The following is a 571,917-nucleotide window of genomic DNA, read 5'->3' as shown; positions in this document are numbered from 1 at the left end:
TTGTTGACATTTGGGTCCACCAGAGTGTCTGAAGTAGCATGCTCTTCATCATATTGTGATCTGTGGTTTAAAGGGACAGAAAAGCAGCTTTACCAAGTAGTTTTGGGGACATTCTGTCAAATGCATTCAGGTTTCCCCATCTGTGAAATATTGTACAGTTATGTAAAGGAAACAGATGTTTCAGAAATGTATTTGCTTGTACTTTGGTATTATCAAATACGATATGATTTTTCTTTTTTTGAAAGAAATCTTTTTACCCAGTAAAAAGAAGAAAAATAAACTCTTGCTGGCCATGGAGTAAAAATTTCCAAGTTTTTCTGTAGATGTGCTTGCACATATTGTAAATAACTCTTCTGTGCAAACAGACCAAAACTGTTCAAGTCTGGACACTAGCTTTAGTGGACTCACGTTTGCAGTATAAAAACATAAATCACAAATAATGCTTGTTTTTTGTTTTGTTTCAGTTCATAAATTTTCACTGAGTCCCCTTCATTAACTAAAACATTCACTGATTCTTAAGCTCCCTCTTGCTGAGATCTTTTTCTTGTGGCACAACTGTAATAAACCTCATTGTAGACCTGATCCAGTACCCTAGTTCATAATTAGTTGTTCTTTTGAAATCAGCAGGACAGGTGCATAGTACAGTACTACTCAATATGAGTAAGGGTTTTAGAAATGCACCTCTCTCTCAATTCTCTGCAACTTTCACCCTACAATAGCTGTCCTAGTAGTAGTTTACACCTCTCTGCTGGTGAAGCAACAGTGGGGGGGTAGGGGAGAGGACAAGTAGGGAAGGGAATGATCCTGCTCTCCACACTCAGGTTTGCAGTCAGACTAAAAATTTTGTCATCTAAATACCAAATTTCAAATATTGTCATGCTATGTAGTTTTGTATGAAGTGCTACAAACTGCAGCAGTTTACACAGAGGTCTTTATTATCTGAATACATCTTCAGCTGGGAAAGGCAAAGTATGTTTAGCGTATCCACTCCATGCAGAGAATATTCACCTTGTATCCACAGTATTAATAGGAAGACAACTGGCCTGACCATGCAGCAAAAGTTTTCAGCAAATAAAGACCGTCAGGGTCCTCATTTTGAAGTGGAGCCTGCCTTTAGACTGGCAAACATCTGAAGGAAAGGTGGTTGGGAGGACAACTAAAAAGGAACACTCTGAAATGGAGGGGACTGGGTGTAGCATCTACCCCCCAGTTTCTAGATCTGGCAATTATTGTGGTCTTTAATCACAATCCCTCAAAATAGTAGCACTGTTAATGCCATTTTAGAATAGCTACCGAAAATCTTAAATCTCAGTCTATCCCAGCCACATGCCAGATTAAACTGTGTGTGTGTGTTAGTAGCTCAGAGCAGTTTTTAGACCAAAAAAAAAAAAAAAAAAAAGGGAAGAGCGGGGTCACTCTACAGATCTTTGATTTGGAATTTTGACATGTTACATCTAGATATTTCTGTGATGTGTGCTTCAGATTTCTAGATAGTTAACAAGCTGTGCTTTGATGCAACGGGCAAAAAAGGATTCCATGTTGCTAAAACCAGATCAGAACAGTTCTGCTGGGGAAAAAATACAAAAAAACCCTGTAAATACTAAACTTTTTAGCAGATTAATAATATTTATTTGCATAGTCTATTTAATGTATTCTTTTTACCCTATTAAGAAATACTGGGATGAAATCAGTGAACTGAGGTAAGAACACTTACCTGTTATATTCTCTTTAACTGGAGTGCCATAATACTGTCAACCTGCATTAACTATAAAATGGTAGAAAACCCCAAATCAAGGTATTTACCTAACTTCTCAGGGACTACAGCTAGTAGTTATCCACCATTATGAGAACTGGTATGTATGAAATAGTCTGATTTACCAAAAAATTCACTGTTGCCAAGGTTTTCTTTTTCATATTTCATGCTTGTACATATTATTGTGTTGTGTATTTATGAAAGAGCTAGTAAGCAATAATTTATATGTCAAAATGGCCAAGGAATACAAGGTTAAAACTTGTAGAAGCAACTGTGCATTTTCAAGTGTTTTTTAATATTCCTTTTCAAAATATAAAACTACATTAATGAAATCTGGGCTCCGTGCCTTCATGCCTACCACATGCGCTTATTGTTCCCAAATGGAATATGTTATGTTCATACTTCTGGTCATTAAATTGCACTGAACACATACTGCATTTATGAGATTAACTGCACTCTAGTGGGAGCCTGATTTGAGCCTCAGAAATCTATTTTCATTCAAATCCATTCACTCTTATCTGACTAGCAGGACTTGCTAGTTTACAAGGTACCAAGATGTATCCAAGTGGCCTCAGAAGCAGAAATAATGATAACATAGGCCTCAGTCGTGCCTTGTCATCACAGCCCAGCTACAGGAGTGGCCTGGATTCACAGTGCAAGCTCTTTGAGAAATTCTGCCTCAGATGCGTGGAGAGAGCTTGCCTGCTGATGCCCTGCTTCATGGGATGTAATAAACTGACAGGGTGTATTAGACCTGAAGGCCCCCTGCTGGTGGCCTCACAGTCCTACCACACCCTGCCCTAGGAAAAAAGCAGAAAAGATGAGTCCTCCAAGTGTCCTTGAGAGGCTGCATGGGAAGCAGCCAACTAGAGAGGGGTTGTAGGGAGCAGCTTATCAGAGCCCAGCAGGCTCCTATATAAAAGCTGCTGCTGGACAGAGTAGATTCAGTTGCTTGCTGACTGGAGCCAGAGGAGTTTGGAACGTGCTCTTGGCTGGCTGCAGAACTAGACAGAGCAGTTGCCAGTAGGATCCAGGTGAGCAAGAAAGGTGCTCCTGGCTGGCTGCTGGGACTCAAGCAAGACTTAGCCAAAGGTAAGGCTGAAGCTGAATGTGCTGGGGCTGCAGGGAAGTGGCCTAGGGAACAGCCACAGGAACAAGTTTGCTAAGGGGAGCAGTACGGTCCCTGTGTTGGGACCTGGTGTAGAGATCAGGCCTGCGTCCCCCAGCCAACTCACAGGCAAAGGGGCTGAGTGCCCTAATAAAGGACTGAGCTCAGGGAGGGCTGCAGAGAAACACACCAAAAAAGGGTACTGGGATAGGTCCTGTTGGACTGATTAGTCTCCAGGGCGGAAGTCCTGGGGGCACTGCTCCATTCCAGAGTAGGGACTATTTGAAAACTAGACCAGGGAGGGCTGCCAAAGACCAGCCAAGATATTGAGATAGGCCCTGTTTGCGTTGGCACCCTGGAAGGGCTCTATTTATGTTTCACACAAGGACTGTGTGTGACTCGGCCACCTGAAAAAGAGAGACTTCCAGTAGGAAGCACCACAAAAGCTGGGAGCAGGCATGCCTGCTGTGAGGCGCTTGCCTGAGGTGAGTGACCCCATCTCACACACTCTCCCAGGCCCTGCTCACCATTACTAGCTCTTTGGTGAGTGTTGTACTTCACCGAGCACATAAAAGGAGCAGTCCCTGCGGCGGTCTGGGTAATGTAATAATACACAGTTACTGTACTAGGTGTTAGAGTGACCAGACAGCAAGTGTGAAAAATTGGGATGGGATGGGGGGTAATAGGAGCCTATATAAGAAAAAGACCCAAAAATCAGGACTGTCCCTATAAAATCAGGACATTTGGTCACCCTACTAGGTATTGAGGGGCATTGTGCCCTCCCATCCTCTGCTATTACACACCCTTGGAGTAGCTCGGCATAATCTGGCTGCTAATAAAAACAATAAATACCATTTATATGGCATTTACATGTACCAAGTGCTTTACAAACATGAAGTATTTAATCCTCACAGTGCCTCTCTATGGCATGAGCTACATTTAAAATTGATAACAGCATAACTATGTTGGTTACGGGTGAATATTTTACCACCAGAGCTGTGTTGATATAAGCCTTGTTTCGTTTCCAAAGAACCTGCATTCAGCTTTGCTAAGTTGAACAGGTGATCTTTAAACCCTATGCATACTTTGTCTGTGGGACTGCATTGCTTCCAGCCTAACTCCCTGTGTTCCCTGTTTTCCTGCTGTCCCGTCAGCTCCCACCAGGGAACATGGCTGATCTGATCCAGTTCCACTGATCACGATTCAAGCACTAGTAGATCCACTTATACTAGCAAAGAAGTGCTTTTTGCTGGCATAGTTTGTCTTTTAGGACAGTGGCTCTCAGCTGTTCCTACTGTACCCCTTTCATGAGTCTGATTTGTCTTGTGTACCCCCAAGTTTCACCTCACTTAAACGACTTTCTTACAAAATCAGATATAAAAATACAGAAGTTAATCACAGCACACTTTTACTGAAAAATTGCTTACTTTCTCATTTTTACAATATAATTATAAAATAAATTGAAATATAAATATTGTACTTACTTTTCAGTGTGTAGTATATAGAGCAGTGTAAACAAACCATTGTATGAAATTTTAGTTTGCACAGAGTTCGCTAGTGCTTTTTATGTAGCCTGTTGTAAAATTAAGCAAAGAGCTAGATGAGTTGATGTGCTCCTGGAGGATCTCTGTCTATGTCAGGGGTGCGCATACGCATGGTTGAGAACCACTGTTTTAGGGAAATTGTATGAGAGATGCTGGCAGACACACTTTTTTGCCAGAATAACTGCATCTACCCTAGGAGGGTTTAACAGGATAACTATGACAGCAGAACATTTTTAGTGTAGCCAAGGCCTGAGCTAGTTAAGGCCTTGTCTATGCACAGACTTGTGTTGGTTTTAGGCCTGGTCTAAACAATTTTTGTACTGATTTTACTATTTCAGTACAGCTCCTACTGTGGACACAATTATACTGGTATAAAGCTGTCTTAGACCAATATAGTTTATTCCCTTAAATTTACAGGAATAAACTATAACTGTAAAAGCACCTTTATACTGGTATAACTGCCCCACACTAGAGGCTATACTGCTTACCTATATCCATTACAAACCAACATACCCTTTTTGTAGTGCTTTAAGTATATAAACAAGACCTTACTTCAGTGATACTCTAACTTTTGTACTGGTGACCCCTTTCACACAGCAAATCTCTGAGTGCAACCCCCCTTATAAATTAAAAACACTTTTTTAATATATTTAACACCATTATCAATGCTGGAGGCAAATCAGGGTTTGGGGTGGAGGCTGACAGCTTGCGACTCCCCACACATAATCTCACAACCCCTGAGAGGTCCTGACCCCCAGTTTGAGAACCTCTGCCTTAGTTTAACCAGGGCAGCAAACCATTGTGCGGACACTTCTATTTCTGTTTGAGTGGATTATTTTGGTTGAGGTTTAAACTCAATTTAATAGATTTAAGATAAACCCAAATAAGACTGGTTTAAATAAGAATGTCCACACAACCACTCATACCAGTTTAAAATCAAATCTCAGATTAAACTAGTATAATTCTGTGTGTAGGGACGTTATTAGTTCAAAGATTCTCCCCAATTTACAATAAGGAAAAACAAGACAAATATGGAAGTGTTTTATCCAAAGTTAATCCTGGGCAGGGACTAGATCCCACCTTGTTACTCTGATCATGTCCTATTCAGTCACATGTTCCATTAGAGGTAGCCCTGGATTTATGCACTATTTCCAGAACCAGTTACAATGCTGAGATTAGGGGCTTGCAATCACTTAATGGAAGAAAATAACAGGAAGGAAATGAATTAAAAGGAAGCTGGAAACAGCTGGTATTTCTGAACAGCTTTTGATAGGTATCTTGCTATTAAGAGGCATCATTTGCTATACCAGCTGCTGCGATTCCCAGTATCAGAGATCATAAAACACTTCTCAGCTCAGTATACAGTAGCGTAATGAGAAAACCAGTGTTTGAGCATTAGTTTTTATTCTCTCTTGCACAGCCACTAGCCCCAGATTTGACATACTTTCCCCGCAACGATCCTGACTCTCAACCACATCTCACCATGACATCCTGTCTTTCCTTACTGTTTTTTGGCCTGAAGAAGTGTTTGAAAAACAGCTGCCAGGGCAGCAGAATCATGTAAACTGTACAGGCTAGAAGAGGAGGGAGATTCTCAGGGAACAGTTCGCGAACCACTCCTCCGCTGAAGAATTCAGACTTGGCTGTGCTTCCCACCAGCTACAAACCCTCTTTCCTCCCCAGGACAGCATACTTCTTCCAACGATCGCTTCTTGGGACTGGAAATTAACCAGTTTCCATATGATATCCACCTTACAGTACAGTAGGAGCCCAGAGACAGTGAGGAGCACTGTAGAAATGAATGCAATAATAGTAGATTCCAAAGGATTAAAGGGAACATGCCGGAAATCCTGGGGAATTGAGGAGGTACTTGGAGACTGGACAAATGCAAATATGGTACCAATCTTCAAGGAAGGAAAGAAGTGTTTCCCTCCATAAACAGATCATGTCCTGTGCAGAAGGGAGCTCAGTGAATCACTCAGCAGTGTCCCCCTCCTCCATTTCCACTTGTCCCCACAGAGAAGGTGCTTCCTGGATCCAGGAGTCCACGCAAAAGAAGTACAAAACTAGATGCTTTGGACCTTCACATTTCACCTGCATTGTTGTCTCTACAGCCTTGCAGAGTTCAGGGTGTAAAGGTAATACAGTCTAGGCTGGTGTTACTTTGCACAGCTCCATTCCACAGAGTTGCTCCCCCTTTAAGTTCATTCTGCAAGCAGCTGCAGCTGGGAGTCTCTGGCATCAGAACCACTCTGCCAAGGAGAAGGATCATAAGCTGCTGCAGAGGCACTGAGTCTGCACAGAGTATTGCTTAGGCTCAATGCAGATCTTGGGTGATCTCTGGAGTTTAGCCTCAGGGCCAGAGAAGGACAGAAACCCCCATTCCTGACAGTGATAGGGGAGGAAACTTCATGATAAGCTTGCCAAGATTTCTTCATTTTGATGCATGTTTCTGACCCCTCCGGAACTCAAGAGGGAGCCCTGTGGTCATGAAGCCCCATGTCCCAGCTTCTCTAATGAGAAGAGGTAACATCTGCATACAGTGTGGGAAATTAGGACCCAGCGGAGTTTCCTTAGGAGTTCAAGGGCAGGAGGCAGGACAGCTGCATCTAATTTTCAGAAGCTCATAAAGAGATCAAGCTCTTAGGTAAGGTACTGCTAGGTGAAAATTCCTGTGCATTCCCTATAGGACTGTGGCAAATGTATGTATCTTTGTTGATTCGTTTTGTCTGTAAGCCTTGTCTGAATAAGCAGCCTGTGAAATAGCCTTTCTGAAGGAACTTAATTATGCTGGCTTGAAAATAACCAGCTAAGCTTCTTTCTCAAAAAGGGGCTCCAGATTGTGGGATGGACTTTATAGCTGGATCTGCTCACAATCCCCCTAGCTCTCCAGTGTCCGACAATGGGCTTTCCTGTAAAAAGGATGATAGAGCCCATTGGTATCTAGTCTGCAGTAGTTTCTGGATGCAGGAAAGAAAAGAGGTTTTAGGATGATAACAGATGGTAAATCCAATTCAAGCTTACAATGGGACGGTACCAGAAAAAAGTCCCAATGGACAGTTATAGCCCTACATAGCTTTAAGGGTTCACTCAAAATCTTGAACTCCTTCTGCATCTCTTTACTAGAAAGGTGAAGAGTAACTGGTGGAATTAGAGAGAGATACAACCCCCCTCCCAGAGTTATCGAATTGAAACTGATTCTAGTACTGGCTTGTCTCCAACAAAGCGTCTCAATTGGTTAGGGATTAAACTGTGTTATGGGCAAACTTTCACTGGGGATTGCAATAAACTTGAATCCCCAGATACTTTCACTTGTAGTTTAAGGATTGGAACAGAGGTGGAACGTCCCCTTAACAATGATAGCAGTGAAACTACAGTGCAATTCTTTCAAATATACCATTTGACATTTCAATTGATTCTCAGCATTCCAGAGAATTCTTGCTAGTATAATTGGTACAGTAGTTATCTCCTTTAGTTGGAAAACTTTGATCAAAGACCTGCCCTCCCTACCATGTAAGGAGACTTGTGCTGGAAGGTGTAATGGGCATCTCTATGCCAGCCGCAACGAATCTGGCTCTTCAAGAGTAAGTCAGTGACCATTTGCATGCACAAATCAGAAAGGTAAATGTAGGTAGGGTACGGAGGCAAAAACTCTATATGTGCAAATGATTTCATTCAAAAGTAGGCCCCATCTACAATACAAAACTGAACGTGATTTCTGAACACAGCTTGTGTATGTCAACATTTGCAGCTGAATTGTGTTCAGCACTACCAGCTTTACCTGTTAATGGCACCAGTTATCAGCAATGGTGAAGTTCTATCATGCAGACAAGGCTTGTAGGCCAGACTGTGGTTACTTTTAGAATGTGTTCCTTCTTATTATCTGTCAGGGCAGTGGATATGTGTGCCTTCAACTCGCTGCTTTCTGTCTATAGATCTTATCTGTAATCCCAAAGATAATAGAATGTGCTGTCTCTTTGTACGACAATCTACCTGCACACTTGACTCCATACAAAAAGCCAACAGAGAAATGAGAGGAAGATCTGGCAAAAGTGCTGCCAGGTGGTGGTCAGAATTCATATAGCAGGGGCTTGAGAATAGTCTGTGTGCTCAATTCCTTAAGTAGAGGAAAGTGTCTGTTCACGATGGGGCTCAAGAATGAGAGCAGATAGGACTGCCATTTGTTATACAAATCATGACATTTGTACATATGGCAGCCCTTTCAAGACTGCTGCCAGCCTAGCTGGGTTCTTAAGCATCCACCTAGGCTGTAGGCAATGATTGCAGTTATTCCCTTGGCTACTGTGGTACTTAGCCTTTATGCAGTCTGTTTCTTTCCCTCTCTTTCTGCCTCCCCTGCTTGTAGGAGGTCAGCATGGAACCCCAAGTGGGAAGAGAACAGGTGGTGGCGGCGGCAGCAGCAGCTGGTAGGGCTTGGGAACTGGGAATAGGGGGACATTTGGAAGAAGCAGAATCGGGGCAGGGAAATAATATATAAATCTTATTAAAATCTCCATAAGTCACATGGAGCAACACAAGACTTTATAGGTATGAGATGGGGCAGAGTAAGGGGAAGAAATGATCAGTCCTGAATGAAACAGTGGAGGGGAGGGGGAGAGGAAGCCTGCTCTTACTGACATGGTGTAAATCCTGAACAACTCCATTGACTTCACTGCATTATTCCAGATGCATACACGTGTGAAAGGAAGCAGAAGTTGGCTTAATAGTGGCAGCATATAGGTACAGGAATGACTACCTGGCTTGACATTTTAAAGAGAGGGCTGGATTCTGCTCTAACTTAAATCAGTGTAATTTGAGTGACTTCAGTGGAGCAACTCCTGATTTGCAAAACTGAATGAGAGCAGAATCAAGCTCCGGTTTTCTAGATGTTAAGACTTCAAAAGAAACTGAGCTAAACTAATAAACTGGGCTGTATGTTGCATTTTATTATTAAGAATAAATCGTTTACAGTGCTTTTTATTAGCTGATCTCAAAGAGTTTAGGGCAGGACTCCCATAGGGACCTCCGTGGTGAGCCCCTCTGAGGACCAGATACATGAGTTGAGCTAAAGAAAGCTTTCTGTTGATTGAGCCACTGGAGATTGTGCTAAGGTTCTTTCAGAACTAGAAGCTCCTCTTGGTTACATCAAAGTAGGAGCTTCTGGCATGAACAACTCTTCCAATAATCAACATGTTTGCAATGTTGTAGCTATCTTGGTCCCAGGATTTGAGAGACGCAAGGTGGGTGACATCTTTTATTGGCGCAACTTCTGTTAGTTAGTGGAGGGGACAGCTCTTCCTCTCTGTGACACTTAAACTTGTCTTCTCCATCAACTAATAGAAGTTGCTCTAATAAAAGAGATTACCTCACCCGCTTTGTCTCCAATTCTCTTTCCTACTCCTATGCCTTTTCTTGTGGCTGTTAAAACTTCAGACATCAGTGACATCTAGTGGTTGAACCGCATGCCTTATTTATTTCGTTAAACCTAAAACTGTACCTGTGTGATGTTAAGAGATTGAAAGGGGGAAAATGCCACAGTAAGAGGCTATTCTATGATCCATTGATCTTGGTTTATTAGATTTGTCTTGGATTCTCATGTAAGTAGACTGATGGAAATATCTGTTCAGTTTTTTTGTACACATTTCCCTGTGGATTTTAGTTTTCTGTTTTTATGATGGAAAGTGCATATTCACTTATGATAGAAATGGTCTGTACCCATTAGCTTCTTTCTGCTATGTTACTCTCTCTATATGGAATCAGCATCTCAGCAGAGTTTTGCTACAGTATGCTCATTTGTTCTAGGACAGCTCCTTCTATCATATGCAGAGTTGTCTGGATGAGTTGGACCAAAGTAACCAAATCCCTTGCCTGCTGCGTTAGTGACATGATGCTGAACTGACACTGTTTAATCAGTTACAATCTTGTGTGCAGTGGGAATGGACTTTCTCAGAAGAGCATTGCAGTACATGTGTTCCTTGTTATCATTTGGATGTCTCTGAGCTGATCACCTACACGCATTTGACCTTTGGAAGTAAAATCGTTGTGTGACAAACTTTGAACAATAATTGCAAAGGACTTATCTATATACCATTAAGGGAGTTGAAATGAACTGCATCAAAAATGATCACTTCTGTTTTTACAGTCCTAAATCAATAGGTACCAGTGAAGAGTTGAGAATCCAAAATATTTGAAGTCAATAGGAACTTGCAGGTGCTCAGTAATGGAGGATTTCCACTGTCCCCGTAGTGATAGAGTACATGTCACCTCAGAGTGACATACAGAGAGAATGTCTACACACCATTAATGACTGCTTCTTGGAACAGCTAGTCCTGGAACCAACAGCAGAGAGAGTACTTGATTTAGTCCTAAGTAGAACAAAGGATCTGGTGCAAACAGTGAATAATGCTGAATAGCTTGGTAATAGTGAGCAAAATTAAATTTAAACTTCCGTATAGGGATGAAAATACCAAAGAAACCTACCACAGTAGCACTGAACTTCAAAAAGCGGAACTACAGAAAAATGAAGTGGTTAGTTACACAGAAGTTAAAAGAAATAGTCACAAGAGTGAAATGCCTGCAAGCTGCATGGAAACTGTTTAAAAATGCAATAATAAAGGCTCAAATTAAATGCATGACCCAAATCAAAACAAGATGACCAAAAAATTGCCACCATGGCTAAACTACAGCATAAAAGAGGTGATTAGAGGTGAAAAGGCAACCTTTCAGAAGCCAAATTCTACTAAGGAAAATAGAGCATAAACTCTGGCAAGTCAAGTGTAAAAGTATAATTAAGCAGGCCAAAAGTATAATTAAGTTGAAGAGCAACTAGCAAAAGACACACAAACTAACTGCAACATTTTTTAAATACATCAGAAGCAGTAAGCCTGCTAACCAATCAGCAGAGCTATTGGATGACCAATGTGTTAAAGGAGCAATCAAGGAAGATAAGCCTGTTGCAGAGGAGATAAATGAATTCTTTTCACTTGTCTACGCAGCAGAGGATGTGAGGGAGATTCCTCACTCCTGAGCCATTCTTTTTAGGTGGCAGATTTGAGGATCTATCCCAGACTGAGGTGTCAAGAGGAGGCTTTGGAATAAATTGTTAAATTAAACAATAAGTCATCAGGACAGGATGGTATTCACCAAGCATTCTGAAGGAATCCAAATTTGAAATTGCAGAAGTACTAACTGTGGCATGTAACCTGTTGCTTAAATCAGTCATTGTATCAGATGGCTGGACAATAGCTAATGTAACTCTGATATATTTTTTAAAAGGCTCTAGAGGCAATCCTGGCAATTATGGGCAAGTAAACCTAACCTCAGTGCCAGGCAAATTGGTTGAAACTATAGCAAAGAACAAAATGATCAGACACCTAGATGAACACAATATATTGGAAGCGTCAACATGGCTTTTGTAAAGGGAAATCATGCCTCACCAATCGATTAGAATTCTCTGAGGATGTCAACAAGCATGTGGGTAAGAGTGATCCATTGGAAATAGTGTACTTGGACTTTCAGAAAGTCTTTGACAGGATCCCACACCAAAGGCTCTTAAAGTAAGCAATCATGGGATAAGAGGGATCCTGTCATGGATCAGTAACTGGTTAAAAGATAGGAAACAAAGGATATGAATAAATGGTCAGTTTTCACAATGGAAAGAGGTGAATAGGAGAATAACCTACGGCTCTGTACTGGGAGTTGTCCTGTTCAGCATAGTCATAAATGATCTGGAAAAGGCGGTAAACAGTGAGCTGGCAAAGTTTGCAGATAATACTAAATTACTCAAGATACTGAAGTCCAAAGCTAAGTGTGAAGAGTTACAAAAGGATCCCACAAAACTGGGTGACAGGCAACAAAAGGATAGATGAAATTCAGTGCTGATAAGTGCAAAGTAATGCATGTTGGAAAACAGACCCCTTCATTTTGTATGTAGTTAGGATTAACTTAGATGTTACCCAGAGGTGACCCTAGGGTATGGCAAATCAGGGTGACTGCTCCAGGCCCCATGCTGTGAGGGATCCTGTGGGCCAGCATGATTGGCTGGCATGTGAACCACTGGTTGGGGGAGGCTAGCCCCCAGCCCTGCCCCTTCCACCGAAGGGAGAGCGCATCGGGAGGGAGAGCACACGATGGCGCTGCTGCAACCTCTTCAGTCCCAGAGTGCTGGGAAGGACAGCACGCGTTGTCGTCATCCCTGGAGCCGCCCCGGAGCGCCATGAGGGAGAGCGTGCATCGTCATCCCTGGAACCTCCCCAGCTCCGGAGCGCCAGGAGGGAGAGCTCACGTCGTCGTCATCTCTGGAGCCTCCCCAGCCCCGTAGCACAGGGAGGGAGAACATGCGTCGTCGTCATCCCTGGAACCTCCCAGCCTCCTTTTGCCCTGGGCCCTGCACCCCTCTAGGGACAGCCTGGTTTTACCACTCGAGAAAGAGATCTTGGCATCATTGTGATAGGTTTCTGAAAACATCTGTTCAGTGTACAGCAGCAGGCAAAAAAGCTAACAATGTTAGGAACCAGTAGGAAAGGGGTAGATAATAAACCAGAAATGGTCATAATGCCACTATATAAATCCCTGGGATACTTGCACCTTAAATACTGCATGGGGTTCTGCTTGCCCAGTCTCTAAAAAGATATATTAGAATTGGAAAAGGTACAGGTCAGAGCAACAAAATGATTAGAGTGTGGAACAGCTTCCATATGAAGTGAGATTAAAAAGGCTGGGCTGTTCATCTTAGAAAAGAGAAAACTAAGCGGTGGAGGGGGGTAGGATATGATAGAAGTCTATAAAATCCTAAATAGTATGGAGAAGATGAATAGGGAAGTGTTGTTTACCTTTTCACATAACTAGGGTTGCCAGGTGTCTGGTTTTCAACTGAAATGCACAGTTGAAAAGGGATCCTGGCAGCTCCAGTCAGCACTGCTGACCGGGCCATTAAAAGGCCAGTCGGTGGTGCAGTGAGGCTGAGGTAGGCTCCCTCCCTGCCCAGGCTCTGCACAGCTCCCCGGAAGCAGCTGGCATGTCCGGCCCATAGGTGCAATCAGGGAAGCTCAGTGTCCTGCCCATGCCCCAGCGCCAGCTCTGCAGCTCCCATTGGCTAGGAACTGCGGCCAGTGGAAACTGCGGGGGTGGCGCCTGTGGGTGTAGGAAGTGCGCATGGTGCAGGGTAGCCTGGCTGCACCTCTGCCTAGGGGGCCGCACTCATCTCAGCAGGTAGTCTGTAAATCAGGCCAGCAGGAAGTGCTGGGACTCCAGCAGCATGGAAGGAGAAGCAGCCCTGTGTGGCAGAGCAGGAGTTGGGGGGAGAAAAGAGTTCAGCCAGCTGCCCTGATGCTTCCTCCCTCCCCTCGCTGCATGGACACACAGTGAGTGCCACCACCAGGGGGAGCTGCTGCTGCCTCACTGCTGGGCATCCCAGCGAGAGGTGCCCAGATAAATAGGAACCTGTGTGTCCCCCACACATCACCTCTGTGAGTGTCCCTAACCTGGGACTGCCAGAAACTGGAGCCTGGATCACCAAATGGATCACTCAATAATTGTCCTGTTCAGTTCATTCCCTCCGAAGCAGTAGCCCCAGTCGGAAGACAGGATACTGGACTAGATAGACCATTGCTCTGACCCAGCAAAGCGATTCTAATGACTATAAAGTTGGACTAGATACCATATGGGTGAGATTTATAAAAATGCTCAGTGTTTGCTCCTGTTGAAATCAGAATTAAGTCAAGTTAAGCCAACACTAAGCACTTCTGAAAATCCCATACTATGTGGATATTTCAGGTTTGGGATGGGGACTTCAACAGGCTTTAGGATATAATTTCAGTGCTAAGAAGAAACATTCTCTAAAATTTAACTTTTATAAATAACTGCTTCAATGGAGCATTTTAAGATTAGGTACCATGGGTCATATATGCCTTGACACATATATACCTTGTACAACCCCTTTGGTTTCAGTGGATGTGCACAGAGTTCAAGTCATGGCAAAATTTGGCCCATAGCACATTTGGATTCCTGTACAAACAGATCAGTCTTATAAATGTCTACATGATAGTTAATTTCTGTGAATTCGTAGACATAGGGAAAATGCACCTTCCACAGCATGGCAATTTAAAAAGAATCAACAGAAAATAACAACTAATATGCCTCTACCTCAATATAACGCTGTCCTCAGGAGCCAAAAAATCTTACCACGTTATAGGTGAAACCGCGTTATATTGAACTTGCTTTGATCCACTGGAGTGCACAGCGCCTCCCCCCCCCCAGTGCTGCTTTACTGTGTTATATCTGAATTTGTGTTATATCGGGTCGCGTTATATTGAGGTAGAGGTATATTTTTCATTGCAGTTGCACCTCCCTTTCAAGATCTCAAAACACTTTGCAGACATTAACTGGCTAAGGGCAGGTCTATGTTACCACTTAAGTTGATCTAACTTGCATCACCCAGGCATGTGAAAAAAACACATGAACCCTGAATGACACAAGTTATAGCAACCTAAGATCTGTCCACACCAGTGCTATGTCAGCGGGAGATGCTCTCCCACTGACATAGCTTCTGCCTCTGATGGAGGTGGAGTAATTTATGCTGACAGGAGAGTGCTCTCCTGTCAGCATAGAGCGTCTTCACCAGATGTGGCACAGCTGCATTTGTGAAGCTGTGCTGATGTAGCATTTCTAGTGTAGACCTGCCCTAACTCTGTCAGCCACCCAGGGAGAGAGGTGGTTATCCCTATTTCACAGATGAGGAAACGAAGGCCTTGTCTATGCTTGTGGCAGAGTATAGCATACATATAGCTACATGCAGCAGTGAAAAGCAGGCTGACTCCACACTGCAATGTGTAGCTGCACGCAGCAGTGAAAGACTCTGGTGGGAGAAGGTGGTGAGGAGCAACTAGAACAGTGGTGGGCAACCTGCGGCCCATCAGGGTAATGTGTTGGCTACGAAACATTTTGCTGACATTGGCTGTCCGCAGGCACAGGCCCCCAGAGCTCCCAGTGGCTGTGGTTTGCCGTTCCCAGCCAATGGGAGCTGCGGGAAGCGGCAGGTCACAGGGATGTGCTGACCACTACTTCCCACAGCTCCCATTGGCTGGGAACAGTGAACCGCGGCCACTGGGAGCTGCGGGGGCCCATGCCTGCAGATGGCCAACATCAGCAAAATGTCTTATGGCCCACAATCAGATTAGCCTAATGGGCCTCAGGTTGCCCGCCACTGAACTAGAGCCTTTCCCTGCTATTGGAGTCTTTCACTGCAGTGAGGAAAGGCTCTGGCGTGGGGGAGGCAGTGGGATATTTTTAGCAGTGTAAATGTGGAAGGCACTGCTTGGTTTTGTAGAGAACCATGTGCAGTACATTCCCTAATGTTCCAGTATATCTGTCTACTCTACTCATTTAAGCAGTGCCTCATAGTCTGTACTGCTATTTATACCCATGAGTCTGTGTCCGCATACTGCCGCAAGTGTAGACCTTCCCTATGAGGCAGAGGGTAAGTGACTTGGCCAAGCTCATGCAAAACTAGGAATAGAATCCACATTGCCTTTCTCCTGGACTTGACGGATATTAGACCACTGGTGGTTCTCTCATGCCTACTCAGTAAACCAATTATACAGTGGACAAAAGTAAATGAAAGCAAAAGAGACTAGAACAAAACAAAGACAAATGCTGATCTGAGATACACAGAGCACCAGGCATTAGTCATTGTTCCTCTCTGACTGGCAGTGCATGGCCTCTGTGTCTCCAAACAACTGTTCAGTTTTCTCTTTGATACTGCAGCTTGGTCCTCTAGCATTACTTGACTCTGTTTATTCACAAGGTTTAAATTCCTTCCTATAGAAAAAACTGGCATCATTTGAAAAATCTTCTCTCAGGATTACAAATTCCATTGTCAACCACTGTAGCTCTTCCTGTCATTGAACTTTCAATAACCGCCCTTTCTGCTAAACCACCTTTCATTTCTTTTCTTCTGGTTTATATTTTTTAACTGAATCTGGTGCTTGTGAAATGTACCAGATTATGTCCCCTGGAAACCTAAATTCTCGTACCTCTTGGAACAGTGATACTCTGACAGGCTCGCAAACTAAGTGTCACTTTAATGTGTCTCCTGTGGCTCTTTGCAGCCTATGATATTAAAACACTGATTTAAGTTATTAATCAGGAGACTTTTACTATGTTAATCAACTGTAGCTGATGATATAATAATACTTGGTCAGTCTTCTTGTTGTGATAATTTTATATAGTTTAAATATTTCCCATCATACAATTTAAATATGCATATATATATATATATATATATATATATATATATATATATATATATATATTACTATAGTAAACGAAACTATGAATTCACACTACTACTGTGGCTCTTTTAGGTAATGTTGATCGCTAATATGGCTCCTGAACCACTGAGGTCTGAGTATCACTGCATTAGAATAACATAGTAGGCACCACCTGGCCTAGAGAGACCATCTTCATGAGTGAAAGAGTAGTTCAGCATCTATTCCCTTTCTTCCAAAGCCTACCAATAAGGATAACTTCTGTTTACATGGATTCAGCTCATTCTATGTCATTCAGATAGCGGTTTGATAATAGCTTCAGTCCTATTGCCACCACCCTGTGTTTGATCTGACTGTTACCTGGAGACAGAAGGATCTGTATTCCATCATGACTGTCCTGAGCCATTCAATACCCAACTTTCCATCTGTACTTTTGGTACAGCATTAAAAGGTGGCACTCAAACTATTGTTAATATGGGCAGTGCTCTGGCTATCTAACAAAATGGAAACCATTGGTATAGTACAAAGCAAAGAACCGCTTAAACGTTAGAGTGTAACTAACATAGTTAGTACAATCACTAATGTGGATGCAGTTATACTGTTAGTGCCTTATACTGGTATAATTAGTCCCTTTCTTGGTTGAGGTCTGTAGGTGCTACTATTAGCCTACTCCAAGCAAAGTAGCAGCTGAAGGCTGGAGACCTGGGGTCTCCAATCAGTTCTTCCACAGACTTCCTATGTAATTTTAGGCATATCACTCAATACCTCTGTTTTCTCACTTAATCTCCATTTTCCCAATGTACTCAATCCAGTCCATGTTAAACTAGGCCCTTTCCTGGAGATTTTGCAGTCTAAAAGATAATACCTTACAGGGTTTTTCTGTTTTGTTTGTTTGTTTTGAGACTCATTTAATGAATGTGCATAGAGTGTTTTAAGATTCTCATCTGTAAGGAGCTACAGAAATACCTCATATTACATTGCCAAGCAAATGTTCCTTGAGTATAACAGTGACCGGCTTCTTGCCTATAACACAAACTACAGTAACATGGAAAGGCAATAATACAAATGCATTTGTAATACAAATGTGCTTTATATACTAAAAGCAGCAAAGAATCCTGTGGCACCTTATAGACTAACAGACGTTTTGGAGCATGAGCTTGCGTGGGTGAATACTCACTTCGTCAGATGCACCCACTACATACATCTGATGAAGTGGATATTCACCCACGAAAGCTCATGCTCCAAAACGTCTGTTAGTCTATAAGGTGCCACAGGATTCTTTGCTGCTTTTACAGATCCAGACTAACACGGCTATCCCTCTGATACTTTATATACTAAGACATTGGTTTAAAAAATAACTTCACAAAAGGTGCTCCTAAATGTAGTGGGTCTGAAAGGGACGAGATGGAGCATCCTATCTTGATTTGAAGAGTTTTGCATGGAGAAGGGAGACCTACACCATGTACCAAAATTGGAGTGATATTTTTCTGTCCTCCCTACTTTGCAAAAAGAAAACAGGGAGGAAAATCTCCAAGCTATAATGTACAACTTTCCCCTGTGCAATAGGAGTCTTATAGTACCATCTAGTGGCTACTGTTCTTATTACTAGAGCACTTTCTTTGCACAGAGCAGTTCTTCTACCAGCTATTAGTTGGGGAATGCATTCTAAACACACTCCTCCCTGGCCAACAGCAGTCCAACAAGCCAAAGACCCCCTGTTATCACTTGACCAGATCTCCTATGAACAGCTGTAATGCTGGACAGTAGGTTATATTACAGAATTTTTAGCTCTTGGGAAGTATATTCAACACTCTGAGACAGTGGTCCCCAAAGTTTTTCTGTTGAACCCTTCTTACCCATAATGGAACCTGTCCTCGCTACCCCAGGAGCTGCAGTTGGGGGTCAGGAGCTGTGGCCAGGAGCAGAGTTTCAGCTGGGAACTGGGGGGCCGAGACCACTGCCAGAGCTGCAACTGAGGGCAGAGCTGGGTGGCTTTCCCTCCCTGCCCCTCATGGGGGCTGGCTGAGCCTCACTGTGCCCCCTGAATATTCCTCCGTCCTCTCCTAGGAGGTGTGCCCCACAATTTAGGGACCACTTCTCTAAGAAGATCGGTAGCATGTTCCATGTATTAAAACTACTTGTATCAATGTCATTTTTCAGGAAACCCCCTCAGTTAGTCCCATAACCTGCATGGGAAGCCAAAAGCAACCATTCAATCTTGGTTTTAGAAGGCAGCATTACCAATCATTTCTCCTTCCTGATATAGAGGCAAGACCTTATTGTTGGTGTTTTTTTTTTGTTGTTTTTTTTTTTAAATGTAACTATTTCTCTCTATTGAGTATACCCTGAGCCTGATTCTAATCCAATTTACATTAAGGAAAATCTTTTCAACCATATGGTTGGTTAGTAAAGCACTAAAACAGGTTACCTAGGGAGGTTGTGGAATCCCTATTACAGTGTATGACATTATAGTAAAATCATTATGTCATTATAGACTTATTCAGACAGTCCTTAACACTACAGAAGCAGGTTCAGCTCTCTCATTTTATTAATTAGGGACAACCCTTTTGTGACTGGGTGTGCATATCCCTGCATTGGACGAGATAGGGTTAACCCCACAATAGATGGGTAGCGGAAGTCCCACCCCTCAGACTATGCTGAGCACACTCCAACTGCTGCCTCGGTATAAAAGGGAACAGCCCAGCTCATTCTGGGCTGATCGCTGAGGAGGAAGGATGCTTGATGGAGACTCCAGCCCAGGAGCTGCTTCAGCCCGACTGCAGGAACCAGATATCCCAAGGCCCAAACCGGAGACCTGTTGCCTATGTCTGGCCGACTGGAGTTGGAGTCCCAACAAGTTACCTGTGCCAAGGAGCTCGGAGACCCCGACAACCAACAGCCCTCCACTTCAGAACTCACAGTAGGAAGTGGCCCAGAGAGGCAGAGTGAGTGGTATCTCCCACCTGAAGAATGTCAGTGTGTTGCAGTAGGATCCCTGATGACTGGGGGGTGATCACACTCACTGCTGACAGGGCCCTGGGCCAGGACCCAGTGGAGAGGGAGGGCCTGAGTCCCCTTACCCCAGCCACCACCCACCCCTAGGTGGTGGCCGACTTCCCTGATTCTGGTCACTAGGCTGCGCAGACCTGGCCTCAAGGGCAGTGGTATTGACTCAGGCCTCCAGGCCACGGCACTTCCCCTGAGGCAGCCATCTTAACCCTGACCACTGAGTCATGCTGCCTTCAGTCTAGGGATGGTCTGATAGACTCCAATCAGCCCTAAAATAAGACGGGATGTGCATACCTTGTGACACCTGTCTGTGTATGTGCTCTAAACATGAGGTCCTGGACTGTGGTTTGGTTTACCACACTCTAGTATTTATGGTACTTCAAGTGCAATGCAGCAGTGTCTACATGAGATGTTACTGTGTGGCGAGCTGGTGCACTGTAGATTCACACCGTGGCTTTACACATGACAACTTGCCCTGGAGACAAACCCCTAGTGAGAAAATATTTAATACTGGTCTTAGTATGAGAGAGGCTGCAATCTAATGTGATACAGCATGGCCAGAGGGCAGCAGGAGAGGGTTAGAAGGGACCCTTATTCCCTGTAAGGGGAAGAAAGTTTGCTATAGATTAACTAGAGCACCTGAAGCGAATTAGAGCACCTGAAGCCAGTCACATGATAAAAAACCCCTACTTCAATCAGACAGTGTGGGAGTTGGAGCAGAAAGGATTGGTATTGGAGCAGAGAACAGTTTGAAGGGAAGCAGAGGACAGTTTGGAGAAGTGCTGCGGTGGGCTAAGAAGTCCTAGACCCTAGCTAAGGGGCACCTGGCTTGTGCAGAGGGAGGGCAGAAAGCCCCCCAACAAGCTGAAGGGCAGGAGAAGGAAGTAGCCCAGGGGAAGGAACCGTCAGTTCAAGTGGTTCACCACTATCCACAGAGCCCCTGGACTGGGATCTGGAGTAGAGGTCGGGCCCAGGTCCCTCCCTCTCCACTTCCCTCCTCTAGGACACTAGTGGGGCAATTAATATTCCAATTTAGGGGCAAGAAATGGCACCCTGAAAACCCCCCCACCAAAGAAGAGAAAGCGCGAGACCCATCATAATAGCACCGGCAATTTGCCACACGTGGTGTTAGGCGTGGGATTTGCGTGCTGGGGATTTAAACCAGGGTCAGCCAAAACCCTCCCATCCTTAAGATAGATGATGTGGTCAAGGCCCTAATACAAGCCATCGTGGCCCAGCAGGAGGCTACCCGTGTCCAAGCAACCGCCCGACAGGAGGCAACTCGGATGCAGACTAATCATCTGTTGATGAGTCAGGCTGCCCAGGACCAAGCCCTGCTGAAAGACCTGGTGAACCAGATGAAGGCCTTTATGGAACTGAACTGCAACCGTGAAGGGACCCGGACCACACGGGCCAGCCACTGCCTACAGAAAATGACACGGGAGGATGATGTGGAGGTATACCTCCTGGCTTTTGTAAGAGCAGCCCTGCAGGAGGCCTGGCCCCGAGATCAGTGGTCTGGTATCCTTGCCCCATTCCTGTGTGGGGAGGCCCAGAAAGTCTACTACGATATGGCTGCAGAGACTGCAGCAGATTACCCCCAGCTGAAGGCAGAGATCCTGGCCAGATCTGGAATAACGACAGCATTGCGAGCCCAGAGGTTCCATGAGTGCCAGTATACGGAGGACAAGACCCCCCGATCACAATTGTTTGACCTGATCCATCTGACCTGGAAATGGCTGTGCCCTGAGGCCTTCAGCTCTGAGATGATGGGGGTCTTGGTCCTGGACCGGTATATGACGGGGCTACCACCAGGACTCTGGGCTTGGGTTGGCCAGAATGACCCCTCCACCTATGATGAGTTGGTCTCCCTCATGGAAAGACAGCTAGCAGCCTGTGAACTGTTCCAGACCCCAGGAAGGGAGACACGGCAATCCAGGAAGCTTACCCCAAACCCAAAGCCCTGGACTGTCGAGAACTACCGGAGAACTGTAACAGGGAGGAAAGACACCGAGGAATGGCCTGAGGCCAAGAAGGGACCTGGGTGTTTGGGAAGAGAGTTGGGGGGGCCAGCCAAATAGGCCCAGGCAGAGGGTGACAACCGGAATAAGGGGGCGGTGTTATGAGTGTGGGAAATTGGGGCATATAGCAGCCCAGTGCTCCAACAGGGAAGACCCTATGCAGTGTAATCTGGGGAATTACAGGGAGCAACGTGGCCTAATTGGCCTGGTAGGGGGTCACAATGACCTCACATGGGTATACAAGATCAGTAAAAATGAATGGTATTAAGACCATAGCATTAATAAATTCTGGGAGTGCTGTCATGCTGGTCTCAGGGAAGTTGGTGGGGCAAGACCAACTAACCCAGGCCAAAAACACAGGGGTAACATGCGTTCATGGCACCGTGAATTTCTACCCCACAATCCCGGTATGGATTGAGATCCAGGGGAATACTACCAGGGTGACTGCAGGGGTGGTCCCCAAACTCTCCTACCCAGTCTTAATTGGCAGGGATTTCCCTGGGTTTGAGAGCTTACTTACCCCAATAGAGCCAGGGGAGGGTAGCAACCCCCAGGCTGAGACAGAGGCACCTACAGATAGCCTCACCCCAATGTTTGCCGAATTTGCTCCAGAGTTATTCTCATCCCCTGGGAAACCCTGAAGGTCTAGGCGGGAAAGGAGGGTGGATAAAAGATTAGGGACCAGGATTCTAGCAGAGAATCAAAAAACTTCCCTTGTGGGTAGGCAAACCTGTTCAGGAGGCCAGGAGATAATTCAAGTCAGGGAGGACTTGGAAGTGGTTCCTAGCCCAAGTAGGAGCAACCCAGGGGGAAGTGTAGAAATAGGCCCCCTAGAATTAGGTCAGATCGGTACCGCATGTGAGAATTTCGGGCAGGACCAGGCCAATGATCTGCTATATGCGAATGTGAGGGAGGAGGTAGTGGAAGTAAATGGCATACCTGTGGAAAGAAAGATCAAAGGCCCAAGGCCATATTATGTGCTCAAACGCGATCTCTTGTACAGGATAGAGCAAATACGAGGGGAAGAAGTAGAGCAACTCTTAGTCCCACGGAAACACACAAGTGCAGTATTAGAGTTAGCTCACAGTCATCTATTTGGGGGACATCTAGGAGTAGACAAGACACTGGATAGAGTCCTAAGAAGGTTTTATTGGCCAGGGATATGCGCAGAAGTCCAGCGCTATTGTGTCTCCTGCCCTGAATGCCAGTTGTATAGCCCCCGACCTTACTTGCGGGCCCCGTTAGTACCTTTGCCTATTATTGAAGTCCCCTTCGAGAGGATAGCCATGGATATAATGGGCCCACTAGAAAGATCGGCACGGGGCCACCGAAACGTACTAGTCTTGCTTGACTACACCACACGATATCCAGAAGCCATTCTTTTAAAAAAAACCCACATCCAAGGCAATAGCAAAAGAACTACTACAGGTTTTTGCCAGAGTGGGCATCCATAAGGAGATCCTGACAGACCAAGGAACTCCTTTCATGTCAAAATTAGTGAAAGACCTATGTGCCCTACTCCACGTCCAGGCCATATGGACCTCAGTCTACAGTCCGCAAAAAGCAAGTCAGAGCATTTCTAGGGATGGTAGGATACTATTGGAGATTCATCCCTCATTTCGCCACAAAAGCAGGACCATTGACAGATCTGATAAAAGCTCGGAGCTGCGAGATAGTAAAGTGGACTGATACGATGGAAGAAGCATTTGCAGATTGAAGGACAGCCCTATGCTGCCATCCAGTACTCATAGTCCCAGACTTTGTAGGATGAATTCCTTCTTGAACAGACACCTCAGAGAGAGGGCTAGGAGCCGTCCTTTCACAGATGGTAGGGGAGGAAGAACACCCAACCTTGTACCTCAACCAGAAACTCCTCCCCAGGGAACAAAAGTACGCTGTTGTTGAAAAGGAATGTCTGGTGGTAAAATTGGGTATGGAGACTTTCTGCTACTATCTACTGGGGCGGCGGTTTACCCTCGTGACAGACCACGTCCCGCTCCAGTGGATGCACTGAAACAAGGAGAAGAACGCAAGAGTGATTAGGTAGTTCCTATCCCTGCAGCTCTTCCATTTCCGGGTACAGCACAGGGCTGGAAGCCAACATGGCAACGCTGATGGCCTATCAAACAACACTACCTCTCGTCCCAAGTAGCCCAACCCCATGGTGTTGAGCAAGGGGTGTGGGATATGTGATACAGCATGGCCAGAGGGCAGTAGGAGAAAGTTAGAAGGGAGCCTTATTCCCTGTAGGGGGAAGAAAGTTTGCTATAGATTAACTAGTGCACCTGAAGCCAGTTAGAGCACCTGAAGCCAGTTACATGATGATAAAACCCCTGCTTCAATCAGACAATGTGGGAGTTGGAGCAGAAAGGATTGGTATTGGAGCAGAGAGCAGTTTGAAGGAGTTGGAGCAGAAAGGATTGATGTTGGAGCAGAGAACAGTTTGAAGGGAAGCAGAGGACAGTTTGGAGAAGTGCTGTGGTGGGCTAAGAAGTCCTAGACCCTAGGTAAGGGGCACCTGGCTTGTGCAGAGGGAGGGCAGGAAGCCCCCCCAACTAGCTGAAGGGCAGGAGAGGAAAGTAGCCCAGGGGAAGGAACCGTCAGTTCAAGTGGTTCACCACTGTCCTCAGGGCCCCTGGACTGGGACCTGGAGTAGAGGTCGGGCCCAGGTCCCTCCCTCTCCACTGTCCTCCTCTAGGACACTAATGGGGCAATTAATATTCCAATTTAGGGGCAATAAATGGCGCCCTGAAACCTCCCACCCCCTCGCAAAGAAGAGAAAGCGTGAGACCCATCATAATAGTACCGGCAATTTGCCACACTAAGGAAGGAGAATTAGCTTTCATATTTAAAGGGCTGCATTTAATAGATAAAACAATAAAACAATGAAACCTATGGAATATGGTAGAAATTCCATGTCTCATAAGTCAGGTTCTTGTCTTGATATATTTCCGTCCACAAGCTGGGGTGAATGTACTTAATGTTTCAGAGATGATAAAGCTCAGTTCTATTCCATCTCTTTTTTCTATGTAAAGACAAAGAGAGCCATCCAGTCATCATATGACTGAGAGGGAGATACAACATACTCTAGGGGCTGGAACACAGGTCTAGCCGTCAGAAGCTTCTGAGTTCTAATCTTAGCTATGCTGCTGATTACTCAAGTCCTTTTAGAATAGGTCAAAAATTCAAATCAGATCTTGTTCAAAAATTACCAGCTGGTGATTGTCCAGTGGCTTATGCAAAGTGAATTAGTCTCTTTCTCAATTCCTAGTGGACAAGCGTCCATATTCTAGAAACCATCACAATTGGTACCCTTACTAGCAGTCTAAAGAGAGAGGCCAAGGACTGTGTAGATGTAGCAATTACCGCTAATAATCAGAACTGATCCTCTAAAAATGCCTAACTTTGTGAGCTCCATAAGTCAGGATTGAAACTAATAATGAAATGGCTAGTCCAATGCACTGGAGATGGCATTTCCCTCTTGCCAGCTTGTGGAGAAGGTGAAGACTCTTCCTTTTCATTGAGCAGGAGAAATTATAGTTACTATGAAACTTAAAAGATTGGAACTGATGAAGCTAGCTACTGAATGATAAGATGTCTGTTTAGCACGTACAAAGATCGATCCCAGTCTTTCAGAAGACTTATATACTGCGTATTGAGACTGCCATAGACACAAGTGGTATTTCAGTTCTTTGTGGACAATGGTCTTTATTAGCGAAGGCTTGGCAATGATTAGAGTCCTTTACACCTGGGTAGGGCTAAAATGATAGTGGGTGATGGTAGTGTCTAGAATCACATACAGTGGCAGGGTCTCAATCCTACATCCACTGAAGTCAATAGGAGTTTTGACATTGACTTGAACAAGATCAGGTCCTATAGCACTCAGTAGGAAATGCTTTTCATAAGGTACAGCTTTGTACTGGCTGAGGACACAAAGGGCTAGATTTGCAAAGAAACTTTGGTGTGGTGATGCTTACCTTTAGGCATCTAGAAAAATGACTAGGATTCACAAAGCCTGGGTTTGGTGGCTAGGCTCCCTATATGGTGATGGATACAGAGGGTCTAAAAATGGCATTCCCAAAAGGCAGGGAGCCACCTAAGCTAGCCAATGGGAGGTGCTATGGAGAGGGGGATATGCTGAGCTCTGTGCTCCTCTGAAGAATTAGGCATCTATCTCTGCTTGGCATTCGTAGCTGGGTAGCCCCTCCTGGAGCCAGGTGGCTAGGGTGGCGAGGAGAATGATGATAATAATGACCTCCCTCGTAACTTTTAGCCCAATAATTGCGGTGCTCACGGGGGAAGTGGAAGACTACCAATTCAAGTGCCCTCCCCCCCTGAGAGGGAGAAGGGATTGGAACATGTATCTGCCCTCTCCAGGGAGTGCCCTGGCCCCTGAGCTATGATATATTCTGATGTGGGGCTCCCTCAGTCTCTCCACTTGAAGTTGTTCTGCAATTAAATAACTGAAAAGTTAAATATTAACTGGGCCATAGCCTTGGGGTGAGGCACTCACTCAAGAGGTAGCTGAGCCCTGTTCAAGTCCCTTCCCATCAGGCAGAGTACCCTACATCTCGGGTGAGTACCCTAATCATAAAAGTTTTGAGGGAGAGCCTCCTTTTCTTTCTCCTCCCCTCTCTCTTTTCTGTAGAGCTGGATGGTTTCTGAGCACACCTACCAGGCGAGTTAGGCTCCCCTTTGCTTATCTTCCCCTGGCTCTTGGATGGTAATGGGGCTTAGGTACCCAGGCATACAGCATGAGGTAGCAGTGCACAGGTCCAGAGGCAGCAACATAGGCACCTAGAGAACTTTTTTGGTTAAAAACCTAGACACTGGGTGAGGTAGCAGCTGAGCAGGGGTTTTGTGAATATCAGTGATGCCTAAATCTGGGACTCAGGTGCCTAAAGTGGCAGTTAGGCACCTGAGGTCCTTTGTGAATCTAGTCCAAAGATGCCCACATGGCCAGTGTCTTGGAAGCTTTGCTTAGAGTGAGACGTTCTGCCTCCTACTTTAGAAGCTAGTCACCCTCTAGTTTCTGATCCCACAAAAGGATTAATAAGGACAATTTAGGACTTCCCATTCTGAATGAAATCACTGGGGCAGTAGATTAAGAGCACCACTGGACAACAGTGACCCAAAGATTACTGCTTTACTAATGTTATGTGTGTGTGTGTGTGGTGGGGGGGTGGGTCTTGAATGCCTGAAAGGGATGGGAGAACAGCACCTTTATTAACGGGATCTTTATTAATTTGGGCAGTGAGGCACCAAAAGAGATTTTGGCTGGTGGCACCACAAACATCAGGATCCCTTGGCACTTACTGTGACTGACTTCCTTAAGCACACCTTTCCTTTCTCACCACTAAAGTTTTGAAAATACCTTTTCCCCCTTTCTTTTCTCTTTCTTCACTGACTGATTGGATTAAAATATCTAGTCCCTAGGGTCCCAATTTATGTCAGTCCCATTATGCTCAGTGCTGTTCATACATATAATAAGAGAGTTACTGCCTACTCTTCTTGTATAAATAAAGACCAAAAGGGTGGAAGAAAGGAAGGAAGTGTTATCCTTATTTTATCTTCAGGGTCACACACAGATTAAAAGATTTGCACAAGGTCACCCCGAAGTGTGCGGCAGAGCTGGGAGCTGAACCTCACTCTCCTGATTTCTAGTCTGGCTGGTGGCTTAAACACTGGATTATGTGTCCTCTCCAAGAATATCACAGGAGCCATATTTTAGCCTATATACCTTCTGTAAAGGTAACGCCTAGCTCTAGGCATTATCTGCTACTTCACAACTGTTACGTTTCCCCTCTTTATCAAATTCCTTTATATTTTGTTCAGTAATTCTGTTCTTATCTGTTACCGTGATATGGTAATAGAGGATAAAGTACTCACAACAATGTACAGGATGTTGCTGAGTGAACACAACAGCTGTGGTTCTATAATGTACTTTACAGCCTATTGTTCTGTGGAGAAAACCGTTATAGTGCAACTCCGGTACCATACAGTTTCAGCCGGTATCCCTGTGGTAAGGGAAGTGCCAATCAGTTAAACTATGGTCACTAACTGCAGCTGTGAGAGAATGGGGGAGCAGAGCTAAAACGGACCGCAGTAATACAAATAACTGAAATTCTAAGTGTTCCAAAAGATAATTCTTCACATCTCATACCAAGTTATGGTCATGATGTTCATAGCAGTGTATGTAGCTACTGCAGTTAACTATCTTAAAAATAAGAAAGAATAATGATCACTTAAACCACCCAAGTTTTCATCAGTCAATCAATCTGAACGATCAAAAAGCTCGACAACCTTCAGAAATATGGGGTGAAATCCTGGCTCCATTGAATTCAACCATAGAATTCCCACTTCCTTCAGTGGGGCCAGAATTTAATCTGTTTTTCCCCTTCACTGTCTATCTTTAAACAGAGTGTCCTAGGGCAGCCCTGGTTGGAGAACCCTCCACTAGCAGATCGCAACATGATTGGCACGCCTATCAGACTCCCCAGAGATAGTCCAAAGCATCCTTCTGGATGCAAAAGCAGCAAAGAGTCCTGTGGCACATTATAGACTAACAGACGTTTTGGAGCATGAGCTTTCGTGGGTGAATACCTACTTCGTCAGATGCATGCAGTGGAAATTTCCAGTGGCAGGTATATATATGCAGGCAAGCCGGAGATAATGAGGTAGTTCAATCAGGGAGGATGAGGCCCTGTTTTAGCAGTTGAGGTGTGAAAACCAAGGGAGGAGAAACTGGTTCTGTAACTGGCAAGCCATTCACAGTCTTTCTTTAATCCTGAGCTGATGGTGTCAAATTTGCAGATGAACTGAAGCTCAGCAGTTTCTCTTTGAAGTCTGGTCCTGAAGTTTTTTGCTGCAGGATGGCCACCTTAAGGTCTGCTATAGTGTGGCCAGGGAGGTTGAAGTGTTCTCCTACAGGTTTTTGTATATTGCCATTCCTAATATCTGATTTGTGTCCATTTATCCTTTTCCGTAGCGACAAAGAGACTTCAAAGAGAAACTGCTGAGCTTCAGTTCATCTGCAAATTTGACACCATCAGCTCAGGATTAAAGAAAGACTGTGAATGGCTTGCCAATTACGGAACCAGTTTCTCCTCCCTTGGTTTTCACACCTCAGCTGCTAAAACAGGGCCTCATCCTCCCTAACTGAACTACCTCATTATCTCTAGCTTGCCTGCATATATATACCTGCCCCTAGAAATTTCCACTGCGTGCATCTGACGAAGTGGGTATTCACCCACGAAAGCTCATACTCCAAAACGTCTGTTAGTCTATAAGGTGCCACAGGACTCTTTGCTGCTTTTACAGATCCAGACTAACATGGCTACCCCTCTGATTCTGGATGCAAATAACTCTTTTCTAATAAATTAACCCCACAAAACTTCATGCACATGACAGATCCCAACATCATAATCCAGGCAATATATCAAATACAGTCCTGGTGTCCCTTGGTGCACCCAGTGTCTCTGGCTCCAAAAACCAGTTAATATCTCCCTCTGCTGCTCTCAGCCTTCATTCTTTTCTGGCCATATCTCTCTGGCTCAGGAAGGACAGCTTGCTAGCCCATCTGCTGTCTTGCTAACCGCCCCCTTTTCAGCCTCCTGGCACTGGTTTTGATTCAGAAAGGGCAGCAAGTTAGCCGTCTACTAGCTCCCTGATAATTCCTCCCTGGAATCTGCTTTGCTACACCCCTCTTGCCAGGGGCTGATTTGAGATGCCCACATTCTCCACCACAATGTCACAGGTGGCCCTGCCTGGTGCACCCTCCTGCAGCAGGCCACAGCACAACAGGCGTGCCTGCCTCAGGTTTCCTCTTTGGGAGACCCATAAATAGCCCAAATAGTCTTTAAGAACAAATATAATCTTTGTGGAATTCATTTATTATAAAAGCCCATGCACGTAAACTGTAAGAAAACAAGTCCCAACACCAAGTCCCACAGTCATAGTCCAGAGAGTGCATTGAGTAAAGCCACAGCATCTCTCCAGCACAGCCCAGGTGTCCCTTCAGCCCTCTCTGACCCTCTGGCTTCAACTCTTGGCCTGCCAGAGCCAGAAGGTATCTCCCTCTGCCTTCAGACCTCTCCAGCCTTGGCTGTCTGGCTCAGACAGGCCAGCCAAATAGCTCCTCTCCTGGCTGGCTTCCTTATCCCCAACCTTTTTCCAGACAGTTCCTGGCAGTGGTTGTGATTGAGGAAGACCATCTGACTAGTCCATCCCCTGGTTTCCTGAGAATTCCTCCCTCTTTCTAGGCAGGACCTGTGATAGCTCAGTGGTTTGAGCATTGGCCTGCTAAACCCAGGGTTGTGAGTTCAATCCTTGAGGGGGCCATTTGGGGATTGATCCTGCTTTGAGCAGGGGGTTGGGCTAGATGATCATCTTGAGGTCCCTTCCAACCCTAATAATAATCTATGTAGAGAGCTCTCTGCAGCTTTCACCAGAGATGACCTACTCCAGGTCTGGTCTTCTATAACCCCTAGATCTGCCTCATCCTCTTAATTAGCCAAAGTGGGAGTGCTTATTCTGGTACACGGGAGCTGGACCTGCCTTATTTACAGGGGCCCACCACCCAGTGACAGAATTTATATGGGAATAAAATGGAAACCTATGTAATCCTAAGAAACAAAATTTATCTTGCAAAACGAGCCACTTCTCCCTCCCTGCCTACTGTAGGGCACATCTGTCAGTGAACACACTGCAACAGTGATTTTGGGATCTGCCCTGCTGATTAAATACCAAGCAGAAATTAAGATGTTGATTTTAATGTATCAAAAATAGGCAGGTTCCAGTCCACCTGTTTAAAAGATGTCCTTTCTCCCTAATCCATCCTGCCACAGCTATGATCAGCAGAGGTGCCTGAGCAGCAGCCTCACTGCTATAAAAGGGAAGGAGCTGCTAGCAGGACATTACACAGCCCTCGTCCAGACTAACCCGCGGCATCGGCGGGTTAAAATCGATTGCTCGGGGATCGATATATCGCGTCTAGTCTGGACGCGATGTATCGATCCCCGAGCGGGCTTACATCGATTCCGGAACTCCATCAACCCGAACGGAGTTCCAGAATCGACACGGAGACCCGCGGACATCGATGCAGCGCCGTCCAGACGGGTGAGTACCTCGATTTTAGAAATTCGACTTCAACTACGTTATTCCCGTAGCTGAAGTTGCGTATCTAAAATCGATTTTAATATCTAGTCCGGACGTGGCCACAGTGACTGAAGAATGGAGCGGCTTTGCTACACCCCTCCCCCCCAAAGAATGGAGCTGCTTTCCTCCTCTCGAATCATTAGCTGCCTTGCTCCTTCCAGCATCTCTTGCCTTTGTGTCCCCACGCCCAGCATCTCTTGTTAATGTGCTTTCTTGCCCAGATGCTCTTCCCAACACCCACCTGGCCCAGCTGTGTCTTTCAAAAGCATTTTCACATTGCCAAGCCAGCATTTTAATCTTTCACTTTTCCTGGAGAGCTAAATTAGGAGTTTATCATGAACCTCACTTATTTTGATTTCTTAGCTACAGTATTAGAAGAGTTAAGTGCTTTGAAAGGCCCAGCTGCCAGCAGAGAGCGGGTCTGATTCTCCCAGTGCAGTTGATGGCACAATCCTTCCATGGTCTTCACTGGGGCTGGATAGCTCTGCACGGCCCTTAATGCTGGTCAGTGCTGTACTGGTGCTATCTGGCCCTATATAGTCCCTGGATGTCAAATAGGCAGGTACTGGAGTATCTTTGACTGTGTAGACTCTACAGAGCCTATGCCAGCATAACCCCCAAATTTTCCTGTCGGCTCAGTGATATCACCTCCCTGAATGACTTTTGCTGTTCTGCCAGAAGCGCTCTTCTGTCCGTATAGCTGTGTCTTTGTTGAGGGTTGGTATAGCTATGTCAGTAGGGAGTGTGGGTTTTTTTCACCCCCTGACATTAGCTATGCCATTGTATGTTATAAGGGTAGACCAAGCCGTTATCTCAAGTATTTTTAATTCATCAGTCACCTGAATATCTAGGTGACCACTAATCATCTTTGCAGATCCATTATCCTGGTTTTGAGGGTCATTTAGGAGGTAAATCTAGGGGAAAGTTTACTCTCTTCCTTGCATCTCTCATCTGTAATGTAGTACTTGATATTTTGGGATCGGGGCGGCTCCAGGCCCCAGCACGCCAAGCACGTGCTTGGGGTGGCAAGTGGCGGGGGGGTGCTCTGCCGGCACCGCGAGGGCGGCAGGCAGGCTGCCCTCGGCGGCTTGCCTGCAGAGGGTCCACTGGTCCCGCAGCTTCGGCGGACCTCCCACAGGCACGCCTGCGGGAGGTCCACCAAAGCCGTGGGGCCAGCAGACCGCCCACAGGCAAGCCGCGGAAGGCAGCCTGCCTGCCGTGCTTGGGGCGGCAAAATTCCTAGAGCCACCCCCGGTTGGGATACTGACCTTCCGTCCTCACTGAAGGACAGACCACCTTGCCCTCCTGGGGAGTTGTAATCAGCACAAGAGCAGAGCATACCCACCGGGAGGAGAAGCTGCTGCACACCTTGGTTCATGCCAGCAGGAAGCCAGTGCCAGGCTAGTTGAAGATCCTGAGCTGGGAACTGTGTATCCCCTAGTATGAGAAGCAAGTCAGAGGAAGCCTGGCAGGCTATTCACAGTGCTGTGTTGGTGAGACCATTGCCCCAAGGCAAGCTGGAGCTCAAAGGCTTTCCTAAGGGCTTGTCTACATCAGAAAGTTGCAGTGCTGGTGAGGGAGTTACAGCGCTGCAACTTTGAAGGTGTACACATCTGCAGGGCATCACCAGCGCTGCAACTCCCTGTTTGCAGCGCTGGCCGTACTCCCGTTTTGTCTCGGGTGTAGAGGATCCAGCGCTGGTGATCCAGCGCTGGTAATCCAATGTAGACACTTACCAGCGCTTTTCTTGACCTCCGTGGAAGGAGGAAGCCTCTGGTAATCAAGCTGGTTTCCTTTCCCGGTTTGCTCTCGCGTTCCCGGAACCCCGAGCAAGCAGGTCTCCTTCTCTGCGGTTTGCTGGGTGGCTCCGGGAACGCGAGAGCAAACCGCGGCGAAGCTGGTCTCCTTCCCCGGTTTGCTCTCTCGTTCCCGGAACCCCGAGCAAGCAGGTCTCCTTCCCTGCGGTTTGCTGGGTGGCTCCGGGAACGCGAGAGCAAACCGCGGCGAAGCTGGTCTCCTTCCCCGGTTTGCTCTCTCGTTCCCGGAACCCCGAGCAAGCAGGTCTCCTTCCCTGCGGTTTGCTGGGTGGCTCCGGGAACGCGAGAGCAAACCGCGGCGAAGCTGGTCGCCTTTCCCGGTTTGCTCTCGCGTTCCCGGAACCCCCCTTGAAGCCGCCCAACAGCGCTGCAGTGTGGCCACATCTAACACCACTTGCAGCGCTGGTTGCTGTAAGTGTGGCCACTCTGCAGCGCTGGCCCTATACAGCTGTACTAATACAGCTGTAACAACCAGCGCTGCAAAATTTTAGATGTAGACATGGCCTAAGACTCGTTCTGCTCCAGTTTGAGAACTATTCCAGCCAGTCTTGAAGATGAGAATGAAATCTTTCTAAAGCTGAACAATCTGCAGCATATTCAGAAATTTGCCGTACACACACACACACACTATATTTATGCCTAGATGTATATCTCCTCCCTATCCAAACACAACACACAGGCACACTCACACCGCTTTTATCTTAATAAAGAAAGGGTGTTCTATTCATAGGAAAATAGCTGGGTCAGGCTCTCTGGGGCTTTTTGTTTGTGCTCCACAGGGTGCCTAATAGCACTGCAGGGGTAGGAATCCAGTCATGCAAGCAACCTACAGTACATAGTGCCAACCAAAAAAAGAGTGTTAATTAAAGGGTGTCAGGACGGGATTCAGGGAGAGAAAGAAGAGGTTTTTTTTTTTTCGAGGGATGGGGGGACACAAATTTTGAAAAGAGAAGGAAATAGAGAGATGGCTTGATCCAATCTGTATTTTTTGGAGGGAATTCTCTGTTTAGAATTGTATCTCAACCCTTCTGCCCATTGCTCTATAATAACTATGAAGCAGTGTTTTAGTCATGACAAATATAAATCTGTCTGATTTATTTTCTTTAATATAGCAAAAATAATGTTAGACACCCCACTGCTCTCTATAAAAGTCACACACAGCTGCATGTAGGTTTTGCAGTATTTCATGTAAAATCATGGTTTAGTTATTGTTTAAAATTTGGATATCTCGTTTTTTTGCTTAGGTGATTTGATACAAAAGCTATAGCTTTCATTTTGAATTTCATGCCACTATGCAATATTTTTAAAAGAACTAAATCAAACAAGTGTTTTTGAGACTCTCGTAATGTGGCATAAATCAATATTGTACAGAGCAGTAGCAAGTTCCTGTAGAAGAATATTAATTCTACAGACTGATTATTTTCTCTTTAAACCAGTAAGCTGAAATTACTAGGATTAACTTTCTTTTTGAATAAAAACAGAGAAAGTGGAACACACACACACAGGGAGAAAAGGCAATTCCACTTTGAGAGAGATTCATAATATTATATCACATATATTATAGTAGATAGTACTGGGGTTGTGTTTACCCTAGAGAACTGAGCTGTAAATTGAACTGATAGGATAGCATCAGTGTAAGGACCAATGGTGCAGTGTGTTCATGCTTCCCATGGTTTTCAATCTGTTTTGCCCTGTAGCCACACTTCTGTTGTGCTGTACCATTGCAGTTGCATTGTACTCTGGGTACCTATCCCACAGTTCCTGGCACTCATCCCTGGCAGGCCATGTGGGAGCCTGTGGGGAGGATAAACAATGTCTTATGATATCTGGAGTTTCACATTATTTCCTTATTCCTGCCTCCCTTCTTGCAAATTTTCCTTTTTTCAATATGTCCGTCATCATCCAGTAGTCTTAATGGGCTAACGCGAGGCAATATGGCCACCACTTCCTGCAGTCTCTGCATGTGGAAATTAAGCTGCCTTGGTAAAGTTGGTCACCAATTTCCATTTTTGACAATAAGACTGAAGCCAGAGTTTCATCAGGGAAAAGTGGCTGTGACTCTATAGTTAAGGGTCCTGCTAGGACACTGAGGAGACAGGGTAATGTGAGGAGCTGAAGAGAGGCTGAAGAGCTGCAGAGGGAAATGGGGAAGGCAGGGGGAGGTGTAGATTTGGTGTCAGGGCAAGACCAGACAGATGGAGCTAAGGGAGCATTAGAGTGAAGACTGGGGAATGTAAGTATGGGAGGGAGACTAAGGGGAGTGCAGGAAAAGGTAGTGATAAAGGAGGGGGACAGAGAAGGTAAATGGAGTTTCCCTTTGAGGAGCCAAAAGGGAGACTTCTATTTTTTTGTACATGCATTGAAGATTGAATAATGAAGCTGAAATGTTCATAGCACTTTGGAGGCCTGTGGTATCTCAATAAAAGCTCAGACCGCCAGGCAAACTTTAAAGAAAATGAATATGAATTTAGTATTTTTTAAGTCATGATTTTTAAGATAACCTTGTGTTTTTTGTAGACCCGACTCATGATTTTTGAATGCGTGGCATTGGCAGTACTGCACAGGGGAATTATGGGAGGAGAGCTGAAGCTCCAAAAAATGCCCAGATACTGGCACCATTTCCTAGCCCTCTTAAAATGGAGCCAGACAAGATGAATGGTCACTTCTTACTCCTTGCTCAGCAGAAGCCCTTTTTGCTGGAGCTGTTGAATAGCAGCCAGGACTCATCTGAGATGGAGAGGGTATGGAGGAAGATTTGGCACTGCAGTACCTGTGAAGAGATTAATCAGCTCAGGGGTTTGAGTTTTTGCTGCAGCAGTCATGTTTCCTTTCCCCTGGGAAATGCTGGCTCCAGGGGGTGCCTGAGTATAATGACCAATCTAGTGTCTGGACCACAACCATAGATTGAGTTGTACTGAAGACCAGAAAGGAGTAGCTGCAACTTCAACACTGCAGAATGAGAAGGAGGTTACCCTATACCTCCTTGATGAAGTAGCCCCAACACTGCAGTGCTAGCAGTCTAGGATGAGAGCTATCGTGGGTGGGCAGTGTGGGTGGAGAAGAGTGTAGCAATTACCTTGTGGAAGCTAACTATGCTGGGTAGTTAGTAGTTTGTGTACTGGACCATTTTGGTGTCAGAAAATCCATGGTGGGGATGCTGTTATCCTAGATTTTTTTATGTTTCTTTGCCTTTAGTTTTGGTGAATCTTTGACATATAAAGCAGGCCTGAAAAATTTATAGCATCTCTTTACATTTCTAATGTTGAAAAAAACCTGTTCTCTTGTCTTCCTTGGAGGACTTCATACAGATCTCAAAGGTATAATGTGAGTTCTCTCTCTCTAAGTGAAGAGGCAGGAGGTCAATTTTTTAGCAAAGATATACTTTCTCCCAAGTGACATTTGTAGTAAGTAGGTGTTAACAAAAACAAACCAATCAAAGCATTAATCAGGCTTACTTTCTTCTCATGGTTCAGTTGCTGAGTTTTCCATTTCTTGTCTTTTATCTCACTTGTGATATCAGTCCCACATGATAAATTTATGAACCAGATTATAGCAGGGGACTGGACTCGATGACTCATGAGGTCCCTTCCAGTCTTATGTGCTACAGTAGCAAAAAACTATCTTCATACTTTCCTTATACATTAGAAAGAAGGAGAGGTCACAAGCCCATTTACCTTCCTTCCCACTTCACAGGTCACATTTAATATGGCCTACCTAGCACCACTGTGGTCCATGAAGAGTGAATAGATGATGATAGTAGGTGTTCTCTGTTATTTCTTTTTCAAAAAAGGTCACGTTTAGGGCCTGAACCTGCAGTCCTTATTCAGGGGAAAGCTCTCACTGACATACATGGGCTTAGTCACATTCACATAGAGTTTGCAGGATTGGGCCTTTAGTAATTCTACTAAAAACTGTAATATAAATGCACCACATTCAAATCCCTCCTAAAAATGCACTTATTAGATAATGCCCACAAACTACAAGTTCATAATCGCAAGAAAATAACTTGGTATTCCCTGCTCCTGATTTCCCAATGTGTCTTATTTTCTCTTTCAATCTTCTAGTTTATAAACTCTGCAGGGCAGAGACTGTCTTTGAGTCTTACACAGCACCTGCTGAGGACATTGTTGGTGTTAAATAATAAGCAATAATAGAATTATATTTTATCCCAAAAGCAATTGGAAGAGCTGCAGGGATAATGCTAAATGACCAGTAAGAGTGGCATAGAAAAGGTTGGAGATTTTTCAACTTGAAACTGTATTTATTTTAACTGCTTGATTTCAGCAGTCTTTTCTAGGAAATATTGGTCTAAATTGAAAACCCAGAAGCCTAAAATATGTTATGTTGTAGTTAGGGTGACCAGATGTTAAGGGGAAAATATCAGGACTGTCGCAGGGGGGGTGTTTTTTGTTGTTTTGTTTTTTTTTATGCTCACCTGTCCAGGAGTTCGGCAGCAATTTGGCAGAGAGCCCTTCAGTCACGGACAGTCTTCAGCGGTATTTCAGCAGTAGGTAATAAACCTTGCTGCCAAAGACAGAAGCACCCACCGCTGAAGTACCACCAAAGACCGTCCGTGACTGAAGGACTCTCCGCCAAATTGCCGCCGAAGACCAGGAAACAAAATATCAGGACAAATGGCGTCCCGACGGTACTCTGGTCGGGATGTGGGACAAACTCCTCAAAATCAGGACAGTCCCAATTTTATCGGGACATCTGGTCACTGTAATTGTAGTAGCTTGCTAACTGGAAAAAGAGTGTGACTGATTTCTTAATGCCCTGATTTATGAAGCTGTTGCAAGTTTCTTCACTCTCCACATCTAATCTGCATAGATACAAAGATCACACAGCAATGTGGAGACTTCTTGTTTAACCAAAGGGGGAAAAACAACAAAAATATGGAGTAATTAAACCACAGAAAGTCTATACAAATATGTTATTGTCTTAGTGAAAGCCATGGGGCCATCTTCCTTTGTATTTCTTGTTTTAAATTGCAGTAGTTTTAAAAGGAAAGAGAATGAAACAGAAGACTTCTGGAAGTGTCTGAACATTGATCTGAAGTTTGCAGTCTTTTTGTTTAAAACAAAGAAAAAACTCCAACAGACCCTTCATTGTCTCAGTCTGTTATTGCTCCATTACCATTCTCCATATAAATGTACCAATGAGTTCTTGGTACAAAGCTGTGGAACAGACAGAAAGTCACAGGAAGCATTACTTTCTATCATGCTTGTTAACTATAGATTAAATATTAATAAGTGCCCGAATGGAAAAGTGTGTTAAGATCAGCAGTAAAATACATTAGAGGGCATGCAAAATACTCCCATATAAAATCAGAATATTTTGGTCATTGCATGTCTTTTTTCTTTGGAGGAGGAAACAAATTGTATAAATATGAAGTCTGATGTTACAGTATGTTTAGGAAACAAAACCTTCAATAGAAATAGGCGAAAATCTTTTTCATTTTTACCCCAACTACTTACAACTATTAACAGCAAAAACATATTTTGTAGCATCACTATTTGCCCAGCTTTAGCTCAAAGATCACTCATAAGCCATAGAGTCAAAACAAGAAAATAACATCAACACTTTCAGACCTGGCTGACAGGCTCTTAAATCAATATTTAGGCACTTAAGCAAGTTACCTGATTTTTCAAAGGTGCTGAATAACTGCAGCGCCTCTAATGTCCATGGAACTAGACATATACTTAAATTTTAGCATGTGCTAAATGTTTTGCTGGAGTGAGGCCAAAGTGCTTAGCACCTTGCAGGATCGAGCCTTCAGCTTCTCCTTCTCTCCACCTCATCTGCCCTCTCCTCAGCTCCCATCCCCACAAAGTGCCCTCTGCATTGTCTCCCCAGTTGGTAACCTGATGCGTGGAGAAATTTATTTTGTGTGTTTCAGTGATGAGGGTCTACTTGTGCATTATGTAGAAATGGAGGTACTGACATTACTTAGTGAAAAGGATCAAATCAGCAAGGCTTTAGACTATCTGTGTTAACAGCCAGCTTCTAATATTGAGGCTGAAGGCAGTGCCTTCAGTTTCCTGAGAAAAGCACTAGTAGTTTATTAATGCACAGCCTGAAGGGGTAAAAATAATCTATTAATTTAATAGCAGAAGTCAGATGGGACTATTGTGATCATCTAGTCTGACTTCCTATGTAACACAGGCCATAGGATTATGTGAATTAATTCATGTTTGAACTAGAGCATCTCTTTCAAGAAAAATGTCCAATCTTGATTTAAACATTTCCAGAGATGAAGAATCCACCACAACCCTTGGTAAATTGTTCCAATGCTTAATTACCCTCACTGTTTAAAAATCTGCACCATATTTCTAGTATAAATATACCTGGCTTTAACTTCCATCCATTTGATCTTGTGATACATTTGACTGCTGTATTGAAGAGCCGATTATCAAATATTTGTTCCCCATGTAGGTACTAATAAACTTTGATCAAGTCACCCCCTTCACTTTCTCTTTGATAAACTAAATAGATTAACCTCCTGGAGTCTATCACTATAAAGCATGTTTTCCAATCCTCTAATCATTCTCATGGCTCTTCCCTGAATCTTCTCCAGTTTATCAACATCCTTCTTGAATTGTGTCCTTATTTACCACTTCCCCAGACTTTGTGACATCTGCAAACTTTATCAGTGATGATCTTATCATTTCTTCCAGGTCACTGATAAAAATATTAAATAGGCTAGGGCTCTCCCTACTCGTTTGCTTCAAAAATATCTGTTAGAACTCTTTTTAACATAATGAACTAAAAGATTTTCCTGATCTCCTGGGCCATGCGTTCCCAATTGGGCCTAGTTATGACATCACCAAAGCAGTCCAGGTGTCCAGTCAGAACATGGTTTTGGACAACCACTGCCTCTATTAATATTAGCAATATTCTAATAATGATGGAATTATTCCATGAAACTCTAACTTCAGTGGATGTAAACTATTGATGTTATTTTAATACTATTATTTGGCTTTATTTGCCAGGGGAAAAACACTTTATTAAAATCAGTGGATGAGGGTTTTGGGTGTACAAGTAAGGCAGGACTCAACCATTACATTTTTATATGTTTAGATCCATGCCAACACCCAGTAAATGTTTGCAATAATTTGACTTACCAAATCTGTCTTTATAGTTCTATATTGAATATGCATATTCAGAGACCTTGGTTTAAAGTGTTTCTCCTTCTATCCTGATGAGCTCTGTGTATGTTCTGTATGTTTTGGGCTTGCTAATCCAATAGTCATTTCTGAGATCCATACAAACGAAAATCTTACCAATGAGATACCAAACCTTCAATTACTGTAATGTATGTACTGAGGATTTCTTCTCCTCCCTGTTTCCCTCTACCCAAATCTTCCTTAATTCCCTTGGGCACAGCCTACTAACTGAAGCATCAGACCATCACAATGCACTTAAACGGCTGCACAAAATTTGTTTTACAAGGCTGGTTTTAACTGAACTACCTGCTGTGCACCACATTGCTACTGTTTGTGAAATGAATGATGGGAAAAGCAAGTCTGTGATTTCATTTGTTCAGACCGATTAGTCACACGTTGCATACGGTATCATTTGCTTGTCACTTAATGACTGACCAGCCTGCCTGAATCATTAGTGCTGCAGTGCAATGAAAGGAAGACATCAGCATAATGATGAGCTGAAGGAAGCGGAGTGCTGTTTTACCTAAAAGAAATGGTGCGCAGAAATCCAGCACAGCTGCAGGTGTTCCGATGACAATGTGGGAAGCAGTTAGCTTCCAATTTAGCAGAAAATTAAGAGCGAAAAAACTGTTATTTGTGAGAGAAGATACTCATGGCAAGCAATCATCCATGCTCTGTATCCACAAGATGAGCATTCAGCTGTCTTTGTCGTGACTTAAAACAATTGGTATCTTGGGCTGCATTCAACACCAGATTGGTACTTATTATCTGCAGTTTATTCTTTCTTCGAATATTCCCCCCCCCTTTATTTTATGGTTAATTTGCTTGTTTGAATGTAAAGCCATTTAAGCTGAAAAATCTGGATTGTGGTTTATCATTGTGCCAGTGCTCTGAGCTATGTGATGCAACATAATTGGCAATTTTCAAATTCAGAATCCATTCTGTTTCATGCATCCATACACACCCCACCACATCCCTTCAAATTGGTAACAGGCAGGACCGGAGCATGCAGATTCCTTTAGTCAAATAACATGAAACACTGAGAGCCATGCTTTTTATGAAGTTTAAATTATGAATCCCACAAGCCAAGCGTACACTGCTCCCAAAGCAAACCAGCCCTCTGTTCCAAGAACTAGGAAGAGAGAATCTGGGCACTGTCCCATAGTTCTTCTGGTGGCAAGACTTCCATTAACTTCTACAGGACCTTTCCCTGAGTAGAGACTGATGAAATCTGGCCCAAAGGCTGGAAATTTACAATCACAGAATATTAGGGTTGGAAGAGTCTTCAGGAGGTCATCTAGTCCAATCCACTGCTCAAAGCAGGACCAACACCAACTAAATCATCCCAGCCAGGGCTTTGTCAAACCTGACCTTAAAAACTCTAAGGATGAAGATTCCACCACCTCCCTCGGTAACCCATTCCAGTGCTTCACCACCCTCCTAGTGAAATAGTGTTTCCTAATATCCAACCTATACCTCCCCCACTGCAACCTGAGACCATTGCTCATTGTTCTGTCATCTACCACCTCTGAGAACAACCTATCTCCATCCTCTTTGGAACCCCCACTTCAGGTAGTTGAAGGCTGCTATCAAATCCCCCCTCACTCTTCTTTTCTGCAGACTAAATAACCTCAGTTTCCTCAGCATCTCCTCGTAAGCCATGTGCCCAGCCCCCTAATCATTTTCATTCCCCTTCACTGGACTCTCTCCAATTTGTCCACATCCCTTCTGTAGTGGGGGAACCAAAACTGGATGCAGTACTCCAGGTGTGGGCTCACCAGTGCCGAATTGAGGGAAATAATCACTTCCCTCGATCTTCTGACAATACTCCTACTAATACAGCCCAATATGCTGTTAGCCTTCTTGGTAACAAGGGCACACAGCTAACTCATAGCCAGCTTCTCATTTATTATAATCCCCAGGTCCTTTTCTGCAGAACTGCTGCTTAGCCAGTCCGTCCCTAGCCTGTAGTGGTGCATGGGATTCTTCTGTCTTAAGTGCAGGACTCTGCACTTGTCCTTGTTGAACCTCATCCGATTTCTTTTGGCCCAGTCCTCCAATTTGTCTAGGTCACTCTGGACCCTATCCCTACCCTCCAGCTTATCTACCTCCCACCCAGTTTAGTGTCATCTGCAAACTTGTAGAGGGTGCAATTCATCCTATCCTCCAGATCATTAATAAAGAAGTTGAACAAAACTGGCCCCAGGACTGACCCCTGGGGCTCTCCACTTGATACCGGCTGCCAACTAGACATCGAGCCGTTGATCTCTATCTGTTGAGTCCGACCACCTAGCCAGCTTTCTGCCCGCCTTGTAGTCCGTTCATCCAGCCCATACTTCTTTAACTTGCTGGCAGGAATATTATGGGAGACGGTATCAAAAGCTGTTATTGTTATTTTACAAAAGCACCACAAAGGGCTTCTTGAGGAGAGAAAAATTGTTGGAGGGAAAGATTTGAACCATATAGAAGATTTTTAAATCTCTTACAAGTGTTTAGGATTAAAACATGATCCTTTTAAATATGTATAGCTATTTACACCTGTGCAAAGTGGGTGTAAAGTGCTGTCATCCTGGTCTGGCAGCGCTTTACACTCGCTTCGTATCTTGAGCTGCATTCGACACCAGATTGGTACTTATTATTTGCAGTTTATTCTTTCTTTGAATATTCCCCCCCACATACACACACCCTTTATTTTATGGTTAATTTGCTTGTTTGAATGTAAAGCCATTTAAGCTGAAAAATCTGGATTGTGGTTTATTGTGCCAGTGCTCTGAGCTGTGTGGTGCAACATAAGGCTCAGGCCATGGGTTAGCATGGAAATTCCACCTTTTAAAAATCCACCACTGTGTTCTAGCCAGGCCTGGTCAGCTTGTTTCTAGAAAATTTCTCTGTCATGGATACAGTGTTCTTGTCTCAGCTAGTCCAACCGATCTTACTCCCAAGGCTCTTTAAACGTCTTATCCTGACCATACATCCTCAATGTGTCCTTTCTTTGTCTACTGCTATAGGACAAGACACTGTCTCAGCACAGGACACCTGGGATTAAATGTGAAAGGTTTCCTTCTTGTTTACATTGTCTACAGTAGAAGAAAACATGGTCTACGCCTTCCACAAAAATACATTTAATTGCTTCAGAGCTCAAGGAAATGCCACATCTGGTCAGGTGCCTTTTATCTTGTAAATATTACAGCAATAACTTCCTTGTTCTCTTACTTTGATGAAAAGATGTTGATCTAACACCTGTTGGATCCTTCTCTTCTGTTCTTGATGACTGTTTCTGGTTACTGTCATCTCTCGGCCTATCCCTCTTACTTCTCTGGGCTCCTTCCCAAAATTCTATTTCCATACCTGCCATGGGTACTGATACAGTATGACATTTTCTCATTTTGGTACGACTTACCATTGGGAGTTCAGTGCCATGCTACTTATTTCTATAACAACTTGTGTTCTCTAGATATGACCATCCCACAACATTGAGACTACCTGAATTGTGTCAGCCACACAACAGCGTGGCAATGGGGATGCAGGAATAGCAGACCAGGGACAGCATAGTATTAGCAACACTTAACAAAAGATACTGTGTTTTGTTGTTGTTTTTTCAAGTAGTGAAATTTGGGAAGGGAAAACTGAGGAAGAGAGGAGGAAAGTATAATGGAAAGGGAATGGGGAAACAATAGAGGAGAGGACAGAGGAACAGAAAGTGAGAGCAGGGAAATGACAGAAAAGAGAGGAAGGTGAGATAGATGGATAAACATTAGGGAGGAGAGGGGAAAATTGTAAAGGAGAGAGAGAAACAGAAGGAAGAAGGGATAATTGGCTCATTCTCTTCTCCCTTGTTTGCCATCCTTTTTTCTTTTCTTCTTCGTCTTTTATCCCTCTTTTGGTTCCAAGAGATGCTTTCACTTCTTTGTGCTGCTTTGCAGAATTTGTAGGTTAAGGGAGTTTGTCTCCCTTCACCTTCCAACTGATTACTATTTTGGCAGGGTTGGTTCAATACATGTTACTTTTTTGAGTTAGGCTTCCCCACAACCTGCATCCTGCATGTGCTTTTCATTTCACGACTTCCTTGTGCTCCCTTTCTGCTCTCACCAGCTGGCCAGAGAATACACTCGGCTACACTCGTTACCCCAGCCTAATCACTTAGTCCTCTGTGCTGTCAATTTTGTGTTATAATGATTCCATTTTTCTACATTCATTTCCAATACTCTTGTCACCTTTATAGTCTGTCCTTCATTAAGCATATTCTCTAATTTATCAGCAAGTTAGGATCTTTCTTTATAATGCTGGAGTAGAGTTGATCCTGCTCCAATGATCTATTTGCCTACAGTACCATACCTGCCAGTTCTCCAGGATTTACCACAGGGCATATGGTTGTATGGAGGTTGCACTGGACTGTTTCCCTGTCAGTCTGTTGCTCACCAAGCACACACTCTTTTATATTTATGAGGACACTAGCTTCACCAATAATTGTAAAACAAAAATGCTAATGGTGTTAAGAAGATTTAAAGCCAATATTTAATTTTTGGAATACCAGAAGGTTGGTTGACAGATGAGGACAGTTGTGCCAAGTGCTGATCTGATCTCTGCTAGGGACAACCAGTAGCCTTCAAATGATAGATAGTACGTTTTGAAAGAAAACTGCAGCGACTAGTTCAAATACCACTGAGAGCTGAGTATTCCTTTATCACTGTAGAATCCAAGGACCTCACAACATTAATTAATCTTTTCAAACAACTCTGAGGTAGGGAAGTATCTTTTATCTTCATTTTTATAGTGGGGTGGAGCAGAACTGTCACGGAGAGACTGATGCACAGGTCCACAAAGGGACTTTGGCACCTAAACCCCTGATTTAGATGCCTAGTCCCAGTTGTAGGCACAACTAAGATCTGCCAAGCCCCCATTCAGCTGCTGCCTAATCCTTTAGGCATTTAAACTCATTCAGCATCTAAATTTTTGCTGCAAAAATTCTTGAGGTGCCTAAGTTTTTGAACTGGGCATGAACACTGTTGCCTCACACTAGGCATCTGGATGCCTGTCTCAGACATGAGCCCCAGCAAGATCCTCACATGAGGAAAGATAGGCAAGGGAATGCCTGTCTTGCATACAAGGCCTAGTACAGTAGGTGTGTTCTGAACACACCTACCAGAGAGGGGCCCATTCAAATTCTGGAGGAGAAAGGGATTGTGCCTTCTTTATAGCTTTTTAACTCAGTGATTAGAGCACTCCCCAGGCTGTGGGAGACACAGTTTCAGTTCCCCCCTCTGCCTGAGGAGAAGAAAGGATTTGAACAGGGGTCTCTTACCTCTCAGGAGAGTTCCTCAGCCACTGGGCTGTGGAATATTCTGATGTGGGACTCCCTCAGTTTCTCCCGTTGAAGTTGCTGCCCTTTGGATAAAGAGTCATTGGCACAAGGGCCAGAACCCTAGGTCTCCCACCTCCTAAGTGAGTGCTCTAACTACTAGGCTATAGAATCATTCTCACCATATGTGCTGAGTTTCTAAAATGCTTGGGGAGTGCTCCCTCTCCCAGCGGTGCCCCAGGCCCAATCTCTGCTCCACCTCTTCCCTCTCCTGAGCACACCTGACTCCTGCTGCTCGCCTCTTCCCTCCAGCAGCACCTGCATGCTGTGGAACAGTTGATCACGGTGGGCAGGAAGTGCAGGTGAAGAGGGGGAGGCTCTGATCCATGGGGTGGGAGGTGCTGGGGGTGGAGGTGCTGATTAGCAGGGCCACTGGCAGGCAGGAGGCTCTGAGGGGAAGGGGAAGCATTGATAGGGGGGCTGATGGTTGGTGCTAAGCACCCACCATTTTTTTCTGTGGGTGCTACAGCCTCGGAACACCCACAGAGTTGGCACCTATGATTCTCATGCTCTCTCTGGCCCAATGACCATTTAAGTATTTATCCAAAGTGGAATAGCTTCAATGGGAGAGATTGTTAGAACATGACTTTGAAGAGTCAAGTTACTTAGCACAAGGCTGACCTTGACTTTTCAGTCAGTGTAGACAAGGGCAAATCCTGTTAAGCCTGATGTCAATCAGTCATAAACCTTTTCACTCCAGTAGGCTTTCACCACAAGTAGCTAAAGTGATACTGAACTCAATTTGCCCTTGTCTACACTGGCTGAAGTCATGATCAGTATTGTGCCAGATAACTCTTCCAAGTTGCACTGTAATACAATAACAAAAGTTTTGTCTTCACTGCAAAAAGGGAGTGGGTGGAGGGGGTTACATCAACTTTATGCTACCCGCCTGGGTTTGACCTCAGTTAGCTACTTGGAGGTAAAAACTACTTGTGTCTTTTCTCCACCTGGATATTACATTGAGATGACTGTCTTGAGTTAAAACATGGACTTTTTTTCCTATGAATGCAAAGCCATTTTAGTTAAGTCAAGCCCTTAACTGCACAATCTGCCCCTTAAATAGATATTGCACTGACTTTAGCTAAGAAATGTAGAGGCGCTGATTTTATTTCTTTATATCCAAGAATTCTGGCCATCCTGGCCTTAAAATAATAATGTCAATGTGATACCCTCTATGTTCAAGACAGTGTGCACTTAAACAACTAGTTATGTAATATGCATTAGGAGTGTTTCATTCTATTATGATAGATACTCAAAGGAATCATAAATTCCTCTGAGAAGTGGAAAAGGGAGGGACAGATGGACAGGCTGTGGTTGTCCAACCAGCCAAGAATATTGAAACTAGATAAAAATAAACCTCAGTATTGTCCGGGATACTGGAATATCCCTCAAAATGGGTCTTTCTTGGTAAAAAGACATTTGGCACTCTATATTCCATACAGGGGTTTACTCTGCCTAGGAAATAGCCACTTCCTGGGCACAGAGAGAGGCAGTTTCAATGGAAGAGATGGACTATGTGAAACCACAGTCTCGTCCTCCCTGCCTTCTCTCACTTGAAATTTTAGAATTGACATTAATGCCGCTGCAGACATGGCTTTAAGTTTTGGCTGTATGCTGCTGAATGGATGTTCCTGAATTATCCCTCTTTTTGTCCCTAACAGGAGTGCCGGAACAGGGGGCCAGGGCTCCATGCTCCCATCATTTTTTGCCTACCTTAAGGCTGAGTGATGGGGGTGGAGAGAAGTGAGTTGGGGGTAGTGGCCTTGGGGAAGGTGCAGAGTGGGCTCAGGAGGGAAGGGGCAGAGTAGGGATGGGGCAATGGTTCAGGCAGCAATAGCCCCCACTCTTCCAGGGAGCTTCTGGTGCTCCTGGTCCCCAAACCCACTTTCTGTATGAGACTGACACCAACAGTTACGGACTGGTTTATTAAAGTTGCAAATATTAGAATTATGGTCCCTTTTTATTCAGCCCTCCCCTCAAGTTTAGGGGAAAATGTTGAATAAATGGCTCCTATTTTGTCCCATATCTACCTGTAAATGTTTCTGCATCTTGGCTACATCAGTTTGAAGTGGTATATCTATAAAAGTTCTTCGTATAGTGTGCGCATCCCCAAAGTATCTGGTCCTCGCTCATACTATTAATAGTCAGATATTGGTTCTGGTGCCTATACATTAACTCTTATTCTTGTGTTTTAACAACCGCTGGCCTATTTTCTTTTATTTTGCTGAAAAGTAAGAGTAACCAATAATTCTTTTGACATTTTAATGGTCTTCCTTTCATACTCCTATTCCTGGCGATATGGAATCTTAATCTGAGAAACTGGACAATCACTCACATTTTTGTTACCACAAATTTTGCTGCTATTTGTTAGGTGCTTCTCCCTTCCATTCTGATAATTACATTAACTGATCCAGCAGTTCCAGATTGCTGAATCAGAGAAACAGTGGCATCATTCATAGGTTAAAATTCCAATTTTCCTTTTACTTTCCAGCGACTACTCTGTGTAATGAATCAAAAGGGAGCCCCCCCTTGTTTCTTTGCTGACAGAGTGGTAAGAGCTGTGGTACAGAACTGTGCAAACAACAGATTTTTCAGTTCTGAGAAATAAAAGAAAACTAGTTGTGGGTCAAAAAAACTTTTAGTTCAACCCAAAACAAAAAGTCTCATTTTGATTTTGAGCATTTAACATTTTAAGAAATAGTTTTAAATAAAATTAAAGGAAATTTTAAAATAATTTTGAATACAAAAATTGAAACATTTTCTTTTGAAAATGCTGAAACAAAAATTTTCATTTCCTCCCCCCCAGAATGTTAGGTTTGTTTCCCCCTCTCCCCCCAGATGAAACAATTCAGCAAAATTGACATGCATAATTCACTATGTGTTTCAATGTCACCAAATCTTCCTTTTTCACCAAAAAAGTTTTGGTCAAAATCCTTGCACATAGCTTTGTTGATACTTTGTTGATTAGACCTACTTCTGTAAAGTGCACAGAACACCAGCCACACATTTACTGTAGTATTTTGTGAAGTTGGCATGTTAGCTCTAAAAGCCAGCTAGTTAATGGCAACATAGGAAAGAGCTAGGTGCTGTAATTAACATTTGTAGATCACCACATTCCTGTGTCAATAATAATTAAATAGATCCAGTGTAACTGTACCCAGTTAAATTTGGTGGAGAAAATTTTGTAGACTGTAGCATACTGAAATCCCTGCCATGTATCTACTGGACCAAACAAGTGACTAATTTGTAACAAACCCCTTTTGTGCAGGTGTGACACAGTTGTAGTCAGGCAAACTGAATGAGTGTTATGTATATATCAAATTAATTTCTGGTCATGTGATACACCTGGAAATGTATTGACTTGTAAATCTCACTTTGACAGAGAAGCAAACTGTGCAGTCAGTGAATAAATGCCATCTGTTACTCACAGCCTTTTAATTCCATCTTGGGTTAATCCAGCTGAATGCATTTACTTTTTCTCTTTCTACTCAGTCTCCAGACAGCTTTCTACTCACACATTGGTGTTTCATAGCATTTAGAAACTAACTGGTGTCAACTCCCCTATTCCTCCCTCCTTCATCTCTCTTGCCTCCCAACCCCCTCACATATCAATGCAGGAACCCTTTTCTGGCCTCCAGAGCAATAACATCTGTTTCCTTTCCTGGGGCCAAATTCTCCTCATTTACACAGGCAGAGTTGCATCAGTGTAATTTGAAAGGAAATTTTTACCCCTACTGTGGCAAAGAAAAATAAAACAAGGCTCAATGAAAGACTAGTAGTTGCAAGATAGGGACTTTCCCACAGAGCAGACTGTTTGTAGAAATCACATGATTCATTGTAATTGTCCTCAAGTTAGGTCCTCCCCACTGAGGATTTATGTTGTAGCCAGTCATCTTAGCAAGAGAGTGAGCCTCACAGGAAATGATTAGCTTAAGTAATCATTATACTTCTGAACTGTTGTTCATTAGCCAGAACTATATTGATTTAAACTTCTTATCAAAGATTTTATTGTACAGCTGTTTAAATTCTCACCCGTAAGAATATGTTGAGGGAAAAATCCTTCACCCCTGTTACTTTAAGGTCTGTTTTAAAGCCAAAAGAACAAAAAAATTCAGCACAAAGGTCTTCATAGTATCCTTAATTCTGCTCTATGGTGGCTATGTTATTCATCCTCATTATTGATTCTACCTGGTGCTGAGTGCCCCAACTCCCATTAACAGGGCTGGGCTCTGCGATCGGAAACATAAGACAACAAATTCTGTTCTCAGTTATACTAGCATAAATCCAAACTAACTTTCACTTCTGTGGAGTTACTCCAAATTTACATTGCTGTGATTGAAAGTAGAATGTAGCTCAGCATCTTTCAGTGTCCCATGTCTTACATATGACGCTCCTGTTAATACACCCCAGAATGATATTGCACTTCTTAACAACTTCATCATATCTGTTAACTCATATTCAATTTAGGATCCACTACTCCCTAGCCAGGTATTTTCCATTTTGTATTTGAGGAAAAATCCAATGGTCAACTACAAAATGGGAAATAAGTGACTAGGTGGTAGGATCTGAGGTTTATAGTGGATCAGTCAACAAATGTAATGCAGTTGCATAAAAGGCTGATCTCATTCTGGGGGTGGTGTATTAACAAGAGTGTCATATGTAGGACAATTGTCCTACTCAACTCAGCATGGCGAGGCCTCAGCTGGAGTACTGTGTTCAATTCTGGGTTCCACACTTCAGGAAAGATGTGAATAAATTGCAGAGTCCAGAGGAAAGCAGCAAAAATGACAAAAGGTTCAGAAAACCTGACCAATGAGGAAAGGTTAAAAAAACTGATCATGTTTAGTCTTGAGAAAAGGCACCTGATAAGTCTTCAAATATGTTAATGGCTGTTATAAAGAGGACAGTAATCAATTGTTCTAATGTCCACTGAAGGTAGGAGAAGTAATGGGCGTAATCTACATCAAAGGAGATTTAGATTAAATATTAGGAAAAGCTTTCTAACTATAGGGGTAGTTAAACTCTGGACTAAGCTTTTAAGAGAGGTTGTGGAATCCCCATCACTAGAGGTTTTTAAGAACAGGTTGGACAAACAGCTATTAAGATGGTTTAAGTTTACCTGTTCCTGCCTCAGCACAGGGGGCTGGACTTGATGACTTCTTGAGGTCCCTTCCAGGCCTATATTTCTATGATTATGTCTCACATATTGTGCTATTAGGCACATATTGACCAACCATATGGTGATATAGGAATATTTCAGAGGTCAATTTCAGAGGTAATTGTATTACTTTGTGTTATAAGAATTTCATAACTACAGTTGTCTCTGTGGTGAAAGTGGAAAGGAATATTGCTTATTATGAAGTGCAGTTTACATAATAGTTAAATGGGGGGGAGGGAAGGAGAGTTGAGAAGGGGACACTATGGGTCTCATGCGTTGAAGGAAGTTCACTTCCCCCCTCACCTTCCTCCCATCCCAAGCAGAATATTCAAAGGGGTCTGCAGTCAAACTACTTCCCCTAAGCTGTCAGTTTTACAAAATGGGGAAATTACTTCCCAGGAATGCTATTGGCTGTAGTGGGCTCTTTTCCTACTGTATCCTTCTATCACAGCAATTTGCAACCTGTTTACGATTTGCTGCCATGAAGTGATTTAATGTTCATGCTGCCTATTCAGTGACTCCCCGATGTAACTGCACTATTCTGTGTGTAATTTTCTTATAACTGGTGCTTACAAAGTTAGTTGTTCAAAGGCTTCAAACACAGCATCAGTGTGGATGACTTTCTGTCTTCAATCAGCTACACTATTTTACCAAATGTACAGTGAGTTTCATCCTAAGGATGAAATTTCTTACTGATAGTTTTAGTACTGAATTCAGTGGAATTGCCCTTGGGTCAAATGTATCCCTAGTGTAACTGACTCTTGCCTTCTTGGTAATTTGGCTAGGCTCTTGATCATCTGTGGCCTATTCCCGTGGTTCTCCAACTGGGGTCCGCAGGTCCTTGGGGGTCCATGAGAGTACTCCCGGGGGTCCACGAGTCATGTCCGGGGCAACCGGCCCCATTAATCAACTCCTCCCCTCCCTCTCAGTGCCTCCTGCATGCTGCGGAACAGCTGTGTAATCAGTGTAGTCAGACCTACGCTGCTCTCCACACAAGACCTAGTGAAGAGGGTGTGCTGGGTCAGGAGGGGAAATTTCCACAGCATCATGACACAACACTTCAGAAAGCTGCCAGAAATCTGAGAGCGCGTTGGGGCTGCTCTAATTTACGTGAACGGCTACACCAGGCAGCCCAGAATCTGGGCAGCACAGTGGTGGTCTGAAGGTGATCTAAAGCTTCACTTTCTGTGCTGTACCTCCAAGAGTTGCAATACAGAATGGGGCTCCAAATTTTTTCTCTAATGTTAACTGAGAATCTTAAGAGGAGAAATAGAATCATGAAGTTCATCTCTAAACCGTTTTTTGTTCAGTCCTTGCTATTAAAGTACTGTATTTCAAAAACTGACCTCTTTTTAACAATGCCTTCAATCGTTATTTTTAGGACATGTGAAAAATGGCTCTGCAGCAAAAACTGGCTAGCAAAGAGATCCCCAGATTGTGTGCACTGTTGCTGCCATCCTCTAGGATACTGGTTCACAAAGAAGGAAGTGGTCAAAACAGGTATGTCAGCCCAGCTTCAGACTCAGTTGGATAAATCTCAAAGAGCATATCCTGCCGGGTGCCAGTTATGGCCCTGAAATAATTCAGGATCTGATCTTTTGTGGTATTTCTGTTCCCGGATGATAAAAATATATCAAAAGCATGATATAATTGCTTTAGGATAAATTAAATAGCTAGGTCAATTTTAGCCCCAGAAATAGCTCCCCCAATTATTTTAAAAGGCCACAATAAATACAAATATACTTGGATTTATATAGTTCCCTATGGAATCCAAAGTGCTTACTCCTCATATCTTAGGGCCTGAGTTTGCTCCCACTGAAGCAGTGGCAAAACTCCTATTGACTTCAGTGGGAGTAGGATCAGGCACCGAGGAGAGAAATATTCCAAATTGGACATCTGTGTGTTTTTTGTTCACAGCCAGAAGTAAATTACTACAAAAGCCTTTTTATCAGCAAGCCCCTATTTTAGTAGTTATGATACAGAATTAAAAATGACAGGCATAACTTCACTATTATGCCTGGAAGAACTTACTGTCTCCTGGAAAGGAAGAACTCCACATACAATCTACTGCTCTGCTATCCTCCTGCAATGAGGGGAAGAAGGAAAGTGAACCTTGGCCATTGTAATGTAATGCAAGCGACAGAGGCAGTGCCTTCTCGTGGGGTATTTCTTAAAATGTATGCTATATAAGATAGCACAAAGCAAGACATCTTGGAGAAATGTTCCTCTTTAGGTGGGTTTTTTCTGTTGGTATTTGTCATGTTTCCTTTTTTTTTAATAAATGTTTCCTTTCCATAGCTACAGTCAGAGGCACATAGCCTATCATTATGTTTTGATGCCTATTAAAGCATTTTCAGGACTATTAGGCAAATCCAACTAAGAACAGTGACTTTTTATTTACCAGAAAAATGGTTTCTAGGGAAACCATTTCCTTTTTTGAAGAAGTAAAAAGAAAAACATGCCATTTATTAGAATGACTCATGCTGTTTATTAAGTGGCTCACAGCAGATCTACTGCAGGTAAGGGTTTGTGACCATTTCCGTTATACACATTCTCTAGGGCTTTGAGGCTCAGCCCTGCCAAATAATATGATGCTGGAGCTTGGTGTGTCCAATCCTAGAAATTCGATCTTCAGATAAAACATGGAGGTCCCTTCTGCCTGGTGCTGGTGGATATTTAAAGAGACTGTTAAAACACGCATTTGTCAGAAACTTTTTCTACATGTTGTTAGAAGTTATTAAGAAGTGTTGGTCCTTCTCACAGCAAGTAGAAAACATTTTAAATATAAATGGTTGCAAAACCACAACCATTCACAAAGGATTTAGCAGCAGGTTCATAACTGAAACTACTTTAACCTCTTTTTTTTTTTCGTAAGTGACTATTGTGACAGTGCCCCATTTAAAAATCTCATGGCATCTTTCAAAACCAGTAAGATAACAATTTTCTGGCTATTGATCCATTATCCGAGTCAAATAGCTTTTAAGATCCAATGCTGCACACATCAGTCCAGAGATTAGGTAAGGGAACATTTTGTGCACAGATCTCCCCAAGATGTGGTTAGGCATCTCATGACTGCTCCTTACTATTCTGTGCACCTGCATCTGTTATCTCTTGCCTTATACTTCAGGTATGTCTACACCACATATTAAGGTGTAGTTGCAGTGCGCGTAACAATGGAAAGATGTGGTGGCATGGACCTTGGCATAGGTCAGCAACCCAAGTATGTCCCCTATGGGCTCCCATGCCACCATGACTTCACTACTATTGTACCTTCACTAGCTAGATGAAAGCGAGTGCGGATATACCTACCCATGCTACAATTATACCTTAATTATAGGCTAGCTAAGACAGATCATTTTGTTCTGTGTTTGTACCACGCCTAGAACAATGAACTCTGATCCTTGATGGGGACCCTATGCACTATCGTAATACAAATAATCATTAATAATCCCCACACGAGAGGGAGGTCAATCACCTCCATCATGCTTCTTAATCTCTTCACTGGTCTGGGATCCATGCTGTGGGGAGGTGGGGCAGATTGTGAAGTGGACACACATTCTTTGCACCCCATGGAGCTTATTAACAAAAACACACTCCAAAGCTGTACTATTTTCACCCCCCCTGTGCAGCCCACTCGCCTGGGCTGAGAGTGCTAGTCAATGCAGGGAGGGGCTATGGGTGGTCAAGAATAGTCAGAGCTTTACCTGCCCACCCCAGCACAGTCCCTACACTGGGGAGAAGGGGTGTGTGTTGTACAGTCTTTGCAGCACTTCAGTACTAGCCGTGTACCTTCTTGCACTAGCAGTATCCCCCAGAAACTGTTTACACTAAGTTTAAGGTTCTTTTCTGCCACCAGTAAGGAAGGATGATCTTGTGTTAAGGTACTAGACCAGGACTTGAGAGAGATGGTTTCAGTACCTGACTTTCTGGGTAACCTTTCACAAATCATTTACTCTCTGCCTCAGTTCCCCATCTACAATGCCAATAATAGTCCCCTAATCTGTTTAGATCACAAGCTCTTGGGGACGGGGACTGGGACTGTTTCATGGGACCCGAATCTCAGATGAGGTCTCTGGGCAATTCCATAATAGTAAGAATAGTGAAGAGGCCTTTGTATGAGAGATTTGGGCCCCCAAACTCCCAGAGGTCAATCTCTCAAGAAACAACACTATGCCTTGGTGACCACCTTTCCTTTGATTGTCTCCTCTTATGGCTTAGTGGATCTCTGGCCTCTCTATTGGGTCAAGGAACAAGAGACTGAACACTGAGTGATTTGCAGGGGTTGGGGGAGATTTAATTAGATTGTTCTAAATGTTTTGAGTAAAATTTTCAAATTTGGTGGTTCAGCACCTTTAAACGCCAAGCAAACTTCATTCCCTCAATATGTGTCAAGCATTGGCATTTTACTGGCAAGGAATAAAAATGATCAGAAAGTCATCTAGACTGTTTGTTGCCATAGCAGAATGAGTCTGAGGTCAAGCTATTTCATCTCAGAGGACCTCTAAATGCATCTCTTGCTGTATCCTAGTCAGTTGTTGTTTGACACAGCTTCTTTCCCCTCTTGGGGTAAGGGCTCGCTCTACCAAGACACAAGCAGCCTCCATGGTATCACTTCATGAGGAATCCCTGGTTGATATTTGCAGGGCAGCCACTTGGCATTCCAGCCACATGTTCTAAAGACACTATGCCTTGATCCAAGACTCCTCTATTAATGCCTCCTTTGGGACAGTAGTTTTACAAGTACTACCCCGATCGTTGCACCCTCCTCCTTTCTGAGTACAGCTTTTTGTTCACACACTGTGGAATTCACATAAGGATGAGCACTCAAAGAAGAAAGGGAAGTTACTTACCTTTGTAACTGGTGTTCAGCTAGAGACCACTGGAGGTGTGTGGTCCCTATCTGTACTCCATTACCAGTCCTCCTTCCCCAAGATCTTTGGATCTTGGCAAGAGTTACAGTAGAGAATGAACAGAAGAGATGGTTGGTCCACCCTGTCTGTTATACCCTTGCTGCAGAGCACTGGGAGAGCCGGGACACGGACTAGCCTACACTTCTTGCAAGAATTTTCCAGTCTCAGGCACGGGGAGCACCTGCATACCCACAGTGTAATACACATAGGGACTACATGTCTCAGAGAGCTCATTACAAATATAAATAACTTCCCTTCTCAGCCTCTCTGCAGCATCAGATAGGCAACACTGCTTTAGTTGGCTGATGGTGTGGCTATACTTACAGTTGTACAGCGCTGGGAGTTACAGCTGTCTTCATACAGCTGTGTAGGGAAAGCGCTGCAGTGTGGCCACACTGACAGCTACCAGCGCTGCAGTGTGGCCAGATTTGCAGCATTTGCAGCGCTGTTGGGAGTGATGCATTGTGGGCAGCTATACCCAGTGTTCAAGTGGCTGCAATGTGCTTTTCAAAACAGGGGGGTGGGGTGGAGTGTGACAGGGAGCGTGGGGGAGACAGAGAGAGTGGATTTTTGGAGCTGACACTTTTCTCAGCTCCCTGCCTTGCAAGTTCTAAGGACTGGAAGACACACAGCACCTACCTTGAATCATTTTAAAAGTTTTGACCCCTTCCCCCACCCTCTCTTATTCCCTAAATGCAAATTATGCACTCCTAAATAGCCTTCAGACCACATAAGCAGCTGCTCAACATGGACTTCCCCTTCCCCCTCTGCTGTGTGAGCGTGCCGTTTCTCTCTTCAAGCAAACAGCTGTGAACATTCCAAAGCAATTCCCCTGCCTGTCTCCGCTCGCTGGAGCAAACAGGAGCTGTTTTTGTTTTTTAAATAAGAAGTTCGGGGGAGCTTGGAGTTCAGCCATTCTTCCGGTTTGTTGTGAGCAGGCATTCTGGGATACCTCCTAATACCCTGGAGGCCAATAACAGTGCTTTTGGTGGCCACACTTGATGACCAGCACTGCAATCGTTACACCCCAAGCAGACCAGGTGTACAGCCACCTGTAAACCCACCACTAGCGCTGCAACTCTCCAGTGTAGCCAAGCCCTGACACTTGGCGCTTTACAGCGCTGCAACTTTCGCGCTCAGGGGTGTGAAAAAACACCCCCTGAGCGCTGCAAGATACAGCGCTGTAAAGCCTCAGTGTAATCAGTGCCACAGCACTGGGAGCGTGGCTCCCAGCGCCGCAAGCTACACCCGTAAGGGATGTGGTTTACGTGCAGCGCTGGGAGAGCTCTCTCCCAACGCTGGCGCTCCGACCACACTCACACTTCAAAGCACTGCCGTGGCAGCATTCCCGCGGCAGCGCTTTGAAATTTCAAGTGTAGCCATACCCTTAGTTCCCGTTCACAAAGTTCTCTTTATAACCATGCAAGAGAGAAACTTTTTTTTCTTTTTTACATAAAAGCTGAGATTCTGAAGCATGATTCTGCAAGTGGGACAAATTCTGTGGCAAAACACGTGGCTATTAATTACAAGGGCTCAGATCACAGAGGACCAGTTGAAGGACATAAAAGAAAACTAGTTTCAACTTGCATATATAGCTTTGGTAGCCATAGCATCTCATAACTTCTTTACAATGCAGCTTATATGGAAGTCTGAAAGGGACTTGAAGTTGGTGAAATCTGCTTAGAACCTCTGAAAATTAGGCTATTGTTTAGGTATTTCAATATGGATGTAGCTGTCTAACTTTGTCTAAAGTTTGTGAACCTTGACCTTTGCTTTTTGCATGTTTTTGTTAAGATTAGCATAATTGGACCTGATAAATATTTGTGAAAAGCTTTTCTTGTGTGAAATTTGATGCCCCTTTCCCTTCAAATGAGGGGTGAGAAACCTCCTACTCCAGCTTCCACCCAAAAATGCCAAAGACTTCATAGTGCTGCCACTTTTGTGATATATCATGCTTTTCTTAAAGCCTGGGGTCCCAGAGTTGTAAGAATCTCAGCTTCCATTTAAAAAAGGGGGTAGGGGGGCGGAAGTAAATTTCTAACTAGCAAGTTTAAGAAGAAGCTGGAAAATTTGACCAATCTGTAACCTAAAGTTTATAAAACCAGAAGGCAAAGGAAAAGAACCTCAAATCTATTATTTTTTGAACAATCTCATGATTTTGGGAGGCCTGACTCATGACTTTTGAATGTTTGGAGTTGGCAATATTGGACTTAAAAAAAATTATTTCCCTTTAGAGTTCACCTTAATGTTATCCTATGGTCTGTCTATGGACTGCTGAGATATTATAGCTCATCCCACATGATATTGAGCATCTCCTATGAGATGCTGAGTGGCCTTAGTTCCCAGTGAGGTCACTAGCAGTTAAAGTTGCTCAGCACCTTTTAAGATCTGCCCCAAGGTTCAAAATCCAGGGGCCTGGAGAAAGTGGGGATTCTATATGTAAGCCTAACGGGATGAGTTAAGGACTGAGCAGCAGTCCCAATTCTGATTTTGTTTGCCTTTAGAGAGATTAAATTACATTCTTAGCTTTATTTTAATGCATTTTTTAAATGTTTATTCCTATATATGCATGACTACTTAATTTAGCATAATTATTGAGATGAACTGCAACTTAGCATTACAAGAAAATTGTAACTTGTCATAAAACAAGAGGGCCATATTTTAGCAGAGCTGTTACCACACAAATACACTGTTGGAGTATCTTAATAATGCAAATAAATCCTCATTCCCCGTATGATACTGCTTTAGGGATTTGATTAATTATTATGAAGCAAAATGGTTTACAAAATAGTCTATATAAAAATATCTGCTCACATCAGTAGGAGTGTAAATTTTAACTCCAGTGCATGACAGCAAGTGTAAGCAAGAATTATACACAATGCAACTAGCTGAATGAATTAATATGCTCAGGGCCTTTGTTGCTAGAAATAGTTTGCTCTGTATTGTAATCATCCCATTGTAGCTCCACTCAACTGCAATTTTGGTTTCTCCTTTCAGTGCACTGAGTGACATTCTAGTGTTTATTGAAGTGAGAGCTTCCAGCACTGGCTATGCCTGGCATAGTGCAACATGCCTCTGCATAACTTTGCCAATCCATTTCAGTCCTGACCTTCAACACCTAATACCTTTGCTTTCAAGTTCTAGGCAGTTCCAGAGGAAACTGCTGCATTAGCCAAACTATGTGATTTGACCTTTTTTAAAATTTGTTTTTTAGTTCTAAATTCTGCCAACTTTAACTCATCATTGTCTAGCACTGAACCTTGTGATATTTCCAAGAGTAATCTATCTTTCTAGATATTTATGTGGTCCGTATGACCACAGAATGTGACTACTCACAAACAATCCCAGCACACTATTGTGGTAGGGAAATATTAGTGAGAGACTGAATGATTTGGCCACACAGGAAGTCTATGGCAGAACCCAGATCTCCTAAGTTCCAGTCCAGTGCTTGAATTGCAAAGACCATTCTATCTCACTCATAACTAAAGCAGGGAAAGAACAGGTCCAAAATGAGGAATGAACAAGTTAAAGAATATTTAGAGAAGTTAGATGTGTTTGAGCTGATGAAATTCATCCTAGGATGTTTAAGGAACCAGCTGAAGCAATCTTGGAACCATTAGCAATTATCTTCAAGAACCCATGGAGGATGGATGAGGTCCCAGAGGACTGGATAAGGACAAACATGATACCTATCTTTTAAAAATGGAACAAAAAAGACCTATGGAATTATAGATCAGTCAGCCTAACTTTGATACCTGGAAAGATGCTGGAACAAAGTATTAAGCAATCACTTTGTAAGCACCTAGAGGCTAATAGGTTTAAAAAGAATAGCCAGCCTGGATTTTTCAAGAACAAATCATGTCAAAGCAAACTAATTTCCTTCTTTGACATGGTTACTGGCCTAGTGGATGGGGTGGGGTAGACGTGATATATCTTGATAGTAGAAAGGCTTTTGACACAGTCCCACATAACATTTTCATAAGTAAACTACGGAAATATGGGCTGCATTATATTACTATAAAGTAGGTGCACAACTGATTGAAAGACCATTCTCAGAGAGTAGTTTTCAATGAGCTGCTGTTAAACTGGGAAGGTGTATCTAGTGCAGTCCTACCGGCGTCAATCCTGAGTCTGGTACTAGTCAATATTTTCATTATAGACTTGGACACTAGAGTGGAGAGTGTGTTTATAAAAGTTGTAGATGACACCAAACTGGTAGGTGTTGCAAGCACTTTGGAGGACAAGATTAAAAGTCAAAATGATCTTGACAAATTAGAGAATTGGTCTATCATAAACAGATAGTTAAGGGTTAATGTCTCTTTTACCTGTAAAGGGTTAAGAAGCTCAGTAAACCTGGCTGACACCTGACCAGAGGACCAATAGGGGGACAAGATACTTTCAAATCTTGGTGGAGGGAAGTCTTTGTTTGTGCTCTTTGTTTTGGGGGTTGTTCGCTCTTGGGACTAAGAGGGACCAGACGTTAACCCAGGCTCTCCAAATCTTTCTAAATCAGTCTCTCATGTTTCAAAATTGTAAGTAACAACCAGGCAAGGCGGATTAGTTTTATTTTTGTTTTCTCAACTTGTAAATGTCTTTTTGTTTTGCTGAGAGGATTTTACCTTTGTTTGCTGTAACTTTGAACCTAAGGCTAGAGGGGGTTCCTCTGGGCTATACAAATTTGATTACCCTGTAAAGTATTTTCCATCTTGATTTTACAGAGATGATTTTTACCTTTCTTCTTTAATTAAAAGCTTTCTTTTTAAGAACCTGATTGATTTGTCCTTGTTTTAAGATCCAAAGGGATTGGATCTGGACTCACCAGGGAATTGGTGAAGTCCCTCAAGGCCACCCAGGGAGGGGAGAGTTTTGGGGGAACATGAAGTGCTCCAGACACTGACTTCTGGATGGTGGCAGTGTACCAGATCTAAGCTAGTAATTAAGCTTAGAAGTTTCCATGCAGGTCCTCACATTTGTACCCTAAAGTTCAGAGTGGGGAAGGAACCTTGACATGGTCTCACATCAGCAAAATGAAATTTAGCAAAGACAACTGAACAATATTTCACATAGGAAGGAAAAATCAAATGCACAATTGCAAAATGGGAATAATAAGCTAGGTGGTAGTTCTATGGAAAAGGATCTGGTGATTATTGTGGATCGTAAACTGAATATCAGTCAGCAGTGTGGTGCAATTGCGAAAAAGGCTAATATTCTGGGGCGTATTAACAGAAGTGAGATATGTAAATCCTGGGAGGTAACTATCCCTCTGTACTCAGCATTGGTGAGGCCTTAGATGGAGTATTGTGTTCAGTTCTGGGTGCCACGCTTTAGGAAAGGTATGGATAAATTGGAGAGAGTGCAGAGGAGAGCAATAAAAATGGTAAAACTTTTAGAAAACCTTACCTGTGAGGAAAGATTGAAATAACTGGACCTGTTCAGTCTTGAGAAAAGAAGACCGAGAGAGAACTTGATAACAGTTTTAAGTATGTTCGAGGCTGTTATAAAGAGGATGGTGATCAATTGTTCTCCATGTCATCTGAAGGTAGGACAAAAAATGATGGGCATAATCTGTAGCAAGTGAGAGCTAGGTTAGATATTAGGAAAAACTTTCTAACTGTTTGGGTAGTTAAGCTTTGGAATGGGCTTCCAAGGGAGGTTGTGTAAACTCCACCATTGTAAGTTTTGAAGAACTGGTTGGACAAACACATTCTCGGGGGTTGTATAGGTTTACAGTGCAGGGGGCTGGACTTGATGACTTCTTGAGGTCCCTTCCAATCCTACATATCTGTGATTCTATGATCTATCAGAGAGCAAAAGATTAGGAATCAAACTTCTGGGTTTGATTCCCAAATCAATGTATATCCTTGAAAAAGTTACTTATCCTCTCTCAGTAAAGTGCGAATAATAATGTGCATCTGGCTGGCGAATGGATTCAGAATGGATTTCTCTAGATCACTGATTTAAATCCTCCCATATCAGAGGAGACTAAAAGTTGCTGCTGTCTTCTCTCTTATTCAGTGCTTTATGTCAAATGAGTTGGTTTTCTCAGTCCAGTTACTGTACTTGCAGACAGGCCTCTGAACCCAAGGGCTGAACAGAACATCCTGTAAGGCAGGAGTCGGCAACCTTTCAGAAGTGGTGTGCCGAGTCTTCATTTATTCACTCTAATTTAAGGTTTTGCGTGCCAGTAACACATTTTAACATTTTTAGAAGGTCTCTTTCTATAAGTCTATAATATATAACTAAACTATTGTTGAATGTATAGTAAATAAGGTTTTAAAAATGTTTAAGAAGCTTAATTTAAAATTAAATTAAAATGCAGAGTCTTCCAGACCGGTGGCCAGGACCCAGGCAGTGTGAGTGCCACTGCAAATCAGGTAAAGTGCCGCCTATGACACGCATGCCATAGGTTGCCTACCTCTGCTGTAAGGTAAGTTACTGTCGCTGTTGAGTGATCAGTAGGCGTGGCTGATAAGTGATAAAATGTTTCCTCTTTTCTCTGAGAAGTAAAGATGCCAAATCAGCAGCAAAAGTCTGAGCGTGGAACTCTAAGCTTTGTCTTCCACATGCAGTATTGCCTAGCTCGCATTTTCAAAAATCATGGGTCAGGCCTGAAAAAAATCATGAGATTGCCTTAAAATAATGCAATTTTTAAAAATAATCAATTTTATATAATTTTATTTACCATCTGGTTTTTGATGCGTTAGTGTACACTTGGGTACATTCTCCTCAACTATGAGGGTTAGTAACCTGCCAAGTTATTTAAATGAAAGTTGAGATTCTCGTGTAATGTCTTTGTTCCAGGAGGTGGGACCTTTAGTAAAATACCAATTATTATGAGACTCGTGATAAAATGATAAGATATGGCAATGCTTGGGAGAGTGCACGTGCACTCACGTTGTTACTGATCTGCCCTGTGAAGTAGTTTTATGTTGTAGTCTGCATGCCCAAAACCTTGTGCAGAAGGAATGAGAACTGATAGAATGGGCATAAACTGTATAACATAGCCTCTTAGCTCTCACAAAATGCTGATCTCAGGCAGCACACATTGTAGAGTGATTGTCACCATTGCTAAAATAGGGGCAAACAAACTAGCTTTTCTTACAGACTACTGCAGCTCTGCAAAAGTGATGGCTGGGCTATATACCTGCAGCTATCAGACTCAGCTTCCTAAGGCTTTGCTACTGGATGCAGCAGTCTATGGACCGTGACAATGCTCTTCAAGGTCCTGCAAACCAGGTTGCCATGGAATCGTCAGATCCAATCATCTTTCCAAAACATGGAGAATGCCAGTGTTTTTCTTTGGCAGTCTATTCAGTGGGCATCTGGTCTTAGTGTTGCTAAGTGCCTGATTTCACCAAGCCAGTGATGTGTCTCCATATCAGTCATTTAGGCCAGAAGCAGAGAAGGGGAAAAAAGAGCATCTCATAGCAAAAAGATTACTATTATGGGAAACAAAAATTTCCCCATTCAGAAGCCTTTGTGTTAATGTAGGAAAGGCAGCTAGGTGATTAAAAAGATATTTTAAATTAGCCAGATTTTATTTCCTGCACCACTACATTTAGCTTTTTCCATGTTTCTAGCCAATGGTGTTGGAAAGCATATCCTCTGCTCCAACTTAGTTTGGTTTCATAGATTCCAAGGCCAGAAGGGACCACCTAGTTGGACCTTCTATAGAAATGGCATGTGTTTGGTTGCTCAGCCAAGCGGTAAATGTGCTGAGGACAGTACTGAACCCTACCTTTACAGAGTGTACAGACACAAGTATGGTGGTGTGCATTTGACTTTCTAAATGTTTTCACTAAAGTTGCGCTGCAGCTTATTACTATTACATTACGGTAGTGCTCAGAAGCCTCAGCTGGGATCAGGGCCCCATTGTGCTATGCACTGTCTGAACACACAGCAAGGGAGTCTGCCCCAAAGAGTTTAAAAACTAAACAGACAAAACCAATAATAGGAACTTTATCTCTATTTTACACCTGGGGAGCCAAGGTGCAAAGAAACTGAGTGTCTGGCTATGGCTGAGCTTGACCTTGAACCTAGGACTGCTGATGCTCAGGCCACTGCCTTAACCACAAAACCATCCTTGCTCCCTGATTTGATACTAGTTTCTTGCTCCACTTCACTGTGGCACATGCAAAAACATCCATCTATCTATCCTGGCAGGAAGGAACATGGAATTTGCCATAAAAGAACAGATCCATCAAGTCCATCATGCAAAGACCAACACTGACACTTCCAAAGTAGGAAAAAAAAAAAAACCGAAACAAACCCAACAACAACCCATAATACACCTAGGCAATCGCATAACACTGCATACGTGAAAAAGTCCTTCATTATATTCACACCTTCCCATTGACTCCAGATGGAAACTCACTGTAAATCTTGCTGAATTTTGTCCATGAATGCTAAGAAAAGGGTTTAAAAAATTATTGCAGAGGGGACCAAGAATAATGTCCCCTCCCTCCTCCAGTGTTTTATGAGCCACTGAATTTGCAAGGAAGATTCTCTGCAGGGTGCAAAATGTCTAAAATTCTAAATTGTAAACACAGAAGCACCACTGGGGTTTGGCCTGAAAGCATGGCTGGATCTTACATGAATCAAATTGATAATGACTGGATTCCAGCTTTATTGCTGCCAACACTGAAGCCAGATGACCTAATGGAAAAAAATGCAACAAAGCATTTCCTGGATTTAGGGTAGTGCTCCTGAGATGTACAAGATTAAAGCAGATACAACTGTAGATCCCATAATATACACTAAAAAAAAATCACAATTTTGCTGCAAAACCAGTTGATTAAAGAACTATTAAGAACTGAAAAAATGAGTAATTGTCAAGGCAGATGATCTAAGAGAGTAGGTGAACGCTATGATAGTGGGCATAAAGCCATCTACCTATAGGAAACTCCAATCAGTATATAAGACTGCAACACCTCTCCTCAGCAACATGGACTACCATGATCACCTCAGATCTGTCTTCCGCTCCCTATGCTAGCGTCCCATAGAATATTAAATCAAAATCAAGCTCTTGGTATCTGTCTTCAAGGCCCTCCATGGTCTGGCCCCTGGATACCTAAAAGATCAACTAAAGTTCTGGGATGAAGACCATGATTAACAAATCCCCTCCTCAGTCACAGTGGAACTTCTTGCCATAAGGGTAAAGCTTGTCTGTGCAGGAGCCAGACCCTTCTCGTATGCAGGTCTGAGGCTGTGGAATCTACTCTCTTGAACTAAGGACCACCACAAACCTCATCACATTCTACTCCAAGAGCAAGCCATACTTCTCCCACCTGCCTTCTCTAACATAAACACAGAACCACGGATACATTTAAAATAACAAAAACCCCAAAACAAAACTACACACGCACTCCTTCCCTGGGGAGAGGACAAGAGCAAGAGAACCACCCAGGACAAATGCTAGTCACATTGTTTAATGCACTACTGGAAGTTGCTTGGGTAGTATGGTGATGAAACTGGTACGAGAACCTGCATAGAATAAAATATTGGAGAAATCAGGCAAAGGAGAGCTGTGACTGCTTGGATCCCTGAGACCTAATCAAGGTAATCAAGCAAAAGCATTCTCAGATGCCTGTGTTTTGATGCAGTCATAAGTAAATTGATTACTGTCTAGTTTTTTAGCATCCTGATGTCATAGTTACAGAGTTAGTTACACCTCTGTCTCCTTCCTGGTCTCTCTGAGTGCACCCCCTCATGTGTCAGACCTCATTCCTTTACCTATCCTGGGGTAGAATTCCACAATTCCTCTACCCCGAGACAGGGCCCTGGGCTATAGTACTCTGAGAATCGACTGTACTTACCAAGCAGGTCTGACTGCATTCTGGCACCTGTTTCCCACTTCAGGAATGTGACAAGTAGTATACAGTGACAAAACAACCTTCTTCAAACATAGTATTTTATGTTTTGCAAAAGGGAAACAAAGCACTGAAAGAAAACATTTTATACAACAAGCAATCTGCACAGCTATCTTGCCTATAGGCTTATCTCCTGATGTTAGGTTTTCCTAGGCTGCCTTCTTTAGACACCCCAGTGGATGTCTCTGTCCCAGTCTGGTTCTCCAAAGAACTCCCCCCTCTCTGGAAAGAGTCCCTTTTTAAACCTCACTATAGTTTTTTGATCTCATGCATTCTTGGGCTGCTTCTTATCCTGACATGGTCTCTTTACAACCAGGTGTTTGTGGAGAAATGGCTTATCTGGAGTCATTCTTTCCCCCTCCTGCTTGTGGTTACTTGCAGACCCCTATTAAACTAAGCCAATGTAGTCATTCGGAAACACCCCAATAGCCAAGTCAGCCTACAGTATTCATAAATTATTACAGGGAAGCTCCAATTCTGTCAGATCTGGATACCAGGTCTGGGTGCTGGCAGATAAAACTGGAGAAAGTTAATTGCTAATTGTGTTTACTGTCCTGTCACAGAGCTACAGATTCCCCTGCTTACTTCTTGGCAGTCATGTATCCACCTTAAGGATTTAAAGGAAAGGGAATTAAGCCTATGGAATTAAGCCTATGGAAACCTTTGTGGGATTGCAGCCATTATGAATGAGATTTTGGTGTCTGGAGCTACCATAGAAGAACATGATACCAATCTGAGTGTCATGCTCCAAAGATCTAGAAAAAGAAAGGGTCATGTTAAATCCAGACAAATGCATCATCAGAGCACCAAAGTAAAGTATTTCAGTCATAGTGTCTCAACTGAGCCTAAATCTGCATAAGTAGCAACATTTGCTAAGAGGAGGCAACTGGAGAATTATAGTGACTATGTGATTTACCTTGACAGACTTATATTGCATCTTACAGAGCATATGGCATCACTAGATGGTCTCCTAAAGGAAGACTCAGAATTTTCAGGGATACCCAACAAGATTCTACCTTCAACAAAATAAAGCAACTAATTTTCAGTGCTAACGTGGAGGCATATCTTATATAAATAAAGAGGAAGCTGCTAAAGTGGATGAACCCAAATAGAGACTTGGAACTTTGTTTCTGCAAGAAGGGAAGCCAGTGATCCAAGGGCTTGCATCAACTAACATAAACTATTCTTAGATTGAAAAGAAGATATGTTCAGCTGTGAGTGCTTACACCATTGGTGACCATATTTTCCCAAAGGGAAAATGGGACACCCCCCTGGGCCAGCCCAAGCCTCTTCCCCCCAGTTCAGGGTCAGCCCAAGCCCTCCCTGCCTCCCACTGGTGTGGAGCCGGGCTGAGGTTCCCCTCCCTCGCAGGGCCTGCCTGAGGTTCTCTTCGCAACTGGTGCACAGGGCCGACCCGAGCCTCTCTGCTGCCCACCCATGCATGGACCACCTAAGGCCTCCACCTCCCTTCCTCCAGTGCAGGGCTGGCATTGCCATTTGCCCCTCCCCCCATCCCCCATATGTTCCTCCGCATCCTGCTAGGGTCCCACCCCATGTTTTTGACAAAACTGGGCATTTGCCCCATTTGCTCTTGACAACTGATGTCCAGTTGGCAAGAGCAAATGGGGCAAATATCCAGTTTTGTCAAAAAAGTCAGGACAGGGCCTAAAAATGGACTGTCCCAGCAAAAACGGGACATATGGTCATCATATTACACCAGTGTGTTTGGAAGATAAGTTGTAGTGGAGTCTAGCTCTTGAAGTTTGAAGGCAAAGAAAATCCCTTTGCAGCAGCATCACCAAGACTACAATAAACAATGTTCCACCTGCAGAAATACAACCTTTGCGTTAAACAAGTTGTCACAGAGTGTGCTGGCCCTTTGCTGGGGCTCAGCTCCCTCAGTGCCAGACTTAGCTTGTCTCCCAGGTGGAGAAGATGAGTGACAAAGGGGCAGGTGATTAAGAGCAGGACTGTAGGGAAAACAAGATCAGCCTGTAACTCAGTATGGAGAGCTGAACAGGGAAGAAGAGGAGACATGGGAGTAAATGCTCTATAAAGAGTGAGAGGACAGCCGGAGGGCTGGCAGTCTAGGAAGAAGCCCTGGGAAGAAGACAGGGTGGTTTGGACTATGGGGTGAATGAGGTGATAGCCCAGTTGTTAAGGGTTCCTAGGGCCAGGAACTCATAGGAGAGAATGGATTTGGGTTCCCGCTATGCTCACATCCTGTGATGGGTTGCTGTGACCGCTGTCGTTAAGGTGAGGTCTGAGAGACTGTTCATGCTGCCATCTAGTGAGAGGGTGCAGCAATCTTGCTGACAAAGAGAGGATGATGGATCAGATTAGAGCCCTGGAGGACTAGACGCTGAGCATAGGAGAAGGACAGTGTTTGTGTTTGATTTTGTGTTCTGGTTTATGCCCCAGAAAGGGTGGACTTTTGGATTGAGCTGTAGGCTGGGTCACTGACAACACTGGGAGCAGGTCAATGACTGAAACTAAAGTGAAACTGAGGCAGAATCAGGGGCTGATGCTAGGGACAAAGGGGCTTGTTACACAAGTATGGACCATAAATAGCTTTTGGTGTGGCATGACATTGTGGAAGAGTTTCTTGAAGTACAAGTTCATTTAATAATGTTCAATTTACCAGAGTTGAACACACAATTAACTGAACTAAGAATTGCAGCTAAGCCAAGTATCTTAATAGAAAAGTTTCTTTTCTTTTCTTTTTCTTTTTTTCTTCTTAGAAGGTGTAATAATAATGGAAGTCACCAGATGGTGCAGTTGCAGATGATCTCACTAGTTCAGTTTTTATCAAAATATATAAAAGTTAGATAGTGGAGAAATACTTATTGTTAGTTGTGATGCAGTTCTTTTTAGATGCTGATCATGTAACAACTAAAAATTCCTGAATCTCTTAAGAATCCTTTCTTGGGTATAGCTGCACGGCTCTGGGTAGATTCCTTTAAATACCTAGTATAGAATCCTGCTTCTTCTGAAGTCTGTTATAAAGTTCCCATTGATTTCAGTGGAGACAGGTCTGGCTTCTTAGGTTTTTCCACTAAACTAAACTTCAGTGGTATTGAATGATGGGTAAATTAGCTTTGAATTGGTCCTATAGCTACTAGCCTTCCCTTTACCCTTAATAATCTTAAAGATCACAATGCAGGGCCCTTCTAACTCTTCTGCTTTCCCACTGCTACCTCCTTTACCAAATCCATGGGGAAAAACACATCTTTGCCATTGCTTTATGTGCCACCTCATCTCTCTCCAGAGTGCTGGCATACTGGTGTCTCAGCCACACATCAGCATTGTTAGGTCAGTGAGAGTGCTGTCCATTTGTAGTGTATAAAAAGCCATTGCAATGTTAAGTAGAATTAAAACTATGCCATAGCAACAAGAACAATTTAGTTGCTGATTTAAAGGGGAAAAGTAACCAAATCCCCATGTAGAGTTCCAAGAAATTCAATTAATGTCAAGTGGCCTAGCAAGCTGCAGAATGCTGCATTGTCACTGGCCTGTCTATTTAATTTTATTTCTAAAACACTTCTGACTATGCCAATCCTCCCCAGCCTTTTGCTCAGTTCAGGGGAGTGAACCTTCACAGAGGCCAGTTCTGAAAAGCTAGTGCCAGCATGTTGCTAGCTTTAAGCCTAAATAAGCAAATGAATGATATGGTTGCACATGACTGGCCTGGTGCCATCAGCCACTATAGCAGCAACTCACCCTGTAGAATTGGCAATGGCAGCTGGCAAAAATAAAATTAAAGACGTTTATATTTTCATTATGGACAGATCAGCTGAAGGTACCATAGCCCTCTGTCCTTACAAAGTCAACTGTCAAAGGAACTTGGAAAGGTTCAGGGTCTGATGAAAGAACAATAAATTACAGCATTTCAGTAGCCAGCAAATACTTAAAGCTGATTAAATAAAAAACTCTTTCACCTTTTGTGGAATAGTGGTAGTCTAGAGCAACTCCTCAGATGTTAACTTAGAATAAAAGAAATGTAGGACTGGAAGTGACTTTGATAGTTTATCTAGTCCAGTCTTCTCCACTGAGTAAGTAGTAAGTATTATCTAGACTATACCACCTGACACATTTGTCTAACCTGTTCTTAAAAACTGGTTAAGAAATTTTTCCTAATGTGAAACCTAAATCTCCCTGGCTGCAATTTAAGACTATTACTTCTTTTGTCTTGTCCTCAGTGGATAAAGAGAACAATTTATCACCCTTCTGTTTATAACAGCTTTTTATTTACTTTAAGATTGTTATCATGTTCCCACTCAGTTTTCTCTTCTCTTCCTGTTATCCTGCTGCATTTGCAGCAAGTTGTAGAAGTTGTGCTAGTAGCTCACTGTATGGTACAGCATTTTTGAGAGGTCATTGATGCCACAGAATTCTGCATCATCTTAAAATACCTAATATACTGCATGAAATGTATATGTAAAATTGGAGATGAGCCTGCGTCACAGCATTCGGGTCCAGATCTGAACAACTCCAGCGTTTGGAGATGTCTAAACTCATGGATTTAATTCAGGCCTAACTACTTACAGCTAATTACTAAGAGCCCCGGTTTTCCCCAGTATGGGGATGACCTGGTAACATTCCTAGGAAACTCCATCAGAGAGGAAGGGTTTGCCCTTAAGAGAAGAAGCCAGAGATCAGTCCTATAAACCCATGGATCCCAGCATCCACATGGATTTTCCATGGAGAAGCGCCAATTGCTACTTGTGCCCACCAGCCTCTGGACACCACACCTCCTTCCAGGGGCTCCTCTTTCTTGATCTCTCCAGAACCTTGAATGTGGAGGGGAAATCCAGGGCAAGTTAATATGGTCTCAGGTGACATTTGCTTCCTCTACATTCTCTCTCAGGTTAAGGAGAGAGAAAGAGGAAAAAATCTAAAGGAGCTCAGACAACTTCATCCTGCTCCCTCTTATTCTCATCATACTCCTCCTCCCTTTCCCAACAGCCTGGAGGTGGAGCCTCCTTGATCAGCCACAGAATAGCTTCTGCAGTGGCAAAACTCTTCCCTTCTGTGGACATTGGTTCCTTTACATATACGATGATGAAAGGGAGCAAGGGCCCCTAAATATTTGTTTAAGGTTATGTTCGAATTGCAATGGACCCCATTCACAGGGGCCTTTACATGGAAATAACTGGCTTGGGTCTCACCTTCATTTTACCAGATCAAAATCCTGACACATTCTTTAGAGATCCTGATTTTTATATATACATATATTTTGGAGTGTTGGGGTTTTTTTTCCACCAGACTGCACCTGCAGCTCTTTTCATTAAATGAACTGGGTGAAAGGAGGCTGGCTGCCCCTCATGATATAATATTGAATATGTGTGTGTTTGGTCTGAAGAAATTAATGGGGGTCAGGGAATCAGGGAAAATGTAACTAATGAGCTCTGTATTTTGGCATAGATGTTGCTTTTCATCTGCTGGTTTCTGTTGATCTATCTTGTCTATTTAGATTGTAAACTCTTTAGAGAAGGGACTGTCTTTTGTGTGTGTGTGTACACAGTGCCCAAAGTAATAGGACCTGCATGTTGACTGAAGCTTCTAGGCATTATTGGAATATAAATAATGTATGTAAGTGTAGAAATGTTAGCCAAAGAGTGCTAGCCAAATTCCAGTTTAGGAAATTACAGTATTCCTACCTAAATTCCATCTTCAATTTCAAGTAGATAGGACAGGAAATGAATACCAGCTTAAAACATGGGGTGTGCTTTTGCTTTCTGCAATTAAATAGTCACCGTGTTTGCCTCAGAGGCTACAGCATTTGCATGTGAAGTAATTCATTGTGTCTGTGCCCATACACTTGCATGCACACAGTCTGCAGCTTACAAAATACCAAATCCTGCCATGTTGTATCGACTTCAGATGGGAGTTGAGTGCACCCAATGATTCTTAGAAACACACACCTTGCAGGATTGGGCCCTAAATGTAGAATTAGTCTTAACATTTAAAAGTAAAAGTTAATGAAGAAACCTAAAAAGAATTGGGGGATGGGAGCATTAATCATCACGAAAACCAACATAATCCTGATCTGCACTGATCTCTGTGAGATTTTCATTAGCAAAAATTAGCACCATTTACACTGAATGAAATGAATTTCCAATCAACAGGTAGTAATAACAAAATACATTCCACAGCCAAGAATCATTAGAATGTAGCAAAGGATTATCCATAAAGAGAGGATTAGAAAAAGAGAACCCCCTGAATCCAGTTAAAGAACTCCCAGCATGCCAGCTGGCTAATGTTTGGGATAATAATCCTGCATTTCTTCAAAGAAATAAAAAGAGCAAAAAAGATTGAAGGCAATATACGAGAGCTTCACATGATACAATATAGTGTAGATAAAAGCATGTACATCTCTGGCAATCATTTCCAACAGGCTAACAATGAGGGAATCAACAACAGAGATCAGTATTTAAAATCAGGGGTAGCCATGTTAGTCTGGATCTGTAAAAAGTGACAAAGAGTCCTGTGGCACCTTATAGAATAACAGACGTATTGGAGCATAAGCTTTCATGGAAACCTAGAATACCAGCATTATAACTAGTATTATAACTGTGCAACTGCATTGGCTACAGTGGTTATTCCTGATTTACACCAATGGGAGGAGAATTGGGCCCATACTGTACATCACTGTTTATCTGCACTGACACTGGGAGTGAATAGAATGTGTTAATTGTTCTCTTCTGTAGTCTAGGATTTTTTTTTAATTACTTTAAAGTGCTTTGTATTGAGGCTAATTTCTTTGCCCAGTATTTAGCATTGTTCAATCTTCTTACAGTTTTGATGAACAGACTGAAAGTTTCCATAGTTTCATTTTTCCTTTATCAAAATGATATTTCTATGGCAATAGTAGTCACCAAATTGAAACTACTCGCTATATGGTCAGTGGGGATTACTTAGTGACTAATCCTCAGTTGTGACATATGTAATCTCTCTGAAACCATAGATTTGAGTCCTGGTGTGGTTGACTTACCCTGGAGCTGGCCCTATGGCTATCTGCTGCCCCAAGCGGCGAAAAAAAAAAAAAAGCAAGCCGTGATCATGATTGTCGGCACTTCGGCGGCAGCTACAGCGCGCCACTTTCTTCTTCGGCAGCAGGTCCTTCCCTCCGAGAGGGACCAAGGGACTTGCTGCCAAAGAGCCCGATGTGCCGCCCCTTCCCCTTGGCCTCCCCAAACACGTGCTTGCTGAGCTGGTGCCTGGAGCTGGCCCTGCTTAGCCATTCAGCTTTTGAGAGAGAAAATTGAATTCTATGTGGATTTGTCTAGGCCTGATTGTGCTCTCACTTAAACTGATGTAATCAGGAATCATATCACTGACATCAATGGTATTAAATCAGTATAAGTGAGAGCGGAATCAGGCCCGTGTGTGTGTGTGTATCTTTCAGATGAAAGCCTCAGAACCCAAGGTCTCATCTACTCTGTTTTGACTACACATTCGGTGGCCTTTTCTATAGGAGTTTGCCCTGGTGCCCTTGGCTATAATTGCTCCTCAGCCCCAAATCTTCCATCTTCTGTATAACCACTGACATGCAGACCTTCCTGGGATATCATATATGTGGAGGTGAGAGTGGCCAAATCCTCTGGCTTTTACTCAGACAAACTCTCATCAATGTCAACATTATGCAAAAAATTTAAAATGCAAAACCAAGGTCTGTGATGAACACAGAAGAGAAAAATATGTCAACCATACTTCTATTGCAAACTGCCCCACCAGGGAAAGAGATTTAAAAGATGTATTTCTTTCCTGCAATCTAAGGGCTCCCTGAACAATGTTAAAGTTTGGATTTTATTCCAGCAGATGGCAGCGTTGCAGCACCAAAGTACAAAATAATTCAGCTGTAGGAAAATGTGTGTAAATGGTGTACAGGCTGTCAGTAAACTGTATCAAAACCAGGAGAAAGAGAGAACATCTAAAAGCTCTCCTCCAGTCTGTAGGCACAGTAGGGAACACTAATCAAGCTATTGATGTAGCATCCCTTTTAGAAAGGACATGTGGGGCAGGTCCACAGCTGATGTAAACTGGTTTACCTCCACTGAAGTTATAGATTTATACCAGGTGTTGACTTGGGACATCATTTTTTCTCATCGGCGTGGAGTCTTCTAAACCATTTTTTATGTGGCTGGGAGGTTGGGGACAAAAAAATGGCGGCAGTTTAAAGCAAAATTGAGCTGAAGTTCTCTCATTTAAAATCTTACACAAGAAGAACAGGATAGTGACTGGTACTATGTGTGTACAGTAGAGGAGGATCTTCACAGGGAAGAGGGTCCCCTTTCTGCTCCTCTTTTTCTTTTTGTGCCAGGGACCAGACTTAGCCTCGTTTCTCTCTTATACTTGGCTTTGTCCTAAGAGAGCATGTTTTCAACTTCCAGGGATAGTATCTGACCGTTCATCCCAGGAGGTATGCTGCCTGCCAGGGGCCCGTATCCGAGATGTTACAGAGGCATTGTCGAGGATTATCCGGCCTTCTGACTACTACCCCATGCTACTCATCCATGTGGGCACAAATGATACTGCGAGATGTGACACTGAGCAGATCAAGAGTGACTACAGGGCTCTGGGAGTACGGGTTAAGGAGTTTGGAGCGCAGGTGGTATTCTCTTCGATTCTTCCTGTTGAAGGTAGGGGTCTGGGCAGAGACAGATGCATCGTGGAGGTGAATGCCTGGCTGCGAAGATGGTGTCGCCAGGAGGGCTTTGGCTTCCTCGACCACGGGATGCTATTCGAGGAAGGACTGCTAGGAACAGACGGCGTTCACCTTTCAAAGAGGGGAAAGGCCTTATTTGCGCACAGACTGGCTAACCTAGTAAGGAGGGCTTTAAACTAGGTTCGACGGGGACAGGTGAGCAAAGCCCACAGGTAAGTGGGGAACAAGACCTGGGAGATGGGTTGGAAACAGGAGGGAGCACGGGCTATAATGGCAGAGAGGAAGGAGGGTCAGGGCAAAGCTGGGAGGCAAGATCAAACCAGTATCTTAGATGCCTATATACAAATGCAAGAAGTATGGGTAATAAGCAGGAAGAACTGGAAGTGCTAATAAATAAATACAACTATGACATTATTGGCATTACTGAAACTTGGTGGGATAATACACACGACTGGAATGTTGGTGTGGATGGGTATAGTTTGCTCAGGAAGGATAGACGGGGAAAAAGGGAGGAGGTGTTGCCTTATATATTAAAAATGTACACACTTGGACTGAGGTGGAGATGGACATAGGAGACGGAAGTGTGGAGAGTCTCTGGGTTAGGCTAAAAGGGGTAAGAAACACAGGTGATGTCGTGCTGGGAGTCTACTACAGGCCACCTAATCAGGCGGAAGAGGTGGATGAGGCTTTTTTCAAACAACTAACAAAATCATCCAAAGCCCAAGATTTGGTGGTGATGGGGGACTTCAACTATCCAGATATATGTTGGGAAAATAACACCGCGGGGCACAGACTATCCAATAAGTTCCTGGACTGCATTGCAGACAACTTTTTGTTTCAGAAAGTTGAAAAAGCTACTGGGGGGAAGCTGTTCTAGACTTGATTTTAACAAATAGGGAGGAACTTGTTGAGAATTTGAAAGTAGAAGGAAGCTTGGGTGAAAGTGATCATGAAATCATAGAATTTGCCATTCTAAGGAAGGGTAGAAGGGAGTACAGCAAAATAGAGACAATGGATTTCAGGAAGGCGGATTTTGGTAAGCTCAGAGAGCTGATAGGTAAGGTCCCATGGGAATTAAGACTGAGGGGAAAAACAACTGAGGAAAGTTGGCAGTTTTTCAAAGGGACACTATTAAGGGCCCAAAAGCAAGTTATTCCAATGGTTAGGAAAGATAGAAAATGTGGCAAAAGACCACCTTGGCTTACCCTTGAGATCTTGCATGACCTACAAAATAAAAAGGCGTCATATAAAAAATGGAAACTAGGTCAGATCACGAAGGATGAATATAGGCAAATAACACAGGAATGCAGAGGCAAGATTAGAAAGGCAAAGGCACAAAATGAGCTCAAACTAGCTATGGGAATAAAGGGAAACAAGAAGACTTTTTATCAATACATTAGAAGCAAGAGGAAGACTAAGGACAGGGTAGGCCCACTGCTCAATGAGGAGGGGGAAACAGTAATGGGAGACTTGGAAATGGCAGAGATGCTTAATAACTTCGTTTCAGTCTTCACTGAGAAGTCTGAAGGAATGTCTAGTATAGTGAATGCTTACGGGAAGAGGGTAGGTTTAGAAGATAAAATAAAAAAGAGCAAGTAAAAAATCACTTAGAAAAGTTAGATGCCTGCAAGTCACCAGGGCCTGATGAAATGCATCCTAGAATACTCAAGGAGTTAATAGAAGAGGTATCTGAGCCTCTAGCTATTATCTTTGGGAAATCATGGGAGACGGGGGAGATTCCAGAAGACTGGAAGGGGGCAAATATAGTGCCTATCTATAAAAAGGGAAATAAAAACAACCCAGGAAACTACAGACCAGTTAGTTTAACTTCTGTGCCAGGGAAGATAATGGAGCAGGTAATCAAAGAAATCATCTGCAAACACTTGGAAGGTGGTAAGGTGATAGGGAATAGCCAGCGTGGATTTGTAAAGAACAAATCGTGTCAAACTAATCTGATAGCGTTCTTTGATAGGATAACGAGCCTTGTGGATAAGGGAGAAGCGGTGGATGTGATATACCTAGACTTTAGTAAGGTATTGGATACGGTCTTGCATGATATTCTTATAGATAAACTAGGAAAGTACAATTTAGATGGGGCTACTATAAGGTGGGTGCATAACTGGCTGGATAACCGTACTCAGAGAGTAGTTGTTAATGGCTCTCAATCCTGCTGGAAAGGTATAACAAGTGGGGTTCCGCAGGGGTCTGTTTTGGGACTGGTTCTGTTCAATATCTTCATCAACGATTTAGATGTTGGCATAGAAAGTACGCTTATTAAGTTTGCGGACGATACCAAACTGGGAGGGATTGCAACTGCTTTGCAGGACAGGGTCAAAATTCAAAATGATCTGGACAAATTGGAGAAATAGTCTGAGGTAAACAGGATGAAGTTCAATAAAGATAAATGCAAAGTGCTCCACCTAGGAAGGAACAATCAGTTTCACACATACAGAATGGGAAGAGATTGTCTAGGAAGGAGTATGGCAGAAAGAGATCTAGGGGTCATAGTAGACCACAAGCTTAATATGAGTCAACAGTGTGATACTGTTGCAAAAAAAGCAAACATGGTTCTGGGAAGCATTAACAGGTGTGTTGTAAACAAGACACGAGAAGTCATTCTTCCGCTTTACTCTGCGCTGGTTAGGCCTCAACTGGAGTATTGTGTCCAGTTCTGGGCACCGCATTTCAAGAAAGATGTGGAGAAATTGGAGAGGGTCCAGAGAAGAGCAACAAGAATGATGAAAGGTCTTGAGAACATGACCTATGAAGGAAGGCTGAAGGAATTGGGTTTGTTTAGTTTGGAAAAGAGAAGACTGAGAGGGGACATGATAGCAGTTTTCAGGTATCTAAAAGGGTGTCATCAGGAGGAGGGAGAAAACTTGTTCACCTTAGCCTCCAATGATAGAACAAGAAGCAATGGGCTTAAACTGCAGCAAGGGAGATTTAGGTTGGACATTAGGAAAAAGTTCCTAACTGTCAGGGTAGTTAAACACTGGAATAAATTGCCTAGGGAGGTTGTGGAATCTCCATCTCTGGAGATATTTAAGAGTAGGTTAGATAAATGTCTATCAGGGATGGTCTAGACAGTATTTGGTCCTGCCATAAGGACCAAATACTCATGAGGACCAAATGACCTCTCGATGTCCCTTCCAGTCCTAGAGTCTATGAGTCTCTGAGGAAAACAGTGTGTGAGTGTGAGTAGATTATCTCTCACACCCTTCCTCCTGTCATTCTCCTGCCCTTATGGTGTTTTCCTGATTCCTTCTCCTTTGGCAATGTGTGTTTGGTGTGTAACCAATATACTACTACTACTGCTACCACAGAGACAGACTAAGAAAACCATCTGCATGATCCTTTCAACTTCTATAATCCTGCAGTTGCAAGAGTCATGAAGCTGCTCCCAAATTCAGGTCTCATAGGCAGAGCCCTACCAAATTCACTGTCCATTTTAGTCAATTTCATGGTCATAGGAATTTAAAAAACATAAATTTCACGATTTCAGCAATTTAAATCTGAAATTTCACAGTGTTGTAATTGTAGGGGTCTTGACCCAAAAAGGAGTTGTGGGGGCATCGCAGGGTTATTGTAGGGAGAGTTGCGGTACTGGGCAGCTGGGGAGTGGTGGCTGCTGGCCGGGAGCCCAGCTCTGAAGAGAGAGCCACCACCAGCAGCAGCACAGAAGTAAGGATGGCCTGGTATGGTATTGCCACCCTTACTTCTGCGCTGCTGCCTGAAGAGCTGGGCCCTCTGTCAGAAGCCACCACTCTCTGGCTGCCCAGCTCTGAAGGTAGCAATGCAGGAGTAAGGGTGGCATGGCATGGTATGGTATTGCCAGCTTTACTTCTGTGCTGCTGCTGGCAGGGCGCTGCCTTCAAAGCTGGTTGTCTGGCCAATAGCCACCACTCTCTGGCCGCCCAGCTCTGAAGGCAGCACAGAAGTAAGGGTGGCAATACCCCAACCCTCCTAAAATAACCTTGTGAACCCCCCTTACCGCAACTCTCTTTTGAGTCAGGACCCCCAATTTGAGAAATGCTGGTCTCCCCCGTGAAATCTCTCTACTACAGGTTAAAAGCCTGCAAAAGACCAGATTTCACAATCCGTGACATGTTTTTCAGGGCTGAGAAATTTGGTAGGGCCCTACTCATAGGGTAAGAGATTCAACTGCACTCCAGACCCATTATATACAGAGTTCCATTGTCTTCATTTGAATTTTGTTTTCAAAGAGACAGAGCTAACTTAACAAAATGAGCTGGATGGAAGTCATGGGCCCTACTCCTTAGGTTTCCTGCTCTTGATGGGCTAGATTCATTGTCACCATAGAGCCACGTAATACTGTACGAGGCTTGCAGGAAACTAACTGCAGGTGACTTGCAAGTAACAAACATTCTGCTGAAGACTGAAATGTGGTTTCCATTCTTACATTTCCTCAGATAAACTAGGTCCAATTGTGCCCCCGTGATCCATGAGCAGAGAGGACCCTCGGCACATCAATCACACCTCTTTTCGTGGAAAGGAGGGTCAGTAATCTCCATAGCAATTGCCCCATTTCCTTCCCACCCCACCTTCCACATGCTTCAGACCCTTGGAGGGCATTCTGCATGTCAGGGATCTACAAGTGGTGAGTGGGTGGACCAGGGAGACATGCATCTTCCCCCTTCCTAGCCAGCAGAAATTTCCCAGGAAATTTTCTTTAGGCTGTGTTAACTTTCCACAGGTGTGTTCTCACCCATCCTAAGGTTAGTGGCTGTCCTGTCCAGAGGGAGTACACCACCCCCCCGCCACGTCCATGGAAAAACCTCCTTTTGCCTCCCTCCCTCAGTTTTCCTATAGGAGGGGGCAATCAGACCCATTATTTATTTTAACATCAAATTGCTCAAATCAAGGTTTTGTGACGGTACAAAGAAAAGTGGGTTTCATTACCTATAGCACATCTCATTTCAGAGGAGCTTGTATTGTTACCCAGTTTGAATTGTTTGACAATATAATTAGTATTATTAGTCCATAATGTACACTAACAGGTTTGGTGGTGACAGGCTGTTTATTAAAGCACGGTGACTGTGCTTCTCTGAAGGGGGTTAAACAAAAACATAACCAGGGTCAAAGCTGTGCCTTGTCCTCCATCTGCTAGAAATCATACATGTGCTGTTACATTTTAATTAAAAATTAATAAAACAAACTATGGTATGTTTAATACTAGAGAGGTAAATGCTTACTTGGCAGTTGATAACGGAACATTTGGTAAGAATATGGTCTATTGTTAAGTGTATTGTAGTTAGGTTTTGAAAAGACTGCTGATCAGATCCTTGAACTCAAGCTGAGCATCAAAAATCAGATAGAGGCTGCAAGGCCTAATGAATTGATTTTTTTTAAAAAGACCTTCCCTCTTCCTGAGGGTTCAGATAATTTTCTGGCATTGGTTGTTAAACCAATATTGAGTTCCTGGTGCAGACTGACACTGGGAAGGAGAGATAACCCACCTCCTTTTTGACAAAAATGATCAAAGCAGAATGTGCTGTGGAAGCAGAAGGCTTTTTAAAAAAATTAGGGAGAGGGTTGTTTGGTATGGTTTGATTGGTTGTTTTTTTGTTTTAAATACAGTTAATCAGTGCAAGAGTTTTGAGATGATCAGCTCTGTTCTCTGCTAGGTTTGTTTAATAAATATGGGACCCAGGAGTGCTAGTAAAAGACTGGTCTTTATTTTCTGGACCCAGTCCCCTGTAGAGTGATCAGACAGCAAATGTGAAAAATCGGGACGGGGGGAGGGGGTAATAGGAGCCTATATAAGAAAAAGACCCAAAAATCAGGACTGTCCCTATAAAATCGGGACATCTGGTCACCCTAGTCCTCTGCCATGGGTCATTCTTATAAAACAGTCATATCCTTGGGATCACTCCAAAGACTACTGTTACACTTTCACTTTTTTTGGAATATCAAATGCAAATAAAACATACCTGCCAAAAAGAACTGGCAGAATTAAGCTCAATAACGTAACACACAAATGGAAACATACAGGATGAGGAGTTAGGATAGATGATCTGAACTCCTGCCAGATGAAGGGATTAGTTAGCCTCTTAAATATTGTCTGTCAATAGCTATTATCTCTCAATGGTATCTAGATCTGTGTGATGCATTACATTCTTAACACATCCCAGTCTGTTAAACACTGCAACACATTTTTTTAAATTACCTTTTGTATCTCTTCTGTATACAAGTTACACACATCTGAGCAGACCCCTTTCTCACTCAAGCATATGGAGAACTTCTACTATTTCAGACAGTACTGACTTGTCTCTGTCCTTTTTAGATAGGCCAGTGTAGCTTTTGGTATCATTTGTGCCAGCTCTGTTAAAATAAGTTTTAGTTTCCACTGCTCAAGCTGTTGTAGAAACTTGCTTTGAAAAATTATTAATTAATGAAAGGGGGCTGTTCCTCTCCCACAGTTATAGAAGGCCTGGTCTAAACTACAAAATTAGGCTGATGTAAGCCACCTTGCCTTAACTTAGTTGTGTGTGTCTTTGCTTAAATTTGTCTCCTACTGATGTTAGTTCTCCATTACACTGACATAGTGACACCATCTCCCCGAGCAGCATTGAGCCATGGTTAATGTGCTAAGATCAACGAAGAGTGAGTATAGACACTTCATTACTTACGTCAACCCTAACAGTTCTCTAGAAGCTGTTTCACAATGTCCGACACTGACCACTCTGGTCACAATTGTTAACGACACTGCCCAGGAGTCACTGAGACCTGGAGCCCCACCCCACCACACTTAAAAGCCACAGATTTTTGAAATGCCTTTTTCCTGATGGTGCATCTTGGCGAGCACACCACTGGCAGCTCTTCATTGTAGTGCACAACTGCTCAGCTGATCATGCTGGCTACACACTCCAGAGATGCTCTGGCCTGGAGTAGACAGGAGATATTGGATCTCCTGGGCCTGTGGGGAGAAGAGGCTGTGCAAGCACAGCTACAGACCAGCCATAGGAACATCCAATATCTATGAGCAGATTGCATGGGGGATGCAGGAGAAAGGGTGTGTCAGGGATCCTCAGCAATGCCACATGAAAGTGAAGGAACTGCAGCCGCATATCAGAAAGCCAGAGGGGCCAACAATTAATCCAGTGCTGAGCTGAAGATCTGCCAGTTTACAAAGCGCTGTATGCCACACTGGGATAGACCCCACAACCACCCCGCATACCATCATGGATGCCTCTGAGAAGCCCGAGTCACAGGCCCCTCGCCTGAACAGTGAGGAGAAAGTGGATGCGGAAGAGGAGGACAAGATGTGACCAGATAGGCTGTGAGCCAGGACCTGTTTGAGAATCCACTGCAGTCCAGTCAATCCAAGCCGTTGAGCATGGGTGAGCCTGATTCAGGGGAAGGAACCTCTGGTGTGTACATTTATTTCCCGTTACAGTAATGGTGCCCCCAACTTAGCAGGACACAGCTATCAACTTTTCATTAATTTACTTGTACTAGAAGAGGTAGTAGAACAACAAATATAGGTAGAGTTATCTACTTGTCTTTCCCGTTTAGAGTTTGGCCTGGAGACTATGCAGAGCAGTTTGTTTATGTACACAGGGATGTCCCTGGAATCCTCCTGAGAGATATTGATAAAACTTCCATGGAGATACTTTGCAATCCTCTCCTGAAGGTTTTTAGGGATGGCAACCTTACTTCTTCCTCGGTGATAGGATGCTTTCCCATGCCAGTTGGCGATAACTTTGGCAGGCACCATTGCAATAAACAAGCAGCATAGGGTCCCGGGCAGCTGTGGAACACCAGCAGCAGCTGTGCTCTCTGTGCCTTTGTTACCTTCAAGAGTGAGAGATCCTCTAAAATCACCACCACCTGTGAAAAATAATGCCAGTATTAAGTGCTGTTGCCCTGTACTTCCATATAATTCCATGCATCTGAGCAAGTCCCTCCTCATTTCCCTCACCTGTGACTGCCCATACTCACCATGGCTGGTGCTGTAGGTGGTGCCATGCACAATGAGGGGTGTGGAGGGAGTTTGGTGCAGGAGGGGATTCTGGCCTGGGGCGGGGGGTTGTGGTGCGAGAGGGGCTGCGGGGTGCAGGCTCCATCCAGGAGGTGCTTACCACAGGTAGTTCCCAGCCACTCGTGCAACAGAGCTCAGGCAGGCTGCCTGCCTGCCTGCCGTGGCCCCGTGCCACTCCTGGAAGCAGCCAGCTCCTGGCACATCTCTGCGTGCCCCTGGGGGGAGGGGAACCGTGTGTCTCCATGTGTTGCCCACACCTGCAGGCGCCACCCCTGCAGCACCCATTGGCTGGTTCCTAGCCAACGGTAGCTGTGGGGATGGTGCTGGGGGAGGGAGCAGCATGCGGAGCTGCCTCCCCCGCCCCACCAGGAGCCACAGAGACATGCCAGCAGCTGGCAGCTTCTGGGAGTGGTATTGGGCCACTGCAGGCAGCCTGCCTGAGCCCGGCTGTGCTGGGGCCCCACTTAGCCCAGGGCCCTGTGCTGTAGCCCCTAAAGCCCCTGCATTAATCCGGCCCTGTCTGCTGTCCTTGGAGAACTCCATTACAGCACCTCCCTATGTACCCCCTCAACAGTCCATGTGGCATCAGGGGCCGCATTGCGACCTCTACCACTCCATCTTGGGGGATAGTAAGAACAACCACAGCTTCACATACAGTGACCTGGGAGAGCCGCTGTTGCTGTATGTGTAGCTAAAATGGACATAAATGTTCCTTCTTTACACTCTATTCCATAGGTTTATTAAGGTTTTAATGTATTTGCTTTTAACTTGCACAGAATTTGTTTTGAGATGTTTTTCTTAGTCAATAGAACTCAATTGTTTGGAAATTAATTAATCTTTATTGGGTTCCAACATATGGTGCATAATGCCTGGTGGTAGTGAAAGTAGTGGTATTGTACACTATGACAACCCATAAGATCAGTGACAAACACAGTGTAGTAATCACAAACGTACAGTAAACACCACAACATTAATAGGTGCACTGTCAGTGTTATGTTCATAGGTGTGTACCAAGCACCACACAATTCCTAACAGGTCTCCAAACTGCAGGGCAATTTGGAGTACAGTACACCACAACACATTACTGTAGCTCGCTCTTAAATTGGTCTTTCAAAGCCTCCCTGAGCTGTATAGCTCTGCATTGAGCTCTTATGATACACCTTGTGTCTGGCTGTTCAAACTTAGCAGACAGCTGTTTTACCTCCACCTGGCAGCAACTTTCCCAATTTTCTTCCCAGATATTGTGCAGGATGCAGCAGGCAGCCATAACCATTGGGATGGTTTTTTTCCACTGAGATTCAGTCTGGTGAGTAAACAACACCCCAGCATCCTTTCAATTTACCAAAATCACATTCAACTGTCATTCTGCACCTGCTGAGCAGATCGCTGAATCTTACTTTGGTGATGTCAAAGTGGCTGGTGATGGTTTCATGAGCCAGAGGAGTAAGAGGTAGGCTGTCAGTCAGGAAAGAAAGTCTTCCCTCGCCCCCACCTTCCCCGCCCCACATGCCTCTAGCTTTCTGAACAGCCCTGTGTCCTTAAAAATGCAAGAGTCTTGCACCTTCCCTGACCAGCCACCACTGATGTTGGTGAAGCATCCCCGGTGCTCCACCAGCTCTTGGATAACCATAGAAAAATAGTCCTTTGTGTTCATGTATACCGTGGTAAAGGCAAGGGTGAGAGTAACTTGCAGGACTTATCAGTACTGCCAGAGTCCTGAGGGGGGCGTGGCCTCATCTGGAAGAGGCGGGGCCTCTCAAGATTTAAAGGCCCTGGGGAACCAGCTGTGGCTGGGAGACCCAGAGCCTTTAAATCAACCAGGGGCTCCCAGCTGCAGAGGTGGCTGGGATCCCCCCGGGGCTCAGAGGCAAATTAAAGGGCCTGGTGCTCCGTCCGCCAGAGGGAACCCCGAGCTTTGCGGGGCTGGGGCAGGGATTTAAAGGACCCAGAGCTCCTGCCGTTGAGGGAAGCCTGGAGCCCTTTAAATCCTAGCCCCAGCCCAGCTGCCGGAGCCGTGGCCGGGATTCAAAGGGCTCTGGGCTGCCCGCAGCGGCGGGGAGCTCTGAGCCCTTTAAATCTCAGCCACAGCCAGAATTCAAAGGGCTCTGGGCTGCCTGCAGCCACAGGGAGCTTTGAGCCCTTTAAATCCCAGCCCTGGCCCAGCCACCAGAGCCGTGTCTGGGATTTAAAGGGCTCTGGGCGCGGGCAGCCCAGAGCTCTTTCAAACCCCACCGTGGAAGTCGATGCAGTCCAGCACAGACCGGACTGGCTTACTTTCACCTCTGGAGCAGCAGAAATACTGTCTCCCCTGTCCCCCCACCCCTCAAAAGGGCACCGGCGACCTCCCCACGGGATAGTAATACTGTATGTATGTGTATGTGTATGAATGTGTCACAAACAATGCAGCTGTAGCCTGCCACCGACCAGCAGCGAACCCAGCAACTGGCCCCTGTGGGCTGCTTCCTGCAGAGAGCCAGCAGGTGCTGCTGGGCTGGGTCTGCTAAGGAGTAAGTAACCAAGGCAAAAACCACAGCCAGCCAGGGAGGGAGCCGGGGGGCGGGGGACGGAGGGGAAGTCAGGGGTGAATGAAGAACAACTGGAATAGCCTTCGTGAAATATACAAGATATTTAGAGAAAGTTTTGTCAATTTCAGCCTCTGCACTCTGCAGGCAGAACAAAACAAAAAGAGATCTGAGATTGGACCTGATGTCCTAAGGACATTTCAGGTGTTTAAATCAATATATAAAGAGGGTGCATTGGAATGAAAACTACTATTTCTTTCAAAAGAGGCACAATAATTTTCCTGAATATTCAGTTTTCCCCTCCAATCCCTTTGTCGTTTTGTCTATGGGGGCTATTTGCTTTCCCTGTGAATCTTTAGTTGCTTTAGCAAAATTGCTTTGCCCAAAATAAACCCTAATCATCATGACACATCTTTCCACCATGTTCTCTTGTTCCACCATGTTTTTTGTGTTGTTTTTTTAATAAACAGTAACATTTCAAAGAGGATCTGCAAGCAGTTTGGACATCACAACCATGATCCTCTGCTGGGGAGGGAATGGGATAGATTTGAACTTGGAAATGGTTCCTGATTTTGATTGTGTTTAGGAGATCCCCTTGTCCTGGGGGCAGAAAAGAACTGCCCCTGCCATGGTCACACACATCCAACAACTGGGAGTGAAATTAACAAGGATGCCAAAAACGGCTCCTAACTCTGGGCACTGAACTGCACAGAGAACAGCTGAGCTTAAACTGTTCTTTTGCAGGCAGCAGCAGCAGGCATCTCAGCCAGTCCCCCTACTGCAAGCTAGAGCCTAGAGGAAAGCCCCTGCTGGGGGCGGGGGGGGGGGAAAGGAATGCAGAGCCTTGTCTGCAGCCTGGCTGGAGGAGGGGGAGGGAGGAGACAAGAAACCAATGTGACAGTGAGTTTTCCCCTTCCACCTGCTTTTATTAGCTCTGGATTTAAGCTGTGCAGCCAAATTATTGTATTTGTTGTGTATGTTAGTATTGGAGAGATCCCCTCATCCCGGGGGCAGAAAAGAACTGCCACTACCATGGTCAAACACACCCTCCCCTCAACCCCCTCCCCCCAGCTACTGTGAGTGAAATTAACAAGGATGCCAGAAACCTAGCCCTAGGGGCTGAACCATCAGGAAACAGCTGAGTTTAAACTATTCTTATGCAGGGAGCAGGAGCGGCTCCAGGCACCAGCACACCAAGCACATGCTTGGAGCTGCAAGCCACGGGGGGCGCTCTGCTGGTCGCTGCCAGGGCAGCAGGCAGGCTGCCTTCAGCGGCTTGCCTGCGAAGGGTGCACTGGTCCCGCAGCTTCGGCGGACCTTCTGTAGGCATGCCGCCAAATCCACAGGACTGGGGACCTCCCGCAGTCAAGCCGCCAAAGGCAGCCTGCCTGCCGTGCTTGGGGTGGCAAAATACCTACAGCCGCCCCTGGCAGGGAGCAGGCTTCTCTCTCCCTCCCTCAGTCAGTCTCCTTTTCTTACCAGTCCTCCGTACCGGCCTGTACCAGCTTACTTTCACCTCTGGGCAAGGGTGGTCTGGTGTCAAAATAAGGATATACTTGCCATCTATCACTCCACTACAGTTTGGGAATCCTATTGCTGCAAATCCATCCAACCCATCCTGCACATTGCTGACAGTCACAGTCCTGCATAGCAGAAGACAATTAATGGCCTTGCACACTTGCATGAAAATGGCCCTGTGATGGGGCATGCACGACATTGGCCCGGCAAAAGCTGGGTGTGGCCAGATGGGTCCAACCTACCCAGAGACCTACTGGAGGAGGAAAGGGATCACCTGGGCAGGAAAAGGTAGAGCCTATAGAAAGAGAGGTAGCTGGCTACAGGCTAGGGGGCAGCTGCTAGAGAAGGGTAATCACTCCTGGAAAGGGGGAAGCGTGTATGAGTCTGCAGGAAGGCAGGCGGCGAAAACTCCCTGAGAGGAGAGAGTGGAGAAGCTGGTGAGCCCAGAGGGTTGTGGGCGGAGGTGTGCCAGTTAGGTAGGAAAAAGCCCAGAGAAAAAGCAGCAAAGGTCAAAGGCAATACAGGTCTAGGCTGCATGTTATCAGATCCCTGGGCTGGAAGCCAGCTTAGAGGGTGGGACTGGGTTCCCCTATGAGCCATTGGGTAGTGACTCAAGGTGTGACAGACACCTGCTGTACAGATGGTCTGGAAAGACTGTGATTCCCCCAGAAGGAGAGGGACTTCGTGACCTGGCTGGAGGACCAAGCCATGGACCGGAAGTGACAGCACTTAGAGTGACATAGTCACAGACAGAGAGAAGATTGGTGGAGAGACCGCAGAGGAGGGTGTAGCTGAGAGATGGAGCTAATCCCCAGAGCAACCAGCAGGTAGTGCCGTGAGTGGAGAGGGAACCCTGTCACAGCTCCCACCGTGGATTTCTGAAGTCCGAAATAATTTCACACTGACTGGTAGCAATCCAGTATTGCAAGTTTCCACAGTGTGATTGCAACTCGCTTCTCCACTGTCAGTGCAGCTCTCATTCTGGTGTTCCTGCACTGGAGGGCTGGGGCCAGTGATGAGCTGCCAAAATCTTAACAACTGGTTCCCTATAAAAAGTTCTGATTTAACGGTGTGTGTGTGTGTGTGTGTGTGTGTGTGTGTGTGTGTGTGTGTGTGTGTGTGTGTGTGGAAGCGGGGGGAGACATACTCATGGGGCCGGGGGCCCATGCAGGGCCTGGGGAAAATTGCCCCCCCCAGCGGCCCTGGAGCTTACAGCTCCCCCCTTACCTTGCCTGCAGCTCAAAGCAGCAGGATGACTCAGGAGCTCAGCTGAGCTGCCCAGCTGATGCCAGCAGCTGGGGGGAAACGGGGGAGGGGCCGAGGGAACCTCAGCCTCCCCAGCTGGGAATCCTGGGAGCAACAGGATGGTCCAGCCCGTGGACCGGAGTTCTTTGCCCACCCCCTGGCCCTTTAACAACCAGTTGTCCACGGAGGTCTAATTTTAGCAACCGGTTCTTGGGAACTGGTGGGAACCAGCTCCGCTCACCACTGGCTGGGGCGAGCTTGACACAGACATCCAGGAATGTGGCCTTGCGCATCCAAAAGTTCTGCAGACGCTGCTCATCACCCCAAGCCTGCATTATGATGCGATCCCACCAGTCAGTGCTCATTTCTCAGGCCCAAAAGCAATGTTCCACCATTTGCAGCTGCTCTGTGAACACCACTCACTATCTTGAATTGGTTCTCATTGTGTCCCACAGCAATGTGCCCTCTAAGAAATCATCATATTCTCCGAGGCTCTTCTTGCAGCTTTGCAAATACTGGAGTATTGTGCATCATGTGCATGCAATGCTCATGACAATAGTGCAGCAGAGCTGTGCAGTCTCCATGCTTCTGTCAGAGATGGTGGACAGCAACAAGTCCCACAAGCATTCATAGGATTTTCAAAATAGGCATGTGAATTATGGGATAGAGATGGCATTAGGGGGTGGAGAAAACTGCATGGTGGGAACATGACCCTGCAGACCTAGCTACCCCTGCATGGCTCGTTTCTGCCCCACCATGCATTGCCAAAACTTCCCAGTGTGCTGGATGCTGGCAGGTTGCACACTGGGATACCTACCTGTGGTGCACCACAGTGTACATCAAAACAAGCACTACTGGTGAGTATGTGCACTGTTGACACAAGGAGCCAAGAATGCAGGCACGCGCGTGATAAACAAACTGTGGCAGCTTTATGCCGATGTAACTCATGTTGGCAAGTTTGTAATGTAGCCGTGCCCTAATACTGGCTGCCTCCTCCCATAACTTAAAGCAACCTCCCAATTAATGTTGGCCCTGGAGCTGCACAAAACATTTTCAAATAAATGTATTTTCATCTAAATATGTTTCACTCAAGTGAAATGTTTTTTGCTGAGTCGTACATATTTCAATGACGTTTTCGGCAGGTTTATGCAGTACAGGGTTGAACGGTCACATCTGACCAGAGAGAGAGAGAGAAATAAAAAACCTGACTTTTAAATCCAAAACCACGTTTTGATCGTTCTGTTTCATGCACACGTTGGAAAGGTTTTGGTCTCGTTCCAAGATGGATTGAAAAGAAATTTCAGACCTTAAAAGTTGTCACGAAACTGAATTGTTGTCCTCTGGCCTGCTTTACTGGCCAACTTTATGTTAGGGCTGTTGCTGCTACTTCCTGCTCCTCCACTTCACTGCTGCTTTCCTGGGGCCCAGGACTCTCAGCTGCTTCTCTTCCTTGCTGCATCTCTAGGCCTCCCCCATCCCCATTGCCTCCCCTGCTGGGAGCAAAGAGAGGCCTGTGAGGGAAAAGGAGGAGCTGATGGGAGGCAACAGTACATTTCAGGTGGAGGAGGGGCAAGAGAAAGGGAGCAGCTGAGCTGACATGTTATTCACATGAGAAAAGGGGTGTAGCTGGCAGAGGAAAGAGCCCCCAGCTACCCCGTAGACTACACACACAACCCACGTCAGCTCTCTTTTCTCCGCATTCCCCACCATGAAGAGGGTTAATGCAGGGCTGGAGTGATTGCTGTACCCGCCATAGCCTAGCATAAGGCAGAGATGGAATCAAGGCTCTGAACGGCATTGCATGGGTAAGGAACAGGAGTAGGGTTCGAGACCTGGGTTCAGTTTTCAGATTTTCTGTAAGAAGGACAGGAGTACTTGTCGTGGGCCACGAAAGCTTATGCTCAAATAAATTTGTTAGTCTCTAAGGTGCCACAAGTACTCCTGTTCTTTTTGCAGATACAGACTAACACAGCTGCTACTCTGAAAAATGTCAGATTTTCTGTGTGACCTTGGAGAAGTCATAAAATCTCTCTATGTGCCAGTTCCCCATCTATTAAATAGCACTGGCCTACCTCACAGTGTGCGAGGATATATACCTCCATGCCTGTGAGCTGCTTCATACCATGGTGATGAGGTCTATAAGAGTACCTAGATGGAGGAATTTGGGGAGGAAGCCATTTGCTTGGGTTCCCTAGCTCCCAAACAGATCCACAGCTTCCACCAGCAGAGTCCACACTGATCCTGTCCTTGGGATTGGCCAGTCCATGCACAACTAATTTAGGCAACTGTTTGGGGCTTGTGTGTCTCTCCCTACCCCTATAATCCATGGTTAGGATTTGGCCTTATAATTATGTGCTAATATAGTTGTTTGCTTAAGGGTATTATTTATCTTTGGGCTCTTCTTTGCTTAGAAAATAGGAATGACAAGACGAAAGAGAGCGTTAGTATTATTTTTTTCTTTGATGGAAAGAGGGAATTCTTCTTTGAGCCTCTATTGATGCCCCCAACATCTCAGTTTCTCCCTTTTTACTCCCTCCCTTGGTGTTTTTTTGTTTTTGTTGGTTGATTGCCATAAAAAACCAATTATTTCTGTGGCACTCTTCAATGCTAGTGCAGCTGTTGACTTGGGTGTGTGTGTCAATAGATAGTGATGTAAGAGGTCCCTTCACACCTGAGGGGCTAAGCATGCTGCCACTACATCATCACTTTTTAGTGGTAATGTCCTGAAAGAACATTATAACAAAAATGTTCCAGTTCTTCCATGGCTCTGTAGGGTACACTTGGGTACCTTATTATTAGTTGTATTGCAGTAGTATCTCAAGGCCCCAATCACACTTGAAGCCCCATTATGCCAGATACTGTAGAAAAATATAGGAAGACACAGTCCCTGCCTTGAAGAGCTTATGATCTAAACAGACAAGACATTAACTAGTAATCTACAGGCAACATGCAAGCAAAATAACAAAAGTACATAACTTGGTTGTTAGCCTTTTTTAACTCCCCCCCCACCCCCCGAAAACCATCTTCCTCCCTGCCCCTCTTTTCAGGTGCCTCAGCCAACATGCTCTACCACCCTTGTTCCCCTCTGTTTGCTACTAAAAAATAGATTCAGGCAGTGTGTGTGGGGGGGAACTGGGGTGTGTGCGTGGGGAGGGGTGATAGTTGACAATCAGCTGGTGCCTGTGTTAAAAAGTTACTGTAAGTATCTAAACGCCTGGTGGACTTCCTGTCCCCTGTATTTCTTGCTTTCTCCTGAGGAGGGTGTACATGGGAGTAGGGGGAGATTGCTGGCTCCCCGGGGTTGGGAGCAGAAACAACCATGGCCTTCCTTGCCTCTTGTTCCAGCTGTTGATTCCCAGCTTCCTCCCCAGAGGGTGTAACTTTTATAGAGAGGGTTGACCCAAAGGAGTGTGCGTTTCTCACCTATACAAGAACTTGTTTATTCATGGAGGAAAGTAGCCTAGCAAACCTTTTCATATAGAGGTGCTTGTAAACTATACTTTTGCTACAGGCAGGTGAAGAGTTTGCACAATTCTCTTAATTACTACCTTACCTCTTCTCTTTGGAGTGTGTATTGAGTTTTATTTTTAATGAGTTCACTTGTATAACAACTAAAAAAAGAGATCTTAGCAAATGACAGACTCTTAAGTATAGAGTACTTTCCTAATTGCACAGTACTGGAAACCCATATTCCTGTAACAAATACGCCCATATCTCATTGGACTAATGCATTAACTATTTTCCATGTACTGCAGGTAGGGGCTAATCCGAAGTGTCTTCCTATTGTCTTAGTGGGCTTTGGATCAGGCCCATAGTTATCCATAAATAAAAGTAGAAGAAATGTAATAACAAGTTCCTAAAGTAGACACTATTTTTTATTTTCTCAAACCCCCCCCCCCCCGCAAAAAAACCTCCTTCAATCGGGTGAGAAAGGGATTTTAAAAAAATAGAAAGCCAGATGATTAGGAACATGTTTTGTTTTAAATAATTCATAATAAAGAACAAACAAAAGAAGCCAGGGTGGAGTATTTCACTATCCTATCCTGCTTTTGGCAATTACAGCACCCAGATGCTAAGCCTCTGGATCCGTGCCCAGCTCCAAAGTCAGTTATGTTAATAGCTATAAAGTTGCCTCTGCTTGTGCTAACTGGCCAGGATCCTTCTGGGTGCTTGAGGTAGTCCATTGGTATGTCTACACTGCAATTAGACACCCACGGCTGGCCCATGCCAGCTGACTTGGGCTCCTGGGGCTCAGGGCAAGGGACTGTTTAATTGTGGTGTAGACGTTTGGGCTTAGGGACATTCCTGCCTCGCAGGGTCTTAGAGCGTGGGTGCCAGCCCATGACCAAACATCTACACCATCATTAAACAGTCCCTTAGCTCGAGCCCCATGAACCCAAGTAAGCTAACATGGGCTAGCCGTGGGTGTCTAATTGCTGTGTACAGATACCTTATGTTTCACTGGTGTGGGTTTTTTTTTTAGTGCTATCAACATACTTTTGCTCATTTGAATGCAACATATGTCGCTGTTTGTTCCTAAAATACCCATAAGACTGATAAAATTAGGCTTCATCTTTATTCAAAAGTGCATTAGTTTAAGTTTAAATTGGTTTAAAATGAACCTTGTGTGACCCTTAAGTGAAATTGATATAAGCCATATTTATATTGTATTAAAAGTGTCCGCACAAGGTTTCACACTGCTTGAACTATACTGGGTTATAAAATTCCTTTAACTTAACCAGTGCAATTTTGGTCAAGGGTAAAATTTTCTAAAGTGCTTTCAGTTCTTGTCTATATGGGAAAGGTGTTTTTTTGGTATAAGCTAAGGTGTGAATTATAAGGTTATACTGGTATAACTCCCATGTGGCCATGTAGCTTATATCTCTTGAGAGGATGGAAGCTAAACCAACAAAGCTTGCTCTTACACCAGACTATGCGTGTCCACACAAGGGGTTATACAGGTATAACTATACTTGTATAGCTGGTATACAAGGCCTAACTGAGGGCTTGGCTATACTTGCGAGTTACAGCGCAATAAGGCAGCCCCGGGCACCCTAGCTCACTCCCCATCCACACTGGCAAGGCATATAGAGTGCTCTGGCTGCGCGGCTACAGCGCTGCTCCACCTCGGTGCGTAGAATAACATTTGCTGTGCCCCTGCTGGAGCACTGTGGCACCAGTGTGAATGGGGTGTTGCATTACTGCGCTGTGATCGGCCTCCAGAAATGTCCCATAATCCCCTTAAGTCAAGTGACCACTCTTGTCATTGTTGTGAAATCGGCTGCAGGAATGCAGAAATGTCCGTTCAAAGCTCAGTTTCAGAGAAGCCGCCTGCTTATCAACTACAAGAAAAAGCAAACCTTTACTGTTTGCTTTGAGTGAGTGAGAGAGAAGCGTGGAGGGGAGAGAGGTCTGAACTTACAAGACAGCATGCTGACACTCTCAGCACCCCAAAAACCCACTCTCTCTCCCCCCACATACACACAACACACGCCCTGTCACACTCCACTCCACCCCAGCCACCCCGCCCATTTGAAAAGCTTGTTGCAGTCACTTGCATGCTGGGATAGCTGCCCATAATGCACCACTCCCAATGCCGCTGCAAGTGCCACAACTGTGGCCACGCCAGTGCGCTGTCAGCTGTTAATGTGGACAGACTGCAGCACTTTCCCTACTGCGCTGTACGAAGGCGGGTTTAACTCACAGTGCTCTATATCTGCAAGTGTAGCCATGCCCTCACTTAGGCCTTGTCTATTCTACAAAGTTTTGTTGGCAAAAGCTGCCTTTTGCTGACAAAACAGTGGCGGTGTGCACACTACAAAGCTGCTTTTGGCGGCAAAACTCTGCTGTTATGCTGAAAAAATAAAACCAGCTCAACGAGAGGCAGCAGGCAGCAGGGCTGGCGCTACCATTTAGGCAGCCTAGGCAATCGCCTAGGGCGCCAGAATAATTGGTGGGTAGAATTTTGCCGGAGGGGGCGGCAGGCAGCTCCTGTGGAGCAGCTGCAGTGGTGCCTGCAGAGGGTCCGTTGGTCTGCGGCTCCGGTGGAGCTGTCGCAGTCGTGCCTGCGGACGGTCGGCTCCTCGCGGGGCTCCAGTGGACTGTCCGCAGGCACGACTGCGGCAGCTCCACCGGAGCCGCGAAGCACCAGACCCTCCGCAGGCACCACTGCGGCAGCCCCACCGGAGCCGCGGGACTAGCGCACGGGGTGGCGAAATTGCTGTCCACCTAGGGCACTCAACCCCCTAGCGCCGGTCCTGGCAGGCAGACTGCTGTTGCAGGGTGGTGGGGGGCATGAAGGTAGGGGGACTGCAGTGCTGCTTTGACATTCCTCAGCATGGAGAGCTCTCAGGGTTGCTGAGGGTGCTGCTCCTGGTAGCTGAAAAGATTATGGGAGAACTTTGAGGGAATCACAGAACCATAGGCAGGCAGGCAAAGTGGGCTGCTGCTTCTGCAGCGGAGACAGGGAGAAAGACTGCTGTGCAGAGCTGGGGGCTGATGTGGGGGGAGGTGTCCCCCTCCCTCTGTCTCAGGATAGGTTGGTCAGTCTGCTATCTGAACTTAAAGAGACAGCATACCAACACATTCATTGTCCCCCAACACATACACTGTTTCTGTCTCTCCCCGCCACACACACACACACTCCCTGTCACACACTCTCCTCTCCCTTCCACCCACCCCACTCTTCAGTTGAAAAGCAGATGACAATCTACTGTGCCAATGGAATGAAGGGATTGAGAAATCTGCATCATGTGACACTGTACTTGCCCCATGAGGCACTGCAAAGCACTCTGCAGCCAGTTGCACTGTGGAATAGCTACCCACGGTGCACTGCAAGAGTTGGTAGTGTGGTGGATGCGCTCTGCCAACACAAGGAGCGTAGTGTGGACATGCAACGACAGTTCAATTAAAGTGCTTTAATTAAAGTGGCATAACTTGTGTAGACAAGGCCTCAGAGAAGCCTAATTTTTTTTAATCTTACTGAAAGTCAATGGGACTTAGACCTGGTCTGCATAGGGATTTTGTATAAGTATTTTGGTCAGAGTGTGAAACTTTTATTTAAAAAAAATTGAAATATTTACACGGAACAATCCATGGTGTAGACACATACTGATATAAATGTACTCATACTGGTACAGCTTATTCCCTTGCCTTAAGTTTTACCAGTCTAAGCACTTGTAGGAAGGTGATCAGGAACAGTCAATATGGATTCACCAATGGCAAGTCATGCCTGACCAACACGATTGCCTTCTATGATGAGATATTTGGCTCTGTGGATATGGGGAAAGCAGTGGACATGATATATCTTGACTTTAGCAAATCTTTTGATATGCTCTCCCACAGTATTCTTGCCAGCAAGTCAAAAAAGTATGGATTGGATGAATGGACTATAAGGTGGATAGAAAGCTAGCTAGATTGTCAGGCTCAATGGGTAGCGATCAATGGCTCGATATCTAGTTGGCAGCTGGTATCAAGCAGAATGCCCCAGGGGTTGGTCCTGGGGCCAGTTTTGTTCAATATCTTTATTAATGATCTGGAGGATGGGATGAATTGCACCCTCTACAAGTTTGCAGATGGCACTAAGCTGCGGGGAGAGATAGATACGCTGGAGGGTAGGAATAGGGTCCAGAGTGACCTAGACAAATTGGGAGGATTGGTCCAAAAGAAATCTGATGAGGTTCAACAAGGACAAGTGCAGAGTCCTGCACTTAGGACGGAAGAATCCCATGCACCAGTAAAGACTGGGTACTGACTGGCTAAGCAGCAGTTCTGCAGAAAAGGACCTGGGGATTATAGTAAATGAGAAGCTGGATATGAGTTAGCAGTGTGCCCTTGTTGCCAGGAAGGCCAACGGCATATTGGGCAGCATTAGTAGGAGCATTGCCAGCACATTGAGGGAAGTGATTATTCCCCTCTAGTTGGCACTGGTGAGGCCACATCTGGAGTATTCCGTCCAGTTTTGAGCCCCCAACTACAGAAAGGATGTGGGCAAATTGGACAGAGTCCAGTGGAAAGCAATGAAAATGATTAGGGGGCTGGAGCACATGACTTACGAGGAGGGGCTGAGGGAACTGGGTTTGTTTAGTCTGCAGAAGAGAAGAGTGAGGGGGGATTTGCTAGCAAGCTTCAACTACCTGAAGGGGTGTTCCAAAGAGGATGGAGCTCAGCTGTTCTCAGTGGTGGCAGATGACAGACCATTGCTCCGTGTTCTCAAGTTCTCAAGGTCTAGGTTGGATATTAGGAAACATTGTTTCACTAGGAGCACCAGGCACCAGCTGAGCAAGCAGGTGCTTGGGGCAGCCAAGGGGAAGGGGCAGCATGTCGGGCTCTTCGGTGGCAATTTGGCGGCGGGTCCCACGGTCTATCTTGGAGGGAAGGACCTGCTGCCGAATTGCTGCCGAAGAAGAAAGTGGCACAGTGGAGCTGCCGCCAATCATGATCACGGCTTTTTTTTTTTTTCGCGGCTTGAGGCGGCAAAAACCCTAGAGCCGGCCCTGACTAGGAGGGTGGTGGAGCACTGGAATGGGTTACCTAGGGAGGTGGTGGAATCTCCATCCTTAAAGGTTTTTAAGGCCCGGCTTGACAAAGCCCTGGCTGGAATGATTTAGTTGGTGTTGGTCCTGCTTTGAGCAGGGGGGTTGAAATAGATGACCTCCTAAAGTCTTTTCCAACTGTATTCTTCTATGATTCTGTGATACCACTTTGTATCTGTATAGTTAAAGCAGCACAACCTGTGTGGAGACAAGGCCTTAGGGGTTGAAGTAGATGACCTCCTGAAGTCTTTTCCAACTGTATTCTTCTATGATTCTGTGATACCACTTTGTATCTGTATAGTTAAAGCAGCACAACCTGTGTGGAGACAAGGTCTTAGGTTTCTAAGGACATGTCTGCACTACAAGCGCTACAGTGGCAGTGGTTTTTCCATCACTGTAATAAATTTACTCTCTTGAGAGGTGGTAACCAGGTTGATCCAAGAATTCTTTCATCAACCTAGCTGAGTCTCCAGTGAGAATTAGGCTGACTTAACTGTGTTGCACAGCACATGACATTTTTTTTGAGCCCTGAGCGATGTAGTTAGGTTGTCCTAAATTATAGGTGTAGACCAGATCTCAGTCACTTAGGCACTTCAGAAAATTTTACTCAAGGCCTCAGAAAGGGAAATTCCTCACTTACAATAGAGGAAACTTAAACATTCATACTTGTGCAAAGTTGGTGCAAAATGTCACTGTTGTGATCGGGTAGTGTTTTACACCCTCTTGTGCAAATGTAAGTGAAGTTCAAAGCAGGCCCCTCTGAACATTTTGTGCTGTATAGTTCTAGATGCTCCTGAAACAGACAAAGCTAATTCCAGAAAGCAACACCACCAAAGGGAGAACAGTTTATCCTGTAAGCCTTGGTAAGGCATCATGAGGAAACCTTGGGAGAACATACTCCCATGAAAAGAACATACTTTGCCAGTAATGTTTGATATCCCTGCTGCTATTGTTTCAGATATTTGTGACTGGATAAAATAGTGCCTTCCTGCACACAATGCAGCTTCTGGTTCTTTACCTTCTGATATAATGTAGCTATAATGCCAACCCCAAAACCCTTCCTCACTTGGGTAGACCTTCAAAACTTGGCTTGTTTATGACATCGGATTGTAAGTGTAGCAGTAATTTGCAAGGTTTCAGCTACAGCATGATGTGCCAAATTCTTCTCTCACTTAGAGGTCTTGATTTTTTTTTTTTTAATGAAGTCTGTAAATGTAGTCTGGGAAAAGTGTGATGGCAGCAGAAACTCAGTAAGAAGACAGATGGTCAGATCTTTGGCCTTTACTGATCCTGCATGATTAAAGTCAGTGGGTGCCTTGCCATTAGTGGCAACTTTAGTGTGGGTCCATGGGTTGAATTTCACCCACAGGAAACGTGAAACCAAGAATGCAAAAACAGGCAAACGCACACTTCTCCTAGCCAGTGCAGAGGGGAGATCCTCGGAGGGGGTTGGAGAGTGAGCCCGCCTGGTCCCTGCCTTGGAAGTGGCATCTTTTGTCCTGCAGGGCTGGGATCGGCTCCCCACTCTAGGTGTTACAACCAGGTACACAGAATCACAGTGCTGCTTATTCAGATTTGGTCCAGCTACCCCTCCGTCATGGCAGGGAACCGGGTCCGGCCCTGTGGGACAGGAACCGCTGCTGCAGGATGAGTGAGGGGAGGGTTTGTTCTCTGATCCCTCTCCTCCCCTTCCTGGGGATTCCCCTCTACACTAGGCCAGGATTAGGGTTGCAGTGCTGAGGTGGAGGGTACTGCTGTGCAGGGCTGGTGCCCCCTCAACCGCTTAGTATGGCATACCTATTGAATCAGGAACCTGCATCCACCCTGGCATGCTATGGACATCAGTGAGCATAGGGGCAGGCCTGAACTAACCTTGGCACTGCTGGACTTGCACAAAGGACACTTAAAGCTGCCCCAAGCCAGCGTCCAGCCTGTGAAACTTAGGCTGCTCTAAATTTAGTCAGAGGTAGCATCACCACTGGGCAACTGAAAGATGGTTTAGAACCACCTTGCCTCCCCACCTCTCCAGCTGTGCCAAGTGTGAGCTCAACGTAGGTTAGGATCTAACCTACATCCTATAGGCCAATAGCAGGAAAGAGTTCTGTGGTATCTGTCAAGAGAGCTACTTGAAATTTTGGCTCACCTCTGTCTTCACTGTGAGGTAACAGTCTGAGATCTGTTTGTTTATGCAGCGTCTACAATAGAAAGATGAGAAGCTGTGATATCAACCACTGTTTGGTTTCTCTGGGTGGAAAAATGTGGAGATCAAAGAAGATTTGCAGATAATTTTATCTAAGTAAAACAAGAAAGGAAGGAAAAAAACCGGTAAGAAGAGAGGTTTAAAAACTCATGGGTGGATATAAAATCTCAGTTGTAAGGGGAAACCTGTTGATTTAAATAATTGAGTGAGGAAAGCCTCAACTGAAATGTGAAGACGTGCCGCTTAAATTGCACCATTTTTTTTAGCTGTTTATTCTCTGTTTTATAGAAATGATTATGATGATGATTGGCAGCGCAAGTAGGGCAGTATGATCCGGTACGCTGTACCAGCAAGATATTTATAGCCGGTACAGCGTACCAGAAAGAGGAGCAGCAGAATGTAGGGCTGTTGAGTGGCCCCACGCTGGCAGATCCTCCTTGCAGTTGTACCACTCCCAGCCCTTCCATGCAAGGTCTCCTTCATTTGTACAACAGCCCCACCGGAAGACAGGGCTGGGGGTGGTATAGCTGCACTGGAGGAGCTGCGGGTGTGGGGCCACCTGGTAGCCCCATGTTCTGCTCCTTTTCTCCGCTGCGGTTCCTGGAGAGCCCTGCGGTTCAGAGCTCTCCTGTGAACCACAATGGGGAAAGGAGCAGAACCTCCAGCCCTGCTCCCTGCCCTTCCACAGCGCTGCATCTCCTCTGGCTTCCAGCAGCAGCCCTGCCACAGGACAGGGCTGGGGGAAGTACAGCTGCTGGAGGAGCTGCTGGCATTCTGCTCCTTTCCCTGCTGCCCCTCCCAGTGGGGAAGGGACAAGAACCCCTGCCCTTTCACGGAGCTGCATCTCCTCTGGCTCCCAGCAGCAACCCCACCAGAGGACAGGGCTGAGAGGTTGGGCTGGGCTCATACAGCTGCCAGAGGAGCTGCCGGCATTACCGCAATGGGGAAAGGAGCAGAATGTGGGACTACTGGCAGCCATAGGCTGGCAACTCCTCCAGCGTGGCTGCTTTACAGATGGAGGAGACCCTGCGCGGAAGAGCTGGGGTGGTACAGCAACCACGCCAGAGGAGCAGGGCCGGATTAACGCAGGGGCTTTAGGGGCTGCAGCCCAGGGCCTCGGGCTAAGAAGACCCTGCAAAAATAAATCCATAATTATATACAACTCAGTGGTCACCAACCTGTCAACTGCGATCGACTGGTTGATCCTGGTGCTTTTGCCAGTCAATTGTGATCTCAGGGCCGCTAAAAGTCCAGTGGTCCAGCAGGGCTCAGGCAGGCTGCTTCAGTGCCGTGACCCCACACTGCTTCCAGAAGTGGCCGGCTGCTGGCACGTCTCTACGCCCCCTGGCAAGGGCGGAGGGAAATGCTCTGTGCACTGCCCCCGCCCTCAGCACCGTCTCCGCAACTCCAGGGGTGTGCAGAGACGTATCTATCATTATTAGTACGTAGAGTGCTGCCAGGAGTGGAGTGGGTCTGTGGTGGGCAGGCAGCCTGCCTAAGCCCTGCAGCACCACCAGCTGGCAGCCGCTTGTGGTAAGCACCTCCTGGCTGGAGCCTGCACCTCTCACCGCCTCCCACACCACAACCCTCTGTCCCAGGTCAGAATCCTCTCCTGCACCCAAATTCCCTCTCAGAGTATGAACCCCTCACCCTTTCCTGCATACCAACACTCTGCCCCAGCCTGGAGCCCCCTCCTGTACCCAAACTCCCTCCCAGAAAGAAACTAATATAACAGCTGTTCTAAGGTGAGAAGTAGACTATTTTGAATTAACTTAACTATATTCTGCATGTTTTAAGACTGAAATGTAACCACAGAATGGCTTTATGTTACTTAAAAGGCAAATTTAATATAGCATTAATAGCCTCGATGCCATAATTGTGATAATTTTGTTTTAAATTAGGAAAAAGGCTTGTAGACAGATTCCTACCCCCAAAAAAATCTAATAGCCCGAGGCCCACAGGAGAGTTAATCTGGCCCTGCGAAGGAGCTGCCGGTGTAGGGCTGTCCAGCAGCCCCACATTCTGCTCCTTTTGCCACTGCGGTTCCAAAGTCTCTAGCGCAGTGGGAGGACAGAGCCCTGCCATGTCCCCAGCTAAGGAGGGTGGATCATAGGGAGAGTGTGGGGGCAAGGTGGGGAGGAGTCATGAGGAGGGTTACGTGAGGAAGTCATGTGCCCCCTGTTCCTCTCTGTACCAGTAAGAAATGGATTCCACTTGCACCACTGATGACGATACTGACTGTGGAACTGCCAGCCCAGCACATCTTACTAATCAAGAAAAGGACATGCCATAGCTCCAGAGGAGCAGAAACTGGAGTAAGTGTGGTCTAAATTCAGAGAAGAATCTGGCCTTAGTGTAACAGATATTTAATTCCTTTTTTAAAGAATCATTTCCTACATTTTACCATCAATGCATACAAATGAACATCATCAGCACAGAAATGTGTTCTTCGGAATGGTGGCTGAAGCATGAAGGGGTATAAGAATGTTTATCATATCTGGCACATAAACACCTTGCAATGCCAGTTACAGCAGTGCCATGTGAATGCCTGTTCTCACTTTCAGGTGACGTTGTAAATAAGAAGCAGGCAGCACTATCTCCCGTAAATGTAAACAAACTTGTTTGTCTAGCAATTAGCTGAACAAGAAGTACATCTGAGTGGACTTGTAGGCTCTAAAGTTTTACATTGTTTTGTTTTTGAGTGCAGTTATGTAACAAAAAAAAATCTACATTTGTAAGTTACACTTTCACAATAGAGATTGCACTACAGTACTTGAATGAGATGAATTGAAAAATACTATTTCTTTTGCTTATCATTTTTACAGTGCAAGTATTAGTAATCAGAAATAATATAAAGTGAGCACCATACACCTTGTAGTCTGTGTTGTAATAGAAATCAATATATTTGAAAATGTATAAAAACATCCAAAAATATTTAATAAATTTCAGTTGGTGTTCTATTGTCTAACAGTGCAATTAATCGTGATTAATGTTTTGAGTTAATCACGAGTTAACTGTGATTAATCGACAGCCCTAATACAAATAACTGAATTGTTAAACGTAAGCTCTTCCCTCACAAACTCCCCTCCCTCATTTTGAAATCTGAGCATTTTTGCTTTTACCCTTTCCCTTGCACTGCACATGCAGACCAGAACCAAATTTTGCTGCTTTTTCGTCTATAACATTTCCAATATCTGACATTTTCTCTGTCCTTGCTGCTAAAATTCACTTTATGTACTAATAATGACTGATGCAAGGGAAATTAAAACTTCTTTTAGGTTACCAAGCAAGAGAGACAACTTGGGAAGTAGGTTGGCTCCAGCAGCTTCATATATGGGGACACTCATAGTAGAATAAGAGTGGCTATAAAACTGGCTTAACTAGAAGAGCAGCAAAGAATCCTGTGGCACCTTATAGACTAACAGACATTTTGGAGCATGAGCTTTCGTGGGTGAATACCCACTTCCTCATGCATCTGAGGAAGTGGGTATTCACCCACGAAAGCTCATGCTCCAAAACGTCTGTTAGTCTATAAGGTGCCACAGGATTCTTTGCTGCTTTTACAGATCCAGACTAACACGGCTACCCTCTGATACTTAACTAGAAGAGAATCTCTTCTGGATAGGGAGATGCCTGGGTGATGTAGAGCAGCATCATAGCTTCTATACACACCCATCAGAAGCCAAGTAAAAGAGGAGCTGGCTGGAGCATCTCTCTGATCTGGTTGCAGCTATCCCGGTGCAGTTAGCAGAAGTTGGCATCATATTCATTCAGCACTAAGCTGTGCCATGGGACAGCACTGGCAGACAGCAGTCCCCAGATCAGGGAAGTGCAAGGGTTGCTTTACGTTCAGCACTTTTGAGGGTGCATCTATGCTAGCCCATCACAAGGGACAGCATCCACATCACCAACTGACAGTGGAGTACTGGAAAAGTTGCTGTAATGCCTTGCATCCACACTGGTGCTCTGCTCGCTGGAGCGTGGAGCTAAGACTTCTGGGTGCACATCACATGGTTTATAACTCTTCAGCAAACTACACCACTTGGAATGCTTTCACAGTGTATAGTGGGAGCACTCCTCTGTCCCTTCTGGGGATGCTGGGCAGAATGGGATGGACCTAGCAGCTTGTTCAAGTAAACCAGTTCTGGCTTGTCTCCAGACAGAAATCTGGAATGAACCTATGTTCCACGTGGTGGCATGGTATGGATCCAATTCAGAGCAATGACCTGCACCAACTGCTGGCACTAATGAATGCTCATTTTGGCAAGAGGAGGAAGAAACAGGGCATGGTGATGTGGAGGTGGTCATTTTGGCAGTGGTGTGGCACTATGCAAAAGCACCAGCAGGAGGGCATACATACCACATGAAGAGCTCATAGACTCATAGGTCAGAAGGGACCAATATGATCATCTAGTCTGACCTCCTGCACAAGGCAGGCCACAGAACCCTACCCATCCACTTTTATAACAACCTATAACCCAGGACTGAGTTATTGAAATCCTCAAAATTGGTTTGAAGACCTCAAGCTGCAGAGAATCCACCAGCAAGCAACCCATGCCCCACGCTGCAGGGGAAGGCGAAAAACCTCCAGGGCCCCTGCCAATCCGCCCTGGAGGAAAATTCCTTCCCGACCCCAAATATGGCGATCAGCTAAACCCTGAGCATGTGGGCAAGACTCACCAGCCAGCACCCAAGAAGGAATTCTCTGCAGTAACTCAGTTCCCATCCCATCCGACATCTCCCCGCAGACCATTGAGCAGACTTATCTGGTGATAATTCAAGATCAATTGCCCAAATTAAACTATCCTATCATAACATCCCCTCCATATACTTATCAAGCTTAGTCTTAAAGCCAGATAAGTCTTTTGCCCCCACTACTTCCCTCGGAAGGCTGTTCCAGAACTTCACTCCCCTAATGGTTAGAAACCTTCGTCTAATTTCAAGTCTAAACTTCCTAATATCCAGTTTGTACCCATTCGTCCTCGTGCCTACATTAGTACTAAACTCCAAAATTCCTCTCCCTCTCTAACATTAACCCCCCTGATATATTTATATAGAGCAAGCATATCCCCCCGCAGCCTTCTTTTGGCCAGGCTGAACAAGCCAAGCTCTTTGAGTCTCCTTTCATAAGGCAGGTTTTCCATTCCTCGGATCATCCTAGTAGCCCATCTCTGAACCTGTTCCAGTTTGAATTCATCCTTCTTGAACATGGGACACCAGAACTGCACACAATATTCCAGATGGGGTCTCACCAGCGCCTTATATAACGGTACTAACATCTCCTTATCCTTGCTGGAAATACCTCGCCTGATGCATCCTGAAATCGCATTTGCTTTTTTAATAGCCGTATCACATTGGCGGCTCATAGTCATCCTGCTATCAACCAATATCCCAAGGTCCTTCTCCTCCTCTGTCGCTTCCAACTGATGCGTCCCCAACGTATATCTAAAATTCTTATTATTAATCCCTAAGTGCATAACCTTGCACTTTTCACTATTGTATTTCATCCTATTACTATTACTCCAGTTTACAAGGTGGTCCAGATCTTCCTGAATAGTATCCCTGTCGTTCTCCGTGTTAGCAATACTCCCCCGCCTTGTGTCATCCGCAAACTTTATTAGCACATTCCCGCTCTTTGTGCCAAGGTCAGTAATAAAAAGGTTAAATAAGATCGGTCCCAAAACCGATCCTTGAGGGACTCCACTAGTAACCTCCTTCGAGCCTGACAGTTCACCCTTAAATACGAGCTGGAACAGTGGAGACAGCTGACTTAGTGCTTAATGGTTGATGAATCTTCCTGTGCTGCCTGACGATTCTGGATGAGGCCTATAAGCACTAAATGGTGCGACTGCATCATTATGCAGACATGGGATAACCAGGAGTGGGCCTAGAACTTCCATATGAGAGAGGCCACAATCCTGGAGTTGTGTGAGGAGCTCTCTCCAGCCCTTCAGCGCCAGGACACATGGACAAGTTGCTATCACCATGGCTAGCCTGGATTGTTACAGACCTGTGGTTAATCAGTTCAGTGCTGGCAAGTCAACTGTTGGATCTGTAGTGATGGATATTTGTCAGGGAATTATTGCTTTGATTCACTCAGCCATGGTGAGGGTGAGCAATGTACCCCAAATAACTGTAGACATTCAGTGGATAGACCTCCTGAATTGTGGTAGGACATTGATGGCAGACGTGCCTATTATCTGCTCCCATAAGGTGCACACAAGTGTATAAATAGGAAAGGATAATACTCACATGTTACACAGCATTGGTGGGACATAGAGGGAGGTTCATAGACTTTAAGGTCAGAAGGGACCATTATGATCTTCTAGCCTGACCACCTGCACAATGCAGGCCATAGAATCTCACCCACCCACTCCTGTAACAAACCCCTGACCTATGTCTGAGCTATTGAAGTCCTCAACTTGTGGTTTAAAGACTTCTAGGTGCAGAGAATCCTCCAGCAAGTGACCCGTGCCCCATGCTGCAGAGGAAGGCGAAAAACCCCCAGGGCCTCTGCCAATCTGCCCTGGAAGAAAATTCCTTCCAGACCCCAGATACAGTGATCAGGTAAACCCTGAGCATGTGGGCAAGACTCACCAGCCAGACACCCAGGAAAGAATTCTTTGTAGTAACTCAGAACCCACCCCCTCTAGTGTCCCATCACAGGCCATTGGGCATATTTACCGCTAATAGTCAAAGATCAATTAATTGCCAAAATTAGGCTATCCCATCATACCATCCCTTCCATAAATGTATCAAGCTTAGTCTTGAAGCCAGATATGTCTTTTGCCTCCACTGCTCCCCTTGGAAGGTTGTTCCAGAACTTCACTCCTCTGATGGTTAGGAACCCTTGTCTAATTTCAAGTATGAACTTCCTGATGGCCAGTTTATATCCATTTGTTCTATGTTTGGTGCACTATCAAAATGCATAATGTCAGAATATTCCAGAGGCCTGCGGATTTGCATATGGACTAGGTGGTACTTTGTTCCTTCCCAATAATGATATCAATAGGGTATTGGTCCCCATTATAATTCTGAGCCTATTCTCTATTTCCCTGAGTCAAAAAGGCCAAGCTGATTTGCAAGTGTCTAGCAGAAGAAAATTAACTACACTGTGATCATGTGCAGGATAGCAGTAAAATGTGCCTTTGGGTGACACTGCACATCTGTAAGAATAAGGGGAAGTACTTTGGGTAGGAGAGGGTTAATAGTTGTGCTGCTTTACAGGCAATCTATTAGTGCACCTCTGGAAATTGGGGCTGGGTCCAGGAGGGCCAGGAAAATAAGGGTGTTCCCACATCCTTGGTTTACAGGGACAGATATTTTAATGCAAGCACAACGTTAGCTATCAGTATAAATGTATTTGATTAATTTGAAAAGTGGGATAAGGACTGAAATTCATAATTACTGGATATATATGACTTAGTTCCAGTTGCAAGAATTGTAAATCTGAGACTTTATTAAAACGTTTACTTTTAAATGACAGGCAGTTTCCTTTTATGGAACACACACAACAGAGGGTTGTTGTACGAAAATCATTTATTAAAGGATTGTCCAGTTGCCAAAAAAATAAAATGCATAAGCACACAGTGGGTGTAGTTCCCAAGCAGTGCTATGTCATATCCAAAGGCAAACGAAACAGCAGCCAGTTTAAAACAAACATATCAGGAAGTACTTCTTCACACAATGCACAGTCAACCTGTGAAACTTGTTGCCAGGGGATGTTGTGAAGACCTAAAATATAACTGGGTTAAAAAAAATAATTAGAAAAGTTCATGGCAGATAGGTCCATCAGTGGCTATTTGCCAAGATGATCAGGGACGTAACCTCATTCTCCGAGGGTCCCTTTACCTCTGACTGCCAAGCTGGGGATGGATGAGAGAGGATGGATCACTTGGTAAATTGCCCAATTCTTTTCATTTCCTCTGAAGCATCTGGCACTGTCCACTGTCGGAAGACAGGCTACTAGGCTAGATGGACCATTGGTCTGACGCAGTAGGGCCGTTTTTCTGAAACTTAAAAACAAAAGTGAAAAGACACAGATAACACAAAAGTGCAATGTTTTGTGTATTGGAATTGCACTTTGTCAGCCTACTTCTTCGTACATGTTGAGTGCCTTGGGTCTGACTGACTAGGTCTACTTCCTGTATCCAGCTGTTGCAGGCTTCTGGTAGAAAACCATCCATCTGTCCATGGAAGTCCTTCACCATCTGGTGACTGATGAGCAGATTAATGACTGGAAGGAACTAGTAAGCTACCAAGTGGAGCATGGGAAATTCACAGTACCCAGAAACTTGACAGACTGGAGTTTCTATTGAATTAGAGATACTCCTGCATCACTCCACAAATGTGAGACAAAATTCAAATCTACAAGAACAGGATACAGTTTGGATGCAGCAGCACAGAAAAACTATGGAGGTGCCTTTACTGTGCATCCACCCACTCAGCTGAACATTAGGCTTTCACAAGAGCACTTTTTAATGTTTTGCACTTAATACCTAGGCCAATGGTCTCTTACAAGTTTTTCTTTCCTAGGAATACACTATGATGCAAGTGCCAGTGTGTAAGTAGCACACAGCTATATATGCATATTGCAAGTATACTTGTGCCACCCCTATTCCTGCATTTGTGGGGATTGCTTGGCTAATGTGCTTTTAACTCATGTAATGCTGTTTGTAACACTAAATAACTGCTTGTATGTTTTAATTCTCCCCATCCCCACTTGGAATCCATTGAGAAGCTAGTGAAAGCAGAGGAGTGACAGGGAAAATGGAGACACTTCCATCTTTAAAAAAAAATGTAAACTGCCATTACCATAAAACCCATCTGCCATTTTGTAATATCCTCCAATACAGTGATTGAGATTGGGTATTAGCCCTCCCCTCAACCTGCCATGGAATAAAATTGTTATGCTGGAAGGTGTTGGTAGCTTCCAGCAAGCAGGTCTTTGATCTCTGGGCAATCACAGATCTCAATGAAGCTGCTAGGTGTGCTAGCTGCTCTTTATTCTTGCTAATGAAAAAAGCAAATCAGCTCAATGCTCAAGTTGTGCCGGAACGCTCTGGAAGGCCATTCTAGTCTTTTTTTCATTAGCTTTCATGTGACACTGAGCAGATCAAGAGTGACTACAGGGCTCTGGGAGTACGGGTTAAGGAGTTTGGAGCGCAGGTGGTATTCTCTTCGATTCTTCCTGTTGAAGGTAGGGGTCCGGGCAGAGACAGATGCATCGTGGAGGTGAATGCCTGGCTGCGAAGATGGTGTTGCCAGGAGGGCTTTGGCTTCCTCGACCACGAGATGCTATTCGAGGAAGGACTGCTAGGAACAGATGGCGTTCACCTTTCGAAGAGGGGAAAGGCCTTATTTGCGCACAGACTGGCTAACCTAGTAAGGAGGGCTTTAAACTAGGTTCGACGGGGACAGGTGAGCAAAGCCCACAGGTAAGTGGGGAACAAGACCTGGGAGATGGGTTGGAAACAGGAGGGAGCACGGGCTATAATAGCAGAGAGGAAGGAGGGTCAGGGCAAAGCTGGGAGGCAACATCAAACCAGTATCTTAGATGCCTATATACAAATGCAAGAAGTATGGGTAATAAGCAGGAGGAACTGGAAGTGCTAATAAATAAATACAACTATGACATCATTGGCATTACTGAAACTTGGTGGGATAATACACACGACTGGAATGTTGGTGTGGAAGGGTATAGATTGCTCAGGAAGGATAGACAGGGAAAAAAGGGAGGAGGTGTTGCCTTATATATTAAAAATGTACACACTTGGACTGAGGTGGAGATGGACATAGGAGACGGAAGTGTGGAGAGTCTCTGGGTTAGGCTAAAAGGGGTAAAAAACACGGGTGATGTCATGCTGGGAGTCTACTACAGGCCACCTAATCAGGTGGAAGAGGTGGATGAGGCTTTTTTCAAACAACTAACAAAATCATCCAAAGCCCAAGATTTGGTGGTGATGGGGGACTTCAACTATCCAGATATATGTTGGGAAAATAACACCATGGGGCACAGACTATCCAATAAGTTCCTGGACTGCATAGCAGACAACTTTTTATTTCAGAAAGTTGAAAAAGCTACTAGGGGGGAAGTTGTTCTAGACTTGATTTTAACAAATAGGGAGGAACTTGTTGAGAATTTGAAAGTAGAAGGAAGCTTGGGTGAAAGTGATCATGAAATCATAGAATTTGCCATTCTAAGGAAGGGTAGAAGGGAGTACAGCAGAATAGAGACAATGGATTTCAGGAAGGTGGATTTTGGTAAGCTCAGAGAGCTGATAGGTAAGGTCCCATGGGAATTAAGACTGAGGGGAAAAACAACTGAGGAAAGTTGGCAGTTTTTCAATGGGACACTATTAAGGGCCCAAAAGCAAGTTATTCCGATGGTTAGGAAAGACAGAAAATGTGGCAAAAGACCACCTTGGCTTACCCTTGAGATCTTGCGTGACCTACAAAATAAAAAGGCGTCATATAAAAAATGGAAACTAGGTCAGATCACGAAGGATGAATATAGGCAAATAACACAGGAATGCAGAGGCAAGATTAGAAAAGCAAAGGCACAGAATGAACTCAAACTAGCTATGGGAATAAAGGGAAACAAGAAGACTTTTTATCAATATATTAGAAGCAAGAGGAAGACTAAGGACAGGGTAGGCCCACTGCTCAATGACGAGGGGGAAACAGTAACGGGAAATGGAAATGGCAGAGATGCTTAATGACTTCTTTGTTTCGGTCTTCACTGAGAAGTCTGAAGGAATGTCTAGTATAGTGAATGCTTACGGGAAGAGGGTAGGTTTAGAAGATAAAATTAAAAAAGACCAAGTAAAAAATCACTTAGAAAAGTTAGATGCCTGCAAGTCACCAGGGCCTGATGAAATGCATCCTAGAATACTCAAGGAGTTAATAGAAGAGGTATCTGAGCCTCTAGCTATTATCTTTGGGAAATCATGGGAGACGGGGGAGATTCCAGAAGACTGGAAGGGGGCAAATATAGTGCCCATCTATAAAAAGGGAAATAAAAACAACCCAGGAAACTACAGACCAGTTAGTTTAACTTCTGTGCCAGGGAAGATAATGGAGCAGGTAATCAAAGAAATCATCTGCAAACACTTGGAAGGTGGTAAGGTGATAGGGAATAGCCAGCATGGATTTGTAAAGAACAAATCGTGTCAAACTAATCTGATAGCGTTCTTTGATAGGATAACGAGCCTTGTGGATAAGGGAGAAGCGGTGGATGTGATATACCTAGACTTTAGTAAGGCATTTGATACGGTCTCGCATGATATTCTTATAGATAAACTAGGAAAGTACAATTTAGATGGGGCTACTATAAGGTGGGTGCATAACTGGCTGGATAACCGTACTCAGAGAATAGTTGTTAATGGCTCCCAATCCTGCTAGAAAGGTATAACAAGTGGGGTTCCGCAAGGGTCTGTTTTGGGACCGGTTCTGTTCAATATCTTCATCAACGATTTAGATGTTGGCATAGAAAGTACGCTTATTAAGTTTGCGGACGATACCAAACTGGGAGGGATTGCAACTGCTTTGCAGGACAGGGTCAAAATTCAAAATGATCTGGACAAATTGGAGAAATGGTCTGAGGTAAACAGGATGAAGTTCAATAAAGATAAATGCAAAGTGTTCCACCTAGGAAGGAACAATCAGTTTCACACATACAGAATGGGAAGAGACTGTCTAGGAAGGAGTATGGCAGAAAGAGATCTAGGGGTCATAGTAGACCACAAGCTTAATATGAGTCAACAGTGTGATACTGTTGCAAAAAAAGCAAACATGATTCTGGGAAGCATTAACAGGTGTGTTGTAAACAAGACACGAGAAGTCATTCTTCCGCTTTACTCTGCGCTGGTTAGGCCTCAACTGGAGTATTATGTCCAGTTCTGGGCACCACATTTCAAGAAAGATGTGGAGAAATTGGAGAGGGTCCAGAGAAGAGCAACAAGAATGATGAAAGGTCTTGAGAACATGACCTATGAAGGAAGGCTGAAGGAATTGGGTTTGTTTAGTTTGGAAAAGAGAAGACTGAGAGGGGACATGATAGCAGTTTTCAGGTATCTAAAAGGGTGTCATCAGGAGGAGGGAGAAAACTTGTTCACCTTAGCCTCCAATGATAGAACAAGAAGCAATGGGCTTAAACTGCAGCAAGGGAGATTTAGGTTGGACATTAGGAAAAAGTTCCTAACTGTCAGGGTAGTTAAACACTGGAATAGATTGCCTAGGGAAGTTGTGGAATCTCCATCTCTGGAGATATTTAAGAGTAGGTTAGATAAATGTCTATTAGGGATGGTCTAGACAGTATTTGGTCCTGCCATGAGGGCAGGGGACTGGACTCGATGACCTCTCGAGGTCCCTTCCAGTCCTAGAGTGTATGAGTCTATGAGCTGGAATGGCATTCCAGTACTTCTGCCAGGTCCAGGCCAAGTGGCTTCTTTCCCTGGCCTGCTTAATAGCTGGTAGGTGCTAGTGCTGGGCTTGGGTGAGCGGAGCTCAGAGGAGGGTCAGCACAGAGGAAGACAGGGATGCTGCATCTGGGCTGGGCAGAAACATTCTGTAGTGGGTCAGTGCGGAGGGTGCCTGGATGCTACTGCCAGGATTGGCCAGGGCAGAGCAGAGCCAGAGCTGCTGGGAGCCTGGGTGGAGCTGGGTGATATCAGGAGCAGAATAGCAGGGCTTTCTGGACAGTGCAGCCCCCTGAAAGGAGCAGGAGCCAGGCACAGATGGGGGAGAGATGGGGACAGGCTGGGCTCTCCGGGGAATCACCCCTGATCCTCTAGGCCTCCCTCAGCTTCCCAACTGCCCCCCATCTTCTTCTTCCCAGCTCCCCTGCTCCCTCCTGGGGCCATCCACTGGCCTGCTTTCCAGCACTTCTTTTTTAGATGCCAGCACTGATTAAGCTCCATTATGGAGTAAGATAGCCAAAACAATAGAAGCCACTGCCCAAAGCACTGACCATGTAAAAGGCTCGAACAAGAACTAATTCAGGGAGAGTGACGGGTTTCTTTAGGAACTGATTGTGAGTGTAGGGACTGGGGCATTGAATTGATTATAGCTCCATATGTCAGAAACCAAAAGTCAGCAGAAAACAGCTAGAAAAGCCAGGAGAAAGCTAGAGAAGCACTGGGAGTGTGGCCCAGAGAGGCAGCCAAGAGAGAGAGAGAGCTTCTTTTGAGCCAAAGTGCTGGCTAGAAAGGCAGACTTGGAACTGTGAGCAAAGAAACAGCCTCTTGTTGTTTGATCTTACTTTGCTCAGCGAAAGAGGATTTTGTGTACATTTTGTAAATAAACAGGATTGCACCAAAGAAATACCTGACTTTAGCATCAGTTATGTCTAAAGGAAACAACTCAGCAAGGACCCAAACGTTGGTTAACTGCTTGTGCTAAAAGAGGCACTAGTTTTAGGAGTGAGAGCTGGTTTCCAAGGAAAGAAGTTGTGAGCAGGTACTCCTGCTGAACCAATATTAAACAAATAATGGAAGTGCATGCTCAAATCAAAGATGGCCAAAGGAATTTAAAACAAGAGTTGAGATTTCACAAAAGAAATTAAAGTCACACTGTGAAGTTTTCCAGAAAGTAGTATGAGACGACTTGTAATCAGAAATAAAATCTTTGTTGGGGCAGCAGTTACCTAATGTCTGGCCCGATTGGGAAGCCCAGTTGCAAACACTGCCAATCTGGAATGACAAGATAGATCAATAATGTTACTAGCAACCTGACTGCCATGAATAAAAAGTTTTTCCAGGAAGAAGAGGAGACCAGAAAATCTTTGACCAACTTGCTAACAGAGATGAACTGCAGCAAAGACTGAAGAAGCTAAACTTTCAGCAACAGAAGGAAATCAAAGGCTCATAGACCACAATGGAAGTCAGCAATCTAGATAAGGAACTGAGCCAGCCAGAGAACTTGGGAAAGACTGGTCATTAAAACAGTTTTCTCCTCTGTAATGCATAAAGGACCAGAGGAGAGAAGTCTGATTGTTTCTGTTCAAATAATGCAAAAAAGCCTACAATCTTTTGAGGGGGAAAGCTTGCTTGGAAGCTCATTTGGCTCAGTTAGACACCATAACCCAAACAAATGGCTGGGGAGATGAACAAAGAGAGCGGTTTCTAGCAGCCAACTTGAGTGGCTCAGCTCTGATAATGCTGCAGAACTTAGTCCCAGAAAAGAGATGGAGTTATGCAAACTTGGTACAAGCCCTTGATACGCAGTTTGGAGCCAGCCATCAAACTGAGCTTGCCAGGGCACAGCTAAGAGCTAGAAGGAGAGGGAAAGAAGAAACCCCCACCTGAACTGGTAGGGGACCTCAGGAGATTTGTGTTCCTGACATACCAGATTACCACTGAGGCCTTCCAGGCAGGGCCAGTGCAAGGATGTTTCGCACCCTAGGCAAAACTTCCATCTTGCACGCCTTCCCCCCACACCCCCGCCCTGAGGTGCCCCCCACGGCAGCAGCTCCCCCCCTCCACCCTGAGGCACTTCCCCCCCTGCCCTGAGGCACCCCCTTGCGTCAGCTCCCCACTCCGAGGCACCCCCCCGCCCCAGCTCACCCCTGCTCCGAGCATGAGCACCCTGAGCACGCCATGGCTGCTTCACTTCTCCCGCCTCCCAGGCTTGCGGCGCCAATCAGCTTAGGCGGGAGAAGTGAAGCAGCCACGGCATGCTCGGGGAGGAGGCGGGGCAGGGGTGAGCTGGGGGGGGGAGTTCCCCTGCATGCCACCCCCCCCTTACTTGCTGAGGCAACCCTCCCCGCAGTCCCCTGCCCCAGCTCCCTCCGCCTAAATGCCGGCGGCGACCAGGGTGGCCGAAGATCTAGCCGCCGCGGTCACTGCTGAAGAAAATGGCACCCCCCAAATCCCAGCGTCCTAACGACCGCCTAGGTCGTCTAAATGGTTGCACCGGCCCTGCTTCCAGGATAGACTGGCAACGTGCCAGTTTATAGATGCGCAGATGCAGATAAAGATCAGTGAAAGGGGGGGAAAGACACTTTGAGAGGCTGTAGAATTTGCCACAGAATTTGAATCTTTCTCTGCAGCAATGCACCAGAAGGGGAAATGGACACTTATGAGGAAGATGGGAGCTGATCACCATAAGCTCTGTAAATATGGCTGTGTGTCTAACATGCATGGTCAAAACGGAGATTCTGATCTGGTTCATGACATTCAACTATTAGAAAAGTTGTTGAATTTCGTTTGAAAAACAAGAGAAATTAGCCATAACGCAAAAATTAAGAGAAGCAGTTCAGTTAAAGGCAGATACTGTAAAAAAAAAAAAACTGTCCTCAATAAGGATTATTATACATTTAAGGCTGGCCATGATGAAGCATCACAGGTGCCTAGTGAAAGGATGTGGGTGTCAGCCTCTGGCCAGCTAGCAGTATGCTGAGGCTCTCTCTTCTTGGGTACCATTCTCAAAAAACAGCTCAGTATCGGAGATGGATTAATGCAGTTGCTGGTACTGGAAGTTGTTGTGAATGTGGGGAACAAACATTGGGCAGGCTGATGTGTAAGGATATGAGACTTCTGGGCAGGAAACAGGAAATAGGTAGATAAGAAAAGACCAGAGGGTGCAGGGCCCTAAGGGAATCCTGAGAAGGCATGGGAGGACTACTGGCACATGATTGTTGTGTGACAGCATTAACCTACATTCACGTTAGAGAGAGAGATTATGTGTAGTGGCTGACATGGTGAGCTCATTTGAGGTCTGTCTGATACTCCCAGATGTGCCAGCCAGCTTGTGTTACTAATGCTGCCACACATGAGTGAAGGGGAACACTCAACCTTGTGTTACCTCATGTTAACTCATAAGTGAAGACAAGTCATTGGAGTCAGGACCTTCATGATACCAGATAACTCCCTTAAAAAAGCAACTTCTGAAAATTCTGCAGAATTTCCCAGTTGGTTTTGGCTAGTTTGGAAAGTCACTAGTTTTTAAATATGATAAATATGCTTAGTCTATTATTATAGGCTTTATAATTATAATACTAAAAGCTATTAATGCTTAGGCAATTCAATATCATAAGCAACTTATAAAATACCATAGCTGGCATTCTTGGTTTTATTCTGCATACAGTTAAAATAAGTTATGTGTCTGTACACATATATTTAGAAACTAAAACAGAAAATATCAAAGCGTCAAAAAAAAAGTGATGTAAGAGGCTAATGAATAAATACAACAGAGACAGTTCCCAGATAAGTGTGACCACAAGTAAATCTTAGATTTGATGTTTCAGCTATGCCATATGAGATGGTGATTTGTCCTGCACAGCAGAACAGATCTTGGCCTTTCTTTTTCACTTATCAGAGGATTTACAGAGCAGGAAAAGAGGATTACAATTCCTCTCAGCAGAAAGTAATCCTTTTAAGTTAGGTATGTCAGCATTCATTGAGAAGTGTGGGAAAGTGCATACTACTTAAAATGCTTGACAGGTCTTGGAGAAATGAGATGGCAAAAGGTGGGAGCAAAAATTCCTAAAGTCATGATTACAATGGCCCCCAAATTAGTAACTGTTGGAGGAGGAAGCATTAGAAATGGAGCTCAGGAACGGGGACTGATTTTAATGTTCATCCGCTTGGGGGACTGAAAGCATTAATGTCCAATATTGTAACTTAGATTTTCCTTGTAGTTATCCAATTAAAAACTGACAGTAATCATTCCAATTTACCAGGGCATTCTGTATATCAATATGGCACTATAGTGATGAGACGCATATCAATTGATAGATTTGATACAGTTGATATATCTTCACAGTAGCTAATAATTTCTTCATGTATGCATTTGTCTGTTCAGAAAGCTACAGTTCAGAAGTATTGTAGTCCAATTATAGTGTTCATCCTGAGCTGCAGAACTTAAGGTTATAAGTTTCATTACATGGTTTAAATGTCCAACGTCTGGACTTAGAGACTATCAAAAATGCTCTCATATGATGAGCAAGGTCAGAGGCTACTCTGGACCCAATAGTTGTAAAGTAATTTGGGCTAATATATAAGGTTAAGGACGGCTGATGAGCACCTAGGATCTAGTTATATCATCATGTTTCAGATGCTGATGAGAGTATATAGAAAAGGCAATAACACAAAGACGACTGGAACTCAGAAAAGCAGACTTTGAAGTAATGTGAAAAGCAGGAAAGAAAATTGGCAGGAATTCAGTAATGCATAGTAAGGTAAGGTGAGAGCGATTTGAGATACAGTTGGAGAGGTTATAATCAAATTAATTCCAGTAAAATCAAAAAAAGCTAGAAGAGCAACGGAATCCAGAGTGGCTAAACGGGGACATAAAGAGCAGTAGAAGAGACAAAGGATTTAAAAAAACTATTGGGAAGGAGAATGATTGTGAGAGGTACAAAAGTGGAAAATTTAAAAAAAAAAAAAGAATGAAAGCAAGCAAGCAGCAAATGGCATAAAATAGCACAGGATTAGACAGTTCATAATGTATCTGTAACAGCATAACAGCCACACATTTGTACTGTAATAGAATGCAATTTAATTCAATCTAATTTAACACAGGACATTCTAACACAATAATTTGAAATCTGCTGTTCACAATCCAGGCTAGCTCCTTGACAGCTTTTTAACTGAATGGAGTGCTTTATAACATAGACTGTTGGGAACAAGCAAGAGGAGCAGAAACCCAGAGTCAGCAATAGGATATATAAAGGGCAGATCTTTAAGGAATGCATGAGCCTTGTATCACACAAGAAACTATTATATTTTAAAATGTCCACATTTCACTTTTGCTAATATAATACATAATTCTAACCCTCTGTCTACTCTCCCTTCTCCCACTCTCTGAAAAGCTACTTCGATGCTCTGAGTGACAACTGTGGGTTTCTCTATAATGGATGCTGCAAAGCAAACCATTATTTAGATTGTATGCTTTGGCTTAATGGTTTTTTGTTTTCTGGTAACCCCCTTCCTCAAACTCAATTCTAACAAGTAATCCCCATATGGCTAGTATATAGAGCCACAGAAGTACTCTGCTGCTCAACTGGATGGCCCAGGTTAGGAAACAGTTAGTGTTTGTTACATTGAGCAAGATCAAATGGTAAATTACATGAAGCCACCCTTCTGCCATTTGATATATATTTCATGATGTGGGTTTTCTTCTTCTGAAGAAAGTGGTAAAAGGATAGTTTGCTCTTTCTTCCATTACCAGACTGGAAATTTCACAAGAACAGATTTTTGTGTGTGATATTTCTGGTATATACTGGTTTGAAAATTCAAGAATAGACTACAAGAATAGCCAGTCTTGTAGTGTTTGGTATTTCTGTGTCAAAGAAAAGCAGGAAGAAGAGAGGCAAGAGAAAAAAATTAACTTTTTGGTCCTCAGATGTTCACTTTGGGCTAAGGTTTGGGGCAAAAGCTCAGGCTGGTTCATTCATCCTTAGTGGTGATCTGTTACTATGTTCTAGTCACGTAAAACATTCAAGTGATTGAAAAGTGATCTTGTAATAGCGCATCCATCGTGAGCTTCCAACTCCACTATATATTTAATTGCCGGGTCACAGCTACTCAAGTTTACAGTATATATTTTCCAACTACCAGCCCTGCAAATGGAACCTAGAAATGTGAAGTCAAACTATTCATTCTGGCTTCATCCATCTCCACTAATTTTCCACTACAGGGTCTTACACTACAAGACAGTAAGCATCTGGTATTAGGATACTGGACTAGAAGGACCTTTGGTACGATTTACTATTGCAAGTCCTATATTCATAAATTTGTATGTATACTGGCCAAGTAATTGAACCTCACTCATCATAACTGGAGCTTATTGCTGGGAAGCTGGAAGAGACTGTTTTTGATTATTTATTTTTATTTTTCTTCCTGCTATTGGGAATTTGAAAGTAAATATTAAAATAGGAAACTGTTAGAGGGGGAAATTATTTTAAAAACAGATATAAGTTTCTCTTTTTTGCTGTCCTCCAATCTGATTTACTTTTCACCTTTTAAACTATATTTGTTTTCCTTTTGCATTTCTCCTGGTTGGCTATTACAACAAAGCTTATCTGCTTGTACTCAGTTTCACCTTTGGTTTCACTTGTATTAGCACAATATTGCAGTTAAAGGTTGCAAACAGCATAGAAATGTTTAAATACAACCATTTTTTTCATGAAAACCTTTCTATTCCTCATTTTAGGGTTTACAAAACTGTACTTGTACCAAAACCCATATTATATGTGCATAGTTGCAGGCTCAGGGCTTAAACTACCAGAGTACCTTTAAATAGTATTAGCTAAATTTATTTTTAGTTGTTTTTGTTATGGAAGGCAGGGAGAAGGGAACGTGCTGACAATAGACTAAGAAATAAATATTTCATTTGTATTGGAAAGTAATTGTTTCAGTTCTCTCTCTCTCTATCAATAAATAAATCTAGGATAACATCCTGACTCATAGTACACCCTTTTGCAGCCTCAGAGGCATAGCTAAGATCTCTCTTGGCAATGTAAAGCCAGCATAACTGGAGCAGTACTCCCTCACAAGTGTGCTGGAGAATGCTGTGCTGTGGTGATGCAACATATTGGCCCCACAGGGCCGTTACCAGTGACAAAAGTTAAAACAGCTGAGGCTGAAGGAGGGATCAGGGGACTAGTAATATGGCTCTAAGGCCTACCATTCTCCTGATGTACTTGCTTGTGGGGCTTAAATTTCCTTACTTGAAAAGATGGGAGGCTTCACAGTCTTATTTTATCACAAGTCTCATAATATTTTGTGTTTTTCTTAAAGTCTCAGCTGCTGCAGTCACAAATCTTGGCTTTCATTCAAAAAAACAAAAAACACCAAACCCCTAGCTCTTATTTCAGAGAAAAGTTTGAAAATGTGAAACCTACAAACTAAAAAACCAGAAAGCACCAATACAGATCAATTACAAATACCCATGATTTTTATGTCAATCATGATTTTGGGGATTGACTCATCATGAATTCTGAACACTTTGAAGACTGGAAGAACATGGCATCAGCACAGATAAGGAGTTAATAAATGGCTGTGGGACTGACACACAGCCCCTTCAGGGGTGGAGGGGTGACCACCAGCATAGCGAGCAGCAGGTTGGGGAGAAATGGTATGCCTAAGGAACTCACTGTGGTACACATTACCATATCATCACAGCGCCTGCACAATTTTTAATGGATTGATCTTTGCAACACCTCTGTGAAGTAGGGAAAGGCTATTGCCTATTACCCCAATTTTACAGAGAGACTGTGACCAGGCCTACCCTGCAAACTTTCCCCAGCATAAACTAGGTTGGTCTGAGGGATTTGACTGATTTGTGGCCCACATAGCTGTGCCACTGGAGGACCCTAGTGCAGATAGTTATACCAGCAAACTGTGCTTTTCCCAGTATCCCTTATTTCACACAGGGTCGGGGTGGGGAAAGATGACAGACTTAAATCACCTGTATTAGCAACGGTGCAGAGTATTCCTGCTACAAACTGCAACCTCGCTAGCCGTGCATTGCTAGTATAGCTATGCAAAACGCTCCTGGTGTAGACCTGGCCAGCGCTGGGAAGGGAAGGTGGTTGTCCCAACGGGACTATCTGCCTCACTAGCGGGCCACGGGAGCAAAGCCCTCTGCCGGGAGAAGCCTCCCTGCAGCCCGGTCCCCTCCAGCCCAGCCGATGGGTACGTGCTGGTCTCCAGTACAGTGGCAGTGCTGCAATGCACAGCAGCGGGGCCCCTAGTGTCTAGACGCTTCCCAGGTGGAGGGCAGGGCTTGTAATCCCTCTCCCGGAGGAGTAGCCAGGCTGATGGCCAAAGCCTTCCATGGCCCTTCTCCGCCGGGGAACCCAAAGTGTGGCGCGCAGGGCGGGAAGGTGCCGCAGCACTGAAGGGGTAACGCGGGGCTCTCACTCTGTAGGGCCTGTCCCCGCTCCGCGCAACCAACGGGGGCCCCGGGAGCGGGGCTACGAGCGGCGAGCAGGGCTCGGGGGCGGGCCCAGCGCAGCCCGCGCGTCGCCCCCGGGTGGAGCAGGCGGCGGAGGCTGCAGCTGGGCCCCGCGCCCGCCCTGCCCCCGCACGTCCGGGGGAAGCCGCGCTCTGCGGCCCAACGTCGGCGGCGCAGCAGCTTCTGGGCTGGGGCGGCGCGGCGCGTCCCGGGCCCGGGGGGGAGCGCAGCAGGATGGCAGCGGTGACCCAGTGCAAGGTGAGGCGGCCCCGGGCGCGCCTAGAGCCCCCCTCCCGTCCCCGCCCGCAGCGCGCCGGCTCCGCAGGGAGCGGGCCTGGGGCAGCTGGCCGCCAAGTGCCGCCCGTGCGGAGGCGCCCTCGCCAGCTGCGCGCATCTGCCCAGGGAGCGGGTGGCGCCGGTGGCGGGGCATTGTAGCGCCTCTTGCCCCGCGGAGTCGGACCCCTCCGCACCCATTCCGCAGCGGCAGCCCCCGCAGCGGCAGCCCGTGGTTGTTCTCCACCACGTGGAGCGTGTCCTGCTAGGGGAGCTCGCTCGGCAGCCTCTGCAGGGCGTCTTACCCAGCGCTGGGACTAGACCCAGCCGCCGCCGCCGCCTCCTCGCTCTGCTTTCGTCCCTGTCCTCCTCCCGACCCCTCTGCGCATTGCCAAGGGGGAGCCCTTGGTGTTCCCATGAATGGGGAGGGTGATGGGTTGGGGGAGGGGGTCATTGCTCTGTTGGCCTGGCTTTGCTGGCAGACTTGGTCCCTGTATTGTTTACAAGTCTGCCTAGCCCTCAGGTTGGCTCTTAAAAGGCAGTTGATTAACCCTGGTTCTCAGAAAGAAGTTCTCAGTTTCAAATAATGAATCGGTTGCCTGGTGTGGCTGGGAGGTGTTTCCCAGTGTCTTTGTGGGGCTGCTTTTCCTCCGGCGGTTCTCTACACATTTGACGTGCCAGGTTTGGCTTCCCTTTTTAGATATTTTTCACTAGTTTAGTGTGAATCTATTTCTTACATCTTAGATTTGGAATAAAACTTGGGGACGTGATTACGTGCATTTGGAAACATCAGCAATCTAACTGGCAGGGGGCTGGCAACAGGAGGCCCCCGTTTCTTCCTGTTGCATGATAAACAGGGACAGAGTGTTAAAATTCAAAACCCAGGTTGTGAAGCTATATTTAAGTGGACACTACTGCGTTTTAAAAAATTAAAAACTTCTCTCACTTGTGATACTGTGATCTTATATTATAAAACTAAACACTAAAAATAGAATTAATTTGTTGTGGTATTTGTCAAAGCTGAGTGCAAAATACCATTAGGAAAAATAAAGTAATGTTACCGTTATTTGTGGTTAGTTTTTGTATGCTGTCTTTGTTCTCGAGTACTCAAGGAAATTAATAAAAATTGTTTTAAAAACGTATCTTAATATTAGATTTTGTATTTTTAACCATACTTAAAATATTTGGCCTAACCTATTAGTGAGTTTATTTTTATTGTTTTTTAAAAGGGCCGTCTTTTAAAAAAAAAAAGTCTTGGGGCAGTTTGACTTGCACACATTTCAGTAGTGATAGTTTTTTTGCTTCTGTCCTCTTCTTATTTTTATTTAAAATGTTAGTTTAGACCCCAGTCCGATAAATACACATGTGAGTAACATCAAGTATCTCTGTAAATGTTTGCAAGATTGGGGCCTTTGGGGTTTAATTTTACATGTGTGAGTAGTCTTCTTAAACTTCACATGTAAAGAGTAGTTAAAGGGCCACTTAGGCACATAAAGTTACTTGTGAAAGTGTTCACTGGATCAGGCTTAATACATGGTGACTTACACTGGTACATTCTTGGAATCATAATTTCACTGAGGGAAGATTAATGAATCTATTAAGCTTAAGGAAAAGCAGCTTTACATTGTGGGCAGTTGAACACAAACTAGAGCACTTATTAACCTTTCAGAAGCAGAAAGATGTTAAATTAGTACATGGTCTTCCATACAAATACATTAGGAACCTGACATCTGTTCCTGGCTCAGCCCCATCAACTTTAACTGATCCCCAGCGTCTCTCCCATCTGAAAGTGAGGATAACAATGTTAAGGAGTGTTGCAAGGCTATTGGTGCTTGTAAAGTTCTTTGAGATCCTTTGACTGAAGGCAGTTTATGGAAGTGCAAAGTATTAATGCCTGATACTACAAGGAGATGGCATTATTGCCCCCAGTCATGTTCTTACTCAAGGGACAATAGATATAAATAAATATAACATTAGTTTGTTTTTTTAAGAGGAAGTGGAGGGGGAGAAAATGACAATCTTTTCTAATCTTCCTCTTGTTTATTGTGGCACTTTGGGGTTGTTGGTGTTTTTTTTTTTTTGACAGGGCAAGAGGGACTGCCGTCCTGCACTACTACTTCTTCCTTTATTTCTCTGGAGCTCTATCAGTGGATTTGTTTCCTGCTGAGCCACATGGAGCCAGTGCCTTCAGGAGTTCAGATGTATTTCAGGCTTCCTTGTCACGCTGAATCATTATTTAGTCCAGGGATCGGCAACTTTTCAGAAGTGGCGTGCCGAGTCTTCATTTATTCACTCTAATTTAAGGTTTTGCGTGCCAGTAATGTTAACATTTTTAAAAGGTCTCATTCTGTAAGTCTATAATATATAACTAAACTATTGTTGTATGTAAAGTAAATAAGGTTTTTAAAATGTTTTAAGAAGCCTCATTTAAAATTAAATTAAAATGCAGACACCCCGCCTCTCCCCCCCCGCCCCACCGGTGGCCAGGACCTGGGCAGTGTGAGTGCTACTGAAAATCAGCTTGTGTGCTGCCTTTGACACGCGTGCCATAGGTTGCCTACCCCTGATTTAGTCTATCGACTATGTGAGCTCCTTAAAAAACACAGTGAGGGTCAAAGGTTATAAACACAAACTAGTTTGGTGAGATAGTTATGTGACCCCATTTTAGCAAATCGCTAGCCAACTATTCTGAGTCACAAGACCTGCTTTGTTTGTTTATATTGTTTGGTAACCCAAAGGCCTAATTTAAACATACACACTCTACAGATACGGCTATACAAGTGAACCCCAGTTTTACAGATGTCTTTGGAGGCATCCAAAGCTTTCTTGAAATTGGAGGTTTATAAAAACGTGTCAGTTTTTATAGAAATTTAATCCTCAGGACCAAATATACATTTCAGGTATCACAGAGATTCATTTATTTGGAGTTTGTAAAATTGACATTGACTTACAGAATTCAGTGACTCCAGGCAGGTGGACTCAGTTGGCCGCCTGAAGCTCCATTGAAGTCCATGATTCCACAGTGCCAGCTAGCATAATTGGGGTCTATTTTTTTCTATACTGTGTTAGTTTACTTAGTAGTCAACTTAGTGGTTCAATGGTACTGTGCAAGTCTGCTGTCTGGAAAGCTGGGATTCAGAAGTAGATTAGAGCCCTCAGATGAGAGGATGCTGCTTTTGTTTTAGGCAAAATTAAATCAGAAATGACCAGCTTCTGAGTGTGTATCAGTGAAAAATTAGGTATTGTGAAGAAGAGCTGATAGGAGAAATGGGAAACAAGTTGATGTATGGTCACACTATCTATACTGTTCTCGTATTCATGATGTTAGCAGTCTTTTAGGAAAGCATCTTTATGGATTGCAGGTTCACACTATCTATAAAAAGGCAATTGTTCAATCTTATTCCTGTGACTTACAATGTGTGGGTAGACTGCTGTGCCCATGCTGAGCCCCATTAACTTCTGGAGGGCTCCATGTAGGTGCAGCAGTCTGCCCACATTCTGAATTGCAGGATTAGGGCTTTAGTTCCTGATGATAAAGGCTGGTTGGTTGTAATGATAAACAATGGGGAAAGTTATGGCTTCGTGATGATGGAAAATGCTTTTTGTAGGTCTGGGGTTAAAGAAAGAGTCATACCACACAATGTTGTAAATAAATTGTTTGTCATAAAACTTCATGAGAAGTCAGATACTCCTTATTTTAAAATAAAATAACTCAATTTACTTACTAATTAAAAACCACTTAGAAACCCATACTCCAGTCTAGATATATAGAGAGCCAAATTTGCTAAAAATTAGTGGAAGAGTCGTCTTCAATAATAGGTTGGCAATAAAGATCATAGCTTTTCATGAAAAATCCAAAAATTCACAATATACTACGGTGGCGGTAACCTATCTTCCTCTAGGGTGGTATTTAAGTATTCCAAAAGTCTTAATGTTGTGTGATCTCTCAGGTATACCTGCTTTTTTCATCACCTTTTTCTCCACTTCTCCCAAAGCACTTTCATGCATTCTTCCATGACACTTCTTGTGCCTGGAATACTCCATCCCCAAATGCTTTCATAAAGCCCCTACAACTACAACCAACTTATACTATGCTTCTGAAGAGAAACTGTGAACAGATACCAGTTTGTTAAATGGTCAAGAACTTCTGATATCTTCCTTCTGATATCTGTATCTTTTTTTTTTAAACTAACTTATCTGCTTGTTTACATAGCTAATGTGAATGTGTGTAATCATGTGATTCCTATCATTGTCACTCTCCTTCTCTTTCCTCATCTTCCTTCCATTTTTTTTATCAGCCCTTGTTATTATAGTATGTCTTAAATTAGGTCCTGATTCTACAATCATATTCATCTTTATGGATCTGATTGTAGGAGCAAGCCTTGGAATGTAAATAGTACATGGCAAGGAATTCTCTTCCTGTAGTTTTGTTCAGTACCTAGCCCAATGGGGCTATGATCCTGACTGGGGCCGTTGTGTTACTGTAATACAAACAACTATTGTAAGCCTTGAAGTAGGTCTGTGCTCAGAAGTTACACTGTGAAAATCTGTTTTTGGTGCAGCTTCCTCTTGGAATGGGTCAAATGCTGATGGCTTTGCTCATGCAGTTAGGCCTGTTGACGTGCATAGGGTTGTTGCAAATGAGGACTTGTCTACATGCACAGCTGCACCAATTTAAAGTGTGATTTTTAACCTGATTTAGTTAAATTGGTGCAAAAGGATGTGTGGATACACATTTTGCTCTAAACCAAGCTTATTTTGAGTTAACTAAAGTTGATTAAGAAGCAATTTTGGCTAATTTCATTTTAGCTTAATTCTTAAACTGAAATAGGAGGGTTCACACACAAGTTTGCTGAGGTTTAATTAATGATTTAGTTGAACCATGTGTGTAGACAAGACCTAATATTAGCAGTCTTCAGTCCCATGTGTCTTTCTAGTTGTATCTGTTTGGTTAAAAGGGACATTATTTTTAAAGAAATGAGTTAAAAGTTGTTTCAGCTCTCTAGTCTCCCATCTAGTTTTATGGCTTTATAAGCATATTTTTCTGTTTTTTTTGTTTTTAATTCCTGTTGCGTGAAAGACCTATGCAAATAACAGGGGAGACCTAGTGCCTGTACTGTAAACAGGGAAATTGACTATTCACACTGTAAGAGAGATAAGGTAGGTGAGGTAATATTTTTTTATCGTACCAACTTCTGTTGGTGGAATAAGGTCATGAAGAAGAGCTCTGTGTAGCTCGAATACTTGGTGAAAGGTGCAAAAGCAATTGGTCCAGTAAAAGATATTACCTCACCTACCTTGTCTCTCTCATGTCCTAAGGCTAAAATGACCACAGCAACACTATTCACAATATAAACAAACTGCAAAAATAGAGAAAGTGAACTTTCATTCAGTTACACCATCGTCGTCTTATATATTACTTCTGTTTGTTATTGAAAAGGATGCTAACAGTGAGAATGACAATAGTAAGGGAGGTGATAATGATTGGTTGAACAGTGTTGTAGGGTAACTTGTGCATATAATGGCAATACTTGATAGTGCAGTGGAAATGTTTATTATCTTTCAGATTTGTATCCACTGGAGCTCAGAGAGCAACAAACATATATTGTGGGTGTCCCTTTAAATAGTCCCTATTCCTCCTAGCTTGGCAAAACCACAGAGCTGCAGAACAGTGAACTGTATTCTGTTCTGCCCTTTGCATCAACAAAGCTGGCTGCTAAATTCTGATTCCAGAATCTCTACTGCTGCTTCTGTCATCTAAAACAGAAATCACACCACCTGGTTATTTTTCTCTCTAACAATTTGGATGGAATTTGTACTGCTAGCAGTAAGGAAAAATCTTGTTTTTGACTTGTAGAAGGAGAAAATATTATACACATTCTCCATCAATCACATATTGAATACCAAGATGTCACTTAAACTTTGTATTTTCTTATTGTGTTGAAATAGTAACATCTGTTTTAAGCTAGTTTTTGTGTGTATCGTTCTTCGCCTTTGGTTACAATGGGAGCAGAATTGTCAATTTGCATAATCAAATAAGTCAGATTCCCTGAATTACACCAATGCAACACCATCAATTTCACTGTCTCTATCTGGTATCTAATATGAGTGCACTTAAAGTGACTCTTGTACAAAGATCTCAACATTCTTAAAAAAAGGTAGATAAGATACTTCATTATCTCAAATTTAGGGATGAGGAAACTGAGACCTAACAAAGCATTAGGTGCCTGTGTCTTGGGATGCTTTTCAGGTGTCAAATGAAAGGCCAGGTATATTTACAGCTCAGTAAGTGTGGTTATTGTGGAAATGTTTTGATTGTATGCTCTTTGCGGCAGGGACTATCTTTTACCTTAATTTGGAAAGCACTTGGGACATTTTAGGTGCTCATGCAATATAAATATGCATCTTAAAATGTACTATTAATGGAGATGGGCTGAGGAAGTGAAGTTCAGATTTGGATTAGATTTAGGCTACTGTTCATGTTCCAAGCCAAAATGTGCTATATTACCTGTGAAATTCCATCATTTAAAAAGTTCTGATTTGTTATAAGATTTTCCTGGGTGTTCAACATTTTATTTTTTGTGTCACTCTAATGCTCTTGAAAGATATTTGCTCAGATCTCTGCTATATCCCTGCAAATTTAATTTCACTTTAACTGACGTGTTTTATGTTGGAATATTCAGTATAAATTCTCCTTGAGCATATTTGGAGTGTTATTTCCTTTTTTTTTTTTTTAAATACAGTATTCCAGTGTGAAAAATTAGAAACTCTGTGAGGTGCTTCTGTCCTGCAAGTACATTGAGTAGGCAGTTCTCACTCAATTTTTTTAAATGTGTTTAGGGCAAACATGTTTTTGCTGTCTTTGTTTTGTTTGCCAGAATTAAAAGAATAGGATCTAACATTGTAACAACTATTTAGCTGCTTGAATGCATTTTGATTGATCCTTAACAAGAGAATGAAGTGCATGGCTGTCAAAATTTTTCACAACTAATAGAGAATGACACACCATACAAAAGACATTGGCACAGATTCATTTTGGTGTAGCTCTGTTGCTATCAGTACTGTGTTACATCAGGAATAAATTTGGCCTGCTGTGTGAATTCTAGGACTATTGGAAATAAACAAGCTAAATGATGAGAAATGTACAAAGATGTTTTAGTCTGTGCATTTTGTGCCTGCAGCACCAGAGCTGTGTATGTAGTGCTTGATGCACCCGATCCAGAATGTTGTGACGTTTATAAAATTGCTGAACATGGCCTGTGTATAGTGCTTAAAAAGTCTCTCCCCCACCTTGAATGTATTTATTTTTCTTATAACTTATATTTACAGCTTTTAAAAAAAAACACATGCTTTTGCAGCCTGAAACCAGCACACACCCTATAGATCTGTCCATTTCTCCAAAACCCTCATGCTTTAAGAGCTGTTTGACTCTAGTCTTGCTTTGCTCGTGCTTTTCAACTCTGAGCAGGGGCATTGAGATTGAGACAGCTGTGTTTCACAGAGTATTTTCATAAAAGGGGGATAACCAGCAGTTGATGGATTTTAAATTTTTCCTTAAAAACTAACAAAGTTTAAAATAATCTTCAGTTTCATCAAGTTCACCAATCCACTGTTTCCATCCCTTCCCTTCTCCAGCCCCAAATCATCTGCTCTCCCTTTAGAAACAGTGATATTTTCTTTTTGCTTTCACTTTGGGTTTTTGATACAGTTGGAGCCCAGAGTTTTAAAAAAACAGTTATGCATTGTGTGTAGACTGCATAATAGTAAATTGCTGATGAACTGAACAGAATCTCTTAAAGGAGATGGACAGGAAAATGACAGCTCTTGGTGCCAGGAATAGAACTTTTATGATGCACTAGCAGGGTGTCCTATGCAGACTCATTGACTATGTCCACCTTATATAAATCATGCCTTCTTTGCTTCTATTAAATTAAACCATTTAGCTGGAATGGAGACTCCTGAACATTTTAATGAGACTCTTGAAAATCAAAGGGAGGGGGTCACAAACTGAAAGTCTCTTTTGAAGTTCTGCAGCAAGTTACTTTAATCAGAGCCCCTCAGTATCAGAGAGATCAAAAAAAGGTCCTCTACTGGGAAGGTATGTTTTTTTTTCCTTTGTTCATAATCAGTAATTACACCCCCATAATGGCTCCTCTGGTGCAGATGCAGAAGTAATAGACGACGAAGAAATTAGTTAGGCATACAGTAATCGCAGCAGTGGCTAGCTCAGCTGTACAATAGCACAAGAACTAATGCAGTTGTTCCTGGAAGCAATTTATTCATAGCAACAAGGCTCACAGCTCCTTGTATGTTTTTCCATTAAGTCATTAAAATGTATAATGCTCCATTTTTAACCCTTCTCTGTTGAGTGAAGAATGACATTTCTCCACAACGAAGGAGTGGGATTCTGGCTGCCCATATTTGGGGACTGGGGAGAATTCCAGAACTCTGGTATGGGTAGTGCAGCTCCAGCTGAAGTGCGTTAGTGAATTAGCTGAGTGATTGAGCTGCTTTCTGTCTGCTAGCTTGGGCCAGTTGTTTAGTGACTGATTCTGATCTTAAACCAGTGTAAGTCAGGACTGAATCTGGTTACGTCTGTGGAGATTTTCTGGCAAAAAAAAAAGTATGAGATTAAAATTAGCACATAGATGTTCTTACACACTTTATTATTATTATTACACACTTGCCAAGTAGAAGTTGTCCAGTAACGTGATTGATTCTTCCCACCCCCCACCTCCAATGTTTGGAAAATGGCAATTACCATTTGGAAAAACTTTGCTCTTGGCAAAGATGAAAGATTGAGAAAATCTGTGTCATCTTGGGTTATTTAGAAACTTCTTATTTTTGTCTGCTAATGGAGATATGCAGAATGCCATGTGTCTATCTGAGCTCACTTAGGGAGCATTCTCTCTGTAACATAAAACTTTGTGAACTCTGTTTGAAGATCACATCCTTATCATCAAACAGTTCTGGATCTCTCTCCTGCATTCTTGTGCTTTCATCAGTTTCACTGGAACTTGCATGTGGGGAACGAGTTCAGAATATGCAAGAGAGATCCATACAATGAGTAAGAGAAGGTTGCCTGAAGTGTACATATTGCTCTGAGGATGAACTCCCTGGTCACTGGTGAGCAGTTTGGGCACTTGAGTAGACACTGTTTAGCTAAGCATATCTTTCCTAAAGCATTCTGTTGTTCAAGTAATGCTAAGTTTGAATCAGTGTATAAATTTGTATTCTGAAGGACTCTAGGGTAAGCACAATGCAGAGCACCTTCTGTTCCACTTTGTACAGTTGGGCATATTCATTCAGTCAGGCAATATGCAAAAGCTCTAAATGGTATCGGCTTGAGAGCTGCCTTAAGACCTCCTTTACCATCTCTGACCTGCCACCGTTATTTAGGCTTATCTAGAATGTTAGACTGTGATGTCACAAAAGGGAAGCTCTGGGTGCTGGTGGCAGAACTTCCTTAGCCTTTGGGCTGTGCCCCTGGAATTCGCTCCTTGTGTGAAAGTATGTTTAAACACAGACCTGATCATTTTAAGAAGACGTGGAAGATGTCTTTGTCCAGAGCTTCCCAACTGCTTAACTCATGGGCTCCTAGCTGACAAAGCTCTTGGCAGCATGCGTTTGGTTTGTCTTATTGAATGGCCCAAAATAAGCCTTGTGTGGTGATTAGTATCAAATGCATATTATTAATTTTATTTTTAAAAACATTGCAAACTATTGTTTATTATAACTCTAAATATCGTTACAAAAAGGATAAAACCCTACAATTGAAGTCTCTTTGCACAGACAGACTTTTCTGAAATGCCTGAAATCAGTGACAGTACTCATTTTTGAACAGTTTGCTGTCATTGGATTGCAGGTGGTAGTGAGTTTGAAGATATTACTTAAACCTTGATCTAAAGATCAATACGACATATTTCTGTGATTAAAATCAGTAGCCTCAATCCTGCAAACACTTTTATGTATTGTGCTTATCTTTACTCCCATGAGCTGTCCCACTGAGTGAAGTTAAGCACATGCAGAAGTGTTGGTAGGACTGGGGCCCGTATTTATACATTATACACAGCATCCTGTGGCATTTGGCTTATTGAGATACAGTTCTGCTTCACATATTCTATATAATATATATTTGTATGTGAATAAGAGACTGACAAATGAACAAGAGGCTGCTATTCCCATTAGAGCTTTTAGTAGATTATTATTGCAATGAGTGACTTTATATTCCATCTCATTTTTAATTGAAAACAGATACCCAAGGAAGTGGCTGACATTTTTAATTCCCCCAGCGATGACGAGGATTTTCTTGGTTTTGGAGATGATGCTCCCACGCAAACCTTGTCATCAGAAGACAGTTCTGATAGTTTTGATTCATTGGAGTCAGCAAAAAAGGTAGGAACATTTTATCATAAACCCTAGTGTATTGGTTTGGAACCGTAAAACTTCTTTGAATTTGTTTCAGGGCAGCGCTTACCTTAACTCTTGGCAGAAGTGGAAATCTATAATCCTTTTATTAGAACCAAAAAACCACTCGCCTTTAATTCCTTTTAATTTGTAATGATCTTTTAAAAAGGGTCTTATATGAATGAAATCCATTCTCCTTTCTGTATTAGGGGGAGAGCCTAGAGTGAGTTTGGTATTCTTAACTTGCCCACATAGCATGTAGGCAAGAATAATGGCCATTCAGTGATAGCCTATGCTAGAGAATGCGTTACAGCTCAGTAAAATGTGTTGTTATGAATCACTTGCATGTCTGCAGTACTGAAGTGGGATTCCATTGGAACCTCACTATGACGGGTTGGATCACAGAAATCCCCTTGGGAACTGCCACCTGATGTGCCAAGACTACTTCTGCTCCTGCTTTCCTGCCCTGACAGCTCAGGACTCCAGCACCCTGTCTTCCTCAGCCAGATACACCAGTTTACTCCAACACAGACCCAGGGTCTAAACCACGTGCCCCAAAGCTGCAGACTTAACCGGAAAGCAGCTAACAGAAGTATTCCTGTCTTTAGCACTCAGATGCCCAACTCCCAGTGGGGTCTAAACCCCAAATAAATCCGTTTTACCCTGTATAAAGCTTACATATACTCTGGGTTAATTAATAAGTAAACAGTGATTTTATTAAATACAGAAAGTAGGATTTAAGTGTTTCCAAGTAGTGACAGAGAGTGAATTACCAAGTAAAATAAAATAAAATATGCAAATCTAAGTCTAATACAGTAATAAAACTGAGTACAGATAAAATCTTAGCCTGAGAGATGTTTTAATAAGTTTCTTTCATAGACCGGATGCCTTCCTAGTCTGGGCACAGTCCTTTCCCCTGGTACAGCCCTTATTCCAGCTCAGGTGGTAGCTAGGGGATTCCTCATGATGGCTGCCTCATTTGTTCTGTTCCACCCATTTATATGTCTTTTGCATAAGGCGGGAATCCTTTGTCCCTCTCTGGGTTCCCACCCCCTCCTTCTCAATGGAAAAGCACCAGGTTAAAGATGGATTCCAGTTCAGGTGACATGATCACATGTCACAGTAAGACTTCATTGCTCACTTGCCAGCACACACGTGTACAGGAAAACTTACAGGTAAAACAGAGCCATCTGCAGTCAATTGTCCTGGTTGATGGGAGCCATCAAGATTCCAAACCACCATTAATGGCCCACACTTTGCACAATTACAATAGGCCCTCAGAGTTGTATTTCATATTTCTAGTTTCAGATACAAGAGTGGTACATTTATACAAATAGGATGATCACACTCAGTAGATATAAGCTTTGTATATTCAAACTCATTAGCATATTTTCATAAAATCACATAGAGAGCAACATCACAGTCACTCTTTTTGAGTTGGAGGGGGAAAGTGTGAGGAGAAGGACACTGGGAAGAGCAGGGAGCAAAGAGGAGAAACCGAAAGCGAAGTTTACTGGGCTTGACCGCCATGAACTTACATCTGGTTTTTAATGATACGGGGCAAAGCTAGCGAAGAGATTCAAGAAAGGGATGGCATAGCACGCTGCAAGGAAAAAGTTGGCTTTCGTGGTGTTTTGGATAGACTGCAGGGGGAAGATGTGAGCAAAAGAGACAGAGTAATCACAAAGATGACTCTTGCTTGGACAAAGATTTCAGTAGTGATGTTAATTATGAAAAAGCAGATTTTAATTATATTGAAGGGGAAGAAGCAACAGTATTGGGATGTTATGGATGAGAGGTAAGTTGGAGATTTCCCTAGGGAAGAATTATCCTATAAAGAGCAAAAGGGTGGGAAGGGAAGAAAAGCTCTGCAGGGTGGAATTGGGCAGGAAAGGGCAAAGAAGTTGGGGTGATCAGTATAAATAGGGTCATATTTGTGCCTTAGTAGTTCACAGGGAGTTAGATAACAAATGCTGTTATCAGTATAGAGTTTTGCATGTCTCTTCTCTTGCAGAGTTTCCTGAATGTCTCTCCTGTAATCTCATTTGTGTCACTTAAACATTAGCTTAAGCCCTAGCTACGTTGCTCAGGGCTGTGAAATATTTCGCTCCCTGAGCACTGTAGTTAGGCAACCTAACCCCCAGTATAGGTGCAACTAGGTCCATGGAAGAATTTGTCTATTAATCTAGCTACCACCTCTTGAAGAGGTGTTTTAACTTCATAGACGAAAAATCCCTTCTGCCAATGCAGAAAGCACCTATGTTACAGCACTACAGCAGTGTAACTGCATTGCTGCAGGTCTGCTGCTGTAGCCCGTGTAGTGTAGACATAGCCTAGTTGCACTTGTTCCTCCTTGCTTGTTTGCTTCCTGTGTAGTAAAATTATGGTTAAGGACACTTCTGTATAGGAAATGCCACACTTTACTGTTCTTGCACATCACTGGTCCTCGTTCCCAATTTTTCAGTCACTGTAACAGAGCTAACAAACTGACTGACAGTCTTTCTAGCCAGCGCTGCAAAGTTTTATGCAAGTACAGAGTGAACACAAACTTCAGTTCTTCTCAAAGAGAAATACAGTTTCTCTTAAAGTTACTTCCCTTTTGTGTTTGCTCCTTTCTCAAGCAGCTGCACTGCAGCTATCAACAAAAGAACAAAGTAATTTTGCTCTGAGAAAACTCACTCCAATTACCCATAATAATTTGTAGGAGATGTTTTAAGTGTAAAGAAACAGTATATGCAATGATTTTTCCTCTAGTCCCCTGCAAGTTTTTCCACTCATCTATTTTATCTATTTTTCACCAGATATTTTCTCAACATAAAGAAGTGTATAATTAACATCGGGGATGGGAGGGAATTGAAGGAGAGAATAAAGATATTTAGCCAAGTGCAGTTGTATGAGAGGTCATTTCTGTATCTTGTGTGGGAGTTACACATCCAAGGAAAACTGGAGAAGTAAACTGTCTCAAGTGAAGGATGCTGAGTTTCAAACGGCAGGTGCTGTGCGATTGTGTGTACATCCCCTGCCCTGAGCTAGTCCTGTTTTTCAAGATAGCAATAACAACACGTTGACAGATGCTCTGAAGCTTTTCTATATTGTTTCATTTAAAATCTCCCTTCCTCATCATGGAATGTATATTATTGCTTTTTTGTTATATGTATAGTAAACCCATTGTAAAGATGGTATGCAAAGGGGAAAAATGGGCTTCAGCCCTTTTTAAGTAGATGATATGCAAGCAAGACCCAAAAGGCATTTGTTTTTTATTTATTTATTTACTTACTTTCTTTTGTGGAAAATATTTTTCTTTCCATTAGTTTTTAACATTAGAAATTTGCTTTCTGTCTAGCTTGGAAAACCCTGTGATGACTGGAGAGTTGTTAAAATGATACTGCAAGAGCAAAGAAAGAGAATGGAAGTTGAGCAAAAGGGATTTTTAGTTAGTTTGTTTAAAACTTTTCAATTTTGTTTTCACTTACTTTACTTCAGTGATGAACTGATTTTTTGGAGAGAGGGAACCTTTGCTGATTAAGCTCCCTCTTCCACCAAAGTGTGAAAGGTAACAATATACATCTTCTGAGACTGCAATACCAATGAACCCAGAGAAGACTAAAGTTGATATTTCTGACGTTTAAAAAAAAATATTAATTTTTTTTAATAAAGCAAATCCTTCTCAGGTCTGCTTTATGCACCATAATGAAGCAAAAAAGACACAAACTCAATTTAAAAAAAGTCACCTTTTAAAAAAATAGCCGAACTGGAGAGTATCTATGTTCATTTGAAATAACTGATAGGGCTGAAATCCAGTGTGTCTTTTTCTTGTGACAGGTTTTGCATTTAACATTTTCACAGGAACACACCATCTGCTCAGTAACCCCTTAACATTAAGCATTTTCTGATTTGGATTGGAAAAGTTACATGAATGCTCTTTGTATGGCAAACTGCGTCCTCCTGTTGTGATTTTTGTATGCTTGCTCAACAGGATGTTCGATTTCAATCCAAGTACCTGACTGAGGAACTGAGGAGAATTTTCACTGAAGACACTGATTCAGAAAGTGAAGTGTTTGAAGGCTTTGCTCCAAGTGACCTGGATGTAAACAATGCGAATGGAATGATGGTAAAGCTAGCATTTTCATTGTGTTCAGACATGCAATACAGACTCCTCCCTCCCCTTTCTTCTTTCTTTGTGTAATCCTCTTGTTTTCATACAGCTGGTTGAAATTTATTTTGTTATTTAATAATGTCAAATGTTTGTGCTGAAGATAAATGTTGTATTACATTAATAAAAGACAAATTTTCCTTAATATTTAATATCATAAAAGCCAGAGACGGAAAATATCTACTAGTGCATGTAATGAAGTACCATCTGCTTAAGGGAAAGAGGATTGGTTACTGTTCACAGTGGATGAAATTCACTCTTGTGCAGGGGTCCAGCACAAAATCTATGCGTTACTTAAGTCCCACATCCTTATATAATTAATGGGCATTGCACTGGTCTCTGCAAAGGGCAGAACTGCACCCACTGTGAACATTTTTTTTTTTTTATTGTTGGTTTAGCTAAACACTAGATGAAGTTTCCAGTTTTTCCGATTCTTATAGTAATAGTCTGTGCTAATAATGAGGATAAAAAGTGGCCTGTTCCCATGTGACAGCTGTCAGTATAACATTAATTATCTCTGCTTTCAGCCAGTGAAGTCAGATTTGAGTGATGGAGAGAACAATAATTTCTCTTTACTGGGTAGTGAGGAGGAGGAGGAAGAAGAGAAGGCTTCCCCCAAGAGAAGAAGCTTTGGTCTTCGTGTGGCATTTCAGTTCCCCACAAGAAAGTCTGCCAAGAAGAAGGTGCCTGAACCAACTTTTTCCAAGCTACACTTGCAAGACAATAACCCCCCTAAAACTCTCACAAGAGAGAAAAGCAGCAAGCGATGGAAGAAACTGGAGGGCTCTGCCTCTGAGTCTGAGGAGGATGTCAAAGAGACTCATGAAGAAAGCTCTAGTGCCCTGCTTAAAAGAGCCATAAACATCAAAGAAAATAAAGCCATGGTAAGACGAAGCAGACAAAAGCCAGTACTCACTAATGGCATGTCTTCACTAAAGAGTTTACTGGGTGATTGGCATCCAAGTCTAAGCACTCAGGTTAGCTCTGCCTGGTTGTGAACAGCCACACTGCAAAGCCACACTTAAGTTACTGTGTCCATAGTGGTGCTGCACTCTTTTATATGTGTGTCACTAGGCCTTTTGGGAGGATATCCCACGGTTCTTTGTGCTACAGTAAACTGAGCCACTCCCAGTGAATTGTGGGAGTACTTGTCTGGCCTGGGCTCACTGGGAGAATGTGGGAAGGCATTGGAGTGGTTTACTTTGTGTTCTTACTACAAAGTGTGTGAGTTACCTGCCTGAGTGAAATCCTCAGCTGAGTTCTAGCCTATATACCCTGAGCCTTGCCAGCTAGCTTGGGTTGAAAGTACCATAAAACTCAGGGTAGAGGCTTTTATATATGGATGGGAGCAGGATTACGGGGCAACAACTGAGTAAGAGTCCAGGTTAACTCTGTAGTGAAGACACACCTTATAACTAGATCCTATCAAAAAGCATTGCCATCCATTAACTTTAAATGATCTATTGTGTCATTATACAACAGAGTTGCTAATTTACATTGGCTGAGAAACCTATTGCAGTTTACTAAATGGAAAAATAAGATAAAGCAATCAAGACTTTTGCATCTCTAAGTGTATGTTCACTTGTTTGAGAAAAGACGGTTACTCACCTTTGTAACTGTTGTTCTTCGAGATGTGTTGCTCATATCCATTCCAGTTAGGTGTACGCGCCGCGCGTGCACATTCGTCGGAAAACTTTTACCCTAGCAACTCAGTGGGCCGGCAGGTCGCCCCCTAGAGTGGCGCCACCATGGCGCTCCATATATACTCCTGCCGGCCCACCCGCTCCTCAGTTCCTTCTTGCCGGCTACTCCGACAGTGGGGAAGGAGGGCGGGTGCGGAATGGATATGAGCAACACATCTCGAAGAACAACAGTTACAAAGGTGAGTAACCGTCTTTTCTTCTTCGAGTGATTGCTCATATCCATTCCAGTTAGGTGAATCCCAAGCCTTACAAAGGCGGTGGGGTCGGAGTGAAAAGTGGCAGAATAAAACTGCTGAGCCAGAGGCTACAGCCTCTCTTGACTGCTGAACCAGGGCATACTGCGAAGCAAAGGTATGGACCGAGGACCAATGGAGCTTCGCGACAGATCTCGTGGGTAGAAACACGAGCCAGCAAGGCGGCAGATGAAGCCTGAGCCCTGGTAGAATGCACGGTGATGTGGCTTGGGGAAATATGAGCCAAATCATAACAAGTGGGGATGTCCGCCATCACCCCAGATGAGATCCTCTGAGAGGAAAACAAGCAAGCCCTCTCTTTGGCCCGCTACCGGGGCAGAGCTGGGGCACCTTAGGAAATGATTCTGTCAGCACAATATAATGCGAGCACTCCACAGATGTTCAAGGAGTGCAATGGTTATGCCCATTGCGTTGAGCTGTGGGTAACATGAAAGGCCAAAACACCTTAGGGAGGAAAGCCGGGTGCGGTCATAACTGCACCTTGTCTTTGCGGAACCTTCGTAAGAGCTCTGATCTCAGAGACTCGTCTGGCCAAGACTAGGTTGAGGTCCCAGGGCGGGGCTGGGCGGCGCACCCGAGGGTGCAAGCGCTCCAAGCCCTTGAGGGACCTCGAACCCATAGAGCGTGGGACACTGAACGTCCATTTTAGCCTGCTGGAAGGTAGGGATGGCTGTTGAGAGTATCCTCAGCGATGATACCGCCAGATCCTGCCGCTGAAGGCCAGAGGCAGGCCAAATAGAGGGATCGAGACCTCAGCAGGAGCAAGATCGAGCGTACTGCAGCTGTAAAGGAAACGCTTCCACCTGGCCCGGTACGTTGACCAGGTGGAAGGCTGCCTGTCACCCCGACTCAGGTACGCAGGAGCCACCGTGAGGCGAAGGGGCTGCAGGTCCGAGTGACGAAGCCTGTCATTGCCCTGAGTGATGGGGTCTGGGCTGACAGGCCGAGCAACGTGGTATGCCAGTGCTGCCTGGACCACTCTGGAGTGATCATGATGATGCGCACTCTGCCCCTGCGGAGTTTAAGCAGGACCTAACGAACCAGTGGGAACAGTGGGAAGGCATAATGCAGTTGGCCGTTCCACGGCATCAGGAATGCGTCCAAGATCGATTCCGAGGAGAGACCTTGGAAGGAGCAGAACACCTGGCATTTCCTGCTCTCGCGGTGAGCGAATAGGTCTGTGTGAGGAACCATCTCCACTTCCGGAAAGCGGGACGCCTCACATGGGGCAGAGTGATGACTCGTAAGACATGAAAGACCTGCTGAGTCAAAGAGTTAAGACGTTCCGAACGCCTGGGAGAAAGGACGTCGCCAGCTCCATCAAGTGGGCCATGCAAAAGACCCGGAAATGGATGGCCTCCTGACAAAAAAAAGGGGGGAGGACTATGTCCCCCCTGAATGCTTATGAAGCACCTGGCCATTGTGTTGGCTGTAAACACCGAGATACAACGGCCTCGCAGCTGCCGCTGGAACCCCTGGCATGCCAGGCGGACTACTCTCATTTTTGGGGCATTAATGAGGAATGCCAGCTCCCTAGAAGACCGAAGGCCTTAAGCTCGGAGGTGACCATGAGCACTCGAGCAGAGAGATGATGCGTCCGCCGTCAGGGGCAGTGAGGGCTGGGGCGGATAAAACCGCATCCCTGTCCACACCAAGGAGGGAGTTAGTCACCACTCTAGGGAGCCTAAGGCGTTCGAGGGAACGGTGACTACCATGACCATTGGCTCCCTGTCCAAGCGGTACGCCGAGGTGGGCCGGACTTGGAGAGGACGGAGGCGGAGCTTGGCGTGTTTGGTTACAAACTTGCGGGCAACCATGGACCCAGGAGACTGAGACAAGAACGAGCTGAGGTCGTTGGGAAAGCCTTCAGACCTCAGATGATTGTTGCCATCGCCTAAAACCGCAGTTGTGATAAGCAGGCTCCGGCTAGGTAGGAGACCAAGATAGCCCCTAGGAAGCCCAACCTCTGCGTGGGAACCAGAGTGGATTGCTCTATAGTAATCATCAGGCCTTGACCTGTGAATAAGACCGTGACGATGCCCACGGGCTGAGTGGTTTGTGTCTCAGAGTCTCCTCGGATAAGCGAATCGTCCAAATACGGAAAACGCATATCCGACATCAGCGACGGTAGGCGGCGACTATGGCCGTAAACCGGGAATATTCACTGCTGGCTATAAAGCGGAGGCATCTCCGTGCGGAGGGAAGATGGCATTGCGAAAGTACGCGTCCTTCCTATCCAGGGTGGCATAGTAGCCCCCAGGAGGCAAGGATGGAATAATGGTTCCCAGGGATACCCTGCAGAACTTCAACCTTATCCCAAACCGGTTGAGTCCGTGCAGGACCAGGGAGGTCTGAGACCTGTGTTCGAGTGGGGGACTAGGGCATAACGGGAGTAAAACCCCTAGCCCCTTTCGTCCGCTGAAGGGGGACAGGGCTGGAGCAATTTAAAGGTGATACCTATGCTCCATCGTGCGCAGGGCCCAGCGATCTAAAAGTAACTGGGGCCATGCCAGGAGAAAGCGGGATCGGTATCCCGTCCTGCGACTGGTACGCCGCCCTCCGGCGAACCTTGGAAGGTCCGTCTTTGGTCCCAGTGGTAATTGCGAGGGACCTTGACTTTGGCTTTTTAGGGGGCCTGACGTTTGTCTGCGACCACCTTGGCCTTGCCGTTTTCCAGAGTTCTGTCTCTGGCTAGGCACAGAGTATGGCGGCTGGGGCCATAAAGGCCTACGTTTGGTCGCTGGCGTATACATGCTAAGACGCATTAGGACCCTATTGTCCAGCAGGCTTCGCAGTCTGGGGCTGTCTCTGCCGCGAAGATGCCTTTACCAACAAGGGGTAAATTCTTTCCCCCGTCCCCCAAGACGGCAGCGAACTCCAGGTGGGAGGTTTGAGGGAGAAACTCCTTCACCCAGGTGCTATAATTATCACAGCTAAGCAAGGCTTGCTGCTTTGCTACCCAGAGCTGCAGGGCCCCTGCAGAGTACACCTTGCATTCGCCAAGGCTCTTTCTGCGCCGGGGCTGGCGCCCGCTGGCCATCATATCAGGATCGTGGTCCTGAGCATAAAATCTGCGCATATGGGATGACACGGATGCGCGTCCGGACGGCCATGGAGGTACTAAAAGAAGGCACGGGCCGAGTCTCTGACTCACTCGGACCTTGCCCAACTCGGCACCGGGGACCGGCATCGGGAGGCGTATCGGTACCTGGAACGAGATCCAGACCCGCAACCAGAACGGTGTCGGGAGGTCGACCGAGATCTCGAGGATCGGAGAAGAGCTACAGGAGTCAAAGTACCTGCCCCGGTGCCAGATGTCGGAACGGTGCCGATAGCGGGTCGGCGAACGGGATACCGACCGGTGCAGCGAGTGTGACCAGTACCGAGGAAAACAGCACCGGGACTGCCAGTGGTGTCCGGCGTGCCGACAGGACTTGGAGTGTCTGCGGGACCGTGATCATGAACGGTGCCGCTTTGCTATACTGACAGGGGACAGTCCCTTGAAGAGACTGTATTACCCGTACCGGCGGTGCCCGGGTCAGGCAGCACTGACTCTGTCATGGCACTGAGAGCCCTCGCCGTTGGTAACATCTCCGGCGTGCAGGGAACAGCAGGCTCAACCACAGTGCGTACTGGGGAGCTGTCAGGCACCGGATTCGACGGCCCTCGTGGGGCCGGGATCCACGGTACCGAGGTCGTCAGAGCTTCGGTAGGTGTCGGTGCCGGGCGAACCGAGTTAGATAAGCTGTCTGGCTGCGGTGCCGTCAGCACTGAAGCAGCGGGAGTAATACGCTCAACCACGGCGCGTGCCGGGGAGCCGTCGGGCACCGGATTCGATAGCCCTTGTGGGACTGGAATCGACGGTGCCGATGTTGTCGGTGCCTCAGAGGCTTCGGTTGGCATGGAAGCAGCCGGAGCAGGAGCTCAACCACGGGGCGTGCCGGGGAGCCGTCAGGCACCGGATTCTACGGCCCTTACGGGACCGGGATCGACGGTGCCGACGTCATCGGTGCCGCAGCAGGTATCGGTGCCGGGCGCTCCGATTTAGACTAGCCCTCTGGCTGCGGTGCCGTTGGCACGGAAGCAGCCGGAGCCTTAGCTCGACCACGGCGCGTGCCGGGGAGCCGCCAGGCACCGGATCCTACGGCCCTTGCGGGACCGGGGATCGACGGTGCCGACGTCATCGGTGCCGCAGCAGGTATCGGTGCCGGGCGCTCCGATTTAGACTAGCCCTCTGGCTGCGGTGCCGTTGGCACGGAAGCAGCCGGAGCCTTAGCTCGACCACGGCGCGTGCCGGGGAGCCGCCAGGCACCGGATCCTACGGCCCTTGCGGGACCGGGGATCGACGGTGCCGACGTCATCGGTGCCGCAGCAGGTGTCGGTGCCGGGCGATCCGACATAGACGAGCCCTCTGGCTGCGGTGCCGCTGGCACGGAAGCAGCAGGAGCAATACGCTCAACCACGGCGCGTGCCGGGGAGCCGTCAGGCACCGGATTCTACAGCCCTTGTGGGACCGGGATCGACGGTGACGACGTCATCGGTGCCGTAACAGGTGTCGGCGCCGGGCGATCCGACTTAGACGAGCTCTCTGGCTGCGGTGCCGCTGGCACGGAAGCAGCAGGAGCAATACGCTCAACCACGGCGCGTGCCGGGGAGCCGTCAGGCACCGGATTCTACGGCCCTTGTGGGACCGGGATCGACGGTGACGACGTCATCGGTGCCGTAGCAGGTGTCGGCGCCGGGCGATCCGACTTAGACGAGCTCTCTGGCTGCGGTGCCGCTGGCACGGAAGCAGCAGGAGCAGTAGCTCAACCACGGCGCGCGCCGGGGAGCCGTCAGGCACCGGATTCTACGGCCCTCGTGGGACCGGGATCGACGGTGCCGACGTCGTCGGTGCCGGGCGAGCCATCTTAGACGAGCTGTCTAGCTGTGGTGCAGCTGGCACAGAAGCAGCAGGAGCAGTAAGCTCTACCATGGCGCGAGCCGGGGAGCTGCCAGGCACCGGATTCCATGGTCCTGGGGGACTGGAATCGACGGAGCCGAAGTCATCGGTGCCTCTGCAGGTGACGGTGCCGGATACGCAATTTAGGCGAGCTCTCTGGCTGCGATGCAGGTGGCACGGAAGTAGCGGGAGCAGGGGGCTCAACCGCGGCGCGTGCCGGGGAGCCGCCAGGCACCAGCAGGAATCGTAGACTCTCTCGACCTCGGAAGAAGGGAGCGGTGCCGAGTCGACATCGGTGCCGGCGATCGGTCGGTGCCGAAAGGCCTTGGCGGTACCAGCGGGGTCCGGTGCCGAGGAGGCGCTTCTGCCCGCCGCTTGAACATCGCTCCGCGCCCAAGGTGGAGGGGTAAGTGAAAGTCCCGCACCTTTGTGTTCTCGGCTTAAAAGCCTTGCAAATGGGGCACTTATCTGTCAAGTGTGATTCCCTGAGGCACTTCAAACAGGAGTCATGTAGATCTCTCTTCGGCCGCGGCTTCTGGCAAGCCGGGCCCCTCTTAAAACCCGGTGAGCCATACCTGGCTCCGGCACTGGGCTCATGGAAGGGGCTACTTCCTGAACCCCGCTAACTAAACTAACCATGTTAGCAAAGGAGACACGTATAACTATACAAATATATATATATAAAAGTGTTATAACTGCATAATTATATACGAGAAAACGAGTAGCTAGGGAAGTGGAGGTCAGCTAAGCCGCGCTCCACTGTTCCAACGACCGACACGGGCGGTAAGAAGGAACTGAGGAGCGGGTGGGCCGGCAGGAGTATATATGGAGCGCCATGGTGGCGCCACTCTAGGGGGCGACCTGCCGGCCCACTGAGTTGCTAGGGTAAAAGTTTTCCGACGAATGTGCACGCGCGGCGCGTACACCTAACTGGAATGGATATGAGCAATCACTCGAAGAAGAAGTGTAGTTTAGAGTTAACTTTCCTCTTACACTAATGTATTGTGTGTGAGGGGTACTATTACCTTCCTGCTCTTTGTCATGATGCCTTTGGGTATGCAGCCCAAAGTCCCATTGGCCTTTCCTGCTGCGATATTGTGATACAAACCTATACCTCATTTGGGTTCCCTGTTGCCCTTTCAGCTTTACTACTTCTCATGTTTCTGCTTCCCATTGAACATGAATATTTGATTATTTTCCCCCAGGGCTACTGGCTATCTTTCCAAGTAAAAGCTCATTTTATAGTTTGTTAAGCCTTGTCTACACTATGGGGGGAGATCGATCAAATTTATGCAACTTCAGCTATGTGAATAACATAGTTGAAGTCGACGTACTTAAATCTACTTACCACGGGGCCTACGCTACGCGATGTCGACTAGAAACGCTCTCCCATCGACTCCCTTTGCGATTCTCATTCTGGTGGAGTACAGGAGTTAACAGGAGAGTGATCGCCGATCAATTTAGCGGGTCTTCACTAGACCTGCTAAATTGACCACTGATGCATCGATTGCTGCGCATCAACCCCCTGGTAAATGTAGACAGGCCTTTCTCTTGTTTCTAATCTATCTAGATTCCTCTGTATAATTGTGCTGTCCTTACTGGTATTTACAGCTACTCCCAGTTCAGTATCTGTGTGAATTTCATTAACATCTTTATTCTCATCCAGATCACTAATGAGGGTGTTAAATGCGACAGCTGTTAGATAAGAATTAAAAACATATTAGGTCATTACTGAGAAATGTCATGCACTCTTTGTGGCCTCTTCATGCCACATGTGGTTCTGCCATGGTTGTCTCAGATGTTTGGTAGTCAAGAATCGCCACCATTTTCCCCGTTTAAGGTCTTCCCCTCTTATGAAGCTCCGTAAAGCCAGCAGCTGTTGAAGCCCAGAGTGTGAGTCCCTTCAGAGTAAGTCAATAGTATTTCAAAATGGCCAGCCAAGATGATGTAGAGAAGACAGGCCCAGGTCCAGGGTCTCTTGTATAGTACAAGTACAACAGAGTATTACTGTGGCTTTGCTTAGGGTGGACTGTGCTGGTGACATCACACTTGCCGTGTGGGGGGGATACTGACCAACAGTACATTGTTTTGCAAAGGGGTGTGTTTATACTCGTACACACAAAAAGCCTGATTACTATTGGCTGGCTCCAATCTGCTGTGTGGAATGAGGCAGTGTGGCCTCACTAATAGAGAGCCCTGGCTGGGTTACTGGATAAGGGAAGCTTCTGACTTTTTTCACTGGGTTCTGATAAAGAATGACTAGGAGAAGATTCTGGCCAGCCAACAAAAGTCACTGAGTCCATGGCTACATGACAGAGCTTGCAGCCACTCTGCGCCAACGGGAAACAGATCTCCTGTTGACTTAGCTACTGCTGCTTGCTGGTGTAATAATATCAGTGGGAGGAGCTCCTGCCGACGTAGCACTGTTGACATTGGCACTTAGGTCAGTGTAATTTACATCGCTGAGGGATCTGGTTTATTTACACCTCTGGGTGACATAACTTATACCGAAATAAGCTGTAGTGTGTACATAGCCTAAGCCCGCACTGTCAGAATAATTTAGTGTGCCTGCAATTTTGTATTAGAAAAGTATGTGCCAAGATGGGCCCGCAAGAAACCTCTTATAATCCCCTTGATGCAGTTACGTCCACTTTTGTTGTCAAGGGATTAGCTTTCCAATGTTAACTGCAAATTTCAGTCATTATTGGTCATGGATCCTGTAACCTCGGTATAACACACTTCTTTAGAGCCACATTTGACGATGTTGGATGTGATTTTAGCTGCACGACTTCAGTATAAATCAATGGGAGTCATGGTGCTAAAACAAGCTGTAGAGCTTTGAACGTTTAGGGGTAGAGGTTTAAATGAAGTGTTTTAAAGAGTGGTTACTTACACTGGGATTTAATGTATTTGAAATATCTCAGAATGTGTGTGAAAACAGAGCATGGTAAGAACTGAGTAGGTTAAATATTTGCAAGTTTGCAGTGAGACTTCAATAGGGTATTTTTTATTAATTTCAGCTTGCCCAGTTGTTAGCAGAACTGAATTCTATACCTGAACTGTTTCCAGTGAAAACGACCACCTCAACTCCTTCTGTAAGTTTCAGTATTTGGTTAAATATAATATATATTGTTGCTGAACGAATGAAATGTGTCTTCTGATTAATATTTTTATCCTTTTTTTTTTTGGTAATTTTATTTGTATTGACTTGATATTAGTTATATATTATGTAAAAAGGCAGGGCAGGCTGCCAAGATATACAGGTAAAGAAACAGCTCACATTATGCAATGTATATTAAAAAAAAAACAGACCTAAAATTAGGCACTGCCCCATTAACTTAGAGAGGCTCATGAGACACTAGACAAATGTATTTGAGAATGATGGTTGAACGGCAAATAGGATCTTGTAGCTGGAAAGCTAAAGAGAGTGAAGAAACTACTGTTTGTTTTCAGATCCTGTCTGTTTTTTGCTAATTTTCCTTTCTGTTAAAAGTCCATGTTTCCATTAGAACTGTGATGGGAAAGCTCAGGCCTGCATAATAGCAGGATGTTTCTGTGTTCTGTCTCTAGAGCATCTCTTTTTTGGCTACCAGCATAGAAATCTCTAATTCTCTGTGGTTACTGTGGGCTAATGTTAACTAATCAAGTATTCCAAGTCCACACATACACCAGGAGGGTTGCACATCCGTGTTCCTGATGTTGGGAAGTCCTTGTATAATGTTGCCCTGATAATTAAGTCATTTGTGACCCAAATTATAAAATATGTGAAAGGCTGGCTTCTTGCTGGCTGTACTTCAAATACTTATTGTGATGTATTAAACCTACTTTAAATAAATCTCTGGATTCCAGTAATATATATTCGGTATTTTTATTCTGGAAAGAACCCTGGGGATAGAGTGTTAGAATGCCCTTATCCTTATGGCAACATTCCCCACTTGTTACGTATATGATCATCTTGTAGGTATATGTTCACTTTTTCATTTCTTTTTAAAGTAACAATTAGAGTATTGTAGCAAGTTCCCCATCTCGAGGCATAGGTCTGGTAGTCCCATGCCCATATAATCTCTGGTAGTTTCCCATCCCAAACACACAACAGATGAGACAATTCTAATAGAAACGTGTTTTTTTTTCCTCCTCTAGAAACAGAAGAAAACCCCAAGGAGAACATTTTCTGAAGGCCAGATAGAGCGTCGTACAAACCCAACCAGAAATGCTCGTCCACCAGAGAAATTTGCCTTGGAAAACTTCACTGTGTCTGCGGCTAAATTTGCAGAACACTTTCATAATTACAGACAACAAAATCTCCTAATAAAGAAGAGACTCAGTGGGGTATTTGCCAGTTTAGTTTGTTTACTAACCTTTGTCTTTTGGAGATGTCACTCATGCTACTTTGAGCTGGCCAGCATACAGAGTGGGGACAAATGCAGCAGAAAGCCAACTAGCATTTAGAACCTTGGTGCTGGAATTAGAAGCAGGAATAAAAAGGATCCTGGAGCCTCCCCCTTCCCTAGTCACCCAAGCTATTTCAGTATGTAACCTGTCCCATTTGAGTGTGTATCGAATTATGATTATGTATCAGATTAATATTTGTATTATTTAGTATTTGAAATCCAGTAGTGCCCACAGTGTGCTAGGCTGGAGGCAGGCTATGGAGTGGGGTGATAAGGAGGTGGGAGGGAATGGGAGGAGAGGTGAACAGCTTCACTCTTGGTGACAGCAGAGGAGTAGGGAGAATGTTAGAAGGGAGCAGAAATCAAGGCTGAGCTTGTTGAACTTCAATTTAAGAATTGGTAAGAACCTGTGTGGAGAGAGGGGAGGATGGAGGAGGACTTTAGAAAGAATTCAGAATTTACAAATAAGGAACAAAATATTTTTGGAGCCATGTGATTTACATTTTTGTTACATTTGTCCTCCTACTCCATCCCTCCTGTTGTCAGTCATATTCATGGGTCATGTCTGCTATTAAATGGTAAACTTTCTGTGGTAACGATTATCTTTTGTTACGTCTGTGTGCCATGCTGAACCACAGTAGGACTGTAATCCTGCTTGGTTCCTTTTGTGTGCTATCACAACATAAATATTAATGGCAACGACAGAGATGGAAAATTAACACTTATAGGTGAGGGACGTGGCAGAAGGGAATGAGGAGAAAATGAATTATCAGGTGGATGGCCATGTGGCCATGAGGTTCTCGAGGCATTCAGTAGATCAGGCATGCAGAAATAGAGTTTTGGGGGTAAGCCAGGATTGAGATTTGTTGGGGTGGACTTCGGTTGGGGAGAGTTGCAAAAGAATCAGTGTTGGAGGAGAAAGTAGAGTCAATTTTATTAAACAAGAGAGGGAGGGGAAAATCAGGAGAGGGCTTAGAGAAGCAGGTGTAGTCATATCCACTGATGGAGTGGGAGGTCATAGTGTGAAAAGGTGGACAAAGTTAAAATAGAGGTGCTGGTTGTAGAGGGAACTCAGTTACTGGAAAATCAGAGATGGAATAGTGCTGAGCTAAGACGAAGTTGAGCGAGCGGCCATTTTGGAGAGCTGATCCGATGTTGAAGGACAAACAAGGAGATGAGAGCAAAGGCTAAGGGGTCAGATGGGACATCAGTGTGAAAGTTGAAACCTCTGGAGGACGGGGGTGGAAAGAGAAGCAGAAGGAGAACTTGGTGTATAAAAGTGAAGAGAAGGATGGTTGGGGAGGAGTTGGTGGCTGGCAGATAAGTTACATGGAGAGGGAGTGTAGAGTCTGATCGGGCGCATCACTCAAAGAAAATGAAGGGGTGAACTGGATAAGGCGGAGAGTGCTGGACGTGGCACCACCTTTCTTGAGGAGGAGTCAGGAAGGGGAGAAAGGGAGGCTGCTGTGAGCGTAGTTGTGGAGGTTTCAGTGGGTGCTGAAGATGGAGGGGAAAGAGATAAAAAGGTGGATGGTAGTGATCTTTTTCTGTGGAGGAGGAAGCGGATAGATAGTATGGTTGATTGTCATTGGGGGGAGAAAAGGGGAAGAGTTTGTTGGAGAAAGATACCAGATGTATGAAGGATGGCAGATTTCCTGGGAGGAAGAGAAAGATGTGGGAGGATATGAATTTTTGAGGGTGTTTGAAAGGGTAGGGGAATGAGGAGGCACTAGAGCTGGTGAGAGCAATAATGGTTGGGTTGGTAGGAAGGATAGGGAGTTGGAGGTGACCACAAACCCTAGCTATATGTTCTATTCTTATAGTCAGAGCATATTTGATCTAAAGGTAAAAGCACTTTACCCATAATAAGACAAAAGGTGATAAGATAGTTTGTTTTGTAGGGTGACTGTGGAGTGCGCAAAAGGAGGAGGTCATCTAAATACTCATCTTACCGTCCTGTTGAAGATATTACTGATGAGGACTTGGAGAATATAGCAATTACAGTTAAAGATAAAATCTATGATAAAGTCCTGGTAGGTGCCTGCTTTTTCCTTTTGATTGTTTAGAGCGAGGGGCATAAGATGAAACTACTTCATTTCATAAAGTGAATTTAATGCTAATTGAAAAGTGCCAGAATAAGAGCCCTGGAGACTACAGTGCTGTGTTTATCTACTGTGCGAGGACAGCAGGGAAGCTTCTCTCCCTTGCTTCCGAGAATACTGGAGAAGGTAGTGCATTGTCTGTGCTTAGCCATCTCTCGCTGTCTGCAAACAGGTGCCAGTTGTGGCCATGTTCTGCTATTTACCTGTTGAGCGGGAACTATATTGAGACCACTAATTCACTTCCACCAAAGGCCTATTAGATGGAAGTGGACATAGCCATGAATGATCTGGGCACATATAAGCCAGTGACCTAGAAGCAAATTGCTCCACATTCCATTTGTGTTCCTCTGTTTCCCTTGCCATAAATTACTCTGAAGTGTTATCATGTGAGAGGAGTGCTGAAACCTGGAAGAGAGACGGTTATTCAAAAGGACATTAATACATGTCTGTGGCATGTTGTTGCATAAGCAGAGTTACTCTTATAAACACCGACTTTGCCACCTTATCTGTGCACAGATTTAAAATGAACACAAGCCCCTCTGTTTTGGGGTTTGATGCTGTCATGAAGATTATCTAATACCCTGGAATTTCAGAATGGTGGATATTGAACTGCTGAGTGACTCTGGGGGTTCCTAGCATTTGCCATGAGTGGATTGGAACCAGAAATATAACTTAGGGCTCATGTAGCACATTAGATTCCTAAGCCTTCAGGACAGGGACCATCTCTTTGTTTTGTAAAATACCTCGCATACTTTTGAGCACTGTAGAAATGATCATGGTGGTGGAAGTTGCGTTTTTTCCTAATGTTTTATTAATCTAGTTGCCTCTGGTTCCCAAGGAGAAAGTTTAGTGTTTTCCACCTCCAGCTGAGGTGTGTGTGAGAGAATTCCAGCACCTGGAGTCAAGAAGTTCAACATGATGTGAAATGCTAAATTTTTATGTGTCTCTCTCCTCCCTCCTTTCCATATACTTTAGGGCAGTACGTGCCACCAGTGTCGGCAGAAGACAATTGACACTAAGACAATCTGTCGTAATCAAGGCTGCGGGGGTGTGAGAGGACAGTTCTGTGGACCGTGTCTTCGTAATCGATATGGTGAAGATGTGAAATCGGCACTTCTGGATCCAGTAAGTATCCAGTTCATTGGCTTTGTTAGCTTCACAATCATCACGGATTTCTGGGATAACATGAAATTCAAACATTCTGCCACATAAAAGCCTGAGTAGTGTGGCTGTGATTGATATTTATCTTGCTGAGGGATGAGAGAGCAGGGCTTTCGGCCTGCTCTTAGTTGCTCTCAGGTGGAGGAAAGAAAACTCATGAGGTTGAGAGGATGAAAGGGGACCTGATTCTCCCAAGTTCTTGTGTAGCTTTTTTCCTCCTTCCCTGATGCTTTCACTGGTCTGCTTTGGTCTGCAATGCAAGCTACTTGTTTCAGATTCTAAACTTAAACCTTGAAGGAAAGAACCTCAAGAATTCAGGGTTGGGTCCTCTTTCTTTCCCTGAGCCCCTATCCTATCCTCAGCAGAGTGCCTAGCCCCATCATGTCCAAATCCATCCCCTTTCATGGGGTCTGGCTGCCTTGGCAATTCATATACAATTAACAGAATAAAACTCAGCCTAAGTTTCCTCTCCAAGCTTGCCTCTTTGTTGCCCTCCCCTCGAGACACTCTCCTGGTTCCCATCTTCCAGCATGACAGAGCAGGACTTAACCCTGAGCCGCCTAACAAAAAAGCCCAACATTTTTGTACAAGGTCTTAGGTCTGCTTCCCAGAGCAATAGCCACCTTCGTTTTTATCTAATACTCCTGAAGTAACATGTTACAGGCAGCAGACCTCCTCTTCTTCCTCTGAGCCTGTTTTAAAAAATATTTTTTTTAAAAGGACATTAAAAATGTTTTTCTTTTCATATTAACTGAATGTTGCATGTGGCTGTTTCATACAACCTCTGAGTTAGCGTCCAAACCCACTGCTTCCTGGAATTTGGCTTTACTGGTAACTTAAACATAAACCTTAGCCTGGGGGTCCTGCCTGAGGACCTTTTCTGCCTTGTTCTCTGGCTCAGAGACATTCCACCTCTCTTTATATCCTGGTTGGAGCTGCTAATTGGACCAACCTTTCAAGATGACTCAGCCATAGTTACCCTGAACCTTAATAATGGAGGTTTTTTTTATCACCTTATCCTAGGGTGCTGGAACAGAAGAGTCCTGCTTTTTATATTCTGTTACAACACTAGGGAAATCAGTATGACTAGAATTTGTTGAGTGTGAGCTTTGAAAAATTCCAAGAATGTATATTTTTTGTTTCTTCAGTATTGCAAACTTTTTTAATCAAAAGATTGATTAATATTATCCACTAAAGTATTTATTTATGAAATACAGTATTGCCCTGCATAAGGTATTGTTACATAAAAGTGGCACTTTCTTTTGTTTCAGGTGAGTAATAGATGCAAACCTGTCTTCTCCAACCCTAATACCTCTGTAGATAACTCTACCCCTATACCTTTTTCTCCTTGTCTGTAATTCAGGATTGGATTTGCCCTCCTTGTCGTGGTGTCTGTAACTGCAGTTACTGTCGCAAGCGTGATGGCCGCTGTGCCACAGGAATGCTCATCCACTTGGCAAAATTTTATGGTTATGATAATGTTAAAGAATATCTTGAAAGGTAAGGTGATAATTACATAACTGCTTTAGAATTGAAATCCACACTTTTAAATGTGCTCCCTTAGTTCTAATCAGGCTCTCAAAATGTTGTTTTCATTTAAATATAACTTTGTGGAGCTTTAACCCAGACCAAAGCCCATCATAAAACTTGCTAAAACATCTAAATTGGTACTGTGACTTTCAGTCTGGGCTGACAGAAATTGATGGCAAAACTCCCCTTGACCTCATGTGAAATCTTGACAATCAACTTTACTGTGCAAATGAATAAGGCAATTTGGAAACTGAACCAGTATTTCATATTATAAGAGTTAGACTTAGATTTGTTTCTTGACTCAATTTTTTGTGTGCTTCTGTGGAGCTGTGACCATCTAATATCAAAGCTTTAGTTTATGGGAATCTGATACTTTTCAAAAGCATTAAGTATAACATTTTTCTACCTGTTTTCTAGTTTACAAAAGCAACTGAGTGAAGACAATTGAAGATGCTGAGCACAGCTGCCTGACCTGCAGACAAGTTTTTTTTTTTTTTACTTCAGGGTTTAAATTTTTTTATTACAATATGTTTATACAACATAGAATTGTAGAATATAGCTTTAGATTTTTTTTTAACTGATTGGTCTTTACTAAAACATTTCCTGAGGAATCAACATGCAGAATATTCTTTTTATGCATAGACATCTGTATACAGAGCAGAACAGCACTTTTAAATCTTCAGTGGTTAATTTTCAGTAGGGCTACAGAACCAAGTAGGTGCTTAACTCCAAAGGCTGTGAAGGGAATTGTGTGGCACTAAAAATTTAATGAGTGGCGGGGAGGAGGGTGAGAATTTTTGGCCTAAGCAAACTATTAAAGAGCCAAGTTTTTGAAAGCCCTCCTTTTTGTGCATGAGTAAATCAAGTAACTGCATGCCTCAGTTTGTGGGCATAAGTAAGTTTTGCCCCTGCAAAGATAGAAGGGAGTCCTTTTGAAAACTTTATTGAAATTCAGTTCTGGTATGTGCAGTTTATTTTTAAAAAGTAGTTGGTTCAGCAGTGATGCACCTGCAGTCAGAGTGATACTTAACACTGTACAATTAAAAGGGTCAATTTTCTTAAATAATTCCTACCTGTCTGCTTAGCTAAAGGCAGGCTTTACAAACAACACTTTTTAAAAACCCCTAGTACTGCAGCTTCAGATTGTCAAAATTTGTGTAAAATATTGGATGTTTTACTCTGTGTAGAGATAATAAAGCATTTTCAATAGAGGAGTATTTTGTGTGTATATGGGGGGGGGAGTTCCTCTCTCAGGGAAAATGTTCATTAACAGGTATAAATCTAGTTTAGAGAGACAGACATGGGTGGCGGTATTGTACAACAGTAGGATTACCTTGCTCCACAACACAACAGCTGAATGTGAAAAAAACATTTATCTCCTTTTGACTATGGGCTGTGTGACAACACATGTGACTGTCGGCTCACTGTTAAACAGCCAAGAGTAAGGCTACTCCTGCAAGTACCCACTTAGCTGACTTCTCCTTGCTCTTCAGATTGAAAGTCCAAACATACGTGGGCCCTCTGGTTTTAGTTTTATATACTGGACATTCATATATGTGTTTGGTTTCCTGTCGATCAATTGGAATAGTTCTTACAAAGATGACTGGCATTGCTGGAGTCAGATCCTTGAGCCGGGCTTCAGCTATGAGCCCTGACTGGATGTCCCATCGTGCTCCTGTATCAAAAACAGACACACAGTTCCAAATGGAAACTTGAATCATTCGTACATTACAATGCTGCGCTTAATAGTAGATGCCTTTCCTGAGGATAGAGCAGATGTGGCAAAACTAGGTAATTTGTGAGCCACAGTGCCGTGCACACTCAGCATTCCACCCAGAACATTGCCAAGCTCAAGATAGAGCTGTGTGATGAGATGCAAATAGCTGTCATGATTAAATGACTGGTCTATTCTTATGGTAACATGTGATACAACATACTTCAGTGTGAGAAGAGAATCCAGCCCTCTTCTAGTTGATCTAAATGGAGTAACTCAGTACAACCATTAAAAAACCCAGCTGTGATTTCCAGGTCATGGGCTCAGGCTGCAGGGCTTAACACAGCAGTGTAGCCACTTGGGCTGAAGCCTGGGCTCTAAAACTTTCCCTTCTCTCCAGGCTTCAGAACCCCAGCTCCAGCCTGAGCCCAAATGGCTACACTAGCCCTGCATTCCAAGCCAGCTGACCCTGGCTCTTCTGTTGTAGTGCAGACAAAGCATGGACTTGCATGGGAGTTAGTGAAGACAAACCTAGTGAAAGGTTGACAGAAGAAAAAGGTGTGTTCTTACAAAGAGATTACAGCCCACTGGAGTGAGCTGGCTTGCTGTAAAGTTTCAGTGGAGAAAATGCCCAGGTAAGTTTTTACCATGATGTAGCTAGTGAAGGTCAGCCCTGTTCCCCACAAGCTTCATCAAGGTAATACCTGTTGTGTTCACACTTGATAGGCCAGATCCTGCAAGCTGGCAAGAGCCCTCAATTAACTTGACTGGGACTTGAAGGTCATGCAGCAGCTCACAGGAATAGGCCCTAAGAGGGGGAGTATGACATACTATTTAAAATTTACATCACTCTAAATAACACAAGTATTGTTACTTTCTGTATGTGCAAACCACCCCCATCATTCCTGAATTCTGCTTGGTGTAAGGCAGTGGTTCTCAAACTTTTGTACTGGTGATTCCTTTCATAGAGCAAGCCTCTGAATACACCCACTCCCCCTTATAAATTAAAAACACTTTCAACACCATTATAAATGCTGGAGGTGAACCGGGTTTGGAGTGGAGACTGACTGTTCATGAACCCTAATGTAAGGTTTATAAGGAAATTGAGGAGCGTGTTATTTTGATGAGACATGTAAAGCCGTACTGATGTTGGATTTGCCACAAGACAGGATAAACCAATGATTAGACTTACAAAGGAAAACTCATCTTGTACTGACCTTTTAGCCTAGTGTACATTATAGGAAACAGCTGTGTGCAGATCTTAGAGATGCCAATATTTAAGAGCTACAGTAGGCTTGAGTGTGTATGACCACAAAGTTAAAGTTGGTCTGTGGTGCTTTGTACCTTTCCAGCTGTTGAGTTCTGTAGGTTGTCAGTTGTGGTGGAATACATGACCAGAATCTTTAAGACTTAGAGGGTTGGAACATTTTCCAAGTCTAGGATGGCTTGTATGAATTAGGTTGAGTGTAGTCCAGGGAGTGGGTAGGTAGCACGTGTTTGCTACAGCTGATATAAATCAGAGTTTTTGCTTGAGAAGGGGTTAGACTGTATGAATATGCTGTCCTACATTGTTCTGTTCCCAGATTCCAAGGCCAGAAGGGACTATTGTGATTAGGTAATCCGTATAGTCTAGACCCCCTCTACAACACAGAACTGGCCCAAAACAATTCTTAATGCCAATGTTAACATGGACAGTGATAGAGAACATGACCCTTGATACATTTCAATGTTTAATTACTCTCTCAGGTAAAAATTTACACCTTATTTCTTTCTGAATTAGTCTAGCTTCCATCTTCATTCATTGGATCATGTTATAGCTTTCTCTGCTAGATTGAAGAGTCCATTATTAAATATTTATACCCCATGTAGATATTTATAGACTGATCAAGTCACCCCTTAACAACAGTCTTTATTAAATAGAGTGAGCACCTCAAGTCAACACTGTCAGGCATGTTTTCTTATCTGTTAATCATTCTCATAGCTCTTATTTGTGCCCTCTCCAATTTATCAAATCTTTATTGAATAGTGGACACTATTCCAGTGCCAAATGCAAAGTTAAATAACCTCTCTACTCCTGTAACATCTAGTCTGTGTGCTGGGACATCACCCACAGGTTAAGGTAGTATCGCTCGAATGGCATGTACCATAACTTGGTATTTCCTGGGATTCAGAAGTTTGTATTGCACTGAGTGCAGGTGAAGTTAACATTCTGAAAGGGCACAAGGCAAACTTAACTGTTACTGTCTTTGTTTTGGAATATTTAATAACATTTTGGATTAACTTCTCAGCATCCTCATGTGTACTGACTACATGTTTGTTAGTCATTTCACCACCTCTGCATCATCTCCTTGTCTAGCACCCCCTCCTGCCTATACACAGGATCCGCAGGGTAAAGGATCTAGCATAGAGTAAGGAAAGGACAGCGCTGAATCCCTCACTGTACAACACAACCCTATTCTTTCCACCTCATTCTTCCCTGCACTGTTCTAACACCTGCAGCTTCAAGCCCCTCTCACTCATTAGCAGGGCTAGAAGGAACACATGTACCAGCTCCTAAGTAGAGATGCAGAAATCTAGATCTGGGTTCTGGTGCCTGAGGAAGAGGGTCTTCACATCTATCTGCAACATGGAAAGCTCAGAGAGATGTGGAACTACTTCAGTCATCTTAATGAACTGCACTGAACATGCCTAGGCCCAGCTCCTCACCCCCATTTCTGCATTGTATGCCTGCTCTCAGTACGATGGGGGAAGAGCAGAAACCTTTGCTAAATGCTTTGGTCGCACTTCCATTCTAGAAGCATCAGGGGCAGTGATCCTGGAACCACATCCCCACTGCGAGAAGCAGCCTAGGAAAGTATTCCCTAGCTCTGCCCCCAAAAAATCAGAACCTCAAAGTGTTATGAGCAGCTCATGTGTATCAGGAACCCCTTGACCCAATGACTTGCTTTCCTTTGATCATGCTCAGTTCCATTGTGCAGGAAACATGATTCCATTACCATAACTACCTGATACAATCTTCTATCATTATCTGTTAAACAAGGCTCATTCCTTGGCAACATTTCTAAAGTGAAAGGGTCTGAACATTGATTTTACAGCACTTAAAAATCTCACTATTAAACTAGAAGTTCTGCTCTCAGGGCAAAACTTCCAAAATAAGCCCCTGCAGAATGCAAGTACAACCAGCATGCTCAGCCTATGTTCTCTGAAAGCTGTTAAGGCAGGATTCAAACATGGAGTGCGCAGGTGCAGCTCAGGTTCAATGACCAAGGCATGACACATAACCACAGTAACTACATGGCTTAAACAGCCTGAAAACCTAATTACAGAAGATCCCTATTCTTTCTGCCTATGCATATTTCATGCTTTTAGGCAGGTCAGTTTAGCTCATGCCAACCTGAACATTCAAACTTTACCCTGATAACTTTTTCAATATTGCTTCCCCAAGGGAATTTACTGAGAGAAATTCCAGGTGGTTGAGATCATTTCTGGGAGGATAAGAGTGACTGATCTTTTTGCCCACACTTGAGCGCAAAACCATGTTAGAAGTACCAGGTTATTTTGCAAACAGTTAATTTTTAGGAGAGCCATATCTCAGAAACCCTTTGCTGAAATGACAGCAAATTTGCCCTCTTAATGCTACTCTGCACCTCCTTGAAGCACTGCAAATTTCAAGACAATCCAAGTAAGAGCCTTGGAGTCTTTTAAACAGGAAGTGTTTCTTAACCTTAACTATGTGGTGAAGCTGCTGCTCTGTTGTTATACAGTCAGGTTTAATTCTTTGTTAATGGTAGAGTAAGTTTATTAAGTAGAGACACTGGCCATGTCTGAATGTATGAATCCTGGTCTAAAACTAAGGACTAACTAAATCCATCATCAGTCCCAAACTCACCAGTGAACTTAGCTCTAACTCCATGTGGCGAAAGTAATCCACTTTAGAGTAGCAGAATGTATGCATGAGGAATGCAGAAAAATTCAAACAAACATCAGTCATTATGAGGCAGATGATATCGAGAAATTTAAACAAACATCTTACCTTCCATATAAAGACCACAAATATATGCTCCTTCCCTAGGTGGGTGGCCATAATCTTCTCTGATCTTTTTGGTAACATCTACGGTCAGACACATCTTATCCAAAGGCCAGTCATTCTTGCGGGCCGTGCACTGCATAATAGCTTTAAAAAAAGCCAATCGATTACTCTGAGCAGTTCACCATAGACAATAATTTTAATGCCACAACTGCTCCCCAAGCACCCTGCCCAGGCTTGTTAGAGCCTAAAGCTACACAACTGGGGCTCTCTGGCAGTTTGCAAGAAATTAGTTGTATAAATTGCTTTTGAACTTTTAAGAAATGAAAAACAAACCAAACACCCCATCCAGTCAGCTCTCTTGCAACAGAACAAAATACATATTCATTTGAGCACAAAAAGAGGTGCCTGCTCTCTGATTCGTAATCCAGGCTAGCAATACTGCAGAAGCTGCATATTCATTGTCACTCAGTGAGTTGGATGACTAAGGGGTAATATTGACTGGCTCTGATGAAAATCATGATACCTGACAGCAAACTGAATCAACAGGGGCTGAGAGAGAAAGGGGTGTGTGTTTGTATAAGCCTCAGGGCTGTGGTCTAATGTGAATGGCTAGTTGAATGCCTTTACTGGCTACTGAGAATTTAAAACATATTTACAAGTCTCTCTTCACTGTGTAACCCCCATTATTGCACTGATTTCCAAACTATAGCCTGTGGATCACCAACTGTCCACCGACAAGGCTTGGGATTCTGCAGAATTAAACATTTTGAGACACCAGCTGTAAAGGACTTGTGGGGTGGCAAGTCCCTGAGAGGAATTTGGTTTTACAAACTAATGGGTTGAATGAAAAGCTGCTGAAGCTTGACAATGGCTTCTAGAGACCTAGGTAGTTGCTTTAGATTCTGAAATCATGTATGTGGATTGTAAACATGAAGACTAAGGGCTTGTCTACACTTACCGGGGGATCAACATGAAGCGGTTGATTTAGCGGGTCTAGTGAAGACCCGCTAAATTGACCACAGATCGCTCTCCCGTTGACTCCTGTACTCTACCTGAACAAGAAGCACACGGGTAGTCGACGGGAGAGTGTCTCCAATCGACATAACGTAGCGTGAACCCCATGGTAAGTAGATCTAAGTACACCAACTTCAGCTACATTATTCATTGCGTAACTTAGATTGATCTTTCCCTGTAGTGTAGACAAGGCCTTAGGGAGCAGATTAATACACTGCTGAAGATTTTTATCCCGTACTGTAGCACTACATATACTGGGAAGAATGCCAGACTTTTTCTCACTTCCTTTACACTATTAAAATATTTTACAAGTTAAGAACAGAAGGAGTGAAACAGAGTGCTGCATTAACACATTTAGGTTAAAGAATACTGAATGGAAAAGCAATGGTTACATCAGCAAACTAAGTCTAAGACTTCTCTTTTCTTTAATCAAGCACAAAAAATTAACTCAGCATCTCTTTCCTTTTCTCACCTCCAGACTTGAACATGATGATTTGGAGACTGAAGACTTATGATGGAGGGAAAAAAAAAACTATTTCCAGATGCCTGATTGTGCAAACTGTTACTCATGCCATTAATACCACTGAGTTATAGGGACTACTTGCATGAGTAAGAAGTACTCCATGTAGGATCGGAGCACATGGGTAGTAGCTCCCATAGGTAGTAAAGGCCCTGGATGTACTAAACATGGTTGCCAACACATTTTTTAAAGGGCAGAGTCAAGAATAACAAACATGATATTGTACACTTCTAGAACACATTAGATTGTTAAAAGTGAACATTTTTAACATCTTAATTTGTCTTAATTTCTAAGTCTTTTCAACTTGAATATTGAAAATAAACCAGTCTGTTTCTAGTCAATTTCAGTCATCCATTCTCATGCAGTAGCATAATATTGCATCATGAAACACTGCTAACACTTTAAAGGCATGTTTAGATTAAAAATAAAACCTGTTTGTAAAAACTGTTTCAACCTACAATTTGGAGTTGAAACTATATGAGACTGTTCCTTCAAATGTTATTAGCCATTATTACTCACCAGTCAAAAAAGACTGAGGGTTAAAGAATCCAGAAAGCCACACCACTGCAGGGAGCACAAGATCTTGTGTCCAGGTATCAAGTTCTCGACACCGCATGAGGAGGTCATTAATCCTGAAACAAGAAGCAGCAACTACCTCAATGCCGACATAGTCATGTGGACAACAGTGACAGTTTCATTAGGATGAAATTCAATGAAGTATAGAGACGCTGTGTACCAGCTGAGCTCTGCATTGCCTCTGTGGGAAGAAAGCATGGGGCTGAAGCAGTCAAAAGGTATGTGTAGATTAAGAGGCCAAGGGTAGGGTGGGATTAGCTCTTTTCTGAATCTGGACAAGCACAAAGACAGTAGTGCAAGGAGCCCAGCATGAAAAGGGTTGAGGGAGTGAGGCTAGTGGATCTGCGATTAGGAACATCATCCAATTACTCTGTCATGGGGCTGCAGTGACATTATTCCTTTTGAAAATGACAGGCCCTAGTGGTTGCACTGTATAATTCCAATTTTGCAGAAAGCATAGAAGGAAAAGTTTAGAAACAATTTAAAGATTAGTATTCCAGCAATATTCATTTGGTCTCTAGAGTGAAAATGAATTGAATTAAAATGACAGATTTTATATACATGAGAAAGAGCCATGCGACTATTATCCATGGTAATTAAACAACACGAGTTACGTTATTTGGTAAGGTGCTGAAGCATATTTACCATTGTGCAAGGCCATAGGTGGATGGATAAGCCAGCCTGGTCCATGCATCTGGCACACTATCATAAAGCAATGCTGACTGCTGTGCTTCCATGTCAGGAGAAAACGTCAGCTCCCCCTGTGAAGAATAAGCATACTTGGCATCAAAGAATTCAGACTAGTTATTCTGTAGTAAAAGAAATTCACTTTTCTTACCTTCAAACCAAGGTTCAGTTGTTTAAGTGATCTGCGTATTGCCCGAATGAGGAGGTTCATTCTCTCACACTCTTGGAAACAAACAAGGACATAGGGGTTCCGAACAGCGGCCTTCTGCATGATTTCTGTCATGTTAAACTCTTCAGGAAGTTTCTCCAGAATATCATCCAGGACATTCTTAACCTTATCACATCAATACAGACAGAGTGATCAGAAATTGCTGCATTAGGGATTCACACGTTTAAACATACAAGACCAAGATTATTTGTATTACCGTGGTGCCTGATGGCCCCACATGTGCTAGACACTGTGCAAGACAAAGACTCCGTGCCTCAAACAGCTGACAATCTAATACTGAGTTTTCATTGCCCAGCTCTGGAATCAGACAAGAGCGCAGATCATTCCTTATTGACTAAATAAGGACTTGTAAACTAAAAGCACCTGAGTCCAGTTCAACCTCCTGTATTTTGCAAGACTAGACCCTAGAGCCCCCATGCTGTGTGGTGAGATAGGAGCAAACCTGGAACAGGCACAGAGGGTCCAACCCTCTGGGAAAAAGATGATGTAGGGAGCAGTCTCATCCCTCTATGCATAACTGTTGCATTCCTCTCTACAAAATCTCCATGGCCTATTGGCAACATAGAAGAGGGTGTGTGGCCACAGAAAAGCAGGGAAGTAAGGGACAGGACAGACAGAGTTACAGTGGACAGGTGGCAATCAGTTGCTAAGACATATTCCCCAGTCCGTGGGGGGGGGGGAGGGGAAGCACAGGGAGACCGTGGAAGACATGTAAAGGTGGCAGAGATCCACACGGCTTGAGAGGTATAGCCTCCTGGCACTCCAGCTTTAAAGACCATGCCCCAGATCACCCCATACTCAAAGTCAGATAGGCCCAACCTGGGTCTTGAGTCAACTACATCAGAACCTCATGTTTCACTAAAATATATATGTATGTTTGTAGCCCTTAGAGTGGCAAAGACAAGCTTGAAAACATGACCCGGGTGTAACCAAAGTTGCAATATTTGCCTTTGGTTGTAGAGCCTGATGCAATAGCCCCAAAAAATGACGGTTGCCTTAGGCATCTCAAAGTGTGTTAACTCAGTCTGCCTGCTTGCCTTGCCTTCTGCAAACATGACTAGAGCAGGGGATGTGTCTCTGGTATGAGAGGGAAGAGTGCAGCAGGTGCACCCACCCCAGTAGATGCCCCACACAGACGGGGTAAGTGATGCCTCCCATTGTTGCCACGCATGCCTTAGAGAGGACACTTGCTGTTCCCAGGGAAGGGGAGCCCCTGCTGCCAATTCTGGGGGAAAGAATGAGCCCCATATTGCTGCTCCTGCCTCTCTGGAGTGGGAGGGATGCTCCCCACCACTGAGACTTCCAACAACGGACAGGGCCACGGGGAGCCCTGGAGGAGTCATGTTGTGGTGTGCCTATGGTACCAAATTGTCTTGATCCAGCTCTGGTCATAGTCTCATTGGTCCCCTCTCAGAGGGGAACATGCAACGGATCTCTGGAGCAGCTTGGGTACAGCGATTTCTACCTAAGTTTTCTCCTGCAGCTTTTTTATGTGGGAGAGAAACACAAGAAGGAATTGCATAGGAAAGTACAAATACAAGATTAAGTAGTTCTCACAAATGTCCCCTATAATTTGTATGCAACTCAGTAATGGTCATGACCTGAACAGACATGATACAAGCTGCCTTCACAGAACAGTCTCATATTTTAAGTTAATTATGAAAATGGTGTGTGCCAAACTCATTAAAACAATCATAGTTAAGTTGCTTTCATTAACAGTAGTTTGCTAGTTGTCAGGAATTCAGGAAGCTAAGCAGTAATGGGGAAAGATTTTTTTTTATTGCCAAATAAATCCCCACTCCATCATTCTACTGTATCTTTATAGGGATCAACAATGCCATCCAAATTTGGCTGAGTTAATCATCTGCTTTTTCCTTATGGAAATTAGATTTGGAGTATGGTAATAGTATGAATGCAGACTGGATATCAACAGAACATAAGTCCTCTATAGTCAAAATCAGGAAATGCCATTTCAACTTTAACAACTTAGTCATTTCAAAATGCATTGGGCTGAGCTTTAAGTACCAAGTTCCCCTCTGGGGAAGATGATGACAAATCTTCTTTCTTGATGAAACTGGAACACTTATAAATGTGAGCACCCTACATCTATTAGCATGGGCTGGGGGAGAGTGTGCGCATGAACGTACATTGGCGTGTATGTATATACACACACACGTTACAATCTGATCAGACATTTTGTCTTCTACATCTTAAACAAGCAAATGTAATACAAAACCTAGTTTCACATTTTTTCCCTCCCCAATTTCTAGATTAAATGCAATTTATAATACTAAAATGACATATTTGAAAGCTGGTTTTATAAGGGACCTTTTGAGATTTGAAATCGGGACTTCCCATACCATTTCAGTCTTTGGCTTCACCGCTGAGCTTTCCAACAACAGATCCATTTGTGAGGTAGCCTTATGTGATATGGACAACAGTCCACAAGGGTCTAGTGGCCAACAGCTCATTATGTTTTCTCTAGGCTGGGGTGGGCAAACTACGGCCCACGGGCTGCATCTGGCCCATCAGACCTTTTAATCCAGGCCTTGAGCTCCCACTGGACAGCAGGGTTGGGGGCTTGACCCACTCTGCGCAGCTCCCAGAAGCAGCAGCAGCAGCAGCATGTCCCCCCCTCTGCTCCTACACACAGGGGCAGCCAGGGGTTGCCGCGTGCCACCCCCGTCCCAAGCACCAGCTCTTTAGCTCCCATTGGTTGGGAACCATGGCCAATGGGAGCTGTGGGGGCAGTGCCTGCAGACAGGGCAGTGCACAGAGCTTCCTGGCTGTGCATCCGTGTAAGAGCCGGACTGGGGACATGCTGCTGCTTCCAGGAGCTGCTTGAGGTAAGCACCGCCTGGAGCCTGCACCCCTGACCTCCTCCCACGCCCCAACCCCATGCCCCAGCCCAGAGCTCCCTTCCGCACCCTGAATTCATTCCTGGCCCCACCCCAGAGCCCGCACCTCCAGTCAGAGCCCTCAACCCCCCGCCATGCCCCAAACCCCAATTTCGTGAGCATTCATGGCCCACCATACAATTTCCATACCCAGAAGTGGCCCTAAGGCCAAAATGTTTGCCCCCCCCCCGCTCTAGGCCTCCAAATAGTCTGCTACTTTACCAGGAATCACAGAACTCTGGGCACCGGGAGATACTGAATCTGATCTCTGTTCCAACAGATGAAATGCCAAAACATTTGATAAAAATCTCTAAGGCTATGATGGACAGAGGCCACAATAGAGACTCAACACAGTGCTGAAACTTAAGGAGCTGAGACAAGTGTACCAGAAAGCCAAAGAATGAAATGGACACTCACGGAGGGAGGGGCGACTGATGACTGTACTATTCCACGGTTCCCGCACTCTTCAAAAACCATTGGAATTCTTGGCTGAGCTCCCAAAGCCTGAAGGGTCAAAAACATTGTTGCGGGTGGTTCAGGGTATATGTCCTCACCCCCTCATCCGTGAAAGCAAAGGGGAAAAAAATCCTCTCTCGCCTTTTTTCAATGTCACCGTATGTCTACTGGATGCTGCTGGCAGATGCGGTGCTGCAGAGCTACACAGCAGCATCCCCTTCCCTTCCCTTCCGGACGGCAGACAGTACAGTATGACTGGTATCTGTCATTGTCGTCCCGTGAGTGCTCCTGGCTGGCCTCGGTGAGGTCAGCCGGGGGTGACTGGGCAAAAATGGGAATGACTCCCAGGTCATTCTCTTCTTTAAGTTTTGTCTAATGGAGATTCAGTCCTGCCTGGAATATTATAGCAGCTGGAGGCTGTCCTCTCCTCCCCGCTTTGATCTCTGCTTGCAGAGGCAATAAAGTCAGTGTTGTTTCAAATTCCTGCATTCTTTATTACTTCATCACACAAATGGGGGGATAACTGCCACAGTAGCCCAGGAGAGGTGGGGGAGGAGGGAAGTAATGGGTGGGGTTGTTGCAGGGGCCTCCTAGAATGGCATGCAGCTCATCATTTCTGCGGGATGTCTGGGGCTCTGACCCAGAGCGTACGTTTGCCTCTCTGGTTCTTTAGTAGGCTTGCCTGATAGTCTAGGCAGGACTGACTCTCCCTTTAGATAAAACTTAAAGAAGGGAATGACCTGATGAGTCATTCCCGTTTTTGTCCATACGCCCCCGGCCGACCTCACCGAGGCTGGCTAGGAGCACCCATGACAGCAGCAGATGGTACAGTATAACTGGTAACTGTCATTGTCAATTTGCAAAGCAGCAGACAGTACAGTATGGCTGGTAACTGTCTTTGCTAACTTGCAAAACGCAAGGGGATGCTGCTGTGTAGCACTGCAGTACTGCGTCTGTTAGCAACATCCAGTAGACATACAGTGACAGTGAAAAAAGGCTGAACTGGCTCCATGGTTGCCGTGCTATGGCATCTGCCTGGGCAATCCAGGGAAAAGGGCGCAAAATTACTGTCTGCTGTTGCTTTCATGGAGGGAGGATTGAATGATGACATTTACTCAAAATCACCTGCGACATTGTTTTTGCCTCATCATGCATTGGAATCTCAACCCAGAATTCCAGTGGGTGGGGGAGCCTGCGGGAACTATGGGATAGCTACCCACAGTGCAACGCTCTGGAAATCGACGCTAGCCTCAGTACATGGATGCACACCGCCACATTAATGTGCTTAGTGTGGCCGCATGCACTCGACATTATACAATGTTTCCAAAAATCGGTTTCTGTAAAATCAGAATAATCCCGTAGTGTAGACATATTGTGAAACCCTGATTCTTAATGCCAAGAAGTTAAAATACTGGGGTGCACCTTTGTCATTACTTGTTTATGTGTCCTACCCATCTCACTCCTTTCTGCATGTACTCTGTTACTACTCCATGCTGCTTTGCAGCCATGCCTAAAACTAGTCATTTTATTTCTAGTGGGAGCAATTTTGGGTGTATGAAAATATCTGGGTTATTCCTGACACTAAATAGAACTGCATAATGTATCAGCACATATAGCACCACCAAGAGCTTTCTCTATCTAGGTGCTCATATGGCCCCTATTATTGCAGTATCTGACTGCCAGTTAAGGATTTAAGGGTTTATCCCTTCATGATGCCAATCCCATTATTAAATATATGTTGCACATATGGAGATCTGAGGCCCAAAAAGTTTGAGGGGCAGATTCCCTTCCCACATCTGCTCTATTTGCACTACTTAGGTGGCCCAAAGAGAGCAGAAGCCTCCTGCAAGTCCCCTGCTAGGGATACCCCTTATGAGGGAGAGTCGCCAGCAAGCTTAGACCTTCTTGCTGCATCTCCACGGAACTGTGGGAAAGGGGGATTGGCTGAAGCATACTGTGCTCTCGCTATCCCCAGCTGGCATAGAGGCCCTAAGAGACTATTGCTATGGCAGAAAAATCAGGTGCCCATAAGTGGCTTCCTGACATTCCCCCACTTGGCTGCACTCAGTGGAAGCTGGACACAGCAGAAAATCTTCCCCTAAATGATTTGTTCAGAACCACATGAGAACTCTGTTTCAGAGCTGGGAATTGAAGCCTGATCTTAACCACATCAGTACCAGGCACTTAAAGTAAAAATTGAACTAGCTGTCAAGGTAAAATGTTACCTGCTTCCTAAGTGACAATTTATGGAAAATGGCAGGAAAGGGGAAGAAAACCAGAACCAGACAAATCTTAACATTATGTTTTTCTAAGTCAGTGTTTCTTTGCTCTTTAAAAAAAAAAAGATGAAGATTGATTTATTCATTGGCACCCCACCTTTCATTCAAAGGGAAAATGGCATCAGTGGTTTCCATTAAAAATTAAACATTTCTCTTATTTTATTTAGGGGCCCAAATTCATCCCTGATGCAACCCTAAGTTACACTAAGTTTAAATGTGACCTGTTGTTGTTATTTATAATAGCTGAGCTTATTGTGGTAAACTGGGTAAATTTCCCATCATCAGAAATTAACTATCTCAATGAAATAATGTGATACGATAAATGCTCTGTTTTTAGTGGCATCCCCTGGTACTATGAAAAGCATTCTTATGGGAAACATGATTAAGAAAAAACACCACCTTACCTTTTCCTCTGGAGACTGTCCTGATTCGTCTCCTACAAGTAAATTCCTGGGCTGCATTTCCAAAAGAGTTTTGAAAAGATTCTCTGATGTCATTGTCAAGAATTCTATCTCAGCATTGGGATGGAGTCCATATAACACTGGGCTTTCAGCCGGAAGCATTTCATCTATGTACTTATGGTATCCAGCATAATCCAAATTTGGGGGTGCTAGGAAACCTGGTGCCAATGCAAGTTCTCCTTCAAGCTTCAAAAAGAGAATAAATAATGTTACTGTCAGTTCTTAAAAAAAAAAAATACATTGTGCCAGGAATTAAGTTCACTGGAAGCCTGTTAGAGGGAGTTTGGGTGCAGGAGAGGTTTGGGCTCTGGGAGGGAGTTTGGGTGCGGGAATATTGAGGGATTGGGCTCTGGGCTGGGGCAGAGGATTAGGGTGCAGCAGAGGGTGAAGCACTTACCTCAAGCGGCTCCCAAAAGTGACCGGCACACTCCTCTGGCAGCGGCTCCTAGGTGGGGGGGCCGTGAGGTCTCTATGCACCACTGCTCACAAGAACTGCCCCTCAGCTCCCATTGGCTGCAGTTTCTGGCAAATGTGAGCTGTGGAGTCGGTGCTCAGGGCAGGGGCAATGTATGGTGTAACACACACACACACACACACTCACACTCACACTCTGCAGGAACATGCCGGGCACTTCTGGGAGTAGCGCAGAACAAGGATGGACAGGAAACTGCCTTAGCCCCACTGCACTGCCAGTGATGGTGACAGCAGCCTGGGGCCCCCCAAGCCCTTTTAAATCACCTGGGGGAGGCAGGCGGGGACTGGAGAAGCTCCAAGAGAGGCATGCAGGGGCAACAGGCAGAGCTGGGAGAGAGACTCGGTCCTGAATGTTGGTGGAGGCGGGCCCCGAGGCCCTGAATATTCCTGAAGCATGGGCACCACGGGTCCATATAACTCGCCACCCCAAGCTCCCCTCCTAGGTGGAGGCATGGTTGTGGGGGGCTCTGTGTTCTGCCCCTGTGCTTCCTCCGGGAATTGCGGCCAATAGGAGCTGCGGGAGCAGCACCTGCGGAATGAGGCAGCATAAAGAGTCACCTGGTCATACCCCCACCTAGGAGCTGGAAGGAAATGCCAGCTATTTCAGGGAGCAGCTTGAAGTAAGCACCTCCCAGAGCCCATATACCTCCCACACTCCAACCCCCTGCCCCAGCCCTGAGCCCCCTCCCACACCCCTTCCCACACCCCAACCCCAGCTGTGAGCCCCCTTCCACACCTAAACTCCATTCCAGAGCCTGCACCCCCCTCCCTCACTCTGAACCCCTCAGCCCCACCTCAGAGCCTTCGCCCCCAACCCAGAGCCCATACTGCCTCCCACACCATATACCCCTCCCTTAGCCTCGAGTTCCCTCCTACACTCCAGACCCCTCATTTATGGCCTCACCCCAGAGCCTGCACCCCCAGCCAGAGCCCTCACCTCCTGCCGCAACCCAACCCCCTGCCCAGCCTGGTGAAAATGAGTGAGTGAGCGAGGGTGGGGGAGAGCACACAATGGGGGGGAGGGGGAGATAGAGTGCATGGGGGCGGGGCCTCAGAGAAGGGGTGGGGCAGGGGCAGTGAAAGGGTGTGCGGTTTTCTGCAACTGGAAACTTGGCAACCCTAACTACAGACTTCACCTACAATGATCATCTCAAGGTACCACTTTAAAATAGATCTAAGGTTTCCAGTAAAATTCTATTCTACCTTCAGTTAAAGGGTACTCTCTTATTTAGTCTATATTGTCTAGTCTCTTTTTGCCCTGGTCTACACTCAGGGGGAGGGGGCATGATCGACCTAAGGTAAGCAACTTCAGCTACGCAAATAGCATAGTTGAAGTCAGTGCATCTTAGGTCAACTTACCTGGCTGTGAGGATGGCGGCAAGTCGACCACTGCTGCTCCCTCGTCAACTCTGCTTCCACCTCTCGCGAGCTGGAGTTCCAGAGTCAACGGGGAGTGCGTTCGGGGATCGACTTATCTGTGTCTAGATGAGACACAATAAATCGATCCCCAGTGGATCGATCTCTACTCGCCGATCTGGCCGGTAGTGAAGACCTGTCCTTTGGTGGGCACTTAAAATAGGTCTAACTGTATTTTTTCCAGATTCATACGCATAACAGGGCACTGCAAGCTGTGGTTTATAGTGGGAGCCCATTGCTTCTTTGTCTTTGGTCACATGCCAACCACCACATACAACATAAGGCAAAATCTCAGTACAACACTCACGCCACCCTGCCTTATTGATTAAATTTGCAGCTAATGAATTCACAAGGAGTGCCAATAAGTAAAGACAAGTCACTTTTCCAGCTAAACATAAAAAGACACCCACGCTGATTAAATCTATTTGTTGCCAGATCTGTTTGTGTTTATTTGGCTGCCAGTCAATAAAAGAGTTCTTGTTTCCTCTGGTAATTTAGGGGAGTAACATTGTCCTATTACAGCAAAAGCTTGAAAATGTATCATCTCATTATTTAAAACATCAGTGGATCTGTACTCAGGGTTGGGTACCTAAACTTTCCAAAGGGCATACAAATACCAGTGATTCTCCTCAGGTTTCACCACCTATATTTATTTTACAATTATTTGAATGAAAGTTCAGGCTTGTGAAGGTTAATGGAGTGCCTAGGCTGGAAACAGTAATTCTTTACTTATCCATAGGCTAGACACAGAGCAGGAACAGCAGAATGAGCTTCCCACACTAACCCCATGACCTCAGCTGTCATTTGGAGAAATCAGCCTCTGCAGAGGTCAGAAGTACAGTAGTGTTTATCCTTCCATCTCCATGGTAACTAACTCCAGCATCTTCTTCTGAATAGTGACTACCAATTGTATTAAACTGAGTGTGGCTTTTTGACATATGAAAACCTCCTCATTAGGGATTGAGGAGACACAAGCACACTCATTTCACTTAGAACCTTCAAGGCAGACTTCAACTGCAGTGCCAAGGGTGAAAAGTGCATTTCCCCTAAGTTATCCAAGCTCTAGAAATGATCTGCTCAAGGCTTACATGTTAATTCTCCCCTGCCCCCCCACCCATAAGCTGTTTGGACAAGGCAAAATAATAAAAGTGTAAAGGTCATTTAAAAAATTTGTTCACCACTCTTTTCTGTATAGTCGGTCTATTATTGCTTCTCATATTCTGAAAACACCAGAAAAGGAGGGAAAGCCATTCTTCTCTTTTCATGAGCAAGAAAAGAAAATATAAAAGACAAGTAAGTGTAGTTTCTTGGGTGTCTGGTACGTGTGTCACTTGGTAGTGACATCACTGAAGTATCTTTCAATTGTGCAGCTTTTCTACCCCACCAAGAGTTTTCAAAACATGAGTGCATCAAAGAGGGAGTAATTTTTAATAGGAAAACCCGTTACCTAAATGCACTGTTCAGAATGCAGTTCAGTTGGCCACTCTATACACTATATAGTATTGTTACAAAACACTTAATACGTGTTGCTAAACTACAAGTATTTGCAAAAGCACTTAAGTAAGCAATATACCAAGTTACAAAAGCCTTGCAGACGATTTTTTTGTGTGATGAAGTACTGCACTCATTACAAATTGGATCATTTATTCCAAGACAGATATACAAGATTTTTGTATGGATGGGGTGGGGCTGAGTGTCACCTCAAAATGCTTCAGCTCTTAGCAAATCAGATCAAATATTCATCATGATGTTTAATGTATTAAAACTAAATATAAAATATTTTATTTCTTGTAATATTTAAAAAGTAGAGCTCTTTAGGTATATATAAAAAATTACCATAGCTGGGCTCATGAATTCCTCTAAATACATATGACACAGCTTGCGGTCCCAGTCATCAGTGATGTGTCCACCATACATAATCTCACCGAAGAGATAACGCAAATCTTCCCACAGAACCTACCGAAGATAATGGAATGCATAATTAAACAAACAACTCAGCATTCCAAAGGACAAACCAAAGTCACGCAGAATAATAATGCAGGAAAAATGCTTCATCGGAACAAAAGAAAATCAAAACACTTTCCTGAGAAGTTGCATTCATTAGATGCTCTCATTATTTTGTATTTAGAAAAGAATGATACTGCAGAGTGTTTTTTTTTTAAATTCCAGTTATATGTGTACATATAAATATCTGATTAAAAAATATCAGGGTTACAGTTAAAAATCACTAATTGTGCAAACCAATATATCAATTGAGCCACAAGTCATGATTTTCATCCTAGCCCTTATAAAAATCTTTTAAGGAGCAGAGTACATTTTAATAACACTACATGAGGTAAGAGAACATAACTCATTGATGAATATATGTATTTCCCTATCCAGACCTTTGAAACCATAGTCCTTATGAGCAACTGGAAGGAAACCTACTAACTACTATGTTTGTTTTAAGGGCGAAAACAAAAACTTTTATCTGATTGTAGTTTTTAATATCTTCTCTCTAGAAAATGCTGAGAAAGTAAAAGTCTAGATTATTTGAATTTGGGAGGCATTCAAGAATTTCAGTAAGAATGGAATTAATATTTATGCCATCACTACCAAATCGCTTGAGGGTTATGTTAATTGCGGTTATGGTCATAGTGCCATACCTTCAGCTTCTGATTAATGATAGTAGCATATTTCACTCAAGAAACCACTGTTTCTTTTTTAAAAAATTTGGCTTAGCAAGATTCAAAGCCTCTCTTTGCTATCCTTGATATGCCAGTTTGTGATGAGCCTTTCCAGACAGAAACCTTTACACCCTCAGGGGCAGTATTTGCCTCCTAACAGTTCAAATAAAAACTTAATTATAGGCTTTGTATGTTGCATGATATGACAGACCCGAACAAGTAAAATAGCTACAGCTATTCCAGTGTGCTTGCTACAAGTTTATTTGGATTTGAATAAGTGAAAGTCTTATTGCACCCTCCTTTTAAACTGGTTTGAACTGAATGAAAAAGAGAAAGAAGTCACCAGAATGTAATAAACTATGCTACATACTGTCTCAGGAAAGGCTGAACAGCATATTTCTAAGAAGAATATTAACAACTTTTGGTTTAGAATAAAAAAGAATAAACTTGAAATTAAACAAGTTTTTCTCCTTATTGGCTACAAAAATGCAACTAATACATTCCTCAATCTACTATATATTTATTTCAATGCACTGGTATTTGCTGGTAAGGAAATTGCCTTTTCTCTTTGTGCCAGATAACCTTGTTCAAAGTCTGTGCATCTTAGAAGAGTATAACAATATTCTAATTCAGTATAACCTCAATTAGCCACATGTCATGGGGGACATTGACAATGTTTAGATAATCAAGGCTTCTGATTTAAGAGAGAAACTTCAATGTAATCACGAGAGATCAGGGACATGTTCTCTGTTTTGGATAAAAGGGCTTTTTGGATAACAGGTTTGCATAATTAACATTGTACTGTGTAGGAAATTAGCCTGACGCATTTATGGAGAGAGAAATTCAACCTCCACACTACTCAAGTCCTGCACAGGGGCTATGCTGTAGGAGGAGTTTACCTGCTGAACAGCTGCACAGGGGCGCCTACACAATTGCATGCCACAGGAAAGGTCTCATATACTGGTACAGCAGGCCACATAGTAGAAGGATCAAACGGCTCCAATACTCTACACGGCTGGTCACTGTTCTATTCCATATACTTGAAAAACAAGTGTGGTAGATGAAGGAGTGGGTTGAACAGAAGCCCTGCAACTGGGTCCTGTGTTGATTTTGTCTCCATAACCACTCTGAATTCCACTTGGAGAGAGTTCATATACTTGGGCTTTGTGTAGGCGAAGGGAATTTCACCCATAGCTGACACAACCCAATCCATTTCCCTAAAAGCCACAAGAGAATTAAGTGTCCAAAGATGAGGTCCTCAGCTGGTGTAAATTGTCATAGGACCAATGAAGCTGTGACAATTTTTACCCTAGTTGAGAATCTGCCTCCCAGTCTTCAACACAGACTTTGTGCTCCATGGGTTAATTCTTGCTCATCTAACTCACTAATGCAAGTAGCCCCTTGAGTAAGGTGAGCAGGATTTGGCTCTGTCTTCACACTATGTTTGATTGCTTTTAAGACTCCTTTTTTCCTCCTGTATCTACATTTTTAAATGACCATAAAGCCACAATGCAATGTGTATGAAACCTGCTCACCCACAAATTATTAATATGAAAAAAGTATGCAATACTACCAAAAGGAAACGTTAAGTAATTCTCTCTCCTACCCCCCACCTGAACTAGTATTTATATAATAAGATTCCAGGAATGTCACACTGTGTGTCCGTCTGAAGCCTAAAATGTCTGTTGACTCCATGTGAAGCAATGGAGGCAGCTACAAGTATGGCCAAGAACTCTTTTTATTCAAAATATCACCAGATTGAATAATCTCTGGTTGTTGTGGTCTGTTACCATATAGTTTTTTTTTTAAGTTTTCAACCATTTTTTACTTTACAGCTTATACCCAGGCAGTGTACAGCTACAGTAAGGCGGTGTGGCATAGACACATAAGAGTCGTAGGCCAAGTCTACACTATCATTTACTTTGGTATAACTTACGTTGCTCAGCGGTGTGAATAAGCTACCCCTCCGAATGACAAGTTACATCAACCCAAGCACCACTGTGGACAGGGCTATGTCAGCACGAGAGCTTCTCCCGCCAGTGTAGCTACCACCTCAAGCAGAGGTGGATTTACGACACCAACAGGAGAGCTCTCTCCCACCAGCATAGAGTGTTTTCACCAGATGTAGCAATGTACTTCTACTGTAGACTAGCCCATTGATAAGCATGATATCAGAAGTAACTCAACCAATCACCATCCTTACTTTTCAGCTAATTTGCAGGTAACAGTTTAATTGATTATATATGGGAGACTGCACAAATGGTGGATTACTTGGCCAAACTGCCACACCTGTGCACTCAACTGCCAGCCACACAAATCAACAGAACCACCCACACAACTAGCAACGTCTGTTGAGTCAGTGTGAAGTAATGGAAACAAAAAGAAGTGTCATTGAGAGCTCTTTTTGTTTAGAATATCATTAGATTCAATCACCGCTCAGATTCGTGGTCTGTTACCAACCAATGTTTAAATTCTCAGCCATTTTTGGCTTCTTTTTAATTTTTTTTTTTAAACACACACATGACTTTACAAATTATACCCATATGACAGCATGGCTTTCAGCTACTAGTAGCTACTTATTAAGCTTATGAGTAGTTATTTTGAGAACAGAGCCTAAAGAGAAAAGGAGATTTATCAGTAAAGAAAAATAAGGGTTGGAATAAGCTGATTTTACAGAGTCATTTTCTAAACGAGAAGAGAAAGTTACTCACCTTGCAGTAACTGAGGTTCTTCGATATGTGTGTCCCTGTGGGTGCTCCACTCTAGGTGACGGTGCGTCCCTGTGCTGTCAATCAGAGATTTTCGGTAGCAGTGCCTGGTTGGGGCGCATGCACCCAGATGGTATCTCCCGTCTAGTTGGAATCTTCCTGAGTGCGTGCGCCTCACACCCTCCTCAGTTCCTTCTCTGCCATGGAGCATCATACTAGTACTCCAAAGTAGAGGGGAGGAGGGCGGGGAGTGGAGCACCCACAGGGACACACATCTCGAAGAACCTCAGTTACTGTAAGGTGAGTAACTTTCTCTTCTTCTTTGAGTGCTGTCCCTGTGGGTGCTCCACTCTAGGTGAATGTGTAGAAGTACCCATTAAGGTTGGTGGGACTTTGGAGATGCGGCAGGGAGTACTGAAGATAGAACTGTATGGCCTACTATTGCGTCTGCCGTGGTGTCTTGCATGAGAGCGTAGTGTTTTGCAAACGTGTGTTCAGATGACCATGTAGCCGCCTTGCAGATATCAGGAATGGGAACGTTGTGTAAGAAGGCAATGGATGCCGACATGGCTCTAGTGGAATGAGTTCTAATGTTGTCGGGCGGTTGAAGATTCTTCGCACGGTAACAGGACCTGATGCAGTCAGAGATCCACTTGGATAGACATTGTTTAGAGATAGCCGTGCCCTTTGATCTTTCAGCAATGGAAACGAAGAGTCGTGGAGACTTGCGAAATGGTTTAGTCCATTCTAAATAAAAGGCATTTGCTCTCCTCACGTCGAGAGTATGCAGAGTTGCGTCCTGCGGAGTTTTGTGAGGTTTGGGATAGAAAGTAGATAAGCATATAGGTTGGTTGAGGTGGACCACCACCTTAGGAAGAAATTTAGGATGTCGTCTCAAAGTGACTTTATCTTTGGAGAAGACTGTGTAGGGAGGGTGGGCCATGAGGGCGCTCATTTCACCAGCTCTCCTTGCTGATGTTATGGCAACTAGGAAAGCCACCTTCATGGACATATGGAGGTGAGAGGAGGTAGCCAATGGCTCAAATGGAGGTTTCATGAGGGCATGAAGAACGAGGTTAAGATTCCATGTAGCCACTGTTGGATGAATTTCTGGGTAAAGATTTTGCAGGCCAGCGAGAAAGCGTTTAATGGTGGGGTGTGTAAAGAGTGAGTACCCATCCAATAGGTCATGGAAGGTGGTAAGCGCCGCCAGGTGCACTTTGATGGAGCTGATCGAGAGTCCGTCTTGTTTTAGTTTCAGGAGGTAGTCTAGAATGTTAGGGAGGGTCACATTATTGGGTGCTAAATGGTTATGCGAGCACCAAAGAGCGAAACATCTCCACTTCTGAAGGTAGGTTTTACGAGTGGAGTCTCTCCTACTGTGCAAGAGGACATATTGGACCTGCTCGGAACAGGCTAGTTCATGGGTTTGGAACCATGAAGGAACCAGGCTGTGAGGTGGAGCTTTTGGAGCTAGGGGTGAAGGACTCGTCCGTTGTCCTGGCAAAGGAGGTCTGGTCAGTTGGGGAGAGCCCACGGGTGACGGGAGGACATGCGGAGAAGGTAGGGGTACCACGTCTGTCTCGGCCAAGCCGGGGCAATAAGGATGACCTGGGCCTTGTCGTCCGCGATCTTCCAAAGAACCCTGTGTAGTAGAGGGATAGGTGAGAAGGCGTACAGGAGGCAATTGTTCCATGGGATGAGGAATGCATTCCCTAAGGATGCAGTCCCAAGTCCCGCCCTGGAGCAAAACAGAGGGCATTTCCGTTTTCGAGTCGTGGCAAAGAGATCTATGGACGGCATGCCCCAGTGGGAGAAGAGCTGTTGGAGTACTGCTGCGTGCAGTTCCCATTCGTGTTCCGTCGAGAAGTGTCTGCTGAGTGCGTCGGCAGTTGTGTTGTGACAGCCTGGTCGGTAGGAAGCGATGATCTGTATTCGATGTCGTATGCACCAATTCCATAGTCGAATGGCTTCCATGCAGAGGGAATGTGATCGGGCTCCTCCTTGTCTGTTTATGTAATACATACATGCTATGTTGTCTGTTAAGACTCGCAGGTATTTGTCTTTATGAGGGGAAGAAAATGAAGGCATGCTCTCCTCACTGCTCTGAGCTCTAAGAGATTTATGTGTAGATGTGTCTCTGATGCAGACCACCGGCCTTGTGCCCTGTGTTCCCCTAGATGTGCTCCCCAACCAATCAGGGAAGCGTCCGTGGTGAGCATGAGCGTTGAGGATCGTTGCTGGAAGGAAACCCCTGTGCAGAGGTTTTCTGGACTTGTCCACCATTGTACGGAAGTTATAACATGAGGTGGAGGAGTTAGCAGCATCCCTAAGGGATGTCTGCTGGGTTTGAAACTGGAGGTGAGCCAGCCCTGGAGGCATCTCATACGTAGCCTGGCGTGTTGAACCACGAAGGTGGTAGCTGCCATGTGACCAAGGAGCTGTAGGCAGATTCTTGCTTGCATCCTGGGACGAATAGAGAGCGTACGTATGAGCTGCGTGATAGCGAGGAATCTGTTGTATGGAAGTGAGGTTGAGTCGAGATGAGCTCCTATGAATTCGATCTGTTGTGTAGGTATCAGGGTAGATTTTTGAATGTTCATTTGGAGGCCTAGGCTGTGAAAAATGGAGATGGCGAAGCACATGGCTTGAAGTGTCTCGCCATAGGAGTCGCCCCTGATGAGGCAATCGTCCAGGTAGGGGAAAAGTGTGACCCCGTGTTTGCGGAGGTGAGCCACAACCACGGCTAGGGTCTTGGAAAAAACTCTTGGAGCTGTGGAGAGTCCAAAAGGGAGAACTCTGTACTGGAAGTGATCCTGACCGATTGTGAATCGTAGGAAGTGTCTGTGAGCTGGATGTATTGATATATGGAAGTAAGCATCTTGTAGGTCGAGGGCTGTGAACCAGTCCCCTGGATCCAATGCAGGTATTATTGTGCCCAATGTAACCATCTTGAATCTTTGTGTCCTCACAAATTTGTTCAGTCGGCATAGATCTAGTATAGGCCTCCATCCCTCGATTTTCTTCTGCGTTAGAAAGTAATGGGAGTAGAACCCTGTCCCTTGATGTTGCGTCGGCACAGGTTCCACTGCGCCTAGTTGCAGAAGGTGTGCCACTTCTGTGCGAAGTAATTGTTCGTGAGAGGGGTCCCTGAAGAGGGACGGTGAAGGGAGGAGGGTAGGATATGAACGGGATGGAGTAACCGGTCCGAACTATTTAGAGGACCCAGCGGTCCTGTGTAATCCGCTGCCAAGCATGTTGGAAGTACTGGAGGTGGTGGCCAAATGGACAAGTAAGTGTTGGAATCAAGGGGTGGTCATGCAGACCCTCGACCAAAGCTTCAAAACTGTTGTTTATTGCCTGGTGGACGGAAGGTGGTGGCTTGATTTTGATTTTGTCTGCGTTTGGCAGGTCTAGTACAATTCCTAGTTGTGTCATATGGTCTGGATTGAGGGCGATAGTACTGATGTGTGCGTGGTCTTTGGTATGGCTGGTATCGTTGTCTCCTGGGAAGTGATGGGTGAATGCCCAGGGTGCGCAGTGTCGCTCTTGAATCTTTCATGGCGTGGAGGAGTTCATCAGTTTTTTTCGAAAAGAGTTTGTCCTTATCAAAGGGGAGGTCCTCCACTTTGGCCTGGAGCTCTTTAGGAATGCCTGACGCAGAGAGCCATGAGGATCTGCGCATAACCACAGCAGTTGCAGTGGTACGGGCTGCTGTGTCTGCCATGTCTAAGGATGCCTGTAGGGCCGTTCTGGAAATCAGTTGTCCCTCAGACAGGATTGATTTGAAGTCTGCTCTTCTGTCCTCTGGGATGTATGAGGCAAATTCGAGAAGCTTATTATAATTATCAAAATCATAGCTGGCAAGAAGAGCAGAATAGTTTGCAATCCTGAATTGTAGTGTAGAGGATGTATAAAACTTGCGGCCCAGGACATCAAGGCGTCTAAGGTCCTTGTCTTGTGGGGTTGGTTGATATTGTGACTGTTTAGTTCGCTGTGTAACTGCATCAATGACAAGAAAGTTCGGTGGTGGATGAGAAAATAGGAAGTCTGCGTCCTTTGCAGGAACGTAGTATTTACGTTCGATCTTCTTACAAGTTGGTACTAGAGAAGCTGGAGTTTGCCAGAGGGTGTCAGCTGGCTCCATGAGTGCTTCATTTATAGGGAGCACGATTTTCGAGGGCGCAGACGGTTGAAGAATTTTGAGGAGTTTGTGCTGATTCTCCTGAACCTCTTCTAAGGGGATATCCTGACTGAGTGCAACTCTCCTGAAAAGTTCTTGAAATTGTTTGCAGTCGTCCACGGTCTGTGGAGGTGGAGGGAGGATGGCTTCATCTGAGGCTAATGGAGAGTTAGGGTTAGGTGAGTCAGGATATGGTGCGTAGCTCCCAGTCTTAGGAGGGGGCTCAGGCACCTGGAAGTGGATGGAGCAGGAGATTGAGGCACCGAAGGAAGATGATTGGTAGGAGGATTCTGCCACGGGTACCACTGAGGCCAAGGCATGGGGTAGGAGAACCCAGGCATCGCCCACGGGGGGGCAACATAGGGAAACTGAGGCTGCTGGGCTTGAACTGTGACCTGAGGTGGTAAAGGTGCCTGTGGAGGAGAAGCAGGAGGGGAGAACTCCGCTTGCTGCTGTAGCTCAAGGTCACCGTCGGTGAAAGCCAGTTCAGGTGGAGAAAGTGGCAGATCAAGAAAGGAGTCCTCTGTATCTAGGAGCGGAAAGTGAGGCTCAGGTGGTATTAGAAGGTCACTTTGAGTGAGAAGCTGTTGTTCCTGCTCTCTAGGCTGATCTAAGCCTGCTCTCTGCTCTAGCTCTTTAGTAGGAGAGAGTGACAGAGTGTCCTGCTGTGTTGAGCCTAGAGGTGCCCTGCAGGGGGTCTGCTGCTGGTGCGCGGGCAGAAGAGTGGCTGGGTGCCGACTCTCTTCGCGGTGCAGAGGCTGATCGCGCTGTCGGCACCGCAGCTATTTTCGTCACTGAGGCAGAGCGCGCTGCTGGGACCGCGGCTGCTTTTGGTGCTGAAACTGATCAGGCTGTGACTACTGAAGCCGTTTTGGGTGTCGGAGCCGAACGCGCTGCCGGTACCACGGCCGTTGCTGGTGCAGAGGAGGAACGTGGTGCCGGTGCTGTAGCCCCTCTCGGTGCCAAAGAGGAGTGAGTTATCCGCACTGCAGTCGTTTGCGGCGCTGAGGGGACCGAATCAACAGGTGCCTTCCCCACGTGGGAGGTCTGGTCCCTGCCTCTAAGCTCTATCAGAGCGGTTGCTGAGGCATTTGAAGAAGCTGAAGCAGCTGTCTTTTGTGCTGTCAGCACAGGGGCTAGGGATCTCGCCGGAGACCCTCTACTCTTGTTAGAGTCTCGTTTGAGAGACTGCTTAGTTTCTTGCCTCTGCTCCAGGGAGGGTGGAGCACAGCTCCCCACCAGTACAGATCTGGCTGGGGAGCGTGTGGGAGCGGGTTCTACCTTTCCCGTTTCCGACAGTGGCTGCAGGGATTTTTCCATCATAATGATCTTGAGGAGCAGATCCCTGTCATGACGAGCTCTAGACTTGAGGCTCGCACAGTGAAGGCACTTCGCTGGGATGTGGGTGTCCCCGAGGCACTTCACACAATGAGAGTGGCCATCTGAGCGTGGCATGGAGTCCTGACAGGAGATGCATCTTTTGAAACCTGGCATTATGAGTTAGAGATGGCCGAGGAGAGTATCTCAATGGGAGAGAAGCCTGAGGGGGTTTTTTTTGTTTTTTGTTTTTGTTTTTTTTAAACTAAGTAACTAACTATGTAACTATACTAAAGGAAGGGAAACAACTGGAAAGTAATTAATAATTATTCCTATGTTCTTTGTTACTGTTTCCTATAGAGATCAGGGAAGAGAAGGTAGCACTGCCCCGAGTCCCGTCTTCAGCCGAGGACGGTTGAGAAGGAACTGAGAAGGGTGTGGGGCGCACGCACTCAGGAAGATTCCAACTAGACGGGAGATACCATCTGGGTGCGTGCGCCCCAACCAGGCACTGCTACCGAAAATCTCCGATCGACAGCACCGGGAAGCACCGTCACCTAGAGTGGAGCACCCACGGGGATAGCATTCGAAGAAGAACCATTGTTAAATCATCACTACAAAACTAAGCAATTATTTCAAATGCGACACTGAATACCAAATGAAGGAAATTCAATTTCATGTCCTATTGGCAAAAAGCATCAGTGAAAAGAAAAAAAGGAAAACAAACAAATACATGTAATGACTACAAACTGGGACACACAAGTAAATGTATGTCATTGAAGGTAACGTCAAATTTTTTTTAAAAACCCTCTGCTGATCTCTGAAATGTCTAAGCTATTGAAAGAAGTGGTATCAGAGGACCTACTTACTATCTACCCCATTAAATGCTGAATAACCATTGCTATTATTCAGGCTTTGAATTTACAGAACTTAAAAAATGACATTAACCAAGTATTTAAACCACACAACTGTAAAATATGCCGTCGCTTAGAAATAAAATCACTCATCTACCCTTAACTTCCACTTGGGGGAACATTACAGAGAAAGTCACAACAAGGTGGTATCCTTAATACATAATAATGACACATGCAGGAAATGCACCATTATTTATACATGTGACGTGTTGTAAATTGCTTCCATCATCAGAACTAATTGTAGTGATTATTAATGCAGTGTTATGAACTGTCAGAATTGCTGTATGTAATTACATTTGTGCAAATGCTTCATTACCTGCCTAATGAATTTGGCATATATGCACATGTAAACCACTGTTTTTGTTAACATAATGAAGGACATTTTTTTTTTGCGCTAAGCTGCTGATGTGGAACTGGTTTGACCTATATTATGAAGTTCAAGCATCCACTGCTGAAAAATCTTTGATCTGGTATATTTTCATAGTCAGCAATAGATGCATATAATGTAAGCTATTTTAATAACAGCTGCACAGAGAAATTAGGTCCCACTCCTTCAGTATCCAAGACTGACAGATTCAGAACAATCTTGGTAAGAGGTTACTTGACCACTAAGTCTTACTTTAGTGTGTGCCTCTAAATAGTTGTAGAGGACATTGACACAAATGGTGAGATCTCCAGTATTGAAAGGATATCTTCGATTCCAGCCTTGTGGTCCAAACTTGAGCCTCTCAGCCACACAAGTATGAAAGTAGCACAGAGAAAAGAGTATGCTTTTAAACTCCGTCTCCCTGGAGCACAATTCAAGTGTATCCTGCCAAAGAAGAAAAGCAATGTTTTTATCCAATGACCATTACGTTATTGGCGTAGTTGGCTTACTTGGGCCAATGGGACTACTCACACTTTTGAAGTTAAGCAAACAGAGCAGTGTTTGCAAGATTGGAGCCTAAGTATTTTTCACTTTATATATTTTTTATTATAGTTAAACAGAATTGTTGACCAGATAAATTATCTTTTTATATAAGAAGGAGCACTGTACTGCCCTTCTGGAAGAGGCCTGTAGGATTTAACTCAATAAGACTATAGAAATTAAATAAGTTTCTATATTACTCAAAAATCATATAATTTGATTTAGGATATTTTTTATAAAATAGACCACGTTAAAGACAATCTCGCAGAGAATGGTATTCCCACTATAGAATTCTATAGAGTAGTTTAAAATTCCATAGAGAAGTTATCAATCTCGCTCAGATTTTATGTGCCTTTTCCAAAAAAGGTATGTTTGGTAATTGTAATTTAATTGTTTTCTTTAGTCTTCACTGACAGAAACTTGGAAATAGGAGTTTCTGTACAGCTTTTTTTTTTTTTTTTTTTTTTTTTTTTTAAGTTCCTGAGTCAAACTTTAGAAAAATATTTTTCTAAAGTATAATCCTGAATCTACATTCCTTGCATCCCAAACTCTTTTGAATTGCTATAATTGTGTGTAAGAAGCAATTAATGTTAAAATTGATTTTTGATATCCATATACATCTTAGGTATACAAAATTTATGAGGGCTAAATCTCTGGCTGTCAAGGCAAAACACCTTCCCTAATGGAAGAATGAGTAGGAAATTGTGAACAGGAGAACATGTTTCCCCCACACAAAGACTGGGAAACATCTCATGGTAGGGAGCATCAAGTCCTATAACAAAATTTCTTCTGGGCAAATTAGTGAATTAAATAATCAGAAATACAATTTTGGAGTAAGATTTATGAATCTGACTCGATCTTCCTGACCCTCATATAGAAATCCACGCACCACAAAATTTGTCCTACCCATGGCTGGCTATAGTGTAATGAATATTTTTTAAAACTGCAGTTGCTCCTACTGAAATGTCAAATAACTTTACATGAAACGTAATAAGGACAAGCAGCAAAGAGTCCTGTGGCACCTTATAGACTAACAGACGTATTGGAGCATGAGCTTTCGTGGGTGAATACCCACTTCGTCAGATGCATGCAACGATAAAGAAAGCTCATGCTCCAATATGTCTGTTAGTCTATAAGGTGCCACAGGACTCGTTGCTTTTACAGATCCAGACTAACACAGCTACCCCTCTGATAATAAGGACAGTAAGTACTTAACTTAGTCTTGATATATCTGCCAAAGAGTCTGTAGTGCAAAAGTTTACCTCAACCACCACTGACTGACAACCATAAGAAAATACAACTAGAGTTTCCTGTTGAAAATCTCACCTTTAGAAATTGATAATCCAGTTCAAATCTTTAAAAACACAAATGAGCCATATTTTAATTTAGAACAGTTAAATTAAAGTATATCTTTGAATTCCAGGATGTCCTGTCTGTATGAGAACTATTTCTTACTAGATGCCTTTTAAACATCCCAGGATGAATTATGGTGTCAGAAAATGAAAGTTGCAATAATTTCTCCTTTGTGTCAGCTTTAAGATTCACATTTCAGATAAACAACCCTCCTAGGCATAAGAGCATTTCCCATTTTTGAAAAAGTCACCATAACTCAGTAATATTTTAGCTAAACAACTCCGTGCAACATGCTTTTGCTAAAAACAGTCTTCACCGATATATTTCAGCTTTCTGCTAAAAAAAAATAAAATAAAATGCTGTGATGATGTATTATAAACAACTATATAGTTGGACAAAAAAAAATTCTACTATAAAAATTTCCTGCTTAACCAAGAGTACACACAATTATTTCCCCTAGGAATTCTCCAGGATCTCCTCCTTCATTTCCTCTACCGCCCTCACATCATAACCACCATTTCTCTGGCCCAGAAAACCTGGTGTGGAGCTCTCTGTATTCTGTGTTGCCCAAAGGGGTTCCTTAGAACAGTGGCACTTAAAATTTTCACCATCATGCCTCATTTTTATCAAGGCAAATAACTTCAGGCCCTGCCTTCCTGTGTGCTACAGACAAAATTCTTGCAAATCAAATATTTGAATCACTAGAATACTAAAGTACATACAGTTAAAATAGTCTATCTTGGCACATTTCAATGAGATGTATGAGCTTGATTCTGTATGCACAGCTTATCCAGTTGTAGAACTGAACTGAACTGAAACTGGAAAGTGATCTACAAGTCCTCCCAGAATAAGGGACTCCAGGAGGAACAGGGTGTCAAGGGAGAAATAGGTTGTGGGGTGGACACCAAGGCATGCTATTCCCCCATTCTTAAGCCTCTTTTTCCCTTACATCTCCCTGCTGGCAAGGCCCTGAATCAGTTGGCCATTGCTTCCTGTTCTCTCCTTCTTTCCAAGTAGTTTTACAAAAAAATTTTATACAGGTGACTAATGAAAGACCAACATCAAACAGCAAATACCCTTATTTGTATATAAGCACAGGAATTCATAAAAAGGGTATGCAGCATTTGTGCACAAAAACCCACGGTGTATCCAAGAGTCATTTAGAATGGAGCAAATGTTCATAAACATTGTCTACTCGACCGACTATACTTTTAGAGTAAGGTCAAATTCTTCACTAAGGCTTTTCTTTTGGGGAGAGGTGGGACAACTAATGAATCAGTTATATACATTGTGTTCGGTTTTCTTTTTCTGTGAGAAGGCTTTTTTTATAGTTTCAAAATAGAGTCAAAACAGTTGATTTGCAAAAAAAAAGGCTGTAATATTACAATCGGACGCAAAACTAAGGAAAAAGGCCACTCGAACTTGAAGTTACAATAAATAATAAAATTAACCGTAGAGGCTATCAAGATATTGTATAAACAATCACTGTTTTCTGTCAGTTTACAGTCATATTGCTGGCTTATGGCATATGCATTAACATCAATGATCAAGAATGTTACAAATATTAACATTAAAGGCAAGTGAAAGAGACGATTCATCTTAAGTATCTAATTCATCAACCTTAGAATTCATCTGTAAAGAAATAAGAGTTTTTGCTTCATCATCATAAAAGAAAATAATATTCACCATATTTAAAAAGGAACAAGACTGAGGTTTAAAAAATTACCTGGAGGTTTCATTGTAGAGATTATTAATAGGTCTTATTGAAATTTAGTTTATGTAGTTTGAGTTTCTATAATTTAGGTGAATGTATGAAAATTAAGAAATATACAACCTTTTCAAGACCCAGAATTGCTGTTACATTGAAATAGATCCCCATTCACATGCCTTTCAATTAAACAATCTACAGTAATACCAATTTACTATCACAGTAGTTAACTGTTTCCCCTATGCCTGAGGAAGTGGTGGAGTGGCTGGCACAGGAGCCAGTCCCACTGTACAAGCTAGATTTTTGCCTGTGGACTTTGCCTTGTACAAGGAGAACTTGACCAGCTGTGGCCAGAATACATACTTTGTGCCACCTGAACTGTGCAAAGTCCCACTTACATACATGCCTGATGCTCAGACTGGCCTTTGTCTGCTCGGCATGTGCATGTGCATGGTATATGTCAGTCACAAGGCTTACATTATGCTGGCTGCCCATTGCCCCAGGGATGTTTGACACACTAGACAGCCATGCTAGGTGTGTAGAAGTATTGCAGCAATCAGTGTGGAGACTTTTCAACATTTGGGGAATCCCAGAGACTGGGAGACTCTGCAAGTGGCTCTAAGCCAGTTCTTTCTGTAATGTGCTGCTGGAATGAACAAGCATTACATAATATCCATTAAAAAAAAAGTAGGGTGTCCAGATACACTGACACTCTTAGATCTAACCAAAGAAGAAAACTTCTTCTTGCCTCTTTCCAACATCGTATCACCTAACCAGCCTCCCTGCTCCCTCAAATCACCCTCAATCAACTCATCCATCCACCTCCAGAAGAGCTTGGGAAAAAAGAGATGGATGGACACATGGTACCTACTAAGAATAGAGAAGGATACACCACCATGATTTGGGCTATAAAATCCCTTTGTGAGAATTAAAACTACTGTTATCACTACTACTACTAATAATAATAGAGGTGGAAAGATTATATGTAGCAGGCACTGTCAGGAATTTGCAGTGGTGGGGAAGCCAGCACAGGTTGGAAGACGTCATGGTAGGAAAGGGGGAGCTGACATGGCACTCTTAGATTGCTAGTTGGGAGGCAGAGTATCAAATGCTGGGCCATGACATTTCTCTGATGTTGAAGTGGCCAACACAGTTACATGTCTGATGTGCTGCTTCCCTGACTGACAAAAGGAAAGCATTGTGTTGGTTAACCCTATACTGCTCTACTACCTAATACTGGGAAATACAATCAGGGATAGTATCTGAAGCACTTTGCCCCATGATGATGGGAAATTGATTACAAGGAGGCAGGATAGGGCAGAGTTGTGACCTTTGTTTTCATATGGAATGGATACCACGACCCCAGCAACAAGCTCCCAGCCCTGGTAGACCAGTTATTTACAAAAGTTTGTAGTAATTAAAAAAACCAAACCCATACATTATGTAAATGTTGTCCTTACCTGGTCAAAGTTGTAGAGGGCAGCATGCAAATTAGCTAGCACCCCAGTAGGGGGTTCACTGGTAATTTTAATTGAGTTTTCTAGAATTCCTTGAGGGATGATGTGTTCTTCTGGGGTTGGAGCTGGTTCAGCAATAATAAAGACCCGGAAATCAGAGTGGCTTCCTTTGCTGTATTGTTCAAGGAGTTTCTCTAAGGTCCCCAACCACTTGGCTACTAGATGAACATTCTGTAGGAAAACATGAAAGTATTCACTGTGAGATAAGTATAGGTTTATTATTTCAGAAGTAAAGTATACACTTTAAATAGCTTTAAAAACACTGTTAAGGCAGTTTCATGAAAAGGAACAGGCACTCATCTCCAAATGACATTTCACTATTAAATGAGCTGGTGGTGCAGAAGCAGAAACATTAAAGATTCTAAGAAGGACATCGGTTACATTAGCAGATATTTCACTAGCCTCTGAAGGTTTCAAGTCTTGATTTAGCAAGGCACTAAAACACGTGGTTAACTTTAAGCATATGAGCCAATTTCATCCCTGTTCAGCAAAGCTCTTAAGCACATACCAAAGTGTTTTACGGAACTGGGCCCTGTCATGGGGCAGCTGGGCCCTGTGAATAGACTTGGCTCAGCTCCCCTGAGTCAGAGCAGGTGGACCCAGGTGATCCTGTTGAAGGGGGAAGTGCTACACCTGGGGCTATAAAGGCCTGTCACAGGGCAGGAAGAGGAGGAGTGATTGGGACACACTGTGCCTGGGGAGAGGAACCCCAGAGGAGTGGCACTAACTCCTGTGGTGGCCACTGATGTAAGAGGTCAGGTGCCCAGGAAGGTTGCCCTGGAGTTACTATTCCAGAAGAGCAGCAGAGCTGAAGGAGGACTGGCTGAGAAGGGAGTTGGCTGGGACTAGAAAGCTGCCAGAAGCAGGATAACCAGAGATCCTAGGGAAGGGAGTCCATGAAACCCTAGGACAAAAGGTGAGCTAAGGGGCTGGTGTCTTGTTTGTTTATTGGCTTATGTTTGGACAATATACCTAAAGGAAAGGAGACTGTGTGTGGCAGGGAATGCCTCTCAGATATGGGAGAAGCCTTACTGTGTCACAGACGGTGGAGAATGTGGGCATCTCACATCAGCCCCGGATACTGGCGGGGAGGGAGTAAGGTGGCTCTTTGGTGCCCAGTGAAGAGAAAGCTGAGCCCATGACATTGGCTGTCCCATACCACATTTGCATGGGTAAGAGGAAAAATGGAGGTTGCGATCTGCCTGTTGATAACAGGACAGCAGCAGCAGATGGTCACGGTACAGTGGCAACAAGAACAGCAGCAGCAGCCAACCCAGGTTCTGCTCATGTGATTGATGAAGAACCTGAAGAAACAGTAGGAGGCACAGTTCGCCATTAAACAGAGGTGACAAGATGCACCCTTTCAACAACAAGTGTGGTTACAGAACAGTTGGGATAAGGGATGCCGGGCAACATGGTTGGTGATGGAACCATGAGCTGGCTGGCCTCAGGCCTGCCAAAGCAGGGACCAAAACACAATACCAAAGGCATCCTCTGAGTGTTTGATAGAGTGGCAAGCAACACAGGATGAGAAGGATCAACTTGGGTGGCTCATGTAGCACCATTCCTGATGGGCAAAGCTCAGGCCACTTGCTGAGCAATAAGCAAAGAGCATGTGATCTTCTACCTGTCAGTGAAGGCAGTCATTCTGGATCAAGAGGGACTGGCTCCAGAGGCCTAGAAACACTGGTTTCAGGTAGAACCATTTTCGTGACGGGCACAGCCATGAGTGGTGACTCAGAAATTACAGGATCTCATGCCTCTGTGGCTCGGCCCCAAGGCCAGCTGGAGAGAGAATCATGGACCAAATTGTCCTGGATCAGTTCCTAAAGATTGTCCCCTTGGAAGCCAACAGCTGGGTGAGATGCTTTCAGCTGGCCTGGGGGTGGAGGAGAGAAAGAAGAAGCTGTTGAATGGGCAGAGGCCTTCTTTGAGGCCAAGGGAGATGAGCAGCCACGGCAGGATGGTAAACTGAGGGGAAGCCAAAAGGTGGTGGCCCAGGGAAGCTCTCAAAGGGAAAATTCTCAAATGGCCAAAAATGGGGTAATATACAAGAGCTACAGGGGGCTGGGGTAGTTCCACAGTCTAGTGGAAGCCCTCAAAGGTGGTGGCTGAGGGGGACCCTTTGGATGCTTCAGGTGTGACCAGCCTGGGCATATTAGACAAGAATGGTGTGTGATTTTCTAGGTTGTTGGTCTACAAAAGCACCACGAGCTGAAGAGCTGAAAAGCACTATATCACCAAAAGCTGCTTGAACCTTCACCCATGTCACCTGAGGCTTCAGAGGTATGTCACAGCTGAAACTGGGCTGCCTTCATTACCCCTGCTTCTAGGCCCGAGCCTGTGAGGTGCTGAGCACTCAAATTCCATTGCAATCCACCACTTTTCAGCTCCTTCTCTCTCTGTTTTCTCCGATAATACCATTGCTTTACTTAGTAAGAACTATATCAATATTAGCTGAAAGGCACACCTCCTGGTAGATAAGCTTGAATAGCTCACCGGTAAAGTGAGCTGAAAAAACGGTGAAAATGTTATAATTAAAATCTCAATTATTTTTTAAAAATATTATCTCTATTTCAGTACAGTGCCTGGCACAATGTGGCCCTGACTTCAGCTGGGGCCTTTAGTCACTGCAATTATTTATTTTATTACAAGAACAGCTAAACAGCAACTAATGTTTGCAGCAGATAATTAGGTTGACAACCTGATGCAGTGCTGATGGTGTAAGACTAGAATTGGAAGGAATAATGTGGCTCCCCTAATATCTTTTATTGGCAAGGCCTGGAACCAACGCTTCCAGTAGTGTTTCAGGACAATGTGACCATTACATATATTAGCACACTATAAAATACAATATAAAGCTGCTGGTCAGAGCACCTTGCATTAGTGACACTAACAATACCAGTGCTCCTGTCAACTTCTGTGGCTGCACCAAGAATGATAGTTCACCAGGGCGTTGTAAAGAGCTTTTTGTTTGTTGCAGAGAGTGGATTCTCAATTCACACAATGCTAGCCAAAGCTGCTACTGCTATCTCTGAAGAGCAGCACTCCAGTGCTGATTATACAGCTTCCCAAGGGCTAGCCATTCTAATTTTATTAGACGACTCCATTATGGCCTACTCAATGGAACAAGAGTTCTTAATTATGTAGGAGAAGAGTGTTCCTGAGGACATAATCATGCCTAGCTATAGGGAGCCTTCTTGTATTATCTCTCCTGGCCCTATTGGGAATACAAAGGTAGTGCTTGTAATTGTGAGGGTAAAGGCAGAATGCTATGAACACTCAATATATGTGAACATTTACCTTATTGTTTACAAAGGCAGAAGAAAAACAAAACAAAATGTTCTGTTTGTAGCCTTTTTGAATTCCACAGAAAGTTGTACCTTGTTGGACAATCCTTACCTTGCAGTCACTTCACTAGCGCAAACAGCCATTCACCTAACTGAGTGCACCACTATCCTCTATTGTGCTGTTTAACACTTACTTGGAGAATGACCCAATGCCCATGTGTGGCAGCTTCCTCTAGTGCCTCTTCTGCCACCATCTCTTGACCTTGTCCTAAAGAGATATTATGGAATTTTCCAGAGTCGATAGTAAACCCAAGTTTTTTGCCTATAAAGGAAGTGATAGGGGTAGGAAACGAACAGAGCAGAAAGGGGAAAAATGATAACTCATTAATTTCACTATCACTGGTGCAATATATATTAGTTCTTCTGAAGCACTTCACTAAACTCTTACAATTTCAACAAGCGAAACTGCGAGCTCTCAACAGCAGCCTTATTGCTAGTATTAGAAAAAGCCTGTAGAAATCTGTTCCCTTGGTTTTAAGATAATGAACCTTTTGACATTTTGATAGATGTTGGGCATTGTTACTGAGCTTTAGAAACTCTTACAGGGGGTACAAAGCAATTCCTTTATAAAAAAGGAGCAACATGTGGTAGATATCACATCATTTTTTTAACTGATTGGTTCAGTGGGTAAATGCACAAACCTCTCACCTTGTGAGGCCTGAGTTTAAATTGAGCACAGTCAGGTCACAGCTGTATTAACCTGGTATTCTCAGTGTAGTCTGTGGGGAATAGTAATCCTAAGTATAAAGCGACAGTGCTTTACACAATTGAATATAGTTTGTATAATGACCATTATTTAGTCACAGGGGGCACAAGATTACATGAGCATGGAGAAAATTGCCCTCTGGCCCTCATCTAGTCAAAAGGTAGAAAACAGTACAAAAGAAACTTGCATTATGCCAAGCAGAGGAATGTTCAGTCTAAAAATTTCTTCATACTATAGTGCTAATAGCCTTGCACTTTTCATCCACTCTATTTACCACAAATAGGTGTGGGGTGGGGAAACTTTACAACTTAACTCTTTTGTTAAAAATAAACCCGGCCCAACTTTGTCATATTCATTTCTATTCTTTTATGAGGACACATTGTTTTGGTTTTGTTTAAGATTTTAAAATTTAGGACCCAATCCTACTCCCTTTAAACCAAAGCCCAAAGTCCCATTGTCTTCAATGCCCAGCAGGATTGGGCCTATAGATATTTACTTTCCTTCTCCTGTGCAAGCACAACCTTTATTGAAAACACACTCACCAAGTGTCTCCACATCTTTAAGAGGGTCTACTCCAGGGGAGAGGACGAAAAACACTGGAGTGGCTGGACTGCTGTCTTCATATAATTTTGCTAAGTCCATCCTGGTGCTCTCCACATACTTGGAACCTAGTTTTTCCTCCACAAAGTTTCTATATAAATATAAAGTATAAACTGAAGACACCAAGAATATTCACAATTACAGACTTGGATCCTGAGTTCTTCTCAGACTACATAACCTGCTGCTTCTAGGCTAGTAGCAGTTTCATTAAAGAAAGGTGTCAGGGAAGCAAGCTAAGGGAGGGAAGGGAAGGGCAGTCAGGTGGTAAAGAGGGTACAAAAAAATCTGGCATATGTCTGTTCAGGAAAGGGGACAATGACAATGTGATAGAAAGGCCAGCTAGGCACAGCAAGTAATCAGTAAGGGAATGCTTCTTCCTAGGAAGGCGTGAGCATGGGTAGCATACAGGGGTGCTGGGAACAATTTGTATAGTGGGGGTGCTGAAAGCCACTGAACAAAACTTCAAACCCAGTAACAATGGAAACCGCTTCAAGCCAGGGGGTGCTGCAGCATCCGCAGCACCTCTAGTTCCAGCACCTATGGTAGCACAGCTGGTAGGGTTTGGGCAGTCGGGCGAAAGGTACCATTCTTTGGGAGGCAAGGGATTTAAAAAAAATCTCGGAGGGTTTGGATAAATATACTCGGCTGAAATGTTTTGAGGATCACAGATTTTTAAAGAAGAGTGAGATGGAGAATTACCATTCCATGAATCTAACTGCTATCCCTAGAAAAAGAATGAATATTAAGAGAGAAATATGACTAAAAAGTGGGCAGTCAGGACCACAGATTTTTTTTTTTAATTATAAATGAGGCCCTCCTTGTGGCTCAGGGCACATGTATAGAATCTAATAAAATCACCAATCTATAAATAAGCCAATTCTCTATAAACAGTCAATCACCCCCATCTGATCCCACCACCTTCTCACAAATACCTGAAAAAGAATAGATAGGCCTATTAGGAATAGATAGGTACTATTGCCACAAAGGCCAATAATCAATCTCAGGCTCTGACTGACCACATAGCTTGTAAATTAGATTCCCACAATTGAAAAGTTCAGCACAGCGGGTTACACATCCAATAAGCCATCTTCACGTGTGGTTCCATGGATACACACAATGTCAAAGACCATACCTAAGAGCATAGGTCATTCTATCTGGGCGCAGTGCCCTCAATATGATAAGTTTCTGAAGATAGCTTTTGTTTTTCCATTCCTGTGGGAACTTTTCCTTTTCTGGGCATTCTGAGTCCACCCATTTCTTCCATCTTTTAGGAGACCCTTCGATATCTCTGTCTAACCCTCGGAACTCATCCATTAGAGCAATGGCCTGGAACACACCAAACGGGTGATATGCCCATGACATACAGTTGGGGTGATAATGAAATACATTTTTACATTTTACTAATAATATAGCTGGGGTGATAATGAAATACATTTTACATTTACTAATACTAGTAATATTATTTGACACCTATGGCCTAATTTAAAGCACAATTTATACTTACAGCCTATATTATTAAATGTTTTTTTTGTAAAAGATTACCCCATTTCATATCTCCGTACAATCTGTCTACAGTTAAATACCCATCTACCATATACTGTAACACATAAGATTAGTTTTTTCTGAGAGTAAGAAACTGTGTGAAGATTAGAATTACGTTCCTGGAGGTATGCCGAGATTATAGAAAATCAGCATTTCCACATGAAATACATATATGATTTTATCATCTCAGGGGGAAAAAATTAAAATGCAAGGACAACTCATTCAATAGCACTGCAAGTTGTACTAAAATTTACTATGGAATATATGACTTTATCTGACATTATTTAGCTCTAGGAAGTCTCCAGAAACATGAAATAAAATTTAGAACTGAAAAACAATTCTCCAAACCTACCCTAATGGCACTCCATGACTGAGGAGTTAAAAAGTCAACAGAGCTCTTGTGAGTGTGTTCGACTGTGAATCGAAGCAGGAAATCCAATTCAAGGAGTTCTATCTCTTTACTTCTCAGCAGAATCTTGACAGCATACAAAATTGAAAAAGGTCATCAGGTTTACTTGGCAGTCACTTGTGACAAAGTATTTACCACTCAACAGACATTATTGAATAGGCAGCATAAAGCACTGAAAATTCTGGTGACAATCTTCTGTAGCTCCAATAGAAGAATTTAGCTTTAGCCAATTATTTTAAAATAATGAATAGAAATATATTATAAGAGAAGTAATGGAGTGAGATCAATTCCTAGACCTCCATTACTCACAAGCATTTTCAAACTTAGCCTTATGTTTGTAGTACACACTGCAGAACTTGCCTCAGACTGTTAGACACCAAAAAACCCACCAACAACCTCTGAACTAAATAATTTTGAAGAAGTTAAAATTGTCATTATGCTCTATGCCAGCAGTAGCACCCAAGTCCTTTAAAAATAGCTAGATTACAATAATAGCTATGATTTCTGATTCTTTAGCTAGAATAAAAAAAGAGTTGTTATATGAAAAAAACCAATTTAAACCATAGTTCTTAAAGATCAGAGTTATTCTGGGCTTCGACTGTACAAGATTTTTTTTTTTAAATAGCACTACCCAAGTGGCTAAGGAGACCTGAGTTCCATACAACTCCTTACATTTATCCTCCACCCCCTTTAAACACATACTGAGGGACAGGAAATTCACACTTGTCAGAGTCATTGTTCTAGGCTCTCTTTAGACTCAGGGAGACCACAGTGACTCATTTGGAATGTTTTTTTTTGCAATGAGAAGGGGTGGCAAATTTTTTAAACGAAAGCTTAAGTATCTGCAGAAGTTAAACACATCAGGAATACCACAAAACTATATCAGGGGGAGACAAACCTAGCCCATAGGTTGAATGTACAATAAAAATATTGAATTCAAATGTGTCTTTTTAACTACACACTTACCACCACTATCTGTGTTGTCTCTCCTCCCCCTGCACACTGTGAAGAATGGGAATTAAAGTGTATGCCCAAATAAATTTATTAGTTTCTAAGGTGCCATAATGACTCCTTGCTGTTTTGCTGATACAGACTAACACAGTTACCACTCTGAAACCCATCTCTATCCTGAGAGTTAATTCCAGCTGGAGTTCTCCCCAGCTACCCAGGAATCCAGCAATGACTAATTCAATTTCCTAGTGCTCAGATAGACAATACAGCGACTCCACTGTTGGAAAACTACCTCCTATCACCTCTGGAGAAATGCATCAGAAATCTGACCAGGTTCAGGAGATCTTCTCAAAACCTCAGGTCCTCAGGCAGGAACTCTTGAACAAAGGAACTTTGAAATGGATAAAAGACAGCCTGTGACCCAAGAGTCTCACACACACATGCTGACCAGGGGATCAGATTGTAAGAAAGGCAAACGATGTAGGGGGTATAATCTGTCTCACCCAGCCCCAAGATCAGGGGCTGATGGGTCAGGACCTACTTATTATTTACTTGTATCCTACCTGGCCTGAATCTCAGCCTGAAATCAAAAGATATTTTTATTACTTGGAGAATCTCTGCTATAAAGTGCCAAATTCTACACAACCGTACCTAGGGAACTGCAAGCAGTACTTCCATAATTTTCATCCCTATAATGTACACAGAGGAGTATAACAACATTTTTAAATGCTCAAAGAAAATAAAGACTTACATAAAATAGCTGTGGAAGTTAATAATAATATTGATATTGCAGTAGCATTCACAATATGTTAGGTGCTGTACAACCACAGGAAGATATGATGTATCCTCCGACACTGATATTTTCTTGTAAATAAGAAATAGGTAAAATAAACCACACTCCCCACCACTACTGCCTGAATTCCTCCCCGCCCTGCCTTACCTGAAACATTGTCTGGGCTAGGAAGGTGAGTTTATCCTTTTCAAAAAGTCCCTGATTGGTGTAAAGGAAGACAGAGTATGTAACAGCTTCTATCAGGTTGGTGATGTGCCCCTGCAGATCCTCTGATGATTCAGCCCAAACAATCGCTTTATGAAAGACTGTGTTGAAGGCCTAATGAGATGTAGGATCACATGGTTGTTAAAAGGATTTTTGTTTGTTTGTTTTTAAGAGCTATTTAATAGATCTCCAATGTAAGGCTTTTCAAAGTAAGTGCCTGAGCAGTACAAAATGGAGACACTGCGCAGGATCACGCCCCTCCCCCTGAAAGAGTAGGCTTGGAGAAAGTTTTCTCCAAGGGGGAAGAGAGGGAGGGAAGGGGTTGGGGATTACAAAATCCCAACATTTTTCAGTCTATTCATTTAACTCAGGAGCAAACAATATATGTTAACTGACTCCACCAATCTTTCCCACCCACTGGACATCCTAAAACTGACACATTCCCTCAAAGTGAAAAGGCTGGTGGTTTCAAGGAAGGAGACTTTCCGTCCTCAGCCAGTCACTTTTAGTATGTTTATTGTAATACATTGTTTAGTGAATGCTTCAAATCTCTCTATTCATTTGGCCTTGCAGGAAGATTTAACAAAAATAAGGTAAGCATTACTCACATAATCAGAATGTAAACATCTGACAAAAGAGAGATTAATGGGAAGTTCAATATTGTGAGGAATCGATGGGAAAATGCACAACCCTCCCTCACACACACAAACACCCCTTAAGTAACAAATATTAATAGCTGATACAAATATCATTGGTTGCTAATTGCTGTAATCAAACCCCCATGCTTGGTCTTTCGTATCACACCAGAAATAAAGCTTTACCTTCAGTGAGAACTGATAGATAGGGTTGATTTTGTCCAGGTCATTAACAACAAAGTAAAGAAGAGACGCTCTCAAAGCCACTGGTCTGTAATGCTCTCGGGCCTCATTAATTTTAACTTCATTTTCTTTCGCTTCAGCTACCTGTAAGATGATAGTTACCTAGTTCATTTTTAAATCTATCATAACTGTTACACTGATCTGAATAATTAAGGGCTGATCTAAAGTGAAAAGTTACATTGGCATAGATACGTCTCTCAGGAGTGTGAAAAATCCATACCCCAAGAGACGTAGTTAAGCTGACCTAACCCCTGGTGTAGACAGTGCTAGGTCAACAGAAGAATTCTTCCATCAATCTAGTTATCACCTCTTGGGGAGTTGGATTACACCCCCTCCCCTATCACTATAGTGTTTACACTGAAGCACTACAGCTGTGCAGCTGTAGCATTTTAAGTGCAGATATAGCCTAAGTCACATATATGTAATTGACAAATTCTTAACGGTGCGAAGTGAGAAACGCAACATGGATACAGCTGATATATCTGAAACAATAAAAAAATGTTTGGCAAAGGTAGAATTAAATTGGACACCCCGCTCCAGGCTTGCTGGTTAGAAATCAGATTTGATTTGATCTTCTTTACTATACATTACTATAATTTTAAAACAGCAGTTTAAGAGAAGTTATTATGTCAGTGGTGTGAGTTTTATATTTCTTTTCTTGATGTAGAAAGGTTGGTTGCATGGCAACACTATAAACTTGCCTTTATTTTATTAAGTAACTTATTAATCAAGCCCATCATCATGCTAGAAGTCTAAGTCCTAAGGTGGATGAACTTGAGTGTCTGGTATTAAATGAGGATTTTGATATAATATGTAACACAGAAACTTGGTGGCTTGATGATAATCAATAGGATATTGTAATACCAGGGTACAAAATATATAGGAATGACAGAGTAGGTTGCGCTGGTGGAAGAGTGGCATTATATGTGAAAGAAGGAAAAGAGTTAAATAAATCTTAAATGAATCACATTGTACCACAGAATCGCTATGGATAAAAATTCCATGCTTGAATACTAGGAATATAGCAGTAGGAAAATACTACCAACCACCTGAGCAGGACAGTGATGGTGATTATGAAATGCTCTGGGAGACTGTGTTTTCTATTTTTATAGCATCTCTAATAATAATGGAGGATTTCAACTATTCCCATAACAAATGGGTACACGTCACCTCAGGACTAGAAGCAGAGATAAAGTTTCTTGACATCATAAGTGACTGCTTCTTGGGGCAGCTAATCCTGAAACTCACAAGGGGAGAGGCAATTCTTGATTTAGTCCTAAGTGCAGCACAGGATCTGGACCCAGAGATGAATATAGCTAAAATGCCTGGTAATAGCAACCATAGCATAATTAAATCGTTGTGGGGGGGACACCAAAGAAGCTCACCACAGTAGCATTTAGGAAAGGGAACTACACAAAAATAAGGAAGCTAGTTAAATGGAAATTAGAAGGTACAGTCACAAAAGTGAAATGCCTGAAAGCTGCATGGAAACTTTAAAAAAAAATCATAATAGAGGCTCAAATGAAATGTATACCCCAAATTAAAAAAAACCATAGCAAGAGGACCGAAAAGTGTCACCATGACTAAACAACAAGGTAAAAGGCATGGTTAAAAATTGGAAGTAAAATCCTACTGAGGAAAATAGAATGGAGCAAAAACTCTGGCAAGTCAAGTGTAAAAGTATAATTAGGCAGTCAAAAAAAGAATCTCTGAAGAGCAACTAACAAAAGACTTAAAAACTAACAAAGATTTTTTTTAAAGTACATCAGAAGAAGAAAGCCTGCCCAACAATCAGTGGGGCCACTGGACGATCAATGTGCTAAAGGAGCACTCAAGGAAGATAAGGCCATTGTGGAGAAGCTAAATGAATTATTTGCATCAGTCTTCACTACAGAGGATGTGAGGGAGATTCCCACACCTGGGCCATTCTTTTTTGGTGACATATCTGAGGAACTGTCCCAGATTGAGATATCAATAGAGGTGGTTTTGGAACAAACTAATAAATTAAACAATAGTACATCACCAGGACCAGATGGCATTCACCCAAGAATTCTGAAGGAACTCAAATATGAAAATTGCAGAACTACTAACTGTGGGATGGAATTGATCATTTAAATCAGTTTCTGTACCAGATGACTGGAGGATAGCTAATATGACACAAATTTTTAAAAAGGGCTCCAGAGGCGATCCTGGCAATTATGGGCTGATAATCCTAACTTCAGCACCAAGCAAATTGCTTGAAACTATAGTTAAAAAAACCCCTAGAATTATCAGACACATAAATGAACACAATTTGTGGGCACAGTCAACACAGCTTTTGTAAAGGGAAATCATGCCTCACCAATCTATTAAAATTCTTTGAGTGGTGGTGGTGGTGGTGGGGTGTCAACAAACATGTGGACATGGGAGATCCAGTGGATAAAATTTACTTAGACTTTCAGAAAGCCTCTGACAAGGTCCCTCACCAAAGGTTCTTAATCAAAGTAAGCAGTCATGGGATAAGAGGGAAGGTCCTCTTATGGATCAGTAACAAGTTAAAAGACAGGAAACAAAAGATAAGAATAAATGGTCAGTTTTCAGAATGGGGAGAGACGAGTAGTGATGTCCCTCAGGAATCTGTACTGGGACCAGTTCTGTTCAACACATTCATAAATGATTAGAAAAAGGGGTAAACAGCAAGGTGGTAAAATTTGCAGATAGTGCAAAATTACTCAAGATAATTAAGTCCCAAGCAGACTGCGAAGATTTGCAAAGGGATCTCACAAAACTGGGTGACTGGGCTACAAAATGACCGATGTAATTCAGTGTTGATAAGTGCAAAGTAATGCACATGGGAAAACATAATCCCAACTATATATATAATGATGGGACCTAAATTAGCTGTTACCATTTAAAAAAGAGATCTTGGAATTATTGTGAATAGTTCTCTGATAATATCTGCAGTCTAAAAAGCTAACTGAATGTTGGGAACCATTAGGAAAGGAATAGATAAGACAGAAAATATAATGCCACTATATAAATCCAAGGTATACCCTCATTTTGCATACTACATACAGTTCTGGTCACCCAATCTCAAAAACATATATTAGAATTGGAAAAGGTCCAGGGAAGGGCAACAAAAATTATTAAAGGTATGGAATAGCTTCCATATGAGGAGAGACTACAAAGACTGGGACTTTTTTGCTTGGAATTTGAAAGAGGTCTATGAAATTGTGAATGGTGTGGAGAAAGAGAATAAGGAAGTGTTATTTACTTCTTCACATTGCACAAGAACCAGTGGTCACCCAATGAAATTAATGAGCAGCAAGTTTATAACACACAAAAGGAAGTACTTCTTTACACAATGCACAACCTGTGGAACTCATTGCGAAGGGATGTTGTGAAGGCCAAAACTATAGCAGGGTTCAAAAAAGAATTAGATAAATTCATGGAGGATAGGTCCATCAATGGCGATTAGCCAAGATGGTCAGGGATGTAACCCCATGCTCTGGGTGTCCATAGCCTCTGATTGCCAGAAGCTGGGAGTGGGTGACAGGGGATGGATCATTGACAATTGCCTGTTCTGTTCATTCCGTCTGAAACACCTGGCATTGGCCACTGTTGTAAGACAGGATATAGGGTTAGATAGACCATTCATCTGATCTAGTATGGCCGTTCTTATCATCTCTAGCTAGTCTCTTAATTAGTCTCAGAGCAGGGAAATAGTGAGGAAAAATTACTTGAAAGCAGGTTTCTTAGATTTTGAAATGATTTTGGATTCAGCCACATTCATATCCCTTTGCATGTCCATGAGCTTTCATACATATAGACCTTCCATTCACTTAAATGTTAGGGAATGGCAGTTCTTTTTGAGAGTACCCATATTCATTTGCGACAAATATGTTTAAATCACAATTCATGCCACTAGTGCTCATCCTGTTTATGAAGTTTCAGGCATGCAACCAGAGAGCAAAAATTATACCATGTGATTTATGTGGCCAGTCGCACGCCACTAATATAGTCTTTGCATATAAAGCTTTTACCAAACACCTAAGCATGACAGCAACATAAAAAGTCTACTTGTGGATAATTCTAAAAAACCCTCATTTTAAAATATGAAATTAATAATTTGAATTTTACAGGTAACTTCTAAAACTAATAAAACAGAAATTGTTACTTCCTTGTGCTCTATTTCTGCTGCTGTCGACTTTGTTGATTCAAGTTTCTCTACCAGTTCCGTGTCACCCAAGAAACTACCCTCAGCAGCTGACAGACGAAGCAAAATATCATCCTCTAGGTGCTTCAGCTCAATCTTGAAATCATTCTGTTGCTTGGTCAGGAGAGACTAATAAAGGGAATGAAAAATTTAGACTTAAACAGCAGCAGCAAAGGATGATCACTTGTTTTGCAGACTCTATGGCCTTTATTCTCCATTCTGTCCCATCACTCTATTTCAGTTTTGTTTCTGAAAAAGAGATGGCATCTTCTATTCTAATGAAAAAGTATGTTACAATTATAGCAACCAGTCAGGAGGAAAGCCTGGTCAGGGCTGCCGGGGGGGCTGGGGGGGGAAGGGGCAAGTGGGGCAATTTGCCCTGGGCCCCGCGAGCCTCGGCCTGGCGGCAGTCTGGGTCTTCAGTGGCATTTCAGTGGCGGGGGACCCTTCAGTGCTGCCGAAGACACGGAGCGACTGAAGGGCCCCCCGCCACCGAAATGCCGCTGAAGACCCGGACTGCTGCCAGGTGAGTACAAGTGCCGCAGCTCCCCCGCTTTGCCCCAGGACCCCTGAATCCTCTGGGTGGCCCTCAGCATGGTCAAACATGAAAGCATGGCACCAAGAACCTGGGCTGATTCTTGATTCTGCTCTAACCACCTTGTTCTTCTCAGGGTTGCACGAAGTGAGCAGGATCTGGTCATAACTGGCAAGTGGAGAATTTCCCAGCAGAGGAAATTCCCCTGTAAAGCTGATGGAGCCAACTCCTGCATTAGCCCACTTCCCCCTCACCTCAGCATGCAGGCTAGGGCAGATAAAGCATGGCAGAGGTCTGCTCTGGTACCTTGAGCATCTATTGGTTTATGATCCCTTAGGGGAACACCCAATCAGCATATGGTCCCTTACTGGGGGCACTCCACTGGACCATGAGGCTGGCAGAAAATAACTCAGATGACCAGGGAAGCATAACTTCATCCTTGACAGCTTTCCCCACAACTCTGCCACAAGCAGAGCTCAGACGCAAGGGAGAATCTGGCTCAGAAGTTTTCAGACTATGTTCCCAGCTCTGTTCCTTGACAAGTAATTTAACATCTGTACCACAGTTTACTCTTCTGTAAATGGGTAAAATAGTCTCAACTTCCTGCTGGTGTTGAGGCTTGATGCATTTGAGCCTGCAAAGTGTTTCAAGATCTTTGAAAGAAATGTGCTATAGCAATATGAAGTACTTTTATTTTTAATTTTTCACCTATATATTTTTAATCTTTCATTTAACATCCAGTAATCATACGACAAATCTAATCAAGACCCCTTTTCAGCCATTTATAAAAATATTTGTTCATCAATTACTGTAAAATGTGTTATTATTGCCACAAATACATTTCTGCATTGCACAAATAGCAAGAATAGATTCTTAGTACAATTAACCGAATGCCCTAGAGCCTACTAGTGCAGTCATATCCTCTTGTAGGTTGGCATGAAATTTAGTTTTTGCTTATTGGCTCAAGACCATTGACTCACAAAATACACTGAACAGGGTTAGTTAATCCATTTCACCATTCACAGACATGGTGAAAATGGAAGAGCAGAAAGAAACATAGGAATAAGATCGTAATATACAAATTCTAGCGATACTTTATGTTAGAACAAAACTCCAAGACTTGCAGAGTTGAGAACTCAGTGGGACTCCAGCAAGTGCTTCACGCACCTCTCGGTATCTACTTGATATAGAAGTTATTGACAATCACTGCTCAGTAGATTCAAACGGGTATATTAATGCTGGCCTTAGACCCTGAGGAACAGCAACCCACTGGTCAAAAGGTCGTCTTACCTTAAGTTTTTCTAAGTCAGGTCTTTCAACACTAACAACCTCAGTCAACAGCTGCTCTTCTAGCCCATCCCTTGTGACAGTGAAATTAATGAGGGTGGTCTGAGCCTGTAATTCTGGCTGATAGTGAGGGTTAGCAAGCTTCGTGTGAAGGATCAGATGGAAATTCTTGTTGAACTCACATTCTTTGTCTTCAATCTTGATATACCTGACAGTAGTTAACATGCAAAGTGATGGGAACAGTACTGAATAAAGCAATTCACAAATATCCTACATTACATAAGACCAGTACTGTACAAGTTTAATGCCACAGAAAACAGACACAAGCCAAATGCTCAATACTTGCAGTTTGAGACACAACATGAGGATGATAAAATTCACCTAAAGCAAATGAAGTTTAAACTCTCACCCACCATTTCATCATTTTCATTTCAATAGGTTCACCTGCTCATATAGCAGCATACACTTGTGGCTTATTGGCAATGAAACAGGTTGCAGGATAGAGGAGTTCATGGTTCAGAGGTAACCTTGTGTCCTTGCTCCTTACCATGAACTTGGACAAGCTCTCAAATAATTCTTACATGAACTGTGTGTGTTCTTACAATTATTTTCTTCAGCATCTTTTAAATATTCCAGCTATAAAGGCTAACGCAAACAAACAAACAGAAATACATGGTTATGATAAACTAATAAATGACAGGAAGAGACAAAGGGATGTCAACTGAGGAACAAAAGAGGACTTTTAAAGGTGGCCGACAAAATGTTTTGTTCAAAACAAATTAATTACTAGGTCACATGCTGCATAGAGTGAGTGATTTGAAACGTATCTTTTATTCCACTTAAGATCCCTTAAGTAAGGCATTGCTTGCTGGCTCTGACCTTACTATAATGTCCCAGCATGCACTATGCTGTGGTGCTACTGTTACCTGGAGACCTTACTAAAGCATCAAGTTGAGACTTGGAGATAAGATAGCATTGACCTAGCCCTCTTATATTATGGCATAATTTTGAAAAACAAAAATTAATGTTCTGTAGTCTTTGGTCTCTTATTATTTTAACTCTTTTCCATAGCACCACAAAGTGGAAAAATACAAATGAGATTGAACAACAGGGAGGTAGTAGCCTGCACACCGCAGCAATTAGCTCAGTCAAACTGCCGTTGAGCTTACAACATTAGAGAATCAGAGGAAAACAGGCCTCTGAATAATGGCAGATGATGAACCTGATTGACCTGCAAAAAGCATATCAACCCTAGCCAAACTTTTGAAACCTGGCAGCACGAAATTAGGTTTCTAAATTCTTATTTAGGCATCTGTATATAAATGGCCCGGATTTTAAAATAAAATTAATAAATCCTATATAAAACTGTACTAAAAAGGATCCAGCATCCAGTTAATCATTTTTGGGGTGGGATTTAATACCTAAGGATAAAATTAACTTCTTAGGTCAGCAAGGCAGATTTCAACTCTGATACCGTGTTCTTGCAACACGTTAGGTTCCTAATGTGGAATTCTAAACTGATACAGAGAGCAAAACATCAGACCTGAACACAGCTGAGCACAACTAAGAGGATAATTTTGACCTCAGAGCAACATACATATACACAGGCATACAGGTGTTGGAACCAGGTTTCTGACAGAGGAGTACATCAGTTAGTTTTGTCAGTGAGGAGATTATCAAGGGAACAATACCACCTTATAGAAATGAAAGGAAGTCTGGCTGTTAAATGAGCCCTGGACTCTTGTACAGAAGTATTAGAGTTCTCAATTCACAGAAGTAATAAATTATCCATTTGTGTGGTTATCATCTATGAAAGGCAAAAATTAGATAATGACTCAGTGGGTTTTATAACTGCAGCTATGCTCTTTTTTTGTTAGTTACAGATTTGGGAAAAATAAATGTTTTGTTATTGCTCTCTCATGGTTCAAAGAATATGAGCAACAATGATGTTAACCAGGGGGTGGGAAAACACACAACAGAATCATTTCATTATTTCCATGAATTGTATCCATCTAGAAATTAATTCTGGAGTATGAAATAATATAATGTGTGTAAGCGCTACGAGTGGAATTCTGAATGGAGAGGTAGTACAAGACTCGTCGCTACAGGAATCACTACAAAGGGTTACTTTTGGTAATTCCTTCACATATAGTCTTTTCATCGCCCATCCTACCAACTGAGACAATCAGAACAGGCGGCATTAAGCCTCCTTCTTCCAGGGAACATGGCAGAAGACCTTTACAACAAGCTTGATATATAAGCTGCAGAATCTCCACTTCCTTCTAGTTAGAGGCTTTCAGAGAAAAATGAATCAATTTATTCCAGTGTTTAACCACCCTGACAGTTAGGAACTTTTTCCTAATGTCCAACCTAAACCTTCCCTGCTTCAGTTTAAGCCCATTGCTTCTTGTTCTATCATTAGAGGCTAAAGCGAACACGTTTTCTCCCTCCTCCTTATGACACTCTTTTAGATACCTGAAAACTGCTATCATGTCACCTCTCAGTCTTCTCTTTTCCAAACTAAACAAACCCAGTTCTTTCAGCCTTCCTTCATAGGTCATGTTCTCTAGACCTTTAATCATTTTTGTTGCTCTTCTCTGGACTCTCTCCAATTTCTCCACATCTTTCTTGAAATGCGGTGCCCAGAACTGGACACAATACTCCAGTTGAGGCCTAACCAGCGCAGAGTAGAACGGAAGAATGACTTCTCATGTCTTGTTTACAACACACCTGTTAATGCATCCCAGAATCATGTTTGCTTTTTTTGCAACAGCATCACACTGTTGACTCATATTTAGCTTGTAGTCCACTATAACCCCTAGATCCCTTTCTGACATACTCCTTCCTAGACAGTCTCTTCCCATTTTGTATGTGTGAAACTGATTTTTCCTTCCGAAGTGGAGCACTTCGCATTTGTCTTTGTTATACTTCACTCTGTTTACCTCAGACCATTTCTCCAATTTGTCCAGATCATTTTGAATTATGACCCTGTCCTCCAAAGCAGTTGCAATCCCTTCCAGTTTGGTATCATCTGCAAACTTAATAAGCATACTTTCTATGCCAATATCTAAGTCGTTGATGAAGACATTGAACAGAGCCGATCCCAAAACAGACCCCTGCGGAACCCCACTTGTTATACCTTTCCAGCAGGATTGGGAACCATTAATAACTACTCTCTGAGTACGGTTATCCAGCCAGTTATCCAGCCACCTTATAGTAGCCCCATCTAAATTGTATTTGCTAAGTTTATCGATAAGAATATCATGTGAGACTGTATCAGATGGCTTACTAAAGTCTATGTATACCACATCCACCGCTTCTCCCTTATCCATAAGGCTCATTATCCTATCAAAGAAAGCTATCAGATTGGTTTGACATGATTTGCTCTTTACAAATCCATGCTGGCTATTCCCTATCACCTTACCACCTTCCAAGTGTTTGCAGATGATTTCCTTAATTACTTGCTCAATTATCTTCCCTGGCATAGAAGTTAAACTAATTGGACTGTAGTTCCCTGAGTTGTTTTTATCTCCCTTTTTACAGATGGGCACTATATTTGCCCTTTTCCTGTCTTCTGGAATCTCTCCTATCTCCCATGATTTTCCAAAGATAATAGCTAGAGGCTCAGAGACCTCCTCTGTTAGCTCCTTGAGTATTCTAGGATGCATTTCATCAGGCCCTGGTGACTTGCATGCATCTAACTTTTCTAAGTGATTTTTAACTTGTTCTTTTTTTAATTTATCTTCTAAACCTACCCTCTTCCCATGAGCACTCACTATGTTAGGCATTCCTTCAGACTTCTCAGTGAAGACCGAAACAAAGCAGTCATTAAGCATCTCTGCCATTTCCAAGTTTCCTGTTACTGTTTCTCCCTCCTCATTGAGCAGTGGGCCTACCCTGTCCTTGGTCATCCTCTTGCTTCTAATGTATTGATAAAAAGTCTTCTTGCTTTCCTTTATTCCTGTAGCTAGTTTGAGCTCATTTTGTGCCTTTGCCTTTCTAATCTTGCCCCTGCATTCCTGTGTTGTTTGCCTATATTCATCCTTTATAATCTGTCCTAGTTTCCATTTTTTATATGACTCCTTTTTATTTTTTAGATCATGCAAGACCTCGTGGTTAAGTCAAGGTGGTCTTTTCAAATGTAAGGATTTGAACTAAACTCTTGTCTTCTGATGGGTCTAAGAACAATGGATATAGCTGATGAGTAGGTACAAAAGCCAACATTTTCAGAAATAGGAGCTTCAAGTTAGGTGCCTAAATCTATAATTGTGTACCTAAATAAGTGATTTGATTTTCAAAAATACCAAGGAGCTCTCATCAGCTTCAACTTTTCTGCTGCTTGCTACTCAGCAACTTCAGAGAAGAAGCCTTAATCTAAAAAGCAGTTTCATTCAGTTTACATGCATTAGTTTGAGGCACCAGAGGTGGACAAAAGGAATTAAACTTTGGGAGAGTAGATATGGAATAAGGGGAGTTTCCAGGGCCAGCTCCGTATGAGATTGATTGGGTTTGAGAACACAGAGACCACCAAGAGAGCCAGCGAAATCATCTCTGTTCTGTCTCTCAGGACCTGACACCCAAAGTAACACTGTATTTTTTCTTCCAATCCCAGGTGAAAGGAATGAATGGCTTCTGCATTGAAGGACCAAGAACAGAGAAAGTTTTGATGACACACTCAAAGAGAGCCACTTTATGGAAGGCAATTCCCTACATTGGAAGATATTCTGAACGATCTGGAGGCTGAAACTTCACATCCTGAGGATTAATGACCATGGCTAAACCATCTATCAAACGAACAGTTCTTCCCTTGCAGGTATGTTGTCTGGGAGAAAAGGCAGGATAACACTCAAGACCCTAGGAGAAGAGACTTAGGAGGAAGTCTTGAGTGGATGAATATGGCCTCATTGTATGAAAAAAGGTGAGAATCTCCGATCCATCTTGAAAGCTGAACAACAGCTTTTTTAGTAAATAGTTTGACTACTCAAAATTAAAAGATTTGTATTTCATAGATGTATAGTGTTTAAGGCTAGAAGGGACCATTAGATCATCTAGTCTGACCTCCTGTATTATTTCAAGATGGATAGTTCCCATTAAAGAACTGTGCCTCTAAATGGTATAAAATACGTCAGACTCCTACAACTACTGCATTTTAGAGTGGCTCAGACAAGATGAAGAGAGGTGGTAGATAGATTTTCGAACAAGAAAGTAAGGAAAAAATACTTTCCTACTTTGGGGGGGTGGGAAACAGGACCACTTTTCAATTGACTTATAAAAAGCTTTATTTCAAGCCCTGCTGTTTAAATTAAAAGCTTCTACCACACACTTGTGAAGTCCAGCAACTAATGTAGAAAGCAAAGCTGAACTAATCAGATGTAGACTGAAGCTGTTACTTAGCAATCTCAGCAGGCAGACTGTACAAGTTTGTCAAACTAGTTTTGTGGAAAAAAATTCTGCCTGAAAATTGCACAGCTGGCATGTTCAAGGAAATGAAAGTTATTCCTGAACAGAAACTGAGTTAATTGTCATGCTGTTTCCTAAAGAATACATAATAGTCATGCATGGTCACAATGTTATCAGACTAGTGCTGCAACTATATGCACAATCAAACCTGAAAACATCTCAAAGTACAATTTATACTTCAAAAGTACCCCAATCCTTTTTGTGAAAAGGCGATCACAATCCAGTACATACTCCCTGTTAAGGTGTTTGTTAGGCAGCATACACATTTGCATGGCCAACATTTTAAAGCGTAGGTCTCTAAAGATAGTAAGCCCAATTTTCAAAGATGCCAAATACCCAGTCTTCATTCAGAACCACCACCATAAATTGGTATTATGGTATGTTCCTTATAGAGTGACTGTACAGGATTTAACCTAAAAAAACCCCTCAGTTAACTATGAGGGAATATAATTTTATGAAGTTTTTAAATATGTAAGCTAATAAATTTGCTTTGTAAGTACTACAAGTTGATATATCTTCTCAGCTATGCTTTCTGTCGATTGATATCATAAGACATATTTTACTTAAAATTAGGATTGTCTGAAGCTCAGTAGATTTAATTATTTCTAATTATCCAGCTGTTGTCAGTATGTGGCCATTTTATGACAGTAGTGTCTACTGTGTGGGTTAGGTTCAACTGTATATCTTTTCAAACACAGAATTAATGTACTATTGATGAAACCATTACTAGAACCAAATTAAAGTCTAGGCTGATGTATTGGTCTGCAGGGTGCTGTCAGACAAGAAAGGAGTAATTAGTATTCATTACTTCATACTCTACAACATTCCAATTATTAATGAACTTCAACTGTTGGACTACACCATATCTATCACAAACATCTTTCTAGTCTTTCTTTATTAGGAGGAAAAAACAAATGCCTGACAAAACTACTAAAAAACAGAAGGCTGGAAACTTTGCTTGTTTGCTAGGGGAGGTCTGCCTTGTTTCACTGCCGCAAGAGGTAAACATGGCACATCTTCCATGATTCATTGTGCGTAATGTCTTTGAAATGTTAACTGGATGACCTTTTAGCCATTCCTGCAAAGGACACTTAAACACACTGATTACTAAATATTAAATTGACTAGTGTTGATATATATTGCTACATCACGCTGTGCGCAAGTCTTTGCTGAGTTACTGTACAATGATATTGCTGCGACCTCTGCCCTTTCCATCTCAACTCCTCCCCACTATTTTATAATCCTCTTGGTTACATCGTGTCTGAAATTAGATAGTAAGACTTTCAGGACCATGGGACTTGATTCTAATCACACTCGTTTTATACCAGTGTAACTAGGACTTAATAGAATTATTTGAGATTTACATTGGTGTATGTGCAAGCAGAACCAGTCCTTGTGTTATCTTATCTGTATCATGAGGTACTGAGCAAACCTTTGTGGACTGAAAAATAGTAACTAAAGATCATCATCTAACCAAGAATGCAGTGGGTAGAGATAGCTGGGGAAGAGTAGAGCAGTTGTTTGAGACTCTTTAGCTATGTGCTAAAATGTAATGAAAATGAAACATTTCAAGGTGGGGTAAGGTGCAGGGCAATGCTGTGTCTTGCATAAAATGGTGTCAGGCCTGAACAAGTGATGTGTTCAAGAAGCTGAACTTGTGTACACTCCATAGTGTCTGTTACAGCTATCCCCTTATTCCATTTTGTTTCTTACAGCTGTCCCCATACTCCATTTTGTTTTTGTTCTCCTCCTGTGGCCGCCCTTCCCTGGCTGTTAAGTTGTTTACCAGGGCCACTGCCCTTCTCAAAGGGAGGGCCCCTTAAGTTGTTTAACAAGAGCCATTGCCCTTCTCAAAGGGATGGCCACTTGTGCTGCGTGCTAAATGGGACCATTGCCCTGTTCAAAGGGTTAGTCCTGTTATCACCTCGTTGAACCTGGGCTCGGTGTAGGGCAGGCAATGTCCAGAGCTGCAAGACCTATTGTGTTTTTAAGATCCTGGGCAGGAGTCATAGGCCTCATGTGCTTTTGAATCACCTATTGCACAGGACTCTGCCCAGACATGTTTCTGTGCTCACCTGCAGTTTTTCCCTGTGCCTCCTCCCCTGTGACAGAGGAAGCCTATCAGGATTACTGGCGGGAAACTGCCTGAGTTTGCCTTTAAAAACAGACATTTTTGAAACAAACATCAGAAAGGTTCCTGCATTGCTGCCTGGTCTGATCAGCCAGGGGTTTTGGGGGGTCCTTTCTCCGCTCTTGTTTTATTTTTGAGCGTACCCCCGGTTTTTTAAATCCCCCCCCCCCATGAAGAATGAATTGTTACCTGAGAGATCTCCTGATTATTGAGACTGTACCGAGCCCTCCTTGCTTCTTCTGATGTTGCTGCTGCTTCTGCCTTTGCTGCTGCCTTGGGGACTGGTAAGAATCCCTCTGTAAAACTTTCTGTACTTTTATTTTATTATTTTAGCTGCTGGCTCTGTTTCCCCAGCACACAGACTCAAGCTAAACCTTGGTCTGTGTCTTAAAACCTCTCAAACTCCGCAGCGCTTTGCCGCTAAAAATAAGTTTGTGCTGCTGCTAAGCTCTGCTCCTGTGGGCTTTGCCTCGGGGCTCCCTGCTTTCAGCTGTATCCATTGCTGCAGCCACCTTCCCTTGGCTTCCTTGGGAGCTGGATCCTGGGCACATACCACTCTGCCCTCTGTGACTTCCCCATAGCATAAGGTGCACCATAGGTTTTGTTTTTTTAGTTTAATAAGTCATAGTTTGTTAAGACTGTAGAGCTTGTAAGTTCACCTGCCTTGTTATAGTTTACTATTTTGTTGCTCTGTATAGTTGCTTGTTATATTGTTATAGTTTTGCTTAGCATTGTGATATTTGTTGTTTTGCCTAGTCGTTGGTTAAGATAGATAAGGTTTTTGCTGCTTAAATTCGTCTTCCCGCTGTCCCGATCTCTCCCTGAACTTTCCTGTGTCTGTTTTTCCCCTGCTCCAATCTCCCCCTCTGTGTGCTTCTCCGTGTCTCCGTTATAACCCTTTGCTGCTTTTTCCCTTGCATCTGCACTCTCTCCGAACTTCCCAAACCCCTTGCTGCTTCCCCCCCTGTGAAACTTCCCAAACCCTTTACTGCTTTTTTTTCCCTTTGTTTTTGGTGTCCGCTTGTTGCTTAAACCTCTCTCTAGCCCTTCTTTACACTTCTCCGCTGCCCCTCCCCAACCGAAGATCACCATCACACTGCTCCATTGTCCTTACCCTGCAGGGCTTCAGAGTCTCTCACTGCTTCCAGCCGCACTCTCCTCTCATCAGTTGCCACTAATCATTCACTCCCCTTCCCCCTCCTGTTCCTTGACCCAGCCTTTAGGTACACTCTTGCAGATTATCTGCTATCCTAGCCTCACAAATTAAGTCATTACTTTTCTTTTATACCGTTACATTGCATAATTTCACTTATCACCCATATTGCATTATTGCACTGTGATTCACATTTTACTTGTAATTATAACACCCCATTGGTTGCTTCCACTTTTCCGATATACTTTGTATTTGCATTGATACCATTGTGTTACATTGTGTATAAGGCCACTAACCACTTAATACATTCTATCTAAGATTGTTGACCATTTTATATAGAAGCTACCATTTTCTTTTGCATTTCTTTTGATAAGCTTATTGACTGTACTGTATCGCATTGTGCTGAACCCCACTTACTGTACCCCACTGTTAGAACTCCCTACACTGTTCAATAAGAACCCTCCCCATCATTGTCTATTGTAAACACCCTATACACCCCATCCCATCGTATTTCATTGTTAAATTCCCACCACTTCCTTTTTCCTTTAATAAAGAAATTAATTGGCACCCCACCTGTGTGGTAATTGCTCCCCAAGATCCCATATACATGCAAGCAGGGACACATAGCTTTTACAAATAAGGAGAAAATTTGGGTTACCTGCCAAAAAAATGGGAGTGAGTTTGTTTGTTTGTTTTTTCAGCAAACACAAACAGCAGTATTTTGCCTCCCACTAATTTCCTGTTGTGTGAGTAATGTAATCACTAATAAAAGAAGAATATTTCACTCGGCCTCATCTGCTTGAGGGACATATGAAACTATGGTCCCTTCTGCCTGATTCTGGTGGCTATCCAGGAAGGCCTCACAGAACCCAGGGCACATTTAGCCAAGTATCGGAGGGAAACAAACTCTTGCTATTTGTTTAACTCTTGTAGAATTCAAAACCTTTGAAGAGATTTTTCACAGCCTGTAAAAAATGAAAATTTGTATTTGACCAGAGATCACATTGCCATATTTCAGCTGAAAAGATCAATCAACTGAAAAGATTTACTCCAGGTTTACGCTGATGTAACCAAAATCAAAATTTCTCTCCAATTTAATTGCAGCAGCTGCTGATGTGCTATAAATTTATTTAAAAATCTTAATACTCATAAAATACTAATTGAAATTCTCATGAAAAATGCAGCAAAGCATTGGAGACTGAAATTTTCATTCAGCCATAAAACAGGTACAGCACAGTCCCACCAATGTGCTTCATCTCTGATCATGGACGGCCCATGTCTAGAGGTACAAGTGTGTATTAATTTCCACTGCCAGGAAGGGGCTATCAATTAGTTCCTGAGTCAAAGCCCATTGAAGTCAGTAGAAAGACTCTAACTGACTTCAATGGGTTTTAGATCAGGCTGCAACATTTTATCATAAATAAATTTGTCATAGGACCCCTTTGTGTATCTATCCTGGTTTATTAAATCCTTATAATTTGTGAGTAATCAGGAATAAATTTACTTTAAGTGTTGTATATTTAACTATAAAGAATTTAATAAACATTGGAGGCATTTAAAATAGAAAGTACTATTCTAAAAATAAAGCAAATTTTTGCTGAGGTTCGAAGAAATTTGTTTACCTTTCCCTAATTTTGCATGTCTCTGCACTTCCAGTTTCTAGCTAAAACTAGAAAACAAAGCATGAGAAATCCCACAAGAAAGTCTGGTCATAATATTTCCAGGGAGGTTTTGAAGATTGGGATGGCATTGGTGGTTTTACATTCTGATGTGCATATGAACTTTTGGGTGCTGATCTAATCACATCCAGATGCCCCATTATTTGATATTTACTCCTCATCAGTTTTAAGTCATCACCTTGCTTAAAAAAAAACAACAAAAATGCTGCATAGAAAGTTATGATGAGAAGGTAAGAAAAAGAAAAATATATAGTCACCTTGGCAGCAACTCCCAGGAAAAAATCCTGATTGCTCAAGAATACTTACTTCCCTTTTTTAACTGTGTTTCTTCCAAGTAAGGGATCAAGTACTGGGTCTACTGTTTCATTCAAGTTTTCAATTAGGATGGTGTCTCCACAGGCCAGTGCTCTTTCAATAGTCTTCAAAAACCTTAACACAAAAACCATACCCTACCTATTAGATGATATGCTAGTTATGGAGCAATATATTTCTGCTTTAGATTATACAAACGAGAAATATTTGTGTAAGAGCTCTGTCAAAACCTGCTGTATTGCACTCAAAAAGATATTTTCCAGTGGTTAATAATTCTGTGCATTTGAGGCAAAAGGCTTTGCTCCTTATTACTGCTTATGTAGTAACAAACATGAGTTAGGCTTTGTACAAAGACAAGGTCCTACCCTGAAGAACTATTGATGTGAACATTTATATTGAAATTCACAATGAAATCAAATTCACATGCAGGTGATATTTTCTCTCAAGTGATTTGTTCTGTGTTTGCACAGTGCCTATTACAATGGGGTTTTGGTTCATGACTGGGGCTCCAAGGCATTACCACAAGACAAATCAATAGCAGTAATTCAAATAAATAATCATAATAATATGGGCCAAACTATATCATTTCAGGCATAAAGAGGCTGCAGAGAAGACATGGAGAAGAGGTCACAAAGGGGACAATTATTTGTATGGCTTGGGAAAGCAAAAGGAGAAAGGGTTGAGTGGGAAAAGTATAAAACAATGAGTTCAGGGAGGCAGACAGGACCTAAATTGTTCAAAGCTTTTAAAAATGAGGCATTATTGAGACTGTGCTATTAACTATCTGTTGTACCTGGATTTCAATAAAATAAACTAACCTAGCCTCTTCTAGTATGATAGTCTTTAAAAGGTTTTGAAAGTTATTAAAGAGATGTGGTAGTTTTCAACGATATTTTACTGCAGTTCAAAATTGACCACAAGCCGCTCAATAAATCAAAGTCAGCATGACAGGAGATAAAAACAGACCCATTCCACAGAACCTAAACTTAATTCCATTCAAATTTAGCTACCAGAATTCAAAATGTTTTAGATAATCTGTTACTGAATGCAGTTTTCTGTGTAATACCATTAGACTGAGTCTCTCACTCTGCATTAGGTACATATATGCCATTATCCCATATACTAAACTGTACTATATAAATGTCCAATAATCATGAAACTAAACAAAGCCTTTACTTTTAGCACCCTATTTATGGGAAAACTAATTTGCCCTCATGTGCAATGCACCTCCAACATTAACTTTATTCCCTCTTTAGCACTTGAAAACAGTACAGCAGGAAGTGTCTTTTTCAAGCAGAGCTTTTAAAATGGAAAATGCTACCATGGATAAATAAGCAGCAGTATTATAATATTTCAAATCTACAAGTAAATACAACACAACAAATACCAAGTCCTTGTAAAAATTAGGGGAAATTTATAGCGGTAAATATGAGAACTAATTCTTCAGTGCGCACACATACCCTTTCTGTCCTAGACGTATGACTTTAAGGTCAGTTCCACATTTATTCTTTATCCATTTAATTCCCTGTTGCTGGGGATCTATGATCAGAGGCCAACGCTCACAGTGTGTTAGAATAGTGGCATTTTCTGTTGACATTCTATCACCGGGCAGTCCTTCGTTATTCCATGCTGCAATCGTAGTATCATCAGTCAACATGGCAATCAGGTCCAGGCCTTCAGTTATTGGAATAGGAACCTTTGAATCGGAATGAAATATAATAATAATCTAGCAAGGTTGTAAAGTAGCAAGACAAGACTGAGTGCGATGTACAAAATAATAGGAGCCAATGTAATTAGAGATTTATTATATATAAAAGAAAGTAAGACTCCTGTAGCCTATCAGATGCCAAAAGAAACAGGATATATAATGCAAAGCAGATAATCCTATAATTTACAGCAGGGGATGGGGGTGATAGCTCAGTAGTTTGAACATTGGCCTGCTAAACCCAGGGTTGTGAGCTCAGTCCTTGAGGGGGCCACTTAGGGACCTAGGACAAAATCAGTACTTGGTCCTGCTAGTGAAGGCAAAGGGTTGGACTTGATGACCTTTTGGGGTCCCTTCTAGTTCTATGAGATAGGTATATCTCCATCTATACGTTTTCTTTTCATTTAATAGACTTCATAAATATTTTCTTTAGGATTTATTAAATCAAGTAAACAGCATATGTGTATACAGTTTGCAGTGTATACAGCTTTTAACACCTAAAGAGAAGGACAAATTCAGTGCTCATGAATGGCATTGAATTGGTAATTCTGAAGAATAAAGCTCATTATGTACAGAAAAGGTACACAATATGGGTAGCAGCATAACACCACTTTGCTAATGTGCTTCAGCTATGTGATAAAGAGGTCACCTACATAAATCACAGATAGGGCAATCTCCATTGCTATTGCTTCTCTGCAAAGACAGCCAATAAGCTCACCAATTAGAGCCAACACTAGGAACTGCACTGCCACCTCCAACTCATTTCCCACAAGCCAAATAGAGTAAGTATGAGTATATGATGGCTAAGTGTTATCATGCTTGTGTGCTTTAAAAGAAATGAAAATCTTAAATCATGAAGCCTGAAGGTAGGAGGATGGGGATGCACATGCAAGACGGGAAGAATTAAAAAAAAGCAAGTGTTTTAAGGAAATCTCCAAATAGGTAGCATACTCTATGGGCTGAGAACTGATAATAGGTTACCAGAACTTTCCTCTCTAAGAGTGAAATATTGGCCTCATCGAATTCAATAGCAAAACTCCCATTGATTCCAACAGTATCAGGATTTCACCCTAGGTTTTTATTTCTGGCAAACAGCAGCTGGAACTGAATTCCAAAATCTAACAGTTTTTTGGAGGAGGGTGAAAGATTATTCCTCCCCACCCAGCACAGACGAGTCTAAGTACTGAATTAATGGTTACAGGAAATGATGTTTTATGGTGAACCAGATTTGCAAAATCTGTAGCACTAAAAGGAATGTACCATATCACAGAAATCATAGAATTGTAGGATTGGAAGATATCTTGAGAGTTCATCTACTCCAGTTCCCTGCACTGAGGCAAGACGAAGTGTTTTCTAAGCCATCCTGCTAGATGCCTATATATACTGTTCTTAAAAACCTCCAATGATGGAGATTCCACAACTTCCTTAAGTAATTAGTTCCAGTGCTTAACTACCCTTAGAGTTAGGGAGTTTTTCCTAATGTCTAATCTAAATCTCCCTTGCTGCAATTTAAGCCCATTACTTCTTGTCCTGTCCTCAGTAGCTAAGGAGATCAATTTATCACCTGCCTTTATATAACAACTTTTCACATACTTGAAGACTGTTATGTCCCCCTTCAATCGTCTCTTTTCCAGACTTAACAAACCCATTTTTTTTCAATCTTTCCTTCATAGGTCATGTTTTCTCGACTTTAATCATTTTTGTTGCTCTCCTTTGGACTTTCTCGTATCTGTACACATCTTCCACAGAACTGGACACAGTATCCCAGCTGAGGTCTTACCAGTTCTGAGTAGATGTAGGTTTCATTTTTAGAAGGTACACACTATACATTTTTAAAGTGATTTATTCTGAAAACTTTTCAGATTAGTTTTACAGCTATATCAGAAAATGAATGATCATTTACCAAAGATAATTGAAGCAGATATTTATGAAGTCATTGGGCAGTGAACTATCTCCAATTCAACAGGCTAATCATTAATATTTGGAGCATTTTCTTGCCATATTGTATTAGGAGGAGATCACCACCAGACAGACATTTAAATTGTTTTGCTTAACTAAAACAACAACATTATGTATTCTGGATTTTTTCTTCAACAGCAAACATACAATATTTTAACAAAACAAGCATATGAATTTTTGAATTTAGTTAAACATTCAAGTTTTTTTTAAATCAGGTTTGTTTTTGTTAAAATTGTTTTTAACTAAAATAGTTAAATGAAATATTTTAAAAAATAAAATTAATTTGACTGTGTCAGCCAGGTCAACATGAGAAACTTAAAATATTGGCTTCTGGAGCTAACTCAATCATCTTCACCTTCACTTTCCTGTTGGTTCATAATCTGGAAAAGAAAAACATGCTTTCCAGCTTTTTCAGGTCCCAAACGATTTCTCAATTTGGAATGAATTAGTCCACAGGAAGAAAATATTCTTTCTACACCAGCAGAAGACGCTACTGCTGTTAAAAGTGAGATTATCACTTCAACTGTGTCTGAATCCAAGTGCTTAAATGATGTCCACCAGTTCACTGGTGTGACTTTCTTTAAAACATCATCAGCGAATATATATTTCTTGAATGGTTCACTGTTAGTTCTGAAGTTTATTATAGTTGGCATTATGGAAGGATGATTGCTGGATGCATTTTATGCATTTTATATAAAAAAATCTGATTTAAATAAAAAAATCTGATTTTTTTAATTATTGATTTTTATCCACCTTGACTGAGATTCTGTTTATGATCCACTGTAACCCCTAAATCCTTTTCTGCAGTACTCCTTCCCAGGCAGTCATTTCCCATTTTTTATTTGTACAATTGATTACTCCTTTCTAAGTGTAGTACTTTGCATTTCTCCTTATTGAATTTCAACCTATTTATTTTAAACCATTTCTCCAGTTTGTCAAAATTATTTTGAATTCTAATCTTGCCCTCCAAAGAGCTTGCAATCCCTCCCATCTTGTATCATCCATAAACTTTATAAGTATACTCTCAATGCCAGTATCCAAATCATTGTTGAAAACTCTGAATAGAACCAGACCCAGGACAGATCCCTGCAGTACCCCACTTGATCTGCCCTTCCAACTTGATTGAGAACCATTGATAACTACTCTCCAAGTACAGTTTTCCAACCTGCTGTGCATCCACTTTATAGTAGGTTTGTCTAGGTCGTATTTCCCTACTTTGTTTATGAGAAAGTCATGTGAGACAGTATCAGAAACCTTACTAAAGTCGAGATATATCACATCTGCTGCTTCCTCATATCCACAAGCTTTGTTACCATGTCAAAGAAGGATATTAGGTTGGTTTGACATGATTTGTTTTTGATAAATACATGTTGACTGTTACTTATCACTTTATTAAATTCTAGGTGCTTACAAATTGATTATTTGGCTATTTGCTCCATTATCTTTCTGGGTACCAAAGTTAAACAGACTATAATTCCCTAGGTTATTCTTATTCCCCAGTTTAGATTAGATTAGATTAGATTAGATTAGATAGATAATCTCCAGTTTAGTTACTGTGGCAACAATCTTGTTGTTGGGTAAGAACTATTACTGAACTATGGCAAAGGATGTATTTTTTTAACATTGCCAAACCCGGATTCTAATCACGCAGCCATCAATTTTATGAAGTAAAACATGACAAATAGTATAGTCAGTTTCAAGGATTGAAATAAATTTGTTTGGAAGCAGACATAGCATTGTGGTGGTGATGGTGGTTTGTTCTTACAAAGCAAGGTATTATTTTAATATGCAACTTTATCTAGTGTCCCAAACCTGCACAAAACTAAGAGACTGCATCACTGTAGCTTCTACTTTTCATAAAGAAGAGCTTTTAGCTAGCACCTGTGTTTTTAAAACAACTCATTAACCATATTTCTCTCTCTCCACGGGGAACACGTCTGAAATTGCCACTCAGTAAAAGAGCTGATTTGACTAGCAATACCAGTATTTAAAGAGGGTATTAGAGAAATTATTATTATTAATTTAAGGTAGTGATCACAATGTGCTAAGAGTTAAGGTTAGTCCCTTCTCCAAGGACCACATAGTCTAAAGACAAAGAAGTACAGAGAGTCGGGGGGCAAGAAATAACAATAAGTAATTTACATACAAGTCATCTAGAGGCTGTAAGGCACAAATGGGTCCTGCACAAAAGATCAGGAAGATCATATTGGTCACAGAGATGATTGTGTGAGAATCTGACAAACAGGTGGATGAGGGAAGAAGGATGGTCCAGTCGATACACCACTGGACTTGGTGGACTCAGGAGACCTGGATTAAATTCACAGTTTAGCCACATACTTCTGGTATGGCCTTGGGCACATCAGTTAAACTGCCCTTTTGCTTCAGCTGTCCATTTGAAAATAGGGATGATAATACTTCCTTTCTTCCCAAAGATGTTTTGAGGATAAAATCCAGTAATAATTGGGAAGTGCTGAAATGTTACAGTGATGAGGACTGTAAGGGTAAATTAAGAAATACACAGAGGTTGGGAACATTCGCTCACAGAGCAGGGGAGTTGGGGGGGGCAGCCCAAAACTTCATAAGGGAGTATAAGCAAGGAAGGGCAGAGTGACAGAGTTTTGAAATCGGTGATAACAAGCTTAAATTTGATATATTGGACAGGAAGCCAAGACAGGGATTCAGAGAATTTACACGGTACATGTTGTCATGTTACAGTGTTACATGACAAAATCAACAGGCAAGAGAAATGAGTATAGTGGCTGAATTTGGAATTGATGTGTGTGTTCAGGAGGTCAGTGAGGAGGATGTTGCAATAATCAATATAATGAAAGCCATTTCAAAATTTTCTTGAAACCTGAAAGTTAAATGGAATTTTATCCTTACACATTCCCATTAGTAATGACTGCTATTGCACTGGACTAGCAGAGGATATAATCTGGCCGACAGAATGAAGATGTGTAAAAGGGAAAGAAACTCACTTGGCATAGAGTTTGCAAGCCTTACTATTAGAGAAAACAATATTTTACTTGTACTCTGAGAAAATCTGATACAAAGCCATTGAAAGACAAAACACTGATCTCTACAAAGACATTTTATAGTCAACTTTTAAGAGCAGAACTGTACTTTTACATTCTGAACTACAGAGCTAATGGACATGAGCTTCCATTATAGGCCACCATTTTGTACAATAAGTTTTACCTTTTGTGATTTAAGGAAAGGAATCCACATATGTTCCACCAGTTCCTGACGATATCGTTTTGTAAAAGCTCCAACATAGGACACAAAAGCCGCTGTTAACAGGACATCACCACACAGTGTCTTTTCATGAGCTTTAAAATGTTTAATAGACTGGCTCCAACGAATTTTTTCACCCTAAAATACAAAATTATAACATTTCATGGACACATATATTATTAACTACCTCTTTAAACTCAGAGTTGGCAGAAGAGTTAACCTCAAAATAACTTAAAAATATGTATAGAAGCACAATAATTTGGTGTAAGGAAATGCACAATATCAGTAATAGATGTGTGATATTGCATACCATATGATTTTATGCAAATATGCTAACGAGTGAGAATATAATGTAACTGGAATATGCTTCATGCAAAAGGTCTCTTGTAAGGTATCCTTGCAAAGCTATCTGGATGCCGGAGACAGGAGCACTTCTTAAACTGTTTTCAGTTAAGCCTGCATCTTTGGGGTGTGTGGTTCAGACCCTGGGTCTGTGTTGGAGCAGACTGGCATGTCTGGCTCAACAAGGCAGGATTCTGGAGGCCCAAACTGGCAGAGAAAATGAGCTCAGAGGTAATCTCGGCACATCAGGTGACAGTCCCAAGGGGGTTTCTGTGATCAAACCCATCACAGGATGAACTTCAAAGATTTAGAGGTTTGGTTCAAATAACGATGCATATTTTTTGTTTTCAATTTTGTTGCAGCCGTGTTGATCCCAGGAAACTGAAAAGACATGGTGGGTGAGGTAATATCTTTTATTAGATCAATTTCTCTTGGTGGAGGAGACAAGCTTTTGAGCTTCACAGAGCTCTTCCTCAGGTCTGGAGACGGTAACCAGAATATTACAGGTAAATACAAGGTGGGACAGATTGTTAAGAATAAAGGATTCACATGTTCTAAGAGACCACTTATAAATGAAGTGGGCACTTAACATCTCTCCAGGCATAGGATGAAAGAGGATTAATAGGCAGCAAAGTGTGTTACAAATTGTTGTAATGACCCATAAAACCAGGGTCTCTGTTACGTCCATGATTTTTAGTGGCTAGCAGAGTTATGAATTTAAGTTCTTAGGCACATCTTCTGAAGGTGTTGCACAGCTTTCCTTTCAGGAAAAGGACTGAAAAGTCAAATATGGAATAATCATTTTGTGAACAGTGTTCACTCACAGGCCATAGGGTGCTTATATCATTTTTTGTGAGAATTAATTCGAGAGTATAGGATTGTCTGGTTTCACCCACATAGTTGTTGGGGCATTTGATTCACTAGATGAGGTACATCACATGCTGTGATAGGTATGTGTAGGACCCATGGATCTTGAAAGGTGTGTTGTGAGAAATGATATAGCAGTTCAGATAAGGCTGCAGGTTTTGTATCTGTTGTTCTGGAAGGGTCTGGTGCTGTTCTGGGTTTGTGTGTCCTGGTCTGAGGGGAGTTTGCTTCTGATAATGAGTTTGGCAAGGTTGGTGAGTTGTGTTTGAAGGCCAGAAGAAGAGGCTTGAAAAAGTTCTTTTTCAGTATGTGGTCTCCATTGAATATGGATTGTATTTGAAGGACGATATCCCAATGCTTTGAGTGGTGGATGACAACTCGGGGTGTGTGGATAGTGGTTTGTTGGCTTTTTTAAACTGTGTTGAAGCAGTTTCTCTCGAGGTATTTGGGTAGCCCATTCCATGATGCAATCTACTTTTGTGATGGAGTGTCCTTATCTGGTGAAGGCAGTTTTAAGAGTGTTAACATGTGTATCCTGGAAATTTTCTTTAGAGCATATTCTGTGACATCTGTGATCCTGGCTGTATCATAGAATATCAGGGTTGAAAGGGACCTCAGGAGATCATCTAGTCCAACCCCCTGTTCAAAGCAGGGCCAATTCCCAACTAAATCATCCCAGCCAGGGCTTTGTCAAGCCTGACCTTAAAAACCTCTAAGGAAGGAGATTCCACCACCTCCCTAGGTAACCCATTCCAGTGCTTCACCACTCTCTGAGTGAAAAAGTTTTTCCTAATATTCAACCTAAACCTCCCTCACTGCAACTTGAGACCATTACTCCTTGTTCTGTCATCAGGTACCACTGAGAACAGTCTAGATCCATCCTCTTTGGAATCTCCTTTCAGGTAGTGGAAAGCAGCTATCAAATCCCCCCTCATTCTTCTCTTCTGCAGACTAAACAATCTCAGTTCCCTCAGCCTCTCCTCATAAGTCGTGCTCCAGCTCCCTAATCATTTTTGTTGCCCTGTGCTGGACTCTTTCCAAGTCATCCACATCCTTCTTGTAGTGTGGGGCTCAAAACTGGACACAGTACTCCAGATGAGGCCTAACCAATGTCGAATAGAGAGGAATGATCCCATCCCTCGATCTGCTGGCAATGCCACACCTTATACAGCCCAAAATGCCGTTAGCCTTCTTGGCAACAAGGGCATACTGTTGACTCATATCCAGCTTCTCGTCCACTGTAACCCCTTTTCTGCAGAACTGCTTCCTAGCCATTCGGTCCCTAGTTTGTAACAGTGAATGGGATTCTTCCGTCCTAAGTGCAGGACTCTGCACCTGTCCTTGTTGAACCTCATCATGTTTCTTTTGGCCCAGTCCTCTAATTTGTCTAGGTCCCTCTGTATCTTATCTCTACCCTCCAGCACATCTACCACTCCTCCAAGTTTAGTGTCATCTGCAAACTTGCTGAAAGTGCAGTCCACACCATCCTCCAGATCTTTAATGAAGATACTGAACAAAACTAGCCTCAGGACCGACCCTTGGGGTACTCCACTTGAAACGGGCTGTCAACTAGACATGGAGCCATTGATCAAGACCCGTTGAGCCTGATGATCTAGCCAGCTTTCTATCCACCTTGTAGTCCAATCATCCAGTCCATACTTCTTTAACTTGCTGGCAAGAATACTGTGGGAGACTGTATCAAAAGCTTTGCTAAAGTCAAGGTATAACACATCCACTGCTTTCCCCTCATCCACAGACCCAGTTATCTTTTCATAGAAGGCAATTAGGTTAGTCAGGCATGACTTGCCCTTGGTGAATCCATGCTGACTGTTCCTGATCATTTTCCTCCCCTCTAAGTGCTTCAGAATTGATTCCTTGAGGACCTGCTCCATGATTTTTCCAGGGACTGAGGTGAGGCTGACTGGCCTGTAGTTCCCCGGATCCACTTCCTTCCCTTTTTTAAAGATGGGCACTCCAGTAGCCTTTTTCCAGTCATCCTGGACCTCCCCCGTTCGCCATGAGTTTTCAAAGATAATGGCCAATGGCTCTGCAATCACATCTGCCAACTCCTTTAGCACTCTCGGATGCGGCGCATCCGGCCCCATGGACTTGTGCTTGTCCAGTTTTTCTAAATAGTCCAGAACCACTTCATTCTCCACAGAGGGCTGGTCACCTGCTCCCCATACCGTGCTGCCCAGTGCAGTAGTCTGGGAGCTGACTTTGTTTGTGACAAGAGAGGCAAAAAAATCATTGAGTACATTAGCTTTTTCCACATTTTCTGTCACTAGGTTGCCTCCCTCATTCAGTAAGGGGCCCACACTTTCCTTGACTTTCTTCTTTTTGCTAACAGATCAGTAGATAACAGATTTCTTGATGGAATGGCTACTGTAAAGATAAGCTTGATGATCCATGGGGTTCTTGTATATAGCTGCCTCTTGGGTTCTTTTTTTGAAATGGATTATGGTGTCCAGGAAGATGACAGTCAGAGAATGCTCTAGAGAGCATTTGATGGATGGGTGGTGGTTGTTGAAGTTGTGGTGGAAATCTATGAGGGAATTTAGGTCATCTGTCCAGAGGATGAAAATATCATCAATGTATCTCAGGTATACCATACATTTCATATTGCATTTTAAAAAAATCCTTCCTTGAGGTGGCCCATGAAGAGGCTGGCATATTGGAGAACTATCCTGGTACTCTTTGCTGTTCCCATTTCTGAGCAAAGTGTTTGATGTTAAATGTAGAGTTATTGTAGGTGAGGATGAAATGGATGAGTTTGGTGATGTATTTGCGACGGATATCGGAGTGTTATCCATTGTCTTGTAGACATTTAATGTCATGCTGATGTATAGGAAGGTGACATCCATGGTGATCTGAGGGAGGTTGTTAACACTGAACTCACACAAATGATAAAAGACAAAAACACTCTATTACCTGTGTGTGACCACTTTTCACAGAGTTCACTCCATATATGACCTCTCAGTCCTTGTCCTCAAAGGAAACCTGCACAATACCTTCAAAAGATGTGCCTGGAAACTTATATTCATAACTCTGGTGGACACTAAAAATCATGGACTTAACAGTCACTGGTTTTATCATTACAACAATTTGTAACACACGCCACTGCCTATTAACTCTCCGTCATCCCCCCGAACCCCCGTGCAAGCAGGTCTCCTTCCCTGCGGTTTGCTCTCGCGTTCCCCGAACCCCCGTGCAAGCAGGTCTCCTTCCCTGCGGTTTGCAGGGGGGTTCGGGGAACGCGAGAGCAAACCGCGGGGAAGCTGGTCTCCTTCCCCGGTTTGCTCTCGTGTTCCCCGAACCCCCGTGCAAGCAGGTCTCCTTCCCTGCGGTTTGCTCTCGCGTTCCCCAAACCCCTGTGCAAGCAGGTCTTCTTCCCTGGTTTGCTCTCGCGTTCCCCGAACCCCCGTGCAAGCAGGTCTCCTTCCCTGCGGTTTACTCTCGCGTTCCCCGAGCCCCCCTTGAAGCCGCCCAACAGCGCTGCAGTGTGGCCACATCTAACACCACTTGCAGCGCTGGTTGCTGTAAATGTGGCCACTCTGCAGCGCTGGCCCTATACAGCTGTACTAATACAGCTGTAACAACCAGCGCTGCAAAATTGTAGATGTAGACATACCCTTAGGTAGTCATGCTTAAAACCATTCAGATTTTTTTCCCTAACTATTCCTTTCAAGTATCTGGCCCTCATTATAATGTTTTCCAACAAATATAGTGACGTTGGAGAAAAAGAGTTTAGGAATCCCAAATCATTGCAGTTTTCAATTCAGTAAAATCTCCATGACTTATGGTGGGTGAGTCAAGCAAGACAAAATAAGAATGAAACTTCTTCAACAAAAACTTTAACCAAAAATTGTTATATATGTTTTTTTGAGGGTCAAACAGTTCGGTTAACTTTTTTTTGCCCCTTATTATTCATCACTTCTGGCCAGAAGCAATGAAATACCACATGAAACATTTTCATCAGAGTATACATGGCCCAACCAGAAACAAAAATTACTGGAAATGTGGTGAAAGAGAAAGAAGGAAAGAAAATAAGCAAGCATATTTTTGCAATAATTCCATACTAATGTTGCAGAGCCAGAATTTGCCAATAGCCACAAAAAAGTATGAGAGAGACACGGTGCCTGAGGTAATATTTTTTATTAGACCAACTTCTGCTGGCAGAGAGGACAAGTTTTTGAGCTTCACAGAGCTCTTCCTGAGGTCTGGAGAAAGTACCAGGGTGTCACAGCTAAATACAAGGTGGGACAGTTCGTTAAACATAAAGGGTTCGCATGTTCTAAGAGACTGGTGATGCCCTGCAGATGTGTACACCTCCTAAGTTGCAGCGCTGTAACCCCCTCACCAGCGCTGCAACTTTGTGATGTAGACAAGCCCTAAGAGACTGACTTTCTCTTCATGGGATACCACCAGAGATGCAATCAGCTGAAGTACTCACACTAACAACTTAATGGTTTGTAAGGGAGAAGGGCTGGTGGTAGGGCATTCACAATAAGAGGTTCTTTGATGCTAAATCTTGCTCTACTGCATGTTCTTATTTTTGCACAGTCTGGTTTTCTGCAAAGCACTTATTTTTTCCAGTCCACCTTTTTTGTGATGTTTTGGAGGGATCTTGGGTGGTTAGTGTTGGGGGTTATTATTAGAAGAACTATAGATAATTATTATTTTATCCTCGGTGGCTTATGCAAACAGTTCATTGTGTATTTAAAAGCTGTTAAAGCATCTAAAGCCACTGGAATAGGCACTTTATAGATATCAAAATAAATATTTTTAAAAATAGATTTAAAAATTGGCTCCATCTGCTTTCCAATCAAAATATATTGCACATTATAAGAATGAATTTTAAAGTGTTTGGCATGCTGTCCCTGAAACTGTTCTGTGCACGGAATTCCCAGTGAGGGAACTGGCAGCAGTATCTGATCCCATAGATTTTGCCTAAATTCTGAAAGATGTTCAGTTACTACTTTTGTATATCATGATTAAGGATATCAATCTGGAAAATTAATGTATATTTTCAACATATCAGAGATGGAGTAAATACATGTATTTCCTTGTGGCAGAATACAGAATGACGAAGATATAGCCTGTAAAATATCGGACACTGCTATACATATATTTATTTACTATTTTTGCAGATCTGAAATATCTGTACAAATACATTCATAGGAATATTTCTGCCTCTCAGAAATATCAGTGGCACTGGTGAGGTGGCCAGATGTTATTTTGAAACATGTTTACCTGCATGAAAGTCCGCAGATACCCAGGAGATCTCAAAAGATTATCCCACAGTGAGCAAAAAGACCCCATGCAGCAGTTGCCAGCATGAATGCAGGGAAGCACATTGCAGGACAACTCGATAGGGGCTCTCCCCACCACCTCCAATATTAAATTTAATTATGTTGACTGAAGAAAACTAGAAAAATACACAGTACATGGCATTTTCTAGCTTTTCAGTCCCTTTCATGGTGTGATCAACACAAGTGACAGCGATAGTCTCACAGCAGAAAAGTAATATATTTCAAATTAATCATTTCATTGTGTGTGAACAAAATTCCCAGAAAGACAAGTTCCAAAACCTCTGCTTTAGCCTATGTCCTACTCCTGGGAGAATTCTGTGCCACTGCACGTGTACAGAAATTATATCCCCCGCAGATTTTTTTATGTCCCTCCAGAAAAATGACTTTCTGATGGGGAAGCAAAGGGAAGCCAGAAGAGCAGTCATGTGACCCTCCCCAGCAATATGTTCTGGGTGCCCGGGGCAGCCAGCAGAGAGGTAAATTGCTGTGGAGTGGGGGACGAGACTGGGGACGACCTGGCTGGTGGCTCCTACGCTGCGCCAGACTCAGCTGCTAGTCCTGTCTGGGCTGGGGAGGACAAGACTCCCCCTTCCCCTGCACAGCATTCAGGGCTATATCAGACCGACCCCTAGATTTCTCCCCCAGCTGCAGGAAGCTCTGAAAAGTCCCCCTGCTACCTGTGCCCATCATTCCTCAGCTGCAGGGGCAGGGATCCCTGTAAAGGGAGCTGCTCCCCCCCTCATATCCAAACCCTCCTGCCAAGCCTCACACTCAGAGCCCCAATGAGCCTCACTCCCCCTGCACCTGGATAACCCGACAAGACACCCACACTTAGATATCCACTCCACCAAGCCCCAACCAGATGCACCTGGATCCCCAGCATCTGGAACCCCCCACTGAGCCCCCCAAACCTAGACCCCCCCCGGCTGCGCTCTATCCCCCCCACACCCAGGCCCCCTCTGCTTAGCCCCAACAACCTTCACTTGGACCCCCCTGCAGACTCCCACTACTGTTGCGCCTAGAACCCCCTAACAAGCCCCCATGCATCCAGATCCTTCACTGAGCCGTCCACACCCAGATTGCCCCACACATAACCCTCTCAACCCATATCTGGTACGGAGGAGAAGGGCCCTGAGGTGTTTCGGGGCAGTTCCAGTCCTTGCACTGTGTCAGGGTTGTGTGCATCCTCACCGCTGAGTCTGTGTCCCAGGGAAGGGGGAGGCGCTGCACATGATCTCCCACCTTTGGGCAGCCAGTGGCCAGTGCTCCCCAATACCACACTGGAGCCTCCACATTTATTTGACAAATAAAATTTGCAGAATTTTGCAGAATTTTAAAATATTGTGCACAGAATGCCCTCAGGAGTAACCATGTGCGTCCCAATTATCCACAAAGATAAATGAAGTATCTTTACTCAAACCACAATTCTTAATTGTGTGAGCATTTTAAGCCTCATGGTGTGAACTCATGAAATGCAACTTGATACGTGTGATGGTGCTTAATTCTAAATGTGTTCTCATGCATAAGAGATGTCCAACAAATGGTGAGAATAAGGACTGTTTTTGTTTAAAGCACTAACAATTACTTTTGTAATCAACCACCTTCATTTTGAAGTATTTTAGATATCCAGCACTTTTTGTAGACCCTATTAGATTCTTCCTTAAATCATTATCTTAAGTCAACCAGACAATAAATCCATTAACGTACAACAGGGCTTTTAGATTTATCCAGTCTCCTTCCTTGTTGTCACTGGTTGGTAAGTCATAAACAAAGTGCACCCACCTCATTTTCCAAAATAGCTCTGAAATTTGAAGATTTACTAAACATAGAATGATAGTCTATTTAAATCTTCAGTAATTTTACCATACTACCCAAGAACCATAAATCACTAGTGACATTGGCTAACAAGGGTTTAAGAGTTGAAACATGGAGTGTAATAAATTTCCAGACAGTTAAAAATCACTATAATTTTATTCTAATGTATTATAGATTGCCTGTAATGTCATCCTAGCCGGGGTGACCCATTTCTAATTTTGAACAGCTGTTCAGCTCGAGAGTTAGTTAATGATTAAATATAAATTGCCTGATTTATTAGTCTGAACGGCTGAGCTTCCAGGTCAATGCTATATAGACAAAATCATCAGTCTTGATGCTTTTCAGAAGTTAACTGTCTCCCGTTCTAGTCAAAAAGAATTTATTTTCAGACGAAAAGATGACATTTTGAATGAATCCTTTAAAATATTTTTCTTATCTTACACAATACTACCACTAAAGAAAACTCTGTCTTTGTAAATAGTTTTCTTCACATTTGAAATAAACCCTTAAAACTAAGTCTTAGTGATTACTACTGGGCATAGACCCATTGAGAACTCAGTGGGATTACACATGGTAGTAAATTCTTGCAACATCTGGCTAAAGTTGAGAATTTTGAAGTTTGTCTTGCTCCAACTAAAACTGTTCATTCCCAGCTAATAACAAAATACACCAGTGATTTCACTGTGCTGTAACAAACAAACAGAATCATTTTTATCTTCTTTAAACATCTGACAACATGCAAGTTGAAATTAACTAGATGACAAAAACTGGTTTGTTTTAATCACATCAGATGGTTTCAGTAAATTAAACTCTCATTCTGCTTTTCAAACTGACATAATCTCCTTGATTGCAGTCTTCACAGCCTGACTGCAGAAATCCAGTGTTTTGTAACCTTGTTGGTCCCAGGATACTAGAGAGACAAGGTGCATGAGGTAATATCTTTTATTGGACCAACTTCTATTGGTAAAAGAAACATGCTTCCAAGCTTACACAGAGCTCTTCTTCAGGTTACCTTGAAAGCTTGTCTCCCTCACCAATAGAAGTTGGTCCCATAAAATATATTACCTTAACCACCTTGTCTGCAGAAATGGAGGCATTCCTTGGAAAAGAAGTGAGTTGTGTTTTTGCAGAATACATAAACAAGGACTTTATGAAATCTAACTGAATTAGGACTGTCAAGTGATTAAAAAAATTAATTGCGATTAAATGTGACTAAAAAAGTTAATCACGATTAATCGTGTGATTAATCACACTGTTAAACAATAGAATACCATTTATTTAAAATAATTGGATGTTTTCTACATTTTCAAATATATTGATTTCAATTACAACACAGAATACAAAGTGTACAGTGCTCACTTGATATTTATTTTTGATTACAAAGTATTTGCACTGTAAAAAAACAACAACAGTATTTTTCAATTCACCTAATACAAGTACTGCAGTGCAATTTCTTTATAATGAACGTTGAACTTACAAATGTAGAATTATGTACCAAAAACCCTGCACTTAAAAATAAAACAATGTCAAATTTTAGAGCCAGCAAGTCCACTCAGTCATACTTCTCGTTCAGCCAATCACTCAGACAAGCAAGTTTGTTCACATTTGCAGGAGATAATGCTGCCTGCTTCTTGTTTACAATGTCACCTGAAAGTGAGAACAGGCATTCTCATGGCACGGTTGGAGTCGGCATCGCAAGATATTTACGTGCCAGATGTGCTAAAGATTCATGTGTCCCTTCATGCTTCAACTACGAATCCAGGGGACACGCCTCCATGCTGATGATGGGTTCTGCTCAATAACTATCTAAAGCAGTGTGGACCAACGCATGTTCACTTTCATCATCTGAATCAGATGCCACCAGCAGAAGGTTGATTTTCTTTTTTGGTGGTTCGGGTTCTGTACTTTCTGCATCGGAGTGTTCCTCTTTTAAGACATCTGAAAACATTCTCCACGCCTCATCTCTCAGATTTTGGAAGGCATTTCAGATTCTTAAACCTTGGGTTGAGTGCTGTAGCTATCTCATATTGGTACCTTCTTTGCGTTTTGTCAGATCTGCAGTGAAAGTGTTCTTAAAATGAACAACAACATGGGCTGGGTCATCATCCGAGACTACTATAACATTAAATATATGGCAGAATGCAGGTAAAAACAGCAGGGGACATACAGTTCTCCCCTCAAGGAGTTCAGTCATGAATTTAATTCACGCTTTTTTTTTTTAACAAGCGTCATCAGCATGGAAGCATGCCCTCTGGAATGGTGGCTGAAACATGAAGGGGCATATGAATGTTTAGCATATCTTGCATGTAAATACCTTGCAATGCTGGCTACAAAAGTGCTATGTGTATGTCTGTTCTCACTTTCAGGTGACGTTGTAAATAAGATGTGGGCAGCATTATTTCCTGTAAATGTAAACAAACAAAGTGTTTGTCTTAGTCATTGCCTGAACAAGAAGTAGGACTGAGTGGACTTGCAGGCTCTAAAATTTTACATTGTTTTACTTTTGAGTGCAGTTATATAACAGAATAAATCTACACTTGTAAGTTGCACTTTCATGACAAAGACATTGCACTACAATACCTGTATGAGGTGAATTGAAAAATACTATTTCTTTTGTTAATCATTCTTGTAGTGCAAATATTTGTAATAAAAATAATATACACTTTGATTTCAATTACAACACAGAATACAATATATATGAAAATGTAGAAAAACATCCAAAATATTTAATAAATTTCAATTGGTATTCTATTGTTTAACAGTGCGATTAAAACTGCGATTATTCACGATTAATTTTTTGAGTTAATCGCGTAAGTTAACTGCGATTAAATCGAAAGCCCTAAACTGAACTTTACTTAATTTTTAAAAATCCTTTTAGATTTAGAAGAGCATAGGAATATAAGTAGTATAACCATCTTCCATGTATTTATTATGTTCTTATTGTTAATACCAATTTACCAAGGAAGGATGTGTAATAAATCCCACATAGTGTGTCATGGCAGCATTATCTGTGTGAGTAATTAGGGAAGCCATATAGCAGCACTATGTCTTACTTGAATGGCTATATAGAAACTGACCATTAAACAGGTGTCTGTTTCGCTATGATGATATTTGTCTACACATAAAGATAATGGCTACACTGAAATTTAAACTATGTTCTTTAATAAAAATGCATTTAGTTCCTATTAAATATGAATAGCTTTGCAACAGCAATATAAAAAAAATCCAGCTAGTGTATTCTACTTAGTTACAGACTAAGTGCTATGTGGGCGGATGCAATATGACTCAATCCTGACCTAGAGGACTGTTCAGTCTCTCTGCTCATTAACCAGAGGATGCCCATGCTGTCACAATGTGTTCGCAGTTGTGTACGAACGTGGTGACTTAGTTATGGAGACTTTTCTCTGGGGGCCACGTAGTGAGGGGCATGTGATTTAAAAAAAAAACGCATGACACCTCTGATAGTATTCTCAGATTTTGGTCGCCTCTTAACCTAATAGGCAAGGTAAGGTATGTTTGCTTGCTTGTTTTTTACTGAATTGATTTAACTCATCTGTCACCTGGGAATTTAATACTTACGCTCCATAATTTTTTAATGTAATTAAAATAGTTTAAAATATTTGGAATATTTTAATTATTAATTTTGGAAACACCATTAAGAAAAAAATCTACTTGCCTGAAGTCCCTTGACAAGTCTGTTAGCCAGCTCAATTGTTTTGTTGGTTCGGTTCACATCTTCTTGACATCGGACTTTTTTTGTTATTTCTTTTTCAAATGAAGCCGTGAGTCTGCATAGATTGCTATCCAGCTCCTGCACAACAGAGTCAGATATAGGTTTTGTAACCTCAGCCATTTTTTCTGTACTTTGGTAATATTTTACATGTATATAATGACATTCATTCTGAAGGATGTGAAGTCTTTAAAGCAAGAACTGTGTTTTCCTATATGCCTATGGAGCTCCTGGCAGATTTTGTGTGCTGTGTGCGCGCGCACACACACACACATTCCAGAGGGTCTTATTAAGCATATATTGGCAGACATAGTGGAGATCACTAGGTAAGTGAAGAGTACACTGCACCATAGTGATAGGTGGGGTAAATCTGAAGTTACTTTGTTTTAAAAGGAGTCAGGTTTCTGCTTTAATATGAGGAGGATGAGTATTATGGTAAGGCACCAAGACTGGGACCTCATTGTACTAGACACAGTACAAACACATAGCAAGAAATAATCCCTGCTCCAAAGATCTTACAATCTAAACAGACAGCAAAAAGATGAGGGAAAGGAATTGAAATCATCTCCATTTTACAGAAGGACATCAGGGCACAGGGACATCAAGTGACTTGCCCCCATCACACAGGAAGTCTGTAGTGGATGCGGGAAGGGAATGCAGATCTCATGTCCAGTCCAGTGCTTTAATCAAAAGACCATCGTGATTCTTCCTCTCTGCTCATTAATATACATGAGAACCCTAGGTCTCTTCTAATTTGGAAGATTCTATGGTTATCTGAAGAACTAGTAGTATCACAAGAGACTGAAAGGTGAGCAAATGAGAGGGGAAAGGATTTTTAGACAAGAATGTTCAAAACTATTTTTATTCATTCCTCTTTAACTGAAACGTCCGAGAAACACTTGGAGAATTTTTTATTTAATTATTATTATTAAAGATTCATCAGCCCAACTCTTCCACTAAAGCTTAAGAAATCTCTCAATAATCCTTGAAAGTTTCCAACAAATCCAAAAAGCTAGGGAAGACCTGACATTTCCCCTACTTCTACAACCAAAAATTAAAAGCCACCTTCTGTTTATGACTCAGGCTGTGAGTCTTTCACAGAGGTCACGGAGGTCACAGATTCTGTCACTTTTCGGGACCTCAGTGACTTCTGCAGCGGCTAGGGTGACCCCAGGACCAGACACACCGGCTGCTGCTTGGACAGCCCCAGGCAGCTGGTCCCGGGAGCTGCCGTGGAGCAGCGGGTTGGGAGCAGCAGAGGTGCCCCCAGGCTGCCTCTCCTTGGAGGAGAACCAGCAACGGTACCCCAGGCTGTCCCCGCCCAGAGGAGCAACGGCGGCGGCAGGGCCCTGGGCCACCTCCCCCCATCCCCACCCAGGAGCAGCAGCGATGGCCAGAGCATCCCCCTCCCTCACAGAACAGCAACGTCTGCTGGAGCACCCTCCCTCCCACAGCACCTAAGATTTAGTTTGGGGTATTTTTAGTAAAAGTCAGGGAAGTGTCACTGGCCGTGACTTCGTTTATTGCCCGTGACCTGTCCATGACTTTTACTAAAAATACTCATGACTAAATCGTAGCCTTATTTATGACAAAGAATCAAAAAAAGGACACAAACATTCTTCTCCCTTCACAGTCACCTTTAACAATCATTAATAGAAGGTTGGGGAAAAAAATCCAATGTATTTATCATAGAGTTAGTTTCTCCATCTCCCAGGCATCCTCTCCCCTATACTTCCAAAGGGAAATTAATACTTGCTACGATGGCAAAAAAATAAAAAGATAAATGAGTGAAGAAACATGAAAGAAAGATGGCACCAAAGTCAGATGCTTGAGTGGCAGACATGTCATATAAGAGTTAACAAAAAAGGTAACCAGCTTGGAGAGTCATTTTTGCACATGAACATCCAGGTGAGGCATTACAAGAACACAGTAAAAAAGACTTTTGAAAGAAAACAGTTGCAGAGAGGTCTTCTGAAGCCATTTTGCTGTCCCAAAGCGGTTTCAGAAACTGCTTAGGTAACTTCTGCTTTGCACAAAAATATCTCCATCTCAGAGGTACTAGAAGAAGAGCTGCCAAGAATCAAAGAGGACACAGTTCCACAACAGAATGACTTCCCGGGAAGAAAAGTTTTAGACTATAATTACCAAGATCAGTAGTTTGGATAGGCAAATCTACAGGAGCGAAAACAGACAATCAGGAAAATTTCAAAGAATTCAAGCAGTACAATGAGAACAATAAAATGTTGGAAAGAAGGGAACAGCTGGAATGCCAGGTTAGATCCTGATATGTAAGGGCGATTTGTATTGACTGCCTCATTACCCACAAGATTTCTATTTTGTTTATGGAGGTGTTTATGATGATGATGATTTTAGGCCTGGAAGTTAAAGATGACCCCTTTTGTGTGGCAAAATCCTCTGAGGGCTTCCAAAGGGATACTTGAGAAATCTGGAATGTTAACTGTTATCCTATCAGATTTAATGGACTGTGTGTCCTGAATGCAGCAAATAGTAAGAAGAGTCTAACATACAAAGCTAAAAACATTTTTGTTTCATGATTGTAAAGAATGATGGAGATATCTGTATTATCTTTTATGAATACCATATGTATCTCAATGGGCTATAATTTTTTCCCCTACTGTTACTTACGCCTTCTTGTCAGCTGTTGGAAATGGGCCATCCTGAGTATCACTACAAAAGTTTTTTTTTCCCCTGATGATAAAAGTACACCTTAATTGATTACTTTCATTATAGTTAGTATGGCAACACTCATTTTTTCATGTCCTCTGTATATATATCCTCCTACTGTATTTTCCACTCCATGCATCCGATGAAGTGGGTTTTAGCCCATGAAAACTTAAGCTCAAATAACTGTTAGTATCTAAGGTGCCACAAGTATGCTTCGTTCTTTTTGATGATACAGACTAACATGGCTGCTGCTCTGAAATATGTATCTCAGGTTAGCTGCTTGATATTATCCTGCCTGACTGCATACAGTCCAATCAAAGGAGACTGTTAGGGGGGAACAAACAGGAAGCAAAACAATGACAAAGATAAGGTGCCACCAGTTAGAATACAAAGGGTCCTCATGGAAACAATGCAGGAGCTATTTATTGGGGAATGCCCACCCGCCTGGTTCCAGTCAGACCAGATAAATTTTTCCCAAGCCCAGGATTAAAGTGGCACTAAACCATTAAAGACACAATGGCCCAAGGAGACAAAACCGTGTTAAAGTGCTTCAACACAACACAAAGAGTGGAGACTATCTAGAAAAGACATTAAAATGTTTCAATTAGTTAAATTTTCAACTATTATATTATGACATCAGTAGCAGCATCGCATAATATGACATGTCATGAAGAAATATAAAAAGAAAAAAAAGACATGAAATATAAAATTCCAATAATTTTCCAAAACAATTTTTCCAAAATAAATGGTTTTCAGAATGTTCATTTCATGGGAAATTTCAAGACTGTGTGTTTTCATTCTGACATGGAATGAAAACAAAACTTTGAAATGTCAAAATTTCCCACATAACAGAAATTCCATTTCTTAACCAGCTCTAGTGAGGAGTTGCCACTGAGACACAGAGAATGCTGCATGGGCTTTCTCCCCCAAACCTGGAAAGGGGGTCTGGGCTGAAAAGAATTTACCCAAAACTTGCAAGGAAATAAAAAAATAGTTTAGGTATAGCACAAGCATATAGGCATTCTGTAGTTTGTGCTCTGCTTGTTATATCCCTTTGTGCTCTGCTTGTTATATACCTTTGGGTGAATAAATAATGCTTTGTTTGGAACAGTGGTTTTCAACCTTTTTTCATTTGCGGACCCATTACAAATTTTGAATGGAGGTACAGATCCCTTTGGAAATCTTAGACATAGTCTGTTGATTCTCAAGGTTTTGCAGACCACAGGTTGAAAACCTCTGGCTTAGAAGAAGTTCTTGAGTCAGCTGCTGGTTTTAAATCAGCTTTTTAATCAGCTGCTGGTTACAGGCTCCTGGAGGAAGATGGATTACAGGTGCCAAACACAGCTGGGTCTGTCCTGTTATCACAGTTGGTAAACAGAGGAGCTGCAGCCCAGAGATCCACTCTTAGGGTATGTCTACACTACGGGATTATTCCGATTTTACAGAAACCGATTTTGTAAAACAGATTGTATAAAGTCGAGTGCATGCAGCCACACTAAGCACATTAATTCGGCGGTGTGCGTCCATGTACCGAGGTTAGCGTCGATTTCCAGAGCGTTGCACTGTGGGTAGCTATCCTGTAGCTATCCCATAGTTCCCGCAGTCTGTCCCGCCCATTGGAATTCTGGGTTGAGATCCCAATGCAAAAACGGTGTCGCGGGTGATTCTGGGTAAATGTCGTCAGTCATTCTTTCCTCTGGGAAAGCAACGGCAGACAATCATTTTGCACCCTTTTCCCCTGGATTGCCCTGGCAGAGGCCATAGCATGGCAACCATGGAGCCCTTTTTGCCTTTTGTCACTGTCACTATATGTGTACTGGATGCTGCTGACAGACGCGGTACTGCAGTGCTACAGAGCACTACCTTTGCCTTTGCAAGGTAGCAGAGATGGTTACCATCCCTATTGCACCGTCTGCCATGCCATTGTAAATTGGCGACAAGATGACGGTTATCAGTCGTTCTGTACCGTCTGCGGCTGTCATGGGTGCTCCTGGCTGGCCTTGCTGAGGTTGGCTGGCACATGGACAAAAATGGGAATGGCTCCCCGGGTCATTCCCTTCTTTACGTTTTGTCTAAAAATAGAGTCAGTCCTGCCTAGGATATGGGGCAACCATACTAGAGAACCAGAGAGTACAGCCGCTCAGTGTCAGAGCCCCAGATAGCCCACAGAAATGATGAGCTGCATGCCATTCTAGAGGGTGCCCCTGCAACAATCTCACCCATTGCTTCCCTCCTCCCCTAACCCTCCTGGGCTTCCGTGGCAGTGTCCCCCCATTTGAGTGATGAAATAATAAAGAATGCAGGAATAAGAATCACTGACTTTTTAGTGAGATAAAATGAGGGGGCGGAAGCCTCCAGCTGCTATGCTAGTCCAGGCAGGACATTAAAGGGTGGCGAGGGAGAGGAGCCCAGCCTCCTGCTGCTATGATAGTCCAGGCAGTACAGAATCTTTTCTTTAGACATGAAAGTGGGGGGCTGATGGAGCTCAGCCTCCAGTTGCTATGATACAGAATGGCTGGTAACCGTCTTCACCATATGCCGGGGATGACCGGGAGTCATTCCCCTTTTTACCCAGGTGCCCCTGGCCAACCTCACCGAGGCCAGCCAGGAGCACTCACGGGCTGATGATGATGGATAGCAGTCATATTGTACCGTCTGCATCGGGAAGGGGATGCTGGTGTTCAGTGCTGCAGCACCCCGTCTACCAGCAGCATGCAGTAGACATAGGGTGACATTGAAAAAAGGCGAGAAACGTTTCTTTTTTTCCTTTTCTTTCGGGTGAGGGGAAAGGTGTAAATTGACGACATATACCCTGAAACACCCGGGAAAACGTTTTTGACCCTTCACGCACTGGGAGCTCAGCCAAGAATGCAAATACTTTTCGGATACTGCGGGGACTGTGGGATAGCTGGAGTCCTCAGTACCCACTCCCTCCCTCTGTGAGCATCCATTTGATTTTTTGGCTTTCCGTTACGCTTGTCACACAGCATTGTGGGTGTGGCCTCTGTCTATCATAGCCTGGAGATTTTTTCAAATGCTTTGTCATTTCGTCTTCTGTAACGGAGCTCTGATAGAACAGATTTGTCTCCCCATACAGCAATCAGATCCAGTATCTCCCGTATGGTCCCTGCTGGAGCTCTTTTTGGATTTGGGATTGCATCGCCACCCGTGCTCATCAGAGCTCCACACTGGGCAAACAGGAAATGAAATTCAAAAGTTCGCGGAGCTTTTCCTGTCTACCTGGCCAGTGCATCAGAGTTCAGATTGCTTTCCAGAGCGGTCACAATGGTGCACTGTGGGATACCGCCCGGAGGCCAATACCATCGATTTGCGGCGACACTAACCCTAATCTGACATGGCAATATCGATTTCAGCGCTACTCCTCTCGTCGGGGAGGAATACAGAAACCAGTTTAAAGAGCCCTTTATAGCGATATAAAGGGCCTCATTGTGTGGACGAGTGCATGGTTAAATCGGTTTAACACTGCTAAATTCGGTTTAAACACGTAGTGTAGACCAGGCCTTAGAGTGGTAGGACTGTGTGGTTCTACCCAGAAAGGGGTGAAGGTAGTGAAACTTGTCACCAAAGAGGTGCACTTGACAGGAACTAAAAAGGGGTCTAAAGCAGAGCTCATCCCATAACCACCATACTGCGAGGATCTGGGAAGCGAGAATCTAGGTCTATAGGTCCAGGAGCAATTGCCACATCCATGCTGCCACCCAACAGCTCTGGCAGAGCAATGACTGATGGGCTGTGAGCCTTGTGAGGCCAAGCACCACTGGATGTCCTTCCCAGAGAGGCCCTGACGAGAGGAGCCTACCACATTCCCTTATTGGTACACTATTTAAAACATCTGGAGGCTGTCTCTGCATCACGGCAGACCACTGACCTGCTGTGTAGATACACCCAGCCTTGTTACAGTTCTATCTCAATGTTGCTCCTGCCTTCCCTGACTCCAGGTAACCCAGTTCTGGCTCTTGGCTTGTGTATCCTGACTCTCACCACTCTGCTTGGCTGCTCCTGTCCCATTCCTGACAGATTTTGACCAAAGCCCATTTACAGAGGCCAGCAACTGGGAATTTAGCATCATAAAGACAGAACACAGTCAGGAGTTTCCTTCATTTTTTATTTCTGGAGAAGTGCCAATTACAGTATTGCCAACCTCAAAAATTAAAAATCATGAGATTTTCCCCAAACATTCATGCGATTTAAAAACAACAACATTATACTGTGTTTTATTTTGGGTCTGTCTTTTGAACTACCCCTGCCCATCTCTAGTGTGTGTGATACAGTCAGTTAGTGTTTTCCACTCTCTCGCATTTGTTGGGTAAGGAGATTTTTCACCTCCACATTTGCCCATCCCCATCCCTGCAACTAATTCTGCCCCTCAACCTCCAAATCAATCCTGTCCCCACATCAGTTCAGCTTCCCTGACAGCCCCCACTATACATCAGTTCAGCACCCACCCTCCATCTATTCAGCTCCCCAGCCTTCCAGAATGGTGGGGAGCAGCTCTAGGGTTCTTCACCCCTTCTCCTCCTTCCCAGGCCAGGGGACGCAGAAGTAACAGTGCCACCCTGTCCCTGTTGCTCACAGAAGGAGAGAAAAAGAGGAGATGGAGCCATCTTGAACCACTGGATTCTGTAGCTCCCTCCTGTTCCCTCCCTTCCGTCCTAGGAGTATAGATTCAGATTGCAGAGGGGAGGGGAAGGGAGAGAGAGCTCTCTTCCTGCAGCACCTGGGATTGGCTGCCTGCACCATTTACCCACCAGCTGGGGCTAAGCAACCAATCAGAAGGGATTTGCTGCCTGGCAGGGCTCAAATTGGTTAGAAGACTGGAACTTCTCACATTATTGAGAGACCGGACTCCAGCCCCTGCCAAAATCCTGTCACTCGTGAAAAATCACAAGAGTTGGCAATATTTCAATTATACATAAAGGAAAACCCTATATTTTCTTGAACAGAAATCATCAAAGAGTGAAAGCAGTGCCTGTCTCATGGGGAAAGTACTGATGAATCTGGCTAGTGATCTTCCTCTAAGAACAATCTATCTCAATTTTTTGCTTCTATGCCATTTTCTGATCGCGATGCATTTTTAGCTTCATGACCTTCAACATACGTAAAGTAAACTGTTATTATAATATAATACACTTCTTGTCAGCTACACCAATGTTTGTATAACTGTAGTTATACAGAGCTTTTCATCCTAAACCACTTTAAATTCTATGGGATGGTGCACACTCATTTTTAAACACTTATTACTGAGCAAAGCATGTTCTACTACGAATGCTGCCCTGGAATCTCTGTTAGACCACTAATGGCAGCAAGCACTCAGTAGTAAATGCTAGCTGGATTAGGTCCTTAGATTGTAATCTCTTTAAGATAAGAAATGTATTTTACACCATTATAAAGTGATGGATAAATTTGTGGCATTATGCAAACAATTTTAAATATAAATAATAAAAACAACATCTCCCATCCAAATATCAACCTAGCTCGACCCTGCCTAGTCTGAGATCTAATATCGACCGTATAATCTCTGTGTGTGCGTGTGTGTATAAACAATTTACACAAGGATTTTTAGTATATGGTCTTACTGTGGTGCTTCTGGTATAGTATGCTCCCAACACTATTGAAGTAATGGACTACAACGTCTTTACAGTAGGGTTGCTGAGTTCTGCTGGGTCAAATATTTATCTGTTAATTTTTTTTAAAAATTGAATTGTTTTCTATTTATTGTATTTCCTAATATGGGCCCTGATTCCCCAATACATTTACTTCAGAGTATAATACCTAGTATCATAAGTGGCCCGATTATAAATATTGGGAACCGTCACTGAAGTAAGTGTGTGCAGGCTTGGGCATGTGCATGTAAACCCAGCCTTAAAGGTTTTACACTCAGAAGAAATCTGTGTGCTCAGTTTTTCTTTTAGTAATTTTAACCGGTGTTAAAACACAACAAATATTTAAACAATGTACAGCATTTGCACCAGTGGGTATATCTGTCATTTTAAAAAAAGCCACAATAAATCACTATGATATTGTTTGCACTTGACGAGGATTTTAATTTGTCATTTTACAATATATTTTTGAAGGCATTAGAAGTGAAAGGTGAAGCTCATAGTGTCACCTAAGCTGACTATATATTATTGATTAATGACTAACGGCTGCAATGATTATTAATCATTATAGAAAACTGCTATCTACAAAAACTTCTATTTGAAAAATATTTACAAGTTTCTCTGCTGGCCAATAAAGAAGTACTTGGACACATGACAGGGAGCCATTGGAAATCCATGAGTCTAGTCTAGAAACAGAGGTCATTAATGACACTCTGCCTTTAACTCTATTCTTCAAAAGATTGGGATGGGGAAGGGGAGTGCACTGAAGGATAGAGGTCAGTGAATGGATGGACTGATGTTTGGATAGCCGTAGGAAAAATATAAATGCCTACTTCAGTATGATGAATCAAGAGATTCTTGACAGAAAAGTAACTGACCATTCTTATCCCATTTGTTATGCTGCAGTATAGACAGTCAGAATCAGCTCTAACACAAACTAGAACGGTTGTCATGCAGCCGCTGATACAGGATGCTTAGTAGACCCTGTGCCGGTGGAAGATTGGTGTAGTGTAGTTAAACTCCAATACTCACCTTCCTTCCCCCAGTGCATCCCCCCCACACCTCTACAGGCTACCTACCTACACGTTGGGGGGCATAGGAACAGACCAAAGTGTCAGAAGCTCCCTAAAAGTGATGGGGCCAAGGCTCCCTGATGCCCCCTGTTCTGGCACCCCTGGCACAGACCTGAATCCAGCTCATATGCACTAAGCAGGGTTCCCCTACACCGGAGAATTCTCTCTACATTTACAGCTAGACTATGACTCACTTATGCTGCCTGAGTGGCATAAAGGTGATGTAAATTCACAATCTGGCCCCCACCATATCAAAGTCTATCATGTTAGATGTTAAATATTTTGTCAGCAGGTCATGATTAACCCTATAGTTCTACATGACAGCCTGTGTCTCAACTCAGTACAACTCAGGCAGGTGAGTCATCTTGTTCGTTAACATGTGATCTAACACAATATAACTCTTCGAGTGTAGACAAGCCTTGGGGATCCCAGCTAATTTTGAGTATAAAAAGGACAAGAGTTTGGGGGACAGGGTGTGGCAGAGTGGGGGGAGGTCCACAAATTCTAGATCAATTGCAGGTTATTCATCCTAGACTGCATATAGCAACTTGTTTGGGAGAAGAATGCTGCAGTGGGACTAGATGCAGAAGAAAGGAAACTAACCCTGGAAAACTGAGAACAGCCATAAACTGGAGACGGCCTGTGAAATGCTGGGTGATAGCTAGGTCAAAAATGAAGTGCTGGACTTTCTGGAATTGGTAGGTGTATATTCTGTCAAAATAGGAAATATGTATAGGAACTGGTTTGTGCCTTCCATCTGATGACCTCAAATTGATTTATAATCATAGAATCAGAAATGTAGAATGGAAGGGACCTTAAGAAGTCATCTAGCACAGCCCCCGCCCACACAGAGGCATGATCAAGTATACTCTAGACCATCCCTGACAAGTGTTTGTCCAACCTGTTCTTAACCTCATTTGGAAGCCTCCTCTGAGCTTAACTAGCCTTATACTTAAAGTTTTTCCTATCATCTAACCTAATATTTCATAATATTTAACTTAACTGAATTAAGCCTCAGGACATCCCGTAACTTTTATAGGTGGGGAAACTTGACAATCTCTGTGGCTCAAAGTATGTGGCAAAGCTGGAAAGAGAATTCTGACCCGTCTTTATCATAAGACTCTGGTAATAAAATAAGATTAATTTGTCTGTAGTTGAAGCTCCTAGAATATAACTTTTACTACATGGAGATTTATTTCCCCAGCTTTCTGTACAGAAGTGGTTTTAACTAGGGCTGTCAATTAATTGCAATTAACTCACACAATTAACTCAAAAGATTTATCACGATTAATTGCCTTATGACATTAGAATACCAATAGATATTTATTAAATATTTTTGAATGTTTTTCTACATTTTCAATATTGATTTCAATTACCACACAGACTACAAAGTGCACAGCGCACACTTTATGATTATTTTTATTACAAATATATGCAGTGTAAAAATGATAAAAAAATAGTATTTTTCAATTCACCTCATACAAGTACTGAAGTGCAATCTCTTTATCATGAAAGTGTAACTTAAAATGCAGATTTTTTGGTTTTAACTGCATTCAAAAAACAAAACAGTGTAAAACTTTAGAGCCTACAAGTCCACTCAGTTCTACTTCTTATTCTGCCAACCACTAAGACAAACAAGTTTGTTTGCATTGACGGGAGATACTGCTGCATGCTTCTTATTTACAATGTCACTGAAAGTGAGAACAGGCATTCACATGGCTTTTTTGTAGCTAGTGTTGCAAGATATTTACCTCCCAGATATGTTCAACATTCGTACGCCCTTTCATGTTTCAGCCACCATTCTAGAGGACATGCTTCCATGCTGATGATGCTTGTTAAAAAAATATTTCATCAATTAAATTTGTGACTGTACTTCTTGGGGGGAGAATTGTATGCCTCCTGCTCTGTTTTACCCACCTTATGCATATATTTCATATTATAGCAGTCTCAGACAATGACCCAGCACATGTTCATTTTAAGAACACTTTCACAGCAGATTTGACAAAATGCAAAGAAGGTACCGATGTGAGATTTCTAAAAATAGCTACAGCACTCAACCCAAGATTTAAGAATCTGAAGTGCCATCCAAAATCTGAGAGGGACAAGGTGTGGAGCATGGTTTTGAAGTCTTAAAAAGAGCAACACACAGATGTGGAAACTACAGAACTCAAACCACCAAAATAGAAAATCAACCTTCTGCTGGTGGCATCTGACTCAGATGATGAAAATGAACATGTGTCAGTCCATACTGCTTTGGATCGTTATCAAGCAGAACCCATCATCAGCAAGGAAGCATGTCCTCTGGAACGGTGGTTGAAGCATGAAGGGACATTTAGTGCATCTGGCATGTAAATATCTTGCAATGCCAGCTACAACAGAGCCACGTGAATGCCTGTTCTCACTTTCAGGTGAAATTGTAAACAAGAAGCAGGTAGCATTATCTCCTGCAAATTGTGACCAACCTTGTTTGTCTGAGTGATTGGCTGACCAAGAAGTAGGACTGAGTGGACTTGTGGGCTCTAAAGTTTCACATTGTTTTATTTCTGAATGCAGTTATTTTTGTACATAATTCTACATTTGTAAATTCAACTTTCATGATCAAGAGATTGCATTACAGTACTTATATGAGGTGAACTGAACTTTTGTTTTTGTTTTTACAGTGTAAATAACTGTAATAAAAAATAAATATCAAGTGAGCACTGTACACTTTGTATTCTGTATAGTAATTGAAATTAATATATTTGAAAGTGTAGTAAAGATACAAAAATATTTAAAATAAATGGTATTCTATTGAAAACAACAAGTAGTCCTTGTGGCACCTTTGTATTTATTTGTTAGACTCTAAGGTGCCATAAGGACTCCTCATTGTTTTTGCTGATACAGACTAACACAGCTACCACTCTGAAACCTGATATTCTATTGTTGTTTAACAGCGCGATTAATCATGATTAATTTTTCTAATTGACAGACCAAGTTTTAACTATATTTTTTAAAAGAAATTGTTATTTTTATCTAGTTGACAATCCTGGAAAAGTGTTTTTATATGTTTCTTGGTGATTTAGACTGCAGTGTTAAAATGACTTCAATCTTTTAAGCCTTATATAATACTATCAGATAAACACAAAGATTTAATTAAAATGTTTCAGTAACAGATATTATTACCTTTAAATGGACAATTCAAATACATTGCAGTAACTGCCAAGCAGGGCCAGCTCCATCGTTTTTGCTGCCCCAAATGCCACCCCCCACAAAAAAAAAAGGCCGCAATCGGCAACAGCTCTACTGCCGCTGCTTCATTCTTCAGTGGCAATTCAGTGGCAGGTCCTTCCCTCTGAGATGGACTGAGGGACATGCTGCCGAATTGCTGTGCTGGTGCCTGGAATCGGCCCTACTCTCAAGTGGTATCTTTCCTTTATCTAGTGTTGCATTACAATAAGTGAATTATTATGAGCCCATTTCAAAATCTGATAATGCCATATCGCTTCAGGATGCCTTTTTGAGAGTATTTGTAATTTATACAAATGAGCTACTTAAGTCAGATTACTCATGTAAAACAGCAAAACACATTGGGAAGGAGTCCCCTTTCCCTATAGTTTGCTGAAAAAGATAAGGTATTTGGATAAACACTGGCCTATGAACAAACCACCCCATAATAGAAGCCGAGGGGATCCAAGATGTGGGCTGCAAGAAGCAAACATGGAGTTCTCCAGCTCAACAGAAGATCTTGCAGTACTAATGATTCCCTTATTCTAAGGGAATTGCCACATTAAATCAAACCAATGGTCCATCTAGTTCAGCATCCTGTCACTGAATGAGTCACAGGAAGGTAAGAAACTCCTTAGTTTCTTATGGGATACCCTGCCCCCAAAGAAAGTTTCTTACTAATTCTCAATAATTCAAGGTTGCATTAAGGCCTGAAGCAGAGAGGATTATTTCTCTTGCAAAACTCTTGTTAACTTCTAATATTTATTATAAAAACTCTGGATATTCTTGTTAACCATACAAAGGTCTAAATCCTCTTTGAATCCTGCTCAGCTCTTGAACTTAATGATATGCACTAGCTCAACCACAAGATATAGAACTGACACAAAAATTAACAGGTGAAATACAATGGCCTGTATTATGCAGGAAATTAGACTAGATCATCATTACAATCTTTATGTAATTAATGCCAGGCATAAATGCAGGTGGGCATGAGCTTCCAGTGCCCATTCTGGAAGTTATTCCTATGCACCAACAAGTCAACAACCACATAACGACTGATTCTGCAGGGATATACAGCTCATACAAATCATTCTGTTATTTATATCCATTGCCACTTTTGTTTATTAAATCTATTGGTTATATATAGCTGAATGGCTTTGGGGAAATTCTGTAATTTCTTGTTAATGGCCTAATGTGCTCCAACTGAAAATGCAGGATGCCCTTCAGTAGGTTTCTAGGAAAAGTAGTAATAAAGCTTAATACAACCATATCTTTGACACTAAAACAAAGACTTTATGGCTTTTCAGAGCTGGGGAGTAATAAAACCAGTTATCTTTGTGGACAGAGTCAGTGCCTTGCCATAGAGATAGACACAAGCCAATGAAATAAGCTCAAGATCCTGGAAGAGGACTATCGTCGTTCAGACAGTACTTACAATAAGCTTTTTCCTAATTGCTCCTAGCTTTTCAGTGGCTGCTGCTAGTTCGGCATTTGCCTGGGCTAATGCATGACGTTTTGGCTCCACATCACAATACACCTTGAGAAATAGAGAGAGTATAGTTTTATTAGGACAAAAAGTAGGCCTTGTATTCATCCACAAAAACTGCAAATGATGAAAGAGCTTCTAATCTGTACAATGAACCAGTAAGTCACAGGTCGCATACATTTGCTTTACCTTTTGTATATGGTAGTGAAATACATACAAACCTACATTAAATACATAACTATAGCTATACGCATATACTACTTGCTTTCTAGGAGAGGAGTCATCCCTTGTAGTTCTGACAGTAGCTTATTTAAGGCTATCTTAAACAGAAATGAATGCTGCCCACTCATACCAAACACTTCCAACTTTTGTTTCCTTAGCACAGAAAGTAGGGGTCGGAGTTAATTTGGGAAAACAAGTCTGCTGTGCAAATCTAATCAATTCACACATGGAATGATTTTTTGAGGCTCAGAATTAAAAGGGAAAAGTGTGCATTTAATTTAAATAGTACATTGTAATCAAGTAGATTTTTTAATATTCACAGTTAAATGACATCCAGCCATCATATTGTAATGGGCTCACTAGTTTGCATATATACCACTGGCATCTACTGGAGAATCAGAATTGCTCAACTGTGTCTCAAACTGCCTGCCATGTAGACAGCTAGCTGACATTTTCCTTTAGATTAAGTGGAAGGGGGATGTGTATCTGGAGAAAAAGGATATACGATCTGTCCTCACTGTTGCATCATAATGACAATTACAAACCCCAATGGCCACAAATTTGTTATTTAAAAATGAAGTTTTCAAGCCTTAGCACTGTTTTCCATTTAACCTCCATCTGCATTTAATCTTGTATCTTCACTAAAAATAATACACTGAGTCTGCTGAAATAGTCACAAGCATCTATTGTAGTATCCTTCCAAACTCACCTACTTGTCCAGTCAGAGACCAAATATTTTGATACACAGTACCTCATAGAATTTTACTATGTTGATAACCCAGGCACAGAGACCAGCTGCTGCAAAGGATTTTGTGCGGACCAAATTTGGGTTGAATTCTGGATTTTTCAAGTAATGTTCTTTGACCACTTTCAGACAGTTCTCAGGAATATGCTCCTTATCATAACTAATTAAAGCTTGTAGGAAGTCATCAACCTGCAAGAATAAGAGGCCTAATGTACTCAATCCATTCACACTGCAGAGAACATTCCAGATCATGTTAACTCCTGCTTCATGACCTTAAAATATAAAAGCAAAATCGGCACTCTGCATTTACTTTGTTTTTGGAGATTGCACTGAGCACTAAAAGAATACAAATTTGAAAGAAAAAAAAAGGTGTGGCCTAAAGCACATCTTCACAGGAATCATTCATTTACAAAACCCCTCCCATCACACCCCCTCAAAAAACCCCAACTGCTCGAGTTGCTTTTTGAAATTAATTTGGGAAATTGTCTAATATCAGGTAAAAACATATATACAATTTTCTCTCTCTTATACTTGACTGCTCTCAGTTTTGCAAATAATGAGTAACTCCCAGCTGATGCTCATCTTGACTTCAATATGCCACTGAAGCCACAGGGAGACATGCTTTATAACAATATGACATACAGTTCCTTCAATTAAGTCTGTAAGAACGTAATATTACACTTGACTCAAAACTACCCTGGACTGTAATATTTAATTAACTAGCCCTACTCTTACCCATCACACATAGCCAACAGATGATTTCCCACTGTCCAGTACCTTTCCCATGAAAACTTTAGCAGCTTTCCAACTTCGGTCTTTGGGTACTTTGCCTTTATAAGCCAATAATACCATGACTGCAGCAGTAACATTTGTTACTGCGATCGGTGGGTTGGGGAAGGCTTTCAATTCAGTGAGATTAACCTGAACAGCAATCACAAAAAAAATCAGCAGAAAGCTGCCAAACATAGAGTTAGCTATCTACAAAGCGAGAGATGTCTACAGAGAAATAATGCAATTGCTGGTGCAGCAGAAGAACAGCAGAATCATTCTGATTAAGAGATTAGGAATGCACAGCTGTACTCTTTGATGACTCTTGGTTGCTTGTGATCCCGTTGGTCATTATTTCATATAATAAGTAGAGCTGCAACTACCTGCATGATAGTTAAAGGAAGCCATCACTGTCCAGGAGCACTAAAACAAACAAGCAATGTTCTGTATGGATTCTTTATACACAATTTTCTACAGTGAAAAGTGCAAAAGCCATTTTTTCATGCAAGTTTCCTGATGGACTTGAACCCAAATCAACTAATTATTCTTGTTGCAGTCAATATTATATTTAATATAGATTATTTGATGCGACTTGACTTTATCGTCAGTGAAATAAATCACAGTAAAATAACCTATACACTTGTACCATACTGTAGTGCTACTACTTTCAATAACAGTAGGTAAAATAATCTATACACATCATACTATTTTGTCAGTTTCTTCTGGACACATGCACTTCTTCCCCCTGTCCCGCATACACACATAGCAGATCCTATGTCACAGTGATGCTTCCAATCAGCCAGAGCTCAAGAGGTTCAAGGTGCTCCTTCATACTAATTATGCAGCTTCTACAAAATTCCCAGGGGCTGCCAGTTTAGGGAGATGGGAGAACAAGCTCGTTCCTGATCTTTTATTGATCAGTACAGCAACAAGCCCAATGGGCTGAGCCATACATAACTTATTAAAATCCTTCAAAGGAAGTTCCTCACAGCCATTAAACTGCCTGATTCTTACCTTATTAAGTGTATTTAAAGCTGCTGTAGCAGCCACTAGAGCAGGTTCAGCTTTCACCAGGTCATCTTCACATTCTCTCTGCTTCAGAGATACTTCTGTTTGGATTGCCACTACCTATTCAAACAAAGAATCTTAAGAGTTTACCCTGAGACCTAATTTTCCACATATACAGTCAGAGCTGCTTAAGCTGCAGACAGATCTTTTTCTTAGTGTCTGGGTATGCAAGCAATATATAGTAAATAGTAATCTCTCTTACATTAGGCACTGTCACATAAACTGTGGCAAATCCTATGCTCCTATCATGAGAACCAAAAAATCTCCCGACATACAATGATCCCAAGAAAGAGACAATGGGTCAGATCTCCAGCTGTGACTGAGCTCTGCAAAGTTAAAGCTCCGCAGGGCAGGTGACTTACAACCCCAGGCTTATAGGGAGACCACTATTGCAGGCTCCTCTTCCTGCAGACCACTGCATCCAGACAAAGCATAAACCCCCTTACTTCTGATAAAGAGTTCAGAGTGCCACATTCCTTTCATCCTAGCTGCTCTTTGCTGTCCTAAATCATGAAGTTGCTCCCTTTTGCTGTTCTATCCTTTTTAAAGCAGAAACATGGAAGAAGATGGAGGATACCCTCTGAAATTCTTTGAGGGAAAAACACATTGATATCAAGAATACAGGCAAAATAGTGAGTAGGCAAATGGAGGAGCTAGAAAATGGCAGAAAAATTGCCACATTTGTCGATCTCAGACAGATTTATCTGGCATCATGACAAAAAAAAGTTAAGTTATGCTATCATTTGCCCAGTTATGTAATCACAATATACCCTGGTCAGGGTCATAACTAAACACTCTGATAGTGTAAACGATGATGATGGAAACTGACAATTTTATAACTAAATATAAAATAAAAAATGTATGCCAGGCTTAAATTTGGTGAATATGTTTTATTCTTGGAATATATATTTTTTAATTGGTTTTGATTGTATTAATACATCAGGTAAGAAAATAGACATTTAGACCACTTTGGGATTTTGTAATTGTGTAATTGAAAAACAGAATGAATTTTAAAAAATGGAAATTTGCCCAGAACTTCTGGTTTATGACATTGTTTTTGTACTGTGGAAATAAATTAAGCTTTCTGATAACTTAATGGTGTCAGCTCTATTTTAATAATACCCACTAATTAAATAAACATGCATTTTAAAAGCCATTTCAGAACAGCTACAAGGCACTTTGTAAGGGAGAACTTGTATACCAGTGGCTAAATTACCACCTACACAGAGCAATTACTCATATCCTGAAACCACCCTGGAAATACACTGCAAAATTTGTTACCTGATCATATCCTTTCTAGATATGGCCTCTTTGCCATTTGAAGACATTTGGATTGCTATTCGCTTCCTGCAAATATCATAGGCAGCTCAGATTTGTCCATGAGGCTCCACACCTTGAACACACTCCTCCTGCTCTCATTCCAGAAGTGTATAATAAATGTGGCTGAATAAAGTGCCACTCAATGAACTTTTATTTTTAATCTGCTAGTAAAAATTTAGTGCTTCATTACAATTGCGGAAGCACTCATCTGGAGTGAAAGTGGAAGGGTCATGGCTCTTTCTCAGAGCCTCATGGACAAGTATGAGAGGCCTCCAACATCTGTAGAATGAGGAAATTGAAAATAGTATAATTAAGTTATTTAGGTGCCATGGCTTGGAGCACTTTCCACTCAAGGAATTTTCCTTCTGTAGAAAAATGAAGGCAAACTCAACAGCACTCTTTAAAAACAGTGTTGTTGGGAGTGACTACATAGCAGCTTTACAGAATTTCAATTCAATTCAGTGAGACTTTATTGGCATGACAACTCACACAAATATTGCCAAAGGAGGAGAGGCAAGAAGAGGCAGATCTTCCTCAATGGTTGACTCCCTTTCTGCCCAGGATGCTGCCATCAAGAATGTTGAATGGGCACTGATCCCCTTGGGATTGGTTTGATGTCTGGTGATGGAGGAGCTTTCAGGCCCAGACATTTAGGGTGAAAGAAATGAACAGACAGCAGAACAAATCAGTTCCTACGGTAAAACTGAACTACTCTTTCATACAGGTGTAGAGGCTTTGGGAAAAACAAAGGAAGAACAATTTTCTGTGATGTATGGAAAGAAGAGTTTATCTTGGTAACAAATGATTCAGTAGTATGAAAAATGACTTATGGAAGATGTAGTAAGAGCAGAGGCTTCAGACTTTTCTGATATGACAGTGATCAAGAAGCATGACTGCATGGAAATAAAATGCAGGGACTTAGATGCCATCTGTTTGACTGGATCATGAGAGCCTACAGAATTATGGGAAGATCCCAGGTAGGAAAAGGCAGATCTGACTGCTAGTTTTGGTAGACATGCTCCCCTAAAGAGCCTGACTACCATTGGGTGATCCACCAGAGACATGGAAGAGCCTGTGTTTATAACACTATTTAGTGCTGAGACATGAGATATAATGGTAGGAGGTCTTTGGCCCAAGTTTAGGCCATCTTGCAACACATCCGGAAGAGCTAGGATGATTAGTTTCCTGGAGTTGTCTTTCTAGCCTGATGTCAGTAGAATTTTGCCCAAATTCTTGTGTAGGCTAAGAGGGTGGAAGGCCTGTGGGATGCTAAGATAGTCTATTTTTGTGGGTCATCTAAGCTAGCCAAGCTGTCACACTCCAAAATCAGGACCTGGCTAAAGGACAGGAGATCCTGTCAGGTGGGAGACTGCCTAGAAACAGTTCTCAGTACCATGGCCTTCTTCTATACTTTCCTCTTTTTTCACCTTCTGAGTGACTCTTCCTAGCAGAAGGGCAGGGAAAGCAGAGAGCCAAAACAGATCTGAGTCAGAGTGTCCAGTGAGGTGCGGTCTTCTTCTCAAGTGAACAAGAGTTTCACCTTTGCATTTTGATTGTATGCAAACAGATCTCCCTGGAGATAGCCTGGGGTACTGGAAATCAACTATAATAGTTCTAGGTTTAGGGAGCATTCCATGTAGTCTCTCTGCTGATAGCTTAGACAGCCTGCTTTTGTGTTCAGCATCCCTCTTATGTAAATCACTCTGATGCAGCTAGGGGTGGCCTTCTGCCCAAGAGACAATCTGTCCCACTTCAGCAAATACGCTTGAGTTTCTTGTCCCCACCTCACATTGTATAGGAATCAGGTACTATCCCTTTAAATAATTTGGGAGCCCTCAAGTAGGCCTCCCTATCTTCTGTTCTGAAGGCATTCAGAAGCCTGGTAGAGCAACAGCAAACATAAGTAGCTAGAGAAGTCTTGTGTTTTTGTATATAGTTAATAAATACCATTATTTGGAATCCAGTTGTGCCCATGTGGTTTCCTCATATTCCTCCTGTTGTGTAGAGGGAAAGGACAACACTTCTTGTCCATTTATATATAGAACAGTCATCATATTGTTGTGCTCCTTTTTCAGGGGTTCCTGGAAGTCCCAAAGAGCCAGCCTGAATTGTTCTTGATCAGTGAGGATGGTCTGATTTGTGTAGTACCAACAACCTTGCAGAGGTTTCTCTGGAAAAGTCTTGGCTGGTGCTGGGTAAGCCCAGAGGTCTTAAACATTGTCCTGTCTGAGTCCCTTTTCCTGGCCAAGTGAGGGCCCCTGAGCTGTGAGAGATTGTGGGAGAGCTCCTAGTCTTTGCCTCATGATACAGTTTCCTTAGACATGGGAGCACCTCATGGCCTATCTACTCAGTTTGACCATCTCTGCCATGTGCGAGAAGAGGGGAATAGAGGGAGGGGACTGATTCAGGGAAATGATCTCTGAAAAACTGTCATTCTGTAGATGAAAGATTGATTGGGGGCAGGTTGAAAAGGATAATTTTGCACACCGCTGCCCCCTGAAATTTAAAACTAGAGTGGTGACAGATAAGCGAGGAGTGCCGAGCTTCTGCTCAGTCTGCATGATGGAAAGTGGAGAGTTTGGAGAGAGGGTAGGAGAGACCTGGCCATACTGTGACACAGAAAAGCCATTGGTGCCAATTGGCAAAGGGTTCACTGCAACTCCTGTCTCAGTCCTGACAAACTCACTATACCTAATAAATTGCTTTCATGGTATTTATCCATAAAAGATAGCATGTGAGATCCCTACTGAAAGTGTGTATCTTATTGATACCCATAACCATTGTGAGATGTGGGTATGGTGATATTTAAGGAGTAATGTCACTACATTGAAAATCATGCTCTTATGGTCTTGGAGCGAAAATGAGTCACCAGAGAAGCATATGTCTCAGCAGAGGCCCATTCAAGTTGGAAGGTGTTGTCACCCTGCACAGGCTAGCCAAATATGTAATGTGTTGCTCTGTAGTCCTCCATTGCAACAATCCAAAGAAGCCAATAGAAAACAAACTACAAACATTGAAACCAGCTGGAAGTGGAAAGGAAGGATATGACAACAAAGGGGTCACCCTGTCTGTGAATAAAGGCAACAGACTGATTCAATATATCAACAGGATGGAGAAAAATACTCTGGATCCATTCTCTGAGGAGCAGAAATGCTTCATGAAAGATTGGGTCCTGGCTTCTTGGGGCTAGTGAGTGCTACAAAAGACTGAACATTGGGGGTGAGAATCTGCTTTATTAGCTAGGAAAGGTAACTATCAATAAGTGCAGGCCCTAGTTCATGTTTTATGGTTTTGTTTTATATGTAACTGTTTGTTCTCCCTGGTTTCTATGTGAATCTCTTTTTTTCTTAAATAAATTTCTCTTTGATTTATTATAACCGAACTCAAATGCTGCATGTGATGCAAGGGTGGTGTTCTAAGGCAAAACTAGGGTACACCATTCCTTTGGAAATGGAGGATCTGGGATTTCTGTGGGCATCCAGTGATCAGGGGCTGAACATCACAGGGGGACACTTTGAATGGACTTAAGGCCTGGAGTGCAGCTATTTTCAACTGGCAGGGCTGGTGTAGCCTAGAAAAGAGTGTTTGAGCAGCTGACAGGCTGATTGTGTCAGGGCGTTAACACCCAGCTGGCACAGGCAAGGCTTCTTTGCACTGCAGGCAGGTGGCAACAAAGTGATTCGCAGTCCTGAGTGCCCCGAGCACCATCTCACCTACCCCAGAGCAAAGAACAAATTTCAGAAACAAATATGACCATCAAAAATAGCCCAGGCCACCAATAATTTCCCCTTCTAGATGCTGTGGGACAGTCACTTGCACAAGTACCACCCCAGTGTCTCCCCGGTGACCACAGAACTCCTGCTTGACTATCAGACATCTAATATGTGGGTTGAATTATTTGAGACCTGGCCAATAAGAGGTCTGTCTTGGCTCCTTACAAGCTCAGGGTTACTCCACCGGTCTGGTCTCATACAGTCTGGCTTCATCCAAGTCTGAACCTGCCAAATTCTTCCACACTAGACTATTCTGATCCCTCAAAATATATTTTAAGCTTCTTGGAGAACCTACGTACTTGAGTAGATAACCTGGTGCAGGTGAGGGTTGGCTGGGAATCCTGGTTTAGCTGGGCCCTTTGGTGCAGCTAACTCTTTGAATTTCAGCAGGCCCCATCACTCCTTGGGAGTAGCAGAAGTATATTCCAAGTTACCCCTGTGATATCAGAATTCCCCTGCTCCCCAGCAGCACAACAGATCTTCTCATTCTCTTAGCTCCCACACCAGCTGCTGCAGCAGTAGGGATCCTGCCTCTGCACGTTTGGTCGAGGAACAGGAAGCTCAGTCTCTAAGGGCAGGCCCACACTACAGTCGGGATCAATGCGCTGAGATCGAGCCACTAGCAGTCGATTTAGCAGGTCTAATAAAGACCCACCAAATCAACTGCAGATCACTCTGTCGTCCACTCCTGTACTCTACTCCCAAGAAGAGTATGGTAAGTCGACGGGAGATTTTCTCCCACTGACAACCCGTGGTATCTCAATGTAAGGTATGTTGACTCCAGCTACGTAGTGTACGTTGACTTACTGTGGTAGTGTAGACATAGCCTAACTCTCTGCAGGGGCTACTTCTCCTCTGAACAGGGAGTGGGTGGCTCATTCTCCAGGGTCTCCCCGTGCTCCTAATGCTGCTCTTTCCTGGCTCAGTAGAGGAGCAAACTGCTTGGCTCCCTGCAGTGACTGAACCTCATGGTGGAGGAACAAGTTGCCCAGTCTCTGCCTGACTTCCTGCTTTTGCTGCTACCTGCAGGGGGAAGGTGTTTACCACAGCCCCCATTCTTCCCATCCCCAACCTTCACCATCTGGGAAATACCTGTAGGCTTCTCTCCCAGAAGTCTCCGTGTAGCTGGGCAGCACAGCTTCTCTCTTTCTAGCTGTAGGGTTGTCCCATTTTATATTTTAACTACTATATAGGTGAGACTTGTTCTGACATTTACTGATGGTCTCCGCTGCCATTCACATATCCAGGGATTCTAAGGAGAGCCCATGAGTAACCTGACACAGTGCAATGGGCTCCCCTAGTATTAGCACTGGTTTAAATTCAGGTGTGAATTTAAACAGATATGGTTAAATCAATACAGATTCCTTGTGGGCACTCTTATTTTGGTTTAAGAGATTTTTATATCAGTTTGTCTGAAGTCTATTAGGAAAGGCTTAACATAAACCAAATTAAGCCACTCCTAAAACTGAAATAAGAGCCTTCACACATCCTTGTGCAATGGCTGAACTATATCAGTTTAAAAACCGATTTGGGTTATATCAGTGCAAATTTATCATATAGACAAGCCCTTAGTACAGGATTTCTGTATCATTTACACTTGCATATTTGGGAGGTTACTGTACTTATGGTTTTAAGGATATGCTGCCTGGGGCTGAAGTCAGTTGTATTTAGTTTGGTCTTTATCCTTGTATCTCACAACTCATGTGAAATAGCTTCTCACGCACACATTTCCTGTTAGGTCTTGCTTGAATAAAGCCTAATTACAGAGAAAGAAAAGTATTACAGTGATTGGGATATTAATATTTGGATAGATGCTACACTGCATTGGCAGTAAAAAAAAGTCTCCCCAAGAACTTTTACTATGAATAGGTAAAGTCCTACTTACAGTAGTTATTTGTACAATAATCTGGGCTGGCAGTTGTGTGTGTGTGTGTGTGTGTGTGTGTGTGTGTGTGTGTGTGTGTGTGTGTGTGTGTGTGTGTAGAATACATAGATACACATACAAAACAAGAAAACAACAAACTAGGAATAAACTCAGATTAGGGGACACATTGCTAAATCAGGAAACTCAATCCCTCCTGCCTTTCCCCACCTCGAAAACAACATGAGTTCAGGATTGAGTTGGCGGGAGTTACAGGTTGAATTTCCCAGCATTCGTCAGTTTGCATCACAGACATAGCATACTTTAAAATTAAGTACTGTGTATAGTTTTCAGCTCTTCCTTTGTTCACACTTTCTCTCCATGTGCTGCACGCCTGCTAGCCTAAGCTACTGATACTACTATATATGGGGAGAAATACAAATTCTGTATTAGACAAGCTGCACTAATATGGGAAGATACAAGTCAGCAGTTCAGCCCGACAGCTGTGGCGAGACAAGGTGGGTAAGGTAATATCTTTTATTGGACCGACTTCTGTTCGTGAGAGAGAGAAGCTTTTGAGATGCACCAAGCTCTTCAATAAATTGGTCTAATAAATGATATTACTCCACCCACTTAGTCTTTCTAATATCCTGGGACCAACATGACCACAACAACGCTGCATACAACATATGTAGCACCATTTAAAAATGGTAAGAACGTGTACCTACTGAAATCTCCTGCATCATAAACAGTACCATGCAGTGGTTTGAATACGATGCAGTACCTTCCATTAAACAGAACAGACAATTAAAATATCACACAAAGCTGATTCTTTAGTTTTATTTCCATTTTCTGATTTCCCTCATTTTCTCTTCTTTGTTCTTGTTTATTGTGCTACTACTCTTTGCTTCTTGGTGGCTGGAGGCAGCAAAGAAGCTATACGTATTGATTTTAAGAAAAAAAGTAAGGGAATGGGAGACAGAAAGGTGATTTCAATCAGTCCATTCCTCCAAGTGGAGGTAGACTTAATACTGATCTCCAACATTTTGGTGGTCCAGTTCAGGGCAGAAGTGCCTATAGACAAGACCTCCTGAGCAATATCTGAATTTCTGGGAGAGCTGGAAATAAAACATACAATCACACGTAAGTTCAGTTGGACTACTGAACATGATGATCCAAGTGCAGCACACAAACAAAAAGCATTGTTTTAGTTGGGGAGGGGGGAGCCAGAGTGGTTCCAGCCTCACTCCCCATGCTTACCCAATGTAATTCCAGCATCCACAATACCTATACAACTCTGTACTAGTGTGACAGTGTTGTTTTCTTCTCTGAAGGGGGCAGGTTCCTTATTAGAAAGCAAGACATATCATGATGCATTTATAGCTGTACAGCTACTCTGATGTGATAGAGTGATTGCAGCTGCCAAAGAGTAGCTGCAGCGCTGCTGCCACTGTTTACAAGCTCAAAAGAAGTGACACAATTAAGCAGACTCTCTTGACTCCTGTACAAACTCCAGCTTACATCATGGGTCTGGTCCCATCCAGACTCATCCTTCCTCTCTGACTGATTCTGATGTGATGCGATCACCCCATCCCTCCCCAGTCCTCTAAACACAGGGCATCTCTAAAGGCAGCATGCATCTAGTAAATGCTTTAAAAACTTACAAAATCCCTACACCATTAGCTTCCTGTGATATTCTGTACCAGTAGCACCCTGGAGCCCCCATATTCACCATGGTGATATGTTTATGATATGTTTTGTACAAAATATACCTTCTGAGGTATCGTTTTAGAAGTCTTGATCTGTTAAACATTAATATCCCATTGGATTGTATGTACCGTCACTGTATGTGAAGTTAGGAAGTATTGTTACTGAAATATGTTGCAAGGTTGGGAACACCCAAAACCAGCCTTTCAGTTACAACAAAGGAGTGGCCACCAGTAGTGTTAATAGCTCATCAACACTCATAAAGAAAAGAATCCACTGTCCCAGAGACTCATTAGAGAAGTCACGTATGAAATGGAGACTGCTTGACCAATGGGGAGTGCCTGATCCCATCATAACAGCAAGGATCTTTCCAGCAAACAAGAAGAAAATTTAAAAAAAAAAAAAAAAAAAAAAAAAAAAGAGGGGAAGTGACATCATCCCTTGGCCTCTCTTCACTGCTCCTCATGTCAACACCTGGAAACTCATCGGGAAGGCAAAGGCTTTGAACTGGGGAAATTTGGTCCCAGGCTAGAAAGAGAATCCAGTCTGTATATAGAGGAACTGTGACCTGGTTGTATCATCTGTCAGAGCTGTTTGATTCAAGACTTGCTTAGTTATCTTAATCCTAAATGTTGAGTTTATTAACTACAGAAAGATAGATTTTAAGGATTATAAGTGGTAGGCATAAAGGGTCAGAGATAAACTAATTTTGATGTTTTATCCTTACCAGTGAGTTGTCTAAAGTGCTTGGGAAACCTGCTAAGGTTACAAAGGCTGGTGCATGTCCACTTTTCCACAAAGGAGTGGCAAACTAGGTAATGAACTTGCACTGGCGAGGGTTCTGACCCAGTGTAAGATGGTACAGTTCTGAGGTGCCAGGATGGAGAGCTGGAGGGAATTGGCTGGAGCCTCCCTATTGATAGTTTATGAGTGGCTGAGAGATCATTTATGTATCACAAGTGTGTCCCTGCCTGTGGATGTCTGTGCCCACGTCCAGACTAACCCGCGGCATCGGCGGGTTAAAATCGATTGCTCGGGGATCGATATATTGCGTCTAGTCTGGACGCGATGTATCGATCCCCGAGCGCGCTTACATCGATTCCAGAACTCCATCAACCTGAACGGAGTTCCGGAATCGACACGGAGAGCCGCGGACATCGATGCCGCGCCGTCCAGACTGGTGAGTACCTCGATTTTAGAAATTCGACTTCAGCTACGTTATTCACGTAGCTGAAGTTGCGTATCTAAAATCGATATTAATACCCTAGTCTGGACGTGGCCTGTGCAAGTTCAGTGCCTATTAGATGTTTGTAGCTTGACATCAGCATCAAAATGTGAGGGATACCTCAGGTTGGTGGGTTTGGAGAGGCTCAGTGGTTCCACAGGCCAGGCTGCACACTGGGGACCCTGTAAGACTTCTGCACTCTAAAGGTTTATTTTAATTACTTTAGTTTAAAGTGTGACCAACTGCCAACATTCCATGGTTTGAGAAATATTTATAAACTGCTTGTATTCTCATTTGCTTATCACTTTTTATAAAAAATTACAGGTGCAGATTAATCTTTATAAACCATTTGCAGCTTTTTAAAATATCTTGAGATTAGTGTAACACACACACAGATATTTTCATCTCAATTAAAACATTTTAGAAGAGCACTAAGACAACTAAAGGAAATGTGGTAATTGTTATAGGCATGAGGCTATGCCTCGAGCCTGAAAAAAATGGCCTGGGGCGTGATTATCCCACGATAATCACACTAAGTGTTGTACCTAATTGCTTAATGAAGTAATTTGAATTGTGGTAAGGACATTCCTCAATTCTAAATCTATCGGAAACATGCAGAACAGATGCAATAAAAAGTCCACTGAAAGGTGGTTGAAAAAATTGGGAGCTTTTCCTGAGCAATCCAATCTGTGCAAGTTTAATAATACTATTTTGATTTTAACATTTATGTCAAATCTTTTAAATTCTTGTATAAAATTTGATTTGCAAATGTTAAAGTCCATAATCAGCATACGCTGGAGAGATACAAAAAGGGTCTGATAACAATTTCTATTTGTATCAGTGGCAAAACAAAAAAACACCATCTTTAAACGAAAGCAGAATGAGGCTCAAAAATTTGCATTAAAAAAAATAAAGTACACCTAATAGTAACTCTTGTATCATAGAATCATAGTTCTTGCTACATAGACGTGTTACATCAGTTTTCACAGCAAAATGCCAAGCTTGCAGAAGTCCATTAGGGTAGGAGGACTTAAACAGATCAGTGGCTACTATAGCATAAAGATATATTCACTGTATTTTTAGTGCAAAAATAGGATGCTTCATTTAGTGGTTTAAACGTTTTGATTCAGGATAAAATCCTGAATTTGAGTGTAGTTTCTCTATCTTTTTAATAATAAAATTGATAGATAATTCTATATGCTGAGCAAAGCAGAGAAAAATAATGCAGATTCTGAACTGCTTACACATAGGGCTAGCCCCATGCAGTGTCCCCATTTCCAAAAGGGAAAACGGGACACTGCATGGGGCTAGCCCGAGCGCCCCCAACCCTGGTGCATGAGGCTGGCATGAGCTGCTTGCCCAACACCTCCCCCCCATCTGGGGCTGGTGTCGCCGCTGCTCACTCAAGCCCTGCCTGCCCCCCATCCGAGCCCTGCACGGGGCTGGCATCGCTGCTCACACTTTTTTGAAAAGGTGGGCATTTTCCCCATTTGCTCGTGCAAATTTGATCAGTTGGCAAGAGTAAACAGGACAAATGCCCACTTTTCCCCAAAAAGTCAGGATGGCTCGGAGAGGACTTAAAAAAAAAAAAAAAAAAGAAAGAGACTGTCCTGGCCAAAACAGGACATATGGTCACCCTACTTATACATCCCATAGAAGGATTTTAGGATTCAAAATTTGGAAATAAATGTAAGGCAATGGAATGGACTTTGATATCAATTGAGTTGTTCAATTTAACTAAAACCACAAAGCCTTTAGAAACCTAAAGGTCTCAGAGAAGACTGACCATTACTGTATAACAAATAGGCCTGATTCTGAAGATCCATTTCCATTATATGCTTGAATGAACTCAGTATTTATTATTCTTTCATATCATTAAAAGAGTTAAAAGGTTGAGAAAATGCATAATGTAAAGAAAGGTCAAATGATAATCATCGTCTGAAATGCAGTTACATGTACAAGTATAATAATTCCTTAGACTTCATGCTCCCTAGAGAGAAAGTTGTTCAAAACTGTTCACCTACAAAGGTTTATTTTGTGTTAAATACAGCTCAACAACCCTAAATGGTGGAATTAGACTGACCTTTCGCTCCTCTGCATCAGCAGTGGCTCTTTCCTGGCTCACTTTCTCAGCCTGGAGCCCTATCTTAGTAATCAAAGCTTCAGCATCTTGATTTCTCAGTTGTAGTTCTGCCTCTTGAGAGGCTAGTTTGGATTTCAGGTCTTCTACCTACAGCGCAACAGAGAAGAAATGTTTTGGAGTAGTCATTAATCAGGCACACTTCTTGAACATGTACATTTCCTGAAGGGAGATATAACTTGTACTTGAACTTTGTTTTCCATTCCATTTCAAAGCAGAATAGTATCCATCCCTTATTTTTCATCTTTACTTGTTATGATTTGTTTCCATGTTACAGCCCCATTTCTGTGGCTCAGGGGAGAAGTTTGTTGCTTTCTAAATGAACTAACAAATTATACAAAACAATCAAACCACACCCACCAAAACCTCAACAGCTCCTCTGATGTGCCCAAACTGTGATCTGTAAGCAGCTCAACAAGGTTCTGCGAGCCCTGACATAGATGTATAAACAGCAGCAACAGGACATGTTGGAAAATGCTCATTAATCACTCTGAAGAGCCTTTCACAGATAATTTTAATGGAGATTTGCCGAACGGTTTCCATTAAAAAAAATCAGGTTTTGTTTAACAAAGGCTACCTGTTTGTTGAAAGAGCAATTTATTGCTTGACATGCTAGTCACCCACATAAAAATATCCAACAACAGTATTTTTCCATGCATAATGGAAGGGCTTTGAATATATTTTATTCTTTGGTTTTTCTTACTCATTCAAGCATTTTATCTGGTTGTTGGCCATGATCTGATTCTGTATCAAATCAGAAGAGATTCACTATAACCTGATATGGACAGGTGCCAAGTCAGTACTAGCAGCTTTAAACCTCAAAGCCAGCAGAATGTCTGAGGGCTCTTCTGTTTGTTTGCTGGAAAACGTTAAGGTGAAATTCTGAAGCCCAACAAAAAACCTATGACACAACCTCTCCCCAGCTTTGCCTCTGTTAGAACCCTGGGAATCTTCCCACTTAACCCTCTTGATGCATTGTTTCATGAGCACCATGTGGTATCCTAAAGCTGACTGTTAATACAGAACTAAAAGTCTTCAATGTTAGTTGTTTATTCCTACTGCCCAAGCTGAGGGAATATGAAAAAAGTGAAGTCTGTCCTCCCAGTTCTCATGCACTAGCACAAAGTTGCAGTGCTGTGCAAACACTGCAACTGAATGTTTAAATGTTCTATATTGATCGATAAACACAGAGACTTTGTAGTTTTAGCAAACAAATTGCCAGTCATTAGCATGTTTCTGAGGCTGGGAGGGGAAAAGAGGATCCAAAGAGCTTTCCCACTCCTGGTATCCCTGTGCAGAGATGAGTCAGTTTGGTGGGGAGCACAGGCACTGCTTACAGCTAGCTAGCATTAGCCTCCTAAAAAGAGATGGGAAGAAGTGATGGCTTCACCCCTCTAATCCTCCCTTCCCCATCAGCCAGCCAGCTACCATAGACAGGAGCATATCTGTACCTTCTCCCAGGGTGGCCCTGCTACTACTGTAGTATGCGCTCTGAGCCTCTTAAAAATTTTTCTGGAGCCCTTCTCACCCCTCCAGGGTAAGCTCTGACTTTGAGCCACAATCTAGCTCAAATGTTAAGATAGTAACCCATTTCTTTGACAGATATCTACAGGTACCTGGAATTTGCAAGGCAATACATAAGATAACATCCAGTTTCAAAGCCCTAGTACAGCACTGAACCAGCAGTGCCAGAACTCAGCAGCCTACCAAAAAGGTGCAGAGACATTTCAATACAAGATTACCGAATTTTGCCAGGGTCAAATTGAAAAAAATATGCATTCCTTAGAGGAGAGAGAATGACAAGAGTAGGTCTTTCCTCACATGTGGTAATTTACCTGCGAAGCTGTTGTTTTTAACTTCTGAATGCCATTCACCAGATGTTCCATGCGCTTGGACATCTCCTTGTATTTCTTCTCCAGCAGGATCTTATAAAGTGAGATTTGTGCCAGGAAACTTTTTGGAGTGGTGTAATTGTACCGCCTCTCATTCTGATAATATTTTGCACTCATCTCATTGACACTGGTGTGAGCATAGGCCATAAAAAGGCAAATGGAATCCTGAACATGTGGCTGAAAACATCAAAGGAACAGAAACAAATTTAAATGCCAGGGCAAAGGAATATTTCAAAGATTAAATACAGTTATATACCTCAGGAAAAGTTACACATCCAAGGAAGGATAGCCAGCAATAATAATTTTCAAACTCTATTTCAAAAGCATAACACTTTCAGTACACTAAACAAAGAATTCAAATAATCAAACTGTCTCCCTAGCTTCTTACAATTTAGAATAATTCTCTCTCAGTACTCACAAGACTTTCACTGCAACAGCAGTTGAGTACTATGTATAATTTCACCGTCCCTTCCCCCCGAGGCCCTGCCCTACTCTACTCCTGCTCCGTGAGCCCTTGGCTCACGCCACTCTTTCTCCCCAAGGCCCCACCCCATGCCACCTCTTCTCCTCCAAGACCCCATCTCCCACTCACTCCTCTCCACCTCTTCTGCCATTGCTCACCCTTACAGCTGGTAAAAAGTGATGGGGCCATGGCCTCCCGGGCTCCCCATTCTGGCATCCCTGATTTGAGTTATTTTTAAAAAACACCAACAGAAGGCTAAAAACGGTAAAATCTATAATTAATCACCATTGTACTATTAAGTGTAGAGTTAATGTGCTAGGAATTTGAAATTTCACTTCTAGAACTCTTGATTGAAAAATCATTTTCAGGTCAAATAAAAAGTGTGCACAATGGTCTTGCTCTGGTTCCATTGATCCCCACAGAATCCCACATATATCATAATCCCCAATCCAGTTCCTACTTGAAGTCAATAGGTGATACCATCATTGACTTCAAAAGAACAGGATTGGGCCCCAATCTAATGCCATTTGAAGTCAAAGGGAGTCTTTCTATTGACTTCAATGAGTATTGGGTCAGGCATTTAATCCATTACTTAGTGTATGCCAGGAGTTCTCAAACTTCATTGCACCGCGACCCCCTTTGGGCAATAAAAATTACTAGGCAACCGGAGGGGGGGGGGGGGAGACTGACGCCTGACCCAGCCTGAGCCCCCAGTGAGTGAGAGGGGGGGAAAAAGCCCAAGCCCAAGGACTTCAGCCCTAGGCAGGGGGCCTGTAACCTGAGTCCTGATGCCCAGGGCTGAAGCCCTCAGTCTTTGGTCCCAGGCCCAAGCAAGTCTAATCTAGCCCTGGCAACCCCATTAAAATGGGGTTGTGACACACTTTGCGGTCCCAACCCACCATTTGAGAGCCGCTGATGTATGTATATTGTACTCCAATGGAGCATTTCTTCATAACTTCTTTCCTATAGCTTTTATTTGACAATCCTACTTTATGATCCTTTAGAATATATACCTCTTCCAATATACTACATGATAATCAAAGCAGGCAAAGCATATTTAAAGCTCTTGAAAGAGATAATATTTACTAACGTAGTCCCATGCCAAGCACAAAATATCGACAAAAGTGAAACTCTGTCTTCATCCACTCGGCTTGAGTTAAGTGAGGAGGACAGGAAGGGACAGGACAATGAGCGTTCCAAGTGCATGTCTTTAAATTATTTTTATTCCAAAAATTCCCAACAGATAAAATATGTTACCCTAGGGCTTTGATCTGGAGCATTATTCACTGGATAAAGCTTGGAATGAAAAGCTCATTTTCAATGAGAAATGTTTTGGGCTTTTAAAAAAAAAATACAAATCTAAGAATATTAGAGTCACTAGCATGTATGCATATATATTCTGTAGAACTTTGAGCTTGGGAAAGTAAGTCTTGGGTTAAACTTTATTTTTCCATTTTGTCCTCTATGACTTCTAATGTACTTAACTTTATAATCTGTGGAGTCACATCTCCCTCATTTTAATGATTATTTATTGCATTCTGTACAAGACGAACCCAGTTCAATTAATCAAGGGAAGCCTAAAAATCAATTAATATGAATTAAATGAGCTACACCAACTCTTAGGAAAGTCACACATAATTTACCAAAGCATTGTCAATAATGCTTAGAGATCTTTTGGAAAATTGCTCATAAGTGGTTGCTGATGCAGTTAAACGTTTCAAACCTATATCATTAATATTACAATCAGGTTGGTGTAGACAGACTTACAATTTTTCTCAGTGAGAAGCCTCATTACATTTTGTGGCTTTAAAAGCTAGCTTAAACAAAACACAAACAGTTTCACCTGTGATTGCGATAACAGAAATCTGAAGCAGGAACCAAATACAGAATGACTGCATATATGGAAAGTTTAAATATATTGTCTTTAAAACAATAAATAAGAGTCTCCACACATCCTTTGTCGGAGCAAAGGTAGCATAACCAAACTAATATAAAATAAAATACAGAAATCTGTTTCTTAAATCAAGGAAATGAACAAAGATATTTTATGCACATTTGATCACAAGCAGAAATCTGTTCCAGTCTTTTACTTTTAAATGTCTATTATACACACAAACATTGCAGTACAGATATCCATCCTAGCCAAGGGCAACCCTCTTACAGAGTAACTGGCCCCTACCCAATCATGATGCTTATGAGAGGTCTCTACTCAGCAGTCCTGAAAAGCACCCTTTAACAACATTTTCATTTGTAAATCAGTGAGGGAAGAAGTGGGTTCCGGTAGAGCTGCAAGTGGCCTGAGACAACTTGTCTCAATGGGGCAAAATAACTATTGTTATGAAGCTTAACAAAATGGCACAGCATGGGAGATATGCCGAGCCAGAGAGCAGCTGGTTGTAATTCACACTGTTTTTCAGAAAACTCTAATCGTTCCCGAACAGACCTCTTTGATGATTGGTCTTCCCTGCATTTTCAATTTGTCACTTTCTCTTATGATAAGGTCAGCAGTGACAGCACTTCCTGACATTAACAGCTGTGGCTTTTAAAAGGGTCATTGTGGAACTACTAATTGCAGTAATTTCATTAGCATAAATTATTTATTCTGCCATTCCTTTATCTCTCTTTTTTTAATGCTACATTGCATTTTTCACTATAAACCCATTCAGAGATGTAGGCAAAGAAAATTATTATTGCTAGTTTGGCCTTCTTTATGTAAAAACTAGTTGATACTTTCAATTATTTTTTTAACTGCTGATCACTAGGAAGTATAACATAGCAACAAGCCAATAACCAAGATTACCAAGTTCTGAATCAGGGATATTCAATATTCCTAATGAGAACTGGGAGAAAGGGGAGTTTGTATTTTGTTATGAACTGGATACAAAGGCAAAGTCTTTTTTTTACTTCCGATGCACCAAGGAAATCACTTTATTTTAGATCTTGGCATACTGGCTTTTGTGCATACAAGAGCTCAGACAATCCTGTATCCGCTCTGGGTCACTACTGGAGTTAAGAAGACTTTTGTCTGGATAAGGAAGGCTATTTATTGCTTTTCTAAACTAGCCATTACTAAACCAGCTATTCTACCTTCTGACTACAGATCTCATCTTTCGCCAACAAGTTCTGTTAGCCGAAAATGCACTAAGCAATAGCAGAAATGACTGATGCTACTGAACCTCTTGACTGTGTAATTTAGGCAGTTATCAAAACAGGGAGGGAAACCTACCCATTGTTAGTATTGGGAGCCAGGAAGGAAAGATATTTCAAGCTGTCATTATGTCATATTATGTTGGATTTCACTATATCTTATTCAAGATATAGCACCTCTGGGGTAGAATGACAAATTTTCTTAAACAAAGTGCACAGTTTAGTACCAAGCCTCCAAAACTACAGTGCAAGATAGCACAGCAGAAGAACTTCAAAGGAGTGGGAAGGGTTTTTTTGTTTGTTTGAGGAAAACGAGGTTAATTGTGGATCCCCTTATTTTATGTTTCCAGTTGATATATGAAAATACAGTGAGTTGTGGGATGTGGAGATTACATGGCATACTAAGATTAGACAGACCGGGCTAATACCTCAGAAAACACACTTTGTTTATTTCATTAAAACATTATTTCAGCCCCTATCAAAGTTTCGTAACGGAGTGTTAACCTTATACACCCCATATATGGTATTTAAATCTCAGCATCTCTACTTAGGGTTCTCTCTTTTTGTCAGGCTGCATGTTAATCAGTTTGAGTTTTTGTTGCAAAATATTTTAAAAACCCACCGGAACCAACTTGACTTCTACTCTGACGCTGTCCATTTCCTCCCCAGTCTCTCTCAACTTTAAGCGCCTTTTCTCTTCCTCGCTACACCACGCTATAGCCAGTACCCTTCCCTTCACCCTTCCAGTGAGTTTCCTACACCTGGAGAGGATGCTGTTGAGTAAGGCAAGTCACTTGCTTTTCTCAGAGGCACACTTTGTTAATAGATTCATAGTTTAAGGCCAGAGGGATCACTAGATCAACTACTCTGAGTTCCTGTATAATCGCAGGCCATTAAGCTTCACCCAGATACCCATCATTGAGCCCATTAACTTGTTTAGGCTTTAGTCAAACATATCTTTCAGAAAGACACCCAGTTTTGATTTGAAGACATCCACTAAATTCCCCTGGTAGTTTTTTCCAATGGTTAATCACCTTCACTGTCAAAAACATGTGCCTTATTTACAATGTAAATGTTTCTCCTTCAGCTTCCAGCCACTGGATTATTGTTATGCCTTTCTCCACTTGATTAAAGAGCCCTACAGTACCAGTATTTTCTCAATCAGAATAATTATAACACTGTAAATCAAGATGCCTCTCAATCTTCTTTAAGATAAACAAAACAGATTGAGCTCCTTAAGTCTCTCACTTTAAGGCATTTTCTCCAGCCCTGGAATCCTTTTTGCGGCTCTTTTCTGCACCCTCTCCAGTTTTTCAACATCCTTTTAAAAACGTGATTGGAATTGTATGAAGTATTCCACTATTAATCTCAACAGTGCCATATGCAGAGGCAAACACTCGCCACCCTCCCCACACACACACACACTCTTGCTCTCTACTCCCCTGTTTATACATCCAAAGATCACATTAGCCCCTTTTGCCATAGCATCCCACTGGGAGCTCATGTTCAGTTTCTCTTCTATTATGATCCCTAGACCATTTTCATAGTTACAGCTTTCCATAATAAAGGCCCTCATTCTGTAGATATGGCCCGCAGTCCTTGTTCCTAGGTTATAACTTTGTATTTGATTGTATTAAAGGTTTTATTTGTATGGGCTCAGTTTACCAAACGATCTAGATTGCTCTGCATGACTGCCCTATTCTCATCATTATTTACCACTCCACTGATCTTCATCTATTTTATTTTGTGTCTTTTCTGGGTATTTCTAGCCCTTCCACAGGAAGTAAGACGAGGAAGAACTGAGTGTGGGTCTGGTGAAATCCTGCTGATAGGATCAGTCAAATAGCTGAGTTTTTTAAACACACAATTCAAAAATAAAGCAAAAAGGAGTTTACTGAAAATCGACGTGGCTTTTACAGAAGAGCGATTGTAAGTCCTCTGTTAGTCCAAATGAAGTTCTTTGATTACACTTTCAGTCCCACTGAACATGGTGATTTGTAATAACCATTGTCTAGTTGCATCCAGAGATTCTAGTAACCAATGAGAATGAAGCTTTGGGATGTTGCCAGTACGTCCCCCCACCCAGTCCCAAAATGCAGTGTGAGACTTCTTAAACAATAGGTGTAAAATCCTGGCCCAGTTTGCCTTTGGTTTCAAACTCCTATGTGCTCCAGTGGGGCTAGGATTTCACTCTAGAGGTGGGGAGAAAGCTTGTTTTCTCTCTTAACCTGTAGATGCTGCCTAAATGCTGAACCCTAAACCGCCCCAAAATCCAGTTACTCTCCATCAGCCTGAATTTCTTGTTTCATTTCACCACAAGAGAGCTGGCATTAAACTCGGAGGTTTATTTTTAAAGGGGTCACTTAGCTGTACTATTTTATTTGTAGCGATTTTTTTCTTTAAAAGCACAGTTTCAAAACCTGCCTCAAACTAAAACCTCTTGTAATTACTGCAGTTTTCTTAAAACACAGGTTTGGGACAATTAAAAGTTGAGTGTAGGTTATACCAATAACCAAGTGCTTAACTGTAGATCTGGCATTCATCCTCCCAAGTTACTGGATGGCATGATCATAATACATGCCAACAGTATGGACAAAGGTGAGCTGTGGCTAACAAGCCTCCTCTGATAAGAGGCAATAAAGGGACATCTAAACATCTAAAATGAAGCAAATTGAACTACCCATGAAACACAGCAGCACTACAAACGAAAAAAAGGAAGAACCCACCCACTTAAATCCCTTTCAGTTGACAGAGGCAGCCAGATACCAGCTAAGATTCTCTCTGTTCTTCAGGGTGATCCCCTCCCACCCTGCTTCCCTAATATACCTCTGCCACTCTCCCGGCCCATGCTTCGCTCCACAATACTGTCTGATCTTTCCCTCTTCACAATACTTTCCACTCCTCCTCAGCTGCGCTCTTTGCTACTCACCTCGCCTTGTCCTTTCTGATTCATTTCTGCTTCTCTTCTGTCTCCCTTAGTTATGTTTTTTTCCACAAAGACAGCTGTTATAGCTGCTCTGTCCTTCTGTTCCAGGTCCGCCCTGCCCCTTCCACTCCCAACCCCCCTTGCTGTTTTTTTTATACTTTGTTTTACCATGTTAGGCTTTTAATTGGCTTTACATACCCACTGACATTATCTGCACTGTCTCAGCCATCAAATGCTACTCTGAGAGGAGAGCGTGCGGAGACAGAGTCCTAAAATAAATGTCTGATGATGATAAAACGTCAAATTATTTTGTCTCTTGGGTCAATTGCCATTTATTTCATTATTAGGCTGAACAGGAAAAATATTTCTTAGGGGCAGTTATCCACTCATTTGTGCCTGTGTACAGAAGAGAATCACATATGCACATACATATTTCCTCCTGTTAATGAATTATTTCCAGATATCCAAAGCAGGTACTTTGCACCATGTAAAAACACTATTCTTAACAAAGGGTCCATTAATATTAACCGCCTAAATTGCGATGACATGTTGTGTTCTTAATGGAGTGGATTAAAATTTATTAAGGAAGTGATCAAATTTGTATTCATTCAAATCAAAATAAATGTGTTTAACCTTTAGACAAAAGAAAGTGCACCATAAACATGCTCTCTCTTCTGCACATTATCCTCATTTCTCCTTTAAACTAAACAGGAACATGGAAGTTGATAAAACAGCAAAAAAAAATAAATATTTAGGTGCCCTAACACCAAAATCTCTTTAAGTACCTTACAAGGCAAGGTTAGGCTGTTTATATCAAAAACAGTAAGGATTTCTAAGTCTCTCTCTCTTACTCTTAGAATCCTATAGGAGGCATCAGTATACCATTGTAGAGTGAGCTACAGCAAACACTGATGTGAGACACTGAGATAAGAAGTGAAGCAAGTCTCTCCACAACCAGTAGATGTCACTGGTCACTTTTCATATCACAACTTGTCTGGCACTGATCACTGTCAATGGCACAGGAGGTAAAGGATGCAAAACATCTCTGCTACCAGGATGTAAAGATCATCAAAGAGGCCCCTCCATCCCATCTTTACTTTATTCTTTATTGATTCTGTATTTTTTCCTTGTGAACGGAGTACAAATGCTGCAAATGTGGCAGTCTCCTTCACATTAAAATTTTATTCCCTATTCAGGCTTTTCAACTAATAACTAAAAAGTCTAATAACTAATAACACAGAAATCAGATGTTTATCAGTAACAGAAAATATATTAATCCAGCACAAAATTTATTGTTTGTTTCTTTTCCCCAAGTTCCAGTCCTTATTACATCTAACTGGTGGCATCAAGTTCTGCAAGCTCTTTTCTAAGAGGTATCTTGCTATTGCCACTGCCAGACCTTCAGTTGCCATCCCCACAACATTCAGTTGCCTGGAAACTCTCCCTATGGGGTTCTCCTTAATGCCAGGGGATAGTTGACTTGAAATGCTAGGCTCTTCATCTGCACTCTTGAAATCCTGTGCTTCTGATCTCTACAAATCCCTTACCTCACTCGATGGTCCGAAAACAGATGTATGATCCTCTGAAAGTCAGAATTGCTACACACCAGTTGCCACTGAACCAAAACCAACAATTTCCCTACATCTTTCTTGCTTATAAATGAAACCGTGTATTAGCACCCTCTCTGCATTACATTTCTACACACATTAGATTCTAACTTTTAAAAATAGATACATGTGAGGGACTAATGCACCAACTTTTCACATCTGGACATCAGAGTTCAAATTGGCAGTAGTGAAAATAGTTGTCTGCATCACAAAACCACTGCACAAGCTGGTATCATACCCAGTCTCTGTCCAAAGGAAATTGAATACCAGAATAGTAAGGCATCTATTAAAAGTTAGAATCCAGCCACCATTGCATATAGAAGGTGGCACACCAGCCTCTGCTAAGAGTCCCTCTCCTTCACAGCCACCATATTCACTTACACACTACTTTAGAAAAACAACTCAGAACCTGCCATTGAGAAAAGGGAGAGGATCTACGGTCTTCCCAAAATCCTAGGATGCAAAATTTACAGAGGAATATTTTCAGAGCTATTGAAAGAGGTTAAACATCTTTTCTGGCTTAATGTGAACTATCTAGTAGCAAGCACTGTAATATCAGGAACTGGATTATCTACTCTGTCACATCAATTTCTGCCATCAGCATCGGTAATGATGCCAGCTGCCTGATCAGTTATATACCCTTACATCCCTATCAGGCTGAAAGAGGGACACCCTTGACAGAAGGAAGTCAATGTCCTTTAAAAATCTTTTAATGAATAGCTTTCTTCTTTCTTCATACTGCCACAAGACAATATGGGACTAAAAACACAATTGGAAAAATGCTGCCAGGCTGTTTAAAAGCCTCACTGCCCATCACAGGAGCAACGTTTGGGTTTTTTTTACACACTGAAAGCCGAAAAGGAAACATATTGTCACGTGATTTTTTTGGGGTGGGTCAAGTTTCAGACTCCAGTGTAAGGGGAGGAAATAACTCAGTCCCCAGATTTTAAACTGCTGGCTGCATTGTGCGTGCAGCTGCTGGGAAGATTTCAACCTGTCCAGAACTTCAGTGAATGGAAAACATGTAGCTGTGCTGAGGTAACATCTGGGTTGTTGACTGCAAATGTTTGCTCCTCATCTATTACTATGCTAGTGAACACCTCAAATTATACTGACAAGGTTAAATCTATCCCGTGGTCTGGGGCATTCTCATGTCTGTGGGATTTCTAAAAGCCCAACATCCACGGAAATTTTGGGGAAAATAAGCCACGCACTCTCAGCACTGTTTCCCTCTCCCTCCCCCTCCCATGACCCCATGTCATAGAAATGAAGTCAGTAGCTGGGGTAAGCTTTATAATCTTAAAAGACAATGAATATGCAAAAGGAATAAAAAAAGAAATGTTTTTTCCAGCACATTCAATTATTGATCTTTCAAGGATCTGTGTTGCTTTCTCGTCTGATTGACGAGCTTGAAACTCAGTACCTCAATCACCTCTGTCTCCTCAATGAACCTCCTGCTGACGGAGTGCAGGGCCTCCTGCGGCCACTCATGAAACCAGTCAATAGCTGTGCAGTTAACTATGGCTGGGAACTTCCGAGATCTAACTCTCAGCGTGGAACCAACTGGAGAGAAACACAAAATGATCTGCAGAGATGAGGAGGGAAAAGAGAGCAAAGAATTACAAGGCACGTTGAGGTGATTAAAGAAAGGAATGTAGTGAACCATGGCATTGAGCCATTGCAAGTGAGTTCACAGCTGAAATTCCAATCAGCCTAGCAGCTAATGAACTTAGGCAAACTACAATTTTACCTGATGCAAATAAGTTTTACTCACTATATTGTATGTTATACAAACAATGCCTGCCTCTTTCTCCTTCCTCCCCAAGCTAGTAGCAGTTACTTAGCCTGATGTATATTAAAATCAGTAATGTGACCGTAAAATTTTGTCAGCACAGAGACAGCTAGAGTTCACTGAGTCAGATAGCCAATCTAACAGTCTAGGTAGGTTAAAGTAATATCTAATACTGGTTCAATATCTCCCTGCAAGCTCAAAAGGCTTCTGAAAAAAGAAAAGGGCTCATAGTTTGTACATGCATTTCCAAAGAGTATTCTTTCTGGAAAGCAGAATTTCAAATCAGGGCTAAAATACCTAAGTAAAAAATAATAATAAAATAATAAAAATAAATTAAAGATAAAAAATTAAAATAAATAAAATATGAAATAAAATATGAAATAAATAATAATAATTAATACTGTGATGACACTGATTTGTTGATATCAGTGTCTTGCAAAAGCTACTCCAGGGAAGCTGGTGAAGGAGATAGTTACTGTACTTAACATCTTTTTAGGGCGTTATGTTTGATTTAAGATAATTAACTGAATGTCAAGCATTAGATTGTCAAAAGTGGAAAGGAGTGTTTTTTTGCCCATTTCTACTCTCCTAGGATGAGATGCATTGTTTCTCTTATTATATAGGAATATTTCAAATCATGTGGTATCAATATCTGTTTGAGTAAGTATCTTAATACTATTAATGCCAGTGGAAAAATACCCAAATAGCACTTTCACTAAAACTGTATAACATCCAGAACTGATTATAATCATTCCTAATAACTGCAGAAGCCAGGACAGAGACTGGTGGAGCACTTTAGATAAATGATAGGTTTATTCTGCCTCTTCAGTCATCTGTCACTGCCGTTATTATGTATTCAAAGAAAATTGTCAAGAAGCAAAGTGAGGTCAGCTGAAAAGGAAGAAAAGCAGAAAGATAAAGGAAGGTGGGTTGTGTGGGGAGGAACAGAGGGGTGAAATAAGAGAAGTCAAGAAAGGATGAAAAACAGAGGGGATTGGTCAGGAACAACATTTGGCAGAGAGGGACCCTTGGGAGAGGAGGGGAAAGAAAGACTAGTTGGGATGAGTGGCTGCACTATAAAAAAATACCAAAGGCTAGCTACTGCAGAACAGTTTTCTAAAAATTCTTCCATGTGGGAGTAATGTCCATACGGACAATTTGTTGCAATCAATCTGTACTTATGGGCAAAGGTGAATAAATTCCAACAGTAATCACCTCACCTTGGGAAATCTACCATTCAAATAATGAAGATTATACTCAGACTGTAAAATCTTTGGGGCAAGGACTGTCTTTTTCTTATACCTGTTTGCCAGGCCTCATACAAGGAGATCCTCATCACTGACTGGCACCTCCAGAGCCTGTTGCAACACGACCTCCATGTGGCTTTTGTCACTTTGCTGTTGGTCTGTTCTAGCTTTGAAGGGCTTGAAATCAGTACATGGTCATGGGAATTTCCCTGTACGCTTCCACCCCTTTTTACCAATGGGATAAGGAAATTGTTGTTGAATTCACAATTACTGGTGTAGGGGCAAAGCGGTGCTTCCTCCGGCTGGTGCTGGCTCCAGAAGCAGGGCTGTGTGATCATTGACAGCTTCACACGACTGCTGGCACTGTTCTCAGAGGGAAATGCTACTGGCCAGAGATTGGCATAAAGAGCACAATTTCAACAGTCCTTTTGGAAATCATTATGTAGATGCGGGGAGAGGGAGGAGAGAGTGAAAGACTGGCAGTGAGGGAGGAGAAGAAAGTGATGGGAGAGGAGGAAAAGGAGATGTCGTAAGGAAGACGGATAACTGTCAACACGAAAATACCAGCTGAGCTAGTAAGAGGGCAACTGGAGCTGTTACTGGGGAAAATCCTACATATAAAAACAAAATTAAGGCCCCAAATCCATGCATTTGGGATCATGGTCTCAGTTTTTCACTGCACCCCTCACCATTTTTTATTCCATTTACCCCTCCCCACTTTTTTTTTTTTAACTCCTAATTAATTGTGCTCACATGTAGCAATTCAATTTCCATCATGCTTTGCACAATGCTTCACTTCCCTTTAGCTATGATCTCAGTGTGTTTATATTTCTTTGTGTGGCATGGGGGGGGAAATGTCTATTTCATGTTATAATGGAGATTTGATTTGCTGTAGTCACTCTGTTTTCCCTAGTTGATCTAATTTATATACAGACAGAGGGAACACCCCCTCATATTTACCTCAAATTCCACTACCCATAACTCACTTGTACATTTATCCTGGATAGCACTTGAGAATGTGTCAGTAATAATAAGCTTTGAACCAGAGTCGAGTGAACAAAAATAGGATATGAGATTGTTAGAGAATCTCAAAAGCCTGGATGATTATCCGAGCTTTTTCATGCCCCTCCTCCTCTGTGATCTTCAAAGAGGTTCCCCCTCCTCCATACAGCCCTCCTTCTTCTCTGCAACCACTCGGTTCAACTGTAACACCAAGTTGTAATTATTACACCTTTGCACGTGTTCCCTTTCTATCTTGCAGTTTCATGAAGCTGTTACTTCTTTCCCACCTAACTAAGGGTATGTCTACACTAAAAATATAAGTCAACTTATGTTAGGTCAACTTACAGCTACTGCAGTAATTACTGCAGTGGTTCATGTCCACACTGCCCTTCTTCTGTCAGTTGTGTGCATCCTCACCAGGAGAACTTCCACCTACTGAAGGGGGGGAAATGTTGGGGGCTGAGAGCCCCCCATCTCCTGTCTCCTCACCAGGTTGCCACAGGGCTCCAGGCTCCCCATTCCCCGCTGAGACTTTGGCTGCACCAAGTCTCCCGGCTTTCCGCTCCCTGCTGGGAGCCCATAGGAGCAGCAGCTTGCTCCCCGCAGGCAGCATATCGGCCACCAGGGCAGCTTTCGGCTCCCCGGTCCATGTCAGGCTGCTGGGACTCTCGGGCTCCCTGTTGAGTGGCTGCACGTTCCCAGTGGGAAGCAGGGAGCTTCAATGCAGCTGGACTCCCAGCAGGGAATGGGGAGCCAGGAGTCTGGGCAACAGCCTGGCTGGGACTGGGGAGCCAGGTAGGTGCAGCCCTGCTCCAGGCGGGAAGCCGGGAGCCTCGGGGCAGCCTAGCAGGAGCAAGTCTGTAGTGTGTACACTGACATAATTAGGTCAATATAAGCTGCCTTATGTCAACCTAATGCTGTAGTGTAGACCAAGCCTGTGTTCCTCACATTCAAGCAGATTTCATACCCAGCTTTCTGAGTACCTTTGATGCAAGGACAATCAAAATCCAAAGTCTTGCACACACTGCTAAGCAAGGAGCAACTCAGAATTTAACAGTTTCTCAGTCTTCCATTCCAATCAGTAGTTTTTTTCCTTTTTAAAATGTTAGGCACAATACTTTTATAGTATAATAATTACTTTTGATGACCTATTTAATTAAACCTGTGGAATTATTATTAATATTGCACTTTTGGGGTGCAGATGCTTTTCTACGTAAGCTTACTTGATTTTTCCACTCAAAATAACTCACGAGTATCTACAAGGTACTGTATTTTTTTATGCTTTCTTTTAACTCTCTCTTAGCCTATAAAATTGTAGATTTAGTGAATTATCTACGCATCCCACCTGCTTTTCAGTCCTCACACACAGAACTTCTTGAGATTTTAAAATTTACATTCTAGTAATGTGTTCTTGCATTTGCTCTGATGTAGCCAACAAACTGCCACCAGTGCTTATTTTGGTGACCAGTAGGCAAGGGCCCCAGAATTCAAAAGCATTTCAGAGCTAATTTCTACAGCAAATGATGAAGATAACTAAGGAGACAGGATGTGGGAAAAGTGAGGAATGAACAGTCATGGAAGAGAGGAGGGGAACTGGCTGAAACAACAGTAACATTAGCAAAAGTTGTTAGGATTTATACCAACATAAGCAAAACTGATGTCAGCCCCACACTTTAATAGCAGAGTTGTTTTGAAGCTCCAAACGGAACAATGTTGTCATTCTTATCCTGGCATTTTGCTTTTTTACTTTTACCTTACAGGTTTGATATTTAAGCAAATATTTTCAATGGGCTGTCTCAGCCTTTCCACAGCTTTCATACATTTCTTTTTTTCTTTCTATCCTTCTATAAAACCTTCTTTGTCTATGCCCCAAATGACTGCCTTTTGCACTTCTAATGCTGTGGTTCAAATAGGTACACTGTGTGCTTTGACTCCTTGAATTTGGACTAGAGCTGAACAAATAATGGATTTTCAGTTCTGGGACCAAACTGAAAAATACAGGGAAAAAATCCTGTTCAATTTGAACTAAACCAATTTTTTAGAAACTTTTTTGATGAATTGAAAACTAGAAAAAATTGTTTTGAATCAACCAGAACATTTTGAGTCATCCCAAAACAATTTTTTCTGGTTTTTTTAATTCTTTTTAGCCAGTTTCGAGTGGTTTTTCTTTTTTTAACTGGCCGTATTTAAAATTGAAATGCCATTTTGAATCAAAGTGGGAACAAAATGTTTAGACTAATTTCAATATTTTTCCAGTCAAACAATTCAACAAATTTAGGTAAATACAACTAATAGTTTCAGACCCCAGAAAACGCACATTTTCGTGTTTTGTCCAAAAAAAAAAAATTGTCCAGAGTTAATCTGAAGTCCAGATACTTCCCCCAGACCTAACTAGGGTACAAGATGAGCAGTGATCACAAAGGAAACAGGGTCTTAATATATAGTGTTAATTTTAGTAAAATGCTGAACAGTAAAGAGATGTTTTTACCTTCATTAAGCTTGAGGTTCAGGAATTGATTGAAATACTTAATATATTCCTTTTTATATCTTATTAGTCTGTGTTTACACTGAAAATCTCAGGAAAGGAGGTAGGGAGGAGGAGGGTCACCCAGCTATAACCATAAGTACATACAGATATCTGCCAGCGTGTTAACTCATGAATTTTATATCTCCTACGGAACAACAACATCTCTACTTCGCAGTCTGTGCCAAGTGAATAGATACCCCCTGTTGCTGTCTGCAGAAATGGTAATTTGCACAGTGGGAGACCTGCAAAATGGTGGCAAGGTAAGAGGCATTTTGAAAGCAGGTTTTTTAAAAGGCCTTTTAAAAATAATGAAATCATAGGAGCAATCAGAGGGATACAAAGGGAAGAGAAGGGAAAGGGAGGGAAGGGAGAAGAAAAAAATTGAGGAGGAGATATACAAGAATTCACAGCTTTTTTCCTCCCTTCTTAAAAAAAATTGCCTATGAATTTGATGTTCATGAGACTGAGAGACAAACAACACTAACTACAGCTAGATATAAAGTGGGCAGCTACTTTCCCCATTCAGCTCTGATGCACTTCAACCCTGATGATCAAAAGCAGCAGAGAATGCAATTCATACCAAACCCTCCCTATGCCTCTAGAGTCCAGTATCCAATGTTCACCACAATCCTGGGTTAAAGAAGAAGCCAACAGTGGAGGACAGAAGTGATTGCAACACAAGAGGACTGCAGAAGACATAAAGTAGCGGAGAGTAAGTGGATGTGAAAAGAGGTGAAAATTCGTTAGAGATCAGCTTAACCCCAGCAGCACAAGGATTTTTATCCATTTCAAAGCTTTTTTTTTTAATGGTTATAATACAGGATATTCTTTTTATCTGTATAGAGGAGATGTAAAATTGAGGTGTGTGTGACCTTAAAGCCTTCAAAGACCCCCATGACACTTTTCACAAGAGCAGAGTGGTTGGCTTCCGTTTTCCAGTGTCCAACATGAATAATTATGTTTTGCCTAGATAACATTTCCCCGACAGGAAAATAGGATATGGCATTCTTCTTCACATCCTGCCCTAAACTGCTTTGTAGCACTGCTCTGTTAAACAGCTCCAACATTTTACTTATAAAAACAACTGCATTATGATAGGGAGTGAAGGGGACTCAAGTGAAATTGTAATCACTAGTGCAAATGCTTATGCAGACATGATTTACACCAGTGCAGCTAACCAGGGGTTAGAGCCTAAGTGTTGATAAGGCCTGTATCTAAATACACTCACATATAATGTTACACCCCAGTCCAGAAATCCTTACTCAGGTAAAACTCCCAATAACTTCAAGACAGATTTAGGGAAGAATTAGGCTTATAGTTTGTAACCCATTTGTACATTACTTTGAGATCTTTCTGCATGAAAGCCACTATATAGATGTAAGCTCACTGTGAAAGGCATTACCCATGTGGAAATATATATCTTTACGTGTAGCATCCTGGATTCTAAACACACACTATAGCATATTCAAATAATTCAATTTTCCATAACCAGCTGCTGGTTTCACAAAGTTTCTTTCACATGTGATTTTCCTTACTTTTAGTTGTAGTCGCATTCTGTCCAAAAAGAATCTCCAACAATTTTCTCTGGTGTCAATCAGACCCAGGCTTCGGACTTCATTCCTAATTCCTGTAATAATGCCATCCATATCTTCATTGCTGAATAGATCTGGAACTGCTCCTACATAACAGCATAAGGGGGGGGGGGGAGGGAAGAAATCATAAAAGTCCCAAAAAACAAGAATCCAAACTATTAATTAAACTATGTTTTATATGGTCTACCAGCAGGGATCATCTTTTTATCCTGTCTGTACAGACCGTAGCACAATGGGATACAGGTCCGTGATTGGGGCTCCTATGTGCTATGGGAATAAACAACAGCTAGTGCTACTCATACATTTTTATCCAGAGAGAGAATTTTCTTTCAAGTGAAAAAAAAATCTGTGTTTTACTTCTATGAACCATGAAGCACATTCATACTGTCCTCTAAAACAGTACTTCTCAAATTTTTCCAAACAGTGACCCCATGTTAAAAGTGAAAAGAGTTTCAGGACTCCCCTCTTAAGAAATGAGATGCTGGTCATAACCTGCCTGTAGTGGGTAGCTGCCCACTCCCTAAGAAGTTAGGGCTGCAGCAGGCCAGTGGGCCTGCACAGATGGACAGATAATAGGAGGTAGCCAATCAGGGCCCAGATTGGAGGTAGCCGATCAGGGCCAGGCTCAGCCCTATAAAACGGCTGCTCAGGGAGATGAGAGTCAGTCTGTCCCAGGCCTTTGAGAGGTGAAGTCTGTCTCCAGAGCGGGGAGACTAGCACCAGAGACAGCGCAGCGCAGTGCTGGGCAGGCCCGGGGGAGCAGAAGAGAACCCCAGCCTGGTGTCTGCTAGGCTGCAGGCCCTGAGGGGAAGGGCCTAGCTGGTGCAAGGGGCTGAAGGGGAAGCGGCCCAGGGACGTGGACAGATAGAGGGAGATAAGGGCAAGATGGCTGCCACTGGAGGGTCCCTGGATTGGGACCCAGAGTAGTGGGCGGGCCTGGATCTCCCCCCCTTCCCTTACAGCCGGCCAATGGGAGCAGCCGTGTAAAGCTGCACCAACCCCCGGCCAAGAGGGGTGTGACTTTGGGGGTGCAGTTGGCCCACACTGGCTGAGGTGTAGAGACACAGCTGCTTGACACTCCCCCTCCGCCCCCCGGAAGAAAGTGAGGATGGACTAAGGGGCACTGCCAAAGGGCAGTGATCCAGAAGAGGACACCACCAAGCGGGGAGCAACACAGGTTCAGACATGCCAACTGAGGGCGAGATGATGGACGGGACAACACCAGGAGGGGGCGCTCCACTGGACTGAGCTAATTCCCAGAGTCACCAGCATGAGGTGCTGTGGTGGTGAGTTGCAACCTTGTCACACTGCCCTTGTCCTGTTTGTGATCTCCAAATTCAGAATCCATACCCTAAAATATTAACAGAGCCCAATGCTCCTCTCTCTCACTGGTATAATCAGAATAAATGTCATTAAATCAATGGAATTACACCAGTGTAAAATGGCATAAGCGACGAAGAGAATCAGGTGCACGAAGTCTACCATCTATGAATTAGATGACCTTGTTATTAGCCTTCTCAAGGGGGCACTGATTCCTTAAGGAAATTAGGTATAATACTCAAGTTAGCTGGGTTTAAATGGCATCTTCTAAAGGATTCTCCCTGCAAACATCTCAAAGACAAATAATCTCTCTCTAAAGTTCACTGAAACCACAGATCATTTGTCTTTGAGGAAGATCTTTCAAGAAATGTGTTGTTCTAATCACCTGATGCCAACAAGTCATTAATCAGCACAAGAAAGCGTTCGTCTGCAACATGAGCATCTGTCAGCAAAAACACAGTGGGCATGCTCTTGGCTCCAGTCTTGATATACAAATTGGCAAGATCTACCTGTAAAGAAAAGAGGCAATCATTCATGTTTTGTTAAAGTGTTGATACAGGGGGAAAAAAATTACATGAAATGCATGTAATTGACAGCAATGCCCTCTTGCCTTTACAATTTATTTACAGCTTTTTAGCTTGCCACATTGCATTCAAAAGGGAAAAAAGCAGGTTACCTCCCGTTTTAGACATCTGATGACAAAAATGGTGGCTTTGACAGGACCAAGTGGAGATGATGAAAACAGGCTGCTAATCAATAAGAATTACCTCCTAATATAGTGAAAACTGATATTGTAACACCTCTGCCAAGTAACTCCCTCTCAAGAACAATTTTAATTATGCTGCTAATGTCTGGGCATTACACAGAAAAGCCAGCTTAGTCTTTTTGATTGGTTTTCTTATTGTATCTGTTGTATGCAGAATGCAAAGGGTTTTTTTGTTTTGTTTTACTAGGAACAGCATTGAAGAATTTCACTAAAAGAGGAATGGTATGTGATTATTGTTTGTATTGCGACAGCACCTAGGAGCCCCAGTTATGGATCTGGATCACATTGGCCTAAGCATTGTACAAATGCAGAATAAATAATTTAGAAAAAGATAAGACATTACTGCATCTGGATTTGATTTCTTTTGTGATATAGATTATATACAATGCCAGTTTATATGCTCAGCCAGCCACGTGGTCCAGTGCTAGGGAGATCCTCTGGCTCTGACAGATGTCAGCAGGTTCCTCCCTCATTTCCTCTTCTCAATAGTTTGGGGCAAAAATTCATCTCCTGCTACATCTTAGGCTATGTCTACACTGCCACACAGCCCTAAAGCCCAAACTGAATTGCAGTTTACACCAAAATGCTATGCTTTAACTCCCCCTGTGTGGACGCTAAGGGCATGAACTAAGGTTCCTAGTTCATTTTAACATAGGCCTTGGCTACACTGGCGCTTTACAGCGCTGCAACTTTCTCGCTCAGGAGTGTGAAAAAAAACACACCCCTGAGTGCAGCAAGTTACAGCGCTGTAAAGCGCCAGTGTAAACACTGCCCCAGCACTGGCAGCCCGGCTCCCAGTGCTGTAAGATAATCCCTACAGGGAGGTGGAGTACCTGCAGCGCTGGGAGAGCTCTCTCCCAGCGCTGGCGCCGTGACCACACTTGCACTTCAAAGCGCTTTGAAGTTGCAAGTGTAGCCATACCCATAGTCATCAAACAGCATGTCAACTAGGAACCTTCTGGTTTGCTCCCACACTGTCTAGATGAAGGAATCAGAGCACAGCACTTTGGGGCAAACTACCATTCACACTCCCATAGTGTGAACTGCAGGGCAGTGTAGAAAAGCCCCAAGTCTTCACTTGAAGCCATTGTCCCCAAATCTGACATCACAATTAATTGTAGAAATGATCAGGGAGACGAGCAGATGATGACGACTTCAGGATACAAGGATTATTTCACACAAACTGAAGAATACAAAAAACAAATTGCTCTATACTTGGAATCCTCCCTAACCAGAATGCTTCAGAGTTTTCCATCAGGTGGCAACAGCAGCTCAGTGAGATGCAAATTCTGCCATTCGAACTTCATGCAATCCTCTTAACTTCTGGTGGTTTCAAATTAATATTCTTCAAATAGGGAAGAAAAGCAGCATAAAAATAAATTCTTGCCATAGGCAAAATCCTGCCTTTTCTATTATATGCTTGCAAGGTTCTATGGATGGGAAGTAGAGGAGAACCCATTATGGGGTGTGTTTTCAGACTTTGTGCTCGTGCTGGGAAGGATGGCTTGGGGGAGGAGTGTGCACTGGAGCCTATCTTACTGTTGTACCTTCCCTTTGCACTTAATAGCCAATGAAGCATATGCTTTGGTGGTTTGACCACTGTCCAAACCGGCAGATAATTTTCTATTTGGGCCATAGTGCACCAACCAGGGTCATACACAGACCCTCATCTAGTACTCTGGCCAGTAGATTTGGAATCTTCACTTGCTGCTCCACAAGGAATGTGGGGGAGAAGAAATTTCATATAACCTCTTCCCCTATTAGTGCACACAGGACTCAATCCCCCAGGTCCTCAGCAATCCAGTCCTGATCCAACAGATCACTTAAGCACATGCTTAACTTTAAGTATATGAGTAGCTCCATTAATTTAAATGGCTCACATGTAATAGAGCAGTGCTTCTCAAAGCCAGTCCACAGCTTCTTCAGGGAAAGTCCCTGGTGGTCTGGGCTCGCTTGTTTACTTGCCGCTTCCACAGGTTCGGCCGATCGCGGCTGCCACTGGTTGTGGTTCGCTGCTCCAGGTCAATGGGGGCTGCAGGAAGGGCGGCCAGCACATCCCTCGGCCCATGCTGCTTCCCACAGCCCCCCTTGTCCTGGAGCAGCAAACTGCGGCCAGTGGGAGCCACGATCTGCCAAACCTGTGGACGCGGCAGGTAAACAAACCAGCCCGGACCACCAAGGGCTTTCCCTGAACAAGTGGCAGCTTGACTTTGAGAAGCACTGTCACAGAGGACAGAATTTTGCCCTGCAATTGTCCATGTGACGGTATTATTTCACTTAATGAGCTTACAACTGATCACCAAAAACTAATACGAAAGGGGATAATTGTAAGTACCATAGTTTTTTACCCAGATCATTGTAGCTTAGAAAATAGCTACTTCTGGGATACGGGGGAGGGGAGGAATTCCCACAGGATTTACGGGAAACTACCAAAATACCATAAAATATGTAAATAGGCGCAAAAGTACTCTTCCATGTACAATTTCTCTGAGCTAAAGAAAATTTTAAAAGCATAGCTGAAAACCAAAGGAACCACAAGTTTTGTTACTGAAAGAAGAGCTGTGAAAATAACTGATTTTTCAATTTACTAGCCAATGAAAAATAACAAACAAATAAAAAATTCATTTAGGGTCGACCCAGAACAAAATTATTTAAATTTTTCAGAGAACTGAAAAAGTTGAAAAAGAAATTAAGTATTTTGTCTGAACCAATATTTTTCAAGTTTGGGGGTATTTTTAACCTTTTTTGGTCTTAAAATTTTTGCCCAGCTCTAATCTCAAGTTGTACTGCCCTTCCTGCACTCTTATTGTCATTAGACAGGTTCCAAACAGCAACTTCTGAAAGTCACTAATTCTTGGGAGAATCAAATATTATTTATTGGTTTACCCTCAAGTCCTGGATCCCATAACCTTTCTTCAGCATGATCTGGAACACGTCAAGGGAACTGATGTATGCGGCCAGCCTAGATAAGCTTTGTTTTCCACTACCGCCTACTCCAATAAGAAGTGCATAACCCCGAGGGGCTTCCAAGATGCGACTAATGCGGCACCTGACAATGGAAAAATGAATACAATATAGATTACAAGGACCATATTAATTCATTTCTAATTTCCCTGGATATTTAATTTAAGGCCAACTATTTTTGTATTAGGCTGCTCCATATACAGGCTATCATCATTTCATCTTTCTATTGCCAACTTTCTCCAATATTTGGGAATCTTGATAGGTAGATGAGATCAATCTTCCTTGCCCAAATAGCATAGATGTAGCTCCATTCCTCTACCGGAATTCACTGGATGTACAACCTTTAGGGTGACCTCCTGTTAAGCAACATTTTAAATGCCTAATCAATGCCTACTGAAGTAAAAAAAATTTCATTTAACGTCAATGGGCATAGATCAGGTGTTTAAGAGCACATCAGGCATTTAGCCCTGGTTTACACTATGAGTTTAGGTCAAATTTAGCAGTGTTAGATTGCTTTAACCCTGCACCCATCCACATGATGAAGCCATTTTTGTCGGCTTAAAGAACTCTTAAAATTGATTTCTGTAGTCCTCCCCGACAAGGGGATTAGTACTGAAATTGACCCTGCTGGGTCAAATTTGGGGTAGTGTGGACACAATTTGGCAGTATTGGCCTCCAGGAGCTATCCCAGAGTGCCCCATTGTGACTGCTCTGGTCAGCATTCTCAGCTCAGATGCACTGGCTAGGTAGATAGGAAAAGCCCTACAAACTTTTGAATTTAATTTCCTGTTTGGCCAGCGTAGCGAGCTGATCAGCACAGGTGACCATGCAGAGCTGATCAGCACAGGTGACTATGGAGTCCCAGAATCACAAAAGAGCTCCAGCATGGACCAAATGGGAGGTACTGCACCTGATTGCTATATGGGGAGACTAATCCATGCTATCCAAACGCCGTTCCAAAAGACCAAATGCCAGAATATTTGGAAAAAAAATCTCCAAGGGCATGGAGGACAGAGGTCAGAACAGGGACCCACAGCAATGCCGCATAAAGACTATCAAAGAACCAGAGAGGCAAACGGCCGCTTTGAGTCAGAGTCCCAGACATGCCACTTGTATGATGAGCTGCATGATATTCTAAGGGGTGCCCCTACAACTATCCCACCCTTGTGCTTCCCTCCTCCCTCACCCCTCCCGGGCTACTATGGCAGTTATCCCCCCATTTGTGTGACAAATTAATAAAAAATGCATGAATTTGAAACAACAATGACTTTATTGCCTCTGCAAGCAGCGATCAAAGTGGGGAGGGGAGGGCGGTTGGCTTACAGGGAAGTAGAGTGAACCAAGGGAGCGGGTTTTCATCAAGGAGAAACAAACACAACTTTCACACCGTAGCCTGGCCAGTTGTGAAACTAGTTTTCAAAGCTTCTCTGATGCACAGCGCACCCTGCTGTGCTCTTCTAACTGCCCGGGTGTCTGGCTGCGCATAATCAGTGGCCAGGCGATTTGCCTCAACTCCCGCCTCACCATAAATGTCTCCCTCTCACAGGTATTGTAGAGCACACAGCAAGCAGTAATAACGATGGGAATATTGGTTTCGCTGAGGTCTACCGAGACAGTAAACTGAGCCAGTGAGCTTTTAAATGTTCAAAGGCACATTCTGCCACCATTCTGCACTTGCTCAGCCTATAGTTGAACTGCTCTTTACTACTATCCAGGCTTCATGAGTCATGGGAGCAAGGGATAGGCTGGGGTAGGTGCAACTGCGTGGCGCTGCTGACTCAGAGAGCAGCCTGAGGCAGAAGCCTCCAGCTAGCATGATATTCCAGGCAGGGCTGAATCTCCATTAGATGAAACTTAAAGAAGAGAATGACCTGGAGTCATTCCCTTTTTTGTCCAGGCGTCCCCGACCGACCTCATCGAGGCCGGCCAGGAGCATCCATGTTTGCCCAGGCACCCCCGACCAACCTAACAGAGGTCGGCCAGGAGCACCCACGGGACGACGACGATGGCTAGCAGTCATATTGTACCATGTGCCATAGGCAAGACAAGGGGATGCTGCTGTGTAGCACTGCAGTACTGCATCTGCCAGCAGCACCCAGGAGACAAAGGGTGACAGTGAGCTGAGCGGGCTCCACACTTGCCGTGGTATGTCAGCTGCAGAAGTAACCCAGGAAAAAAGGCAAGAAACTATTTTTTGCCATTGCTTTCACAGAGGGAGGGAGGGAGGGAGGCGGGCCTGATGACATGTACCCAGAACCACTCGCGACAATGTTTTTGCCCCATCAGGCACTGGGAGCTCAACCCAGAATTCCAATGGGCGGCGGAGACTGCAGGAACTGTGGGATAGCTACCCACAGTGCAATGCTCTGAAAGTCTATGCTAGCCTCACCGCTGACTTAATGCACTTAGTGGGGACACACACAATTGACTGTATCAAATCGATTTCTAAAAAATCAACTATTAAAATCGACCTAATTTTGTAGTGTAGACATACTCTTAGTATAAGGAGATCTGGACCATCAAGACAAAGGGCTTAACTAAATTTTGCTAAAGAATCACTTCATGAAGACATGTTTGAAGATCAGCCTTCAATTTACACCTGACATTTTTAGCTTAGAATTTAAAGAAAGAACTTGGCTGGTTAGCAACCATCCTAAGCCAAGGTGATGTTAAACCACAGACCAAATTGTCAGCTGAAGTCAATGGAGCTGTGCCAGTTTACACCAGATGAGAATTTGGATCAGAATAATCATGATTTAGTTTCATGAGGATCTGTTGGAAGTATTGATATTTTTTTATCCACAGATCAGTGCTTCTAAGAGTTAGAGAGAAAACAGACATTTTATGTTATAAACTGTAATCTAGGTTGAGTTAGTAAAAAAAAGAAAAAAAAAGCTCATTTAAAAAAAATCCTGAAAATTATCTTTTGAAATTTCAAGATTTTCAGTCATCTGATTCTAGGGTTATTACTGTTCAATATCACCATAACAGAGATGTCTGAAGACACCTTGACCTTTTGCCCCACTGAGTACCCTAGACATAGTGTGATAATTTAAACATTGTCATCACACCTGATCATATATCCCATTCCAGAAATCATTCCTGACAACTATTCTTGAGTGGAATTTTTTGAATTAAGCAGTAGAAGGAGATGTGTGTCTAATACGGATATCTCCTGAAAGGAAAACAGCAAACCTGTTAAATCAAGACTGACTGATATGTTGAGCTCATGGGCAAAGCTATCCTTATCAAATCAATGTAGAGACTTGACTTGATTCATAAGAGTAATAGCAACAGGGAAAAAAGTTTTAGAGAATTCAGCTTCAAAAGTACCTTTCAGGGGCTGCTGCTCCTGAGGTTCTCTATGAAGCTCCGCTACTTGCCTGACATACAAAGACACTACTTGCTGTCTCTAGATTTTATCAGTGAGAAGTTAATGGGCTACCAACATTTCAAGAGAAGGCTTCGGCATTCTGATAATCACTTATATCTCCCTATCAGGAGAACTGAGTCTACAACCCTCAAGAAAAAAATCCATTGGATTATTTTTCTAATTTAAACTACTTTTTACTCTGCTTGGGCAGAGATTTCCTTACTGGACTGCTCTATTAAGGATGACTCTCACGGTACCTGCCCCACTGAGCATGTGCTAGATAAAACATAACAGAGAGGCAGAAATACTAGTACAACTTAACAATGAGAAAAAGTTCCATTTTAGAAGTTTTGACTCCACAAGCAATAGGAACTGCATTAGCAAAACTAACCTTTGTCAGCAGGGATCACTATAACTCCCTGGGAATCAAAGTGTTGCACATTAATTGAGAGACTGGGTATATTAGACAGAAGTTCTAAATGGTGAAAAGTAGAAGCTATTTTGAGTCTGTGCTCCACTGACTGAGCAGAATCCTTCCATTAGCTCCTGAAAACAGAAAAATTGCTCAGTTGCCTCCATTGCCCAGGGCTGCCCAGAGTGGTGGGGGGGGGCAAGTGGGGCAATTTTCCCCAGGCCCTGGGCCCCACAGAGACCCCCATGAGAATGTTGGAGACTCCCCCATCCCCCGGCACCTCAAAGCACCATGTCCAGGAGCAGCCCTGGACAGAGCTAAAGCAGCATGGCTCAGGTGGGGCCTGAGCTCCTCCTGCTCAGAGCTGTGTGGTAAAGCAGCAGGGCTGTGAGCTCAGTTCCCGCCGGATCCAGGCCGCTGCAGCGCTGTCCAGGGCCTCTCCTGGACGCAATGTGGTGAGGGTCTGGGAGAGTGGGGAGGCGGGGGTAAGCAGCATGAGGGCTGGAGCCGGGGGGCGGGTGGATAAGGGGCAGTCAGGGAACAGGGAGAGGGCAGAGTTTCGGGGGGGGGGCGGTCAGGGGGTGGGGAACAGGGGGTTGGATCGTGGGCATTCTGGGAGTCTGTCAGGACTTGGTGGGGGGTGGATGGAGTCGGGACAGTCAGGGGACAGGGAGCAGGGGGGATTTGTGGGGGGTGGAGTCCCGGGGTGGTGGCTGGGGGGGGGATCTTGGGGGAGGGCATCAGGGGACAAGGAGCAGGGGGGTCGGAGAGGGGGCAGGGCCAGGCTGTTTGGGGAGGCTGTTCCCTGCCCTCAAGCTCATTCAGCAGTTTGAGGCTTGCAGATAGCTGTTTAACACAAAGAGCCAAGCTGTTATCTTTTCCCTTAAGGCTACCATCCCTTTCACTTCTCAAATGCCAAATTATAGCCTGCATTTAAATTTCAGTGCCATAGGGAGATTCATGTCAGGGGAGAGTAGCTTCATTTAAAATTAGCCACTTTAGATTAACAGTGATAGAGCCAAGAGAGCCATGGGGCAGGGATCACATGAGAAGAGCAATATCCTACACCACCTACCTCCTTCCCAACACTACCAAGGGAGACCCCCCTCCCCTGCATTCCCAGAGGCTCCAGAGGGGTTAATTCAGTGGTTCTCAAACTTTTGTATTGGTGACCCCTTTCACATAGCAAACCTCTGAGCGTGACCTCACCCTTATAAATTAAAAACACTTTTTTATATATTTAACACTATTATAAATGCTGGAGGCAAAGCAGGGTTTGAGGTGGAGGCTGACAACTCACGACCCCCAGTAATAACCTCGTGACCCTCTGAGGGATCCCGACCCCCAGTTTGAGACCCCCTGGGTTAATTTAATTTTAGCACCGTGTCCATTCACATGCATGTGTTATTTTGAGCATTTCAGCTTTCAAAATATAGGCTCATCCCAGACGCTGGAAGAAGCTCAACTGCTCAGTTTGTAGAGTATGTACATAAGCTATACTAACGACAAACCCACACTAACCGTCTCCAGTTTGTGAGGGACCCCATGGAGCCGGTCTCTAGGTAACAGAGAAATTCATGGAGGTTAAGTCCATTAGTGGCTATTAGTCAGGATAGGTAAGGAATGGTGTCCCTAGCCTCTGTTTGTCAGAGGGTGGAGATGGATGGCAGGAGAGAGATCATTTGATCATTACCTGTTAGGTTCACTCCCTCTGGGGCACCTGGCATTAGCCACTGTCGGTAGACAGGATACTGGGCTGGATGGACTTTTGGTCTGACCTAGTATGGCCATTCTTATGTTCTAACCTAAATGAACCCAAAGTTATGGAGACGGATATGAGTCAAGGAAGCCAGCAGAGTATCAGAAACCTGGAAAAATCTCAGGCATTTGGTCACAAGCTGAAGTGGTTCAAAAATTTTGGATTTTTTTTAAGCAGAATTTTTTTTATTGTTTCTTTAAACAAGCAAACACAGCAAGCAGCAAATATTTGGCCACACACTTCTGAAACCCCAAACTATGTTCAGGTTTTGGCAGACTAATTTCAGCTTTTCAATTTAAAAAACCACAACAAGTTTTGAAGGAAAGCAGACATTGTCCATGATTTTTTCTGTTTTTTAAAATCCCCTAGTTTTCGATCCAAAAAAAGTTTTGATGGAAAATATTTGTCCAATGCTTTTAATGAGCAAGTGGGGCAATTTGCTCCAGGCCCCGCAGGGGCCCCCATGAGAATATAGTATTATAGAGTATTGCAACATTTTTTATGGAAGGGGCCCCTGAAATTGCTTTGCTTCAGGCCCCCTGAATCCTCTCGGCAATCCTGCCATTGCCAGTAAACATAACTACTGCAGCTTAACTTGGATCTCAGAAATTGCACTGCAATTTTTTTCCATGATGGATTCCAATCTACAGTCCCATACAAAAAACAACAATAAGATAGAGATAAGGTTGAGAGTACCTATTAGTAACCTAAGGGTAAAACGTATTACAGGTTGTTGTAAGCATTATAAACCAAGGAAACACAGAGTTCAGATTATGCTTACACTGAGATATGGAAATGTGCCGTTAAGGCTCCCAAAATCCCTAAGCTCTGCCCTGTAGTGACATTATACAATACTAACATGATTTTAATGTTTGTTGTCCCAGATTAGATTAGCCTGATTTTTAAAGACTATTGATTTTTTCATATTTCCACCCTCTTTTCCTTAAACACATACTAAATTTCTCAAAAGACCCATTTTGAAAATGATTTTAATGAATAAATTAACGGGTTTACTTGCAATTTCTCAGGAAAATCATTCTGTACTCAAAGGGTAAATGCTGTTCATACAAAAACAAAGAGGTTGAATCCCTGCTTTACAGGTAAACTGGAAGTCAAGCTTAGATATAGAGTCTTGAGCTGCATTTCCATAATGGTATCAGTGATGTTCTCTCACCCTGAACACTGCTGGATGGTCTTCTCAATATAATCATTTTATTAAAAATGCTACTAACCTATAGCGTAAGTGCTTCTACTTAGCAAAAGAGGCAATGTCTTACCCAACAAGTCTCTGATAGCAGTATCTCCTCTAAACCTGACTGTATGGGCTCTGCATAAATAAGTCTTTAAATGGGCTTTTTCAAAAAGTCTACTTACACATGCTGCATGGCATCCTCAAATAAAACTAAGTTCATAGAAGCATTAAGCTCATTGTAGCTTTCTAGAGTCTCTGTAAGTATCTTCCTCAGTACTTTCCATTCCTTGACAGGCATGTAATGAGGGCTGGCTACCCCATTTGCAAAATGGCAATAAATGAGTGGGTGCTGGCGCAGAAGATGATCTTCCACACCCTAGCAAGTGGGGAGAGAAAAAAAATTAAAATGTCCAAAACCATAGGAAATGTCATACATTTAATGGCTAATCCAACAGTGCAGCAAAAGCCCACAATAATGTCAAATAGTTTGCTGGGAAGGTTCAGTTTAGAGCTGATCAAAATTTTTAATCTGAATTTTTTTTTCTGACAATAAACGACCTTCCTTTTTTTTTTTTGCAGAAATTTTTCGTTTTTCTAAATTTTCCAATTTTTCAACAATAAAATAAATGAAACCCTCAAGCCCACAAAAGATTTCCAATTTTTTAGTCATCCCCCCTATCCCCGAAAAAACTATCTGTTTTTCCTCTTCTCAGTCCTTTTTCAGTGGCAAAATGTAAAGGGGAAAAGGGTGAAAGTGTGGGAGGGGGAGAGGGAGGACCCAAAGTGTCAAAAACAGGTTTGTTTGTTTGAAATCTGGGACAGGGTTGGGGTTTTCTTTGGCAAAATCAAGAAAACTGTTTCCCCCCAATAAATACACATGCATTTTTTGATAAGCTCCATTTTTGATAGTCCCACTGCCTTGTCTGGTAAAGAATGGATATATTTCAGAGTAATAAATGTTTTTGAAGAATCACAGCACTATATAGTTAATTCACACTTTGGTATTGGCACCAATACACCCATTTATTCAAGAAGAAACTACAGGCTTTAATATCCAGCTATTGTATCCTGCTGACTTGCTGCTGCACTCCCAATGGAATGTTATGCCATGCCTGATATAATGGACAGCACTAGATATACATTGTTTGTTGTACATGGCATGTTAGGCAAGTGGAGAGATGGTTGCAGTAAAGTTTAATGAAAGGGTTGTTAAAAGAAAACAAAATAAAGTAAGAGGAAAGGGCATATTCCTTGTAATTGCATTGTAAATCAGACAAGAATTTAAGCCTAGAAAATCTAATCTGAAACCATAACCTGTATTTATTTGCAAACTTTTATTATTGTGTATCTAATTATTGTTTATTTTCTGTAAGATTGGCTTATATTTATGGTACTTGCAAATGCCCAGATGACAAAACTGTACATTGTTATAACTAAGTGATCTGATGCCCAAATAAATGCTGAAATTAAAAACTAAGAAAAAAAGAATTTTGTTTTGCACTAAATAGTTGCATACGTTTTGTCAATCAGTCAAACTACTGGAGAAAAACTAATATACAATAAAAATTAGTCTCCCAAGGAAAAAGCTAGAAAGGTATTAAATAAATATTTGTATCACAGTTATGATAAAAAAAAAGATCAAATAAACACCATCTTGTTACCTCAAATACACTCAACTACATGAAGATTCATGACAGTGAGAAGGTCATTGCCTCCATTTTAAGGACGGCCTCAAGTGTTTGCTTAAAGGTGCTAACAACAGTGCAGCAGATACTTGAAAATCCTCACAACTAATCAATCATGAGTGGAGAACTATAGTCAAGAAGAAAATTACCAACTTTGCAGAGATCAGAATTAACGATATCACATTGAAAAAGCTTTACTTATTATGGTCATTGGAAAGCTAGTATCCACTACCACATCAATCAGGCGCTTACTTTTCTTATACAGAAACCCTGCTAGCAGATGACGTTAAAGGAGATATGTTGAATCAGCACATTCACTGGCTGCAATTTCTTGGGCTACACTATAGGATTTTTGTAGTGAATTTGACATATCCCTGAACAACTTTAATTTAATCAACATTGCAGAAGAAAATATTTCCAGTATATAGCCTTACCTCAAAATACTTGTGTGCAGTGTCAATCAGCTTTTTACGGAAAAAATGACAGTCTTTTGGTTCCACTAGTTTATCTCCATAAACACGTGAAGACTCATGAAGCCAAAGACATACAAGATCATTTGGTTCCCTTAAACACTCAGGTGTAGCAAATAAAATTCCCTAAAAACAATACAATACAGCCACATTTTAAAAAATTCTGTCACTAAACAGAAAAAGTAGCCAAACTCTAGAATGCCAGTCAGCTTCTGCTCCTTTAGTTCCTAAAATATGAGTCAACTAATTTCCCTAAAATGCCTTTCCATGCTCATTACATTTTCTTTTTTTTTAGAAATTGATTGTACTAATTGATAGGGGAATATAATTTGTCTTTTGGACTGTAAATTCTTGAATCTGCATTCAAGTCCCTTTGCAGATTAGCAAGGATTGCAGTTTATCAACTCTGAAAAAATTGAAACCATCATCAAACAAATATTCAGTAGACCCTCATTAATCTGCACTGAAGAGAAGGAAGGCAAGTGTGGATCAGTGAGGTGTGAGGACTTGGTGCACGTCAGGATGGAAAGGACAACTAGCACTAGGAGCCCTGTTTCAAGGCATTACTGAGGAAAATCTGAAAGGGGTTGTCTTGGCCAGGAAGAAAGAGAATATTTAGAATGTGTTAGTTGGTTGAGTTGAAGCCATAAACTCATTAATCCAAGCCCAAGGCTTCAACTCAACTACTTAGCACGCACTAAAGTACGACTTGCCTTGTATATGCTAGAATAGAGTGCTAGGTAACTATTCTAAAAATAACACCTTTTTATCATAGTCAAAACAAACCCAAGATGAGATAGCACTTCCCTTTAAGTCCATGTGGATTTGTGATGGGGCACTCACCTCAGGAGGGCCTCCTAGCAACTGGGTGTGGTACTGCAGGCGTTTCCTGCCCCTGTCATGCTCTGTAAGTTGTCAACCTAGCTTGGTAGGCCTTCAGTGGCTCAGCCCTCTGGCCAAATCACATAGTCAACTGGATGAACCCCTTCTAGGGTAGCAAAGAGTTCAATATGTTGTTAGCCTTCACCAGAGTCCTCAGCCCCATCTCTAGGCCCTTTTTAATCCAGTCCTTTTGTTGGGCTTTTAAAGGAGCCTTGCCAGCTTCTCAGGGCTTAGGCCACTTTGCCAGTGGCTGGCAGGGTGGGGGAGAGGAGGTGACCTAGGCCCATCTTCTACATCTGGGTCCCAGCTCAGGGATCCTGCATACAGCAACCATGCACTGCTTCCTTCACTTCGCTGCTCCTGTTCCCCAGGCCTTTTCCCACATAGTCCCTCTCTCTCTCTCTTTTCACCCACACCTCAGGGCTGAAGTTCTCAAATCCTCTTTCTCCTTGCTCAAAGCAAGGACCATCAGAACACGTCTCCTGGTTCTCCCTTGAGTGCCTGTGACCAGAACAGAGCACCTTTCCCAGCTCCTCTGGCCTCAACCAGGAACTGACCTGCTCAGACCCTGCAGCTCCATTTATCTGAGCCTACAGGGTCCTGACTGGCTGCTTCTTCCTGGGGTTGGGTGTGGTAAGACCATGGGACCTCCAGCAGGGGGCCAACAAAGGCCTGGTACACTCCATCATAGGAACATATCACAAGTGTTCCACCTGCCTCAACACAGCAACAGAATCTCACTAGTCCGTGAGTTGGAGGCCTGGCCTACACCTAAACTAAGGCTGACCTTGGGATGCTCAGAATGAGAAAAATGATTACACTCCTGAGAGATAAAGTTAAACCGACCTAAGCCCCAGTGTAGACACCACTAGGTTAAATGGAAGAATTCGTCCATTGACCTAGCTGCCATCTCTCAAGGGGGTGGATTTACTACAGCAATGGTAGCAGACATCTGCACTACAACAACATAGCTGCAGCATCGCAGCTGTGCCACTGTTGTGCTCGTAGTGTAGGCATCCCCTTAGTATTTCAGTGAACTGCAAACACAAAAATCCATTTTCAGTGTGCATTTGAGGTTGACAGCAGTGTGGGTTAGTGAGAGTCCCGTTAATATTTTCAGTACTACTTACCTCTTTCCTGCCTTCTATTTAACTTTTCAGAATTCCAGCCTTGAGCACCTCGCATGAGAATTATTCTATCATGAAATGGGCTATGTGAATTATTACAGGAGTTCGCAAGTTTTCTAATTCACTAAATTGAATTATTTACATCAGTATACCAAGACTTAAGATTTTCCTTGTTACCTTACATGTTAATTCTCATTCCAATAGACAAATCATAGCCTGTAGTTTTGGACGTTACAGATAGTGCTACAGTCTCAGAATGCTAGGTCCTGAAATTCTCCTTCTGTATTTGTAGGACGATGAAAGCCCATATATTACGTCAGACTAGAAAGCACATATTAATGGAGAAAAGTATTCAATACAAAAAAACCTAACTACTTCCTATTTGAGAAAGATTTTGATGACATATGCACAAAACACTCTGAATTGGCTTCTTTACCACAGTGCGTATATTGGGGGGAGTGGTACCTCTTTTCTCTGAGGGACCAGACCCATGCATTGGTTAAGGGAATATTCCAGGGAGAAGCCATCACTTCCCCTCCCCCAACCCACTCCACAAAAACCCCTCAAGCTAGCAGGAGCTAACACAGAATCCAGTTTTCACTCTGGACTCCCATGCACTGATTGGCTGTTTTCTCCATTCCCTAGCCTCCATCTCTTTACTTCAGCCTCACTCCCCCACACTTCTTTGCTTCCCCATCTTCTAACCTTTACGTCCCCTTTCCCTTTGTATTTTCATTTAGACATTTCCCTCCCAACTAAACCTCACCACCACCACCAAAATCATAGCCTTAACATGATGTTTGAAAACCATCACTCCGAGCATTACATCCCTTTCTCCTGCTGTCTGTCTGTTTTGTCTATTTAGATTGTAAACTCTTGAAGGCAGGGACTGTCTGTTACTATTGGGACAGTGCCTAGCGCAATGATTACTCTTGGTTGATCCTAGGCACTACTATAATAAACAAATAATTATTAATAATATTAATAAGTTATGCCTAGAGTGAAAGTCAGTCTATGATACAGACCTGGAAGATGTTAGAGAGGTCTCTTAGGTTAAAGATGTAGTGGAATTTAACCGCAGTTGGCAGAAAATTTTGAACCATAGTTTGATGAAGCCATATTGATGCTTGGATCATGGCTGGAGCATTCTTTAACACTGATGGATTAAAAACATGCCTCTGGAAGTGGAACCCAAGGATCTTGCTATAGATGGTGTTCAGGGCATCAACAGATGGGAAGTTCAGAGCAAACACTGTGAAATGTCTCTGAAAATAAGAAAAAAAAAAAGAAGTGAAGTCAATGACCACTTGATAATTCCAACAGACTGAGGCAAAGAGGCTGACTGCTGTGTGCCACTCAGGGTATGTCTATACTGCAGCTGGGAATGAGCCTCCCAGTCTCAGTAGACAAACTCGCTTTAGCAAGGAATGAGCTAGCACACTAAAAATAGCTGTATGGATGTCACGACTTGGGCTGCAGCTCAGACTCTCAAGCCTAGGGGCTTGGTTGGTCAGACTTCCTGATGTATTCATTGATGTACACCTTGCCTCCCATCCCCCGGCTTCCTTGCATCCTGTGAAAGAACAAGCAGACCAAGGCAGCAGTAATCTTCAACTGTACCTTGGGCCATCTGTCCCTAGTGATTAGAAACAAGAGGACCTCGTCATAGCTATAGAGGTTGCAATGCTGCCGCATCAAGTGATGCCTGAATGGATGATCTGGCAACCAGTGTGTCCTCACCCAGGATGGCCTGGAATTGGGGCCTACATTCTTGTGGTATTGTATTGGTGGAATCTGTTTGTTGTAATATATGACACTGGTGCCTGGTAGTTTGCGATATGGAAGAGTGGGCTGGCTGATGAGATGTTCTTTCTGCTGAAGAGATCTTGTCTTCTAATAGCCTTGCCCAAGAGAGTGGACCGGGGCTGGTGCAGCCTGCTCTGCAAATGCCTGGACCATGACAGAGTTCAGGTTAGGGTGGAACAACAAAAATTCCACTCCCTTGGAGGGCAAAAGTACTTCTCTACACTTTTGGGGGTCAGGGCACAGGTGGCTAGTGTGTGCCAAACAGTCTTAGCAGGACTCAGTGTGGCCTCATTGATCGGGAATGCCACCTTGGAAGGAGCCGTAGAGTGGAGAACATTCAGAAGTTTAAGGGTGAGATGCTGAATCTCTTCCAATGGGATCTCAAAGGTGTCTGTAATCCTCCTTGGGAGGTCCTGGTATTGTCTATAATCCTCCAGGGGCGAGAGACTGGTGCCACTACCTCAACTGGAGATGAAGACAATGCTGTCAGTGGATCCAGTGCTATCAGTGCAACGTGCTCTGATGCAGACTAAGACCTAACCCTTGTAAGAGATCTCTATGGCAATCAGGACATGGAATCTCACTGGTGTGAGGAGATGGATGGGGTGGGGAGAGGATACGTAATCCTATTTTTAGAGGACTTGTGCATGATTTCTCTCTTTTTATGACTGCTTCTCCTTACCCTCCCTCATATCTCTGTTCAGAGGCGTCCTTGGGTTTACTGGAGGATTCCAAGCTAGAAAATGTCAGTGCTGGAGGGACACTACCTAGAGGTTCAGATGGATGAAATGGGAGTGGAAGCGGATCCAAAATGGGTCTCATGGAAAGCTCCATTAGATGCCTGTGGAGTCTGAACTCCCAAAACTGCTTAGTACGAGAGGGAAAGGAGAGGCAGATATCACACTTTGAAGGAATGTGTGATTCAGGACTGGTCTTCACTAAGGGGAGATCAATGCTGCTGCAAATCAGTGGGAGTCTAGTGAAGACCCACTAAATCTATGGCAGAGCACTCTCCAGTCAACTCCAGTACTCCACTTCTCCGAGAAAAGTAAGGAAGTCAGCCAGAGAGCGTCTCCCATCGAGACAGTGCAGTGAAGATGCCAGGGTAAGTCGACCTAAGCTACACTGACTTAGGTCGACTTACCCCGGTAGTGAAGACAAGCCCTCAGAGGTAGTTCAGGCCGCTGTCATGCTGGTCACTCATCAGGAAGTTCTAAAGACAGGACAGGCAGGGTTTGAGGCCAGGAATTCTTGGCATACAAAGAGCTCTGATACATGGGAGAACAAAGGGAGCAGGAAACCTGATCCCCAGATTATCTAAGACTACACTAATAGCAACTATTTAAAATGTGTTTATAGAGTCGATGTTGGAAAGGAACGTTAGAAGGCTACAGACACAGAAAGGTTCCCTCCCAGACTGAGAGCAGTAAAAAGGAACTAGACAGGCAGTCGGTCTGGGCTGTTTCTTATGCCCTCACTTGGGAGCATGAGACAGAGGTGAAAGCAAAGACCAGCAGATCCTGCTGTTGAAGAGTTTCAGGCACAAAGAGCACACGCGCACACACAGGGAATACCCATACGGACCAGCAATCTATACACTTTGATAAAATCTGCTGGTTGGGAGCACAGAGCTGCTATTGGCATCACTAGGAGTTCAAAGTGAGAAAAGAGACTGACCATATCCAAATTACAGATGGCCCCCAGGTTACACAAACCTGACTTATGCAAATCTGCACGGAACGGAACGCTTGCGTAAGTGGGGGAGCATTTGTAGCCGAAGGCAGCCTGCCTGCCGCCCTCACGGCGACCAGCAGAGCGTCCCGTGTGGCTTGCCGCCCCAGGCACGGGCTTGGCAAGCTGGTGCCTGGAGCCACCCCTGCATCTAACATATTAAATAACAAATACAGGGTTACTATGATATAGTACTTGAAACCATACCTGGAGTCGAGGGTTGATAGTGAAATTGCCAGCAGTTGGATTCATACAAGCAACATATTGACAATTATGTATTTCTTTTACAGTTAACTTCTGCCTATCATACCTAGAAGATAGAAAATATAACTACTTTAGTTTAAAATGATTGATAATTACTGTTAGCGCATCATAGGTAGTGCATGGCTTAGTGCTAATTGGAAGATAGAAATTCTGACATTTCAAAATTTGTTTTTGTCCTGACTCAGGATGAAAATTGCAATTCTGAATTTTGTGTAGAGGAGAAATTCTGAAAAAACAATGATTTGGAAACAACAAAATGACCTTAACAAAATGTTTCTTTTAGATAATGAAACAATCTATATCTATATATAGTAGAAATAAAATGAGAGAGTAATAGAATGATAGAAATAGAAGGCATGGAAGGGACCTCAAGATATCATCAAGCCCAGCCCCCTACAATGTGGCAGGACCAAGTAAACCTAGAACACCCCTCGCAGGTGTTTGTCCAACTTGTTTTTAAAAGCTTCCAGTGAGGGGGACTCCAAACCTTCCTTCAAAATCTATTCCAGACCTTAAATACCCTTTATTGTTAGATAGTTTTTTCTAATATCAAACCTAAATCTCCCTTGCTGCAGATAAGCCCATTTCTCCTATCTTCAGGAGACTGGAGAACAGCTGATCACTATCCGCTTTATAACAGCCCATAACATATTTGCAGACTTATCAGGTACCTCCTCAGTCTTCTTTTCTCAGGACTAAACATGTCCAGTTTCTTAATCTTTCCTCATAGGTCAGGTTTTCTACACCTTTATTTTTTTGTTGCTCTCTTCTGGACTCTTTCCAGTTTGTCCATATTTTTCTTAAATTGTGGTGGCCCAGAATTGGACACTGTACTCCAACAGGGGCTTCACCAACACTAAGTAGAATGGGACAATTACCTCCTGTGTCTTACATACAAAGTACTTGGTTTTGATTTGAAATTGTTTCAAAATTTCCTCTTTGAAAATTTCATCAAAATCAACCTAGTCTTGTGAAACATTCTGAATTTGACAAAACTGCATTTTCCAACAGAAAATTGTTCCATCTAAAATATTTTAATCAGCTCGAGCATGACTCTTTACAATATAGAGAGGTCCCAGCACCCAGTCTAACTTGGACAGATATAGTACAGTACAATTAAGGAGGTGGAATGAGTGTGGGAACACAACGAGTATGTCTACGCTGCAGCAGAGCGAGCCTCCTGGCCCAGGTAGGCAGACTTACGGTAATGGGATTTGCACTAGCACACTAAAAATAGGTGTGTGGACATTGCACTACTAGTGGAGACTCAGGCTAGCCACCCCAGCTTGGACCCAGGGAATAGGGTGAGCTTGAATTCAGACGGCTAGCTCGAGTCTCTGCTGGTGCTGCAACATTCACACAGCTATTTTTAGCGCACTAGAGCAAGCTCCACCACTACAAGAAGTTTGTCTACACGGGCTGGGAGGCTCACTCCCACCTGCAGTATAGACATACCCCCAGAGCCTTTGTAGAGTAAAAGTAGCTAAAATTAGCAGGTTTCATCACAGACAGACAGTCAACAATATGCTTGGCACATAGGAAGAGGAAAGTTGGTGCATGTGCGGTGCACCGTGAAAACAGGTATCAAGCGTATTTGACAGAAAGCAACAAAAGGCAATAGGTGTGATTAGAAGACCACATCTTGGTTTTAGCAGTATGGCCCAATGAACTGGGCATGAGACAAGGAGTCAGGAAACCTGGATTCGATTCCTGGCTCTGCTATTGGCTCACTGTGTGACCTGGGCAAGTCACTTAGGCCACTTTTTTCCAAAGTTAACATTGGATACGTTCATTTTTGATACTTTAAGTTTTCCAATTTAGGCTCTCATTTTTAGAAGTGAATAGCACTCATATTTTCAAAAAAAGGCAGCTGCTCCATGACTCTTAAAATCAGGCACTACGTATCTGAACTTAGGAACTCAAAACTTGAAGCACCCAAAATTAGATTCTGTTTTGAAAATTTTGGTACAAACATCTATGTATCTCACTGGATATAAGTATTATTACTATATTCAGCATTACAAACAGCACAATATTCAAACATCCAATATGTGGTGATGATAGTATGATAAATTGTATTTATCTAGTTCCTTTAAACTTCTTATATACACTCTGCCCATTAATCTATCCCCACTGGGATTACAATTAACATTCCAAACCTCTGGCATCTTCCAGCAGCCACCAATTTAAAAGTAATAAAACAAACCAAAACACTTATAAGCTTTTCTACTCAAGAGTAATGCTGCCATTGCAAATTTATGACAATAAATCCTTTACCTTTTATCATACAGTCTTGCATTGTCCTTCTTTCTCATATAAGCCCTGATCTTGCCAGGGTTTACATACCTGTCTAACTTTAAGCACAAGTAGTCTCATTTAAATCAATGTGACTACTCACATACATGAGATTAAGTCCTTTTCTGGACTGAGGACACAGTGCTGAGCACTTTGCAGAATCAAGCCCTAAATAAGATAGACAGAGAAACAGAGACAGACAGATGCAAACTTAAATAAATAAAAATAGGAGATATACCAATCTCCTAGAACTAGAAGGGACCTTGAAAGATCATTGAGTCCAGCCCCCTGCCTTCACTAGCAGGATCAAGTACTGATTTTTGCCCCAGATGCCTAAGTGGCCCACTTCAATCACTGAACTCACAACCTTGGGTTTGGCAGGCCAAAGCTCAAACCACTGAGTTATTCCTCCCCCCTATATTAGAGGAGGTACATATAGCATCCCACTATAGTTAATGTAGAATGTCAACTTCCATTTTAAACCTCCTTATTCAGCTCCTCATTACCATTGTCAAATTTATTCTGGGCTGAAGTTTTCCACACTTGGTCTCATGCCAAAAGGGGCGTGGGATGTGTTTTTAAAGTCTGAACAAATTGCATGCAGTCATTTGGAATTATCTAAGCATTTGAAAAATGTACCTTTTTCATTTACTCTGATTAGAACTCAGATAAGTACACTCTGGTTTAGGATTAATATACCAGATATAAATGTTCAAATCTTTAAAATTACTAAGTCAACTTTCTCCTAACACAGCTTGTTCTATAGAACTGAGACTTTTTTAAAAAACCAAGCCAAGTTTAAAGAAGATAGCTTCAGTAGCTTTAAATGTTCATAATATTTAAATCAGAAACAAGGAAAAATTTCTAAAAACATATTTAAAGCTAGGGCAATTTATAAACTGCGGCAGGTGGCTCTAAAAAGTATTAGGTTTCTGAGTTGGAACTGATTGAGTTCACTGAATTAGTGATATCTCAGACTTAAATCTTCACTTTCCTCTCTGCTTGTCTTTTCCCCTGAATAGCTGAAGATATTCAGAAGACATCAGATGTCATTTCTGAGTACACTATATTTCTTCCTATGTCCTTTACTGAGTTAAACTGAATCTACTTTAAAAGACTTGGGGATAGCACAGATACTAACACGTCATCCCAGCCCCAGCTCTGATGACAGTCCTTACAAAGAACATGAGCCAGGAAAGAAGAGAGACACACAGGCTGTCAACAAACTTCCCTGTGCTGCATAGTTCCCGAGGGACATATGTCCCTAACTCCCTAGTAGGGAGAAAGAACAAATAATTAAAAATGTAAATATATGAAAAAAAAAAGTGTCCACATGGTGAAGGAGAAGGAATTGAGATGGCACATTAACTCTTTCAATACCACCAAAATATATATACACTTGTGTGCGTTGTCCTGGCAATAGCTTTTTAACGGAATGTTTGTTTGTTCATTCATCAGTTCACTTGCTCCCTCCCTACTCAGGTCTGTTACAATAGAGGAAAGCATTCTCTGGGTGTCTCTGGTAAGTCAATCAGCAACAAGAACAACTAACTTAAGGTACCCTCCTACACGAAAGAAGTAAAAGGCAAAACTAAACCTGCCCCAGTGGGACAGAAGAAAGAAACAGTGCAAGACGACACAATTTTTCCTTTAATTTTGGATCAGCCTCATCTTCATTTTTTAAATGGTCTTTTGTAGTTAAACACTCTCGATATTCTGAATTAAGCTCTTCAGGTGAGGGACTATTTGTTCTGTGTTTGTACAGCACCTTACACAATGGGGTTCTGGACCATACTGTGGCTCCTTGGCATTACAATTATTATATTATTAAAGGTCTGAACACATAGATGTTCCCCCCTCTAGTTCTAGAGCTCAGACTAGAACCTATCAAAGCAGTTTTAATGGATACGACAGAAAATGGAGAAAAACAGAATGTAATGAAGGGTTCACAAGAATTCGACCAAATAAGCTAAAGAACAGAGTGAAATTAGTTTAAGCAGTTAATTATAGTTATACTGTGGAACTCACATCTGCATGATATAATCAGGGCAAGGAGTGTAATAGGATTTTATAAAAAACAACAGACGTTTATATGAACAACAAAAATATAATCTGCAGTTACACAAGCAAGGATAAACATTTTTTGGGGTTATCAACACTCATGCTTTAGAGCAAAGTCAATCACTGATTTCCTGGAGTTAAGAAGCAGCTTCCTCCACAGCCAGCTATGGCAAAAGGATATAATACATATTCCTTTGCTCCCAACTCTGCCACTATAACCATCACAATAATAAAACAATTTTCCTGCTCTATGGAAAATATAAAGTAAAACTAACTTAGAAATCTAAAACTTGTGCTAATTCTTTCTTTGTCATAGGAAGAATTATTACAGATTTTAGCCCATAACAATAAAATTTTGATTTACCACAAAACAAGTAGTAATTGCTTACCAATGTCCATAGTCTATGTGCTGTCGAATCAGTGTGTGAGGCTGAACTGTTCCATACACATCCATTTCAGGCATGTTCATATCATCAATAAAATAAATTAACTTCTTGTTTCCTACAGGACCGTAGTTACGGCCAGCTTTTTTCTCTAAGCTTTTCTCAAGAATCTCTAAAATGTTATGAAGCATACGACAAATAGTTATAATACTCAAAAACAGTGCAGAGACTAACAATCAAAAATGCATAATTAATTCACTCAGGGAAAAATTAAATCACTTAGACTCAGATTTTTAAGCAGCTAGTTGATTTCCCTGGGAGTTAGGCACACTGGCACTTTTGACAATCTCATTAGGTGCCTACCTACCTCTTTAGGTACCTAACTACCTTTAAAAAGCTGGCCATTAGGTCCCAGTCATGCAAAGTGCTGTATGTGGGCAGACTCCTGCACCTTGTGAGGAAACTTATTGAAGTCAATGAGGTTCTGCGCAGGTACAGGGTCCATCTATGCAAATCACTTTGTAGGACTACAGCATAAAAGAAACCCAAATTTTCCATGAGGGCCATTGGAAAGAACATGAAGTTGACAGAACGAATAAACCAACAACTAGCTGCGATGTTTTTGAAAGGCGTGTTAGAATTGCAGGCTGTTCCCTTAAAAAAATTAAAGTGTTTCCTGGTCCTGCTTGCAGGCTACAGGGCTCTGTAGGAAAGCATACATTCAGAGTCAGTCTGGAAAGAGCCAGCTAACAGTAAGGTAGGGTGAGTTGTACTTCTCTGTCTTATGGGACAGCTTGCTTCCCTTCTCTCTGTTTTGGTTGTGTGTGTTAAAATTCTAGATTCTAAGAATAAAAGTAGTGTTAGATTGCAAATGTACTAAAAGAGTATTTTATGTTTTTATCTACCTTCTCTGTTTGTAAGCCATGAACATAAGTCAGCAAACTAAGCCAGAGTGTGATAATTCTATCATCTTCACAGCACTTATATTTCTTATGGAGAAGTAGCATCATTAACTTCTGAAGCTTAATTCACTAATATATGTAAAGTGCATTGTGATCATCTGGCTGAAGGCACCATAGAAGTACAAAATACTATTTTTCCCCTTTTACAATTAACTCTGAAGCCTGTTAAAATCAAATATCAAACACAAACTTGCTGCTGCTAAGCCACTGCACTAAAAAAGGATATAAGCAGGTTAAACCTCAGACTATGTAATTGATAGGTGAGAGAGACAAAAAAAAGAATTATGTACAAGCTGGAAAATCTAATCATTCATATACCTGATGTAAGCATAAGCAGCTTTGTAATAAAGGGAACAGAATTACCTTTTAAAATGGAAAAGCTAAATCTTGGATTTTGTGCATGCCATTTTTAATAAATACACTGCACAGCAAAATGAGTTTAGAAATCTACGGTAATTCACCTGATTTGAGCAACATCCCCTAAGGAGATAGGCACCTTAGTCCTTTTGTCAATCTCACCCTAACTGCCACTTTAGGTGCCTAAATCACAGAATCAGGCTTCACTGGAATTCACAAAGCCCCCACTCAGCTGCTCCTAAATCTTGAAGGTGCCTAACTTGTTTCTCATGCTTGCTGTCTCTCTGGGCCAATGATTCTTTCATTATTTATCCACATAGGAACAGCTTCACCATTCTGAGGTGGGGAGGGGAAAGAAAAAGAATGACTCTGTGGTGATTCCAGGACAGCATCACAGCCATGGAGGTAAATGTTATGAGGAAGCTCCTCCCCCACCCCCAAACCCTTGGCTTCTTGTTAAAACTGCACGGGTGCCTAATGCCAAGAAAGAGTCTTAGCAGCTGAAAATCCCAAGTGGAGGGAGGCAGTTTGGACTTAAACAACGAGGAGTCCTTATGGTACCTTAGAGACTAACAAATTTATTTGGACATAAGCTTTCCTGAGTCAGAGGGGGCATGGCATAGCACACATCCCTAAGCTTGGCATCTCCCTTATGCAATTTTAGGTGCAACTGGCTTAGCATGCTGGCTTTTGTGAATCCCATCTGAGTTGCCCATCTCTCCTCATTCTTTGTATAAGGAGCCAGGCACCAAACTCAAACTTTGTGAATCCCAGTGATTTTCTAGACAAATCCCAGCAATATTTACCGGGCTTAAGTTTCTTTGTGAATCTAGTCCATAGTGTCATTACTGATTAGCTTTCCAAAGCACTTGGAGAACCATTCGTATATCCTGAACAGTTCTGGTTTCACACCCTTACATGATGAATGGATCAGGACTATTAAAATAATCTTCTGAATTTTAAGAACATACTAACGTTGTAATGTATTCATAGAAAACATGAAAACAGTGAAATATGTTTGTTAATAATTGGCACATATAGCAGTGTAATCACTAATGTAGTTTAATTTTTCCCAAGACGAATAGCAAACAATGATTACAAAACTTTTTCAGTGCACACAAGCATGAATGACAAGTTTCATACAAAAGCACTTCAGAAAACAATCAGGACAGCTCTTTTCTTAATGAAGAACATTAGGCTGATTATATGCACAAATCAGATCATTGCCCATGCAAATGATCAGAATTAGCCATTTTCACAAGCAATTACTTGATTTATATGTACAGTTGTGGTAAATGTGTGTGCACTTCATTTGTTTGAAAATGTGACTGAAAAAGCACATACTTGATGTTTGAGAGTTATTGTTTTTTCACTTGGATTGTAAGGTTCATCAGAGCAAATGAGAATGAATAGGATTAGCTACTCTAATTCCTTATTTAATGGGTTGTACTGTTCCTTCATTTGCATTGGGCTGTGCAGTATCTCTGGATTAGAGCAGAGAGCAAAATGTAAGGGTTGGCATTGGACTTTTTACAAAAAATTCTACCAGGTTTTTAGGATTGCCTGCAAGCAAGTGGAAATAAACTATATTTGTACAGGAACACATCAATGCAATGTACCTATGTGTGGATGCTTGATATTACTGTGATTCTGACTTATATTAGTTCATTTTGTTTCTTAAATAGCCTGAAAAAAAATCCCCTCACAAATAAGTCACGTGTTGCAGTTTCCAGCAGGAGATGGTGCATCATGGTGTTAGCTTGCTTAGGTTCTTGGAATAGGGAAGAAGTGCCTCATGTCTGTCAACAATGACTCTTCTAGCCAATTCAGGTAATGTGCTAATGGGATCCCAAGGGAATCCCATGTAGTAAGCTCAGCTAGAAGGACGGCTGCTGAGCATGGAGGAGAGATGTAAACAAATAACAACGGAGGTTCATTGAAGGATAAGTCAGAGATGCAGAAGAATCTCAGAACCTTTGTAGCTATATAATCATGGGATTGGGAAAAGTCTGCTGTAATTGTGATGCCTCTGGCCTTCTGCTCCAAAACCTTTTGAAAGAAAAGGTCTGCAAGGGAAAAATTTCAGCATACTTCCCTACTTTATCTGCCTTTCAGCTGACATTTTTTCAATGTTGCTTAAGGGATTTGGATGCCCAGGTCCCATTAAAATGAGTGGAAACTAGATGTTCCAATTCCCTAGGCAGCTTTGAAAAATATTTATTTCCAGCAACTGTATGGTCTGGGACCATAAATAATTGTTTGCAATAGTAATACAAGACAGATACATAATGAATTAAAGTAAATCTCTGCAATGCATTGTATGTGAAAGAACGCAGCTTTAAACAAGACCAGAAATCACACAAGAGGCAGTAACATTCTAGGCTAGGTGACAGAATTGGTTGCAAAAAGAATCACAGCTGGTTGCAAAAAGGATCACATGCTGTTGAAAAGGAAGGTAAACTTGTTTCCATATCTGTCATGTGATACTCCAATAGCTGAGAAAAAGAGAACAGGAGTACTTGTGGCACCTTAGAGACTAACAAATTTATTTCAGCATAAGCTTTTGTGGGCTACAGCCACTTCTTCGGATGCATAGAATAGAACACACAGACAGAGGGTATTTATACATACAGAGAACATGAAAAGGTGGAAGTACCCATACCAACTAAGAGGCCAATCAATTGACATGAGCTAGCAGCAGCAGGAGAAAAAAAAACTTTTGAAGTGATTAATCAAGATGACCCATAGAAGGTGTGAGAACTTAACATGGGGAAATAGATTCAATTAGTGTAATGACCCAACCATTCCCAGTCTCTGTTTAAACCTAAGTTAATTGTATCTAATTTTCATATTAATTCAAGTTCAGCAGTCTCTCTTTGGAGTCTGTTTTTGAAGTTTTGCAAAATTGCCACCTTCAAGTGTTCTCCCACTGTTTTTTGAATGTTATGATTCCTGATGTCAGATTTGTGTCCATTTATTCTTTTGCATAGAGACTGCCCGGTTTGGTCAATGTACATGGCAGAGGGGCATTGCTGGCACATGATGGCATATATCATGTTGGTAGATGTGCAGGTGAACGAGCCCCTGATGGCGTGGCTGATGTGGTTAGGTCCTATGATGGTGTCACTTGAATAGATATGTGGACAGAGCTGGCATCGGGCTTTGTTGCAAGGATAGGTTCCTGGGCTAGTGTTTATGTTGTATGGTGTGCGGTTGCTGGTGAGTATTTGCTTCAGGTTGGGAGGCTGTCTGTAAGTGAGGACTGGTCTGTCTCCCAAGATCTGTGAGAGTGAGGGATCATCTTTCAGGATAGGTTGTAGATCTCTGATGATGTGCTGGAGAGGTTTTAGTTGGGGGCTGAAGGTGACAGCTAGTGGCGTTCTGTTATTTTCTTTGTTGGGCCTGCCCTGTAGTAGGTGGCTTCTGGGTACTCTTCTGGCTGTATCAATCTGTTTTTTCACTTCAGCTGGTGGGTACTGTAGAGATCTTAATGCTTAATAGAGATCTTGTAGATGTTTATCTCTGTCTGAGGGATTGGAGCAAATGCGGTTGTATCTTAGAGCTTTGCTGTAGACAATGGATTGTGTGGTGTGTCCTGGATGGAAGCTGGAGGCATGTAGATAAGTATAGCTGTCAGTGAGTTTCTGATATAGGGTGGTGTTTAGTGACCATCGCTTATTAGCACAGTAGTGTCTAGGAAATGGACCACTTGTCCGGATTGGTCTAGGCTGAGGTTGATGGCGGGATGGAAATTGTTAAAATCATGGTGGAATTCCTCGAGGGCTTCTTTTCCATGGGTCCAGATGATGAAGATGTCATCAGTGTAGCACAAGTAGAGTAGTGGCTTTAGGGGACGGGAGCTAAGGAAGCATTGTTCTAAGTCAGCCATAAAGATGTTGGCATACTGTGGGGCCAGCGGGTACCCATAGCAGTGTCGCTGACTTGAAGGTAGATTAGCTGTGTGAGTGAAGTTGATTGTCCCTTAATTTAATTATGAGGGGTTACTGTTAGAGCATTTTCAGTAAGGGGCACTTGGTTTTCGAACAGGACTGGAGATAGAAGAGCTCTAGATAAGCCATGGAAGTGCTTGTTTATTTTACATTCCTTTTTTAAAATTCCTAAAAACAAGACTGATACTTGTTTTAAAATGGTTATTTAAAATCTGAAGGCATCTGCCTAGTTTATAATGAACTTTTATAGGTCCAAATTCCTTTAAGTTTATACAAGACAGGAGTTTTAATTTAATGACAACACCTATTGATGCAGACTAACTGCTGTGGTATTAATGACTGGTTTGGAAACTCACCAAATAAGCACTTGTGACTTTGACTAAGTATTTGGTTTACTTAAGTTTCCCCACGCAAAGAATACATAGCCTTCAGCAACAGTTGCCTGGGAGTTCCTGTCATCTGAATCTATTTACAAAGGAAAGTGTTATGCCTGTGTGCTTCAGTACCTTGTTCATGGTTTTCTGCTGCAAATGGGAAACAAATCCCAATGAGATAAAGATATCTGATCCTTTGTGGGGCAGATCCTCCATTAGAGAAGCTATGGGGGGACGAGGAGGGAAGAAATCAAATCTCTCCATCCTGCTCTTTGCGAAAAGTACATTCATCCATCCTAGGGTTCGATGTTAACTTGCATTTAAGACTATTTCAGAGAACAGTAAAGTAAGAGACAAGGTTAACTGAAAAATAACTCAGTTGTTTAGCTGGCTTTAGTATAGAAGTATTCAACAGAAGCCAGGAAAAAAACTGGGTAAAATCAATGAGAAAATATTAGAGCTGTGGATTAATCACAGTTAACTCATGTGATTAACGCAAAAAAATTAACTGTGATTAGTCACACTGTTAAACAATAGAATACCAATTGAAATTTAATATTTTTGATGTTTTTCTACACTTTCAAATATATTGATTTCTATTACCGAATACAAAGTGTACAGTGCTCACTTTATATTATTTTTTATTACAAATATATGCACTGTAAAAATGATAAACAAAAGAAATAGTATTTTTAAGTTCACCTCATACAAGTACTGTAGTGCAATCTCTCTATTGTGAAAGTGTAACTTACAAATGTAGATTTTTTTTTGTTACAAGCTGCACTCGAAAACAAAACAATACAAACTTCAGAACCTACAAGTCCACTCAGCCCTACTTCTTATTTAGCCAGTTGCTAAGACAAACAAGTTTGTTTACATTTACAGGAGATACTGCTGACTGCTTCTTATTTACAATGTCACCTGAAAGTGAGAACAGGCATTAGCATGGCGCTTTTGTAGCTGGCACTGCATGGTATTTACATGCCAGATATGGTAAATGTTCATATGCCCCTTCACGCTTCGGCCACCATTCCAGACGATGCTTCTATGTTGATGATGCCTGTTAAAATTAAATGCGTTAATTAAATTTGTGACTGAACTCCTTTGGGGAAGAACTGTATGTCTCCTGTTCTGTTTTACTCACATTCTGCCTTTTATTTCATGTTATAGCAGTCTTGGATGATGTTTGTTTTAAGAACACTTTCACAGCAGATTTGAAAAAAATGCAAAGAAGGTACCAATGTGAGATTTCTAAGGATAAATATGGCACCCGACCCAAGATTTAAGAATCTGAAGTGCCTTCCAAAATCTGAGAGGGACAAGGTGTGGAGAATGCTTTCAGATGTCTTAAAGAAGCAATACTCTGATGCAGAAACTACAGAACCTGAACCACCAAAAAAAAAAAATAAAATAAAAAGCTAAAAAAACTCCAACCTTCTCCTGGTGCCATCTGACTCAGATGATGAAAATGAACAAGCGGTGGTCTGGTCTGCTCTCCTTTGGATCATTATCGAGCAGAACTCATCATCAGCATGGACGCTTGTCTTCTGGAATGGTGGCTGAAGCATGAAGGGACATACGAATCTTTCGCGCATGAGGCACGTACATATCTGATGCTGGCTACAACAACGCCACGTAAACATCTGTTCCCACTTTCAGGTGACATTGTAAACAAGACATGGGCAGCATTATGTCCTGCAAATTGAAACCATACTTGTTTGTCTGAGAGACTGGCTGAAGTAGGACTGAGTGGACTTGTAGGATCTAAAGTTTTACAAATGTTTTATTTTTGAATGCAGTTATTTTTTTGTACATAATTCTACATTTATAAGTCCAACTTCCATGATAAAGAGATTGCACTACAGTACTTATATGAGGGGAATTGAAAAGCACTATTTCTTTGTTTTTTACAGTGCAAATATTTGTAACAAAATAAATATAAAGTGAGCACTGTACATTTTGTACTCTGTATTGTAATTGAAATCAATATATTTGAAAATATAAAAAACATCTAAAATATTTAAATATATGGTATTCTATTATTGTTTAGCAGTGCAATTAAATTTTTTTAATCACTTGACAGCCTTAGAAAATATATTCAGTGGAGGTTTTTAAGACCCTAGTGATAATCCGAGCCATTGGCAGTAACAGACAGTGCATAAAATTTTCACTGAAAGTCTAGATTAGGCGACTTTGACATTTTTAAAATTTTTTCCCCATTGATTCTAATGTTGATGAAGTTTCCAAAAGAGGGAAAAAAAACATTTTTTTATCTTACTGTGAAATTATAAGAATTATAATTCTTTTCACAGCTTTGTACATAGTGACTAAGACTGCTCATCTCTTTCCTAAGTAATTATATCAATACAGTTCATGCTTTCTGTAAAAGGAGGAGGGCTACAAGTGGCATATCCATTTATAGCATTTCTCTCTCTTGGAATAGGAAGAAGAAATGGGCAGAGATGGTCAACTTTCTAAAGATTGTCTGATTTCTCCTGTTCATCAGCCAGAACAATTGTCATAAAGCTGAGCATTGCGAAGGCTTTAGGGAATTAATTTTATATTTGCATTTGCTAACTTTTAAAGAAAATATTCAAACATTAATTGTTGCTCTTCAGGACTCATATGTTTTAACTCTAAAGATCCATTCTAATGGCATTCTATGTCATGAAAGACTGGTGCCACTCAGTGTTGCAATGTGAGATCAAACTACTGGACACACATTTTTAATGTATCTTTTCAAAATTCTTTTCTCTTTCTACCTTCTCTACAACCACAAATATTTCACTGCAATGTTATTGAGTGATCATTTGAAGCAATAGTACTAGAAAATTTTTCCTAATGAATCTCTATCTGTAAAATACTGACCACTCTCAATGCCATAGAAATGGAATCCTATTACTTGGACAACTTCTATAGTTTTGGCTTCACTAAGCAATTATTTGAAGTGGCATATCTACATTAGGCCTTCTGAGGAGCTAAATCACTTAATAACATATACATACATACATACATACACACACACACACACACACACTCGTATATATAAGTTTTAACATCCCATTACTTATCCTGTAATACATAATTCAAGAAAGACATTTTGGTTTGACAAAACACAGACTACTGTACCAGGCAGGCACTTTGTAGGTATGCAGTATCTTAACAATCATACAGGCACCATTGGTCGAATTCTGGTCTCTGCCACCAAAAGAATAATCCAGGTTTCTTATATCATAATATTTATGAGAGACTTACTTTGTAGCACCGATGACGTAGTATAGTAGTTGAAGGGAACATTAGACACCATGTAATCATCGGGGAAAGCAGCAAGTCTATCCCCTACAAATACTGTTTTTCCTACTCCTGCATTTCCAACAAGCATGACTGGTTTGCCTCTCTCCAGCAGCAGATCAGTAAAGTATCTGAGACGTGTGGTCTCAGATGTGTGAACAAGGACTGCCTGAAAAATCGAGAGAGAGAAGCAGCAACAGTTTTTACTCCTTGCTTAAGTTAATACAACACAAGTGTTGGTTTTTTTTTTTAAATATTATGGAGCTATCTGGTAGTGGCCCCAGATATATAGCTTGGGTGGAATTTTAAAAACATGCTTAAAGTGGGACATATCTTTCCGTTTTTCTCTAAGGATACATCTATACTACCCGCCAATCCGGTGAGTAGTGATCTATCTATCGAGGTTCGATTTATCATGTCCAGTATAAATGCAATAAAATCAATCCCCAATTGTGCTGCTGTCGATTCCGGAACTCCACCGCAGCGAGAGGCAGAAGCGGAGTCGACGGGGGAGCAGCAGCAGTTGACGTGCCGCCGTCCTCGTGGCCAGGTAAATCGACCTAAGATAAGCCAACTTCAGCTACGCGTGTATCTTAGGTCGACCCCTCCACCCGCCGCCCAGTGTAGACCTAGCCTAAATGTAAGCAGATTATTGATGTGAAATTTTACACAGGGTTAATTTTTATGTCCTTTGAATGTTCTGAATATTTTATTTCTTTTCATAATTTTTAATAGGAAGTCTTTGAAATTGGACTCTAGAAGAAATCTAGCCAATTTTTTTTTAAACACTATCTACACAAAAATTAGCAGAAAGGTTAATGTTGAATAGATCTAGTGCAATGGTTAGGAGTTTTTAATTTGGATTTATATTAATGTTTGGCTTTTGTTCATCATAACAAAGATAATGTTCCATTGGTTGCCAACGGATAAGCTTTCTGCACCATGAGCCCATAAAATCTTCTCTGCCAGATAAAACCTTTTTTCCTCTCCAGAAGGTCTGCTTTTCTGTCAGATTCTATCCTACAACAAAGAAGATGTGTGTGGCTGCTAATAGATTAAAATGTTTTTCATCAGCAGCTGCACACTTCTATTTCCTCACATGTTCACTCTGCCTCATAATACTCCTACTCTCATTTAAGCATTTAAAAAACCCTAGGAAATTAATACACACAAAATTGTCGAGATTCATTTCAGATAGCTACACATTTAACATATCTGATACAAAACCACGCAAAATAAGGAAATTAAAAGGTGACATAACTAGTAGCACATTCTTTCTACTCCTTCACCCTTTACCATAAACATAGCTACTGTATACCACAAACCACCCACCACAACCTTTTTAGGAACACCAGCTTTCTATCACAGTCTTAATCAAACATACTGCTTCCCACCACACCAACTATCCATAGCTATTAGTGTGGAGAGAAGATAGTTGATGAAAGAAACGTGCAGAAAGTTGGAGAGGAGAAGAGTTAATGTTGTGATGGATGGTAGTTATGAGTCTGCCACTATTACAGAATCACAGAACTGTAAGGCTGGAAGAGACCTCAAGAGGTCATCAAGACTAGCCCCCTGCAGTGAGGCAGGACCTATTGCACCTATACCGTTCCTGACAGGTGTTTGTCTAACTTGTTCTTAAATACCTCCTATGACGGAGATTCCCCCACCTCACTTGGCAGCCTATTACAGAGCTTAACTATCCTCATAATTAAAAAGGGTTTCAGGAAATCTAATCTAAATCTCCCTATTGCATATTAAGTCCATTACTTTTTGCCCTACCTTCAGCAGATATGGAGAACAATTTATCACTATCCTCTAATAACAGCCCTTAACATATTTGAAGACTGTTATTAGGACTCTGCTCGCTCTTCTTTTCTCAAGACTAAACATAACTTATTTTTTAGCCTTTTCTCATAGATCAGGTTTTCTAAACCTTTAATCATTTTTGTTAGTTTCTTCTGGATTCTCTCCAATTTGTTCACATCTTTCTTAAAGTGTGGCATCCAGTACTGGACACAGTACTCCAGCTGAGGCCTCACCAGCACTGAGTAGAGTGAGTTAATTACCGATCATGCCTTATGTACAACACTCCCGTTAAACACCCCAGAATTACATTAGCCTTCTCCTTAACTGCACCACATTGCTGACTCATTCAATTTGTGACTCACTATAACCCTCAGATCCTTCTCAGCCATACTACCACTTACCTAGTTCTTCTTCATTATGTAGTTGTGCATTTTTAATTCCCTAAGTGTAGTACTTTGCACTTCTCCTATATTCAGTTGATTTCAGACCAATTCTCTAATTTGTCTAGGTCATTTGAATTCTAATTCTGTCCTCCAAAGCATGAGCAACCTCTCCCCCCATCCACACATTTTATAAAGCACACTCTCCACTCCATTATCCAAATCATTAATTAAAAATATTGAATAGTACCATACCCAGGACAGACCTTTGTGGGACCCCACTAAATACTTCTTCCCCTTCCTCCCCAACCCCAGTTTGACAGAAAATCATTGATAACTACTCTTTGAGTATGGTGCAAAGAAAGACTGTACTCGGAGTAGTTATCAATGGTTTGCTATCAAACTGGGGAAAGGAGGATTTATCTGGTGGGGATCCACAGAGGTCTGTCCTTGATCCGGTGCTATTCAATATTTTTATTAATAAACTTGGATATTGTTGGCCACTTCATTAAACTGACTTTGTGCCTCAGTTTCCTCATCTATGAAATAAAGATCATAATCACTTATTTCATGGGGCATTGTGTCAACTAATTTGTGTTTGTGCAGTGTTTTATAATGTAAAGCAGTACGTAAGTGTTGCTATTATCCCCTAGTCACTTAGATATACAAGTACGGAGCCAACAATAGAGATCTACCCAAATACTTATATTTGGAGAACATTATTTTCAGACATCTAAGAGGATATTCAAATCAATGATAAAAATAAAAAACTACAAAAAACAGTGTTCATCCATACATGCCTTCAGTACACATATATTGTACCTGTAAAGGTGTTTCTGGATCCATATCAAATTTTGGAACTTTATCAGTCCAGGGCAAGAATTTCCTAGTCTTTGGGTCAAGATAATAATCAAAAATTGTACCCTGGGATGGAAACTTCACTGCTTTCATCTCCTTGAGCCACCAGCGGCTGAATTCAGCTTGATAATTTGAAAGCTATAAAAATATTACAAAATTATTTGTTATTTAGTTCTTGAATATATTATGGTCTACTGTGTTATGTCTACAGCATGAAGTTCTTATAATGTGTAAATACAGAAGCATATAAAAAAAGATTCAGAACAAACACTGCAGGCACACATACAAATTTGATGATTGTTTATAACACTCTAATGCAGTTGTAGTAATCAAGGGCACTCAAACAGTGTTTAATTCAGGGCATATGGACCTTCTGGCTGAAGTGACTGATGCTAGCCTGGTGTCACTCTTTTAAAGGCTGAAATCAGGAGCCCTCCAGATTAAACCCACCTGCCTTCCCCATTCTCCACCTCGCTGCCAAAAAGTAAGCAGTTAAGTGTAGGTCAAATTTAAATAGTGATGAAATTAGAGGGCTGTTTTTCTTTATTATCCAGGAATAACTTTCCAGGGACAGGCTGAAAGAATTCTAAAGAGCCCCAAGACCCCTCTAGGTGTTGAGGTCAGTCTCTTCTTCCATGGAAAGATTTTTCTCCAGGCTTCTGATGGACAGCCTCGATAATAGCTGTTATCAGTGCAGCTGGGGCACTTCCTGCTTCTTAATGTCTATGTGAGTTCCTCCTTTACCTCTTGGACATTATAACCCCCATCACACATCCACGGGGAGTACACCTTATTTATATTAAAATGTAGCCAATTCAGTCATGTTAATCTTTAATACAGAGGTCTGGCTGGGCAGAAATTACAGAACCCAGCAGACATCTTGATAAAAAAAGTCTTCTAAATGCCTGTTGAGGATATTATCCAACAGAGGATTCCTACCCACAGCATGTGATGGAGCCTCACAAAAGGTCTCAGGAATGGTCTCAATTAGGAAGGATGTATCATGATGTACTGGAAAGTGTACTCCACTCACATAGTGCTCCCTTGCAGGTATCAGTCATTGCACTCTATGAATGCAGTTTATGCTCCTGGCAAGTGCAGATAATGGTGCTAGCCTCCTACGTGCTGGGAGAAAATTGTAAGCTGAGCCATAGTCATGTGCCACCAGAGCTAAGTCAATAAGAGAGAAGTGCCTGTCTCACCCTTACAAAGAGAACAGTCTTTGGGGAAGGGACAGTCTTTCTGTACTGTTTGTACAGTCCCTAGCACAATGGGATCTCGGTCCACGACTGAGGCTCCTAGGCGCTACAATACCAAATAATAAATAAGGGCTGTTCTGACCTTCAGATGCTTCATGCCTGCCTCAGATACAGCATTTGCAGGAGCACCCAGGGGACAGTGCATCTCTGCACTCCCCAACCACCACTGCTGGCTGAAGAGGTACAATTTAGCCCAATACTTCTTAAATGCATAACAATATAATTTGGTTGTGTAAACTGCTCTCTAGCTTACCTGATCTTGAAAGAGTGCACCACCAAAAGCCCAAACACAGGCGAAGACAAAGTAGATCTCATAGAGCTCTCTTGGGCAGTCAGGAGACACATTTTCAGGGGTCAGCAAACAATCCAACAGAGAACAAAGAGTCTTAAAAAAAAAAAAAAAGAAAGAAAGAAAGGTGGTGAAGAGCATGATCTTTGAATCCTTGCTCCTGAGGGTGCTGATGGTGACTCAGTCACAGGGGCAACATGATGTACTGAGCTGAAGACTAAGTATCCTGCAAGGATGACTATATAATGCAAGAAAAGGAGGCTGGCATTTAAAGAAGGAAAAACGAGAAACCACAGTGACAAGTTTGTTAGGCTAATTTTACCATTGAGAACTGTGCTGTCTGCTGTATCTTCCTCTCCACTTGTACATTAAACCAAACTAAGTAACACTCTGGCTCTACGCAAGAATTCAAGAGTCGGTCACTCAATACCTTCCTCCGTATGAATAAACCCTACTTAAATGCAAGTACTGCAAATTAAATACACCAAAATAAAAATAGCTTCCACAAGAGCAAACATCAAAAGGCTGTTCCCATAAAAATAGAAATTTCCATAAGTTCTTTTAAACTTCTAAAATGACTACTCAGATTATATATTACTGTATTTTTAATTCATAACATCTTTTCATTTTAGTTTCTTTCTGACACAGAATTTGCTGCATGGTATTTCTGCTTGTAATACTTTTTCCTGTCTACACTATTTGTACAAAATTGTAAAAAACAACTCAGAATCTCTGAATAGAATAAAAGAAATTTTAGTAGGTTATCCACACTGCCCTTTACTCTGCCATCATTGAAAGATGTTTTATTCCATGCCTTTGAAAGGAAAGAGTTAAGAACAGCCCATGTGGGACAGGACAGACCCTCTTTGCTGGAAACAATGGGTAAATCTAAAAACTCTTATTAAGCATTCAGACTATAGAGAAATAATTCATGTTAAGGAAAATTTTCCAATTTATTCCTAAAGATAAATTGATCAACATAACAATCACATAACAAAAATACATAAATATTGTATAACTCATGATTTTTGCAGAATAATTTCAAGTTAACCATGCAATCAACTTACTATTGCATGCAGAAAGATTACCTTAAAACAACATTAAGGTTACAAACAGATCTGTGCAGAGAATGGAAGTTCCATTTCGGGAAGGATTTCAAGATTTGGCTTCGTTCCAAATTGGAATGAAAACCAAACATTTTGAAATTCTCTGCAAAAGAAAATTCCAAACGTTCTCATTTTGTGTCAAAACATTTCATTTGGGCAAAATTAGAATACATAATACAAACACATTTTGCAGATGAAAACCAGTTTCAAAATGAAAAATTGAAACATTTAGTTATAAAAATGTCAAAATAAACTGTTTTGACATTCATTGTCAGGACTTCTTTTTTTTCTGTCTTTCTTCCAAAACAAAATTTTGGCCAAGTATATCAATTTTAATAGAACCATATATACCTATGGAATGTGGTTCTGTCAAAATTTCTCCACCCAGCTTTACAAAAGATACAATGAAGCATTTGAAATTCAGAAAATGACAAAGTGCAGGTGTATATGTTAGGATGCAGTCTTATTATATGATCACACTCTTCTTTTTCCTCCACATGAGCCCTGCTTCATGATCATTTAAAACATTCAGAGTTGTAAAGATGACTCACATGAAAGCTCTGTGTGCTGGCTGACTGGTGTTCAGTGTTTAGTTTTAACCTCTTCTATCATTCAATAATTGGTATCAATGCCAATATACTGGACATCAACACAATGGATTTTTCTCTCTTTATAGGTGTTGATATGGCTCCCATTACTATGGTATTTTAGCATCTCACAAAGGTGGATAAATTTAACAACACCCCTATGAGGTTGGGAACTATTATCCCCATTTTAGAGATGCAGAATGGAAGCACAGTCCGATTAAATGACTTTCCCAAGGTCACATGGGAAGTCTGTGGTAGAGGCAAGATTAGAACTCAGATGTCCTGGATCTCAGTCCAGTGTTGCAACCCCTAAATAGTTCTTGTTACAGTGGATCCCAGCAGGAGGACATCTTTGGATCACTGCCTCTTTCCCCACTCCCAGTAATGATGGAAAGAAGTGGGACTCCAAAAATGTGTCCATTTCTCACACTTATTTGTCCCGTAAAATAAATGTAGAACCTATTAACTTTACACACTTTCCAGACGCACACCTATTTTAACAGCTTGCCTTCATGTGCACCAAAAATAAGGTTGCATATTCAGGATAGATTTCAGAAATTTTGTTATCTATACTTACTGACTTACATTTTTAATATAATCCTAATGCATACCTGCACCATACTATTCTCGGGAATAGGAGTGATAGTTTTAAAGCTTGTTCTGAGCTGATCTAAGCAGGGAGGCACATATTTATCAAAGAGGATAGTTAAATTAGCTTTTTCAGATTGGTGGCTTCTTGTTTCTATCCAACTGGCAACATACCTGCAAAACACAACAGAAAGATACCAGATATTGTAGGGGAGAAGTCCAGAGAAGTTCAACACACAATTGCTTTGTTGAGATTAGAGTCAGGCCCTTGCAATTCTACACACTTGTGATGTACCTCATGTCCACACACAGCAATGCTTGGAACAGTACACAAGTGTTGCCAGCACCATAAGAACAAGAGCTGCCATACTGGGTCATACCACAGTCCATCTTTCTCAGTGTCCTGTCTCAGACAGCAGCCTTCAGGGGGACGGTTAAGAACAGGACAGTTATGAAATGATGTACCTAATCTTCCACTTGCAGCTTCTGGTAGTAAGAGGTTTATTGTCACCCAGCGCATGGGTCTGTGTCTCTGACTATCTTGGTTAATAGCCATTGATGGACCTATCCTCCATTAGCTTATCTGGTTCTTTTTTGAACCCAGTTATACTTTTGGCCATGACAACATCCCATGACAATGAGTTCCACAGGTTAGTTGTGCACTGTGTGAAAAAATACTTAATTGTTTGTATTAAACCTGCTATCTATTAATTTCATTGGCTGACCCCCGTTTTGTACTGGGTGAAAGGATAAATAAAACTTCTCTATTCACTTTTTATACACCACTCAAGTTATCATAGACCTCAACCATATCCCCTTAGTTGTTTCTTTTCTCAGCCTAATAATTTTAATCTTCTTAGCATCTCCTAGCATGGAAGCCATTCCATACTCCTGATCATCTTAGATGCCCTTTGCTGAATCTTTTTTGAGATGGGGCAATCAGACCTACACACATTATTCAAGGTGTGGGTGCACCATGGATTCATTTAGTGACACTATAATATTTCATATCTTAATTTTTTATCCCTTTCCTAGTAGTTCCTAAAATATGGTTAGCCATTTTTTCCACTGCTGTATGCTGAGCTGAAGTTTTCAGAGAACGATAGCCGGTGACTCCAAGTTCTCTTTTTTGGGTGGTAATAGCTAATTTAGAACCCTTCATTGTCTATGTACAGTTGGATTATTTTTTTCAGTGTGCAATGCTTTGCACTTATTAACATTGAATTTCATCTGCCATTTAGTTGCCCAGTCACCCAGCTTTGTGAGGTCCCTTTGTAACACCTCACTCTCTGCTTTGGACTTAACCATCTTGAATAATTTTGTGTCATCTGCTGACTTTGCTGCTTCATTGTTCCAGCTCTATTGCAGCTGCACTTGCTTGAGCAGAGCTCATTGTAACCATTGCATCCCAAGGGGCTGTTGTGGCACCTGAGCAGAGTGGCGCCCAACTATACCCTCTTTCCTTGACCACATCCTCTCCTCTAGGGAAGGCAAGGAAGAGGGTGACATAACTATGCCAGACCCAGCCAGCTTTCTGGTTGCTGTCATGCTGCTGAAACAGCACAAAGCTGCTGGAGCCAAGGCTAGGATCTGGCCTTACATTTTACAGAAGAGGCATCTGTAAATACAAATATCAAAATTTTATATGAGTCAGTTTTGTCCAAGTTACATTTAACTTATTAGAATTATTTTCAGTATTGTTCATAACATAAGACCTAATTGGAAAGAGCATAATATATCTATAGGTAGCACAGAGACACTTACTCAGCCTCTAGCTCCTACCACAACGGATAAGTAAACTTCCTTACCATGATGCTAATCAAGACATGGACCCGAGGCTGGACTAGTCATATGTTTGGAGCTACTGATAAACATTTGGGGGAAAAATCTGATTTGTCCACTGTTAATGCTTCTAAACTCACATTGAAGGATGGATGTTCAGGAATATTAACCAAATGTTCTTTAAACTGGTATGGCCATATTATGTTATATTGGCCACTCTGATACCTGACTTTTCAGGGTCACCCCTCCCAAACCCATCTCAATACTCCTCAATTGTTACTGTGAGATTAGGCTAGTACTGTATTCATATGTTGACGTTAACCTCTAATACTTATTTGCCTTGTTGGATATCTTGTATACTTAGACCAACCTCCCACTTTTTACATTAAATTATCATGTTAACTATATTTCTTCTAGGACAACACTTATAATATATGTTCATACAGCAAAGAGCACAATGAGGACCCAATTTCAGGTGTGGTTGCTAGGCGCTACTATAATACAAATTAGAGACAGTAGGAATTTCCCAAATTTCAATTTTTCATCAAAATTTATAATTGAAATTTAAAATGTTGACTGCATGGCCACAGTTTTTGTAATCAATTTTCACAGAATCATGACTCTAAAATAAATCAAAGAAGGGAAAAACATGGTTCAGAAGACAAATGGGAAGTTGATCTGGCACCTCTCACAACTGTACTTTCTATAACAGGTAACAGCGCAGCAAAACAGAGGGATAGTAACAAAAGGCTGACAGATGCCTCTAGTGTGTCTAGTCAGTTCACTGCTTGAGACCTATCTCTTACAGTTGCCAAGCTTGCATTGTAAATAGCTGAGAATCAGATTCAGAACTTCCCAGATTGAGACAGACAAATAAACCAGGGATGTAAAGGATATATAAAATATGGAACAGATAATCCCAATGCTGACAATTTTTAACTGCATCTGCATGCACATGCATGTGTACAAGTATCTATATATAGTAAATAATATTAAATTATCAAAACTAGAATTAGCCAATCATGCAAATTAATGGATTCTATTCCTATTAAGCTAATTGGTAATATTGTTTTATCATTGTTTTGAATGTATCTTTAAAAGATAAAATACTCACGGATTCCAACCAAGGTCCTGGGGGTTCACATAAAGAATACCTGCTCTAGACACTGTAGCTGGGGTAGCCGTTTTTAAATGGTGTATCTCAAAGAGCAGCCTCATCGATGGAGTCAGAGGGACACGTTCATTGCTGGCAAGGGTCAGGACCTAAACATCACCAGTAAAGCACTGAACAAAAGCCACTTAAGACAGGCATTCTAACGAGCCTTATCAAGAACAGGCCTGTACATATTATAGACCTATGTAGATTTCAGGTTTATTTATAGCATATGTTTGCAGGCATGCACACCCTTCAGAATGAATATGGACATGATAGGATTCTTCCAAATTTAAAATGTAAGGCCATGATTTTTCTTGTAAAAACACATTAGAGCATAAATGAGAGGCCATATTTTATAGCATACCATATGCTTGTCAGTTCAGTTAATTTTATAGACAGCCGAATCCATATAGGTTTATTTTTAGTCGTGTGAAAATTATCTTGAAGTGTAATAATTATCTTAACTATCTTAAAAAAAAGAAACCTGTTTAAAGGTCAGGTATGAGCTACAATAATGTTTATAACATTAAATTTAGAATGTATTTAATTACATTGTAGCATTTCTTGTAGCAAACACTGTTGTTTTTCTTGCATAGTAGCAATCATGTGATTAGAGTACAGGACTGGGAGTCAGAGGTTTCTATCCTATTCCTGTCTCTCTTACTAACTTGAGTAGGCAAGTTACTTACAATTTCTGTGCATCAGGTATAATAATACTTACCAACCTCATAGTAGTGTTGTTGGGCTTCATTCATGAGTGTGTGTAAAACTGGTTTAGATTTTTGAAGGAAAAAGCACTCTGCAAATGCCAATAATTAACATTAATAATAATTACTATATTTTGGCTGATGCTTTGAATCATATCTCAAAGTACATTTGTAACCCCCATTACACATACATATTCACTGAGAGGTGCATATACCTTTACAGTGTAGACAGAATGACTTTAAACCTCTCCATTGTGTGAGATCAGGTATGAAAGAGATATGGTTGTTACCAACTGGCATTGCACTAATTAGCAATAGTGAAGATAAAAAAAGAACGGTTAAAATTAGGGCTGTCAAGTGATTTAAAAAAATGAATCGTGATTAATCGTGTGATTAAAAAATGAATCATGATTAATTGCACTGTTATACAATAAAAGAATACCATTTATTTAAATATTTTTGGATGTTTTTCCTGTTACTCACCTTGTTATCATCCATGACAGTATTCAGTGATTCAATCCACATAGGATCTATATCTCCATCTAGGACGATCCATTTTGGCCCATCCTGGGTAATATTAGCCTGCTCTCTTAGAAGAGATGAGAAGAGACCTGCAAATTATGTTTAAATAAAATCCAATCAATATAGTGCTTCAATACAACCTTTTGGAACAAATATTCCTGAAACACTACTGTATCATTAAAAACACAAAAGATTTTGTAACAATGTAAGAATGGGTTTCCTTCTGGTTGCTTATTAAACAGCCATTCAAATTAAAGAAGAAATATGCTCAGTGAGCAGGTGATACAGCAAATTAACTGGATATAAAAATGGCTGATTTCTGGTTTGACTGCATGATAGTACTGTTTGAGAAGGAGACTCTTTCCACTGCATCAATCCTAATTACGTGGGCTAGGTATAGGAGGTTCCATGGGAGCTACGGAGAAAGCTGCTTAGACACTCCAGCAGCCCGCAGGATCACTCTCTCCCGCCTCTACTTCGGCACCCCTGTTCTGCAGCTGGGAACTGGCTAGAGGATCCACATAGCAAAGGATCAATTGCTCTCCTCTCTTTCCAAGGCCACTCTTGCCCTGATCCCAAATCTCATTGCATGGAAATATATAGTAAACTCTCATGGCTTTGGACTCCTTGACTGGTAGACATGCTCATTTGTTTTGTTTTTTCCAGATAGAGGACTGTATAGATCTTAGCGATGAAAGTAATGTTAACTGCTACTAGCCATCTTTCCATTCCCGGGTTGCATGATGTATAAAACCAAACAGTTCATCAGTGGTCACAGCTTTTGGGTTTAGGTCATTCCACACAAGCTTTTGTTTCATGTTCACATATGTTCGGTTCAGAGTTCTCAGAACCTGAAGGGCAGGAGGGAAAAAGATCAATGGATGTGACTTAGTAACTGAACCTCAAACCAAAAGGTTCTAGCTTCGTCATTGTTTATTAATAATGACAGATCTGTCAACCCCCATCCACAGATGTCTTGGTTTCCATATGCTCCCTCCTCTCTGCCCTACTTTACCGCCAGCCTCCCACAGAAGAGATAAAAGTGACCAATGGGAATCCTGGTCTGACAACTTTGCTAAGGCTTCACTCTGGTAAACCACAGGAAGCTGGTCCAATGGAGAAGCTTGGATGAGGATTGACTTCTCAAACCACTGAACTAGGACTCAAGAAATCTGGGTTTAGTCCCAGATCCACCAGAGACTCCCTGTGTGACTTCAGGCAAATCATTTAATCTCTCTGGACCTCAGATTCCCTTGGATAAAATGGAGATAATATACAGTAATGACCAGGGCATCTAGTTTTGCTTACTATCTGAAGGACCATAATATTGAAAAAATGTGGCATTATATAACGACTGTCAAAATGTAGTAGCTGAGGTGTAAGAGTATCAACTTTCAGAAATATTCAGCTACTACTTTTGGAATAAAGAAACTTTGACCTCACTCTTCCTGGCTCGTAATCTAACTACACCTTCCAGCTTGACATCCCAAAACAAACATTCAAACCTGTTTGCCAAATATAGTGTCCATTATGCATTGCCATGACTATTCTCATTTTGAGTCATGCAAGTAATACGTAGGAGACAAACCTACACTTTAACATTGAGTTTTGTGATTGTACTTCATATCCCTGCTGCTGGGAATGCCTGAGCAATATGGTATCATATTGCAGCCTGGTGGAAAGAGAATATTTTTCTCTGTGAACTAATGAAATACACTTTATAAAAGACAGACAGAAAATGTGCCATCTACTGTACCTTGCTTTTTCCTGTGCCTGCGTTTCCCACCACAAAGACAGAGTGACGCACTGCCAGAAGCTCCTCCAGCTGAACAACCTGCCAAACAGAATTAGTACATAGCTAATGGTTTTGTTTTCCTGTACTCCCATTATCACCAAGACACTAATTATTTCCCACATATTATCTCCCTCCCACCTTTTCTCTTAGTCAGGAAAATGAACTGTTGCCTTTGTAGCTATCTTAAAAATGATATCCAAGGAAACGACTTTGTCTTCTAAGGCTGTGAGCAAAGCCCAGTCTTGTTTGGATGAATGAATATACCTCAACAAATGAAAACAAATCTCATTTTTCTACTAACTGATTTACACAATCATGGAGACCAGTAAAAGAAAATGAGAACCATCACCATACCAGAGGCTACAGAATGGGTATCAAACATTTGGTTGTATGGTATGAAGGACAGTAACACATACCACAGGTTAAATGGTGCTAGGAGTTGGAACAACATATCAGCAATAATTTGCCAGACAGGTATAAATACAAAAAATTCCACTGAACAGATACAATCCTTTGAACATATACATGCTGCCCATCAAGAAGCCCTTTAGTGTTCCACTCTCCTAAATTCCTAATGCACAAAAACCTCTTCCCTTTCTGTAACGCGGTGTCAATACTCTCTTTTGGACCTGCCCTGTTAGCATAAATAAAAACCCTGCACACAGCTACTGAGTAAGTTCTGCTGAGTTATTATGGTAAGGCACAGAAAAAGGTAAAAACAAAGTCTAGTGAGTGTAACTGTAAAACCACCTGCAACCCAATCACAAATCAGGAGCAGAGTTTGAACCCTAAACTTTAAGCACTGCAGCATAGGCTCTGCAAATATTAGAGCCTACAGGACTAACATCAGCTAGTAGAGCGAGCAGACTTTTTTCCCAGATGCACAGACAGATTACCAGGTCCAGGTAGTCGTTGGGGAAGGAAGTCCCAGCCCAGCCTTGCTCTGTCTCTTGCCCCCAGCCCCAGAGTCTGGGGAGCTCCTGACTCATGTGTTTCCCTCAGAGTGGGAGATATGGCTGCTGGCACTATGTGTTGGGTCCAGAAGGTGGTTAGGTGAAGCCCTGTTCATCTATCTTTACCTCCCCCACCCAGGATGAGCCCCTACCCCAGGCAGAGCCACTGGTGGGAGGATCTCTAGGGCCCTGTGCTTGGTCCAGGAGTTTATGGAGTGAAGGAAGTCTGGCCCAGCTCCAGTCCTCTCCTCTTTCAGCTGCTAGAGATGCTCCTGGTATTCCCAGTACAACATAGGCTGGTGCTGCTATGAACCTGGCCTTAGAATGTTTAGTGATTTTGGCAAGCTGCCAACATTTCCCTGAGGAACACAACTGAGAGAAGGGGAATTGTGATTAACAACATTTTATCTTAGACAAGTCTGAATGAAATTTCATGAGATAGAGAAAAGGCACGTCTGTAGGCTGCTGAACACCAACATCCTCTTACAAATAATGGAAGGCTTTATATATGGACCTTCCCTCATATGCCCATATCAGAGCTTGGTGTGCAGGTTCCATAACCAGAGGATGGGCTCTGTATGAAGGGAGGCCAGGAGTTGTAAACCACCCTCCAGATATCAGGTTGGGCACTCTTCCACCATGAGATATTGTCTGTGATGCTGTTCCCCAGTCACAGCGTGAGGACGAAACTAGGCCAAGCCAATGAATGTTTGTGGCCATGCTGGATCAGCCCGAGTAGCTTGTTGGGCCTGGTTTAGGATCTACATTCAAGTGGAGAAGCAAGCAAATGCAGCGATGAACTCCTGAATTTACTTCATGGCTTAGTGTCTTTCCCATCCATGCATGGTATGTATCAATTTCTTTGTTAAATTGACGAACTCATATAAGCTTGCAGCATCCAGTAGGCATAACTGGACACTGCCAGATAGAGGTTCCTAGGGTTGTATCTGGGACTGGAGATATTGGCTAGTGTCATTCGGCTTCACAATCCAGGCAGCGGCTGGCTCACTCACGTAATTGGGAGCAGCTTACATGTTAGAGGCTGTGCAGAAACAACCCAGGAGTGGAGGTTCTCACAGCAGAGGAGGGTAAGGCTGGCTCCCAGAGTTGAGGATTGAAGTGACTGAGCAGATCACCAGTCCAGATAACACCAGGGGAATGTCACAATTCCGCCATCCTTTTTCTGCACCAAGAAGTACCTGGAATATAACTCAATTCCAAGTATTCAGGTACCTCCTCGACAGCTACTATCAAAAGTAATTTTTTTTTTACCTCTGAAAGTAGAATATCCTCACAAGAAGATACCCTGACAAGGGAAAGGTATGTGAAAGTGGAGAGGGGTAGTCTTTCAAACTGTATGGTAGAGACTTTTTCTATATAACTTCTTAAACCCATTTGTCTAATGTAATAAGCCTCCATGAACTGATAAAATGGGCTCGCCTGTCTCCAAACAGATATGACACCCAGATGCAGAGTGACTCTCTCCCAAACTCGAGGCACCAGACATCCAACACTGGGAAGATAGCAGGGCATGAAGCACGTCCCTTGAATCCCAGTTTCTTCCTCCTCTTCGGTTCCACCATCACCCAGAACTGAAACACTAATAACTACCTACCTATCTACCAACTAACAACAATAAAACACTAATGAACACTGAAGGAGAAAGAACTCTGAATCTGAGCAGACTGGAGTGGTTCACTTCTATCTAATCATGTGGCTGGAAGGAGCTGAGGTAGTAGAGGATGCAGCGCCCTCAGATACAGCCTCATTCTGAGAATGTTTGGAGACAGTGAGGGGAAAGATGGTTAGGGGTGGGGACTGAGAGAGTGCCTCAAGGGACACTGCTAGGAGAAGGTTCTACCATTAGGCACACTAAGCAGTGCAATACTTATGAGTGGGAATATGCAGAGCCACTCAAAGAACTACATGATCTTACTTCTTTAACTCTTGTTCTCCCTTCCCATTATTGCCACTGCAGTGTGTATTGCCATCACTCATTGGTCTTCTCTAAAATAAACACACTATATGCTATAAATAATAATACTTATTATTTGCTGGTGTTAAAGTGTTGGTACTGTAAACCTACTGTACTGTATGTTAAGAGAAATCTTCAACAGCAAAGGGGTATTTGAACAAGAAATACTCCCTGTCTCCATATGGGAGGTATATACTACATATTTACTAACATGAATCTAAATTGCAATATGTTGTCATGACACAGTGCCTTTGAAAAACCTAGACTTTCAGGACACATTAGGAAACATTGCAATGTACTGCAAGTTAACCTTCATGTCTAATACAACTTGTCCGCAATTATGTTGACGGAAACTCTTAAGGGGAGTAATTAAAATCAATTAATTATTTTACTTTGAAAATAAAGCTCTCCTCGGGCTGCAAGTGAAGCTCCAGGGTAGATTGTTTAACCATCTGTTCAAACTGTAGATCCCTCCTCCTCGGAGCATCCAGAGCAGGAAACAGGTCACTGATCAGGCCCATGAAAATTGGGATATCATCTGTCACTATTTTAGGCAAGTTGAAGTCTCTTAAGGTTCGCATAAGCACCTGGAAAAGGATAGAAAATCACATATTATCATATCAGCCAGGGCTTTAAACCCATCTCCCTCTCTTCAGGATTCTGTCTTTATTCCCAGTGATTCAGAGATAAAACACGGTATCAGAAGTTCTTATGATTGTAAAACTTAAATTTGTACATAAAAAGGTACCTAACCTGATCCTCAGGTCTGTTCTTGTCTCCTCGCTTCAGTGAGCCAGCAACCACCAAGACTGACTTAACAGCACGAAGTCCCCAATCATAATGATCCTATGGAAAAGCAAACCAACCTTGACTATTCATGAAACCTTATGAAATGAAAGTTTAAATTTAAATATTTAAGAGGAAATCTTTCTTAGAAGAACACACAATTTGACATATAGCTACATGGACAAACTAGAATTTACAGCATATTAGACTATTTTAGACTAGTGTAAATATAGAGAATATCATTGATTTTAGAAGATTTACAATGAGCTGATTTATACTGGTGTATCTGACAGCAGAATCTGGCCTGTTGAATGTAAGTGGTTTTATGAAATGACAGAAAACAAACAGGTGTTTATCTGTGAGTACTCAATGCTGCACAATTCAAAAAAAGTTCTGATAACATACTAAAAGAATGAGCTAAGCATCCAAAATAAATTACAGGGGAAAAACAAAAATAAAAACAATACTAATCATCCCTTTAAAACCTTTTTACCTTTTCAAAACACTTAATAACCAAATCTCACAAGATCTCTCTAAGGTATCACAGATGTTAAGTACTAGTAGAGAGCATTGTCATCCATATTTTATAGATGACAAGATGAAGGCAAACTAGTCAAGTGGTTTGCCCAAGCCCAGAAAAGAATTCCATCTCAAAGTAGCATTGGAGCTCAGGAGTCCTTGGCTCGCATTCTTTTAATCACATAATAATATCTCCCTTTTACTACATGCCAAAAACACAAAAGTTTTCAAGAAATCGGAATGGTCTCTACCCATGTTTTAAAGACTGTGAGAGGGGAACTTTAGTATATTTACAGGAGGCAAGAATTACAAAAGTTATGCATGTAGAATGGGGGGGAGAGGTAGCTCAGCAGTTTGAGCATTGGCCTGCTACACCCAGGGCTGTGAGTTAAGTCCTTGAGGGGGCCACTTAGGGATCTGGGGCAAAAATCAGTACTTGGTCCTGCTAGTGAAGGCAGGGGGCTGGACTCAATGAGGTCCCTTCCAGTTCTAGGAGATAGGTATATCTCCAATTATTATTATGAACTGTTTTCTTACACAATGGTTTTATTTGTCAAGATTTATGGGCAAAGGCTGAAGAGTTGTTCAGACAGCACTCATTCGACTAATAAAACTGAATATAAAGAACACTTCTACTTGTAAAAAGTTATACTTTTGGAAATGAATAAATAGCATAAGTTGAGGTGGGAAAATAATAAATCTTCTGACTTCTATAACTTTGGGGTGTTTTTAGGTAAGTATTGTGAATAAGACTTCTTCCTAGTGCAATTATTATATAATTTAGCAATGATACTATACTTCCTGCATTTGACGCTCTCTTTACTGTATTTGTGTGGCAAATTTTAAAACTCTCATCCAAATACAGTTAGTCATAAATCACCTATTGTAATTCATACATTGCCTAGTAGTTTTTCTTTTTTCAATAGCAGGGGCAGCTACAGGCACCAGCACGCCAAGCGAGTGCCTGGGGCGGCAAGCCACAGGGGACACCCTGCCGGATGCAGCGAGGGCAGCAGGCAGGTTGCCTTCGGCGGCATGCCTGCGGAGGGTCTGCTGGTCCCGCGGCTTCGGCGGACCTCCCGCAGGCATGCTGCTGAATCCGCGGGACCAGGGACCTCCCACAGGCCAGCCGCCAAAGGCAGCCTGCCTGCTGTGCGTTGGGTGGCAAAATATCTAGAGCCGCCTCTGTTCAATAGATCCTAGTATAAATGCATTTCAACAGCATGATTTAATTCCATCACACTACGTATTGAACAGTTAATAGTCAATTATTTATTCCAAAATTAATGCATTACAAAAACACTAAGTACTGGGGAAAAAAGTCACTTCTGAATGCATGGAGCCACTATTTAAATGACAACAACTGTTTTACTGGGCATCACCTTAGCTGATATAATAAAGATCTACATGCAATTTAAAAATATATATATAAAATTATTAATTATGCAAATGTCACTCTGCCCAACATCAATATTTCAAATCGGGGTGGATGGGGTAATTAGCATATATCTAGTCCAGAAGTTCAAAACAGACCCTCACCTGTTTAGAAAGCAGCTCCCTGCAGAGAGTATACAGGGTAATAAACTTCCTGGCTAACAAGCGTGCATCAGTAAATCCCTCAGCAAGCAACATAATTTCACAGATCAGTTCAATGTCAGGGACAACCATGGCACATGGTCTTAAAAAAAAGTCAAAATACACAATTAGTATTTAGGCATGGTAAGAACAAGTCACCTAAATCAAGTGAGTGATGTGTATAAACATTCTTAAACAGAGCTCAAGAGAGTCACAATTATGTGCGTCAGTCAGAGATTACAAGGACTCTGCTTCAAATTAAAAAAAAATGGTTAATTAGGCACTGTTGATTATTAGCATTCAGTAACATTGCTACATACAAAGGACATGGTTGAAAAGTACAGAGCTTGCAAGTCAGATATTGCAGCCTCCTCAGCGCTAGTGCCTCAGAACAATATAGGATTCTGTCACTTAGTGTGATGGACTGGCAGATGCTTGCAGGGCACAGTGAATACTGGAACATACAAAGTCCTGCCACTCAAGTATTGGTCACGATTTTGGATTTGCTCTTTTCAAGAGTGAATCCTCCTGGAGGACTGTTTAAGATGGAATAAAACTTCTACTTTGTTTTTTTTAAACAAAAAAAAAACTTTATATTTTATTCCTGATTTTTAAAACAGAATACACATTGGCAAACCATCCAGCCATTAAAACATCTCTGTCAACACAAAACCAAAAACAGACACAAAAAGAGAGATAAGGTCAAAGAGACCCCTCATTAAATCACTATTTGAAACATGTAGAAGTTCTTAAAATGTAATCCACCCTATGGAAAAAATTAACAGAGATAGTTTCTTTTGGAACACCTTTTCTTCCTTCTGCAATCAAATAGACTTCTCCGAGTCACAATCATGAAGAACACAGAAACTAACAAAAAGTTTCAGAACAAGTGCTTTGTGTAGCCCAAGGAATTTTTCTCACTTACATGAAAGTGCAAAAAAAACCAACAACAACAAAAAACCCCTGTCGTGGACAATCCTGAAATAAGAGTATCTATGCGGAAAATTCTCAGTAATCCTTATTAGTAGTTGCCTTATATCCTAAAGTATGAAGGTTTATACTCCATCTATATCCTAGCTAACAGAACATAACTCAAGTGACAAACACAGCAATGGCTTGCATGGAATATTAGTTTACTATTTGATATGTTTTTAGCTATCTCCTCTGAGATTTTAGTAGATGGTGACAAGAGGAGTTAATAGAACCCTGTGCGGATATAAAATTTGTATCCGCATCCAGTCCACAGATATTCATGGATCTGCAGGGCTCTAGGAGTTAGTGTTGTGTTAATAGCCAGCTCTCTGTTGACCTCAAACTGCACCTGCCGATGAACTTCTGTTATAAGAGGATAAAATTTACATTATCTTTCTATACTCCACTATCTTTGGGTGGGTCAGACTAGTGGAGATGACAGTCCCAGAAAGAAAATGATCACAGAAAACATTTTCCATTGTGCTTCATATTAGCTCCACTAGTCCATAGTAATGGGAAGTGCCAAGTAGAAATAGAGTCAGAAATATAAAAAGGAATAAAGAAATCCCATCCTGTATGCACAATAGGACACCAGACCTATCTGAAAAGATATGACATATCCATCATGTCGTCAGATGGCATCAGAATGTGAAACTGCAGGACAGCATTTTGGAAATTGAACAAGAATTAGTTTGATGGCTCTAAATTCCAAGTTCAGAGACTCTGTTTTCTTCACTGCTGCAGCCACTTGCCCATAGCTATGAGGTTTTGCAAGTTGTCACTCCACCCTCTTCAGGTTAAATATAATGGAGCCTATCAATACTTGGTTGTTTTCTCTCTAGCACTATAGTGACTGCTTCACTTCATGGAGGCTTTGCTTCAATATGTCATCATGACTAAAAACTGATTCCTTGTTCTCAGAAGGAACCTCTGGAACAGCTTCCATTCTTTGGGAGCAGCAACTAGAGAATGTGGGACAACAGTGTTTTCTGGTTTCGTTCTTATGCTTTTGGGGTTTTTAGAATTTTTAAATATTTACACTCACACACACACACACACACACACACACACACACACACACACACACACACACACACACACACACACACACACACACACACACACACACACACAGTGAAACCCCACTATAATGCGATGCTCAGGGTCCAAAAAATTCCATTGGGATAAATGTGGGGTCGTGGTATAGCGGGGTTTCAAGTCAGTCCGTTTAAGTCAGTGGTCCCCAACATGGTGCATTGATGTGAGCTGCTTAGAGCCTAGTGCCCAGCAGAGGAGAGAAGCTGCGGCCCTGCACCTGCCAGGGACAGAGAGCAGTAATGCCCGCAGCCCTGGAGTTCTCTGTCCCGGCAGGTGGGAACCCGCAGCTTCTCTCCCCTGCTGGGCACTAGGCGGGGGCACATCAATGTCCCAGTTGGTGCCGTGGCGTTGGGGACCACTTGTATTAGGCCTTAAAGGGGAGCCAACTTATGATCACGTTATGTGCAATTTCACGTTATGGCAGGGTGCGTTATTGCGAGGTTATATATATTTGCATGCAACCACCATTTTAGCTGAGGATGAGGCCTTGTGCTTTTGGGAAGTGCTTCCCCCAGCAGTCTTCAGACAAGCGCTCACTTGCTATTCATCCTCATCTCTTAATAGTTGTAGAAGAAAGTAATATCAATGAACAAACATGCACTGCTAACAAAAACAAAAACACAAAAACCTCAAAAACAACAACAAAACACAATACAGGGCCCATTTCTGCCCTAAGGTTCAACTTTGTAAAAATCAGCCACCGAGATGCATGGCTCAGAGACAAATCCCAGGTGGTGAGAGAGAGTTTGGAGCCCCAATTCAGCCCTAAAAAGTCTTACAATTTACTCCACTGGATCTCACTACTTTAAGTGACTGAACTTCAAAAATCACTCATTTTCTTTTGAGGCTGGATGAAATCATGAAAAGCACTCAGGCAAAAGTAAAGATTTTGGGTCAAAGTCAACATTTATATAAGCAGGTGTCACTCCACTGAAGTCAAAATATATTTCCAGTCAGATCCAAGTAGAATATCAAATCTAATTATCAGATTAAAATCACCACTGGCATAGTTGGTTACCATTCTGTTGATTAAATGGTGGCACACATGCCTATACAAATGTGAATTTAGTCCTACAAACCTATTTTGACACAATTTAACAACAACCACAGGTTAGAATTATATATGTAACTTTAAAGGAAATTAAAGATAATATAAAAGGTTAAAGCTCACACTTCTTACATTTTAATTAGCGTATTATACAACATGTATTTTAAGTAAGGCTCCTAAAATGACCAAATATATATTAAACTGTTTTGCAGCGCTTATGCTTCATGTCTGTCCAATAATCACCAACGCAACAATTTATCAACTAAAACAAGGGTCACATTTTCAATAAGTTCATATGAAACATGTATGTACATGTGCATACTTATATCTGTGCAAGCATATAAAAAGTAGGGCTGCAAGCAATTAAACAAATTAATCATGCGATTAAAAAAATAATCGCATTGTTAAACAATAATCGAATACTAGTTATTTAAATATTTTTGGATGTTTTCTAAAAATTTTCAAATATTTTGATTTCAATTACAACACAGAATACAAAGTGTACAGTACTCACTTTAATATTTATTTTTATTACAAATATTTTCCCTGTAAAAAACAAAAGAAATAGTATTTTTCAATTCACCTCTTAAATACTCTAGTGCAATCTCTTTATCATGAAAGTTGAACTTAAAAATTTAGAATTATGTACAAAAAATAACTGCATTCTAAAATAAAACAATGTGAAACTTTACAGCCTACAAGTCCACTCAGTCCTACTTCTTGCTCAGTCAGTTGCTCAAACAAACTTGGTTACAATGTTGCCCGCTTCTTGTTTACGTCACCTGAAAGTGAAAACAGGTGTTTGCCCGGCACTGTTGTAGCTGGCATCACAAGATATTTACATGCCAGATGCGCTAAAGATTCATATGTCCCTTCACCTTCAACCACCATTCCATAAGACATGAGTACATGCTGATGATGGGTTCTGCTCAATAATAACCCAAAGGAGAGTGGATCGGCGCATGTTCATTTTCATCATCTGAGTCAGAAGCCACCAGCAGAAGGCTGATTTTCTTTTTTGGTGGTTCGGGTTTTGTAGTTTCTGCATTGGAATGTTGCTCTTTTATGACTTCTGAAAGCATGCTTCACACACTGTCCTTCTCAGATTTTGGAAGGCACTTCAGATTCTTAAATCTTGGGTCGAGTGCTGTAGCTATTTTTAGAAATCTCACATTGGTATCTTCTTTGCATTTTGTCAAATATGCTGTAAAAGCCTTCTTAAAACAAAGATATGCTGGGGTCATCATCCAAGACTGCTATAACATGAAATATATGGCAGAATATCGGTAAAAATAGTAGGGGACATACAGTTCTCCTCCAAGGAGTTCAGTCACAAATTTAATCAACACATTTTTTTTAATGAGTATCATCAGCTGAAGTACAAAGGGGCATACGAATGTTTAGCATAACTGGCACATAAATACCTTGCAACGCCGGCTACAAAAGTGCCATGTGAATGCCTGTTCTCACTTTCAGGTGATGTAAATAAGAAGCAGTCAGCAATATCTCCTGTAAATGTAAACAAACTTGTTTCTCTTAGCGATTGGCTGAACAAGTAGGACTGAGTAGAATTATAGGCTCTAAAGTTTTACCTTGTTTTGTTTTTGAGAGCAGTTATGCAACAAAAAAAAAAATCTATATTTGTAAATTGCACTTTCATGATAAAGATTGCACTATAGTATTTGTATGAGGTGAATTGAAAAATACTATTTCTTTTATCATTTTTACAGTATAAATATTTGTAATAAAAATAATATAAAGCGAGCACTGTACACTTAGTATTCTGTGTTGTAATACAAATCAATATATTTGAAAACGTAGAAAAACATCCAAAAATATTTAAATAAATTTCAATTGGTATTCTATTGCTTAACAGTGCGATTAATTGTGATTAATTTTTTTAAATCACAATTTAACTGCATGAGTTAACTGGATTAATTGACAGCCCTATTGAACAGGTACATTTGGTGCCTTTAAACTTATCTGCATAGATTACCAGATACAATTGCTATAATTACTCACAAAATAGTGGGTATCCTTGTGCACATGTATGTTTTATGTGTAGATCTCCCATGTTATTAAGTATTCAAAAGTTTTACACTTTATATATGTAAAAATATGAAAAAAAAAAGTTCCATTATTAAGTGCATCCACCCCTATCAATTTGTATGGGCAGAAACAATAACCGTGTTGAACATTTTCACAGAAACTTTTAAATAAGCACAAACTGTTTTACATTGCAAACCAGTGAAATTAGGTGGCATGAGTACTCTAAATGATAATCTACAGTATACGTGCCTGAATAGAGCTTTGAGATTTTCAGGTAGTTCTGTTCGACCAGCATATCCTGGGTTCATGGTAATAAATATCCCAACTGATGTTTTCAGTGTAATGTTTTCTCCAAGGAATAAAAATCTGCAATAGCCACGACATGATGTAAGTAAATGACTTGCTATAAAACTGCAGTTTGATTAGAGGCCAACAATTATTTCCATCTTTAAAAAAAATCCATTTGCAATGGAGGACAGATTATCTGATTTAGGAAAAAAATCTGTGCAAGTAATTGAGACCAAGAAGAAGAGGTATGTGGTAGGTTGGAATAGTGCTTGCCAATCTAAAAGAAAAAAATAAAATAAAGATACAGAAAGAAAATGGGGCAGATCTTCAGCTGATATAAATCGTCGTAGCTCCATTGACTTCAGTGGAATTAGGACAAAATTTACCACAGCCAAGGACCTGCTCCATAGTATGTAAAAATTCTACAGAACATGAAATCCTAGAATTAAAGTGAATGGCAAAACTCCCATTAACTTCAATGGGGCCAGTATTTCACCTATATTCTAGGTGTTTTCTTCTTATAAATTTGAGGGAGAGGGCTAATTTTACATTATTAAATTAGCTTCTAGATATACAGATATTATAGAGAGACACACACACCACATACACACTAGTGAATTTACAAGGGAGGATTCAACATCTGTCCATAGCAGGATTTTTAGAAATATACTTTTAAATTTTTGTACTTATGTCTTTGTAAGGGCCTATAAAAGAGAATGACATTAAAATACTTACTTCTTCCTCTTATTTCTAATGGCATCGTGTATAGTCTTTACTTGCACTGCCACCACTGATAGGACTTCTACTGAAATTCGATTAAACTCATCAAAGCATCCCCAAGCACCTGTCTGGACCAAACCTTTGTAGATGTTTCCTATGGACTAAAAGACAGAATCAACCATTTAGTGTTTATTTTCAGAAAGAGTAAAGTTTTTTTAATGCGTTGTATGTTAAAAAAATAAAAAATTGTACTGAAACCACTGTTCGATAAAATATCATACCTTATAGTCCATCTGTTCAGAACAGTTGAAGACATAGACCATCATACCAAGGGCATGGCCCAGGTCTTTGGTGGTCTCTGTTTTGCCTGTGCCAGCTGGCCCTGCAGGAGCCCCACTCATTGTCAGGTGTAGAGACTGTGTTAGGGTAATGTAACACCTTTAAGCAGTGAGAGACCATTATTATTGCATGCAAAGAATGTTACTAATACGGTGGAGATTTTAAAACCACAGAAGCTGGGAAATTTAGGATAGCACTAAACTAAAACCTTAATTGTATGTGTTGTGCATATACATTATAATAGGCTCTTGCATGAGATGGACCGTGTAAAAAGTGAAGTGCAACATTTTAATTTGCAAATATTTATTTTACATATATAAGCCAATTGTGTAGAATGGTACATACACTAATTTCAATACTTGTCAGATTACACTGAGAACTTATAGCACATCGACTAGGGAATATTTTATTTTATCTATTTTACAAACACGAAGATCATACCATTTGTTTTATTTATACACATGCTGTCATAAACGGATAATTAAGGGTTAATGTCTCTTTTACCTGTAAAGGGTTAAGAAGCTCAGTGAACCTGGCTGACACCTGACCAGAGGACCAATAGGGGGATAAGATACTTTCAAATCTTGGTGGAGGGAAGTCTTTTTGTTTGTGCTTTTTTGTTTTTGTTCATTGTTCACTCTCAGGACTGAGAGGGACGGGACATCAATCCAGGCTCTCCAAATCTTTCTGAATCAGTATCTCATGTTTCAAACTTGTAAGTAATTAGCTAGGCAAGGCATGTTAGTCTTATGTTTGTTTTCTCAATTTGTAAATGTTTCTTTTTGCTGGAAGGATTTTACCTCTGTTTCCTATAACTTTGAACCTAAGGCTGGGAGGGGGGGCCCTCTGGTCTTTAGGAATTATAGGAATCTGATTACCCTGTAAAGCATTTTCCATCCTGATTTTATAAAGATAATTTTTCTTTCTTTTCTTTCCTTAATTAAAAGTTTTCTTTTTAAGAACCTGATTGATTTCTCCTTGTTTTAAGATCCAAGGGGATTGGATCTGGACTCACCAGGGTTTAGTAGGGGGGAAAGGAGGTGGATGGTTAATTTCTCCTTGTTTTAAGATCCAAAGGGTTTGGATCTGTGTTCACCAGGGAATTGGTGAAGTCCCTCAAGGCAACCCAGGGAGGGGAAAGTTTTGGGGGGACAGAAAGTGCCCCAGGCACTGAAATTCTGGGTGGCGGCAGTGTTACCAGATCTAAGCTAGTAATTAAGCTTAGACGGGTCCATGCAGGTCCCCCACATCTGTACCCTAAAGTTCAGAGTGGGGAAAAAACCTTGACACATGCACATAAAGGTATTATATTTGGCATATTAAGAAGGACCTTACACATATTTATGAAAGAACACGGAGGTTTGCTATGGAAAGTCTAACTTTGTATTCTATTAAATGGATCAAGCAGAGATAGTTCTTTATTAACAAGAGTCAGTACCTGTCAGTCAGAGGTGTAATAACTAGCCGAGAGGTATTTCCCAAATACTCATAAAAGTACTGGAACTGAGCATCGCAAATGTTGGCAAGGCAGTGTTTCTGGGCCTCATCCCATCTATGGCGTAGTTGTGACAGCCAAGCAAAAGCTTGGGAACTAGTGACCTAAAAGCATTGCACAAACCTCATGTCAAGTGGAAGCTGTGGAGATGAAAGAAACCAGACACTCCCAAAAGCTTTAACTGTCATCAGTAGGTTTCACACATAGTCTTTTACAAGTAATAACTACTACAAGCAATTATAAGGGATTATACTTACTTCTAGACATGCTGAGAGCCATTGAACCAACTTGTAAACCCTGTATATAATGGAAACCACTTCAAACCAGGGGGTGCAGCAGCACCCCCAGCATCCCTGGTTCCAGCACCTATGATTACCTCCCAAGCGCTAGTCACTTTCTATCCAATAAAAGGTAATATGCATTCAGACCACTGACACGTACCGGTAACTTCAGTTTCACAAGAACAAAAAGTTTGTATGTAGGAATATATTTATCTTGCAACCACCATGTGAGACAGACAAACCCCCAGTTCTGGAGGGCTAAACAGAGATCAGAACATAACAACTAATGGCTAAATAATCAAAGATGGAGAAGCTACAAAGAAAAACAGACTAGTTCCAGACATGCCTTCATGAAACCCATCATCTGAAGAACAGACTTGGTTTACCCAAGGATAACTTTGCTGATCAAAGTTTGAACCTGGTTTGAACCATCCTACAAAACGGCTAAAAAAAAAAGTTCTGGGTTTGATTCATCGCTCAAGTATGATACTCCAGAAGACAATGCACTACAGAGAGGGGGATGGACAGTGGTTCAGTACATGGCTGGGAAGCAGGTAGTCCTTGTGCCCATAACCGTATCATCTGCCCCTTCCTTATGTACTCATGCAAGCCTGGACACATGCTTGGCTTACAGTCCTTTTCTTTTTTCCTTTTAAACCCTAAAACAGCATATGAAAAAAAAAAAAAGTGACACCCTACAATTTACCTTTTGAGCAACAAGTTTTGCCACCACATCTCGAGCATGAACATCTATAGTGCAAATGGTCATGATCTTCTGTCTGTCACCTGAGGCAAGTTCTCCCAGCAACAAAGCAATGAGAGCATTTAGCTGAGCGATCTAAAAAGACGACAATAATTTTGTTGCAACATTTCATTCCACTCTGCCCCAGTCACCACCACGATGGGAGATGAATTCTGCCTATGTAATGAATTCAATTACCACATAAGCTATCTTGCACATGCATGCTTATAAGTCACCAAGTATGTTTGGAACACTGGATCAGTTCTGGGCATATCAGTCCTGGACACTGTGATAAAATTAAACAGAAACTTTTATAGTCAATACCAGGAAAACCTTCTGAATGGTGAGATCTATTAAACTGCAGAAACGCCTTTCCAGAAAAGGGGGAAATGGTTCTTTGCTTCATGCATTTTTACTGGACAAAGCACTTGAAAATATACTGTATGAAAGTACAATGGCTTGAGGTTTAAAGAAGTACAACACAATGAAAGGAGGAATTATTCAATGTGATATGAATGAAGTTACTTATAGCTGCAATGTGAAAATATCCTTAATGAATGTGTTTTCTTCAAAACACTTCACATTAACAGGAAAGAAGATCATAGCCTCTGGCTGTGCACATGTTTAATTAGGCAAACATAACATTAATAGAGTGCATATAAGGTATTGTGTAAGCAATACAGCTGTGCTTGTCCGTGTTCAGACCCTGCTACAAAAAAGTATTCAAGAATGAATGAGACCTCAAAAGCTATGCTTTTTCATTATTGGCATAATGCAATTTAGATATCAGCTTTCTTGTAGTCCCCAGATTTAAGGGTCTGGCAGTTATCTAAGTGACAATGACTTCTTTGAGAATTACAATTGTAATTCCTAATTTCCTTACTTTATAGTAAGATGTTTTTTTAATGGGTCATTTAGCTTGGGTTTAGGCTACCACACCATAACTTTATAGGATACACTAATCTGATTACGAATGACATTTGAATGGCAAAATTTCAAGTTGAATTACTCTGCACCCTGTAAGTCTCAGACACTTCCTCCCCACAAAAAATGTTATTGATTTATAAAATCTTAGAAAGTTGCCTAATGTATAAGGTTATCAGGTCCACTCCATACTCTCAGGAGTGCAAAGAGAGCAAAATCCTCTCACTAGGTAGGGTGTTCTAGAGGGGGAATAGCTGGAACACAAAGTGGTGGCGTATGATGCCTAAGGAGGAATCCCTGATATCTGGCACAGTTTAGACCAGCCTGCTTCAGGGCCAAAAACCAAGGAATGGGCTCTTTGATAGCACCCCAACATGTTCCACCCGGCAAAAGGATAGGAGGCACAGTATGTATCTGTTAGATGAAGAAATACCACAAAACCATAGCATGTCATCAATTTTTAAGTAGGCCTCTCTACCTCTTTCAAAGGGAGATGGGGGGATTCTGCTTAAAAACTGATGGCACAATATCAGGCATTGGTATGACTTCATAATTTGATGGGTTTAATTTTTTTTCATTCTCAGCTTGCAGATATGAGAAAAAAATAGTTCTGGCAGATCATCCATTATAATCAAATAAATCAGATGTAGTTTTTAAAAATTAAGCTATTTAACTTGAAAGAAAAAAGAATGCTAACATCAGAATACTATTTTAAAATGAGAATCATGGGGTAACAGTGTAGCTGCTATTACAACAGCAGGAAATACCCATTTGGGAACTGAAACTAAAACTAACCAAAGTTTCAAACTGAACTCTGATGGTTTTATTGTCAAATCAAACAAAGCACGGTCCTAACAGACTCACAAGTTTTGGTTCCTTACATATGCATTATTACCTTCCCACTCTTCAGGCACATGTATGGGTGTGCACACCCTAAAATTTCCATAATATCATGGAGGTGCAATCAAGTTTTTGTTGTCTACCAGTATTCAGTACACCCTACATTTTCAAAATTACTAGTGATCTTTGGGTGTCCCAATTTTTGGGTGCTCAATTTGAGATGCCTTACAATAGGAATAGCAGCAATTCTGGAATACTGAATGACCATGGATCCTTCCTGTACCCCCACAACAAACATACTCCTAGTTTTCAGAGGGGTGGTTAGCACTTTCTGAAAACCAAGCTCCTGAAAGAAGACTCGAGGTGCAGATCATAAAATCGAGGCATCCAAAATCACCAATAGCTTTTGAAAATAAAGGTCCATATCACATTTTCTGAATAAATGTCCCTCATCTGTCTTTAATTATCAAAAATACCTACCTCAAAGAGCTGGATTTGGTATTATCTACTTTTCCAGATTTGAGACAATTTTAGGTCACAAACTATCCCTCCTAATTACAGGAAAAATCCTTTATTTTGTAGCACCTTGGCTTTTACCCTTCCTCTTCTTCCTCCAAAATGAACCCACAGAAAGCTATAAGGGCAATTTTCATTGTTGGAGAGAGAAACAGAAATGGGATCATCTATAGAGGGAGAAAGAATCAGAAGCAAGAGGCATATTTCCTTTTCTTCAGAGAATGGCAATAGCAAGTAGCCAATAAATACAGTCTGACTAAAAAAACATTTAACATGCCAGCCAAGCATTTCTGGGAGATTGATACAGTATGAAAATGGAACCTTGTTTTCATACAGTATAAGCAAGACATCAATACCTGTTTTTTATTGTAATCCTTCAGGGCGGTTTCAAATCCCTCCTCCAGCCTGTTGAATGCTATTCCTACATCTGTCGTCCACCAGATTTGTGAGCTGGTAAGTGCAACTTGAGCCGGGTAGTCAAAAATCCATTGCTCTCTGGGCTTTTCTTCATAGGCAGCTATAGCCTCCATGATATGACGATGCACTGTTTTATACATGGTTTCTTCAAGTTGTTGTAACCAGGTCTCCACCTTTTGAAAAAGATACATGCTGCAACAGTGTTCAGAATATTGTAATGAGGGAATAGCTTCCTACTTGATTGGTATCATGAATAGTATTTAAACAGATATTTGTCAAGGTATTTCTTTGTACACATTAATAAAATATAACATACACACACACAAACCCTTTCCTTGACTTCCAGTTAGAACCAGTTTTCTTTCCATGTTTCACCCTGGTTTCATCATGGTTGTTTTAGTACTGCAAGAACATTTATGAGTGTTGAGATACTAGCATCGTTTTATTTTATTCACTTAGTTGTTTGTGTGTGTGTTTGCCTTAAAGCTCATCAAATGTGTTTGCCTGACAGCCCGGGACAGAAAAGTTCTTTATTATCTAAAGAACTGGTACAGAGTGGGAATTGGCAATGGAAGCTTCCTGATGTTACTCTTCCAACATGCAAAAACCTTGTTTTGGATGAACCATCTTTAAGAAGCAAGTTGAGTCACCTTGCATGTTCAGCCTCTGGCTTCTCTACTCAGAAAATCAACAAGGTTGCCAATTAGTTCCCGCTGTGAGAGCAGTTTTCTAATGTGAACTCTTGTCTAACATGGGCAGTGGATCAAGCCCACAAATTCTTGCCATTCAACAGCCACCAGATGGTAACTACTTTCAGATGCTACCCAACAAGGTTCTGTATGTATCCCATCACTAATCCTGTCCCATTTTTGTTTTAAATAAAAGAGTATGGAAACAATTATTGTGCAAAGAACAAAGAATTATATGGGCTTACAAAACCAATCAAAATATTATGCCCAAAAATTGGTGCTATGGATCTTGACGGCCTCTTGTAGAAAACGAACATAACCATAAGAACACCAGATATAGGTGAAACATATTAGTCACATACATGTCCCCCTAAAATTAAACACATTAACAAGAATTATGGTATATATTTAACAAGAACTATGTATTTTTTTTTAATTGGAAAACATGACTTTCTTTAAATTAGTGCTTGTAGTTTTAGCTAGTAGTTATTTGTCTCCTTGGTTTTCATTTCTCAGTTTCAGGAGCATTAAGAAATTTAACCCGATTGTCTGAAATTTAACTTTATTGAAAGAAGATTTTTTTTTTGGCCGTGATAAAAGGCTTAAAATGAAGTTTGATCTCAGACTACTATCTGCTTACATATTCTGTTTGTATTTACAGATTATGCAGTGTCAAGTCTCATTTCATCTTTCCGTGCTGAGTATATATGACCACTAGTTGAAGACATAAAAGATTGTTTAAAGGTTTCAGGGTGTGCAACAGTATTTTCCATTCTGACTGGTGCCTGTGTTAGAAAAAAAATAGCACAAAACTTACCTCAGAAAACTGCATGACCTTAGATCCATCCTGTCCCCATTCTCATCCCTTCCCAGCCACTGCTTTTTGAAAACCACCTACTTTCCCTATATTTTTTTCATGGAAGCTCCCATAACGTGTTTGGCAGCAAGAACAGAGACAAAAAGGGATAAGAAGTGAGAAAACGGAGAGATGACAGAAACTGGCCAGGACTCATAGACTCATAGACTCTAGGACTGGAAGGGACCTCGAGAGGTCATCGAGTCCAGTCCCCTGCCCTCATGGCAGGACCAAATACTGTCTAGACCATCCCTGATAGACATTTATCTAACCTACTCTTAAATATCTCCAGCGAAGGAGATTCCACAACTTCCCTAGGCAATCTATTCCAGTGTTTAACTACCCTGACAATTAGGAACTTTTTCCTAATGTCCAACCTAAATCTCCCTTGCTGCAGTTTAAGCCCATTGCTTCTTGTTCTATCATTGGAGGCTAAGGTGAACAAGTTTTCTCCCTCCTCCTGATGACACCCTTTTAGATACCTGAAAACTGCTATCATGTCCCCTCTCAGTCTTCTCTTTTCCAAACTAAACAAACCCAATTCCTTCAGCCTTCCTTCATAGGTCATGTTCTCCAGACCTTTCATCATTCTTGTTGCTCTTCTCTGGACCCTCTCCAATTTCTCCACATCTTTCTTGAAATGCGGTGCCCAGAACTGGACACAATACTCCAGTTGAGGCCTAACCAGCGCAGAGTAAAGCGGAAGAATGACTTCTCGTGTCTTGTTTACAACACACCTGTTAATGCATCCCAGAATCATGTTTGCTTTTTTTGCAACAGTATCACACTGTTGACTCATATTAAGCTTGTGGTCCACTATGACCCCTAGATCTCTTTCTGCCATACTCCTTCCTAGACAGTCTCTTCCCATTCTGTATGTGTGAAACTGATTGTTCCTTCCTAAGTGGAGCACTTTGCATTTATCTTTATTGAACTTCATCCTGTTTACCTCAGACCATTTCTCCAACTTGTCCAGATCATTTTGAATTTTGACCCTGTCCTCCAAAGCAGTTGCAATCCCTCCCAGTTTGGTATCGTCCGCAAACTTAATAAGCGTACTTTCTATGCCAACATCTAAATCGTTGATGAAGATATTGAACAGAACCGGTCCCAAAACAGACCCCTGCGGAACCCCACTTGTTATACCTTTCCAGCAGGATTGGGAGCCATTAACAACTACTCTCTGAGTACGGTTATCCAGCCAGTTATGCACCCACCTTATAGTAGCCCCATCTAATTTGTACTTTCCTAGCTTATCTATAAGAATATCATGCGAGACCGTATCAAATGCCTTACTAAAGTCTAGGTATATCACATCCACCGCTTCTCCTTTATCCACAAGGCTCGTTATCCTATCAAAGAACGCTATCAGATTAGTTTGACACGATTTGTTCTTTACAAATCCATGCTGGCTATTCCCTATCACCTTACCACCTTCCAAGTGTTTCCAGATGATTTCTTTGATTACCTGCTCCATTATCTTCCCTGGCACAGAAGTTAAACTAACTGGTCTGTAGTTTCCTGGGTTGTTTTTATTTCCCTTTTTATAGATGGGCACTATATTTGCCCCCTTCCAGTCTTCTGGAATCTCCCCCGTCTCCCATGATTTCCCAAAGATAATAGCTAGAGGCTCAGATACCTCTTCCATTAACTCCTTGAGTATTCTAGGATGCATTTCATCAGGCCCTGGTGACTTGCAGGCATCTAACTTTTCTAAGTGATTTTTTACTTGCTCTTTCCTTATTTTCTCTTCTAAACCTACCCTCTTCCCGTAAGCATTCACTATACTAGACATTCCTTCAGACTTCTCAGTGAAGACCGAAACAAAGAAGTCATTAAGCATCTCTGCCATTTCCAAGTCTCCCGTTACTGTTACCCCCTCCTCATTGAGCAGTGGGCCTACCCTGTCCTTAGTCTTCCTCTTGCTTCTAATGTATTGATAAAAAGTCTTCTTGTTTCCCTTTATTCCCATAGCTAGTTTGAGTTCATTTTGTGCCTTTGCTTGTCTAATCTTGCCTCTGCATTCCTGTGTTATTTGCCTATATTCATCCTTCGTGATCTGACCTAGTTTCCATTTTTTATATGACGCCTTTTTATTTTGTAGGTCACGCAACATGGACATGAACAAAGATCCCTGGTTAGAGAACATCATCTGCCAATCTACACCACAAAAGGCAGGGGAGCACCTCTAACAATAAACAAAAAAGAAAATGACTGGCATATAGATTGAGATAGAATCAACTAACTATTTCTCTCTCTTTCCAGGCAGCACACTGATGAGAAGAGAGATAACAAGGCATTTTGATCAATAAGTGGCTTATATGGTGACATTTCTCCAATTATTGCAAAAATTAAAAGATCAAGACAGATATTTTGATTAAAGTGTGTTTGTTTCCCTATCAGCAGATTAGGGTTACACACACGCAAATCTAACAAAGGACAATGAGAGAAAAAAGGAACTGTCCTAAATAAATAAGGAACAAGGGTATTTGAAATCCAAAAACAAAAACGTAGAAAACCTTGAGATATGTCGATTTCCAAGTTGAAACTGTCCCATACAATTACATGGCTGGAAACCCAGACAGATATTGACCTTGATAGCATTGCAGAATTACATGAAGATTAATTTCTCTAAAGTAGTTGGCATAAGCAGGCTTTCCATCTTTTTGTAACTCTTTCCTTTTCATACTAACCACATAACCAAAAGTAGTTTTTGTGCACAATCAACACAACTAGCTTCCACTTTGCATTTGTCCCTTTTGTTTTTGGGCTCTCGACTTGACTCATTTTTTATTTGTTGCCCATACTTGCCTTACTCAGAGCCACTGGGCTCAAAATTTATGGTGCATATTTTTTTGACAGCTCATGTGGTGTTATTAGGTTTCTCAGACATCTATAATAACCTGTCTTTTCCATAGCCCCAGGTGTTTAAACCCAGCAAGTCTTCCTACTATTAAATGCTGGAACATAAATGTCAACAAGTATGTTCAAGAAGAGGAGATTACTTACTGGAAGTCCTCAGGGAAGTAAATCTTGCACCACAAAAGGTTCAATTTCTTTGCCACCCAGTCTGGAGGAGTGGCCTTGAGGTGTTGCTGTCGGGCATGCTCAGTCGCTGCGTGGACCACAAGCCAACTGGGACAGGGATGAGTGAACAGGAAATCCATACCCTTAGATAAGAGGAAGAAGCGGCACTCGGCATGCTTCAGGATGGGGGCACAGGAAGCCGGGCTGTGCCATACTGCTTGGGACGGGTAGAGGATGGCCTCACATATCAAGAGAGCAGTCCGGGAGGGCCCTGACCATGGACAGCATGTGATTCCTCCATTTGGGGAAACTGGGTGTGCCCGGACCATGGCCCCAGACCATGGCCCTGCACCAAGGCCCATCCCTGCTTGGCCATGTCCATGCTCCACCACCGGCCCTACTTGGCCCCTTCCCCCAACCCTCCCCCCGCTGATGTCTCACACCTCTTTCCCCCCTGCCCCCAATCTTCCCACCTGCTCGGCCAGCTGGCTACTCACCATTTGTGAGAGCCTCTTCACCCCTTCCCCAAAGCCCCCATGAGGGCAGAGAGGGGATGGGAAGATGCAGAGCAAGGTGAGGCCTCAGGAAGAGAGGACAAGTGGAAGTGGGTCCTCGGGGTGGAGCTCAGGCAGGGCCACGGCCCTTATGCCCATGTCTATGCTTCTTACGTGCATGGTGTTTCTGCGGTTGCAGTGGTACCGTGGGCAGCAGCACATGGGAGGGAGGTGCGGGGTGCTCACTACAGGTGCTCCAATGGATCTGCTGGTCTCAGTTCCAATTGTGCATGTGGACACATAGCTTCCTCCATCAGATACTTATGGAGGCAGAGTTCTCTGGCTTCCTGAGTGCAAGGCAGGAATGAGCAGCAGATAGAGCAGTGGGAGACCACGTGGACATTGCCAAAGCAATAGAGGCAATGGTGGTGCTTGTTACAGGGAAGGAGTGCAGGCATGAAGCACAGTTCTTGAAGCCAGCCTGCCAGGACATAGTCCCCAGAACGGCAGGTGGTGTGTGCGGGGACACCCCATGCGGGTAAGAAATCCAACAGCAGAACAAAACCTAACTATAAAAAACTACAAAACAAATCACAGAAGGCCAGGATGGACAAAGAGTTCTACTAGCAAGTTAAGAGCACTGAAGAACAGGGGTGATGACTCTGGCCATACGGCAGTAAGAGGGAACCTGAATGGAGTCAACCCACACAGCCTCTTAAAGCCTCGGACACACCATGTGGCTGATGCACAATGTACGTGCGGGTCAATGGACACTACTATGAACAAGTTCTGGTTCTGGACCATGGCGCGCATGCACACCCACATCTGGAATCCATATAGGGACCATCACCCGAAGAAAAACAAAGAGTTACACAATATGCAGTGCTGTAGCTGTGTTGGTTGCAGGATATTTGCATGATACGGTGGGAGTGGTAATATTTTTTATCAGACCGACTTCTGTTGGTGAGAGAGAAGCTTTCAACTAACACAGAGCTCTTCTTCTGGCTAAAGTATTTGATACATTTCTTGCACAAATGATCTCATGGTTGCTTGGCCCTTAGGTTCCAGTGATGGTACTACTTGTTAGTAGAGATAAAACCATCCAAACACAATCTGTCTGAGTACCAACACTCAGAAACTGTCCATAAATATCATATGTGTTTGTGGAGACCCATGTCTCCAATGGGAAAATCTGTACAGCACCCATCCTAACTTATGTTGGTGAAGAAGCTGTGCCATCAATAATTAAAGTTCTGTACTGGTGTAATTTTAAAAAATGATGCTGGAGGAGTTATATTGTTGTCCCTGCAAAATATGTTTTATAGATACTCGAGGGTAAAGGTGAAAAGATGCACTATCCAATCTAATTTTGAACAACTCAGATACATGGCTTTCAGAACCTTCTATGGGAAACATATATACAATCTCTTGTGATTTGGTTTACTCCTTTTCATAATCCTTCCCTCCATCAATCCTATGACCTTAGTTGTATATTAAAAAAGGAACGGAACACAGAAATTAAACAAAAAACCCACAACCATCAATGTTTGGAAAGCTCTTCACATCAGAAAGTGAATTCACAGAACATTCTGTGGTTGCCACTCTCTTGCTTTACAGCTATTAAAGGCGTTTTCCATGCCATCAGGATTGGGTTTAGTACCATTTTGTGAATCGGTGTAGTCAGTATTCAAAGGAGCAACCGAATGCTCTGCCTAGAGAAGTATTATAGACACCATCATTAGAAGTGTTTAAGAAGAAATTAGGAAAAAAACCCTTGAAAAGCAACCATGTAGGGGAAAATCTTGCTCCATGCTATCAGTTGGAGTACAAAAACTCAGGACATCTTTTCAGCCATCACCATTTATGAGTCCATGATCGTCACTGACAAGAGAGCTCAAAATGCTGCTACCGCTTCCTCTCCATTGAATACATCTTTTAATCTTCAGGAAAAAAGTGTGACAGGTTAATCTGTGTGAGACTGATCAAGTGATCATCACTTCTGGATAGAATCTGAACACCTGTGAGGTGTGTTTTAATGTTAAGAAAACATTACAAGAACCGATCCATCTAAGCGCAGTCTCAAAACAAACAATATAGAAGCTGACTTCTCCTCTGACCTCCTCCCATTGGCAGTCCTCTCTCTGGATCTCTTTTTGCCTTTTGTAAATTGGGGGAAGTAATTAATTGCACACTGATGGGCCAGCCCTGCTACTCTGCAGGCAGGGAGCTGTGTTCCTTTTTCTACATGAGGTTTACTATGTTTTTATATGGTGCCCATCATCTCCCAGTGTATTTTCCCCTAAATATCCAGTAAGTTTAGCAGAAGAGAATATTCACTTAGCCTCTCCTCCAACTCCGAAGAGAAAAAAAAATGCCCTCCAAGGAAGTTTAAACAACACAATGTACCTGACCAATGCATTCACATTCTGCATGGAATGGAACATATTCCTTTTCTTTGCTGTACATCCCCAGTGCAATATCTGTAGATTTCTCTTTATTATCTTGAAATTGAAGATCAGCAATGTTGTCAAAAAGTTTGGTAAGATGACGGGTCACCTGTTTCCAGACAATACAACAGGTTTAAGAAAATCAACCATCATACATTTGCTCAGATTTTCTATTTTTAATCCACATTTACCTTTACGTGGATTAAGATAATTAGGTAAATAAGCATTGTCTCACTCTGTTGGGTTTTTTTTCCCCCCCAATTGCATACAAGCCTGATTCTACAGGCCTTCAACACATAGAACTTGCATTGATCTTAGCAGGAATTAGACACTGACAGCAGCACTGGACCAGCATTTTGGTCTTAGATCTTAAAGATAACTCAAGAAATAAAGGCCAGATTATCCATAACATTGAGGAAGCTCTGAGGTTACACTGGGAGCTAACTTCGGTAGGATGCCACACAGGTGCAAAGACCTGAATGCAAGATCAGGATCCTAGGGTATACGGGCTATATTTAAATGCTTTTCTTAAGAGACATCCTGTGCTCATGGGAAAAGTGCCAGCCTGACAGCCAGAGAGACTGAAGTTCACTGTCCACAGAATAAATGTGGCGTGAAGTGGCAAAAACTTCCTCAATGCCCTGCCCGTATGCCACAATCCTGACAAGAAGGGTCCATCTCTAGCATGAGTGGGCAATTCAGTGGCCTTGGTCTCTCTACTGAAGTGTGCAGTTTTAAGGATGAAACAGGTCCCTAAGATTTAGTGATGTAAAGAAGCTATGAGAATTTAGGATTGTATTATTAAAAAGATTATTTGAGTCTCATGAGTCCTTTATTCTTTGGTAAAGTATTCCTTGCTTTAGGCATCACATCCCTTCTAAATACGCTCTATCCAAGGCACAGAAACAATTTTGATACCCTGAGAATTAATGGCTGCAGCAGGAGTGGTCACTACTGGGATGTCATCTGGCTTGTAGATAAGGTGATGTATAGCTTCTGAATAATATTCAAGTGCAGACGCTTCAATATAAATGAGCCTTTAGCTGCCAAACAACCTGGCAGATTATTGTTTGCGGGGAGCAAACAGAGTCATGGTTACAAAAACATTCCAAGTAAAATAGTCAGAAGCTCAATCAGTGACAATATAACAAACACCACAGACCTTTCAGCATTACTTGTCATTGTTACAAGTGGCATGCCTGAGATTTGATCTCTAACAAATGCTGGGCCACAGGCAGGATGGACTTTCTGATCTCAGTCTTTTCCATCTTTGACTTTCTATTAGATCTTACAGATGGCATGTGCACAATATTTCCTGTAAGAGAAGGCACAGCACTTGCAACACTTCATCCCTTAAAGATTGCTTCATTTCTCCCTCGGTGATGCTGTCTAGCAGATTGCCAGCTCAGGCTAGAGCAAGAGGGTATATGTGAATATCAAAGAAATGCTAAAAGGTCATTGTGTGTTCAAGCCAATTCATTTGCTAGAATAGATCAAAAGGAGATGTTGATTGTATTGTTTTTGGGTAATTAGGTAATCCTAGATCAAAGGTGCATTAGTATTAGGATGAGAATTTACTTAATGTGTAAAACTTCATGAAAACTAAGGAAAGATTGTTTGGACTGCTGTAAATAAATATATTGTGTATGTATCTGTAATTGGATTGTGCAACAAACAGAATTGGTGCCTTGGGACTGTAAATGAAGAGGCATGCTAATTTCAAAGCATGGGCCAACGTGTTCAACAATGGGAAATCCACAGACCCAGTCTGTGTTTAGTCAACAGAGGAAAAACCCATGCTGTGATGGAAACACTAGCCACAGGGTGGAATACTGAGTGATTGGACAGAGATCCCTAGAGCTATTCTATAGGTAACCCTGAGAGACTTATGAAACACTAGCAGATTCCAATATAATAGCAGAGATTTAGTACTTACAAACTTTGACTCACTTGTTAATGTATTTTACCGGCTTTAACCTCTCAGTAACTCATTTCTTTTTTCCTAGCTAATAAACGTAAAGTTAGTTTACTAGAGAAACTGGCTGTCAGCATTATCTTAGATGTGAGATCAAGAGGATCCACTGACCTGGAGTAAGTGATTGACCCTTTGGGGTTGGGAGTAACTTAATATAAGGTGATTTTTGGTTTTAATAACTCTTCATCACAAAGTCCTGGGTGGTAAAGGGAGCCTGAAGAACCTAAGGGGACTGTCTGTGGCTCCACAGTGAGACTAATATAGTAATCCAGAGCACACATTCATTACTGGCTTAGTGAAATCTAATGATAGAATATTCCACCAGTTTGGGGTGTCTCCCCTCTTTTCTGACAGTCTGATCTAAGATTGGCACTTTCAGTTGTAAGCCATACCAGAAAACATGACATCCTGTTTAAGCACTTTCAATTTTTCTCCACAAAAAACAAAGAAACAAGCAGAGACTGTATTATTTACAAATACCTATGTTTTGTTTACAGTGAAATCATACTTTAAAGGAGCATGCAGCCATATATTATCACTTCACAATTAATACTGAGAATGTTTTTCTTTGGACATAATGAAATTGCAAAAACATGCAGGCAATATTACCTGTCTTGGCTGTGTTCCTTTTGAGAGAATGTCAAGTAAATCAGCTGAAGAAACAAAATAGAACCGAGGAAAAGCTAAGCATTTGGTTTCTAAATATTCCGCAAGAGCTTTTTCACAAAGAGAAAGCCTGAAAATAAAAAGAAAATGTTCCTTACATTTACATCTCAGAATTATATGACACAGGGAAATTTCCTTTTACGAAGTTGCAAAATAAGAATTAAGTTGTGGGTATTTAAAAGTGGACAGCTTAAGAGGCACAAACCAACAAAGAGCCTGAAGAAGCCATTGTAGAAGCACTCCAAAGACTTCTCAGTGGGGAATGGGGTGGGAGAGAGGTCATTTGCAGAAAGGAAACTAGATAATAAATTTTCTATATTGATTCAGGAGAAATTAGTAGAGAGACAGAGAGATAAGCTGGGAATAGTAGGATTTCCTCTTATTTTTTTGGGTTAAGTATGGTGAAATGATTCAGGGAGCACCCTCCTAATGAAGGATACTTTGACCAAGGAATGAAAGCCAAATCTGAAGTGCTTTATAAAAGTGGCAACTGATGATCAGGTGGCAGATTTACAGATTTCTCTCCATGGAACTTCTCACACATTATGCTGCCTGACTGAACCAGGACATGCTCCTTTTTCAGGTGATCCTGGAAATCTAGAAGAGCCAAGCTGCATGGAGGCAGGTACCAGCAAAGGCCATGAGGGCACACGGTTTTGGGTAAGTGGATGTCTCTCTCCAACTTAGTCTCCTAAAGGGTCCAGCTTGAAGGAGTATGGGGTGGGGACAGACACCCTACTGTTGACCAGGGAGATGGAAATTTTGGGTGGAGGTGGTCCATTAATCTCAACCAGCAGCTAAATCCAGAGAAAAGGAAATGGCTGCTACTCTGAAGATGTACTACAAAGTTCTCTTTTCTTATAATGTGAGGACTGGCATATGTTGCCACTTACAGGGGCAGCGAGGCTCTGGACAGCTGTTCAAGTCTCAGGCGGCTTTGAAAAAAAAAAAAAACAACCCTTTGCTTAGGCCAGTGGTTCTCAAATCAGGAATCCGTGGCCCACTAGGGGGCCATGAGCAGGTTTCAGGGGAGCTGCCAAGCATGGCAGGCATTCAATTCTCTAGGACCCAGGGCAGAAATCCAAATCCCCACCACAAGGGACTGCAGCCCAGGACCCTGAACTCCACCACCCAAGGTGGAAGTTGAAGCCTGAGTAACTTAGCTTTGCGGTGTCCCCTGTGATGTGGGGCCTGAGCAACTGCCCTGCTTCCTACCCCTTAATGTTGGCCCCGGCTTTTATATGCAGAAAAAACAGTTGTGACGGACATGGAGTTTTTATTGCATGTTGGGGGTAGGGACGGTCAGAAATAAAAAAAGCTTGAGAACCCCTGGTTTACGCTATACAGAAAAAGCAGCCCACCTAGGGTGACCAGATGTCCTCATTTTATAGGGACAGTCCTGGTTTTGGGGTATTTTTCTTATATAGGCTCCTATTACCCTCCACCCCGGTCCCAATTTTTCACATTTGCTGTCTGGTCACCCTAAGCCCACCCTCTCCCACTGACTTGTTATCCGCGCTAGCTACACAGTACCACCGGACCAGCAGCTAATCATTGTAGCTTCCCAAAATGCATCCCTATAATCAATGCAAGTTTTCACTGCTCCCCTCAGGGTGGAATCTTTAATGGAGGAGCAAGATTAAAGTCATACCTAGTGCCATGCTCCAGGAGGCTCTATGGTGGATACTGTCCACTATCTCTGACCCTAAGCATTATCACAGAGAGAGAGAGCGAGAGAAAAAATCTCCCAGCCCCTCAGATTCAACCAGAAAGAGATGGGTGGGGAGAAATTTGATCTAAAATTAAACTATTTAAAAACCAAATTGACAAAAAAATTAGTAAGTTTATACACCTCTACCTCGGTATAACGCTGTCCTTCAGAGACAAAAAATCTTACTGCGTTATAGGTGAAACCATGTTATATTGAACTTGCTTTGATCCAGTGGAGCGCGCAGCCACACCCCCCTCAAGCACTGCTTTACCACGTTATATCCGAATTCATCTTATATCGGGTGCCATTATATCGAGGTAGCAGTGTACTATCTAAACCATCAATATTTTAGACGTGCCCCAAATGGTAAGCTCTCTTTTTAAAGTGTCAGTGTCACCTGATGATGAGAAGAAGTTATATATAAGTATCAGCCACATAATAAGGAAGTTACTGGGATCTAAAGTAAGGGTTAGTCTACACTAAAAGCGCTACATCAGCACAGCTGCAATGATACAGCTCCTTCGCTGTAGCATTTCTGGTGAAGATACTTTAAGCCAACAGGAGAGCGCTCTCCCATCGGCATAATTAATCCACCACCACGAAAGGCGGAAACCCTGTCAGCAGGAGAGCGTCTCCTACCAGCAAAGCACTAGTTTGGCCAGCACTTAGGTCTCTGTAACTTGCATCGCTCATGGGGGTGGCTTTTTCACATCCGCTAGCAAGGCAAGTTATATCAACTTAAGCCCTAAGTCTTCAAAAACATTATGTTGTTGTCAACCTGCACAAAACAGCAAACACACAGGCCAGCCTCCCAGCACTCCTTTACTGATTGTTCCTGATGTACACATTTGAACATATTCAAAATCATAGCTTCAATTTTACCTGCGTTGCAGACTTTCAAGTTTTTCATATAGATTTGGTTTGGTTGTTGCTTCTAGCACATTTTTTGTATTTGCTGTCTCCATCATTAATTCCTGTGCAAAAGTGAAGAGGTGTTAATTATAACATCTAAAATTCAAACCAAGATATTCCTTTTCATACCATTTGCTAAAATGAGTCAATAAAGCCGTGCAAGAGTTGGAGTGAATGGTACTAGTTTCTTTTTGGTTCCACTTTTTAAATGGAAAAATAATAAGGAAAAGCCCACTATTTATTTCATTTTATAGCCTTTTAAATTGAAGGTAAAAGCATTAAATAAATGTAGAAACACACTACAAGTCAATTGTGCCCATGGAAAGAAACTTCTGCTGCACTTTCATGATCACTTTCATGTGAGCCCTTCTAACAAAAAGAGTGACAAACAGCAGCAGAAAAGTATTAACTCCCATTATATTTCTTTGCTTGGACAGAAATATAAAAGACCTGATTCTCCACTGCCTTGGATCTTATGTGGTCATTCACACCTATGCAAAAAGGCTAAGAAGTGAGCATTAAATTCTACAAAATCAGAATGGCAGTGTTTTACAATTCCTTTGCACTGGTCTAAATGACTAGACAAGATCCAGGGCTACAGAGATTCAAGCCCAAAAGATTCAGATTTCAGTTAAATCAGAAGCCTCCATTAGATGAAAACACAAATTCTAAAAGACTTTTCACACTACAACCAGGGCCAAACTACTGGAAATATTTGAGATCATCTCATACTATGGACTGGATTGTGTCCCTGCCTACAGAACCATAAGGTGGAGAAAACTCCTCAGACCATAGGTCTGGGTTTATAGGGACAAACAGGTGCTGTATATCTGCTCTATTCCCTCACCCAAATCAGTGGATGGGATAGGGCAGAGAGGGTCAGAGGTTGGGTGGAGCATTAATTTCTTCCTCCATACTTAAACAGATGACTTCTCCCTAAAATAGGGTGGAAGTCTCTCTTAGACCTGGCCTGCACTCAAAATTTATACCAGAATAGCTATGTTGGCCAAGGGTGTGAAAAAGATTTACACCCCCATCATCAACAGAGTTTATGCTGACAAAACCCCAAGTGTGGCTCCAGCTATCCTAACTGAAGAAGGCTCCTGTCAGCCTAGCTACTGTTGTTCAGGAGGCAGAGTTCTTATCCGGGACAGAACTCCTCCTTCTGTATGCTTCATCTACACAAAGGGGCTATTTTGGCATAGAAGTTGTAATGTAGACATAGCTTGAATCATGATTCTTCTCCCGTGCGCTGGCCCTGGTGTGCTGCTCCTTACAACAGTGCAAAAACCCTTTATGCTGTTTGGTTTTCTTCTTATTCTTATTAATGAAGTCTAATTATCCACACTGTATAATTAAAATACCAATAATATTTTAAGACGTGTATTTAAGATAATGGACAATCTACTTTTCCTAAAATAAGACGACAAGAAGAACCATTTCACTACATTACGATAAACTATGTCCTACTAACTTTGAAGTCTGCATCAACTCCATCAAATCTTTTGGCGTCTTTAGGCAACTGGGTTCTGATATCATCAGAGCCAATGAAGATGCTTTCTAGATGAGACCATGTGCGTTGAATTTCCATCCAAATGAAAATGACTGAGTCTGCCACATTCAATGTCCTTTGCCAACTCGTGACTTGTTCAATGAAATATTCTACGTACTTACTTTGCAGAATTGTTTGCAACTGAACCTAGAAAAAACAAAAGGAGAGCATCAAAAAAGTAGTAATCAAAATAACTCATCAAGCACAGGAGTCATAGCTAAGAAAACTTTTACAAATTCTCTTGCAACTTATTATTATTGTATATCAGAGCAAAAGACATTATCTAGCCTTGCAAATGGACAACATATTATTAAATGACTTCAAAGAAACTAGGGAAATATAAGACCAAGGAGCTGTAATTTTGCTAACTCCTACACAGAGACAGGAATTTTCCTTAAGATATATATAGTTAAACAGCATACATATAATTTTATAGACTAACATCTGGGGAAAATAGGATTCACTGTAAATAAAAATTATAGAAAAAGTTGTGAGTTTAAACTATTAAAAATGCAATAGGAATAATATTAATATACCAAAGTCTTACCTGATTGTTCTCTAAAGTTTCAAAAAGCTGTTCATCACATTTTAATAATGGAGTTCTGGTTCTGTAATGCTCTTCATAGCAGAACTCCACGGTAGCCCATGTTTGGCTGATCTCTGTAAGAATCTAGTTAAAACCAGTAACAAATAACACTTTTATATATTTAAATTTGATGCCTCGGGCTGCAAAGTAAAACTATTGTATTTCAAAAAGCAGTATTTGTAAAATACACCACATGCAAAGCAATTAAATACTTTCACCTACTGTATCACATATCACATTCCAACTAGGGTAAATGAAACTATTTGTGTCAGCCATAAATTTCTTTATGGCTAAGTTTTGTCCATGTTCATGAATAAATTAATATGAAGGATTGTCATGCCAATGTATAACAGAAAAAAAGAAATGGGACTGACCCACCTTCTCAGTGCCCAGCTCTTTCACTGCTTTGTCAACAATGCTTCGGACTTCATCTTCCACCTTATGCAGCTGTAGTCCCAGCAAGTCTGCTAAGGTTGTGCCTTCAGTTATTGACAATCTGACCTGTAAAATAAACAAAATCTTTGTACAAAATATGCCTTGTGAGGTATCATTTGAAAACTATTATGTTGCTGGTCAATATCATGATGAAATGTGTGTAGCAACATTATATGTAAAATCATCAATATAAGCTGAAATCATGACTGAAGTGCATTTACCAGACAAGCATGGGAAGTGGGTAAACATGTTTCTCAAAGACAAAGGACAAGCTGACGCATCCTGCCAGGTGTCAAAGCTGCTGGAACATCACCTTCAAGTGGTCCTTCTTTGAGAAGGAAGGGAGGCCAGAGCAAAGAAATCTGCATCTTAGCAAACAACAGCATAGAACCTTTTTCACCACCAGACCCTTTATCTCCATCCTTACAGTGGGAATTAACTTTATCTAGGGGTAACCTTCAGGAAAATGCATCGTCAAAGGAGACAGAACTATAAGAGTGAGGGGCAAAACACCCAAGTTCTCTTTCTCTATCCATCTCTCACTCTTGCACCTAAGACGATAAAAGAAACAAGCCTGTGGGAGCAGATCCTGGCCTGAGAATTTAGTCAGTAATGTTACTGGAAACATGGTAAGAGATTTCAACTTGAGCCAAGTCTAGTTTGTTAAGTTTACTAGGAAGCATTTTATCTTCCCCTCGCTTGTAACCATTTCTGATTTTAATGCCTTATACTTGTACTCACTTAAAACCTATCCCCTTGTAGCTAAATTAACTTGTTTTATTCTTTAACCAAAACTAATCTAGTGTTGTGAACTGTGTGAGTAAAAAACGGTTACCCACCTTTTAGTAACTGTTGTTCTTCGAGATGTGTTGTTCATGTCCATTCAAAGTAGGTGACTCACAAGCCTAACCTTACAAGGTGGGGTTGGAGACCACTGCTGACTGGACTACTGCATGACTGAAGGCTGCATCATCCCTAGCCTGGTGCGTGATGGCATAGTAAGACGAGAACGTGTGGATGGAGGACCACGTCGCCGCTCTACAAATCTCCTGAGTCGGAACCTGAGCCAAGAATGCCGCCAAGGAGGCCTGTGCCCTAGTGGAGTGGGCCGTGACCAGAGGGACAGGGGTCTTTGCTATACGATAGCATTCCTGGATGCAGGTCGTGATCCACGAAGAGATTCGCTTAGAGGAGACCGGTAGCCCCTTCATCCTCTCTGCCATCGCGACGAAGAGCTGGGCCGAGCGTCTGAACGGCTTGGTATGCTCAATGTAAAAAGCCAAGGCCCTGTGAACATCCAGGGGGTGTAGCCTCCACTCTTTGCTGGATGCGTGTGGTTTCGGGTAAAACACCGAGAGAAAGATATCTTGGCCTATTTGGAACTGTGAAACGGCCTTGGGTAGGAAAGCTGGATGAAGTCTAAGTTGGACCTTGTCCTTGTAGAAGACTGTGTACGGGGGCTTAGATGTTAACACTCGAAGCTCCGACACCCATCGGGCTGAGGTGATGGCCACCAGGAAGGCAGTGTTGTATGACAGGTACAGCAGGGAGCACAAGGCTCAAAGGGAGGCCCCGAGGGGACAGATAGGACCAGGTTCAGGTCCCAAGCAGAGGTCGGCTGAGGCACATGCGGGAAGATCCTGTCCATACCCTTGAGGAAACGCCCAACCAGTGGGTGCGCAAACACGGAGGTACCCCCTTCTCCCAGATGAAAAGTGGATATGGCCGCCAAACGTACGCGAATGGAGGAAAGGGAGAGGCCCAGTTGTCTTAGGTGGAGCAAACAGTCAAGGACAATGGGAATTAGAACCCCCAGCAGGTCGTGACCCCGCTGACCCGACCAGATGGAGAAGCGCTTCCATTTAGCCAAGCAGGTGGTCCTAGTTGACGGTTTCTGCTACCCAGCAGCACCTCCCTGACCTGCTGGTAACACTGCAACTCCACTGGGTTCAGCCATGGCGCATCCAGGCTGTGAGGTGAAGGGACTCGAGGTTCGGATGGCAGAGGGAGCCCCAGTCCTGCGTGATCAGGTCCGGGAGTAGGGGCAGCGTCAGGGGCGCCTGAATGGATATGTGCAGGAGTGACGTGTACCAATGCTGGTGCGGCCACACTGGAGCTATCAGGATTACCCTGGCGCGATCCCTGCAAACCTTTAAAAGCACCCTGTGTATCAGGGGGATCGGAGGAAAGGCATAGAGCAGGCCGTCTTCCCATGGCCGAAGGAAAGTGTGTGACAGAGACCCCCGACTGCAGCCCAGGAGGGAGCAAAACCATCGGCACTTCCTGTTTTCCCTTGAGGCAAACACGTCTAACCGGGAAAAGCCCCAGAGCTGGAAAATTGAGTGCACCACGTCACATCAGAGGGACCACTCGTGACCCTGGAACGAGCGGCTGAGGGTGTCCGCCAAGACGTTCTGCTTCCCCGGAAGATAGAATGCTGTCAGGTAAGTGACATTGTGGACGCAGAAATCCCACAGTGCGAGGGCTTCCCTGCAGAGGGAAGAGGAGCATGCACCCCCTTGTTTGTTGATATAAAAGACTGCCGACATGTTGTCCGAAAGGACTGAAACACCTGCTGGCCAGGTGAGATCGGAAGGTCAACACACCAGGCGGACCACTCTCAGCTCCGTGACATTGATAAGCAACTCGAGGTCCTCCAGCAACCACAAGCCCTGCATCCTAAGGCGTCCCAGGTGCGCTCCCCAACCTTGATCCGAGGCGTCTGTCACCAGGGAGAGGGAGGGTTGCGGGGCAGCAAAGGGAACACCCATGCAGACTTCCCACGGGTTGAGCCACCACTGAAGCGAGCGCAGCACCAAGCGGGGAACGGACACCAGAGTCCAGGGGGTCCCCGACCAGGTGATAGACTGTTGCCAACCAGGACTGCAGCAGGCGAAGTCGGAGTCTGGCGTGGACCACCACATAGGTGCATGCCGCCATGGGGCCCAACTGCACTTCGTGAAGACCCTGGGAGCAGCTGACAGGCCAAACGGGAGCACCGTGAACTGCAGATGGACGCCGGCCACGACAAACCTGAGGTACCGGTGGTGCCGTGGAATTATGGTGATGTGGAAATAGGCGTCCTTTAGGTCGAGGGCAGCATACCAATCTCCTGGATCCAGGGAGGGAATGATCAAGGACAGGGAGACCATGAGAAACTTGAGTTTCCTCACAAACTTGTTCAGCCACCGCAAGTATAGGATGGGTCTCAGGCCCTCTTTTGCCTTCGGTACGAGAAAGTACTGGGAGTAGAAGCCTTTGCCCCTGCGCTCCTGCGAAACTTCCTCCACCTCCCCTGCCTCCGTGAGAGACTTCACTTCTTGAACCAGAAGTTGCTCGTGAGAAGGGTCCCTGAACAGGGATGGGGAAGGGGGTTGGTGGGGCGAGAGGGAGGAAAACTGGATAGAATATCCCCTCTCTACCGTGCGGAGCACCCATTTGTCCGACATAATTCAAAACCAGGCACGGTAGAAGTGGGACAGATGTGACCCAAAGGTAGGGGTGGGAGGATCCAGAGTCTCGATTGGCAGGTCGCCCTCGACCATACCATCAAATAGGGGGTCTAGCTCCAGATGGTGATCTCGATTGGCCAGACGCCTGGCCGGAGGAGAGATGCTGATGACACCTCCTACCATTTCTACCCTGCCTGTGCCCCAACTCATGGCAGGCCTGTGGCTGGTATGGATGAGGGGCCACCTGCGGCCTAATATTGTCTACGCTGGGTCGCGGGGATATGCAAGCCCAGCGAGCGAAGCGTGGCCCTCAAGTCCTTTAAAATACGGAGACGTTTGTCCGTTGTCTCTGAAAATAGCATCTACCCTTTGAAGGGGAGGTCCTGAATCGTCTGCTGGACCTCACAGGGCAGGCCCGAGACCTGGAGCCAGGCACCCCGCCGCATGACCAGGCCCGTGGCCAGGGTGCGCGAGGCTGAGTCCGCCGCATCTAAGGCAGCCTGGGGAAGGAGCTCCACAAACCTCGACATGGCCGAACACATGTTGTGGCCATATCAGCTTACTATTGCCTGTTGATTGGCAATGCGGAGTTGGAGTCCCCCAGTGGAGTACACCTTTCTACCAAAGAGTTCACATCTTTTTGCGTCCCTGCTCTTTGGTGTTGACCTCTGAAACCCTTGACGCTCCCGCTGGTTAGCTGCATCTACTACCAGGGAGTCGGGGGAGCGTGGGTGTACAGGTGTTCATGCCCTTTAGAGGGGACGAAGTAGCGCCACTTCGTCCTCTTGGCAGTAGGGGCCAATGACGCTGCCATAGGGTGCAGGACGTATCCACTATCGTCTTTATCAGTGGGAAGGCCACCCTGGATGGCTCTGAGGGGGCAAGGATGTCCACTACAGGGTCCGCGTCCACCTGGATCTCCTCCGCTTGGATTGCGAGGCTTTGAGCTGCTTGCCAAAGCAATTGTTGGAGAATTCGAGTGTCCTCTAGGGCCGGAGCCACAGCCATGTCCGAGACCGCCTCGTCTAGGGAGGATGACGAGAAGATTACATGGAGTGGCCCTTCCTCCAGTGCATGCAGCCCCTCTGGGTCCTGCGGCACACGGTGTTGAGGTTGCGGTGCCGGTTCTGAGTCCAAATGCAGCACCACGGCCGGTACCGGGGTCGCCAGTGAGCGACTTGGCATATCATGCAGTGGTGGCGTAGCCCAAACTAAAGCCGCTGCCGGTGCCGCTGCCCGGTTAGGGGGTGCTGAACTTGACGATGGCACACCCCTGCCCGGCAACGGTGCCAGTGGGGGAGGCAGCTGCGCCGGGGACATCAACGTCGAGGACACCGAAGCCGACCGTGACCAGGGCCAAACATCTGGCCTACCGACTGATGGTAGGCCCAGGGAGTCCAAAACGGCCACTGCGAGGGCGGCTGCCATTGTTGCTGCCACTGCAGGTAACATTGGTGGCTGGCCCTCAACACCGATCTACTGCTCCGCAACCTGCTGGAGCGATAGGAGTCCACCTCTGAGTCTGAGGTCTCTGAGTCTGAGGACCTGGGGGGAGCAGTGCCCGGTGCCGAAGGTGAGTGGTGTCGAGGTGACAGGAAGCCTCTCCTCTGGTCCGGTGCCACCTTCGCAGCTCGGTGCAGGGAGGGAGGCGATAGCATGGCCGGCTTGCCTCTAGATTGTACTGGTGGGCGGACCACAATAGGCAACTCCCGACAATGTGGGGAGGCCAGTGCCAGGAGACCCATCAGGTCTGAGGCCGCCTTGAACACCTCCGGCATCAACGGGAGGGCGTATGTCTCCGCTGAGGCCTGGAGAATTAGGTTGGTCTGGACTCGACGACCCTCTCTGTGGTGCAGGAGTCGACGGAACCGCCGGGGGCTGTAACCCAGCCTGCCTGCTTAGCCCTGGGGGCGGGGGCGGCCTCGGGTCCTGGTGGGGAGACCAATCCCTCAGCGGCTTCTTTTTCTTGGCGGGCACTGGCGAAGGTGAGTGGTGCTGCACTGAGGCCGACTTCCTATGACCCGACTCCGCCCGGTGCCAGGTCTTGGACAACCTGGGCTGGGCCCTAAGTCCTGATGCCGGAAACCTCTACAGATAGAGCACCAGTCCTTTTGGTGGCTCTCTCCGAGGCATCTCAAGCACACAGAGTGCTGGTCACCCTTGGGCATGAATTTCCCGCAATCCTCACAGAGTTTGAACCCGGGGGACCTGGGCATGTCCCAGCGGGCGACGGAGACTGGGGGAGGGGACCCCCCCACCTACAAAAACTATATACAAAGATTTATCTAACTAACTATAATATAACTGAATACACGGACTAAACGGTATGGATAGGACACTGCCAGATTGCTATGCAAGAGAAGTTCCAGATAGCTGTCACCGGTGGAAAGAAGGAACTGAGGGGTTGGAGGGTCGGTGGGCCCCTTTATAGGGCACCATGGCAGCGCCATGGCAGCGCCACTCCAGGGGGCGCCTGAGCCGACCCTACAGACGCTGCTAGGGGAAAATCTTCCAGCTAGCGTGCACACCTACTTTGAATGGACATGAACAACCACTCGAAGAACTACCTTTCAGATAGCAAACTTATATATTGATTCCCTCAGAGGAGCAACAAACTTAATATATTGGACTGCCCAGGAGAGGGCTGGACAGTGTGGAACACATGTTTTGGGGGGAAATGGTGGGATTGTATTGAGGTCACTCTACAAGTGGTAATCAAGACTAGTGGAAACCAGTGCGTGACTGATATGTGGTTGCCAGGCTGCAGCTATGCACAGACACTCAGGTGTTACCTGCATGCTGGAAGGCTGTCTGTGAGCAGCCCTGGTGGGAGCTACAGCAGCAAAGCCTTGTGAGGCACCAAAGTTCACAGGGCAGGGATGACACAGCCACTCACGAGTCTGGATTGCACCCTGGAATGTCACAGATACGCACTGTGCTTTTGTATTGCTTCAACTGTATTGGAAATAAGATTATCCCATTTGGAGATACCTGCGGAATATGGCTGAATCAGTCCATAGGCTGTTAATGTAAAGAACAGTTTGCTGCCCATAATCTCAAAAAACTTCTCCTAATATAGATGTTAGGAAAATTAGAGATCTGTAAAGTCTAAGATTTAAGCAAGGCTTTTATGGTTTGTAAATGTGGTTCAATTCTCAACGTAGTACTACTTCAAGGAGTATGGCTATTTTTACCATTGAACTCAATGCATAGATACTGTTTGAGTGAACTGGCAGGAAACTGAGAGCCAATCCTCAAGTCAAGTCAATGGAAGATGCCAGCACAGAAGTAAATCTTTTCAGGATTGGAGACAAAAGCTATGTCTACATCAGCCCCACAGTTCAGAAGTGTGAATAGCAGTGAGCATCAACATACTGTGTTGGAACTCCCCACTGTGGACGCTGCAGGTATGAATTAAAAGCTTCCCTCATTTATATTAGTGTAGACAAGTCCTAAGAGGCAAAGTCAGATGTGTTTGTGCAGCTTCCAATGGAAGTTCAACGGAAGTTGCCTGCTATTGTCACCTCTCCTCCTCTTTTGGTAAATCCATTTCTTTCATGAACTCTAAACCCTCTTTATTTAATATTCCAGTTGTCTTGACTTAGCCAAATCTGTCACCTCAATCAAATCATACTTTGCCCTCATCATCTATGTTTCTAATTCAGAAGTCATGTCATGCATACTCAGAGCTGATTGAAAAAATTACTTCATTTAAAAATGTTCCTCCAAAAATGGCCTTCTATTGAAGATAAAAAAAATTAAATATTTGTTTCATAAAATTTTCAATTTTTGTTTTTCAGTGAAATTAGGGGAAAAAAAGTTAGCACCTTTTTTCAGTTTTCTATCTTTCCTTTTCCAAAATAGCTGAAAATTCTATAAAAAAATTTGGAAAAAAAAATCATGACAAAGTACAGTCCCCAACCCAAAAAAGTTGGTCCAACTTTGATTTTGATTTTTTGTGTGTGTGAAATTCCTTTTTCAATCAGCTCTATTCCCAAACATTTATGTAAAATGAACAATCGTTTTCCTACACCAGTTTCCCTCTTTTTTGTCTTATCCAGCATCAGCCCCACAATCCAGCCTCCTGTTCTTTCAACCTTTGCTATGAAGAGTTCTGTATGTCTTAAAAAAAAATTCATTTGCATCCCTCTCTCTCTCTAGCATTCTTTATTTAATCTGTGGTTCCATCACAATCTTGAAACATTTCATCCACATCACTAGTATTTTGTTTTTAACAAATAATTATTAGCGGTATTTTAATCCTACCAGAATGCTCTGGGACTCTGTTCCCATACTTATTCTGAGAGCTGGAAAGGCATCTTACGGGACCTCCCATGTTTCTTTTCTGGAAGTCTCGAATGCAGCACTTAGCTGCTGCTTATTTGTAAATATTTATAACAGCCACAATCAGGATTGGACTCCATTTTACTGGACATGGTACACACAGAAAAGAGATCGTCCCTTCCCGTAATCAAATCCTCTCTTGAAATCTAGTTGACAACCCTTCTACTTAGAGAGCTAGCTTTGACCTCAGAAGATTTTACTAGAACAAAAGGAAAAATCCAAACTGTGAAGTCACTTCTCAACACAGAAGGAATCGAGGAATCCAAAACTCTTTCTGTGCCAGCAAGATATGCTCTGACTGATCCTGGAGACCAGTCATCTCCTTTCATTCATTCATTCATTCCTGGCACCACTAGCTTAATTATACACTGGATGCCTCCAAGTACCACTATACTGATGGCATGAAAAAGCATTGTTTGTTGCTGGATACTTACATCTGTTGCATTCATGAGTTGGTGCCAGTGTCTCTCTCTTATTGCAGGATTCTGCAGTTCTGTTACTGCCCTCAGTGATGTCATTAGGTTCTTCACTGTTAACTCCAGACCTATGTATACATCCCAGGAGCGAATTTCCTTGTCCAATGACCACACTTCCTAAGAAACAGGATAAAAATAATGGTCATGGTTATATGCTACTATCATGGTCACCATTCATCTTCTTGATAGTGTTAAAAAAACGTATTTCTAAAACTTTTCTTCTTTCTCCGGGGGGAAATTCTGTGCCAAAAAAGTTAAAAATTCTGCAACAAAAAGTTTAAAATTCTATGTACATTTTCAAATTCTGCATATTTTATTTGTCAAAATAACACAATATAATCACATCAATTTCAATTATTGTTGGTCATTTATTTCAAAACACTTGTCAGCAAGTATGTCTGTAACAATACAGACAACAAAAAAAGATTCAGGAAATGTTTTTAAAATAGATTCCTTTCTAGGCATATTAATACAGAACTCTAAGTAATAATTCATTTAAAATACAATACAGAACTGTATTTCCCACACTCCTCAGAAACAGTGCAAAGGCTCGTGGGAGTCAAGGGCGATGGTGGAGGAGTTGAGGGTGAGGGAAGTAACTGCTGGGAAGGAGCCTGGGTGTGAACTTGGAGGGTTGTTGGGTATGGGTGGGAAAAAGTATGGAACAAGGTTTCTGGGGTGGCGGAGAAGGATTGTTAGGGAGCTTCTCCCATGCAGACCCTGGCTGATGCCCAGCTTCTGCCCAGGTATCCCAGCATCCCCATGTATCCTCGCACCCCCATCCACATGTCCCTCCACCCCCACTCAGACACCCATTCCCCCCATCCCTATGTGGCCCTGCACCCCCTCCCGCTTATGGCCCTGCACCTCCACTCCCATTCATCCCCAGTCTGTCCTCCCCAACTAGCCCTTATGAGCCCCTGTGTGTGACCCCCTGCCATCAGCCCCACACTTTCTGTCTCTTCAGAACGCCTGTCTCATGACCTGGTCCGACAGGCGCTGTGAAGAAGACAGGCTCTTTCTTTTCCCTAGCTGGCCACAGCTATTGTCACAGCGCCCTCTAGTGGGAAACAGTTAGAACTGCAGCAATGTTCCAGCAAAAGCTTTTTTCTGCACAAAAATTAAAAGTATGCGCAGCTCATTAATTATGTGAGCACACAGTGGCACAGAATTCCCCCAGGAGTATCTTCTGTACATAAATATGGGAGTCTTAACTATGACAAGATTAGGGATGGTTTAAGTTGGGTTATTGGCCCACGTTGTTACTTGTATTGTTTTATTGAAAAGGGTTGTAGATTAACCTAGAGCTCTGGATGAGCCAGTTTTAAATAAACTAAAAATAAATAAATGAATATATTTACACAGTGAATATAAAAAGATTCTGATTAAATCAGAATTCTCTCCTTTATTATGGCTCTTATGACCTTGATCTAATATTTTTGTATGTTAGCTCATTGCATGTAAGAAACTATTTCCAACAGATTGGCATAACTGGGGGAAATCTTTGGTACATGCAGAGATGTGATGAATGTGACATACATGTAGTGTGTAGCAGTTGTCGGGATTAGAGGAACATTATTTATTTAAAAACATGGTTTAAAATTAAGAGAAATTCACAATGGGCCTGATTCTTCGGTCACTTACACCAGTCAGGAGTACCTCCACTGAAGTCCACTTAATTTGGTGTAAAACCAGTCTAGGGGAGAGATCCATACCCACAGAGACCTCTCTTTCACTTTTCCCCATGAACCACTCATGTATGAGATGGTCGAGCTAATTCTCCTGGTACCTCAGTTCCTGTTTCTGATACAATCTCCCCATGTTCTATAAAACTACTGCCTTCTCCTTTGTACAACTCCCATCAAGAAACCACTATTAATATTTTAAGGGAAGAAGTTCCATGTTTTCAAAAGGTATCCTTCCCTCTACAAGTGAAAGTCTCCAACAGGCTTCTCAGTGCTCCTGGACTAGCAAAATCTGTCCAAATACAGAACACCTGCAAATTCCACTGATCTCTGAACTAATGGCTTTCATTTGCAGAAGCCCCCACATAGAGCCCCATCTTCTTTATATTTTCCAACTGCCACAATTCAGAAAAGTGACAGTGAGATTTTACCATATACACGCACAGCATGAGGAACCTAAGTCAGAAGGATAAAAAGGTTTAAAGGGGGGTGGGGGGAAAGAGTTCCAGAATGTTCAGTTTGGATAAAAGCAACAAATAAACTGAAACATCAGATAGTGGGTGGGGAAAGTGAAAAAGGGGTGGCAGGGAGATAGATAAATTGCAGCAATAGACAGCAATGGAACTTGCCTTGGCAAACCTTCTGAGCTCTGCATCCATCTGTTCCACATTAATCTGTCTCCACTGGGTTTTAGTCCAATCACCAATGCTGCTCTGAAACAGTAAGTACAGATAAAAGTGTCAACAACAGTCGGTGAAAACAAGTTTCTGCTATATAGTAGATAAATGGATATGATGGGCTATCATTGGATGATAGACCCCCCCAAGTTCTTGAAACGGTATCTCTACTTTTCAAGCCTGCACCACCACTGCCAGCCCAAACTGTATCAAATAACCCATTGTCTTCAAAGCTAAAACATAAAACAGGAATTAAAGCAATTTCAAGTTTTAGTCTCTGATAATGCCGGTAGAACTATGTAGGTATATACATTTATTATATATACACATAGCACTGTATCTACATTTCTAGATATGATAGGATATACACACAGAGAGCCTTGAAATTGCCATGAAAACTTAGCACACCTGCCAAAAACAAACAAAAAGAACCACATCTATTCACCTATCCTTTACCATGTTAATGGGGAAAGAAAAACAACAAAACACTGACCATTTGGTTTTAGGAAAAAAAATATCCACTTTCTTGTACTTGTACTTAGTAGAATTTTACAAGGCTGATGTAACATGAAAGTATCTGCTGAATGTAAGTGCTTCACATTTTGCCTCACTAGTTTATCTTTAAACTTCACAACATAGCCTGTCAGACTTAATACTGCTTTAATATACAGCATGGATACCACACAAAATACAATATGCAATGTGTTTAGTACAACAAAACTCTGCCTTCTCCCTATTTTACTATCCATTGAGATGGCAAACAAAACGTGTATCTTTGTGGTTAGGTTACATATGTTTTACTGCATAGCTCATTCTGGACATGGTTTAAAATTTCTGCAACCACAGATGAAATACCAAAAGGAAACAGGGTTGTAGATGAACCCAGCTTCTGGGGTTCCCTACTAGACTATCAAAGTATTTAGTATGTGAACTACAATAACTGTGTTACCACCACTTTTGTCATTAATATATAGCGTGAAATCCCAGTGCCAATGAATTCCAAGGAAATTTTGTTATTGAGTTTAATGGTGCCAGAATTTCACTGCTAATGTGAAGGGTGCAGAGAGTGGCAGAGATCTGAAGGCAGATCTAAGGCTGTTTTGGTATCTTAAACTCTTTCCTTCCATACTTTGCAATGCATATTTGTTTTAACACTGCATTTCCTTTACTCTAACACTGTATTTTCTTGCTTTCTGGATTTTTGGTCTGTCTTTTTTTAAAAAGCCCAAAACAAAAACAAAACCAAAAACTTCTGTAACAATGTTTCTTTTTATTCCTTAGGTAACTGATACATATTCACAATCTTCCCTTCAGTTTACAGTTTTGGGTTTGGAGGGCTTTTTTGTTTTGTTTTTTTAATGTGAGCATTTTGGAAGTAGTTAAAATTGAGAATAGCAATATTTTGATCTTCATACTCTATTTATAAAAGATGGTATATATATTAAAAAATTGAAAACAACAAAGTTCCCACATTTACAACTTAGCTTTTAAACTTCCTTTAGAATAAAACTATGAATCCTTAAGATAGTGCATTTAGAATAGTTTCTAGAGTTATAATGTGCCTTTAAAAAACAAAATAAAACCTCTTACTGTAACATAAATATTAATATCCCACACTTCCTTGAGCAACCGTATTTCTTTGCGACATTGTTTCAGTTGTTTGTAATCTGGAACAACCACTTCAAAAAGATTTGCAGATTTCTGCATTTGTAACATTTCTTCTTCCAATGCCTCAAGCTCTCGATTTTCCTTGAAAAGGAAAAGAACACTCATCAATAGAATTATAAAATTGGTCCAGGTAAGTTTAGAATGACAGTCAGATCAGTATATCTAAAAACAAAAGCCTGCAGCAAATATTGTAGAGATGTTACATGTTTCACTTTCAGTCTTTGATATTCTAAAGGACTACAAGGTAGTATACACATTTATATTCCATATGTATATACACAAAAACATAGGGACTACAATGTAGAATTTCACTTAATGTATCATTGTTGTTCTTGATTTCTTGTAATAAAGACAATTCTGCCCCTCTGAACAAGTCACTTTTCTCATTATCAGTATAAAGCTGTTCTGTGAACTGAGTAAAAATTTTAAAAAACCCTGAAAACGGTACTATATATAAAAGTATCAATGTGATGCACCTTTGTATGCATTTTGTACTATATAGTACAGTATGCTTGCATGTTCCTTAAAAAGAATACATAGTACAAATTGCATTCGAACGTGCATCACACTAATACTTTTTAAAGGAACATGCAAATACATAGTAAAAATAAAAAACAAATGCAATATGTTTTTGGTAGTGGTTTTAAGAGCTACAGATAGAAATATAGCAGTTAAATCTCAAGCTCTATCGGTTCCATGTCATTTACAAAATGTGCAATTATTTTTATGCATAAACTGAAACTTTAATTTTATATTGAAAGATTTCTAGGAAAATGTGCATTTCTGGGATTTTCCCATTACCTTATCTAGAAGTATATATGGATATTTTGCATCAAGGCAAAAGGGAGCTTCCACTCTAAATCTTTCTCTGAATTCTATCTGCTTCCCCTGATGAAGAGAAATACAGGCAATAAATTATGTCAATGATCTTATTCTCATCTGAAACATGTTAGAAAACTGAATTCACAGTTTGGCTTACATCAAACAAAGCAAATTTTTTCCTGATCAGTGTGACCTCAGAAGTCTGAAGAGGAGCCACTTCATGCTTTATAGATGCAGCAATTTTTTTGGTGGTATTCCATTTTTCAGGCAATTCCTGTTGAACAATGTAAAATTATCTCGTATGAGCCCTTTAACATTTCACACAGCAGAACAGATCACTTAGAAACCATCTATACGAACTGTTGATATGACGCCAAATCTGTCTAATATTCAGGGAACAATTAACTTTCATTATTATTTCACAATTCAGCTCTTTTGGACAAAAATTGTGTAGGACATTTTAATAGTTAGATGTGGCAGGGTTTTTTCCTTGCAGTGGCTTTGTAGGATTGATTTTAACAGCTGCAGCATAAGTCACAAACTTTTCTGAAAATACAGAATAACTAAAATGTGCTTCACTAAACTATTCCATGTAGACTTCAGTACAATCACATAAAACCTAATCTATGAGGTACTGAGCACCTCTTGCACAGTGACTAGAGCACTGAACTCTCATTGCCTCAACATATCAGATATTCAGAGGCCATTCAGGGGCTATTATATTGTAATAGTGCAGTCAGGATTAAGGCCCATTGTGCTATACATACACAATCACACACACATTTTATCCCTGCCCTGAAAAATTAATCTAATTTGAAATATGGTGCAACAAATAGATAACAAGAAGCAGAAGATGTGGTATATCTTGATTTTAGTAAGGTTTTTGATACTGCCTCACATGATGTTCTCATTAAGAAACTAGGGAAATACAACCTAGATGGAGCTACTATAAGGTGGGTGCACGACTGTTTGGAAAAGCTATTCCCAGAGAGCAATCATCAGTGGTTCACAGGTCAAGCTGGAAGGGCAGATCAAGTGGAGTCCAATGGGGATCAGTTCCAGGTCCAGTTCTGTTCAATATCTTCATAAATGACTTAGATAATGGCCACTTAGAAAGTTTTGTGATGATAACAAGCTGGGAGGGATTGCCAGTGTTTTGGAGTATAGGATTAAAATTCAAAATGATCTGGACAAACTAGACAAATGGTCTGAAGTAAGAAGGATGAAGTTCAATAAAGACAAATGCAAAAGTACTCCACTTCAGAAGGAACAATCCGTTGCACACATAGAAAATGGAAAATGACTGCCTAGGAAGGAGTATTGTGGAAAGGGATCTCGGGGTTATAGTGGATCATAAGCTAAATACGAGTCAACAATGTAACGCTGTTGCAAAAAACAAAAAAAAACAAAAAACATTCTGGGATGCATTAACAGGAGTATTGTAAGCAAGACACAAAGAAGTAATTATTCTGCTCTACTCTGCACTGAAGGCCTCAACAGGAGTATTGTGTTCAGTTCTGGGCACTACATTTCAGGAAAGACGTGGACACATTGGAAAAAATCCAAAGAAGATCAATAAAAAGGATTAAAGGTCTAGAAAACACAATCTATGAGGGAAGATTGAAAAAAGAGTGTTTGTGTAGTCTGGAGAAGAGAAAACTGAAGGGGGACATGATAACAGTTTCCAAGGAGGAGGAGGAGGAGGAAGAAAAATTGTTCTTTTTAACCTCTGAGGATAGGACAAGAAGCAATGAGCTTAAAATTGCAGCAAGGGCAGTTTAAGTTGGACATAAGGAAAAACTTCCGAAGTGTCAGAGTGGTCAAGGGTGGAATAAATTGCATAGGAAGGTTGTGGAATCTCAGTCATTGGAGATTTTAAAGAACAGGTTAATACAAACACCTGTCAGGGATGATCTAGAAAATACTTAGTCCTGCCTGGAGTGCAGGAAACTGGACTACAAGACCTCTCAAGGTCCCTTCCAGTCCTATGATTAAGTAAGCATAAGAAATTATTGGACAGGAAGAGGATGAAGTTAACAAAAAATAAGATCATATGGTTACATATTTTTGCTGTGTGCACAACTTTGATGGTTCTTAAATCATTTGAAAGTTTTTTCCAGAAGTTACATCCATAAAAATCAGCAACCAAGTCAACAGTAGCTGGTTGATGACTTCTAGATATCACAACAAAAGATATTGAGAAGTTTGATATAGAGGGGTAAGAGGCAGAGGGGGAGGGGAAGAGTATAATGAACTGTAATTTCCAGAAATGACTCAGTAAGATAATGCAATAATTTGGTAGTCTGTAATGAAAACATTGTAACTGTGATGCTAGAATCACTAGGTCAAGTGGTTAAGTGTAGCTAAAACTCCTGCATTCAGCTGAAGCAAATAGGGCAATTAACAATTAACTTCTGTAAATCCAGTTAAGACAAGATTAAGTTATTTGAAAATTAATAAGTTAATTTTCAGTTTTTCATGGAAGATCTACCCTTGAGGAAAATATGAGTTCCAGATTGCTAATTTTTCACGTTCGTTCCTTCTAGGCAAGAGCTTCTTAGCAGAATAATGACACACAACCCTTTATAAGAAACACAGGCTATCTGTAGTTTGGCAGCCAGATTGAACTGGAAAAGATAAATTTGCTACATTTCTGGGGAGGTGGGAAACCCCACTCCAAAAAAGGCCAGTGCTATGAAAGCTGGTCCTGGCCCTCTCATTGGTGGGAGGGAAATGAGCAAAAAGGAGGTGGGAAGAGAAATGGCAGGCTCAACTTCCTGTGGCAAATTCTCCTGGGAAGAAGATACAGCACACAGTGATGTGAGCACCAATTGGTTATGGTAATAACAGCAGCGACACAGCCAGCAGCAAATCAGCTCTGGGCTCAGGGACAAGCCTAAGGCAGCCTAAGCATGTGGTTCTTTAAGCCTGCATTGCACTGCATGTAGGAATCAGACGGAGCTCAAAGGGAATGAGATGCTTCACTCCGTGACTGAGAGGCTGACGCTGGCACAAAAGCTGGATAAGATATGGCAGCAGCTGGCAGCAATTTTGTTTGTGCTGGGGCTGGGAGAGAGAGGAACAGAGGAAAGCTGCTATAAAAAAGATCACACAAAAAGCTGCCTAGCCTCAGCAAGGAAGTGAAGGTAACCTTTCTCTGGGACTGACACATATTCCTGGGGGAATTCTGCACCAAAAAATTAAAAATTCTGCATACAATATAAAATCCTGCATATTTTGTTTGTCAAAATAACACAATATAATCACTCTGGTTTCAATTATTTTGGTAATTTATTTAAACTACAATACAATGGATGGAGAATGAGAGTGGGGAACATTGGAGGAAATCCCCAAACCGGCTTGCCTAACAGTAATGTAACTAGGTTTGACCCTTTATTTCTAGTTATTAGTCAACAAATATATGAAGCCAGGTGCTCAGTGTTACATCACAGGCAAGTGAAGAGCAAGTGAAGACTGGGGAATCAAACTAGGGTGACTAGACAGCAAGTGTGAAAAATCAGCATGGGGTGGAGGGGTAATAGGAGCCTATATAAGAAAAAGACCCCAAAATTGGGACTGTCCCTATAAAATCGGGACATCTGGTCACCCTAAATCAAACTCACAATTTATATTGGCTACTGACTATCTCCAGAAAGGTCAGTAGCAAACAGTTTATGGAGCATATTCTGATAGCAAATTTTTCAGTCCAAAAATGTAGATCAGTTCTCATCACGAAAGCAACATAAGAATTTATAAGCCCGTACTGTCCTTTACACCACTCTGGCAATGTAAAGGAGCCTTAAAACTTTTTCACCTGTTTTATACTCCTCACGGAATTCACAAAGAGAATGGAAACAATTCACTAAGCAGGCAGGCTGCTAGATTCTCCCCTGCCTGAGGGGACAGTGCCTGTCCAACACCTGCCTCCCCAGAAACACCCTGAAGCCCTGCCTCTCCATGCCAACCCCGCTACAACAGTAAGTGACAGGGACAGAGTGCGTCCCTCTCTCTCTCTCTCTCTCTCACACACACACACACACACACACACACACACACACACACACACACACACACACACACACACACACACACACACACACACACACAAACTGCATAGCCCCCCAACCTTGGGCAGTGATTTACATCTCTATTGGCTGCTCCACGTACCCGAACCAGTCTGCTTGTGTTGCCAGGGAGGAGCACGTGACCATTCTGATGGGGAAGCAAAGAGAAGCAGCAAGAAGTATTTTTTTCTGCGGGGAAGCAAAGAAATCTACAGGGGACATGAATTCTGTGCACCTGCTGTGATGCAGAATTCCCCCAGGAATAGACACAGAGACATTGCTAATAAAGTTGACTATTTGTTACTGATAAAAAAGTGTTTGGAATACTTTCTAGATGAATTCCTGACTCCCCAATAGGCAGACAGAGGAGGTATGCGTGATGAGTCATGGGTGCTAAGAACTCACTAGTAACAAAGAGGTCCACCTACTGCATTTCATAAATGCTAGTAAAAATAAATGTGACAAGCCAAATGGAGTTTTGGAAAACAGGATGTGTATTGCCTATGTATTAGTTGCTGATTTCACTATAAACCTCTACAAAAGTAACTTCTCTTTCCAAAAGGAGTTCACATGTTGTTCCAGACCATTTTAGAACTCAGAATTTGGTGCATGAAATGCTCTTTTTACACTGAGATAAATTCAAAATATTTTATGCAAATTCCTTTTTGTCCCAACCCCCAAGAGAAATTTCAAATTTACATTTCAAAGTTTTCTAGACAAGACAAGATGTTAGTAGGAAGAGCGAAGCTCTTTGGAAAACTTGCCCTCAATAATAGGAATATTATAGCGAAGACATCTGCCCTAGTTTGCAGTCTTGGAGTTTTTTCCTACTCTTCAATGCTATTGGATGCCCAAAATTAACAAGGTGGCAAAAAGCACCAATTTCTATCAGCAATTGGACAGAAGATTGCACTTCAAGCTAATCAGCCTCATGTGTTGCTACAGTGACCCATGCATATGTAACTTTTTTTATTATATGGAGATATCCTTATTTCATAGAACTGGAAGGGACCCTGAAAGGTCATTGACTCCAGTCCCCTGCCTCCACAGCAGGACCAAGTATTGTCCCTAACAGATTTTTGCCCCAGATCCCTAAGTGGTCCCCTCAAGGACTGAACTCACAACCATGGGTTTAGCAAGCCAATGCTCAAACCACTGAGCTATCCCTCTCCCCCCTTGAGTCTTGATTGTCTTTGAAGCCACACAACCTGAAAAAGTTTCAAATAGTACAAAATGCAATAGCCTGCTTATCAACACAGAACATTATGAGCTCACCACTCCAATGATTCCTCACAGAATCCACAGTTCAGTGCAAGGTTTCTGTCCTGATATTCCAAGTCTTTCACGGGATTGGCCCTAGCTGCCTGAGAAGTTCCTTCTCCATCCATGATCATAATAGCCATATTTCACTGGAACCATGAAAAGCCAGCTACCAGGGGGTGGCTTGCAAGTGCAGGAGACAGAACTTTCACAGGAGCTGGACCTAGTCTATGGAACTCTCAGTCTGAGGTGGCAAAAATGGATTATGGTCCTCACTCTATTCAGAACTAATTGCAAAAAGTTCTGTGAATTGGGTTTCCCCTCAATAAGTTCTTCTCACACACACACACACACACACACACACACACACACACACACACACACACACACACACACACACACACACACACACACACACACTTTAAAAATTTAATAAGAGCTACTTTTCCTATGGCTGGGAAGAAAGTGACTGCAATTATAAATTTCTACATGATTGTGAAATGATCAGACAGAAGGGTGGGAGGCCATATACATACATAAGCACAGAGTATTCTTTATTTTTAATCCTACAATACCTCTAACTGAACATAAACTTGGTCTGACATCTTCTGTCCATAGCTTTCCAACAGTGTAATAGTCTCTTTTAGAGGTTCAAAGAGCTCATCAGTAGATGCCTGTCTGTCTCTCACAGCCAGGAGATGCCCCATGATTTCTACTAGTCCATTATAATCTCCTTCATTCACTTCTTTTTGGAGTCCAGCATCTGTCACTTTTATGAACTCTTCTAGGTCAGTTAAACTATCAAAGAGAAGAAATTAAAAAATTTCAACTCTGAAAACCTTTTTTTAAATGAATGTGGTCCAATGTACAAGCAGCTTTAAAATTAATTTCCATTATGATTACTTACCTTTTGCATTCAGAGTGAGTATCTTAAAACAGTTTTGACCTGACTTTTAAAGGTGCTGAGCACCTGCAGCTTAGATTGACAGCAATGAGATTTTCCAGTGCTCAGCAGTTTTGAAAGTCAGGTCATTTACACCTAATTAAAAAAGCACTGTTAAAAGTCTATCCCATTATACACAAATATTTTAACACACCCAGCTTTAAGATTGCACATTAACTGCACTAGCACAAATTCTGCCTCGATGTACAGCCTGTCAAACAAGTTTAAGGTAATAGGGTTTCACAGAGTGTAAATAAGAGCAAAATTCAGCTCACTGAAGTATTACATTATTTAATAGATATTAATGACTTAAGAAGAAAATAGCAAGTCAGAATTATTCTGAAAAAAATAGGATGCATTTTTACCTGCCAATGACAAATTTCAAAAGATGTTCTTTGAACATCCAGCTCCATTTCTTAATAATGTTTAACAAACTCATTTTGAAAGGTTTCATATCCACCTTAAACCAACTTTCAAATGTTCTGAAGTCTTCAAATTTGCTCATCTGAATGTAAAGATTCTCATAGATGTCAGTCTACAGCAGATAAAAGATTATATTACATACACAAACATATCATCAAATAATTACAACCCATACTTGATGGGGACCACATCCTGGAAAAACAAAAAACAAAACAAAAACAAACAAAAAACAAACAAAAACACACAAACTTTTCAAAATACCCTCTTTTGGACTTCAAACCACCCCCCAACCTCACCAAACTCATCATCAGGAGCAAGATCCCCACAGATTAGGACACACCAATTCAGAGAAGCACTAGGAGCTTCCTGCCAGAACAACAGAGCAAAACTTGCAGACATATCTCCACTGCTACAATGGCCAACTCTCTCTCCCCAACCCACCCTCCAAACACATCTTTCAAGATCCACGGGTCCTACATGTGCCTACAACATGTAGTATACCTCATCCTGTGCATCAGATGCTCCAATAACTACTATGTGGGTGAAGCCAGACAATCACTACACTCTCAAATGAACTCACATAGAAAAATGATAAAGCCAAAAACACCATATCAACTGTAGGCGAACACTTTTCACAGAACAATCACTCCACATCTGATCTTTCAATACTCATCCTCAAAGGAAACCTGCACAGTAAAAGATGAGGCTTGGAACTTAAATTGATAATGCTGCCAGACACTAAAAATTATAGACTCAGAGACACTGGTTTTAAACTCACTACAACAATTGGTAACACACAACTGCCTGCTAACCCTTAGCAGCCCACTTCAAAACTCTTTTGCACAGCAATCTAACCCTTATTGCTCACTCCATTTCAAGAGGCCCCTTACAACATGCCTTACCCCTTATGCTTTATCTGTCCCTTGTTTTTAGCTCAGACACGGATATCCTTCCCAAAACCTGAGAAATGCTATGTAGCTCAGAAGTCTGTCCCTTCCACCAACAGACATTGGTTCAATAAAAGATATTACCTCATCTACCGTGTTTCACTCAAATATAAAGTAAGTTAAAGCTGCAAATGAATATTTGCTAGCTTGCTTGCCTGTTCTTTAAACTGCTCAGTAGTAGGCGGCTGTTCAGGCGCTCCCTCATCGGCATGAGAGTCTATCTCTTCGGAAGTTAAAACATGACCATACAGCAGAAACTGCTTCATAAACTCAGCCCTGTCATCTACCCAGAGATAAGCGTAGGTGTCCAGAGAATTTCTGTAGTCCAGGGCTTTCCCGATTACATCTGCCACTCTGTCCATAATCTCCTGCCTGATCTCAGATAGATCTAACATGTTGTCCATATCGGTCTAGGCACGAAAAGAGAAGTAGTTATTTTACAACTATATTAAGTATTGTGTTAATATTAAATACATAAATCATTAGCTAGTTTACACTTGCTATATGACTGCAAAACTCAGGAATCCCCATCACCACTGCCACCAAAAACTGCAAAGCTACATCTGTCAGGGATTGTCTAAGTATAATTGGTCCAGATTTAGTGAAAGGGGCTGGATTAGATAACTGTTTGAGGTTCCTTCCAGCCCTACATTTCAATGATTCCATAAATAATCTGGGCAGCTCTCTATATTTCTGGATACTATGCCATATACAGAACTGAAAAAAATATAGTTATTTCAAAAGAGGAATGGAGATCTTCAGCAAGTTAGTTGAGGCTGAACATCTCAGGGAATTAATGACAGGTTTTAGAGTAGCAGTCGTTTTAGTTTGTATCCAGAAAAAAAACAGGAGTATTTGTGGCACCTTACCTGGTCTCTAAGGTGCCACAAGTATTCCTGTTCTTTTTTCAGGGAATTAATATAATTCACGTCTCCAGGTAGAGGATGTTGCCCTCCTCATCTCCACAACTGATTAAGCTTTGGTTTATTAAAAAAAAAGGTCACTCTGTGGACTTTCCCTGGACCTTTCCATACTCACTCAGGTACTGAGCTGCTGGGTAGCCGTTGTGACCTGAGTGCTGCCTGTGGGCCCAGCTTTGAGGCTTGTGGTCCCTCCCTCACAAGGATGCATTAACTGGGGAGCTCAAATATTTTGCAATCCACATTTATTTTAAATTAAATTAGATCCATTACTCCCATGTATATGGAGAAAGTATAAAATACCTGGTAATTTTCTACTTCCAAGTGCGCTGCTACTCTTTTCACCTGGGCAGACATTTTGAAAACATTGCTCAAAAGTTCTTCTACTAGGTCATAAAAGCCATCTCCAGCCTCTTTATCAAGTGAAGGCTTAAATTCGATTTCCGGGGCACTAAGGATCATTTGTGCCTGAAAAAGTGGAGCAGGCTTCAAACCTTTCTCTGTGTTCTCCAAGAAGAAGTCTAAATTGTGCATTAGTGTGTTAAAGAAACCATCGACTATAATGTCATCAATGTACTCTATATAAATCTTCCAGGAGTCTGAGGAGGAATCTGCTTTGAAGAGCTTTAAGTTTTCCTGGGAAAGAAAAAACAAGTTACAAAATGTTTTAATCATACAATTATCTAGTGCAAATGATTTGTCATTCAAAATATTTAACTGCTTCAATGCCATTTCGTGTGGTAAGTACTAAGACAAAATAAGATTCCAGTGATACCCATTGTAACAAGTATGGCCCTGATCCTAAAATCTGATCTGCCTGGGTGGACCTTGCACCTGTTTGCAGCCCCCTTGATGTCAGTGGAACTCTGTGCAAGGACAGGGTTCCTGTATGTATCAGATTGCAGTTCAGGGCCTGAATTATGATGTTACATTGTGATTTCAATGGAGCATCACCATGCTGAAAGAATTACACTGCACACTACTACAGCATATCACTGCTTGTTCTGCACTCCAGTGTAAGCCCTTATTAGGTTTACCTACATATAATATTTTCAAAAAGATAAAAATCCTCATCTGGTCTAGTTCTTAAATAAAAACTAAACTCTTTACTTGCCACAATCAAAATGAAGGAGGTAGGGTTAGCTCAGTAGTTTGAGCATTGGCCTGCTAAACCCAGGGTTGTGAGTTCAATCCTGGAGGGGGCCATTTGGGGAACTAGGGTAAAAATCTGGGGATTGGTCCTGCTTTGAGCAGGGAGTTGGACTAGATGACCTCTTGAGGTCTCTTCCAACCTTAATATTCTATGAATAAAGAGATTAGAATATGGACCAGAAGATAGTCTCAAGATAATGGCAAAAAGAAGTTATTGGATAAAGAAAAAGTTTATTTTCTTTCATCTGACATACAATGTGTGTCAGAAACAGACAAGCAGAGAACTTTCAAGGAAGTCAGCAAAAAAGGGGCAAGGTATGCAAGTAATTGGGGTGGGAAATCTTTTTTTCATGTCAGGACTTTGATACAGAATTACTGGTAGTAATGTGGCACAGCAGCTGATGTTTGAGGAATATTTTTGGGTAGGATTGTTACATTTTATTTAGCATTCATAAATAACAGGGAAATAAAACATTATGTATTTTTAATAAAGTACATAACTCATGTAATCTTCAAATTTAGAAAGAAATTATTTTATAAATATGCCCTCTGAAACAGACTATAATATAGCTCCAGTTGCAAAGGTGATTTTACCTATAGAAGTCAAAGGAAAAATTTGGCACAGGGCACCAGGGTAACAAAACAAACAATGGCTTGCTTAATTCAATCTAGACAATAATTCCTCATTTAATGAGATAAAAAGCAATGCTAATTTCAATCAGTGTCAAGATTATTTTTCCATCTTGTCCCTATTTGTCTTTAAATGTGTTAATTTTAAAGGAACTACTATGTAATTTGTATAACTTTCAATAATTGAACAGTCAAGTATACATCAGCAAATTTAACTGAATGCTACAAATTTGCAGATTATAGAATGCCAAATATTTAACCTCTTCTTGCTACTCTAGATATACCTCACTTATCCTTTAAATTAACACATTCTTTGCAGGATACTATTAATACAAATGTGGTTATGAATAATAATAATAATTAAAATATGCTTTTTAGAAAGATTAGATCATCTAAAAACCATGTATGATTATTGCAGAAATTACCTCAGCAAGCTGATGAATCTTGTAGCCATCCTCTTTTAGTAACTTGTATTTCTTGGCAAGTCTATCTTCTTTATCCTCCAGACTTAACAAAGCATCTTTCCTATCATCTTTCCTGGAGAAGAGTGTGTGTTCTGCCCATGCATTCATAATCTGCTGAATTGTTTTAATATTCTCCTTTGACTGTTGAACTCTCTGCTCCAAGTCATACACTGCAGCTTTCACTTGTTCAATATATTTCCAGCAATTCTCTTTCTGCCACGTGAACACTTCTTCTGTTTCTCTTAACTGACCATCAATGGCTTTCAGCTCAGTTTCAATCAGAGGATATTCAACCTCCAGAACAGTCTGTTTAAGTTTATTGTACCATTGAACAATGAGTTCAAGGTTTCCAATATACTGTTGGTGAAAAAAGACATTCATAGAGTAAAATTCCTCTAAAGTAGGGCCCCGCCCCCAGTGCCATTCGAATGTCTACATGGCTCTTATGTTGGCAAAGCAGCTATTCAGTAGGGCCACCGTAACCCTGTGCACTAGAAAGGAGAATCATTTTGGCCCCAAATGGGCCAGCATGAAATGCGTTGTGGGAGACCATGGAGCTGGACAAGTGAAGGAGCTATTGGATCCACACTTTAACTATGCTGTTAAAGTGGATCTGCCAGCCTGAACTGGACCGGCCTGCGTGGATGCTATAGCCCATGGGTGGCCAATCTGATCCTGAGAAGGAGCCAGAATTTACCATTGTACATTGCCAAAGAGCCACAGTAATACATCAGCAGCCCTCAGTCTGCTCCTCAGAGCCCAGTGCCTTCTGCCAGCCTCCACCAAATCAGCACCTACTCCCCCCTCCCACCGCAATCAGCTGTTTCATGTGTGCAGCAGGCTATGGAGGGGAGGAACAAGGGTATGGCAGGCTCAGGGGAAGGGGCAGGGGCCTTAGGGAAAGAGGTGGAGTGAGGGCAGGGCTTGGGACAGAGCAGGAGGTTGAGCACTGAGCACCCCTGAGCACACTGGAGGTTAGCATCTATAGCTCTAGCCCTGGAATCAGTGCCTGTACAAGGAGCTGCATATTAACCTCTGAAGAGCCGCATGCAGCTCCAGAGCCACAGGTTGGCCACCCCTGCTATAACCACTATTCCACGCTGTGCTACAACCCCATTACCTTCCTGCCAGTTGCAGGATCTATTTTGTCTCCTGCAGAATTCTTCATGCAAAACCTGGTTACCCCAGATTATGCAAAGAAAGTCACATTTCAACCATACGGAACAGAAGAACAAGTAGAGCGAGCACACAGACACAGACACACACACACTGCAAATGTTTACAGTAAAAAGGATATATTTCATACTTCCTGAAAGCACAAACCTTAGCAAAAATTTTCCTTTTCTCATATATTGCTAGTGCAGAATCTGGAATATCAGATATATTCAACTTCAGGAGATATGTCACCTCTCTCAACAAAGCCACTAGCTATAAAAAACAAAGCAGTATTATATATTTTTTTAAATCTCCTTTCAGAAAATACGTGGTTTTTGTTTAATTCTGTGTGTAACCTCAGATAGTAAGGTGCTCAGATACTATGGTGGTGAGCATGTTATAAGACCCTCTGTAGAATAGAACCTCTTTCAATTAGATCCAGGAGCGTGAGGGTGAGATCGGGCAGGGTTTAGCAATCTAAAGTGCTATATACTGGACAGAAACTGCCAACTATTATTATTATCCTCCAGCTTTCTCTAGAGAACGCATTCAATACTACAACTGCCTTCTTTATTTCTGAAGGTGAAAAGTCTCTCCAATGCTGGCACAGGGCAACCATAATTTTCCAACTGAAAAACTAAGACATTAATATAAACAATCATAGGAACTGTAGCATAAAACAAAGGCATTTTCTCCAAGCATTGAGATTTAATCATATACTGAAATATTAATTTCACTTTAGGAATATTCCTGATTTATAATTCTGTTAACCTTTCTAATCCAGGGGGGAAAAAAAACACTGGACAACACACATTTAATTGTAATACTTTACCTCATACCTTAGAGTCAAAATTCACACTTAGGAGACCATTTTCAGGATTGCGTTTAATTAGTGGCTGATCTAAATTAAATTGATAAACTTCATCCACCTGAGATTTCCATTTGCAATAGATCTGCTCTTCAAATTGGTCAATTAAAGTCAACGTCTCTATATATTTCTGATAAACTAAAGCAGTCTCAGGATCTTGCAGGATTCTGGGAGAGAAACAAAATCACTCAATCCATTTTATTCATTAATAATTAACAATAACATTGCCAAATAAATTTAGATGCAAACAAGTCTCACCTCTAACATTCTCTAAGTTTTAACAAAGTCCTCTGTTTCTAAATATCTTCTTAGTTAATTCTGGTCTCATCAGCCAAACCACATAAAAAGTTGAACGGAAACCAAGAGTGAGAATGCATTAGACCTAACAGCCTCACTGAGGACAATAAAAAAAAAGCTGTGTGGAAGGGAGAAGGTACACTCCCTCCCCTTCCTCAGTGGTTGTACCTATTGCTCAATACTCCAAAAGGCTGTCCCACGCTGATCTCAGAATAGTGCTGATTTCTGTTTCACTATTGAAGTACATATATTTTTCCTCTTAGTGGAACACTCCATTCATGATGTTGCCTCACATTAAAAAGTATATTTTGGAACTGAAGAGAAAGGTTGTTTTAAATTTTTGTATCCTAAGTGACTTAAGCCCTGTCAGAGAGGCTGGGCTTACCAGTGGTGCTGCCTAGTGTTTACGTCACTGGGTGCCAACTCTCTCCCATTTATATGAAGCCCAACATCCCCACAAAAGAAAGGGTCTCCAGCCCACTAGATTAGCATGTTCTTGACTCAGGACTCATAGTGTTTCTATCCTAAACTCCTCTCCAAGTGGGAGAGGAGAGGAATTTATGCCCCTACCTCAAAAAGGAACTTCAAAAGTTACAGGACCCCAGGCCTTCCCTCTCCACTGGGCTCCAACCCCAGGGCCCTATGCAAGGCAGAGGCAGCAAACACCTCAGACTACCTCCCTGGCCCTGGGCCACCTCCTACCACTTGCTTCCCACAAGGCCTCAAAGTTCTTTACTTAAACAGAAAATAGAAAAAACAAACAAACAATCTTCAGCTCAGCTAGTAGCTTCCTTCCTTACAGGCTAGCCCAAGCTTCACACTGGGCCAAGGTCACAGATTGTGCCCCCTCCCCCCTCTCAACTGCCTACCTGATGTTATCACACACTGCCTTTATTCAGGGCTTCAGGAAGGCTGCAGTCCCTGATTAGTCTATGGGTATGTCTACATCTAAAATTTTGCAGCGCTGGTTGTTACAGCTGTATTAGTACAGCTGTATAGGGCCAGCGCTGCAGAGTGGCCACACTTACAGCAACCAGCGCTGCAAGTGGTGTTAGATGTGGCCATACTGCAGCGCTGTTGGGCGGCTTCAAGGGGGGTTCAGGGAACGCGAGAGCAAACCGGGGAAGGAGACCAGCTTCGCCGCGGTTTGCTCTCGTGTTCCCCGAACCCCCCTGCAAACCGCAGGGAAGGAGACCTGCTTGCACGGAGGTTCGGGGAACGCGAGAGCAAACCGGGGAAGGAGACCAGCTTTGCCGCGGTTTGCTCTCGCGTTCCCCGAACCACCCTGCAAACCGCAGGGAAGGAGACCTGCTTGCTCGGGGTTCGGGGAACGCGAGAGCAAACCGGGGAAGGAGACCAGCTTGATTACCAGAGGCTTCCTCAGGTATGCTGGGATACCTGCTTATTCCACGGAGGTCAAGAAAAGCACTGGTAAGTGTCTACACTTGATTACCAGCGCTGGATCACCAGCGCTGGATCCTCTACACCCGAGACAAAACGGGAGTACGGCCAGCGCTGCAAACAGGGAGTTGCAGCGCTGGTGATGCCCTGCAGATGTGTACACCTCCTAAGTTGCAGCGCTGTAACCCCCTCACCAGCGCTGCAACTTTGTGATGTAGACAAGCCCTATGACTCAGTCAGGCTCCCAGTTCAGGACTCTATCTCCCAGGCTTCTTTCAGTCCTTAGTCCAAGAGAGAAAGCTCCCAGCTACCTCTCTCCTGGGTCTCCTCCCTGGACTCTCTCCTAGGGCCTGGGATAACTGCTCCTTGCAGGCCCCTCTTTGCAGTAAGGGCTTCTGCTGTGCCCTTGCTCAGGAGCTCTGGATAGGTCTGTCCTTCTTATCTGGTCTGCCTCCCTTCTGAGCTGTCTGACTCCCTTTGAAGCTCCTGCTGCAGCAGGTTCTGCAAGTGCCATGGGGTAGAGTCTGCTCCTTAGCCCCAGTGTCGGTTTTGAACACCCCAAAGTCCCATTTAGGCACTTTTGAAAGTTTTACTCATGTCGAATAATTTTTTGCTTAAAAAAAAGGAGTACAAGTCAGTGTTGTCTCAAAAGCTAAGATGTTCTCAGCTTTGCTTTGTTTGTGACTCACTCATCAGACAACACTTTTTACAAATATTAAAAAGCAATTCTGAGGTTGTATAAGATAATCATACTCTGTGCGTATCAGCACTTACTACTAAGTGCCCCAAACCTGCAAAAAGAGCTGCATTGGCTCAAAGTTCTATATGCGTGGATCGTTTTGCAGATTCAGGCCCTAAAACTGATTCCTGGGGGAGAGAGAGAGAGAGAGAGACACACACAACCCTTACATAAACAAATTACTCTTGTATGTTCAAGGGCTGTTAATGCTACAGTCGTAAATAACAGAGTGAACACTCACCGGTGAGACAGATACAAGAAGTTTGACCAGAATGTCTGTATTCGTTCTTGAAGTGCTTTGGACCATTTAAGGTTTCCTGAAGTAAATGGCATATTTTTGTTTATTATTATTTCATTCCCTTTTTCCACCTGCAAGCATTAATATAACAAAATGAGTACACAAGCAATTATGAATTAAGAGTTCATTGGCTACACCTAACAAAAACCAGGAAAAATATTGCTTTTATTTTTGCTTTGCTACATACCTGCCTAATGTGCTCATCATACAAGTGTTTGCAATTATCCAGTTCTTCATCAAACATTTGCAGTAAGATGATGTAATTTGGGCTAAAAATCTCCATGATAACAGGTTTCTCTAGAAAATAGCCAAAGATGGCTAAAAGCTATAAAAATAAAGAGTGTCAGATGCCATCATTTATAATACTTCAAAATTGTATTAAAAGTACCTTTTTAGTCTTATTTTGCACTGGAAATCTTACATCAAAAATAGCATTCCTAAAGCTTGTGGGCCAAATCTTTATGGAGCTACACCCTCAGTTTGCATCAGTTGAGAATCTGGCCCTACATATTTGCCAATATGCTATTAAATTGTACTAAACGAGTACACTGCAAAAGGCTTCCGATGTGAATGTTTAATTTATGTCACTTAAAACCATAAGACTGGGATTTTCAAATGCAGATGGGCAAGTAACTTCCTTAGACTCCTTTCAAAATACCAGCCTGCAGATTGCTCTGATCTTTCTGAGATCTTCTCTCTTCAATTTTCTCACTGTCCAGAGATCTCCCTCCTTTCCCGATGAGACATTGGTTTCCTGATCTAATGTGATCCCACTAGTTCATCTAAACATTTAGTTTCAGGTTCCCATAATATAGGCTCAACTTAAATGTAAATCCCAAATTAAAAAACATAATAAGAGAACCAACAAAGTGCCACTGTGGCTAAACAACAAAATAAAAGAATCAATCAGTGAGAGGCAAAAAGGCATCCTTTAAAAAGTGGAAGTTACATCCTATTGAGAAAAATAGAAAGGAACTAAGTCTGGCAACTGACATGTAAAAATATAATTAGGAAGGCCAGAAAAGAATTTGAACAACAGCTAGCCAAAGACGCAAAAGTAATAGCAAAAACAAATTTAAGTACATCAGAAGCAAGAAGTCTGCTAAACAACCAGCAGGGCCACTGGATGAACGAGATGTTAAAGGAGCACTTAAGGACAATAGGGCCATTGCAGAGAAACTAAATGAATTGTTTGGATCAGTCTTCATGGCTGAGGATGTGAGGGAGATTCCCAAACCTGAGCCATTCATTTTAGGTGACAATTCTGAGGAACAGTTCCAGATTGAGGTGTCATTAAAGGAGGTTTAGGAACAAATTGATAAACTAACCAGGGGAGAACAAGCTCTTTGGCCCAAGGGCCACATCTGACAATAGAAATTGTATGGTGGGACATGAATGTTCATAAAATTGGGGTTGGGGTGCAGGCTCTGGTCGGGAGTGACATCTGGGGTGGGACCAGAAATGAGGAATTCAGGGTGCGGGAGTGGGCTCCAGGCTGGGATGAGGGTGTGTGTGAGGGCTCTGGCTAGGGGTGTGGGCTCTGGAGTACAGCTGAGGATTTTGGAGTGTAGGAGGTTGCTCTGGACTGGGACAGAGGGGTTCAGAGGGCGGGAGGAGGACCACGGGTGGGGGGTGGGAAGGGGTTCAGGCTCTAGTTGGGAGTGCAGGCTTCGGGTTGGGGCTGGGGATGAGGTATTTGGAGTGCAGGAGGGTGCTCCAGGCTGGGATTGAGGGATTTGGAGGGTGGGAAGGGGACTGCGGTGCGGGGGGGCCTCAGGGGTGCAGGCTCTGGACGGAGCTTACCTTAAGCAACTCCCAGAAGCAGCGGCATGTCCCTTCACTGGCTCCTATGTGGAGGCAAGGCCACGGGGCTCTGCACACTGCCCCGTCTGCAGGCACAACCCCTACAGCTCCCATTGGCTGCGGTTCCAGACCAATGGGAGCTGCGGGGACAGCACTTAGGGCAGGGGAAGCATGCAGATTGAAGCCCTCTGGCTGCATCTACATGTAGGAGCCAGAGGGAGACCATGCTGCTACTTCTGAGAGCCACATGGAGTGGACGGCGACCCTGCACCCTGGCTGGAGCACCGGAGTGGAGCAAGCCCCCAACCCTGCTCCCCAGCAGGCGCTGAAGGGCCAGATTAAAATGGCAGGTGGGCCAGATCCAGCCCACAGGCCATAGTTTGCCCACCCCTGAACTAAACAATAAGAAGTTACCAGGGCCAGATGGTATTCACCCAAGAGTTATTCAATTTCACATTTGAGTTCCTTCAGAACTACTAACTATGCTATGTAACCTATCATTTAAATCAGCTTCTATACCAGATGACTGCAGGATGGGATGCCAATTTTTAAAAATGGCTCAAGAGGTGATCCTGGCAATTACCGCCAGGTAAGCCTAACTTCAGTGTCAGGCAAACTGGTTGAAACTATAGTAAAGAAGTAAAGAGAGTAAAGAAACATAGATGAACGTGATTTGTTGGGGAAGAATCAACATGGTTTTTGTAAAGGGAAATCATGCCTCACCAATCTACTAATTCTTTGAGGGGGGTCAACAATCATGTGGACAAGGTGATCCAGTGGATATAGTGTACTTAGATTTTCAGAAAGCCTTTGACAAGGTCCCTCATCAAAGTCTCTTAAGCAAAGGAAGCTGTCATGAGATAAGAGGGAAGGGTCCTCTCATGAATCGGTAACTGAATTAAAGATTGGAAACAAAGGGTAGGAATAAATGGCTAGTTTTCAGAATGGAGAGAGGTAAATAGTGGTGTTCCCCAAGGATCTGTACTGGGAGCAGTACTATTCAACGTATTCGTAAATGATCTGGAAAAAGGGGTAAAAAACAGTGAGTGGCAAAATTTGCAGATGAAAATTTGCAGCTACAAAACTACTCAATTTAGTTACGTCCAAAGCAGATTGCGAAGAGTTACAAAGGGCTCTCTCACAACTGGGTGACTGGAAAACAAGATGGCAGATGAAATTCAATGTTGATAAAGGCAAAGTAATGCACATTGGAAAACATAACCCCCACTATACTTATAAAATGATTGGGTCCAAATTAACCGTTACCACTCAAGAAAGCAATCTTGGAGTCATTGTGGATAGTTCTCTGAAAACATTCACTCACTGTGCAGCAGCAGTCAAAAATGCTAACAGAATGTTGGGAATCGTCAAGAAAGGGATAGATAAGACAGAGAATATCATATTTCCTCTATATAAATCCACGTTACACCCACATCTTGAATACTGCATGTAGGTGTGGTCGCACCATCTCAAAAAAAGATCTATTGAATTGCAAATGATACAGAAAAGAGCAACAAAAATGATTTGGGGTATGGAACAGCTTTTGTATGAAGAAAGATTAAAAGGACTGGGACTTTTTAGCCTGAAAAAGAGATGACTAAGGGGGGATATGGTAGAGGTTTATAAATTCATGACTGGTGTGGAGAAAGTAAATAAGGAGGTGTTATTTACTCATAACACAAGAACTAGGGGTCACCAAATGAAAGTAATAGGCAGCAGGTTTAAAACAAATGAAAGGAAGTATTTCTTCACACCAGGCATAGTCAACCTGTGGAACTCCTTGCCAGAGGATGTTGTAGGCCAAAAAACTATACCAGTTCAAAGAAGAACTAGATAAATTCATGGAGGATAGGTCCATCAATGGCTGTTAGCCAGGATGGGCAGAGATGGTGTCCCTAGCCTCAGTTTTGCCAGAAGCTGGGAATGAGCGACAGGGGATGGATCACTTGATGATTACCTGTTCTGTTCATGCCCTCTCAAGTACCTGGCATTGGCTGCTGTCAGAAGACAGTTTACTGGGCTAGATGGACCTTTAGTCTAATCCAGTATGGTCGTACTTTTGTAGGTTAATGCCTTTCTAAAACAAAAAGTCTATTATTTGACAATCCAGAAGCAGGATATACAGCTACATTCTGTGAAGATATTAGATTCAGTTTCCATGGCATATGCTATGCGTGGAGTATTTAAAGGTTAACAGAGCTGAAGTCCATAAATTACTCATTAACTGGATTTTTAAAACTACCCTGCTTTCTAACACTGCTCAGACCATTCAAATCCATTGGAAGGAATAGCATAACTTTCAAAAGGAGAGAAAGAATTACAACAAAGCATACATTCAGCTGCGTCCAAGGTGGCAACCTTAGAAAAATGCACTTCAAATTATTTAGTTGAATATTAACTATAGTTGTCCTAGACATACTGTGCATTATTAAACAGTTTATAAGACCTACCTTGACACAATTTGAGTGTAAATCTACATAGTGTGTAGCTACTATCTGACTAACAAATCACAGTATTGACTTTGTCCTGACAGTTATTGTTCTCTTTACCTTATGTTTAACGTTACAAAATCCAAAGACAAACAAATAGTTCTTCAGAGGATGGATAAAGGAGCAGGTTTTAGTGACAAAGTGAAAAAAATCATAGAACTATTTTTCCATTTGAGATTATTTAGCTTTTACCCTCTGCACACAATGCACAGAATACACAAAACATTAATTGGGAGCTTTCCAAATTCCCACCTATAGTACTAAACATGCCACTCACAGAAAATCCACTGCCACAAAAAAACAGATAAATAAGCTAAGCATAGTGGGTATGTTTTAAAGAATACTCATATATACAAATACCAGAAAAGATTACTTCACAAAAGATTATAAACAATGAAAAAAGTACAAAGATGCTGTAATTTTCTATGGGCCCACTCCCTCAAGGGGCTGAGGGCTTCTGGGAAGTGCTAGATGATCTAAACTCCCGCTCAGGCAGAGACGACACGTAATTGTCGATAGAGGGGAGCACAATTTAAAGGTTCTGGGGGGGCTCCACACCACTCCAGACATCACCTCTGCTGCCCACCATCGGCCCTTTGCATGCTCTCCTTCTCACTGCTTCCCCCCTCACTGCCCCATCCCTGATTTGCCACTTCAGCCCCCTATCCGTGCTGCTGCTGCTTCATAAACCTCTGGTGGAGCACCTCCTGCTCCCTGCACTGTGCAGAGAACCAGCCCCTGGCGGGAGCGCTCAGCACACCTGCAGCCTGCCCAGTAGGCTCCTTCCTCCCTCACTGCCTCTGGCTGCACCAGGGCCCCAGGAAAGCCCAAGACCCTCCTGCATAGGGCACTGCCCAGGAGGAGCCGAGCCCTGCATATGCCAAAGCTACCCAGAGCCCCATGCAGCACTGGCACTGGGGAGCCTCTTTGCTCCTCAAATAAGTGCTGAAGTGGAGCAGGGAGAAGCGATTTCCAGCCCATTCCTGCCCCAAACTCGCAGGCTCTGCAGCAGCCCCCCAGCAATGGCTTCGAACCCTCTTCACCCCTCTGCTGCCCTGCAGGGCCCGTGCCCTGGTCCCAGGATGTGCAGGGCTTCTCCATCCCCTCAGCTTTGTGCCTGCGGCAACAGCCATGCACAGCACCGCTTCTCGTGCTAGGGTGCCCGCCCGTGCTGAGCAACCTCTGGCTGGGCTCCATGGCCACTAAAGCCCCTGCGGAGCCCAGCACACATGGCTGGTTCGGGGAAGGTAGGGCTGGGATCTGCTGGTTCCCCACCAGTCCAACTCCCCACTTCTGGGTGCCAGCAACAGCCCTGCCCTGCTTGCTGACACCACCTACTCCAATGGCCTTGCATGGACAATCCCTCCATGGAGATCCCCGGACTCAGCTGTTCCTGCTGAGCCCCCTGCACTGCAATGGCTCTTTCCTGCAAGACCCACAGTGCTGGAAATGGAAGGCAGAAATCTGGGGAGGCATGTGATCCTGCATTCCTCCTCCCCAGCACGTCACCTCTGCCTCAAGCCAGGAGGCTCTCATCACCTTGCAGGATTGAGCCCAGTGGAACTACTCATATGCTTAAAAATAAAACACCCACTTACGTGCTTTTTGGGACAGGGGGACAAGAGCCTGATCCAGAGGCTATTGAAATGGGGACCTTTCCATCGACTTCAATGGACTCTGGATCAGGCCTTACCTGTGGATCAATGTCTGGAAGGGACTTGCATTCATAACTTTATTTAAAATGTCTGTAGCATTAAAAATATTGCTCACACTGAAGTCATTCACAAACTCCCACTGGAGCTGACGGTCGTTAGTCTCCAACTTCAACTTGAATAGAGATGTCCTAGAATAACCTCTAAAGATAAATTGCATTTGAGAACCTCTAATTATAATACTTTATATCTAGTATTTGAGGGTATTACTGAGCCACTTGTATGACAGAATATTTCGCCTGGATTAAAATTTAAAAATATTCAGCTCCATTATCTAGCACCATGGTGACTTAAAAAAAAGAACTGATTTATAGTTGTGTTCGTTCAGAACTGACCTTGAATGCTGATTCTAAACCAGAACAGTCAAGAAATCCTACACAAAGGATTGACCCAAGACGTCTGTCAAAATCCAGGATTTTGGCTTTAAACTCAACATAGTCCTCTTCAAATTCCTGTAAAATATATTTTTTAAAAATTCTAATTTTAATTTGTATTACAAGAACTTTTTAATCTACTAAAAGGAATACAACTATCACAACTCTTTCCAGAAAAACACCAATAAAGATTCCAAAACAGACTTAAACTATCTGTAATTTGATTTACTGAGATCCTTGAAACAAACCGTGTCATCTTAATGTTGGCTCACTCCTTAATGGAGCTGGAAAAAGGAATTTAAAATAAAATTTGTGTGTCTGTTTATACCAGGGTGGGCAAACTTTTTGGCTCGAGGGCCACATCTGGGTATGGAAATTGTATGGTGGGCCATTAATGCTCACAAAATTGGGGTTGGGGTGTGGGAGGAAGTGAGGGCTCTGGTGAGAGTCAGAAATTAGGAGTTCAGGGAGGGTGAGTGGGCTCTGGACTGGGGAGGACTCCAGCTGAGGGTGCGGGCTCTGGAGTGGGGCTGGGGATGATGGGTTTGGCACGCAGGAGCGTGCTCCAGGCTGGGATCGAGGGTTTCAGAGGATAGGACGGGGATCAGGGATGGGGCAGGGTGCAGGCTCCGGGCTATGCTTACCTCAAGCAGCTCTTGGAAGCAGTGGCATGTCCCTTCTTAGGCTCCTACACAGAGGTACAACTAGGTGGCTCCACACGCTGCCCCATCCACAGGCACCGCTCCTGCAGCTCTCAGTGGAGCACCTGGGGAGGCATTGGAGCATGTAGGAGCTGGAGGGGGGCCATGTCACTGCTTCCAGGAGCCACATGGAGCGGCCCCTGACCCTGCCCTCCAGCTGGAGCGGGGCAAGCCTCAGACCCCACTCCCTAGCAGGAGCTCGAGGGCCAGCTTAAAATAGCTGGAAGGCCAGATTCGGCTCACGGGCCATAGCTTGGTTAATATCCATCTGGAGCAGGTTCACAGAAGACCAGACAGAACAGTTTTCTAGAAGAATGGGATGGAAACATCAATAAATAACACTAAAGCATGTAAAAAAACTTGATGACAAAAATTATGGCAATCCGAACCTAGGAAGAGGGAGGAAAGGGTGGAAAAAAAAAAAAGGCCAAATAAATTAGAATCTATATTTTGACACTGAGGGCTGTACGCTGGGAGATATTAAGTGCAGTGAAGGCAGCATGCTTAACTCATATTGGAATGAGCATCTGAAAATACTTCCAAACAAGGCATCTAACAGAGATAAATCACTGGGGCCCAGATCCACTGATTTCAGTGGAAGTTAGGAGCCTAAGTACCTTCGATGATTGGAGCCTGGGCAAATTCTGATTGACATTGAAGTCCTTAGTGGGGGCAGCATCCACCCTTCTTTAACTCCAAGGACTGCTGCAATGTTGGTTTTTTTGACCACATGTGTGGTAGGCTTAAGGGGCATCACCCAGGATCTCTTCTCTTTTAGGAACAAAATGGAAATTTCAGGTTTTACATATGTTATTGTGAATGTGTTCTGTAAGCATAATTCCTGTTCTCCAGACAAACCAGATACAGGGCTGTCCACTGAAAACAGTGGCAAATGCACAAATTACAGAAATGTACACTACAGCATCTGGTATATGTAGCTCCATATAAACCCAGCAAAATCCTCAAAGGATTCTAAACTTGAATCTGGAGATTTGCATCATCAACCAAACTGGTTCCCAAGACTTTCCATTTTAGTCACACTCTTGACAAACGGGAGATAACCATGTTGATCACATATTTGCAAAAAGCTTTCAGAAAAACTTTTCTAGCCTCTATTTTACAATGGTGTATTCTTTGCTCAAAACAACAAAGATCACAAAAAGACCACAGTTAAATTAATAGTCTCTCTTTCCACTAGAGGGTAGGCTCTAACGTAAACGTGAAGAAAATTTTCATGAGTAACAGTAGCGCATCTGACAAAGTCTATTCAATGGACTGGGACCTGCTTACTTGAAAGACTCCATGGTGTCCTTTTACACTTTTACAACTTTTACAACCGCATCTGCTCTAACCCCTCAGACAGAGACCAACTCCTACAAAATCTCCACCAAGCATTCTCAAAACTACAATACCCGCATGAGGAAATAAGGAAACAGATCAACAGAGCCAGACGTGTACCCAGAAGCCTCCTACTGCAAGACAAACCCAAGAGAGAAACCAACAGGACTCCACTGGCCATCACATACAGCCCCCAGCTAAAACCCCTCCAACGCATCATCAAGGATCTACAACACATCCTGGACAATGATCCCACACTTTCACAGGCCTTGGGTGGCAGGCCAATCCTTGCCAATAGACAACCTGCCAACCTGAAACATATTCTCACCAGTAACTGCACACCACACCATAATAACTCTAGCTCAGGAACCAATCCATGCAACAAACCTCGATGCCAACTCTGCCCGCATATCTACACCAGCGACACCATCACAGGACCTAACCAGATCAGCCACACCATCACTGGTTCATTCACCTGCACATCCACCAATGTAATATACGCCATCATATGCCAGCAATGCCCCTCTGCTATGTACATCGGCCAAACTGGACAGTCTCTACGGAAAAGGATAAATGGACACAAATCAGACATTAGGAATGGCAATATACAAAAACCTGTAGGAGAGCACTTCAACCTCCCTGGCCACACTATAGCAGACCTTAAGGTAGCCATCCTGCAGCAAAAAAACTTCAGGACCAGACTTCAAAGAGAAACTGCTGAGCTTCAGTTCATCTGCAAATTTGACACCATCAGCTCAGGATTGAACAAAGACTGTGAATGGCTTGCCAATTACAGAACCAGTTTCTCCTCTCTTGGTTTTCACACCTCAACTGCTAGAACAGGGCCTCATCCTCCCTGATTGAACTGACCTCGTTATCTCTAGCTTGCTTGCTAGCACACATTATATATACCTGCCCCTGGATATTTCCATTACATGCATCTGAGGAAGTGGGTATTCACCCACGAAAGCTCATGCTCCAAAAACATCTGTTAGTCTATAAGGTGCCACAGGATTCTTTGCTGCTTTTACAGATCCAGACTAACACGGCTACCCTCGGATACTTTTACACTTGTGACCAGTAGAGCATTCAGGCTGGAGCCCTCTGGTGAGAAGGAGCTACTGGCAGAACATTTTTCTTGAGTTGCTCTCAAATTTTGAATTAACCCCCCTACTGCACCACCAGCCTCAGTTTGAAGTAACCTTAATTTGCTAATGTCAGAGCATTGTGTAAAACCCATTCCTTTTCCAGGTCATTTACTGGGCGAGAGAGGGAATGGGGGATTTGTTTGATTATTTTGGTGCTCTACTTATATGCAGCTAGGTTGATTGGACTGGCTTTCTCTGTTATAAATTTTTTAAGTAATATTTAAACTGATGTGCAGGCACAAGGGACTATTGGATAGGAGTAAATAGCAAAATTTTCTCTCTGACATTTTGACAGCATCCTTTTAAGTTCTTATGAAGAAATCTCAGTATTTTGGATTAAAAGTTAATAATTGCATTATTTATACTGATTTGTGATATTATTGTAAGCCAAATACATGAATGTATGGCACAAAAATTAGAAAAGAAAACTGAGCTGTTCTATAATATTTTGTTGGGTAGGTGTGGTAAGGAGAGAAATGTCTACATTTTTCTTGAATGTGTGCCAGCTAACATTACTCTTTACTTTCATTCCTATGCCATTAGCCCTTCAGTCAAACAGAGGTTCCCAACAAGTTTTAACAAGCCTAGCTTATCTCTTTATTTGTTATCAGAAAGTGTGATATATGGGCAGGGGTGAAAGTAAAATAAAGCTTTTACTGGCACCAGTCCTACTCTGCGTGCCCCCACCCTCCGGAAGGGACAGGGCTTCAGACAGAAGGGTCAGGGCAGGGTGGAAGTAAGTTACATTGCTTATCCTACAGTCCAAACACAAGCAACCCACCTCTCCTACATACTTCATGGATCCCTCCCACTGCATGACTTAAATATAGAAAATAAAGCTACTATTACTACTACCAGTACTGTCTGTAATAAAACTTCACTCTTGGAATAAGCCTGAAAAACTGAAAACTCACTATCATTTTTCTCCTTGTCCTCTCTCCTCCTCCAGCCAGGCTGCCCAATGCTGTTAAGCTCCACGTTCCCCTGACCCCCACACTCAGGAGGGGCTGCAGCAGCTCCCCTCCAGCTTGCAGCAGGGAGCAGGGGGACTGGCTGAGGGGGAAGCCTATCCAGGTAGCCTGATGCCTGCATAGGAGCAGTTTAAATTTAGCTGTTCACCCCAGGGTCTGAACCATGGCATTCGGGGCTATTTCTGGCATCCTTGTTAATTTCACTCTCGGTTGTTGGGGGTGGGTGACCGACAAAAGCCAGGGCTATATTATTGAAGATCACCTCATCCATGGGGCAGAAGAGAACTGCCCTGGCTTTGGTCACTTTTTGTTATGCAGCCAAAAGAGGTGAAAGTAAGTCAGTACTGAATGCTCCACTTATTTGCCGATACACAACTGCACCTTTTTTTTACCGGTACTCCGTACTGGGCCATACCAGCTTACTTTCACCTCCGTATATAGGCATCAAACTTCTGCTCAAATACATTAATTTTCAAATCAACTAAGTAAGCAATGAGTTAGAGTCAAAGATACTATATGCTTAATTAAGATAACCAGAGAATCAGCAGCTACTGTATATTAGGCAACACAATAACCCTTGTTTTCTACAGGAGAACTTTTCTATATTACAATACTCCATTAATATCTAAAAGATAACAGTTAACTAATTATTGCTCAAGTTTAGGTTAATATCTTGGGGCTCTTTCTACACAGAGCACTGTTTGTAGGTGAGTGCCTCCCATGGAGAAGAGTTCATGGATAGGATTCTCTTTCCACTATGTACCTCACCCTCCAAGCAGACATTTCATCTTGATATCAATGAAGTTACTCCTCATTTACACTACTGAGAGGAGAATCAGGCCAGAAGGGCATCATTTCATCACTGTGCTAGGACCCCTTGCCTCAATGGGGTTCATAGGGCAGGCATTTCCTCTGGGAAATACGCTGGGTACAGGGAAACCCAATGGCCATGTGCTGTGCTCACATGGCTATCTCTGCTCTACTTCTGCAGCACTCCCAGCTGTAAGGGGCGTTCTGGGGAGGAGCCGAAGTCGGCCAATGAAGGCAGAGGGTGCGTGATATATGCCTGGGGCATTCTCACAACTTGGCAATTCTGACCCTCAGTAGGTTCCACAAAGGTCAGTGAAGCAGGGACTCAACTTAGGGAAGCTCTGAGGACTGCCTTAGCCTGCTCCAAAGGCTGCACCATCTGTGCAGTCCCTGAACAGGGGAGTCCCAAGATATCTCTGCTGCGTCTTGTGCTGGCACCAGTGCAAGCATGACCCTGCTGCAGAGTGATTAGGATCCTTCCAGTGCAGAGGAAGAAGAACTTCCTCCAGAGCAAATGCTCACTCATTGGCCCAGTCCTGAACTGGGGTATCCTACATAATTATGCAATTCTCTGTTACCAGAAGGGTTGGACATTTTCCCTGGAGTACAGATGGGGAGGGGAGACAAGAAAGAATGAGGAGAAAAACAAACAACAAAATAAGTCACTATGGGCATGCTCCCACTGAATTTAATGGCAAAGTTCCCATCAATTTCATTGATGCAGGATCGGGCCCTATGTGACTGCGATATCAGTTTTGAGAAGCCAGTCTGTCAGATCTTTCGTATAACTTAGTCCTGAGCAAAGCAGAACTTGGCACCTACTAAAAACAACCAACTGGGGGCAAACATTCCAAATTCCAGTAGGAGGCTCTAGCTTAGAGCACCGCAGGCAGCCTCATAGCTTGCCCTCATCTAGGGCTGGCCAGTTATGCAGACTGACCTCACAATTATAAATAAAAAAACCTAGGCAAATGCAAACAGTCACTAGCACCATTTTTTAAAACTAAAAATGTTACTACGGTTCTTGTCAGACTCAAAAGACTAATTTGCATAATCATGATGCCTAAGCATGTTCCGAGTTGGGCACCTTCTGTAAGGTACCACAGGACAGGAAAAGGAGCCTTAATGTCTGCTCATGCTATAACTGAATGGAAACCCAGAGAAAGGAGTTCCACTATCGTTTTAGCAAGATTTCTGCTAAGTTACATGCAGCTGCAAGTATGGTCATAGTCTGAATAAAAATTACATCTTGTATATTTTTTTTTCATGTTTAAAAAATTTCATTTACAGAAATGTTAATTAGATTAAAGTCTCACAAATGTTGGCTATCTGGGGTTGCCGAGAGTATAAGCAAGTCCAGCAACGCAGCTTTGATAGATGCTGGAAGTAAGGCAATAAGGATAAGAAAAGGTAACAGACAGTGCACAAGATAGGAAGCTAAATTAAACCAGACATCTTCAGAAAAAGTTTTAAATCATTTCTTGTCTTTTTAGTTCTTTCTTTATAATCTCCAAAAATAGCACATAGGAAATAGTCTTAACATACAGCAATCAAATGAGATGAAAATAAATGGAGGAGGGGAACTATATGTATTATCCCACAGCTAGACAATTAGAGAAACTCAAATATGTTTCTACCAATGAGCTATGGCATATTCCTATATCAGATTACGGTAAATAGCCTAGATTTGTGCTCCAAGAACAAAGATTTTCTTTGGTCTTGTTTGAGAACACAATCATAGGTCATGTCAACAAAACTGATCATTTGAAGAAGTTCTTGAATTTCCAATAATTTATATATTAACTAACCATGCGCAGTATGCTGTGTATTGAGATGCATGTAGAACACTTGTGAGGAAATAGCTTGACATAGCTCATATATTGTGCAATGAATAGTACACAATGCACACACATTAGCTTTACCCTGACAGCTATTGTTTATTAAAGCTTCTTGTTAGCATTACAAAACCCAAAGGCAAACATTTCCTGAAAACCTGAATAAAAGTAATGTTTTAGTGATGACAAGAAAAACATTACAGCTAATTGCTGCTTGGTCTTACTTTTTTGTCTCTTCAGTCAACACTAAGGCTGCCTACAAAAGTAAGAATGCTCACCATAAAAAAAAGAAAGTTAATACTTTTTGAATACGCTTGAGTTAGCACTAAGCTGAAAAGTCAATAGGCTTTAAATATAATATGAGTGTTCTGAGATGCACTGTGAATGCTGCCTTTGCAGAGTCACTAAATAAGGAATCAATGCCTTAACAAGTGATTAACTTATAACAACTTGCAATCTCCATTTTGTGAGAAGTGCCAATAGCTGTATTTTAATTAAGGTTAAAGGGCAGGGGGTGGCTATAGCTCAGTGGTTTAGCATTGGCCTGCTAAACCCAGGGTTCTGAGTTCAACCCTTGAGGGTGCCAGTTAGGTTTCAGGGGCAAAAATCCATCTGGGAGTTGGTCCTGCTTTGAGCAGGGGGTTGGACTAGATGACCTCCTGAGGTCTCTTCCAACCCTGATATTCTATGATTCTAAAGAAGCTTTAGTGTTTGATCACATTTTATACCTGTTAATCCAGGGAGCATTCAGTACATATTTTAAAAGGGGTAAGGGAACACAAGCTTAAGGTTAGATAGTGCAAACTGCACAAAGCCAGGAGTTTGGGACAATGTGGCTCTGTACCATGCTGGGGGTACACAGGATTGTCAGAACACAGCAGTGCTCCAGCCATGCCCATGCTCTCTCAAATCACCATCACTTAGGGCTAGGAGAGAGGTATAATAAGCGTTATAACAACCAGCATTTTTTTCCAGAATAGCTTTAAGGCTTTCATGCAGTGCAAAGTAGCCTTAATGGGACTAGAATCTGGTCCTAATATTTTGTCAGAATTTTAGCCCGATCAGATTTAAGCTGAAGTTTAGTAAGAATGGTTTCATTATTCTTATCAAACAGTATATTTTACAATATGCATATTGCAAATGAAATCCTGATCCTGCTGAAGTCAATGGCAAAATGTCCACTGATTTCAGTAGGCTCAGGCTTTTGCCTTATGAATGTTAATATAGTAAAAGAAGTTAGAGAAATAAAACCTAATACATTACAAATTATACTTGCATGATTTTTGCTTTTTTTTAAACAATAAAAACTAAAATATTTCAGATATTTGCAAAAATCACCATGCTTCATAGTACCTCATTTTCTTCCATTCTCTATTAATAAATATATATGAAATTCATTTGCATAATCTTAATATTTTGTTCTGTTCTAAACAGTGTCTGTCAAAAGGGAATTTCCTTACCCAAAAGATGTGCTCCCTGTCTGCATTTAGAGTTCCAGCTGCTTACTTTAGTGACAAAAATAATTAACAAGCGAGCTGAAAGTCCTGCAGCACCCACAAGGAGGATAAAGGAACCCTAAACTCCAATCTTTTGCACCTGTACAAACACACTGACAGCAGTGGATTGCAACAGATGTCATGATGGCCATAATCGGAAGATGGAGGAGTTACACAAATGTAGATAGGTTATAATTTGCAGGGCCACCCTTAGCTATAAGCAGGACCGGCGCTAGGGGTTTGAGCGCCCTAGGAGGACAGTAATTTCACCACCCCGCGCGCTGGTCCCGCGGCTCCGCTGGAGCTGCGGCAGTGGTGCCTGTGGAAGGCCCGGTGCTCCGTGGCTCCCGTGCAGCTGCTGCAGTCATGCCTGCAGGTGGTCCACTGGAGCCGCGCGAGCAGCCAACCGTCTGCAGGCATCACTGCGGCAGCTCCACCAGAGCCGTCTGCCGCCCCCTTTGGCAAAACGGCGCCCACCAATTATTCTGACGCCCTAGGTGATTGCCTAGGCTGCCTAAATAGTAGCACCGGCCCTGGCCATAAGCAGAATAGGCAGCCAACTAGGGCACCACTAGGTCTGGGGGCACTGCTCTGTTGGGAGCCCTGACAGATGGGAAGCAGTGGAGCATGTAAGAGCAGGGCAGCTGGGTCCTAGAGAGAGATGAATGCAGCACAGTCTGAGGGAGGCTGCTGGGGTCTCTGGAAGGGTGGGGGAAGGAACTCACCTGTAGGGTGACCAGATGTCCCGATTTTGTAGGGACAGTCCCGATTTTGGGGTCTTTTTCTTATATAGGCTCCTATTCTTTCCCACCCCCGTCCCAATTTTTCACACTTGCTGTCTGGTCAGCCTAGGTGGAGGTAATTGGTACCTATATAAGACAAAGCCCCAAATATCAGGACTGGCCCTATAAAAATCAGGACATCTGGATCTGGTCACCCTAGCTGGGGAGCGCGTTTCTCCCCCGGGTTGGCAGCGATCCATCTCATCCGGTGGGGAGCTGCACAGGGCAGGATAAGCTGCTGTGGCTCCATGGGTGCCCTGTCCCTGAGATCAGATGCTGTGCTAACTTGACCATGGTTTGTTGGGCTGGCGGTGGTGCCCATTGGTGTATGATTGGACCTGAGGGTTTGCTGCTGCTGTTGCCACTCTGCACCCCAAGAGGTGGATTTTGGGGTCCTGCAGTTTTCCACCTATCTCCTCCTCTACTGCAGCTGTTGGACCAGAAGGCTGGGGGGTGAGCCAAGCATGAAAGCAGTACTGCGTTGCCATTTAGATTGTCATTTAAACAAATTTGTTCGCCAAAAATGCTTGCTAACAATCCTGAATTCAATTTCAATATTAAAAAAAAATTCAATATCTTAGCCAAAAACAGAAAATTAAGTTGTTGACAATTATTAGTGACAGGTTTGGTATGAGGAGGGGAGTGGGCCAGTTTTCATCAGAGAAACAAAAAATGTTGACTGACTTTCCTATAGCCCTGTTACTGCTAAATAGAGCCCTCCAACAACTGTAATATGCTCATCTCCTTACTAATGTATAGAGCAGGGGTCGGCAACCTATGGCACATGTGCCAAAGGTGGCACATGAGCTGATTTTTGATGGCATGCAGCGGTGGGCTGAGTGGCTCAGCCCGCCGCTGCTCTCGGGTTCCGGCTGCTGTCCCATTGCCACTCGGGGTCCCGGCCACCAGCCCCAACTCAGCATCCACTGCTGGCCTGGGCACACCCAAGGAACCCCAGGCTGGTAGCGGGCTGAGCAGGCCAGTGGCTGAGACCCCGGCTGTGCCACTCAACTCGCTGTCAGCCTGGGGTTCCATTCCCTCAGCTGGCCATGGGCTGAACGGGACTAAATTCAATGAAATAGGAAAACAAGAGCAACTAATGACAAAGTGCAAGAACCTAGAGCAGTGATCCCCAACCTTTTTCATCTGGCAGGCACCAGATGAAGGACTGTGGCAGTGGACGAGCATCCGCCGAAATGCTGCCGAATTCAGCAGCATTTCAGCGGTGACGCCTCTGGATGATGCTGCTTGTCGGTGGCAAGCGGCGTCATCCAGAGGCATTGCTGCCGAAATGCTGCCGAATTTCAGTGGCATTTCAACGGATGCTCATCCATTGGCCAGTACGTGGGTGCACTGAGAGGCCCCTGCTGGAGCCATGGCACCCTCAGGCACCGCGTTGGGGACCCCTGACCTAGAAAGCCTCCTGAAGCACGGCGATCATTTTGATTTAAATGGACATGAACTGTATGAAGAATTGAGTACACCGTCATCAATGTTGCCACATGCAAAATCGATGATGGACATTGTACAGTTCACTCATACCAGCAAACTTGTTGACATATACCCTAATGTGTACATTGCCACTCGTATTCTACTGACAATTCCTGTAACAGTAGCATCAGGAGAACGGAGTTTCTCAAAATGAAAGCTCATTAGAAACTATCTCCGCTCTCCAAGGAGTCAGGAACACTTGATTGGTCTTGCTATTCTTGCAATCAAACAAGACATCACTTTGTCATACGATGAAATTATTACTGATTTTTCAGCCAAAAAAGCCAGAAAGATTGCTTTTAATTGAAAACAAATCCTTGTTCCAATACCTCTTCAAATAAATTTCCAATAAAATGTTGACAAATTAAAAAATTATATTTGCATCATTCTGTCAAATCAGAATTTTTTGCTATAGTGCTACCTCTTTAGTGCTAGTCCATCAGCATTGCAGTATGCTTAATTAAGTTAAACTGGATTTAATAACATGCATGTGGCAAGTTTTCAAATAGTGTAAGCTTATGTTTGTGTTGCTAAGAGCAAGACAGGCACAGGGGCACCAGCTTAATCATCCAGCCTAAGGTACCACAAATTCTAAGGACAGCCCTGATAATTTGAGCATGCAGAATTTTTATTACTGGTGAAGACACAAGAGAAAGAAAAAAGGCTTATTTTGACTTTCAGAATGCAAGTAGAGTTTGCAGGGGTGGTGTTAGAAAACCTCTTAACTTGTAAACTGATAACACTTGTGGTGAAATCCTGGCCCTATTGAAGTCATTGGTAAAACTTCCATTGACTTCAATAAGGCCAGGATTTCCCACTTGATTTGGCTTCATGGAGAGAGAGACATGGGAATTCATAATGCCATTTGGTCAGAGTAGAACCATGCAATTACAGTCTAACAAACTGACAAAGGTTCTGATCCACTAAGGTACTTAGAGACTACTGAGATCCACATAGTCCCCAGTCAGCTGCCCCTTAATCCCGTAGGTGCCTAAGCTCATTCAGTGAGTAAGTTTTCAGGGTAAAAGTTCCCAGGGCACCTAAGTTTCTACCTTTAGGCATGTACACTGCTACCTCACTCTAGGCATCTCAATACCCATCTCTCATTAAGCCCCAGTGTAATCCAGGAACCAGGGAAAGACAGGCAAAGGAGTGCCTCTCACACCAATAGGGCCTGATTTAGCAAGTGTGTTCAGAGGCCACCTACTGGATTGGGTCCCATTAAAAATCTTGTAGCGGCAGCAGTGGTGATACTACTTCCCTCAGTTATCACTTTTAGCCCAGTGGTTAGAGCACTCCTCTGGGATGTGGGAGACCAGGTTCAATTTCCCTCTCTACCTGAGCGAGGGGAAAAGATTTGAACAGGGCTCTCCCACGTGACTCAGAAGAATGCGCTAACCATTTAGCCATGGAAGATACTGATGGGGGGGCTGCCTCTGTCTCTTTATCCTTTGTTCAACAAGAGTCATTGGAGAAGGGGAACTGGACCCAGGGTGTCCCTCTTCATGGGCAGTGGGTGGAGCCCCCCTGAAGACCAATGTTCAAATCCTCAAAAGACCCTGATAGATGCTTTTTTTGACACTTGTGCACCTCATAAAACCACCAAAGAATTCAGCTAGGAAAAAACACCAGGAAAACTGTTCTTGAAAAGACAAGTATAAATAGCAAGAAGTGATGGGGGTCAGATCCTGGGTGCATTAGCAAAGTTGCATAGGAAATCTGTATAATGCCTACCTATACTCTGCCTGGCTCTAATACATTTTTCACTTTCACAACCATTAAATTTTTTCATTACTATTAAGAAAAAAATTAAGAAACACCAATATGAAAAGTGCAACATTACCACGTTATTGTAATCTGAAGGATCGTATGTTTTCTCCTTGAAAACTTTACAGCTTTCTATAAATTCTTCATTCATCCTGTAGATTTGTTCACTCAAAGTTTTCCCCTTGACCCCACCAAACTCCAGCTTTTCCAGCTTTTGAAATTCCAACATGACAACAAAGATATCCTAAATAATTGAAAAATATAATTAACTATGTGTCTTAACACAAAACAATGGAAACCATCACGAGAGACATTTTTGCCTGGTTTGACTCATTTTGACCAAAATAACAAAAATCTTTAAAGTTAAAATCTGCACTGGCTTGAGTAACCAGGACGTAAAAAAGGAAGGTCCAGATTCTCCAAGTGACTCCATATAGACACAGGGTTCATCCACACAGAGAGTCACTCGCAGGATTATAACCCAAGTGGAAACATATTAAAATTATCCAATCTAAATACCTAACTGTAAAAATTTGCTTTAATTTCATCAGCATCCAGGTAGAAAGAATTAGTGGAATATAAACAAACACTTTCATGTATAGTGTGTTGATTTCTTGTTATTATGCACAACAAAATGTTAACATGAAAGTTTAACATACTTCTCTGAATAAAATGTAAGGCTGAACCTAGTGTCACCTTCTTTGTAGTCTGTGCCAAATTAAATTTAATTTCTAATGTTTTCTGATGTCACATGAAGGAAATAAGCGTCTTGTATCCCAGAGGAACAAAGGGAACTGTTTGATAATGTATTTAGAAATGCACACTGTGATGGGTTCAGTCACAGAGATCGCCTTGGGACTGTCACCGATGTGTTGAAACTACCTCTGAGCCTGTTTTCTCTGATGGCTTGGGACTCCAGACATAGAAATAGTGCATGCAAACAAATAGGATGAACACATTCGGTAAATCATACACTTTGTAATGATACCTTACAAGAGACCTTTTGCATGAAGCATATTCCAGTTACATCATATCCATATTTATATTTCCATAAAACATATGGAGTGCAAAGTCACACCCTCCTCCTGAACTTACTGCCAGAGTCTTGGAACTGTCCATGGCAGAGGCAGTACATGTAAAATCCCTGTTTGTCTCTGGTTACACACACTCGCAGTACCATTAAACCCTACGATGTCATTCATAGGTGTCTAGCAAGGTTTGGGGTCCCCAGGTGCCTGAAATCATGTTGGGGTGTAGTATTGCTAACAGAATACAGATAGCAGTATCTGTTAAAGTACAGGTGAGCATTTAGCCACCAATGCCATGAGGCGGTGTGCCTCAGTTTCCCCTTCTACACAGCAGCATAAGCCTGTTATGCTTTTGCTGCTGTGCCAAGCTTCCAGCCTATCTACAGGTATAAGCTGAAAATCAACATGCTCGTGGGACTGTTTTGTCACCATTCCTAGCATGTACAAAAGTTTTTTCCACAAATCAGGTATGTTACACATTTTTAAAGCGTTTACCATTAGCATCAACTTCTTTGTCTTGACCAATAGCTGAAGTAGCAAAAGACACAAGATTAACAGCCAACTTATGACAGATAGACTTTGGTCACAGCCTGGCTTGCCTAGTGTCTACTACATTTTCCAGTCCCTTTGTGTACCATGGTAGGTGCTCAAACACAGATTCTCCTGCCTTTTTGGAGAAGGCTCTTATTTCAGGCATGTGTTTGAGGTTTTGGCAAGCAAAAGGTGCACTACAACCATGCCTGCCCTTGGCCCACCCCTCTGGAATCTCTTTGTGTTGGGCCCCCACCCCGCTTGTGATGCTTCCCAAATGCAAAGTTTTTCTTCCTCCTGCCTTGAAGAAAGAGTTTTATTTCTTACAAGCATAGCAGGAACAACATCTTTTAATGGAGTGCTTTGGACTGGTAAAATCGCCTTGGGCACCCCACTCTCTATTCCCAAAAGGTCAGCTGGGAGGACTCTCCCCTCCAGGAGATCTGACTCCGAGTCTTCCCTTAAAACCTGATCCACAGGTGAGGGGTCTAGCATTTCAGATACAGATCCTTCATCCTCCTCCTGGGGAAGCCTCCCTACAACAGGTGGCCAGACTCTCCTGTTCCATCTCACCGGCCATCTGGACTTTCCTCTTTGGCTCCCCTCTGAGGCTGACATACCTGTGTCCCCCGAAAGGGAATGTGACCCTGATCCAGTTGTGGGCTCACAGCTACCAGCTATGACAGACCCTTCATTAGCCAGAAAAATCCCACTCCCCCTGCTTTCACTCAGGTTGAGCTTGCTTCCAGCTACAGAGTCCTTGGGGTCTGTTCCCACCGCAGCAGTTACCAGGACCCAAACTTCCACCTGCAGGATACATGTCTTTGCGCACCTCTCTTTCCTTCTTGCAATTTGCAACCTGTGCAGTTCCAGCTTCTTCTGAGCTTCACTCTCACCTATTCTGCTTACTTTTCTGTCCCTATTCCCTTCCGGACTCAGAGGTAGTTTCAGCAGATCAGGCGACAGTCCCAAGGGGGACGGGGGGTCTCTATGACTGAACCCATCACACAAACTTCCAACTCTTTTCAGGAAGAAAAGAAAACTTGTTTGTCCGGCTGTACCGAAAGGACAGGAGACGCTTGATATGGATTAATGAGGCCACAACTTTATTACTAGAGATGTCTGGGACTACCTGGCAGATAGAAGTGTACAGTGCAGCAGGCAACTCCATGTTCATTCAAATAACCCAGGACTTCCACCAACCCCCTTCATTTTCCATCAAGGTCCCCCAGACAACCCATGGCTTGGACTTTACCATTAACCCCCCGACCCCCTTGTAGGAGGGTTAAGGTGGGGTATAAGAAACAGGGCTTGGAGGAGCCCTGAACCCCCCCACCACATTTCGTTCCTTTAAACAGCACCTCCTTTTTAAGTCTTTTACCAGGCCATTTATCTGGTCACTGGATGCCTTCCCAATGGATTACTTGCACTGGACATCCCCCTCACACTTCCCACTGTGGGGAAGGCAGAAAAAAAATCCACTCCACCTAGGCCAATCTGGTGGTGAGAGAAAAATTCCTTCCGAGCCCCCCTAAAGCACAATGCCAACAGCAGGTCCTGACCAAACCTGATATTCGTCACCTCCAGAGGAGGGAGAAAGGATGGGTGCTACCTTGCCTGCTGCCTGGAGAAAGGGCTTCCAATGCCTGGGCTTGCACCTTTTAAACTTTTTTCCCTACATTCTCAGGTGATGAGTCAGTGTGACCAAGCTGACCCCCATCCACCTTTTTGCTGCAGTTTCTGAATTCCAACCCCATACCACTCAAAGCATTGCTACCTTCCTCCAGCAAGCCTGGACAATGTCCCCTGCACTTCAGATGTGGTGCAGGCATTCTCAGATAATCTACACTGCTTGGAAAATGGATAAATATAATTGCAAATTGTAAATAATACCTCAATTTTCACTAAGCGGTTGAGAAATAGGTCAAATCTGGCAAACACCATATTAGATTGGAAATCCCATGGTTTAAATTCCTTGCTATTGGTGAAGTAACTTGCCAACTTTTCTCTGTGGCTAAAGAAGAAATTCTTAAAGCTCCTTAAGGTATTTACAGCTATTTGCACATGTTCCAATGTTTCTTCAATTTCTCCTTTCAAAAGATCTTCTGGTGAGAGGTATGATCTAGCCTAGAATTAAAAAAAAGATAGAGGAAGACCAAAAGAAATCACTGCTTTCAAAGCTAGCCATGACTTCAGTCAAAAAGACACTTCTTACTCTCTATGCAAGGCCTAACAGTTAAATTAATTATAATATTTATATATTAATATACTAATAATTTAAAATTGTTAGGCCTAAAAATTCTAGCTTGTCAATTTTCCCAAGTTACATTTAAGATTATTTAAACAAAAACACATATAAAAAATAATCAATATTTGCTGCAGCATATCATGTCATCAGAACGTCAAATTTGTCACGTAAGTCATGGAATCAAGCCAGCCCTGGCGTGCTATCTTCGTGCACAGTGACAGTGCAGTGGTTCGTTCATAGTGGCGGAAAAAAACACTTGGGGAAGTAATACTTGGGGAAAATATTACTTAATGTTAGAGACAGATTTCTCTGTGTATTGATAAATTCCTATCTTAGCTCTCTAATCTTTATTACACACACAGTTAGAACTGCCAGCCTCAGACTGGTATGACTTTATTTTGTACACTACTGAAGCTTTTCAAAAAGAGGGCTCATTCATGGACTCTTTAGCTATTCAAAATGAAAACCAGAAATACCTATGTCACAGTAATTGTTTTATTATAGGCGGAGCTGGCAGCACCACCACCGAGTGTTGCCCAACACTTTCCATAATTAGACCCTGCTACTTATAACTTTACAAAAACTTTAATTGTTCAAGGTGAAGCTTTCCATATCAGGCTCAGACTGAATGTTTATTCATTTATTCAAGTTCTGCAAAAATGAGTCGATTCTAAATGTGAAATAAAGACATTGTTTTGTTCATGTTAAAAAATTCTTACAAGTGATTCATTGAGATGCTCTACACTTCTGTTCTTTATAGCAGGGATCAGAAATTTGGCAATGGAAGTCACTAAGTTGTCTTTTGTTTTCTCACTGAAAATGCAGCCAAATCTGACCAAATTATATATCTTGGAAAATTGCCATTTGCACATGCTCAGTAGAGCCTTGTTACAGGGTAGAAGCAAAATTCTCTCAACCTTTCACCTTTGGAGAAGGAGGAAGTATCCTGACTCAAATGCAGAGGGGTTAGAAGCAGAGCAGCAGGGTCAGGAAAAGGGATAAGAGAAGGGAGAACAGGAATAGGCTGGGGGGACAGGAGCAGAGAGAGAAAAGGACAGGCTGGGCGTGGGGGGAGCAGAAGGGTCTAATCACTAGAGAATACTCCCCTGAAGACTAAATTGAGCCTGGAACATTTCCATTCCAAAGTTTCAACTGTGCACAAAATAGTTAATGACCATGTAATTAAAGGGTGTATCATAAACACACAAAGGTTGCACAAGCAACCTTAGTTCCAATACAGTATTTCCTAACTTTTGAATGCTTGACTTTGCAACCTTAGCATTCTAACATCGTTTTTGTAATAACTTTGCATATAGACTCTGGATAGAATTACAGAGGTTTCAAGATAGTAGTTCTCTAGCTATAGAGATTTTTAAATAAGTAAAGTAAATCATGTAATTACCTATAGTTGAACTTTTCTTTAACAGGAAAAATTGCAAAGCAAAAAAACTCTTTGGAAATTGCTTTCTATTTCACAAAGAATCTAAGAAAGAATTTAACAAAATTGTAGCCTAATGCAAAGATTGCTTATCTATTTTGCTCATTACAATAGTGACCTGGACTAAGCCTTTACCAGTGGGATCTCTATTACATTTAAAGTTAGTCAAAATTCCCCACTGAAATGAATCAGAGTTTTGTCTGAGTATTAAATATTAGATTAGGCTTTTTTTTTTTTAAACCACACAAATTTAACTGTTTTTTTCAACAAAGCATAGCTAAGTTTAACTCTTACCAATGGCATTCCTGTATATAACTATTTATCCTCATTGTCTATTTTCATATTAAGTACTTTTCTCTGGTGAACCATTCAGTACAACCAATTTAATCAAGACCTCACTAGGCAGATAACCTCAAGAGAATATATTTGCTTTTATTTAACTGTGTATGGTTACATTCAAAGCCCCTGAAAAAGTATTTAATCATGAGCATTACTCTACTAAAACTGGTATGGTACAATTAAATAACAACACAGTAAATATCTTATTACTGACTCCTTTAATGGCTAAAGCAGTGCATGAAATAACTAGATAAAAACATTTTAAATACAGAGATAGAAGCCTATTTTGACTTTCAGTTGACTTGAGTAATATAGAATCAGTGCATGGTAAAAATATCTACCTTTTGTGTAAGCAAATACACTGTTAAAATAAATAAAATAACATTAATAAATAATAATAATTTGTATTTCAATAGCTCCTTCCATCAGATTATTTCAGTGCTTCACAAGCATTAATGAATTAAGTCTCAACTCCCTGTGAGGTATACAAGTATTAGTATCTCTATTTTACAGATAATAAAACTGAAGCAGAGAGTGGTCAATGAAGCAGAGAGTGGTCAATGAAGCAGCTCGACATCACAAATTGAGTCAGTGACAGAGTTTGGAAATAATCCTGATATCTGGACACCCAATCTTGTATTATAAAAACTAGATGAGACTGCTGTAGAACAGTACCAGGAGACAGAGTGGTCTCTCAGTTAAACAGCAGACTGGGTTCTACTCTCAAAAAGCAATCCGATACTTAAACAGATCCACAGACCTACCACTAACCCATAAGTTTCAGTACCATTTTGGGCACTCAGTTTCCACAACAGTAAAATAGGGATGACAACAACAACTGAGGTGTTGCGAAAATGATGCAGCTGACATCTGTAAAGATGAACCAACACTCTTGGATGAAAATTCTCTGTTTATATAGAAAAGTAAAGCATTATTGTTTTCGCCTGGTCAGGCTTATTCAAATTTGACGCAAACTTGTAATTAATGGTTGTTACACCAGATCTAAGAACTGAATTTGTTAAATTAGTATACTTCATATGAGAAGTTACCTACACAACAGACTGGGAAAATTCCAGCTCTGTTGCCATCTCGCTTTTATTTTTCCTCACTCTCTCACCACTCCTCTCATATAAACAGATAAAGCATTATAGTCCCACCCCTAGTTATTTTTCATTATTTAACTTCAACACTCTCCACGCCTAACTTTGCAGCCAATGCAGAAGTGGCCATACATTCTTTGAGGTTTCCTTTCAAGTCAGTCAGCATCACTTCTAACTGGTTCTAAGTGTAGCTGCCCATTTTGTTAGAAATCAGAATTAAGAAGTAAAACAGAATCACACGTACATCATTAACACTAGTCTACTAACAGTTTCCCTTTTTAAATAGGATCTGTCTTCTGTGTTTGGAGCATTCATAGATACTGTGGTTTCTGTGGCCTCTGCTTTTAGCATTTTTTTTTAATTTAAAAAACCATGTTGGTAGCAATAGTAAGACTAGATTAATTACTCTGCAAATACAAAATAAAAAAAGGAAGAATGTAGTAACAGTCACTACAGGAAATCTAGAGCACTCAGGAAAGCTTCAATGGAAACGTTAATATTTAAACTTTGTAACTCAACCTTCCAAAATCCAGCATAAACGTAGTAGCATGGAAGGAGATGGCATGGAAAAATGAAAGCATAACAAAATGGGGACAAACCACTGAAAACTTAATCTATAAATAAAAATAGACACGGAAGGCTCAGTTGTATACTGGCACAGCAACCACTGTTGTTACCCTCTGTCACGCTGGTACCACATCTTGCATTCACAAAAATAACTATATATTTTCTTCTGGGGCACAGGTGCTCACACCATTTTTTTCTGAGAAAAGCTAAGCATCACTGCAATTCCACTGTAAACATGAAATGCAAATATAACAGCAGCAACAGTACATTTGGTCCTCCCAGAGCTGTCTCCTAGTGGTCCTGCTCCCTGTTCAGCAATAACTCTGACAAGTCTCTGTCTTTATGGCATAAATCAGGAGTAAATGTCTAGTGTGAAAGGAGAATCAGTTCCTTCATTTTTCATTCCCTGGCCAGCAGGAGATTTGAATGCTGTGGCAGCTGTGCACACATGCTCTGAAGTAGGGTAGGGAGTGTCAGTTTCTCTTGTGCTTCTCAAAGGTGACTTTTTTGGCCAATTAACAAATGCTATTGACTGTTTTTGAAGGGAGTCCTATATTTGCTTGGCCAGAAGAACAGTGTCCGCCATACTGGACCTCAAGAAATGGCTACATTTAAATGCTACCACTATGAACACGTCTTAGCGCCACTAAGATATGTTGGGCTAGGAGAGATGTTTGGAAGGAAAAAGTGGGAAAGGCTCAGTATGTGTTACATTATTGGGACTTTCCCTGCTAAATAGGGAGAGTTTATTGATTGTGGGAGTATATAAAATGCAGCATTTCAAAGTCACTCACTGACAATTTGCTTGCCAATTCCATATTTTCTTGATTTGAATAGCTCTTATCACAAGTATGCAATTTGATAAAGCAAATAGTTTTCATTATGCCTGCTAAGAAAAGAGAGATTGGATTTGCCTGGCAACAGAAGAAATAACTTGCCGAGCACTGCATGATTTTTGAAGAATACTTTTTCTTCTTTATGCAAAGAGATTATTGCATTTTTTAACAAAGAACTTGCGAAACGGCAGCACGGATAGTTCTAATTATTTAGCCGTGCTGCAGGTTTAGTAGTGAAATGGTAATTTGAGATTTCTGCAGAAACATGATTCATCTTCTAATTGTGCTATTTATTAGAAAAACTAACAGGCTAAATTCATATTCTTTTGTTATTAGCATACCATTTATTGGCTGGCCCTTATTTACTAGGTACATATAGTTTATGATTTATATTGTGAGCTACCTGGTCAATGAACAGATTGCAGAACTCTTGCAATAGAACTATTATTCGTGCAGGCACACTGTAAAACTGGGAGTGACTCCAGATCAGGCAGATGGTGTGAAACAAAGGGGGAATTAAAGAATGGATCTTGGGGAATTCTGTCTCCTGAAGAAACTGAATGTGTCTTCTCAGTGGTCTCAGGTACAGTTCAATATCTTGCGCTTCCATAAGTGCTGTAAAAAGAAAATGATAAAACCTCAGATATGATTGTTTCTAAATCAGCTTGTTTACACTGCGGAATGAAAAATTATTCTAGTCTAAAAGGAAAATATTTTCAGTGCAATAACTGTAAAAATTAGAAGGCTTATCAGTGTCAATGGCAGAGAGTGTAACTTTGTGAATTTAATCAATTTTATTTTATTCCCCATAGATATAAAATGACAACAGTCCTTACCCAGGGAGAAATATATGTAGGTTTCTGGGGCATGAGACAGTATTGTGGTGAAGGCCCAGAAACTCGACCACGCAGCACAAGGCTCAGACAACTCCCTGTTCACCAGTTCTACTGCTGGGAGTTAGGGATCTGTGCATCACAACTCTTTCTTTTCTGTCTGTTTGTTCCCCCGCCTCAGCCAACCAGCTTGGAGTGATGCAGAAGTTACTGCGGACCTACATTTAAAGTAATAGGTATATGCAATTCCAGCATGAGGGACAAGTCAGAGGCCTGTAGTCTTTTTAAAAAGCTGTGTTTGCTGGAGAAGCAGCATGTTTCCAAACCATGCTCACTGTCAAAGAGCAGTGTGTTTGTGTGTTCCTGTCTCTATCAGCAGAGTCAGATAGTTAAGAAAGAAGTCTCCCTTCCTATTCCCTTTGCATTAAGGTATCAAGGGACACAACATGCCACGGCAACATCATTCCCATGAGCCCAACTGGCAGGATCTGTGACTATCTTTGAAAAGGGAGCAAGCTTTGGCAGTCCCATAAGCAGTCCTTTAACATAGGAAAAGGCCTTTGTGACCATGTACTCCAGAGGTCTGTAAATCCTCAATGGGATAACAACTGCTGAGGATATTTTCACCAGAGTAGAGCCCATTGTGTGACACACTACGTGATGGAGTAGGAGCTGCTCTGTAATAATGTAAGAATACTGAATGTTGAACTAGTTATTGGGATGGTGTATGAATATATTGGGTTAATGTAACAAGGGGCTGTGAGGAAGGTAAGCCACTTCATCCAAATGTTTGAAGGATGTTTTGAGACAATGCCATGATAGGAAAAGGCCTGCACACACTGAAGGCCAAAAGGACTACAGCAGTTTAGAAAAGGGACTCTTAAGAGATGGGGGAAGCGTACAGGGGAGCCAGCCTAAAGATGCCATGTTGACACTTCATGCTTGAAGTGTAAATTCCAGCGTGAGGAGACATACCCACACTAGCTCTGATAGAGCCAGTTCACAAAAGAGCTGCCCCAAATACATACCCATCCAAGATGCTATAATGTTCTCAGGGCAGCTAGTCCCTCCCATCACTCATGCCAGCACAGCTACGCTCTATTTTCACTGCGCTAGCTCAACAATGCGAGTGGGGATACATCTCCTCAAGCTGGAATTTACACCTTCAACTGGAAGAGTAGATATACCCTACATACCGCTCAGGTTTCTGAAGAGGTTAGGCCTGCCTAAGTTACCATCAGGGCTCAAAAGACTTCAGGTAAGATAGACGTGCATGTCGTCTGTTGGTTATTTTAAAATAGTTTTTCTCTGACACTTTGTTCCAACTGTTAAAATAAATACTGTAGGAAGGCTGTCATACTATATTCACCACTGGTCACAGACGCCCAAAGGATTGTATACCACAGATGCATGTGACAGAACTCAGTTCTGGGTAAATGCCACAGGCACCAACTTTCCAATGTGCCAGGAGGTGCTCGACCCCTGGCTCTGTCCCAGGCCCTGCCCCCACCCCACCTAAGTACCCACCGCCTCTTCCCATCCCATTCCACCACCACCCTGAGCGCACCATGTCCTTGCTCCTCCCTATTTCCCCCAGAGCCTCCTGCACAGGAGGCACTGGGGAAGGAAGGAGAGGCTGATAGGGGGCTGCCAGTGGGTGCTTAGCACTCACCATTTTTTCCCCATGGGTGCTCCAGCCCCAGAACACCCATGGAACTGGCACCTATGTAAGTGCTATTGTTAGAGTCATAAAAAGCAAAGAGGAACAAACCTACCACCATCACACAACATCTCCATGTTAGTAGTGAAAAGGGAAGCTAAAGTAGATAAAAATGCAAAATTGGAGCTCAAGTTCTTGTAAAAAAGTGAAACCCAAAGACAAATACAGCCCAAAGGAGTGGTCCTCCAATGGGGTCCTCTTCCAGGCCAGAGTCACAAACATTAGCTCAGGATGCTGCACCTCAACACTGAAGGAATCTCAGCAGCCAAGAGGGACATCCTCCTTCAGTCAGCCCTAGAGCTTGAAGCACATTACCTTGCTTCAGGGAACACACTCTACCATTGACATTCAACTGATCAATTCCAAGCTTTGCTGCTGTGTCTCAGTTTCATCATAGGCAATACAGGATGGCATCCTAAATCAGAGAAGATATCCAATCAACTCCTGTCTCATCAGGTACAAATGATGTCATAGAAAGGCAGGCTATAAAAATGAAGGACCTACTCTTTTATTCTTCTTCTTCGATTTGCATCTGTCAGCTCAACAGCGATGACAGGGCCAACTGAAGTCTGTCGACCACTTTCTATCTGGCACAAGCTACACAGCTTTGTTCTTCTTTAAACCTTGTTGTTCTGTCATTCTCAACTGTGTTATCTATCCAACACATCCTTGATCTTCCTCTATTTCCAATTCCTTGCACTCTGGTATGTATCGCCATGTATGGTATCCTTTCCAGGTGCTTTCTTGATATATATCCAAACCATCACAGCAGTCTTTCTTGAATCTTCTGTAACAGTGTTATTTCTTGCCCTGGCTACTTTCTTATCTCTCTTCATTTTTTATCTCCTGCGGTCTTCAAACTCTCAGTATTCCCCTCAGTCAGTTCAAGTCTGCAGTCAAAACTTTTCATTCATAGGCCTTCCTCATACTCCAGCATTCCTCCCCGTACAGCAGTATCAGCATGACAGTTCTCTCATAAATGCCAATTTTTGTTTTTATAAGAATGTCTTTAGCCTTCCAGATCTTGAAGTCTTCTGAATGCAGTAGTATCTGGTCCAATTCTTATGTCATCTTCACAATTCCCATTCTTAGATACTTCAAGGTACACAAATTTTTCTACTCTGTTCTAGTTCTTTGTCTCTGAGTTTGATCTTTACCTCTTCTCATGTCTTCCATTTGCCATAATTTTTGTCTTCTCCATGCTGATCTTCAATCCAAATTTTCTGCTTTCCCAGTCGACAGTTATGTGTCTGTAAACCCTCCTTGGCCAATGCACTCAGGTCAATATTGTCTGCAAATCTAAGGTTTTGTGGGGTCCTACCACATAACATGATTCCTCCCATTTCATCTCTCAGTGATACAGGCGTTATTGCTTCTAGTACCAAGTTGAACAAATTTGGCATCAGGGTCCATCCGTGTCTCACTTCTACAGTCATCCTGAACCATTCCATCAGCTTCTTGCCTACTCTTACCACACTCATTGATCTGCTGTAGATGTTTTCTATCCACTTGATTCATTTGTTAGGCATGCCATACATTCTCATAACTTGCCATATCCCTTTCTGTGAAATGCTATCAAAAGCCTGATTGAAGTCTATAAAATTGTTGTAACCTATTTGATAATGTTCTATAAACTTCTCCGGTATCTGCCTGATCACAAATAACTGATCTATTTTACTTCATCCTAGTCTAAATCTGGCCTGCTCCTGTGCAAGTGCTGTTTCCACATACCTCTTCATTCGCCTCTGCAAAGTGTTGGTGAATGCTTTTACCAACGCACATAATAAGCTGATTCATCTGAGTTCTTGCATTCACTCTTCTCTCCTTTTTCATAGATCAGTATGATCACTTTCTTGCCTTCACTCAATACTTGCTCATTTGTAAATCTTGTTAAATAGCTCCTTCATTACCTTTATATGTTTTCCTCGCCTGCTTACCTCAGCTCTGTGATTTTGTCTGGCGTGTATTTCTTTTTCAAACTTTCTATCAAGATATTTACTTTTTCTAAAAATTATGGCATCTGCTCTCCCTCATTTGTGCTAAGAAGCTTCTCCAGGACCATTTCATCTACAGTGTTTGGTACACTGGATAGCTCTTCAAAATACTATTTCCAGCGCTTACTGTTTGCTTGTTCATCAATTATTTGTTCACACTTGTCTTTCACCAACAACATCTTGTCAACATCTACAAACCCCCATTTGCCAATAGGCCAACTTCTGTCTTGCGCTTCTTCTCAAGACCTTCAGTCTAATGTGGTGATTTTAACTCACATCATCCCCTCTCGGGATACTTTGATGATGCGGACAGAGTAAGGCTAGAGGAGTGGACACCAATAGTTGACCTGCATCTTCTATACAATCCTAAGCAGCCACCCACTTTCCAAAGCTAGAGATGGACCTCAGATTCTTCTCCTGACCTCACCTTTTCTACAACTGAACACAGAGCATGAAGTGCTTGATATGTTTCCTGATCCCAGCACTAGCTATGGGCATGCAAATTCCAACTACAAGCAACCTCCAAAATTTTGATGGAATTTCTGAAAAGCAAGGTGGAATCTGTTCCAATCTGAGTTTGAATCTTTTGTGGGTAAAGACTCAGAATCAGATGTGTCAGACAACATCAGTGCCATCTATCAAACATTCTGTGATAAAATTCTGGATGCTACAAAGAAATCTATATCTCTGGAATTTCATCAACAATTCATTCCTGGCTGGTCATCCGATGCAACCAGACTCCTATCAGGAATTTAAATCTGCCAAGAATGAACAGGAAGTATTTGATAAAAATAGAGACTTTTTCAGCTTCTAGATCAAACCAGGCAAGAACGATGGAAAGAAATTTATAAATTGAATTTCTCACATTTTAGTCAAAGTCTGGCAAACTCTTAAAAGGCTGAGCTGAGATTTTAGTCTAGGCAAGAGGAAATACCAAATCAAAGCAAACTTCATCACATCTCAGCTGGTGGCCAATGGCAGTGCTCCAAATTGAGACGAAGCTTTCAGCCATACAGTTAACATGGTGATTGGTGAGAGATAGAGACTCAGGATGTAGACATGAGTCTGATGATTCCTTTCACTGATCAAGAGCTTGACACATACATCAATTGCAGCCTAACAAGGCTCCCGGTCTATATAATATCCATAGAAAATCTGTCACTCATTTTGGACCAATCAATCACTAAAAGGGGTTACTTACATTTGCAGCAGGGCTTCTTCTCCACCTTGGTGGGTCCCGTGCTACCCTTTTGGTGGTGGGTCAGGATAGCGTCTCGACTCTCAGCATTTCCACCTTCTGTTTATAGTGGGTGGGGAAATTCTGTCTCCAAGCAGCCTTCCCATTTCTGGGCCTGCTAGACCCTCACTGCTTCACTAGGGCTTCTGGCCTCCTCAATGGACATTCAGTGAGTGGAAAAACGGGGTGGAGGGAGGCTGGTCCTGCCCTCTACTCCAGGCCCCAACCCAGGGACCCTACAAGTAGCAGCCTCACCCTGCCAGTTCCCGGGAAAGCTGCTAGCTTCCCTGGGTTACTTCCCCACACCTCTTGGCTTATTGTCCCCACTCTGCTTGGGCAAGGTTCCTCCTGATCCTCCTGCCGGTGGAGGGAGAGCCCCTAGTCTTTGGTGAAGCCCTTCCGGGTGTGGCAGCACCATACCAAATGCACGGCTCAGGCTATCCTCTTCTGGCAGGGTCCTTTTCTTCACATCTTTGAACCTGGAAGGGTCCTTAGCTCCTGTTTAAGGTAGGATTTCTCCTGAATCTCTATAACTGTGGGTTCTCCCCGATCCTTGTCAGCTTCTGCACTGCTCAGCTCTCCTACAGCTTGCCTCCATTTTCACAACTCCTATCACCCACACTGACTGGCTGGGTGTTGGGGGCGGGGTAAGGCTTTTAACCCATTACAGTAAGTTTTTAATTGGCTCCAGGTGTCCTAATTAACCTGGAGTAACCCCTGCTCAGTTACCAGGGGAAGAGGGACTTGCTTATCCTGACGCTAATATACCTTGCTTCCAGCACTCTTCTGTAGCCATCTGGCCTGACCCTGTCACACATTGTGCAGTAATTGGAGTTCTTCAGGATGTTCTGTCGTTATGGGTGCTCCACATGAGGACACGCACACTCCTGTGCACACTCAAGCTGAGATTTTTTTCTGCTAATCATGCCCGTGGGTCCATGCCTGCTCCATATGCCTGCTTGTGCTCCAATATGAGGGCATATAGTGAGGAGCAGACCTACACCACTCCTGTTCCTTCTCAAACTCAGAACATGGTAAAACTTCAAAGCAAAGGGGAAAGGAAAGCAAATAGTGGAGCACCCATAGGGACAAAACATCTTGAGGAACTACAGTTACAATGCAAGTTAAGTAACCAGTCCTTTGAGTTATTGCTCCAATGGGTGCTCCACATGAGCAGATTCCCAAGCAGTTCCTTAATGTGATGGTCTCAAGTTGCAGTGGGGGAGGTTTAGGTTGGATATTAGGAGAAACTTTTTCACTAGGAGGGTGGTGAAGCCCTGGAATGGGTTACCTAGGGAGGTAGTGGAATCTCCTTCCTTAGAGGTTTTTAAGGTCAGGCTTGACGAAGCCCTGGCTGGGATGATTTAGTTGGGGATTGGTCCTACTTTGAGCAGGGGGTTGGACTACATGACCTCCTGAGGTCCCTTCCAACCCTGATATTCTATGATTCTATGTGGAGAAGGGTGCCGAGGAAGTGGATCCACTACAGAGTTTAGAACAGTTTCAAAGACTGCCAAGTATCAGAGGGGTAGCCATGTTAGTCTGTATCCACAAAAACAAACTAGAAGTCTGGTGGCACCTTAAAGACTAAACAGATTTATTTGGGCATAAGCTTTCGTGGGTAAAAAACTCCACTTCTTCAGATGCATGGAGTGAAAAATTACAGATATAGGCATAAATATACTGACACATGACGAGTAGGGAGTTACCTTACAAGTGGAGAACCAGTGTTGACAAGGCCAATTCAGTCAGGGTAGAGGTGGTTCACTCCCAATAATTGATGAGGAGGTGTCAATACCAAGAGCGGGAAAACTGCTTTTGTAGTGAGCCAGCCACTCCTAGTCCCTATTCAAGCTCAAATTAATGATGTTAAATTTGCAAATGAATTGTAGCTCTGCAGTTTCTCTTTGAAGTCTGTTTTTGAAGCTTTTTTGTTGAAGGATGATTACTTTTAAATCTGTTATTGAATGTCCAGGTAGATTGAAGGGTTCTCCTACTGGCTTTTGTATGTGACCATTCCTGATGTCTGATTTGTGTCCATTTTATTCTTTTACGTAGAGACTGTCCGGTTTGGCCAACGTACATGACAGAGGGGCATTGCTGGCACATGATGGCATATATCACATTAATAGATGTGAAGATGAATGAGTGCCTGATGGTGTGGCTCATGTGGTTGGATCCTCTGATGGTGTCACTATAGTAGATACGGGGACAGAGTAGGCAATGGGGTTTGTTACAGGGAATGGTTCCTGGGTTAGTGTTTCTGTGGTGTGGGAGTAGTTGCTGGTGAGTATTTGCTTCAGGTTGGGGAGTTGTCTGTAAGCGAGGACTAACCTGCCTCCCAAAGTCTGTGAGAGTGAGGGATCATTTTCCAGGATAGGTTGTAGATCATTGATGATGATGATGTGGTGGAGAGGTTTTAGCTGGGGGCTGTACGTGATGGCCAGTAGTGTTCTGTTATTTTCCTTGTTAGGCCTGTCCTGTAATAGGTGACTTCTGGGTACCCATCTCGCTCTGTCAATCTATTTCCTCACTTCCCCAGGTGGGTATTGTAGATTTAAGAATGCTTGAATCTTGTAGGTGTTTCTCTATCTGAGGGATTGGAGCAAATTCGGTTGTATCTTAGGGCTTGGCTGTAGACAATGGATCGTGTGATGTGTCCTGGATGGTATCTAGAGGCACATAGGCAAGTATAACGGTCAGTGGGTTTCCAGTATAGGGTGGTGTTTATGTGGCTATCACTTATTTGCATTATAGTGTCCAGGAAGAGGATCTCTGGTGTGGACTGGTCTAGGCTGAGGTTGATGGTGGGGTGGAAATTGTTGAAATCCAGGTGGAATTCTTCAAGGGCCTCCTTCCCATGGGTCCATATGATGAAGAAGTCATCAATGTAACGCAAATAGAGGAGGGACGCTAGGGGACGAGAGACTGTATCCACCCTGGAGGCACGGAGTAAGGCATAATGCTGTGAAAATGTATGAATGGAGGACCAGGCGGGTGCCTTGAAAACGTCATTGGTGGGTACCTTCCTAAGGAGGGCAACATATTTAGAATGAGCCTTTGTGGAACTTCTGCAGGCAAATCCTATATTTGGTAGGTTTCCTGTTATTTAAAAGAACCAGCTGAACTTTGGGAGAACACATTTGCTCTAGGCCCAAGAACCATCGAGGAGCCAGACCTTGAGGTGCAGAGATGATATATTTGGAAGCATTATGGAGTCTGACTCGTAGGTCAGTCTTTAGAGCACATGCAGAGGCAGACATGTCACCGGATGGATGAGGGTAGGGAACACCACCTGTCCCAGCCATGCCGATGCTATGATAATTATCACTGCTTTCTCTTGTTTCAGTTTGAGCAGGGCTTTGTGGATCAGAACTCCATTTCAAGTCATCAGTGGTTGAGAAGATACTGGAGTGGTGTGGGTCTGTTTCTGCCTATATGCCCTCATACTGGAGCACAAAGAGGCATATGGCACAGGTGCGTACCTGCAGACACCACTAGCAGAAAAACACTCTTATTGAGAGTTCACAGGTGTACACATATCCTGACACGGAGAACCCATAGGGACAATAACGCAAAGAAGTAGCCAGCTGTTTCGATTTCTGAATTGTACCCAGAACTGTAGCATCCCAAAAGCTTGGCACATAGCAAAGGTCATAGCTGTTCCAATGCAAGGGAAACCATTGACAGACCCAAAGAATTATCCATCAATTTTTCTGCTGTGTGTTATCGATTAATTGATTAAAAGACTAAATCTTGATGTGGATTAATGATCTAGCTGAACCTCAGCCGCCTCATGTTCAGGCTGGATTTAGGAGCGGACAATGCACCCGAGATCAGCTACTCTTTCTAATTAAAAAAGATACAAAAAATGCATTTGAGCCTGGAAAGGAAGTTGGTCAGCGGCATGCTATCTAAGTATGCAACACATGCATTAGATGCCCCAGAAGAATATGAAAGCCCTGAATATGACTTCCCGACCTTCTATGCCCATGGGACAATTCCATCTGCTTCTTGAATGCACATGGAGGATGCCAACAAACATGTGAAGTCACACCTTGCATGAAAGTGTAGACTTGCATGCCTTACTAAAAATTTCATGGCATGACACTGAAGTCGGTTCAGTCCTTATCAATCTGATGGCACAAAAAACTCTGCCCACAAAACTGTGCAGCATATTGGGCTGACTCCCAAGCTACAGTAGAACCTCAGAGTTATGAACTAACCAGTCAACCACACACCACATTTGGACCCAGAAATATGCAATCAGGCAGCAGCAGAGACAAAAAAACAAAAAGCAAATACAGTACAGTACTTTGTTAAATATAAACTACTACAGAGGGAAGGTTTAAAAAAAAAGATTTGAGAAGATAAGGAAATTGTTTCTGTACTTGTTTCATTTAAATTAAGATGGTTAAAAGCAGCCTTTTTCTTCTGCATAGTAAAGTTTCAAAGCTGTATTAAGTCAATGTTCAGTTGTAAACTTTTGAAAGAACAACTATAATGTTTTGTTCAGAGTTACGAACATTTCAGAATTATGAACAACCTCCTTTCCTGAGGCGTTTGTAACTCTGAGATTCTACTGTAGTCCTTGTAGGCTGATGATGTGGTTCATCCAAGGTATGATTAGCAACCGAAGCTTCCTCCTGCAAGTTGGGGAGAAAGTCAGTCACTTTAAATGTCTCCACAATGGCCTTCCACAAGGGTCAGTTTGGGCTCCCCTTTTGTTCAATATATACACATATGACCTTTTTGAAATGCAGGCCAAGAAGTATGTGTATGCTGATGACATCTACATTGCTGACATTGGAAACAGCTTCCACAAATTGAAGGCACTCTCAGCCAAGACATGGATACTTTGACAACTTACTTCCAGCAATGAAGACTAATTCTCAATGAAACCAAGAAAGTGGCAACTACCTTCCATCTAAACAATCTTCCTGCCAATCAACCCATCTAGATTCATATCCAAGAACAGCCATTGTCATTCCATTCAGTTGTCACATACTTGCGAGTAAAACTCCAACATGCCTGATATGCAGGTAAGGCCAGTAACAGCTGAAAATGAAGTTCTCTTCCTGTACTGCCTTGATATGAAAACTGTGAGGAACCTCCTGGGGCACAGATCCTTTGGTCCTTCATACATCTGTACCGGCCTTGGTGTTTGCTCCAGCAGAATACTGCTCTGCCGTCTAGGGGCACAGCCACCACACTCAGCTTGTCAACATGGAGTTGAATTCAACCACTTGTATTATTAGTGGCTGTTTGAACTATACACAAACCTTCAATTTGCATGTACTAGTACACAAGCTCTGCCAGATGTTTAACAAGAAGCCATTACTGTTAAGTCTGCCTGGAAAGCCGAGACAGATGAACCAACCTATTACATCTCTGGTTGACTGATGCCTCCTTCTCAGATAGAGAACAAACACTCTGAGCCAACTCAAAGGTCTGCTTGTTTTCAGGAGAGGAATCCCATTTCTGTGGTCTGGGGTGTGACACCATGGCTGATTTCTCGACATCCATTTGCTACAACAGTTCAAACACTCCTGGACAAGAGTGCTACTGGCCCTTTAGCGTGCATGGACAGTCAGCACCACTAGCGAGCTGAAAACTACATCCTTACAGTGTGAAAGCATCGATGGGAAAGACTAACCAAGTAAATTCAGGAGTTCATCACTGCACCTGTCTCCTTGTCCCCTTGATCAAAGATCCTAGACCAGGCTTACTAGGCTACTCTCTGTCTCAAACAGAATTGCTGCAACCATACATTGGTTCGGCCTGCTTTCCTCCCCATACTGTGACTGTGGAGCAGCATAGCAGATAACTAGTCGTGAGGCAGAAGAGTGGCATCTAGATGGCAGTTTACAACACCTAGCCTCCCTTGATATGAGGTATTATCTGGTTATGGAACCTGGACATCAAGCACTGACATCTGCGTAGGAGAGAGAAAGAGACCCATCCATAAAGCCGGCGTAATTTACCTGTTTAACAGGGATATGAGGCTAAACTGGGACAGTATGACCTAGTGGAGAGCACACTGAACTGGGTCTCACGAGACCTGGATTCTAATCCCGGCTCAGCCACTTGGCTGCTGGATGACCTTGAGCAAGTCACTTCACCTCCTTGAGTCTCATTTTCTTGTCTGTAAAATGAGGCTAACAATATTTACCTCCATTGTAAAGCACTTTGAGAATTACTAATGAGAAGTATTATGTAACAGCTAAATATTATTGCTTACTAAGCTAACAACTCATAAGATAAATGGCACTATAAGAATAAAAGGCATTTTTATTATTTCATTGAAACTTCATTTGATGTATATAAAATACAAACTAATAATAAAGGAATATTAAGCTAATATGAATAACTGTGCACTTAGTATGTTAGCAATAAAGTCTGCATAACAACAGATATAGTACATGTGAAGACTCAAAATAATGTTTAGAAACACTCACACACATTTATTTAATTAGTGCTATATCTCTCCCTGATTTTTATGGAAAGAAAAGTATCCACATAAACTTTACAAAAGTAAATAATGAGCAAAGTCTAAATACAAAGTGGTTTGATTTAATGTGTACATGCTCCTCCGGAACAGATACAGCTTAGCAGTGGCATAATTATAGTGTTATTGCAAACAGTATTATAGATTATTCTATAACACAAACATAAAAAAGGTAGACAAAATATAAATTTAATTCAAGCTACCCTTACCATCTTCTACGTCCTTCAAAATGCTCTGAGAAGTAGGATAATAGCTGCTCTCTTTGGTTTTTAAGATCGTAACCATTTTTTGAACAACAGGAGACTGAAGCTAGAATCATAACAAACAAAAATTTTCAGTAAAGACCAAATTAAATTTAAGAACATTTCTGTCACAAAGTGGAGTATGTTGCCTACTTGGATATAGAGAGTGAAATCAAAAGTTTTACTGCCAACTTCAATGGAGTCAGGACTTCACACAAAGTTGTTGTTTTTTTTAAATATCTCAAGTACTGTATATGCACATTGATTTCCACGGACATTGGATCAGGCCTAATGGAAAAACTCCCATTGACTTCAGTGGGTAATGGGTCAGGCTCTCTATGCTCATGTTTATCCAATTTATACTGGAGCACTGCTAATAACCAGGATAGTGGAAATACAGAATTAAAAAGAGGATGGTAACATGTGTTTTCCACCTCCAAACAATATTTCATATTTAAAATGTAAATAATTTTAATAGCTGCACAAAGTTTTAACAAAAAACACAGCTGGAGAACTTGTAATATCTATTTTAACAAGTCAGTATTTTGAAGCAGCAGCCTCCATTCCATAGCTAAAGTTGAAGATACTTTCCCATTATAAACCCATTTTCAAGCCCAAATTTCTTCAGAAATAAATCTTTCCCCTTATGTAGCATTTTCTGGGGGGAGAGACATAGGAAGTTTTCTAAAGCTCTGGACAGAGATTTTCAAATTGGCACAGGGAAGTTAGCCATACGCATCTTAAAATTAATGGAACATGTGTAGTTAAATCCCCTGCACAGGTTCGACCATGATGTTTTAATTTTTTTCTTTGTTATTCAAGTTTTGAAAGTTTTCCTTATTATTTTCTGGCTCTTCATATGTCTCTGAAATGAATTGCCTAGGAACTCCAATTTTATTTTACTGGACCTGTGAGGGAAAATGCCTAGTCGTATATTTATTTTGATGGTATTGTTTTGGGTGGAGAGAGTGCAAAGATATAGACTGAAAGAGGCATAGTAAGAGTACCTCAGAAAGATACAGAGTAGAGGAAAGGCTAAACATGAATTAGAGGGATGGGGAACAAATGAAAGGGAGATAAAGCACATTTATTGAAGGTTTTTTCCTAGCAGGAAGGGTTGATGCAAAATAACTAAAGTTTTTTTTGTTTGTTTTTCAAAGGATTGGCTAAAACAAGCTGTGGGTTCAGAAAGTTGTGTGCGCCCCCCCTCCACCACCTATGCCACCTCCTCCCAATTTTTTATTTTTATTATTTTCAAAGAGCATGGAGGAAGTTGATCTGGGGGGAGGCAGGACATAAAAGGGAACAGGGGAAGACAGAGAGGGATGCAGCGGACTCAGGGCATGAAAATGCTGGAATGCATTTCCCCTCCTCCAGATCTTACACAACCACCTGTTCTAAACTTCTGTAGATCATTTTTTGAAAAACACCAACTAAATAAACAGGGTAATTCCTAAACAAAAAGCTCATTTAATGAATTTAGTCTGAAGGTGTGTTTCAGTGGAGTCTGGCTAGCCACCACAAGAAATTCTCTCTTGACAACACACACGTTAGATAATTTAGAAATGAACAATTAAGGGATCCAGACAGTTCCCCATTGCCATGTAGTCCATCACCAATTATCACTTCCTGTTATTTACAGCATCACCCATCCTTAACTCCATTTTGTTTGGACATATCTATGGAGACAGATAAATCAGAAATCCAGGTCTTCAGCTGTGCCAATTTTCTATGCAGGTTATTTGAAACACGGAAACCAGTGGCTCAATTTGCATGCAAAAATAAGACAACCATACAGGGCTTCCCTCAACATCTGCTGAATATCTGCAAATACGTACTTGATCATATATGCACAACAAATTATCTTTTCTCGTCTTCCAGAAGTTGAGCTCAGTTTGGGGATCTGAATGGAGGCCTTGCAGAAGAGGTTGAACAGAATCCCTTTTTAATATGTCACGTATCTGATATGACCATTTAATAACCATAGATTCAATTGCATGCAGCATGGTCCTAGCATATGGATATTGTCTGAAAAATAGAAAAAAATTATCAGTATTTTTGCTGAATTACAGGTGGTGTTCCAGGGCAGTGGTGTGGCAATAGGTGTCCTTATCCTTCTCTTTACACTTTATCATGAACACTTTAGTGTGAATACCTAGACTACTGAGTCCAGTGCTGGCCAACACATTACCAGAAAGATAAATTCAAACCACTACAACTAAACGATCAGCGAGCCAAAAGGATTGATTTATGAGGAAAGAATAAAAGAGTTTACTGACCGTCAGTAAACAGATTATAACTTTCCTCAGATCTATACACTGTTCAAAGATATTGGCCAAATACTCCCCATGAATAATTCTTGGTTTGCGAGTGTTTAGTATTCAAAATCCAAGTTTTGTTGTTTAGTTTACGGACCCCAAGTCATATGATATTGTTCCCATTTCTTGACTGGATGATTATAAGTTACACTCAAGTTTCCAGTCCAAGTATTCAACATTTATGAGTTCAAAATTCACTTCCTATGATTATTCTTTAACATTTCCTAACATGCATTCTTTCTAGTAACTTCCAGCCTGATAGTTTGTTTGCTATAATATACATTTCAGGGCACACAAAGATAAGGAAGGGTGCAAGAAAAGCTGAAGTAAATTATATTTACAGAATATTAGGGTGTGCATCTATCTCTGACTATGAGATATCAGCAGGTCTACACATGATCTTGTACAGAAATAACTAAACTAGTTTAAAAATTCACAGCTTTTGTTGTTTCAGTGCAAGTCTGTGTGTGGATATTCTTTATTAAAAAATTTGTGTGTTTATGTCAATATCATTTAAGGGGTTAAAAGCCAGTATTAACAAGAGTTGTTAATTTAAACATATTTAGTTATTTCAGTGCAGGTTTGTGTGTAGATAAGCCCTAACTTTCTCCTTTCTGTCTGGGACCCCAGACTTTCACCTCTCCTGTCCTCTTCTGTGTCTAAAATGCCTGCATGAAGTCATCATCTTCTCCCACTGCCCTTCTCACACCACACTGCTCCTGTTGTCTTGCTATCTCTTAATACATTAAATTCAAGAAGATGCTCCTCACATGCAAGGCTCTACATAATCTTGCCCTGCAACCTCAAATTTAAATCTAATTTCTCTCCATTGTCCTTCCCAGTCCTTTCACCTTATTCCACTCTGCAGCTCATTTTCCCATTTGGGGCTTCATGCTTACATCATACCGCTGGAACACTCCCCGTTCCTCACTCACCAAGTCCTTTCTCTTCTCTCTCCACCTAGCACAGAGGGGCTTCGATCCGAGTGAGGCCCCACACGTAACAATAAGAATAAATCCTACCCTTCTGAGTAATCCCCCATCAATAATCTGTGCAGACAGCCTGTCCTGAACTCTTGTCACGTGTTTGTCTTATTTAAATTGTAAGCTCTTTGGGGCTGGAATGTGTCATTGCCATGTAAATTTATGGTGCTTTAATACTGTTTATTGTAACCACAATGACCACTACTTGCTCAAAGGATGATATCAAAAAGGATGGACTTTCCAGGACGTCTAAATATACATCTTCCAGAATTTAAAACAACCACCATGTCTAAATATAATAATAGATCAGGGCAGACCCTCTGCTGGTGTAAACTGTCATAGCTTCATTGACTGCAGTGGAGCTCTACTATTTTAAACTGCTGAGAATCTGGTCCCATATTTCAGTCCCTCCAATTAACATCAGAAAGATTCAGGTAAACGATGACAAAAGGCACCATCATATTTTCTTAACACTGGTTGAAACAGCAGCAGGTGATCTAAAATAATTTAGCATTATGGCTGCTAAATATTAGAGAATAAATCAGTGCACATATTGTGATACATTGAGTTCTTAGAAATAAAAGAAATAACCTGAGCAATGTAGCACACACATCCCTTTAAAACAAACACATCTACTTTTATGTAATAACAATTGAGCATAATAAAACAAATAGCATCTAGTATTTCAAACAGTAGCATTGTAAAATATTGCCCAAGGGATATAAAAATTACATTTGTTGTGCAATTATTCTTCTCAGGGATTATATCACTATTTAAATATTTTTCCTTCTCTCAAGTACTATTTTACTGTTACTGTCCTCACTATATATACACACATAATTCCATGAAAAGCAGTCTTAAAATTAAACCCATCTTAATCCTTGTGCATGACACCAGCCCTGCAAATTAGAACATTCAACCAATCACTGCTGCTCCCATTGAAAACAGCCACTGAAGTCATGTTGAATGAAGAGCACTAAGAGTGAAAGACAAATACATAGTAAGTGGAAAAGAGAGAGGGGAACATGGAAGGGGAGCGAGAGAACAGGCTGCAGTCCAGCAGAGCACTTAAGCACCTGCTTAACTTTTAAAGCACTTGAATAGTTCCACTGAAGGCAATAAGATTATTCATGTGATTGAAATAAAGCTAGTATGCAAGCACTCTTCTGGATCTGAGCCACAGAGAGGAAGTAGTAGCTATTGGCAGTACATTCAAAAATTTAATCCAAAAAAATAACTAGCCATATTTCATACCATGAGGCTATAAATTTCACAGAGAGATTCTGGTGAATACACAAACAACTTTTGGCTTGCTCTTGCAGTTAACTAGCCACTGCTAGAAGACAAGCCCTTGAGGATACATTCTACGTAGCATCTCATATGCCAGAGAGCAATTTCAATGTTTAATTTAGTTATTTTGTAAAAATCTCTGTTGGCATTTTGAGGAAACATAATTTGGGACACTCTTTAAAATGTTCATGGGAGTGATATTATAACCAAAGTGTTCCAAATTCAATATCATAAGGGATACTGTTAACATTTACTGATACGTTTATTTCACTAATGCAACTAATATCAGTTTAAATTTCTGTGGCTGAAAGACCATCAGGTGCAGTGGTTCTTAGTTGTATTGTATGTGTTGTGTTTCTTACTTATTTTCAGTGCACATCTGATGCAAGTCAGCCCTTGCTGCAACTGTTGGAATAGGAAGAAGGGTTCTTCCTGACATCATTCCCTTCATAACATGCACCTTATTTTTCAAAATTTCCACATGACGTTCCATATCTTGTGAAATAAAATGTGGCCAGGATCCATGGTTTTTCTTATTGGAAAGAACGGGTACTAAAACCTGGAGCCAGAGCAGAGAAAGAAGGGTTACAAATCAGTTAAATGTTTCAAGTTTTTCAGTGATACTTCACAACATACTGCTTCTTTAAATCCTGAGTGGAACAACAAACACACACCAAAACTAAAGCATATGTCAGAAACAAAGCATATGTCACAAACAAATGATTACTTAAACCAAAGTCAACTTTCTGATTTTTAATATATACTTCTCCTGTTGATATACACGTGTTCAAACCTATCCCAATTGCGTTGTGCACAAAAAGAATATCAATATGTATTTACACTCCCTCCAAATCAACTGAGCCCAACATTGAGGTTCTTTTTCAAACACCATGAACTATACTACTTTTGCTATTTCTCCTCCACCTTTTCCCCACAAAAAATAGGAAAAAAGAGGGAGAGAAATAAATAGCCAGGTCTCTGCATCCAACTTTTCCCATCAGAGGGCACAAAATTATCATCAACATCCCAGTCCCCAAGTATCTGGGTTTAATAGACAAACAGATAAAGAGTAATCCCTAAATATAATTAAATTTTCTTGTCAGGTTCAATTTTATATTTAGAGTAATCTCTTTGAGTAAAAATACCCTTCTATAATAAGCCTTTGTAAAATTATTTTTTTCCATTAGGGCAAATGTGTAGTTTTGTCTGTGACTGAATACTGCATGTTCAAAACATTTAATTTTAAACCCTTTAATTCCTTCATATAAATAAAACGTTTCCTAACTCCTAGCTACCTTCTCTATAGTGCATATCACTGTACTTTTGAAGCACTTAAGCACATGCTTAACTTTAAGCATTTGATTATTGCTCACTGAAGTTTACAATTAGGCATGTGCTTAAGCACTTCGCCAAATGTGAGTAGAACATAGCTCCTGCTTAAGTGCTTTATGAATCAGGTCTAAACCGTGAATAAGTAAATTAAATCTGCATACCAGTGTCACATAGGGACCTTTTTTAGGATTGTTTTTATTACATTAGTGCACATAGATCCCAGTCAGGTTAGGGCCCCATTAGGCTCAATATTGTACAGCCATAAAACAAACAATGAGCTCACCATCTTAGGCTCAAATGCTACAAACAGCTCATACAGAGCCCCACTGATTTCTACCTGTGCAGGACTCCTTGTAGGATTAGGGGCATTTGTTTAAAACAAGGCACAAAGGGAGGTGAAATGAAGGGTGAAGGACAGGGAAAACAGTAATACGGTATAATCATGTTTTTGCATAGAGTGAGTGCAAAATTTGTAGTTATAAACCTTGATTCTAGTTGTTGTGTTAGAGATAGATGAACAGATCAACAGTGGCCTGAGCTCCTCAACTGCCTTTCTACTGTCAGTTGTTCTGTAGTGTTCTATAGGCATCATGGTAAAGTGTATGTTACGAGAGGATGTGGCACAAAGCATACCCAGAGCATGCCACCCCACAAAATGGCACTGCAATCACTGCACTTCAGTCCCCTCTTTGTTGTTCAGTAATCACTGTGGTCCCCAGTTGTGTGAAAGAGATCCTCTTAAAACGATAACTACTTAGAAGTCTGGTGGAAGTTATTGGAGTTCACTAAAAGAGGACTGTCACCCATCAACAAACCTGATAGTATTCAAATAAAGTTCTTAAACTAAGGACGGGAGAAACCCCTTCAACAAGGCCAATTATTAATTGTGTATATACTAAGTTTCTCTCTATTTAAGTTGTAAAACAAGTTTTATATGATTTCTGTTATCAAAGAATGGATCTGTTAATAAACAGAATTAAAAAAGCAGAGAAGAGAAAAGTGAAGTGAAAAGAAAAAGATCCTCTTTATCCTGTGATGCAGTTCCAACTGCTTCTGTGCAACAGTGAAATTCCTATGTGGGTGAAAAGATGAGCCAGGTAAGGTAAAGTTTCTACAACTACACAGCCTCCTTGAATCTTCAGGGATCTCATGCACCCAGGAGCGGGTGTGTGTGTGTTTATTAACTAGCATTCTTCCGCTTGGGATCTAATTTGTTAAATCTTTACAAAATAAATAACATTCTCCTGGCTCAAGACCCTCCTTCCCTTAGGGCTTTCCATTTATCGTTGGTTTCAAGCTTCAGGTCCCATCTCTCTTAGATCTTGTCTACACTACACAGTTTTGTTGACAAACGTCAGCTTTCATCAACAAAACAGTGGAGGTGTACACACAAGAATAGTCCACCTGCAGACTTAACTCCCCTGCTACGCTGACAAAATAAAACCATGTGGACGGGTGACAGAGCTTTTTGCGAGGTAGTTAGAGTGACAGGGTGTCAGTGTAGACAGTGCACTTGCTTATATTGCCCTAATTGGCATCCTGGAAGTGTCCCACAATGCCCATCATGACTGCTCTGGTTAGCAGTTTGAACTCTGCTGCCCTATAGGTACACAGGCATGCACCTCTTCCCAGTTTAAAGGCCCAGGGATTTTTGTAAATTCCCCTCCGTGTCCTCAGTGTGGATTGTTCGCACAGCATCTTCCCAGCTGACCATGCCAGCTTTCTACAACAGATGCACTCCCACGTGGAGTACACCATAGCAGTTGGATCTGCTGGGTCTGGGGGATAGGAGGCTATGCAGTCACAACTTTGCTCAAGTTGTAGGAACTTTGATATCTATAGCCAGATGGCTCATGGCATGCAGGAGAAGGGACATGAAAGGGGCACACACCAGTGCCATAAGATCAAGGAGCTGAGGCAAGTGTACCAGAAGGCCCGGGAGGGTAACCATCACTCTGGTGCAGTGTCAAAGACATGCCACTTCCATTAGGAGCTGCACACCATCCTTGGCAGTGACCCCACCACCACCAAGAGCCCCGTGGACACTTCGGGAAGACTGGAGGCAGCAGCCAGTGGAGTCGACCCGCAGGACAAAAGTGCTGGATAAGGAAGTGGAGTTGAAGGAGGATGTGGGACATGCGACAACTCCAGAGGGTTCTAGCCAGTCCCAGGACTCTGGCTCTGGCACTCATGAAGCAGGAGAGGCAAGCTCTGGTAAACAAGTATTTTGCTTTGATACTCCACAGTGATAGGACATTGAGGTCTCATTTATTTTGTTATATGTAGAAGAGGGTGTAACAATGCGGTTTTGGCAGGACCCAACTGAGAGTGCCAATTCAGGACAAATTGCTTAAAACAGGGCAGCTACAGCCCAAGGCTGGGGTTTTTCCACCTCTAAGGCAAACCAAACCAGCCAGACAAAGAGGACTTTGGTCTCACCCCACTAGCTAACCACAAGTCACACAAGCAATTCTCTTAGACACTCCAGTTTCCCAGTATCACCACCAGTGCCACTCGTCCTGGGGATGAATGGTTATGAAAACCAACACTCTAATAAAGGAAAAAGGTTCTCTCGATCCCAAAGAATCAAGCCCCAGACCCAGGTCAATATACAAATCAGATCTTACCACAAATCAGGCTGTTGCCAATCCTTTAGAATCTAAAATCTAAAGGTTTATTCATAAAAGGAAAAAGGTAGAGATGAGAGCTAGAATTGGTTAAATGGAATCAATTACATACAAGAATGGTAAAGCTCTTGGTTCAGGCTTGTAGCAGTGATGATTTGAACCTGCAGTTTATTCTAAGTCTCTGGAGTACATCCCCAGCAGGGATGGGTCATTCAGTCCTTTGTGTAGAGCTTCCATTTGTAGCAAAGTCCCTCCACAGGTAAGAAGCAGGACTGAAGACAAAATAGAGATGAGGCATCGGCCTTTTATAGTCTTTTCCAGATGTAAAAATACCTTTTTGTTCTTACAGTGGAAAATTACATGGCAAGTTCCTGCATACTTTTTTGAGTTACAAGGCATATCTGCCTTCTCTCAAAGGGTCAATTGTATAGCTGATGGTCCTTAATGGGCCATCAAGCAGGCTAGGCAGGGCTAACACCAATTTATCTGGGATATCACCCAGAAGCATAGCACAAATTTGAAATACAGGAAGTGCAGAGCCAATACTCATAACTTCAACTACAAAATGATACATACATACAGACAGCATAATCATAACCAGCAACCCATAACCTGGTCTAAGACACCTTATATGACCCCCTTTACATAAGATTTGGTGCCACTACAGCAGCTTAGTTGTAACCATGTTCTGTATGGTCTCAGATTATATCAATAACATCACACTCCCAATGTAAAATTGAGGCAGGAAGGGATGACACAAACATCATTGATCAGGGCCGACTTTAGGCTGATTCGCTCGATTCCCAGGAATCGGGCCCCGCACCTAAGAGGGCCCCATGCTTTAGGCACCTTTTTAATTATTAAAAAAAAAAAAAAAAAAAAAAAAACCCTTACCCCGGCTCCCTGGCTGCGATCTGCTCCGGGGTCTTCCATGGTCCCGCTCTCTTGACCAAAGCGCAGGCTGGAGCCTCGGCCAGAGCCTCGGCCGGAGCGCGGCTCTCCTGGCTGGAGCTCCAGGCCCTTTAAATAGCCTCCAGAGCCCTGGGATAGTGGGGGGCCCTGGGGGCTATTTAAAGGGCCAGGGCTCCAGCTGCCTCTGCCACCCGGTCCTTTAAATAGCCGCCGGAGCCCTGCCACCCCCATGCATTCCCCAGAGCTCCCGCAGCTATTTAAAAAGGTCCAGGGCGGGGTAGAAGCTGGGGAGCCCCAGGCCCTTTAAATAGCCCCCAAAGCCCTGGGGTAGCAGGGAGCTCGGGGGCTATTTAAAGGGCCAGGGCTCCAGCTGCCTCAGCTGCACTCCCTGCCTGTGGCCAGCTCTGCACCCTGTGCCCACAGCCAGCCCCTGTCAAATCCCCTGCCCTGTTTCTAGTCAACCCCTGCAGCCCTGCCCAAAGCCAGCCAGCCAGCCCCATACACACTGCTGGCCACACCATGAATAATACATGAAAGAAATGAAAGGCTTTTTTTCCCTTTTTTTTTTTTGAAGTCATCCCTACCAGGGCCCCAACGAAAAATGTTCGAATTGGGCCCCGCACTTCCTAAAGCCGGCCCTGTCACTGACCACTTCCCAAGAGCTCCCCATCCTTGGGCCTGTCTCACTACAGCTAGTGTTGGGTTAGAAGCCATACCAGTGTATAACAGAAATAGTTTATCAAAGTCATGTGCAATAACATGATTAATCTCTTTACAAACTCAAGGTAAAACTTGGTTAGAACAATAGTGGACTGGATTTGTTCTTGCAGCATGGTCTCATGTGATCTTGCCAAGAGCTAAAGAACACAGCTACTTTATCCATACAAGCTTTGGCAAATGTTTGGAACCCAATTAACATCAAATCAATGTAGATATTAATGTTGTTCATAGTACAGGAATCTTGGCATTTAGCCATGAAAGCAATATGGTAGTGTGCCTCAGTTTCCCTTTTCATACAGCACACTAGGTCTGGAATGTCTTTTCCCCAGTGAAAAGTTCTAATACGGTTTACAGGCATTAACTGTGAAATATCAATATAGCAAAGTGTTTTAACATAAAGTGTGTTCTCATGTATTTCTTTCAACATGTTCAAGGGATTTTCCAAAAGATTAGGCTCATTGTACATTATTACAGTTCTTGTTAATAGCAACACATTAGTTACAAAAATCACCATTAGCAATAAAAACAAATTTATTGCACGTGCCCATCTACAATCATGTTTGTCATGCCACACCTTTGGCTCAATACCATTGGAGTTTGGGCATTTTAGGATTAATTTTGCAAAAGGAAGCCACAGGTTAAGTTCTCTCTTTCTTCTCTGTCCTGAAGGATCAGACCCTGATTTCTCTTGCTCTGTCCTGAAGGATCAGACCCTGATTCTCTCTTTCTTCTCTGTCTTAAGGATCAGACCCAGAATTCACTGGGGCCTGGTCTACATTACGTGTTTAAACCGAATTAATCAGTGTTAAACTGATTTAACCCTGCACCCGTCCACACAACGAGGCCCTTTATATCAATATAAAGGGCTCTTTAAACTGGTTTCTGTACTCCTCCCCAACGAGAGGAGTAGCGCTGAAATCAGTATTGCCATGTCGGATTAGGGTTAGTGTGGCCGCAAATTGACGGTATTGGCCTCCGGGCAGTATCCCACAGTGCACCATTGTGACCGCTCTGGAAAGCGATCTGAACTCAGATGCACTGGCCAGGTAGACAGGAAAAGCCCCGCAGAGTTTTGAATTTCATTTCCTGTTTGCCCAGCGTGGAGCTCTGATGAGCACGGGTGGCAATGCAGTCTCAAATCCAAAAAGAGCTCCAGCATGGACCATACGGGAGATACTGGATCTGATCGCTGAATGGGGAGACAAATCTGTTCTATCAGAGCTTCGTTACAGAAGACGAAATGCGAAAGCATTTGAAAAAATCTCCAAGCTATGATAGACAGACATAACGGAAAGCCAAAGAATCAAATGGACGCTCATGGAGGGAGGGAGGGGGGACTGAGGACTCCAGCTATCCCACAGTCCCCGCAGTCTCCGAAAAGTATTTGCATTCTTGGCTGAGCTCCCAATGCCTGTAGGGTCAAACGCATTGTCCGGGGTGGTTCAAGGTATATATCATCAATTTACACCCCTCCCCCCGTGAAAGAAAAGGGAAAAAATTGTTTCTTGACTTTTTTCAATGTCACCATATGTCTACTGCATGCTGCTGCGGCACTGAACAGCAGCATCCTCTCCCCTCCCCTCCCCTGTGGCAGACGGTACAATATGACTGCTATCCATCGTCATCATCAGCCCGTGAGTGTTCCTGGCTGGCCTCGGTGAGGTCAGCCGGTGGCGCCTGGGTAAAAATAGGAATGACTCCCGGTCATTCCCGGCAGATGGTACAGAACGGCTGGTAATCGTCACCATCATAGCAACTGGGGGCTGAGCTCCACCCCTCTCCCTTTCATGTGTAAAGAAAAGATTCTGTACTGCCTGGACTATCATAGCAGCGGGAGGCTGGGCTCCTCTCCCCATGCCACCATTTAATGTCCTGCCTGGACTATCATAGCAGCTGGAGGCTTCCTCCCCTCATTTTATCTCACTAAAAAGTCAGTGTTTCTTATTCCTGCATTCTTTATTATTTCATCACTCAAATGGGGGGACACTGCCACAGTAGCCCAGGAGGGTTAGGGAAGGAGGGAAGCAACAGGTGGGGTTGTTGCAGGGGCACCCCCGAGAATGGCATGCAGTTCATCATTTCTGCAGGATCTCTGGGGCTCTGACCCAGAGTGGCTGTTATCTCTGGTTCTCTAGTACACTTGCCCCATATTCTAGGCAGGACTGACTCTATTTTTAGACAAAACATAAAGAAGGGAATGACCCGGGGAGTCATTCCCATTTTTGTCCATGCGCCCCCGGCCGACCTCAGCGAGGCCAGCCAGGACATGACAGCAGCAGACAGTACAGACTGACTGATAACCGTCATCTCATCGCCAATTTACAATGGCAGACAGTGCAATAGGGATGGTAACCATCTCTGCTACCTTGCAAAGGCAAATGAATGCTGCTCTGTAGCACTGCAGTACCACGTCTGTCAGCAGCATCCAGAACGCATACGGTGACAGTGACAAAAGGCAAAACGGGCTCCATGGTTGCCATGCTATGGCCTCTGCCAGGGCAATCCAGGGAAAAAGTGCACGAAATGATTGTCTACCGTTGCTTTCACGGAGGAAGGATTGAGTGACGACATTTACCCAGAATCACCTGCGACACTGTTTTTGCACCATCATGCACTGGGATCTCAACCCAGAATTCCAATGGGCGGAGGAGACTGCCAGAACTATGGGATAGCTACGGGATAGCTACCCACAGCACAACGCTCCAGAAATCGACGCTAGCCTCGGTACATGGACGCACACCGCCGAATTATTGTGCTTTGTGTAGCCATGTGCACTCGACTTTATATAATCTGTTTTACAAAACCGGTTTATGCAAAATCAGAATAATCCTGTAGTGTAGACATACCCTGGATAGTGGGGTGGGCTCTCTTTGCTAACAGCTATTAGCAAGTCTTTCTTTTCCCTGACAGCCAGGTAATTTGCATCAACACAGACACTAGCTTTTAGATTTTCAGCTGCTACCAATTCCAAGGCTTGACTCTGTCTTACAGAGATACCACACAAATCCAAAGAGTCTGAGGGTGAGAGTTTGCTTGATCTCCCCTGCATCCTCAAGCATTCAGCCATAAAACTATTCTGCTTTGAAACACCAGTAACCAAGTCTATCCTCAGACCCTGAAGCACAGACTGCTCACTTAAAGAATCAGAATGGAGACATTCCTTTCAACAACATTCCCAACAAGTTGGCCACACACAGCCACTTGGTCATAGGGCTGCTCAACTTTCTTAACAGCTCTTACTCCATCTGAGACCTTCTTTAAGCTATCCACACTGGATCTTTCAAAAGGAAAGTCAATGGATCCATTCACAACAGAAAATTTCTGGCTGTTAGGAACTGAAACTTTCTTGATTATATCACTTTCACAACCTTCAGGTGCAGTAAACTGCTTGCACAGATTACCACAAGGGCTCCTTTCCCCAGGAGCTTCTCTAAGCAGCAATTCCCTCTTCCCCCCCTCCCCGCCCCAATCACAGAAATTCTGCCCTTACTCTCTTCACCTAGGGCTTGCTCTAAATGAACACTTTCATGAGCAACAACAGATTCTTTGTGGGTCTCACTTACGTCCAGAATTACCTCTGGCCCATCAGGCAGATTCCTACACACTCCCCTTTCAGGCAAACTCATAGACTTACTAGATAAAAGGTTAGAAGCATTCTCCTTTCCTTTGCCACACACAAGTTCAGGAATCTTTTCCTTCTTGCTACAAGAAGTCAAACTGTCAGTAAGTAACACAATTAAATCACCTTCATGCTCTCCTTGTGCCCTGGCTAGGGTATCACCCTGATCAGACAGAGTTGCTATATCCTTTTCCAACCACAGATTAGCAACTGGCAAACTACAAGCACCAGAATTGTCTGGTCTCTGGGATTTTTGCTACAACACTAACTGGATGCAGCCTAGTTACAGTGCCATGCAGCCCAATATACTGTTAGCTTTCTTCGCAGCAAGAGCTCACTGTTGATAGATATCCAGCTTCTCATCCACTGTAATCCCCAGGTCCTTTTCTGCAGAACTGCCACTTAGCCAGTCAGACCCCAACCTGTAGCAGTGCACGGGATTCTTCCATCTTAAGTGCAGGACTCATCAGATTTCTTTTGTCCCAGTCCTCCAATTTGTCCAGGTCACTCTGGACCCTATTCCTACTCTCCAGCATATCTACCTCTCTCCCCAGTTTAGTGTCATCCACAAACTTGCTGAGGGTGCAATCCATCCCCTCATCCAGATAATTAATTAAGATGTTGAACAAAACTAGCCCCAGGACCAACCCTTGAGGCACTCCGTTTGATACTGGCTGCCTGCTAGACATCGAGCCGTTGATCACTACCTGCTGAGCCTGACAATCTAGCCAGCTTTCTATCCATCTGTCAGGGTTCCCTCCCCACTCTGAACTCTGGGGTTCAGATGTGGGGACCTGCATGAAAGACCCCCTGAGCTTATACTCCACCATCTTAGGTTAAAAACTTCCCCAAGGCACCAATTTCTTGCCCTGGGATGGTATTGCTGTCCCCACCAAATGAGTTAGACAAAGATTCAGGAAAAGGACCACTTGGAGTTCCTGTTTCCCCAAAATATCCTCCCCCCAAGTCCCTTCACCCCCTTTCCTAGGGAGGCTTGAGAATAATATACCAACCAAATAGGTAACCAAGGTGACCACAGACCAGATCCTTAGGGTTTATAGTGTCCTAAAAACCCAATCAGATTCTTAAAAACAGAATTTTATTATAAAGAAAAAAGTAAAAAAAGCACCTCTGTAAAATCAGGATGGAAGGTAATTTACAGGGTAATAAGATTTAAAACAGATGATTCCCCTCAAGGCAAAACTTTAAAGTTACAAAAAAACAGGAATAAACCTCCCTCTTACGATAGGAAAAATTCACAAGCTAAAACAAAAGATAATCTAACGCATTTCTTTGCTATTACTTACTCTTTCTGTAATATTAGATGTATCATTTCAGTAGGAGCTGTATAACTTGCTTGGTCTCTCTCTGTCTCAGAGAGACCACCACACAGAGCACAAAGCAAAAAACTTCACCCACAGATTTGAAAGTATCTTCTCCCCTTATTGGTCCTTTTGGTCAGGTGCCAACCAGGTTATTTGAGCTTCTTGACCCTTTACAGGTAAAGGAGGGATTTTAGGCTACCCTTAGCCATATGTTCATGACACCACCTTATAGTCCATTCATCCAATCCATACTTTAACTTGCTGGCAAGAATACTGTGGGACTTCTTCCCTTTTTTAAAGATGGGCACTATATTTGCCTTTTTTCCAATCGTCTTGGACTGTGCCCGATCACCATGAGTTTTCAAAGATAATGGTCAATGGCTCTGCAATCACATCAGCCCACTCCCTCAGCACTCTTGGATTCATTAGATACGGCCCCATGGACTTGTGCATGTCCAGCTTTTCTAAATAGTCCTTAACCTGTTCTTTTACCATTGAGGGCTGCTCACCTCCCCACCCCCACCCCCCATACTGTGCTGCCCAGTGCAGCAGTCTGGGAGCTGACCTTGTCTGTGAAGACCAAGGCAAAATAAGCATTGAGTACCCCAGCTTTTTCCACATCATCTGTCGCTAGGTTGCCTCCCGCATTCAGTAAGTGTCCCACACTTTTCCTGACTTTTTTCTTGTTGCTAACATACCTGTAGAAACCCTTCTTGTTACCCTTCATATCCCTTGTTAACTGCAACTCCAATTGTGCTTTAGTCTTCCTGATTACACCCCTGCATGCTCAAGCAGCATTTTTATACTCCTCCCTAGTCATCTGTCCAAGTTTCCACTTCTTGTAAGCTTCCTTTGTGTGTTTAAGCTCACTGAAAATTTCTCTGTTAAGCCAAGCTGGTCACCTGCCATATTTGTTATTCTTTCTACACATTGGGATGGTTTGTACCTTTGCCCTCAGTAAGCCTTCTTTAAAATACAGCCAGCTCTCCTGAACTCCTTTCCCCTCTCATATTAGCCTCTGAGGGGATCCTGCCCATCAGTTCCCTGATGGAGTCAAAGTCTGCTTTTCTGAAGTCCAGGGTCCATATCCCAACCTCTGAGTTCAAAGCTCCCTCTTCTTTCAGAAGCAGATCTCCCCAGTCCTCCTTCCTGGCTGGCCCTGGTGACCCCTCAGCATGGTTCTCTCACAGAAGAGCCTCCCTGCAGCTCTCTCGACACTAATCTCCTTTGGGAATTCCTTTTTAAGCCTCAGCATATGGTTACAGGAATCTGGCACCCATTCCCAGCATGGTTGATGATCATCTCAGAATTTGCACATATTTTTCTTCAAAGGTTTGTGCCTTGGAACAGATTTGTGTTAAAAGGGATATGAAGGATGAGTCGGAATTAGACTTTATTAAAAAGGCTACTCTAACCTTTTCAGATTTAAGGAAACTGCTATGGCTTGATTTTGTTTAGAAGGGAAAGTGAAAAGGAGCAAGCTGTTTGATTTTTCATTTTCTTATTTTTGTTGAATACTCCCTTGCAGTATGAAATTTTATTGCATATTGTGAACAACTTTTTAAATGAGAACATAAGGAATTCTTAATGAAATTTCTTGTTTGTATACTAAACATACATAATGAAGCTCCTTTTAAAATGTCTGACCTTCCAGTTTCCCATCCATCCTTTTCCTACTTTTGAAAAGGTTTAACTGCATTTCTGTTTTCAGTGTTTGCTGAAGTCTTTGACATGCCCTCTAATGTAGATAATCAGCAACACATGAGTTGTCTCAGGTTATGCAAGATCTTTATATCAAATATTTGAACAGGTACTACTGTTGTGAAATTCTCAGTTGATTTCTGCAGAATGTATTAGTCAAGTAAACAGCTAGAGTGGCACTATCAGTATGATTTGTTACAACTAAATTCCAAATGTGTGTTTGTTGCTGTACATCCTCTATAGCAACAAAAAAAAGGAAAAAGGTAATTAATTTTTAATACTAAAATACATCTGAACAAATTGAATGCATAGCCAAACCAAATACATCAGCTTTCACAAAGGAGAATAGGCTCCCAAGGAAATGTGGAATTTGGAATTAAGACATCCACGTAGTGAATGTATCCTTGATCTCATCAGCAGCAAACTTCTCCCTTCTTTTCATTACAGTTTGTGGCCCTCACTCTGTCTCTCCATGAACTAAACAACAACCCACACACCACCAATTGACTTTGCCAGCCTCTATAAAAAATGGATTCCCAACAAAATGTGTGAAACCCTGCCTCATTGAAGTCAATAGGAATTCTCCTACTGACTTCAATGGGGCCAGAATTCATCCTTTATCTTTCCAGTGTAAGTTTGCTAAAGTTCTATTACCTCTTTTGCTCTTAACCAGCTTGTTTCCACTGGCCCCAAGATAATAACTTCCTCCCAAAAGAGATGGCCACTCCAAAATAATGACTAATTCAAGGTCAACAAAGTCACTGGCCAACATAGTGAAAAATCTACAGTGCCCATCTAGTCTTAGCATCTATCACTATTTATTTTTTTAATTATTTTTGGATTACTACATCTTAATTGCACATATTTTTCACCTTACTGAAATACATTTGATTATATTCCTAATTAATCAAAGAATTTGAAAATTAAATTACATTTATAACATTGAAAAGGAATCATGCAAAGGGAATATTTTAGGAGAAGTATTAATAAATATACTCATTTCTACTGTGTTCATTTTCATATTTAAATTCCCAAAGTCCTGTTTTTCTAATGCTTACCAGGAATTTTAAGTTTTTGTATTCTGAATGAGCTATTTTCTTACTAAGGGCCAAATTCTGCCTTGAGTAACACTGGTGTAAATTCAAAGTAACTTGATTTAATTCAGTGGATTTATACTACTGTAACTCAGACCAGAATTTGACCACATATGAGCATGTTAACTGACTGCCAGGAGAAGCAGTGATTAACATATGAAATATTTTAAGTACAATTTTGAAAAGGAGACAGTGTTCTTGCTATAGACCTAAACACAAAGAAGTGATACCTGGCCATCTAGGGGATGAAGCATTTACATTTGTAATAAAAAAAAGTTTTTCTTCCAACCATAAGATTCCAAATGCAACTTTAAAACTCAGAGCCAAATTTAACCCTGGTGCAAGCACTGATGTCAAACGTGTTGCACTACTTTCATCAGCATTGAATTTGATCCTGAGAGCCTACCAACACAGGCTGTAAAACAAAAGTGAAGTGTTTTGAATAATATGACTATGTATCTATGTAACAGGAAATTACATGTATATCAAATGAATGATTTCTGATGTCTGTTTGATGCTACGCAACTTATCTCATCCAGTTACTTGTTTTCATATTCCTCCTTTTTGGTTATATTATTCTCTTTCTTAAAAGTGACAAGATTTTAAAACTTTGCATATATATTTATCTTTTGATTTACATTTCAGAGGAAGGTTCAGCAAAAGTGGAGTAAAATTTTGGCTGAGATCTACTGGAACTGAACTCCTATTAGTGGGGAAAACTTTTTACATACCCCGCCTCATTGATCCTATACTCCCTCCTCATAGTTGCTGGAACTAAGGGTGCTGCCGCACCTTCTGCCCTCGACTTGAAGTGGTTTCCATCATATACAGGGTTTAGAGTTTGGTTCAATGGCTGTCAGCAGCCCCACCATATAAATTGTTCCAGCGCCCCTGCCCTTCCTGTGAAATAGTTATAGATTCATCAGATGCAAAAAAATTTTTGCTCATGTGACTGTGAAAGCTATTTTTAATTATTAAAATTCACATAGTTCTGATCTGGAGTAATGACTGCATATACTCTTAACTTTTGGCATGTAACTAACATCTGCTATTTCAATATTCCTGAATGAGAGATAATAATCAACCACAGGAGAACTGACTCCTAACCTATTTTTCATGCTGACATCCTTTGGACAAGAGGAGTACTGTACAATGTCCCTCACAAAATCTGGGCTGCTGAAAAGGGGTTCTAGATGCCTGAACAGAATCAAGCAAGCACTTAACCTATTACAAGCAGGTTATACAAAATGTTCAGTGTGTGCTTCAAGCTTCACAATAATTCAGATGATGAAATCACTTCAGTTACAAATACATATTTAATAATAATAAATACAACATATATTACAATGCCTCCACTATCCATCCTTTTGTGACATGTCTAGGCAACAGAGTAGCTGCAGTTTTATCGTAATTTTTTTTCCTTTTACCAGTGTAAGCATTATTTTTCTGCTGTCCACTATCTGTTGGAAACTATAATAAATGCAAGACTTAAAATTTAAGGTTTATCACAAATGTTTAGTTATAAATACCTCTTCTATGAAATCAACTGTATGCTCAAGTGGTGTTGCAGACAACTCTTCAAATACCAGCTCTTTTTTGTAATTGTCTGTTCCAATGCGTTCTGTGGTCTTCATAATGCAAACTAATTTATGTGGTATATCACTGGGTATCTAAAACGAGAATCATAGGTTATCGGATCTACAAGAATATGATCTTTACAGTACAAAGTAATCAGAGAACAAACACCAATAGCTGCCTATTATGTGACATACAATACTGTATATCGGCTACCACTCGGATACAATATTGAGGTCCTGATCAGGCCTGTCGGGACTGAGTGGAGGGAGCAGGGCACAGAGGTACAAAAACAGCTGGCAGTAGAGCAGCCTGGGACTCTGAAGCATCTTTTCAGAATCACTGTGCTGTGTAAGTGTTCAAAAATCTGTACCCAGACATTGGACTGCTTTGATGTCTGATTTTTCACCTGCATGTGGTTGATCTTTTGCAAATAGGCACCAGTTAAAAAAAAAAAAAAAAAAAAGCCCTAAAAAACAAGAACCAAAAACCCCATTTTATACCATACTGATAGAGAACTATGGCCACATTTTCAGACAGTGTGCTTGTATCTTGGGGGTGGGTGAAATGAACCCCATACATGATGTCTGTAAAGTACTTCCAGATGATAAATAGGGCCAAATTCTATCCCTTGTTATATGCCCATAACTTCTACTCAATACAAGCTAAATGAATGTTTATGACATTCATCCAACAATAAATTAGCTCTTTCCAAAACCATCTCCCTCTTCATAAAAGTGTTAGATGCACAACAATCTGGCCCTAAACTTCCAATTTTACATTTCTTTGAGGCGGATGTATTCCATCATTTAAGAGCTATGGAAATTGCCATTTATTCCACCCTTGTTCAGAACGTACTCCAGAACTTAAACTTTCATTAAAAACAAAAAACACACACACACGCACTAGACTTCCTGGTTCCAAAAGAAACTGTACAGAGTGCAACATCTGATACACTGTCATCTTCCAGGGTCTGCAGACAGCCTGAAATTAAAGATCCAAGAGATTCCTAACCAGCTGCCAAAATTTTCACAGCTTTACCCTTGACATTTCAATACTACAAACCTATGTGTTGCCAGTACAAAATCTGCACAATAACTGAAAATGTGGGGATAGTGTAAAATAAATTGAATTTAAATACAGAGAAAGACAGAGCTAGCGTACTGGCAGTTTTATTTATATTCATATTTAATTAATTAAAAATCTCAGTTTAAGCGACCATATATTTTTCAGTCTGCCACAGAAAGTAGCCACAAGAGGCTTTGACCAGAGCCAGGCTTTATAAAATTGTCCTATGAACTGTTTTTAAAATACAAAGCCACAAAGGTGTTCCTTTTCTGGATTACATCACACATTCAAGGCAGCATTGTGAAGATATTTTAAAACAAACTAATGACATTTACTATAATTAAGTGGCACAGAGTGGCCAATGGAATGGCCCCATCAGGCAGTGTGGCTTGGAGCACCCATTATTGTGTGCACTCTTGTCCCATTGGTTTGATATAATTAAGTTAGATTTTCTGTTTGATTCTTTGGCAAGGGACATAAGTGATAGCAAAATAGTACTCCAAGGGTCAAGAAATATGGGGAAAAAGGGCTACAGGTGAGATTTTTTTTAATTAATTAATTTAGGGAAACTGGATAGTATACTGAACAAAGTAACTCCTTTTATTCCCCTGGAAACCCAATTCTGGTAGTAGAAACTGTCTTAGAGGACAGTTACTTCCATTATAGGGTTACTAATAAGTTTCTGGCAGCTGATAGTCAATGATCAAGACAATTCAAGGACAAAATTATTATTTTTTTAATCTCCAGTGATGTAGATGTGCAGTGGGTATTTTAACTGAGTGCACGGATATCTTTAGAAATTGAGGTATTAACTAAGGAACACACATATACAATATTAAGTACTCTCAGTTACTTGCATTCCTAGTTAAAACCAGTAAGTTTGTTAGCTATTACATTCTGCTGGTGACATTTTGGCCTCAATGAAGTCAATGGCAAAACTGCCATTGAGTTCAGTGGAGCCACGATTTAACCCATGTATTTTAAACAGGATACGCTAACAGTCTAGAGGGTTGAGTCCTCTCCATCACTATAGACCAGCTTGTGCCCCCATTCTCACACTGGTGAGCAGTTACTCCCATGAGTAATCCAATTGATTTAAATGAATCTATTCGTGTACTCACAAGTGTAAGGGCATGTCTGTCTCAATCTGATCCTACCTTAACCAAATCACATTTTAAACGCAGTGATCCTCAGATCTGAGTGATTCAGGAACCAAATTAGCAATCAACATTACCCAGAGCCATAGTATTGTGAATTCATTGTTTCATTTACTACAATACTATATATAAATATATAAGCATTCTCACAGCAAATAAGTTTAATAGTACAAGCTGATAACACAGTAAAAGATCCTGATTGGTTAATAATCAAATCAGTGTTTTAATCATGTGATGCCAATTACCACAGCAGACACTTTAAAAAGCCACTTGGTCCTCCCAAGCCTCAGTCTGAATATCACTACTTTAAAAGGAAGACCCTTAAGAAACGGGATAAGACTACCAGAGAGGTGGAAAGGAATGGCTGACTGAAGTAGTTTCTGCAGAGTGCATTAATGCTAGGACGTCTATACTAAAGATTAAAGTGAAATTAATCTGAATAAAAATTGTTCATATATTTCCACTTATTTCCGTCATTGCAGTGGGGACAAAACCAGAAAGGTCTAAACATTGTTGGTGACGGTGGTTCAGATAAAATTAAACTCTGCTCCCAATTTATCCCCAATTTTGCACATCTCTACTAATATTAAAGAGGCTTGACTCCATTCATCGGGAAGTCCTAACTCTGAAAGGGCCAAGCAGTGGGATCGTGCTTTCATGGCATGTCTTAAGGTCTCTGTGCTATAAAACACTAGCAAATATATTTGCAGCATCCCAAAACCCAGTGGGTACCGTATTCGTAATTCGCACTTGAGCACCTTACCTTCTGCATAGCTGTTAATGTTCCTGCCCGAGGGGAGCAAAACAGCAAGAAAGCTGCTTCGGTTTTATCCAAAAACTCCCCCAGGGTTTTCTGGTTCTCCTCATTTTCAAGATATTTGCTCCATTTCTCTGCTTGAAAGTTCAGCAAACGTGCCAGACGGTGCCCCACAAACCGGACCCTCTCCTCTTTGGTGAAACTTTCTTCCTGCGCAGCCTCTTCCTCCTCCATCTCCAGCCCCAGCATTAGAAGGGCTGGTGGGAGCCGCTGACGCGCAAGCGGACTCCCGCACAAGTTGCGGCTCGGGGAATAACGTGGCCCTCGCCTTCAAACTCCCGCCTGCACACCAGATATCACTTGGTGTCCCCTTGCAAATGCACCAGCCCTGGTTGGCCCGGGTGGTTTGCAGTTCAGTTCCCTCTACAGCCCCAGCTCGGCCCGCCTTACAAATCCCCTCAGCTACAGGACGGCGCAATCGCTTTTCTGTAAAGTTTCCTTCCTCCCCTGCCCTGTATTTGCAGTTCGCCTGCGGTTACCTCACTGCCCGGCCTGTGGTCCCTGACAAGCAGCCAGGGCACTAGTTACATTGTTGCCTGCTGCAGCCTCAGCTGCCATAAATTGCAGGACAGCGGCGTCCGGTTTCCCTGGGGATGACGGAGCCACTGGGACAGCCGGCCCCGCCTCTCCGGGGAGTAAATCACACCTCTTCCCAGCCAGGGCACCGCCTCCTGGGGAACCAACCACCGCCACCCACCAGCCGGGGGGGAGGGAGCGGTAGAGATGTTCAGCGTCTCTGTGGAGCCAGCTGGGTTTGGGGGGTCAGAATAAGGTCGGAGGGTTTCACGCTCCCTGATACAGTTCCAGGTGCAGCCTCCCTCCTTCTCCACCCCCGCTCTGCCCGCGCCCCCGACCCGGCCAGGCACCCGCGCAACGGGGCAGTCGCCTTTCGGTGAGGCTCTGGCTAGGCGCTCAGAGTCCGGAGGAGCCCAGAGCCCAGTTGAATAGGATCCTGGCCGTGCTGGAGGTGAGGGGCCTGGCGGGAGGAGGAATCCCACACCCTTGGAGCGCAGAGAGGGCAGAATGAGAAGATTTAGGCGTGAAATGCGCGCTCCTCTTTGTGAATCCCAGCACCCATTGTTGTGGGGACAGCGCTTATGAACAGTTTTGTTTTTTTTAAATGGGGGTGGGGAGGCAGCTTTGTGATTAATAACTCAGCTGCTTGGTGTTGCAACAACAAAATGTAACTAAGATTAAGTGACTACAAAACATGCATATAAAATGTGAATGTGGAAAAATAATGCTCCACCTTTGCACTTTTTAAAAGAGTACAGTACTTAGCATGTTTTATACCCAATACTCAAACCTAAACATGCATGTAAGATTGTAACAAGAGTCCAAGAAAGCACATTATTCTAAGTACAGTGCAATGGTTAGTTTAAAGATATATATGCATGCAATATTTGTATATATCTAAATGCCACAGTTTGGTGAATTATTAGGACCCTACCAAATTCACAGTCCATTTTGGTCAGTGTCACAGTCATAGGATTTTAAAAATCATGACTTTCATGATTTCAGCTATTGAAATCTGAAATTTCATGATGTAACTGTAGGGGTCCTGACCCAAAAAGGAGCTGTGGGCAGATCACAAAGTTATTGTAGGGGGTTGCGGTACTGCTATCCTTATTTCTGTGCTGCCATTGGTGGCGGCTCTGCCTTCAGAGCTGGGCGGCTGGAGAGCGATGGCTGCTGGCCAGGAGCTCAGCTCTGAAGGTAGAGCTGCTGCCAGTGCAGAAGTAAGGGTGGCAAAACCATAATATACCATCCTTTCTTCTGCGCTGCTGCCTGCAGAACTGGGCCCTCCTCCAGGCTGCCCAGCTCTGAAGGCAGTGTAGAAGTAAGGGTGGCAATACTGTGGCCCCCCTTCGCCCCGCCCAAAAAAAACCTGGCAACCCCCCTGCAACTCCCTTTTGGGTCAGGACTCCCAATTTGAGAGAGGCTGTTCTCCCTCTGTGAAATCTGTATAGTATAGGGTAAAAGCACACAAAAAAACACTAGATTTCACAAGGCAGACCAAATTTCACAGTCCATTACATGTTTTTCATGGCCATGAATTTGGTAGGGCTCTAGTAATAATTTACAGAACCCTTTTCTTATAGGTCAGCAGTTCAAATATAGCCAAGATGTCTGAAAATTGATACCATGAGTGGCCTATCAGAAATGGGTGGGTAGTCTCAGTCCAGTATCGAGTGGACAGCTGTATACAAGATTGAGAGAGGGATTTTTCTTTTTTTGGCAATCAGTAGATACATTAATAAACCCACAGAAAAATATATGGGGAGATGGCAAAGGTTTTTTTCAAACAACTTTTAAAATGCTAACAGGAAGCTATTCATCAAAAATAAAACTACTTTAAATAAAAATAAGATTAGAAAATGTTTAGCTTTATCACGTAAATCACACATCATCTTCTCTCATCTTTCCCTCCACCCCATCTCTGTTCAGTGCCAGTGGTACCAGCTCCTAACCCACCCTTTTGTTTTCAGTACATGCCCCACACACTCTCTTCACCTCAGAGCAAGCGAAGGTGTACATTCCACTATTCTTCCACAGATTTAGACACAACTGGACCTACTTCTAGCCACATTGGGGGCAAATAGCTAGGAGAAAAGTGCAGAAAAGTAGCAGCACAGAAAGGTCACTGAGCTTGGCTTGTGGTATGGAGGGCAGTAGAGAAGAAGGAAGTATAGGGCAGCTGGTGGAAATAGAACATACTGACCCACTTGAAACTGCTCTGTGTTGAGTCAATAAGTAAACGAGTGGTATATTTGTTATAGCATGTTTCCACTGCTATAACAAGCAGGGTTCTGCAGGGGTCTGTTTTGGGACTGGCTCTGTTCAATATCTTCATCAATGACTTAGATATTGGCATAGAAAGTACGCTTATTAAGTTTGCAGACGATACCAAACTGGGAGGGATTGCAACTGCTTTGGAGGATAGGGTCATAATTCAAAACAATCTGGACAAATTGGAGAAATGGTCTGAGGTAAACAGGATGAAGTTTAATAAAGACAGCAAAGAATCCTGTGATACCTTATAGACTAACAGACGTTTTGGAGCATGAGCTTTCGTGGGTGAATACCCACTTCTTCAGATGCATGCATGTATTCACCCACGAAAGCTCATGCTCCAAAACGTCTGTTAGTCTATAAGGTGCCACAGGATTCTTTGCTGCTTTTACAGATCCAGACTAACACGGCTACCCCTCTGATATTTAATAAAGACAAATGCAAAGTGGTCCGCTTAGGAAAGAACAATCAGTTTCATGCATACAGAATGGGAAAAGACTGTCTAGGAAGGAGTACGGCAAAAAGGGATCTAAGGGTTATAGTGGATCACAAGCTAAATATGAGTCAACAGTGTGATGCTGTTGCGAAAAAAGCAAATATGATTCTGGGATGCATTAACAGGTGTGAGCAAGACATGAGAAGTCATTCTTCTGCTCTACTCTGCGCTGATTAGGCCTCAACTGGAGTATTGTGTCCAGTTCTGGGCACCGCATTTCAAGAAAGATGTGGAGAAATTGGAGAGGGTCCAGAGAAGAGCAACAAGAATGATTAAAGGTCTTGAGAACATGACCTATGAAGGAAGGCTGAAAGAACTGGGTTTGTTTAGTTTGGAAAAGAGAAGACTGAGAGGTGACATGATAGCAGTTTTCAGGTATCTAAAAGGGTGTCATAAGGAGAAGGGGAAAACTTGTTCATCTTGGCCTCTAAGGATAGAACAAGAAGTAAATGGGCTTAAACTTCAGCAAGGGAGGTTTAGGTTGGACATTAGGAAAAAGTTCCTAACTGTCAAGGTGGTTAAACACAGGAATAAACTGCCTAGGGAGGTTGTGGAATCTTCATCTCTGGAGATATTTAAGAGTAGGTTAGATAAATGTCTATCAGGGATGGTCTAGATGGTGTTTGGCCCTGCCATGAGGGCAGGGGACTGGACTCAGTGACCTCTTTATGTCCCTTGCAGCCCTAGAATCTATGAATCTATTAATCTATGTTTATTCAAGCAGAACACACAGGGGGATACTCCTTGCCTGACAGAGTTTTACTACACCTGTGCACCTGGCACATCATTTCCCGGCAGCAATGGAGCAGCAGCTCCACCTGTCAGAGTAATCAGCTGCTACTGCTATGGTAGGAAATCTACTCCAGAAGGATGCACTATCCCTCGATCCAGGGCAGCAGCACCAGGGGAAGAGTGAACACCAGAGCAGAGTGATCATATCCTCCCTTTGCAAGATCAGCACCATTCACTGCTCAGAAGGGCTTTTTTCTTTGTTTCCAACATGCCTAGGCCTTCACCTTTTTAAAAATAAAATACACAGTTTATATGTTTATGGATGGGTGGTAACCCTGATTGTAGACATCACAAAAATCATCACCACAATTAGCCCTAACTGGCACCTTTGATGGCAATCTTGACAGAGAACCCATGGACTAAATCAGGTCAAGGCACATTGGCAGACATTGTAGGGAAGCCCTCACTACCATTCCATGTACCCGTTCTGTGGATAAATAAATATGACAGCTTAAATAGAAGACTATTAAAGAAAAGCATGTCACCTTCATAATTGCTCTCTCAGAATGTTGTACTCGAACCAGGTCAGGTGGAAGGTGAACCTTCTGTCACTCCGAGGACTTCGGAGCTGCTAAGCTAAAGCCACTGTGTAATAAATCAATACTTCCCATCCTTCTGCAATTTAAGTTACAATTTTCTTTGTGTACTATTTCTTCAGAAACCAGGTAACAGGACCGTTTACACTATTTTTCACACTAGGGTTCGCCTTTAGAAGTCAAGTTTCCAGCAAGATGGAACTGAGGGTGGGGGGAGCCGGTAGCGCCCCTTATACCACGGTATATGTGTGCCACTCCAGAAAGCGCCAGAGCCGGTCCCCTATGGATACCACTGAGGGAGAAACTTCTGGCATCGGTGCATTTGGCAGGCACACACACCTACAATGGAATGGACATGAGCAAGCATTCGAAGAAAAAGGTAGACTTATGAACACTAATGCAGAAAAATAAGTGTTCAATAAATATTTCTGTTCTATTTTTGGGTGGGAAATCAGATGATTCAGTTTCATCATATGGTGATGACAACACTCTTTCCATTGCACTAGAATATCTGGTGGATGTTAAACAGAAGCTACTAAAGTCAGACACTTTTAAATCAGCAGGTCCAGATAACTTGCATCCAGGAGTTTTAAAAGAGCTGCCAAGGAGCTCACTGGACTGTTAATGTTGCTTTTCATTAAGTCTCAGAGCACTGAAGACTTCAGAAGACTGGAAGAAAGCTAATGTTGTGCCAAGTTTTAAAAAGGGTAAATGGGGTGACCTGGGCAGTTATAAGCCTGTCAGCCTGACATTGACCCCAGGCAAGATAATGAAGCAGCTGATACATGACTCGATTAATAAAGAACTAAAGGGTGACAATGTAATTAATTTCAGAGTATCAGCCATGTTAGTCTGTATCCGCAAAAAGAACAGGAGTACTTGTCACACCTTAGACACTAACAAATTTATTTGAGCATAAGCTTTCATGGGCTACAGCCCACTTCATCAGACGCAAATCAACATATGTTTATGGAAAATAGATCCTGTCAAACTATCTTAATTTTTTTTCTGATGAGATTACAAGTTTGGTTGATAAAGATAATAGTACTGATGTAATAGACTTCTGTAAGGCATTTGACATGGTTTTACAAAAGATGGATGGTGCCAGACCAATCTGATCTCTTTCTTTGAGAAGATAACTGATTTTTTAGACCAAAGAAACACAGTAAATCTAATCTACCCAGATTTCAGTAAGGCATTTGATACAGTTCCACATGGGAACTTATTAGTTAAATTGGAGTAGATAGGAATTAATATGAGAATTGAAAGATGGAACTGTTGAAAGGGGAGACTACAACAGTTCATACTGTAAGGTGAATTGTCAAGCTGGAAGGAGGTTACTAGTGGAGTTCTTTAGGGATAGGTCTTGGGAGCCTTTATTATTCCCAATATTCGACATTTTTATTAATGACTTTGGCACAAAGAGTGGGTGTGTACTAATAAAATTTGCAGATGGCACAAAGCTGGGAGGTATTGTCAATATGGAGAAGGACCAGAATATCATACAAAAAGATCTAGATGAACTAGAAAACTAGAATAATAGAAATGGGATGAAATTTAATAGTGCAAAGTGCAAGGTAATGCATCTAGGGACTAACTAAGAATTTTTGCTATGACCTGGGGACCTGGAAGCAACAGAGGAGAAAGACCTGGATGTATTGATTTATCACAGGATGACTATGAGCCACCAATGTGATGCGGCTGTGAAAAAGGTCAATGAAATCCAAGGATGCATCAGGCGAGGCATTTCCAGTAGAGACAGGGAAGTGCTGGCACCATTATACAAGCCACTGGTGAGACCGCATCTGGAATACTGAATCCAGTTCTGGTCTCCCATGTTTAAGAAACATGAATTCAAACTGGAACAGGTGCAGAGAAGAGCTACTAGAATGATCCAAGCAATGGAAAATCTTCCTTATGAAAGAAGACTCAAAGAGATTAAGAAGCCCATGAAAGCTTATGCCCAAATAAATTTGTTAGTCTCTAAGGTGCCACAAGGATGCCTCATTTTTTTTTTGTCCTTCTAGGGCATGGCTGGGAAAGGACTGACAAATACTGCACTGAACTGCAACGTGAGCCCCTCACAAGCAGCAGAGGTAGTGTTGATGGTTGTTGCTGACAGAGAGGATCTCGGGCAGGAGACGCAGAGTTTGAAGGCTGGAGTTCTGGGCATAGTCCCGTACCCGAATGGGGTACAGTGAGGTGGAGTTCTAAAACTATCAGAACTACTAAATCTATATGTTATTAAAACTACAAACTATTTACAGCTAAAATAATGTTTTTCAGAACGACATCAGAACTGAGGACACTAAAGGTCCAGACCCAGACCATGGGGTGGTGAGAAGGAACTGGAGAGGCAGCTGGTCTCTCCCAGCCTTTATCATCTTGGTCGGAAGCATGAGGCAAGCCAGGGTGCATGCATGGACCAATTGAGGCTACTTTCAAATTCATTGATTCTGGGAGGATGGTACTCATGTGCAACCCACAGTGGAGTACAATAGGGCCCATCACTAGCAGAACTCCAGAAACTTGAACTGGTCAAAAAAAAAAGAGGGAGGTGAATTTTTTGAGATTTTTTTTTGCAATACATGTATCCTCCTTTCGAACAAAAATTTCAAAATCAATATGTTTTGACCAGCTCTACTAATAACTTAGGAATGGGACCCAACCAACAAGCCCTTAATATCTTTCTGTCTCATCATCAGGCCAAAGTAACTTTAGAGCCTGAACAAACTGGTTGTGTTTCCCTTCTTTTCATATAAAGTTGCTCCATATCCTGTCTATCTTGTTTATATCGCAAGTAGTTCAGTATATGGAGGCCTTTTATCAAGTTGACTCAGCCAAAAATAGACTTAAAGTCTCAATTTAAGATACGTAAGAAGATGTAGCATCATTAATTTAGCTAGATACCTAGTGTACAAGTCTTACTCAATTTTAATTTCTTAGGCACTCAGTCAACAATACTCAATTGTCCTGATGGTCAGCAAAGGACCTGTGAGAAGGTCATATTTACATGAAACATATAATATTGTAGAGCTCTAAAACACTTTAAGATAATGAATGTACGTCATCTGCAAAGAGCCATTTTATGTTTTTTATTATTAATTGTGATGCTCTGAGCCTCTGGAAAATCTTTGATAGCTACTGCAAACTGTTCAATGGATAAAACAAATACATGAGGTAACAAAGGACACCATCTGAACAGAAATCATTGAGATAAAGAAATGAACATGGACAATTGTAGAACGGATTGGTATAGGTTATTATGTAATGTCTGAAATTAAATTTCTCCAGCATTACAAAAAGATAGAATTCTTTGGGGCTTTCTTTGCTTCTGTGACAGACCTCCAAATCTGTTTTGGTTTTTCCAATAAATTTCTCTTATACTATTTCTTAACAAATAATTTCCATTCAACAAGTAGAGTAGAATACGGCAAATATTTGCTTCACTCAATCTTTTTCATTGCTTTGTTGCTTATGTATTTGCTAAGTGTGTTTCCTGAATTCTTTTTCAAGAATTAAATAACTCTTATATTTCATGAGATGGTTAATTACATGTAAAGAATTTGCAAGAATGCAAATGAGATTAATGTCTGTATCTGTATCCAAGAAATTCCTGTCTAAATAATTATTTTTAAATGTATATTGCCTCTCAGGGTACTCTCCACAGGTAAATTATTGGGTAATCAGTCTGTTGTCACTGACAAATTAAATAAAACTTCTAAATTAAATAACATTCTTAAACTACAGCTATATATAATACCCTGCTGAGGCAAAGTGAGTAGGGCAGTTATTAAACAGTCACTATTAAGGCAGAACAAAGGTCCAGCTGACAATAGTGTCCGGCTGTGCAATAATAAGACCATAGTGAATCCCAGCTAATTCACAATGATTAAATAATGTACAAAGCTTACACAATCTTCATTCTTTTTACACCTTTGTAATATTTCTATGAGAGAGAGCTTTTCAAGCACTATGAAATTGCATATTGAGTTTAATATTAAATAAAATTAACTATGGTAAATCTAAATTATGTAATTTGAAGCTTTTAGTTTGGTTGTGTTGGGCATTAATAAGGTAAAATGCCTCCCTGAGTAAGAGTAGGAGCATGAGTTTACCCCAATTTAGCAGCCTTAGGCTCTGATTAATCAGTATTTTTACGTAGGTGCCTAACTTTAAACCTGAGAGTAGCCCCATGGGCTACCAAGCTGTGTACTAATTAAAGGCTATATCATCAAGAAGTGTTAAGATATTTTGACTTCAGTTTTTCTACTCTTAAATCTTTGCAAATTTCAGAGCTTCTTCGGAATTTTTATACAGAGTATGAAGCAGCGAAAGCTTCACCGTAACAAAATAGAGGACTATTGAGATAATTCACGGGGTCTATCTATATGAAAATGATAACTGTTATTTTATATAGACATCTTAATTAGTACATAGCCTGTAGTGTACCAAATGTTAGGTTGTCATAAAATAATTACAGGAGACATTCCCTATTAATCAGCATAGTGTTGAATAGACGTATACATCATAACAATAAGAAATTGATCTATATTTTGGTTAAATAATATTTCAATTTTAATTACACACAAACATTAATTAAAATGGAAAAAGAAGTCTTAAGACATTTTGACTTAAGTTTTTCTGCTCTTAAACCTTTGGAAATTTCAGAGCTTCTTCAGAATTTTTAAACAAAGATTTGTGTTCCTTTAAAGATATTCAGGATTGCTGTCTATAAAAAAATCTAATCACCGAACAGTTTCCTTGATAAAGTCAATGTTACTATAAAACAGAAAAAAAAGGGGGGGGGGTTTAACTCCATGAGTAGGAAAAATCTCATTTTATGATAATCTGTAAAATGGATTGCCTGTCTTTTAAATTGTGTAAGCAGATAATTACAGGTTAAGGGGGATGGACCTGTGTCTGTTGTTTGAGGCTGCTATTATTTGGTCTCCTTCTGTTAGCTGATTCTCAACCCCATGTGCCCTTTCAGTGAGTTTGTCTATGGAGGATTGGAGAGAGATTTTGATTTTTGAAAACTTACTATCCCTATTACTGTGGTCAAGATTAAGGTAATTTCTTATATGATCTTCACTGAAGATTCTTCAGCATTGCAAATACCAAGTGTTCAGACCCATAAAGTGTACTGACTGGTTTTAAAAGGTAGGGTGTGTGTGTGTGTGTGAGAGAGAGAGAGAGAGAGAGGTGTGTATGTGTGTGAGAGAGAGAGAGAGAGAAAAGCTAAAATATTAGAAGTAGTTCAGGTTCAAAATTCAACTGCATCTGTACAAAAAATTCACACACAAAAATACTTGCCTTCTTCATGGCTGCTGAGATGGGGACTCCACATACACACTCCTATCCTAACATCTGGCAGGGTGGGGGGCTGCTACTATTTCCCTTTTCTACTCCCTCATCTACCTGTCCTATCTCCTTCACCTTCCTGCTAGAGCCTCCCTTCCTCTCCCTGTCTCTGCTTCACTTGGTCCTCCCCGGCCCCATTCACATTCTCTTTCACACTCCCCGTTTCCTGTCCCACCATGTCCCATTTCCTCTTCCAATCCTTTCAGTCTCCTGCCTCTTGCATGTTAAATGTCACCTACTATATACTTCAATTTCCATGCCTCTCATGGTTTATTGTCCAGTAGCCCAGAAAGTGATCACCTTCCTTACAGTTTGCTTGGCTTCAGTCCCATTAGAAACAATGGAAGATAATGGTTATTTTTAATAGGGGTAAGCCTTACTGCCAAATGCAAAGACTGCAGGAAAATAGCACATCTGCAACCCTGCAACTGAAACTTGACCCTCTCCACACTTCAACTTGCTTTTGTCCTTTAACAAATGATTCTCTTCCAACACCATTAGTTGTTGATGTCTTGTGTAATAATATCTTGTGTTGTGAGACCTGAGAGGGTAGTTTGGTGAAGAGGATGGTGGAAGGCTAGCGTTCCTTATGGGGCAGAGCAAAGTTGTGGTCTGATGTACGATAGCTGTTGCAGTGGTGTGTGCTTATGAGTGGAGAAGCAGGCATGTCCTGTTCAGTGGCTTAACCTTTCATTGCTTGGCTTTTGGGCATTAGCATCAGTTCTGTTATGCATGTAGCACCCTTTAATGCTTCATAATTAAGTTTTCTTGTATTAACTTACTTTTTTTTAAGTTTAATCAGAGATGGAGGGTTGCACAAGAGGGGGACATTCCTGAGGAAAGGAACAGAAGTGCAACTGGTTACTGAAAAGATTTAATCCATCAGCAACTGCATATGAACCCATGTCTATTAGCTAACCATAAAACCCTTCTCTGTTGTAGAATAAAAGCTGACTGAAAATTGTAGCTCCACAAGAGACTGCATGAATGCATGGTGCATCAAGCCTATCCAAAAGTCTATCAAAGTTATATGCACATTGCCCACCATGCATACTTGCACATAGCCCAACAAATTTATGTGCATGATGCATAAAATTTAGATGTCAGCAACTATCAGATATTACAAATAACATCTACAAATGATCCTAAATTCAAATTAGTGTTTTTAAAAACTACATGCTGCTCCAGATACACTGAGGATATACACCCCCTCATAATTTTGTTTTGTAAAAGACAATGCTTTTTAAAATATATCAGCCAACAATGAAAGCTGAGACAGTTGAAGACAAATTTCTGTCAGAAGGTTCTTCAAGTTGTGTGGTCTCAGTATGTATTCCACACATGGGTACACATACACTCCATGCACCAGAGACTTCTCACAAGTAATGTCTATTGGTCAGCACCTGTGCAGTTGCTGTTCTTGTGCTCCATACAGAGGATGTAAGAGGTGGTGTCAACCAAGGCCTATCCACTTCCTCTCCTTACCACAAATCAGAAGAGGTCCAAAACAGAGGGGAAGGCCAGCAGGTAGTAGAATAGTAGAGACAAGGGACCACCATCTCAAAGAACCTCCTGTTCAGGTAAGTAACCTCCATTTCTTCTTTAAGTGCCAGTCCCTATATATTACGCCATCATATGCCAGCAATGCCCCTCTGCTATGTACATCGGCCAAACTGGACAGTCTCTACGGAAAAGGATAAATGGACACAAATCAGATATTAGGAATGGCAATATACAAAAGCCTGTAGGAGAACACTTCAACCTCCCTGGCCACACTATAGCAGACCTTAAGGTGGCCATCCTGCAGCAAAAAAACATCAGGACCAGATTTCAAAGAGAAACTCCTGAGCTTCAGTTCATCTGTAAATTTGACACCATCAGCTCAGGATTAAACAGAGACTGTGAATGGCTTGCCAACTACAAAATCAGTTTCTCCTCCCTTGGTTTTCACACCTCAACTGCTAGAACAGGGCCTCATCCTCCCTGATTGAACTAACCTTGTTATCTCTAGCTTGCCTGCTTATATATACCTGCCCCTGGAAATTTCCACTGCATGCATCTGACGAAGTGAGTATTCACCCACGAAAGCTCATGCTCCAAAATGTATATTAGTCTATAAGGTGCTACAGGATTCTTTGCTGCTTTTACAGTCCCTATATGCATTCCACACGAGTGATTGGTAAGCAGTATACATAGGTGTGGGTGTGTGTGTGGGGGAGGATGCAGTTGGTATAGGTGTCTGTGAAACTGTTGTCTGAACAGCTGTATCTGCAGAAGAGGCCTGAACTAAAGCATAATGTTTTGTGTCGGTATGGATGGAGCTCCAGGTAACTGCCATACAGATATCCAGTGTAGGTATTTCTCAAAGAGATGATATTGAGGTTTCTTGTGCTCTAGCAGAATGGGCCCTTACCCTGTCCAAGTAATGAGAGCCAACTAATAACAAAGAATGATGCAGCCTGAGAGCCACTTAGAGAGTCTCTGAGCCGATAATACTTGTCCTCACGGTTGATCTACTATAGCAACAAACACTCTCAGTGATTTCCTAATTGTTGTCGTTCTTTGCAGAGAGAATGCTAAAGTCCATCTGACACTGAAAGAGTGAAGTCTCCTCTCCTCATTGGAAACACAAGGTTTCAAATAGAATACTGGCAAATGAATAGGTTGATTTATGTGAAACTCGAAAATTACTTTCTGAATGCATTTTGGGAGGAGTTGAAGGGAAACCTTCTGTGACACTACACCCGATATTCATCCTAGTAATATTATTATTATACAATTATGATGCATTTTGTACAAGACAGGTCATGTAAGATGACATTGGAGAAGTTATGATTCATTGAATATGATTATCCTATTTCATGCATGCATCATTTTTGTATCTGATGTTATGAATATTGACTATGGATCTGTATTTCAAATGGGCTTACTCTGGAAAACACCCACAGACAGCCTTTCTGGTACAACAGTGAAAAAGTCAAACAGTGCTAATGGCTCATCAACAAAGACAGTGGGCAGTGGAATAGCTGAGCCTTCCTGTGGACATTTCGGCCAGCCTGTAAGTAATGGCTGCTATGACTCTGAAAGGGCATGGGACCAGCCCACATGACTCTGGACTCCCTTTTGGGTACCTATACTTTTCCACAAACTGGGCTGGGAACTGTTTGTGGAACAAAGGGTTCCTGCCATAAGCTAAAGATATACAAGGTTGGGAGTGACATCATCTTTTGTTCTTCACTCCCCCATAACTCAACACCTGAGAGAAGCTCCAAAAGAAAAAGACTTGGAACTGGGGAGGGAATCCCAAGCTGCAAAGCAAATGCACCTTGTCCCTTAAGAATCTGCAAGCCTGCTTGTATCATCAGCCAGGGTGAGAATTTGCTAACTCATAGCCTATCTTTCTAGTGTTTTAGGCTTAGTTTGCATTTTTGTTTATTTATTAAGTAATCTGCTTTGATCTGTTTGCTCTCACTTATAATCACTTAAGATCTGTCTTTTGTAGTTAATAAATTTGTTTTATATTTTAACCTAAACCAGTATGCCTTTAAGTGAACTGTCTGGGGAAAATATCAGCTTGGTTACCATGAGTGTGCATATTCCTATCCACATTGAGGGATGGGCAGACATATTAATGAGTTTACACTGTACAGATCCCTGTGCAGTGCAAGATGATATAATTTTGGTTTATACTTGGGGAGAGGGGCAGGGTACCTGAGGCGCTGGGAAACTGGCTGGGTCTGCCGTTTGCACTCAGGTAGCCCAGTCTGGGTGAGTGGTGCCACCTGCTGTCATGTTGGGTGATAACAGGGCCTGGGTGAGGTTGGCTGTGTTCCCAACCCCATTGTGTTTTAGAGAGGCACAGCAGTTTCCACAGGTCCCAGACTGCACCCCAGGGGTAACAACCCATCACACCTTTTCCTTATGAAATATGGTGTATGGTGTGTCAGCCAGGAGAGCTACTAGTTCACTAACCCTTTTGGCTGATGTGATAGTGACTAGGAAAACGACCTTCATGGGGAGGCACTGCACACATGGCCAACAATTCAAAGGATAGTATGAAAAGTACTGAAAATACAAGATTGAGGTCCCATTATAGTGTAGGTTTTACCACCAATGGCAAAGTACTAACGAGACCTTCAGGAGCTAACTGTTGTTGGCTGAGTAAAAATAAAGTAGCCCCTACTGGAGGATGGAAGGTACCAATTGCTGCTAGACAGACCCTAGCTAATTAATGGAAAGCCCTGACAGCTTCAGGGACAGGTGATAGTCTAAAGTAGCAGGCATGTTGACTGATTCTGGAGATGACAGGTTCTGTTACATCCAGGCAGAAAAACTACTCCATTTCGCTAAACAGAATTTTCTAGAGTCTTTTCTTCTTTGAGTGAGAACAGATTGAACTGCCTCCGAACCTGAATGCCCTATGTTCTGATGTGCATCTAAATACCAGGCCATGAGGTATAGATGGTTTGTATTGGGATGTTTGATCTTGCCATTCTCCTCAGTTAACAGGTCCAGGAAGGGATGAATGCTAATGAGAGACATGTTGACATTTGTAAGAGGTCCAGAAGCAAGAATTGTGTGGGTCACTTGGGTGCAATGAGAATGAGACAGTTTTTGGGTTACTCAGGACTGTAAGTCAACTTGTTCTCTCCCCACCCCTTCAGTCTCCAGCATGAGGGAGTCTTGCTTGTGCTTAACTGGGTATCAGCTCCCTGACACCACCAGCCCACTAGCCCCCCAAGTACTCTCCTCTGGACTATGCCAGCCCTTCTTTGACTTGCAGATTAACAGTCGGTGCACCTCAGTCCCAAAGTCCCTTGGAAGCATTCCCCCTGTAGTGTTCATTCCCTTATTCACTGAACTTTCACAGTAGTAGGAAATCTGCTGTACCCAAAGGAACAATATGCACACCAGCTTGTGTGATTCAACTCAGCATCAGCATCTCTCTTCATATCACATGACTTAGATATATTTACAATGCAAATCAGAATAAGTTTGTTATCAAGATTCAAGTGATAGTGAATAAGAGCATTAAAAACAAATGCTTACATTTAAAACAAAGTTATAATACACTTTCTGGAGACTAAACTCAACTAACAGGCTAACCTCCTATCTAAAGGAGTTAATGTCACCCCCAAAGTCCACTGCAGTGTTTCAACCAAGATTGGCTGAGATCCTGTTTTAACGAATGTAAACACACTCCCCGTTTACTTCCCAAGTGCAGGATGAGGAAGTGTCATCTTTGCCTTCTACTTACACTCTCCAAAGTTCATTGTCTGTACTCACACAGGATAACTATCTATGTTTTATTTTTTCTGTGGCTTACTTCCCTGTTGACTTTGTATGTAAATAGTATCCATTGTATTAGCATACAATGCTTAATTTACATTCTGATAGTCCCAGGTGAAGAGACAGCTCTGACATAAAAATCATTTTTTTCACTTCTGCTGGTGACTCATCTCTATACAGACTTTAAGAACATATTTTCAGAAGATACACATAACATTACATAGCATTTGCGCTTACATTTCACATTAATAACCTGTGACACTCTTGCTTTTATTTAAGACCTCACATGATGTTCTTTGATGAACAAGAATGTACATACCAGAATCAGGATGTTATCCTGTAACTCCTTTGCCAGTTAGCATTAAGGGGTTCTTGAATCACAATTGACATAAGCTTTGTTGTAACAAGTATTCTGCAGAACCTTTGGTATGGGAGCAAAGGCATAACTCAGTTTATCTGTCCAGGATAACAGGGTGGCATCGTCCATTGAAGGGGAGGTCTGCTCATATACCTGCCTGTGATGTTTTCAGGGTTGATGTATAAATGCTCGGGGAATGGAGGGTCATCCTGAGGTCCTTTAATAAGTGTAACTACTCATCAGTCTTTTCACTGAAGAGATTGGACTTATCAAAGGGCAAGTCCTTGATAGTATTCTGGAGTTCCTTGGGGAACACTGAAAAATGAAGTCATAATTCATGTCATGTGACTATGGCTATAGCTCTAGATGCATTATCTGCTGGGTTTATTGCTGCATCGAGTGAAGTCTTAGCCATCAGCTTGCCATCATCAGTGAAGGCTTGGAATTGGGCCCTCTCCTCTAGGGGAAGTTTGTCCGTGTACTCCACAAATTTACAGTAATTAGTGAAATATTTTGCTAACAGAGCTTGGTACTTAGCAATTCTGAACTGGAAGCTGATCAATGAAAATACCTCCCTCCCAAGATCAAGATGTTTGGATCCCTTGTCTGTTGGGGCTGCCTTTGGGTGCTACAGTCTGCTTCTCTCTGTGGCTGCCTGCACCACTAATGTATTGGGCATGGGTGAGTAACCAGAAACTTTACCCGGTACAAAATATTGCCTGTGAGACCATTTCAGGGTGTGGGGCAGGATGATGGGGTATGGCTAGGAGGGTCACCTGATTAGGATCAGAGGATTGTAAGACAAGCAGGATCCTATGCTATGTGTTATGGACCTTCTCTGGAGTTCAGTCACCAATTTCTGCCACAGCTCTGGGTATTATCTGTGATCAAATGAGGATAGTGATTATGGAGTAACTGCATCATCGGGGAGGGAGAGACATACCCACTGGAACCGCCAGTACTGTTAGATCTGGCTCAATTTTTTCCTTTGCCTTCTCCAATGGAGCCAGTTAGTGTTGGCTACAAGGAAAGGGTCATTGTGATTCATGCACAGATCCGGGGCTGCCTAGCATAGAGAGGCCATGAACTCCACTATGGCCAGTATAAGGAGTTGATCGGTTGCAGAGGGCCCCAAGGCACTGGGTACTGTTGGTCTCTTGGGTAGTCATATCTGTTATGACAGCTCCAGATATCCTGGAGCCTTCACATGGGCTGTCTTCCCTGTGAGGTGAAGGTTCATCTAGAACATCAGACTTGGACGATGGTGGATTCATGTTCTACCAGAGGTGCGGATGGTACAGGCAGATACCTGCTCTGACTTGTGCAAGGGCTGGGGACAATTTTGTTCCCCTCAATATGGCTTCTTCTTATGATTTAGAGATGTCCCTGAGGAGGACTGGACCCATAAACAGAGGAGGAGGGTAGGGTACAAAGAGAAATATCCTCCAGAGAGGTAAAGGTTTAAGTACATACCTGAGTGCAAGGGGCCCAGGGTGTCAATGGATCCAGTACTTCAAGGGCAATGGTGGGCAACCTGAGGCCCATCAGAGTAATCTGCTGGTGGGCCATGAGACAGTTTGTTTACATTGACCATCCACAGGCATGGTCACCTGCAGCTCCCAGTGGCTGCAGTTCACCATTCCCGGCCAATGGGAGCTGTGGGAATTGGTGCAATCTGCAGAGACGTGCTGGACACCGCTTTCTGCAGCTCCCATTGGCTGGGAAGGGCGAACCGTGGCTACTGGGCCGTGCATGTGGATGGTCAATGTAAACAAACTGTCTCGTGGCCCGCTGGTAATTATCCTGATGGGGTGCAGGTTGCCCACCACTGCTCTACAGGCATGGTGGTTAGCAGATCCTTCTCGAAGCAGGATGGTACCATTGAAGAGAAGTCCAGTGTGGAGCTCCCAGTTGGCACTGGTAGATGCTTATCCTTTGACCTAAAAAATTGAGCCAGTTCCAGTACCAATGGATCCAATCCTTCCTTCTTTTAGCCTTATCCTCTTGGTCAGGTTTATGTGGATCTAAGTCTTCAGGACCCCCATGTGAGGACCTGGATGGAGTTCAAGGGAGATGCTGCACTTGGCAGTGAGGGAATGGAGAATAGCAAAGGCAGCACTGGTTTTTATTGCTGATGGAGAAGGAATAGAAGCAGAAGACAGTTGTTAAACCCTGGAACTCTGGGCACAATCCTTCTGTTGAGGAGAAAGTCGGGGTCCCTGAGGTGAGGAAGAAATTGGTCTATACTAACTATAACAGAAAAACACTAAAAACAGTAAAATACCAACAACTATTTACAGACAAGAAGACTATGAAGCAGCTTTGGAAGCAGAGGATTCTGACTCAGGACGTGCAATAGCAGAGACATCAGTCCGCATGCACCTTGCCTTATACTTTCAGTATGTAGCACAAGGAGAGTAACTGTGTAGATGAAGACCAACAGACATATCTGCTCAAAATCTCTGGTTTCAGGTGCACATGGTGTGCACAACTTCACACCAACAGATCACCAACTTTTAGAAAATCTATGCCCTATTTTAAAATGTAACCCTAACTGTGCTACCAAATGCTTCCATAATACATGAGGATAGACTGCTGTCCCCATCCATCTCAAACGGCCTACTCAGATAAAGAACTGGTTCAAAGAGAAATCCTTGGGAAGTGCTATTTCCTGTGGGCAGTGTGACAAAGTTCCTCCTCTACCTTGGTGGGTCCTACGCTTATTGGCAGATTTGCTCACCTCAGTGATCTTCGCCCGCCCTCCCCTGCTGGATGCCAATAGGACCTCAGTGATCTTCCCCACAGTCTGGGTCAACTCCTCTTGTGTCTAATCAGAAGTTGAGAAGTTTCAGGGGGAAGCCGGGCCCACCCTTTACTCTGAGTTCCAGCCCAGGGCCCTGTGGATCGCAGCTGTCTATAGTGCCTCCTGTACCAGCTGCATGACAGCTACAACTCCCTGGGCTACTTCCCCATGGCCTCCTCCAAACACCTTCTTTATCCTCACCACAGGACCTTCCTCCTGGTGTCTGATAACACTTGTACTCCTTAGTCCTCCAGCAGCACTCACACTCCTTACACCTCTTGCTCCCCACACCCACACCTGACTGGAGTGAGCTCCTTTTTAAACCCAGGTGCCTTGATTAGAACACCTGCAGCCAATCAAGGCAGGCTAATCAGCCTGTCTGCCTTAATTGGTTCTAGCAGGTTCCTGATTGCTCTAGTGCAGCCCCTGCTCTGGTCCCTCAGAGAACAGAAGCCTGCTTCTCCTGGGGCCAGTACTGGCTCTTCCTTCTATCGCTCTGCTGTAGAGGAAGGAGGGAGAGGGCTGCTGCTGTTCCTGCTGGGCGCTGGGCCCTCGCTGCTGCTGTTTCTGCTGCTGTTCCTGCTCCTGCTGCTTCCCTGGCTGGGCTAGACACCTCCACCTACCCCTCTCTCTGCTGTTTGCTGGCTGGCTGGTGGTCCCCCCGCCCACCTCAGTTACTGCTGTTATTCCACCTACAGCCCCTTGGGGGGGGCTGCTGGCATGCTTCCCAGAGAAGAGGGGAATAAGGGACCCCAGCTCTTGTTGCTGAGACCACCATCCTCTGAGCGGGGTCCCTCCTGCCTGGACGCCAGACCACCACCGCCTGGAGCTGCTGGGCCTACTGTGGCTGTTGCTGGGGAGCTGTTGGTGCCCGGAGGAGGAGAGGAAGGAGAAGAGGACCACCCGCTGCTGGAGACAGTATGAAGACCACTGTGGAGGGGGCTTTTCTGGACTGAGTCTTTTTCAAACTGTGCTCTTGTGGTGGGGGTTTGGACTGTGTCCGCTGGGGCACCGGGGGTGTGGCGTGGAGCCTGTCCCCAGTCCATCCGTGTCCCCCTTCGCCCCCACCACCATCGTTGCCCCCTCCACCACCCCCGCTGGCTGTTTTCCTTCTGCTTTGGACTCCTGCCTCTGGGACTGAGCTGCTCGCCTGGCTCACCACGCCCACTTCCACCATTTGGGCCTGCAGCAGCAGCAGCCAACCATTGACTTTTTGGCACAAGTGCCTGTGGGTGCACCACCTCCCCCCTCTTCCTGGACTGACCCCCTCCCCTCTGCCACTTTTGTCCACCCCACCTTTTTCCCTCTGCTGCCTGATAGTTCTGCCCCGGCCCTGTAGCTGTCCCCGTGGTCCCTCTACCCCAATCTCAGCTCGCCCTTTCCCCCCACCCTGTGCTCCCCTAGCCCTGATCGGTTCCCCCCCATGCGCCCACGCCCCCTCTCAGGCGCTTGTGCCCTTCCCCATTTGGTTTCCCCTTGTTCACTGCACTCCCCCCTCTGCCGTTGCCCCCCCGCTCCCCTAGTGCAACTGGAGGAGCCGGAACCCCCCTCTGCGTTGGTGCCCTGCAACAATCCCACCCTCAGTCCTTGGTTGCTCCCTACGCCCCTTTAGCCTTCCCCTTCTGGCGCCCTCCTCCCCTGCCTGCAGCCTAGCGGGGAAGAGTGGCCGCCTCCTCTCCTTCCCCTCCCCTCGCTGTTTGTCCCCCTCCCCGCTCTCGTTATGGCGGGGGAGACCCCTCGCGATGCTCCCACTACCCCTCCTCCACCTGCCCCCGTGTCCACTGCCCAAGCCTCTACCTCGACCGCCGCCGCCGATCCACCTACCACCGCCCCTGCTGGGACACCGGCGGCGGCGAGTACTGGGGAGACCTCCGTTGCTGCCACTTCTCTCGCCCCTTCTGATTCGGGGGGAGCCCCCCCAGCCGGTGGGAAGGGTCGGGGTGGGAAGAAGGGTAAAGGCCCCGCTAGAAAGGCCAGGCCCTCCATGGCGGAGACTGCCCCCGCTGCCGCAGCCCCACTACCAGCTGCGGCATCCCTCCCCGCTATTCCCTCCACCAGCTCTGCAGATGTCCCTCCCTCGGCCCCCAGGGCGTACGCCCAGGTGGCGGCAGCCCCCCCGCCTGCCGCTGCTCCTCCGCCCGCTGCTTCCGCCAACATCTACAGCGGCCAGGGCCCCTTTCCCACTTTGACCAGGAAGCACGGCGTCCGTTGCCTCCTGGTGCCCGCCTCGCCCCACGTGGAGACCTACGTGCGGGCATTGGCCAGGGTAGTGGGGCCCACGGCCATCGTGGCGGCCTCCAAAATGTACGGGAAGGTGATCTTCTTCCTGGCATCGGAGGCTGCCGCCCAGGAGGCGGTAGAGACGGGCCTGGCGGTGGGGGGCGTGTTCGTCCCCCTGGAGCCGTTAGAAGACCTGGGGGTCCGCTTGATCTTGACCTCCGTCCCTCCCTTCCTGCCCAATGCCGCCCTGCTGCCCGCCCTTTCTGCCCTGGGACGCCCCGTCTCTGTCATCAGCCCTCTCCCCTTGGGCTGCAAGGACTCCGCCCTCCGTCATGTTCTCTCGTTCCGCCGGCAAGTGCAGCTTCAACTGCCGCCGGCGGCGCGTGGCGGAGAGGCGCTCGAGGGGTCCTTTCTGGTCCCTTACCAGGGAGCCCACTACCGGGTGCATTATTCAACGGGGGAGGCCCGGTGCTACCTCTGCCGGGCGATGGGGCACGTCCGGAGGGACTGTCCCTTGGCCCAGCACGGAGGAGCGTCCGGGACCCCCGAGCCCCGGCAAGGCGCCGGCCCTGTCATCGCTGGTCCCCCTAGCTGCCCGGCACCCGAAACTGCCCCTCCTCCTCCTTCTCGGTCCACCTCTGTGGAGGAGGGTGTGGCGGGGCTACCGCCGGCCGTGGGAGAGGGCTCGTCCCAGGGGGAATCCTCCCCGGTTTCTGCTGTCCCACCACTGCCTCCTCGAGTCCCTGAGCCATTGCCCTTGCCCCCCGAGCCGACCCCTGTTAGCCAGCCCCCGGATGATGCCATGGAGGGCTGGTCCTTAGTGCAGGGGAAGCGGGGCAAGCGGAAGGCTCGAGTTTCTTTACATACTTCGGATTCGGAGGCCCCTCGGAAGAGCAGGAAGGGGGGCGCCGATGTCGAGTCTTCCGCCTTGTCCCCTGATGACTCCCAGTTTGTGGTGCCGGCTGGGGATGCCGTGGCAGCACCAGAGGGTGACACCGCCCCTCCTCCGGGGTCCCTTCCCGTGGATGCCCCCGAGGGAGCCTCTCTCTCCCCCTTCCCACTTGACGCCTCTGAGAGTGCCGCGGTGGGTATCGCCTCGGGTGCTGGCGGGGAGGGCCCTGGGGTAGTGGACTGTGATCTCCCTCCCATCTACGCAGAAATCGAGGCCCTGGGTTTGACCCCGGTCACGCAGGGGGAGGACGACCCTCTGCCGGCAGGCCTCGTTCTGGGCGACCTCACTACATCCCCCCTGTCCCTGGGTTCCCTTCCCCTACCCGCTGTTTCTGCTCCCACCTCTGAGGGTCCCCTGGAATCTTCCCTCGACTCGGCTGCGGGTGGCACTCTGTTGGCAGCTGCCGAGCCCCTTGGGGCGACGGCCAGTGCCCCGCTGCCGAGACCCGCTTCCCAGGAGGTGTCCCTCTTGGGTGTGGAGGACCCGCCCTCCTTCCTCAGCGGGGACCCCATTGACCACCATCTCTCTCTGGGTGCCGAGGCTGCCGCACGTGCCACAGTGGCTGAGCCCGGCATCGTTAGGGGTCCCCTGCCCACTTCCCAGATCCTTGAGCCTGGCCAGGAGGAGCCACCTTCTGGCGTCTCACCTATGAGGGCTCCGGATCCTGCCTCTACCTCCTTCCCGGATTCTCTCCCTGATCCCCGCCCTACTCCTGTTGGCTCTGTCCTTGTCCCCACCACTTCCTGTGATGCCAGTGCCGCCCCTGGCAATCCTTCCCAGGGAGCGAGTTCACTAGTTCTTTCCTGTCCCGACCCCCCAGGGGCTGCTGTTCCCCTTCCACCGCCCCTTCTTGATTCTGGGAGCGGGGCGGGTCGTGTGCCGTCGGTCCATCTGCTGCCACGTTGGGGATCTGCCCCCTGCCTACCCGCCTCAGTGGGCCACGGGGCTGTGACGGGGGCCCCACTGGGGGCCAGTCATCGATCAGTGACCCCACCCCCCCCATGCGCTGAGGGAGGAGCTGCGGGAGTTCCTCGAGGACGTCCGTGGCTCCCGGAACAAAGTCCATCTTGCGCTCCAGCGGTGGGGGGATTTCCATCAGGTCCTCCGGGCCACGAGGGCCCTCATGGGGGAGGGTAAGAGGACCGGGAAGCAGACCGCCACGGCCTACCGGCGGGTCCGTGTCTTCCGTGACTCCTTACTCACCTTCGGGGCTGGTCACGGATTGCTGCGTGGCCTGCCGGAGGCCGTGGGCGTGTCTGCCAGCGAGGATCACCCCCAGCCCTCCTCATGGCGCCGATCATCCTTGCCACGTTAAACACCCGAGGCTGTAGGATGGGTCTCCGCAGGAGCCAGGTGCTCTCCTTCCTCCGGGAGGGGGGGTACTCTGTGGTTTTCCTGCAGGAGACCCATACGGATCCTGCCGCTGAAGCTAGCTGGCGGCTGGAGTGGGGGGACGGGGCCTACTTTAGCCACTTCTCTGTCTGCGCGGCTGGAGTGGCGACCCTGTTCTCCCCCGACCTACGGCCCGAGGTGCTAGGGGTCGCCGAGGCTGTGCCGGGTCGCCTGCTGCACCTCCGGGTCCGTGTGGAGGGGCTTGTGGTTAATCTCGTCAACGTTTACGCCCCGACATCGGCCCCGGAGAGGCTACATTTTTATCAGCAGGCGTCCGCCTTCCTTGGCTCCCTGGATCCTCGTGAGTGCCTGGTCCTGGGAGGGGATTTTAACACCACCCTCGAGGAACGGGACCGAGCAGTGCCCGGCAGCTGCGGACGTCCTCCGGGAGATTGTCGACCGCCACTCCCTGGTGGACGTCTGGCGCGACCACCACCCAGACGACGTCTCGACGTTCACCTTCGTCCGGGTGGAGGCCCATCGGTCGTGCCACTCCCGGCTGGACCGTATTTACCTGTCACGTTTCCACCTTTCACGGGCCCACTCCTCCAGCGTTCGGCCGGCCCCCTTTTCGGATCACCACCTTGCCACCGTGACGGCCTCTCTCTGCGCGGAGAGGCCGGGGCCGGCCTATTGGCACTTTAATAATAGTTTGCTGGAGGATGCGGGCTTTGTGGCGTCCTTCCGGGAGTTCTGGCTGGCCTGGCGAGGGCAGAGGCACGCCTTTTCCTCGGCGCGGCGGTGGTGGGATCTGGGGAAGGTGCGCGCCCGGCTCTTCTGCCGTGACTACACTCGGGGTGCCAGCCGACGGAGGGATGCAGCGATAGGGCAGTTGGAGCGGGAGGTCTTGGAGCTGGAGAGGCGTCTGGCCGTCAACCCCGAGGATCCATCCCTCTGTGGAGCGTGCCGGGAGAAGCGGGAGGAGCTCCGGGCCCTCGAAGACCATCGGGCCCGGGGTGCTTTTGTTCGATCCCGCATCCACCTCCTTCGGGAGATGGATCGCGGCTCCCGCTTCTTCTACGCCCTGGAGAAAAGGAGGGGGGCCAAGAAGCATGTCACCTGCCTCCTGGCGGAGGACGGCACCCCCCTCACGGATCCGGCGGAGATGTGCCAGAGGGCCAGGGCCTTCTACGCCACTCTTTTCTCCCCAGATCCAACCGATCCTAACGCTTGCAGAGTGCTCTGGGACGGGCTCCCGACGGTCAGCACGGGCGACCGGGACCGGCTAGAGCTGCCTCTCACTCTGGCCGAGTTCTCGGAGGCCCTCCGTCACATGCCCACCAATAAATCTCCGGGCTTGGACGGGCTGACCGTGGAGTTCTACCGCGTGTTCTGGGACGTCCTCGGCCCAGACTTGGTCACCGTCTGGGCCGAGGCTTTGCAGAGCGGGGTCCTCCCTCTCTCATGCAGGCGAGCTGTGCTGGCCTTATTGCCGAAGAGGGGGGACCTCCGCGACTTACGGAATTGGCGTCCCGTCTCGCTCCTCAGCACGGACTACAAAATTGTTGCGAAGGCCATCTCGATGCGGCTAGGGTCCGTGCTGGCGGACGTGGTCCATCCAGACCAGACCTACACCGTCCCGGGCCGCACCATCTTTGATAACTTGTATCTGGTCCGGGACCTTCTGGAATTGGGGTGTAGGGATGGTCTGTCGTTCGCCCTCTTGTCCCTGGATCAGGAGAAGGCGTTCGACCGGATGGATCACGGGTATCTCCTGGGCACTCTGCGAGCGTTCGGCTTCGGACCCCTGTTTGTGGGTTTTCTCCAGGTGCTGTACGCTTCTGCGGAGTGTCTGGTCAGGCTCAACTGGACCCTGACCGAGCCGGTCAGCTTCGGGCGGGGAGTGCGGCAGGGGTGCCCCCTCTCGGGCCAGCTGTACACTCTGGCGATCGAGCCCTTCCTCTGTCTCCTCCGCAAGAGGTTGACGGGGTTGGTGCTTCGGGAGCCGGGGCTGCGGCTGGTCCTGTCGGCATACGCTGACAATGTGCTCCTCGTGGTCCAGGACCCGGGCGACTTGGCGCGGGTGGAGGCTTGCCAGGCGGTGTACTTGGCGACCTCCTCCGCCCAGGTCAACTGGGTCAAGAGCTCTGGCCTGGTGGTCGGGGACGGGTGGCAGGCGAGCTCCCTCCCACCTGCGCTTCAGGCCATCAGGTGGAGCGCGGGTCCGCTGCTCTATCTCGGCGTTTACCTTTCTGCCACGCATCCGTCTCCGCCGGAGAACTGGCAGGATTTGCAGGGCAGGGTGACGGAGCGGATCCGGAAATGGACAGGACTACTCCGGTGCCTCTCCCTTCGGGGGAGGGTACTGGTGCTTAATCAACTGGTCCTGTCCATGCTCTGGTACCGACTCAACACCCTGGTCCCGGCCCCGGGTTTCCTGGCCAACCTCCGGACGGTGATTCTGGAGTTCTTTTGGCAAGGGACGCACTGGGTCTCTGCAGGGGTCCTCCACCTGCCCCTGGAGGAGGGGGGGCAGGGCCTGAAGTGCTTACGCGCTCAGGTCCATGTCTTCCGCCTCCAGGCCCTACAGAGGCTCCTGTTTGGTGCGGGTAGTCCGGCGTGGAGAGTATTGGCGCACGCCTTCCTCCGCCGCTTCCGAGGGCTCCGATACGACCGGCAGCTCTTTTACCTCCATCCAAGAGGTCTTCCGCGAGACCTCTCCGGGCTGCCGGTCTTCTACCAAGACCTCCTCCGGACCTGGAAGCTCTTTTCAACGACCAGGTCCGTGGCGGCCACCGTGGGGGTTGACCTCCTCGCGGAGCCCCTGCTCCACAATCCCCAGCTTCGTGTGCAGGTGGCGGAGTCCCCCACGGTGTGCCAGAGGTTGGTCTCGGCGGGAGTCACCAGCGTCGGAGACCTCCTGGACTACGACCGGGGAGACTGGCTGGATCCCCTGACGCTCGCTCAGCGCATGGGGCTCTTCAGACCTCGTACTCCCCAGCACGTACTTCAGGAGGTGAAGGCCGCTTTACTGCCCGCTGCTCGGGCTTACCTCGACCGGGTCCTGCGAGAGGGCACGCCCCGCCCACCCTCCACCCCAGGCCCCGTGGACATTTTTATCGGGCCCCTGCCCCGTGGACCCAATCGGCCCCCTCACCCTTTCACTGCCAGCCGGCTGCATGATCTGCAGCCGGTTTTGTTCCAGACCGTGCCACGGAAACATCTGTACTCGCTCGTGCTCCATACCCTTCACTACCTCACCCTCGCGTCCTGCCCCGATACCAAGTGGCGGGACCTCCTGTCGCCTCTCGAGGGTGAGGAGCCTCGGTGGGCCAGCTTGTACTCTGCCCTGGTCCCGAGGCCCGCTGGGGATATCGGTTGGCGGCTCCTTCACGGAGCCGTGAGCACGGGCGTGTACTTGGCGCGGTTCACGTCTGTCCCTAGCACCTGCCCTTTCTGTGGTGAGAAGGAGACCTTGGCGCACGTTTATTTGGAATGCTCCAGGTTGCAGCCCCTGTTCTGGCTCCTCCTGAATATTTTCCTGCGTTTTTCATTGCACTTTTTTCCCTTCATCTTTTTATCTACATGCTCCCCATCCGTGGCCCCACAAAGTCGCGGGATCTCCTTCTCAACCTCCTTTTGGCCCTGGCCAAACTGGCCATCTACAACACCAGGGAGAGGAGGTTGGCCGACGGGGTTTCCTGCGACTGTAGGGCCTATTTCCGTTCCTCCGTCTGTTCGTGCATCCGGGCAGAGTTCCTCTGGGCGGCATCCACTGGCTCCCTTGACGCCTTCGAGGAGCAGTGGGCTTTGTCTGGGGTTCTCTGCTCAGTGTCCCCATCAGGTTCCCTTCGTTTAGCCCTATGACCTCACTCCCCCGTAATTACTTGGTGTCCCAGACCTGTGGGTCCTCCCCTTAGGCTGGGGAGAGGTCTTTTAGAAGTGGGCGGGCTTTGCCCGCCCACCACCACTGGATGCCAATAGGACCAGACTCCTGTACCCCACTGGCCTGGGTCTGTCACAGCAGCTTACAGAAGGAACTACCTTTGGAGTAGCTTTTAGTGGGGGACACACATTTAGCAGAGCACAGTGCCAGGGGATGAGAGCCTGAGAGTGGGGAGGTGGACTTGGTATTATTTTCCTGAAGTGGGGAGCTAGAGCCCCATTACCTACACAAACTGGGCTGTTTCACAGGGTGAACTTTTCTGCTAACTGGCCATTTTAGCGAGCTTTTCAGACATTTTAAAATCCTATTGGGGCTGGCAGGCTGCCTTGTGTAAATCCTGGTTGAGTAGTTCAGGCCAGGCTGCAGTGGAAGGGAGAAGACTCTAGAGAGACTGCTCTTGAAATATTACTCAAGCTGGTGTTGATGCGATCTTGTAGACTGCCAAAATTACATGGTACCCAGGGGTCTCAATTTGGTCCCAAAGGGGTTCCCTTCTACGGGAAATTCAAAGGCTACCACATCAATCAGGAGAAGAGGATAAGTACAGTGTTCTAAGTTAGAGAAGAGACAGCTGTTGTACTCATTACTGGAGGCAATTAATTGAGACTGTGGTTCAGTGCTAGTGACTTTTCAAAAAATTAAGTATATTCACAAGCTAAACTCGAAACCTGTTAACTATGGAACATATCTTCAAAATTAACATCTACACAAGGCAGTGAGGCATACAAGTTCCTTGATCCAGAGTCATCTGTGGATAGGTATATTTGAATCTGGGTAAAAACAATACAAAACACTTCAGCATGCCAATGGAGTTACTTAAGAGAGCAATTCCTGTTGAGCAATAAGAACTAGCTGATGGATGTTCTTAGATATCACAGCCACTTAAAGCCCTCTGTGAACAGCCTGGGAAGCCTGGACTTTAGTGTTCTTGGAGGACAAATATGTTTTTCCCATTATTTGAGAACTCGGGGGGGGAAAAACGAAAATCCTCACAACACTTCTTGTGATGGCAAATCATTTCCATTGTGTCACAGACATATGGAGCCACATCCTCAGCTATGTTAATGGACCCACCTGAAGGGTGACTTTAGGCCACCTTTACATCCCTTGATTGTGGGACCAACTCAGCTCAATTTAGAGCAATCCTTACAGTGTATGGGACAGCTGGTCTGCTTTAAATTGCATCCTGCTGCAATGGCCCCCAAGGAGCTATTCCAGCAGCCAAGAATTGCTGTAGCTCAGCAGTGCTCTAGACCAAGGGTTCTCACAACCAAGTTTTTGGTAGCCTCGGAGTGCAGCCACCAACTCCTAAAACACTTCATTAACTTTTTTTTTTTTGGGGGGGGGAATAAATATGCACATATACATGTCCAAAACATTGTAATTTATTTATGTTGAGGTTTTTTTTGCAGCCTCAATAATATTAATAATAATAATGTACAGTTGTCTCTATTCTTTACTGGACCTAAACAGAATAGAAACACAAATAAGGTGCTTTGCACATTCTTGTCTTTTTTGTTGTTGTTATTTCTATTACTTTTTGGTTGCCTGTTTTTTTTAAGACTTGCTAGTTGGTAAGTCTGCTGCTGTGAAAAGTGATATTAACAAACATACAATTACTTTTCACAGCAAACTTACTAGCTAGTTGGGAGGCTGTGAAGAGTGATATTAACAAACATACAAATATCCATTTTCACAGTAGCCTTATTCCACAAGCTAGGGAACAAATTGAACCCTGGATGAGGAGGTGGATAGGGAGACAGTGGGGGCCAGTGGTGATGGGGGGCATGGGGGGGCAGGGAAGCAGCAGGGGCCAGAGGCAATGCAGGGCAGTGGTAAGCCAACGGCTGGCATCCATGACTGGGATTTAGGTCTGGAGTCTGAAGCCCCATGACCAGAGCCTGCCGCCTGCCACACCAAGGCTGAAGTCTGAGCCTCACCACTCCCAGGAAGGTGGGGAACTCACTGGTTGCCTGCTCATCCAGAATTTGTGGCCCCAGAGGGGGGCAGGGTCCAACTTTGGCTGGTGGCCAAGGTAGGGGCCACTGCTTGTGTCCATTCTGCCCCCTCCCAGTTATTGTCTAGGAGGATGTGGCCGCAAGAAAAGCCCCTGGTGGCTGCATGCAACCATGGTGGCTGCATTTGAGATACACTGCTCTAGACACATCTCATTTTCCTCAGGAAACTCCTAACATACCCCTCTCTCATGAGACAACAGGGGCGGGGCAAAATGATATAGGGCCTATTATGCCACCTGATGATTCCCCTTAATCTAATGGAATTCCTAGGTTTGTTAGAAAGGTGCAAAGTAGGTGGGGTGTGGGACCAGGAGATATGGAGCTGATCCATGGTCATTAAAGAAAAATTCTAATACTGTATTTTGCCACTTAACTGGATATAAAATGTTATGTTACTAGCCTACCTGCACAGTATCTATTTCACAAAAGTATATCAATGTATATACTGTATGTACAATGCATTATTTTTATTACTATTGTATCTAAGCTTGTATAAGAAATTCCATTTTGAATTACATTTTACATTTGACAAAAAGTAGATGACAGGCCACATTTTAAGGCACATACATAAAGGGGACAGAATGAAAGTTTGAATATTTATCCTTAGTCTTCTAATTGGTTTAAGTTTTGTGTTACATTTTCTGATACTACACTACAGTGATGAATGCAAAGTGGAAGATTTTTCTCTTCTCAACAGTTTAAGAAAATTTAAAACATCCAGCAGCAGTAAATGTCTAAAAACAAGAATCCTGTGCCCCTGTAAAATGTCTTTTTAAAAATACTTTGTAATACAGACTTGGTAATAGGTTACATGAAACTATAGATCTTAATTAAAAATCTGTTAGACTTTGGCTACAGTTGAAAGCTTTGTGTAATATTAGTTATCATTCCACTCAAATGGAAGCTAATGAGACTTGAAATTAAACATCTCATCAAACATGTAGATACAATGAAGCTCATGGATTCTAGGTCTGTATTAGAGGAGAAGGATGGATGTCTTAAATCAAGACTAGGACTCAGGAATTTAGATTCTGTTCCTATCCAGGGTGGATAAAAATCAATGATTTAAAAAAAATAAAAATCAGATTTTTTACATTTAAATCGGATTTTTTTGATAAAATGCTTTTTGAGGAAAAAACCTATCTAAAGATAGTTTTAATTAAGATACATTATAGCTCAAAGATATCATCATGGAATAGGGAATATAAATTCTAATTCTATAGTATGAGACAATAGATTCATGTAATGTTTAAGAAAAATTTTCTAAATGACTTCCAATAGTTCATGGACTAGGGACTCAATCTTATGGGGTCCCAGGGGCTTCTGTATAGATTATTTAGGTTAATCTTTCTGTCTACCCTATGGGACTCAGTGCTCAGTCTAGCAGACACCATCAGAGATGTTTAGTTTTGCAGTTCTCAAACTGTGGATTTGTGTCTCCAGAGATAACATGCTTGTTAACAGCAAAAATGTTTTTAAATAAATAAATAATCTATAGAGGTGAGAAATAACAGCTCTCAACCCTATTGTCCCTCTGCAAATTGTGAACACAGAGTCAATCTCTTACCTCTCTCTAAAAGTGTAGTTTCAAAAAGTTCAATGAATAGAAGATTGTTGGAGGAAGCCTAGATATGGACAAGGAGAAGAAGTCTGGAGATAAATGTGAGAAGGGAGGGACAGGCAGTAGAAACAAAAGTGAAACTAAGCAGCATATTCCACAAGTCTTGAGGTCTTTCTGAGGCCTGGGCTACACTAGCGGGGGGAGATTCGAACTAAGATACGCAACTTCAGCTATGCAGAAGTATCTTAGGCCTGGTCTACACTATGCGTTTAAACCAATTTTAGCAGCGTTAAACCGATTTAACGCTGTACCCGTCCACACAATGAGGCCCTTTATATCGATATAAAGGGCTCTTTAAATCTGTTTCTTTACTCCTCCCCAACGAGCGGAGTAGTGCTAAAATCGGTATTACCATATCGGATTAGGGTTAGTGTGGCTGCAAATCGACGGTATTGGCCTCTGTACGGTATCCCACAGTGCACCATTGTGACCGCTCTGGACAGCAATCCAAACTTGGATGCAGTGGCCAGGTAGACAGGAAAAGCCCCGTGAACTTTTGATTTTCATTTCCTGTTCGCCCAGCGTGGAGCTCTGATCAGCACGGGTGGCGATGCAGTCCCAAATCCAAAAAGAACTCCAGCATGGACCGTACGGGAGATACTGGATCTGATCGCTGTATGGGGACACAAATCTGTTCTATCACAGCTCCGTTACAGAAGAGGAAATGCCAAAGCATTTGAAAAAAATCTCCAGGCTATGATACAGAGTCCACAGCACAGTGCTGTGTGACAAGCACTACGGAAAGCCAAAGAATGAAATGGACGCTCATGGACGGAGGGGGTACTGAGGACTCCAGCTATCCCACAGTCCCCAGCAGTCTCCGAAAAGCATTTGCATTCTTGGCAGAGCTCCCAATGCCTGCAGAGTCAAACACATTGTCCGGGGTGGTTCAGAGAATAGCTCGTCAATGTACCCCCTCCTCCCCATGAAAGAAAAGGGAAAAAAAATCATTTCTTGACTTTTTTCAATGTCACCCTATGTCTACTGAATGCTGCTGGTAGACGCGATGCTGTGGCAGTGAAGAGCAGTATCCGCTCCCCTCCCCTCCCCGGTGGCAGACGGTACAATATGACTGCTATCTGTCATCATCACCAGCCCGTGAGTGCTCCTGGCTGGCCTCAGGTGAGGCTGGCCAGGGTTGCCTGGGTGAAAATAGGAATGATTCCTGGTCATTCTCAGTAGATGGGACAGAACGGCTGGTAACCGTCCTCATCATAGCAACTAGGGGCTGAGCTCCATCAGCCCCCTCCCTTTCGTGTGTAAAGAAAAGATTCTGTACTGCCTGGACAATCATAGCAGCTGGAGGCTTCCTCCTCCTCATTTTATCTCAGTAACAAGTCAGTGTTTCTTATTCCTGCATTCTTTATTACTTCATCACACAAATGGGGGGGACACTGCCACTGTAGCCCAGGAAGGTTTGGGGAGGAGGGAAGCAACGGGTGGGGTTGTTGCAGGGACACCCCCTAGAATGGCATGCAGCTCATCATTTCTGTGGGATCTGACACGGAGCGGCTGTGGTCTTTGGTTCTCTGATACACTGGTTCTCTAGTACACTTGCCCCATATTCTAGGCAGGACTGACTCTATTTTTAGATACCATAAAGGAGGGATTGACTCGGGGAGTCATTCCCATTTTTGTCTTTGTGCCCGCGGCCGACCTCAGCTAGGGGTACCCATGACAGCAGCAGACGTTACAGAGCGACTGATAACCATCTCTGCTGCCATGCAAAGGCAAATGAATACTGCTCTGTAGCTCTGCAGTATCGCCTCTGTCAGCGGCATCCAGTACACATACAGTGTCAGTAAAAAAAAGCTGAACGGGCTCCATGGTTGCCGTGCTATGGCGTCTGCCAGGGCAATCCAGGGAAAAAGGGCGCGAAATGATTGTCTGCCGTTGCTTTCCCAGAGGAAGGAATGACTGATGACATTTACCCAGAACCACCCGTGACAATGATTTTTGCCCCATCAGGCACTGGGATCTCAACCCAGAATTCCAAGGGACGGGGGAGACTGCGGGAACTATGGGATAGCTACGGAATAGCTACCCACAGTGCAACGCTCCAGAAATTGTCGCTAGCCTTGGACCATGGATGCACACCACCGAATTAATGTGCTTAGTGTGGTCGCGTGCACTCGACTTTATACAATCTGTTTTACAAAACCGGTTTATGTAAAATTGGGATAATCCCGTAGTGTAGACATACCCTCAGTTCGACTTACCTGGCTGTCCTCACGGCGGCGAGTTGACTGCTGTGGCTCCCCCATCGACTCCGCTTACTCCTCCTGCCGAGGTGGAGTACGGGCATCGATTAGCAGATCGATTTATCGCATCCAGATGAGACGCAATAAATCGATCCCTGACACATCGAAAACTACCTGCTGATATGATGGGTAGTATAGACATACCCCAAGTGTACCTTTAATTGATTTGAGATCTACCATACCATTCTCTCACTAGAAGGGAAAATCTATAATGACAGCAGGCCATAAAAGAAACCCAGTTTGGGAATATTTTAATGAAGTTCCTTTACCTCTGGGTAAGACAGGTCTGCATGCAAAATGCAAACAGTGCAACAAAGAAATGCAAGGCCTGCTTGCCCGAATGAAACAACATCATGAGAAGTGTTCCTTCTCAGGAGGAAGCTGCGTTGAATCTGATGAAAGGAACATGTCTGACATGCAGGATCTTCAGTTTGGTAAACTTTTTTATTTCATACTTCTTTCTTAGACTGCCTGTCTTCCCTTCTGGACTACTCTTGAATTCTCATGTTTGAGCAAGAAATATAGTTATTCTATGGTACTATCATTTTAGATGCAGTTGTGATAAAAAATAGATAGCTGAAATAGGCAGATCTTGCTTTTACAATTTCACCTTTAAAGTGGTACTGAGTGTCAGTGAACACATTGAGAAATACTAAATGAGCAGTATGGTAATAATAACTGCATTGACCTATTTTGTTTAGGAGAATCCATCCTCAACATACAGGATTCTGAAGACTATCCACCTTCAAGATCACCATTATTTTCTATAGTTTTAGAGTTATCTGCCAATGATAGCGTTTCAGTCCATCATGTGTCACATAGCCACAGTATATCGTCTGTAGCAAAAAGAAAAAAAAATCTCCATCATCCAGAAAATAACCATAGATAAGTTTGTGATAAGAACCAACAGATTACAAAAAGAGGTACCTGATGAAAAAAATGGCTGCATTTGTTTATGCAACAAACTCTCCTTTCCATATGATTGAGAACCCACACTTCATTAACATGGTTCAGTCATTAGACCAGGATACAGTCCACCCAATAGAGCAGAGGTCGCAGGAAAATTGCTGGATAAAGTGTATGAAAGAGAAATTGAGCAGTACGCAAAAGGTCTAGAGGGTGAAATTGTTAACCTTCGTCTTGATGGGTGGAGTGATGTCCACAATGATCCTGTTGTAAGTGCTTGTGTGACAACAGAACGAAATGTCTTCCTTACAGAAACAATTGATACATCAGGAAATGCACACACAGCAGAATACTTATAAGAAGTAGCACTAGATGTTGTAACAAACTAAAAAAACAAAATCAAATGTCTAGTCCGCAGCTTGGTCACAGACAATGCTACAAATGTATCCAAGATGAGAAGAAATTTAAGACAGTGAAGACAGTCCCAAGCTAATAACATGCAGTTGCAGTGCTCATTTGATGCACCTCCTAGCCAACAACTTCAGTGTTCCAGAAATAAAGGCTAATGTTGAAATTGCAAAATATTTCTGTAACCACCACTTTGCAGCAGCTGCTCTGAAAAAAGTGGGAGGAACCAAACTAACTCTCTCACGGGATGTGCAATAGAACTCAGTAGTGGACTGTTTTGAACACTATATCAAGAACTGGCCTAATCTGATGACAGTTTGCAAACAAAATCGTGAAAAAATAGATGGCACTGTCACAGTCAAAGTTCTCAACATTGGGCTTAAGAGAAATGTTGAACACATGCTGAGTACCCTGAAGCCTATTTCTGTAGCCTTGAACAAAATGCAGGAAAATAGCAATTTTATTGCTGATGCTGTTGAAATTTGGAAGGAACTGAGTCAGAGCTTAAAACGAGAAATATACAGTGACTTAGTTAAATTACAAGCATTAAAAAAACAAATGGGACAAACACTATCTCCAGCTAATTTTCTTGCAAATATTCTCAATACTGGGTACCGGGATCAAACCTTAACTGCTGAAGAAGAGAAGTTGGCTATGACATGGACATCCAGCAGTCATCCCTCCATAATGCCAACTATAATAAACTTCAGAGTTTAGGGTGAACCATTCAAGAAATATATGTTTGCTGATATTTTAAAGAAAGTCACACCAGTGAACTTGTGGAAGTCACTTAAACACTTGGATTCAGAGACTGTTGAAGCGATAATCTCACTTTTAACAACAGTAACTTCTTTGGCCAGTGTAGAAAGAATATTTTCTTACTTTGGACTAATTCATTCCAAACTGAGAAATCATTTGGGACCTGAAAAAACAAGAAAGCTTGTTTTTCTTTTCCAGATTATGAACAAACAGGAAAATGAAAGTGAAGATGACTGAATTAGCTGCGGAAGCCAAGATTTTAAGTTTCTCATGTTGACCTGGCTGACATACTCGATTTAATTTTTTTTAAATATTTCATTTAACTATTTTAGCTAAAAACAATTTTAACAAAAACAAACATGATTTTAAAAAACTTGAATGTTTAACTAAATTAAAAAATTCATGTTTGTATTGTTAAAATATTATATGTTTGCTGCTGAAGAAAAAAATCCAGAATACATAATGTTGTTTTAGTTAAATAAAACAATGTAAATGTCTGTCTGGTGATGTTCTCCTTTAAATACAGCATAACAAGAAAATCCTTCAAATATTAATGATTAACCTGTTGAATTGGAGATAGTTGAATGAGATAGTCCAATGACTTCATAAATATCTGCTTCGATTACCTTTGGTAAATGAAATAATCATTCATTTTCTGCTATAGCTGTAAAACTAATCTGAAAAGTTTTCAAAATAAATCACTTAAAAAATGTATAATGTGTACCTTCTAAAATGAAACCTACATCTATCTCTGAGTTGTGAAGAATATGTATTAAGGTTATAACAACCAATACGAATGCACTTTTATGTAGAAATCCATGATTAAATCGAGTCTTCCTGACTCTGATTTGTCATGATTAAATCAAATCCACCCTGTTCCCATATATGCCAGATTTTGTGTGAAACACTGAGCAAGTCAATCAATTTTTTTGTACCTGTTTCTTCATCGGTAAAGTGGGCATAATACTATGTATGTCCATCACAGGAATTCTGGAAGATTTCAATATAAAATGCTTTAAGTTTTACGGGTAGAAGGCATTACGAAAGTGCAAAATATTGTTACTTTGTTTTCCAGCAGCACAAATCCACCTATGTCACTGAAACAAAGTAAAATCTAGCATAATTTTTGGACAACTCAAGTGAGTACCTTCATCCTTCTTATGGAAAAAGTACATTTGTTTTATTCATTTCTAATCTGAAACACAATTGAGACATTTTGGTTTTACCATCTGTCGTCTCTTTTTAAAAAATTGCAATTCTCACATTTTTTTCTTAGTTTCTTCTATTTCTCATCTTAGTTAAATGTTTCCTTCAGTCACCTCTTGTAATGTTCTTTAATAAAAATGAATGTGTTCAGGCATAACTATAACTTCCATTCCAACGAGTTGAACAAGCATGACAAAATTCACACTGAGTGGGAATCTGCTTTTTTAATTCCCTGCTGGGAGTCTGCCAGCTGGGGAACGCAGACCAGCAAGTGTAGGTCTTAATTACACGCATCCCGAGGCTGCTGCCAATGCTTCTCCATTGAGGAGCATTTGCTTTCCACTGTTCTTCTTGATGAGCAGATCATTCAAACATAATTTATTACTGCTTCATATTATAAGTAATGAAATGAAGAAACATTTTTAACTCAAGGGAATTTTAATAGGTTACTTGCAAAACTGTTATTGCAGGCAACAACTTGTACATAATTTTAGTTCTAAATCTATTTCCCCCCCCCCCCCCCAAAAAAAATCAGCAATACAAAAATGTCAAATTAATGCCTTAGAGGCTTTGCTGGCAGAATTCAGTTCTAACTTCTAGAATGTGGGAAATCTGGTTTTATTTCTGTCTTTTTTTTTTTTTTTTTTTTTAATTTTTCTATTTTTTTAGAAAACAATTTACAAGTGAAATATTACTACAAAACTTTTTTATAAGGAATTTTTGCAAAACATTTACATTTTTACCATCAACTATTTCTCTGTTTCAAAATCATTATGTAGATTTAATACCCTATGCTGCACATCAATTTATGCGGGATGACAATTCAGTGACATGCATTAAAAAACACCACAAGGCATTAAAATGAAGACTTAAACACAAATATTGTTGCAATAAAAGTTATAAAATTGAAAAATAGGACCTAAACATCATGCTTACCTAAGTTTGACAAATTAACTTTTTCTCCTAAATTACACACTTTTATTACTGCTCTCGTGAAAGAGTGTGATAAATAATGACTTAACACCAAGTTCTAACGTAATCGGCAACACATACACAAAACTAACCAAAGAATGTATATTGTAAGAAAAAAACTGTTCTAACACTGGAGTTCTACCATGATAAATACACTTTGCACTGATAATTACAATAAAGCAAAATTTTATAACAGTGGCAAAGGGAATGAACAGTGAAATGCCATTAAACAAGATACTACTGCACATCTGTGCCCTATTACTTACAACAGCTATATCCCACTAAGTCAAATAAAGGACATTGAAATTTACGATCCTTCTAAGACAGAAAAGTGGACTCAGAATGGTATGCAGAACAGACTGTTAAAATGTTTCTAATTCCAGCGGTAAAATGTGCACCTGCTAACATAAGTGAATGTACTTTAGATACTACGAAGTCAACCGGATTTAGATTTTGATACCTTTGTAATAGGGACTCACTGTTAGATTAAAAATGACTTCAGTTTCTTATCTGCATACATAAGTATGCATGAAAAAATATGAAATGGCTGTGCAGAATGCTCATACCTTCAGTTTATAAAAACTGTTAACTTCTAAGAAACATGATTATAACATTAGGAAAGTTTTTCTTTGCATAAAGGAATTTATAGCACTGATTGTGAAGCGTAATGATAAAATATATTTGATGTTTCAGTTCTTATATAACATTAACAATTAGCACTACCTAATGTTCATTTGTATTAAATGTAGTAATCTAATTGATTCTGATGTCTTAAATCCTGATACATCAGCTGAGAGCACTTTAAATAAAATATATAAAAGAATGTACAAAACCCAACTAAAATTTAAAGACTTTGTTACAAGTCTACAAAAGCTTTAAGAAACTTGAAATCTATAACCACAGTGTAAAATTGTTTTTCCTTTAATCTCAAAGCTTTTAATGTAAACTGAAAGTACAAAAGACCTTCAGCTTTATATTTTGCTACAAAGGGCTGGCCTAAAGTGTACACAGTGTAAACAATGATTGGTATTTCTTTCTTCAAAAATACATGAAACATCACAAGATTGATAAAGTATTCATATGAGAAGTATGTTTTCTGACGGAATGCACAAGATCTCTGTTATGTGTCTCATACAAACATTTCCCAAATAAACTGTTCATCTTTAACCTGCAGGAAAAAGAGTAATCCTTCTTGCACTGTACTCCCTTTTATATCACAAAAATATTTTGATGTATAAATTTAAAAAAATGGACTGTCATGAGATACCAAATGGCTAAATTTGTAAAACATTCCATTTACACCTATGGGAAATAATTCAAAATCCTGAGTGTGAAATATTTGGCCATCTTTCCTCCATGTATGCACTGGAGTTTTTACATAAAAATGCTCAGTTGTTTTATTTCTCCAACAATTATGTTCTATTAAGTTAATAGATATTGGAAATATAATCAAACCTTTTAAATCAATTGCTGTATGATAAAAAGATACCTATATTCCTTTTTGCCCCAGTCTCTCTTGTGGCTGGAGGCTCAAAATTATTGATCATATAAGAAAATGGGTGGTGGATATTCCTTACCAGCCTATGCACTTACAATTGGAAAGAAAATAAGATGATTAATCTTTAGAGGAAGAGAAAGAATAAAAATACATTAATTTACAATTACCTTTTTTGTTGTTAAAATGTCATAATTTGTCTTTTCTTTGGCTGTTTAGTCAAAGTATAAAGAATTCTTCACCTTCACCATAATATAATAATTTATATATACAGGACAGAACTGGAGAATGAGTTACAACACTCATTAAACAATTCAGTTGTCCAATCAATATCCAAGTATTCCCATAAAATTTAAATATTCAAAAGTATGAGTTTTGTGACTCAAGTTAACAAATGGATTCCTGATATCTTAAAATGTAATGAACTGGAATATCAAAACTTAAACACACAAATTTCCATATTTTATTATTAGCCTACATAAAGATATTAATTCTGTAAAATCTTATGTTAATATATTTCTGTAGTTTAATTTTTTCTAATGTATACATTAAATCTAAATATCTCTTAATTCTCCAAAGAAAGAGAGAAATCTGAGTTCAGTGATTGTCATTTATACCCACTACTATAATGTAGTGGTCAAAATTATCTGAGCTGCACCTCAGATCTGCTTTGCAGCATGTAAATTCAACTGCTATTTGAATAATGTCTAAACTTGAGAAAAGACGGCCAAAATCAACTTACAGATTCCACAGAACTGAGCAAAGAAATAATTACCACTCAATTCTTATGCATTTTTGTTGTGCCTTATGGGAAAAGAAGTTCCCTTGAAAATATTACAGATTCAGATTATAAACAAAGTATCTCCAAATGACAACACTCCTAACCAAGATCCACCCTGTCATATTGATATTGTCTGATTTTACAAACACAACAACACACAAATGCTAAAAGAGAGGGGAAATTTGCATTTAAAACAATTATATAATATAGAGCCACATAACTAAAAAAGTACAGTATGGAAGCAGTATTCCCCCAACTGTTTATCCAGTATGTCAATTTGCGCTGTTTGTATTTTTGAAAATTTGTCTTGTTGCACCAGTGTACACTTCTCATGCTGACCCTCCAACTTGGAATACTTACAGAAGTCAAGACTGAAAACATGATTTCCTGCTCTGTAATCCACTTTACCAGCCCACTTCCATATCATGAAAGGTATGTAAACTTAAGTGCAGCACTAGGTGTCCGTATAAATGATCCTTTCAGAATTCTTCCATGTTTGTTGAAACATTAGGGGTTGCTGGGTTTGAATCTTGAGAAATGGCTGCAACTGTGACAATTCTTGGAGAGCCAAGAACCTCAGTAACTGAAGAGTCCAGTTCTCCTGAAGTAACAATAGCAAGGGCTGTTCCACCACCTTTCTTGTTCTGATGAGTTTTGACATGTTTGGAGAGATGGTCACTCCGCATAAACCTCTTAGAGCATTCGGGGCACTCAAATCTTTTTTCACCTAATTTAAAATAAAAACAAAAATGTCAGTGAAATAGATATTTGAAGGTATTTAACTTTTTTCAGTCATTCAAACAAGCCTTCCGCCCTCCATTCAAAAACATTTTAAAAGTGTTTGGATGTATCTAAAATTGCAAAATAGATACAACCTTATTTTCTCTAAATGTCTGATTTCCAGATCCATTGAATCTCTTCCCTTTTAAAATGCTTTCAGCAGCTATGCTTGCAGCCTATATTTCCTCTGCTGTGATTATTCCGTGCAGGGTCTGAATTTTAGCTTCTCAATAAGAATTCTCTTTCATAAACTTAGAACCTAGCAGTGGATGGAAGAAGAACATGACTAAAATACTAGATAAAAACTGCTGAAAGGGGACCCAGGTAGCTTCCATACTGTCCCCTAAAGATTGAGGACAGCCATCCCTCTGAAGAGATTCAGGGGTTCCTTTGGAGTGCTGGATGGCCAATTAGGATGGTGCTGGCCTGCAGATCTCCTTTCCACGGGATCTTCTGAGCCAGATGTTGGTGAAGTAAGGAAATCTGTGACTTCCACAACCTCTGTGACAGACTTGCCGCCTTATCCATGGTGCTCCAAGGGCTGGTTGACCACCGAGGCAGGTTTATAAACATAAAAGGAGGGTGATTTGGAAAGGTCCATGATGCTAGGCTCTTTTGGAATTCAGTTGGATTTACCTAAATGAATCAAAGACAGTTTGCTGCCAGGATCACTACAGGCATTAATGGTGTAGAGATTGCTCCAGTTATACTTGGAGAGCTGCCTTATCCTCTGCTGCTGTGGTTAATGATGCCATATAGCAGGGGTGGCTAAAGAGAAGGTTACTTACTATAACTGGAGGTTCTTTGAGATGTGTGGTCTTTATCTAGATTCCAATCGTAATGTGCATATGGCGCCATGCGCCAGAACTGTTCACAGTCGTGTCCATTGATCTGTGTGTGCATCATCCATCAGCCACATGGTGCATCTGAGGCTTTAAGAGGCTGCACAGGTTGACGCCACTCCAGTTCTCTCTTACTCAGCAACAGAAAAGCCCGGAACAGAGGGGAAGGAGGGCAGAATTTGAATCCAAATAGGGACCACACATCTCAAAGAACCTCCAGTAATCCTCCTAGTTCCCTCCTGGCCTCACCAGTACTGGAACACTGATCTCCTCCACCTCTCCTCTCGCCCCCCGATCCTCCTCCCCACCATCCCAGATCTCCTGACACAAGACCACAGCCGACTATGACACCCCAACCCGCGCCCTCTTCACTTGGCCTGGTATTTGGTTGGGGATCATATGCAGACCAGGCCTGCTCTGCACCCATCCGCAACATACTCACTAACAGCAGACGCTAATCCACTCACACTTATTATTCTGCTAAGTGGCATAGCTTTACTGCCTGGGCCCAACACTGCCACATTCCAACAGACTGTCTTCATTTCTTCTCTCCTCAACTACCTTCTCCATCTCCGCCAATCGGGCCTGGCACACTCCTCTATCTGTGTTCACCTATCTGCGTCCTGCGGATGGCTTCTCTGTCTTTACTCACCCAAATGACCTCCTGATTCCTCAAGGGCCTCCTCAATGTTATTCCTTTTGTACAAAGGCCCACCCCACTATGGGATCTCAACTTTGTCCTCCGTACTCTTACCAAAGTCCCTCGCTACCTGCTCCCTCCCTCACCTCTCCATGAAGGTCATCATCTTGGTGGCCATCACTTTTGCTTGCTGTATCAGTGAACTGGTAGCCATAATGGCAGATCCACCGTTCACTGTCTTCCATAAGGACAAAGTATCCTTATGTCTACACCCCAAGGTTCTACCCAAGGTGGCTTCCTCCTTCCACCTCAACCAAAGTATACACCTTCCAGTCTTTTACCCACACCTCATGCCTCACCCATGGAGCACGCTTTCCATTCCCTTGATGTCTGCAGAGTGCTCACCTTTTATCTACACTGCACTTGCGGCTTCCGCAAATCCCACCGGTGCTTCTAAGTGGATCTCCCGCTGCACCGCGAACTGCGACGAGCTAGCTGGCATTCCACTTCCACTGGGAATCATGGCCCACTCCATGCAGGCATACGCCGCCACGTTGGCCTTCGTCACCAACATTCCACAGCAGAACATTTGTTGAGCTGCCAATTGGTCTTCCATACACACCTTTCTCCACTCATTTCGCCATTGCTCCCTCTACAACGATGAATGTGGCAGTCGGTCATGCTATCCCACAGACTTGGTCTTTTCCAGAGTCCTTGCGCCTACCTTCATGGTGACAGCTGCTTGCTACTCTTCCATGTTTGGAATCCACATAGGAACCAGCATCAAAGAAGAACTTACTGACCCTCCGAAGTGTATATGACAATCTTCAGAAGTTCAAGAGCCAGGATGTGTGTGGTGGGGTGGTAGGGCTAGGGCTTCTGCCCCACAGGACGCACCTGACGGGGCTTGTGGGATCCCTTATTTTAATGTAAATCCTCCTCTGATGACTCTTGCTGCTTGTCCTCAGAGGAAGGCTATAGGGGAGGCAGCAGGGTCCGCAACCAATCTGAGTTCAGCAGTGGTGTAATTAATCAAATACTGTCCAGCTCCTCAAAATATGGACAGATTACATTTCCATTGCTAGACCACTTCATGGGATCCCTCATTTTAATGTAAATCCTCTTAGCTGTTTGCTCTTTATCTGGCAATGGTGTCCTGGTCATGACCCCTCATGGACATCTACTTGATAAAATCCACAAACACATCTTTATTTCACAAGAGTTTGCTCCCCAGAGAACGATAAGATCTAGTATCTCAGCACACCTCTAAGCAACTGCTGGGGGCATGTTGTAGCAATGCTGATATATTAAATTCCAGGAGTAAACAGGCAAATTCTGGCCCCATGACAGGTTTTAAATACAGAATGGACATACAGACAACTTAATCTGAGAGCAATGGAGGGCACACAGGTAAACAGACAGATCAGTAATGGATGCCCACAAACAGTGTGGGATAGCAGCTGGAGGACTGCTACAGTAGTGCACAGCAGCACTGTGTGCACATGAACAATGCACCACACTAATTCACTTTGCATTAAACATAATACACTTTGAAAGAGTATTCCAGAGTTTCTGGAGTTACTACACTCTAACAAATTGTGCTGTGTGCATGTAGACATTTTCAACCAGAGTTACTGTGGATTAAACCCCTGTGTAAAAACGCCCCAAGGCTTTGTCTTGATTAGGAAAATTGATCAAGTTTAGGTCAGGCTTTTAGCCAATGCATGCTAGTTAACCAGGTCCTAAACTCAATCTTTTTCTAATGCAGATGCAGGGAAACAGTTTGAAACTTGATTTAAAATCACTGTTCACCGATAGTCACCGTCATTAAAGGAATTACTCTATCGAATACAGACAGTTGATTAACCTGTATGGGTTCTTCTATGTCTTTGCAGCTCATCACTCCGTGTAAATCTTTTGCCACAAAACATCCAGTTGCATACAAATGGTCTTTCTCCAGTATGCCAACGAAGGTGTGCCCGGAGATGAGATGTTTTCCCATAAACTTTTCCACATCCTTCAATATGACAGATATGCTGCTTCTTTTTTCCTGGCTCACTGCTGCCTCTGACAGGATCAAAAGTTAAGCAGTTAGGTGATTGTATTTTAAAATATTATCAGCTCTCTAAGGAAAAATATGAAATTGTAAAATTAAGTTGATTATAATCTTCTTTCTGAATAGAACATTTACAAGCATGATTTCCAATGGACATGATTAAAAACATGACAGTAATACAAGGAAAAAAAAGCTCCCAAAATAAGGCAGGCCCACAAGATGCCTAAAGTTTAACTGACAAACTAACATTACCTTCCTTCTCCTTCTCTACAATTAGGACACGAGCAAGCAACTCTTCTTAATCTCTTGCCAGGTTGTATTTCCTGGTCAGAAGCTTGCTGGGCTTGTTGTAACTGCACTTGTGTGATCTGATCAGGACTAACAGCACCAATTGCTGCATTAGCAATACCTCCTACGGCTACAGTTACAGGAGCTATTGTGGCTTGTTGTACTTTCATGCCTCCATCCTGTCCTTGCTGTTGACCTGTAAAATAAGAAAGTCTTTGTAAGTTTTAGTGATCATCTCAGAAAGGTCACAACATAATATTTTATATGACTTTTGTTCAAGAGAATATCCACTGTAGGTGGACGAAAACTGCACAAAAAATATTAAACCCAGTTAGTTTACTAGTGTGCTTTAGTATACTACAAACAGACTTTATACACCACTTTAGAGAGCTCTGATTAATGTAATTCATTATAAAAAGAGTACAGTAAAGCAAAATGTGTGCTCTCAATATGAGATAACTAGTTTTACAGGCATCTTCTTTTTTAGAGAATGAAGAGATACATCAGAAGAAGATATGTAACAAAGCATTACACAGAATTCATTTTCTACTGTTGATACTTTTCCCTAGAATAACCTTGGAAATCATATTCCTACTTAAAACTCACACACATTTATTTTTTAAGTTATTTTATGGAATTAACCTACTATTTTTGCAAGCAACTGAGTCACAAACTTCATTTATACATAAAAATATGTAGTATCTTGATGCATTCCATTAGGATTTCTTCAAAACAAATTTATACTGAAAGAACATTAATGCTGCAAAGTCAAGCATGTAAAAGGTAGGAAATGCCAGAATTAAGATTTCCCATGCAACCTTAAATCAGCCCCAATGTATGGCTGAATTTAAATAATCTTGAATTACATGTTCAGATAGTAATTATTCTGAAAGAATTATGAAATTATGGCACTTCCTAATTTTTGAGTGCTTGACTTTGCAACCTGAACAATATACTTTTAATGACTTTACTGAAATTACCAGTTATTAAAAATGAAAACTGGAAAAATTGAAATTCCATCATATGCAACTGTAATGACTACCTTACTCCAACCACCACACAGAGATAGTCAGCACAGTTTGAATTCCAGACCTTAAGATCCACAGTGCAAACTTCTACCATTAAAGGTAAAAGAATAACTGGTAGCAGTAACCATATGCCAGAAAATTACACAAATGCTAGAAAACAGTGAAATGTCCAGTATCAGGATTTTGTCCCTGACTCTTCTCTAAAGGTGTTAGAGTAGTGGTTACAGATAGCATAGCCAATCACATAGACTTGGCATGTTCAAAGTGAAAGCCACTGAGGCTTAGTGGATGACAGATCTGCCATAACAAACGGAGTTTCTAGTCCCAGCTCTGCCAGAAACGACTTTGCAGTCTCTGTGACAGGAATAGGAAGATTTATCCTTCTACTTCTTACTTTTATGTTAACCTCTTTTATCATTAGCCTAGTTATCTGAGAGTAAAGTGGGAACATGTCATCTTCTGGATTTTTAATTCTGACTATTAAAGCTGGTAGACAGTCCTTTTCCTTGGGACCGAGGGAGAGATGATAGGTGAAGGTGAGACTTTAACCTTCCCCTCAAACTACTAATAGAATCTATTAAAATTTGTTGAGAGTGTCAACAAACATGTGAACCAGGGTGATCCAGCTGACAGTGTATGTGGACTTTCACAAAGCCTCTGACAAGGCCCTATATCCAAGGATCTTAAGCAAAATAAGCAGTCATTGGATAAGAAGGAAGGTCTTCATGGAACAGAAACTGATTAAAAGATAGTAAACAAAAGGTAGGAATAAATTGTCAATTTTCATAAGGGAAAGAGGTAAATAGCAGGGTCCCCCAAGGATCTGTACTGGGACCTGTACCTGTTCAACATACTCATAAACGATCTGGAAAAAGTGGTGAAAAATGAGGTAGCACAGTTTGCAAATGATACTAAATTACTCAAGACAGTAAAGTCCAAAGCTGACTGCGAAGAGTTACAGAAGCAATATTATAAGATCTCACAAAACTGAGTGACTAGACAACAAAATGGCAGATGAAAATCAAATGGTAATAAGCACAAAATAATGCACACTGGAAAAAATAATCCCAACTATACATAGAAATGATGGGTTCTAAATTAGCTGTTGCCACTAAAAGAGATGTTGGAGTCATCACTGATAGTTCTCTGAAAACCTCTGTACAACATCTAAAAAGCTGATAGAATGTTAAGAACCATTAGGAAAGGAGTAGATAAGAAAACAGAAAAATGCCACTATAAAAAAATCCATGCTACATTTCGAATACTGCATGCAGTTCTGGTCACTCTATCTCAAAAAATATATTAGAACTGGAAAAGGTACAGGGAAGGGCAACAAAAATGATTAGGGGTATGGAACTGCTTCCATATGAAGAGAGATTTAAAAAAACGAACTGTTCAGCTTAGAAAAGAGACAACTAAGGGGAAATATGATAGAAGTCTATAAAATCATGGTGTGGAGAAGTAAACAGGGAAGTTATTTACCCCTTCACATAACACAAGACCAGGGGTCACCCAATGAAATTAACAGGCAGCAGGTTTAAAACAAACAAAAGGAAGTACTTTCTCACACAGTGTACAGTCAGCCTCTAGAACTTATTGTCCAGGAGATGTGGTGAGGGCCAAAAGAATAACTGGGTTCAAAAAAAGAATTAGGTAAGTTCATAGAAGACAGGTCCATCAATGGCTATTAGCCAAGATGGTCAGGAATGTAACCTCATGTCCCTACACAACTGACTGCCAGAAGCTGGGACTAGATAATGGGGGATGGATCAATGAGAACTAGCTCTGTTCTGTTCATTCCTTCTGAAGCATCTGGCACTGGCCACTGTCAGAAGACAGGTACTGGGCTAGATGGACCACTGGCCTGACCTAGTATTCTTATGTTCTTATAAATACAAAACAGAGGTTTCCTTTTAGCCCAGGCGGCACAGAGTTGGGAGGCTGAGGGAAAATTTCTATAACATCATTTTGGTTCACGTGATGGAGTAGACAAACCCGCTGCTTCTTCAATACTGATGAAAGCAAGAATGTAAGCAAAGCAGCAGCAGAAAGGAGAAAGAACCATAATTCTGCTGGAAAATCAGAAGGATAGAAGAAATAAACATTTTAGGAGATGGATCTTGAAGGAAAGGTGCAACAAAAGTGGATTGATTAGAAAAAGGGTATTTTAAAATCTGCTTTAAGGATCAAGCAGCGTAAGTATCCCCTAAAGCTTTGCTGTTACTACTTGGTAAAAGCTGACCAGCAATGTGCCCTTCACAAAGATCACTGGAATAACCTGTTTAAAAAAAAAAAAAAAAAAATTCCAGCACTGAATCTATATCACTGTTAAGGTTGGAGAATAGGTCCCAGAAGGGGCTGGGAAAGTGTGCCAGTTTAGAGTGCTAGCAATTGGGGTTGTGGGGAGAACAGTGTGAAACAGCTACACTCTTTTGGAATGAAACACTGAAAGCAGGCTTTCAGAGCAAAGGATGGAAGTGAGCAGACACTCTCATGCAGCAGCGGCTCCAGGCACCAGCACTCCAAGCGTGTGCCTGGGGCGGCAAGCTGCGGAGGGCGCCCTGCTGGTCCCTGTGAGGGCGGCAGTCAGGCAGCCTTCAGTGGCGCGCCTGTGGGAGGTCCCCGGTCCCGTGGATTCAGCAGCAATTCAGCGGTAGGTATGCCGAAGCTGCAGGACTGGCGGACCTTCCGCAGGCAAGCCGCCGAATCCACAGGTCTGGGGATCTCCCACAGGGAAGCCGCTGAAGGTAGCCAGCCTGCCTGCCTGCTTGGGGCGGCAAAAAAGCTAGAACCGCCCCTGCTCTCATGGGAGGGCCTAGATGAAATGGATTGGGACTGAAAAGCTTGTATGTATCATCATCATCTTATAGAAGTCCTCTCCCCTTCCCCCTCACCTCATTTCAATTCAGAGCCATCCACGGCTTTTTTCTCCCCAGCACGCTCCCATTCATGGCATCTAGATACATACACCAAGGGTTCAGATTAAATTTAGTCAGGTTCTCACAAAACCAAAAAAAGCTGAGATGGTAGATTCCTAATGAGAATATATCTGAAGCTCTGCATTCACTTCAGAGTGTGATTCCCTAGAAATCTGGTACCATTTTGCACTTCAACAAGAACTGTGAATACTTAATTACATTTTATAATTTAAATGTGCAAAATAAATGCAAGTTAGGCTCCCTGTAGCCCTTTTGTAACTTTTATGTTGAAATGTTCCCAAATAATATTAAGTTGCTGAAGATAAGGGTGCAACAAAACCCAACTTAGTTTTCAGGTTTGAGACTCTAGGTCAGTTAGAGAAAATGTATTTAGTGGAGGACCACTAGACAACACTATGAATGATACAAATTTTATTAAAAAGAAAAATGATTAAGCAAACAGGCACACAATAGCTACTTACACAACTCTACAATTATACTCTCACTCAAAAATGAAATGGTGCATGAATTGGTGATCAGTTGCTGACAAGTTTCAGAGTAGCAGCCGTGTTAGTCTGTAACTGCAAAACGAACAGGAGTACTTGTGGCACCTTAGAGACTAACAAATTTATTTCAGCATGAGCTTTCCTGAGCTACAGCTCACTTCTTCGGATGCAAAGAATGAAACACACAGACAGGAGATATTTAAACATACAGAGAACATGAAAAGGTGGAAGTATGCATACCAACAGGAAGAGTCCAATCTGTTCTAGTTGCTGACAACAGAGTGAAATACAGCCTTATAATCTTGGAACCTAACAGTACCCTCTTGATTGGAGCACTCCTTCAATTTAACAAAACTACTCCTTTTATACTCTATTATAATACTAATTAATATTAAACTGCTCTTTACCGTAATTATATATTCACCACCTTTCATGAGGCAAAAATTCCCCAGTACAGGAACCCTGTTAGTCCTATGCGTTCCCTAGTGAAGAGAGTGAGTTGCGGCAGGATGGGGAGTAGTATAATGCCAGGTGTTACAGAGAATATGGGTTGCTGGACAGCCACCCAATAGGCAGCTCCAAGGATGCTGCTATAAGCTAGAGCAGCCACTGAGGTTGCTCCAATTTACAGTGGGGTCTGTAAAGCCACTTCTGTCCCTCACTTGGCCTGTGACTGCTGTATCATAGCTCTTGGGAGGCACACCACTAAATATGCCCCTACAGATAAACAAGTGAGCCAAGCTACAGCTGTTGTGAGAAATAGTTTTGAATTTAAAATTAGCAATAATGGTATATCAGCAGTCTTGTTTATAAAATGGATGCTGTCAACTCTTAAAATCTCCTCTTAAAAAAGATGGAGAAATTTTGTATTTCTGTTCCTCACCACCAGAGAGTAAAATATACAAAAGGGCCTAAGAGGTTTCATGAGCTTAAGTCAATTAATAGCTTTTGAATTCTAAAATTTTAGCTATGCTCTTTAGGGCAATAATAGTAGCTTCAAAAATTTTCTGACAGAAATGAGATTTTTTTCATTTGACAGTGTTTTTCATTTAATAAACAATGATTTACATATTTCATATTTGGTATAGCAGTTCTACTGAACTGTAGAAAAAGAGCCACTGAGAACAATATAGTATACAATATAAAACTCCAAGAACACAATATAATAAAATAAATCCAGCTATTGGTGCTCAGTGGTTCTTCACAATGTTGCTGCTCCTGGAACAGATCACTGTTGTACACAGCAAACTAAAGGTTTAGTTAGCAATTCAAACAAGATAATGCCTCATGTTCTTTTGGATGACTGCCTTGATTTTTCCCCATAAGATCTCCGAGCAGGTGAAGAACATTTAATATTATTCCAACAATTCAGAGAAACTATCAACACAAGTTTGTTAATTAGTTCAACTAGTTCAACTTTTTTTTAATATATAGCAAAACATGAGATGATCATGCAGAAGTAGTGGAAAAACTTTTTAACTGGAAGTAGTAAAAATTATATTAACAGTGTTTTTTTTGTTAAATACACTACTTATCACTACATTCTGTGCTTAGAAGGTTCGTTCCCCTGTGACTTCTGAGGGGCAAAATCTAGTATCTTGCTTTACACAAATGGAGTTTACTTGCTCTACCTCCTACTTCAACACTTACACTAATAAAGATTGAGCTACATTGCCTCCCAACTGTAAAATTTGTTTTGTTGCAGGGACAGAGTTAACCTATTATTACCTGCAACATTCTTTTGGGGAAAAAAATTAGTTATTTAAATATTCTGCATAGCGGAAAATAGAAAGACTACAAGGAGTCTTTGTGATCACCAGCAAAAGTAGCAATGCTTGAGGATCTCTTTTTAGTAAGTCTCTCCTTCCAGAAGAAGCTGTGCAGGTTTTACTCTTCTCTACTCTCCTTCTCTCTCAAACTAAGATTTAAAACTATTTACAATTCTCCATCTAGATGTCCCACAACAAGTTCAAGATTTAAGTTCACGTTGCACAAATTTGAAACACACATTGTTATGGGAGTTCAAGTTTTTCCCAACTCTTGCTCACATGCACAGAATTGTCCATCAAAAACACCCTTATGCAAAGAACTTGTGTTTGCAATTCTGCTTCTGAAAATGCATTAAAATTAATAGCTAGAGACACATTCCAATATAACAGCTTTGAGAGGTCATCTGGCTGTTCAACATTAACATCATTGCTGAGTGAAAGTATGGCAGGTATATTAATGATAGAGTCATTTTGGGCACCAGTTGTTTTAGCAAAGATAAAAATCTACATGCAGCTGTCAACTTACTTCATCAACATGGTCATCAAAAACTTGAGAGAGATATTTAATAACCATTGAGACATCTGTAGGGCCCCCACAGAGTCTAGGTTTGCCTCCAATTAGAAATGCAGAGCTGGGTTATCTAGCATATTGAGTGGCAGATTAGCAGTTGTAAACACTTCCAAATTAAAAACAGCTATTTCCTTGTTACATTGTTTTTGTACCTAACAACTGTTTCACAGTTACCTTTTTCCTCTATAGGGCAGGTTGCCATTTAGCAACTTCATCACATACTGAAGGAGAGAGCTTAAATTTTATTGCAATTGTAGATAATTCTTCTTTTTTGATCAACTGGAGTATTTCATATAATAGAAAACAAATCATCTAGAACATTTTGCTTTAGTACTGTAGTAGAAATGGATTTTTGGCAGAAATATTTTTTACTTCAGAATCTGCTGCCTTTTTTTTTAAACCAACATTGCTTTAAAGTCTGCCATACTTGTCTGCAGAATTCACTCATCTAAAGACAACCAAAGATCATCTAATGTGAGAACTAAGCCAATCAAAAGAGTGGAATGGCATGTTCTTCCCTGAGACAACAGTACTATTTGTTTTTCGGAGGGAGGAGAGAGTGGAAACAGGAAACAATTCCTTCTCTTTTCATTATTTCCTCTCTCTTTCCTTTTCCAATGAATTTAGTTCCCTTGTAAAAATCTTTATAAAGTAATTTTGTTGGTCTAGAGGGATGAAAAATTCCAAATGAATGGAAGCAGCTGGTCATATGCCCAATTTTGAAAAAAAAAAAGGGTAACAAAATGGAATTTAAAAAACTATTGTGAGGAAGGAAATGTTTCTCCTCATTATGGCCTATAAAATCCTATCTTTGATACTCTTACATAGTTTTAGGGCTTATCTACACTACAAAATGAAGTCAACTTTATGTAATTCAACCTCAAACCTCAAAATTAATTAAGTCGATTGTGTATGACCACACCAGGCTTACTGTTTCGATGGGGTGTGTCTTCTCTAGCAGTGCCTTCACTGATGCACAAAGCAGTACATCACTAGTAGCTATCCCAAAGTGCAACATGCCGCAGTGTGTTTTGGGAAGTTTGTGCAACGCCTCATGGGACCAAAACAGTGTCATAGGGGAGAATGAGAACACTGAGTCAACATCCCATGATGCACTGTGCTCCCTCCCTCAAATCAACAGCAAACAACCCAGTGGTTTTCGCACCTTAAAACCACCACGCATATGACATAACCCCAGAAGCATGGACCCTGGTCAGTTGTGCACTCTTGCTGTGAGCATCTCAAACACCTCGTGCCTTCTGCAGTATTTCCAGAGTTGAAGTAGGGTCCGCTGCGTGGAACACAGCGATGTACTGCAAGCAGCCCTGCTGCAAGCCATTGAAAACAATAATTCACAGTTGCTGCTGGCAGTCACAGAGCAGCTGAACTCTGTTCAGTGCCGTTTCTGGTCCCGTGAAACAAGTACTGACTGGTGGGATTGCATTGTTTTGCTGGTATGGGATGACGAACAGCGGCTGCAGAACTTTCGAATGCAGAAGGCCACCTTCCAGGAACGTTGTGCAGAGCTTTCCCCTATCCTGCAGTTCCGCAACACAAAAATGAGAGCTGCTCTGACAGTGGAGAAGCGGGTGGTGATCACTATTTGGAAGCTTGCAAATCCAGACAGTTACCAGTCACTGGGGACTCAATTTGGAGTACGCAAATCAATTGTGGGAGCTGCTGTGCTCCAAGTGTCCAGGGCCATTAACTGACTTCTGCTATGAAGGGTCGTGAGTCTGGGAAATGTGCAGGACATAGAGGATGGTTTTGCCGCGATGGGGTTCCCTAATTGTGGGTTGGGCGATAGATGGCACGCATATCCCCATCTTGGCACCAGCCCACCTTGTCAAAGAGTACATAAACTGAACGGGACGCTTTTCAGTGGTGTTGCAAGCACTGGTAGACCACAGGGGGCATTTCACTGACATCAGTGTAGGATGGTTGGGAAAGGTTCATAACGTGCACATCTTTAGGAACTTGGGTCTGTTCAAAAAGCTGCAATCCAAGACTTTTTTTTCCAGAACACTGATGATGTTGAGATGCCTATAGTTGTTCCAGTCTACCCCTTGTTCTCATGGGCTCATGAAGCCATACACAGGCCGTCTGGACAGCAGTAAGGAACAGTTCACCTATAGGCTCAGCAAGTGCAGAATGGTGGTTGAATGTGCCTTTGGTCGTTTAAAAGGGCGTTGGAGACATTTACTAACAAGGTTGGACCTTTCTGAAGAGAACATCCCCATGGTTATAGCTGCCTGCTGTGTACTCCATAATATCTATGCAAAGAAAGGGGGGAAATTTTCCAGGGGGTGGGCAGTTGAGGCAGATCGCATGGCAGCCATTTTTGAGCAGCCAGATACCAGGGCAATAAGAAGAGCACAGCAAGGGATGCTGAGTATCTGTGAGGCTTTGAAAAGCTGTTTTAATTATGAGTCATAGTACTGTAAGCTGCTTATTGGCATTGTGCTCTCCCAAAGCTTCACCTGGCTTGTATCACTGTCCCTGTAAAGCCAACCCCCAATCAAAAGTATGGAATGGTATGTTTTTCCCTGAGACAACATGCCCATGCCCACTGCTTCTACTCAATAAAGAACATTTACTTCTCGAACCCATTTACTTTATTTAACAAACATAAATAAAAAGGGAGAACAGAAAAAAAGGTAACCTTGGGGAAAAGGGGTTGTAAAGTTGGAGCAGGAGAAACATTTTCAGCTGTGTAACATAACACCACATTCTGGTCTGTGAATGGGCACCTTCTGTTCCTTATATCCTGTCCCTGAGTTAAGTGAAAGAGATAATGAACTTTTCGCCCATGCCTCCTGGAACGCTTAAGGGAGGGTGATTCTGCACCAGGCAATGCTGGCTGGTTGTTCACCAGGGGCTGTAAAAGGATTCTACTGTCCTGTTTCTGTTCCTGCAGTTCAACCAGATGCCTCAACATGTCTGCTTGGTCCCTCATAATCCGAAGCATCTCATCCTGCACCGCATGCTCTTGCTCATTGGAAGCTTTCCGGTTCTCCACGTCCATGTCTAACTTTTCGGTCAATGAAATCCTCCACACTCTCAGCTCTGTGTCAGCTGTCCTGGAAGTGTTCATCATCTCAGTGAACATGTCCTCCCACGTTTGTTTGTTTTTTTAAACTCCTTCAGCAAAAGTCTGCTTTCAGGTGTTGACGACATGCTGAAGGACACACTTCCAGCTGTCAGTCATGGGAAAAAATAAAGGAGCCATTGTACATGAATAAAATGTTTTTATAGCAAGACCATTTTCAAAACAAAAACAAAAACCTTATTACACTATTTGCAAGCCATAACGTAATCAGAATCTGTAACCATTACTGCGCTGTTTTGTTGCTCCAGCTATGGTGAGTGGTCCTGGCCCCTCCCACAGGTCATGAGTGACCGCACTTTTAATGAAGTTTACGGCAGGCTAATGTCGGGAGCAGAGGTAGCTAGTCGAACAATGGCCCTTCCCCATAGCACCATGGGAAGCTGTTTACGAACAGGGTGGAGGGGAACATTTTCACTCCCAAATTGCAGTCTTTCTCATGTGGGGCCCCAGTCCCCTATCAGCCTCTTTAAACTACTTGCTGACCCATGCTGAGCACAGTAAAGACACATTAGCATGATGTCCTGCAACCCACAGGGCTCCAGAGTTAAAAATATTTCCTTGCTCTCGGAGCAAATGAATCCACCGCTCACCTGTTTTCCATTCTCCTCCTCCAAAATATCGTCCTCCTAGTTGTCCCTAGACTCTCACACCTGTTAGGTGTCTATGTTGCTTGTGGGTGTGCTGGTAGGGTCACCCTTGAGAATCACATGCAGCTCATTGTAGAACCAGCATGTGTGGGGTTCAGCACCAGAACAATTGTTCGCCTCGCTTGCTTTCTGGTACGCTTGGCCAAGTTCTTTTATTTTCACATGGCTGTGTCCCCCTTGTGTAGCCCTTTTCCCCCATTCCACAAGTGATCTTTGCATAGATGTCAGCATTTCTTCTGCGGGATTGGAGCTCTGCCTGCACAGACTCTTTTCCCCACAAAGCGATGAGATCCACCACCTCCTGCGCAAACCAAGCTGGAGTGCATTTGGGGTGTGTAGTCTCCATGATCAGCTGTGCTCAAGCTGGCATGCTCCCAATGCTGATCGAACAGAAAATGGAAATAAAAAAGTCCTGGGGCTTTAGCAGGGGAGGGGCTGTTTCCTGTGTACCTGGCTGCAGTGCAACAGAATTGAGAATGATCTCCAAAGCAGTCACAGACGAGCATTGTGGGACACCACCTAGAGGCCAATTAACTCATATTACACAACACTGCCATCTGCACTACCTCACAGTCGACCCATAAAAATCAAATTAAGCGCTACGCCTCTCGTGGAGATGGATTACAGAAGTCAACATTCAAGGTGACGTAGGTCAGTGTAAAGGACCCAGTAGTATAGACACATATATTAACAGGTCAATTTAAGGCAGCTTCCTTCAACCTAACTCTTTAGTGTAGACCAGGTCTTACTCTTTGCACAGAAAATAGATTATCAGTGTGAATTCCAAAAAAATAGGTTCATTGTGGATCAGATATTTTCAATTTGTCAACTATCTGAGAAAAGATGGGAATATGATCAGAATCTATACATAGCTTTTATTGAGTTTAAGGACGCAGATGACAGTATCTTGTGAGATGACTTCTGTGCCATAATAAAAGCATTCAGAATCCCTAACAAAAGTAACAGGCTGGTACAACTGTGTTTGTGGTTCAAAAAGTTGAGCATGAATAGGGAATTAAATCTCTGCCCCATCTGACAGCAATACTGTACTAAGGCATTATCCTTAGTATTCTGCCTTTGGAAAAAAGTGGTATTATCACTGCAAAATTCTCAGAATGGGAGTGAATTTAAATGGTCTGTATTAATTTTTTGAATATGCTGATGACCTGGTTATCATAGGAGAGAGAGAAGAGATACACTGCAAAGGATGACTGGAGACCTGAAGAGAGCAGCCAGAAAAAATGCGACTTAAAATCAATGAAGCTAAACTCAAATATATGGTTGTACAATGATGAGAAAATAATGGACAAGCTCACTAAGCAGTTGATGACCATTAATATCAATAGGTTATACAGTTTAAATAACTAGGAGCTTTAATTAACAATAACAATTTGGTAAGGGAAAAAATTAAGGCACAGTTATAGAGTGGGAATGCCTGATACTTCTCTGAAGAGAATTTTCAGCTTCAAACTACTACTGAAAAAGACTAAACTTTCGCTATACAAGACCATTATATGGCCTACTGTTTTATATGTATGAGAGATCCTAAGAACGAAGACACCCAGACAAATACCTTAGAAAATAAGTGTTGAGATTAATTTTTGGGCCAGTTATGGAGAATGGTGTGTGAAGAAGATAGAATAGCTACTGTGGGAGGTCTATGAAAAACCAAATATAATAAATATAATGAAATCCCAATGACTTAACCAGGTAGGGCATGTAATTAGGATGACAGAAGACAGAACAGTTAGCTAAGCTCCTCTTGGAAGGACATCTTTATGGTTTCAACCAAAAAGAAGATGGAGGGATAATACTAAGCAAGACCAAAGAGCTCTTAATATGAATTATCATCAATGGGAAAAATAACCTTCGACAGAAAGAGGTTGGGGCAATTTGTGAGAGTGGCCAAGGACATTTATGGTCTATAGAGTCAGGGAGGAGGAGGAGTTAATTCCCTCCAAGCCAGCTTACTTGTACAATAGATCAATGGCAGCAGCAGAGGAAGAAGAAAGAAAAAACAAAATCATTCAAAAGAAAGGAGTCTGGTCCTCTCCTCTCAATCAAAGACAGTATTACTTTCTTCAGAAGAGGCAGCTCCCCTCTCCCACACTGGCAACTCTCATAACATTTTATATTTTAAGAGACTCACCTGTTGGAATCAGCTTTCATCTTAAATAAATTGAATTCCTATTCCTTGTGGCTGTGGAGAACAGTTTGAAAACATGAAGCGTACCCTTAAGGCGCAGAAACAAGTGTGTAAATAATGAATAGTCTTTTTTTCTTTTTTAAATCTCCTGATTTATGGGACTTGACTAACGAGTTTTGAACCTTTAGCATTGGCAATACAGTCTTTATCGTAAGCACTTGTGGGTCCTCCTGCTGCTCTCAGTTGTTTGGATCACATGCTTAGTCTGAAAGAGCTCCAACCAGACCAGCTGGCTCCAGGTCAAGGCTGCACCAGGAGGGTCATCTTTACCTCAGCAGGGTGAAATCACTTGGCTTATGTCTATATTACAGGCTTTTCTCTGCAGTACTTAGGGGAAAAAATGATGAAAAGTTTGAAATTCAGATTTATCCTGGGACAACTGGGTGTTTTTCACAACATTTCCACAACAAATGGTTCATTCAACTTCTATTCAATCCACAAGCTTAAAAATTAGGTCTGTCAATTAATTGAAGCTAACTCAAGCAATTAATACAAAACAAATTAACTGGATTAAAAAATTAATCATGATTAATTGCAGTTTTAATTGCACTGTTAAATAATAATAGAACACCAATTTAAAATTATAAATATTTTTGGATGTTTTCTACATTTTCAAATATATTGATTTCAAGTACAACCCAGAATACAAAATGTACAGTGCTTGCTTTATATAACTTTTTATTACTATTTGCACTATATAAAAGAAAATAAATAGTATTTTTCAGTTTGCCTCATATAAGTAGTAGTACAATCTCTATCATGAAAATGTGTACCAAAAAAAATCAACATTTTAAAGTTACAACTGCCTCAAAAACAAAAGAAGGTAAAACTTTAGAGCCTACAAGTGCACTCAGTCCTACTTCTTGTTCAGACAATTGCTACGACAAACAAGTTTGTTTACATTTACGGGAGATAATTCTACCCGCTTATTTATAATGTCATCTCAAAGGGAGAACAAGTGTTTGCATAGCACTGTTGTACACGGTGTTGCAAGGTATTTACGTGCCACATATGCTTAACATTCACATGTCCCTTCATGCTTCAACCATCATTCCAAAGGACATACTCCATTTTGATGACACTTGTTAAAAAAATATGTTAATTAAATTTGTGACTGAAATCCTTGGGGAAGAATTGTATGTCTTCTGCTCTACAGTTTTACTCACATTCTGCCATATATTTCATGTTATGGCAGTCTTGGATGATGACCCAGCACGTTGTTTGATTTAAGAACATTTTCACTAATGATTTGACAAAATGGAAAGAAGGTACCAATATGAAATTTCTAAATATAGCTACAGTACTTGACCCAAGGTTTAAGAATCTGAAGTGCCTACCAAAATCTGAGAGTGACGAGGTGTAGAACATAGTCAGAAGTATTAAAAGAGCAACACTCTGATGTGGAAACTACAGAACCCAAACCATCAAAGAAGAAAATTAATCTTTTGCTGATGGCATCTGACTCAGATGATGAAAATGAATGTGCATTGGTCTACACTGCTTTAGGTCATTATCGAACAGAACTCGTCATCAGCATGTAAGCAGGTTCTCTGGAATGGTGGTCGAAGCATGAAGGGGCATATGAATGTTTAGCATTTCTGGCATGTAAATACCTTGCAACACCATCTACAACAGTGCCATGTGAACGCCCGTTCTCCCTTTTGGGTGACATTGTAAATAAGAAGCACACAGCATTATCTCCCATAAATGTAAACAAACTTGTTTCTCTCAGTGGTTGGCTAAACAAGAAATAGGACTGAGTGGACTTGTAGGCTCTAAAGTTTTACATTGTTTTATCTTTGAGTGCAGTAATGCAAAAAAAATTCTACGTTTGTCAGTTGCACTTTCACGATAGAAAGATGCACTACAGTACCTGTACAGTAGAACCTCAGAGTTACAAACTCCTCAGAAATGGAGGTTGTTCATAACTCTGAACTGTTTGTAACTGAACAAAACATTATGGCTGTTCTTTCAAAAGTTTGCAACTGAATACTGACTTAATACAGCTTTGAAATTTTACTATGTAGAAGAAAAAAGTTGTTTTCCCTTTCCCTCCCCGTAATTTACGGTTAACAATAATGTACTCAATTTACCCCCTCCCCGGTTTCAAATGAGGTGTATGGTTAACTGGCCAGTTCATAACTCTAGTGTTTATAACTCTGAAGTTCTAATGTACAGGTGAAATGAAAAATACTATTTTTTAAAAAAAATTTACAGAGCAAATATTTGCAGTAAAAGAATAATAATATTAAGTAAGCACAGTAAACTTTGTATTGTGTTGTAATTGAAAACAGTATATCTGAAAATGCAGAAAACATCCAAAAACATTTAAATAAATGGTCGTTAACAGTGCAATTAAAACTGCAATTGTGACTATTTTTTAATCTCACAATTAATTGCAATTGATTTTTCCAGTCGTTTGACAGGACTAATGAAAATAAATCACAGAATCTGAAAGATAATATTCAATATTAGGTAACAAGATGCGGGTGGAAGAAAGCGAGCTAAGGCTGTTTCAGATACCTCAGCTTTCTATTCTTTCTAACCATTGTGTAGTTTTTTTTGTTTGTTTTACCTTAAATTTTACAACTTACGAATGTTTCTTTAAAACTTTCAGCATTCTTTAGTAATTGCCTTACATCTTTATCAGACAAAAATTTTGTAAAGCTGAAGTTAATTTTCTCTTTCCGTTATCAAGGAAAATATTCGTATCCCTGCAAATATGAAAGTACCTGTATGTATTAGCAACTATGTATATAAAGATGTATGGTAGCTGCTTTTTGGAAAAGAACAGATTCCCTCAACATTATTGGCATGAGAAATAAAGTATGGAAAATCCTTCCACTGGAAAAAAGTGACAGCCAGTCTTAAATTAGGATCAAGTAGTGTTTATAATATCTGATTAACATTTTGGGAATATAAACAAAAACACAGATAAGAGGTTGATCAGACATAAAGGGGTGCTTTAAGAAGATAACAGTTTTATTCATAAATGTATTAATACTTGCATGAAATGTTCTTGTATATTTATGTCCAAATAAAACATTTTTAAAACTAGGTGACATCCTAGTTAGCAGCCATATTAATTAGAATATTTATTTAATATTAGAATAGTCTCCGTCTTGACAGGCCACCACCAAAATGTATGGTACCTTCCAAGAGATACCTGAAGACCTATTTATTATTTCTATTACTGTACTGCCTAGGAATCCTAGTAATGAAAAAAGACCCCTGTGTGCTAGAAACAAAAAGATGATTCCTGCCAAGGAGCTTACAAGCACTACTTAAATTCCTTTCACCTCTGTAAGGTCTTCAGGCAATTTGAATGAGCTCCTGGAAGATAAGAGCTTCAGAGGAGTTAGTGATTTATACAGAGCTTAGATGATCTCCTGTACTGCATATAAAACTTCTTATGCCCTTTGGAATCTTTAGGGGTACTGAAGCTCCAGAATTCTGAAGTCCATTGATCTTTTGTCAAACTTGTCAAGGGCATACCTTTTATGAACCTTGCTAGTTCTCCAAGGGAAAGTGAAGCTTAAAAAGGTGCTTTGGCAGTAGACCTTAAGTGTCCTTATCACGTTAGTGGAACAGTCTGATATGCCTAGTTTGCCACTTAACTGTCACCCAGAGCTTCATAAATATTTTTAAGTTTCTAGGCCTCACCTTAAGATATGTTCATTTTGTTGTATAAGAGATTGCTCATTTAACAAATCAACTAATTTTTCCAACTCATGTAGCTGTGTGCGCCATTTTGGGGATTTGAGAAAAGCAGCCTCTAGCAACACCACACAGCCTTGGGGAACTGAAATTGAGACTGCTTGTCTAATCTGTGCTTGAGACCTAGCCCAGCAGTGGGGGTGAAACAGTAGAGTTACAAGACCAGAACCTGACTGACACATTTGGCCAAACAACTGTAGGCCCCAGAAAGCCAGTCCATGGCTGGGACCACATGGCTGGGACCACTCTGGCATGTTAGCTGAGCTCAGGCAGGGACAGCATTTGTGAAGAGAACTATCTACAGCAGGGATCAGCAACCTTTGGCATGCGGCTCCCACTGGCCGCGGTTCGCCGCTCCAGGCCAATGGCGGCGGTGGGAAGCATTGGCCAGCACATCCCTCAGCCCGCACTGCTTCCCGCCGCCCCCATTGGCCTTGAGCAGCGAACCACGGCCAGTGGGAGCTGCGATCGGCCGAACCTGCAGATGCGGCAGGTAAACAAACCAGCCCGGCCCACCAGGGTGCTTACCCTGGCAAACCGCGTGCCAAAGGTTGCTGATCCCTGGTCTACAGTGAATCTGGTTACAGCAGTAGAAGACGAAGTTCCTGAGTTTCTCTCTTCCACAAAAGACCTGAGACTCCATTTTGTCTCTCTCTACCTGAAAGAGCTGTCTTCCAGCTAAGCCTGGTATGATTCCCCTACACTGGGATTCGGGGGATAGCCAGAGCTTGAGACTGACCATGAAGGAAAGACTGACACCCAAGATGAATTCTCGCCAGGAAGAACTGACTGCCAGCTGCAAGACAGGGGACAACCAGGACTTCCCAGAGATGGGTACCAGACTCTTCTTCAAGCACCAACTCCAACCAGCAGCTAAGGCCCATGGGAAGACTTTGGGGGAGGGAAACTATTTTTAATCTGTTCTGGGCTTTTGAGTTATTTATATTATTCTTGTAGGATTGGATGATTACTCATTGAGTTAACATTCTTGATTCCCTGCCTGTTTCCTTTCCCTTTTAATCTGCCCTTAGTTTTCACGGAATAAAATGATTTATTTTTACAATCTGATCCTTGCTTCTCTGCAACTATAATGTGTAGCATCCTATAGATCACAGGTCTACTGGTTTATACCAGCCACCAGATGGAAGCACAAAGCACAACAAACCTAGGGCCCCCATTAGTCCTAAAGTGGATCACTTGGGGATCAGATATGACCCCATGAGAGGTGACCTTCCTAGGTCTCCAGCACAGCCATGTCAGTTTAGGTTTTCAGACCTACTATGTCTCTCAGAACATCTTTTTATAACATATCCACCTTGGATGGGCACAAATTCTAAGGGCTGCATTCCAGACTTTGACCTGGACCCAGACCCTTCATCCCTGTACCCAATGGCATGGATGCTATGTGGTTGACATCAGTGGAGAGAAGTTGTTCAGTGGAAGATCCAGTATTCTACTTCAGATCTGAAAATCCTCCACTAAGTCGGGGGGGGGGGGGGGGGAACTATAGCCTGTGGACTGAATCCGGGCTGCCAGCTGTTTTAAGCTGGCCCTCAAGCTCCCGCTGGGGAGTGAGGTCTAGAGCTTGTCCCACTCCAGTGCTCCAGTCAGGGAGCAAAGTCAGGGGCTGCTCCACATGGCTCCCAGAAATCATGGCATGGCCCCGTTCTGGCTCTCCAGCCAGGGAGCAGGGTCAGGGGCCGCTCCATGTGGCTCCTAACAGCAACGGCATGGCCGCCCTCTGGCTCCTAAGTGCTTCAATGGCCCCCTCTGGTGCTCCAATGGGATCTGCAGGGGCAGTGCCTGCGGACGGGGCAGCGTACAGAGCCACCTGGCAGCACCTCCGTGTAGGAGTCGAAGAAGGGACATGCCACTGCTTCGAGGAGCTGCTTGAGGTAAGTGTTGCCAGAAGCCTGCACTCCTGAGTCTCTCCCCATGTCCCAGCCCCCTGCTCCAGCCCTAATCCCTCGCCTGCCAAACCCCTCATTTCCAGCCTGGAGCACCCTCCTGCACCCCAAACCCCTCGGCCCTACGCCAGATCCCACACCCCTTCCCGCACCCTAATCCCCTACCCCAGCTCAGATCCCCCTCCTGCCCTCCAAACTCTTTGGTACCAGCCCAGAGCACCCTCCTACACTGCAAACTCCTCATCCCCAACACCACCAAAGAGCCTGCTCCCCCAGCTGGAGCCCTCACCCCCACTCACCCCACATGGAGCCCCCTCCCACTCCTTGAACTCATTATTTCTGGCCCCACCCTGGAGCCCATACCCCAACCAGAAACCTAACCTCCGCCTGCACCCCAACCCCAATCCTGTGAGCATTTATGGCTAGCCCTACAATTTCTATTGCCAGATGTGGCCCTTGGGCCAAAAAGTTTACCCACCCCTGCACTAAGTGTACATATAGTGCAAAATGAACATGGTTTTCCTCACAGTTTTCTAAGTGCAGATTTGGTCCATTACAAACTTTGATTCTGATTATAATGAACTACTTGTCTTTAAAGTAGTCAGGTCTTTCAGTCAGCTCCATCAAAGTTCATGTAGCAGAAGTATCTGCCTCTCATCCACCAGTCCAAAATGGCTTGGCCTGGTCTCACCCCACTGTTTACAAATTCTTTAAAGGATTGCCTTCAGCTTTCTACTTGTCAGGAAAATTTCCCTTTCGTGGGAGATGAACTTTGTGCTTACTTCATTGATATATCCACCATTTGAACCCCATGAACCCATGAATATAGTGTTCACTATATTATCTGACAATAAAAACTGCATTATTGGTAGCAATCATTTCTGCCCAGAGAGTGAGATTCAGGCTCTGATGATGGGTCCCCCAGCTATGATATTTTATGCAGACAGAGTAACTATGAGACCTTGCTCCAGATTTATACCTAAGGTGGTCTCTGACTTTCATATCAATTAGTAGATGCATTTCCTAGTGTTCTTTCATTGTTCATCTTCTAGGGGAGGCAAAACTTAATACTTTGGATGTGAGAAGAGTACTGTCTGATTACCTCTGCAATTCGCAGAGATTGCTGGTGCCATTTGGAAATAGGCCCAAAGAGCAAACTATTTCAGCATAAAGACTTTCAAAATGGATCACAGACTGTATTAGAACAGCCTATGATATCTGTAAGTTGACTACTCCATCTCTCATTTCATTCCACCATGCCACAGGTGACCTGAGCAGCATGTCTTAGTAGAATTCCCATAGCTGCTCCACAGCTTTCAGCCTCATACAGCTCTGTTCACACATTCTCCAGTCACTATTTATCCTTGTCAGCCTCCAGTTCTGATGCTGTTTGATCAGGCATTTCAGCAATTATTATTTAGATGAGCTCCTAGCTCCTAGCTCCTGGAGGAGTTAACTACTGGCTAATCATTGAGAATGAGATCCATATGTGTACAGATAGTCAAAGAACAGTTTATCATCTTACAGTACCAATTGTTCAAGATGTTCTATACACGTGGATCTCACGGACAGCCCTCCTTCCCTGCAGCTTAGAATTTTTTGACCAGGATTCCAGGTGGTGAGGTCAGCATGGGATTGACGTATACAAAACATCTTTGGTGATGGTTCCTATGTGTATTCCACTCAAGGTATATTTGCGTTCCACATACCTAAGACCTCAAGATTTAAAATTAGCTGCATTAATTGGTCCATGCCTGAGCCATTCATTTCATCATGCTGCAAACCAAGGGCATGAAGGGTATCATAGACCTACTACTTCTTCAGTTCCACGCTACTGCCTTGGTCCAAGACTCAACTTGTCCGTGTATGCAGCTGTGTTAGCATTTCAAATTCCAGTTTTCTCAGTTTTCTTTTCCAGCTAGCTTTAATTTTTTTTAGTTAAATAATGGTAGTAGAAGTCTAGGTGTTTCCCCACTTTGCTCCTCCACCACCTCAAACCCACTATGTTTAGGTTATTAGTATGCCCAAGATCCAGGGTTTCAAGATCTGCATGGCGTGTCCCTTGGTCTTCCTGGTTAGTGACTTCCATGACACTTGTGTTGCACTGAGAAGTCACATATCCCCCTCTAAGTGCAATATCTGCCACTCTCTTTCCCCACTTTCCCTCTGAACCTGCCAATCCCACGAGTTCTTAATCAGAGACTCAAAGAAAAATGAACTAGTGTTGTATAATGGGTTCTACAGATGACCTGGGACAGCTCTCAGGGTACAGCAGGAGACTGCATCAGAAATCTGAGGGAAACCCACTGAGACGAAAAAGCTACTGAAAAAGTGTGAGGCTTGTTTTCTTAGAGACTGGGCCTGCCTAACTGATTCTTTTGGGGTAGAGGAGAAAGAGCAGCTGTTTGTAACAAATTTTTCTATAGTGTTTAGTAGTACCCACGCATGCTCTTCCAAAATTAAATGTAACATGGTGAGGATAATATCACTGAATTTCATCAGCATTCAAAAGTGTCAGGAGATGGTATCTTCACTCAGCAAGAAGGAGAGTTGGAGGTAAGTGCACTGGTATTGGAGAAGGGACGCTGACAGTTTTTCCTCTTGGTTTCGTTGCTGCTGTAGCCACCAAAATCAAGAACAACTTGAACGTATGTTTATGCACCCATTGTGCAAGAAGGGAAGGAGATGCTGCTGCCCACCAGGAGTTGTTAATTAGTAATTAATTCAGTGCTATAGCTGCCAGGAGCAGAGGAGGCTAGCATCATTGACAAAAGTGCCGGGATTATAAGGGGAAAGGAGCAGAACTCTGAAATTTTTCTTTAAACTTAGGATTCACAGTGACACACTCAGCAATCTATTTACATTTTGAAGACTATTCCCTCCAGGAAAAGGGCTTGCATTTATGATTTTTAATATAAACCTCCAAGGTCTATAATTATTTATTGAACAAGGAGTGCCAACACGTGTTCATGTAACATCTAGGAATTCATTCAGGGGAAATCAGGAATTGCCAAACATATACCTACTTTTCTTGAAAATGACAGCCAGCACTACTTCACACCAGACCACATTTGAAGTTTCTAGTCCTCACTGTTTTTAAGATAAGGAGAAAATTAATTTTAACTATAATTTTTATTTCTCATAGCCAAACAAGTGCATGATCTCTGCTATTGTTCAGTTAGATATGCACCATCCATTATAATGGAGGCACTTTAGGCTCCTGCACATCAAAGTTCACGATCCCTTTGCCAGAGAGGGTTTCAAAATCTGAAACTAAAACTATGTAGAAAATGTTAATGAATATCTAAATGCTATAGGTTGTGGTATAATAGAACTTCTGCAAGCGTAATTTTTAAATCAAGAACATCGGTATATAGGAATGGTGAGTCCAAACCAGTGGATACTCTCATATATGAAAAATAAAAGTTGCAAGCATAAAACATGCATTCACTGATGGAAATTAGCAAGCGATAAGGACAGGATATTAAATAAGGAAGCAAATCTGGAAAATTTAGTCGTTTAGATTTTGTATTTTTAATTTTACTTGCTTAACTTAGACTGAGGGCACCCAAAAGGAACAAAGGCTGCATCAATCAAGAAGAGAATGCCAGTCTTACAAAGCTTGCTGAAGTAATTGCAAATCTAAAATGGTACCATTGTGAATTCCACAGGCAAAGCCCTATGTTTCTTATCCCACGAACATGAGCCCCTTGCAGAATAAACTTTCATGCTTTTAGAAAGGGCTTTATCAATGGATGCTTTGTATGTCTGATATATGGATAGACTGATTATTGAAAAGCTTCAAGCACTTGAGAACATCATGAAAGAAGAATATAGGCATCTTTATCCATTTCTTGGTCCACTGAAAATAGATTTTTAAGCCCCTTTCACATCCAAAGGACAAGGCTGCTCTTCTAAACAATGTTTGCAGTTGGAAGGGGCAGGGGGAGAAAAATAGCATATCTGAAGTGGAACTTGATTTTGTTTTCCCTTCTGTATTGTACCAGGGTTCACAACCTGCCCCTTTTCCTGGGGCCCACTTGCTCTCCCCAATAAGGCTCAGAGAGGCTTCAGAGTTGTGCAACACTGGTGTCTTTATTTACTTAAGGCTGTCCCATCACTAGTGTCCAGCTACATACAAGCTTTACTGGCAGAATCAGCCTTCAAGCTAGGAGGCCTCCAACTCCTTCTCTGACAGACTGACTTCTCCCTTGCTGCCCCCTGCCTTCTGGCTGCCTCCCAGCCTTTATAGCCCTTCACTTGTCAGGCCAGCAGGTGTTGCCAACCCTCAGGCCTTTTCCATCAGCCCCAATTTGTTTCCCTTGATTGGTGCTGACCAGGCAGGGGCTAATTAGATGCTTTTGCACCAGTGTCCTGCTACATATCGCCCCCCTTAAGACGATGCCAGGCCTGATCTTGCTTGGCCCTGCTTTTCTCAGCCTGGGGTTTTACTCTGAGGAGGGCCTCCCTACCCATCTGGGTGGTCCCCGGACTCAACCCTGTGGGGTTTTGACATGCCCCACCCACAAAAGATGCATTGGGTAGGGGATGGGCCACCCCACAAGTCCATCTCTGCCTAGAGGTCGTCACACCAGTTGCAACCTTGGTCAGATCGTCCCGGATGTTCTCCTTCCTTCCTTCCCAAGTGGGGGAGACGGATCGGCGCCAACTGTCCCGAGGCTGCCTCGTGTCTCCAGTTCGGGGCTTCTTCCTACTGGGGTTTGAGTCTCCCTGTTTTGGGTTCCAACCCTCTGAACTTTCTTCAGCTTCTCTTCCTTTATCACAGAAATTCCCTCCCTCGGGTGCTCCCATCCTGGGACCTCCATCACTCCTATAGGGTCTCTATCCTGGCTGTGTTGTCTAGGGTTTGTAACTTTTTCCCCTTGAGATTATGGGGACTCCCCTTTCTCAGGGTCCACTCCTGTAGGGGCCTGGCCTCCTCCCTCCAGGTCCTTTTCTCTCACTTTCTCTGTTGGTCTCCTCCCCATGCCTTCTTTCCCTTTGGGGCAGGGTTCCAATCCAATTCCAAGATCATGGAGTTTGGCAACTCCTCCATTACCCCCACCCACTTCCAGGCAAACCTTCCCTGCACAATACTCCCTATCCCCATGAATGCATTCTACCATCACCCTTTCTCCAGGGATAAGCCAATATGGCTTTACTAAGTGCTGCTGTATGAGAGAGAAGGTTGAGGTCATATCCACTAGACCTCTCAGGGGTTTTCTCCCCACCTGCATGGGGATGGGGCTATTCCACACCTCTTCTTCCAGCTCACAGCCTTGGTCCAACTACAGAATTCAGCAGCCCCAGCTGTCCACAGTGCCAGCCAGCATACAAGCTGTCCTGGGCAGCTAGGGATTCCCTTGTGCTCCTCCCGTCACTTGTTTAGCGACTTCCCAGCGGGATGCTTATTAGGTTTCTTGCCCCCTCTTTCTCTTGCAGGGTCTGACGCTCCCTTGTGGGGAAGTCTGCCTCTGCATATTCCTCTGTCCTTTTGATGGCAGCTTCTATGGTGCCAGGCTGATGTCACCGCATCCAGACCCACGTGCTATCAGGGAGGCACTGCACAAACTGTTTGAGGATCACCTGATCCATATCCTACCCCACTGTTTGGGCACTGGGCCTCAACCACCGTGTCACCCAGTCCGTCAATTCTTGGGCAAAGGCCTGAGGCCGCATGCCCCCTGCGCACCAGGCTGCCCAAAACTTTTGCCAATATTTTTCCAATGAAAGCCCCTGGCAGTCCAAGATAGATGACTTCATAGCGTCACAGTCTCTAGCCTGGCCATCCGTCAGGGCCATATATGTCACTTGTGCTTCCCCAGCAAGATATGGGGCTAGCCACAGGGCCTAGGTTGTCCTATCCCATCCCGCGCCCAGGGCCACCCACTCAAAGGTACCCATCTGCCGGGGCCATCTGCCAGAGGACTGCTAAAAGACCTGCAGTGTCTTCTGCATCTCTCATGTTCCTCCGTGAGCCACAGTGCCCTCCATCTCCAGGCCTCCGAACTGTGTCTCTGGCAAAGGATTCCGGACAAGCCCCCATGTGTACCAGAGTTCACAACCCGCCCCTGTTCCTGGGGCCCACAATAAGGCTCAGAGAGGCTTCAGAGTTGTGCAACAACCGTGTCTTTATTTACTTAAGGCTGTCCCATCACTAGTGTTCATCTACATACAAGCTTTACAGGCAGAGTCAGCCTTCAGCTAGGAGGCCTCCAACTCCCTCTCTGACAGACTGACTTCTCCCTCGCTGCTCCCTGCCTTTTGGCTCCCTCCCAGCCTTTATAGCCCTTCGCTTCTCAGGCCAGCAGGTGTTGCCAATCCTCAGGCCAGCATTAGGCCTTTTTCATCAGCCCCAATCTGTTTCTCTTGATTGGCGCTGCAGGCAGTGGCTAATTAGGTGCTTTTGCACCAGCGCCCTGCTATAGTATAAAACCAGAAGCTGAGGAAAGTACCATCTTTTTCCAGGATTATTTAATCACCTCTTTCAGCTACAGAATTTGCTAAAAAGAAAAGAAAATCTAAAGTGAGGCCTCCACTAAACTAATGCCCTAATTCAGCCCGGTACCTAAAGTACATATTTAAGTTTGGTCTAGTGGGTTAAAGAAAGCTTCATGCGGTTTGCAGAAAAAGGCTGAAATGCCACTCATCTCACAATGAAAAGACAGAGAGAAAACAAAAAAATAAAAATTCTGCGCCCGATATTTTAAAATTCTGCAAATTATATTTATCAATAAATAAATGTTGAGGCTCTAGCATGGAGTAGGGAGCACAAGCAACTGGCTGCATAGAGGTGAGAGATAACCCTGCAGTCCTCCTCCCGACCTTCCCAGGATATAGACCTCTGGGGCAGTCCCAGCTCTTGTGCTGTGTCAGCGTCAGGTACAGCCTCGCTGCTAAGTCTGTTCCTGGGGAAGGCTGCAGGGTGATCTCCCACATCTGTGCAGCCAGGTGCCCATGCTCCCCACTCACTGCCATGCTGGAGCCTCCACATTTATTAACAAATAAAATCTGCAGAATTTTAAAATACTGTGTGTTGAATTTTTATATTTTGGCACATAATTCTCTTGGGAGTAATCTATGAATAAAAACAAGGTTTGTGAGAGAGAATGACATCTGCTAGTTCTAAGATCTTAAAGGCCATGGTGACCAGAAACAGTTTCTTTGTTTAGCAAATCGGTTTATCAAAACACATTTTGCACTTAAAACTTTTCTTATGTACCGTATAGGTAATTTTATTTAACTAACAAAATTTTAAATTGAAGTTAAATTTAAATTTAAAGTTAAAGACCAAGTAGGGCCTAACACAAATCACAATTATCTAGTAAATAAGAAATTTAATCACTCACCGTTTAATATAAACAATATAAAATTTAAGAATCTGAAAAAATGTAAATTAACCTATTTAATTGATTAACTAAATGAGCATAGATAAAACATCTCCCCTAGTTCACTGGGGGCACTCTCCTGAAATGTGGGGAACTCAAGTTCCATATCCCTTCTCCACATCAGGCAAAAGGGGAAAATAAACTCAGGTCTTCCACATCCTTGGTGATGACCCTGAACAATGGGCTAGAATTTATAAAGGGGGGCACAACCATCCTTCCTCCTTTGGGAATCTAGACCTTTAAAAAAAACATACAGAAACAAAATATTTTGAAACATTTAATTGAACCCAAAACTGACATTTTTGATTTGCTGATTTTTGAGGGAATTTTCAAATTCTCTTACCTTAAACAGAGTTGAGTTTTTGTTTAAAACTACCAATGGGGGTCGGGGAGAGGGAAAAACACAACCAACCAAAACACAAAAATAAAAAACCATAAATTTGCCTAGCTCTTACTACCCACAAGTCTCTAGGATTAAAGTCCCACCTTTTCCACTTTAATTTGTATGCCCTTTTTGGAGTACACCTCTACCCTGAAATAACGCTGTCCTCGGGAGCCAAAAAATCTTACTGCATTATAGGTGAAACCCCGTTATATTGAACTTGCTTCAATCCCGGAGTGCGCAGCCTCCCCACGCACTGCTTTACCGCGTTATATCCGAATTTGTGTTATATTGGGTCGCATTTATATCGAGGCAGAGGTGTATTTAGGAGGGCTTGATACCAAACTTATCAGCAGCCAGGCAAACAGATTGGATCCTGACTTGGTATGTAGGGTGCCCTGATCTTGCGTGATCAGATGTGGGCAAATCCTCAGGCAGAATCATTCACAGCAATCCATAAAAAGAGAATAACGCATACTTCTCAGTGTCAATACCAGCTAGGAAAACGTTTGTCTTTAAGCTTGTTCATGAGCTGTTATCAGAACAATTCGTGGGAAAGTACAGGTAAGTGTCCATTCCTAATCAAAGGAGAAAGTATGCCCTTTCATTATAGTTATTTTCCAGTATCGTCTGCAAAATAAAGTAGTTCAGATGTAGCGCCACACTGATTTGTTTAGCCTGTTTCTGAGACAGCAATTTCAGATGGGGTGGCCTATTTTCATTGCCAAGAAAGGTCCAGTGTCTCAAACAAAAAATACCAAAGACATATATCATAACATGGTGACCTGATAGTCCGTCTGAACTAGAGATACCTCTTGGGGTTCCAGATCTCTGAATGTCCTTATGCATTCAGGACTACCCTGCTAAACAGAAGACTTTTGCACAACTTTATACTGGGGAGACCAAGTTATATTTTAATGTAGAGGCTACCAGAGGCTTTTGTGGTGCTTTAGGTAAGTCGAAGATGTCTCTATTTCAAGGAGTTTACAGTCCAGTGTGAAGACTTTATTTAAGACAGGGTACTTGCAGAGCTAGGACTGCAAGATTAATTTGGAACTTCTTTCCTAACTAAACTGTTTCTGCATCGCCACCAAGCCAGAGCAGCTTAGGGAAACTGGGGCAGGGAGGATTGGGGGTGGGGAAGAGGAAGAGAAGAGGAGAAATCACTTGTATACAATGAAACTGTCTGTGTAGCCTCAGACTATTGAGCCTACTGGATCTTCAAAGAATCTTACGAGGGTGCGTATTATGGGCACTACACATGCTATTACGGTTGTTAAGACCAGGAACCAGTGTAGCTATTTGCCAGAGCCAAGAGGTACAAGCAATCTTCTGTCACATACAGCTTCCAAGAGCAGAAAGGTTTGGTATCAAGCTCTCCTAAATACTCTAGTAAGGGCACATAAATTAACATGGGGGGAGGTGAGGAAAAGAGGGAGATTCAAAGGGCCTTTTACAGTTTTCCTAACTTACCAAAAAAACCGTCTGGCTGATTACCTTCCTTCTCAACCACACATGATGGAGTGTGCATAGCCATTCACTGAGATACAAAAAAGGATTAATGCCTTCAAAGAACTAGGCACTAAGCCTGCCCTGGACAAATGGTTGAGTCTGCCAGCTGGAAAGAAAAGATCCCTACCTGGACTTGTGCAGGCAGGTATCTAAAAAATGAAGGGGATATAGCTTGGGGTTCTCAGAAGAAAGTGTTCTCTCCTGGCTTCATTATGTCTCTAGATTGGAAGGCAAGAGAATCTCAGGCCAGCCCATGAGAAACAGGCAAGGAGAACATGGGAAACAGACTGCTTTATCCCCATGAAAGGGCTGAATATCTTGCCAAAAAACTGTAGTTAGGACTATTTGTTTTCCTCTGGCTGAAGTGTGCCTGCCAGGGTTTGGCTATGAACTTTTTCTCCCTCTTTCCACTTCGCTAGTTTCACTGTTGCCCACAAGTATCTATACTGACAAAGTTGAGAATTGCTGTCAACGTACTGGATATGTCAGTCCCCAGATGTTGAAGGTGACTGCTTCAGTCACAAAGTTTATATATGTTGTAACTGTAATGACTAGAAGCTTTTCTTTATAGAAGCTGATAGCAGTGAAAAAGAAAGCTTCCTACTTGCTATAATTAAGTGGGCAAGTAGAATTTTCAAGCTTTAATAGTGCATATTAGTAACTTAGTTTAACCCCTCTTGTGTATATGTTTTCCTAAATACTTGAAGGGTTTTGTAATACTTGAATTTCCCCCTCAGACACTTAAGTTCAATCATTTGGTTCTTATTGTCTCCATTATGTGAGAAGAATTTGAAAAAAAAAACAAAAACAAAAAACCCAATAGTTGTTTTTCCTGTCATTTGTCAAACTTAAAGAACTTTGCTTCAGAACAGCTAATGGTGGAATACTAAAGGTCTTTATAACATGAACACTGAAATTGAAGTTGTCTACCAACTTATTTTTTTGGAAAAAAAATAAAATTGTAAAAACATCACATGAATGAAATTTTGCAAAACACAGTATTTCTGAACAGTCATCAAGTTACAACAGCATTTCTTCAACTTCTGAATGCCAAGTCCAACGCCCACCCATCTTTTCAGAAAAAGAAAACCAACCACAGCCCCTCCAACTTTATCATGTATTGTTAAAAGCTTTCCTGAAAAGAGATATAGCAGATTTTCATAAGTTTCCTTTTTTACTTTGATGAGCAATTAAATAATTACACTTTAAATGGCAAAACTGTTAATCAGAATTTGAGTTAGCAAATACTGAAATTAATAGGGTATTTCACAAACAGCTGTTGTATCGTGTTCTCTGAAAACTCATATAGGCACTACTGTATCAGTGAATACTGGTAATTTTTTAAAGGTTTTCTTCACAATCCTACCAGATAGAGACCTTAGTTTACACTAAGATTCTGGACAACAGAGGGCTTGTCTGTTACCCTCACCCTAGCAAGTTCTCTGTGCCCACATTAAAAAATGTTGAGTTAGAGTCTGTATTCCAGAGATGACTTTATGATGCTAAATACTAACATAACAGATGTGGCTACTAAGCACTACTGCAATACATATAATAAAATATTCCAGAGGGACAGCATGAACTAGCACATAGTATGTACTGAAAGTCACACAAGACATTCTAACTAGAAGCCCAATCTTACAGTCCTCATAATACCAAGAACTGAAACCAAGATCAAGCCTTGGATTCAAAACTGAACAGGTAAAGACCAATCCTTTTAACAGATTGGAAGAATGCAATGATTCCTTGCCTTATGTTAGCTGAGACATCCAATTTCTGAGCCAGAGCCTACAGTCCATGTTCAGGCAAAACTTCTGCTGACTTCAGGATCAGGCCCTATGTCTCTTTAGGCATTTTGGATGAGTAGAACTACATGGCTCTATGGTGCCCTCAGCAAGTTCAAGGTTTCAACCTACAGTCCATTCATGACCTACATATTGAGCATTAGGAGAAAGCAACTTTTCAGAATGTAAATCTGACCTTTCCACATCAGTTTGAAATCTAGCAGCTAACACCATGAGTTTCCTGAGGTTATCTGCTAGAATAGCCCAGGGTTAATTATTACACTGGGATGCTTCAATAGATGTCTTCACTATAAATGCTGGACAAAGCTTAATTGCATTGATCATGTCAGAATTCAACGATGAAAGTTGGAATTCCAATAAATCTGACATTACCGGATGTAAACATTTACAAATGAGAGTGGAATGAACAGCATAAACTAAGACAAATTTACATAGTGGCTAACTACACTAGACTATCAAAAGGACAAAAAAAAAAGTTAGCAATAGATTATTGTAAAAAGGCTGTCAAGTATGCCATACATATATTTAATGATTAATAAAGTATCCTCTATTCACTACTACTTTATTGACTAAGCTTGCAAAGTCCTGGCGTTCAACTTGACAACATTTCTGTTCGTGCCTTTGTAACATGATAATTTTTGATCACCCACACCCAATCAATTCCACAATTTCAGGAAGAGTTCTAGGCATCCACTGCCAGAACCCTATTGATTTTAGGGAAAAATCAGAAAGCCAGAAAGGGAAACATGGAGGATTCATGGAGCCCCTCTTATTAGCAGAGCCACAGTTTTAAGTGCCTTTGCAACAATCTATAGGTCAAACAACTGGTTAATGGCATTCATGAGTGCCTTCCAACAAAATAACACAATCTCCTCTCTGCCTATCATCCCAATAGAATTTAAGATGTTGACACCTCGAATGATCTATCTCCCAGACAGAAAGAATAATGGAAGTGAGGAAAGTATGTATATAATCTCTGGCATAAGACGGGAGGAGGAAACAGGCACACTATGCCTCTAGCGTGGGAGAAGAGATGGACATGGGAGGCCACAGGGAACCCCTATAAGGGGAGGATTGAGGGAATCTGGCATATAGCACAGGGGAGAATAAGGGACTGCACAGAGCCCCTGCTATTGGGGGAGGGAAATTAGGGGTACAGAGAGTTCCATGTTTGGAGAGGTGGAAGTCACAGGAATCCCTGAAATAGAGGGGGATGTGAGTCTGGCACACAGAGCTGTAGGTGGAGGAGGTAAAATGGAGGAATGCAAGGAGCCCCTGGTGTGACCCCCTCCACAGTATAGACATGAAACAAATTGCCAAAGCTAAAACAGAGCTTATTAATGGACAACATTACTTTGCAAAACACAAATAAAATAAAAAATACACTACCTGAAGACAATTATGACAGTTCCCCTTTTCATCTGTATTTATGGATCTATGACAATGGAATATAATTATTAGCTTATAGTAGTGCACCTCTATTATGCAAGTGAGAACATTTCTAGCAAAAAGCAGTGTTTTTAAAAATATTAAATTTATAAATGGTGGTAGAATCTCCATTAAGTCACTAAACTTCAATCTAATTTCTACATGCAACATCAGATCATAGTGAATTAGCAGTCTATGGAGTCTCCTAATGAATAGTAATTTAAACTATCAACTAAGGCTTTGCACTAGTGATAGCCACAAGTAAAATTCAGTTAATTTTATGTTAATATTTTTGGGGTACGGACAAGAGGCAAGAACCTTTATCTACTGTGAAGCCTCCATAGTACCATACAACTGTCATCTGATTTCTCTCCCTCTACTTTATGTCTTCCTTCCTCGTCCTTACAAGAGAAGATGACATAACCTGGGCTGGTAAACTGTGTGAACAGCAGCATGGTTAAAGTACTAAATATTATCCTTTCAGGCAAATTCCCACCAATGCCTAGTACACAGTTGAGGCCTAAACAGAAAATCTGTTTCCTATATTGCTTCCCCAAGCAGTCTTCCCTATACGCAGTTTAATGCGAATGAGTTCTTTTGACTATATGCAAAATCCCCCATCCACGACAATTTTCCGATCCAAATTGGCCAGCTAGCACAACAGCAGAACTATGTAATGCATTCCCAGAGTGCAATATAATTTGTTTGAACCAGAGAAGCCAAAGGTCAAGATTGTAATGCTGAAACAAACTTACTGTTAGAAGCCCAGGAGTATTAATAGCAACACAGTGTCAGAGTTTAAGCCAGAAGGAACCATCAGATCTAGTTTGACCTATTGTCTGTATCACAGGCTACAACCACCACCCTGCACCAGCACACTAAATCCAACTGAAATCAGACCAAAGTATTAGAGCCCATAGAAGACCACATTATTACATGCCACAGATAGAGACTAGAAGTGACAGAGGTGCACCAGTGCCCAAGGACCCTACAATGGAAGGGAACTAATTAAGTAAGATATATCTCAGCAAGTGACCTGTAGCCAGATAATCCAAGCAAGTGACCTGAACACCATATTGCAGAGGAAAATGAAAATACACAGTAATGATGGCATCATTACAAACTAGTTCTTGATAGTTAAAATCATGAAAAGAAAGTACCACAGGAGATACAAAACTCTACTAATTTTCAGGTCTGCTTATCAGACGATAGAAATGATGGTTAATCCCCCCTGAAAAAGGTGAAGAATCCTCAGGCCTACAGCTGTAACAGTTTTAATTCATTTGGCATGAAATGTCCTGCTCAGATATGCATACATGTACAATAGTATAGCTAGATCTATACTAGAGACTTCTGACAGTATAAAACAATTTATTTATTTATTTTAATACTGGCAAAACCTCTAGTGCAGCTCCAGTTCACTGACAAAAAAAGTGCTTTTGCCAGAACAGTTCATTTTACTCAAGAAACGTGTATAAAATATTCTGGCAAAAACATTTTTTGCTGGTAGAAGCTGCATCTTCACTAGGTATATCCATACTAGCAAACTTTTTCTAGCGGTAATCTGATATAAGTCTACACACTGGAGATGTTTCTATTCCTTACTACTAAAATGGGAAGAATCTCTAAATTGTGTCAACTAAAAAGTGATTTTTTTGGCCAAAACTTCACATATGAAAATTAATTTTAACATTTTATATATTACACACACACACCATACGTGCCCCTACCACCTGTTTCCCCCCTCTCCCTGACTGTGGAACTGCAGAGACTCTGCAGAATATTTATGAAAAAATTCTTATTTAACAGCATTTAGGTATTTAAAAACAGTTCTTCCTAACCTATCAGAAGAGCAGACAGACAAGCATATTACAACATAAATTAAGACTTAAAATGCTAAACAATGAATCACAGCTAAGAGCAATTTTTAAACAGACTATGGGAATTATGCTCTGTATCAGTGGTTCTCAACCTATTTATCATTGTGGGCCACATATGCAGCTCTCTGTGTGTTATGTGGGCCACATCCACACAACATATATACTACCTGTGAGGCCCTGAAACTATCACATGGGCTGCAGCTGTGTGCTGATTGGGCTGCAAGTGGCCTGCAGGTTGAGAATCACTGTTCTATATGTATAAGTTCAGAGCATTTTACTCATTCGACATCCATATGATATATTTGCAAAACCCTGACTGTAAAGGGATCAGCTTAAAGAAGCAGAAGATAGTGCAGAAATTACATAATGATAAGCAATTTTGTAATCAACTGAAGTGAGTACTGGTCACAAGATTATTGAAGTTCACTTGCTATCTCCACTTTCACCTATGTCATCTGAGAATAGCAATTATCAGTATTAGATCAAAAAAGTTGAATGTTCTCCGAAGTTTGTTGCAGAAAATGTGGATAAAAATATAAAGTTTTACTACTAGAGTCTCAGACTGCAGAGAAACCTAAAAAGCATACCTTTGGTAAACTGATAGTAAATGGTCCTTTTTTTGTCACACACGTTCTAAACACTTATTCAAATATAATTTCAAATGACAGATACTTAATCAAATTAAATTAAGTTTTAGAAAAAGGCCTCAAATAGGAGATCTGAATACATTTATCTCAGTGGTTCTCATACATTTGTATTGGTGACCCCTTTCGCATAGCAAGCCTCTGAGTGTAATCTCCCCTTTATAAATAAAAAAAAAAAAAAGTATTTTTTTAATTAACACCATTATAAATGCTGAAGACAAAACAGAATTTAGGATGGAGCCTGACAGCTCGCAACCCTCCACATAACCCCAAGAGGTCCTGACCCCCAGTCTGAGAACCCCTGATCTATCATAAAAAATATATTTTAAAAAATGTTAGTTTATTTTCTTACAATGTTAAATCCAGAAGTATAAGCAAAACCACGCTCAATGCCCAACACTATTAAATAAAAGAAAATATACGTGATAAAACACTTACCTGCAACACTGGTAATGGTAACTGGAACTCCTTGAACTTGAACACCCGCTGCACTGAGGCTGGCAACACTTACTGTTTGGAGGTTAGGCACTGAAGCAAGCTGGGCAGCATTCAGTGTGATTGGGGTACCAGCAACAGCCATTGGTGCAATCTGGGCAATAGTTGCACCCCCACTTGAAGACACTGGGGTGATGGTTAGTTGCTGGGCTAACCCAGCGTTCTGAACTTGCAAATTTGAAAGGCTTTGAAGATTCTGAACCTGCACAGTTTGCCAGCTGATCTGTCCTGATGGCGTTAAAGTTGGAGCCCTGATGAGTACCTGAGTTGGACTCACTGCTTGCAGCTGAACATTTTGCAAAGGCTGTTGTTGGATGGTCTGAATAGTTTGCCCTGACTGGAGCTGAAATGACTGTGGAGAAATGGCTTGAATAATCTGCTGTTGCGGCTGTTGGATCTGTATTTGCTGTAGAATAGGCTGACCTACAATTTGCACCTGCTGAAGTGAACTTGACTGATCCTGCACATTTTGTAGTCCATTAGGCTGAAGCTGATTGGAGCTCTGGGCTTCTGATTCTGTGGCAGTTGTTTGAGGTTCTTCAGGAGTATGCTCTGAACTGCTGCCTGCTGTGCTTGCATACTGGCCTGCCTCTGCCGAGCTTACTAAAGTGTCACTGCTAGTCAGAGACGTTGAGGCAGTGGTTGTACAGATGGAAGAAGATGAAGGGGATTCTGGCATAGTACTAACAGAAGCGGTGGTGACAGGCGTGGTTACTACCTGATTCCCATTGGAAACTCCACTATCAGCAGTCTGGGCAACCTGTCCAGAACCACCTCCTGCTGCCATGTTGTTTATCACAGGCAATGCGAGAGTTACTCCTCCAATGTTTATAGGCAAGGTTGTTACAACCTGAGCCTGAGTACCTGGAATAGTCTGCAGCTGCAGTGGTATTGAAACACCAGGCCTAATCTGGACTGGAACTGTCTGATTTCCCAGGTTCTGAGCAATAATATTCCCCGAAGTGGTCCTGTTTGGAGTTGTGAGGATAGCTTGATTATTCCCTGCAGGGATGAGCTGAATTTGACCCTGTAAATCTTGTAGAGTTGTAGCATTGGCAGGATTGATTTGAATTTGCTGACTTTCTGTTGTTTGAATCTGTGGGATCACTTGGTATTGGACACTACCGCTTGGATTCTGTACTTGTACTACTTGAAACTGTCCAGGGTTAGTAGCAGAATTACCTGATTTAGTTTTTGAAGGAGATGTATTCCCATTGTTGCTGCTGGAGGGACTTGCTGTGCTTGAAGCAATAGAAGATCCTTGTTGAGAAACATTATTTTCTTTTGAAGCAGGAGGAGGAGCAGCAGCAACAAGCTGCCAAGCATTTCCAGCAAGCTGAGTTGTTACTAATTCTAACTGTTGTGGTTGATTTTGAAGCTGCACCAAACCTTGGCTTGGATCTATAATAATCTGCTGTTGTCCAGTTGATTGATTCTCACCAGGTGTCCCTATTTTGCTGCAAGTGGCTGCCAGCAAAGCCAGAGGTGAAGGTTGAGAATCCTACCCATAAACAGAGAAAACAGCAGCAAATTTAGAAAAAAGAAAAAAGAAAAAAAAAAAAGAGTGGGTGTGATTTATTTCTGACAGTTCAACTATCAAAGTTTATTCAGGAAACACAAAAATGCTTAAGAAGTTTTAGTACACAGAGAGATCATAAGTACTGAATGAGGAAGTACATTCTCAGATCCTCACATATGCTTGAAAAATAAGGTCATTTACTGCCAATAGATAAAACTACTGCCAAAGTGCTTCTTCCTCAATCCAGTCCTTTTTACAAAATTCTTCAATACACAGCAAGCCATTTATCAGTTTAAGGTATAATCCACCCAGAAAACATGTCCAGGCAGTCAAGATTACCATTCATGTTTCACCCACCCCAAAGAAAGATGCTTTGAATAGGAAATACAGTTAACTGCACGTTTCGTTTTAAGAGGTGTGCAGTTCCCTTTTTGTGTGCATGAGTTACCTGTGAGCCTCCAGTTTTACTTTTTTTATTATTGTTGTTCTCTGCCTCAGGAGATTTATCTCCCTCTGTGGGCATAGTTTCCTCCTTCCTTTGATCTGCAAAAAAATATGAAGCATAACAGATTAATTATTTACCTTTCTTTATACAACAGCAAAGCCTATTAGCACCTCCTCTTTGGTACCCAATCCCTTCGATTTTACAGCTCTGAAAACCACAATCCAAATCATTATGACAAAAGAGCCAGTCCCCAAAACGTGGTTTGAAACCAACCCATGAGGGCTGGAGAGTTAACACCCATAAAGAGGAGGTTTGATTTCCTCTCCCAGACAGCGGGGAAAATCCCACCCACAACCCTCCCCCTCCTCCTGCCCCTAAAGCATCGACGGCCACTGAGCAGCCGTCGACGCTTTAGGGGGCAGGAGGAGGGCTGTACAGGGGAGGAAAAGAGGAACGAAGGAGGGAAGGATGTGCACAGGAGGAAGGGTTAGGGGAGAAAAGGAGAATGGAGGAGGGAGGAAAAGAGGAGGGACTGAGAGCGGAGTGGGCAGGGAAGGAAGAGAAGAAAGGGGGGAAGAAGGAGGGCCAGAGGAGGACCGAAAGAGGGCGGGATAGAGGGGCCTGGAGGGGAGAGCGGAGAAGAAAGGGGGATGAGGGATGGAGGGTGGAGCGGGCTGAGGGAGGCAGAGAGGGAGGGGGTTACATACCGCTCATCCCGCATTAATGGCCCGCTGAGGCGCAGCTCTGGGGGGGAGGAGAAGGAGGAGGAGGCGGAGGGTGGGGTGGGGTAGCGGGGAGAAGGCCGGTCGCAGCCGGAGCTGGGAGGAGCGGGACGGCCTATTTTTCCACGAATGGCCGCCGCTGGGCTGTGGCGTAGCTGCCTCTCTCCGCCCGCCGTCGCCGCCTGCCCCTGGGCCCGGCGCCTGATTGACAGCTCAGAGCCAGCCGGCAGGAAGGAGGGGCGGGGCCCAGCAAGGCCCAACTGACGCCCACTGAGCAGGAAACCGAGCCCAGCAGCCGACTCAGCCGCTCCTCTCCGACGGAGCTGGGCTGCTCGCAGATGGGCGGGGCTAGCTAGGGCGGCGCGAGACAGTTACCAAGCTGAGCTCCGCGCGACCCAAGCCCAGAGCAGGCCGTCAGGGGGCCCTCGTGCCGGGAGAGAGAGGGAGGGGCCAAAGCTGCGCGAGCTGTGGAGCAGGCGAGCTAAACGGAGAGAACCTTCGCATGCAGCAGGGCTCCCCGCGCTGCCTGACAGCGCGAAGCGAGGCAGGGAAGGGGCGGAGCCAACGCGGGGGTGGTGAGCGGCAAAGCGCCTCAGTCCCCGTCGCGAGCAGCCAGAGCACTGATTGACAGCGCGCGCGAACAAGAAAAAGGACACGTGGGCGGGCTCGCCCAGCATGAGCCAACCAAACGGCAGCCGGGTACCTCACGCCCCCTGACTGACAGCGCGCGGGAAAGCGCTGGGCTGTAACCTCAAAGTCCCCAGACTCGGCCCTCCCCGGCCTGCCCTTCAGTCACCCCGGGCTCAGCCCACCCCCAGCTCTGTGAGGGACCCGCTGCCACGTTTCGACCTCTCTGGGACCGCGCCTCATTCCTCTGTGGATCCAGCTGCCGAGACACTGCAGCCTTCCCAGCGCGCGCTCGCTGCGCCCTGGCACCAGCCGGCAGCACTTTCCCGGGGGGAACTGAGGCGTCCTTTCCCACCCCGCAGGGATATTTGCCGCACCCGGCGGTGGGATGCGGAGGGAAGTGGGTTCGCTTTGCCGATTGGCCCAGGTGCAGCGAGGAGCATGCCTGGATGTGTAGTTCCCGGTATCCGCATGCGCTGAGGGAAGCCCTCGGGCGGGCCGCAGCTGGGTTGCACCAGCGCTCCCAGAGGGGAGGTTGAGGGTTTCCAAGGAGATGCTCTTCAATTCCCTATGGTGCCCACTGGGCGAGGTTTTAAGAACCAGCTTTGGGCTTGGGGGGGCTCCAGGTTGGATGAGCAGTTGAAACTCTCGTACATCCTTAACGTTACTTGGCTGCAGACTGGCTAACAAGTGGTAACCACTGCCCTATATCAGAGGGGTAGCCGTGTTAGTCTGGACCTGTAAAAGCAGCAAAGAATCATGCGGCACCTTATAGACTAATAGACGTTTTGGAGCATGAGCTTTCGTGGGTGAACACCCACTTCGTCAGATGCATGTAGTGGAAATTTCCAGGGGCAGGTATATATATATATATATGCAAGCAAACTAGAGCTCTATACCTGCCCCTGGAAATTTCCACTACGTGCATCTGACAAAGTGGGTAGTCACTCAGGAAAGCTCATGCTCCAAAAAGTCTATTAGTCTATAAGGTGCCGCAGGATTCTTTGCTGCTTTCACTGCCCTGTAGTCTGAATAACCGCAACCTCCCTGCCACGCATCTCAAAGCCACCCCGTTATTAATGGCTGATGCAACTAGTTGACCTATACTGCTGATTTAAAACAGCGTGCGTCCATCCCCAGTTGGCTATGTTTAGGCTGACCAGATGTCCCAATAAAATTGGGACTGTTCCGTTATTTAACCCTTTGTCCCGCATCCTGATAAATGTATGAGAAGGAGGCCATTTGTCCCGATATTCAGGTAAGGAGGGGAGTGGGAGGGAGCTGCTGACCCAGTGGGTGCTCTGGGGCTGGAGCACCCATGGGGAAAAATTCCAGCCAAGCTCCTCCCTGCTCCTCCTCCTCCACTCAGTGCACCACTTCCCGCTCCTCCTCCCCTCCAGTGCTTCCTGCTGCCTAACAGCTGTTTGGCGGTGCTTACCGCTTTCCAGGAGGGAGGAGGAGGATGTAGAGAAGAGGCAGGGCAGGGGTGGGGACTTGGGGGAAGGGGTGGAATGGGGGCAGGGTGAGGGCAGGGAAGATGCGGGGGGGGGGGTGAGCACCCATCTGGCAGAGGGGAATTTGGTGCCATAGAAGTGAGTTGCAGGCCGTGGGTGATGGGACGCAGCAAGCCAGCGGCAGGCTGGGGGATGAGGAAGGGTGCGGTGTGGGGGTGGAGCGGGAAGGGGGTGGGAGCCTGGGAGGAGTGGGAGTGGACTGTGGGCAGGGCTAATGGCACCCCAATGTGTTCTGATATTTTAGTATGATGATCTGGTCACCCTAGCTATGTTCCTTATGAGAGGTTTGTGTCCATTTTTAAAAATGTTGTAATGTATAAAGAAGGCAGGAAAACCTTTCTTCTATTTTTGTAAATCTGCTCATTTTCATTACAAGTCCAGAGCTTGACAACAGTTTATACGCCAAACAAAAGAAGAGCTATGATATTATGACACCAGAAGAGGCTGAAGATTGGGAATAGTCAGACTAAAGTTTAAGACACCATTTTTTATTAATATCTATTTAATATCAAAGCCTAAGTATTTTGGAGAAATAACTTCTTTGATAAATGTCTATCAAACTTACCCCTCCATTAAGGTGTGAGAAAGCTACCAATATCCATCTGAGGCCTCCAACAAATCTTCTAGAAAAAAGGAAAACCAGGCTTGCCACTAATGATGTTTCTGAAGTGAAAAACACAGCAAAAAGAAACATCTTGTAGGCTTTAGGTATCATAAAGAATTTAAAAAAAGACACAAAACCCATTTTAAAATGGCCCAGCTACTTCTAGGTTTTTCCAGCAGCACTGAGGAGCCTGTGTGGTGCAGCTAGAATGTTCAGAAAATGAAACTGCAAGTGCCTTATAATTGCTAATTCCCATGTGCAAATAGCAATATTCCACATTTTATAACTCAGCCAAATCTGGATGGGTTTTCATGGGAAGAGCACATGACACCATTACCCCAAGAACTATCCTCCCCTGCTGGTTTTTAAGGTCCTGTTCCAAACCCTGGAGTTAGATCTGTTAGCTAACAAAGAAAGGTTGGATAAAGGCTAGGCTGGGGGTGGTGTGTGTGTGTGTGGGAGATTGTAATGAAAAAGCTCTCTCTTTTTCACCTAACCTATGTAAGCACTTATGAAATTCCCACTAGGCCTCTGTCTGCATAGCTTTTAAAATCAGGCCCCAAGTGTTCAATTCTGCCAGCCCTATCCCAGTCTAACCGAGTGATAGAGGAGAGTGATATTGAAAGCCAGCGATGGACAGATGGTGGGAATTGAAATAAGGGTAGTGTCAGTAAGGTATAATGATTTTTATATTTAATTACCATACATACTATATCCAAGTGGGCCCCCTCGTACACTGCTTAGTACCCCTACTCCTTTACTACATCCCATATTTCCCTCATGACCAAACTCCTTTCTCCAGCTCCTCCTCAAGTTGTCTGAGTCTTATCTCTAGCCATTCAGATAAAAAGCCTTACAAGACCCAGTGTGCAATCTTCCCCTGCCTGCTGCAAAAGAGCTCATAGACTCATAGACTTTAAGATCAGAAGGAACCATTATGATCATCTAATCTGACCTCCTGCACAAAGCAGGACACAGAATCTCACCCACCCACTCCTGTAACAAACCCCTGACCTATGTCTGAGCTATTGAAGTCCTCAAATCAAGATGCAGAGAATCCTCCAGCAAGTGACTTGTGTCCCACGCTGCAGAGGAAGGTGAAGTGGGTTGGGTCCAATTCCCACAGAACTCATTGATTTTTTATTTAAACAGGAGTTGGATCAACCCCTGTAGCACATATTTCTTGACCCAGGGGTTATAGACAGCCCCACTAATTGCTACTGGAAGAAATGAAAGAAAACACAGGGAATTGTACAATAAAGAATAGGGACAGAGAAAACAAAATACTCATCCCAGTTTTCTTTCGGGCCCAGCCCTTTAACTGTTCTCTCTTCTATAGTTCCAAGGCTCTGTTCCTTTTATTTTTTAAATTGTTCCCACTCTTTCAACCTTAGTTGAGTCCAATCTTAGTTATTTCATCTCTACTTCTCTCTTTCTTATTTATCCTAGTTTTTGTTTTCAATCTTATAAGCTTTTGTTTCCTTTCTCTTAAATTTTTCCTCTGCTGGCTACTAAAAAATCTCTTTCCCCCATCAATTTATACTTTCATAGAATAGAAGATCAGGGTTGGAAGGGACCTTAGGAGGTCATCTAGTCCAACCCCCTGCTCAAAGCAGGACCAATCCCCAGATTTTTACCCCACTTCCCCAAATGGCCCCCTCAAGGATTGAACTCACAACCTTGGGTTTAGCAGGCCAATGCTCAAACCACTGAGCTATCCCTTCCTTTCTTTTTTCCTCTCTTTCATCTCATCTCTCTCTGCCCTCCAATGTGACTCTTCCATCCAAATCTCCATTTCTCTCCTAAATTGCTTTTGCTGTTCCCAAATTACCACTTATGTCCTTGTAGGTTCCTTCTAGCTTTCTCTCCTTTTCACCTTCTGGTCTGCCCATGTACTCGTGAACCTGACTCTTCTCACAGATACATTAGTCCAAATTTGTAAAGGTATTTAGGTGTTGCTGTGTTCAGCATTGTAAGGCCTAAGAACTGAAGCCCTAGTCTACACTTAAAATTTAGCTTTACTTAACTATGTCACTCAGGGGTGTGAAAAGTTCACATCCCTGAGCACTGGTTAAGCCAACCTAACTGTTTGTATAAAAGTGGCTAGGCTGATGGAATTATTATTAATTATTATTATTATTTTATTTTGTCAACCTAGATACCACCTCTCTGAAAGGTGGATTAACTACAGCAAGGGAAAAACCTCTTCAATCACTGTAGGAAATGTCTACACTACTGCACTCTGGTGGCACAGCTGCAGTGCCATAGCTGTGCTGCAGTAGCATCTGTAGTGCAGATATGGCCTTAGATGGCTAAGTCCCATTTTCAAAAGTGACTTAGGAGCCTAAGGTCCTGTTTCCCTGAATACAGTACGAATCAAACAACAGCAGATATGTTCTTTGCCCACAATTCCAAGCCAATTTCAGCCAGCATTCAAACCAAAAAGCTCTCGCACTAGGCTTTCTTAGGCCACACACACACAAAAGCCCTTGGGACACATGGCTAAACTTCTACTCAAGCCTTGTCATTTGCCTGTGTTTGGGTGGAGGCTTGTGTTGTTTTGGCTATCTGGTTTTAAGTAGCTCAATTTATTTTTACACTTATCATGAAAGAAAGGCCTCTGTTAAGCCCACCAACTTCACTGAGGTTAGCCGAACCCATAACAACACATTTAAAAATCTGGGCTCTCATCCCTTAAACTAAGAGGATGGGAGGTGGAAGAAGGCTGAATCTACAGTGATTAACTCCTCTCCTACCATTCCCAGTAGCACAAACCACACTTGGAGACTGAGAGCTGAGAAAAATGCAGCAGTGAGAAGCAGGGGGAGATACTGAATGAACACTCAGTAATCATAGTGGTCTTTATTGGAGGAAGATGAGGGGTACCTCCTGGAAGTGTCAGTTCCCCAAGTACTGCAGGTGTTGGAGGGGGACTCAAGATAGAATTTGCACCCACAAGCTTTAGTAAAAAGGCAAAGACACAAAATGTCAAGCTGATTCAATTGTAATCTCGCTCTCGCTTTTGAAATAAAATTTCTGATTGGAGAGGCAGATGCCAGGTGGTACTCTATCTGGATACAAATTCCAACTCATAAGAGTGGCAATTTAGTAGTGGCCTCTGGATAAGGATAGTGATAGAGGATGTGCAATATTAAGAGTAATCAAAGAGGACACAAAAACTAGTAAAACACTAATAAATAGGTAATTTCAACTACTCAAATGTAATTGATCAAATGTCTATTCAGGGCACAGTTTGGAGAAGCATGTTCCTGACACCATAAAGAATTGCTTCTAGGAATATCTGACTTTGCTGGTGCACAAGAGACTTAGCTCTAAATAACAAACAAGATTTGGTTTAAGAAGTAATTGCAACTGAGTGACTAAGTCAGAATAACCATAAGATAATAAAGGATTAGTAAAGTGATCCTAATTTTAGAAAGTTTAAAAAAACAATCAAACCCTGTTTTATAAATGAAGCTGAAAACAAAAGTTAAGAAAGTAAAATCCTTAGCATAAGATTGGAATCTATATATGTAAGCATGCCATGCTAGAATGACAGGGTGCATGTGTACTCCAAAACCAAGAAACAAGCAGAAAAGAAGGAAAACAATCATAGATTATTAGAGTTGGAAGGGACCTCAGGAGATCATGTAGTCCAATGCTCTGCTCAAAGCAGGACCAATCCCCAAAACCCTAAATGGCCCTCTCAAGGATTGAACTCACAATGTTGGTTAAAGAGATTATTCAAATAAAAAAAGTAAAAAAGTAAAAATTCAGCCCAAGTGATGCCAATAGGTAGAAACATAAACTGTGTCAGGTAAATTATATAATGGGAGCTAGGAAGTCTGTGATGGAATTTGAAAAGAAAATATCCAAAGACAAATGCATTCTTTGGTTATATATGAAGTCAGAATGCTGCAAGAGTCAAGGGTTCCACTAGGCTACTTGAAATAAAGGGACAATGATGCAAAGGAAGAATCTATTTAGCTTCTCTGAAGGCTTCACCATATGAGAAAAGGAGGAAAACACCTACCCAAGAGCTACTTGTTGGATTGGCGGGTAGTGATCGATCTATTGGGAATTGATGTATCGTGTCTCGTCTAGACACGATACATCAAGCCCTGAACGCGCTCCCCGTCGACTCCAGAACTCCACCCAGGTGAGAGGCAGAAGTGGAGTCGATGGAGGAGCAGCAGCTGTCAATCCTGCGCCGCGAGGACACAAAGTAAGTCAATCTAAGCCGATCTAAGATACATCGACTTCAGCTACGCTATTCTCATAGCTGAAGTTGCGTATCTTAGATCGATCCCCTGTCCCCTGCACTGTAGACCAGGCCTTGAAGTAGCAAATGAGGTGGTGGTGGAATAAATTGACAATTTAAACTGCAATAAGTAACTAGGAATGAATAGATAGACAAGATAGATGAGGTAATATCTTTTATTGGACTAATTGCTGTTGATGAGAAAGACAAGCTTTCAAGCTTACACAGAGCTCTTTTTCAGATCTGTGTAAGCTCAAAAGCTTGTCTCTCTCTCCAACAGAAGTTGGTCCAATAAAAGATATTACCTCACCCACCTTGTCTTTCTAACATTCTGGGACAACACCACTGTATACTAGGAATGTGTGGCATTTATCCAAGAGTTATGAAGGAATGTACAAATGAAATTGCTGAGCTGCTAACAAAAATGAGCCTGAAGAAGACACATTTCCTGTCTTTAGATGGAAGATAAATGGAAGGCATCCAAAGAAGGACAAGATAGGAAATACCTCCGTCCTCATAGATGGGGCCCCATGCTTTAAAAACACCTAGTAGTTAGAACATTTTAAACTTAACTGATCTTTGCAGTGAAAATTAAACCTTTGTGAAACATTCCTGTTTATCTTTGTTCTTGTTTTGTACTAAGTTTCCCCTGTTGAGTGTTACGTCTTGTGGCAGGATTCAGTGATCAAAAATTAAATGAAAAGCTACCAAAAAACCAGTCAAGAAAATGACTAGGCCATTTTATACTGGTCATATCTCCCCGCTCACACTCACACACACACTTTTCTTTTTTTTTTTGTGATTGAATTATGGTAGAGGCATGAGAAGTACTTTCTGTTTTATAAAGAACTTCATGCAGATTGCTATAATTCACCTACATAGTGTTAAAAATCAAATTATAAATCATAAAATTCTTCTCTGTTCTTCAAGTCTTAGTTATTGTGTGTGAGAGAAAAGGAAATTGCTTTCTGATACTGCCTGGAATTATGTGATGTTATAAGATGTTGTTGCTAAGAAATAAGAGAGCTCTTTTGCTTGGAAAAAAGAGCATGGCCATGAACAGGCCTCCATCTGGCTAAGAAGAGCACCTTGATTTATGACCGTACATACATATTTTTTATTCTAGAGCACAAGCACAGTTGCCTGACATCAAAGACAGTTTTCTTAGCCTGCAATTTATTGTACTTTACTAGTCCCAGTAGCTGCATGTTGCTGCAAGCAATCCACAGAGGTGGGCAGAACTAATTTGACACCATGTAGCCCAGACACTTTAGCTTTCCAGTGAAGAACTACTAAAGTGTTTTTATGTCAAAGTTGTATCTCCTGTAATGGTAGATAACAACTCTGAACCAGCTAGACACGTCAATAGCTTTCTGCTACTCTGAAAGCTGAACAGGAAATCCTAATTCATCTGATGTGGTTTCCTGCTGAAATACATATTTGCAATGACAAATGGGTGAACACTGCAAAAAGTAAGTTAGTTCCATGCAACTGAAGAGATCTTTTACATTTTTGGCATTCTTTTATATTAGGTAATTGAATATAAAACAAACCAAAGCGACAAGTAACCTCAAAACAAAAATTAATATAAAATACATTCATCTCTTTATATATTTGAAAAATATCATTTTAAATTAAGATTCGGCAGTAGACAGATTAGGTACCAGATCTTTGGCCCCTTCTCTGGTTGCTTTATGGGCAACATATGGGAGGAGGAGTGTGCCAGGGATGGGCGGAGCATATGGTGATTCTTGTGATCTGCAGATGCTTAGCACCATAATAATGGTCGATTCTGTCACTAACACTGACATAGCCAATCATGGAAGAATAAACACATTGAGGGGGAATCTTCTAGTAGCATAAAGGATCCTATACTAAGTCCTCTTCCCATTCCCAGCTGCCGATGTAGGGGGCATGGCTGGGAATTCACTATACCCCACAGATCCATGGCAGCCATATTAGTCCCTTACGACTGTTGGCAACAGGAATAATTTAGAGCAGCCTGCTACTCCAAGAGACTAGCATGGTACACAGTCAACCCAGGAATGAGGGAGCACCAAGGTTGAAAAGTCTTGTTCAACACAAATTGATTTTTTTGTTTTTGTTTTATTATTTCATTGAGAAATACAAAACAAAAACAAAATTTAGCTTTTCGTTTGAAACTAATCAAATGTTTTGTTCAGATTTTACAGTTTGGCCACTGACTTGAGCTCAGCTTTGCTGGTAACTCAAGTTGCTGGGCTTTTGCTATATTTAAACAAATCATCTGTTCGAAGAAAGTATCACAAAGAGAAGGGACATAGCTCATCAACCAATTCTGGACACATTCAAAATGGACTGAAGGTATCAGTGTGACATTTCAAGATATTTGAGCATCTTTAGCCCATGTCTACAGTAACAAAATTACCCACTGAGGACAAATGGAATCAGCAGTGGGTGTAGTGAAACCAGAGCTGATCAGAGTTAGCTGGAAACATAGCCAGTGACAAACAGCATTCAACTTAATTGCAGATGTGGTTTAAAAAGTTTGCCAGCCACAAGTAATTTTGTGATTTAGACAAAGACTTGAGGGCCACAACTATCAAAACCTCCAGTTCACCACAAACCCCTTGAACACACCTCAGATAATTTATGTAATGCAGTAATGCACTGTCACAAAAAATCTATGGCACACTGAGGGCAGTATTAATATATATTGAATTCAATAGCAAAACAAGTAAGGTAAAGAAAAATGTACTGATTGTAGTATTTGTTTTCATATTTAATTCAGTTATTACCTCACTTTCTCATTAAATAATACTTAACTCTTATAAGGCAGTTTTCATCACTGCTGCAGAATTTCCAATTCGCTGCAGAATTCAGCCTTTCTGCAAAATTTAGGTCCCGACTGTGAAAGAGTTCATGACATCATGAATGTTGATTCATGGTGATTCCATAAACACGCACCTTGTAAGAAATATCAACCCAGAAAGAAAAAGCTGGGCAACCTTATCTATGTCCCCCACTACCATCTATATTTTTTAACTTTCTAGCTAGCACAGCAGTAATGTCTCTTCCAGCTGGGAATACCCTTGCAACTCGAAGGGTAGACACACCCTAAGTAACTTGCCCACGGTAATACAGACAGTCTAGGACAGAACAAATAATTAAACCCAAATCTGATGAGTCCTAGGCTGGCAGTCAAACCACTGGACCATCCTTCCTCCCTAGTTAATGTGCTATTGAGTAGGTTAGTTAAAGCAGGGTTTAAATTACGTTATCTGTATCACAGTCTTGCTCTGCTGAATCAGTGTCGAAAGACTTCTTAGCCTTTCAAGTCAAGCAGGAAGATGATCGTGGCTCCAGAATTTGTTGAGTTAATTTGTTAGAGGTCTGTTTGGTAGACATATGTACAAAATCTTTTTCCCTTTCATGGATGTTTTATGGCTAAGGAGGAAAAATGAAATGGGAGCTACTCAAGGGATGGGATAAATGTTATTCAAAGGACACAAACATGCCCTGACATGTAAGGGATCTGAGCCTGAATTCCTCTCTGGCTTGCTTTCTTCCCCATTTGGCAGCTGGGGTGGAACTCAGCTCAATTAATTAACAGGTGGCATGTAGAAAGTGTAGTAAGTAAATCTTACATTATTCTGAAGTGCCTTTTGTGGGAAGTTTTAGAAACAGTATTGATAGCATAGTAGACTGCAGTCTTGTTAAGACTCCCGCCTCAAGCCCATTTGGAGGCATACAGACACACACAGCTGGCATCCATTGAGATATGGATCTTCAGAAAACAATTATTTGTTACTATTTTTCATCTAAGCTTAAAGGACATTCAAATTATTCAAAATGCCCAACCCAGACTTTACTTTGTAGAATATAGCTTGGTCTCAAGCAATGTGTTTATGTTTCCATAATTTAACACCATGTTGTTTTTATAATGAGTAAACTGATAGTATTAAATACAGGAGAAATACCTTGGAATTTCTTATACCTTAGTGCTCAAGAATCTCATTTCTTAAATTTCTTTTCAGTTCAAACCCAATTATCTTGTACTATAAAAGTACAATAGCAAGTTCCTCTTTTCCAGAAATTCAAAGTGCTGGACTTTAATTGAAATACAGTTTAAATGTCAAATTTTAAGAGGGATACGCATTAGGTAGATAGTATTAGAACAACAGGCAATTAAACATATAACGTTACTAAGAAGCTGTGTGTAATAAAGAGAAGTTTAGTGCTGTTCAATATAACATACATGTTTTTTATTCTTACATTAATCTAGTTTAAAATTGCTCCAGCAAGAACTTTACAGAGTCTGGTTTCAATTGTTTGTATTTTTTCCCCCACTTTTCTTTCCCTTTTAAATATTCCTGGCGATAACATGTGGAATTTAAATAATGTAAGACAAATACTTTCAGACAGAATCCAGAGTAACTCCATTGAAAACAATAGAAACATTACTGATATTACCTTAAGTTAAACTAACCCATGGTTAGTTAATTATGAAGACAACAGGTATGATATATAATGCACTTTTTAGTAGTGAAATATCACATAAAACAAAAAGATTTAGAAAGCCTTTTCTTGAGTTATCTTTAAAATCAATCAGTTGGAGAGACCAGAAATAATATCTTTTAAAACATGTTTCTATGTTGTTTATTTGTCTTTCTTAGTGCCTTGGCATATTTCCCTGACACATCTACCCCTTTTTAGTTCTTTGGGGTTTCTATTAATTTATACACTAAAAATTTCACCTCCTCATTATCACAGTAGCCTGCCATTCACTGTCTTCATGACTAAGGGAACACTCTTCTCCCAAACTCATTACCTATTAAGGGTGCAATTCAAAGCATCATAATATTTGGGATAAAGTGTAAGCTGTGGCTGACGTACACTCTATCCACATCAAACCCATATATTTGGGCTCTACATGGGAGGAGTACAGAGAGGCTGAGATGGTGAACTCTACCCTCTCACAAGACAGGGCCAGGTGCAGGGCTGTTGCACACACACCCTTCTATGCCTCGCTCACCCCCCTCACCCCACCTCTGTGGCTGCTATTCCATAAAGGTTACAATGGCAGTCACAGCCCCTTTACACCAGTTATGCTAGCTCCTGGGCCCATTGTATCAGCGGCTCCCTCCTGCACTAACTCCAGCACACCCTCCAGTGTAGTATTCTGTGCTGGCCTATACAAGGCTGACACACAGACCTTTCCCCCAGCACATAGGGGATTCCCTTGCACCCATAGGCGACTCTTCAGCCAGCATACCCACTATATGAATGAAACTATCTGAGAAGCAGAGGACTTTGTGCTGGCCTTTGACATATGAGTATATTTCACACCATTGGCTCAATCCTGCAGCCACTGACATCTATGGAACTTTTTCAATTGACTTCAGTGGAAAAAGGATCAAGCTCAGTATTACCTAGACTTAGACTTGATCTGCATTCTTTGCAGCATTACTATAGCTGTTTATGAAAGTATCTAAGTTATGATGATTTCAGTTCCAAAACAGAACCATGCCTCAGAAAAGGAAGGTTGTCATAAAAATGGTAGGCTTCCTCTTTAAAAAATGTTTCATCTCTAAATAAAGAAGGTGTTGTGATCACAACTGGGAGCTTCCAGAAAATATAAGAATGTCAACAATGGCAAATTGGTAAACTATATATTAGTATGCTCAGGGGAATAGTGATTGTGTTTTGTTATATTTTTTCCCTCTTTTGTTTTTTATTAGAAAGGCTGCGCTGATTTTTCAGAACTGAGAGTAGAGAGCTTATATACTTTGGATTTAGCAATAGTTGTTTCCCCACACACCCAAGAAATAGACTGATGAGCTCAGAACCCAGATGTTTTTGTTAGTTTAGTGGAATAGAAAATGAAGAAAAACTAATACAAGGAAGAGAACAATTACAAGTACAAGAGATTGTCTACAAATGGCACACAAAAAGATGCATATGGCTAATTTATGAATGTTTACTGAAAACATTAGCTTCATAAAATTAATACACAATGTTGACAGAATGTATATTCTAGAAAATATAAATACTTTTGTTATTTCTTGTGAAATCATCATGTAGTTCATGGAAAGATTTTGATTCAATCAGATTATAAAATGCAGATACAAATTCCATGAATGGCATACAATTTCAAAGTTTATCCTATTTATTTACCTATTTACATATTATGACAAACATTAGGGTTTATTCATTATTCTGAAGTAATTCCTGTCATGGTATTTTTTTGGTAGGGGAAGATCTTTCAACTCTGTTCTGAGATCACCAGCAGGGAGTGTACATCTTCCTCATGGCCCCTCTTGAATTCCACCCCCACTGGATTGGACTGGATTGGTCATGGGGCAGGAGACATGGTCAGTGGAGGTGGAGGAGGTGGTGGGGCTGAGATGGAATTCAAGAGGTGGAGGAGCCAAGAAGGAGAGGATAAGGCACAAAAGAGAGATGGCAAATATGGTGAAAGAGGTCCCAGGATTTTTAGTTGTTTATTTTATTTAACAGATGTTCTTTGTTTTACTTCACTAACAAATAACTTTAACAACTCACTCGCCTCAGTGCTGAACTCCTCCTCAGTCCAAGCTCCTCAGTGTTTACCCTGTCAGCACCTCATCCTGTTTCAGGCTGTGTTGTCAACTACTGCAATTTGAACTAATACAAGTCTTGCAGTATTTATTGCTTTTCTTGAAGTCCATGCCCCTGAAGTCATATGGTTATGTGAAAATCTCAGCCCTCATTCAGTTACAACACTCACATACTTCAAAGAGCTACTTAAAGGAGAGTTATTACTTTCAAACAGACTAATTCAGGAGTCCCACATCTATAAATGTAGGCTGTAAAACAGGGATAATATGGTGTGTGTGTGTGTGTGTTATTGCTCAATCTCGGGTGGCTGAACGCCACTTGTCCCTCTAAGAAGTTGGACGCTGACCACTCCAGGGGGTCGCGTAACTAGTTAGCATGCCAGAGTCTCGTTCGTTATCGGAATTAACACATATACATTCACCCTTTGCTTAATTCGAAAAAAGGAAATCAGTTCTCTGGTATTCTGATCTGGTGTCACCCTAAGATGAAAGACAATTTACCTCAGAACTGGTATGTGGATCAGTTCCCAGACTGCTGACACCATTGGCCATATTTTAAGACATTGATTCCCGCCCCCCCCCATATTATCTTGGACAGTATGTTGTGCTTGGGGCTATATCAGCCCCCAACTAACCCAGAATCTCAACAGAACATCCCTTCTCCTTGGTGCACTTGTGTATGCTGCAGCTTCTAGAGATGCACTATACAATCCCACCCTTTAACTCTGACCGCCTATGTTCTATGTGCAAATAATATTACATGGCCTGGTTTTCAAAAATGCTGAGCATCCTTATTTCCTATTGAACAACATAAGAGCTGTGGCTTGTCAGTACTTTTGAAAATCGGGCCACTTCATGTATGTCTATAAGGAATATAGCTTAATTTAGCAAAGGTCAAAGTTAGGTTCTCCATTTTTGTGTGATATTGATGTGATCCAATCCATGTGATTGGATGGGTGCATTGCAGGTGGTTCTAGAAGGGAACTGAAAGTGATATTTTTGTGGAATTGAGGAATCTGTGAGCATGTTTGGATATCATGATGTTTTTGTGGTAAGGATGTGAGTTGGTTTGGTGTGACTGTGAATAGTAATTTTCTTGACTGTTAGTGATTGCCTTGATAGGAAATACACTTGAGCAAACTTAACTCTAAATTAGCTAATTGTTTTTCTGTCAGAATTAGGGTTCTGACAGAGTAGCCTTGTTATTTTTCTCAGACATTGAAATGTTTGAGAAATATGGTCTAATTACCTGTTGGGCTGTATAAGTCTGGTCTCACTGTCATATGAAAGGCGTAATAATACTGGAATGTTATATTGTAGATATTGAACATTGTGCTCCAGATTGTATATAGCAGACAAAAAGTATTGGTAGCTTTATTGATTCTCACACTCATTTCCTTTTTCTGCAATCTATCATGGTCAAGCTTTGAAGACAAATGAAGGAGCCTACTCCTTCCAGTCTTGCATAGAAACTGACAGCTCATTCTCCTTAAAAATCAGCCCTCATAGTTGTAGAGGTCATATTACTGACTAACAGTCCATATCTATTAGATTTATTGTAGTCTGTTACTATATTATTCCAGGCCTTGAGCTGTTCATGTAAATACTGTAAGTAGGTCTTGAGCAAAGTTTAAATCTCCAAACTCAGTCTTGTTTAGGCATTTGGTTCCAATATAAATGTAAACATGATCATTTTGCCTACGAATCCAATCAACTGATGCCAAAGGCCCCTATATATCCCTGACTCTTCTGTGTGAGGCAGTGGGGAGCAAAGACTTGGAAAAAGCCATAGTGGGACTGCACATAAGAGAAAGGCAGCTATGCATGATGTGCACATAGCTGTCACTTTCCTTCCTACAGAGAATCCTACAGGGCTCATGGGAAATGGGATACTAGCCAGGAAGCTGGGAGAGAAGTATGAGCACAGCCACTCTATCCAGCTTGTTTCCTGCAGCAAATAAAGTCTGTGTGGAAACTGGGGATTAGTTAGCACTGCCCCTTTTTCATGCTCTGTGACTCCCATAAGAGGAGTCACACAGTGCCGCCAACTAGTCTATAGCTATCGTCTCTTCTAAAAATCAATGATGCTTGGAAAGCACATGAGGGGAGGGGAGGAGGGAAAGATCACCCATGCATCTACCCAGTGTTCTGTGATGAAATCTGAACTACACTGATCCCTTGCTTCTATTCATTCATTTGCATAGTTCTACTTGGTATTTATTTCAGAGTAGCAGCCGTGTTAGTCTGTATCAGAAAAAAGAACAGGAGTACTTGTGGCACCTTAGAGACTACAAATTTATTTAAGCATAAGCTTTTGTGGGCTAAAATCCACTTCATCGGATGCATGCAGTGGAAAATACAGTAGGAATAAATATATATATATATATATATATATATATATATATATATATATATATATATATATATATATATATATATATATATATTGACACACACAGAAAACATGAAAAATGGGTGTTGCTATACCACCTATAATGAGTATAATCAGTTAAGGTGGGCTATTGTCACCAGGAGAAAAAAAAATTTTGTTGTGATAATCAGGATGGCCCATTTCCAACAATTAACAAGAAGGTGTGAGTAACAATAGGGGAATAGTTCTACTTTGTGTAATGACCCATCCACTCCCAATCTTTATTCTATCCTAATTTAATGGTTTCTAGTTTTCAAATTAATTCCAATTAAGCAGTTTCTCGTTGGAGTCTGTTTTTGAAGTTTTTTTGTTGTAGTATTGTCACTTTTAGGTCTCAAGTATCAGAGGGGTAGCCATGTTAGTCTGGATCTGTAAAAGCAGCAAAGAGTCCTGTGGCACCTTATAGACCAACAGACTATTGGAGCATGAGCTTTCGTGGGTGAATGCATCTGCCAATGCCAATACGTCTGTTAGTCTATAAGGTGCCACAGGACTCTTTGCTGCATTTAGGTCTGTAATTGAGTGACCAGGGAGACTGAAGTGTTCTCTGATTGGTTTTTGAATGTTATAATTCTTAATGTCTGATTTGTGTCCATTTATTCTTTTGCGTAGAGACTGTCTGGTTTGGCCAATGTACATGGCAGAGGGGCATTGCTGCTACATGATGGCATATATCACATTGGTAGATGTGCAGGTGAATGAGCCCCTGATGATATGGCTGATGTGATTAGGTCCTATGATGATGTCACTTGAATAGATATGTGGACAGAGTTGGCATCGGGCTTTGTTGCAAGGATAGGTTCCTGGGTTAGTGTTTTTATTCAATTATGTGTGGTTGCTGGTGAGTATTTGCTTCAGATTGGGGGGCTGTCTGTAAGCAAACTAGTGCAAACTAGACACCATTAAATTAGGCTTGAATAAAGAGTAGGAGTGGATGGGTCATTACACAAAGTAGAACTATATCTCCTACTGTTACTCACACCTTCTTGTTGGAACAACTTTTATTTATTTTATTTTATTTATTTATTTTGGCCTATATTATCACTGCAAGCCTCTCATTTATCTAGCAAATGTTTTATACAGGGTAATACTGAGAGGATCTCTCTATCTAATAACATATTATATGAGATCTAAAACTACAGCATGTTATACAGCTCATAATTAAATGCACAATTTAGTATAGTTAGGGCTCAATCCTGGAATGAAACTAGCACTTTCAGCTCACATTAAAGTCGGTACAACTTTAATGAAAGTTGAAAGCACTCAGTGGAGAACTGGTCTCTTAGAAAGATGAACTGCAAGCTGTAACATGGTGTTCACGTGACCTTTAGCACTTAAATAATATAACTGTAAATATATGGTCCTTTAAATAAAAAGGGTAATGTCTTCTCTCCTCAAACTCCTGTATGCTTAGTGGCATCGTTTGGCAGTATAACAGTAAAAACTCATATTAATGTGCCTGTATATACAGAAAGTTTTAATGTACTTTGCCATGGGGAAATTTACCATCTGTCTATATTCCTGAGTCACATATATTGAGCACAGTGTTGGAGGTGGTTGAAAACAATGTGCCACAATTTGTAAGTAAAAATTATTTATGTTGTCTTTTTAAAATTAATCTCTGGCGTAAAGCAGTAATAAGGTCTATAGAAATTTCAAAGCAAAGACATGAAAATATTAATAAATTAATTTTTGTTTTGTTTTTCAAGTACATATTTTAAATCTTTAACGTATCATTAATTTCATTCAAATCCTATATATATAGACCATGAATGTACCAATGGACATTAATAAGAGAAAATACACTGATAAATCAATACTTCACTGAAGTCCTAGTTGCAAATAGTGTCGGGGTTGCAAATATTGGGACTCCAGGAAATGCCTAAGGATTTGATTTTTGGTTGAAAAGGAAATAAACCAATTGTATAACCCTTGATCTTGATTCTAATTTTTTTAAAAAATGAATACCGTTAAAAAGAAACTGGTAATGCTACTTTAAACTAATTTGATTTCCAACAATGCTATCTTCTGTTTTTGACTTCCTGGACATGCAAAGGAGTATTATGAATGAGAAGTAGCACCGGAAGTACTTTGCATGCTGTGTGTTAATGTTTGCATGCCCTAAACATATTGACTGGCTAGAAGCTGAGTGACTGCCTGTATCACTGCTCTGAAACAATTTATTCTTAATTCTCACAGGCTGATGAAGCAAGTGATTTTAGTCTATTTCACACATCCTGAAATAGAAGTAGGTATAACAAAGATTCATAGATTTTTAAACAAGAAGTGACCATTCTGATAGTTAAGTCTGGCTTCCTGCATAACACAGGGCACAGAAGTGTTTACCTGAAACACCCCATCTTGTTAGCAGGTATTGATCCTGCTGGGGAAGGGTTAGGTGGGATCTGCTGCTCATTACCCCACCCAAACATAAGGGACCATGGAATGGCTTTCCAGTGAAAGAGGAACTAGGCTGTGGGCTGAGCAGGCTTGAAATGGGAACTCTAGGTGGAACCAAGCTTAGGAAAAAGGCTGAACTTTGTGTCATTGTTAATTTATGAGTTAATAAAACCAAATCCCCAAAAGAGGGTGAATTTGGACACTGCAAAATATGTGACCTGTGACTGAAAGCAAATTAGGCTGCTCACACAAGCAAAAAAAATTAATTATACAGATTTAATAAACAATCTTAACTTTGATCAGCAAGACGTACTTACAAATCCTTTTAATGTATGCACCCAGGAGTTTCTATGTATAATTATGGAGGTTTTGGTAGCAACTAGGGTTCCATTCTAAAATTGGCTGAAAATGGGGCATAAATGCCTGGTTATCTGTGAAAGTATGTGACCAATTGGTATGAAATTTCACATAGGGCAGTTTTTATGCCCTTTGAATTTTCTATGTACTTTTTATTTTGTTTCTCTCCATATATTTTTATAAGCATATCTTTGAAATTGGGCTATTGCTGAAATTTTCCCTTGGCAGCTCTACTTTTAATTGTTGACCAAAATTTCTGACAATGTATTGTCTATCCATACAAACAGTGGTAGAGAAGTTCTGATGCTGGTTTATTTTTTTAATGTTAGATTTAGGATAATTTTTAGCTGTTATTCATGTTATAAATGAAAGTTTATACTCTGTGCACACAAAACTTATTGAAGGCATGACATACTCAGGGTACAATCCAGACTAGTGAGTTGCTGTGTCCCCCTGCCCTCTAACCTGGAGTGCCCTTTACACTACTTTGTTGCTGTAGCTTCCAGTCCCGGACTGCTCACAGTCTTTAGCATGTAAGTCACTCCCAGGTTGGTTTGTGTTTGAGGCACACCTAAGCTCTTACCAGCCTGGTTTATACTTCAGGGTGACCCCAACACACTCCCTGTCTTAGATTTCCCCCAAAAAATGTATGTCCTGTACTTGATTATAGATTATAGACTTTAAGGTCAGAAGGGACCATTATGATCATCTAGTCTGACCTCCTGCACAAAGCAGGCCACAGAATCCTACCCATCCACTTCTGCAACAACCCCCTAACCTATGTCTGAGTTATTGAAGTCTTCAAATTGTGGTTTGAAGACCTCAAGCTGCAGAGAATCCTCCAGCAAGTGACTCATGCCCCACGCTGCAGAGGAAGGAGAAAAACCCTCCAGGGCTTCTGCCAATCTGCCCCTGTACTGCCCATCCCTGTTCTGGACAATACAAGCTTATACAAAGTCCAACGTTTTATTAATAGAAATGATATGCACACATCCTGAGTTTCCCAAACATTTCAAGTCAAATACACTGGACTAGATAGCACAATAAAACAAGTGTATTAACTACAAAGAGCTAGATTTTAAGTTAATACAAGAAATGAGGCATAAAAGTCAGAAACAGTTACCAGAAAAAATAAAGACAAAATGCAACTAGTGTCTAACTTAACCAACTATATTAAATTCAAAGGAAAGTTTTTCTCACCGCATGCTCTCAACAGGCTTACTGGCTAAGAGAGAATGGGCAGAGAAAATGAGAGAGCAGGAAGTGGGGGGTCCATTGAGGGTGTTTGCCTTTTCTTTTTATAGTCTAGTTCCTCCTTTGAGAAACTTTTCCAGCTGGGAGCATGGTGACAGGCTGTCTCTGTGGATGGGAACTCCATGCTGTTTCTTGGCTAAAATGTAGATTTTTTTTCCCCTGCCCTCTTTCCTGCCAAAGAATAGCCACTTAGCAGATAATGGCCCATAGGCCTTGTTTACACCTTGCTCGTTGTCTCTGAGGAGCTGGTTTCGCCACTTCCCAGACTTGGAACATGTTTTAGTAACCCCATACAGTGGAATGTAACTTTATAACTCTACATACAATGTTGCCACACATATTTCACCAGGACAATAATGACCAGCAAATTATGAGTTTGCCAGTGATACCTCGCAAGGCATACTTTGTACAAAGATTATTACAATAGTGGACACAGCATTATATTCTGTCATAGGAGGCCAGGTACACAAATGACTGATTTGGAGTGGACGGGAGGAGGAGGCAGCTACCTACAAACCTCTCTCTATCAGGAACTACACTTTTCTGTCTGATGTTATCCTACAGTGGAGAAGGATTCATGCACAGCTGCTGATGGGTAAAACATTCTATGAGTAGTTGCACTTCTACCATATGTGAAATCCTAAATTTGTCACCTTGTGCATTCATCCTGTGCACTGAATAAGGCAGAGTTCCTGCAGAAAAAATGTGTGATGAAGTAATTAAAGACTATATCATAATGCGTATGCAGAAGGGGGCAGAATTAAGGCTCCAAAGGCAACCATAAACTTTGCATTTCCTAACTTCTGAGTGCTTGACTTGCAACCTAAATCAAGCTATTTTAATGCAGTTTTTAAAAAGTAATTAATATATATTTATGATGTGTCTTCAGATTAGTAAGTATGTCTTGCATGTCAGTGGTAAGGTTGTTTGTGTAACATGGAAGGTAAATATTTGCTTTTCCATATTGTTGACTGTGGGGGAGATTTTCAAGGAACAAATGGCAATTAGGTGCTTAAAGGGAATGTGTGTTGGTGATAGGGAAATGAGACTGGGTGAGAAGGGGGATAATGGGGGAGGAAGGTGGGGCCAAGGGAATGTGGGAATGCAGGGACAATGAGGAAAGACTGAGGGCAAGAAACTGTGATTGAAAGATGAAAGAGACTGAGGAGAGGGAACATAAGGCAGTGGGGGAAGCAGAAGAAGGAAGTAGGATGGAAAAGAAAATTAAGTATAATGAGCTCTCCTGCTGCAGGGAGTAAGAGAGGTCAGTAGATCTCGCTCTAGCAGCTATAGGGAGGCCCCTGTGTTTTGTATGGATGTCAGGCCACATTCAAACTGAAATAGTCTCACACAAACTGGTGGTGAGGAAGCTTGTCCCTTAAGGTTCCAATATCACAAGACAAACACATTATTTATTTAAATGTTGCAATTTTAAGTCTGTCATTTTTTGAGGGCTAACTCTTCAGTGTGACAATCCTGTGGAAATATTGTTGACAAAGAGGTAAATAGAGGGTTGGATTCATTTTCTGATCTACATATTGGTCCTGTGGCAAGAAAATCTGGGGCTTCCCCAGTCTCCATTAACAGGTGGCAACTCCAGAACAGCACATGGAATGATTGATTGATTAATTAATGAAGTGTGCGTGTATGTAGAGGGGAATATACAGGAAGGGGGTGTCATGTATTAATTATCTTTGTTAAATACTGTGGTTTATTAATACAGACCAAAGCTTCCTCCTTGTCATAACATTTTGTGAATCGGTTTTCACTTCTCTAATTCCATTGGGCAAGTGCTCAACTTCTGAAATGAGAAGGGATGAAACTCCTGGGTTAATATAGCTGATGACAGATAATAAGTGCACACAGAGTGACAGAATAGGAGGGTAGAATTAAAAATGCCATATCAGTATGCTGGTGTTTATGCCAAAATTAAAAAAGTTATTGACAAAATGTCTTCATTGTAATGCTGTCTTGGTGCCATGTGTAACTACAGCAGCAACTTTTAATTGATGACCAAAGGGCTACCTCAATTGCAAATCATTTTAAGAGGGAATCAAAGAAGAAAAAATAGTATACTGAGGGGTTGGCGATTAAAAAGATATTTACGGAGAGGAAACTGGAGGACATTAAAACAAAACCAGAAGCAACGCAGTGCAGTTTGCAAACATTTCATAGCAGAGATTGTCTTCCTGCCTCTTTTGTAGCTAGTGGAAAATTAAAAATATAAGTGTCTCCATTAAATTTTTCATATTTTACAATTGCAGGAGAAAATGACATTTTAAAATAATTAACATGAATTTTAAAGCTACGAGAAAAACATTGCCCCCCAATGAGTTTTGCAGGCAGAAAAAGTCAACACTTGTGTACAGACAGAAGAAAAGCTATTGGAAGACTATGCTCAAAATGACTGCATTTGCAAAGTTCAGAGGCTGAACACTGAAAATATAACTTGTACTGCATCTTGGAAACGTGTTATTAGGGTGATTTACAGAGGATGTGTGGATATGACATAAATAAAAATCTATATTTTAAAAAAAGGAAAAGGGCTGGATATGATCAGATCAGTAGGCAAAGTTGTTGATTTCTGCAGCAACTTCTTGGTCAGGAGGAAGATGGAGGACAAAGGTGGAAGTCCAGAGAAGAGACAGTTTCAGTTGTTAATGTGAGAAGTGATGATTATATCCTAGGCAAATATTTTAGTGGCGGGAATGGAGAGGATCGGATGCATTTCATAGATGTTATAGAAGAGAAGCCAACAGGAACTAGCAAAAGGATTCATATAGAAAGGAGGGAGACCAAGGGAGACATTAATAAAATTACGTACTTGCAAGCCTGTAGGCCAAGAAGGATAGTGGAATTGCTAAAAGTAATGGAGATGGGGATAAGAAGGAAGACAAACAGAAATGGACAATCATACAACCTAACTAAAATAAGGCAACACTACAAACCAGTGCATAGAATCATAGGACTGGAAGGGACTTTGAGAGTTCATCTAGTCCAATCCCCTGCACTCATGTATTCATAACCTTATTCCCAGATTCTGGACCTTAGCGTCCAAAATATGGGGGTTAGCATGAAAACCTCCAAGCTTAGTTACCAGCTTGGACCTGGTACTGCTGCCACCACCCAAAAAATTAGAGTGTTTTGGGGCACTCTGGTCCCACTGAAAAACCTTCCTTGGGGACCCAAGACCCAAATCCCTTGAGTCTCACAACAAAGGGAAATAATCCTTTTTCCCTTCCCCCCTCCAGATGCTCCTGGAGAGATACCCAGACACAAGCTCTGTGAAACTACGCAGAGTGATTCCCCCTCTCCGTTCCCAATCCTGGAACAAAAGCACTTTCCTCTTCACCCAGAGGAAATGCCAAATCAGGCTAGCAATCCAACACACAGCTCTCCCCTTGATTTCTTCCTCCCACCAATTCCCTGGTGAGTACAGACTTAATTTCCCTGAAGTAAAGGAAAACTCCAACAGGTCTTAAAAGAAAACTTTATATAAAAAAGAAAGAAAAAATACAAAATGTTCTCTCTGTATTAAGATGATACAACACAGGGTCAATTGCTTAAAAGAATATTGAATAAACAGCCTTATTCAAAAAGAATACAAATCAAAGCATTCCAGCACTTATATTCATGCAAATACCAAAGAAAAGAAACCATAGAACTTACTATCTGATCTCTTTGTCCTTACACTTAGAAACAGAAGACTAGAAAATAGAACTACTTCTCCAAAGCTCAGAGGAAACAGGCAGACAGACAAAAGACTCAGAGACACACTTCCCTCCACCCAAGGTTGAAAAAATCCGGTTTCCTGATTGGTTCTCTGGTCAGGTGTTTCAGGTGAAAGAGACATTAACCCTTAGCTATCTGTTTATGACACGCCCCCCAAATTGCAGACAGTGGGAAAGCTCACTGGCGGCAATTTCCTTCTAGAACTTGAAAATAAACAGATTAATACAACACATGCACCTTTACATATACTACTAAGTATATAACTAACAGACTTTTACATGTTAAGAACACTTTTAACTACTGGATTCTGGGAAACTCTCACGGGAGAGTGCATCAGCAACTTTGTTAGAAGCTCCTGTGATGTGTTGAATGTCAAAATCAAAATCTTGGAGAGCTAAACTCCAACGAAGAAGTTTCTTGTTGTTCCCCTTGGCAGTATGAAGCCACTTGAGTGCAGCATGGTCAGTTTGTAGTTGGAACCGCCGTCCCCAAACATATGGGCGTAGCTTTTCCAGGGCGTACACAATGGCATAGCATTCCTTTTCACTGACTGACCAGTGACTTTCCCTCTCAGACAGTTTCTTGCTGAGAAACACGACAGGATGGAAGTTGTGATCTGTTGCTTCCTGCATGAGCACTGCTCCTATCCCACGCTCAGATGCATCTGTGGTTACTAGGAATGGTTTGTCAAAATCCGGGGCCCTGAGTACAGGGTCAGACATGAGCGTTGCCTTAAGCTGGGTAAAGGCTTTTTGACACTCATTAGTCCACTTAACGGCATTTGGCTGGGTCTTTTTGGTTAGGTCGGTCAATGGGGCAGCGATTTGGCTGTAGTGTGGTACAAATCGCCTGTAGTATCCGGCCAAGCCTAAGAAGGATTGGACCTGTTTCTTTGACCTTGGGACAGGCCACTTTTGGATAGCATCCACCTTGGCCTGTAGGGGGTTTATGGTTCCTCGACCCACCTGGTGCCCCAGGTAAGTTACTCTGTTTTGGCCTATTTGACACTTTTTGGCCTTAACAGTTAGTCCTGCCTGCCTGATGCGCTCAAAGACCTTTTCCAGGTGTAGTAGGTGTTCGGGCCAGGAGTCTGAAAAAATGGCCACATCATCGAGGTAGGCAACTGCGAATTCTCCCAGTCCAGCTAGTAGACCATCTACCAGCCTCTGGAAGGTGGCGGGTGCATTTCGAAGGCCGAAAGGAAGGACATTGAATTCATACACCCCCGCATGGGTGACGAATGCTGACCTCTCCTTGGCAGGTTCATCTAGCGGTACTTGCCAGTACCCCTTGGTTAAGTCTATTGTAGAGATGAACTGGGCACGTCCCAACTTTTCCAATAACTCATCGGTACGTGGCATTGGATAGTTGTCCGGACGAGTTACAGCATTTAGCTTACGGTAGTCCACGCAAAAGCGTATTTCCCCATCTGGTTTGGGTACCAGAACCACTGGAGATGCCCATGCACTGGTAGATGGGCGGATTATACCCATCTGTAGCATGTTCTGGATCTCCCGTTCTATAGCAGCTTGGGCATGAGGAGACACCCGGTAGGGTGGGGTTCTGATTGGGTGAGCATTACCTGTATCAATGGAGTGGTATGCCCGTTCAGTCCGTCCTGGGGTGGCTGAGAACAATGGGGCGAAGCTAGTGCACAGCTCCTTGATTTGTTGCCGCTGCAGACGTTCCAGGGTGGTTGAGAGGTTTACCTCTTCCACGCCACCGTCTTTTTTTTCCGTCGTAGTAGACACCGTCAGGCCACTCAGCATCATCTCCCTGGACTGTAAACTGACAAACCTGTAAGTCTCTGGAATAGAAAGGCTTGAGAGAATTAACATGGTACACTTTAGGCTTTAGTGAGGAATTGGGAAATGCTATGAGGTAGTTTACAGCTCCCAGGCGCTCTTGGACCGTGAATGGCCCTTCCCATGATGCTTCCATCTTATGGGCCTGTTGCGCCTTCAAGACCATAACCTGGTCTCCTACCTTGAAGGAACGTTCTCTGGCATGTCTGTCATACCAGGCCTTTTGCTCTTCTTGAGCATCCTTTAGGTTCTCTCTAGCAAGGGCTAAAGAGTGTCGGAGGGTGCTTTGTAGGTTGCTTACAAAGTCCAGAATGTTAGTTCCTGGAGAAGGCGTAAACCCCTCCCATTGCTGCTTCACCAACTGTAATGGCCCCTTAACCTCGTGACCATACACAAGTTCAAATGGTGAAAACCCTAAACTGGGATGTGGTACAGCCCTGTAGGCAAACAGCAACTGCTGCAACACTAGGTCCCAATTATTGGAGAATTCGTTGATGAATTTTCTTATCATGGCCCCCAAAGTTCCATTGAACCTTTCCACCAGGCCATTGGTTTGATGGTGGTACGGGGTGGCAACCAAGTGGTTCACCCCATGAGTTTCCCACAGTTTTTCCATGGTCCCTGCCAGGAAATTAGACCCTGAATCTGTAAGGATGTCAGAGGGCCAACCTACCCTGGCAAAGATGTCTGTTAGGGCCAGGCACACAGTGTTAGCCCTGGTGTTGCCTAGAGCTACTGCTTCTGGCCATCGGGTAGCAAAGTCCACTAAAGTCAGTACGTACTGCTTTCCTCTGGGCGTCTTTTTTGGGAAAGGGCCCAGAATATCCACAGCTACTCGCTGAAATGGGACCTCAATTATGGGGAGTGGCTGGAGAGGGGCCTTGACCTGGTCTTGAGGCTTACCCACTCTTTGGCATACCTCACAAGACCGGACATACTTGGCAACATCCTTGCCCATCCCCTCCCAGTGGAAGGACTTCCCCAACCGGTCCTTGGTTCTGTTCACCCCAGCATGGCCACTGGGATGATCATGGGCTAAGCTTAAGAGCTTCTCCCGGTACTTAGTTGGAACCACCAACTGTTTTTGCGGCTGCCATTCTTCCCGGTGTCCACCAGAAAGAATTTCCTTGTATAAAAGTCCTTGGTCTATAACAAACCGGGATCGATTAGAAGAGCTGAGAGGCGGTGGGGTGCTCCGTGCCGCCGCCCACGCTTCCTGAAGGCTGTCATCTGCTTCCTGCTCAGCCTGGAACTGTTCCCTTGAGGCTGGGGTCACCAGTTCTTCCTCAGACTGTGGACTTGGGCTTGGTCCCTCTGGAAGCGATGTAGGTGATGGGGTTGTTTCCGTTGCTGGTGAATCACTCTCCGCTGGTGCACCTGAGGGTATTTCAGGCTCTGGCTGAGCCTTTTGGGTATGGCTGTCTGTTGTTTCTGCCAGTTCTGGCTCGCTGGCGCCCACTGGCGTTGAGTTTGAAGATGTGGTTGCACTTGCTGGTGCTGGTTGCTGTTCCAGTTCCGGGCCTGGTACTGGAGATGCTGTGGCTGTTTCAGTGGTAGGCATGGAATCCGGGTCCACTACCTCTGTCTGGGTCTCTGGTAACACAGACGGGGCGTCTGTGGACGGCTCAGGAACAGGAATGGGTCTGGAAGCTTGCCTGGTTTGGCTACGGGTAACCATTCCCACTCTCTTGGCCCGCTTCACTTGGTTGGCCAAGTCTTCCCCCAGTAGCATGGGGATAGGATAATTGTCATAGACTGCAAAAGTCCACATTCCTGACCAGCCTTTGTACTGGACAGGCAGTTCAGCTGTAGGCAAGTCTACAGCTTGTGACATGAAGGGGTAAATGGTAACTTTGGCCTTTGGGTTGATGAATTTGGGGTCAACGAAGGATTGGTGGATAGCTGACACCTGTGCCCCCGTGTCTCTCCACGCAGTAACCTTCTTTCCGCCCACTCTCAAATTTTCCCTTCGCTCCAAGGGTATTTGAGAGGCATCTGGGCCTGGGGATCTTTGGGGTGATGGTGGTGTAATGAATTGCACTCGCATGGTGTTCTTGGGACAGTTGGCCTTGATATGTCCCAGTTCATTACACTTAAAGCATCTTCCATCTGATGGGTCACTGGGCCGAGGTGAGTTACTGGAGACTGGTGAGGTTGAAGAGTAGGGTATCTGTGGCTTTACTTGGGTGGTATGGAGGGTCTTTGGCTGTCCTCGGTTGTAGGGTTTATGGTCTGTGTGCCCCCTGGGGTAATCGTTCCCCTTGACAGTAGCTTTTTTGCTTTCTGCCAGTTCCATCCATTTGGCTCCAATCTCCCCCGCCTCAGCGATAGTTTTGGGATTTCTATCTTGTATGTACCGTGTGATGTCTTCAGGAACACCATCCAAGAACTGCTCCATTTGTATGAGGAGGTTCACTTCTTCCAAGGTTTGAATGTTGTTTCCTGTTAACCAGGCCTCATAGTTTTTTGCAATGTAGTAGGCGTGTTTGGGAAATGACACCTCTGGTTTCCATTTTTGGGTTCTGAAGCGCCGACGGGCATGATCTGGGGTTATCCCCATCCTGTATCTGGCCTTGGTTTGAAAAAGTTTATAGTCATTCATTTGCGGCTTGGGCATTTCAGCTGCCACCTCTGCTAAAGGTCCACTGAGGTATGGCCTTAATTCTACCATGTACTGGTCTTCGGGGATGCTGTACCCAAGACAGGCTCTTTCAAAATTTTCCAAGAAGGCCTCGGTGTCATCACCTGCCTTGTAGGTGGGAAATTTCCTGTGCTGTGGAGCAAGACTTGGCGCCGGGTTGTTAGGGTTGGCTGGCACATGCAGCCCAGCTTTTGCCAAGTCCAGTTCATGTTTTCTCTGTTTTTCCTTCTCTTCATTTTCTTTTTGTTGTTTTTCCATTTCTCGGCGGTGGGCCACCTCTTCTTCTTCTTGCTTCCTTCGGTGGGCCACCTCTTCTTCTTCTAGTTTTCTTTTGTGTGCTGCCTCTTGGGCTGCCTGTTCTCTTTGGAAGGCTGCCAGTTTGAGGCTTTCTTCCTTTTCTTTCATCTCCATCTGTCGCCTGTGTTCAGCGTCTTTGATTTGTTCTTCGGCGTCAATCTTTGCCTTAGAAGTCATGGTTCCTGTTTTCTTGTGTTGGGGTGCCCTCCGGTGTTTATTTTCTGAACTGCAGGCTCTCTGTTGCCTCCTGAAGTCTGCCTAGCAACAGTGCTTTTTTCCTTTTCTCTCTCTAGCTAATGTTCAATTAAGGGAAACCAGAAAAACCACTTTATCTGCATGCATATAAGTGCTGGTATTTGCCTCCTAATGGGAGGGCTATTGCATGACAAAAGACCCTTAACAGTCTTCTCGCTTAATATGCAAACCACAACTGCTAGAGAGCAGAAAAAAAAAAATTCTCTCTGGTTCCCTTTTAAAACCAAACTGTTTCTCTCTGCTAAAAAGCCCTTAGCAGAGAAAAGAAAAATATAATATTCCTACTGGCTTCTGGATTCTGTCTATATCCCGCCGCTGCACACCATATCATAACCTTATTCCCAGATTCTGGACCTTAGCGTCCAAAATATGGGGGTTAGCATGAAAACCTCCAAGCTTAGTTACCAGCTTGGACCTGGTACTGCTGCCACCACCCAAAAAATTAGAGTGTTTTGGGGCACTCTGGTCCCACTGAAAAACCTTCCCTGGGGACCCAAGACCCAAATCCCTTGAGTCTCACAACAAAGGGAAATAATCCTTTTTCCCTTCCCCCCTCCAGATGCTCCTGGAGAGATACCCAGACACAAGCTCTGTGAAACTACGCAGAGTGATTCCCCCTCTCCGTTCCCAATCCTGGAACAAAAGCACTTTCCTCTTCACCCAGAGGAAATGCCAAATCAGGCTAGCAATCCAACACACATCTCTCCCCTTGATTTCTTCCTCCCACCAATTCCCTGGTGAGTACAGACTTAATTTCCCTGAAGTAAAGGAAAACTCCAACAGGTCTTAAAAGAAAACTTTATATAAAAAAGAAAGAAAAAATACAAAATGTTCTCTCTGTATTAAGATGATACAACACAGGGTCAATTGCTTAAAAGAATATTGAATAAACAGCCTTATTCAAAAAGAATACAAATCAAAGCATTCCAGCACTTATATTCATGCAAATACCAAAGAAAAGAAACCATAGAACTTACTATCTGATCTCTTTGTCCTTACACTTAGAAACAGAAGACTAGAAAATAGAACTACTTCTCCAAAGCTCAGAGGAAACAGGCAGACAGACAAAAGACTCAGAGACACACTTCCCTCCACCCAAGGTTGAAAAAATCCGGTTTCCTGATTGGTTCTCTGGTCAGGTGTTTCAGGTGAAAGAGACATTAACCCTTAGCTATCTGTTTATGACACATGGCAGAACTAAGTATTATCTAGACCAGTGGTGGGCAACCTGCGGCTTGTCAGGGTAATCTGCTAGCGGGCCAGGAGACAATTTGTTTACACAGGCTGTCTGCAGGCACAGCTGCCACAGCTCCCAGTGGTCGCGATTTTCTATTCCTGGCCAATGGGAACTGCAGGAAACAGCAGCCAGCATGTCCCCATGGGCTGCAGGTTGCTCACCACTGATCTAGACCATCCAAACAATATATATCCAGCTAATAAAATCACGGGTCACCAGCTGCACTACTTTTCTCTCCATACATGACATCTGAATTGGCCATTTTCCTATCATGTTTCAGTTGCCTCAGAAGAGACATCTTAATCATAGAATTATAGAAATGTAGGGCTGGAAGGGTCCTACACAAAAGTCATCAAATCCAGTTCCCTGCACTGACGCAGGACAAGAAAACCTAGATCATCCCTGACAGGGGTTTGTCCAACCTGTTCTTAAAAACTTCCAATGATGAGGATTCAACCACCTCCCTTGGAAGACAGTTCCAGAGCTTAACTACCCTTATAGTTAGAACATTTTCCCTAATATCTAACCTAAATTGGCCTTGCTGCAGATTAAGTGCATTACTTCTTGTCCTACCTTCCATGGGCCCTTAATATATTTGAAAACTATTATCAGATCCCCACCCAGTCTTCTTTTCTCAGCACTAAACATGCCCAGTTTTTTAACCTTTCCTCATAGGTCAGGTTCCTGAACTTTTATCATTTTTGTTCATTTCCTATGGATTCTCTTTAAATTTTCCACATCTTTCTTAAAGTGTGGCACCTAGAACTGTACTGCAGCTGAGGTCTCACAAAGTGCTGAGTACAACAGGACAACTACTTCCTGTGTCTTACATATGCCATTCCTGTTAATACACTCCTCAGAGAGATTAGCCTTTTTCACAGTTGCATCACACTGATGACTCGTATTCAATTTGTGACCCACTATAACTCCCAGATCTTTTTTGGCAATACTTCAGTCATTTATTCCCCATTTTGTAGTTGGCATTTGATTTTTCCTTCCTAAGTGCTTTGCACTTACCTTTATTGAATTTCATCTTGTTGAATTCGGATCAATTCTCTAACTTGTCAAGGTCATTTTGAATTCTGATTCTGTCCTCTAAAGTGCTTGCAACCCCTCCCAACTTGGTGTCACCTGAAAATTTTATCAGCATACTCTCCAGTCCATTATCAAAGTAATTAATGAAAATATTGAATAGTGTTGGATCCCGTACTGACCCCTATAGGACCTCACTAGATATCCCTTCTCAGTCAGGGAATCATTGATAACTATTCTTTAAAAATGGTCTTTCAACCAGTTATGCACTCACCTTATAGTAATTTCATCTAGCTCACATTTCCCTAATTTACTTATGAGAATGTCATGTGGGACTGTGTCAAAAGCCTTATTAAAATCTAGATATATGTCTACTGCTTCCCCACATCCACTGGACCAGTAACCCTCTCAAAGAAGGAAATTAGGTTTGTTTGGTATGAGTTGTTCTTGACATATCCATGCTGGCTATTCTTTATAACCGTACTGTCCTTTAAGTGCTTACAAATTAATTGTTTAATAATTTGTTCCAGTATTCTTCCAGGTATTGAAGTTATGCTAATTAGTCTATAATTGCTGGGTCCTCTTTGTTCCCCTTTTTAAAGATAGGTACTTTGCCCTTCTCCAGTTCTTTGGAACCACACCTGTCCTCCATGAGTTCTTGAAGATAATTGCTAATGGTTCCAAGATTGTTTTGGCTAATTCCTTAAGTATCCTATGGTGAATTTCATCAGGTTTTGCCGACTTGAATATATCTATCTTATATAAATATTTTTAACCTGTGTTTTCTCTGTTCTGGCTTATGTTTCTTCACCCTTATTTTTAATATGAGCCAGGGCCAAGGAAACCATCCCATGGTCAAGAGAGAGAAAACAAGATACATATATGAATTTCTGTAAACTCACTTAATTTTCCTTTTGATTTGATCTGGTCATTTGTTTTGCTGTGGGCAATCTAGATGTTGTATCCAAATGCATTGTCATGTTCACTTGAAATTCCATCTGTTCATTAAATTCAGTCCCAGCACCCTAGGCCGCTCACAGTGGGGTTTATTTCTTGCTTTCTGGTGGACCCAGCTCAGAGACAGAGGGAATAGGCTAAGTGTTGGCCATAGGTAACAGAAAGGGTTAATCCATTGCAGTTGCTCACAGTTGCATACTAAAAAAATGGACCTTAATAAAGCTGAGTCAATAGCCTTGAAAAGAAAGATTATGCTTGTATGCACATATTAAATCAATTCCCTGGTTAAAGAAAGAAAGAAAAAGTGATATACTTTGTGCTCTATATTCTGTGTAGACACTGCCTTTATGGGGAAAAATTATCTTTCCTATCTCTTTGAACTCAGTAAATGCCCTCTGGGTCAGTTATCAAAGAGGGAGCAGACTTCTTTACAGTCATCTTACTAAAGGAATTATAAAGCTCCTTGAGGAGGTGACATGCTTTGGGTACTGTAACGCCCACATCAATAATATTAAATAGCATTTGCTATTAAAAGGAATCTTGTTAAGGATGAATTTCAGGTCTAAAAATCAGATTCCATCTAATCTTTTAGTTAGTTCCATTCCTCGGAGACAGTCTTGAATGGAAAGTGTTTGATTTGTTCAAGCTGTATAGCATTTCTTTACTGACAACAACTACAAAAGCTTTTTGCTGAAGGCCTGAGAAAAGGATCTGGAATTTCAGGTATTCTTTTGGAACTTGTTCAAATGTGTTGTCTTCTAGTACAATTTAGTGTTTGCTTTCTCTCTTTATAAAATTTTTTTTTCTGCACCTGCTCTTAGAGTCCAGTTTCAAATCTTCATTCCACCATTAATAATAACCTGTAACTAAACACCTGTCATGCCCTGTACTGTTTTCTTTAAAAAAATAATAAACTTATTTGAAAAAAAAAACTTATTCTTAAAAAAATTGCAGGCCAGAAATTGAGTGGAAAAATTGCCAACCTATAGGAAAATAAACTTATTCATATGTCTAATATATTAGTGTCTATGTTTATATAGAAATCAAATCTACACATAGACATTCTTTATAGCTACATATATTCTACATATGAGTAGGCTTATTTTTTTTTTTAAAGATTAGTAATTTTTCCATTTACTCAATTTTTGGACTACAATTTTTTTTAGAATAAGCTTTTTCCCATGCAGAGATTATTTTCTGTTTGATACCTTCTGATAGATTTGGTTGACTGCCAGAATTCTTTGTTTGAGAATTTGGATTTATAGATGTACAATTTTTTTTAAATCATGAATTATTCTAAAAGAGTTAATAACATCAAAGTGCTACTTGATTCATTAAAGCTACACAAATTTTAAAAGGCTACATTTTTTGATAGATTTTAGTCATTCAGTAGTAAAGGGTGAAGCCAACCTTTTATATAAAGACCTGATTTTGCCCTGTATCCATCCTAACTTTGCAAAGACATCTGCCTGAAATTTCATAAGCTTGATCTTCTGCCAAGATAGAATTTTTCTGAAAGGTTAGAGGCAAGATTAGACAAGGTATTTGGGAAATCTGAAGGAGAAAAATGATGTCACCTCCTGATCATTTTTTTCTGGTGATTTTGTGGCTCTTTATAATTCAAATCAGCTTCTGCTAGAAACTCCAAATTTGTTTTCAGCTTTAGTCCTGGTAAAGGACTGATGACTTTCACTAGGGGAAGTTTTTTAAATTCAGTTTTGTAATTTAATTTAATTTGGCTCTACAGAGTTTGTCCTTGTATTATCAGTTACTGAAAAACAGGAGGCAGTCCTATTCCCAACACACAGCTACTCCTATCTTTAAGACCATACTGAGTCATTAGAGAAAGACAGGCTTTCACATCTTTTCACCAAAATAACCGTATTCAGAGTAATTGTTTAGGACAAATGCTCTAAAGTATACAGGTTTTCATATGCAATAGTGAGAGTTAGAGCCAGATTATGCCACCGGTACATACAATGAGTAGTATCTTAATCTATGATTAGTCCCATTTAAATCAAAATATCTCTACTGAAACCAAAGGGATTTCTTGCAGAGTAAAGTGTTATTCACCATGAGTAGGGATAGCAGAATCAGGTTGTTGGTTATTGTTTCACACATATGTTGTGTATAAAATCAAAGTTCCACTCAAGAGTCCATCTTCATAGGCAGCTACATACCTTAAAATTTTTAAGGTAGAGATATTCAAACTGCAGTCCGCAGAGGAGAGCTGGCTGACTACCTTGTGCCAACTTTCCTTGTTTTCACCTGCTAAAAATCACATTAGACAGAGCTAAAAATGCATCAAATGCTTTCCTAATATTACCTCCCTATGTAAACAATTGCTGCAGCTGACACAGGGATGTAATGCAGTCATAAATGGGAAGGTGAGGCAGTACATACACAATGACCAGTGGGAGGAAGAGGCTTTGTGCAGTTGTGAAGGGGAGGAAAAGCAAATTGTGAGACCATCTCTCTGCTAAGATGTAGTATACAATATGGAAACATTTGAGAAGTCCTATTTTACAATTTCCATAGTGAAAGGCTGTAGAGACTAAAGTCCTTATTGAAACCCCCTTCAGCAAAATATCTTACAGGCAAGGAATGACAAGTGCGCAGGATGGAATGTCAGAGGGCTGAGATAAATACAACTTTCTCTTAAGAGATTTTTCCCTTAAGTCATTGATAGGTACTTCAGCCTTATCTTCAGTTTAACAATTCTTTTGCCTGTAAACACTTACTTATTTGAACTATATTCCAGCTGCAAAGAGCAGAGACATTCCTCTCGGGGCCAATAAATGCACTCTCCATGGTCCTGTAAGGAAATTACTTGCCACACATTACTGAGTCAGGATTCTGGGAAATGCCCATCCTTTCACTATCTGGTCCTAACTGCAAATAAACTAAGACAGAATTAAGAGTAAGTTGTGTTTATTTCAGAAAAATGCCTCCATGCACATTTTTCTTTTTAATTTAACAGATAGTTTTAGCAATTAGGGAGGTCTGTGACTCAGTTCCTATCAATATTAAATAGGTTTTGCATAAATAGGCCCTTTCCAGAAAAAATGGCTTGTTAAATACTTACTGGCTTATGTGCAGTGGGTATGTCAAGGAGACCTAGTCAGAGAAACTGTAACAAAAGATAAGAGAAGAGGAAGAGAATCTGCTTTCTACTTCCCAGCTGTCTGAAGTGAAAATTTGAAAGACAATAGAAAAATTATGTCTGCCTCCTACAGTTAAGGGGGCAAACAAAGATAATGGACAGTAGTGGAATCACTGAATTTTCCTCCAGGGCCATGGTCTGCCACTGCAGCCTTTAGCCAACAATACAGAGGTCAGTGTGCTGTGCAATGGATATCTGGGGAAACAGGGTTTCCCTGACAGCTTCTGGGGTGAGAGCCTCCTTATATGATTGACAGCTGTTGATATAAAACTGAGAGGTCAGCACTGACCAGATAAAGAACTTGTGGGATGTAGCTCTGATATTCAACTGTAAACCACAAAGAGGATGGACCCACTGAGAAGGCACACTACCAAGGTGATCAAGGAAAGGAAGACGATCAGATCTTGTGTCAGTTCTCCCAAAGGCTATTTTCCCTTTTACAAACATACGTTAAAAGCCTGCACTGTGTTCAGTTGCCCAGGAGATCCAGCCTGTGTATGTAATGATCAGAAGCCTCTCTGCCCCTTATTCTAGTTACAGTGTTAACTGTTGCTGAAGTTTAACCTTTGACCTCAGTGTTACAATTTTGATTTTATGAATGTTTGGAGCCAGTGCTCCAGGCAAATCCTATGTTTTCCTTTAGTTAGGGTAATTTCTCTGTGCTGGGGTGTACAAACCCCACACTGAGCAATCAGGGGTTAAGAAAATACTCTGGGCTCAGCCAGCCCTGCCACACCTGTAGCAAATGTGCCAAATGGAGGAGGAGTTAAAAGGCAAGAGAACAGCTCATTTTGAGGTAGACCAGGTAAGAGAGGAGACGTGCACTACTGGCAGCTCCAGGAGAGATGAGCTAAACAACTGCCCAAAGGTCCCTCCCTCAGGGACAGGGCCGGCTCCAGCTTTTTTGCCGCTCCAACTGATGAAAGAAAAAGAAAAAAAAAAGAAAAAGCCATGATCAGTGGTACTTCAGCAGCAGCTCTACTGCGCCGCTTCATTCTTCGGCGGCAATTCAGCAGCCGGTCCTTCCCTTCGAGAATGACTGAGGCACCCGCCTCTGAATGGCCACCAAAGACCCGGACGTGCCATCCCTTCCCATTGGCCGCCCCAAGCACCTGCTTCCTGCACTGGTGCCTGGAGCTGGCCCAGGGAAGGGAGGGCCTAGTGCAGGAACATCCTGAGAGGGAAGAACTCCCTCTCATATGAACTCTGGACTTGATTGATACTCTTAATTTTTTTTGTTTGGGCTACCCCAGCAGGGGAAAGCCCTTGGACAGAGCTGGTCCTGGGAGGCTGGGCCATACTGATGAGGAAGCAGGTGCCATCTGAGAGGAAAGGAGAACTGTCAAGCCAAAGGGGGCACTCAGATGCACTCTGTGAAGCCACACCAGGTGCATAAGTATAAATGGTTTTATTGTCAAAGTATAATAAGCTTCCTAGCCTTCACGCATTACTAAATACATGCTTTCCAGCAACCAAGCAAGCAAAAATCAATGCTTACGCCCCTGCTGCCACAGACAGTCCCGGACCCTCCAGCCTTATCCTTGGGGGCTAGTAGCAGGCGCTGCTCCAGCATGGGGAATTCATGGGCACACACAAGGCCAGGGTCCGCAGGTGGGGCTGTTCATCTAAAGCAATCCTTAGCTGTTTTTATCACCATCTCCTTCTAAGGGTGAGGGGCGTATTCACCCATAAGCAGGCTCTGGCAGGATACACTCTATTCCCACATTCAACACTCTCCGGCCTTCCTTATCTCTTTAGTTGTTTATTCAGCTGAGTGGCTGCAAGCCAGCCCGGCTGGTCAAAGCCAGTGCACTACTAGCTCTCCCCGAACTATGCTGTAACAACAGCCCAAGGTAACTTGTTGTCAGCCCCAACAAGAACAACCTTGCTACACACAGCCACCAGAAGGTGTCTTGCAGTGAGCTGATATCCCTCATGCTGCCTTACCTCACACAGCAACCTTGGGATAATCACAGGGAGGGAGGTGGTAGCAAGTGGCCCAGGGAGGGCTGCCTTAAGAATCTCTGTCTGTAAGAGCACTGATAGCCCTCAGAGGGCCCTGGGTTGGAGCCTGGTGGAGTGGGAGGGCCTGGGCTCCCTGATCAACAACCCCCTGCATGTCACAGGCCTAAGCCCTGACCACTAGGCAGCACTCCCCTACCAACCAAGCCTGAGCGAGGGCCATCACAGTCTTCTGCATTTTCCTCCCTCAACCCCAGTTGCCATCTATCTTTGTTTCATATACATCTTTTCCCCTCATGGTAAGGGAACAGAAAGCTCTTGACCAGCATGAGATCCTGTAAACTCCCTCTGGGAAGCATGCGGTGAGGCTGGCATTCATAACATTGATTTATTTATCTAGTTCATAAAATGCACTATTACAGTTTTCCAAATGTATGTACAAAGCACTTTTTATACTAATAATGCAAAACACCGTAAACTGATGCAGCACAGCAAGCAGACCCAGTGTCAATCAGAGGACTCATCCAAAACCCATTTTAAAGACAGCAATAAAAATCTCCTGCCCACTCAAAAGTAAACTACATTCCTCCACTCCCCTCTATCTTTCCACTGCAGGCAAACGCCTGAGCAAACAGGTGCGCTAGGTTGGTTAGAAAAACAATGAGGAGTCCAGTGGCACCAGATTCTTCGTTGTTTTTTGTGGATACAGGTTAACATGACTACCCCTCTGGTAGGTTGGTTAGCTGCACCAGTAGTAGGAGTGTGGCTTGAAAGCTCTCAAGAGTTGAGACAAGCACCTACAAGATCTCTATCAAGCATTCTTAAAACTACAATACCCACCTGCTGAAGTGAAAAAACAGATTGACAGAGGCAGAAGAGTACCTAGAAGTCACCTCCTACAAGACAGGCCCAACAAAGAAAATAACAGAACACCACTAGCTGTCACCTTCAGCCCTCAACTAAAACCTCTCCAGCGCATCATCAAAGATCTACAACCTATCCTGAAAGATGATCCCTCACTCTCACAGATCTTGGGAGACAGGCCAGTTCTTGCTTACAGATAACTCCCCAACCTGAAGCAAATACTCACCAGCAACCACACATCACTGAACAAAAACACTAACCCAGGAACCTATCCTTGCAACAAAGCCCGATGCCAACTCTGTCCACATATCTATTCAAGGGACATCATCATAGGACCTAATCACATCAGCCATACCTTCAGGGGCTCATTGACCTGCACATCTATCAATGTGATATATGTCATCATGTGCCAGCAATGTCCCTCTGCCATGTACATTGGCCAAACCGGACAGTCTCTATGCAAAAGAATTAATGGACACAAATCTGACATCAGGAATCATAACACTCAAAAAACAGTAGGAGAACACTTTAACCTGTCTGGTCATTCAATAACAGACCTGCAGGTGGCAATTTTGCAATAGAAAAGCTTCAAAAACAGGCTCCAAGGAGAAACTGCTGTGCTGGAATTGATATGCAAACTAGATATAATCAACTTAGGCTTAAATAGGGCCATTACAAACATTGAATCTATCTCCCCATGTAAGTATTCTCACACTTCTTATCAAACTGTCTGTACTGGGCTATCTTGATTATCACTTCAAAAGTTTTTTCTCTTACTTAATTGGCCTCTCAGAGTTGATAAGACAACTCCCACCTTTTTATGCTCTCTGTAAGTGTATATATATATCTCCTCAATATATGTTCCATTCTATGCATCCAAAGAAGTGGGCTGTAGTCCATGAAAGCTTATGCTCAAATACATTTGTTAGTCTCTAAGGTGCCACCAGTACTCCTGTTCTTTTTGCTGCTACAGACTAACATGGCTGCTACTCTGAAACCAAATAATGCACATTCCTAATTAATGTAAAGCACTCCCTGGTTATAAACAGAGTGAGGATTCTAAATATGGGTAGAGGGCTTCCCTTTCATTTCATGAAGGAAACTACTTGGATCTTTATGCAGAATGAGAACTTTGCGTAGGTTTCAGCAATGTAAAAACAGTCTTAATCGATTTTTAAGAGCCAGATTGGTTGCTTCACATGTCTCCTTGTTAGGGATGGATACTCTCGCTCAAATAAAAAGAAATGACCTGAGATTTTGTCCAAAATCTCGACTGATCCCCAAATGAATCATTTAATGTTTGAAAAAAAAAAGTTATTTTTTTTCTTTTTATTTTTCCCCAAGGCTTCCCCATGCCTTCATTCAGTGCATGTGAAGGTGCATGTGAAGGTGTGGCTATACCATAAGAAATATTTCTCGGGTATTTCTGGTTGAATGAATAAGTGCTGGAGATCTTGTGGGAGAAAGTCTGTTCTCATGAGATTTTAGTCCAATTTCTCAGTCAAAGTGATATTTAATACTGGGATAAATATCAATTAACAAACTCAAATCTTTTGAAGTTCACCGATAACTTCTGTTTATGATGATGTCACTTCTGATATCATCTCTGCTGCAAAAACAGTTCCTTCTTTCCCTCAAATATAGAATATTTTCTGAAAATGACACTGCTCTGAGGTGCAGGATAGATGATATTCAGTCCTACTTTTCACTGATCTAAGGCATTTGTGTTTAGCCTTGTAGATTGCAAAAGCTTAAAATGCAGGCATTATTATGATTAGAAAAATATTAGATCATACTTAGACGGTTCTACATTGTATTAATGAGACTGTTGCTCACCTTTCAAGGCTTGTGCAGTTGAAGTAGTAAGTAGTGTATTAAATAACAAGACAGTCTGTTTTTTCAGGAGGCATCTGAAAATAGTACCATGCACAATTTTTTTGTAATTCTCTGTTTTTAAAATACTAAAATATTGCATCTGTGTGTATACATGCTATAAATATGGATATCTGTATGTCACTTCTCATAATGATTACAGGTGGAAAAAAATCACTGCATCCGTATGCCAGGGTAACGCTACACCTGTCCATTTTTGATGTGTAATAACTTTGCAGGTCAAAGTATGTAAAATATCACTTTTTATTCTAAATCTTTTGTCCAAATGATTATGACTTTCGTGAACAAAAACCAACATTTTGGAAGCAAAACTAATGCAATCATTCAGAGATTGTTTTTGACTAGTTGGCAGAAAAGCAAATATTTCAGTTTAAGCTTAAAAATCAAGCCATTATTTAACTTTTAATATACAGTTCCCATAGTAAATTTATTTTTAATGTGATGGCTTACCTGGCTTATTCTTGTTAATTCAGCTATAAGAAATCCAAGATGTTTCCTATAAATCAATCTGAATGGTATGCCATAAGACGGCAATACATTTATGAGTTGCCTTTAGAAAAAAAAGAGCTCAGATTAAAAGTTTTATGAATTGTGCAGATCACCAGGAAAGTTTGTAGCCCAAAAAGTCAAAATATGAGAGGTTTTAAAATAATAAAATCTAGACTGGATTACTTGGAATCCCTTCAGTTTAATATTGAGGCAATATATTACCAATTTAAAATTAAAATGTTGGGATTCTTCTAGATTCTCTGGAGGAATTTGCCCACAGGTCAACTTGCGAGAAGCCTTCTGCAGTTCCATACAGCACATTTGTATTTATTTCTGTATTGAAGTGTTATATGTTTTCTAATCATACTTAGGGAGTAGTAATTGGCTGCAGCACTGTTAGTGGATGACTTACACAACTGTTTACTTAAGTGAGTCACTTCATGAGCCATATGTGATGGGAACATGTAATTGTGTTTGTGATTACAGTGTTTACTTATGCACATCATTCGCAGTTGTGGTGGAGATAATGGGGCCCCAGGTTATTCTACACTGGTGGACAGCCCCAGGTTATTCTACACTGGTGGACTTGTATGCATTCCTGTTGCATTTGTTGTTGATTAGGATGATATGTAGGCATGACATACATGTTAGGCTCTCACCATGATGACCAAATCTCCTTTAGCTGTAGACAAAGAAACTGGGATTCTACAAAGACAGTCTGTTCCAGTTGCCATATCTTTTTTCCAAGGCTAATGTAGCTTTGCTCCCCACCCACCCTGATGTCTTCCTGAACCCTCTCAGTTTCTTCATAAGTATGAGTTTGAGCTTTAAGGTACCAGGGTAACCCTTCCAAACTTCAGAGCAGTAAAAATACTTGATTAAGAAAGAACACGACCACTTTCAGAGAAGGCAGCTGAGATTCTTTCTAATCCCATCAAGTCCTCTGAATGGGATGCCAACAACATCTCTACAGATTTCTTGTCCTCTTTTCTTTCCCCTTCCCCAAAAAGAGTAAAAAAAGAAGTATAGATTTAAAAAAACTGTAAAAAGATGATGTTCTCAATTTCCTTAGATGATTCTTCTCCAGAAGAGCACAGAGACAGAGAAATCAGACCAAGAAATGCCTCACGAAGAGTTTGCAGCTAAATTCTTTAAGATGGTAAATGTTGCCTCTATCTCAGAATTACAGGGAGAGGAAGTAGAATCCTCCAGTCTCAAAGCAAAGTACATCTTTCTTCTAACACACACAAAAAAGAAGCTCTAATCCACCTGACAAATTTGGAAGAAGATGCCATCCTGGGAGACTGGACAGCTCAATAGGTGCCTGCATGTGAGCAGACAGTAACCAAGGCTCTACAAAAGTCAGGAAACCAAGACACACTGAATCCAAGTACCCAAGACAGACAAGGCACTGTCATCCTTGGCTAAGCATGCCATTATTCTATCAGAGAGTTTCTTCTGAAGGAACAAGGAGACAGGAGAACAGAGGCATTCTGCATCAGAACTGATAAAACTCAGAACAATGTGAACTTTTGTCTCATCCACTTTTTTTCCAGAGGAAGTTGATACCCATTGTCCAGGGGGGCTCAGCGTGTTGAGGGGGGCCACCTCTGTTGGCCCAGTGCAGGGTTGGCACACCCCATCACACAATTGTTGGGATTCCCTATTGGGTCAAACCATTGTGATGGGGTGTAACCTGGCCTCTTCCTCTGCCCCCCTTGCTGCAGCTCCCTGCTGTCTCAAAAAGCACTCTGAGCCTCCTGGATGCAGCACCTGTGGCTTTTTATTTACACACAGTTCCCACCACCAGTGATTCTATTTACAGGTCTTGGTCTTGGTCTTGGTCTTGGTCTCGGTCTCGGTCTCGGTCTCGGTCTCCTCCTCTACAGGGAGTCTACCCCAGCCTGGAGACTGCCGTGCCTCTGGCTGTTCTCTTCCCCCCTTCCTGTGGCTGCCAGCCAGCCTTTATGGCCCTTGAGCCTGCAGGCCCACAGGTGCAGCCTGTTCTGAGGCCAGGCACCAGGCTTCTCCCCAGCCCCAATCCATTTCACCTGATTGGGGTTGGCTGAGCAGGGGCTAATTAGCTGCCTCTGCAGCAGCACCCTGCTACATGGGGGTACTCTGGGGCCCTGGAGCAGCCCTTGGAGCAGGGAAGAGCAAATGCTCAGTCTCTAGCCTCATGAGCCACCTGGCTGGGACAAACAATAGCAGTTGGGGCTCTGGCCCTCTTGGCAGGGCAGAAGAAACAAACAAAGTTTGTAGTCCCTGGGGTGGGGCAGAGCAAACAGTCAGTCTATGGCTTCCCAAGCCTCCTGGCTTGGGCAAATAAAGCTATTGGGGGCTCTGTCCCTCTGGGAGGGGCAGAGCAAATGGTCAGTCTGTAGCCCAGAGCTCCTAGCTGGGGCAGACAATAGCAGCGGGGGGCTCTGACCCCCTGGGCAGGGCAGAGCAAACAGCCTGTAGTGCTGGGATGGGGCAGAACAAACGCTCAGTCTCAGGCTAGGCCCCCTGGGAGCCATGCTGAGTGGCAATGCAGAGGCGGGTGGGTAGGGGAACCCAAGGCCACCCTACTCCACCGGGTTCTGACCCAGTGCCCTAGGAAGCCAGAATATTCCATTAAGGGTTCAAGCATCAGCTTCTAATATGTTCTCTGGGTCACATCCTACCATAAGGCCCATTTTGGGTATTTTGGCTGACTGCAGAGTCTCCGCAGTTGGCTGGTGGTCCATAGAATAGTTTGGGTCCACAGTCCCAGCCTGGAGAGATGCAGATTCCTCTGCAGGAACCTGCAACACTCCTTTTGCACCAGCGCTAAGTGAGCTGAGCTGCCTCCTTTTATCTGTCTCCTCCACCTGCAGCATGCACAGCAGAGGTGAGGGGGTGTGATCTCCTGGGCCCATAGTGATTGATCAAGCCCCGATGGCCCAGTGCAGGGTTGGTATACCCCATCACTCCCATGCTAAGCAAACTTTAGTCTGCAAAATTCTTAGTGGGAGTGGCTCTTGAGAATGTGACTATACTCTATTTTGAAAACTGTGTTATATACGGAGCCCTTTTTGCTGGCCCATCATCACTCTCTCTCTCTTTTTTCTCCTTCTAGTCAATCTGTGGGCCTGAGTCTCTGCTCCCTTGCAGCCGCTTGCAAAAGTGCAAAGTGATTGTAAAATACTGCCCAGTCAGAATGATTGACACTCAGCACAGGCTGGTGTGAATGACTATACAAGATGCAAGGCAGCAGAGAATCAGGCCCTTTGTTGTCACTTTTCCCCAATTTTCCCTTCAGTAGTTGCTTCTTTATTCCATCATCATTTTTCTTCATTGTACACTTTTTTCCTTTTCTTTCTCTCTCTTCTGAAAAAGACACTTCTCTATACCCCCTCCCATTCTAACTCCCTCCTTGTTTTCTGATTTTTAATGCATTCAGACATTCCTGCTGGTCACCTATCTACAGCTCCTCTGAAAAGGCACTTCAGAAGCTGAAGGATTTGCATGCTGGGAAGAGACAGGATTTTCTTAAGTGTTATCTCAGCATAGCAGGGGAGATCTGCCGTGGCAGAAGCAGCAGTAATACAGAATTTAAATAGATTGGAAGAAAGTGGGAAATTGTGGAGCATAGAAGGAAAAAAGTGAACTCTTTAATTGCATTTGATTCACAACAGTACAGTGCACTTGTCTAGCATACGAACAGAGAATAGCAATAAAAGCACAGTAGTATATAATATTGTCAGAATTGTAAAAACTTTAAACATTTGGTATGCATTAATGCTGATTGGCATTCACTTGCCTTGGGCACGTGACCCAGTGAACTCAAACCTTTCAACATTTCACAATATCTGTTGTTTTTGTTTTATGTTCCCTTCACAGGCCATAAAGGAAACCTGCAACCTAATAATGCAGAAACGTAGGTACACTGGATATTTCAGGAATGTAGAAAGGCTTGAAAGCCTATTATCTTTTTCTGACTTCTGCACATTTTGAATTTACATTTTTACCCACTATTGTTACCTTGCATAAAATAGGCACCAAAGCAAAGAACTATTCTGATGCTGACAAGTACAACTCTCATGAAAGTTATTGGGGCCTCCTTTGCGCACACCTTTCATGTGACCCTTTAGTAAAGTGGCCCACATGTACAAAGCAGAAACACAACAAAACATAAAAGAAAACACCAAAATGTAAAACAAAGTGAGAGCAAAAAAACAAAGATAATTTTTCAGAAAACACACAAAAACAAATCCTACAAAAGATGCATGTTGGAATGATCCACTCTTCTGTGCCAAAACCTCCCATTCTATCAAAACTGACAATGGAAGATTGCCCTAGTTTTAGGATTTGTCGCTGTTTCTTTGCGATAATTCTATGTATTTCAAATATGAAGATTTAGAATACAAGAATCTACAAGAATGCTACTGGTACAATGATTGGAATGGTTTTTATTAAACTTCAAATGTAGTAAAAAATTATACAATTATTTCTAGCTGATTTTCTGTTCCTAACAGTAGGCCAGATCCTCACGTGTGGCTGAGCTGGGCTCAGTGCAGGACCTTTGTGCTCAGTTGTTCATGAACACAACCAGCAGCCAGACTGGCCCCAGTGTAGATTAGAGAATCCTGGGAGCCTGTTCTGCTAGTCACACCTTTTCTATCCATCACATAGGGGCAGGAAGGGGTGGGGTAGTGGGACTAAATCCCCTCTGCATCACACAGTGATTTCCTCACATACTTGTGAAACAGGACAGAGTGAATGTGATGTGCTGACCTTCATCCTTAAACAACAACGTTTTGATTGTTTGTTTAATCTCTCTCATTAGTTGACGTGGAACCAGCAATTTTACTGAATGTAACAAAACAAACATGAGGCAACCAGGACTGAGAAAACAAATGGAACTCTCACCCATCTTCCAGTACCCACCCCGCAAAAATCTCCTCCTGAGATGTCTCTTCCATATTAAAGATTTTTGTTTTAAATTGTTAATTTAAAAATGTAGGACCCCTCTCCCCTGAAAGATTCATCCAATTATCCTCAAGACTACATTATAACTGATGAGTGTCAATATCATATTATATCACATGTAACATCTCATATTCTCTAGCATTGGGAGGTGTACAATATATTTTAAAGATAGTTTTCCTTTTTTGTTGCAGAAACTTTCTACAATTAGACGTTATATGCTATATGCTTTTAATGGGAGACACTAGCTCAGTAAGAAAATCCAAGTCTCCTGTCAAAATCAGGACAATTAAGAAAAATACTATGTTAAGATGGACTGAAGACTGAGAGTACATATCAGTAACTTAAGGATAGAAGTGAAGTTGTAGTTATCCCAAAAACAAGTTTTACAAACCCAGGAAATTCAGAGTTAAGTTTAAACATAAAAGAAATTTAAACATTGTAAGATATGGAAACGTTCAACTTAGGCACTCAAACAACCT

At 42.6% G+C, this 571,917-nt stretch overlaps 3 protein-coding genes across 16 annotated transcripts; 1 reads left to right on the top strand and 2 right to left on the bottom strand.

The window, feature by feature from the left end:
• The first annotated feature begins 118,590 nt into the window (after positions 1-118,590).
• CDCA7L (cell division cycle associated 7 like) lies at positions 118,591-150,854 on the top strand. 2 transcript variants are annotated; one of them, XM_030550747.1, is made up of 10 exons: positions 118,591-118,674; positions 129,254-129,394; positions 133,383-133,517; positions 134,087-134,443; positions 143,479-143,553; positions 144,599-144,787; positions 146,751-146,882; positions 147,927-148,076; positions 149,476-149,612; positions 150,060-150,854. In XM_030550747.1, exons 1-10 carry the CDS (start codon positions 118,606-118,608, stop codon positions 150,088-150,090), a joined length of 1,416 nt encoding a protein of 471 aa, XP_030406607.1. In that variant the 5' UTR covers positions 118,591-118,605; the 3' UTR covers positions 150,091-150,854. The 2 variants fall into 2 exon arrangements, with proteins under 2 accessions (XP_030406607.1, XP_030406608.1); XM_030550748.1 differs by lacking the exon at positions 118,591-118,674 and adding an exon at positions 118,876-118,984.
• On the bottom strand, positions 150,087-446,159 carry DNAH11 (dynein axonemal heavy chain 11). Of its 13 annotated transcripts, none has more exons than XM_030550733.1 (82): positions 445,567-446,159; positions 442,533-442,673; positions 428,036-428,232; positions 424,921-425,110; positions 423,050-423,149; positions 410,952-411,163; positions 405,914-406,147; positions 402,538-402,705; positions 390,084-390,200; positions 383,932-384,069; positions 383,688-383,815; positions 380,981-381,176; positions 380,310-380,414; positions 378,948-379,343; positions 377,044-377,376; positions 375,976-376,230; positions 374,816-374,985; positions 374,083-374,305; positions 368,341-368,457; positions 368,163-368,249; positions 367,284-367,442; positions 365,646-365,729; positions 363,290-363,448; positions 355,003-355,125; positions 354,586-354,708; positions 353,961-354,185; positions 352,457-352,548; positions 349,807-349,933; positions 347,182-347,331; positions 339,649-339,882; positions 336,977-337,108; positions 335,933-336,093; positions 334,437-334,593; positions 334,171-334,316; positions 333,397-333,513; positions 327,945-328,083; positions 325,854-325,946; positions 325,493-325,687; positions 322,134-322,211; positions 321,096-321,228; positions 320,339-320,466; positions 319,107-319,255; positions 316,234-316,384; positions 313,894-314,025; positions 312,346-312,519; positions 309,299-309,503; positions 300,407-300,572; positions 295,605-295,707; positions 292,886-293,125; positions 289,816-289,977; positions 287,879-288,072; positions 280,883-281,045; positions 277,616-277,739; positions 275,854-275,996; positions 269,174-269,335; positions 259,551-259,784; positions 257,659-257,805; positions 245,636-245,749; positions 244,631-244,774; positions 243,860-244,042; positions 242,836-242,937; positions 228,764-228,898; positions 216,716-216,889; positions 211,314-211,549; positions 209,848-209,970; positions 199,122-199,326; positions 197,258-197,425; positions 193,045-193,185; positions 192,167-192,337; positions 190,219-190,341; positions 189,457-189,650; positions 188,267-188,415; positions 187,153-187,280; positions 183,612-183,839; positions 178,803-178,994; positions 168,232-168,351; positions 164,449-164,691; positions 158,335-158,517; positions 158,142-158,257; positions 157,440-157,552; positions 155,390-155,530; positions 150,087-151,317 (listed from the first exon to the last, which is right to left on the bottom strand). In XM_030550733.1, exons 1-82 carry the CDS (start codon positions 445,807-445,809, stop codon positions 151,070-151,072), a joined length of 13,428 nt encoding a protein of 4,475 aa, XP_030406593.1. In that variant the 5' UTR covers positions 445,810-446,159; the 3' UTR covers positions 150,087-151,069. The 13 variants fall into 13 exon arrangements, with proteins under 13 accessions (XP_030406593.1, XP_030406594.1, XP_030406595.1 ...); XM_030550734.1 differs by having other exon boundaries at positions 197,261-197,425; XM_030550735.1 differs by having other exon boundaries at positions 269,183-269,335.
• Positions 446,160-482,177: 36,018 nt separating this feature from the next.
• On the bottom strand, positions 482,178-526,747 carry SP4 (Sp4 transcription factor). Its single transcript, XM_030550732.1, has 6 exons — positions 526,118-526,747; positions 525,414-525,508; positions 523,390-524,947; positions 489,499-489,730; positions 489,058-489,257; positions 482,178-485,655 (listed from the first exon to the last, which is right to left on the bottom strand). The coding sequence occupies exons 1-6, from the start codon at positions 526,122-526,124 to the stop codon at positions 485,408-485,410; spliced, it is 2,340 nt and encodes a 779-aa protein (XP_030406592.1). The 5' UTR covers positions 526,125-526,747; the 3' UTR covers positions 482,178-485,407.
• Between the last annotated feature and the right edge of the window lie 45,170 nt (positions 526,748-571,917).

Source organism: Gopherus evgoodei, chromosome 2, assembly GCF_007399415.2.
Source record: "Gopherus evgoodei ecotype Sinaloan lineage chromosome 2, rGopEvg1_v1.p, whole genome shotgun sequence".
NCBI lineage: Eukaryota > Metazoa > Chordata > Testudines > Testudinidae > Gopherus > Gopherus evgoodei.
Note: the sequence above shows the minus strand (reverse complement) of the source record. Positions and strands in the feature narration are given on the sequence as shown.

What these genes read in the sequence shown, in the direction of transcription:
- CDCA7L (XM_030550747.1), top strand. Translation starts at nt 118,606, where the DNA reads ATGGCCCTTCTCCGCCGGGGAACCCAAAGTGTGGCGCGCAGGGCGGGA. An exon ending in CGACCACCTCAACTCCTTCT is followed by an intron (nt 143,554 to 144,598) that starts GTAAGTTTCAGT and finishes TTCCTCCTCTAG; the next exon opens with AAACAGAAGAAAACCCCAAG. An exon ending in AATCGGCACTTCTGGATCCA is followed by an intron (nt 148,077 to 149,475) that starts GTAAGTATCCAG and finishes TCTGTAATTCAG; the next exon opens with GATTGGATTTGCCCTCCTTG.
- DNAH11 (XM_030550733.1), bottom strand. Translation starts at nt 445,809, where the DNA reads ATGCTGGGGCTGGAGATGGAGGAGGAAGAGGCTGCGCAGGAAGAAAGT. An exon ending in AAGAGCTGGGCACTGAGAAG is followed by an intron (nt 354,709 to 355,002) that starts GTGGGTCAGTCC and finishes GGTTTTAACTAG; the next exon opens with ATTCTTACAGAGATCAGCCA. An exon ending in CAATTAGGAAAAAGCTTATT is followed by an intron (nt 228,899 to 242,835) that starts GTAAGTACTGTC and finishes TCTGTTGTGCAG; the next exon opens with GAGCTGGATAGCAATCTATG.
- SP4 (XM_030550732.1), bottom strand. An exon ending in TACCATTACCAGTGTTGCAG is followed by an intron (nt 489,731 to 523,389) that starts GTAAGTGTTTTA and finishes CTTATTTTACAG; the next exon opens with GTCAACAGCAAGGACAGGAT. An exon ending in TGTAGAGAAGGAGAAGGAAG is followed by an intron (nt 489,258 to 489,498) that starts GTAATGTTAGTT and finishes TGATCCTGTCAG; the next exon opens with AGGCAGCAGTGAGCCAGGAA.